Source organism: Caretta caretta, chromosome 3 (genome assembly GCF_965140235.1).
Source record: "Caretta caretta isolate rCarCar2 chromosome 3, rCarCar1.hap1, whole genome shotgun sequence".
Lineage (NCBI taxonomy): Eukaryota > Metazoa > Chordata > Testudines > Cheloniidae > Caretta > Caretta caretta.
In genome coordinates, this window is record NC_134208.1 from 63,134,946 (window position 1) to 63,711,661 (window position 576,716).

The following is a 576,716-nucleotide window of genomic DNA, read 5'->3' on the forward strand; positions in this document are numbered from 1 at the left end:
TAACATTCAATTAAAATGAACTATTGAGTCAAATCCATCAAAGAATAAATTGCCCTGAAAAATTTCGAAGTGCTATGTTGTTGAACAGCATTGCACACCCTGCATTCAAAGAACGCTTTTAAATACTTGTTTGTGTATATTCAGGGAAAAAGTAATGCTAGGTTGTAGATACCATTAACAAACTAGTAACAAGTAACTTGTTTCAGGAGTATAATTAAAATTGCCTTGATAACAGAAGTTTTTAGCTTTTGCTGAAATAAGTATGGTAGATATGGAATGGTCTTAATCTTCAAAATGTACATGAGGAAATCTCTCAGGCTTTAACGGCTGTTTGCTACAGAAGCTTTCACTTGTACCTTGATTGCAACAGAACTCTGCAGTAGTTACCCTGTCTTTTATCTGTGTCTAGAAATGGAGGAGGAGGATTTAAGCGAAAGAGGACTGACAATTGCTTCAATCATGAATCGAGTCAGAGACCTAAAAAATAAATATAAAAATGAAGACAATGTTACTGATGAGCTTAATTTTACTAAAGTCTCAGCTGATACAACAGGTATGGTTTTTTTTCTTAATCTGCATTTTCACTCTTCCTGCAATTGATGCTAAAGTCAACTAATCTGAGAACTATTAAACAAAAACAGTTTAATCTATTTCAGTATTTTCTTTTTACAGTCTTTTTAAGACTAAAAAGTGATGCCCAAAACAAGTGACAAATTTCAGCCCACATTGATAATGCTGCTTAGATCCTTTCTTTCAGTAACTGCACTTGTTTGTAGATTACTCATATTTAGAATTTTTTGCAAATATTGACATTTCCCCCCTTTCATTTAGTGTTCATATTTGTGTGTGTATGTATGTATTTATAACCATAAACCTAAGAATGTATTTGGTTGTTGCTTTTTTTCTTAGATAACTCTGGCACTGTTAATCAAATTATGATGACTGCAAATAATCCGGAAGACTGGCTGAGTTTCTTGCTTAAATTGGAAAAAAAGGGTATACCTCAGACTGATATTAGTCTATTGAATAGATTGATTGGTCGTTACAGTCAAGCAGTTGCTGCACTACCTGCAGAAAAACACAGTCAAAATGAGAACTATGCTCGGATCCTAGTGAGATTTGCTGAGTTGAAAGCGTAAGTACCAATCACCAATTTACAATAAGAAAACTCCAAAAGAAGACTTCTGAATTTTACTAATGGCAAAATAGACACAGTTAACAAGTCTCTTTTGCCCTTAGGGCAAATAAATACTTCTATTAACATTCATGTTATTTAACTTATAATTAGAGGGCACCTAGGACCATTAGAAACTTACTGCTTGTGCAGGATAAGTGACTAATGTAAACCTACTTATTGTGACACAGATGGCATATTTTCTTATATACCGATGAGTATGATTGATCAGCTTATTTTTAACACATAGGGATGGGGGACGGGGAGCACACCAAATCTCACCAAAATATTAGTCTGTTACATTACTTTCAATAACACTTGTTTAAAAATAATTTTCTTTTACTTGGATTGTATGTGTGAGGAAGGTTGAAAATGATATGAGGAGGCCTCCCATTCTTTCCTTCCCCTTCACCCCTATTTTGTGTAAACTTAAATATTATGTGCAAGTACAAAAAAAATAGGAAACTTGTAAGTTTAACAAGTTTCACCTCAACTCTGTATTGTGGGTAATAATGCTGAGTTGTATTTTAACCTATTCACCTCAAAAGCCATGCTTTTTCTCTCTTTGGAATTTTAGAACCCACTTAACATAACTTTTGTGTTGCGGTTGCAACTTACTTCTCAGTAGGGCAGGTTATCTATTTAACAGTAATGCATCTTTCAGAAAAACATTATCCAAGCCTGCTGCCATGGCTGTTCCAGAATGAGAGGCACTGTTATTTTTCTTACTGATATCACAGAAACAAAGACAAGTCAATTACCAGAATATAACTTTACCCAATAAAATGAAGCTAATGAATAGTCCCTTAACTTATTCTCAGTGAAAACAGAAGTGGAAGGGGCTGGTTCTTCTTTGAGAGACTGCACTGTCTATTCTCTCTCTGGGTGGGTGGGTGGGTGTGTGTGTCTCTAATGTACTAGTGTGTCTAGCCTGAGTTTTCCCTAGTGGTACCTATCAGGGCAGCACATGTGCTATGCACTTCTTACATCCAGCTGAGGGTGTAAAGGGTGGAGTTGCCCCCATGCTCTCTTCAGTTCCTTCTTGCTACCTGTGGTGCTGTCTGTGGACTGTTGCTCAAGGTTTCCTTTTCTCCTCTGGGGAAAGCTTTTTCTTCATATTATAAATAGTAGTTTAGGGTATGCATGGTTTTTTTTTCCCCCTTGACAATATTTCATTTCTGTTTTTGTAAAGGTTTTTTTATGTTTACTTTTCCAAGCTTGTTTTTGCTTGGTACAAGGAGCTTGGTTATTCCCAAGTCGCTTGGTTTCAAGCACTGTTTCATGTGCAGGGTCTCAACCTGTTAGTGACCCTTATACCTGCTGCCTGCTTTGTCTTGGCCAGGGACATATTAGAGATAGGTGCTCTATTTGTAAATCTTTTAAAAAGAGGACCCAGAAGTCCAGGAACATTAGGTTGAGAGACTACCTCATGGAGTGTACCATGCTTCCCTCCTTGGACCTGGGTTGTCCAGACCCAGCACTTCTCTCTTGGCCTCAAGTGGTTCTCCTATGGCTCTTTCTGCTGTGTGGGGTCAGAGATTCTGCAACTGGAGAAGAAGTGTTTTCCTTCTCCGAGAACACATTGTAAGAGCCACAAGTCAGTCTCAGGATGAAATCTGACTTCAAAAGCAAAAGAGAGTTCCTCTTCTAAAGGGCACTTGGGACACTGTGAAGCTTCAGTAAGTCTTCAGGGAACCATTGTGTCGCAAGGTTAGAGTGTGTGTGGAGACTCGCAGCTTGTTGTTACCAATGGTTGGACTTCTACAGGAAGCTTAGTCATTGACTTGGTACCTCCTGAGGTAACATCGAGGCCAGCACAAGTGAGACTATTAGTTGAAGCACCAACTTTAGCACTGCCACAAGCAATTTTGCTACCGATGACAGCAGTAGCAGATGCAATGGCAAAGAACTTACTTAGGGGAATCCATACAAACCGTCTACTATGGCAGAATATTGAAATTCTGCTCAAGTCATGCAGTCGGTACCACAGTTAGTGCATTTTTTTGGTACTGGGCTGCCCTGCTTGGTACCAATCCCATCAGATACTTTTACTTCTATGGTCAGGAAATCTGTAGTACTAACTTCAAGACATGCAGTACCAGTGACGCTTAAATCTCTTGTACCGGTTCTGAAGATGGTACATACAGCTACATCTCACAGCAGGAGTCTCAAACACGCGGCCCGTGGGCTGTAGTTATTTCCTGCGGCCTGCCATAGGCGCCGACTGCACTGGCAGCCAAGCTCCCCTCCCTCCCCCTGAGTGCGCTGCATCCCCCCTCCTCCACCTACCTCTCAGTGCTTCCCACCGTCAAACAGCTGTTTGGCGGTGCTTAGGACTTTCCGGGAGGGAGGGAGGGAGGGAGGGAAGGAGGAGCGGGGATGTAGCGTGCTCAGGGGAGGAGGCGGGGAGGGGGTGGAGTTGGGGCGGGGAATTTGGGGAAGGGATTGGAATGGGGTCCGGGAAGGGGCGGGGCCTCATGGACTAGACGAGCAGTCTGAGGTATGAAGTTCGGCATGTATGATTCTTTGCTGTGAGTAGTTGGGAAGAACGTTTGTTAAAAGTGGCAACATATTTTGTCTGAATAGTTACTTTAAAAAGTTCCTGCCATTACAGCTATGTTAATAGACTGTTAATGTAGATAATCATCAGTGTTACTGACCATATAAGGAATAGTTACAGGTGTTCATATTTTGTTAAAACCCCTCTTCGCGTTACAGTTTTAAAAAAGTTAATACATTGACTTTTAATAGCATACTATATTACCCTTCATTTTTTTCATTTTTGACTATACTTTTGTATCGTTGTATGAAAAGGTTTCAGTGATGCGGCCCTCGGGCCAATGTACTAATCCTCATGTGGCCCTCATGGTGATTTTGAGTTTGAGATCACTGTCTCACAGAGACTGCTGTTTCTGTTTGTTAGATTCAGAGGAGGAGCTGTGTGTCTGTTTACTGAAGAGAAATCTAGACTAGCTCCCACTCATTCTTCAGTGGCAAAATCTAGCACATGTCGTAGTCATCAGTACAGTAGCAGATCAAGAGAGAGATCACCATGGCTGTCTTCCAGGTGCCTGCCTGCCCCCTTCCCCCCTTTCCTCCCTCCCCTCCCCCCCCCAATACCATACATACAAATGGCCGTATGGGAACCCATGGGACATTCTGTCAGCTTCTGGATTGGGTTCCCAAGAGCAGTCTTAACAAAGCTCTTCAGTGCATCCCAATGACATAGAAGGTCCTGTGCCTAGTACAGGGCTTGGTAACAACCTGCCCCAGGTACCCAATCTTTTAGTACCCATGGTGCAACAACCGTTGGAGGTTGAGGACTCTTTTCTATATTGCAACAATTCATCTGCATCACCAGGCAAAGCCTTCTGTCCTGATTCATTTTCACCTATTCCAGATTACTTTAAAACATAGCAAGAGTTCATTAGCGGGATGATTAATTCCCTGTGAATCCAGGTGGAACTGGTCCAAGAAAACCCACGTAAGTCGGTGGACATTCTGCATCCTACCACCACAGGCAGCGGGCGGTGAGAAGGAACTGAGTTGGAGTTCCCTGTCCTTTTTTTCCCACTGGTTTACTGCGCCACGGCGAGATTTCTCTGTGTGCTTTGTAAATAGTTTTAACTCAGTAGTACCCTTTAGTTATTTAGTTAAATAGTTTAAGTAGTTTGTTGTTAGTTACCCTAGTGCTGTGCCTTCACCAGGTTTTAAACATGTCCTTCTTGCGGGGTGGCTATTAAGAATAGTGATCCCTGTAGTCTGTGTTTGTTGTCTCTGGCAGAGTGGCACATTAAAGAAAAATGCACTATCTGCTGTTTTTTCAAAAAGAGAGTGTATGTTGCAGTAAATCTATGTCTGAAGCAACACCTCCTGGAACAAGCCATGATGTCCAGTTCGGCTCTGGGACTACACAATTAAGTCAACCTAACATACATTGGCATACAGCCGCTGCACTAATTGCATCACTTGTGTGTCAATACTTTGCTCCTTGTGTTGGGGATGCGTGTCCTCACCAGGAGCACTTGTATCAATTGTACTGTCACTGTGGGGCATTGTGGGATGGCTCCTGAAAGCCAGTAACAGTCAACATAAGCAACACAGTGTCTACACTGACACTGCATTCGCCTGATTAAATTGACTTTGACTGTGCCGCTCATGGAGGTGGAGTTAAGTCGGCGTAGTGGGGCAGTTACGTCACTGGGAGAGAAATTTAAGTGTAGATGCTTCCAGAGTTAGGTCAATATAAGGTGCCTTGTGTCAACTTGATTCTGTAGTGTAAACCAGACCTAGGGCATTTTCTCCAGCCCAAAATTTTTTTGTGTACCCTCTGGTTTTTCAAAATGTGAACACCAGAACCGTACACAATATTTCAGCATCTGTATCACCGCCTACTCCTGTTCACTACTCCTCTGTTGATACAACCAAGGATCACATTAGTCCTTTCTTCCAAAGCATCGCACTGGGAGCATATGGTGAGTTGCTTGTCCACTGACTCCTAAATCCTTTTGAGAATCACTGCTTTCCAGAATGGTCCCCTTTCTGTAGGTATGGCCTACAGTCCTTGTTCCTGGACTTCCCATTTGGCTGTATTAAAATATGCTTTTTTTTTTTATGGGCCCAATTTACCAAGTGATTCAGATCACGCTGTATGATTTCTGTTCTTGTTGTTTACCACTGTTGCATCTTTGTATCATATGCAAATTTTATAAGCAGTGATTTTTATATTTACTTCCAGATCATTGATGAAAATGTTGAATAGCTTTGGGCCTAGTATCAAGCCAGGCAGAACCCCACTAAAAACATTCCTATTCAGTGATGTTTCCCCGTTGACAAGTATTTTCTTCGATCTGTCAGTTAGCCATTTCTTAATCCATTTAACATGTGCTTTATTGATATTGTATAGTGCTAATTTTTTAATCAGAATGTCATGCTGTACTAAGTTAAATGCCTGACAAAAATCTAAGTATATTATATCTATGCACATATAGGTTTGTTGGGCAAAACTTTTCCATAAAACCATGTTAATTGGCCTTAATTATACTCCTATTGTTTAATAATTCTGTTAATTTTAATCCTATATCAGCTTTTCCATTATTTTGCTTGGGATTGATGTCCAGCTAACCAGCCTATAGTTACCTAGGTCATCACACTTGTCTATTCTGAATACTGGCACATTATTAGCACTCTTCCAGTGTTCTGGAGTTTTTGTTTTATTTCAAGATTAAAAATCCAACACTCTTGGGCTCAAGTCATGTGGGCTTCCTGATTTAAAAATATTTACTCCTAGTACCTATTGTCTAACATCCTCCTTGGTTACTAGTTGTCATAAATATAAAGGGAAGGGTAAACCCCTTTGAAATCCCTCCTGGCCAGGGGAAAGCTCCTCTCACCTGTAAAGGGTTAAGAAGCTAAAGATAACCTCGCTGGCACCTGACCAAAATGACCAATGAGGAGACAAGATACTTTCAAAAGCTGGGAGGAGGGAGAGAAACAAAGGGTCTGTGTCTGTCTATATGCTGGTCTTTGTCGGGGATAGACCAGGAATGGAGTCTTAGAACTTTTAGTAAGTAATCTAGCTAGGTATGTGTTAGATTATGATTTCTTTAAATGGCTGAGAAAAGAATTGTGCTGAATAGAATAACTATTTCTGTCTGTGTATCTTTTTTGTAACTTAAGGTTTTGCCTAGAGGGGTTCTCTATGTTTTTGAATCTAATTACCCTGTAAGATATCTACCATCCTGATTTTACAGGGGGGATTTCTTCATTTCTATTTACTTCTATTTTTTATTAAAAGTCTTCTTGTAAGAAACTGAATGCTTTTTCATTGTTCTCAGATCCAAGGGTTTGGGTCTGTGGTCACCTATGCAAATTGGTGAGGCTTTTTATCCAACATTTCCCAGGAAAGGGGGGGTGCAAGTGTTGGGAGGATTGTTCATTGTTCTTAAGATCCAAGGGTCTGGGTCTGTAGTCACCTAGGCAAATTGGGGTGCAAGGTTTTGGGAAGTATTTTGGGGGGAAGGACGCGTCCAAACAGCTCTTCCCCAGTAACCAGTATTAGTTTGGTGGTGGTAGCGGCCAGTCCAAGGACAACGGGTGGAATATTTTGTACCTTGGGGAAGTTTTGACCTAAGCTGGTAAAGATAAGCTTAGGAGGTTTTTTCATGCAGGTCCCCACATCTGTACCCTAGAGTTCAGAGTGGGGGAGGAACCTTGACACTAGTGGACTGGAAAGTGCTTTATTTTCCTCATGTGAGACAAGTAGATCATCTAGCTTCTTTCCAAATACAAAAAAGATACATTTATTGAACGCTTCTGCCTGTTCTGCATCATCATTAACAATTTTACCATCTCCATCTAGTAAGGGGCCTATACCATTGCTAGAATTTTTATGATCTTCGTATACTTAAAAACAAACAGAAATGGTTCTTCTCATTGTCCTTAACCCTGTCTGCCTTGGGTTTGACATGGCCTTAGTTTCCCTTGTCAGTTTTATGCACTGCATAACTTCTACTTTTATAGTAATTGCTATCCATTTCCCCTTATTTCCATTTGTTATATGTTGCTTTTTTATTTTGAACTGCTGACTTCACTTTGCCAATGAACCAGATAGGCTTTTAGCTAAAGTTGTCATCTTTCTTGATTGTGAATTGTATCTTTTTGTCCATCTACTAAACTCCTTTTACAGAACTCCCAATTTGGTTGTATAGAAAACATATGCCACAAAAACTGTCATGGTCAGCCCATCCCTCCCTCCGAAACTAGAATGATCTCTTCTTTTTATTTGAATGTAATATAGATATGAACCTTGCTCTGCCTTATCTTGCATTTGGAGTGGATGTATGTGATCAGGGATATTTAGAAGGATGTTATGTTGTGTGCTAACATCTCATACCTGAAATTGTGGTTGTCCTGCTTAAATATCTGAGAGTCAACAACAGTGAATGCAGTGTCGTAGTCGTGTTGGTCCTAGGAGATTAGAGAGACAAGGTGAGAGAGGTAATATTTCTCTCTCTTGTTGGGCCACCTTCTGTTGGTGAGAGAGACAAGCTTTCATGCTTATAAAAAGGTCTTCTTCAGGTCTTCTAGAATAATGTGGTCCAACAAAAGATATTGCCTCACCAGTAGTAGTGAAGCTATTTAAAGCTAAATATGAGGAGGTACATATGAAACTGTACTTTTCAAGGAGGACTGCTAAATCTTGGCCATGTCCCTAAAACAAAATCCCCTATATGCCTTGGGAAACTGGACCTTGTTTCTGTGGCAAAATCCCTGCATTCTGCAACAGTTTGGTGTGGCAAACTGCAAATTCTGTGACAGATTCATTTCAGAAATCAATTAATTATAGTGCTCCTGTGTCTTGATGTTGTATTCATTTTTTCACATTAGAATGAGGTGATAATTTTTTTGGTATACTGCAAATTTTTATAGTGGCAAAAACATAAGTTAGGGGAAAACTGGAGGCTTTGACACTTAGCACCTTGCACACATGTTGGAGGCTTGTGTGTGTTTTAAGTATATTAACTAAATTTTTCAGCTAAAATTATCTGCAAGAAAAAAGTATTGGTAGTTAAAATTATCCTGAAGAGTTTGAGAATACCCTCGCTGATATTGACTAGGGCAGTTAACGCCTCTGTTCTTTCAGTCTTCCTGCAGACTCAAGGAAATAGTATACTTTTGTTTAATTTATTTTTTAACAGTTGTGATGAGTAGAAAGGTTTTTGTTTAGCTTCTGGAGGGCAGTACTGTGGCAAAGGTGAATTTTGCAGCAGATTCCTTGTCCATCACTAAATATATGGAACCCTGCCCTTAAATTTCCTTTACTCTTTCATTTCCAGCTTTTCCTCTCTACATAACTGTCAGTGTTCTATTTTACAGGTTTCAAGACCCAGAGGAGGCACGTGACCAGTTTCATCTTGCCAGACTGAACTGCAAGAAATTTGCTTTCGTGCACGTAGCTTTGGCACAATTCGAACTGTCACAAGGTATGTGTCTAATATTAGAAGCTTTTTCTTTTTCTTTTTTTTTTTAAAAATCAGTATAATTAAGAAAATAGAATATTGTGTAGTAGGTACTTAATCAGGAAAATTTAAGAATTTAGAAAGTACTTTTTCCTTCCATTTGATCTAAAATGCCCTGGTTTCTTCCCTTCAGAAAAGTGTGGGTTTTTTTCATTTTAGTAGAACGTGTGTCTCAGATTTGTTTTAGAAAGTGTGTTCTGTTGAATATGGTATATTTAGGACTGATTACTGAAGCCTACATAATCCATATAGTTAGAGCAGATTTTCCAACATTTTCTAGTATAGCTTCATATGAGATAGGAGAGACTTTGTAATACTACTTCACTGCCTAGAAGTCCGAGATATGATGATTGTCTGCACAAAATTTTTCTATGGAAACTGGTTAATGTGGCGTGTGAAGACTTGCCTTTTCTGTGAAGTTTTTTCCACCAGTACAAAGAAGGGTCTCCATCTTTCAATCAAGAACAGGGCAGCCAATCCAAAAAGTATTTTGGGTCAATCATCTCCCCTCACACCCTGTAGTTTTTAACTCCTAATTAATATCTCTGACAAACTTCTAAACAACTCTCAACTGAAATTAGAAAAATCGAGGAAGAGGCAGGTTAGCTATCTAAGGGTATGTCTACACTATGAAATTAGGTTGAATTTATAGAAGTCGGTTTTGTAGAAAGCGTTTTTATGCAGTCGATTGTGTCTGTCCCCACACAAATGCTCTAAGTGCATTTAGTTGGTGGAGTACGTCCACAGTACCGAGGCAACCGTCGACTTCCAGAGCGTTGCACTGTAAGTAGCTATCCCCCAGTTCCTACTGTCTCTGCGCCAATTTGAATTCTGGGTAGAAATACCATTCCTGATGGGGCAAAAACATTGTCGCGGGTGGTTCTGGGTACATATCATCAAGCCCCCCCCCTTCCCTCCCTCCCTCCTGGAAAGCAAAGGCAGACAATCCTTTCGCGCCTTTTTTCCTGGGTTACCCGTGCAGATGCCATACCATGGCAAGCATGGAGCCCGCTCAGCTCACTGTCGCTGTATGTCTCCTGGGTGCTGGCAGACACGGTACTGTATTGCTACACAGCAACAGCTCATTGCCTTTTGGCAGCAGACAGTGCAGTTTGACTGGTAGCCATCGTCACCGTACTCCAGGGTACTCTTTTAGCTGACTTCGGTGAGGTCGGTCAGGGATGCCTGGGAAGACATGGGAGTGACTCAGCCAGGTCATTTCCCTTTTAAGTTTAGTCTCATGGCAATTCAGTCCTGCCAGCAGTCGTACTACACCGTCTGCTATCAGCTAGATGTATAAAGATAGATGAAGTGGATCAAAACAAGAAATAGACCAGATTTGTTTTGTATTCATTTTCTCCCCCCTTCCTTCCTCCCTCTGTGAAATCAACGGCCTGCTAAACCCAGAGTTTTGAGCCCTATCCTTAAGGGGGCCATTCTGTTTCTCCTTGATGCAAAGCCACCCCCTTTGTTGATTTTAATTCCCTGCAAGCCAACCCTGTAAGCCATGTTGTCAGTCGCCCCTCCCTCCGTCGGAGCAAAGGCAGACAATCGTTTTGCGCCTTTTTTTAGCGCAGACGCCATAGCACTGGGAACATAGAGCCAACTCAGATCACCACGGCAATTATGAGCACAAAAAAACACCACTCGCATTATCCAGCAGAATATGTATCATAGAATCATAGAATATAAGGGTTGGAAGGGACCCCAGAAGGTCATCTAGTCCAACCCCCTGCTCGAAGCAGGACCAATTCCCAGTTAAATCATCCCAGCCAGGACTTTGTCAAGCCTGACCTTAAAAACCTCTAAGGAAGGAGATTCTACCACCTCCCTAGGTAACGCATTCCAGTGTTTCACCACCCTCTTAGTGAAAAAGTTTTTCCTAATATCCAATCTAAACCTCCCCCACTGCAGCTTGAGACCATTACTCCTCGTTCTGTCATCTGCTACCATTGAGAACAGTCTAGAGCCATCCTCTTTGGAACCCCCTTTCAGGTAGTTGAAAGCAGCTATCAAATCCCCCCTCATTCTTCTCTTCTGCAGGCTAAACAATCCCAGCTCCCTCAGCCTCTCCTCATAACTCATGTGTTCCAGACCCCTAATCATTTTTGTTGCCCTTCGCTGGACTCTCTCCAATTTATCCACATCCTTCTTGAAGTGTGGGGCCCAAAACTGGACACAGTACTCCAGATGAGGCCTCACCAATGTCGAATAGAGGGGAACGATCACGTCCCTCGATCTGCTCGCTATGCCCCTACTTATACATCCCAAAATGCCATTGGCCTTCTTGGCAACAAGGGCACACTGCTGACTCATATCCAGCTTCTCGTCCACTGTCACCCCTAGGTCCTTTTCCGCAGAACTGCTGCCTAGCCATTCGGTCACTAGTCTGTAGCTGTGCATTGGGTTCTTCCGTCCTAAGTGCAGGACCCTGCACTTATCCTTGTTGAACCTCATCAGATTTCTTTTGGCCCAATCCTCCAATTTGTCTAGGTCCTTCTGTATCCTATCCCTCCCCTCCAGCGTATCTACCACTCCTCCCAGTTTAGTATCATCCGCAAATTTGCTGAGAGTGCAATCCACACCATCCTCCAGATCATTTATGAAGATATTGAACAAAACCGGCCCCAGGACCGACCCTTGGGGCACTCCACTTGATACCGGCTGCCAACTAGACATGGAGCCATTGATAACTACCCGTTGAGCCCGACAATCTAGCCAGCTTTCTACCCACCTTGTAGTGCATTCATCCAGCCCATACTTCCTTAACTTGCTGACAAGAATACTGTGGGAGACCGTGTCAAAAGCTTTGCTAAAGTCAAGAAACAATACATCCACTGCTTTCCCTTCATCCACAGAACCAGTAATCTCATCATAGAAGGCGATTAGATTAGTCAGGCATGACCTTCCCTTGGTGAATCCATGCTGGCTGTTCCTGATCACTTTCCTCTCATGCAAGTGCTTCAGGATTGATTCTTTGAGGACCTGCTCCATGATTTTTCCAGGGACTGAAGTGAGGCTGACTGGCCTGTAGTTCCCAGGATCCTCCTTCTTCCCTTTTTTAAAGATTGGCACTACATTAGCCTTTTTCCAGTCATTTGGGACTTCCCCGGTTCGCCACGAGTTTTCAAAGATAATGGCCAATGGCTCTGCAATCACAGCCGCCAGTTCCTTCAGCACTCTCGGATGCAACTCGTCCGGCCCCATGGACTTGTGCACGTCCAGCTTTTCTAAATAGTCCCTAACCACCTCTATCTCCACAGAGGGCTGGCCATCTCTTCCCCATTTTGTGATGCCCAGCGTAGCAGTCTGGGAGCTAACCTTGTTAGTGAAAACAGAGGCAAAAAAAGCACTGAGTTCATTAGCTTTTTCCACATCCTCTGTCACTAGTTTGCCTCCCTCATTCAGTAAGGGGCCCACACATTCCTTGGCTTTCTTCTTGTTGCCAACATACCTGAAGAAACCCTTCTTGTTACTCTTGACATCTCTGGCTAGCTGCAGCTCCAGGTGCGATTTGGCCCTCCTGATAACATTCCTACATGCCCGAGCAATATTTTTATACTCTTCCCTGGTCATATGTCCAACTTTCCACTTCTTGTAAGCTTCTTTTTTATGTTTAAGATCCGCTAAGATTTCACCATTAAGCCAAGCTGGTCGCCTGCCATATTTACTATTCTTTCGACTCATCGGGATGGTTTGTCCCTGTAACCTCAACAGGGATTCCTTGAAATACAGCCAGCTCTCCTGGACTCCTTTCCCCTTCAAGTTAGTCCCCCAGGGGATCCTGGCCATCCGTTCCCTGAGGGAGTCGAAGTCTGCTTTCCTGAAGTCCAGGGTCCGTATCGTGCTGCTTACCTTTCTTCCCTGTGTCAGGATCCTGAACTCAACCAACTCATGGTCACTGCCTCCCAGATTCCCATCCACTTTTGCTTCCCCCACTAATTCTACCCGGTTTGTGAGCAGCAGGTCAAGAAAAGCGCCCCCCCTAGTTGGCTCCTCTAGCACTTGCGCCAGGAAATTGTCCCGTACGCTTTCCAAAAACTTCCTGGATTGTCTATGCACCACTGTATTGCTCTCCCAGCAGATATCAGGAAAATTAAAGTCACCCATGAGAATCAGGGCATGCGATCCAGTAGCTTCCGTGAGCTGCCGGAAGAAAGCCTCATCTACCTCATCCCCCTGGTCCGGTGGTCTATAGCAGACTCCCACCACTACATCACTCTTGTTGCACACACTTCTAAACTTAATCCAGAGACACTCAGGTTTTTCTGCAGTTTCGTACCGGAGCTCTGAGCAGTCATACTGCTCCCTTACATACAGTGCTACTCCCCCACCTTTTCTGCCCTGCCTGTCCTTCCTGAACAGTTTATATCCATCCATGACAGTACTCCAGTCATGTGAGTTATCCCACCAAGTCTCATAGAATCATAGAATCATAGAATATAAGGGTTGGAAGGGACCCCAGAAGGTCATCTAGTCCAACCCCCTGCTCAAAGCAGGACCAATTCCCAGTTAAATCATCCCAGCCAGGGCTTTGTCAAGCCTGACCTTAAAAACCTCTAAGGAAGGAGATTCTACCACCTCCCTAGGTAACGCATTCCAGTGTTTCACCACCCTCTTAGTGAAAAAGTTTTTCCTAATATCCAATCTAAACCTCCCCCACTGTAACTTGAGACCATTACTCCTCGTTCTGTCATCTGCTACCATTGAGAACAGTCTAGAGCCATCCTCTTTGGAACCCCCTTTCAGGTAGTTGAAAACAGCTATCAAATCCCCCCTCATTCTTCTCTTCTGCAGGCTAAACAATCCCAGCTCCCTCAGCCTCTCCTCATAACTCATATGTTCCAGACCCCTAATCATTTTTGTTGCCCTTCGCTGGACTCTCTCCAATTTATCCACATCCTTCTTGAAGTGTGGGGCCCAAAACTGGACACAGTACTCCAGATGAGGCCTCACCAATGTCGAATAGAGGGGAACGATCACGTCCCTCGATCTGCTCGCTATGCCCCTACTTATACATCCCAAAATGCCATTGGCCTTCTTGGCAACAAGGGCACACTGCTGACTCATATCCAGCTTCTCGTCCACTGTCACCCCTAGGTCCTTTTCCGCAGAACTGCTGCCTAGCCATTCGGTCCCTAGTCTGTAGCTGTGCATTGGGTTCTTCCGTCCTAAGTGCAGGACCCTGCACTTATCCTTATTGAACCTCATCAGATTTCTTTTGGCCCAATCCTCCAATTTGTCTAGGTCCTTCTGTATCCTATCCCTCCCCTCCAGCGTATCTACCACTCCTCCCAGTTTAGTATCATCCGCAAATTTGCTGAGAGTGCAATCCACACCATCCTCCAGATCATTTATGAAGATATTGAACAAAACCGGCCCCAGGACCGACCCTTGGGGCACACCACTTGATACCGGCTGCCAACTAGACATGGAGCCATTGATCACTACCCGTTGAGCCCGACAATCTAGCCAGCTTTCTACCCACCTTGTAGTGCATTCATCCAGCCCATACTTCCTTAACTTGCTGACAAGAATACTGTGGGAGACCGTGTCAAAAGCTTTGCTAAAGTCAAGAAACAATACATCCACTGCTTTCCCTTCATCCACAGAACCAGTAATCTCATCATAGAAGGCGATTAGATTAGTCAGGCATGACCTTCCCTTGGTGAATCCATGCTGGCTGTTCCTGATCACTTTCCTCTCATGCAAGTGCTTCAGGATTGATTCTTTGAGGACCTGCTCCATGATTTTTCCAGGGACTGAAGTGAGGCTGACTGGCCTGTAGTTCCCAGGATCCTCCTTCTTCCCTTTTTTAAAGATTGGCACTACATTAGCCTTTTTCCAGTCATCCGGGACTTCCCCGGTTCGCCACGAGTTTTCAAAGATAATGGCCAATGGCTCTGCAATCACAGCCGCCAATTCCTTCAGCACTCTCGGATGCAACTCGTCCGGCCCCATGGACTTGTGCACGTCCAGCTTTTCTAAATAGTCCCTAACCACCTCTATCTCCACAGAGGGCTGGCCATCTCTTCCCCATTTTGTGATGCCCAGCGTAGCAGTCTGGGAGCTGACCTTGTTAGTGAAAACAGAGGCAAAAAAAGCATTGAGTACATTAGCTTTTTCCACATCCTCTGTCACTAGTTTGCCTCCCTCATTCAGTAAGGGGCCCACACATTCCTTGGCTTTCTTCTTGTTGCCAACATACCTGAAGAAACCCTTCTTGTTACTCTTGACATCTCTGGCTAGCTGCAGCTCCAGGTGCGATTTGGCCCTCCTGATAACATTCCTACATGCCCGAGCAATATTTTTATACTCTTCCCTGGTCATATGTCCAACCTTCCACTTCTTGTAAGCTTCTTTTTTATGTTTAAGATCCGCTAAGATTTCACCATTAAGCCAAGCTGGTCGCCTGCCATATTTACTATTCTTTCGACTCATCGGGATGGTTTGTCCCTGTAACCTCAACAGGGATTCCTTGAAATACAGCCAGCTCTCCTGGACTCCTTTCCCCTTCAAGTTAGTCCCCCAGGGGATCCTGGCCATCCGTTCCCTGAGGGAGTCGAAGTCTGCTTTCCTGAAGTCCAGGGTCCGTATCGTGCTGCTTACCTTTCTTCCCTGTGTCAGGATCCTGAACTCAACCAACTCATGGTCACTGCTCCCCAGATTCCCATCCACTTTTGCTTCCCCCACTAATTCTACCCGGTTTGTGAGCAGCAGGTCAAGAAAAGCGCCCCCCCTAGTTGGCTCCTCGAGCACTTGCGCCAGGAAATTGTCCCCTATGCTTTCCAAAAACTTCCTGGATTGTCTATGCACCGCTGTATTGCTCTCCCAGCAGATATCAGGAAAATTATTCCGATCACGTCATAGTTCTTTGACATCACCAGGACCTCTAGTTCTCCCTGCTTGTTTCCAAGGCTTTGTGCATTTGTATATAAGCACTTGAGATAACCTGTTGATCGCCCCTCATTCCCAGTATGAGGCAGGAGCCCTCCCCTCACAGACATTCCTGCCTGTGCTTCCTCCCGGTATCCCGCTTTCCCACTTACCTCAGGGCTTTGGTCTCCTTCCCCCGGTGAACCTAGTTTAAAGCCCTCCTCACTAGGTTAGCCAGCCTGCTCGCGAAGATGCTCTTCCCTCTCTTCGTTAAGTGGAGCCCGTCTCTGCCTAGCACTCCTTCTTGGAACACCATCCCATGGTCGAAGAATCCAAAGCCTTCTCTCCGACACCACCTGCGTAGCCATTCGTTGACTTCCACGATTCGACGCTCCCTACCTAGGCCTTTTCCTTCCACGGGGAGGATGGACGAGAACACCACTTGCGCCTCCAACTCCTTTATCCTTCTTCCTAGAGCCACATAGTCCGCAGTGATCCGCTCAAGGTCATTCTTGGCAGTATCATTGGTGCCCACGTGGAGAAGCAGGAAGGGGTAGCGATCCAAGGGCTTGATGAGTCTCGGCAGTCTCTCCATCACATCGCGAATCTTAGCCCCCGGCAAGCAGCAGACTTCTCGGTTTTCCCGGTCAGGGCGGCAGATAGATGACTCAGTCCCCCGGAGGAGAGAGTCCCCGACCACCACCACCCGCCTTCTCTTCTTGGGAGTGGTGGTCGTGGAACTCCCAACCTCAGGACAGCGCATCTCATGCCTTCCAACCAGCGGAGTCTCCTTCTGCTTTCTCGCCCCAGACATATCATCTGGTCCACTCTCCGCAACGATACCTGTGGAGAGAACATGAAAGCGGTTAGTTACCTGTGTCTGTGTTACTGGAACCCGGACATTCCGCTTACCTCTTCTGGAGGTCACATGTTGCCAAGCTTCTTCACTGGCCTCTTGGCTCCTCTGTGCAACCTGCTCTATATCTGTAGAGCTTTGTGCCCCTAGAAGCCTATCCTGAGTTTTGTCCAGAAAATCCTCAGTTTCCCGTATGCAACGCAGGGTTGTTATCTGTTGCTCCAGACCTTCAATCTTCTCTTCCAATATGGAGACCAGCTTGCACTTTGTACAGACAAAGTCGCTTCTCTCCTGTGGAAGAAAGACAAACATGGCACATCCAGTGCAGGTCACAACAGCTGAACCCCCCCCTTCCATATCACCTTCCTACTATGAGCTTCCTCAGAGCAGTTTGCAAGACGTAAGCCTCACTGGGCTCACTCCAGGCGAACTCCCAGGCAAACTCCTGCTGTGAGCTGCTCTGCTGTCCCCGCTGCTCAGCTGGTTCTCCGCCGCTCAGCTGGTTCGCGAAGCTCTGGCTATTTTTAAACAGCCAGGCTTCCCTGTCGCAAACAAACAGACACCCTACTGCCCGCCCCCTGCAGGCTAGCAGCCAATCAGACACTCACTCAGGCTCTCACACTGCCCCCCCAGCAAACACACGCATGTAGAACCATAACCTGCAAGAAAAGTGAAACCAGGAGAGGAGGAGGCGACTGCAGCCTGATGAGTGCATGAGGACATGGACATAGACTTATCACAAAGTATGGGCCCCTGCAGTGTGCACATCATGGTGTGGAACGCCAATTCTGGGCCCTGGAAACAAGCACAGGCTGGTGGGACCGCATAGTGTTGCAGGTCTGGGATGATTCCCAGTGGCTGCGAAACTTTCGCATGTGTAAAGGCACTTGCGAGTCACAAAGTTCCATGATTTCCCTTGCCCTGAAGCGCAAGAATACCAAGAGGAGAAGCGAGTGGTGATAGGCCTGTGGAAGCTTGCAACGCCAGACAGCTACCGATCAGTCGGGAATCAATTTGGAGTGGGCAAATCTACTGTGGGGGCTGCTGTGATGCAAGTAGCCAACGCAATCACTGAGCTGCTGCTATCAAGGGTAGTGACTCTGGGAAATGTGTAGGTCATAGTGGATGGCTTTGCTGCAATGGGATTCCCTAACTGTGGTGGGATGATAGACGGAACCCATATCCCTATCTTGGCACCGGAGCACCAAGGCAGCGAGTACATAAACCGCAAGGGGTATTTTTCAATGGTGCTGCAAGCACTGGTGGATCACAAGGGACGTTTCACCAACATCAACGTGGGATGGCCGGGAAAGGTACATAACGCTCGCATCTTCAGGAACTCTGGTCTTATTGAACAGTTGCAGCAAGGGACTTACTTTCCAGACCAGAAAGTAACCTTTGGGATGTTGAAATGCCTATAGTTATCCTTGGGGACCCAGCTTACCCCTTAATGCCATGGCTCATGAAGCCATACACATGCAGCCTGGACAGTAGTAAGGAGCAGTTCAACTATAGGCTGAGCAAGTGCAGAATGGTGGTAGAATGTGCATTTCGGCATTTAAAAGTGCGCTGGCGCAGCTTACTGAGTTGTTTATGCCTCAGCGAAACCAATTTTCCCATTGTTGTTGTTACTGATTGTTTGCACTCCACAATCTCTGTGAGAGTAAGGGGGAGACGTTTATAGCAGGGTGGGAGGTTGAGGCAAATCACCTGGTCGCTGATTACGCGCATCCAGACACCAGGGTGGTTAGAAGAGTACAGGAGGGCGCAGTGCACATCAGAGAAGCTTTGAAAACCAGTTTCAGGAATGACCAGGCTATAGTGTGAAAGTTCTGTTGTTTCTCTTTGATGGAAACACCGCCCCCACGCCCCGGGTTTACTCTACTTTCCTGTAAGCTAAGCACCCTCCCTTCGATCACCACTTGCAGAGACAATAAAGTCATTGTTGCTTCACATTCATGCATTCTTTATTTATTCATCACACAACTAGGTGGTTAACTGCCAAGGTAGCCCGGGAGGGGTGGTGGAGGAGGGAAGCACCAGGTGCGGTGGTGGAGAAGGGAAGGACAAGGCCACACAGCACTTTAAAACTTATTGAATGCCAGCCTTCTTTTGCTTGGGCAATCCACTGGAGTGGAGTGGCTGGGTGGCCGGAGGCCCCCGCACCGCGTTCTTGGGCATCTGGGTGAGGAGGTTATGGAACTTGGGGAGGAGGGCAGTTGTTTACATAGGGGCTGTAGCGGCGGTCTGTGTTCCTGCTGCCTTTCCTGCAGCTCAATCATACGCTGGAGCATATGAGTTTGATCCTCCAGCAGCCTGAGCATTGACTCCTGCCTTCTTTCAGCAAGCTGACGCCACCTGCCATCTTCAGCGTGCCACCTCTCCTCGCGGTCATATTGTGTTTTCCTGCACTCTGAGATTGTCTGCCTCCATGTATTTTGCTGTGCTCTGTCAGTGTGGGAGGACAGCATGAGGTCAGAGAACATTTCATCGTGAGTGCGGTTTTTTTCGCCTTCTAATCTTCACGAGCCTCTGGGAAGGAGAAACATATGCAGCTGGTGGAGGAAATAAAAGGGAGAGTGGAAGTTAAAAAGACCCATTTTATAGAACAATGGGTAGACTCTTTCACGGTAAACCTTGCTGTTAACATTACAGAGCACATGTACTTTCATTAAAAGGTCGCATTTTGCCTCTTATTGTGGGTATGCCGGTTTGGTGTGAAAGATCACTCACGCAGGGCCAGGCAACAGAATTCGGCTTGCAGGCAGCCATGGTAAGCCACCGTCTTTTGGCTTCTTTAACCTTCATAACATGTGGGAATGGTTTCAAACAGCAGCGCCCTCATTTCCCATATGAAGTAGCCATTGGGTTGGCCATTTAAAATGGGTTGGCAATTTAAAAGGAGAGGCTGTGGTTTCTGGGTTAATGCATGCAGCCAGTGGAGTTATTTCCCGTGGCCTGCCATAGGCACCAACTCCACTGGTGGCATTGGGGTAGGGACTTGGGGGAATGGGTTGGAATGGGGGGTGAGGGAGGGGTGGGAAGAAGCGGGTCAGGGACGGGGCCTCATGGACTAGACAAGCAGTCTGAGGTATGAAGTTCAGCATGTATGATTCTTTGCTGTGAGTAGATGGGAAGAATCAAACGTGGCAACGTATTTTGTATGAATAGTTACTTTAAAAAGTTCCTGCCATTACAGCTGTGTTGATGGACTGTTAGTGTAGATCATCATCAGTGTTACTGACCCATAAGGAGTAGTTACAGGTGTTTATATTTTGTTAAAACCCCTCTTTGCATTACAGTTTTAAAATAGTCAATACATTGACTCTTAATAGCATACTATATTACTCTTCATTTTTTTCATTTTTGACTATACTTTTGTATCGTTGTATGAAAAGGTTTCAGTGATGCGGCCCTCGGGCCAATGTACTAGTCCTCATGTGCCCCTCGTGGTGATTTGAGTTTGAGATCCCTGGTCTAGAGCATTCTCTCTGTTGTAAAGATGGAAAATAATACAAATACTTAATGCAGCATGTGACCTTTATGAAATATTTGTGAAGCTTGTGTTGACCTAAGAAGTTGAAATGTTCCCCCAATTCTATATATAATTAAAACAGCAGCACCTTTTTAACCCAATAACATTTTTGAAAAGCTCAATGATGCAGTGTATTTTTTTTAAGTGATTTTAATAGATTAGGGCTTAACATAGGTTGTCATAATTTCAAATTTAATTTTATTCAGGTTTATTTTGTCAAAGGAAAATGGTTAAATATCTATTTTTTGATATCCAGGGTGGATAAAAATTGTGTTATGGAAAGAGATTCTCTCATCAGGTTTGTATTCAGTCTCTAAACCCATGATATCCGTACTCACTGATATTGCTGGTCTGTGCTCAGTGCAATGCTCCTACATACACTGTATAGTTGGCATCTATAGTCACTACTTTGTTACAAACTACAGTAGGTAGATGATAGCAGGAGTTCTCAAACTTTATCATACTATGGAGCATGTCTTAGAATCATAGAATATCAGGGTTGGAAGGGACCCCAGAAGGTCATCTAGTCCAACCCCCTGCTCAAAGCAGGACCAATTCCCAGTTAAATCATCCCAGCCAGGGCTTTGTCAAGCCTGACCTTAAAAACCTCTAAGGAAGGAGATTCTACCACCTCCCTAGGTAACGCATTCCAGTGTTTCACCACCCTCTTAGTGAAAAAGTTTTTCCTAATATCCAATCTAAACCTCCCCCACTGCAACTTGAGACCATTACTCCTCGTTCTGTCATCTGCTACCATTGAGAACAGTCTAGAGCCATCCTCTTTGGAACCCCCTTTCAGGTAGTTGAAAGCAGCTATCAAATCCCCCCTCATTCTTCTCTTCTGCAGGCTAAACAATCCCAGCTCCCTCAGCCTCTCCTCATAACTCATGTGTTCCAGTCCCCTAATCATCTTTGTTGCCCTTCGCTGGACTCTCTCCAATTTATCCACATCCTTCTTGAAGTGTGGGGCCCAAAACTGGACACAGTACTCCAGATGAGGCCTCACCAATGTCGAATAGAGGGGAACGATCACGTCCCTCGATCTGCTCGCTATGCCCCTACTTATACATCCCAAAATGCCATTGGCCTTCTTGGCAACAAGGGCACACTGCTGACTCATATCCAGCTTCTCGTCCACTGTCACCCCTAGGTCCTTTTCCGCAGAACTGCTGCCTAGCCATTCGGTCCCTAGTCTGTAGCTGTGCATTGGGTTCTTCCATCCTAAGTGCAGGACCCTGCACTTATCCTTATTGAACCTCATCAGATTTCTTTTGGCCCAATCCTCCAATTTGTCCAGGTCTTTCTGTATCCTATCCCTCCCCTCCAGCGTATGTACCACTCCTCCCAGTTTAGTATCATCCGCAAATTTGCTGAGAGTGCAATCCACACCATCCTCCAGATCATTTATGAAGATATTGAACAAAACCGGCCCCAGGACCGACCCTGGGGTACTCCACTTGATACCGGCTGCCAACTAGATATGGAGCCATTGATCACTACCCGTTGAGCCCGACAATCTAGCCAGCTTTCTACCCACCTTGTAGTGCATTCATCCAGCCCATACTTCCTTAACTTGCTGACAAGAATACTGTGGGAGACCGTGTCAAAAGCTTTGCTAAAGTCAAGAAACAATACATCCACTGCTTTCCCTTCATCCACAGAACCAGTAATCTCATCATAGAAGGCGATTAGATTAGTCAGGCATGACCTTCCCTTGGTGAATCCATGCTGGCTGTTCCTGATCACTTTCCTCTCATGCAAGTGCTTCAGGATTGATTCTTTGAGGACCTGCTCCATGATTTTTCCAGGGACTGAAGTGAGGCTGACTGGCCTGTAGTTCCCAGGATCCTCCTTCTTCCCTTTTTTAAAGATTGGCACTACATTAGCCTTTTTCCAGTCATCCGGGACTTCCCCGGTTCGCCACGAGTTTTCAAAGATAATGGCCAATGGCTCTGCAATCACAGCCACCAATTCCTTCAGCACTCTCGGATGCAACTCGTCCGGCCCCATGGACTTGTGCACGTCCAGCTTTTCTAAATAGTCCCTAACCACCTCTATCTCCACAGAGGGCTGGCCATCTCTTCCCCATTTTGTGATGCCCAGCGTAGCAGTCTGGGAGCTGACCTTGTTAGTGAAAACAGAGGCAAAAAAAGCATTGAGTACATTAGCTTTTTCCACATCCTCTGTCACTAGGTTGCCTCCCTCATTCAGTAAGGGGCCCACACATTCCTTGGCTTTCTTCTTGTTGCCAACATACCTGAAGAAACCCTTCTTGTTACTCTTGACATCTCTGGCTAGCTGCAGCTCCAGGTGCGATTTGGCCCTCCTGATAACATTCCTACATGCCCGAGCAATATTTTTATACTCTTCCCTGGTCATATGTCCAACCTTCCACTTCTTGTAAGCTTCTTTTTTATGTTTAAGATCCGCTAAGATTTCACCATTAAGCCAAGCTGGTCGCCTGCCATATTTACTATTCTTTCGACTCATCGGGATGGTTTGTCCCTGTAACCTCAACAGGGATTCCTTGAAATACAGCCACTTAATAAAGAGTGGCTTATGAAACACCTGTGTTATGATCAAACAAAATTCCTGAAGTAATTACAGGACTTAATTAAATGGAAAAATAAAGGGAAAGGTGTTTATGTATTTTAGCAACACTTAATATAGTAAGTGTAGCCTTTCTTGGAGAAAGTTAATCAGTGTCTTCGGTTTCACAGGCACCCCTCCTTGTCTGTTCTGTTCCTTTATTCTGGTCTCTAGCCCATAGTTCCCTTGTTATTAAGACATATTACCCAACTGCTTTGTTTTATGCTCCCCTAAACGTTCCTCTCCTCCTGGAGAAACTGCCTCCAGTACTTGACAGTGACTCTTTTTTCCTTCTTTTGAATGTCACAATGGCCCCTAGAGACGGCAGCTAGACTTTCTCGTTACGTATACCTCTGCTTACAGAGAACTAGATTCTTCTTTCTAGATATTGGAGGCTATGAGGGAATGTGATAAATAATTATGCCTGGTCACTGACTTAATTAGTTGCTCCAACAGCTCCTCCTCCTCTTTTGTCTTCATTTACAAAAACTTACTGAATATTTGTAAATGCAATAGTTGTTAGCATTCATTATAGGAAGCTACTTCCAAAAATACCCAACTCTGAATAGTAAGGTTGCAAAGTCAAGCATTCAAAAGTAGAAAATGCCAGAATTAAGGTTGTCCATACAGCCTTAATTTGACACCCTTGTGTGTATACATAATGAAAGATTTTTAATAGCATGATCACATAGTTGTATCCCCTGACCACCACAGGACCCCATCTTATTCAGTGCTCAGAAATCAATATGGGCATTAATCAGGGTCGTATAGTGAATGAGGCTGTCGTCTGTAGGGCCCCTGCCTTATTAGTTGAAGAAGCTGGAAAGTGTGTAGTGAATGAGGTTGGGGATTGTTGAAAGGGAAAGAAGAAGGTGAAATACTCCCAAGGTCACTGCCAATCTGACTTGGGGGAAAATTCCTTTCCTTTGGCACATATGGCAATCAGTTAGACCCTAGATATGTGAGCAAGAACCAACCAGCTAAGCACATGAGAGAGAGAGAATGCTTGGTGTCACCTTGGACCCTTGGACCACCTGGCAGTGTTCCATCTCCAGCCATGTCCATCCCTCATCCTTCAGAGGAAGGAGACCAAAAACTTCTGAGAATGCACTGTGGTGGTGAAGGAACTGGTGACCAATTGAAGCCATGAAGCATGAGCTTTAGGAACATAAAATAGGTGTCTACAGAGTTAGGAGGCCACTGAGTGGGGGATTTGAGGATATTTGTGTTGCCTAAAGTGTCAGGCACCCGAGTCCTGTTGTGGAGCTGGCCCTAATTGTGTTACTCATTTTTTGGGTGCCCAAAATGAGAGAAGGGGCCAGATTACAGGTGCTCAGCATTTGTGACTTCAATTAAAGTTAAGTGGAGCTGTGCTTTGAGCATATGAAGTGCTATGTACTCTAGAAAATCAGGACTTAAGTGTCTCAAATTGAGCATCCAAATTAGTGGACACTTTTGACCTTAATCTCTCTATGCCACAATTCCTCACCTATAAAATGGGGATAATAATAGAACCTATTCTCACCAGTGTTGTGGAAAAAAATTCATTAATGTTTGTGATACTCTTGGATAGTATGGTGAAAGCACCATAGAAACGCCTGAGAGGAAATTAATTTTGTGTTCAGTGCAGGGTTTGAATGGTGTGCAGTTAATAAAGCCTGGGGCCACACACTGAAAGAGAAAGATAAGAAATCTTGAATAACTATCCATTCACTTGAATCAGGTATGAGCCCTCTGGGGGAACAATAGTAGCGAACATATAATTAAAGACTGTATCATAATGGACCTGCACAAGGGGGTAAAGTAAGGCTGCATGTACAACCTTATGTATGGCATTTTAGAATTTGACTGCTTGACATTGCAACCTTAATGTTCTTTTAATGTAGTTTATTTTGGATGTAATTTCCTAATTTTAAAAACAAGCAAATAATAATTCCAGTATGTGGACCCATATTAACCCCCAGCTTGGGTAATCAGCAGGATATGACATTTAGGTCCACAGCACAGCTCCCTACCACTTCTATTAACAGAGTAAATGGTAATAGTAATAGGCTGAGTATATGGATAAGGCACTAGAGGGGGACCAGATTTACTTGATTACTTGTTCAAAGCACTGTACAGATAAGTACGATCAGATGCTAAGTATTTCACACTGGTTCTGGGTAAGTGATAGTGGGGAGGGCAGGTGAAATTTGGCCAAGGTCGGCTTTTTTCCTGGGGAGGGGTGTGTGTGTGTGTGTCTCTCTCTCTCTCTAATGCACAATTTTATAATAATTATCTATGTATATATGTATGTATTTTAAAGCAAGTTCTGTTTTTAGCAAAAACTTTAATATACTCACTAAATATCTCTTGTATTTATATATTAGAAGTGGAAATAATATGCTGAGCACAATTCCTTCTCTCTTAATTAAACAATATTCTTCCTCCTCATCCTTCCCCCTGATTCCTCATGTGTGGTTTTTGTTTAGCTTTGTTTTCCTGGTGTAGCTTCCTTAGTGGACTTCTCACTTTTGTTTCTTATTCCTTATCTAGTTTTGCTGGATTTATTTAAGCCACAACTTCTATTTGTGTGCTCTTCATGAATCAAAATTTACAGGGATTATAGAGACGGTTTTTATCAGACCTAGGAAGTCGTCATAGAATCTTTTACTTTTAAAATATGCCTTTTCTTTTCTGGGATACATCTTAAAAAGTCACTGTTTTTTAGAACATAAAACAATGTAGTGGGTTGTAGTTGTAGCTGATGAGTAAATGCCAACAATGATGCAATACACAACTTCAAGTGAAAATATGGCTGGCTTTTCCTATTTCCTCTGTCATAATTTTTGCTTTATGAGGTGGGTGGGCAATCAGTGTCTCTTTGATAAATGGGAGATCACAAAATCAGTAGTGGATTTGGAATACGCTGATCTTGAGAGGGTAATGCAAAGCACATACCAGACAAAATGCTAATACAAAAGGAGCTTAAGAGCATATTGCCTGTTAGTTTAATTGGTATCTTTTGTATTCACTAAACTTGTAATTAATTCTCTGTCCCTTACTGCTTACTAGGAAATGTAAAGAAGTGTAAACAGCTTCTTCAAAAAGCTGTGGAATGCTGTGCAGTTCCACCAGACATGTTGGAAATTGCTCTACAAAACCTACACTTGCAGAAAAGGCAGCTGCTTTCAGATGAAGAGAAAGAGAACTTCACAGGTTAGTGCATTTCAGTATTCTAAAGTTACAGTTGAGCTTAAATATTCATTTTGTTTTTTGAATGATGCAATAATAGTACTAATATAGTTGGAAGGATCTTCTAGAGGATGAAGCACTGGACTGAGATTTGAGACCTGTGTTCAGTTCTTCGTTGGGTCACAGACCTTTGCAAATTGACTTAAGTTACCCGGTGCCTCCATTCCTCATCTGCAAATGGGAAAAATAGTTCCATATCTCATAGGATAAAATCCATAAATGATTGTGGTTCTTGAATGCCGTTTGTTGGTGAGGGCCATGTAAATACCTAGATAGTCCTTTTATTCTAACATTTAAAAAAATGTTGTGATATAGTGCCTTTAGTTCTAGTTAAGAAGGCCAAGATGGAATTCCTTTTCTGTGTAATATTGTAATAGGATGGCAGAATCAAAGATTCTGCTTAAGAATCCTCTAAGACTAAGTCATCATGATGTTAGGTGTTTGGAACCTGCATAGAAATGTGGCATCTTTACTGCTGGGCAACTGGAAGGTGCATTTTGTTAACTCAAAGCAGGATATAAGAGGGTTGATTGGGAGAGTATTAGTGGAGAAGGTACTAGGGTTTGGGACATGACGCTTCTGCCAGAAACTACGAACAGTTGAGCTTGGGCAAAACGTGTAGGCTGAAGCGGTTCCATTTGGATCATCAGTGAAGTTAAACTCTAGGAAAGGGATCAGTCTGGATTGCATAATGTATTTATCCCAGTCAGATTAGGATAGGAATTACATCTCTTTACAAATACAAATTTGAACCACTTTATCACGAACCCAGGTTTTCTGCTTCCTGAGCTCAGGTAATTGCTGGCACCACTGAACTAAACACATGGAAATGTTTATATTATCATGTCTTACTCTGCTCCCTTATTCCCAAGACCTTGTCCCCAGGAACTGGGTGCTCATTGATAAATATGGTAGGTACTCTACAAAGGCCACTGTGAGAAAACCCAGTCAGCACAGCTCTACTCCAGACTTGGTTAATGAACTTTTGCTTTATTACTTACTAGTAAACCCTTGAAAGAGCTCATTTACTGTGCATCTAAAAGTACCCTCTTTACCCTCTCAAGCACAGGAAAGCCTTAGTACAGATCCCAGTTCAGATTTCCTTCTCAGAAGCTGCTGGCTCCTGTGTCCTTTGGACTTGGTCTCAATGACACCTTCAGATAGCCTAAACTCCTATAGTCTCTGTTGTTTTGAGAGGCCATTCCTGGAACCTTCAGGCAGGACCTGGAAAATACCCGTTTCTAGCTGGCAAGCCTCACTCAGCCTTCCACTAGTCCTCACCAAAGGCTGGCATTTGAATGAACATTCCACGTTGGCTCTTAGCAAACAAATGGGCCCTTACATAGTCACCAGATGTTAAATCACTCTCCTGTCCAACCATAGGTTTTACTACTACTTTGAGTGGTGTTCCTATCGGTGCTCCGCTGTAGGTGTGCGTGCACCCCACACTGCTGATTGGAGAATTTCAATAGCAGTCCATTCTGCCCACACATGCATGGCTACTCACCCGCCATGAGGCTAGTCAGCATGCGTGGGCATTTCCCTCTCAGTTTCTTCTCCACCAGTGCTGGCTAGAGACAGAGATGAGAGCTGTCCCTTAACGGATCATTAGCCCCCCATAATTTTGCAAATTTAGCTTCACTAAGTCTTTTTTTCTTTTGGCCATGCCAAAAAAAAAAGAAGAAGAAAGAAAAGAAGAAAAGCTTTGCCTCCTGTCAAACCGGGGATGGGGGTACATAACAAGATTATGCCTGATTCCCCAGGCTTCCAGAAGTGTCTGAGCTGCAAAGAATCCATCCTGGTAACAGACGGACACTTACAGTGTATTTGCTGCTTGGGGGAGCAGCACAATCCATAAAAGTGTGATTGGTGCCAGCAGCTAAAATCCTGTCCAGGAAGGATAGAGACTTCAGGCTTAAACTCCTGCTCATGGAGTCTGACCTTCAACCTCTGAAGTCCCGGCGAGAGTTATCACTGCAACCTTCTATGTCAAAGGCAGGTGATTCCAAGGAGATGAGTCACTCACTCAAGTTCTCTAAGAAAAGGTCTGAGAGTCCCCACAGCGAGCACAGATCAAGCCAGAAACGTTCCTCACCTCCATCGCTATCGTCGGCACTGAAGCCAAGTAGACAGAGTACCCAGGGCCCTCAAGGTACTGAACCGACTGCAAGTTGGTCAGGCCAAAGAGTGGGCACTGTAAGGAAGCTCTGGTACTGAGAGGACGTGAAAAACATAAGAAATCCTGCCCAGGGAAGGCTACGTCATGCGGTCAATAGCACCAACGCTGGTTCATGTCGCACCAGCAGACCATATGGTCAGGCCCTTGTCACTGTCTCTGTCGGTACAAGCCACTCTGCACTAACAGCTAAAGGCATTGACACCCTCCATACTGACAGAATTCCAGTGAGTATCTGATCTCTCCATATCTGATGCACCAGACTCACCCATAGTCCGCACCAGAACTCCAGTACCCAGCTCCCCCAGGGCATTGGAATTGATGGCCTCTCCGTGCCACCCACCACCCTTCTTCTCAGAGGCATCGGAGAGTGAGCAAGAAGACCTGGTTTCCCAATGCTCCTCATATCCACCATACTGACCTCAATTCCAGCATGGGCAACAAGCACAGCACCCGCTAGCTCCTCAGCTTCCTTGGTATGGGCAGCCCTGGTATCAGCCGCCAACCCTGTACCCCAAGGGCCATATTGAGACCCCTGGCAAGCCTAGAGACAGCAAACCTCCCTGGCCCCCAGTGTGATACAGCAAGCTGGGAGATGCCCTCCTTCAGTGGCAGCATCAAGGACCACAGACTCATACAACTGATGGAGGAAATCAAGCCTGAAGCAGAAAGAGAGGATACCCTTCAAACGCGCCTACCATCCTCCTTGCTTGATGAGGCGGTGATGCCCCCTCTGCCATCCACGGTGGATGACTTCAAGTCCTTTCAGAACTGGGCCCAGAGGGTTGCAGAAGCCCTACAAATTCAACTATGTGAGGTGATTGAAGCCCACAACAAACTGGCAGATATTCTACATGCTTCCACCTCTGCGAGTGGCACTCCCTGCCCATGAGGTGCTTCTGGACCCTGCCAGAATCGTATGGCAGACCCCAGCCTCTGCCCTGCCAGCCTGTAAGCAGGCAGACAAAAAGTACTATATGTTGGCGAAGGGCACAGAGGTTCTGTTTTCTCACCCACCTCCAAACTCTATTATCGTGGATGTGACTAATTCTAGGAGCCACCAATACCAATCTAGGTCTACTCCATCTAATTGGGATGGGAAACGCTTAGACCTGTTCAGCAGGAAAGTGCACTCAGCTGCCACTCTGCAGTTGCAGGTGGCTGGCTACCAGGCCTTATTGGCCAAGTATGACTACTAGAATTATGGGAAGTTACATTCTTTTATTGATCAGCTGCCAGATTCCCACAACGACCAATTCTCGGCCATAATCAATGAGGGCCAACTCATTGAGCAAAGACAGCCCTCCAATCCGTTCTAGATGGGGCAGATATGGTGTCACGCTCAATTTCCACTCTGGTGGTTATGAGAAGGGCTTTGTGGCTGCAGCCATCAGATTTCCCCAAAGAGGTCCTGGTGGCAGTGGAGGACTTCCCCTTTGAGGGAACGAAGCTGTTCGCCAAGAAGATGGGTGCGTCTGTTCGCACACCAAAAGATTCTTGGGTGACCTGCCGCTCATTGGGAATTTACATACTGGCCCAAAAGAGGAAATACAGCCCTCAGCCACAATTTAAATCCCGTTCGTCACAATATATGTCTCAATATCAATCTCAGAGGCCCTACAACCTCAAAGGAAGAAATAGAGATTCCCTAAGAAGCAGCATTCGGGACCACAGCCTTCTTCGTCACAACCATCAATGGATTGGTTGAGGTGCCAGTAGAACACACTCTCCCCAACCACATGCTGGGAAATCCCACTCCTTCTTTCAGAGACCACCCCTCCCCATTCCGCAGTTCCTGGGAACAGATAATCTCTGATAAGGGGGTTTTGGAAATCGTCGAGAGTGGATATGCAATCCATTTCTCTTTACTTCCTCCTCTCAGACACCCTAACCCTAACTCTTCTTCCTCCCTTTTCAGGGATCCTTCTCACAAGAGTCTACTATGCCACGAGGTGAACCATCTCCTCAGCATAGGAGCTATAGACCCAGTACCCATGCATCTCAGGGGCAAAGGCTTCTGCTCCTGATACAGAAGAAAAAGGGAGGTTAGAGGCTTATACTGGACCTCAGAGCTCTCAACAGTTTTGCCAAAGCGCAGAAATTCAAGATGGTCATTCTATCAGCAATTGTCCCAGGACTAGAAGAAGGGGATTGCATCTTGAAGATAGAGGGCCAAGAAGCATACTTCCATCATACCAAGTCATAGGCGTTACCTCAAATTTATGCTGGGCCAGGACCACTACCGGAGCACAGAGTTTTCAGAACCCAAAGCAGTGGTAACTTAACTGTTTCTCTCCAGGCAGTGCCAGGAATAAATCAGTGGGGACACAGTTCCTCCTTCTGATATATGATTGATACAAACCAGAGTGCTTTTACCTAAACTACTTTTTATTAGATCTTAAGCACACATACACACATATGCTCTTACAGTAGGTTCAGAGGAGCATCTCCATTCTGTGGATGTCAGACGTTCCCGTGCATTCTATATTTAGAGAACCAAACCATTCCGTAGATCCACTCAACTCTTTAAAACCAAAGTTGATAGGATAAAAGGTTTCTCCATCTCAGCTCAGAGAATCTCCTCCTGTATCATTTGGTGCATTTGTGCATGCTACAAACAGTGGATATTCCACTGCCAGCTATACTGACTGCCCATTCCACGAGGGCTCAAGCTTAATCATCGGCATTTCTGGCCCAGGTCTCTATACAGGACATCTGCAGAGCAGCAACTTGGTTGTCAGTGCATAAGTTTTCTGCCCACTAGGCCATTACAAGTGAGGGACAAAGCCAGTTTTGGTCAAGTTGTTTTGCAGTCATCGTGTCCATGAACTCTGACTCCACATCCTATGCTACTGCTTGGGAGTCACCTACAACGGAATGAACATATGCAAGCACTCAAAGAAAAAATGGTTGCTAACCTACCTGTAACTGTTGTTCTTTGAGATCTGTTGAACATGTCCATTCCACCACTCATACTGCTACCCCCTTTGGAGTTGGCCAGAAAGAAAGAACTGTGTGGGTGCAGGTCGGCCAGGCCTTTTATACTGGCACTATGAGTACACTGCACTAGAGGGTGCCAGAGTAGACCCGACAGATACCACTGGGGGAAAAAGTTCCAGCAACTGTGCTCGAGGCGCACGCGCACACACGGACAACATGGATATGTGCAACACATCTTGAAGAACAACAGTTACAGAGAGGCTAGTAACCGTTTTTTTCCTTCAGCAACTTATTCATTGATGTGTATTAAAATCCTACAGTTAATGTAACCTTAGGGCAGTTTCATATTTTGAAATATGTAATATATTTCATTGGTAGTCACTGAATAATTCAAACTACTTGTTAACTTACTTATAGTATCAAGCACACAAGAATCTGGACCACAAAACATGGCTGGAAATCTCCGAAGTAGGAAAAAAAGTGACTCTGGTGAAAGTTCTGCTAATGCCCCCAGATCTTCTCTTGGGTAACAACTTAAATTCTTATATTTTTATTCAAAGTGTTGGGGGGTTTTTTGTTTTGTTTTTTTACTGCTGAGATAACTGTAGTGTATTTCCTTATTTTTTAGGGAGAAGAACAACTCTCCACAAGAGTCTGATGCAGTCCTGGCTGGCCGCAATCCCTTAAAGCAATTAAACAAATCTAACCAGGTGGAAGCTTTTTCAATGCTCACTTCTTTCTCCTCTCATGCCCCCCCTTCTCCCTTTTTCAGATTTGATAACTTTCAATTTGTTTAAATGTTTAGGTGTGCCCATTTGGGAGAGTTCCTGTTAAATTAGTAACTGATGCTGTAGATACTGTGAAGAAGATGGATGCTCCACTTGCAACTAGTGTTACAAAGAGGTATAGTTAGTTATATTAATCTTGTTGCAAAACAATAGATTTTAATCCTTCTCTTCTTTAAAGATAGAACTGACAAGTGTTTTCAGGACATGGACAACTTTGTTGGACATAACTGCCAATGATGACTATAGGCCAAAAAAAAATTAAACCTATTTTATTACCATAGGTATGAATACAAGGTACACTAACTTTTTCAAATGACCGTTCAAGTACAGGAGTATAGGTAGGCTTGGAAGGATTAGATTTTTATTGGTAAATGTTAGTAAACATCAATTTCACCATGTGCATGCAAATTAAGGAAAATAATTTCCATAGATAATTATGGAAATGTACAATTAGGTAAAGTAAGAAAAATGCTGCTTGAAAACTTAGAGTTTAAGGATATTTATTTTGTGTATGTTAATTTTTGTTTTAATAGTTATAAAGCTTTAACATTTTGAATTTGTGCCTATCATTAAATAATTTTTTGATCCCCTCCCGTAATTTCCTGTAACTGTGAAAAATTAAATCGATAAAAATCTAAAAAAGCTTAAGAAACATATCTATTATTATTATTCAAAACTGTTTTTAAAAAAAGGGGGAGGGAGGGCAAACAAAAATCTCATTCTTCCAAACCTACATATGTACCCATTTACTAGGGAAGCAAACCAAGTAGAACTCCTCATATGGAGGGGCTTCTGCCACCTCATGGGATAATGTGTCATCTGTTTAGATTTTTATATTGTACTCATCAGTGTGCTATCGGAGCGTTCTCACTGCTCCTATTATTTTGTGACTTCTGTTCAGCGTTTGCACAACTAGCTCAAAACAGGTGAACATTTGTCCCTAAATTTTGAAGTTTGAAGTTTTTTACTGTTAACATTGTCTTTTATATAAACAGGCAGATATCTGGCTCTAAATGCACAAATTTGATTGCGCCTTTTTTACTGCATGCACCAAAACTTAATGAGGATGATTCATATGAACTGGGAGACTTAAAGGTAACTTTATTTTTCTGTTTCAAATAGGTAGTTGTGGAAACTGTAGATAGCTAAAAATGTTTTAGGTGTGTGGGAGGGGAGGAGGGGGAGAGAATGAAAACAGTGACTCAGACCAAAAAGGGTTCTAGTAATATGAATTCAGAAGCAAGATCAAATTCATATTTAGAGAAAAGAGGAAATGTGTAGGACTTGTGCAGGCAAAATAACTAATGAATCTGTTTATATCCTCACAAAAGTTAGTTTATTTTTGGATTCGTCTTTTGAGAGTGATACATTGGAAAAACAACAAGGAGTTCTTGTGGCACCTTAGAGACTAACAAATTTATTTGGGTATAAACTCTCGTGGGCTATCACCCACTTCATCAGATGCATGGAGTGAAAAATACAGTAAGCAGGTATAGATATACAGCACATGAAAAGATGGGAGTAGCTTTACCTAGTGGGGGGTCAGTGCTTATGAGGTCAATTCAATTAGGGTGGATGTTGCCCGTTCCCAACGGTTGACAAGAAGGGGTGAATATCAATAGAGTGAAAATTATTTTTTGTTGTGACCGAGCCACTCCTAGCCTTTATTCATGCCTAATTTGATAGTGTCAAGTTTGCAAATTAATTTCAAAATCTTCAACGAGAAACTGCAGAACTGGAATTAACCCAAGCCCTGACATCCCAGGCAGTTGTGTGTGTGCCAAAGCTGAAGGAGGTTCTGGGGGGGGGACTTGAGCCCTGCTGCTCCAAGCAGGGTGGGTGGGGGTGTGTGTGTGACAAAGCTGAAGCCCAAGGGCTTCAACCCCCTGTGGGAGGCTGTAATCTGAGTCCCGCCACCACAGGCTGAACCCTTGGTCTTTGGCTTCAGCCCCAAGACCCACTTGATTTGTTGCTGGCATAAAACAATTTACAGTTGGATTAGGAATACTAAAACCATTTTGTTGGTTGCTTCACTTTATTTAAAAAAGAAAAAAGCATACCAGAAATAGGAAACATTTAGAGAAGGGTAATAATTGGAAAGATTACACAGGTGTAAACTTCTGTGTGTTCATATATTTAAAGTTTAGAACTAATAATGTTTGGTTTGTTTGGTATGGGGTGTATCAGTGGCAAACTGTTATCATAAGGAAATTACTTTTAGATACTGTGTTTAAGTCCTTGATGCTTTTAAAAATATATATTTTCTTTAGTCCTTTCAAGATGAAAGCTCTGTACAATCACAGATATCAGATGAAGAGAGTTTAGAGACTGCAACTGAATCAACTATAACCCTAAAAAATAAAACAGATTTAAGTCTTGCAACAAAAAGAAAAGAAGGTAATTGTCCTAATAAGACTAAATTTTTACTAATCCAAAATGGAACAAGCATTTTAAGTGGGCTGTTCTTTGTAGAATGTCTGCTAAAGGGAACCTTATAACTAGCCAATACTTACTATTTTTGTGATTAGGGAAGAATTTAAAAATACAAATTCCTCTTTATTTTTTGTGGGATGAGGTTGGACAAAGTCAACCTTCCAAGAAAGGACTGTAAATATATTTAAAACCGAAGCTTGATAACTTATCACCACTGCATGCTGGAATTGTAACCGATTTGCCTGTATATAATGTTCATCTACTCTGTCCTTGCTAGCTTTTTGTGAGTAGGCAAGGTGTTGAAAATGAAGGATACTTGCAACCACCTCTTTTGCTCCTATTTACTTTTTTTATTGGGTACAAAATGCACACATACATTTTATCAAAGTGCTTAATAATCCTCTTGCTAGCTTCTGATTATTTCCAACAGCAGAATTTGATCAGTCATGAAAACACCTGCTACCAAATTGTGGTCCTATTAAAATCAGAACAATTTAGGCATTGTGTGTCTGTAGCAAAAATCTATTACAAAAAGTGGTTCACACTCAGTAAAACATTTTTAAACTGCACAACTCACCCACTTCTATTATCTGAAAATAACAGTGTGATTAGTCTATATACTCAAAGGCTGATTAGAGTTAGTTGCAGAAACCGTCAAAAGGTAAAATTCTTTTTAGCATTAGTTATTTATATAATAGATACATTAAAAGAACATTAAGATTGCAAAATCAATCATTCAAAATTTAAGAAATGCCTGAATTGAGGATGTCTGTGCAACTATAATATGGCCCCCATGTTCATATGCATTATTATACAATCTTTAATTACACAATCGTACATAGGCTGCGAGTTTGTCACGGAAGTCATGGATTCTGTGACTTCTGCAGTGGCCAGCCTTCTGCTCCCCCATCCCCCCAGCAACAGCAAGAGTTTGGGTGAGGGTCTCAGGACTGGTGGGGTGGGGGGGGGGTGAGGGCTCTGGGCAGCGCTTACCTCGGGAGGGGCCTCCCGGAAGCGGCGACATCTCTCAGCTCCTAGGAGGAGGCCTCCACTGAGGATCTGAGGGATGTTGCTGCTTCCGGAGAGGCGTGGAGCCAGGTAGGGAACCTGCCAGCCTCGCCAACCCCCCCCACAGCACTAGCAGGGGTCCCAGGCTGCGCCCCGGGCCACCCCCGTCCCCAAGATTTACTCAGGAGTATATAGTACAAGTCATGGATAGGTCATGGGCTGTGAGTTTTTTTTTACTGCCTGTGATCTGTCCATGACTTTTACTAAAAATACTTATGACTAAAATGAAAAGGAGTACTTGTGGCACCTTAGAGACTAACCAATTTATTTGAGCATGAGCTTTCGTGAGCCACAGCTCACTTCATCAGATGAGCTGTGGCTCACGAAAGCTCATGCTCAAATAAATTGGTTAGTCTCTAAGGTGCCACAAGTACTCCTTTTCTTTTTGCGAATACAGACTAACACGGCTGTTCCTCTGAAACCTATGACTAAAATGTAGCCTTAATCATACACAGTTTTTCGATAGGGTCCCCTTGCTTCATTCGGGGTGCAGAATGCATGTCACTCACTTAATGAGCGATTCATTATTTTGTTTTCTCCTCCATTATTCAGTGTGTGGCCCCATGCCTTATTTACTGTACACTATTCAAACCCTGCTCTGAAGACAGAATTATTCATTTCTGCATGGGTTTTTAATGTGTCCCTCATCGCTATAGTATCTGAATATTTCAGAAACACTTATTTTCAACACAGCCCTGTGAGATCAGGGGGTATTAGCCCCATTTTACTAATGGGGAACTGAAGCACAAACACTAAAGTCAAAAGTGTCCACTAATTTTGGGTGCCCAATGTGAGATGCTTACGATCTGATTTTTCAAAATAGCTGCCATTATAGAACACTTCATATGATCAAAACCCAGCTCCTACAAACTTTATTTGCCAATGTGAGCACTCACCCCTTCTGTGAATCAGACCTCTAGGTCAAATTCAGCACCCAGAAAATGAGGTGCACATAATTTGGTTTATTTAAAATCTGTCTCCTTTAATAATAGAAGAAAAATGACTTATTTCAGAAACCAATGTGCAGCATCAGAAGCAAAGGATACCAGAGTTGAGGTATCTGGAAAGTCATGAGCAACAGTCCAGTTCTCTTGGAAGTAACAGAAAACAAGTGGAGCGGTTAAAACTAAATTGTGTAACATCTGCAAAGAAATGGGAGATTCCAGAAGTGACACAGAAGAGCTACACAGAGGTGACTTCATTCTTTTCTTGTATAGGAAATGTAAAATGTGGTGGTTTTGTCTAGTCACTTTCTCTTGTTTTCTTAGGTATTGCTGTGGATGCAGAAATCTACAGTGCTACATAAAAGCTCACGCTCACTAAGTAATACCAAAAAATTGAGACTAATGTGCTCTTACTCTTCTCCCTGGGAATTTCTGAACTAACAGCCTACTTTACTGTTGTTAGGGAAAGCGATCAAGTTTTGAACAGCCTATCCTTCCCATTTCAAAAAGATCATCGCCAGTAGAAGCTGCTCCTAAAAGAAAAGATCCAGTGTATTTTTGTGGAACACCAAGCAACACCACACTGAATGATTATATGGCCTGGTAATATCTCTTAATGTGTGTGTTTAAATGGACTTACCATAATAAATTTGTAATATTTTTATTAAGATAATTTGGTTTAGGGCCTCTGAATTGCAAATATTTAGATGCTATTCCTGGGGTAATTCTGCTCCAAAAACTTAATTTTCTGCACAATATTTTAAAATTCTACCAATTCTTCTATTTTATTTGTCAAAATAACACAATATAATCATGCCAATTTCAATTACTTAGGTATTTTGAAATAAATTACCAGTCAGCAAGTATATCTGTAAAAATACACACACAAAAAAGATTCAGGTAATGGGTTTTTTTGACAGATTCCTTACTAGGCATATTAATACAGAACTTTGAGTAATTCATTTAAACTACACTACAGAAATTTATTTCCTACCCCTCAGAAGCAGTGAAAAGGCTTTGGGGAGTTGGGGTAATGGAGGAGCTGAGCAAGAGGGGGGAACCTGGGAGTGAACTTGAAGGGTTGTTGTGTATGGGTGGGAGAAGTATGGAATAGGGGTTTTATTTGGGCGTGGGTGGGTGGGGGGAGGGATTGTTAGGGAGTTAGGAAGCCTCCCTCATGCAGATCCTGGCTGAATCCAGTCCTCTTCCATTCAGTCAGGCACATCTGTATCCTGCATCTCCTTTCCCCATGTGTCCTACAGCCCCCTTCCACCATCCCCATGTGTCCCTGCCTCCCATCTTCCTGTGGCCCTCTGGCACCCCTCCCATTCAGCCACTGGCTCAATGCTGTTACCCCTCTAGCTTCTGAACCCCGGTCTGTGGCCCCCAGTAGTCTTGTTTGCTCCTCTCTGTCCTAACCTGGCTCAATGGGAAGGGTGCTGTTTGAATGTAGCTGGCTGTTCTGGTACCAGCAGCCTCTGAAAGGCAGAAGTGCAGCACTTCTCAGGCAGAATGTCTTTTCTTCGGGGGGAAGGGGTGAGGGTTCTGTGCTGGACATGAATTCTACATATGCACAGTGGCGCAGAATTCCCCCATGAGTAAAAGATGCCAGAAAAGATTTCTATGCATCTTTATGCATGATATCAGGAACAGCACAGCACTCTAAGAAATCAGAATGATTTTAGAATATAGGGAATTTGTTGGCTTCAAGTTCCAAAATCAGGACTTCAATACTAAATCTAAACAATGGGTCTTTGTTACAAACACTTAAACATTGATATCTGGTCACTAATAAAGGACACTTTATCTTTTAAAAAGAAAAGGAGTACTTGTGGCACCTAAGAGACTAACAAATTTATTTGAGCATAAGCTTTCGTGAGCTACAGCTTATGCTCAAATAAATTGGTTAGTCTCTAAGGTGCCACAAGTGCTCCTTTTCTTTTTGCGAATACAGGCTAACACGGCTGCTACTCTGAAACCTAACTTTCTTTTGAATCCCTAATTTTGGGATTGATTAAAAGACCCATATTGGCTTGAATAATTAACCTGCATAAATTTGAGAAACCAGTATTATAGATTCTGGTGTAGTTGAACTTGAGTTTCCTTTCTGGAACAGTACCTTTGAAGAGTGGGTTAATGTATTGGGAACGAAGTGGTAGGATCTGGAGTGGGTGTTGGGAGGAAAGAGAAAGGAGCCATGGGAGAACAAGGGCAGAAGGGTTTACGACGACTAGAGCACTCTTCCATCCAGCATGTGGACTAGACCCCAGGATTTCTAAGTGTTGGCATTCCTCTGCAGTTAAGCATATAGCTGTGAAACCCACTGGCAAAGTGTCTCCTCTAATAACTGGTCCACACAGAAGCAAACAGCCTATTACTGCTACCAGTTATTGTTTGTTCAAATGATAGAGATCTGTGCTGTGGATCCTGTGCTGTGCCAGCTCAGCTGATGACCCCATGTCAGAATCAATATGATTCCACATGATAGAATTTTTTCAGAAACTTAAAACAAAAAACTACACAGAGGTCTGATCTACACTAGGGAATTAGGTCGGTATAACTATGTTGTTTGGTTGTGAAAAATCCACACCCTATGAGCAATGCAGTTAAGCTGACCTAACCCCCGGTGTAGACAGCACTAGGTCAATGGGAGAATTCTCCTGTCAACCTAGTTACTGCCTGTTGAGGAGGTGGAGTACCTATGCTGAAGGGAGATATCCATTGGCGTAGGTAATATCTTCAGTGAAGCGCTACAGTGGCGCTGTTGCAGCATTTGATGTGCAGAAAAGTGCTAAAAGTACATAAAGGTGAAAAGTTAAGCTCTCAAAAGTAAGGAAATGTCAGAATTAAAGGTTGCCTGTGCAACCTTTAATTAGGCACCTTATGAAAATGCATTGACGCTCTTTAATTATGTGATTCTATATTCATGGACTGTGCTCTGGGAAGGGATCCGAATTGTGTAGTGAATGAGGTTTTTTATAACACCCCTGCCTTGTTTGTTGTGGAAGTTGGAAGATCTGAATGAAGTAGAGAACTCAGGAAGAGAGAGGGTTGTGTCATGGGTGAGGTAGTTGAATGCCATCCTGGATTCCATTTTCGCTTCTCCCACCAGGTTTGTGTGTGATGCTGAGCAAGTCGTTTAAACCAGACTTTTCATAGTTGGCCGCTAGTTGTCTTCCTCATTTTCTTGGTGCTGAATTTTCAGAAGGCTTGAGCATTGTAGTCAAAAGGAGCTGTGCTTTGAACATACTAAGTACTATTAAAAAAAAAAAAAAACTCTATGTAATTTTAAACAAATAAACAAAACCAAAAACTCAGTCCGAGCTGTGTCAAGTTGGTCATCTAAAATTAATGGACACTTCCCCCAGTTTTGGTCATACACAGAGATGATCAGTTCCCTATCTGTAAAGTGGGGATAATATACCTTACTGGGATGCTTTGAAGATTCATTGATGTTTGTGAAGGACTTGGATACTTTAGTGAGAGCACCATAGAAAAACCCATAAGGAAATGAATAATTCTGTATTCAGTGAAGAATTTGGATGGCTTGCAGTAAATGATAATTGGGCTGCACTGAATGATGATGGTTAAAAGAAATATTGTGTGATTACATGTTCAGTGGGTACAATTCTGTGCACTGAATGAGGCAAGGGTCCAATGGAAAAAATAGTATGTTGGGGGTGTAATTAAAGACTGTATCATAATATATATGCCTCACGTCAGTCCCCGGCAAAATCATGGAGCAGGACCTCAAGGAATCCATTTTGAAGCACTTGGAGGAGAGGGAGGTGATCTGGAACAGTCAACATGGATTCACCAAGGGCAGATCATGCCTGACCAACCTGATTGCCTTCTATGATGAGATAACTGGCTCTGTGGATATGGGGAAAACAGTGGATGTGACTTTAGCAAAGCTTTTGGTACGGTCTCCCACAGTATTCTTGCCACCAAGTTAAAGAAATATGGATTGGATAAATGGACTATAAGGTGGATAGAAAGCTGGGTAGATTGTCGGGCTCAACGGGTAGTGATCAATGGCTCCATGTCTAGTTGTCAGCTGGTATCAAGCGGAGTGCCCCAGGAGTTGGTCCTGGGGGCGTTTTTGTTCATCTTTATTAATGATCTGGATGATGGGATGAATTGAACCCTCAGCAAGTTCGCAGGTGACACTAAACTGCGCGGAGAGGTAGATACGCTGGAGGGTAGGGGTAGGGTCCAGAGTGACCTAGACAAATTAGAAGATTGTGTCAAAAGAAATCTGATGAGGTTCAACAAGGACAAGTGCAGAGTCCTGCACTTAGGAAGGAAGAATCCCATGCACTGCTACAGGTTGGGGACTGACTTGCTTATCAGCAGTTCTGCAGAAAAGGACCTGGGGATTATCTAGTGGACAAGAAGCTGGATATGAGTCAGCAGTGTGCCCTTGTTGCCAAGAAGGCCAATGGCATATTGGGCTGTACTAGTATGAGCATTGCCAGAAGATCGAGGGAAGTGATTACCCCCCTCTCTTCGGCACTGGTGAGGCCACACCTGGAGTATTGTGTCCGGTTTTGGTCCCCCCAACACAGAAGAGATGTGGACAAATTGGAGAGAGTCCAGCGGAGGGCAATGAAAACGATTAGGGGGCTCAGGCACATGACTTACAAGGAGAGGCTGAGAGAACTGGGGTTATTTGGTCTGCAGAAGAGAAGAGCGAGGGGAGATTTTATAACAGTCTTCAACTACCTGAAGAAGAGTTCCAAAGAGGATGAAGCTCGGCTGTTCAGTGGTGGCAGATGACAGAACAATAAGCAATGGTCTCAAGTTGCAATGGGGGAGGTCTAGGTTGGATATTAGGAAACACTATTTAACTAGGAGGGTGGTGAAGCACTGGAATGGGTTACTTAGGGAGGTGGTGGAATCTCCATCCTTAGAGGTTTTTAAGACCCAGTTAGACAAAGCCCTGGCTGGGATGAATTAGTTGGTGTTGGTCCTGCTTTAAACAGGGGATTGGACTAGATGACCTCCTAAGGTCTCTTCCAACCTTAATATTCTATGATGCTAAGATAGCCAAACTAAAGACTCTACAGTCAGCCTTAATTCTGGCATTTCCTAACTTTTGAGTGTTTCATTCTGCAATCTTAATGTTGTTCTAATGTGTTTTTTATCTGGATACATCGACATACACAGAATGACCAAGACTTCTAAAAACCTGCTAAGTCTATACTTGGGTACCATAATATGGACCTTGGTGACCAACTTTAGGCACTCATTTCTTCACATTTTTATGTTTTACATCTTGACCAGTCTCTTAATCCTAAAATGTGTAAATTTGAGTAAAAGATTGCGAGCTTGAAACTAAAGAATTCCAGATATAGCTCTGACACAAAGACTGCCTCTGAACATGATTAGGTTTTCTAACTATTTTGTATGTTCATTCCCCAGTTTTTTTGGGCAGGAGGATAATACCTCAGGGAGGTGTTTTGATCAATTAGTTAACATTTATGAAATATTTCTGAAGATTAAATATTATTTGTGTTTACTTAAAGGTACTTCACATTTGAGAGGTACTTTTTCATCTCAAGTTTGAGAGCCTATGTATAGTAAATTTTACTAATGAATAGGAGCATGAATATAGTAGTGACATAGGCATTCAGTGACAGACTGGATAAACTGTCCTGATTTTAGGAAGTACTACAGATTTCAACTTGTAATAGACCTACTTTCAAACTAGGCATTGTGACCTAGTGGATAGTGCATTGGACTGGGAATTAGGAGACCTGGGTTCTTATTCCCAGTTCTGCTGCTGGGTTATTGTGGGCAAGTCACTTGACCTGTACCTCAATTTCCCCATCTGTAAAATGTGAATGATACTTACCTCCCATTCTGAAGTACTTCGAGTCTACTTATGTAAAATATTATAAATAGCTAGGTGGTGGTAGTATTATTATTTATTATTATATTTTTGCAGTAATTCTGATTAGGTACAAACCTCTATTTGATTATGAAAAATATTTCCCACAGTTTCAGAACTCCAGTTGTAAAGAATGACTTCCCACCAGCGTGTCAAGTATCCACTCCATATAATCAATTTCCATATTTCCAGCCACATACACCAGCAACTCCATTTCAAAGCCAAATTGACTTACAGGTAATGTAACCTGAATTGTATCTCCTTGTATTTGAAAAATATTTTATCTGTTTCCAAGATTTTTCAGCCCCATATTTATCTTGATTCAATAAGGGAGAAGTGGATGTGGTTTTTTGTGTAGATTTAGTTCACTTTACATTAGTGTCTAAGGCTATGGTAGATCACCTACCTGGAGCAGGAATGAGGTAGAGTTCATATTGCTCTAATTAGAAAAGAATAACTGTTTCTACCTCTGTGCCATTTTGCTGATATATATATATTAACTACATTAGGTCAAGGCTCAAAAAATGCCTTAAACCATATAAAAAAAGATGATTTCTTTGGAGAATTCAGTCAATATCTGTGAAATCTAAGCTTCGTTTTAAAGGTGGAGTGGAGGACTTTTTAATCCTTTACAGTTGTGAAAGTAGTCTTCCAAATGTAAATTAATACAAATGCAGTGATGTCTTCACGGGTTTCCAACAGCTCGCTCCTGTATATCTCTGCTGCAACATGCAACTGAATTAAAGTAGAATTATCTATTATTGATTTTTCCTGCTGTTGTTTTAGACCCCTTTGGACAGAGACAAAACTGGCAAGAATAAGGTGTGTTTCACTCTGCTCAGGCAAATATAGAGATTATGGTCCTCCTCCCTGCTAGTGATTTGAGGGGTCAGTTTCAGAAACATGTTAGTAGGTGACTATCTGAAAAATGGAATAACTAAGAGCCCAGGGACCGTATCCTGGTAGGAATCCCACTACTTACGGGGCTGGGGAGTAGGCTGGACTTCACACTAGGGCATTACTGCTGGGCAGTGGGGCCCATCTTCTTAACTTTAATCCTCTGGCTATTAGGTGCCTAAGAATTTTTTCCTCTTTTTTCAAACCCTGTGCAAGGGGGAGGGGGGAAATTGATGGGATAAGTCAGAAAAGAGAAGTAGGGGAGAGGGGGAGAGAGAACATGAGAGATGGATGTGAAGTGCACAATATGAAGAGAGAAAGGAGGAGTATAATGGAGTGGAAGGAGGAAAAAAGGAAACGTTAGGACTCCAGAAACAGTGCAGGAAAATATGCACCATGATCTATTATATTAAAGTAAAAGTGTCATGAAGGCAAAAAAGGAAAGAAAGTATACAGAAATAATGAACATAGTAAGCTTTTTTAAACTTACTGAACAAAAGTGAATTGGCAAAATATGAACTGAACGCTGTACAATATTATTCTATTCTTTTAAATGCAAGGGTTGGCTTTGGATACATGGGAAGTATCATTACATATAGATATATTTCTGTCCTCAAGTCCTTTTAGTGCTCAAGTTATTAAGTGTTGGATGGATTTTTCAAGCCCTGAATTAAGTGCTTTGATAGGGAAAGCCACAAAGATTTTTGTAATTGTATTGTTACTTAGCAATATTGTGATAATCTTCATCAAAATTTCAAAATTTCCATTGGGGGAGTAAGTGTTATCTCATAAGTCTATGTTGCTGTCCGAAAATCTTGATCATGTCTAACAGTAGAAGTCTGCCAATTCTGATAATTGCTAAAATCACATAACCTTACTTTAGTCAAGAGGGCTTCTCAATATCTAGATCTGAAATTCAAACTGACGCCCATATGTGTTTTCATAAAACAAATGCCATACTGCTTCCACTTTAAATTAAATACAACTTTTTTTTTTTTAAACTAGTGCATATTTTTGTAATCCAAAGGCAAATTTCAGAGTGGCTCAATGACACAACTCTGATCTGGTCAAGAAAGTTTGTATGTAACATAAGATTGTAGCTATTAAAAATTAATTAAAACTGTTCTTAAAGCTGTCTCATCAAGTAGCATCTTATGAAATGCCAGAAGTAAGATTGCCCATGAAATCTTACTTTTGTCCCTTGATGCATATACACTGATTAATTAAATTAGCTTGGTTTTTTTTCCCCCCACAGCACTCCTGTTCAGGGCCTGGAATGTTTGCAGTGCAGTTGGAATGTTTACAGTACTAATGAGCAAGCTTCTAGCAAGTTTCACAGCACCTGCACAAATAGCCATTTTCATTTAAATTTTTCTGTATGCAGGTTTCAGCTTCTATACCTTCAAATGAATGCCTGGCCATTAAAGGAAGAGTGTACACCATATTAAAACAAATAGGTAGCGGTGGCTCGAGTAAGGTAGGAGATTTTTTTAACCTTTAAGACTAATGGAGCCCATTATTTGTAATGTGACTACTTCTGTTCAAATATTTAGATCATGGGTGTCAAACAGATAGGTCATTTGCCAGAGACAACCTGGATGATGTATTAGGTGACCTGCATAATACTTTCGGATTCTTCAGAATCTTACTTTTTACTAAGTGAAAGCTTAGTTTCTAGCCCTCCTGGCTGCGGGGAACATTCCAAATGTGACCAGAATTTAACCACTATAATAATGTCTGCCTGAGTCTGCAGACAGCCTGAAACAATGACTGGTGTGAACACCCATGGCTCCTATTAATCTAATTGCCATATCAATTTTCAAGCCCAGTGATGACCTGTTAATGTGAACATTAGTGACTTTAATCACTGGTCACTTTAGTGGATGGAATAGGAGCAGTAGGTGGGAGTGAAGCACCTTGGGTTGAGACCTGGGAGATGCTAGAGCAGTGATTCTCAAACTTTTGTACTGGTGACCCCTTTCACATAGCAAGCCTCTGTGTGCGACCCCCTTATAAATTAAAAGCACTTTTTAATACATTTAACACCATTCTTCTTTGAGTAGTGTCCCTATGGGTGCTCCACTGTAGGTGTATGTATGCCCCTATGCCTCTAATCGGAGATTTTTGGTAGCAGTGTCCCATTGAGCCCAGGCATGTTCCCTCCCTCCTGGTCTGCCTTGAGGCTATTTAGCACAGCTTGGGCAAACCCCCCTCACTTCCTTCTCTACTGGAATGAGCAGTTGTTTCTTCCTTATCTGTGTCATTAGCATAAATAGTGTTTGTTTTGTTACCTTTGTTCTCCTTAAAAGTAATTAGGCTAGTGTTTCTTTTTTATTTTATTTTTGGGGTATTAAAAAGAGAGAGAGAGAGAAAAAGGAAAAGATCTTCAGTTTCCTGCCCTTTCTGGGGGCATTCTTCCCCCCACCGATCTAGCAGACTCATAATTTTTTATTTTCAGTTTGGGGGGGGAAAAAAGGTAAAGTAAAGACGCTGTTCTTCTGCATTCCTCCCTGCTAGAGGATGACAACCCCTGCCCAGGGGCATGCCTGGGTCTTTCTGCTCCAAGTGGTGCCTCTCCTGCCAGGAGTCAGTTCCTGTAATGGCCAGACACTCTCACTGTCCCTGGGAGAGCCTCACAGAAGTGCTTTACCTGCCACAGCTAGAATGGCAGCCTCACAGGAGCTGGGAGCTGAAGTTAAAACTTCTCCATATGGAGAAAACACTTCAGTCTGCAGGGGACCCCATGGGTGCTGATCATCCACAGAACCTTAACTTCAAAAGGGGTCGAGTGGTGAAGTGGGGAGGGGGGGAGGAAAAAAAAAGCCACCAGTAGACTCCCCCTGGAAAGGCTCATAAAAAGAGCTCCTCTGAGCAACTGGCCAGCCAGAGGGGTTCCCCAGAGCAGCGACCTCAGCAGGAGGACACCAGCAGCTCTGAAGTAGGCACCCGAGAAGGGGTCTCCTGCTGTGAGCTCTGGTCTGCAGCACGTCCCCAGGGCAGGGTTCCAGAAACGCCAGGGGCTTCCACAGTCATGCTCTCAGGCAACAGTACCGCCCCAATTACCATACCATCTCTAAAAGAGCGGCACAGAGAAACCATTTGGTACCAGGTGCAACAAAACTCCCATATAGGAAGTGTTCTGCACCTTCCCAACCATCGATACTGACAACATACTACAGACACTCCTCTGTGGTACCACGTGAGCCCATGGTAACACACTGTGCTCTGGTTCTCTGGAGACCTGTGGCCTCAGTACCCAGAGAGGGACAGTTACCGTACCATCTCTAAAATAATGGCACCAATAAACTTTCTGTACTGGGCACAACAAAACTCTCATTTAGGGAGTGCTCTTCCCAACTATCAGTACTGACAACATACCATGGACACGCCTCTGTGGTACCGAATGAACCCATGGTACTGCATGAGCTCTGGTACCCTGGAGACCTAATGATTGGGGAAGACCTGATGATTGCTTGGTACCAGGACCCCAGTATCGAGCACATCCCAGTACTCAGAATCACTCTTGGCACCAGGCTGTATACTGCCAATACCCCAGTCAGCGCCAACCTTACCCACTGAAGAATCTGACACTGGCCAGGAGGGGATCATTTCACAGGCCCTCATCATGGCAAGGGTCCTCCCCAATTCCATCAAGCCAACCTACAGTCGCTGTATGGGCCCCCTGAGGTAAGCCCACCGCCCATGCCCGACTTCCTCCCTGCCCCCCCCCGCCCCCCCAAGGCCATGTTGTAATTCTTGGGCGACGTACACACACGTCACGACTATCTCCGGTGTCTCTCAGGGAGAGTCCACCAGATGGTTTGCTACAGACTGGCTGTCCAGAGCACCTGAGTCAGGGCAGAAGGAAGCTTTTTCAGAACAGGAAAAAGAACCTGAAGAGGAAGCTACCCCTCCAGCACACTTCTCCTCATCTCTCCCAGATGAGGTTGTGCTGCCCACCCCTCATCACTAGGTGAAGATTTTAAGAACTTTCTGGATCTTACCAAGAGGGTGGCAGATGAACTGCAGATTCCCCTACAGGAGGTGGCAGATACACATCACAAGTTGGGTGTGCAGAATTTCCTCCACCTTTTCATCTAGAATTGTCCTCCCAATTAACGAGGCAATTTTTGTCCTACCAAAGTCATCTCGCAGACACCAGCCTCCATTGCACCATCCAGTATCAGAGTGTAGAAAAACAAAAAACAATAATAATAATAATAAAAAACCCCTACATCTCTACCCAAAGAGGCAGACTTTGTTTTCAACATCCGCAACCCAACTCTATCATAGCGGATGTGGTTAATGCACGAAGCAAGCAACATGATGCCAAGTCAACTCCATACGATCAGGCTTGGCAAGATGGCGTATTCATCGACAACATTACTGTTTAGAGTCCTAAATTACCAAACTGTCATGGCCAAATACAATTTTATTAATTATGGGAAACCCAATTTGTTTCTGGAACATTATTGGAAACCCAAAAAGAACAAATTCAGACCATTCTTAGAGACGGTCACTTAATAGCCAGACTGGTCCTAGAGACAGCACTGGATGTAGCTGTTACAGATGCCCACCCAGTCTCCATGACAGTGGTACTAAGGCGGGTTGTGTTGTGCTTTTTTGTGGGGTTTTGTTTTGTTTTTGTTTTGGGGAGGGGGGGGCTACACCTCTCTAGATTGCCCAAAGAGCTACAGACTTCCAGTTTGAAGGACCAAACTCTTTGCAGAGAAGATGGATTTTTTCTCCACATACTGAAGGATTCTTGGACCACGTTACACTCTTTAAGAATCTACACTGTGGGACAGAAGAGAAGATATACCTCTCAACCACACCACAGGTCACAATCTTCTCAATACCCACCATCTCAGTGCTGTTATGAGCCAGTGTAAGAGGACCAGGGCTCAAAACTGGGAACAGTCTGCACTCCAGTCCGTGACCTCTCAAACTGCCTCTTTTAAAAGCACTTTTGATGAGCTAGTCGAGGGCCTGAACAATGATACCTTACAGCATCAGCTGCCATCTATATACCTGTCACGCCACTCGGAAGTCACCTTGCCCTACTTCAGAGCAGTTAGGACCAGCTGTAAAGTAAGGAGATTGATTTCTAGCCCTGAACCTACAGGGTGCCTACTTCCGTATCTCAATACAACCATCGTACAGGAGATTTCCTACTGCTTACCTTTGGGGCAGGATCATTTTCAGTACAGACCGCTCCACACAGGGTATTCTCCAAGGTTCTCTTCATTGTAGCAGCATACTAACCCCGGTTCAGTGACTAGACTTTATCAGCACCAACCTTGATGCAGTACAATCGAGAGCATTCCTCTTGCTATCCACATTCACCACCCTGGGACACAGGTCTCCCTAATACGCGAGGGAGATCACCTACACAACCACAAAGTTCAAGACAAATGGCCTTCCACAGAAATGACCTTCCATAACACTCTTTTTTGGGGCTAAGGGCTGTCAGGAGTGCCTGTGCACACTTTCTGCTTTTCATCAAAAAGAACACACAAAGGTCATGATGGACTTAATGTGACCTGTATGTTTTGTATAAACCACCAAGGAGCTGCTAGATCTCCTTCCCTCTACAAGACTCAAGCTTTGGAATTGATGCACCCATCACAATGAGCTCATCTCACCTATCTATCTAGCAGGGATACAGAACGTCACAGCCGACAGTCTCAGTTGCAATTTTTCTCACGACAATGAGTGTGTACTGCATTCAGAGGGTGCTTAAAGATATATCCGCCCTCTGGGGAACCCTGACTATGGATCTCTTCATTACTTAACGGAACAAGAAAGGTCCTTGTTACTGCTCCAGAGCTGGCCTGGGGAAACACTCACTGGCAGTTGCCCTCATCTTCCCATGGGACAGGGACCCACTTGTATGTCTTTTCCCAGTTTCCTACTCTATCCAAGATTCTGTTGAAAATTCAATGAGACAAAGCGAGAATTATTCTGATCGCCTCTCTTGACCATGACAAGTCTGGCTCCCTTTCCTGACACAGATGGCAGTATGCCCTCCTGTTTCTCTTCAGCCCATCCCTCACTCGCTCTCTCAAAACAATGGGCTGACTCTTCACCCCAGCTTGCAGGTCCTCCACCTCCAGGCTTGTCTCCTTCTTAGTTCCAAGGCTTAGAGGCAGAATCATCTGACAAGCTGAAAGATGTGTTGCAACACAACCAAAAGTTGACCGCTCGGCATACTTATCTACAAAATGGAAACGACTCCAAGTTTGTGTCATTCCAAACACACAGACCCAACCTCATCTTTCCTACCTCTGATTTTGCACTACATTTTCAACTCTCACTCAGCTCCCTTAAGGTTCATCTCGCAGCAAAATCAGCTTTGCTCACCCATTAATGCGTAGGTTCTTTAAGGGCATTGGGAATCTCTTCCTGCATGTGATACCACCCGCTCCTGCCTGGGACTTTAACCTAGTTCTCAGCGCTTTGACTAGACATTCCTCTGAGTCCAGGGCAACTTGTTCTCTCTTACACCTGTCAATGAAGACAGCATTTTTAATTGCCATCACCTCAGCTAGGCACATAGGAGAAATAGTGGCCCTGGTGGCACATTCATCATTCAGCCTTTTTTTTAAGACAAAGTAACTAACTCTAACGCCATAGCCCTACTTTCTCTGCACTTTCCATATGAATCAACAGATTCATCTCCCTGTTTTTTCCCAAAACCACATTTTGACAACTGGGAGATAATTGTGCGTATGCTAGATATTAGAAGGACATTAGCATTCTACTTGGACAGGACTAAGGACTTCAGGAAATCCCCTGAACTCTTCCTTTTGTCCACTGAAAGATCCAAAAGCTCTGTGATATCATCTCAAAGACTATCCAGATGGGTCTCTAGCTGCATTAATCACTTATCAAGGGTGCAACTTGCTTCTGTCCAGAGTCCATACGCACTCCACAAGGTCAGTTTCTACCTCAATCACATTCCGTAGGAATACCCCATCTCAGCAATCTATAGAGCAATGACTTGGGCCTCTGCCCATACTTTCGCAGAACATTATGTGATCACTGAAGATTTGGCCGCTGACACCGTCTTTCGACTCCACAGTACTCTCTGTCGTAAAAGACTCCATTCCGAAGTCCCAGCCTCCAGTGGTGGGTACTGTTCGGAAGTCACCTACAGTGGAGCACCCATAGGGACACTACTCGAAGAAGAAGAGGAAGTTGCTCACCTTGTGCAGTAATGATGATTCTTCAAGATGTGTGTCCCTATGGGTGCTCCACAACCCGCCCTCCTCCACTCTACTTCGGAGTTCTCTATAGGGCTCTGCGGTAGAGAAGGAAGTGAGGGAGGTTCATCCATGCAGTGCTAAATAGCCTTGAGACAGACCACGAGGGAGGAAGGGTACATGCGTGGGCTCAATGGGACAGTGCTACCAAAAATCGCTGATTAGAGGCACAGGGGCACACATACACGTACAGTGGAGCACCATAGGGACACACACATCGAAGAACCATCATTACTGCACAAGGTGAGTAACTTCCTCTTATAAATGCTGGAGGCAAAGCAGGGTTTGGGGTGGAGGCTGACAGCTCATGACCTCCCATGTAATAACCTCGCGACCCCCTGAGGGGTCTGACCCCCAGTTTGAGAACCCCTGTGCTAGAGGGAAAGAAATGCAGAGAAAAGAAGACAGGAGATTTTCTGAGACAGGGAAGGGGAAAGGAAATGGAGAGAGGAGGATGGGGAAGGAAGAGAAACCAATAAAAATAGAAGAGGTGCATCCTTTTTTACTGCTTAGTGAATGTGACAAAGCTCTGAACAAATAATGACTAAAGTCAGTGGGAGTTGGGCACCTAAATCTCTTAAGTGCCTCTGAAAATTTTAGGCTAGAGTCAACAAAAATTAAAAATAGGATTCCTTCTCCCACCCCCCGCCCCCATCCCCCCCAGCTTTATCATGTATAAATGCCCGAGAGGCTGTTTATCTAGTTTTTAGGAGTTAAATTTTCAAAGGCTCCTTAGACATACGAGTGATAACAATTTTTACCTTTTTAAGACATCTGTCTTTGGGAGTTTCTAGCATCCCTTCCACCTGCCAGCAATGGGGACTTTGGATCAACAGTAACTGTTAAGTCTCTCTGATATGTTGTCAAGGCTGAATCGTCACTCCAAGTGCAGAAGGTAGGGGCCTGCAAGGATTCTAAAAATTAATACGTGCCACTCCAGGCTTGAATTAATCTCCCAAGGTTACAGCTTTTCTCTGACCTTTGCTTGGTAAATGCTGCCAACACCCAAATGCAAAAAAAACCCCTTTGAACCCAGGAAGGAGTACTTGGAGATTCCTCCGTACCCTCAAGCCCTTTCACCTCCCTCCTCCAGGGAAGAGCTGAGAAAGAAAACAAAGGAAATTAGCTATGGCTATCAGCTAATCAAACAACATGCACAAATCTCTTAGGACACCAAAAATCCAATTCTGTTCTTAAAAAGGTAAATTTTATTAAAAACAAAAAGGGAAAAAATACATCTGGAACTTAGACTTTTGATAGATTTTAAAAGAGCAATTCCAAAAACCAAGCACCCAAAATAGCTTTCTTGGGGGTTCAGCTTAAAGATTACAAGCAAACAAAAGCATCTGGGGTTAGCACAGGGGAGATCCACAAGCCAAAATAAAAGAAATAACCCTAATTGCGTCTTTTTAGACATTCCCTAATTTTACTTACATATCTGAGGCTCCAGATAAGTAGGTTCAAGGTATGAATTGATAATCTATAATCATACCTGGCTTAAAGCTGGTTACAACATTACTGCTCTGTGTCCCTGCAGCCCAGAGAACAACAGACAAAGGGAAAGTTTCTTTCCCAAATTTAAAAGTTCTAGCCTTCCCATTGGCTCTTTTGGTCAGGTGCCCATTCCATTTCTTTTACCTGTGGGCTTGTTAACCCTTTACAGATAAAACAAGCAGAGAACAGACACCGAGGGATTTTACAGCTAACTGGCTGACTGGGTGTTCATAAACAGGGGTTTCCACGCCCCCCCCCCCCCCCCCATTTATCACGTATGTGAAGTCCTGTGGTACCAGTAGGTGTTGTGGTACCGAGTGATGCTGCAGCACCAATATATGATGCGGTACCAAGTGGGGTAGAGGCACTGAACTGGGTTGCCATTGCCAGCCAGTGCCACATTCTCCTAGAAAGGAGAAATCCTCAGAGTTCTCCTCCAGATCCTCTAAGACGAGGCTCTCTAGTTCCCCTTCCAGGGATTCTCCCTCAAAAAGACCTCTGTCTCTGGCCAGATCTATAACCTTGGAGATACCTTCCTCAAGGCTTGGTACGATAGCACTAAGAGGCTCCTCTGATGCAGGTGAGGCGAGAAAACACCGCAGTACTCGAGGTAAACAGGGCTCTGGGAAGAATCTGGTGCTGTTGGCTGGGGTGTCGCTAAGCACAGATCGGTACCATTGCACCTGACTCTAGTCTCCATCATGGTACTGTGTGTGCCTCCAGCCTCTTCAGTGCCATCTACAAAGTACCATAAGCCTCTGGTACAGTCAGAAAAGGACAAACACCCGGTACCACAACGCCGTTCAATGCCATTATCCCACTTGGTACTGCAACATCTATCAGTGCTGCAGCACAATTCAGTACCTCAGGATTTTAGGTACCAAAAAGACTTAACAGTGACTGCTGAACCAAAGTCTCTGTTGCTGGCAGTTACCACGCACCTTTCAGTACTAAGAATCTTTGGTCTCCAGTTCCTTTTACATCCCCAGTACCGTCGCCTCCCTTTTCTGTGGGAGCTCCTCCATTAGAAGAAGAGAATGGTGACTATGAACTTCCCTCCACTTCTTCCATTTCATTGCAGGATTCTCGGATGCACCCTTATGCTAACACTCTCCCATGAAAGGGTAGAGATGTTGTTCTGGGGCCTCATGACTTCTGATGGGAGCAACCCTGGATGCCACTCCCTCCCCCATGTGGACCTCTGGCCATATTGGGATCCCTGGCCAGCTTATCCACCATTTTCTAGGGCCCCAACCCTATCCCATCAGGATAATATAGCGTTCCAAGCTTCTCCTCCCGAGGAACAGGAGACCAGGGTAGACACAGAAGCCATGCCTCAAACCACAATCTCATTTTCTTTGCCGAATGAGACTCTGATGCCTCTTCCTCCACCATCAATGGTTGATGATTTTCAGCAGTTCCAGGACCTCATTAAGCAGGTGGCAGACGCTCTGCAGATACCCCCTGAGGAGGTCAGAGAATCCCAACACAAGCTGTTGGACATTCTGCACTCTGTGATACCCTCTAGAGTTGCCCTACCTATTAATGAGTCTCTGCTGGAACCATTTAGCAAACCTTGGCTACAATGACACCCACTTGCAAAGGGCTGACCATAAATATTATGTCCCCATTATGACTCTGAATTCTTCTTCTCTCACCCACTTCCCAATTCTCTGGCTATTGACACAGTGAACAAGGAAGGCAAACAACTCCACCCCCTCCAACAGAGATTGTGAATTATCAAGTGCTGATAGCTAAGTACAACTTCACCAACTACACAAAGTGTGGGTCTTTCATTGAACACCTTTCTCCAGATAAAAGGGAACAATTCCAGGTCACTGTTGCTGAGGGATAGTTAGTGGCAAGAAGATTGTTGCAGGCAGCTCTCAATGCTGCAGACACTGCAGCCTGTTTCATTTCTACAGTGGTGATGGTGCATAGGACTTCCTGGCTACAATTGTCTGGCTTCCACAAAGTCCAGAATATGGTAGAGGATTTCCCATTTGATGAACTGAAGTTTTTTGCAGAGAACCTTGACAAATCATTACATACTCTTAAAGATTCCGGGACCACTTTTCGCTCATTAGGTATCTACACTCTTGCAAATAAATGGAAGGTCAGCAGATTGCAAACAGCTGAAAGATCCCACCCTATGCAATTCTCTGGATTCCAGAGACCCACAGAATTTCCCAGGAAGGAGGCACAGGTTCAAGAGAAAGAGACCTTAGAAACCCATCTGATGTGGCTTCACAACAGATTTCGTCATCGAAATGACACTTTTGATGGGACAGTTGAGGGTTCGAATTCCCCTCTCATTAACCTTCCAGCTTCATTGTTTTGCCCACCTTCACCCATTTGGAAACTGACTCTCCCATTTACAGCGTGCATGGGAATATATCATCTTGAACAAATGGGTGCTGGAAGCAATATCAGGCTACACCACTGACTTTCCCTTCCTCTCTCCTCCTTGTTCTCCTTTCCTGCCCCTCTTCAGGGACTCCTCTCACAAGTCCTTAGTAAGGCAGAAAATAAACACTCTGGTTATGAGCAATAGAACCAGCACCCTCTCAACGCAGGGAAAAGGATTTCTATTTGAACTGTTTCCTCATACCAAAGAAGAGCAGCAAGTGGAGACCAGTCTTAGATCTGAGACTCCTAAACAAATTTGTGAGATCCACAAAATTCAGGATGGTGACCCTGGAAGCTATAATTGCGTCTCTAGATTCAAGGGATTGGTTTTCTGCCTTCAACCTCTAGAATATGTATTTCTATATAGTGATACACCCACCTCACAAGAGATTCCTCTCATTTGTGGTAGGCCAGGATCTTTTTCAGTATCTGGTGCTCCCCTGGCCTCTACTCAGCTCCAAGAATGTTGTAGAACAGTGTTTCTCAACATTTTTGATACCAGGGACTGGCTTGCTGTCATCCTAAACTGTCATAGACTGTTTGAGAGTGGAAAAAAATGAATGGTGTTTCACTGGTATTTCTTGCTCTTTTTTTCAATATTGCCAGATTCTTTTTTTTGTATTATCTGCATGTAAGGCATTTTTCTTTCTTTCTTACCAACACAGGACCAATACTCCAGTTCTGTTTTTGTTAAATTAAAGTCCAGTTCAATCAATTATGTGATATGAAAATGTTAATTTGATTTTTAAACATTGTTTCAAATGAAGGGTACCAATAACTTTGTCTGCAATTGTATACCTCATTTTAAAATAGATAATTCAATTGATTCAGTTTTAAAACAATAATAATAATAATCATCAGATGGATTCACTCACCATACTGCTAATGAGATTCTTGTGCCTATCTTGTAGACACAAGTCTTTCAATCCGGGGATGAATATTTGACAGGGACACTTGGAGCATCTTTCCAATGCTCAGCTGATTGCGGTTTTTTGTTTTCATTGCAGTCATTGCTGAAAATCCAATTTCACAGAGGTATGTGGAATGGAACACGAGCAAAGTTTTGACAGCGAGTTCACTGTGTTGTGGTTATTCACTTCTGACTGTGATCCAGAAAACAGGTAGAGTAACTTCATGAAACTGTAACTTCGGACCCTCATCACTTGACAGTTCCAACAACTTGTCCTCCAATGATGGTGAAAGAGAAGTCTCAGTTTCTAGAGAGGAGAATTGCTCATGAACCCATTGCTTTCCTTTCCGTGGATCAGAGTCTGATAGGAAATAGTCCTTGAACTTTTGGAGAACTGATTTTAGAAGGGATACAATTATTTCACATAGGAGAAGCAGATCTCATTTCTTGCATTTCTGGCTAATGATGACAGTAAAGATGTGGAACATGTCATAACAGTCGTGCCTGACTCTCTCTTTCCAGACTTGAGCTTTATTTTTTAAAGGCTGTGATCTTGATAGCCAATACAAAGACACTCAATATACTTCCATGCATAGAGAGATTGAACTGATTAAAGTGATCAAATATATCTGCCAAATATGCAAGTTTGGCGAGCCATTGTAAATCTTGAAAGTATACTGTCAGAGGGTACTCTTTTGAGACAGAAAGGCTTCAAGTTCACACACTCGGTTTAATATTTTGCCATGGGATAACCACTGCACTTCATCGTGTAATAGTAAGTGATGGTGTTTGGACCCCATTTCTTCACACGTCGCAGCAAAGATGCAAGAACTAGTCCATTTGCTGTCACAAAATTCACAATTTTAACAACTATACCAAGGACATCATTAAGCTCTGGAGATCATTTCTTGACTGCCAAGACCTCTTGATGAATAAAGCAGTGTGTTGCTTGAGCAACTGGTGCAACTTCCATCACTCTTGCTACTACCCCTGAATGTCTGTCTAACATTGTGGCTGCTCCATCCGTGCAAATTCCAACGCAGTGGTCCCACTCAAGTCCGTGTCCTGTCACATAGTTGTTTAGGACCCAGAACATTTCTGCACCTTGTGTGTTTTGTGGCAGTTCTTCACAGCAGGGTTCTTCACATGAAACACCTTCATAGGCATAACGCACATAAACAATAGGAAATGCTGCATTAGAAATGTCCACTGACTCCTCCAAATGAATTGCAAACCAGCTTGACTCCCACACCCTTTCTATCAACTGAGCTTTGAAATCTTCTGCAATATCAGTGATTTGATGTGAGACATTATCATTTGACAGTGGAATGCAGCTTGTTTTTTTGGCAGCTGCATTACCCAAGACTTTGTGACAGGCATCTATTACTGAATGCATGATTAGCTCTTCACCACCTGTAAATGGTGATTTGCATTTAGCTATGTGTCGGGACATCAGATACGATGTTTTTAACAAATCTTCATTAAACGTTACTGCAGTGTGCAATACTTTCTTTTGCCCCTTCACTTCTTCTTGTTTCCATTGGAAGAATTCCACTGGCTTTTCTTTTAAATGTGAATGTTTGGTTCTTTTTCGAGTGCTTGCTCGTGTCCGTTCCATTGTAGGTGTGTGTGCTCACCACATGCACCAGTTCTGGAAGTTTTTCCCTCAGTGGTATCCGTAGGGGACCGCTCGGTGCCCTCTGGAGTGGTGCCTGTATGGCATGGTATAAGGGATGTCGCCAGCTCCCCCTACCCTCATTTTCTTATTACCGCCAGTGACGGTGCTGGAACATCATCTTGCTTTGACAAGCTTCTTCTTTCTCAGTCTGATTCAAAGTTTTCCCTGTAAATAGTAAAAGTTATTCGTATCCCTTAGTGTAGTTAGTTAGTTAGTCCCGGATGGGACTTAGCCTAGGAACGGGCCATGCCCCGATCCCCAGGCTTCAAATCCTGAGATCGCTGTAAAAAAACTATTCCCATCAGCGATCCTTATAGTAGCTGTCTGAGATGCCTGGGCAAAACCCATATCAGTGACATCCACCTCGGGGCATCGCAGCTCCCCGGTGTCTGGAATGCCCTGGCAGATCGCCTCAGCAGGTCCTTCTTCTCTTCCCATGAGGGTCACTCCACCCGGAGGTTATCCAGGTACTCTTCTGATGGTGGGGAGCTCCCCAAGTGGAGGAACTCAGTCTCTGATGCCTTCCATCTGTCGTGGGAAAGAGATCTAATGTACGCATTCCCGCCGATTCTGCTGGTCAGCAGGGTCCTAGCAAACGTCAAAAGAGAGAAGGCAAGAGTCATCGGGATCGCCCCTACGTGGCCTTACCAGCACTGGTTTGGCACGCTCATGGACCTGGCCTTGGTTCCCCCATGGCCACTGTCTGGATCTTCTCGCAAGACCACGGTCTGCTCCTGCACCTGCTCTTCCCTCCTTCCACCTCATGGCTTGGTTGCTGAGTGGCTGAACCCGGAGGAAAGGGCCTGCTCCAGCCAGGTACAACAGGTCCTCTTGCAAAGCAGAAAGCCCTCCACCAAAGCGACTTACCTGGCAAAGTGGAGGCAGCTCTCCTGCTGGGCGGAGGAGCGTGTGCAGTCACCTGTGCAGTCCATCCTCAATTACCTGCTCCATCTTAAGTAGCAAGGCCTCGCACTTGCCTCCATCAAGGTGCACTTGGCAGCCATAGCGGTTTTCCATTCCCAGGTCCAAGGCAAATTGGTGTTCTCACATGACATGTCCATCCGGTTCCTGAAAGGACTAGAGCGGCTCTTCCCACCTGTTTGGGACCCAATTCCACAATGGGACCTCAACCTCTTCCTCTTGAGGCTCACAGGGCCCCCCCTTTGAGCCACTGGCCTCCTGCTCCTCGTCTCCTCTGTCATGGAAGGTAGCTTTTCTTGTAGCCATTACCTTGGTGAGGCGAGTCTCCAAGATTAAAGCCCTCACTTCGGAGCCCCCGTACACAGTTTTCTGCAATGACAAGGTCTAGCAGCAATCCCACCCAGCGTTTCGGCCTAAGGTGGTGTCTCACTTTCATGTTAACCAGAATATCTTTCTCTGGGTTCTCTGTCCAAAGCCGCACTCAACTGCAGAGGAGAGGCGGCTGCACACCTTGGATGTCCAGCTTACGAAGGCCTTCCGCAAGTGGACCCAACTCTTTATTGTGACTGCGGACAGGATGAAAGGCCTACCAGTGTCTTTGCAGAGGATCTCTAACTGGATCACATCGTGCATCCAAATCTGTTATGAGTTGGCACTGACAGAACCACCACCTATAATAAAGGCCCACTTGACCAGGACACAAGTGTCCTCGGCGGCCTTCCTAGCACATGTCCCTATCCAGGACATCTGCAGGGCTGCTACGTGGTCATCAGTACACACATTCATGACGCATTATGCCATTACCTAGCAAGACAGAGATGACACTGGATTCGGCAGAGCTGTGTTGCAATTGACATGTTTGTGAACTCCTACTCGCCTCCGGTGGCACTGCTTGGGAGTTACCTACAATGGACGAGACATGAGCAAGCACTCAAAGAAGAAAAGACTGTTACCTGTTTCGTAACCGGTGTTCTTCGGGATATGTTTCTCATGTCCATTCCATGACCTGCCTTCCTTCCCCACTATCGGAGTTTCCAGCAAGAAGAAACTGAGGGTGGGGGGAGCCAGCAGTTCCACCATACGGGCACCACTGCAGAGGGCGCCAGAGTCGGTCCCCTACAGATACTGCTGAGAGAGAAACTTCTGGCACCGGTGCATGTGGTGACCACACACACCTACAATGAACAACACATCTTGAAGAACACCAGTTAAGAAACCTGTAATTGTCTTTTTCAATGTGTCGAATCATTTTTGAAGGTTTCAGAGCATTTGCTTAGAGTTGTGCCACACACAACACAGAGTTTTCAGACGTTCTAAATCCTCACTTGCAACAAATCCATACTTAATGTAAGACTAATCGTATTTTTGATCGAAGGACGAACATTTCCTTTTCTCTTCTCACCCTTCTTCCTTATCATGTTTGGAGTTACTCAACATCTCTGTTTTTTTGAACTTTTGTTAGTCCCAAAAAATCAATCCAGAGATAACTGCTTTGACCGTGACATTGTCTGGCTTAGCTAAGTAAAAGTTTTTTACTAGAACTTAACTTTCACTCACTGTGTCAAAGTCAGATTCAGGACTCACATAATTTGTCAGACCACTCTGTTTATTAGCAAAGCGCCTTGCTAATGCACCCAGATGTGAGCCCCTCTCTGAGGCCCAAGATAACTTATGTTAAATTGGCTTTGGCTTAGCTGTATAAATAAGAGACAAAAGAAAGCAGAAACTGACAAATATACATACATATCTTATTTGCATACTAACGTTTACCAATCTCCTAGCTCAGTAGGAACTCTAAGTTAATTAATTTGAGGACCCATTGTCTCACGCTCCTTAACGTTTCTCTTCCTGACAACTATATTTCAACAAACCCTTCAAGTAGCATTTCTTTAATGAATTATAATTTCAATATAATTCATTCTACTTTCACAACTGCTAACTACTTCCTTCCAACAAATGTATGCAAATGTGCTTTGCATATCAGCATGATGGCAATCAATGTCAATGCAGTTGGTTTGTTTGTTTATTTGTTAATGTTCAGAAATAATTGAATGTAGTGATGTGAAATGCAAGCACAAAAAACCCTTTGCATTTTAAATATTAATATTCTATGTTGGGAAAATCTCAGGAACTGGCAAGGAGGCTGCCATGAATTGGTGCCTGTCCCAGATCGGTCATTGAGAAACACTGTTCTAGAAGGTCCTGTCAGTAGTGGCTGCTTACCTGTGTTGTCAGGCTATTGTGGAATAGTTTGTGTTGTCAGGCTATTCCCCTACCTTGATGGTTGGCTACTCGGGTCAATCCTACCAAGAGGTGTTATCCGCCACAAGATCAATGATTCCTCTGTTTTGAAACTGGGCCTTCAGCTGAACATAAAAAAATCCATACTAACTCCTGTTCAGAACGTACAATTCATTGAGGCCTTCTTGGATTCCCTGACATCCAGGGCATCTTTCCTGATGGACAGGTTCTGGACATTATCGAGACTTTTGTCAAAAGCGATTCAGGACAGCTCCCAGACCTCAATAAAAAACTACTTCAGCTTCTGGATCACATAGCAGCTTGCACTGTTGTAATAGAGCATGCCGGGTTACACCTCCCCTATTTCTAGGGGTGGCTCAGAACAGTTTATTCGCCAAACGGACACACTCTAGACAAGAAAGTGTCTGTTCCCTAGCAGGTAAAACATTCCCAAGACTGGTGGAAGATTGAGCATAATGTAGGGGCAAGGGTCCCCTTCTTCCAACCAGTACTGACAGTAACCATGACCGCGAATGCCTTTCTGTTAGGATCTGGGGTACATCTCGGTACTCTGACAGCACAGAGCAGGTGCTCACCCCAAGACACCACCCTCCATATCCGCTTTCTAGAGCTCAGAGCAGTCAGAAATGCCTGTCTTCATTTCCTTCTTTTCATCAGACTCAGATCCATCAAAGTCATGACAGACAGCATGGCTTTCATGTTTTATATCAGTTGCCAAGGAAGGGCAAGATCCCGTTTCCTCGGCGCTGAGGCAATAAAATTGTGGAATTGGTTTATAAAGTATCACATAAGGATCTCAGTGTATCTACCTGGCATACAGAATGTCACAACCAACAAGATCAGCATGTACTTCTTCGAAGACTGAGTGGGATTTCAATCCCCAGGTTCTGGTTGGAATCTTTTGGAGTTCAGGGTTTCCAGAAGTAGACCTAGAAACAAAAAATGTCATTTTACTCAAGGGGGGAGAGGGGGTTTAGCTTGCAATTCCCTGGGGGATGCCTTCCTCCAGCCTTGGACGAAGATAAACAAGATTAAATAGGACAACTCCAGAATCATTCTAATTACCCCAACATGGTTGAGGGAAGTATGATTCCCTTATCTGTTGCATCTAGCTCTTTTTCCCTCCGACAGATCTCCCAATCTTCCTCAGCTCCTGTCCCAGGACACCTGTAGTCTGACACATCCCAACTTTGGCAATCTTCACCTATAAGATCTGGTACCTCAATGGTTTGTGGAGCTAGAGTCTTGCTCTGCTGAATTTCAACACGTTCTATTAACTAGTTGAAAATTTTCCACCAGAACTATTTACCTTCAAAAAGTGAACAAGATTTGGCCACTGGTTTGAACTGTACAATGCTGATACCAAATCTGCCCTGCTTCCACTTGTCCTGGAGTACCTGCTATAGCTTAAGAAATCAGGACAGTCCCTTAATTCCATCAAGGTTTATCTGGCAGCCCTAACAGCCTTTCATACTACTATCAAAGGGTTTTCTTTATTTTCTCACCCCATAACCACAAGGTTCACGAAATACCCGGGGAATCTCTTCCCAGAGATAAGTTTCTGCTCTTATCTGGGATCTGAACTTGGGTCTCAAAAGCCTCACAACCCTCTTCTCCCCCCGCGCACCCCCCCCCCCTTGAATCAATGGCCACCTGCTCCTTCTTGAATTTATCTAGGAAAACAGCCTTTCTAGTGGCGCCTTAATGGCAGATCCCCCTCCCCCCCCCCTTTCGCAATGCTCTACAAGAATGAGGTGTCTTTTTACAACCATCTCCTGGGTTTCTTCCTAAAGCGACTTCCGAATTTCAACTGAATCAGATCATATACCTGTAAGTTTTCTTTCCAAAATCGCATACTTCCAACCTGGAGCTTGTTCTCCATACACTAGATGTCAGGAGGGTATTATCCTTCTATCTGAATAGAACTAAACCATTTTGTAAATCCAATAGACTGTTTCAATTGCAGGCAGGTCAAAGTGCCCTGAGCTCAATCCACCAGATCATGCAGTGTCTTATGCTGAATAGATATGTAAATATTTCAAAACTGGCTTTCCAATCATACCTGGGAAGGTACTTAAACTAAATCTTATTCAGCCCTCTTCATAATGTTTCATCATTTGCAAACAGTTACTCCTCAACAGGATATGTGAATCAACTTTTTTTAAGCTGAAACCTCTGCATGAATTTAAACAAATCAGTTGTCTGGTGGACCTGAGACGCTGGCATCCCTCCCACCCCAGAATTTGCATTTAATCTTGGAATTTGAACATGCATGCACACTCATGTTGTAATTACCACACCCAGGTGTTCTCAGTCGGTTTCTTCCCTATAAAAGTGCTAAAGGAGAAATGCAGGGATGTTATCTTAAAAACAAACCAACAAAAAACCTCGCTGATGTATTTGGATGCCAGTGAAGAAACAATTTCTGCACAAAAAAATCCTATACAGTATATCCAGATTACACATAATCTTAACAATTGTGATTTCAAAACAGTTTTGGATTTGATTTATGTTTATAGCCCTTCCTGCCAACCTTTTTTTTTTTTTTTTTTTAACAGAATTTTTTCTATACTTTTTTAATTGGCAGGCAGTTTCAGTTTTGTGTTTTGGACATCCATAGGTTCACTCTCAAGAGACAGGAGCCAAACTGCAGAGGAGGCAGCAGTGTTGATGTTGGCAGTTGACAAGGGGCCACACAGGAAAAACTGGGACTTGAAGTGTTGGTGGAGATGGAAATTTGGTTTTGAACTTGCATAGGCTACAGTTTTATTCCAGGGAATGGGACCTGGAAACTTGGATAAGTTTGGAGGAATATATGGGGAGAATGCAACAGAGGTTATGGTAGACATGAAATGGGAAACGCAGCAGGAAGTCAGAAACTGCTGTTCTCTCTGGAAGGTGTTTAAACTTCATACAAAATAATTAGGCAGTAACTTTGTTACAGTTCTCTGTCCAATGGTCATTTGAATTTATTTACTGAGAGTGTCTGTTGACTATCTGATGTCTCTTCAGTGATCCTACTCCAGCTCTTGGTAGGCTGTCATAGAATCATAGAAGATTAGGGTTGGAAGGGACCTCAGAAGATCATCTAGTCCCACCCCGTGCTCAAAGCAGGACCAACCCCAACTAAGTCCACACCCTAACTTGCAGTTTTTAAGTGGGTTCAGCTGAGAGCCCAAGAACTGCCTGGGTGTAGAATCTAGACTACCTTCTGAATCCCTTGAGGTTGTTCTTCTAAGTGAAGTATTGTGGGGCCAAATAGGGAAACATGTAGTATTTCCTCTGTAAACTAAAATGAAATGTTGTTTTCTTCCCCAAAAAATGCTGTTTGCCCATTTCTAGATGTGGTGATGGAACACACCACAAATTGAAGAAACATTAGGAATGCATAAAGAGGGCACTTTTGTTTCTCTGCTGTTTTGCAGGTGTTTCAGGTATTGAATGAAAAGAAGCAACTGTATGCTGTCAAATATGTGAATCTTGAAGAAGCAGATCAACTGACTGTTGAAAGTTATAAGAATGAAATTGCTCATTTGAATAAGCTACAGCAACACAGTGATAAGATCATCCGACTTTATGATTAGTGAGTAAACATTTTAAAATAAGTTAAATAAGTTTTCAAACTATTCCTCAAAGCAGTTACTCTCTAAAATTTAATTTCAGTATGATGATAACACTTATTATTTATTTTAGTGAAATCAGTGAACAGCATATCTACATGGTAATGGAATGTGGAAATATTGATCTCAATAGCTGGCTTAAAAAGAAAAAGACTATTAATCCATGGGAACGGAAGAGCTACTGGAAAAATATGTTGGAAGCCGTTCACACAATCCACGAACATGGTATTGCTAAATATTTCTAGATATTTGTGTAGTACATGTGGTAGAGATAAAACGGATTTTACAGAGTTTGGAGGGGTAGTTGCTCTCTGTGCTGGTGGAAGCTGGGAGGCCTTTTTGGATGCGTGGCTTTATGGCAGAGTCCTTGAGGTTTTGTTTATTTTGTGTATTTCAGAGCAACTCTGTTATAATCCAGAGGCCATACATCCCTCCAGAAATGAAGTACCACAGTAGTACTTTCTTCCACAACTTACCAAATTTGATCCATGTCTTCTTGACTAAGTTATTTGAATCTACCTCCATTAAATATCCTTCATTCCCATTTTCTCCCCCCACCCTACAGAACACATAACCGACTCCTAGAACATAAAACTAGTTGATGACCTATTCAACAAAGGTTTTGGGTTTTGGTTTGTTTTGGGTTTTGCTATTTTGTCCAGGTGGCCTGTCTCCATTGGCCGTAGATGATGATGTCCAGGTGGCACACAGAAAATCTCTCTTTTCCCCTTCCCCTATGTGTACCCAGAAATGGGAGAGCTTGTCCCTAGCTTGTTTCTGGTACCCTGGACCTCTTCTGCTTTTCTATTTTTCAGGCAGCCTAGCTCATCAGACTACACTTAGGATTTCTAGATTTCTAGATTTCTAGATTCTGGCTGTAAACTGGACTCTAGTTCTATCTCGATGGAACAGTTCAGGGTGTGTGCACCCCAGTTGTCTCAGATTTTCCTTATAAGTAAAATTAGAGTTAAAGGGGCAGCTGCAAGCAGGTCCCACCAAGGCAAAGAAATGCTAAACAAAATGTCAGTCACTTGGCTGCAGCAAAAGTACTGAATTCTGCAGCATTTTGAAAAATGCCCAATTCTGTGACCTTGAAATCATAGAGCCCATGGGGCCCTGATTGAGAGTAATGGTGCAAATCATACCTCTTGGAGATATTGTTTGACTATCTGCAGACTCAGACAGTTCACATTTTCATGATTTTTACTGCAATTGTTAAGGACTGAAAACATCTAATTTTATTTTTTAAATGAAATCTAAGATTCTACAGCACAATTCAGCAGCAAAGGGTGAATTTTGTATCCAAAGAATACATTGGTTCCTGCTCAAAAGTTTAATTGACACATTTGTGAGGAGAGCCACAAAATCATACATACTTGGTAGTTTAAAATTCATGTCTTAGTTGGATTAATCTTGGAGTTTTCTTACCTTGCAGGCATTGTGCATAGTGATCTGAAACCAGCAAACTTTCTGATAGTTGATGGAATGCTAAAACTAATTGATTTTGGCATTGCGAACCAAATGCAGCCAGATGTGACAAGCATTGTTAAAGATTCACAGGTGAAATATTTTTAGTAGATGGAGTACCATGTTTTATAAAATGTAATTTCTGTGTCTGCTACGTTAAGTGATCTACCAACCTAAAGAAAACAAACATACATCAGAATTTTGTGCTACACAGTACTTTTTATGTTTCTGTAGCTAATAAAACTAAAGCTACTGATAATTATTTAGAGCGAATTTCTGTGCATGCATATTGTTAACTTTAAAGTATTAGACCACTGAAAGCCAGAGCATGGCAGAAATACTCACCCAGATTCTCAGTCTGGAAGTTGCTTTTCAAGGCTTTTATTAGACCACAAACTGTCAAAATACAATTTTCAGGTTAATTAGATTCCATTAAACACTAGGTTAATTTAAATATAAATATATGTTTTTTATTACTAGGTTGGCACAATTAATTACATGCCGCCAGAGGCAATCAAAGATATGTCTTCCTATGGAGAAAATGGGAAATCAAGATCAAAGGTAACATATTTTCTGTGTGTGTGTGTGTGTATAAATTATAAAGAGGGAAATATTTCAGACATTTTGAGGAAACAGAAGCTTAGAATATAAAAACTTTCACTCTAACCAGAACATGGAGGAAAACTATCTCATCAAGGCAACTGGGTAGAGTCACTGGCCAGGTACATGCTTGCTTTTTCTTTGGAGGTGAAGGGGAGCAGGGCAGTCTCGAGTAGCAACAGATGGGAGGGTATGATTGAAGTGCTAAATAAAGAGAGAGATGGGGAATTGAGAAATTATGATCTCTGATCAAAAGGAAAGACAGGAAGAAGTAGATTGAAGCTAGAAGGAAAGGAAGATAGAACAGTGGGAGACTCTTGTAGAATAAGATACGTTAATCCTTTTAAAAAAGGAAGCTGGCTGTCCGTGTTCTAGTTAAATACTGTACACGAGAAATTGTGCATTCCTTTAAAAATGGAAATGGGGCTTTATGGGAGACAAGCCAGGTATAACTTTCAGTCTGACTAGTAATTTTATGCTCTGGCCAGTAAGAATTAAGTAAACTTCTTCAAGCCCAGACAATAAGAAAATCTTGTTTTGCAAACTTTTACCTTATGCCTTTATACTACTGCCCATCACTGTAGTATCTGCTGTTGATATTACATGAAAGGGGCTCGAAGTCCCTTGTGGACTTCATGGAGTCTCTAGCACTTCTCACTTTTGGGAATCAAAACTCTGCTTGAGGTAGGCTTTTTTGTTTTCATATTGTGAGAGTTACTCATGGTGAAAGGCTTTCTCGGAGGGAGGTTTTGCAATGTTCCCTAAAGATGGTTCTCCAGCAGTTTGTTCCCTAGCTGGATCCACTTGACCAAGAATGGTTTGTCCCCAGCTCTCACATGCTTTGTGATCTCTGTTGTTTTAAAGGATTGTAGGTATTACAGAGGTTCATAAATCAAAATTTAGTCTTTCACGTAGCTGGGGCTTGATCCACTAATTACTTTTAAAATTAGGACCCAAGCCTCAAACCAGCATCTGGAGCTGACTGGGAGCCCTGGGAGGGACATTAGCATAGGTCTGATGTGTTCAGAGTCCAGAGCCATGGAGAAAGTAGGCAACCTCATTTTGTGCCGGCTGGACCTGTGGGTCATCTTCAGTTACAATGAGTTGCAGTAATCCATTTTGGAGGTGACAGATGCGTGTATTATCATGGCCATGTCTTCGTCTGCGAGGAAGGGGTGAAGTTTCCTAGCAAGCTGGAAGTGAAAGGTGTTTTGGGAAACTATTACTTGGTTATTGAAGTGTAGGTAGAAGTCAGGCAGAATACCAAGTCTTTGCACAGCTGTGATGAATGTGGGCTGTATGCCTCTGATGGAAGGTCTTACCTCCATTCAGCTTGAGCCAGCTGCTCTTTATCCTAGAGCTAATTTCTTGTAGGCGTTCTGACATTTAGTAGTGGTGGCATCAGCTGAGAATGAGTGTCATCAGCATACTGCTGCTAGTGGAGTAAATGTTTTATACACACTTCCAAAAATTGTACTTCTGGCAAAATTGCTAAATCTCAATTTTAACCAAATCAGATTTGCCCCATGTTTGATTTGAGGCTCCTCAATTATAGCTATAGTAATATTTAGTGCACAGATTTAAGTAACCCTTTCAAATAGTATTAAGTTAGGATGTTTCAGATCTACAGGAGGATTCACTGTCTCTCACTAACTACATAGGACATTTTGGTATGTTGATATTATAATATGGGTATACATTTGTGCTAAGGTTTCACCTCTGATCTTAACAATTTTGGCAGAATGGTGAAATGAAGTTGTGGGATTTTTTCATCTACCGTCCTTGTTATCATTTTAAAAATAGCTAATGTACCTTAACTCCGTATGGGTCTGTAAGATCTTTGCACTAAGAGGTTACTGAAGTGAGCGTCTTGCATGACCATCTGAGCCGTATACCAAAGTACATTGCACACCACATCTGGGTTAGCATTAAACTTACTGGGTGAGATTCTGTGCTGCACTTCTGAGAGATTCAGCAAAGAACTCTCAGCCCAATGGGAAAAGCAGATAAAGATGGTTTTAAGCCATCTTTGCACCTTCCCAGTCCTGGGCTGCTGCAGGCAATGGAGTAGTCCCCTAGCACAAGTTAAACTGTGCTGGTGGCCTGTCTAAAGTATGACAGCCTTCCAGGGCTGCCCTACAGGCCAGAGTGCTGCATGCTGTGGTCCCTGCCCTGTCATGTCCCTCTCTCCCATTTGCCTCTTATATCAGGGCTTGCATGATATAAGACAGGCAAAGACAGGCTTACAGGCTGTGTTCTGCAGTGCCCGGGGCCGAGGAAATCCGCCCCTGACCAAGCTACTGTTCTTTAAAGATATTTTTTAGCTGCTCTGGCCCTCTTACCTTGTATAAAGGTGCTTGACAGAGCGTGAAGCTTTCACCCTATATATTCATCAAAAGCTTCATTCATAAGGCCCTGCATGAAGGGTCCTGGCTTAGGAATCTAATATATCTAGTTTTTGACCAAAGCCCAATGCATGTCAGGTAAGTAATATGGCATGGTGGTTGTGCCAGTGTCCTTCTATGACATCTGTAGACAAAAAGTAAGTTCTGTAGAAAACACAGATGCATAGTGAAATGTCTTCATTTTAAAAATAAAGACAGCCCTACTCACTGGGGTGCAATTTTTATTAAACAGCCACTAACTCACCTTTCCTTCTAAGAGATCCATGTTGGTGGTTGTCAGATCCTCTGGCTTTGGAATCAGTAGTCTCTTCCCATTTATAATTTGATCATACACTGGTGATGGGGTTAGTGAGGAAAATGCTGAAGAAAAGAACTTCTGCATTGTTGTCAGGGTCATATATCTCAATTGAGGCTAAACTGTGTCTCCTACTCCCACTCCTCAATGACTGATTGATATGGAGGAAGTTCTGGGATCATGTACCACCAAAAACAAAACCCCAAACCAACAAAACACAACCCTACATCATCATATCCCAGATAATGCAGTTGGTGGTTGTGCAGGAGAGGGAGTTTACCTTGCTTTTTTTATTCACCATCTTTGTGAAGAGATGCCAAGAGGAAAGAACTGTTTTAAGAAACTGTCAAAAGCAATATCAAGTTCAACTTTAAAATCAAATATTTTGTTTTAATTTTATCACTAACTCTTTAGCTTTTTAAGTTGAGAAAGACAATTTAGTCCTCATAAAAATAATTCTTTAGAATATATTTATTTAGAAGTTAATATTGTAACAAGACACTCCAAGATTTGTGTTTATGGTCTAATAATGACATGTGTTGGCAGTTAATAGCACTCAGCCTTTGGCTTTTATTCATAATCATTAAGGCGGAACAACAGACTATGTAACACACCCCCTATTGTATCTTCTTGCTTAAGTGAAATTATATTACATGATAAGTAATAAGTAAATGATGATTGGTAACTATGAGAAAAGATATCATTCCCTTTTAAACTAAAGTAATTCATATTATTATTCAGATAATTACTTTGTTTGTTTTTAGATAAGTCCCAAAAGTGATGTTTGGTCATTGGGATGCATTTTATATTGTATGACTTATGGGAGGACTCCGTTTCAGCACATAACAAATCAGATCACTAAACTTCATGCTATAATTGATCCTAGTTATGAAATAGAGTTCCCTGATATTGCAGAAAAAGATCTCCAGGATGTTTTAAAGGTAACTTTCTTTAATACTTTTAGTTTTTTTAAAAAGTTGAATTCAGATTCAAGCGATGGTTGTTCCTTTACTAGACTGTTGTAACCTGAGTAGATATGACTTGACTTCTTCTGAAACATTTTCTAATTTGGTTCCCAGATGGGCATAATTCTGATTGTGCATGTAATGATGGATATGACCACCAAAATGAAGATTAGTTAATGCTCAGGCTAACTATATGGCTTCCTCTAGCTTGAACATGGTTTTTCAGCTCAATTTGCAAATGTGATAAGTAATTGAATAGATTAGGCAGTATGACCTGGTTGATTTGGCTGAGTCACAATACAAGTGCAACATATGCTCTTCCCAGAAAAAATGCTTTTTCCCTTACTCCCCACAAATTGGAACCTAGCCAAATTTTTCATGTCTCTAAAAAACCAAAACTGAGTCCAGTTGAGTTTCTGACAGTGCTACCTAGCAGGGAATATAGATTCAGAATACAGACACTGCTCTTGACCTGGCAAAGGCAGTTAACCCTTTGATGGGTTGTTAGGGCATGTTTGTGGAGCATAAACTGAGAAACTTAATAGAAATACTAATGATTTATGTTGCATAATGTAAAACTGGATCACAACCAGTTGTATTACATGATCCCTTTTTAATAATAGGTATGTTGTATTTGATCTTCAAAATGTATATTGTAGCATAACATCAGTTCTCCAAAAGTTAGGGTTGGCAGCACTTTCTGTTTAATGGTCAACTTTTCTAAGGGCTCTAAAATCCACATGCTTACTTGGATTGTCTTGAACCTTGTTGTGTTTCATGAGGGTACAGGGTAGTAGTGTTAGTGGGGAAGTGGGTGAGAATACTTACAGAGAAGAAAGGAGCAGTCATCACATCTCAGAGCTATTGTTTCACACTGTATTCATCTCCATGGAGTGTTTTCATTCAGGTGAGAACATCCCATTGAAATAAATGAGCTACTTCACCCCTCTGTTTCTGATGTTGTAAATGGATGTGGGAAGTAGTTGAAAGAGTGGGGAGGAAAGGAAGGGATCAGAGCTATTCAGTGGGGGGAATGTCATGGGATTTCAGTTATGCCCGTCCAAAACTCCCACATCTATCAATCAATGGTAGGTACTTATTTGGTCCATGTCACTGTAGTATCAGAGCACCTCACACTCTTTAATTTATTTATCCTTACGATGCCCCCGTGAGGTAGGGAAGTACTTTTTTTCCCCACACAATGCACAGTTCTTCAAGTGCTTGCTCATGTCGATTTCAAGTAGTTGTGCGCGCGCTGCGTGCACAGTCATCAGTAGGTTTTTCCCCTAGCGGTACCCGTTAGGTCGGCTGAGGAGTCCCCTGAAGTCACGCCTTCATGGTGGTGCATATAAGTCCCTGCCAACCCGCCACCTCTTCAGTTCCTTCTTACCACTAGTGACAGTCGTTGGAGCTGTGTGTCTCACTTGCCTTGGCAAGCATTTCCCCTAGTGATTGAACTTTGAGTACACCATAAATAGTTAATTAGTTAGTCTTAGTCTTCTTAGTTAGTTAGAAGTAAGGGGCTTCCCCTCCTCCCCCGACCCCAATTTTCTCCTCTCTTGGAGTTCGGGGCATGCCTCGATCCCAAGGGTTTAAGCCATGCAGGACTTGCCCCAAGCCCATGCCAACGGATGACCTCCATAACTCCTGCCTGAAGTGTCTGAGGGAGGCGCATCAAACAGATCGCTGCAAGATCTGTAAAGGCTTCCGCCCGAGAATGAAGCTAAGCGGGTGGAGAGGAAGTATTTTGTTCCCTCTAAGGGATACGAATATTTATTTACTCATCTGCAGCCAGGTTCGCTAGTCGTGGTGGTGGCGAATGAGAGAGACGGGCAGCAGGGCCCAACCCCAAAATCCAAGGATTCAAAGAAGCTGGACCTCTTTGGCTGGAAGGTGTACTCCACCGGGGGGGCTCCAGCTTCGGATTGCTAACCAGCAAGCAATCCTTAGTAGATATCATTTCAATTCATTGGACTCCATGATGAAATTTAAGGAATTGGTGTTGTCAGACTCTAGGGTGGAGTTTGCTGCCATAGCAGAGGATCGCAAGGCAGTGCAAGGACCTCTTTACAGGCCTTACTGGACGCGACAGATTCAGCCACACGAACCATGTCCTCTGCCATAGCCATGAAGAGGAATTTGTGACTCCAGGTGTCAGGCCTTCCACCAGAGGTCCAGCCAATAATTCAGGATTTGCCCTTTGACAGCATGGGGCTGTTTTTGGAGCAGACAGACTCCAAGCCCCACAGGCTGAAGGATTCGCGGGCAACATTAAAATAATTGGGTCTGCAAACCCCCACCACCCAGAAAAAGCATTTTAAGTCCCAGCCCCCTCTGCACTTCTACCCTCCCCAGCCTAGGCAAGACTTCCCCAGGAAGTGGGGCAAGAATGGCAAGCATAAGCATCCACAGCCCAGTCAAGGCCAGGGCTTGGCGAGGGAGTGATCAGGTTCTAACCAAGCCTTTTGAAGGGGCACCTGGAGGCAACACATCTGACCACACACTGGATCCTTCGCCCTGTTTTCTGAATCCCCCATTTCTACCACGTATGGTCCCAGATAACCTCAGATCACTGGGTCCTTCACACTGTAGAAGTGAGAGATTCTCTCCAATTCTGCTCCTCCCCTCTCTCCCACCACCTCTTCCCCGTCCCTCTTCAGGGACCCTTCTCACGAGCAATTCCTCTTGCAGGAGTTCAGACGCTTCTTGCTGCGGGAGCAGTAGAGGAGATTCCTCAGGAGCTAAGGGGCAAGGGATTCTACTCCCGATATTTCCTAATCCCCCAAAGCCAAAGGATCTCAGACCCATCCTTGACCTGCAAGGCCTCAATAGATTTATGAAGAAGTTGAGGTTCCACATGGTCTCTCTGACTGCCATCATCCCATCTCTGGATCCAGTACACTGGTACGTCAAGGACGTGTACTTCCACATATCGATAATTCCAGCCCACAGACATTTTCTCAGGTTCGTAGTGAACCACAACTATTACCAGTTTATGGTCCTCCCCTTCCGTCTGTTAGCAGGCCCTTGAGTTTTTACCAAGTGCATGACAGTCGTAGCCACCTTCCTGAGAAGAAGGCAGGTGCAGGTCTTCCATTACCTCAACGACTGGTTGGTCAGGGGCCACTCCAGGGCGCAAGTGGAGCAACACATCAACCTGATGAGATCCACCTTCGACAGGCTGGGTCTCCTTCTGAAATATACACAAATCAACTCTTTCCCCACTCAGAGAATACCGTTTATTGGTCTTTGGTCAGGCCAGAGCCTTCCTGCCAGAGTCTTGTTTTCAGACAATGCAAGACATCCTACAAGGCTTCAAGCAATACCCCACCACCACAGCAAGGAATTGTTTGAAGCTCCTTGCACATATGGCAACTCGTACATATGTGGTACTGCACGTGAGACTGAGGCTCAGACCTCTCCAGGCCTGGGCACGACAGTCTGGACAAGGTGGTTACACTCCCACTGCTAGTTCTCGGGTCTCTCCAGTGGTGGCTCGACCCACAGGCGGTATGCACAGGGGTCCCCTTCTCCAAAACACAGCCCTTGCTGTCCCTGGTTACAGATGGAACAGCTTTGGGGTGGGGAGCTCATTTGGGAGAATTCAGGACCCCAGGTTTTCGGTCATAAGATGAGCGCCCACTTCACATCAACATCAAGGAGCTGAGACCAGTCCACCTGACATGCCAAATCTTCCAGGCCCACTTGCAAGGGAAATGCGCGGTGCTGATGATGGACAACACGATCACAATGTTTTATATAAAACAAGCAGGGAAGAGCTTGTTCCTCTCCCCTATGTCAGGAAGCCCTCAAGCTGTGGGACTTCTGCATAGCCCACTCAATTCACGCTAACCCATAGGAAGCGGGCCGCAGTCATACTGATAGCGGCAACCTGGCCTCACCAGCACTGGTATACGATGCTCCTGGTGCTATCAGTGCACAACCCAATCACATTGCCTTTCCTTCTGGACCTGAGCACTCAAGATGGCTGTCTCCAGCATCCCAGCCTAGAGTCTCTCCACCTTACAGCTGGGAAACTTCCTGGCTAAACCCAGTAGAACTAATGTGCTCTGAGCCTGTTGGGGAGGTTTTCCATGGCCAAGTGGAAGAGATTCTCAATCTGGTGCTCGCAAGGTCACGGTCCTCCGACACAGGCACTGATAGTCGAAAATGAGAGGTATCTGCTGCACTTAAAGAAGCAGGACCTGTCGGTCTCATCGATAACGGTTCACCTAGTCACCATTTCAGCATTCCACCTGGATGTAGTTAGCTGTTCAGTCTTCTCCAACCCGATGGTCAGCCGGTTTCTTAAAGGTCTTCACAGAATATACCCGCAGGTTAGGCCAGCCGATCCTGACTTGAGGCCTTAATATAGTTCTTTCAAGACTAAGGGGGCCCCCCTTGAGCCCTTAGCGACTTGCTCTGTACTCTACCTGTCGTGGAAAGTGGCATTCCTGGTCACAATAACATCAGCAGGAAGCGTCCGAACTTAAAGTGTTAACCTCTGACCCTCCTTACACCATTTTTTATAAGGACAAGGTGCAGCTTAGGCCTCACCCAGCCTTCCCCCCAAAGGTCATCTCTCAACTTCATGCCAATCAGGATGTTTTTCTCCCAGTCTTTTACCCTAAGCCACACGCTAACAGTCGGGAGCAAAGACTCCACTCCTTGGACGTGCAGCGAGCATTGGCCTTTTATATCGAGCACACGTTTCGTAAGTCGAATCGGTTGTTCAAAGTAGCAGACAGGATGAAGGGCCTCCCAGTGTCTTCTCAAAGAATTTAATTGTGGATCATGTCCTGGATTGGGGCATGTTACGATTTGGCAAAGATACCTGCCCCTGCACTAATGGCACGTTCAACAAGAGCGTAGGCCTCCTCGGCGACATTCCTGGCCCAGGTCCCAATCCAGGAGATCTGCAGGGTGGCAATGTGGTCGTCTGTCTACACGTTCACCTCTCATTATGCCATTACCCAGCATGCCAGGGACAATGCAGCATTTGGCAGAGCAGTGCTTCAGCCAGCAATTCCATGAACTCCGACCCCACCTCTTAGCAAGGCTTGGGAGTCATCTATTTGGAATTGATATGAGCAAGCACGTGAAAAAAAGTTACCTACGTTTCGTAACTGTTCTTTGAGATGTGTTGCTCAGTCCATTCCAAGACCCACCTGCCTTCCCCTCTGTCGGAGTTTCCCAGCAAAAAGGAACTGAAGAGGTGGCGGGTCAGCAGGGACCTATATGCACCACCATGAAGGCGCAACTCCGGGGGGCTCCACAGCCGACCCAATGGGTACTGCTAGGAAAAAACCTTGCGACAACTGTGCACATGGCACGTGCACACCTACTTGGAATGGACATAAGCAACACATCTCTAAGAACAACAGTTATGAAAGATGGGTAACTGTTCTTTTTCCCCACACAATGCACAGTCAACCTGTGGAACTCCTTGCCAGAGGATGTTGTCAAGGCCAAGACTATAACAGGGTTTAAAAAAGCACTAGATAAATTCATGGAGGATAGGTCCATCAATGGCTATTAGCCAGGATGGGCAGGGATGGTATCCCTAGCCTCTGTTTGCCAGAAGCTGGGAATGGGCTAAGGGATGGATCACTTGATGATTACCTGTTCTGTTCATTCCGTCTGGGCCATTTGGCATTGGCCACTGTCGGAAGACAGGATACCGGGCTAGATGGACTTTTGGTCTGACCAAGTATGGCCATTCTTATGTTCTCACCCACCATTATCCCCATTTCCACAGATGGGAAATTAAAGTATACAGACTTAGACTTGCTTATGGTCACATAGGAAGCCTATCGTAGAGTAGGGAATGGAACCCAGGAGTCCCAGGTCCTATGCACTGGACCATGCTTCTTCTCATGCCTCTCCCCCCGTGTCTGCCCCACTGATCTCATGCTTGTTCCTGCAGCCTCTCTCCAGCTCCTCATCTTGTGTGTCCCATGCTGACTCCTGCCTCTCTGTGGGGAAGATGGTTGGAGAGGGAGAGCCAGGCTGTGTTGCACAGGCAGAGAGAACAGAGAGGAGATGATACAGAAGCAGTGAAGGGACTGACATGCGGTCATTCTTTGGCTGGGATAATCATTGCCTACGAGCCAAAGGCAGTGAAAGGAGAGAGCTGGGCTGTGGTAAATCGGGGAGCTGAGAATTTATTTATTTATTTTCAATGAAGGAAACTAAATGCGCTAAAATTTCATTAACATAAAGTTAAGGACGTCCAGTGGTGCCTAGTGCCTTCCAGAATATGGACAGTGTCTGTCTAAATTTAAACTTCTGAAAACCAGGAAATATAAGTAAAGTACACACTAGCCACCCAACCCAACGTTAACTTTATCCTCTGAATGATGCCCCATTATGCCAATACCCCATACGATCATTCAACCTTTACAGATGTTACAGAACACTTTGGGAACAAAGCACCTGAGCACTGTAGGACAAAAATCTAACTCTTTCTCCTTGGAAAAGCAATGCTCAAGGTTAGGTCAGGCATAGCAAACAGGAGCTAACTATACTTGGCCTACACCCAAACCATCCCAGGTTTGCTAAATGTTACCATGCCTCCACACTTGTCCTGAGAATTCCTTCTGAGACCTTGTTTTCACTTTTATCCCTCACTCCTTGGAGGCTACTGTCATATATGCCACCTGAGTGCTGGGATTCCCCATGGCAAAAAGACACCATTGTGCTCCTCTGTGGACAGTTTACAAAACTCAGCATTAAAATTAGGCATACTTGAACCTTTAAAAACACACAGGTTCCTCTTACCACATTGCACATTGTGTTGTTCCTTGACTTTAGCAAAGCTTTTGACACGGTCTCCCACCGTATTCTTGCCAGCAAGTTAAAGAAGTATGGGCTGGATGAATGGACTATAAGGTGGATAGAAAGCTGGCTAGATTGTCGGGCTCAACGGGTAGTGATCAATGGCTCCATGTCTAGTTGGCAGCCGGTATCAAGTGGAGTGCCCCAGGGGTCGGTCCTGGGTCCGGTTTTGTTCAATATCTTCATAAATGATCTGGAGGATGGTGTGGACTGCACCCTCAGCAAGTTTGCAGAAGACACTAAACTGGGAGGAGTGGTGGATACGCTGCAGGGTAGGGGTAGGATACAGAGGGACCTAGACAAATTAGAGCATGGGGCCAAAAGAAATCTGATGAGGTTCAACGAGGACAAGTGCAGAGTCCTGCACTTAGGACGGAAGAATCCAATGCACCACTACAGACTAGGGACCGAATGGCTCGGCAGCAGTTCTGCAGAAAAGGACCTAGGGGTTACAGTGAACGAGAAGTTGGATATGAGTCAACAGTATGCCCTTGTAGCCAAACAGGCCATTGGCATTTTGGGATGTATAAGTAGGGGCGTTGCCAGCAGATCAAGGGAAGTGATCGTTCCCCTCTATTCGACATTGGTGAGGCCTCATCTGGAGTACTGTGTCCAGTTTTGGGCCCCACACTACAAGAAGGATGTGGAAAAATTGGAAAGAGTCCAGCGGAGGGCAACAAAAATGATTAGGGGACTGGAACACATGAGTTATGAGGAGAGGCTGAGGGAACTGGGGAGGTTTAGTCTTCAGAAGAGAAGAATGAGGGGGGATTTGATAGCTGCTTTCAACTACCTGAAAGGGGGTTCCAAAGAGGATGGCTCTAGACTGTTCTCAGTGATAGCGGATGACAGAACAAGGAGTAATGGTCTCAAGTTGCAGTGGGGGAGATTTAGGTTGGATATTAGGAAAAACTTTTTCACTAGGAGGGTGGTGAAACACTGGAATGCGTTACTTAGGGAGGTGGTGGAATCTCCTTCCCTAGAAGTTTTTAAGGTCAGGCTTGACAAAGCCCTGGCCGGGATGATTTATTTGGGGATCGGTCCTGCTTTGAGCAGGGGGTTGGACTAGATGACCTCCTGAGGTCCCTTCCAACCCTGATATTCTATGATTCTATGAATAACAGCTCTGCCAAGCAGCTCCAACTAATTTCTCCACCGTTCAATATAGCTACACCTAACATAGTGAAGGCAGTTGGAGCACATCCAGATAAATGCTGGAATTCAAGGCTGTGGAGGACAACACACGGTGGTGTGTTAGAACTTTCTCATGTCTACCTATTATGGTACATCGCTTTATTGAACCGTTCTCTGCGACTTTTGCGAATTCCAGGGGACAGAATTTAGGTTGCATTGTGGGGGTAGTGTATACAGTATTTTCTGGTTTTCAGAAATTTAGATTTAGTCACTCTCCACGTTTTGGGAGCCTACTGGGCAATCTTAACTCTGTTAATGAAATTTCTTGGCATCTAATTTCTGCACAAATGTGACTAAATCTGCAGCTATTACATTCATGTTAATAAAAATTAATGTAACTGCATAATTAGAATTCCTATTCATGATAGGTTTTTAAAAAACCTCCAGTTCTGAATTTAAAAGTAAAAAAGGTGTATTCCAAAGTGATCTGTCCAAACAGAACCAAGTCAAAGGCTCCACTGTTACTGTATCTCTTCTGTAAGTTGTAACCTCTCAGGTAAGTTGTGTCTTCATTTAAAACACAACTAGAGGATAGCTGTATCCTGGTTCACTAGTGCCAAGGTAATTGCCACCCATGAAAGTCTATTATGATTATTAGCTGATGTAGTTTAGGATTAAGCATTGATAATATGTGGTGTGGAGGTATATGTTTGTTAACCCCGTGACATGAAAAGTTATGACTCCGATCTAGATCTTGAATTGATTTTTTTGTGTAGCTGGGATTTCTGACAGTTAGGAAAAATATTTCTGGTTGAACTAAATGTTTTGTTTTGACTTTCTGTTATTTTTTAATAAAATTGAAGGAAATTTTGAAACCGTCCTTTCAAGTAGAATTCTTTTCTACACAAATTTGTGGAATGTTTAGTTGGTCAGAATCTGCATTCCCCCCCCCCCCCCCCCCAAAAAAAAAAAATTTGCTCAAAATATTTTTCCCAGTTCTATTCCTAACTAAACTATGTCAGACTACTTTGGCATTTACAACAAGAGGTCCTCTTACTCCTCATGCCTACAAAGGAGTGATATTACAGGAGTATTTCAGTTTCTCTTCTGTGAGGAGGGGATTTCTAGGCATCTTGGTTTTAAGAGATGGGGATCCATACATGTGTTACAGCTTCTTTTCAGTTCAACAGATACAGCTAATTTGATATTATCCTACCAAAACAAGTTTTATAAGTTACAGATTTGTACATGGACACCAGCATAACTGTAATGATTCAGGAAATTGAGCATATGTATTTAACTTCAGGAAACAAAGCTTCAACTATTCACCCCCTCAACCCACTTTTTCAATCTTTTTGTTTTTGTAGCACTGTTTAATAAGGAACCCTAAACAAAGAATATCAATTTCTGAATTGTTGACTCATCCATATGTGCACATTCAAACCTATCCACAGACAGGTAATTTTTACATTTTATAATAGTTATATCACAATAAATTAGTGAACATTTTCTAGATTTCTCTACACTTATTTTGATTTTAAAGAAGAATGCCTTTTTTTGTATGCATTCTCCAGTTATTGGAGTTATGCATAAGTGTTTCTGGTACACTTGTGTATGTGTTGGCAAGGGCTCCAGTATCTTAATTCTGAAATTCTTATATATTCAAAATAAAAGACTGATTGTATACGTTTTGTAAATTACAGTTAGAATGCGGGTTTCAACATAACTATATTTGAATAGCTGTAGGTGGCCTGAATACAAAAGGAACAACAGAAGAAATGAAGCGCATCCTTGGCCAACTTATTGGTCTGAACTCTCCTAACTCTATTTCTAGAGCTGCTAGAGTGAGTACAGTTTTTATACCAATACAATGTTCACATTTAATTAAAATATAATCGGTTTAGTTAAAATAAGTGTGTGCATCACAAAGCTAATAGAAGTAAGTATTTCAAAACTTTATCCCCCGATATAGAGGAGACGTTCAATACTGTCATGAAACTTGCAGGTTAGTAAATTACCATTTCTAATGATCCTCGAGTGGAGTGGGAGTTAGACTGGTTGTGGTAACATGATCTTTTTTTGTCTCCTTGCCTTGCGCAATAAACGTTTCTCCCTAGTTTTCCTGTGCTGACTACATTTTTGTTTTTTTCTCTCTCACTCAGAGCCTATGTCTTGTTGTTCTGCCCTGACCCTAACACTGCAGCACTTTCCTGTAATCAATATGGATGAATGAGCAAATCTTCATGTGTCCATCAGGCAGCCAGTCCAGATGCAGGGTTTTATTTCTGCTGTTTTTGGTATTGAGGCATGCTTCCCCAGTTATTCCTCTCTATCTCTGGAAGCAGCTAGTACCCCTCTGCCAAGGTGTCACCTTTCTTCCAGGCCTCAGAAGAGCCCCAGATGACATTCTACAAAAAGATAGGGAAGAGCAGCTTAAAATATACCTCCTTTGCCTCTCCCTGCAGTCTTAGACAGTGGGTCCATTCTGACAATCTGCCCCACTCCATGGCCAGTCTTCAACGGGGTTGGGAGTGCCTTTTAACTGGGCAACTGTTCTATGCTTTATTAGCACTCCACCCCAGTGAGATGGCTGACTGCTCCCACCTCCCCACAGATATCTGAGAGGGTCTCCTTCCCTCCCAATAGGGAATCACTTCAATCAGGAACCCTGGCCTTCCCACTCTTCTGTTTTTCCACAAAGAATCTTCTCATCTTCCCACCAAAAAAATAAAATGTACCCAAGAAATCTTCTATTTCCCAGCAGGCCATCTCCCTCTTCCCTTGTCTTGAGGGACTTTTTCCAGTGCCCTATGGGCCAGGGGGAGCCTAATCCTTCTCTCAACCCCACCCCATTTCAGTTAAAGAGTCAGTCTGAGAAGGTGGGCTGGAAGTGGATCCAAACTAGCCAGCTGTACTGCAACGCCCCATTCCGCAAAAACCCTGTAAAAGGTGGGTTACTTGTCTCTCATATATGGCAAACCTTTACAATATCCACTGAACAGAAATGTTCATGAGACCGAGCTCCCTGTTGTCCACCAAGGCAGCCCCAGAGAGCTGATATAGCCTATCCATCCTCCTACTGGGAAGATGGTAGAAATGTGATGTGCTTCTCACAAATTTTCATTCACCCTGTCCAAGAGCCACCTTAGGCTCTATAAACTGAATGTCTGATTTCCAGGATCCACCAGAAGACAGATTTGGCAATAGCTTTCAATTCTACAATTTCAATTCTCTAGAGGCCAGCCCTTTGTGACACAATCTTTCTATTCTCTCCCCCCCCCCCCCCCCCCCCCCCCCCCCCTCAGTTGGACAGGAAGGTATAAGAAGCTGTTCAGAATAGTTCAAACTGAGCAGCACTGTGATCACTATCACTTCTTCGTGTAATTGTCTGTGTAAAGACCGCTGCTGGGGCACTCCGGCTGGAGTCTTTTGATCAGCAATACGTTTTGGACCAGCACATGTGCTCTGAATGTCCTCATGGCTCTAGAAGAGGGATGCCCCAACCACCCCTTAGTTCCTTCTCACAACCCATAGCTTCTAGTCAGAGGTTTCACACAAAGCTTCTTTGTACATCATGTAGTTTCTTTTTATGTGTAAATTCTTGTAAATAGTTAGTTGATTAGTACTTAGATTGGGTTTGTGATAGAAATGTTTTATAGCGTTTCCATTTCTTGGTTTGGAAACTTTCCTTTTCTTTCTTGTAAGGTTCTTTATACTGCTGCAGTCTCATCATGACTGAGCACAAGTCCCCAGAATTTAAGAATTGTACATCGTGTGGGGCAGTAATGCTATTATATTGCCATACAAGATGCCTAACTTGTCTGGGTGAAGGGCACATTACTGACATGCTGTTTGTAAATCTGTTTCTAAGAAGATATATTGAGCAAGATAATCTCATCTTAAGATGTTTCTCTTCAGCAGTTTATGCACTGAACTCGCTGGTACCAATAACATCAGTGCAGATTACAACTATGCCTATGGCCCTGCTACAGTCTTCGGCAATATCCTATCATACGTTACAGATCCCTTCATTGCCATCAACCTCAATACCAACATCAACCTCGACTCGTTCAGTGCCAAGGGTGTAACTTGTTACAAAAAGATGTTTCTTCTCCCAGTAGTGTCCCTGTGGGTGCTCCACTTTAGGTGTCGGTGCGTCCCTGCACCAGAGATTTGAGATTTTAGGTAGCAGTGCTCATTTGGGGTGCGTGTGCACAGTAGCTGGCCTTTGGCGCCTTGTGTAGTGCACGCACGACACAACCTATTCAGTTCCTTCTCAATGTCCTCGGCTGCAGACAGAGCCCAGTGGCAGTGCTGCCTCTTCAAGAATCTTTAGAAAAGAAAATAGTTTACATCCTAGTTTTAGTTTTATAGCTCTTAGATTTAATTAGATTTTACTTAGCCAGTTTTTTGTTGTGTTTTTTTTTTTAATTTCCTTTTGGTTTTGGTTCCTTAACTTAGTGGTAGAAATAAAGTTTCCTTTAACTAATTTCTATATATATCTTTTTTCATTTTCCTTCCCAATTGGGAAAAATTAACGGATGTAATGCCAGGCTCACCCGGTTTTAAGAGATGCGACTCTTCCCACAAGGCGATACCGGTCTCCGACAGCTGCGCATCTCGTGTCCATTGCCTGGGGGAAATTCATATCCCCCAGAAATGTGCTCACTGTGGCAATTTAAAGGCGAGGGATCTCTGCCTTAAAATTATTTTGATGGAAAAGTCTCACTAGCCTCCTCAGGAGAAAACATCAGAATCACAGAGCAATAAAAGATCTAACAATGTCGATGCTCAGCCTTCCAAAGCTTCAAGAAAGTGAGCCACGACCTCCCCAAAATTGGACACTCAGAGAAAGAGGAGTTCCCCAGCGAAGCCTTTGCCCTCGGTGCTGAGCTCATCCAGAGAGAGCACCTGTGAGGCCCCGGGCACCTCCAGCATCTCAACAGCTTTTGGGCTCACTTCTGGTTTACCTCTTATGTTTCCTAAAAGCCTATGCTTCAGGGTTTCAGCTGGCCACCTGCAAGTGTGTCAGAGGGATTTCTCCCCTCCCTCATGTATTCAGGAGTGTGTTTTTCATTTCCTTTTCCTGAAGTATTAGGGATGACCACAGGTGGACATGGGACATTGGATGTGGAAGACCAGAGCTCTGAGGTGGCACTGAGCTCTTTCTGTCTTGTGTTTTAGCTGACTTGGTCTTGCTCACATGATCAGGATCTAACTGATCTCCATACATGGGGTTTAGAAGGAATCTTCCACCAGGTCAGATTGGCAGTGAACTTGGGGAGTTTTCACTTTCCTTTGCAGTGTGTGGGTTGCAGGTAACTTACCAGGAATTTTGGGGGCATGTTCCACTGATAGTTTTACTATCTCTGAAATAGTAGATAGATCCACAGAGAGCCTGCAAAGGAGTCCCTTTCCCTCTAAGATCCGTGTGATGCGTGCATCTTCCCTAGAATGAGTAGACCATATAGACAATGTGCGAACTCAGGGCATTTGGTCACCTCAAGAAACATCACTTCACATAAACATACTGGAGTGGAGAGCTATCCATCAAATTTGTGAAGTTTTTCTGGCAAAGATCAAAGGCCTCTCTGTTCAAGTAACGACCAGCACAACTGTTCTATTTTACCTAAACAAACAGAGATGAGCCAGATCCTCCCTACTGTGTTGGGAAGCAGTATAACGTTGGAATTTCTGCATTCCTCATGATGTTACCTTAACAGCCATTCTGTTTTCAGGGATTCACAATTTACTAGTGGAGAACCTCAGCAGGGAATTCAGATAAAAGGTGATTCACTCCATTTTCTCAAGATGGAGTTTTCCCACTATTGATCTGTTCCACTAGGGAAAACACGAGATGTCATTGATTCTGCTCCGGGGGAATGGCCCAAGATCCAATTCTAATCCCATGGCCCTTGGATACTATTATATGTATCTCCCAATTGCCATGATACCAAGAATTCGAAGGAAAACCAAGTAGAATGCAGCCACATTTAATTGTGATATTCCCCCACTTGGTCAATTCAGTTTAGTATGCAAATCTCCAAAGGTATAGTTCAGCCACCAAATAACCTTACCTCTGTTCTTGGATGTAATATCTGAATTAAGGACAGATCCTGTATCCAGATCCAATGAGACTCCATCTGACAGCAAGGATGCTGAATGGCTGATTTTATCAGAGACTACACAGGATCCACTTACCTCTCCAAATGGAAGAGGTTCTTAATATAGGTGTGTCAAGGTTCCTTCCCCACTCTGAACTCTAGGGTACAGATGTGGGGACCTGCATGAAAACCTCCTAAGCTTACTTTTACCAGCGTAGGTTAAAACTTCCCCAAGGTACAAACTATTTTACCTTTTGCCCTTGGACTTTATCGCTGCCACCATCAAACGTCTAACAGATATATAACTGGGAAAGAGCCTGTTTGGAAACGTCTTTCCCCCCAAAATCCTCCCAAAATCCACACCCCCTTTCCTAGGGAAATTTTGATAAAAATCCTCACCAATTTGCATAGGTGAACACAGACCCAAACCCTTTCGTTCTTAAGAACAGTGGGAAAAAAAACAATCAGATTCTTAAAAGAAGAATTTTAATAGAAGAAAACGTAAAAAGAATCACCTCTGTAAAATCAGAATGGTAAATACCTTACAGGGTAATCAGATTCAAAACCTAGAGAATCCCCCTAAGCAAAACTTTAAGTTACAAAGACACAAAAACCGGAATTTACATTCCATTCAGCACAGCTATTTTCTCAGCCATTTAAAGAAAACAGAATCTAACACATATCTAGCTAGATTACTTACTAAGTTCTCAGACTCCATTCCTGTGCTGTCTCCAGCAAAAGCATCACACAGACAGACACAGAGCCTTTGTTTCTCCTCCCCTCCAGCTTTGAAAGTATCTTCTCTCCTCATTGGTCATTTTGGACAGGTGACAGCGAGGTTATCTTAGCTTCTTAACCCTTTACAGATGAAAGGGCTTTTCCTCTGGCCAGGAGGGATTTTAAAGGTGTTTACCCTTCCCTTTATATTTATGACAAGGTGCCATTAACATTATTTGTCTCCATCAGTCTAACATCTCAGTCCTAGATTGTCTTCTACATCTCAAAAACTCACACCTGTCTCTGAGCTCTTTGAGACAGCTTTTTGCCCACCATACAGGGATTTTCTACTTTTTCTCACCCAAAGGTAGCAAGGTTTCTAAAATGCCTGGTAAGTCTTCACTTTAGCAAAGGAATACGTGCCTTCTGAGAACTTTAGATTTTGATTCTACTGTATCCTCGGGTTTTACCCTTTCAGCTCCTTGCTCCATACTTCACCTCTCTATCAAAACATCCTTCTTTGGTGGTAGTAACATCGACCAGAAGAATGAGAGAATTACAGGCTCTAATGGCAGACCCACCATCCATGATTTTCCCTAATGACTAGATATCCTGAAACCAAAGCTCAAGTTCTTACCTAAAGCAGTTTTGAGTTTCATTTGAACCAAATAATACACCTCAGAGGTGAAGAAAAATTGCATTTCTTAGATGTATATAGAGCAATTTGTTTTTATTGAGAAAGGACTGAGCATATTAGGAAGTCTCAGACTTTTCGTGACATAAGCAGAGGGAGTTAAAGATGAGGCTGTTTCATCACAAAGAATTGCTAATAGAGTCCAGTGCAAGAGGAGATCCAATCAGCCAACTCCTAACAAACACCCACCTTCAAGAGTAACTGGACATTCCACAAGGACTCAGTCTATTTCTGTAGCCTCTCTCAGAAATCTACCAATTATGGACCTGTGTAACACGACACTTTTCCAGCTACATGTTGACACAACATTAGGCCATAGTAAGGGCATCCAGAGATGACACAAACTTGGCAGGACAGTTCTATGTTCACTAGATTCCTGGTACACGCTTTCAGCAAGGGCTAGTGCTTGGGAGTCACCAGAAGTGGAATATATAGATGGATAATCACTGAAAGTTACTTATCTATATTATAATTGTGGTTAAGATGTGGTGTTTGTATGAATGTTCCATGACGTGCTTTCTATCCTCATTACTTGGAGTCTATTAACATCAGGATTCCATATGGCAAAGGAAATAAAAGGTAATTAGGGCAGCGCTGCCCTTAATGCCATCGGTTAGAGGTTTGTGAGGATGTGTTGCCTTAACGGGTACAGCCCACCAGGTAAAAGCCTTCAGCTTGAGTATACTGGGCACACACGCACCAACGGTGTGGGTGGAAAGTATAAAAATAAACTATGGACAACATATCTCAAAGAACCAGAGTTACTGTGCAAGTAACAGTTTTATTCTATCCCGCATGCACTTCTGTGGCAGCTGTGTAATAACTCTGTTAGGTCTTCCTTGCCTGAATATGATCTCTAGTAGTTGGACCTATTTGTCCATATGGATGGCAGCCATTTGTCAAAAACAAATTTCTCTTACTGCCCTAATTTTGCCCTGTAATGTGGCGATGTCAATATGGACACCTACCCAAGATGTCTCAACCAAATAATTTTTCTCCAGTTCCTCTGTGGAACTCTACCTACTCGCATAGAAGAGGGGGAGAACTGGGTGCAAATACCTTCATCCTTCCATACTGGTATTGGTGTAATTTAGATCTGGGTGATTTTCAGTCCCTCCTCTGCCTGCATTGCTCAAAATGTTCATGTTTATTTTCTTAGTGGTCTTGCTTTGTATGTTTTTCACCATCTGGACACTAAACTGCATTTAATGCTAATACTTCTTTACCTTGTCTTCCTATTAATTTCCTCATATTTGCATATATCTGAAATTTTAGTGCTTGGTTTAGATGGTACTCATTACTGTCTATTGAAACAATTTTGTACACTATAGCATCATTTGTTACAAACAGACATTTGAATAAGTAATTCTTGGAATGACTATTTCTACCCCTTTATCTTTTTAAATTTCAGACTTTATACGAACAGTGCAACAGTGGTGAAAGTCTTGATGTATCTGCATTTACAAAACCTGGCAATCAAACACGGACAAAGAAATGATGTGCAGTAATGCATGATTTATTAGAAATGTGTAAAATAATTTTGATAAAAATATATATTGATCTGCTCTTTTACAAAAAGGACGCTGACAGCATAAAGATCCTATATTTAAAGTAAATGTCATGATCTCTGTTGCAAATAATGCCATAGATTATTAATACAGAATTTAAAAAATCTAATGTACTCTTTACCCTCTGCTGTCTGTTTACCATTTGAATTTCACTCTGGTTAAATAGTGAATGAGCTAGACAGTCACGTTTTATGGTCTAGGTACTGGCACAAGGCTATAGAATTTGGATTGCAAATACTTGTGTGTGTATGTCTAAATAAAAAACAACATTTTGAGGAAACTTTTTAAAAAAAGATGAGGGGGGGTGAATTTTCTATAAAACCCAAACTGTGGATCTAAAGTCCCTGACAGAGTCCTTGCAAGTACCACTTGGAAAGTATATTCTACAGTTTCGTTCCTTACCGTCAAACATAGTCAATATCGTTGACTTTCATTATGTCCAGTGGATTGTCTTAGACTTTTGGAAAACAAACACTTCTGTAATATTGTTAATGTTAAAGTGCTAAAACACAGCATTGTTTGTTGATAAATGTAAATCTAACATCCTGGCTTTGAGATTTTCAGTTGTCATTGATAAATGACACACTGGAAGTATTAATAAAACTCTGAAGAACAATGTAAATAAAGTGGTTTACACTGTATAAAAATTGTTCCTTGTAAATTCAGTTTTCTACTTGCTTCTTTTTTTTCAAGGCGCAAAATATTCTTAGAAAAATACTTATCTAGTTTTTGTGGTGTTCAGAAAATAGCTAAAATTTAATACTAGTTTTAAAAACCTCTTCAGTTAAAGTACTGTTCTGAACTTCACAGAAGATGCTTTAAAGGTGGTAGACCTATTACAAGAAGCTGAAATATGGTGTACAAAGAGGATGCTTATGCCAAGATTTTTTTATACTTTTATTCTGTTACACTGATTTTAATAAGTACCGTTCAAAACAGTAATTTAGAAGCATGTTTCAATTTTAAATGCTTATTGAATTTTAGGTATGCTTAAATAAATTAGCAAGAGAAATCAGATTAGCAAGTGGTCATTTACCTTTTGCTTTAAAGGTAAATCTTTTTGAAGGTTGTTTTGCCATCCTTAAAATTGTGCCCTTAAAAGCTAGTTGGCAAACTAGAAGTTTAACTTCTTGCACAAGCGTTTTTGTTAATACACTGTACGTGATTCATCATGACCTCTTTTAGTGTCCTTTTCTCCAAATGTACCACTCCCACTCTTGAGTCAGGTTTCCCAGTGTATAAATAGCTGGAAGTCCTACAGTGATTACCTCCCCTACTGGGGGCTGTACTGTCCCCTAGTCAATGAATGAGAATGTTTGGAGGCACTTCCCCTGACTGCTTCTGCATCAGTAGCTAAAATTAGTTACATTTCTGAGAGAAGTCGCAGGAAAACGAGAAGTATCATTCATGTCATTACGTTTGTCAGCTTTAATTTAATTTTTAATTACAGACTGGGTAACTGTGCTGTGGGAACCAGATGAGATGCCTCACAAAGCCCAATGTTATTCCTCCTTTTCATTTATATCTCATTTTAGTATAGGCACAGATTTGAATTTTCACGGTAGCATTTAATCACCACAGTAGCATTTAATTTCAGAAAGGGGAACTATAAAAATGAGGAAGTTATTTAACCAGAAATTAAAAGGTGCAGTACCAAAAGTGAAATTCCTGTGAGCTGCATGGAAACTTTTTAAAGACATCGTAATAGAGGCTTAAATTAAATGTATACCCCAAATTAAAAAACACATAGTAAGAGGACCAAAAAAGTGCCACCATGGCTAAACAACAAAGTAAAAGAAGCAGTAAGAGGCAAAAAGGCATCCTTTAAAAAGTGGAAGTTAAATCCTATTGAGAAAAATAGAAAGGAGCGTAAGATCTGGCAAATGAAGTGTAAAAATATAATTAGGAAGGCCAAAAAGAATTTGAAGAACAGCTAGACAAAGACAAAAAATTTACATCAGAAGCAGGAAGCCTACTAAACAGCCAGTGGGCCACGGGACAATCAGGATGCTAAAGGAGCACTCAAGGAGGATAAGACCATTGTGGGGAAACTAAATGAATTCTTTGCATCGGTCTTCATGGTTGAGGATGTGAGGGAGATTCTCCAATCTGAGCCTTTCTATTTAGTTGACAAATCTGAGGAACTGTCCCAGATTGAGGTGTCATTAGAGGTGGTTTGGGAGCAAATTGATAAATGACTACGAACACACACTTGTATAACTCAACCTATGTGAGCTGTCCCATTAAACTCAATGTGTATGATTCACATATGTGCCTAGGTTTCTGCAAAATTGGGGCCACGTGAAGTAATCTAAAAATAAGGATAAAACACGCACTTCCTTTTTACTAATTCTTGCAGTTTAGACCTCTTTCACGGCTGATAAATAGCTTCTCTTGTTTTGCTTGAATGCAAGTGACTAATAATGAGGAAATTCATTCCAAATGAATACTTGCAACCCTTCCAATCCACTCTCAATGAAATAATCATGAGGTCCTGCCGAGAGTGCATCTTGTTCTGCACAAAACCTGGCTATTTTTAGGCATATTTTCAAAATATCTATGCACATCTCATTTAGTTGATAATTCCAGATTGCATATACTTCTTATCTTACTCCATCTGAATTGAATAAAGTTGGAAGCTTGGCATTAGATAAATGTTGGAAAGGATGCAATAGGGCCGCAAGCAGCTCTTCTCACATGTAGTGAAAATGTACCAAGAACATAGAACCGTAACACGAATATAAGCAATGAAGCAGGAGACACTTGGTCCTATTTCCCCTATATTCTTGCCTGAGAATTTTTCAAATAAGAACTAAGATAAAATCTGACACGTCACCTCAATTCCTCACTCCACAGTCCTAGCCACAGAATGGGGCAATCGGTACATGCCAGCTTGAATCAGATGGATTGCTAAAATCTGGGCGGCTCTTGCAATTGAAGAGAGGATTAATTGAAGGAGGGATTGCTATGCCAAAAGTTTAAACAGTTGATAAATATATTGAAAAAGTCAGTGTCTAAATATTAATCAGCTCACTTGGCTTGCCTCTCACATTAACAAAAAGATCTCTAGTGCCTTTCTGTGCTTGCTTTGAGATGTGTGCATGATGTGGCTGAGTAAAACCAAAAAGACTTTTCATGGTTGCTTGTTACTTACTTAAACTTAAGCCCCTTAATTTTCAGTTTAAACCCATTTTACCGAAAAATTCCCAGGTTTTACAAAAAGTATTATTCACTATTTTCCGACTTTTCACCCTACTTTTGTGTCATTCAAATATATAAAAAATAACTTGTTTTATTGGGAAAATACAATACATTGCATGAGATATATGTATTATGATAATATATTTGTCTGTGTGTGTATATGCAAAGCTGCCTGTTGAGGTAAGGAGATGTATTAGTCTAGAAAATACAATAAACAAACAGGCATGCATGCAAGTTCTGAAGTATGTGCACATCTGAACGTACTGATGAATCTCACGTCCACCACATGCACATTTCAAGCTCTTATCAGATAACAGTTTAAAGATCTGACCCACTAAAATGGGAAGAAAATGAAAATCTGTATCAGAATATGTTTCAGAACACAAGGAAATAATTGAAAGTTTAAAAAAAACCCAAAACAGGAGAAAAGGATGAAGTTGAATGTATGGGTTACAAATGGTGTGGCCCAATTATTAAATGTAAATATTTATAGGCTAATAGTTCTAAGTCTACAGCTGTAAACTGTTTATTCAAATGAAAAGTTTTAGTTGGGTATTAGAGATGTATTGTTTTCTTAAATTCAGAAGTGGCATTGTGTTTTGAGTGCTGTTTTAGTTTTGCAGCAAACCACACTGATGAACGGAACTCAAAGCATTAATCTATACCAAATACTTTTCCCCCGTCTTTCCGTCCACCAAAATAAATCCTGATATTTACCCAGACAAATTATTAATAGGTTTTTGCACTGATTTTTCACCTGTTTTTTTTTTTGTCGCGGTGGTGGTAATAAACCCTGATAAATTCCTGGGGGAAAATTAACCACCCCCACCCAAAGTCCCTACTTAAACTTCATGTATCCTGATTCGCCTAGTTGTACTTACCTATCATACGCTCTTGTATTTGTTGAAAACTATGAGAAAAAATAATTACAACTAAACAAAGTGACCACATAAGAGTAAGGAAACCTGAGTTGTGTTTGTGGCACTGCTACTCACCTGCTTTGTGACCTTGGATAATTGACTTCACCTCTTGCATCTTTGTTACTCCTCCCCTACTTTCTTGTCTCCTCAGAGTGTAAGCTTTTTGGAGAAAGAACTGTCTCCTACTGCAGCGCTTACAGTGTTTGTACAGCGCCTAACGCAGTAGGGCCTTGATCTTGGGTGCGGGTCTTTAGGTGCTGCTGTAATGTAAATGTTAAATAATCAGTCATCTTAGCCATTCAAATTGCTATCTCAAATTTTTCAAAGAAAAGGCATCCCTCCTTGCTTCCTCATGTACAAGAGGGTTGTTTTGATGCTGTGTTATTCTTTTAAATAATGAAGTATCTGTGCCCATGTAATTTCTTGTCCTGATGTGTATCTTGGAGGAAAATGGGGTAGCAACAGTGGGTCAGATACCATTCTTCTGATCAGTAAACAAACCAGTTGTGAGAGGGTGAAGTAGCATACCTGAGAATGAGAAATGATGTGATGAGGGGTGCACAAGGAAAGTGATTTGTATGGTACAAAGGGAAAGATAGATGAGAGGACCGGGGTTAGGGGTCCTAAGCAGAAGAGAAGGAGGAAAAGGATGCAGGAGAGGCAGAGAGGAGGGAAAATTTGAGAGAACATAAGAAAGGGAGAAAATGGAAGAGAAATGAATTAAAAAAATGGATAAACGTAGAAGCTTCAAGAGAGTACATCTCTCTGTGTCCAGCAAATTGAAGTACATGGCAGACAACCTGTACCAGGTTAGCATGCCAACCAAGCGATGATCAAAATGTTCAGGCAGTATAGGAGACAATACTAGAAAAAATATGTGCTGACCTAGGAACAGCTAAGAGATGACAGCTAGGACTTCTGTCTCTTCTCTTGATTGTCACTGTGCTACATGCCAGAAGTACTTGCAACTTCACAGTGGCAGGAGCAAATCTCATCCTGCACCAAAACTATACCCCTTGCTGTATAATTTCAGCTAAACAAAAATGTCTATTGGATGTTATCTGTGAAGGACCTCTAGTCTACAGCTGAGCAGTGCTTATTCTATCCAGCAGAAGGCAGTGGTACTCATACATACCAGCTACTACATAACAATACTGCCCAAATAGAATGGTGCAGATATTAGAGTTGAACTGCTTCACAGGACTTTATGTATTCATGTCCCTTCCTACTGTGGTTCTTTGGCAGAAAACGGGAGATGAAAGGAGAACTTTTGCTTGTTTCTAATTTACCTGGGTGTACAATGTGAATTACTCTGCAAATTTGGTGTAGCCTTTGAATTTCCAGAAGCTTGCTCACACAGTTTGGGTGCTGCTACCACCCCCACACACCTGGAGGGTAGGGAGGAAGGAGGTAGAGAGAAACTCTTTTGAAAGTTTGTGGAAAACATGGGTGTGGTAATGGGACTGGGTGTTTTGCTCGCTTGATGTCAATTGCAAAACCATTGCCATTACCATGTAGTCTCAGCAGAGGTGCAGCACCGAACAAGTATAGAAAGTTCACTAACTTTTTCCTCTGGAAGTGATCTCCAGAACAGGGTCAAAGTGCATTTTTATGCAGGAATTAATGCATTGGTGCTGCCTGTGTTAGAGCTGTTAAAGAATTTCAATTTCCAGGCCTGTCCATATGGCACATTTCACAAGCAGCAGGTTCTAGATTTAAATCCTAGTTGTATAAAAACTTTCAAATGTATTTGACTAAACAGCACAAAATCATCTGAAAGGCAACCCCTGTTTGTTTTAGCAAGGCTGTTCGTATTCCAGGTAGGGCTTGTTTGCCACATCCCACCTTCACATGGTATCTGACCCAGGATCTGAAGTTGTCACGCAAGTTTTGTGCCTTTACAATAATATCCCTGCTGAGCTCCTATGTCAACAACACAGAATTGTGCCTTTAAATCAGGATCAGGCCAAAGGAGGCATTGGTCAGGAAGAGAGGAAAACCTAAAAATATGTAATGGCAAAGGTGTTAGGATATAGATATGTAGGCCTGCCTGTAAAGGCCTATCTTTAAGAATTTAGGTATATATTTATCACTTAGCTAGTTATAGAGGTATTAAAGAAACAAAATCACTGTCTGCCGGTGTAAGGTCTTTCTCTCACTGTGACAGTCTGAGGCCTTGTTCTTAGGCTAAGGCCTCTGGCTAAGCAGCAGAGGCAGCCATAAACTGGGAAGCGAATGGTCACATCCTCACATTCCAAACTAGTCACATTGAAATAAAGTGCTATGGGGCTGTTAGGAATACAGTCCTGTCCTGATAATGCCCATCGCCTCCAGAGAAAGGGAAGAGCCTAGAAGATTTAAAGAAAACTTAGTTTGATAGCATCCTGTCTGGCAAGAACTCACTTATCAATAGCTGGGATGTGAAATCCTCATTTCTTTGTTGTTCTATCACTGTAGTCCCTATTTACCTATTATTTGTCTGTATAATCTCTGTCTGGTTCTGTGATTGTTTCTATCTGCTGTATAATTAATTTTGTTGGGTGTTAACCAATTAAGGTGGTGGGATATAATTGGTTAAATAGTCATGTTACAATATGTTAGGATTGGTTAGTTAAATTTCAGCAAAATGATTGGTTAAGGTATTCGTAAGCAGAACTCAAGTTCTACTATATAGTCTGCAGTAAATCAGGAAGTATGGGGGGGGAACAGGGAATGTGGGGGGGAAATTGGAATCATGTTTAGCTAAGGGCAGGAATGGGAACAGGGACACAGGTGTAAGGCTCTATGGTGTCAGAGCTGGGAAGGGGGACACTAAGGAAGAAAATTGGAATCATGCTTGCTGGAAGTTCGCCCCAATAAACATCGAATTGTTTGCACCTTTGGACTTTGGGTATTGTTGCTCTCTGTTCATGCGAGAAGGACCAGGGAAGTGAATGGTGAAGGAATAAGCCCCCTAACAACAGGATACTGGCCAACTACCTTGCCTTGTGGCATGACTCATTTCTTTTTCAAATTTGCTCCAGTGTATAAAAGTTCACCTTCAGGCCCCATCTGCACTATAACTTTTAACTGCGTTTGTAACCACATATTATAGCTGGTATTAAGCTTGGCTGGAAGATATGTATAACGCTGTGCTAATACTCTACTAGTGATCATGCAGGGATAAATCCGTGTTATCCGTCACCACCTCTGTTGGCCCATGGGTGTATTCAAGTAACCAGTTTTGCTGTATAGATAAGCCTCCTAACCATGCCAGTTAGTTGACTATTCCTCCCTCTTCAGAATTCTCTGTACAGCAGGACATCCCAGAATGCATTGCCTCATATTTTGCCATGTGTGCACATGTCCACTCCATGATGATATCCCAGTGGGATAAACCATATTTTTCTAGAAAATACTGATATAAACACAGGTTGGGTGTTGATGCACAGACATGGTTGATATATTAGTGAGCTGTGAACATAGTTACTATGTGTGAATACAAATCAATTGTGTTTATCAGACCAGATGAGCATGTCACAATCTGGTTACAAAAAACTTGGGTGCACTCAGATAGAGTCTTATACATTCTGTTTGCCCGAAATATGTTCACATCTTTCTCCTTGAAAGTGGTGTAATTTGGTTCTTCTGAAGTTGAGGCTTTTGTAATTTTAACAGTCACCAGAGTGACATTTACATTGAGGTACTTTCTGGCACAGATTAATATTGATTTTAGCTTCACCCTTGAGGTCTCTTGGAAGTGCATACAATAACAATGAGAGTTCCTCTTTGCCTTTTTTCTCCGGAGCCAAAGGTGAGAAATAAAACTAAAATGAAGTTAATTCACTGAGGTTTGTTAAAGCTCTAAAGTGCTTTGAAGAATAATGCTACATAACTACTAAGTAATTCTAGATAGCAAAGGCTCTGTGCTGAGAGCCATAAACTGTACTTGAGTTCCTCTTAAGTAATTAAAGAAACAAATAGTACAATGAAACAGGTTGAAAAAAGACACAGCAGACATTTTTAAGGGTTTTTTTTTTTTTTTTTTTACTTTCTATGTGTGTGAAGAGCTATTGGGGAGAAGCTAAGTCAAAGAAATATTTTTTATATTTAGTTTTGAACACTTGGGGCTGACATCATTCTCGCCTCGTGCAGGAGCGCATTCTGTCTGGCTCCCATGAAAGTTCTGTCTCCAAGGCTCATGACTCTCCCTCTAGAAACATTTTCATTGTTTGCAGTGGAATGTAGCTGTTTTGGGAGGTCGTGGTCATGGAAAGAGAGGCAATCTCTCAGGTAGCGAGGGCTTGAACAGGACTCTGCTTTCAGTGGGAAGCTAGCGCAGACAGCAGAGGACTGGAGTGAAGTGGTCATGGCGATAAGTGTTGCTAAGTGGACACTTTGCTGTATTGTGTACAAACTGGAGCTTTGGGGGTAAGGTTTCATTCCTAAATGCAATGAGTTGCAGTAGTCAAATCTGGCGATCAGAGATGAATGGATCGCTATGGACATCTGTGTCTTATAGGTTGGGGCACAAGCTTCTGACCCACTGCAGGCAGAATTTGGTGTGTGTTGCAGCTGTGACTATTTGAGTGTCCAGAAGTATTGACAGGTTTCAGAGTAACAGCCGTGTTAGTCTGTATTCGCAAAAAGAAAAGGAGTACTTGTGGCACCTTAGAGACTAACAAATTTATTTGGGCATAAGCTTTCGTGGGCTAGTATTTCCTGCTGATAATAGCCCACCTTAATTAATTGGTCTCATTACAGTTGGTATGGCAACACCCATTTTTTCATGTTCTCTGTGTGTGTATATATATATCTTCCTACTGTATTTTCCACTGCATGCATCCGATGAAGTGGGTTTTAGCCCACAAAAGCTTATGCCCAAATAAATTTGTTAGTCTCTAAGGTGCCACAAGTACACCTCGGTTTTTTTGCAGCTTTTACTGTACTTCTCTCTTCCCATCAGTATCCTCTCTTTCTTGTCTGCATTCAGCTTGAGCCAGCCGGTCTTATAGGTGCTGATCTCTGCCTGGGAGCTAGAAGATGGTGTTGTTGACATCAGTCATTAGAGAGCGAGAGAGAGCTGGGTATCGTGTGTGTGGCTGAGATTTTGGCCTGTGTCGTTTTAGCAGCTATCCCAGTGGCTTCATATAATTGTTGAGTAGGATAGGTGACCAGGCTGAATGTTGTGGAACACAACATGTGCAGGCTTTTGGAGAAGAGGGACACTTGCTCATCACAATCCTCTGGGTTCTGTTTGAGAGGCAGAGTGTTTCAGTTTATGCCTGCAAATTTATGGAAGAAGGACAGGGAATTTCACAGCTAATGGCACCAGGAAGTGATTGGGTGGCATATCACCAAGGGATAGGGCCCAGTTACTTAGATATAAAGTGTGTGTTTTAAAGACAAGTGAAAAGGTGCCAGATCTAGAAAAGAACACAATGTTTAAGGCTTTTGTAAGCAAGTTGGCTGGAGAAGAAAAGGAACATCGAGGGGTGGGAAGGAAAGAATTATATTGGTAAATGGATGAAAGTGGCTCTCAATTTCTAATTTTTACTCCATCACTAATTAACTTTTTTTTTAATTACACACTCTTTGGGCCTGATTCTCATTCACACTAAGGCCCAATTACTACTCTGGCAGCGTAAACAGGCTGGAGGTGGACACAAATAACACTTAAACTCACTTTAATGTTGAAGTTAAAAACCATACAGCACTGTAACAATGGAGTAGTACATCAAGTATCTTAATATTCTGCATCCACTTGAGGGCACCATCATACTGCTTATAACATAGTTTTCACTTACGATGATAGCTTATAACATTGAATTATCACTCATTGTAACATAAAAGTAATCATTTAGGAATATCAGCTGCTCTGTTTGGTTTTTTTTCCATTACTTGCAATGACACCTGTATCTAAACCACTTTTGCCTCCTCCCAGGTTGTTCGTGTGTTCCCCGTCCTCCGCAGCAAAAAGGTCATATATTCTAAGCTATATTATCAGTCTGATTTTAGCCCCCACAGTAGCTTCTGTTAGTGTTAGCAGGTATTGTGTGCAAACACACACAAACGGAGAGACTTTATAAAAAAAACTATGAGCTCAAACACAGATGCCAACCTGGCATGTAGTGTGTAACTCTTTTGGTGGCCATAGAAGAGCATGGGTTAATAAAAACTGTTGGACTTAATAATGTCAAGAACAAGCACAGCTGTAGTCCTCTAGGATAAAAACAAAAGTGGCTCCTTGGGGTCCTGGTTACGAAGACTGCAGGATGACTGGCCACCCACGTCATAATATCAGGAGGCTGGGCCTTCTCCGCTTAGACTCTGTGGCTCTAGAATATTCTCTCACATTGATACATACAGTGTGTGTGTGAGTCTCTGGCATTTTTGTTTGGAACTGAACCAACTGTCAAACCGCCCCTTTCATAGCAGCTGAAAATAGCATGTGACCTGGGCTTGAGTATATTTTGTATGTTTCATTAGCTGAATTAAAAAGAGAGACTTTTGGAAAAGAGGGTCGTAGCTCTTCAGGCTTCAGACAACTTATAGTCTGCCAGGCACTGCACAAGTAGTGTGGCTGTAGGAGACTGAGGAAGAGTCTCCAGTGGGTAAATGGTGTCAGACTGGAGTAGTAGGTTTGTTTAAAGTTGATACAATTATGAGTTTTCTGACTTGGCACTTCAATAACCACCTGCTGTTGGGGGTTGGGAGGCTGTGAAGTCCAGTTTAATGCACTGGGAGGAAGGAGGGCTTTCCAATTTAGTCAGTGAAGACTGACTGAGTCTGACTAAACCAGAATGGAGGAGGGAAATGGCTGGCCATGAGGAATGAATGGTTGGCTGTCAGAGTGCCTCAAAAACACTACAAGAAAGCTGTCCAGCAAACCTTTCTCAGAGGTGCATTAGTGTAAAGCCAGTTCCCAAAGAAGGGGGAGTGATAAGTGCATACCGCCAGCTGGAAGAGCAAAGGAGCTGTTATCTTGCTGAAGTTAAGTGCTGCAGGCTCCGGCACTGTGCACAGAACACTTGCATTTCTTCTTTCAAAGACAGAGCTGCTTTAGGCCTGTCAGCACAGGAATAGGGACCTGTCAGCTAAGGTGCGCTCCCAAACATGTAACGCTTTATCAGGCAGGACAGCTGAGACCTTTTTTTATAGGGTAATACAAGGGTGTGAGCAGATCAAGATACCCTTAGAGTCGCAGAGCTAACTTGTAGATTGGTGATATGGCACTAGACAGGGAGCTGGGAGATCTGGATTCTATTCCCAACTCTGACAATGACTCAGTGAGTGGCCTTGTTGCTAGCCTTGTTCCAGTCCTGCTCCTGCCTTGGCCCTTGCCTTGTCTCACACCATGTAACCCGGTTCTGACCCTTGGCTCTCACTCCAGAGTTCTGCCCATCGGTATCTTGGAGATGGGGGCTGAATAACCAACATTTTTAAAGTTCAACGGGATGTTGAGGAACCAGCATTGGTGACTGTAGGTGGATTGTTTTGGGTATCTTCGCATTCCTGTGGCTTCTATTCAGATCAAATCCAAGCTTCTAGTTCTTATCCTCAAGGGTCTATACAACTTATATCCCATCTGCTTCTCTGCTCCCATTTCCATTCCCCTCTTGCCTTGTTGTTGTATCCATGCCACGCAATCTAGCTGCTTCTTTGTGATTCCCCCACCCCCTCTACTGCCCACTCCAAACTTCCCTTCCCACAGCACCATAAAACTGGAGCCCTGGCTCATTTCATCATGCCCCCCTCCTCTCCTTAACTCACCTCTTCCAAATGCCCTACATGGTTAATCTTATTGACTTTCATAGATTCCAAGGCTGGAAGGAAGGAACTATTGTTATCTAATCTGACTTCCTGTATATCACAGGCCATAGAACTTCCCCAAAATAATTCCTAGAGCTTATCTTCTGGAAAAACATCCAACGTTGATTTAAAAATTGTCAGTGATGGAGAATCCACCATGACCCTTGGTAAATTGTTCCAATGGTTAACTACTCTCACTGTTAAAAATTTATACCTTATTTCCAGCCATTGGATCATCTAGCCTTTGTCTGCTAGATTGAAATGCTCATTATTAAATATTTGTTCCCTGTATGGAATTACAGACTGTATGTAATCAAGTCACCCCTTGACCTTCTCTTTGTTAAGCTAAATAGGTTGAGCTCTTTGTATTTACAACTAATAAGGCATGTATTCTAATAGTTTAATAATTCTTGTGGCTCTTCTCTGAACCCTCTTCAATTTATCAACATCCTTCTTGAACTGTGAGCACCAGAACTGGACACAGTATTCCAGCAGTGATTGTATCAGTGCATCTACTCTCAGTAGCCACGACAAACACCTTTAAAACTTTAGGCATGAACTCTTTTGAGGCTGAGGTTTTGCTTCTGCTGAGGAGTAACCTCAAATCTGTTCACTGTATCTGACGCTATCACGCATGACAGTGCTGACCAACATCCAAGTTGGTCCCGTCTTTTCTTTTTCATGCTTATTTTTATTTTTGGGGGGAATGTAGCACTCGCTAAAGTGATTGGGTAATAGTATTGATTGATGCCAGGCATAGTGAAGGTAAAGAACTATGTAAGGTTTCCCTTAGGGCTTTGCTAATGCATTTCAGTGAGGACACATAGCCCCCATTCGTTTCTTGTTGCTTGTGAATGACAGACAAATTATTACTATTTGTATTGCACCTTTGGAGAGAGATTCAGTAAACAGTGGATTAATCACAATCTCCCTATTTTGTTTTCAAGGAAAACTGATCCTATGCTTTCTGATGGGCCCAATCCAGCAAGGCAGAAGCTCTTGCTTATACCTGAGTTAATGGGATTACTGGGGTTTAAAGTTAAGTATGTGCATAAGTGCTTTGCTTTTTTCACACAATTCATGATTTTTAAAAACCATTGTTCAGATACAGGAGAAGCAGTAGATATTAGTTGTGGACAAGTATTAAATAGTGCCAAATTGTGTGGTAATTATGTGATAGGATTTAAATTTTAATTAAATTTCACTTGTAACCTAAGTGAGAGAGGATTACATAGTTTTGGTTTATAAAGTCAGAATATTCAGCTCACGCTTGTTCCTGCTGAATCCCAATTAAACGTTAACTATATTATGCTGTCGCATGTTATCTGGTTCTGTTATCGTTTGTTTCCTATCAGATACTTTAGTTGCTGTAATTTTGCAGGAGATCTATAAACTCGACGTGTATATAATTCTCTGTCCTTGGATTTTACAATTACTATATAGGCTATTGGGTTTACCTTTAGGTTAGTTAGAATTAAAATCATGAGGTGTAATCTTGGTCAGATAAAGTGTGTGTGTGTGTGTGTGTACTGTGATGGGGCAAGACCAGATGGCTATAGTAAAGTAGTGAGAGACAGATATAGTAGCCCCAGGTTGAACATATCCCTGTTACTAGATTAAGCAAATGGCAGCTGCTCCAGGCCAATTAAGATCTTTCCAGAAGGCAGGGAAGACAGCTAGGTTGATTTGGACACCTGAAGCTGATCAGGGCCTGGCTGAAACTGGTTAAAAGCCTCCCAGTTAGTCAGGTGGGCGCATGTGTCAGGAGCTGTAGGAGGAAACTGCGCTGTGGGAGAAACTGAGCAGTACAAACCATAACCAGCACAAGGAAGGAGGCCCTGAGGGAAGGGTGAAGTAGATATTGAGGAAATGGGGGCTGTTGTGGGGAAGTGGCCTGGGGATTGTACGCGTCCTGTTTCCAAAAAGTCAGCTACCATAGCTGCTACTATTAGGGAGCCCAGGCTTCACCCTCCCCTACTAATCACTGAGACTGGGAGACGACAGAGACTGTGCGAGGAAGGGTAGCTTCTCCTCACCTCCCTTGCTGGTTTATGATGAAAATGGCTCAGTAGGCTGTGACCCTTGCCTCTAGAGAGAGAAGGGCTACGTGGAGGGTCACAGGGAGCCTCTGAGGCTAGCGAAATCTGCCAGGAAGCGCAGGACCCACTGAGACAAGGTCAGAGCTTTGTCATAGTACGTATACATACACGTGCATTAGGAATGTGGTGAATTCTCTATTCATATTCAGTTTGTACACAAAGCCAAAGATTCTGAAGGTTATTTGGATTTGCCAGATGGTCTAAGGAAGAAGCACAATCTTGAAATCTTACAGCCATTGCGTGGCCTCATATTTCAAGGATATTCATTTATTTCTCCAACACTGCAACATAAGCTATTTTTTGTATTTATAGCACAATAAATAAAATTAATTTGTCATTCTTCTAATATATTGATGCACAGGCTGTTTCCAGATAACATTGATAATCTTATTTAAAGTAAATAAAAAAGAAGACATTCAGAACTAAGGCTGCACTCAGTCCAGTCTTTAATACCTAGGAATGTTCTGAGGGAGTGGAAAACATTAACCTTGGAGCTATATTAGGGCATAAGGGCCTTGTATGTTATATTATATTATATTAATTTTATATAATTTCTTTGTTTTGTATTGGGGTATCACCTAGTGACCCCAAACAGGATCAAGGTTGAATTGTGGTAAGTGCTGTACAAACACTTATTAAGAGGCGGTTTCTAGACTAGAGAGTTGACAACTTAATTTGAGACAAAATACAATAAATAAGTATGTAAAACAAAAGTCAGGGAAGGGGAAAGAGAGAAGGTAACACAACTAAGAACATTTGACTAGGTAACTATTGCATAGCTTGACGGTTCCTGGACAAACACTACCAATTTTATGAACCTTTAAAACCACAGTATTCACTTTTCGCAGATGATACACAACCAAATCATCGTAAGTTGTCTGGTTTCCTGTAAGCATCAAAGCAAACATTTAACAGGAATGTTTTGTTCCCTGGCAAGATTTACTTTGCTAGGAAAAAATTTTCTCTGAATTTATTTCTCCCTCTTCCCCAATTAAAACTCTCTGGAGTTTCTTACTCTAGCCAGAAAATGTTTATTCCAATAGTAAAATATTTCTAAGGCTTTTTATTATTATTTCTTCAGTTTCCCCTTTCCTCTCAATCCTGCCTGTTAAATGTGTTCCTCAGAAATGTATGTGCACAGAATGCACAAAGACCCTACCCTTAACCCTGCTCTCTCCTTTTTAACTAACAAAGTCATTGCGTGACTGTGTGTCACATTCTGAATTCTTTTTATGATGTTTATTACAAATGGCATATGAGTAGTAAAATAGGAACCGTTGTAACATTTTATGCTGATGGGTGCTACTGCTCTGAAGGAAGTCATTAAGTTGTTTCATGTCAGTGCACGCGGTGCTGTATTTTGGCAAAGTGCCTTTATAATATTTGTCAGAGTTGAGTTTAACATTACACAGTCTGAGCATTCAAATCAGGATAAGAAATTGGTGGGGGGGGTTGTGTTTTATTTTTCTACTCTTGCTGCTTTAAATGACCTTCTTGATCTATGCGTCTGTTTTTTTGAGACTGTATTAAGATTTTGCTAATACTTAATGTACCTTGAAATATGGGTTGACACAAAGGGGCTAGGAAACAAAATTAGAAACATCTGGACCTTTATTCTTGGCCTTTTGTGAAGAGAGCTGTGGCTCAACCTTACAATCTCTAATGTCAAATCCTATAAGCTGCCATGCAAACATCAATTTTGTACAGATGATACCTTTTCCAACAAGATTTTTTAGATCTAATTTTCAGAGCATGTTTTAAGCGCTCTGTTAAAAGTAGAGCTGGTCAGGAAACTGAAATTATTCCTCCATGCAATATCAAATGAAAAATCTCTGTTAGACATTTTTTGGTAAATTTTTGGTTTTCTGCAGAAGTTTCAAACTGATCCAAATGAAAAGATCAACATTTCAGAACAAAATAACAATTTTGTTACTTAAATTGTTTTGCTTCAGTTTAAAAAACAAAAGTACATGTTAAGTCAAAAATTAATGAAAATATTCCTGTGAGGAAAATTGAATTTTTTCTGTGTTGGAATTGACATTTTCCAATGGAAAAAATTAATTTAAAGAAACTAAATTGTATTTTTCAGTGGGAAAAACTTTCCACACAAATTTTTGACAGCTCAAGTTAAAAGCGAGAAAGCTCAATATTGCACACTCAAAGAAATGTATTTTCATCAAGTGAAAGCACAAATCTAGTGTTTTTGGAAATGATGGGGTTTGCTACACAAAGACTTAATCCTGCAGAGTGGTCCTATTGACTTCAAAAGGAGTTGAGAGCACAAGCCTCATACAGGATCTGGCCCAGAGTTTGAGACTATGCCTTTGAAATATTATGGTCCAAAGAGTTTACAAGATAACTCCTTGCCTACATGCCCTTCTAGCAGGACAAATATGACTTTTCTCCCCTCCACCCTCATGCCAGTAAATGGGATGAAAACTTGAGATTGCTAGGATTTATTTGGCAAGAGAGACAAGCTTTTGAGCTACACAGAGCTCTTCTTTGGGTCTAGGAACTAGAGTGTCACAACTAAATACAAGATCAAACTGATAGTTTAGCATAAGCTCGATCTTGTATTTAGCTGTGACACTCTGAGTACCTTTCCCAGACCTGAAGAAGAGCTTTGTGTAGCTCAGAAGGCTTGTATCTCTCACTAAGAGAAGTTGGTTCAATAAAAGATATCACCTCACCCAACTTCTATCAAATATCCTGGGACTGACACAGCTACAACACCACTGCATGCAGGATTTATTTGGAGAGATTTGACAGCTTTCCTGTTTACTTTGGCTGTGAGAGAGAAATCAAAAGTCAATCTCTCTTTCCAAGAACAGGTTTTTTTTTAATCCGGGGTGGGAGTTGGAGGTAGGAGAGGGAGCATTAAGTAGCCTCCTGTGCAGACGATTTGCAGGAGACTGCATGCACAATGCGAGCCCCACCTTAAATACTTAAATGGAGCTTCAATGGCACAAAGAGCATCCTGCAGGTTCTTTACATTACAGTCAATTTCACAGTGTGTTTGACGACATTATGTTAATGAGTCACACATGGACACAGTGTTTCGGGGGTTATAACTGTTTAATTCCCAGGGTTTGCTTTATCCCAGGGTAATAGCTGATTTTGTGTTGATATTTGATTTGAAAAACAGATAATTGAATTATTAATAGGTTTGGAAAAACATCAAATAGCGATAAAATCACCCTTAAACCACAAAAGTTGAAAGCACGCCAGAAGACTCTGACACAGTGCAAAATTGCAGTCTATGCATCCAAATATTGCTATTAGTTGAATCATCTGTGGATTCAGTCTGCAACAGTTAATGTAGCGCAGCGAAGAGAGTCCCCAGTAGTGCTGCTCCCATGGATCTGCCAGATTTGGTGACTGGCCCCGCAGCCTTTCCCGTCGTGGGGGCTAAAGCTATGCTGCTTCTCAGGGGGATGATGCAGGGCAAATCTCTGCAAGAGACTTTTCCTCAGTGTCCGTCCGTCCACATGCTGATAAGAGCCCCGTGGCACAGCCAGCTGGCCCAGGTCAGCTGACTCGGGCTCGCAGGGCTCGGGCTGTGGGGCTAATTATTGCTGTCAAAATTTCTGGGCTTGGGCTGGAGGCTGAGCTTCAGGCCTCTCCATCCTTGCAGGATCCCAGGGCTCTGGCTCCAGCTGGAGCCCAAGTGTCTAGACAGCAATTTTTGCATCCTGGAGCCTGAGTCAGCTCACCTGGCTGTAGACGTAGCCTCAAAGGCCCCTCCTCCAGGTTCTTTGAGCCATTATTAATGAAGGTGACATCTTTAAAAAAAACCCAAATTCTGATTTAAAAATATAAATCTCCATTATAATTGCAAATAGCAGGGTCTGCCATTCCCTGTGTTTGGCAGCATGTCCTGTAAGTTCAGGGAGCGCAAGCTGCACCCTGTGTTCATAACGAACTTACCCAGCATTTTCCTTTGGTAGCCACCAACTCTGTGTATTGTACAGTCTAAAGAGGAGGCAGCACCCTGCCTTCAAGCCCACATACAGTCTAAGACCCACGACAGGTGACCCTAGGGTGACCAGATAGCAAGTGTGAAAAATCGGGACGGGGTGGGGGGCAATAGAAGCCCGTATAAAAGAAAAAACCACAAATATCAGGACTGTCCCTATAAAATTGGGACATCTGGTCAGCATAGGTGACCCTCACACCTCGTTTACTTCAGTGGAACCCCACACAGCTCCTTTTGCAGGATCAGGCCCTGTGTTGGACCACACCCTCTCCCACTCTTGCCCACACGGTCTCATTTGAGCCCATAATAAGTTTTATGCTCTTAGGGTGCCATATGTTGGAAATGTGCACGCAAGCCCATTCCATTGGACACACAAATTACTCATTTTGCCAACACCACTTAGTCACTGATATTATGCTCTCAGATATGTGCACGCAACTCCCATGGACATCAATATGGTTGGGGGTAGTTGTACAAATTTGGTTCTTGCACAAAGTAATTCAAATATACAGTGTCATTCTTTTTTGCAAAGAGCCAGTATCATCCTGGACACTTACTCAAAATATCAAAGGCCTAGTTCCGCTCAGTGAATTTTTAATAGACCTACGAAATACCATTTTATTTGTTTCACATAAATATGAAATATTTTCAGTGCTTCCTGACGCTTGAGAATTGGTTTGATTTCTTGTTGGTTATGTTTTATAGAGCAATTCACGCCAGTAAATTGCATGTATTATTTTCATTTCCATTGGTCTAATGAGCTCCAGGTTTCCTGAAACTCTTTCATGGCATTTCCACGGGGTCTTAAAATACCTGCATTTTAATTATGTGCAGATTTTCCTGTGGCAATCTGCACCAGGATTGCTCTCTGGAGTACAACTTGTGTAGATGTGCTTGCTTTGAACAACTTTATGGCTATTTTTCAAAGTGACAGGAGTACCGTAAATGCCAGTGCAATGAGGACTTGAACACAGCGCTAAAAACACAGTCCTGACCTGAGCAGATGCACAGAAACTCCCATTACTGTGTATAGAAATGGGTCCAGAGCAAAAGCCTTGATCTGAACGCCCCTCAAGCTTTGGGTGTGTTACAATGGTATGACACTGCAGTCACCAGGCCTCAGTTCCCCTCTTGGCTCTCCAGGCAACCCACACACACCTATGAGTTTTAAAATAATGTTCCCCTCTTGGGGCCTGATTTAAGTCCTCCCAACATACACATAGATCCTTTGGCCTGTCTAGACTCAAACCCTTCCTTCCTTAGAGCTTCAAATTTACCCTTGTTTCATGTCTTTAGGCTCCAGTTTTTCAATTCCTTCTGGGAAGAGGAGTTCTGTCAGTCCCACTCGCAACTCCTCTAGAGAGACCTCCCCTGGGTCTTTTCCTTTCCTGGTTCCTGCTCAAGCTCTTACTGCCCTTGGGCAGGGTCTCCAAAGCTCTGCTTCTTGGGGCCACTCTTGAATGCTGGCTCTAGGCTCCCCCTGACTGAGCTAAGAGTACTCCTTTTACTCCCCAGGCAATCACATGACTTAGGCCCCCATTCCCAGCTTGGTCTAGTGATCTTTCCCAGAACTAGCTTTCTTAAAGGGATCATGCCTTGGAACAGGACTGGCTGGCCCTGAGTCCCTACTGCCTTTAAACGGGACAGATTACCCTCTTACAGGGCGCTTGAAATCTATGTTGAAATTTAGCAGCTGGAGCCAATTGTTCATAACATTAAAGAGTCTAAAGTCCAAACCAATTGAAACTGTTTCAGCAAAAAAATGCACCAGGCTTTGGAATTGTAGCTTGGCCCAAGGTGCAGAAGCCCCCAAAAACCAATTGCTGGAACACTGATCCTGAGTTTGGAAGCACTAATTTCTGAGGATCCACAATCTTTGATGCGAGGCATTAGAAAAGACTTCTGCCTTAACCAGGGGATGGAAGTTCCACCCACACTGCTGTGGTGATAAGTAGCAAGCTGAGCCATGATCTCCTCCAGGCAGCACAAAGACCCAGTACTTGGAACCACCAGTTGAGCCTCTTCTTCATATCACCAAATGTGAGGTAGTGGATGGGACAGGAAACAGCAGGTATCTCGCCCCATCAGGCAGCAGGTGGTTAGGAGTAGCTGCTGTGACCCCTGGCCAGATAGTAGCGGGAGAAACTCTCCCACCACTATGTGAGGAAAGCTCCCAACCTTCTCATCCACCAAGATGGGAGGATGGCTAGATCCTCCCGTTTCAGGAGCTGGGTGAGAAAAGAGAAGGTATCTCCATAGCCCACTTGTTAAATCTGCAAACAAGTGCTTTCTTCCATGCTGCCCCACATGCTAGGAGGAGCCCCTGTAGACATCACCCAAACTAACTCATTATCCTCCTTCAAATCCCGCCTAAAATCCACCTTTGCTGTGAGGCCTACAAAACACTTGAAAATGGTGAGACTGTTGGTGTACTGAAACCTCTGTGTCATGCTGACCAGTACTGTCTCATTGTTTCCTTGTGCTCCCTCATCTGTCTGTCTGCATCCACCTGTTTCCTATCTTATACCTAGATTGTAAACTCTTTGGGGCAGGAGCTGTCTTTTTGTTTTGTGTTTGCTCAGCACCTAGCATGACGGGTCCTGGTCCATGACTGGACGATAATGCAATTAACAGTGGCCAGAAACATGGGGAGGGGTGATGCAAATTCCCAGCAATTAGGAAGAGGAGTCAGATGGAAGGAAGATTAAGGAGTCTTTAGTGAACTGGGAGGAAGAAATCTGTGTTGGGAAAGTATGAGCTTTTGACACGGTCTCCCACAGTATTCTTGTCAGCAAGTTAAGGAAGTATGGGCTGGAAGAATGCACTATAAGGTGGGTAGAAAGCTGGCTAGATTGTCGGGCTCAACGGGTAGTTATCAATGGCTCCATGTCTAGTTGGCAGCCGGTATTAAGTGGAGTGCCCCAAGGGTTGGTCCTGGGGCCGGTTTTGTTCAATATCTTCATAAATGATCTGGAGGATGGTGTGGATTGCACACTCAGCAAATTTGCGGATGATACTAAACTGGGAGGAGTGGTAGATACGCTGGAGGGGAGGGATAGGATACAGAAGGACCTAGACAAATTGGAGGATTGGGCCAAAAGAAATCTGATGAGGTTCAATAAGGATAAGTGCAGGGTCCTGCACTTAGGACGGAAGAACCCAATGCATAGCTACAGACTAGGGACCGAATGGCTAGGCAGCAGTTCTGCGGAAAAGGACCTAGGGGTGACAGTGGACGAGAAGCTGTATATGAGTCAGCAGTGTGCCCTTGTTGCCAAGAAGGCCAATGGCATTTTGGGATGTATAAGTAGGGGCATAGCGAGCAGATCGAGGGACGTGATCGTTCCCCTCTATTCGACATTGGTGAGGCCTCATCTGGAGTACTGTGTCCAGTTTTGGGCCCCACACTTCAAGAAGGATGTGGATAAATTGGAGAGAGTCCAGCGAAGGGCAACAAAAATGATTAGGGGTCTGGAACACATGAGTTATGAGGAGAGGCTGAGGGAGCTGGGATTGTTTAGCCTGCAGAAGAGAAGAATGAGGGGGGATTTGATAGCTGCTTTCAACTACCTGAAAGGGGGTTCCAAAGAGGATGGCTCTAGACTGTTCTCAATGGTAGCAGATGACAGAACGAGGAGTAATGGTCTCAAGCTGCAGTGGGGGAGGTTTAGATTGGATATTAGGAAAAACTTTTTCACTAAGAGGGTGGTGCAACACTGGAATGCGTTACCTAGGGAGGTGGTAGAATCTCCTTCCTTAGAGGTTTTTAAGGTCAGGCTTGACAAAGCCCTGGCTGGGATGATTTAACTGGGAATTGGTCCTGCTTCGAGCAGGGGGTTGGACTAGATGACCTTCTGGGGTCCCTTCCAACCCTTATATTCTATGATTCTATGTTTGGGGTTGCTTTTCAGCGATCTGGTCACTGTATTAGGAATTTTTGTTTCTTTCCTTTCCTCCTTGTCTGAGCTTCTGTTATTGTGGGCTGGCCTCTGGGGAAAGGTGGACTTTTCAGGGGGCTCTGAAGATTATGTAGTCAGGCAAATGCACGTTTATTTCATTTTTTAAAAAAAATCAGTGAAAGTCATTGTTTTCAACCTGTGGGCTGCAGACGACATCTAAGAATTCCCAAGTGGTCTGCACCTCCAGTTGAAATTTTTTAGGGGTCCGCAAATGAAAAAACAGTGGAAAATCACTGAATTAAAGATTTGTTAGCTCTGGATTCCAGTTAGTGTTAATTGACGTCTGACAGCAAACTTAAATAATTTCTGAAAGGAGCACAAACTAACATTGTTCTCCACTCTGCCATCCATTTCCTGTAGTTGTTTAAAATACATGAATGCTCTTCTCTCTGAGGCTGCCTATATCTAATGTTAGATGCTAAAGGTTTGTGTTATCTAATCTGTTGTGTTTATAGAGTGCTAATCACTAGTTCTAGGCACCTGCTTCCAGTGAAATAGGAGGCGAAATAGGTGAAATAGGTATTAGATGAAAGTAGACTCCACTCTTGCTTTTCAGTGGTCTGGCCAATCTGTGAGGGATTTTTTGCCTTCCCTCCTCCTTGTAGTTACTGTTACCATGGGCTGGCCCCTGGGAAAATGTGGGCTTTGCAAGGGGCTCCAGAGATGCTGGACTAGACTGGTGCTGTCATAAATATAAAGGGAAGGGTAAACCCCTTTGAAATCCCTCCTGGCCAGGGGAAAGCTCCTCTCACCTGTAAAGGGTTAAGAAGCTAAAGGTAACCTCGCTGGCACCTGACCAAAATGACCAATGAGGAGACAAGATACCTTCAAAAGCTGGGAGGAGGGAGAAAAAACAAAGGGTCTGAGTCTGTCTGTATGCTGCTTTTGCCAGGGACAGAACAGGAATGGAGTCTTAGAACTTTTAGTAAGTAATCTAGCTAGGCATGTGTTAGATTATGATTTCTTTAAATGGCTGAGAAAAGAATTGTGCTGAATAGAATAACTATTTCTGTCTGTGTATCTTTTTTGTAACTAAAGGTTTTGCCTAGAGGGGTTCTCTATGTTTTTGAATCTAATTACCCTGTAAGATATCTACCATCCTGATTTTACAGGGGGGATTTCTTTATTTCTATTTACTTCTATTTTTTATTAAAAGTCTTCTTGTAAAAAACTGAATGCTTTTTCATTGTTCTCAGATCCAAGGGTTTGGGTCTGTGGTCACCTATGCAAATTGGTGAGGCTTTTTATCCAACATTTCCCAGGAAAGGGGGGGTGCAAGTGTTGGGAGGATTGTTCATTGTTCTTAAGATCCAAGGGTCTGGGTCTGTAGTCACCTAGGCAAATTGGTGAGGCTTTTTACCAAACCTTGTCCAGGAAGTGGGGTGCAAGGTTTTGGGAAGTATTTTGGGGGGAAAGACGCGTCCAAACAGCTCTTCCCCAGTAACCAGTATTAGTTTGGTGGTGGTAGCGGCCAGTCCAAGGATAACGAGTGTAATATTTTGTACCTTGGGGAAGTTTTGACCTAAGCTGGTAAAGATAAGCTTAGGAGGTTTTTTCATGCAGGTCCCCACATCTGTACCCTAGAGTTCAGAGTGGGGGAGGAACCTTGACAGGTGCACATTGATTTTTCACTCTTTGAAAATAGTTCCTACTCCCCACTTTATGATTTCTAACATTTTTTACTTCACTGAGCAATTATTGGTGTCATATCTTTATTTGTTTACTATGGCAGGTGGTGCATGTCCTACCATTGATAAGGGCTGCAATACAAACACTATGTACTTGGCTTTTTTTCTGGAAAAGTGGCACGCACCATCTGGTATGGTGATTTATCCCGAATGATAGGCTTCCCCCCCCCTCCCCCACCCTTTATGAAGGTCAACAACTTTTTCAGTAAGCATGCTGGAAGTGTAAGACTTGCATAGAATAGCCTGATGTCCCCTTGTGCCCTTAAATTCTTACCAGAAAAAGAGCCTACAACAAAAAGAGCCTACCCCGAGGAGAGTTTTGGAAAGGGAGGTATGCCAGAGATTCCATGAAGTCAACTAGAGACTTTGCTATAACTATTGATTTTTACATGGAAGTGCTCAAATTCTAAAGTGGTGGGCTGCAATATAAAATCTTAAGGCAGTCAGGCAGGCTCCTGATGCAGAAAATGATATAAATAGTAATTATATGATAGATACTTATTGCTTATCTTATTGCATCTGTTTTTCTTGGCTTAATGAAAAAAAGAGCAAACACCATCCTTTTTCACAATGAGCAGAGCTCTGATCATGGTGGGTCTGTTGCTGCAGTGCTGGGGCCAGCTCCCTTAAATCAGCATAAGCTTCTAGATGCTCACCACTTTTGAAAAATCAAGTCACTTATTTAGGTGCCCAAATATAGTCTTGGTAGGCTACCTTTAGGGACCCATTTGTTTTAAATGTTGACCAGTAATCCTAACCTACTTCAAATGGTGGTAGAAAATGCAGTCAGGTGTGCTCAGATCAGGAGTAATCCAAACAAAGACGTGAATACCCACGTTCCATTGGTAGCAGTTTTGTGTGTGGACACAATGCATTATAGGTAGTCCAAATGGTGGGGAGTATGCCAAATTTCCCTTGGGTAGCAAGAGTGATGACTGCAGGGAGAATGCAGTGTACACAAGGAGCATGTGTTGCTGTGCATTCTCACCCCTTCTCTCTCCCTGTAAACTGTTGGTTGAGAGTATGTGTAGGAGCAAAGCAGATAACAGTGGGGTGAAAACACACAACCCCGGCTCAGGCTTAATTTGAATGTACTGCCTTGTCAAGGCCTGTCTACCTGGCCAAAGATGGACGGAGTATGAAAAAAGCCCCATGTGAGGATATCTGGGGACTCCTAACACCAGAAAAATCTTTTTTACCTTGTGCATTCTCTTTTTAAAATTTAAAAATAGAAAATGTCGTCATTGCAATTTGGGTGCAGATGTTCTCCCAAGTCAGTTAATGTATTGTAGGGAGTCCAGTGGCCAAGATTTTAAAAAATGGCTGCCTAATTTAGAAGCATAAGTCTATATTCAGCTGCAGAGTTCTCAGCGTTTTTGAAAAGTGGCTCATTTAGCAGTTGAATGTTAGACACTTGCTTTTCAAAACCTTGCCAATTGTTTGTTTCCAAAGTATTATGTTTTGCTTTACAATTTTGTTTTAAGCAATCTATTAAGCAGACGAAAATATTGATGATCCTTTACCAATTTTACTATGAGAACCTTCTCCCTGGCACTAACTTTTGTTCTGTATCATTTGGTAAACAATCATAAAGCTATTAAAGTATACTGGAAAATGAGATTATACTTTTATAAAAGGATTTTCCCTGCCTTTCCGTGTAATACACTATGAAGGAAAATCAATGACAATAAAGAGGAGTGATGTCCTATACCATATGTTACTTCCAGCAGGACTCTGCGCTTGTGGCTAATATGCGTATCAAACATGGGTGGGAAAGGAGTTAAAATAATCTGGGACGGAACTTTAATAAGCATAATTATTATTTGTGATGTAATAGACTGATCCTGGTTCCCACTGAAGCCAGTGGGCTATTTTCCAACTATTTCAGTGGGAACAGGATCTATCCTAAGGCATTAGAGCCTATTGTCCCAACTGGATCAGCACAACAGCAATGTGTAAACATTGACAGTACACTTTCGGTCAGGAAATGGGAAAATCTATTCTTTGATGGACTCACAAACGTAAGTTGTGGAAGGGAACGAGTGTAGTAGCTCCAGCCTAGATTTGGATCACTGCAAATGCCAGCCTATCTGTCCAACTTGAATTCTGCAACTACCCTCTCCAAAAAAAGCAAAAAAACCCCCAAAACCATGCTCAAGCAGAACTTTTATAACATGAAAAGTAAGAAGATCTAGAGACTCTATATCTACTGCAGACTTTTTTGTTGCTAACGGTGACTGAATGCACCCCTACATTCACACCCTACACACAATTGTACTAATCTTTGTACAAAATATGCCTGGTTAAGGTATCATTTGAAAACTAATAACTCAATAACATCATAATGAAATGTGTGTAGCAACATTATATGTAAAGTGATGAATTCTCCGAATTATGTTGGTAGCACATGTTCAAACCCATGTAGCCTTGATTAGGCAGAACTGGTCGAGGCAGGTCTTAAACAAAGGAATGTGTATTTACCTCAATTTACATTTCAGTAGTAAACAAGGTCCTTGAAATAGCAAGAATGAGACATTTTAACAAACACTATGAAACCTCTTTCACCAGGAGACCCCATGTCTCCATCCTCACAGCTGGAAGGACCTTTATCTAGGGGTAACCTCAGCAAAATACATTTCAAAGGGTGACTGACCTATCAAAGTGAGGGACAAAATACCCCAAATCTCTCTCCCTATCCATCTCTTTCCAAGTTTGTGGGTTTGCAATATGCTTGGAATATGCCTTTTGCAGAGCTAAAACTTGAAGTTAAACCTCACAATCGATTTTCTTTCAGACAGGCTAGGATGCATCTATAAAGACTTAAATGTGGAAAAATATAAATGTGGGTGCTTCATAATAAAATCTTAATAAACTTTCCCATATGTAAAATCAGGTGAGACAGCTCTATGCAATGGAGAGCTGAAGCATAATTTCCCCCTTGTTAAGATTCAGTTCATTGCGTTCACAGTGTTTGTTTTGTTATATATAATGTTCCTAATGATGTATTTTACCCCCTTAACTATAGAAGGAATGGCCATGATCATTCCTGTCTACTTGCTCTGTTTTAATATAGCTATACAAATCTGTATGTCACCACACTTATGCTCTAATCTAATTTTTTTAAAAACTCACATACAATGGGTGGCAAATAGAAGCTTAGGAAGGGAAGAGACAGTTATGACACATTGTTTTCTTTGTTTTCAGCAGTCAGTTCAGAGGCACCAGGCCATTACGTGGGCAATATGCCAACTTGGCTGCACAGTTTACAAGGAGACATGTGAATGGGTTGAGCCGTGCAGCAGAGGACTAGGAGACATTTATCCAAAAACACCTAGCATCTTTTAGGTCCCTCTGCTTTTGTTTCTTCATTAGTCTCTATATAGGCTAAAGAGATGAGTCCCTGTGTGCTATCTTGGACATGGCCAGAGGTGAAATGTAGGTGGAAATATTGCCATGAAAACCAGTAAAGCTTTTGTTTGTTTGTTTTTCAAAATTTCCCATTGTTCTAAATAAAGCTGTGTGAAGATGGTCAGTGTAACCCCAAACACGTGGAGATTGAATTTCAGGTTGTGTTGCAAAGTCTAAATGGAGGCCACTGTAATCAGAAAAAAATTATCTGCAAAGGGGGAATCTGGGCCTGGTTTTGAATGCACAAGATCCCCTTTGTAGTTGAACCCGGGCCGAATGATGGCGTTGCATCAAAATCATGTAGCATTGTGGCTCGGAGGTGAAATCTGGCTGCTTTGACTAGATGTCACTTCAGGATTTGGAACCTGAGACTGAAAATGAAAACTGAAGAAGGGGTTTATGAACCCAGATAGATCAAACCAGAAGGAAGTATTTACAGCATTTCATAAGGACCTAGTAATAATTATTGTAAATTGGGTTTCTTTAGTGCTTTTTAATCCAAACACATTCCCCAACATGGGCATGTTTCCAGTCAGGGAAATGAGGCACAGAGCAGTCCAGTGAGTTGCTCCAACTGATAGACACCTATGTATTTATTTTAACAAAAATTCTTTACTCCATCCTGCTGTGCTATAGCATGTTTTTCTGTTGACCTTCCCCTGAAGGGCAAGCTATATATGATACATAGCCTGCAATTGTAAAAATATCACTATGATTGACAGCATTAGAGTCCTTGGTGTCATGACATGGGGACAGTCACTACAAAATTGCAATGATGCCTGACGGCAAAGAATACCTCTGCTATTGTTGTGTTCCTCAGTCAACCAGCCCTGGCTCTCTCATTCAGATAATTTCAGTCATGCAAGATAGTGGGATTGGTTAAGCCACGCCTTGTTTGGCTGTGAATAAAAACACACTGGAGCAAATAAAGTTCAAGGTAGCTTTACAGCTCAGGGTCACATTTCAGTTCAGCTAAGTGTATAAAAAGCACACAATGCCTAGCTGTTTGGCAGAAAGACTCTCTTGCACTACAGCAGCATAGTTCTGCATATAATATCCTGATGCAGTGAGTGCACTGCTCAGGAAACCCTCAAGGAAGTGGGTATGGCTAGTCAGGCCTCACCTGAGAAGTTTAGAAAATGCCAGTGTGAGACAAGTCATCCCCAGAGCATCCTTTACCAGATTCTTAACAAAGCGCAGGATGAGACCACATGGCATCCCCAGGACTACCATCCTTGCTACTCGATATCAAATGCTGGCTGTCCCTGTGAGGGCAACAGGAAAGTTGTCCTCAGAACTCCAGAAGTCACCTGCATGAGAGCTTCTGAAGTACTCTTAAAGACGATAACTTTTATAAGAAACTTGCCTTCTTTTTATCATTTGCCCCAGGAGGATCAGGCACTTCTAGTTCAACAGTGCTGGGCCCCTCTCTTTGTCTTGGGCCTGGCACAGGAGTGGGTGGATTTTGAACTGAAAGAGCTTTCAGTCCCTAGTTTGTTGAAAAAAATCCTTCTCAATCAGTCTCTGACAGATAGTGACAACGTGGAGAACTCCTCCCTGGGAGCATCATTAGCAGATGTTCAGAAGATGAGGAATTTCCTGGAGAACTTCTGGAATTCAGACATATGTGCAAAAGAATATGCCTATCTGAAAGGAATTATTCTCTTTAACCCTGGTAAGTTCCATGGCAATATTTGTAGACAAATGCACAGCTAAGTGTATGCCTAAAAATATTTTAAAATCTATCTGCAAACAGATGTTTGGATTTTTAAACTGATTTCTGTCATCCTAGCTAACCACTTTCAAAATCAGCATTCAGCAATGTAAGTACCTTTTTTCTGAATTTACTTCTGGTGGTATTTAGGTTTATATATGCTCACCCTGCTACCCTTTGTAAAAACAAATGGCTTTAAAAAAACCCTTTATTAAGAAATTATTAGGTCATATAAACTTACTGTGTCACTTAAAACTCTGATTTCCAGACTTATGGACAGAGATAATATGGCTGCATTAAATATGTGGGAGGGATACATGTGTACAATTTGATATTAGACATATTGTAACTGGACTTCCTAAATACCCAAAATATTTATTAAGAGACAAGGTAGGTGAGGTAATATCTTTTACTGGACCAACTTCAGTTGATGAAAGAGGCAAGCTTTCGAGCGCCACAGAGATCTTTGTGAGGGCTGAAGAAAAGTTGTGTGTCTCACCAACAAAAGTTGGTCTAATAAAAGATATTACCTCACCCACCTTGTGTCTCTCAGATCTTGGGACCAACACGGCTACAACATTGCAAACAATGTAAAATATTTAGTGTTGAGAGTTCATCAACAAATCAGACATTATACATAAGCTGTGGGATCTGAGCATTGTGAGTAAGGGACCTATGAGATTACACTGTGTTGTAAGTTGCATAGCGTTTTTGTTAATATGTTGCGGTTTGAATTTAGCATTTTCTACATCACTGTCTTCACAGCTGGGTCGATGTATAACGATCACTAAGAAAACTCAAAAAAGTTAGGACCTTCTCACTCCTCATGGTTAGGGAGTGAGACAAGTAAAGCTTATCCGTTGCGAAGTGGGTTAGCTACTTCAGAACCACAGAATAAATGAGGCATGAGGGGCCTGATCTGAAGCCCCCTGAAGTAAATGGAATGACTCCTGTTCGCTCCAATGAGCTATGGATCAGGGCCTTGACTCCATCAATAATTACCATTCATGACACAACCATCCACAGTGTGCTCTGTTTGGCGCTACCCGCAGAAGAACACTTGAACATGTCAGCTACAGCAAAATGTCTGTCCATTTAGTGACATTTCTTGCAAGAAGCATTTTAAAAGTGTGTTTTAGAAGCAGCACCGGCTTCACATGTGTTTTCAAGTGGAATTCAAGATGTGGTTTTCACTGTTAAGGTATCTTTAGGGCATCTTATATTGTCTTGTGTATCCTGGGATTGCAGCTACATGAGAAAATTTGAACCAGTGGGATTTTTGCTTGCTTTACTGTGAATAATTTTCAGTTACTGAACTTCTGAAAACAAATCCACATTATGGGAGTGCACAATCATGCTGTGGTTTACAAACTTTAATTCGTTAACACACTTTGCCCCTCTGAAGAAACGATTTGAATGGGGAAACTGAGGCAGAGACAGTAAGCGACTTACTCAAGGTTAAAGTTTCAGAGCCAAAATTAGAATTTAGGAGCCCATGGCTCATATGCCTATGCTCAGCCGACTAGCCTGTTCCTCCTTCCCCAGGCCTATTTCAGTGTAGATTCATTTGTGCAGCTCTCATTTTTGGATTATTATATCAGTAGTTCTCAAGAAAATTCCACTTGCCAAAAGGTATTTAGTACATAAATTCAGCCACCTTTTGCATCGCTGCCTCTGCTTCAGTGCTTGATGCTTGGTCCAATGTTAATGCTCTGCAAGTCTGAGCTGTAATTGTTCGAATTACTACCCTCACTTACTACCATTCAAAGTGCTTACTACCCGTGAGGGGAGGGCTGGGGGATTCCAGGCAGGGTGCTCACTGTTTCTAGAACCTACCAGAGTGCCTCATGTTGCTGAACAGCAACTTCTCTAGCTGATTAAGGAGCAGAGTTTGTCAGGCTTTGAAGTTAATCCTCTCCTTGGCTGCAAGGATGATGGCTGTGACTCCGGTTTTAAGAGCATGCAAGAGCCTGGAAAGGCAAGGCTGAGTGACTCAGTAGCAATGTTCTGCATTGCCATACAGAATACTCAGAGTTGGTACTTATTGGCCCGGAGAGGAACAAATCGCAGTCTGTGGATTGGGCTCAGACAGTATGCTCTGCCCCTTGTGGGAAGGAAAAAGCCTCATATCACTCAATAACGATGCCTCCAACAAACGGCAGGGCTGTGTTGACTCCAAAGGGAAGTCACTTAAGATATCCCTAGCAAGGAGGTTAATGCCTTGGATATACAGCCTTTGCCAGGAGAAAATGTGGGGGGAAAAGAGGGTTAAGAAAATCCTCAAGGCTTCCTGTGGGATGTGGAGAGAGGCTACTATGTAAATTATGGCCCAAATCCAAGGGAGTGGATGGAAAATGCCCCACATATGTGAACAGTGAAGCTAAATTGCTCTCAGTTACTTCTGACAGTGCACTGAGAAACAAACAATGATGAGACTGAAAGAGTGAAAATAGCATTGTTATTACATCAGTGCCAAATGCAATGCTAATGTTAGGACCATGTCAGGGTTTCTGTTATAAATGTCATTTTTCAGTGGTTTATAACTTGGTTGGAGACACTTATACATCAGTGAATCTTCTTGCACACTATCTCAAGCCAAGTAATTTCTTTGTATTAATATTTGTAACGTGAAAACATTGGTTTGTTACATATAAAAAGAGGGAACAAATGAGAAAATGTAGCAAGTTTCAGGAGAAGAATCCATTCTGAGTAAATAAACCTCTTGATATCTTGCTTCCCTATAATAGTTTGGCTTTTGACCTCTGCTGAGAGATTGCAACTCTAGTTACCTAGAAATCTAGGGTGGGTGTAAAATACAGAGAAAGGGAAAAAATGACTACTTTAAACCCTTTGTTTCCAGCTACTCTAGTTGCAGCAAAGCCTCTTCTTCTCTTCCTCCAGCTGCTATGGCCAGAGAGAAGATACCATCTAAAATCTCTGTTTAAAAAAAAATCCACGAAGTTCAGCTATCTGGAGAAAACTCGAGGTTACTAGGCACAACAGTGTAATCTCCAGCACTTTAAATTCTTAACTGTGGGTGGGATGCTCCTCCTTCAGAGCTACGTATACAGGTTACACGTCATGCACTGATCTCCCCATCCATGGGGGATTGGGGTCCACTCTTTTTGTGGCACTCATCATCCTCTGGACCCTGCAGAAGGCACTACTCTATGGGCCTGGGATCTGTGCTGGGAAAAGGGGTGTGGGATGGCCTTGCAGAGGCAAAGGACAGGAATGCTAGGCTGCAGGCCAAAGACAGGGTTAAGGGTATATAGACCACACTGGTCTAGAGTGTGAAGATTCCTTGAGGGGGGGACAAACAGCCTGGAGTTGCACCATTTTCGCTATGGCCCACCCCTTTCTCTCGGGACTCCAGGGAAGGTGCAGTCAAGAGAATTCTACTGAAGCTGCACTGCCAGTGACCAGGGCACATTACCAGAGGCCAAAGCCAGTGTATGAGGTTTCCCCATGGATTGCACTGGGATCCACACAGATCCTTGGGTGCCTTCAGAACTGGGGTCACACTGCATGAACTTCTTTTGAGGAATGGCAAACCCTGCCCCCTGGATGGAATAGTCTGTGAAGAACTAGATTCCTTGGGGAGATTTTCTGTTCACGAACCCCATCCCATGGGATTTGTCTTGGGAGTACAATGGAATCAAATGGACCTCATGGAGTCAGGCAAAGAGAAAATGGCAGCCAAGATGTCTGAAGTTAAAGAATCTATGTTAAAGCAAGCTCAGGGTCTTTTCCTGGGGAATTCTGTCCCTTTTCAGGTTGCCAGAGCCCCAGTCTCTTGGGCTTCAAGGGCTGGACCTCAGAGTTCAGAGAGGCGTGTCACATATTTTAACTTTAAACACCTGCTTAAAGGCGGTGCTGGATTAGACCAGAGTGCTGAGTATCCTGAAGGATGGAGCCCCACTGCATTAAGCAAGATGTATTTATTTAACTTACCTTTTAACAATTTCCCTTTTTTTAATCATAGCTTCATGTAATTAACGTACTTTAATTGTGTGGATAAATGCCTACCTTCTCTGGGGATAGGTGTTCTGCAGCTCATTAATGTAAATAAATAAATTACAGCAAGTGCAAAAAAGGACCTTGTACTTTCACTGTATGACTTGCAGCACTTTATTTAGAAGCATAAAAGAAGGACTCAGTTATTTCTATATACAGATATTCTGCTGTAATTGTCAGACCTTGTGTCTGCCACTGGATTAGCTAAATATAGTAGAATGAGAACCTGTGGTCCTGTTTTATATGATAAAATTGAAAATTAGGAGACCTACAGAATGAATTATATCACTACAGGTCAGTGGAATATTAGATTTATACTGTCAGTCAGCTTTCCTATCTACTGGTTCATTTCATTCAGTAATTTTACTGAAATTTCCATATGGTGACAAGCTAAATAACTCATCTTATTATTTTATGATAACCTCTTTCTTTTATATATGGATTATTTCAAGCTTCACACCATGAATAGTTTTACATGTGGCCACATTAACTGTTTTGTTATATTACTAGTACCAAATTTGATAGCATTTAAAGGCCAAGGGATTCCCCTCACATCTATTGCAGTTTTTGCACTTGATGTAATAGCATTGACTTTGTTGGGTTTAGCATGATCCTGCAAAACAACTGAGTATGATTGAAGTCAATGGGACCACTCCTATACTTAAAGGTAAGCATGTGCCCAAGTGCTTTGTTGGATCAGGGTCTTATACTGGAATAGTTAAGACGAAGATCAGGATCCAAGTGATTATATTAAAGTAGCATGGATGAGATCCTCACTCTTGGTTTCAGCCCCCTTACAGCAGTAAAAGGGCCAGAGTGGTATAAAAGGGTGTTAAAAGCCCCTTAGCTCAGGGGTGGCCAACCTGAGCCTGAGAAGGAGCCAGGATTTACCAATGTACGTTGCCAAAGAGCCACAGTAATACGTCAGCAGCCCTCCATTCGCTCCCCAGCCCCCAAAGCCTCCCGCCCACTGGCAGCCCCACCAATCAGAGCCTCCCCCTCCCTCCCTGCACCTTCCAATCAGCTGTTTCGAGGTGTGCAGGAGGCTCTGGGGCGGGGGGAGAGGGAGGAGCGAGGGCACGGCAGGCTGAGAGACAGGTGTGGACAGGGGTGGAGTGGGGGCAGGGCCTGGGGCAGAGCCAGGGGTTGAGCAATGAGCACCCCCCGGCATATTGGAAAGTTGGCGCCTGTAGCTCCAGCCCTGGAGTCGGTGCCTATACAAGGAGCCGCATCGTAACTTCTGAAGAGCCGCATGTGGCTCCGGAGCCACCGGTTGGCCACCCCTGCCTTAGGTGACTGTGGGAGAATACCTCAGTGCAGGCACTGCAGTTAAACCGCTATAAATCTGCCTTTTGAGAACCCCCTTGCAACCTCTGGCATAGGGAGTGAGCTTGGATGGGGCTGGGGACAGGACAGGTGTGTTGGGGGTGGGTCACAGCATGGAGAGTTGCTGATTCTGGGCAGTACGGTGGCCCACAGAGCAACGCAGGAAGACTGCTATAATTTAGTATTTGTCTATGCATGCTACAGCGGTGTGACTTCTAAAGCACAGGGTCTACAAGGACCAATGTATGCATAACACATTAGTGAGCTTTAGAAACCCCACCCCCATAGTATGTATTACCACACTGTGTGGACAAGCCCTTTGACAGGCCCCCAGGCCTATGCTGGGGCCCTCTCCAGCCTCAGAAGCAGCTAAGGACTGGGAAGACACAAAGATGGTATAAACCAGTGGTTCTCAACCTTTACAGATGACTGTACCCTTTTCAAGAGTTTGATTTGTCTTGCGTACCCCGAAGTAGTTTTTAAGTGAAATGAAACTTACTTACAAAATCAGACATAAAAATGAAAAAATGCCACAGCAGACTATTAGTGAAAAATCACATATTTTCTCATTTTTACCATATAATTATAAAATAAATCAATTGGAATATAAATATTGTACTTGCATTTCAGAGAATAGTATATAGAGCAGTATAAACAAGTCATTGTCTGTATGAAATTTTAGTTTGTACTGGCTTCGCCAGTGCTTTTTATGTAGCCTGTTGTAAAACTACACAAGTATCTAGATGAGCTGATGTACGCCCTGGAAGACCTCTGGGTACCCCCAGCTGAGAGCCACTGGTGTAAACTCACCTTCGCTATCTCTTCCCATGGGCTTTAAGTTCTGTGCTGTCTGTCTTAGAGGTATAGCACAGAATCTGCCTCTATGTGTTTAATCTAAGTCACTTCCCTAATCTTGTCTTTTTTTCTAAAACTCCATTTTTAATATAGTAGTCTGATTGCATTATACTGGGTTTTAAATGCTACACAATGTTTACTAAAGCTACCTAAGCACATTTTCCCATCTTTCTAAAATGAATAAATAAAACGAGATTTTTTAAAAAAAAAGACATAGCTGGAGGGATGGATACAAACCCTTACAGAGGACACATCATAAACTAATTTTACTCAAAAAAGCTTTCCTTGTTTTATTCCTGTTTTTACAGAACTGCCTGGCCTAAGATTTCGTCACTATGTGCAAACCCTGCAGCAGGAAGCCCAGCGCACTCTGATGGAATTTAGTTCAATGATGTACAACAGAAACCTAGGCAGATTTGCTTGGATTCTTGGGCTGCTCGCGAGCCTCAAAGCCATTAATGCAGAGACTATTGCAGAACTCTTCTTCAGACCTATTTTAGGAGAGGTTAACCTAAATGATTTACTTCTAGAAACCCTGTATTTCAAGCAAGACCTACTTTAAAAACAGAACACCTTTTTCTGTTCCTAAATAACAACCACAACAAAGATTTAAGAGGGGGGAAAGTTTTATGGTCAATATGTTAAAGGTAAACATAGATTAAAAATTGACTAATGTAACATTGCTATTTATTTTTTTTGTAAAACTAAATGTAATCATGTAAACTTCAGACTAAAAGAAATTAAATACCAGTTCATAAATCCATATGCCATATCTGGAAGAGATTTGTCCTAAAGTATGAAAGATATTAACATCATCTCCAATCGCTGTAGTTCCAACTGTATTATTTCTAATGTTCATTTTCACAACCACTTAAAAAAAGTTTCAGAGTGGTAGCAGTGTTAGTCTGTATCAGCCAAAACAACGAGGAGACCTTGTGGTACTTTAGAGACTAACAAATTTACTTGGGCATAAGCTTTCGTGGGCTAAAACCCACTTCATCAGATGCATGGAGTGGAACATACAATAGGGAGGTATAAATACACAGCATATGAAAAGATGGGAGTTGCCTTACCAAGTGGGGTGTCAGTGCTAACGAGCCAATTCAATTTAAGTTGGAAGTTGACAAGAAGGAGTGGAAATCACTTTTGTAGTGTTAATGAGGCTAATGTAAACAAGGTGGCCCATTTGAAACAGTTCACAAGAAGGTGTGAGTATTTTGCAAGGGGAAATTAGTTTTTGTAAAAACAATGAGCAGTACTGGTGGCACTTTAGAGACTAACAAATTGATTTAGTTTCTGTAGTGACCCATCCACTCCCAGTCTCTATTCAGGCCTAATCTGATGGTGTCCAGTTTGCAAATTAATTCCAGTTCTGCAGTTTCTTGTTGGAGTCTGTCTTTGAAGGTTTTTTTGTTGAAGAACTGCCACTTTTAAGTCTGGCAGGGTCTGTTGTGACCCCAGATACAGGAATGGATAGCAGGGAGACAGTCTTTACTGTGATCTCAATTCTCCCATTGCTGGTGCCTATGCAGCATGGATGAGTTGGAGGAACTGCCTTGCTTGAATGCAGAGGGGTGAGGAATGGTGGGGAAGAGAGAGAGAGTACAGGGTGGGAGGATAAGAGCCTGGGGTGGTTAGGTGTAGAAGCTGGGAGAGGTGTACAGGGGTAGAAGATGACAAGGGGGAAGGATAGGAATAAGGGGAAAGAAACTCACTCTGGAAACACTGCTTCTAGTCAATTACCACCCAGTGTTCCTGAGTAGCTCAGAGAAGATAGTTCTAGGCCAGCTACAAGTTTGTAATTGAAGGTAATATCTTACCCTTGGCACAGTCTGTATTCAGACCAGGACATCGGATAGAAAAAGCTTTAGATGGATGAACTCCTCCTGTCAGTGGTCTGAGAACAGACATCCACTCTCATCCTCCCATACCTTTCGGTGTTTGGCACCGTTGACCCAGACCATACTTCTGTCCCGTCTGAGAGAAGTGGCAGGGAAATGAACTAAGATGGCTTGACTCCTTCCTGGAGGGACACACGCAGAGTAGTGATGGGAAACTGCATCTCCACCACTAGACCCTTCTACTTGTGGGGTTCCACAGGCAAAATTCTCTCTCCAGTCCTGTTCAGTGTCTTCATGAAGCCACAAAGTGATCTGATAAGATGATATAGACTCAACCACCACTGATATGCATATAACTTACTGCTCTACCTATTCATCACCATATCTGACTCCAACCACTACCAGTTGGCCCACTCTTTGAATGAGATCAACTCGTGGAGAAAGAACAGCTGGTTGAAGCTGAATCCAGGCAAGACAGAGGTGATGCTGGTAGGTAGAAGAGTTTGTGAAGAGTTTGTGGCCATGGTGAAGTCTCCTTTGGCTAAAGGTACATACCAACAATTGATCAAATCAATCTGTGGTTTAGGAGTGATCTTGGATTCCTTGCTGATGCTAAATTCTCACATAAGAGCAGCCATGAGTAACACCTGCTACCATCTCTGGTTTGGCTAGGAGACTCCATCCCATCTTGACAGATGATGACCTGGCCTTGATTATACATGCCTTTGTCACTTCCCATCTGGACTAGAGCAACGCAATATGTCTGGGCATGGAGCCATGAGCCCTTAGGAAACTCCAGTTAGTACAGAATGCTGCAGCATGTCTCCTCAGCAACACAGGCATCTGAACACATCAAACTTGTCCTCTGCTTTCTACACTGGCTTCCCCTAAGTCAAGTTCAAGGTCTTGGTCCTTCTTTTCAATGGACCAGAGCCCGAGATATCTTAAAAATCACCTAACACTCCACAATGAAGACCAGGGTTGACAACTACACTCTTCTACCATAAACGTAAAACTTGGCTGGGCAGAAGACAGAACTTTCTTGAGGGCTCGAGTCAGACTGTGAAAGGCACTCCCACAGGAATTAAGGAACATCATAAACCTGACCACCTTCCACTCTGAGTGCAGCGTGCACTTTTTGACCTGCCTTCTCTAACATAAACACAGAGCAGCACATGCCCTTAAAACAAACATAAAAGAATGCTACCAAACTAAAACACTCTGGTGCGCATGTGATTCTCTCTCTGAGGAGAGAATGACATACCAGGTGAACCACACGTTACTAAAATTAGTCATGTTGTTTAATGAACTACTGGAAGGGGCTCAGATACTGTGGTGATGAGGGCAATATAAGAACCTACATAGAATCAAATAGCATAGAAGGGCAAGAGCCATGGAGTGGGGAGGATATGAGCAGAGGAGGTGGGAGAACTTGGGTAGAATCTGGGGAGGAGGCAGGAGCCTGGGAGAGTTTGACAGGGAATGGAGTGAGGGTGGGAGGAATGAGCAGCAGCCAATGGGATAGAAGCAGGGGGCATATGAGTTGAGAGGGATAGCAGCAGGAGCTTGGTAGAGAAGGGGATAGGGAGAGGGTAAAGTGGACAGACGCAGAATGGTCTGACACCACTAGAGCACACTCCCCTACAAAACTGAATTGAATCTAGGAGTCCTGAGCCTCACATTCTTCAGCTGTCTCTTGTATATTATTTGCTCTGAAACCCACTGTCAAAGTCTGTGTCTCCATCCTCCTCTTCTGGCTGAGCCACACAGAAGCTAATACTACTGCTACTGGCTACTCTGCTAGCTCAGCGGGCAGAGGATGTGGATCTAAAGATCTCAACCCTGCTGGTGGCCTCTCGGGGGGAGTCATGATGATTCCACACAATGACATTTTGTTTTTTCAGTTTTTTCCAAAACATTAGGAAATCACGTAAAATTTGTAAGAGAGTTTTGAGCGCTTGACTTTACAACCTTAAAGTTAGGGAATACCAGAATTAAGGTTGCCTGTGCAATGTTAATTTGGTCCCCTTGTGTGTGTGTGGGTGTGTATACATCAAGATACAGTCTTTAATGACACAATCACATGCTATTTTTTCCCATAGGACTCTTGCCTCATTCAGTGCACAGAAAGGACTATGCTTTGGAAACGAATCAGGATTGTGCAGTGAATGAGGCTGATGAGCCCAGGCTCATTTGTGGCAGAAGTTGGAAAGTGAAGTGGCCAGTTCTTCCTTTTCTGAATATCAACTTGAGACCCTGGAGTCTAATTTGCAGAAGTTTTGAGCACTCACAGCTGCAATTGAGGTCAATGGGAGGCACTGTGCTTTGAACATATAAAATGCTATATAAGAATATCCATACTGGATCAAACCATGGTCCACCTAGCCCAGTATCCTGTCTCACATGGAGGCCAGTGCCAGATGCTTCAGAGGAATAAACAGAACAGGGAATTATTGTGATCCACCCCCTGAAGTCCAGTCCCAGCTTCTGGCAGTCACAGGTTTAGGGACACCCAAAGCATGGGATTGTGACCCTAATCATCTTAGCTAATAGCTGTTGATGGACTTCTCCTCCATGACCTTACTTAGTTCTTTTTTTGAACCCACTTATACTTTTGGCCTTCACAACATCCCCTGGCAATGAGTTCCAGAGGTTGACTGTGCGTTGTGTGAAGAAGTACTGCTTGGTTTGTTTTTAAACCTGCTGCCTATTCATTTAATTGGGTGACCCCTGGGTGACCTGAAGTGCCTAGGATAGCCCACACTGAAAATGCCATGGTCAAGGCTGGCTCCCAAAGGGAGAGCAGATTCTCCCAAAACTGCTGGGTAACACTGTAGTTGGAATCACCAAACAGTCACAAACTGTGCTCCCGATCCCCTCACTGGTTATCAAAAAGCTTTACAATAAAAGTCAGACAGCCCCCTTTATTGCATTCTAGTTCTCTGGCTCTCAATCAGCAAATAGGTCCAGTACGGTGAAGAGTTATTTAAAAGTCTGCTCACTATACAAAATGTTCTTCTGATCGCCAAAGGGCCAGTCACATTACCAGATCAATATTAGTTTGGATCTTACCCAAAAGTACCACGCTGCCAGCCAGTCCTTTAATATGTAAAATAAAAGGTTTTATTATAAAGAAAAGAAAAAGAGAGGTGTTAAATGGCAAAAGCAATCAGATAAATACATAAGGCTTCAGATTCCATATATCACGTTCTTAGCAGTATTGATGAATTTGCTGGCTTGCAGAGTTCCCCTGGAACACACCCAAAGCTTGGTTTCATTCAGTCCTTTGTTCAAAGCTTCAGTTTGTAGAGAAGGCGCTCCAGAGGTAAGAAGCAGGACTGAAGACAAACTGGAGAAGATGCAGCTGCCTTTTATAACTTTGGCCATGGAGCTTGTACATCCTTTGTCCCAAACACAAGCTCAGAATACATAGGTATGGAAAAGCACTCAGAGCCCCCTGGCCACAGGCATATCCTTACAAGTCCTCCTGACTCATAGGTGTAACCTCTGGCTTCTCTCAATGGGTTCATTGTACAGCTGATTGCCCTTGATCGGCCATTAAGCAGGCTAGGTAGTGCTGATGCCCAGCTGTCTGGGGGTGTCACCCAGAAATACAGCACAAGTTTGATATACAAATGTAACACACACATTAATAAGTCACAATACAAAGATGATACATACATATAAGCACAATTATCATATTTAGCTAACTATAACTTTTCCACTGATGCCTTACATGGTATATCTTGTAAGATTCATTGCAAATTTGTAATATTGGTATCAATAATATTATAAATGGTCACCCATATTCCATACAGTGTCACACCCTGGTTCTTGCATTAAATGAAGGGTTAAATAACACTTCCTTATTGACTTTCTCTGCACCATTCATGATTTTAGAGACCTCTCAAATATTTCCCCTTAGTCATCTCTTTTCTAAGACAATCAGTCTCCCAGTCTTTTTAACCTCTCCTCATCTGGAAGGATGTTCCATACCTCTAATCATTCTCGTTGCCCTTTTCTGTATCATCTCCAGTTCAAAGATATCTTTTTTGAGAGAGGGTGAACTACAGGTAGTATTCAGGGTGTGGGTATAGCATGGATTTATATAGTGGCATTATGTCATTTAACAGACTGTCATATTATCTATCACTTTCCTAATGGTTCCTAACATTCTAATAGCTTTTTTGGTAGCTGCTGCACACTGAGTGGATGTTTTCAGAGAACTATCCATGATGATTCTAAGATCTCTTTCTTGAGTAGTAATAGCCAATTTAGACCCCATAATTTTTTATGTATAGTTGGGATTATGTGCCCTCTGCATTACTTTGCATTGAATTTCTTCTCTCAATTTGTCGCCCAGTCACCTAGTATTGTAAGATCCTTTTGTAACTCTTCAGAGTCAGCTTAGGACTTAAGTATCTTGAGCAATTTTGTATCATCTGCAAACATTGCCCCTCACTGTTTACTCCCTCTTCCAGATCATTTATGAATATATTGAACAGCACTGCTCTCTCTCTAGGAGGAAGCCAGCTCTGGCCAGCCTCATTTACACAAATGATAACGTTGCTTATCCCTGGTTCCACATAGCGTTTTATTGCTTTGGAATTTGTCTAGATCATGATTGTATAAATGACAGTAGGTGGTTACTGGGATTGTACTCATGAAAGGCATAGGTAAGGTGCATCACATGCCCTGAAGCAAGTGGGTCACCCTGACTTACAGGTTGTGGACTCTGGAATGGACAAGGGATTCAATTTCAACAAGACTCTGGGGCTCTGTAGAGGGCCTTGTCCTAGAGCCCAGAAGCTAGATCCACAAAGGGATTTAGGTACCTAAGTCCAAAATTCACATCCCCAAATCACCTGCTTGGTTGCTGTCTAACTCTGTAGGTGCCTCCGCTCCCTAAGCACCTAAATTTCTACTAATAAAATCTGCCAATCAGTATGTGCACAGCCAGCTAAGTCCTGACACCTATCTCAAGCCTAAGCCCTGGTGGGATCCTCAAGCTAAGCATTCTTCCACTATCTTGCCTGCAGGGACCACTCTGGTAGGTACTGTCAGAGGCCTCCTAACAGCTTGGGCCCTGCATAAAGCATGGTGGCTGTGGTCTGTGTTCCCTGTAAGCTGCATGCTTGGGAGGCCAGGCAGGAGAGATTCAAGTACCGCCCAGCTAATTAGGAGAGTGTGTACAACCGGCAGCACGTGTTCAGGTGCCCCTCCCCGCATCTCCACAGAGCAGGACAGAGGGGACTCTGTCTGAGATCTGAATGGTGAGTGGCTGAGTGCCTTTCTTAAAGAGACAGTGCACTGTTTCTGAGATTTCCTCAGTAGCCAGCTCACACAGTGTCTGTCTCTCTGTCTTTGTCTGTCTCTTTCTCTCTCTCCTCCCCCTGCCCATGTACCCAGGGGTGAAAGTAAGTCAAGTGACCAGCTCTGGCCCTGGAAGGGGCGGGGCCTAGGTCAGAAGGGGCGGGGCTGAGGGGTCAGAGCCAGCCCCAGCCCACCCTGAAAGGTAAGTGCCCCCGCCTTCTCCTCTTCCTCCTTTCCCCCCTCCCCCACTGGGGTAGCAGCAGCAGCCTGGGGCTCTGGGGGCTATTTAAAGGGCCTGGGGCTCCCCTGCTTCTACTGCCACGGTCCTTTAATTAGCCGCCAGAGCCTGGGGAAGCGGCGGGGCTCCAGCAGCTATTTAAAGGACCAGGGCAGCAGAGGCAGCTGGATCCCCGCCCCTTTAAATAGCCCTGGGAGCCCCTGCTACCCCAGGGCTCTGGGGGCTATTTAAAGGGCCTGCGGCTCCCCTGCTTCTACTGCCCTGGCCCTTTAAATAGCCCCCGTAGCCCTGGAGTAGCGGCAGTGGGGCTCCGGTGGCTATTTAAAGGGCCGGGGTGGTAGAAGCAGGGAAGCCCTGGGCCCTTTAAATAGCTGCCAGAGCCCCAGGCTGCTACCCCAGGGCTCCAGCAGCGGGGCTCTGGAGGCAATTTAAAGGGCCTGGGGCTCCCACTGCTGGGAGCCCCAGGCCCTTTAAATTGCCCCCTGGGGAAGCCGGGCTGCCGCAGTATGGTGCACCAGCTCTTGCCGGTACGCCGTACTGGGGCGTACCGGCTTACTTTCACCTCTGCATGTACCCCATCTCTGCAGAGTGGGGGAAGGGAGACAACAGGGCTCTGGACAGAGCAAGAGAGCTTTCAGTGAGTGTCTTAAAGAGACAGCGCACAAACTGTCTCTGTGTCACACACACTCTGTCACACAAACGGTCTCTGTGTCTCACACAGACACACACTGTCACACTCACATACAGTCTCTGTCTCTCTCTCGCACACACACTGTTTCTTTCACACATACCTCCCAACACATACACACACACACTCTGTCTCACACACACTGTCTCTGTGTCTCACACACACACACTGTGTCAGACACCCACAGTCTCTGTGTCACACACACACACACAAAATCTGTCACATACACACATTCTGGGTCTCTCTCATACTGTCTCTGTGTCACACACTCACACAGTCCCTGTGGGTATGTCTATACTACCCGCCGGACTGGTGGGCAGCGATTGATCCAGCGGGGGTTGATTTATCGCGTCTAGTCTAGACACGATAAATTGACTGCCGGGCACTCTCCCGTCGACTCCTGTACTCCACCGCCGCAAGAGGCGCAGGCGGAGTCGACGGGGGAGCGTCTGCTGTCGACTCTCTGCGGTGAAGACACCACGATGAATAGGTCTAAGTACGTCAACTTCAGCAACTTATTCACGTAGCTGAAGTTGTGTAACTTAGATCGATTCCCCCCGCAACCCAGTGTACCCCAGGCCAAAGTCACACACACAGAGTCTCTGTCTCTCTTACACACATGTACACACACACACACACACACCTCCCAACATACCTCCCAACACACACACACACACAGTCTGTATCACACAAAGTCTCTGTGTCTGTCTCTCACTCACACACACAGTCTCTTTCACACTCGTCTCTCACACACAAACACACTGTCTTTCACACGTCTCTCACTCACACACACACTGTCTCTGTGTCACACATACTGTCTCTGTGTCTCTCTCACACACAGTCTGTGTGTGTGTGTCTCTCTCTCTCTCTCACACACACACACACACGCAGACACAGAGTCTCTTTCACACTCGCCTCCCAACACATACTTGTATTATTGTTGTTACTTCTTGGTACTTCCTGCAATGCACATCTTCTGTATTTTCCACAGTATGCATCCGATGAAGTGAGCTGTAGCTCATGAAAGCTTATGCTCAAATAAATTGGTTAGTCTCTAAGGTGCCACAAGTACTCCTTTTCTTTTTGCATATATTGTCTGTAATTTTATTCTTTTAAAGTGTGTTATTTTAGTGTTTTGACTGGTCTATGCATTTCATAATTTTTATTTCTCTTAAACTTAAATTTAATTCTTTGAGTAGTGAATTCTAAAATGCCTAACCTGTCCTGGCTGGAGTAATTATCCCGATGGTAACTTTTAAAAAATATATATTATATCTAGGTTTTTTGTTTCAACTGGTGGCGCATGTCCGCACATACCTTGGTGCTCATAACAAAATTTATTACGCACATGGATGGAAAAAAATTAAAGGGAACATTGACTGTGGTGTTGCTGCCCTCCCTATATAAACTTTAGCCAGCAGTTAGAGCGCTCAGCCAGGGAGTGGGAGACATTGGTGCAAACCTCTACTCTGCCTGTAATTAAATATTCAGTGGGCCAAAGAAAGAGTGAGACTGACTATGCAGTGGTTAGGGCACAGTGATGTGGCAGACTCAAATCCTGTTCCATTAATTTATTTATACACAGTAGAAAGGCTTCAATAGGCAAGACTGAGAAAGATCCAGACCAAAACCTACTGGTTAGGATGCTCTCCAGAAAGGTGGGTTCAAATCCTGGCTCAACATTAGGCAGAGGGGAGATTTGAACCTACATCTCCCACATTCGGGGTGAGTACCCTAAGTGCTGGAATAAAGGGTATAACTGAGGAGTAGAGGCATCACGACTACCATTTTTTCTAAGAAAGCGTCTGAGGTCTAACTCTGAGGGAGGGCTTTTTGCTGTGAATCCTGAGCAGAGGTAGATGGCCAACTCCCTTTGAGGTGTGGGACCCCTCCTTCTCATTTCCTATTGTCTATCTTAGGTGATTTCCTGCTCACCTTGCTGGTTTCTGTGGATCCCATGCAGTGTACAGGGAGCCTGGGCACCTAATCTGGGGCCGTAGATTCCATTAGGCAGCAGGCAGAGCCGGCTCTAGGCACCAGCAAAACAAGCAGGTGCTTGGGGTGGCACATTTCTTGGGGCGGCATTCCGACACCGGCCATGCCGCCCCTAGAAACGTGCCCCTGCTGCCCCAGCTCGCTTCCGCTCCACTACTGCCGCTCCGCTTCTCCCCCCTCCCTCCCAGGCTTGCCACGCGTGAAACAGCTTGGGGGAGGCGGTGGCGGTGGAGCGGAGGTGAGCTGGGGCGGGGAGCGGTTCCTCTACCCCCCAGTTACTTCCTGCACTCCCCCCCGCCCTGCTCACCTCCGCTCAGTCTGCTCCCCTGAACGCGCTGCCTCTCCCTCGCCTGAGAGGGAGGGGGGAGAAGCGGAGCAGCGGTGTGTTCAGGGGAGCAGACGGAGCGGAGGTGAGCTAGGGCAGGGGGTTGCGGTAGGGGGAGCCGCAGGAAGCAATGGGGGGGGGTGTGAAATGCGGCACGCCCGGGGGAAGAGGCGGGGCTGGGGATTTTAGGAAGGGGTTGGGAAGGGGCGAAGTTGGGGCAGAGCCGGAAATGGGGAGCACGAAAAAAAAGCGGGGTCAGCAAAAATTCTAGAGCCGGCCCTGGCAGCAAGGTGCCTACAGTTAGGTCATGGAATGCGGAGCCTAAGTTTCCTTCGTGGATCTAGCCCCAAGAGCTGCATTACAGAAAGAAAACAAGGGTCTTGTTTTGCTCCAAGTTCCTTTTCTGGGGAATCTGAATCCTGTATGGAATGATTCTGTGGGATTGAACCAGGCTGAACTTGCACAGCCCTGTTGTGGGGTAGGTTTCACAGCATGGCCTGACAGGACTGGTGCAGAGCTGAACTGCACAGTATGGGGTACCAACAGAGAATGATGGTGGTGCAGAGCTTCATGGTGCTGGGACAGGTGGTGGTGCAGCACTGACTTTCACAGCTAGGCCTGAGCAAACCACCAACTGATGTCATGTTACAGGACCAGGTAGCTGCACATCAGAGTGGGAGCTGGTGGGGTGGGCTTCCCTGCATTGGGCCTGAAAGGTGGAGGACAGTAACTCCCACATTTCTCCACTCCCTGCCCCTAACTACTACTGAGTCTAACTGGATCCAAGAGTGGGGTCTGAGGTGGATGGAGATTGTTTTGTGGTTAAGCTATGGACCTCAACAAACTGGATAGTTAACTATGTGGTTAGCCATGCTCCAGACACTGATTTGGTTTTGCTCATTTATGTAAGCATATAATTGTTATGTTTTCTGTTGGTGTTTTGCTTTCCCCGTTTCCCCTAACAGAAGGTATTTGTGTGGCCATGTTCCTAAGGCCGGCTGTGTGCTTGCAAGTGGGGAAGAAATTCCTGCAAAGGTGGTGAGAGGATCTATTTAAATTTCCCAGAGCTAGAAGTCACAGTATGGCTCTGGTGGGGCTTGAGATGCTGTTTTAGTTATTTTAGAAAAGTATCTCTGGACAGACTGAACCCAACCCTTGCTGCTGCCATTGGCGCCTGGGAGAAGGATTGTGTATACGTGACTCTACAGCAGTGCCGTAATAGTGGTGGAAACCCTGTTGATAAGTAATTTAATACTTAACTGGACAAAGCACTTTGACAACAAACTGTCAGGAAATGATTCCTGACAAAGGACTTGCATAGGATGGTGACAAGATGATCTAACAGGCCTTTGGCACGTCTACATGTTATATGGACTAAGTTTCATGGATTCATACATAATACTAAAACTTTATTATTCTCTGCCACCTAGTGGTTTCAGCAAGAAACTACAATCTCAGTAAGTTTATCTACAGTTCTACTACCTTCTAATTGACTTACTTTTTATTAGATTGTGGTTCAGGTATATTTAAGAGAAAGTTATTATAGTCCGTTTGTTTCTGAATAGGGCCACGGTCATCTCACAATTCCCTACACACGTTGGCCAGATGTATCTTCTGAAAATATTGGCCAAAATTTTCAGACTTGGGTGGCTAGCATTAGGCACCTAAATCCATATTGAGGAAGCCATACAAGTAGTCTGATTTTTTTTTCTTCTTCCCAGAGGTGCCAAATCCCAAACAAATCCCATTGACTTCAATGGGGGCTAAAAATACTCAGACCCTTGGAAAATCAGGGCACTTATACAGATGTCTACACAGAGATACTAGGTGTCTAATTTTAGGCCCCACCCCAAGTTTGAAAACTTGAGCTATTTGAGCTATTAGCACTCAGTATCTAACCAAACGTCTCCACACACCTACTTATGTGCCAACTCTTTATATAAATCACGAAAGAAAAGCATAATAATTAGAGTACTCTTTTAGATCTAGAAGAAAAATTGAAACCACTTAGCATCTCCACATTAAAGATCAGAATCTTAGAAGTACTTGATAATCTGTAACTTCCTTTACAATCAATGGGAGTTTCAAGTACTCAGCAGCACCTCTGAAAATATGTTCCACAATGTAATGCATACAGAAACACACACTGTATATGCGTACACGCATCCCTACCTCCGGTCACGCTCATTCCATTCTCAAGATAGTTCCACATTACCCTTACAAGGTTTGATATATATTGCTGTATTTTAAAAATATTTCTGAAGAGGAATTTAAAGTGTTTTTTGTTTTGTTTTGGGTTTTTTTGTATGTGCAATGTACCACATTTACCCCAGGTAGCAGGTATTTTCAAAAACATTCCCGGGGAAGGTAGCACAGCACTTATAAATCAAAATCTAAAAAAAAAATTAAAAATTATGCACACTATTTTCTCCCTGGTGAGAGGAAGAGAAAAAGATAGACCCACAAATGATAGAAACTATGTTATGGCAAGACTGCTGGAAGCTGCTCAGATACCACAGTGATGCCTGCAATATAAGAACCTGAATAGACTAGATATCCAAATCCTTGTAAGTGAATCATCATTTTGTAGTGTAGGCTAGTCAAAAGAGCTAGTCTGGCCCAGAAAAAAATTATCCAGGGGTTGAGCCCACCACAGCAGCTCCAATACAACCGAAGGGGGTGGTGGGAGAGCGATATAGAATAGGGAGGAAAACCACCCAATTCTAATTAAAATTAAAGCATTTGACTTGGGAGAGGGGTATGGAATTCTGCACACAAAAATAAATAGCATGGGGATACGGCATATGATTTAACTTTAGCTTGCTTCAGTTATTTACATTTTAAAGTGGAGGATGCAGCTGAATAATATTTTGAATCTTATCATTTGTTGAGAACAATTAAACGTGGTCCTAGATAGCTGAGATGTGAAGTATTTCAAATCTGGCTGTCTATATTGAGAGAACAAATGGGCATTTATACATACAAAAGGATGATTGCACAATTAAAAGCCTGTTTTATAAAATGTTATGGTGAAAATGTGACTCTTGCATGTGTAGTTGTTGTGGGTGCATAACTTTTATGGGTGCAGGCTAGGCAGCCACTTTTAATACTATGAGGCTAAATATTCTGTTGGTGTAAGTGAGCACAACTCCACTATAGTCAATGGATCAGTTTCAGTTTATACCAGTGTGAATTTAACCTCTGACCCTTAAAGTAACCTTAAGCTTTGTGCTAGTCTATACACAGTTATATGCATCACTATAGCTGCTAGTGACAGATAATATATGCAGCTGCAGAAAAATCATGTGACTAGCAACCAGTTGTTTAGATCAGGAGTTCTCAACCTTTTTCTTTCTGAGCCTAGCCCTCCCCCCCCCAAACCTGCTATAAAAACTCCACGGCCCACCTGTGTCGCAACAACTGTTTTTCTGCATATAAAAGCCGGGGCCAGCATTAGAGGGTGGCAAGCAGGGCAACTGCTCGAGGCCCCATGCCACTGGGACCCACCGCAAAGCTACCTTTCTTAGGCTTCAGCTTCAGCTTGGAGTGGTGGGGCTCAGCGTCCTGGGCGTCAGCCTCATGCAGTGGGGCTTTGGCTTTCTGTGCTGGGCCCCAGCGTGTCTCATTCTGGCCCTGCTTGGCAGCCCCCCTGAAACCTGCTTGTGGGCCCCCCCCCAGGGGGCCCCAGAGCCCTAGTTGAGAACCACTGGTTTAGATCTCAGAATCACTATTTTTTTATATTGAACTGAATTATTTTTGGCCTCACATAAAGCAAAATAAGAAAAATAAAATGGAATAAAACCAACTTCCTGGCAAGGTAATTTTGGGGGCAACAGTGTTTTAACCTCCCTTTGTAAAGTGCTTAGAGATCTATGGATGTTAAGTGCTATATGACAACTAGGCATGATCATAATTTATTATTTTGATCAGGTCTCTGGCTATCACTCTGAATGACATATGCAGTTAACCTTGTTATTAATAATATAGGATAATATTTAGCACTTAACATCCATAGGTGTCAATGCACCCTGCCACCAGGTGTATAAGGATTATTCCTATTTGGACATTTAACTAGATCACATCTCAGTTTCCCTGACTTGCCTATAGCTAAACAGTGAGCCCCTGCTACAGCCAGTTTCAATCCCCAGCCCTATCACTGAAACATGCTGCTTCCATTATATGACCATGAACTTGTATAATACATGGTAATACTTATAATTAGGGCGGTCAAGCAATTAAAAAAATTAATTGCAGTTTTAATTGCACTGTTAAACAATATTAGAATACCATTTATTTAATTATTTTCAAATATAGGGTCAGGGCTGGGGGTTCTGGGCTTCAGCCCCTCTCAGGGCGTAGGGCTCCAGGCTTCAGCGCAGTGTGGGGCTTGGGGCTTCTTCAGCCCCCATCTCCGCCAATGCCTCCTGCTCCTCCCACAGGTATGCACTTAACGCGCTAAAAAAAGCATTAATTTTGCTTTCAATTAATCACAGCTGTTAACTGTGACTGATTGACAGTCCTACTTATAATGTTAATCAGAATGTCTGAAGGACCCAACTAATATTTCATTATTGGGCTTACTTTCCCTGTATGTCATTCAGAATGTTGGCCTTCCTTCCTTTGCCAATAGAATATTGTCATTTCTTTGATAGTGATCCATTTATCATTAATATAGATTTTAAGGCCTGAAGGAACCAGTATAATCATCTTGTCCGAATTCCTCTGCCCTGAGGCAGGACCAAGTAAACCTAGACCATCCCTGACAAGTGTTTGTTCAACCTGTTCATAAAAACCTCCCTCAGAAGCCTGTTCCAGACCTTAACTATCCTTATAGTTGTGCCTACTATATAACCTAAATGTCCCTTGCTGCAGATTAAGCCCATTATTACTTGTCCTACCTTCAGTGAACATGGAGAAAAATTGATCTCCATCCTCTTTATAACAGCCCTTAACATATTTGAACACTATCAGTATTCTTTTCAGCTTTCATATCTTTTTCAGCTAGTTTTTCTGCTAGTTTAAAGAGCTGTCTACTGTCAGAAATCCAGTCCCTTCTGCATATGTATACACACTACATATGTATCTGAAACAATCAAAACTGATCAAATTAAGCAAAAGGAGAACCAGATTTTTCTGTAACTGTAAAACAAGTTTGGTTTATGTGTAGCAGATATTGCAACCACACGCAATATCTTTTGGGACCATACTGTATTAAGTTTATGCATGGTTTACATATCACTGTGGGCCAGGGATTTTATGCAACTTTGCAGGGGAAGGTTCCACAGCTCTTATACGAACTAAAAATAATGGGGAGGGATTAAGGCAAATCACTCAGGCTGTAAACATCTCCAGCAAGGAACCACCCCCTGAAGAGTCTTCCATATACTGGTTCAAACAGGGTTTTCAGAGACCAAGAAAGAAAGGGCTTTTGGTATAAGAAGGCTGAGTCTAAACTGACACACAGGGCCTTTTTTCTGATCTAGCAAATGGACAGGACCTTCTGTCCCGGGGTTTTTTCCAACCCTTGTAGAAGGGTTGGTAAGACTTTGCCTTGCTAGGACCCCATTAGACTGGAGGGTGACCTCTGAGAAGCTTTTAGCATGTGTATAGGAATGTTTGTTTTCTCTGTAATGCTTTTATCCTAAGGATAAATGTATTTTGCTTTGTGAAGGCTGCTGGTAACTAGTATACACTATTGTAGCCCCTGGACGAAGGTTAACCACAGGTCCTGGACCCTGTTCAGAACTGCTGGGGAAATCAGAGGTACTGTAAGCCTAAACCCCCAGTCTAGAGGAAGAGAGATGCAGGTCTCCGCCCAAGAGAGGTGATAGCTAGAAGGCATAAAACCTTATGTGGGTGCCCTCAGAGGGGGGAATACGCCGGAAACTGTGACACCCAGCACAGAGAGTTATTGTACCTAAAGCTGAATAACTGTTTCCCTAGACAGTTCCCTTTATTTCTATCAAAAAAAGAAAAGGAGGACTTGTGGCACCTTAGAGACTAACCAATTTATTTGAGCATAAGCTTTCGTGAGCTACAGCTCACTTCATTGGATGCTTTCAGTGGAAAATACAGTAGGGGGATTTTATATACACAGAGAACATGAAACAATGGGTGTTACCATACACACTGTAACGAGAGTGATCAGGTAAGGTGAGCTATTACCAGCAGGAGAGCCGGGGAACCTTTTGTAGTGATAATCAAGGTGGGCCATTTCCAGCAGTTGACAAGAACGTCTGAGGAACGGCGGGAGGAAGAGGGGGGGCACTTCAATCTCTTTGGTCACTCGATTACAGACCTAAAAGTGGCAATTCTTCAACAAAAAACTTCAAAAACAGACTCCAACGAGAGACTGCTGAATTGGAATTAATTTGCAAACTGGATACAATTAACTTAGGCTTGAATAAAGACTGGGAGTGGATGGGTCATTACACAAAGTAAAACTATTTCCCCATGTTTATTCCTCCCTCCCCCCTCTCCGAGCTGTTCCTCAGATGTTCTTCTCAACTGCTGGAAATGGCCCACCTTGATTATCACTACAAAAGGTTCCCGCCCCCGCCCCCCCCGGGGCTCTCCTGCTGGTAATAGCTCACCTTACCTGATCACTCTCATTACAGTGTGTATGGTAACACCCATTGTTTCATGTTCTCTGTGTATATAAATCTCCCCACTGTATTTTCCACTGAATGCATCCGATGACGTGAGCTGTAGCTCACGAAAGCTTATGCTCAAATAAATTTGTTAGTCTCTAAGGTGCCAAAAGTCCTCCTTTTCTTTTTGCGGATACAGACTAACACGGCTGCTACGCTGAAACCTTTATTTCTATCATTGCTCAACATTTATAGTGAATGTTGGAAATTAACTCATTTCAAAACTGGGTTCATTTTTGCAAGGGTGTATCCATGCTGAGATAGTGTTTCAAAAGTTTAAAACTAAGTGAGAAAAGGAGTCAGAGCCATTTATGCTAATCTAGGTGGGCCTGCTTTCCTGCGGGGAGACAGATTATCCCTAGGGCGATGCAGCCAGAGAAACTGCATGATCTTGGTTCTATCCCACAACAACTACAAATGGGCTTCTGTGGGTGTGGACAAAGCAGTGGACAGCTCCTTGAAAGCTCCTTTCCTTCCCTTCCTGCTCAGAGGCAGCTCCTCATACTGCTGGTTGCCGAAGCATTCCCCACACTCTAACGTGCCCATCAGTATTTTAAAACAATCAGTCACCTTTGTGCCTTCTGCCACGCTGGCGCCTGTGTGTGGGTTGATTGCCCTGAGTTCAAACGTCTTCCCTCTTAAAAACCCACTTCTGCCATGCTTTATATGGATATTTGTACAGAAAGTCTCTATTATTGTTTCTCTTGTCTGACCTTTGTCGGCCTATCTGTCTATCCTTAGGGTATGTCTACACTACGGAATAAGGTCGAATTTATAGAAGTCGGTTTTTTAGAAATCGGTTTTATAAATTCGAGTGTGTGTGTCCCCACAGAAAATGCTCTAAGTGCATTAAGTGCATTAACTCGGCGGAGCGCTTCCACAGTACCGAGGCAAGCGTCGACTTCCGGAGCGTTGCACTGTGGGTAGCTATCCCACAGTTCCCGCAGTCTCCGCTGCCCATTGGAATTCTGGGTTGAGATCCCAATGCCTGATGGGGCTAAAACATTGTCGCGGGTGGTTCTGGGTACATATCGTCAGCCCCCCGTTCCCTCCCTCCCCCCGTGAAAGCAAGGGCAGACAATCATTTCGCGCCTTTTTTCCTGAGTTACCTGTGCAGACGCCATACCATGGCAAGCATGGAGCCCGCTCAGGTAACCGTCACCCTATGTCTCCTGGGTGCTGGCAGACGCGGTACGGCATTGCTACACAGTAGCAGCAACCCCTTGCCTTGTGGCAGCAGATGGTACAGTACGACTGGTAGCCGTCATCGTCATGTCTGAGGTGCTCCTGGTCGCCTCTGTGAGGTCGATCAGGAGCGCCTGGGCAGACATGGGCACAGGGACTAAATTTGGAGTGACTTGACCAGGTCATTCTCTTTAGTCCTGCAGTCAGTCCTATTGAACCGTCTTATGGTGAGCGGGCAGGCGATACGGACTGCTTGCAGTCGTACTGTACCATCTTCTGCCGAGCAGCCATGAGATGTGGATGGCATGCAGTCCTTCTGCACCGTCTGCTGCCAGCCAAAGATGTAAAAGATAGATGGAGTGGGTCAAAACAAGAAATAGACCAGATTTGTTTTGTACTCATTTGCCTCCTCCCCTGTCTAGGGGACTCATTCCTCTAGGTCACACTGCAGTCACTCACAGAGAAGGTGCAGCGAGGTAAATCTAGCCATGTATCAATCAGAGGCCAGGCTAACCTCCTTGTTCCAATAACAACGATAACTTAGGTGCACCATTTCTTATTGGAACCCTCCGTGCAGTCCTGCCTGAAATACTCCTTGATGTACAGGCACCCCCTTTGTTGATTTTAGCTCCCTGAAGCCAACCCTGTAAGCCGTGTCATCAGTCGCCCCTCCCTCCATCAGAGCAACGGCAGACAATCGTTCCGTGCCTTTTTTCTGTGCGGACACCATACCACGGCAAGCATGGAGCCCGCTCAGCTCACTTTGGCAATTAGGAGCACATTAACCACCACACGCATTATTCAGCAGTATATGCAGCACCAGAACATGGCAACGCGATACCGGGCGAGGAGGCGACGTCAGCACGGTCCCGTGAGTGATCAGGACATGGACACAGATTTCTCTGAAAGCATGGGCCCTGACAATGCATGCATCATGGTGCTAATGGGGCAGGTTCATGCTGTGGAACGCCGATTCTGGGCTCGGGAAACAAGCACAGACTGGTGGGACCGCATAGTGTTGCAGGTCTGGGACGATTCCCAGTGGCTACGAAACTTTCGCATGCGTAAGGGCACTTTCATGGAACTTTGTGACTTGCTTTCCCCTGCCCTGAAGCGCATGAATACCAAGATGAGAGCAGCCCTCACAGTTGAGAAGCGAGTGGCGATAGCCCTGTGGAAGCTTGCAATGCCAGACAGCTACCGGTCAGTTGGGAATCAATTTGGAGTGGGCAAATCTACTGTGGGGGCTGCTGTGATGCAAGTAGCCCACGCAATCAAAGATCTGCTGATATCAAGGGTAGTGACCCTGGGAAATGTGCAGGTCATAGTGGATGGGTTTGCTGCAATGGGATTTCCTAACTGTGGTGGGGCTATAGACGGAACCCATATCCCTATCTTGGCACCGGAGCACCAAGCCGCCGAGTACATAAACCGCAAGGGGTACTTTTCGATAGTGCTGCAAGCTCTGGTGGATCACAAGGGACGTTTCACCAACATCAACGTGGGATGGCCGGGAAAGGTGCATGATGCTCGCATCTTCAGGAACTCTGGTCTGTTTCAAAAGCTGCAGGAAGGGACTTTATTCCCAGACCAGAAAATAACTGTTGGGGATGTTGAAATGCCTATATGTATCCTTGGGGACCCAGCCTACCCCTTAATGCCATGGCTCATGAAGCCATACACAGGCAGCCTGGACAGTGGTCAGGAGCTGTTCAACTACAGGCTGAGCAAGTGCAGAATGGTGGTAGAATGTGCATTTGGACGTTTAAAGGCGCGCTGGCGCAGTTTACTGACTCGCTTAGACCTCAGCGAAACCAATATTCCCACTGTTATTACTGCTTGCTGTGTGCTCCACAATATCTGTGAGAGTAAGGGGGAGACGTTTATGGCGGGGTGGGAGGTTGAGGCAAATCGCCTGGCTGCTGGTTACGCGCAGCCAGACACCAGGGCGGTTAGAAGAGCACAGGAGGGCGCGGTACGCATCAGAGAAGCTTTGAAAAACAGTTTCATGACTGGCCAGGCTACGGTGTGAAAGTTCTGTTTGTTTCTCCTTGATGAACCCCCCCGCCCCTTGGTTCACTCTACTTCCCTGTAAGCTAACCACCCTCCCCTCCTCCCTTCGATCACCGCTTGCAGAGCCAATAAAGTCATTGTTGCTTCACATTCATGCATTCGTTATTCATTCATCACACAAATAGGGGGATGACTACCAAGGTATCCCAGGAGGGGTGGTGGAGGAGGGAAGGAAAATGCCACACAGCACTTTAAGCACAGCACTTTAAAAGTTTACAACTTTAAAATTTATTGAATGCCAGCCTTCTTTTTTTTGGGCAATCCTCTGTGGTGGAGTGGCTGGTTGGCCGGAGGCCCCCCCACCGCGTTCTTGGGCGCCTGGGTGTGGAGGCTATGGAACTTGGGGAGGAGGGCGGTTGGTTACAGAGGGGCTGCAGTGGCAGTCTGTGCTCCAGCTGCCTTTGCTGCAGCTCAACCATACACTGGAGCATACTGGTTTGGTCCTGCAGCAGCCTCAGCATTGAATCCTGCCTCCTCTCATCACGCTGCCGCCACCTTTGAGCTTCAGCCCTGTCTTCAGCCTGCCACTTACTCTCTTCAGCCCTCCACCTCTCCTCCCGGTCATTTTGTGCTTTCCTGCACTCTGACATTATTTGCCTCCACGCATTCGTCTGTGCTCTGTCAGTGTGGGAGGACAGCATGAGCTCGGAGAACATTTCATCGCGAGTGCGTTTTTTTTTCTTTCTAAGCTTCACTAGCCTCTGGGAAGGAGAAGATCCTGTGATCATTGAAACACATGCAGCTGGTGGAGAAAAAAAAAGGGACAGCGGTATTTAAAAAGACACATTTTATAAAACAGTCGCTACAGTCTTTCAGGGTGAACCTTGCTGTTAACATTACATACATAGCACATGTGCTTTCTTTACAAGGTCGCATTTTGCCTCCTCCCACCGCGTGAACGGATTTTGGTTGAATGCCAGCAAACATACACTGCAATGCTTTGTTCTACAGTGATTCCCGAGTATGTGTTACTGGCCTGGAGTGGTAAAGTGTCCTACCATGAAGGACGAAATAAGGCTGCTCTCCCCAGAAACCTTTTGCAAAGGCAGAACCGCAAATGCCAGGGCAAAGTAATCCTTTCACATGCTTGCTTTTAAACCATGTATAGCATTTTAAAAGGTACACTCACCAGAGGTCCCTTCTCCGCCTGCTGAGTCCAGGAGTCAGCCTTGGGTGGGTTCGGGGGGTACTGGCTCCAGGTCTAGAGTGAGAAACAGTTCCTGGCTGTCGGGAAAACCGGTTTCTCCGCTTGCTTGCTGTGAGCTATCTACAACCTCCTCATCATCATCTTCTTCGTCCCCAAAACCTACTTCCGTATTGCCTCCATCTCCATTGAAGGAGTCAAACAACACAGCTGGGGTAGTGGTGGCTGAACCCCCTAAAATGGCATGCAACTCATCATAGAAGCGGCATGTTTGGGGCTCTGACCCAGAGTGGCTGTTCGCCTCTCTGGTTTTCTGGTAGGCTTGCCTCAGCTCCTTCAGTTTCACGCGGCACTGCTTCGGGTCCCTGTTATGGCCTCTGTCCTTCATGCCCTGGGAGATTTTCACAAAGGTTTTGGCATTTCGAAAACTGGAACGGAGTTCTGATAGCACGGATTCCTCTCCCCAAACAGCGATCAGATCCCGTACCTCCCGTTCGGTCCATGCTGGAGCTCTTTTGCGATTCTGGGACTCCATCATGGTCACCTGTGCTGATGAGCTCTGCATGGTCACCTGCAGCTTGCCACGCTGGCCAAACAGGAAATGAGATTCAAAAGTTCGCGGTTCTTTTCCTGTCTACCTGGCCAGTGCATCTGAGTTGAGAGCGCTGTCCAGAGCGGTCAGAATGGAGCACTCTGGGATAGCTCCCGGAGGCCAATACCATCGAATTGTGTCCACAGTACCCCAAATTCGAGCCGGCAACGTCGATTTAAGCGCTAATCCACTTGTCAGGGGTGGAGTAAGGAAATCGATTTTAAGAGCCCTTTAAGTCAAAATAAAGGGCTTCATTGTGTGGACGGGTGCAGGTTTAAATCGATTTAACGCTGCTAAATTCGACCTAAAGTCCTAGTGTAGACCAGGGCTTAGACAGAGCTGCTTGAGGCAGGGATCATATCTTCTGCTTTCCATTTTTTTGGGTGCCACCATGAACAAATAATATGCTTCCAAGGAGTGTATGTAGATTCCTGGGGCTGTGTGTGTTTGTAACTCAGGGAGATGCACACTGTTCCTTATAGGAAGGGGGAACCAAGGGCAGACTTAGTCTACTAGGCAACTCAGAGGGGGAGAGGAAAGCTGGTATTTAGAATGACAGGGACCCCTGTTAGCTGAGGAGGAGGATAACAGGTGTGCCTGCTTGGAGGAGGAGGAAGAGTCAAATGATTGACAAGGGAAAGCCCAGGAAGAAGAGCTTGCCTGACCAATAGGGAGTCAGATGCCTTTTCCTGGGAGTTCAGGAGAGGGGAGAAGCCATTTTGGAGCAGTCTGGAGTCAGTCATGGAAAGGGTGGATTTGGGTATGTGGGGAGCTGGTGAGTCTCAGGCCTGCATGCAGGGTCCCCCTAACAACTGGCATTTGGGGACCTGGAAGCAACATCCCTCTGCTTGGCCCTTTCTCTCTTCAAGGTGACTCCCAGCTTCAAGAGCTTTGTTGGGGAACCCCCTGAGACACTGCACCTCATATTCTTCATATTATTATGATATGATTATAGCATAATTATGATGTATTTTATGCAAGATGGGTTGTGTAAGGGGTCATTAGAAAAGATATCTTATTTATATGCATGTATCAGTTTAGTATCTGAAGTTATAAATATTGACTATATATCTGTACTTGAAATGTAGTTACACCTGCGTAACGCCCACTAGACAAGATGCTTTCAGTCTTGATAGCTGGTTGGGAAGGCCCTATTCAGGGCAATTAGCCATTAGGGAAAACAATAGGCTTTAGGACACTGAGTCTCAAAGTTTTGTACTGGTGACCCCTTTCACATAGCAAGCCTCTGAGTGCGACCCCCTCTTATACATTAAAAGCACTTTTTTATATATTTAACACCATTATAAGTGCTGGAGACAAAGCAGGGCTTGGGCGGGGAGGCTGACCCCTAGTTTGAGAACCCCTGCTTTAGGAGAAGCTTATCTCCCACCTGGTGAGCCTTCCTGAGAACACTCCAGACCACCTGTAAGTAACGGCCACTATGACTTTACAAGGACATGTGACCAGGTCACATGATTCTGGACTTCATCTTGGGATGTCAGTATTTTTCCAAATACAAATCAGTTTGGGAACCAAGTTTTGAAAGAAAGTGTTCCCATCATATACTAAAGCTATATAAGTCAGGGAGGACATCATCAGTTGTTCTTCACTCTCCTCACAAGAAGACTCCAGGAAACACCTGAGGAACCAAACCTAAACTGGGGGAAGTGCTGGACCCAGGCTAAAGGGATTCCTAGCCTGTGTATGAAAGACCTGGGGATTCCAAGCTGCAACGTAAGTGTAGCTTGTGCCTTAAGAATCTGCAGCCTGCCTGTATCATCCATCAGGGTGAGATTGTTAGGAAGGATCGAGGTGGGGTGGAGGCAATGCTAAATTCATATAGGAAGAAAACAAAGAAGTTACACCCTGCTGAGTGGGAGGCAGGATCCAGAAGAACCAAGGCCTGTCCATCAAAGCCCATAAGGAGATTGGCACTAAAGGAGGTAACTGGCTGGATAGGGGGAGCTACAAATATGATGTGTAGGGCTAAAGGCTCAAGGAGCTGTCTACCTGGCCAATCTTTGCTTCTCTTCCCTTCTCCAGCAGCACTCCCAAAAGCATATGCTGCCCAGTCCCATGGATCCACCAATGGATGCACCTCCCATATGGAAACTCCTACCACAAGCAGCATGTCCCATTCTGGTGAGTGGGACGGGGGGGAAAGGGGAGGGAAAGAAAAAGGTGCAACACAGCAATAAAAGACAGAAACAAGACAAGGAAAGAGAAGAGAGAGAAAAAGACAGGAGAAAGTGAGAAGGCAGAAAAGGAACAGTGACTGTCAGGACATGGTGTTGAGTACTGGGGCAAGGGAAAGAGGGTGCCCAGCAGCTAATCCATTGGGGACTGGGGATGCCACAAATAAAAGCTGTGCCCCACGGAGCTGTCAGTGAAAATTACAGCAATTCTATGGCAGAGCATTCTGAAATTATCACAAAGCAGCAGGGAGACTAAGCTCAAGATAGTGCATCAGAAATCCCTTGAACGTCTCATAGGTGTGGTATATAGAAGACAACACATGTTGGGAGGTGTGACAGACTGGGAGGGAATCTTATATTCCTCCACTAATCATGTCCAAGGTTTGAGAGATTTTGGAGAATAACAGACATGCTCTCATCGATATCTATATATCAGGAGTAGCTTCACTGACTTCATAAGATCAAGTCATTTGGGGCAAGGTCAACATCCGAGGAGGATGCACCCATTAGGGTAGCAGTGAAAAGACTAGCCTAGGGAGAGGATCCCTGGAGGATTAGGGTGTTCCAGGGGCGGGGAGCTTGAAGCAGCCTACAACAACTGTGAGCAAGTTTTGTGGATGGACAACTGAGACCTTCTCACAAAAAGCAAAAGTGGGCTCTGCTGTTTGGCCTCCTGTCGGTGACTGAAGAACTTCTAAACACAGTAGCCAAGCAGGATAAACAAATAGCGGATGCCAGAGCTCAAACATTAGCTCAAGAAGCTGAAGTGGGGAAGCTATCCTCCAAAATAGCAACACTGAATGATCAAGCTTCAGGAGCAACACAGGTAGGGAGGACGACCGTTCAAGTCCAGGATTTCACCCATCACCTCTCTGAAAAAGAACAAGAGGTTACAACTCTGACCAAACAGCTTGAGGAGACTGAAGCAGCTTTAAGAAAACTGATCAAGACCATGTAGGAGCGTACTGGGAAGCAGCTAATCACACTGGCTGTCAAAGGCGTGAAGCATGACTTAGAGCTTGACTTGCTTGCTCAAAGGGAACTATCAGGGCCCTCCAGGCTGATCCTTTCCCTCTGAAGCTCAGTTCCATGGAGAGTGAGAATGAGGAGGAGAGCCATGGTAGTCCTGAGCGCACGCCCAAGCCCAATAAAAATGGGAATGCTATAGAAAAGGCGATTATACCATCAGCTCCTTGTATAATGGAGGAGTCAGTCCCCTTGGCTCCGATCACCCCTACTGTGATGACTCAGGATGGAAACACCAGCCAAGGTGGGGAGACAAGACAGGAGAGCAAGGTATTCTCTCCTGAGCAAGCACGGGCCCTAGGAAAATCTCTTGGCCTTTTGATGAGGGAAACTGCAGTAGATTGGATGGCAAAGGTTGCAGCCATCCCCAGTCTGGTGGTTGGAGACTTGGCAGCTCTAGTGAGAGAATGTGTTAGACCAGAGGAGTATTTAGGTCTTCCAGTTGAAATTCAGGCAGCCAATTTGCAAACTCCCATTCAGTTATATACAGGTTTATATCAGTTTTTCTATCCCCGGAGTAGCCTCATAGGTCAATTTTACTCCGAACAACAAAAGGCGGAGGAGCGACCGGAGTGCTATCTAGGAAGGAAAAAGCTGCTCTAGTTACTGGTGGGTGATACTGGCTGGGACACCGATGAGTTTAAGAATGCCATGGTTCAGGGTTTAGCACCAGCCCTCAGAATTGCAGTGGGATCCTTTGACCCCGATCTCCTTACCATCCAGGAGATAGAGAATAAATTAAGGGAGGTCTATGAACTCCAAAGGGGTGTGTTCTCTAACCCCAAAGGGAAAAAGATTGCTGCTGTCATCAGCAATAGGAAAGAGGAAGGTGTAAGCCCTAAGGTGGGGAAGAAGGGTAAATCATCCTTTCAACAGAGAAGGAGTTTGGCTTTTAGGGACTCACCAAAGGGGCAGCCTAAACAACAAATGCAAAGGCAACCTGAGAACGATTGCAGAGCTTTCCGTAGGCTGGTGTGGGGACAGCTATTGGCTTAAAAACGTAAGCAAGATATAGATGGGCTCCCCTCCTCAGTGCTGATGAAGCAGCTTGTTGCTCACCAGCAGCGGGAAATGCAAACGCAGGGGATGGCCTCCTGACCTTTTAGGACTCGCACCCAATTCCCTGGCCACTCTCAACTCTGCTAGAATTTATGACGACAGCTGGGGTCAGCTCTTTTAACTATCAGTGGGGAGTTTAGCAGTTTCAAACAAAAATCTTTAGTAGACGCTGGGGCAGCGGTGTCTATTCTGTGTAAGGATGGGAATGAGAAGGTGAGATCTATTCCTGTGGCCTTTTCACAAAGTTTGAAAGGCTATGCGGGAGGGGATCACACTACTATTCCTTTCACTGTGCCAGTCACCTGCATGGTAGGACCCTTATCAATCCGGGCCTCCTTTGGGGTTCATCACCGAGGGGGGACCGGAATTCTGTGTAGTGATCTCCTGAAACACCTAAGGGTGATCATTGATTTACTGAATTACTGGCTAATGCCTACAAAATATACCGATCATGCGGGAACAGCTGTCCCTGCTGCACACCGGGTAGCGGCTATAAAGGCAATGGAGGGGTATAGTCTACCACCCCAAGAACCTGAGGCAGGAGCAATCCTACTTAGGTACCCAGATGCCTTTGCTAAACATAAGCTCCATTGTGGCTTAGTGAAAGGGGAGGTTAGCATTCCTGGACCAAATCCCCAATCATTAAAGCAATATCGTTTTCCAGAGGAAGCTATTCCAAGTGTCAGGAAGGCAGTTGAGCTGTTAGAGGCCCAAGGAGTTTTAAAGGTTATGAATAGTCCCTGTAATTCCCTGGTATGGCATATAAGAAAAGCTGATGGCCATACTTACAGGCTAACGGTGGATTTTCAGGAACTAAATAGGGTGACTCCTCGTTTGGCACCGGTGGTAGCCAAATATCAGGAATTAATGGCAGCCATTGATGGGGGTGCTCATTAGTTCAATGTTCTGGACCTCACAAATGCTTTTTTCAGCATACCGATCTGAGATGCAGACCAACATAAATTTGCCTTCACTTTTGAAGGAAGGCAATTAACCTTCACGCGCACTCCACAAGGGCTACACAACAGCTCAACGATATGTCACCAACAAGTGCACACAATGTACTAAGCATTAGGATGTCAGCAAGTTTTCAGTTATGTTGATGATATACTGATAGCTACTGATACCTGAGAACAAACTCTGTCGGTCCTTGAGCAGGTTATTCAGGCAATTCAGAACACCGGATTCAAGGTGAATCCAGAAAAAGCGCAGCTGGTAAAACAGACTGTGTCTTACCTGGGCGTCACTTTGGGCCAAGAGAGAAAGTCCCCGGATGAAAACAGGGTGAAACTTATTGCTAAACTACCAATTCCAAAAGATGTTTTTGCACTTCGATCGTTCCTGGGATTGACTGAGTTTTCCTGGGAGTTTAAAGACAATGACGCGGGTATTGCCAAACCCTTATACCAGCTTCTCAGAAAGGGTACCCTATGGAAATGGGAAACAGAGGAGCAAAATGCTTTTGATTCTCTAAAAAGGGCCCTAGTGGCTTCCCCACCACTAGTTACCCACCACAAGGCCTACCGTTTTACTTGCAGATTGCAACCACTCCAGTGAGCACTGGTGCGGTTCTTTTACAAAAACAAGCTGACCAATTAATACCAGTAGCTTATGGATCCAAAACCCTCAGTAAGGTTGAGGCAAGGTTTTCTGTCTGTGAGCGTGAAGTATTTGCCCTGGTGGGGTTTCTGACATATTGGGAATATCTAACTGGCACAGCTCCCATTGTGGTCAGGACTTGCCACACCCTGGTGAAATATGTTATCTCTGGGCGTATTAATGAAGGCAGAATATCATCGCCCAGACTTATGGGCTGGACCTTAAGCTTGATTAATAGAGATTTTCGTACCAAAAAGATCCCCCATATGGGAATTCTCCCTTACTCTCTCATTACGGAAGGGCATGATTGCCTGCTACCAGATGAGTCAGAACTACAATCCTTCTTTTTACTGGTGATATCTTGGGAGGAGGTACAGCAGAAAAGGCTAATGGTTTGGGCAGTGGATGTAAGCGCGTATTACAACGAAGGGCATCCTGTTGCAGGATATGCCGCAATCCAGGAGGGGTCATAGAGAATCTTACAGGGAACAGTCAGGCTACCTTTGGCACAGGCTGCAGAGTTGGGTGCTGTCCTGGCAGTATTATCAGAGGAAGCACAAGATACAAACATATGTTTGTGCTCCGACTCCAGTTGGGTCACCTAGGCATTCACCAGCTGGATTCCTATCTGGAAGAAGAGAGGAATGAATACCACTGATGGAAAGCCTGTTAAGTATGACAGTTATCTGACTCATGCTTGGCAGCTAGCTTCTTCCTGAGAGGGCTGGACACATATGTTGAAGGTGAAGGCTCACACTAAAGAGGGATCAGTATTGGCAAAACTCAGTAGTCAGGCTGATCTCCTGGAAAAGCAAGACACCAGATTGGGATCTGAGTACCTGTCGAACAGGACTTCTATTGTGGCTGCTGTTATCAAAATGCCATCTCCTGATGTATCTGTAGGTACTGACATCCAAACTCTCCAACAGCAGGATAAGGATCTTCAAGCCCTTCTTAAAGAGGAGATACACCAGGGATATGCCATATGGAAAGACACTAATGGGTTCATATTGGCAAAGCCACGGGACTGTGAGATATCTGTGTTAGTCATGCTAACTAGCTTGTGTAAAGAGCTAATCACATTAGCTCACAGTCAGGGACACTATGGGGCTTCCAAGACCCTGGATAGAATTTCTAGAGTTGCTTGGTGGCCAAATATAAACGATGACATGGCCAATTATATCAGGTCATGTCGCCATTGCGCAGAAAATAATATTGATACTTGGCCCATCAAATGCCCAATGTACCATCATCTGTCAGATGGACCGTGATATTGCCTGCAAATTGACATTATAGGGCCACTCCCACAGTCAAAGCGGGGCAACCTGTACTGCTTGGTTGTGGTTGATGTGTTCACGTGATGGGTGGAGGTGTAGCCTACATGGTATGCGACTGCCCTAACCACTACCCATGTTTTGATGGACAAACCTGTTCTTGATTTGGCCTTTCAGCTGAGATAGACTCAGATAGAGGGCCACACTTTGTGGAGGAGATAACTAGGGCACTATGTGCTGTACTGAACATCAAGCAGCGGTTGCATATAGCTGCGCACCCACAAAATTCTGGGATAGTTGAACGGGCTCATAGGACCATTAAGATGGCTCTTCAAAAGCTCATAGATGCACAGGGAAGGGACTGGGATAGCAAGCTACCTTACATCCTTATGGCTATGCGATCCACCCGAACCGTGCATGTGTTTTTGCCGCACAAGCTATTAACAGGTAGGTGAACTCTGGTGGGTGGGAGGAGTCCTGCCAGACAAATATCAACCAAGGGTACAGATAGATCTATATATGCGTCAAGTGTTAAATACTATCAGTGGCATACAATATCAGGTAGCCCTTCAACTAAAAGCCAGCAATCAGATAGTAACTAATTGTTTGGGACATGTTAATGATGTGGGATTGGAGGTTGGCACTAAAGTTATGTTCCGACACTACTCAAAAAAAGGGCATGTTCTTAGTCCTCACTGGGTGGGACCGGCAATCATAACAAACAGAGCTAGTGCTTCAGTGTACCAGGTTTGAGTTTCTGCAAAAAGGGGAACTAAATTAAAATGGGCAGAGACAGCTTTCCTGGGCCCTGCTGTGCACAGCCCATGAGGGGCCGGCTCAGCTGTCTGCGGGATCAGGCTGGAGCTGGATGCAGCATGCAGCTGCGTAGGGCACCAGAAATTTGGTGCCCCAAATTTCCTGGTGTCCTATGCAGCTGCGTAGTTTGCATACAGGTAGGAAAGGCCCTGAACACCACGTCAATTGAAGAAAAACCATTAAGCAAGCACTTTTTAAGCTGTTAGTAATACAGGTGTGTTTTTACAGAGTCTGCAGTCTCAACGGGCCCTGACGCACTCAAGTCAAATATAGATAGACTTACACACACACACCCACCCCCAAAGTCAAATATAGATAGATTTTCTGTTTTTCCATAGACATGTACCCCAGCATATTAGGGAGGAACAGAATCAGGGTCACTCATGATCGCTACCTCCCCCTCTCCTGGCTTTGTCTCAGTGGTGCTAAGGCTGGTACAAAGGCCTTACAGGCACTACTCTTGGCAATAAGCAAAATAATCAGTGGCTCCTCCTCTGGCTGGAATTTAAATGGGACCTGATCTGGTAGGTTTGCTCAGAGGGCCTGCATGCAACTTAGGTGGCTGAGTGCCTATCTGCCCCCTGGTTTGTGAATCACTTAGGTGGGAGACAGACCTCCAGCTGCTCAGAGTGAAGCAGCATTCCTAAAGGCAGACACAGAGGCGCCAAGGAAACTTTACCTGGGAAAAACTTAGGTGGTGAGTTCAGGATCCTACAGCATTCTGGTTGTGGATTTCAGTGGAGCCAAAAGTGAGATTTAGGCACCAAGTACTTTTGTGAATCCCACCCCAGAAGTTTAAAGTTGATGACCTAGTGGATGAGGAGCCCTGGTGGATTAGAAGAGGGGAGTAACATGATTAAATTGATGACTTAAGAAAGTTACTTTTAGAGCTGCATTTTGTGTTAACAATAGAAGAGGGCAGTGTGTGTAGGAGGCCCGAGAGGAGGATGTTTCAGTAATTAAAACAAAGTATAATGGAGGCCTGAAGAAGAGAAAAAGATCTTGGAGCAGCTGATAAGGAAGAAGAATGTGGAGGGAGCTTGATATGTGGGTAAACCAGATGGGATGGAACTAGGCAGGTGAAGGAATATCTTTTATTGGAACAACTTCTGTTGGTGAGAGACACAGAGCTCTTCTTCTGGTCTGATTGACAATGGGCCTGTCAGTGAGGCTAGAGGAAGAGAGGAATATGCAGGAGGGAAGACAAGGGATGGTGTTTTGGCCACATTGTTTAACATAGTTCCCCAACTTTTTGTATTGGCAATCCCTTTCACACAGCAAGCCTCCAAGTGCGACCCCCACCCCTCACTTATAAATTAAAACACATTATTTATATTTAACACTATTTTAAATGCTAAATTTAAACCCTATTGTTTAAAATGAATTTCTCTTTTCTCACTGCTTTTAAATTGAGACAAACACATGTTTATCGATTTATTGTTATAAGCATAAAGTTATTTTTAAATAGTTACTGTTAAGTAGAACTTTAATAGTTGATAGCAATTAATCACCATAAGCAGAAAAAAATCAGTGAGATGGATGATGCTGTTTATCTGGCACAAGAAGTTTTATTCTTGGCATTGTTTTAGAAAGGATGCATCTGATGTTGTCCTTCATATCGAGCCAGTTTCAGGATTTTTTTCTTTATTGTGAGAAGGCTGGAGAATCCACTCTCGCATTCATAGATAGTGGGAAATAGCAGAAGGACTCTCAGGGCCATTTCAGACCCCAGTGGGTATTCACTTGCACCTGAACACCAGAATTGGCTTGGGGCCAGCTGTATGAATTTTGCTTTCACTTCATCATCATTGATCATGTCAATAAATTGTTCGTGTGTGTGAATATCCTGAATAGGTAACTGCTCAGCTGTCACACTAAAAGGGTTCTTCCCCAGGCAATGAAGTGCTTCTGGTAGTGCTGGGAAGTAGTGTGAGAACTCTTCATGAAGACAAGTATCAGAGGGGTAGCCGTGTTAGTCTGGATCTGTAAAAGTGGCGAAGAGTCCTAGGGTACCTTATAGACTAACAGACGTATTGGAGCATAAGCTTTAATGGGTGAATACCCACTTCATCAGATCCATGCTAATACATCTGTTAGTCTATAAGGTGCCACAGGACTCTTTGCCGCTTCACAAAGATTTCTCAGATGTTCACTAATAGCTGACTTGAGAGCACTATCAATGTTGACTTCCTTCTTGCTGAATGAGGAAAATGTCAGAAACATGCCATATCTGTGTCCAACTTATTTCACCACAGATCAAACTTCAGCTGGAAGGCTCTGATTTTATTAGTCAGGTCTATTAACTTTGAATGAGGTCATTAAGACTATCAAAGATATTGACTAGGTATGCCAAGCAGATAAGCCATTTCTTGTCACTGACTTTTTTGTTCAGGTCTTGTTTCTCTTTTTTGCAGAAAAAACTCTGCCATCTCTTCACAAAGTATAAAAACATGCTTTAATGCATGCCCCCTAGAGAGCCATTGGACTTGAGTGTGGAAAAGCAGAACTTCATTTTCACCACCCATTTCATTGCAGAACTCTCAAAAGAGACAACTATTCAAAGCATATGCTTTAGTGAAGTTCACTGCTTGTATAACAACATCCACCACCACAGCATTAAGGCACATTGGGAATGTCTTTACAGCTAGGACTTGACAATGGATTCCACAGTGAGTCACAATCAAATTAAGTGACATGCACATTACCTTCTGCTGAAAGACAGACTGTGCACCTGTCATAAATATATAGAGAAGGGTAGCATAAAATCCCTCCTTGGCAGCTGTACTATATCGCCTTACCTGTAAGGGGTTAAGTAGGTCAAATAACCTAGTTGGCACCTGACCAGAAGGACCAATGAGGAAAGAAGATACTTTCAGATCTGCGGGGGGAGGAAGGTTTTGTTTGTGCGCTCTCTCTCTGTTGTTCCCTCTCCAGACGAAGAGAGAAGCCAAGCAGGCACAATATCTCCTGAAAATATGCCTGGAATATTCCATATAAAAATCACAGAAATTGTAATTAAGGCAAGGAAATAAGTTAGGTTATGTTTTGTTTTAGCTTGTGAATTTTCATATGCTACAGAGGTAGTTTAATTCCCGTTTTTGTAACTGTGAAGCTGAGCCAGAGGGGAATCCTCTGTGTTTTAAATCTTTTTATTTACCCTGTAAAGTTACCTTCCATCCTGCTTTTGCAGGTGTGATTCTTTTACTTTTTCTTTATAAATAAAGTTTTTCTTTTAAGAACCTGAATGATTTTCAGTTCCTGAAGATAAAGGGTCTGGTCTGTGCTCACATTCCTAACCAATTGGTTGGTATATTATTCTCAAGCCTCCCCAGGAAAGTGGGTGAAGGAGCTTGTGGGGATATTTTGCGGGGACAGGGATTCCAAGTGTCCCTTCCCTGAAATTTTGTGTAAATCACTTGGTGGTGGCAGCAATACCATCCAAGGACAAGGAAAGGAATTTGTGCTTGGGGAAGTTTTTAACCTAAGCTGGTAGAATAGAAACTTAGAGGGTCTTTCATGCGGGTCCCCATATCTGTACCCCAGAGTTCAGAATGGGTGGGCGGGGATCCCTGACAGCACCCATCATGGCTGGAGCACTGTTGGTACATATACCACAAAGATTTTTCCACTCAATGCCATTGCTTTTGAAAAAGGCATTCATCTTATTGAAAATGTCCTGTGCTGTTGTGGTTGTTTCAAGTTGTTCACAGAATAAGAACTCATCCTTAACATCCCCAGTATTAACATACTATATGAACACTATAAATTGTGCACAGTTAAGCTTCAGAGGGGTAGCCATGTTAGTCTGGATCTGTAAAAGTGGCAAAGAGTACTGTGGCACCTTATAGACTAACAGACGTATCGGAGCATGAGCTTTCGTGGGTGAATACCCACTTCGTCGCATGCATGTAGTGGAAATTTCCAGAGGCAGGTATAAATATGCAAGCAAGAATCAGGCTAGGGATAACGAGGTTTGTTCAGTCAGGGAGGATGAGGCCCTCTTCTAGCAGTTGAGGTGTGAACACCAAGGGAGGAGGTTTTTGTAGTTGGCTAGCCATTCACAGTTGAAATCGTGGTGGAAATTCTTCCAGGGTTTACTTGCACAAGTACAGACAGATATCATTTTCCTTTCCCAATACAAACGGATGGACATCATATCAAATGGACTGAAGGTGAAAAATCCATTGCTATCTACATACTACACAGACCACAGGGAGAGATTATGCCATACACTATCAAAGAAACTGAGGAACCACTTGATCAGCATCCCTATATGGCAAACAGGAAAACATCAAAAAGGAGCTCTCCAACCTGGAAACTCTCATAAATAACAAACTTTCCATACAAACGGACTTTACTAAAATAAGACAGGAGATCTACATTACACACTTCACCTCTCTACAAAGGAAAAAGGACTGTAAGCTGTCTAAAATCCTACCTGCCACATGGGGCCACAACAGTGGTACTCCAACTCACCCAGCAGTATCGTCAATCTATCCAGCTACACACTCAACCCGGCAGAAGTGTCTGTCCTTTCTCGGGGACTCTCTTTCTGCCCTGCCACCCCCACAAACATTATACAGTTCTGCAGTGATCTGGAAGCCTACTTTTGCCATCTCCGACTCCAAGAATACTTTCAAGATAACACTGAACAGCACACTGATACACAAATACCCTCCCACCAACAGCACAAGAAGAAGAACGACCACATGAGGGCTGAAATGACAGTCTGGACCTATACGTAGAATGCTTCTGCTGACGTACACAGGCAGAAATTGTGGAAAAGCAACATCGCTTGCCTCATAACCTCAGTCGTGCAGAACGCAATGCCATCCACAGCCTCAGAAACAACCCTGACATTATAATCAAAGAGGCTGATAAAGGAGGTGCTGTTGTCATCATGAACAGGTCTGACTACCAAAAGGAGGCTGCCAGACACCTCTCCAATACCAAATTCTACAGACCACTTTCCTCAGATCCCACTGGGGAATACACTAAGAAACTGCACCATCTACTCAGGACACTCCCTACACTAACATCGGAACAAATCAACACACCCTTAGAGCCCCAACCGGGGTTATTCTATCTATTACCCAAGATCCACAAACCCGGAAACTCCGGACGCCCCACCATCTCAGGCATTGATACTCTCACTGAAGGACTGTCCAGATATTTGGACTCTACTCAGACCCTACGCCACCAGCAGTCCCAGCTATCTCCGTGACACCACTGATTTCCTGAGAAAACTACAATGCAATGGTGATCTTCCAGAAAACACCATCCTAGCCACCATGGATTAGAGGCTCTCTACACAAACATCCCAAACACAGATGGAATACAAGCTTTCAGGAACAGTATCCCTGATGATGCCACAGCACAGCTCGTTGCTGAGCTCTGTAACTTTATCCTCATGCACAATTATTTCAAATTTGGTGACAATATATACCTCCAGACCAGTGGCACCACTATGGACACCCGCATGGCCCCACAATATGCCAACATTTTTATGGCTGACCTGAAACAACGCTTCCTCAGCTCTCGTCCACTCATGCCCTTTCTCTACCTATGTTACATTGATGACATCTTCATCATCTGGACCCATGGGAAGGAAACCCTGGAAGAATTCCACCACGATTTCAACAGCTTCCACCTCACCATCAACCTCAGCCTGGACCAATCTACACGGAGGTCCACTTCCTACACACCACGGTGCAAATAAGTGACGGTCATGTTAACACCACCCTATACCGAAAACCCACCAACTGCTATGTTTACCTTCATGCCTCCAGCTTCCACCCCGGACAAATCACACAATCCATTGTCTACAGCCAAGCGCTGAGGTACAACCGCATTTGCTCCAACCCCTCAGACAGAGGCCAACATCTACAAGATCTTCACCAAGCATTCTCAAGACTACAATACCCACATGAGGACATAAGAAAACAGATCAACAGAGTCAGACGTGTACCCAGAAGCCTCCTGCTGCAAGACAAGCCCAAGACAGAAACCAACAGAACTCCACTGGCCATCACATACAGTCCTCAGCTAAAACCTCTCCAACGCATCATCACTGATCTACAACCCATCCTGGACAACAATCCCTCACTTTCACAGGCCTTGGGAGGCAGGCCAGTCCTCGCCCACAGACAACCCGCCAACCTGAAGCATATTCTCACCAGCAACTACACACCGCACCATAGTAACTCTAACTCAGGAACTAATCCATGCAACAAACCTTGATGCCAACTCTGCCCACATATCTACACCAGCAACACCATCACAGGACCTAACCGGATCAGCCACACCATCACTGGTTCATTCACCTGCATGTCCACCAATGTAATATATGCCATCATGTGCCAGCAATACCCCTCTGCTATGTACATCGGCCAAACTGGACAGTCCTTACATAAAAGGATAAATGGACACAAATCAGATATTAGGAATGGCAATATACAAAAACCTATCGGAGAACACTTCAACCTCCCTGGACACACAATAGCAGATTTAAAGGTAGCCATCCTGCAGCAAAAAAAACTTCAGGACCTGCTGAGAAACTGCTGAGCTTCAGTTCATTTGCAAATTTGACACCATCAGCTCAGGATTAAACAAAGACTGTGAATGGCTAGCCAACTACAAAAGCAGTTTCTCCTCCCTTGGTGTTCACACCTCAACTACTAGAAGAGGGAAGAAATTTCCACTACATGCATCCGCAAAGTGGGTATTCACCTATGAAAGCTCATGTCTATAAGGTGCCACAGGACTCTTTGCCGCTTGTCCAGTTAGTAATATCAGTAGTTTCATCAAGCTGCAGCCTGAACATACTGAAAGCAAAATGTTTAATTTCATGCACAATTTGTTCTTTGATATCTTCAAACATCTCACATATCCTGCGTTTCACAGGATCATTTGCCATAGAAAGCATATTAAGGTTTCTGGCATTATCATTGCCGAGCATAAGCGACACAATATCTTTGCACACTGTCAGAATAAGCTCCTCACCTATTCATAGAATATGAGGGTTGGAAGGGACCTCAGAAGATCACAACCCCCTGCTCAAAGCAGGACCAATCCCCAATTTCTCCCCCAGATCCCTAAGTGGCCCCCCTCAAGGACTGAACTCACAACCCTGGGTTTAGCAGGCCAATGCTCAAACCACTGAGCTATCCCTCCCCCTATTATATGTAGCGACATAGCATAAGAAGCCTCCACAGCTGAGGATATTTGCGGTCAGAAACTTCCACCTGCATCAAGCCTGGCTTTCTTTGTTCCGTCTTCTCTGTGTTTTTATCTTTGTGCTCAGAATGTTTAGTTTCAAAATAGCTCTGCAATTTGCATGGTTTCATCGATTCAGAAAACAAAACTTCACCACAAATAACACATAGCATGTTTTCAATACCAGAGGTAAGATGCCGGTAAAACCGTGTTTAAAGTAATTTTTCCTTCCAATCTCAGTGTTTTCATTGGTCTGCGGTTTAATACAGCTCTTCAGATGCTGAATAATCAAGCCCTCTAATGTTGTCTCAGTCCCAGGGCTCGCCTTAGGGAAAATGGCACCTTGGGCCAACTTCTATTTTGGTACCCTTTCTTTGGAGGTGGAGAGGAGCTGAAGACAGAGCAGGGTTGGGAGTGGAGCTGGGCTGGCGGGACTCAAGGCTGAGAGCCCCACGCATGGCTGGGCTCAGGGCTTGTAACCCCCACATAATCACCTTGCGACCCCCCAGTTTGGAAATTGCTGGTTCAAGATTGCAAGCAGGCTGCAAGAAGCTGTCAGCCTAGGCACCAACTTCCTCTCTATCTGGAGGGTGCTTGACTCCCCCTGCAGGCCCATCCCCACTCTACCCCTTCCTCCAAGCCCCTACCTCGCTAATTAGCACCTGCTAATTTTTTTCCATGGGTGCTCCAGCCCTGGCCAAACTGAGGGGTGCACGGGAGAAGATAGGTTCTGGGACACAGAGTGATGGGCTCGGCCCAGGGGCACCATTTCAGATTTTGATATTGAGAGGAAACTTTAACCATGATTCCCAGGGCTACTTAGGCAGCTGAAAACTCTAGGTTTTTTTTTTTTTTTTTTTTTTGGCAGAAAATAATTTAGAAATTAGTTGACAGGAGCACTGCATCTAATTCCTATATAAAGAAAGAAATTTAAATAAATATTAGACCCACTCAGCTCTAATACTAACATGTTCTGACAAGTCACTTAAGGGACACTGCTTAGGTTTAAAATTGTAATGTATATTCTTACTTTGTTACTAACTCTTCAATACAATAATTTAAACAATTATAGAAAAATCTATATTACTTTCTATCTTTTAGGCTAATTAATTTTTGCAGTTTTCCAAGTTTGGAATAGATCATTTAATGTTTGGAAACATCATACTAGGTAAAAGCCCTGTGAGTTTATACTGCACCTGCCTGGAGTTTAGAGGTGTTACTATACTACAAATAATAGACTAGAAATGGACTTTAAACAGGAGTGAAACTGACACTTTCAAATCACTTTACAGTATTGCTAACCCCAAACGTTCAACAGTCTAGAGTCAGACTCACCAAAAAAGCCACAAGATAGTCTTAAAAATCACAAGATTATGTAAAATAGATTTGGTGTTCTTTTTATTTGCCTTTTGCTTTTTGAGCCTTTAGGGTGTACTGGGTCACATTTTGAAGCTTTCTCCAGAACACTGAGGGCTAGAAACGTACTTTTTCTTTAAGAATGAAGGCTGAAATAATCACATATCCACTTGACTGCAGGAGCTGTGGCTTTAAGGAAAACAATAATTATCATGAGACTCATGACAAAATCATGACAGTTGGCAACACTGCTTCCACTTCTGTTTAAAGGATAGTTACTTTCCAGAAGGCTCTTAAACACAACACTACAGCAATCGAGTTGCAGTTCTCACAGGAGAATATTTAAAACCAAACAGCAGGAAAATTCCATATTTTAGGATGAGGGAAAAAAATTGAGTCTTCTTAGGTATATCAAGGCCACTGCAGGGAGGAAAGGAAAATAAACAGGGACAGGAGTTCTGGGCAGCTCTTCCTCTTGAAAGAACGTTGGAGGGTCAAATCTTCCAGTCCTTAATAAGATAAAACATATTCCCATCAGTGCCTCCAGTCATAGATATTAACATGTGCTCAATAGCTATAGTTAAATATCAGAGCCATTTTATCCAGGACTACACATTTTATACACATTGGCTCAGGGACATTGTCTGCATATTCTGATCAGTGCTGAGTACACAGATGGTGCTTAGTGAATGATACAAATCTTGACAATAATCATTGACTTTATGGACTTTTCGGATGCAATTTCTGTTCTTTTTCTAGAATTGGCTTGGATACAGTTAAAAGAAAAGGAGTACTAATGCTACCTTAGAGACTAACCAATTTATTTGAGCATAAGCTTTCGTGAGCTACAGCTCACTTCACGAAAGCTTATGCTCAAATAAATTGGTTAGTCTCTAAGGTGCCACTAGTACTCCTTTTCTTGTTGGATACAGTTGAAACCCTAAGAATTTGAGGGATAAACACAGCTGATATTCAGACAACACTTTCTCATTTTTCCTTTGCTCATACAGAGAACAAAAAAATGACACAAGAAAATGGTTTTCAGTTAAAATGTAAAACTGCACAGCAGCCATTGCTCTAAAACTCAGCACAGGGCAGTTACCCCTCGGGGGCTAAGTGATCTCCTCTCATCTGACTCGGATTCTCTTTCTTCATCCTTCCTGACCATTGTGTTGCTTTTCATGCAGTCAACCATGACAACCTTCCCAACAGCCTGGGACCATTTGCTGGAGTCTCAGAGAAGTGGCCTTCTTGGTTTTGCTCCCATCTGTCAGAATCCTCCTTTTTTTTTGTCAGCATGCAGCAGAAAGAAAGGCTGGTCCAGCGGATTGGGTGCAAAACTCAGGGGGAAGGAGCCTGCCCCTGGCCCCGCAGCTGCCCTGCTTTGAAGGCTAACTGAAGCATCACAGAGCAGCAACTTGGGCTGGTTGCTTGCCTTGAGTACCTCTGTGCAGCAAGGTGCTGCCTTGCAAAACAGGCCTTTCCCCAGGAGAACAGCACCACAAGCCCAGCAGGTCAATCCCAGGGCTAGCACCCGGGAAGGCACAGGGACTGTGCTTTGACCTAGCTCCTGCCCACCTGGCACAATACTACCTCTCCACGTGACACACAGCCTGCTGCCTCCACCCCTTTCCTGCGCCCCGCCCGGCCGGCGCGAAGCACCGCCCCTCCTCAGCGTCGCGTCGCGTCGCCCCGCCCCACCTCTCCTTCCTCGGGGCGGCCCCTCCCCCTACTCTGCGCATTTTCTATCAGCGCAGCCGCGCCCCTAGCAGCCTAGCTCCACCCCTTCACAGCCCCGCGCCTCACACTTTCCTCCTCCACCGTCGCGCTGAGCCTATTCGCAACGACCTTGCTTATACGCGTGCGTACTAGAGACTACTCGCCCTCCGGCCTTACCCCGCCCACAGCACCGTGGGATCTGATTGGTCCGTTCTACGTTGCCCAGCTAGCCAATAGGAAAGCCGCATTCCTACCCCGCCTCTTTCCAACGTGCTGTTGCTGTCACACCTGAGTCCTGACCCTAGGGGAGATGGCGGCGGCCGGGCTCGGGCTGCGTCGGGTGTTGGTGCTCGCCTCCAGATTGGGGCAGCTGCGGGCCGGCATGGGGGGCCGGCTGCTCCCCTTGGCCGCCGGGCCGCGGCGACACGCGGCGCATTTCACGTTCCAGCCTGACGCGGAGCCCAGCGCGCACGGTGAGGGGGGGCCGCGCCGGGCTCAGCCCCCGTTACCCCCTGTAGCCTGCCTGGCCCTGGAGAGGGGCTGCCCGGCGCCGGGCTGGCGGAGGGCACCGGGCTCCCGGCGCAGCGCCTGCTGCTCTGGGTCCGCTTGTCCCGAGGGGTCCTAGGCGTTAACGGGAGCCGCCCTTCCCCGCCCGCCGCGCTGTCAGCGCCCGCTGTGGTTGGGGGCAAGGGCGCTGGATTTCCCAGGCGTGCCCCCTCCCCCCAAACAGACACCCCCCGGGGCAGCCGTTAAACGTCCCCTGGCGGCGGCCCAGGCAGGCAGCGCGGCGCGCAGCGGGCGTGTTGTTACCCCAGAACCACGAGCCCGCTCCCCTGAGCAACGAGCGCGCTGGCAGCCAGGAGACTTTCCCGACAAACAGTAAACGCCAGTTCTTGGCCGCCAGCCTTCTGGGGTGGGAGCCTCTGGGGTGGCTGACGCCACCTGGGCAGGCGCTCTCTGTAGTTAGGGTGAAAACGGCCTTTCTGTAAAGGGGGGACTGAGATCCCCCGGTCCATCCCTCCTTTCCAGCCGCTGGGCTCGGTGCGAGCCTTGCGACAAACTTACCCGAGTTGATGACGCTGGAAGAGTAACTCATTCCCCTGAAATGACCGAAAGTTGAAGATAAGTGGTCTGATTTGATTTTTTGGCTAGGATCTGGAGCTAGGCACCAGGTAGAAAAGCAATAACAGCTGATCATTGCCACTTTTGGGTTAAAACTTGTTTTCACTTAGGGTCAGGAAACATAGATGTGTGACATAATTGCATTTTAAGTTCAGAAGCCAATATTGCTGTAAAGAAGGGGGGGAATCACTTAAAAGGTGTAGAGAAGATGTTTCTGTTGTACAGAGTAATGAGAGACTCCAGTGGAGAGGAGCGCCATTATCTTTTGTTGGTTCTGCTGTAAATAGGCTTGGTTGAATTTGATTTTTTTTTCAGTTTTGATTAATTGGGATTTTTATTTTTGCCAATTTTTATTTTTACAGTTACGGGAAGTTAGGGGTTGGCGGTGGGGTTACAGTTGGGGCAGTGCTGACAGTGGGGGCTGTAGGGGGCTTTCTGTGGGGCTGAAGGGCCCAAGACAGCTAGGGGAAAGGAGCAAGGGAGGCAGTGGTCCTGATCTGGTGGAGCAGAGACCCCCAGCTGGGGCTGCAAGGAGGAAGATGAGCCCCTGGCCCTGGGGGGGGGGAGGGTGTCTCTGCTGAATGTCTCCTGACAAGGGATTGCTCTCTTCTCCCCACCCCCCGCTGGTGGGTGAACTGGGCTGCAAAGGGCTGTCTGCGCTGCTGCAGGGCCAATGCCCTGCAGGCACAAGCTGTAGGAGGCTGCATTCAATGCTGAGTGTTCTGATTTTTTTTGTTTGTTTTTGTTGACTTCAGTGTGTCAGCTGAAATTGATATTTATTGACATCTGATGATTTCAATTGGATCCTGTCAAGCCTAGCTATAAAGTAGCCAAGTTCCCATGCACTCTGTGGCAGGCTGGCCCTAAGTTCTGCAGCATGTTATAACAAGCTATAAATTCTGTGGCAGATTCAGTTTGCCATTTTCATAGAATTAATGGTGAGAATGCCAAATACAATTATTTTCATGTAATATTCAGTTAATCTTACATTGCCCTCAAATTTCCAATATGCCACAGAATTTTGACACATCACTGCAATTGTAGAAATTTTCAGTGTATGTTGGAGAAGCTGCAGGTTCTGGTATTTGGGCAGGAGACACTTAGCACTTCAGTTCCACGTTGTGGAGTTGCTACCAACAGTGGGAAAAGTTTGCAGACCGCTTAACAGTCAGGGCTCTAGTCAGAAGAGATTGACGGGTTCTCCCCAGGGTGCCACCTGGAATTGGGGTACCACTGAGCCCCCCAACCCACCAGCCTGGGCTCCCTTTTACGCTGTACTGCTGTGACAAGCTGCAAAGCCCTCGGGAGTATAAACCCAAAATTATACTGTCTTGCGTTGAACAGGGAACTGTACAGCGTAAGGTCATAAAATTTACCCTCTCCCTCGCTGTGGAGAGGAATATGCAACAGCCTTTTGTCCTTGAGCTATGATTCCCAAACGCTGGTTTAGATAAAGCAAAAACAAGTTTATTAACTACAGAAGATAAATTTTAAGTGATAGCAAACAGGTCAAAGCAGATTACCTAGCAAATAAACAAAAAACTCAAACTAAACTTAATATACTAAATAGATTGGATATGAAGAGCAGCTTCTTACCGTACTAAGAGGTGATACAAGCAGGCTGCAAATTCTTAAGGGGCAAGCTCAACTTGCTTACAGCTTGGAATCCCCAGGTGTTCCATTCACAGGCTAAAAATCCCTTTAGCCTGGGTCCAGTGCTTCCCCCAGTTCAGTCTTTGTTCCTCAAGTGTTTCTCGTGTGGGGACCGAAGAACGCCAGATGCATATGGCGGGAATGCTTTGTTTTCAAGCTTGGTTCCCCGGATTGGTCTTGGAAAAACACTGACATCCCAAGATGGAGTCTAGAGACATGTGATCTCATTACATGTCTTTGTAGAGTCATAACAGCCATTACTTGGAGGCTGTCTGATGTGTTCTCAGGAAGGCTCCCCAGGTGGGAGATGAGCTACTCCTAAGGCCATAAGAGCAGCCATACTTGGTCAGACCAAAGGTCCATCTAGCCCACTATCTGGTCGTCCGATCGTGGCCAATGCCAGGTGCCCCAGGGGGAATGGACAGAACAGATAATCAAGTGATCCATCCCTTGTCACACATTCCCAGCTTCTGGCAAACGGAGGCTACGGGCACCATGTCTGCCCATCCTGGCTAATAGCCATTGTTGGGCCTATCCTCCATGAATTTATCTAGTTCTTTTTTTGGAACCGTGTTCTAGTCTTGGCCTTCACAACATCCTCTGGCAAAGAGTACCACAGACTCACTGTGCCTTGTGTGAAGAAATACTTCCTTTTGTTTGTTTGAAACCTGCTGCCTATTAATTTTATTTGGTGACCTCCTAGTTCTCGTGTTATGAGAAGGAGTAAATAAAGCTTCCTTATTTACTTTCTCCACACAGTCATGATTTTATAGACCTCTATCATATTCCTCCCTCCCCGAGTCCCCTCTTTTTCCAAGCTGTAAAGTCCCAGTCTTATTACTCTCTCCTCATACGGAAGCCATTCGATACCCCTAATAATTTTTGTTGCCCTTTTCTCAACCTTTTCCAATTCCAATATATCTTTTTTGAGATACATCCACACGTAGTATTCAAGATGTGGGCGTACCATAGTTTTATATAGGGACAATATATTTTCTGTCTTATTATCTATCCCTATCTTAAAAATTCCCAACATTTTGTTAGCTTTTTTGACTGCTGCTGCACATTGAGTGTATGTTCTCAGAGAACCATCCACAGTGACTCCAGGATCTTTCTTGACTATTAACAGCTAATTTAGACCCCATCATTTTATATGTATAGTTGGGATTATGTTTTCCAATGTGTATTACTTTTCATTTATGAACATTGAATTTCATCTGCCATTTTATTGTCCATGCACCCAGTTTTGAGAGGTCCCTTTGTAACTCTTTTCAGTCTGCCTGGGACTTACAAAACTTAAGATAGTTATCATCTGCAAATTTTGCCACCTCACTGTTTACCCCTTTTTCCAGATCTTTATTAATATGTTGAATAGGACTCCAGTACAGACCCCTTGGGGACACCATTATTTACCTCTCTGCATTCTTTAAACTGACCATTTATTACTACCCTTTTCCCCCCAATCTTTAGGAAGGCCTATTGTTTTTTCCTAATGGCTCATTGCCCTGAATAGGCCCTTCCAAACCCAGCTATCTATCATGAAAGCATCTTGTCTAGTGGGCATTCCCCAGGTGTAACTATGTTTTGAAATACAGATTATAGTCAGGTTTCAGAGTAGCAGCCGTGTTAGTCTGTATTCGCAAAAAGAAAAGGAGTACTTGTGGCACCTTAGAGACTAACCAATTTATCTGAGCATAAGCTTTCGTGAGCTACAGCTCACTTCATCGGATGCATACTGTGGGAAGTGTAGAAGATCTTTTTGTACACACAAAGCATGAAAAAAATACCTCCCCCCACCCCACTCTCCTGCTGGTAATAGCTTATCTAAAGTGATCACTCTCCTTACAATGCTTGATTAAATAAATCTCTGCTCATCACCAGTTCTGGAAAGACTGGGTTGTCATACTGTGAATAACTTAGTATGGGGAGGGGCAAGAGATTGTCAATTTTTTGTAAATTACACTATATCATTCCATCTCTGCCTGCTGCTTTGAGCTTCCATGGCATTTTCCCCACTCTCTGATCACAAAGTGTATTATGAAAGACAACTAACGAATACTGGGGATATATAGGGATCAAAACAGCCAGCTCTGGGCTGGAATGATACAGTTCTTTAGCCATGTACAGCAACCTATACAGCAATCTGAGAGGAAGTGAAAAGCTCTCTTTACTAAATTTAAGCTGATGGATTGTTTAGAGAGTTAAAACTAACTCAATTAGTTAGAATTTTTAAAAATATTGAGGTTTCTACTACTACTGTGAATGGCCTGGAACTCCATTTTACTGTCATTCAGAAGACAGGCCCATCTACAGCTGGGCAAAGATTCAGTAATAACTTGGAGGGGGAAAAAGAAAAGGAGTACTTGTGGCACCTTAGAGACTAACCAATTTATTTGAGCATGAGCTTTCGTGAGCTACAGCTAAAGAATTGCCATCACCAGTTCCTTGTAGGTCTTACTCCTGAGGGAATTTTGTGCTCAAAACTTAAAATTATGCACACTATTTTAAAATTCGACAAATTTTATTTGTCAGTAAATTAAATAAATGTGGCTCCAGCATGGCAGTGGGGAGCATAGGCCACTGGATGCATTGAGGTGGGAGATCACCCTGAAGCCCTCACCTCCCCCAGTACAGGGACTTGGCAGTGAGGCTGCACCTGACCCTGACACAGTGCAAGGGCTGGGCCTGCCTCAGAAGCACCCTGGGGTCCTGCCCCTCTGTGCCAGGTGTGGCTGGGCAGGCTCAGCCCAGCAGGATCCTAGTTTTGGGGAGTCCAAGTGTGGGGTGAGAGATTTCTGTGTGGGACATCTGTGCAGGCAGCTCAGTGGGAGATTTGGATGCACAGGGGCTCGTTAGGGTGCAGGGACAATGGGACTCTGCAGGGGATCCAGATGATAGTGGATGGGCTCTGTGGGGGGCGAGGGGTGGGTAAGGCTACTTCTGTGCCCTTACAGGAATGTTCTATGTTAATGAGGATCCTGGGTCTAATAGCTGTGGTATCCTGTAGGAAAGAAGGCCATGGACTGAAATTTGGGCATACTTTGGTAAACTTTAACGGAGTGGGTAACTATCTCAAAATGGTTATTTTTCATAAGGAAACAGTTTTACATAAGCTTATTGTCTTATAACCAGTAGGTGTTAGCCTTTGAAAATGCCTTGCAAAGTTACATCTGTTCTCTTGTATCTGGAGGCTCGAAGGAAGTTACAGCATATGCTGTCATCGTTTTGTAACTTTTGAAAGAGATCTGAAATACTGGCTATCAGTATTGCAGTTACTGGGATTATCAAGTGTGCCAAACTGTATCTCGTCCATTTAAAGTCTACGCCGCAAAACAGTCCTTTTGATCCTCATTAGCATTTTCCTTTTAAGGACTTCAGTGGCTGCTGGCTCGTTTAAATTATTACTAAGTTTTTTGTTTTGTTTTATTTTTAAACAGATAAATAGCTAAATAATGTCTCTCTCATGCAGGGCAAACCCAGAAAATGAATCTTTTCCAGTCCATAACTAGTGCCTTGGATAATACCTTGTCCAGAGATCCAACTGCAGGTACACTATAACTGTAATTATGTGTCTCTCTGTACTGTGAAATTAGTCATTTTTAAGATTATCTGAAATGTTTTTAATAAAATGTAGAAATAAACTGAGGTTCCAAATCACTTAGAGAATACACCTGTAGGATTAAAAATGTATAAACAGTGTACTGAAAGACTATGTACCACATTGGAACTCAGCTGCAGTTCTTTTTCTCCTACAGCAATTGACTGCATCATTAACATCTAATGTGGAGCAGAGAGCTGCATTGCTTAGCTTGCTTGGTATATGAGTAGTGATCCAAATATGTCAGGGGAAATTCAGGTCCTAGCAGATAAACTAGTTAATTCTCATCTTAAAAAAACAAAACTACTTTAAGTTGAAGAGTACACTTTTAGAACACTTCAGATGTTAGGTTTTTGAGTTTTGTTTTTCCAAAAATGCATTTACTTTTGAATTTTCCTGATTGTAAATGTGCATGTTTGTAGTGATGATCAGAAATACCTCTGAGGTCTGGCTCTGGTTTTTCATTTTGTTGCTCTAAATATTTCTGCACACCTGTAACTTAGAGTGACAAAGTTCCTTCTGTACCTTGGTGGGTCTTGCGCTTATTGGCGGATTTGCTCGCCTTGGAGCTTCACTACAGCTCTCAGTTTGGCCGTTTTCGTGAACCCACAGTCCAGGTCAACTCCTCCTGTGTCTGACCAGGAGTTGGGAGGTTTTGGGGGAACCCGGGTCCACCCTCTACTCCGGGTTCCAGCCCAAGGCCCTGTGGAATGCAGCTGTCTAGAGTGCCTCCTGGAACAGCTGTGCGACAGCTACAACTCCCTGGGCTACTTCCCCATGGCCTCCTCCCAACACCTTCTTTATCCTCACCATAGAACCTTCCTCCTGCTGTCTGATAATGCTTGTACTCCTCAGTCCTCCAACAGTATGCGTTCTCACTCTCAGCTCCTAGTGCCTCTTGCTTCCAGCTCCTTACACGCACACCACAAACTGAAGTGAGCTCCTTTTTTTAAACCCAGGTGCCCTGATTAGCCTGCCTTAATTGATTCTAGCAGCTTTTTGATTGGCTGCAGGTGTTCTAATCAGCTTGTCTGTCTTAATTGTCTCCAGAAGGTTCCTGATTGTTCTGGAACCTTCCCTGTTACCTTACCCAGGGAAAAGGGACCTATTTAACCTGGGGCTAATATATCTGACTTCTGTTACCCTCCTGTAGCCATCTGGCCCGACCCTGTCACATATCTTCTCCCCCTGCCCCGCCCAACACTACAGGGTTGGGCAACTTGGGACATCAGGCAGTGTACTCCTGACAAGCCATCTGGATTGCTATGGTGGCTTCCAGCCTGGTGTTGTATGGTGAATTGGAAAGGTTGTAGGGACAGGAACCATCTGGTCACCCTTACGTTCTTCTCTTTATTTCGCTGCATCCACTGGAGGGGTGCATGGTCAGTCACAAGGGTAAACCGTCATCCCAGAAGGTGGTAATGTAGTGTTTCCATGGCCCATTTCACAGCTAGGCACTCTTTCAACCATGGCATACTTCTGCTCTCTCGGGAGGAGTTTCCTACTGAGGTAGAGGATTGGGTGTTCTTCATCTCCGACCAAATGCGATAGGACAGCTCCCAATCCTACTTCAGATGCATCTGTCTGTAAAATGAATTCTCTGTTGAAGTCTGGGGCTATAAGCACAGGGTTACTGCAGAGGGCTGTCCGTAGATCCATGAATGCTTTTTCTGCGGCATCTGTCCACTTCACCATGTCCGGACCCCGGGCTTTTATCAGGTCTGTCAGGGGACTCGCTCTGGTAGCAAAATGGGGAACAAATCGTCAGTAGTACCCCACCACACCCAGGAATGCCCGGACTTGTTTTTTCCGATTTGGCCGGGGCCAATTTTGGATAGCCTCTAGTTTGTTTAGTTGGGGCTTGACCATGCCCCTTCCTACAATGTAGCCAAGGTATTTAGCCTCGGCTAGTCCTATAGCACACTTGGCTGGGTTGGCTGTGAGGCCAGCCTGTCTTAGCGTGTCCAGAACCCCTTCCACCTTTCCTAAGTGGGTTTCCCAGTCAGGGGTGTGAATAATCACATCATCCAGGGCCGCTGCATAACTGGTATGGGGCCGTAGGAGCTTGTCCATAAGACGCTGGAAGGTGGCAGGTGCCCCATGCAGTCCAAAAGGAAGAACAGTATATTGAAACAGACCCTCCGGTGTAGAGAGTGCCATCTTTTCTTTCGCATCTTTGGCAAGGGGAATCTGCCAGTATCCCTTTTGTTAAATTGAGGGTGGTCAGATCTGGCATTGCTCAGGCAGTCAATTAACTCATCAATATGGGGTTTGCATCGAATTTGGATATCTCATTCAGCCGGCGAAAGTCATTACAAAACCTACTGGTGCAATCGCGTTTGCGCACCAACACAATCGGGCTTGACCACTGACTGTGGGACTTTTCGATGACTGCCAGCTTCAACATCCTTTTTACCTCTGCCTTGATCTCCTCCCTTTTTGCTGCTGGGACCCAATAGGGCCTTAAAATTACCTTTGCCCCAGGATCTGTGATAATGTGGTGATATGCTTCGGTGGTCCAGCCTGGTTTGGTTGAAAACACGTTCTGGTGTCGGTTGATCATCTCAGTTACCTCCTTCTTCTGGTCTGGTGTCAGATCAGTGGATAATCCTGATCTGCTCCTGCCTGTTATTTCCCCGAATCGGGGTCTCTTGGGCCACTAGACACGCCTCTCGTTGGTGCCAAGGTTTTAAGAGGTTAATGTGATAAATTTGTTCTTGTTTCCGGCGTCCTGGCTGCCGCTCCTTTGTAGGTTACTTCCCCCATGGGTTCAACCACCTCATAGAGCCCCTGCCATTGGGCCAAAAGCTTGCTTTCTGCCGTGGGTACCAACGATCCCCTGCTTGGAACTGTCGGACTTTTGCCTGGCGATTTTAATGGGTTCGCTGTGCCTTTCCCAAATGTTCCCGTACAATAGGGATGACCCGTACTATCCGTTCTCGCATCTGCAACACAAGGTCAATTATATTTCTCCCCTCTTCCCATATTTCTTTGGCAATATCTAGTATGCCACAGGGGTGGCGTCCGTATAATAATTCAAAGGGGGGAAAACCCAGTTGAGGCCTGAGGTACCTCCCGGATTGCAAACATAAGGTAGGGTAGTAGAGTATCCCAATCCTTCCCGTCCCGACTTATGACTTTTCTTATTGCCTTGAGGGTTCAGTTAAACCTTTCTTCCAGCCCATCGGTCTGTGAATGATACCCTGAGAACTTCAGTCTATGTATATGGAGCATTGTACAGAGATCCTTCATTAGCTTCAACATAAATGGGGTACCTTGGTCTGTTAATATCTCCTTTGGTAGCCCCACTCTGGCAAAGATCCCCACCAACACTTTAGCTATCGTTTTAGAGGTCGTGTTCCGCAGGGGGACGGCTTCTGGGTAGCGAGTAGCATAATCCAGAACGACAAGTGTATGCTGGTAGCACTGGATTGTCTTCTCCAGGGGTCCCACTAGGTCCATGGCTATTCACTCGAAAGGGACCTCTATGATGGGAAGGGGTACTAAAGGTGCCCTCAAGTGGGGATGGGGACTGTGCAGCTGACATTCTGGCCAGAAGAATCATCGCAGGACTCATGCTAGGGTCTTCTCTACTCCCAAATGCCCCCCAAAAAGAAGACTATGGGCCAGACTTAATACAGCATTCTGGTGTTTTTGAGGTACTAGGATCTGCTGTACCTTCTGCCCCTGTACTGGTGCAACCTGGTATAAGAGATTCTTCTTCATTATGAAGTAGGGTCCTGGTCCCTGGGTTTTCCCTTCCACGGGGACCCCATCTATTTCGGTCATCTCCTTCCTAATGTTGTCATACCTTGGGTCTTCAGCCTGCTCCCATCCAAAATTTCCTCTCCCGGGGTTAATCTGCTCGAGATCTAGGGGGCCAGTCTCTTTAGTCTCTACTGGTTCAGAGGCATTAGGGTGTGGGTCAGACTTGGGTGCTTCTCCCTCCTGGGTGACCTACTTTTCAGCTGCTCGGGTCCACCTACCTATAAGAGCGACCCTCTGGCTTTGGGCCAGTATTCGGGTTCCCAAGGCCTTAGCTGTCCTTCTTTCCCTTTTCGTGTTTCTACGCTGTCTGGGAGTGGAGAACAAATCTGGGGATATTTCAGAGAAGGTTGAGGGTTGACAGTCTACTGTGGATGCCTCACTACTTTCAGGGCTTCCCCCTCTCTCCAATTCCCCTACCGGGAGTAAGTCTCCAAACCCTGGGAAGTCCCTCCCTATGAGCACTGGGTATGGGAGTTTAGGGACTACACCTGCTGCTACCTCAGTAGTGTTCCCCTGAATCTCTATTTTTACTGGGATGGTGGGGTAATAACCAACTGTCCCATGGACGCATGTTATCCCCGTACGCTTAGCCCACAGCAGCTGACTGCGCTTCACGAGCTTCCCTGAGACAAGCGTGATAGCACTCCCCGAATCAACCAGTGCTGTGGTCTCTACCCCATTTAGCTTCACTTGTCTGGTGTACCTATGTGGGGATAGTGAGACCACACAAGGTAGATTAGGGAGCATGGGTCTACCCAGTTCCCCAGGTTACACTGCATAGGCTCCTCGGCATTGAGACACTATGCAGCTTTGTGTCCCCACTCCCCACAGGCATAACATCTGTATGGAGCCCTATGCATTCCCCAGTCTCTTGGTTTGGGCAGTCTAACATCACGATCCTCTTCCCCCTCAGTGCTCTGACATTTTGGCTTCTGGTGGGCCTTCAGCCCTTCTCTTTTTCCACCTGGGCTCTCCTGGTGGCCCAGTCATCCAAGCTCTAGGGCTTGGTGCTGCTAGTTTAAGCCAGGGTGCTTCTTCCTTAACTGGTCGGGTCAGCTCCCTCGCTGTCCTTTGCCTCTCCACCTACAACAAGGTTGTTGCACTGGTAGAGGGTTCATTCTGGCTTACCCAGGCACAAAGGTCTGGCAGTAGTCCTCTCATGTACCGGTTGATGACAAGAACTTCTAGTATCTCCTCCGGGACTCAGTTCATAACCACTTTCATGCGAGATGGATGAGGTCATATAATTGGGACCGTGGGGTTTTGTTTTCCTGGTACCTCCACTCATGATATCGCTGGGCCCGTGCTGTGGTCATTACCCCGGATCTGGCCAGGATCTCTGCTTTCTGCTGGGGGTAGTCTGCCACAGCCTCTTCAGGCAAATCATAGTAGGCCTTCTGGGCCTCCCCCCACAGGAATGGAGCGAGGATGCCAGACCACGGTTTTCGGGGCCAAGCCTCCCGCAGGGCTGTCCTCTCAAAGACGAGGAGGTATGCCTCTACGTTATCCTCCCGCGTAATTTTCTGCAGCCAGTTGCTGGCCCGCATGATCAGCTCTGTAACCTTTTTGTACTGGTACCCCTTTCACATAGCAAGCCTCGAGTGCAACCCCTCTTATACCTTTAAAACACTTTTAAAAATCTATTTAACACCATTATAAATGCTGGAGGAAAAGCGTGGTTTGGGGTGGAGGCTGACAGCTCGTGACCCCCCCCCCCATGTAATAATCTTGCAACCCCCTGAGGGGTCCCGACTCCCAGTTTGAGAACCCCTGCTCTAGTTTTATATATTTAATATATAAATAAGTGTTGTATTTCTCAATGAGAAATCAAAAGTAGCCTTGCCCTAAAAATCCTAAAACTACTTTTTAAAAGGGATCAAAGTTCAGCAATCAACCAATTTAATGGAAAGGGCTAGACTGCTTTTAAAATCTGGATTCATTTACTGTCTAATGGCTTTTTGGTGGTTTGTATGGTTCCTAGTGGATGGATAGTCCACATTGCAAAGAGCATAATAATGGTGAGTATTTAAGCTGGCAACTTGCACAGTTATTGGACTACCTTCTTTTCCCTAAAGGTGGTCCCTCCAGATCAGGGCTGTAGCACATGGGTGGGACATTTGGAGAAACTTGCTATTTAATGGATCAATTAACATTTGTGGTGATCAGTTCAGCATTTTTCAGGAGCATTAAAATCACATAGAAATGAAATGGGAAACGAAACTAGTTGAAGCTTAAACATTAGTGGTTGAGTCCTTACTTGTGATGTCATTTTATTTTTGATTAAAAGGAAAGATTGCATCAGATCTTAAACTTTTTAAAATGGAATGTCTAAATTCAGCAGATGTTTGGTTAGTTCATACACTAAATTTCTTGGAATTTTTAAATGAATTGGTAGTGCTGTGGTATTACTTAAATATTTTTCTGAAATGTTCCTGCAGTAGTTTCTGAAACATAGCTAGAATAGTTTAAACATTGTCATACTAACTCCTCCTCTTCCCCTTTTGTTTAATGTACTGTTTTTTTAAAAGGTGGTGCTGATCTATGAGTGTAGGAGAGGTGGGGGAAAAGCTTGATTGCTAATATGCATACTATATTTAAAATGCTTTGAACTTTTTGTTGATAAAAATACAGTACTTTGAGGTCAAATTAATCCCCCTTTTGGACATGGTGAAACATCTAAAATTCAATGCTTTTAACTATAGTATTTTATAGTAGCATATACTCAGTAAATTGTTTAGAAATCTATTAAAACTTGTTCTTGCTCAATCATGAATGTTGAAACTTAAGATATTGAATATAAATGGAAACAGTGAAATTCAGGTGAGGACTGCGCTTACAGTTTATAAATGGTTAGAATAGAATAAATAGGATTATCTTAATTTTCAGACTAGACGAGTGTTTGTATTCATAAATAAAAGTAAACTATGTATGACTTATTTTGCAGTAATATTTGGCGAAGATGTAGCCTTTGGTGGAGTCTTCAGGTGCACTGTTGGGTTGCGAGACAAATATGGTGAGTTAGCTGCTTCTGTACAAGCAATATTAGATTTAAAATCTTTCCTTTTCCTGCTATAGCTATGATCCTAGATGAGTCTTGTGGGGAAAATCATGTAAACGAGTTTGTTTTTGTTTTGATATAGCTGAAGATTAATGTTTTGAACAGATTTAATGATTTTGTTTAATAGGAATTTCCAAATTAGGCATTGAACTTGGCCTCATAAGTTTATAACTTAAATTTTATTTTCAACTAAGTTGGCTTGCAAAAAGTTGTTTTTGGCTTTTACAAGGATTCCAGGTTGTAGTGTCTCTTAAGATCAGATAAGATATATTTATCTTTACTCGCAACTAGTAACCTGTGGTCATTCATACCAACTGTATTGTTTCCATAAAGAAAATGAGGTAACATGTATTTCTGGATCCTGTGTATAATTGACCAGGAACTGAGTTTAGGCCCTATATTCAATTCGGTTTTAACACTTTCTTTTTTTCCCTCCCCCGAAGTATACCACTTTCTCATGTGGTTCAGCTAGCCAGTGTTAGAACCATACTTGAACTGTCCTTAAAACTTAATTCTTTTACTCATTTTTCTGGCCCTGCGTAGAAAGAGCCTGAAAAAATATTAGTTACCTTGTTCACAAATTAACCAGGATAGTCAGTTTTGTAACCTACTAGACATGAAAAGCATAACTTGAGAAACTGTATGGAAAATAAGATGTTACTTTATCCAAGAACTGAGTGATGTGGTAAATCTCATGAAGCTTGGCTTAGTAATGAGGGAAGACAGGAGGAAGTTTATTTAAAACACTTGGGAATCTTAACTGTTACTTCCTCTTGTGGAATCATTGTGCTGTCTGAGCATCTCTTCAATGGCACATTCTCAAGAATCCTTTTGTCCCATTATAGGAATCTGGACTCAGAAATACAACTGATCTTTTTCTTTCAGTTGCCCGGGGAAAGGTTGGAATTCTCCTTGACTTATGCTGGTGTAATTCTGACTTCAGTGGAGTTAGTCCTGATTTGTGAGAGAGAAGAGTCAGGCTCATAGCTCTTTTGTTAGACTCTGTTCTTCTGGTTAATGGTGGTTTTTTCTCAGAAAATGCAAAGACGTCCTTTCTGAATTTCTGCTTTACAATTGAAATAGCTCTCTTCTGGTTACCCATAGAATGTATGTTTTTTTTAACTTGGCTTTTGTGGTTCTAATAAAAAACATTATCAGAGTATAAAATGTCAGTGTTTCATGTACTACATGCTGGGTAATATCTATAGTTACCTGCATGGTGGTTAAGAGTAATAGGGGATAAGATAGTATGCGTCAGTGATCGCCTTAAGCACATAAGGGAGACCATGTCTACACTGCCCTGCAATTCAGACTATGGGGATGTGGATTACAGCAAGCTCTGAAGTGCTGCGCTGTAACTCCCTTGTGTGGATGCTGTGGGCTGAACAAAAAGGTACCTAGTTCACATTATTGACTACTTTAATGTGAACTAGGAACTTTTTCGTTCGCATACAGTGTCGACATGGGGAGTTACAGCGCAGCATTCTGGTGTTTATGTAATTTACCCCACTGTAGTCCAAACTGTGGGGCAGTGTAGACCAGCCCTAAGCCTGTCTGACTTAACTAGGCATATCTTCTTTCTATGCCTCACCCTCTTTCTTACTATAACATTCAAGTAGGCTACCGGTCTATCTTTTATCTGTAACTTTGTTCATGGTAGGCAAATTTTAAAAATCATAGCTACAGAAAGCGAACACCATAAATTTTTGAATACTAATATTTGCATTAGAATAAGATCTCTGTGATATTACATTTGGTTGCTGCAAAAATTAACACAAGATTTCAACAGGGAAATAAGCAGCAGGAGCAGATGGGTTCTCAAGCAAATATCCTGTTTCTGTGCAAATGTTTCTAGTAGTAAAGCACAAGGGAAAACAAATACAAGTTGTATTACCAGGAGACTGTTTACGCAGTGTATTGTGTATGCAAAAAATAAAGTCCTTAAGATCCTTTTGGCCCTCATTGGTAAGAATATCTTGTTTATTGTTGAAGGTTTTTTCCACTAACCAGCAAAACAGCAATAAGCAAATACAAGATCATTTGTCAATATTTATATCATACCAATGTGTTGGTGTAAAATGTGAGGGTGTTTTTATTTTTCCTCCTTTTGTGTTTTTTTTTCTTTTTCTGGTATATAATCATCAAGATCACTAGATGGCAGTCTGGCTCTGAAAGTAGTACTCTTAAGAGCAAGTCTGTGGTCCCTTTTTAATTAAATGCAGGGAGCAAGATCTAAATACCAATTTATATACTTGTAGGCAGAATTTAGTTTATTAATGGCTCAGAACTACCCAGATGTTAATCAATATCAAGACTACGGTGCAGAGAAGTTGGGGGGGGGGAGAGGGGGAAGTATTTTAAAACAGATTTCTTCTTTCAGTGAGTCTAAATTAACTCTGTGCTATGAAAGCCAGTTAAACCCCACATGTATCTTATGCTTATCTCAGGAAGAAGGTGTCAAGAGGAAAAAATAAAATCATTTTAAATCAGGTCAACACTTAAAGTGGCTTATGAGACTACATATAATTAAATACTTTAGCTTAGAATTTAAATGCACAGAAGTTAGTAAATAGAAGTTTTTCTCACAGCAGCTGTAACTTGTTAGTGTCTGAATTAAACCTATGGTAATTCTTCAGAGTCCCTTTGTGGCAGACCCAACTATGTATTGGTATTCGCACATGAACCCGCAAACACACTTTTTGCCACTTCTCAACAGTGAAGGTGTTGCTCTGGGACTCATGAGATATATGTATGGATGCCCTTATGGGGATAAGAGTAGAAAAGGTCATGCATGCCCTTTCCCTCTTTGTTCTGCCTCAGGACTTTATGGGCATTGGATGGTCTATTCTTTCTCTTTTTTCATAAACATGCTTGGGCATCAAATGTATGGCCCACAGCCTGTGTCAGGCCCACCTGGTGTATTTGTGTTCTGCGTGACCTGTTCAGACTGCAGAATGTCAGCTTCTGAAATACAATTCTAGCTCTCATGGTTGTGAGACCTTCCCAAATCAGAGTAAAAACAAAATGTTTACTTTCCTGAGTCTGTATATGGTTTGTGGCTTTGAGAGATGATCTCCCATGTCCCCTATTAATCTAATCCGAGTATGAAGTAAAGGATACTTTGTCAACATTAACTATTATCGTGCTGATAATTTTAGCATGTGGACTGGGGAAAGGAGTGAGAAATCTAGTGGTGGGAGAGGAGGATTATTGTAGGGAAGGAAATGCAGAAGGAAGAAGAAAGGAGAGACAGGAAAGACAAATAGACTAGAGGGAGGCAAGAGAAACAAAGAATAGTTGGGTGGGATGGGCTTATTTCCCAATGAATGTGACAATGAAGTAATTAAAGATGAAACTTTTAGTTACTAGTAAAGGCCAAATTCTATCCTGTTTCTTTAAATCTTCATGCTCACAGTAGAGAGTTCTGCTGTGAATGTAAGGGGATATAGAGTCTCAAAGCTGTGTTCAGGTCAATGGACTGTAACTAAAAGTGGAATTTAGCCTTCTTTACTGAGTAAATTTGACATGCTGGGGATTTTGTAAATAACACTAGTGGCAGGCTTTAAGTGGCTGCTCCTTTTTGTACTGATCAGTTGCTAATAAGTTTTCGCTACCATGCGAGGTTTATGCAGAGCATCTGCAGTTAAGTCATAGAGAACTGCTGGCTGGAGGGTCAAGAGTATTTCCCTGAGTGTTAATTTCTCCTTCAAAGATCCATAACTTCTAGGAAGAAGGATGGCAGTGCTCCATGTTATGACTCCTGAAGACATTGCTGGGCTGGAACAGTGTGATACGGTCTTTAAAATTAGTCCTGTGTAATCCCCAGAGGGCCTCCCATTGTGAGGGGTATCACACATGATGCAGACACACTTGAGGTCTGCATGCTCCGTAGGAGCCGTCGTCTTTTGTCTCTGATAGACAGTTGTGGTTTAAACTTTATATCCCTGGTCTTAGTCTGGTTCCCAAAGTACAGAAGCTGTAGTAGAGTCATGAAGAAGACACTCTTAGATGCCTGACCATGCTAGAAAGCATGACGGGAACAACCAAAGTGGCCAACTCTTTCCCACGAGTGGAGTGGGAGGGACATTGGGTCACCAGGCTTCCTCTTGCCTCTCCAACAAGCAGGGATGGACTTTACCACACTGGACTGAAAATGTTCAATCTTCACTGATCCTGGGCTGAGGTTTGCAAAGGTAATAAGAAACTGAATTCTCAATACTTTTTATTTTTTTTATTCTTTTGGAGGGAAATTGCATCCCTAAGTTTAATACACTGTGGAGTTCAATTATGTCTGCTAGGGACTGAGACATGTCATTCCATATTATTTCTGAAAATATGCTTATGATATGAATGACATAACTGAGGTATACTTGATGCAAGATGGCTCATGTAAGATATCATTGGAAAGGTTATGATTTACTGAATGCGATTATCCAATTTGTATGCCGGTATCATTTCTGTATCTGAAGTTAGGAATATTGACTATATATGAATATGAACAAGAGGCTGCTCAGCAGCTCTCCAACACCACTTTCTACAAGCCATTACCCTCTGATCCCACTGAGAGTTACCAAAAGAAACTACAGCATTTGCTCAAGAAACTCCCTGAAAAAGCACAAGATCAAATCTGCACAGACACACACCCCTGGAACCCCGACCTGGGATATTCTATCTAATACCCAAGATCCATAAACCTGGAAATCCTGGGCGCCCCCTCATCTCAGGCATTGGCACCCTGACAGCAGGATTGTCTGGCTATGTAGACTCCCTCCTCAGGCCCTACGCTACCAGCACTCCCAGCTACCTTCAAGACACCACTGACTTCCTGAGGAAACTACAATCCATCGGTGATCTTCCTGATAACAGCATCCTGGCCACTATGGATGTAGAAGCCCTCTACACCAACATTCCACACAAAGATGGACTACAAGCCGTCAAGAACACTATCCCCGATAGTGTCACGGCTAACCTGGTGGCTGAACTTTGTGACTTTGTACTTACCCATAACTATTTTACATTTGGGGACAATGTATACATTCAGATCAGCGGCACTGCTATGGATACCCGCATGGCCCCACAGTATGCCAACATTTTTATGGCTGACTTAGAACAACACTTCCTCAGCTCTCGTCCCCTAACGCCCCTACTCTACTTGCGCTATATTGATGATATCTTCATCATCTGGACCCATGGAAAAGAAGCGCTTGAGGAATTCCACCATCATTTCAACAATTTCCATCCCACCATCAACCTCAGCCTGGTCCAGTCCACACAAGAGATCTACTTCCTGGACACTACAGTGCTAATAAACGATGGTCACATAAACACCACCCTATACCAGAAACCTACTGACCGCTATTCCTACCTACATGCCTCCAGCTTTCACCCTGACTACACCACACGATCCATCGTCTACAGCCAAGCTCTGCGATACAACCGCATTTGCTCCAACCCCTCAGACAGAGACAAACACCTACAAGATCTCTATCAAGCATTCTTACAACTACAATACCCACCTGCAGAAATGAAGAAACAGATTTGATAGAGCCAAAAGACTTCCCAGAAGTCTCCTACTATAGGACAGGCCTAACAAAGAAAATAACAGAATGCCACTAGCTGTCACCTTCAGCCCCCAACTAAAACCCCTCCAACGCATTATTAAGGATCTACAACCTATCCTAAAGGATGACCCAACACTCTCACAAACCTTGGGAGACAGGCCAGTCCTTGCCTACAGACAGCCCCCCAACCTGAAGCGAATACTCGCCAGCAACCACATACCACACAACAGAACCACTAACCCAGGAACCTATCCTTGCAACAAAGCCCGTTGCCAACTGTGCCCACATATCTATTCAGGGGACACCATCGTAGGGCCTAATAACATCAGCCACACTATCAGAGGCTCGTTCACCTGCACATCCACCAATGTGATATATGCCATCATGTGCCAGCAATGCCCCTCTGCCATGTACATTGGTCAAACTGGACAGTCTCTACATAAAAGAATAAATGGACACAAATCAGATGTCAAGAATTATAACATTCATAAACCAGTCGGAGAACACTTCAGTCTCTCTGGTCACGCGATCACAGATATGAAAGTTGTGATATTACAACAAAAAAACTTCAAATCCAGACTCCAGCGAGAAACTGTTGAATTGGAATTCATTTGCAAATTGGATACAATTAACTTAGGTTACCTTGCATAATGACTTAGCCACTCCCAGTCTCTATTCAAGCCTATTTCCCCTTTTTTCCTACCCTCCCCCCCCCCCTTCCCTCAGACTTTCTTGTTAAACCCTGGATTTGTGCTGGAAATGGCCCACCTTGATTATCATACACATTGTAAGGAGAGTGATCACTTTAGATAAGCTGTTAGCATCAGGAGAGTGGGGTGGGAGGAGGTATTTTTTTCATGCTTTGTGTGTATATAAAAAGATCTTTTACACTTTCCACAGTATGCATCCGATGAAGTGAGCTGTAGCTCACGAAAGCTTATGCTCAAATAAATTGGTTAGTCTCTAAGGTGCCACAAGTACTCCTTTTCTTTTTGACTATATATCTGTATTTCAGCTGTGCTACTTTGGGTAACGCCCACTGCTAACACTTCAGGTACAACAATGGAAAAGCCAGATAGGGTGGATGGCCCGTCAGCAAGGACAATGAACTGCAAAAGGCTTGGCCTTCCTGTGGACATTCCATATTGCCACTGACTCATGGACTCTGTGATTCTACAGAGTCAGGTGGTCTTGTGACCTGATACTAAAACATTATCTGGGAATGTTACAAGACAAGGGAAGGGAGGTCAAGTTTGGGGAAACTGAAGGATTCCTGTCTTATGTAAATCCTATTTAAGGGTAGGGAGGAAGGCAAACAGGACTCCTCTCCATGGCCTGTCGTCCCAAGAAGAAAATCTGAAGGCAGGGGGCATCCACACTGAGACGGGTGCAGTTGAAAGGGGATATAACTGGAACTCTGAACCATGGAAACTTTGCAACCTGTCTGCAACAATATCTAGGGTGAGAAATACTATTTGAAATTAATTTCTTTAGTGAAACTAGCTTAGTGTGTGTGTTTTCATTTGCTTAGTAATCTGCTTTTGTTCTGTTACCCCTTTTACTACTTATCTGCCTTTTATAGTTAATAAAATTTGTTTTGTTTAAACCCAGTTTCTGTCATTTCTAACGGGGGTGGGGCAAGAAGTGTGCAGGGGAGAGGCCAGGGGCTAGCCTCCCTGGCCAGGAGCTCAGGGGCAGGGCAGGGCAGGACAGTCCCAGGCCTGCAGGCTGTAGTTTGCCCACCTCTGGTCTAGTGTGTAGCATACTACACTGGTACACTGGAGACCTAGATTCAATTTCTGGCTCTGCCACTGCCTTCCTGCATTACTTTGGACAATCCCATTCACTCTTTCTATACTTTCATTCCCCATCTGTAAATTGGAGATCACAATTAATCCCTCTTTAGTCTATTTGGATAGTAAGATGTTTGTAGGCACTGTCTCTTACTGGAATTAATTTGCAAACTGGATACAATTAACTTAGGCTTGAATAGAGACTGGGAGTGGATGTGTCATTACACAAAGTAAAACTATTCCTCCCCCCTCCCCCACTGTTCCTCAGACCTTCCTGTTAACTGCTGGAAATAGCCCACCTTGATTATCACTACAAAAGGTCGCCCCTCCATCCCCCCTCCCCCGCTCTCCTGCTGGTAATAGCTCATCTTAAGTGATCACTCTCCTTACAGTGTGTATGATAACACCCATTTTTCCATGTTCTGTGTGTATATAAAACTCCCCACTATATTTTCCACTGAATGCAGCCGATGAAGTGAGCTGTAGCTCACGAAAGCTTATGCTTATGCTCAAATAAATTGGTTAGTCTCTAAGGTGCCACTAGTACTCCTTTTCTTTTTGTCTCTTACTATGTATGTGCAGTGCTTAACATAATTGGAGACCTGAATTACAGTGGAGTTCTTGGGCACTATAATATAAATGTTTACAAATTGAAGTCTAAAAATAGCCTCTCTTGAACACAAACATCTGAACAATATCCTTAAATTGTGTATGTGACACTTCCTGGGGGCACCCAGGGTACTGAAGCATTTTACTACACCTGCCCTTAGTGTGCAGAAGCTTTGTCTGTCCGTGCTTGGGATCAGTGCCCAGATAACACAAGCACTCTCTTCCTAATCTGCCAAGGACCTGCTGATCTTCTGCAGGTTAGTGATAGGCAACTTCCAGTCTCCGAGCCCTTCAAGCATTGCCCTGGAATGTTCTGCTGCTGTTCTCTGGGACATTCACAGATCCACTGTTCTCAAAGGAACAGTACACCTCAGCTTACCTTGATCACTGCTCTGCTTAACTCATGGCACTTAAATTTGTTTATAGTGAAAACAAGTATAAACTTAGACATTCTTCCATCTCAAAGATTAGCACACCCAAAATCTTTCTCCCAGCTTGTAACAGCCAGGCTCGCTGTGACCCTGTGACAAGCATGCTGGCTGCTGGTCTCCTAGGTGAAGGATACCATATATCTCCCTGCACTCTCCTGATATACCAGACTAATTATTGTATCTTAGTCATAAACAAGATTCCCCCTTCCTGCTCTGTGTTCCTTTTCTGGAGATTTTGCATAAATACCATGTTACACTTAAACTGCAACCCACCAGATAGCACTCTCACGTGGTCCAGTTTATAGATCTAACAGTATCCTTATTTTATCATTAAAGTTTGTATTGGCTTTCGGATAAAGCTACAACAAAACTGTGAGGAGATTGTTTGTTTTCCATGTAGGAAAAACAAAAGAATAAGGAAGACGGAGAGGGGAAGCATTCAAGGTATTTCAATGAGTGGAAAAAACACAAAATGGCAGGATTTGTCTATTTTCATCAAGTTGAAAGAAAACCGTTTATCTCTCATCATTTGTTGTCTTGTGATCCCACCTGTTCTAGTTAATAATGGTGAGTGATGGGAAGGTCTTCCAATAAGACCAATCCAGAACAATAGTCTGTCTGAAATTTAAGTTGGAGGTATCTGTTTCAAGTGATATTTTTCAAGGCCACAAAGCTAATTTCTGGAAATCCCATTAAAGGAGTAAATGGCTAGCTGTGAATGAAATCAACCCTTTTTGAGAATGGTTTAATAGTGGGGATGGAATCACAGAAATGTAGGGCTGGAAGGGACCTCTAGCCATCATCAAGCTCAGTCCCCTGCACTGAGGCAGGACTGAGTAAACCTAAACCATCCATCCCTGACAGGTGTTTTTCCAATTTGTTCTTAAACTTCCAGTGATGGGAATTCCACAATTTCCCTTGGAATCCTATTCCAGAGCTTAACTACCCTTCTACTTAGAAAGTTCTTCCTAATATCTAACCTAAATCTCCCTTGTTGCGGATTAAGCCCATTACTTCTTGTCCTGCCTTCAATGGACATGGAGAACAATTGGTCACCATCCTCTTCATAACAGCACTTTAATGTATTTGAAGACTATTATCAAATCACCCCCCTGTCGTCTTTTCTCAAGACTAAACATACCCCAATTTTTTCTTAACCTTGCCTTTATAGGTCAGGTTTTCTAAACCTTTCATCATTTTTAGCTCTTCTTTGGACTGTCTCCAATTTGTCCACATCTTTCCTAAAGTGTGGTACCTGGAGACCTGGACACAGTAGTCCCTCTGAGGCCTCATCAGTGCTGAGTAGAATGGGACAAATATCTCCTGTGTCTGACATTTCTGTTAATACACTCCAGAATGATGATAGTCTTTTTTTGTAACTGCATCATGTTGACTCTTTCAGTTTGTGATCCAAACCCCCAGATTCTTGTCAGCAGTAGTTGCGCATTTGATTTTTCCTTTCCAAGTGAAGTACTTCGCAGTTGTCTTTATTGAATTTCATCTTGTTGAATTTAAATCAATTCTCAAATTTGTCAAGGTCATCTTGAACTTTAATCCTGTCCTCCAAAATGGTTGCAACCCCTTCCAGCTTTTTGTCATCCACAAATTTTATAAGTATACTTTCCACTCCATTGTCTGAATCATTGATTAAAGTGTTGAACAGTATTGGACCAAGGATTGACCTCTCCACTAGACAGGCTTTTCCAGTTTGACAATGAACCATTGATAACTATTTTTTAAGTTCAGTCTTTCAACCAGTTTTGTACTCACCATATATAATTTCATCCAGACTGCATATCTCTAGTTTGCTTATAAGAATGTCATGTATCACTGTGTGAAAAGCCTTACTAAAAATCAAAATATAGCACATCTCTTGCTTCACCAGTATCGGGTAGGTCAGTAACCCTGTTAAAGAAGGAAGTTAGGCTGGTTTGGTATGATTGTTCTTGACAAATCCAAGCTGGCTATTCATTACCAACCTATATATCCTCTAAGTGCTTACAAATTGATTGTTTAATAATTTGTTCCAGTAACTTTGATACCTGGAAAGATAGTCTGACAGGTCTAGAATTCCCGGGGTCCTCTGTCCCCCTTTCTACAGATAGGTACTAGGTTTGCACTTCTGCAGTCCACCAGTTCTCCAAGAGTTCTCAAAGATAATCACTTATGGTTCTGAAATTACTTCAGCTAGTTCCTTAAGAGCTCTAGGATGAATTTCCTGCCTGCTTGAATACCTCTAACTTACTAAATATTCTTTACCCTATTCTTTCCCAATTTTTCAAGTGTGTTCCTTTCTCCTTGTTAATATTAACTGTGTTGAGTATCTGGTCATCATTACTCCTTTTTAGTGGAGACCGAAGCAAAATAGATATTAAACACCTCAGCCTTCTTGATATCCGTTATTAGCTCTCCTTCCCCACTAAGTAGTAAACCTACACTTTCCTTCATCTTTCTCTTGCTGCTAATGTATTTAAAGCAGTGGCTCTCAACCTTTCCAGACTACTGTACCTCTTTCAGGAGTCTGATTTTGTCTTGCAAATCAGCAAGTTTCACCTCATTTAAAAACTACTTGCTTACAAAAACAGATACAAGAATACAAAATTATCACAGCACACTATTACTGAAAAATGCTTTTTCTTTTTATCATATAATTATAAAGTAAATCAACTGGAATATAAACATTGTACTTAAATTTCAGTGTATAGTATATGGAGCAATATAAGCAAGTTGTATGTATGAAATTTTAGTTTGTACTGACTTTACTAGTGCTTTTTATGTAGCCTCTTGTAAAACTAGGTAAATAACTAGATGAGTTGATGTACCCCCCGGAAGACCTCTGAGTACCCCCAGTAGTATGCATATCCCTGGTTGAGAACCACTGATTTAAAGAACCTCTTATTTTATATCCCTTTCTAGGTGTAACTCATTTTGTGCCATAGCTTTTCTGATTTTTGTCCCGACATACTTATGTTCTTTTGAACTTCTCCTTAGCAATTTGTCCATATTTCCACTTTTTGTTGGATTCCTTTTGAATTTGCCATCATTAAGAGCTTTTGAAGGAGCCATATTGGACACTTACTATTGTTTCTGTTTTTCCTTCACGTTTGAATGGCTTGCAGTTGTACCTTTTTAGTACAGTTTCTGTGAGAAACTATCAGCTCTTCTGAACTCCTTTTTTCCTTTAGCTTTTCTTCCCATAGGTCCTTACCTATCAGTTCTCTGAGTTTTAGTCTGCCTTTTTGGTGTCCATTGTCAGTATTCTGTTGCTCTCACTCCTTCCTTTCCTTAGAATCATAGAATTCGTCATGTCATATATGATCACTTTCACTCAAATTGTCTTTCACCTTCAGACTGACTACCAATTTCTCCCTTTTGTTCAGAATAAAGTCTAAAATGACTGTCCCCTGGTTGCGTCCTCCACTTACTAAAACAAAAAGCTGTGCCCAATATGTCCCAAGAACTTACTGGAAACTTTGTTTTACCATATTTTTCCAACAGGTGTCTGGATAGTTAGCCTTCCATTACTATCAGGTCTTACGTTGAATATCTCTGGTATTCTAGAAATTCCTCATCCATCTCTTGTTCCTGATTTGGTGGTGTAGCAGACCCCTTAGCGTGTCATCATCCCTAATTTTTTTTACCTGTTTTATCGTTCCCCAGAAATTTTCAGGTGGTATGTCTCTCACCTTCTTCTGGACCTCAGAACAAGTATATATGTTGTTGATGTATAATGCAACGCTTCCTTCATTTTTATTCTGCCTTTCTTTCCTGAACAAGCTACATTCTTCTGTGCCTTTATTCCAGTCATGCGACTTATCCCACCAAGTCTCTGTGATGCCAGTTAAGTCATAATTTAGCTAATGTACTAATTGTCATGCAGTCTAGAGCACCTTACAGCTTAGTTGCTATCTCAGGACAGACTGTCAGAAAACAAGGGCAGACACCCCAGACTAGTGGTATATTTTGTAAGTAGCTTTCACTAAGCCGGTAATAAATGTGAACTCCTGCATCACTTTACCAGTCTTACCCTGGAGTTACAGACACTCCCCTTAGCCTCTCCAGTCTATATTGCCACACAGACAAACTGAATTTTGTGATAAAAGGTTACTTAAACTTAAAATCACACTAATCTGGTTTCTCCCAGTCCCAAGAGACCAGTCACTTATTCCAGATCAATTGGTACTCTGGAGTGTTGCATCAAAGACAAGGCTGGCAGCCAAGCCTATAACTCTAGGTTTATTAGCTAAGAGAAGGAAATGAGTTACTAAGTATGACTTGTACATATCGTTTAACTGCTTTAACCAATCTATGATTACCAGTGGTGGCAGAGATGTAGTAATATACCAATTTATCAAAAGTCTTTCAGGGCTACTCAGAATAACTCTGGGGATCTCCATCTTCTTGTTTACTTATTCTGTCCTGTTAGAATCCAAACAGTCCAGAGATAAAGGATCTTTGAATCCATATTTATTGTATCTTCATACAGAAAGCAAGCTGTGTCTCTAACCACATGGGCTTTTCCTTTGAGGGTGAGGTGGGGAGTGCACTTAGACTTTTGATCTCCAGCTATATACATAATAACCACTTGCTTTGAAATTAGCATTTTCTGTTAGTCTTTAAGTCCTTCATTAGCATTTCACAAGGTTTTTGATGGGTAATTTAGTTATAAGGGTTTTTACCATCTAAATATTTTCTATTACATTATGACCGGAACAGATAAGTGAAAACATACAAGTAATATTCCACTAGTTTTCATGAAGTTTAAACATCTGAATATGTACTTATACATCTAACCATTACTTGGTTGGGACCCCTTGGGGTCGCGAGGTTATTACATGGGAGGTTGCAAGCTGCCAGCCTCCACCCCAAACCCTGCTTTGCCTCCAGCATTTATAATGGTGTTAAATATATAAAAAAGTGTTTTTTTAATTTATAAGGGGTGTCACACTCAGAGGCTTGCTATGTGAAAAGGGTCACCAGTACAAAAATCTGAGAATCCCTGCTCTAGCATGACCTGATCAGCTAGTGTCATACCCCTAATGCAAAAATTGTATATGAATGGGAGTCACTGATGCTTCTGAATACACCTCAGGGTTCTCCCATTCTTTATAAGGCATTAGCCACTACATTCTCCTTTCCCTGGTTATGAATTATTTTCATATTAAGTTCCTGTAGGGTTAAACTCTAATGAAGTAATCTTGAATTGGTACCCTTGGTTGGTGCAGCCATGTCAAAGGGGCATGATCGCTTAAAACATAATTTTTTTTCATTACGCAAATAAGGCTCAAGTTGCCTAAGAGCCCGGACAATGGCATAGCAGTCTTTCTCAAAGACCGCATAATCTTGTTCAGTGGGGGGTGAGTTTTTGTTTAAGTAGGCAGTAGGATTGCCTCTTGCCCCCTACTCCATCTTGGATCACTACCGTGCCCAAACCAGCATTGGAAGCATCAGTACACAGCACGAATGGTTACCTGAAATTAGGGCTGACCAAAACAGGCTCTTTTTACACAAAGCCTCTTCTATGTTCTGGAAGCCTTTCTCACAGGCCGCTTTCCATATCACCTGGCCTAGTTTTATAAGGTCTGCTATGGGGGCTTTAATGTCACTAAACCCCTTTACAAACCTTCGGCAATAGTTGGCCAGACCAATAGAGGACTGGATCTGCTTCTTGGTTTGAGGGGCAGGCCGGCTCTGAATGGCCTCTACCTTTAGAGGGTTGGGGTGAACTAACCCACTGGCCATCTGTGTTGTAGGTAGGACACCTCTGCAGCCCCCATCTTGAAGTTGGAGATCTTGACAGTGAGGTTGGCTTCTCTGAGCCTTTGTAATGCAATTCACACATGGTCTTGCCAGGAGTTACTGAAGATAGCCAAGTCAATCATCTATACTGGCACTGGCAAATGTTTGTAACCCCTGCAGTACCTCATTAACAAGCTGCTGAAAAGTAGTCCCTGAATTTATTAATCCAAAAGCCATAAATTTAAATTCATATAGTCCAGATTCCATTACAAAAGCAGATTTTTTTTTTTTTTTTTAACTGGGCATCCGCATCTAAGAATTTGCCAGTACCCACAAATCAAATCTGGTGTGCTTATAAGTTTTGCCCCCGCAACAGGTCCCGTAAGTCCTCTCTTTGGGGTATAGGTTATGGGTCAGGCTAGGTGATAACATTTAGTTTTTCTTTAATCTACACATCTTATGGCTTTGTATTTTTTTAGGTACCATTACAACAGCAGGAGCTTTTCGACGAAGGCCTTGTCTACACTGCCACTTTACAGCGCTGAAACTTTCTCGCTCAAGGGTGTTAAAAAACACCCCCCTGAGTGCTGCAAGTTTCAGCACTGTAAAATGGCAGTGTAGATAGTGCACCAGCGCTGGGAGCTGCACTCCCAGTGCTGGGAGCCACTCATCTCATGGGGGTGGTTTTTTTTACAGCATTTGGATGATGCCTCAACTACACAGCAACATTAAAGCACTGCTGTTTCCCTTTTTGTGATTACCCTCCTTTCAAGCATGCTTCCCTCCTCCTCCTGGAATTGTTTCTGCATTTCTCCTTTAGCCCAGTATGCTCTTCTAAGCGGTGGGTGGGGCCCCAAGGTTTGAATGGAGAGCACGGTCTTGTCAGTTAAACCTTGCTGTTTGGAAAATACCTGTTTTTGTGGTGCTTTAAAAGGGTGAGCATTTCCTGCTTTTGGGTTGAATTTAAACCTTCCCCAAACTCAATGCTTTCCAGAGAAGTTTCTCCCCTGCTCTCTTTGACCAAATCAGTTAAAGGGGTTTATGTTTTCTCATCACAATAAATCATGTTTACTGCTGTCTTCCTTTCCTGGTAAGCTTTTAATCTATAGATACTCACTGTGTGCACATCTCCTCTGCCAGTGGGCTTCCTTACATTGTGTGTGACTTAATTCACTCTTTCAATGGCCTCTGAAGGTCTTTCCCAATAATCCTTTGTTTTTCCTCACAGGAATCAGCATTTACACCAGATCACCAATATCAAATGAACTTTCTTCATTAGGCCGTTCATACCAAACTTTCCGAGTTTCCTGACTTTTCTTAAGGTTCTGTTAGACTAACTCCATCATAACCTCAAATTCTCTTTAAAATGAGTGACTTGTTTCCCTATTGGCTGCCCTGTTTCCTCAGTATTGCCCTTTCAAGAGCCTCAAATCAAATCAAGGGGTCCCCTCACCTGCCTCTCATAGAGGAGATCAAAGGGGGCAAACCCAATAGATTCTTGGGGAACACTTCTGTATGATTATAAAAACTAAGGAAGTAATAGGTCTGTCGTTTTCACACTGGGAGATGTAAATTCTTAGCATAGTTTTTATAGTTCCATTAAATCTTTCCACAAACCCATTAGTTTCTAGGTGATAAGGAGCAGCTTTTGTGTGCTTCACTCTATGTAATTCCTGTAACCTTTTAAAGAAAAGGAGTACTTGTGGCACCTTAAAGACTAACCAATTTATTTGAGTATAAGCTTTCATGAGCTACAGCTCACTTCATCGCATGCATACTGTGGAAAATACAGAAGATGTTCTTATACATACAATCCGTGGAAAAAATGGGTGTTTACCACTACAAAAGGTTTTCTGTCCCCCCACCCCACTCTCCTGCTGGTAATAGCTTATCTAAAGTGATCACTCTCCTTACAATATGTATGATAATCAAGTTGGGCCATTTCCAGCACAAATCCAGGTTTCCCACCCCCCCCGCTTTTTTTTCCCACACACACAAACCCACTCTCCTGTTGGTAATAGCTTATCTAAGGGTATGTCTACACTATGAAATTAGGTCGAATTTATAGAATTCGGTTTTTTAGAAATCGGTTTTATATATTCGAGTGTGTGTCTCCCCACGGAAAATGCTCTAATGCATTAAGTGCATTAACTCGGCGGAGTGCTTCCACAGTACTGAGGCTAGAGTCGACTTCCGGAGCGTTGCACTGTGGGTTGCTATCCCACAGTTCCCGCAGTCTCCGCTGCCCATTGGAATTCTGGGTTGAGATCCCAACGCCTGATGGGGCTAAAACATTGTCGTGGGTGGTTCTGGGTACATATCGTCAGGCCCCCGTTCCCTCCCTCCCTCCGTGAAAGCAAGGGCAGACAATCATTTCGTGCTTTTTTTCCTGAGTTACCTGTGCAGATGCCATACTACGGCAAGCATGGAGCCCGCTCAGATCACTGTCACCGTATGTCTCCTGGGTGCTGGCAGATGCGGTACTGCATTGCTACACAGCAGCACCAACCCATTGCCTTGTGGCAGCAGATGGTACAATACGACTGGTAGCCGTCATCGTCATGTCCGAGGTGCTCCTGGCCACACGTGCGCAGGGACTAAATTTGGAGTGACTTGACCAGGTCATTCTCTTTAGTCCTGCAGTCAGTCCTATTGAACCATCTTATAGTGAGCAGGCAGGCGATACGGATTGCTAGCAGTCCTACTGTACCATCTTCTGCCAGGCAGGCAAGAAATGAGGATGGCTAGCAGTCGTACTGCACCGTCTTCCGCCGAGCAGCCATGAGATGTGGATGGCTTGCAGTCCTTCTGCACCCTCTGCTGCCAGCCAAAGATGTAAAAGATAGATGGAGTGGATCAAAACAAGAAATAGACCAGATTTGTTGTGTACTCATTTGCTTCCCCCGTCTAGGGGACTCATTCCTCTAGGTCACACTGCAGTCACTCACAGAGAAGGTGCAGCGAGGTAAATCTAGCCATGTGTCAATCAGAGGCCAGACCAACCTGCTTGTTCCAATAAGAACAATTACTTAGGTGCACCATTTCTTATTGGAACCCTCCGTAAAGTCCTGCCTGAAATACTCACTGATGTAAAGCCACCCCCTTTGTTGATTTTAATTCCCTGTAAGCCAACCCTGTAAGCCATGTCGTCAGTTGCCCCTCCCTCCATCAGAGCAATGGCAGACAATCGTTCCACGCCTTTTTTCTGTGCGGATGCCATACCAAGGCAAGCATGGAGGCCGCTCAGCTCACTTTGGCAATTAGGAGCACATTAAACACCACACGCATTATCCAGCAGTATATGCGGCACCAGAACCTGGCAGAGCGGTACCGGGCGAGGAGGCGACGTCAGCGGTCACGTGAGTAATCAGGACATGGACACAGATTTTTCTGAAAGCATGGGCCCTGCCAATGCATGCATCATGGTGCTAATGGGGCAGGTTCATGCTGTGGAACGCCGATTCTGGGCTCGGGAAACAAGCACAGACTGGTGGGACCGCATAGTGTTGCAGGTCTGGGACGATTCCCAGTGGCTGCGAAACTTTTGCATGCGTAAGGGCACTTTCATGGAACTTTGTGACTTGCTTTCCCCTGCCCTGAAGCGCATGAATACCAAGATGAGAGCAGCCCTCACAGTTGAGAAGCGAGTGGCGATAGCCCTGTGGAAGCTTGCAACGCCAGACAGCTACCGGTCAGTTGGGAATCAATTTGGAGTGGGCAAATCTACTGTGGGGGCTGCTGTGATGCAAGTAGCCCACGCAATCAAAGATCTGCTGATATCAAGGGTAGTGACCCTGGGAAATGTGCAGGTCATAGTGGATGGCTTTGCTGTAATGGGATTCCCTAACTGTGGTGGGGCCATAGATGGAACCCATAACCCTATTTTGGCACCGGAGCACGAAGCTGGCGAGTACATAAACCGCAAGGGGTACTTTTCAGTAGTGCTGCAAGCTCTGGTGGATCACAAGGGACGTTTCACCAACATCAACGTGGGATGGCTGGGAAAGGTACATGACGCTCGCATCTTCAGGAACTCTGGTCTGTTTCAAAAGCTGCAGGAAGGGACTTTATTCCCAGACCAGAAAATAACTTTTGGGGATGTTGAAATGCCTATATGTATCCTTGGGGACCCAGCTTACCCCTTAATGCCATGGCTCATGAAGCCGTACACAGGCAGCCTGGACAGTAGTCAGGAGCTGTTCAACTACAGGCTGAGCAAGTGCAAAATGGTGGTAGAATGTGCATTTGGACATTTAAAAGCACCCTGGCGCAGTTTACTGACTCAGTTAGACCTCAGCGAAACCAATATTCCCACTGTTATTAGTGCTTGCTATGCGCTCCGCAATCTCTGTGAGAGTAAGGGGGAGACGTTTATGGCAGGGTGGGAGGTTGAGGCAAATCGCCTGGCTGCTGGTTACGCGCAGCCAGACACCAGGGCGGTTAGAAGAGCACAGGAGGGCGCGATACGCATCAGAGAAGCTTTGAAAACTAGTTTCATGACTGGCCAGGCTATGGTGTGAAAGTTCTCTTTGTTTCTCCTTGATGAAACCCCCCGCCCCTTGGTTCACTCTACTTCCCTGTAAGCTAACCACCCTCCCCTCCTCCCTTCGATCACCGCTTGAAGAAGCAATAAAGTCATTGTTGCTTCACATTCATGCATTCTTTATTCATTCATCACACAAATAGGGGGATGAGTACCAAGGTAGCCCAGGAGGGGTGGTGGAGGAGGGAAGGAAAATGCCACACAGCACTTTAAAAGTTTACAACTTTAAAATTTATTGAATGCCAGCCTTCTTTTTTTTGGGAAATCCTCTGTGGCGGAGTGGTGGGGCCCCCCGACCGCGTTCTTGGGCGTCTGGGTGTGGAGGCTATGGAACTTGGGGAGGAGGGTGGTTGGTTACACAGGGGCTGTAGTGGCAGTCTGTGCTCCAGCTGCCTTTGCTGCAGCTCAGCCATACACTGGAGCATACTGGTTTGATCCTCCAGCAGCCTCAGCATTGAATCCTGCCTCCTCTCATCATGCTGCCGCCACATTTGAGCTTCAGCCCTGGCTTCAGCCTGCCACTTACTCTCTTCAGCCCGCCACCTCTCCTCCCGGTCATTTTGTGATTTCCTGCACTCTGACATTATTTGCCTCCACGCATTCGTCTGTGCTCTGTCAGTGTGGGAGGACAGCATGAGCTCAGAGAACATTTCATCACGAGTGCATTTTTTTTTCTTTCTAATCTTCACTAGCCTCTGGGAAGGAGAAGATCCTGTGATCATTGAAACACATGCAGCTGGTGGAGGAAAAAAAAAGGGATAGTGGTATTTAAAAAGACACATTTTATAAAACAGTGGCTACGCTCTTTCAGGGTAAACCTTGCTGTTAAGATTACATACATAGCACATGTGCTTTCATTACAAGGTCACATTTTGCCTCCCCCCACCGTGTGGCTACCTCCTCAACCCTCCCCCCTCCCCGTGGCTAACAGTGGGGAACATTTCTGTTCAGCCACAGGCAAACAGCCCAGCAGGAATGGGCACCTCTGAGTGTCCCCTGAAGAAAAGCACCCTATTTCAACCAGGTGACCATGAATGATATCTCACTCTCCTGAGGATAACACAGAGAGATAAAGAACGGATGTTGTTTGAACGCCAGCAAACATACACTGCAATGCTTTGTTCTACAATGATTCCCGAGTACATGTTACTGGCCTGGAGTGGTAAAGTGTCCTACCATGGAGGACGCAATAAGGCTGCCTTCCCCAGAAACCTTTTGCAAAGGCTTTGGGAGTACATCCAGGAGAGCCGCAAATGCCAGGGCAAATTAATCCTTTCACATGCTTGCTTTTAAACCATGTATAGTATTTTAAAAGGTACACTCACCGGAGGTCCCTTCTCCGCCTGCTGGATCCAGGAGGCAGCCTTGGGTGGGTTCGGGAAGTACTGGCTCCAGGTCCAGGGTGAGAAACAGTTCCTGGCTGTCGGGAAAACTGGTTTCTCCGCTTGCTTGCTGTGAGCTATCTACAACCTCATCATCATCATCTTCTTCGTCCCCAAAACCTGCTTCTGTGTTGCCTCCATCTCCATTGAAGGAGTCAAACAACACGGCTGGGATAGTGGTGGCTGAACCCCCTAAAATGGCATGCAGCTCATCATAGAAGCGGCATGTTTGGGGCTCTGACCCGGAGTGGCCGTTCGGCTCTCTGGTTTTCTGGTAGGCTTGCCTCAGCTCCTTAAGTTTCATGCGGCACTGCTTCGGGTCCCTGTTATGGCCTCTGTCCTTCATGCCCTGGGAGATTTTGACAAATGTTTTGGCATTTTGAAAACTGGAAGGGAGTTCTGATAGCATGGATTCCTTTCCCCATTCAGCGATCAGATCCTGTACCTCCCGCTTGGTCTATACTGCAGCTCTTTTGCGATTCTGGGACTCCATCATGGTCACCTCTGCTGATGAGCTCTGCATGGTCACCTGCAGCTTGCCACGCTGGCCAAGCAGGAAATGAGATTCAAAATTTCGTGGTTCTTTTCCTGTCTACCTGGCCAGTGCATCTGAGTTGAGAGTGCTGTCCAGAGCAGTCACAATGGAGCACTCTGGGATAGCTCCCGGAGGCCAATACCGTCGAATTGTGTCCACAGTACACCAAATTCGAGCCGGCAACGTCGATTTAAGCGCTAATCCACTTGTCAGAGGTGAAGTAAGGAAATCGATTTTAAGAGCCCTTTAATTCGAAATAAAGGGCTTCATCGTGTGGACGGGTGCAGGTTTACATCGATTTAACGGTGCTAAATTCGACTTAAAGCCCTAGTGTAGACCAGGGCTCAAGTGATCACTCTCCTTACAATGTGTATGATAATCAAGGTGGGCCATTTCCAGCACAGATCCAGGGTTTAACAAGAAAGTCTGAGGAAGGGGGGGGAGGAAAAAAGAAGGGGAAATAGGTTACCTTGCATAATGACTTAGCCACTCCCAGTCTCTATTCAAGCCTAAGTTAATTGTATCCATTTTGCAAATGAATTCCAATTCAACAGTTTCTCGCTGGAGTCTGGTTTTGAAGTTTTTCTGTTGTAGTATCGCAACTTTCATGTCTGTGATCGAGTGACCAGAGAGATTGAAGTGTTCTCCGACTGGTTTATGAATGTTATAATTCTTGACATCTGATTTGTGTCCATTTATTCTTTTACGTAGAGACTGTCCAGTTTGTCCAATGTACATGGCAGAGGGGCATGCGATTACAGATTCCCCCCGCTTCCTCAGACTTTCTTCTTAAACCCTGGATTTGTGCTGGAAATGGCCCACCTTGATTATCATACACATTGTAAGGAGAGTGGTCACTTTAGATAAGCTATTACCAACAGGAGAGTGGGTTTGTGGGGGGGGGTGGTGGAGGTGGGGAGAAAACCTGGATTTGTGCTGAAAATGGCCCAACTTGGTTATCATACACATTGTAAGGAGAGTGATCACTTTAGATAAGCTATTACCAGCAGGAGAGTGGGATGGGGGGAGAGAAAACATTTTGTAGTGGTAAACACCCATTTTGTCATGGTTTGTATGTATAAGAACATCTTCTGTATTTTCCACAGTATGCATCCGATGAAGTGAGTTGTAGCTCACGAAAGCTTATGCTCAAATAAATTGGTTAGTCTCTAAGGTGCCACAAGTACTCCTTTTCTTTTTGCAAGTACAGACTAACACAGCTGTTACTCTGAAACCTGTAACCTTTTAAAGACTTCAGACATGAAGTTTTCACCATGGTCTGACAAGTTTTCTCTGGGAAAACCTACTCTGCTGAAAATGGTGAATAAAGCTGTAGCTGTTAGGATATAGATATTCAGGCCTGTCTGCAAAGGCCTGTACTTTAAGAATTTAGGTGTATTCTTATCACTTGGCTAGTTAGAGGTATAAAAGAAAGAATCAAAATTGCTGTCTGCCAGTGTAAGGTCCTTCTCTTACTGTGACAGTCTGAGGCTCTGTTCTTAGATTAAGGCCTTTGGCTAAGCAACAGAGGCAGCCATAAGCTGGGAATCGAATGGTCACATCCTCACATTCCAAACTAGTCACATTGAAAGAAGGTGCTATTGGGCTGTTAGGAATACAATCCTGTCCTGATGGTGCCTATCACCTCCAGAGAAAGGGAAGTGCCTAGAAAATGTAAAAGGAAACTTAGTTTGATAGCATCCTGTCTGGCAAGAATCACTTATCAATAGCTGGGATGTGAAATCCTGACTTCTGTATTGTTTTGTCATGATAGTTCCCACTTTGCTATTGTTTGTCTGTATAATCTCTGTCTGGTTCTGTGATTGTTCCTGTCTGCTGTATAATTAATTTTGCTGGGTGTAAACTAATTAAGGTGGTGGGATATAATTGGTTGCATAATCATGTTACAATATGTTAGGATTGGTTAGTTAAATTTCAGGAAAACGATTGGTAAAAGTATAGCTAAGCCGAACTCAAGTTTTACTATATAGTCTGCAGTCAATCAGGAAGTGAGTGGGTGTGTGTGTGTGGGGAAAATGGGAACAGGGAATGGGGGTAAGGAAATTGGAATCATGTTTGGCTAAGGGCAGGAATGGGAACAGGGACACAGGCGTAAGGCTCTGTGGTGTCAGAGCTGGGAAGGGGGACACTAAGGAAGGAAACTGGAATCATGCTTGCTGGAAGTTCACCCCAATAAACATCGAATTGTTTGCACCTTTGGACTTCAGGTATTATTGCTCTCTGTTCATGCCAGAAGGACCAGGGAAGTAAGTGGGTGAAGGAATAAGCCCCCTAACAGTAGCCACTGATTCAAATTCAATATTAAAGAAGGCTGTGGCTTCAGGATACCTAGTGGCAGAATCCCCCATAAGAAATATATATCTCTTTCCATTCCTGGAAAGTTTAATGAGAGATCCCACAATATCTGCAGACACTCTGGCAAATGCCTCTTTAATAATGGGAAAAGGCTGCAGTGGCGCTTTGCAATGTCCCTTTAATCCCTTACGCTTCTGACATAAGTCACAACTTTTATAATAATCTTTTACTGTCTCAAACATGTGAGGCCAATAGAAATTCTGTTTCAGTCTTTCAGTTTTTCCCCCCACTCCTGACTGTTCTGCAAATGGGCAGTCATGGGCTATCTGGATTAATTCTCTCCTGTGTCTTTCAAGTACAACTACCAGCTTGCAAATCTTACCAGGGTAGCTCTTCTTCCCTATCGGAGCTTCCCTACAGAAAAACCTTGCATAAAAAAATCTACCTTTTTCCTTCCCCAGCTGGGGCATCATTCTGAGCTGCAATCCTCTCTTCTTCCAAAGAAGTATCAGCTTGCTGAGCAGTCACAAACTCCTTTTACGTTTCACTTCAGCCCAGAGCAGACTCTGGTACAACAGAAGAATTTTCAAGTTCCTCCACAAAAGGTAAGGTGCTGTCCTCCTCCGACAAGAACTTGAGGGCATTTCCTCCCCTTCCCAGACTTGCTTGCTGACCACAGACAAAGAAGGTGAATCAGATCCGCACTTTCCCTGGGATCTTGTTATAACATTAACATGCTTAGACATGGCTAAAAATAAAATGTTATCTATTAAAATATCAGTGGGCAGCAAATTCCTGATGCCAACCACACTATCACCTGTAAAATCTTCCCACTTAAGGTGCACTTTAGCCACAGGCACAGTCACAGAAAATTCAGCCAAAGCTAAAATATTTTCACTTTTGCCAGGAGGTCTTCCCTTACCAAACTTTCTTTAACCAAAGTGACTTGTGATTCAATCTCTCTCCACTCTGTGCATTCAATGCCATTCACTCTCGCACTCTTAAATTCTTCACTACTTTCCCAAGACTCAGTCCTAATATAGTTTGAGGCTATTCTCCTCCTCTGCAGTTTCCTCAAGGAAATCAAGGTGGTAGCATTAGCACTCACAGTGGGGGTTATGGGTGCAGATTGTGGGGTAACCTTAAGTTTTGGACAGTTTTTGGTTTTATATGGCATGGAGCCCCACAGTGGTGGCAGACTACCTGCTTTCTCTTAAACATTCTTTTAAAACTGGTGCATGATCTGAAACTGTTTTGAGATCAGCAGTACTTGAATTTTCCATACATGCTGTCATGGTTATAGGGCTAGCTGCATCTCTGTTCCCTCTCTGAGTATACCCACTCAGAAGTCTGACTTCTTGCCTTTACTTCTGAGGCAGAATCAGTTGAGTCTCCCACTCTTAGATCAGGTCTGGAGTTATGGTACCTTGTATATCAACCATGCTTAGCCCCCTGATGGAAGCCGAGGAAGGCCTAATTTCTTAAGACACATCACCAGGTCCTGGGTGGCAGCCTGACTGAGTTTGACAGCAGTTCCCTTGGGTTTTGTCTATACAAATACTTACTTTGCTGCATGCTGCGGTGTGAATCTAGCCTGCTGTGCACTAAGTATTTATGTAAACCCTGCTGGTGCACACAGATACTTCATGTGCAGCAGGCTAAACATGCTGGCATGCTGCAAACCAAGTGTTCATGGTATGTGAACCCTTAGAGGGAGAGAGTCTATTTTTATCGAGCTAGTGTTCCTTTGTCTTCTCAGTTCTTGGGCATTTTAGCCCTGCTAGTCCAAAACTAGTTTGGTGGGATTAGTAGGCGGTTGAACCAGTCTTTTCAGGGCCAATGGCTCTTCCACTGTGCTGTAACAAGCCCCAGTTGTTTGCTGGGAGATGTCTGATTTCAAATAATTCTTTTATTGCCTTGCATGTTTCCCAAAAACATTGATTTACCCATGTATAGTTATACAGTAAACATCCCAGTAATCAGGACACCTTACAATATTTATGAAGTATTCTAGATCAGTCACACTTCCTCCATGTGTGCTTTAATCTCTCACAGTATAGATTGCAAATAAAAAGTCTACCTTTGATTCTAAGAATACGTATTTTTGTTCATAATGAGTGGAATAATGACACATCATGTTTTCCCTTTAGCTCCTCAACACCTTTTGAAAATCTATTAAGGTGCAGGCTTGTCACAGGATGACAGAAAAGTTATACCAGCAAAATTCAAGTTTTTGTCTTTTGCTTTATAAAGGTGTCTCTGCTAGCTAATCGGTAATTATGAATGGAAAACAAAACAAGAAAATGAAGGCTGATGTCTGTAAATTAAGAAAATATTTAACAGAATGCTTAAACTTAACCCCCCCCCCCGCAAACTGGTAAATATAATAATTCCTAAAGACATACAATATTGTTTTACAGGAGTGAAATATTTGCAAACAAGAATATGGAAAAGAATAAATTCTTCTCACTTTGATACATGTTTCTGAACAAATCATTATTTTTCTTTTTCTAAGGGAATGGAAAGCAGAAACCAAAGTTATGCAAAGTCTATTACTTTATTATTTGAATTGATTTATCTGAGAATTTAAGTAATCTTGTTCTCTTCCTGAGGGAGGAAGGGGAAAAAAGATGGAAGAACAACTTTACCATACATGGAAAGGAAGTCAGATGCCTCTAATAAATATAGAAGAAAAATGTACATAGAGTATCTTGAATAATAAGGGAATGACATTTATATACCCTCTTAAACGGAATGATTTTTTTCTTTAATTTCAACGGTCTGATCAAATCTTTTCATGAAATAGGAAATAATGACTGATTAAAAGAGAAAAACCTCCCAACAGTGCTAAGGAAATAAACTTGACATCTTAGCAGTTGTTAAATCATATTTATTCACATTAGAGGTTTCCCAGGAGTGCTGGTTCTGTCAGTGGGCCAAGTGTAGTCCAGACAGATTGTGGAGAATTCAATCTTGATTAGACAGCTATTGAGGCAAGTGCCTTTTTCATTGGGTAGACTATGGTGACTAGGTGCTTTAAAGATTAGAACCTGCTAGGCTCCTATTTTTCATTTTGGAACTTAATTCGTTCATATACAAATCAGTAAAAATGAGTAAGGAACCTAATCTGTCAGCTGTAATTTTCAGTGTATTTTTTCCTAACAAAAGGAAACAAAAACATCTTGGTCCTTTGTTATTGGACATAGCATGATAATAGCATGCAGCAGCAATCTATATAGTTAAAGATGCGTAGAGGTTTCCATTCAGACGCTTCTTCCCATCTCCTGTCTTTTTTGCTCATAATTTGCAAAAATACTTTTTTTTTTTAACTGAAATATTCAAGTCTTTGATTCTGCCTGAAGATGACTGTTCCCGAAAGTAAGTGTGTGTGTGAGAGAGAGAGAGTTAATAATGCTTTATAAAGAAGTCTGTGGGATAGTGGGTGTGGAAAAAGACTATTTTCCATAAAGTATAAGTATTTATTTATTATAATCAGCTTGACAAGTGAAATGACATGGTCTAAAAAGTTGGGATTTGGCTTGGAAGTAGCCCATATTTAAAAGAAGAACCTCTGAGTTTGATTTCATTTGACTGAGTTAATAACCTTTGAAAAACTCAGACTATGCATGCACAGTTGATTTCACATTGTTTGGGGTGCCATTATTGTAAAGGACCCAATCCAGTTGCCCCACTGTTGACAGGAGTCTTTTAATTGACTTTAATGGGAGTTGGTTTAGGCCAAAAGAATGTAGTTTAGGTGCACTAAGGGACTGGTCTAATTATGCAGCAAGAAGTCTTGTAGCAGTGAGGATAGCTAAACATTGGAACAGCTTACCAGGGGAGGTTGTGGACTCCCCATCACTTGGAGTCTTTAAAATGAGATTCAATAGCTTTCTAAAATATGTTTTAATCCAGTTTCTGGGAAAAAATTCCATGGCCAGTGTGTGCAGAAGGACAGTGTAGATAGTCATAATCTGTTCTGGTCTTTGAATGTATGAAGTGTACTGAAGGTTTGCATGGGCAGAGGTAAAGGACTGTCAGGAACCCTGGGTCAGTCTCTGCAGAGCTTGTAGGATGCACAGTGATTGGGAAAGGAAAAGGTGAGGACCTTTAAAAGGGTTTGTAGGCCAGAGTTCTGCTCTTCTCTACCCTAAGATTCCATGATAGAGTAAATTCCAATGAAATAGTTATAATCGACTTGTCTAAAACTTAGCTGAAGCTTCACTTGTTTAACTTTACTCCTGAGTTGGGTGAAATGATCCATATTGTACAGTCTGCACACAGCCACATCTGCAATGGAAGATAGCAGCTTTTAAACTGTGCTGATCTACAGCACACAATGGTTCAGGGCAGAAAATGAATCAGTCCTTCTCCAAGGGAAACAACAGTCTTCTCCAAGGGAAACAACCTTGTTTCATATTCTCTGTGTGTATATAAAGTCTGCTGCAGTTTCCACGGTACACATCTGATGAAGTGAGCTGTGGCTCACGAAAGCTCATGCTCAAATAAATTGGTTAGCCTCTAAGGTGCCACAAGTACTCCTTTTCTTTTTGCGAATACAGACTAACACGGCTGTTCCTCTGAAACCTGGAAACAACAGTGGAGTTTTTGGTTAAGTAGATTTTAAATACTCCGTTTGAATTTATCCAGGACACTGGGGCTAATAACAAAACTGCTGTATAAAGTGATAGCAATTTAACAACTATAACTGGTCAGGTCTTTGGTTTTAAGTCTCGCCTGTAAGGTAGCTTTTCTTGCAGCACAGTACCCTCTAAAGTTATGGCACTGATTCGGTACTGACTCAGAGGGAAGAAACTCCATGCTAAATCACTAACGCAGCTGCTTATAACACTTGGGTCTTCTTTGAAAATCTCCGATTAAGGCAGCACCAAGCCTGATGCTGCTTAGCTTGTGAAAAGAGACAAGGTTAGAGCCTCAGGTGGTATGACTGCACTGCTGCAGAGAGAGGATTTGATGTTTTAATGTCTTGCTTTCAGCATAAAATTCAAAAATAGAGAGAACCATTATATCACTAGTGGTTGAAGACTTAAACATTTACAGGTTTTGATCTATTTGTTTTCAGCGTGTGTACAGTCAAAACAGTTATGATGCCACAAAAACTTTTCTGTCTCGGGAAGACAATGTCATGAGTAAAAGATTCTGTTAAAATGGCTGTGTTTCTCCTTTGGGTGGGGGGCAGCATTAATCATTTATGGGTGCTGAGGTATAATGTGTTGTCATCCTGTTTTAAAGATTACAAGGAAATTTCTGTCAGGCTCAGCTTTCTCTGGTCCACATATAAATATTGAGGTATATATTCTGGTGAGGGACCCAGTAGTTGGTTTAAAAAATAATTACATTTACTCAGCTGGTGTTGTCTTTTTTTCTGTAATATTTTCAAGTTTTTGAGGTTTACTTTATTAAATACTTCTTCCAGATGAGCCTGTTTACTTGTTTGACATATATACCTAGCCCTGTTTACAAGTGGTTGGGGAGGGGGAATTACCAATTTTCATGCAGCTTTATTTGTCATAGTGTTTCCTTCACTTCTTGAAAAAGGGCACCAACCTGTTCAGATGGCTGAAGTTAGGGCTGTTTATAAAGCTAGGCAGGTTAATTGAAATTGGCAGCACCATAATGCCTTCCTTGGAGGCTGACGGACATGGTTTCAGATAACATAGGGATACTGTTTTCACCTATAGCCAAGAGTCAGCTTGAGGAATTTGTATGCCCTTGTTTTGAGCTGTCTGGTTGACGCAGGCATCAGGAACAGATATCCTTTAGGAAACCTCTCATTTCCATATAAATGAAAAAAGATATAAAAAGGCAGTGTGTCTAGCTTTTCAGTCTACTTGACTTTAAATTTCAGTTGTTGAGTAAATGGCTCACAAGAGGCAATGAAGATAACTAACAGTCTCTTGCCAAAATGACAACCCCCACCCCACCAATCCCTTTCATGTTTCAAACATTTATAAACTAAACATATATAAATTAGGTCAGTTTAGTATCGTTTATGTATGACTGTCTCCGTTGTTTACTACTTTTGTCCTTTTGTTCATTTAGGTACAGTACTGTCAAATCAACTATTTGATTGTTCTGTTTATCACACATAGAAGTAAAACAATGGTTTATAATTCTCTGGGTCAATCCCTTGTCTTTCTTAATATTAATTACTACATTAGCCTTTTTCCAGCCCTCTGGGACTTCACTCATTCATCATAAATGCTCCAAAAATATTTGACTTGTTTTTATCCATTAAGCATGGAGTACTTGCTTTCCTATAATAATAAGTCAAAATACAAATTTACGTTCCTGTAGTATGTAACATATACTTCAGTAATTCTGGATACTATATAGTGAGGCTTTAAATCTGCATTATATATGTGTTTCATTATGTTAATGAACCTTAAAATTCATGCAGGGAACAGATAAAGGGAGTTGATTTCGGGTGTGGATACATTAGCTCCTCCCCCCCCCCTTTTTTTTGAAACAGTCTAGTGAGGCCTTCATTGGTCTTGCTACTTTGAACCATACAGGTTACCTAGGTACTTTCCAATGTGTTCCTTTCTGAACATGCTTTATAATCTAACATCTCCCTTTTCCCACTCTGATTTTTTGCATAAAGTATTCTGTTACTATAGCGTTTGGTGTTCCTTACATTTTGCTTTTTCCTCCCTTTATTGTAACCCGAAGACATATGTTTACACCTCTAAAAATGTGAATACAAGGGTATGATCTTGATGTAGAACATAAACCCCCCTGCTCTTTTCCCTTGCTCTGTTTCTTGAACAGGTCATACCCTTGTATATTCAGAAAGCCTTTGACAAGGCCCCATACCAAAGGCTCTTAAGCAAAGTAAGCAGTTATGGGGTAAGAGGGAAGGTCCTCTCATGGATTAGTAATGGATTAAAAGACAGAAAACAAGGGGTAGGAATAAATGGTTCGTTCTCAGAATGGCGAGAGGTAAACAGTGGTGTCCCCTATGGATTTGCACCAGAACCAGTGCTGTTCAACGTATTCATGAATGATCTGGAAAAAAGGGTAAACAGTGGCAAAATTTGCAGACAATAACTATCCTGAGTAATTTTGTAAATCCAAAGCAGACTGCAAGGAGTTAAAAAGGATCTCACAAAACTGGGTAACTGAGCAACATTTGAAAACATAATCCCAGTTACACATACAAAATGATGGCATCTAAATTAGCTGTTACCATTCAAGGAATAGAACTTGGAGTCATTGTGAATAGTTTTCTGAAAACATCTGCTCAATATGCAGTGGTCATAGGTGCTGGAACTAAGGGTGCTACCATACCCCCTGGCTTGCAGTGATTTCCCTCATATACAGGATATAGTTTGGTTCAATGTCTCTCAGGACCCCAACTGTACAAATTGTTCCAGCACCGCTGGCAGTGGCAGTCAAAAAAACTAATAATGTTAGGAACCATTAGAAAGGCATAGATTTTAAGACTGTAAATATCATAATACTACTATATAAATCCATGGTATGCCCACATCTTGAACACTGTGTGCAGTTCTGGTTGTCATGCTTTATTCATCAGCATTTTAAAAAAAGATATATTAGAATTGGGAAAGGTACAGAAAATGGCAACAATGATTCGGGGTATGGAACAGCTTCCATATGAGGATAGAATAAAAAGACTGACTTTTCAGCTTGTAAAGACGACTAAGGGGGAGGATATGATAGAGGTCTATAAAATCATGAATGGTGTGGAGAAAGTGAATAAGGAAGTGTTGTTTACCCCTTAGCAAAATGCAAGAATGAGGGGTCACCCAAAGAAATTAATAGACAACAGGTTTAAAACAAACATACAGAAGCACTTCTTCACACAGTGCATAGTCAACCTGTGGAACTTCTTGCCAGGGGATAATGATAAGGCCAAAACTATAACTGGATTCAGAAAGTAATTATATTAGTTCATGGAGGGTAGGTCCATCAATGGCTATTAGCTGAGATGGTCAGTGATTCAACCCCATGCTTTGGGTATCCCTAGCCTCTGACTGTCAAAAGATGGGCGTGGATGACAGGATGGATCACTTGAAATTGCCCAATTCTGTTCATTCCCTTTGAAGCACCTGGCATTGGCCACTGTTGGAAGACGAGATACTGGGCTAGATGGACCATTGTTCTGAGCTAGTATGGGTGTTCTTATGACATTCCAGACAAGTGTGATCTAGCCACCCACCATCTCTCTACTGTGTTACTCAAATTGTTCTGTTCACGTAGTAAGATTTCTAGATCTTCCTGGTAATTTGACATATTTCGTGTGCTCATCTGATAAAGAAACATCTCAGATTTGTTTTAATTCTACTCCTACCTCTTATAGCCTGTGTTATCTCCTTGGTGCTTATTGTATTTCTCAGTTCAGTTGAGATTTTTGCTTCCTAAACCCCAGTATGGTGATGATTATATCAGTGCCTGAGAGGGAGGAACCTGACTCAGATGGTATAATCACACTGGGTAAATGAGGAATGTGATATAACTAAAAAAAAAATTTGTATTCTACCTTTCCTTATTGGAAAGTCCTAGTGTTTGCTATTCCCTTTGAATTATAAATGAGAGAGAAAATGGTTTTTCTGTTAGACAGGTATTAATCAACAGGGAGTCTTTGTGATGTGCTGTGATTACTTTGGAAAAAGAGCAAGAGTTCAGATAAAAGAAGCGAATCAATGCTAAGTACATAGGTCTACAAATAACCTTGTAAGAAATAGGTCATCTTGATCATCACTACAAACCTTTATTCATCAGCATTTTAAAAAAAGATATATTAGAATTGGGAAAGGTATAGAAAATGGCAACAATGATTCGGGGTATGGAACAGCTTCCATATGAGGATAGAATAAAAAGACTGACTTTTCAGCTTGTAAAGACGACTAAGGGGGAGGATATGATAGAGGTCTATAAAATCATGAATGGTGTGGAGAAAGTGAATAAGGAAGTGTTGTTTACCCCTTAGCAAAATGCAAGAATGAGGGGTCACCCAAAGAAATTAATAGACAACAGGTTTAAAACAAACATACAGAAGCACTTCTTCACACAGTGCATAGTCAACCTGTGGAACTTCTTGCCAGGGGATAATGATAAGGTTAGAATTGGTATGACAACTTCCACCTTTTCTCTGTGTGTGTGTGTGTGTGTGTATCTTACTATATGTTCCATTCTATGCATCTGATGAAGTGGGCTGTAGCCCATGAAAGCTTATACTCAGATAAATGTTAGTCTCTAAGGTGCCACAAGGACTCCTGTTCTTTTTGAGGAAAAGTGTAGTGGCTTGAAAATGTTAATGTATTTTAAAACTTTTAGGAATTGCTCAGTGAAAGAGGAGGAAAATGACCATCACTTCATTTATGGTCTGAAATCAACTGTAGTTATAGGTGTCTAGCTCCTTTTAGGATCCCTTATTGCAGGAGTAGTAATCTCTCTGGTTTAATCTCATGGCAAGAATCTTTTCATTTTTTTAAAGAAGTGTATTGTGAGGAAAGCATAAGTAGTAGAGATATGCCTATTCCAAACCACAGAATCCGAACACCTCCTAGTTTTGAAGTTCAGATGTGGCTGGTGTTTGGATGATGCAATTGTAAGGACAATATAAATGCTGAGATCAAATGTTGCAGGATGGGGCCTTCTGTCAAACTGATTCCTACAAATGAAAGCCACAGACCTTTCCAGTTAAGAACATCTAATTCCTTTTTAAAATATATTTGAAATATAACTAAATTATTTTAATCTCTCAAGGCAAAATATCCAAAACAATGTGAAATTCTGTGAACTGCTTTATTAAAATTCATGATTTTACTAGAAACAAAACAAAAACAATGTGTCGCTGGCCTCTTGCAGACACGGAGCTGCTATGTAATAATTTTATGAATGCTGTATGTGATCTGTTCAGTGAGATCATAACTGTATCGCTTTATTGTGTTATTGGGTTTTCTGGTGTGACTGTACTGGTTTAGTTTAATAGTGGGTGGTTGGAAGAACCAGCAGGAATCAACACAATAGGTCTAGATAAGCAACTTCCCAACAAACACTTGAGTGTGATTACAAGACAATGGCTGAGCTATTAGCAGTGAACATACTACCTCCAGGCTCTAACCAAAGGTTACACAGCATTTTGCTTGGAGGTCAAAGGTACACTTAGGGCTTGTCCACATGGTGGGGTAATAGGGGGTTTGTATGGACCCACTCCATGAATCACCTGGCAAATATGAGTCTTTCCAACAGCCCTCAAGGTCTTAAAGACCGTGGGTTGAAGAAACAAGCCACTGATCCCTCTCACAATTCATCAAAAAAGAGTGGGAAGTGCCTACAGTGAGCCCCAAGATAGCTGTAAACGTTCTCCAGCATGCTTAGTATCCTCTGCGCTGCCGGCACTGAGACCTTCTCAGTCTAGTACCCAGGGCTCACGGAAGTCCTCAATGGCACATACCATTGACAAGCCTACGGACCCGTTGGAGATGGGCACGGGCACAGAATCGACAGCACTGAGGGACAAAGACAAGAGTAAGCACTCCTCTGAGAAGGTACCGGTATGCAGTCCTGCATTGGTACTGTCCTCGACACCTCATCTGGCACCACAGCGACTTGGTATGGGCAAGATCACCATCCCCCCGGTACTGCCAGCGCCACCAAGTCATTTGGCACCACAGGAATTCCAACACTTCAGGGACTTCTGTGAAACAGATGTACTGGGGTCTCCTTGTTGCTGGGACCTCCACACCAAGTCTTTGCTTGGCATGGGAATCTTTCCCACTGCCCTGTCATGCTTCCCTACTCTCCATTGAGGGATCTGACAGTAAACCAAAGGAGGTGGCATCTCAGTACTCCTTACAGGCTCCTTATGGTGCCCAATGACAACAGAGCAGTTGAGGATATCCTCAGATGGCACAACTACCACTATCTTGGTATAGCCATCAATATGCACCACCACTGACTTCTATGCCACCACTCCTGTGGCCATACTGAGACCCTTGGGCTGCATATCAGCTTGAGCTTGGACAACAGCCACCGCTCAACCCAATCATTGTCACCCGGTCCTGACTGCTTCGTTTATACCTTCAGCATGGAGTGAGGTTCCCTGACCGTGGGACAAGCCCCGGTACCTGCGGTCAGCCTACATCATCAGCACTGAAACCTGTCCCGTGGCCCCAGGTACTGTGGCCGGCACCATGGTACCCGTGGAACCCTTGGAGGTTCACCCAACCCTCCCAGGCTGCCTGATCAGTGTTGGGAGCCTCGGAGAGGCCAGTGGCCTCAGTCTCCTGTCTCCACCAGTGCTTGAGACTTCGGTGGGTAAGACTGCACAGATCCAGGAGGACCCAGGGGAGCAAGCTGCTGGACCACTAATGGAAGTAGAGGCTGCTGCGGCACCAGCAGCCTCCTCGTCATTGCCAGACTAGGCTATCACAGGGGGCCCCTCACCCAGTTCCTCAAGATGACGCCAAAGTGCACCAGGAACTTTTGAACAGGGTCACGTCCAACCTGGGGCTTCAGGCAGAGGAACTGGAAGAGCCCTTGGATTCCCTGTTTGTTGTCTTCTGCTCCTCGGCTCCTGCCAGGGTGGCCCTACCTTTTCATGAAGGGATTTCCAAAATCACTAATGCCCTGTGGCAGACTACCTCTTCCCTAGACCCTATCTCTAAAAGGGCTGAATGCAAGTACTTTGTGCCAACCAAGGGGCATATACTTCCACCCTGCCCTGAATTCCCTTGTGGTAGAAGCAGTTAATCACAGGGAGAGACAATGACAACCCAGGGCCACCTCCAAAAATAAAGACTCGAGGAGGCTGGATCTCTTTGGGCATAAGATTTACTTCTCTCCAGCCTTCATCTGAGAGTGGCAAACCACCAAGCCCTCCTTGGCCAATATGACTTTAATATGTGGCAAGCCATGGCCAAGTTTGAAGGGTCACACCCCCGAGGCTTCCAAGAAGGAGTTCCTAGCTATCCTTGATGAGGGCATGACCGTGGCCAGGGTGGTCCTCCAGGTGGCATCGGATGCCGCTGTTGCTGCTGCCCGCACCATGGCTTCCGCTATCTCCTTGTGGTGAGCCTCCTGCTGCTCCTCTCTGGGTTGTCCTCTGATGCTCAGCAGTCAATGCAGGACTTTCCCTTCCATGGCTGTACCTTATTTGCGGAGCAAACGGACAGCAAGTTGAGTCGTCTCAAGGACTCCCACACCACCTTGAAAACTCTGGGTCTTTACGTCCCAACCCCGGCATGTAAGCAGTTCAAACTGCAGCAGCCGCAGGGCCAGGGGAATCAGCCTCGGCAGGACCAGCCCCACAAATGAGCCAAGGACTATAAGCGCCGTCCAAGCTACCCACCTCCACCCTCTGCACAGTCGGGCTCGACCTTTGCCAAGCAAGGGGCCAAATGGTCATTTTGAGGGTGCGCCCGAGGGCAACCTACCAGATTATTCCCCAGATCCATCTGTCCCAGTGTTCTCCAACCACCTTTCCCTTTTCCTCCCTGATTGGATTGCTATGACCGATGGGTCCTCAGTACAGTTGAGCAGGGTTATATCCTACAGTTCCTTTCTATCCCTCCACATCCCTCTTTAGGGATCCCTCTCACGAGAGTCTCCTCGCACAGGAGGTAAAGGGGTTGCTACAGCTGCATGCGGTGGATGAAGTACAGGAACTCTCGAGTCGAGAGTCCTCTCGAGTACAGGAACAAGAGGTTCTATTCCCCGTACTTTTTAACCCCAAAGGTCAAGGGTATTCTACAGCCCATCCTGGACCTGCGGGACCTCAGCAAATACCTAAAGTTTAAAGTTCTGCATGGTCTCCCTGGCTTCTATTACACCTTGCCTGGATCCAGAAGATTGGTATGCTTCCCTCGACCTGAAGGATGCATACTTCCACATAGCGATCTTTCAAAGACACAGATGCTTCCTCTGGTTTATGATGGGGCCCCACCATAAACCATAAACCATGTTGTCCTCCCATTCGGCCTGGTGACAGCACCGAGAGTGTTTACCAAGTGCATGTTGGTGGTAGCGGCTTACTTAGGGCTCTGGGGTATCCAGATCTACCCATAACTCGATGACTGGCTCATCAAAGGCAGCTCCAGGTCTCAAGTCCAAAGGGATGTTGCCCTGCTTCAAGCCACATGCCACTCTGGGCCTACTGGTGAACGACAAAAAGTCAACTTTAGAGGAGTTCATCAGAGCAGTCCTCGACTCGACCTGCTCCAGGGTGTTCCTGCCGCTAGACAGGTTCCACCCATTGACGAACCTCCATCGCAGGAGTCTCCGTGTTCCCTTTGACCACAGGGTCTGTCTGCACCTGCTGGGTCACATGGCAGCATGCACTTATGTGGTGCATCATGCCAGGCTCCGGATGCAGCCCCTGTAACAGTGGCTGGGAACAGTCTATTCTCAGTCCCAGGACCCCCTGGAAAAGATCGTTACCATTCCCCAGGCAATACTTACCTCACTGCAGTGGTGGACCAACTGTGGGACAGTCCTGGACAAGGCTCCGTTCTACAATCCCCCTCACTCCATTGAGTTGATGTTGGACACCAAGGAACTTACGTTGAGGTGCACACCTTGGTGACCTCCAGACACAGAGGATGTGGTCCCCAGAGGAGGTGAAGTTGCACATAAATGTCAAAAAGTTCCAAGCAGTCCTGCTGGCGTGTAGAGTCTTCCTGCCCCACCTTCCTGCCTTCTGGTGTCCTCGGAGAGGATTTACAATTGGATCACCTCGCGCATAAGGATCTGTTATGAGCCACTGATTGTCAAAGCCCATCTGACGAGAGCACAGGCGTCTCCAGGGGTACTGCTTTGGAGTTACCTAATATGGAATGGACATGAGCAAGCACCCGAAGAAAAGACAGTTACCTTTTCCGTTACTGGTGTTCTTTGAGATGTGTTGCTCACGTCCATTCCATAACCCGCCCTCCTTCCCTACTGTCGGAGTTTCCGGCAAAAAGGAATAGAGGGTGGGAGGAGCTGGCAGCGTCCCTCATACCATACCATACAGGTACCACTCCAGGAGGCCCCAGAGCCGGTCCCCCATGGATACTGCTGAAGGAAAAACTTCCGGCGCATGTGGCGAGCACACACACCTAATATGGAATGGATATGAGCAACACATCTCGAACACCAGTTATGGAAAAGGTAACTGTCTTTTCCTCCAAGAGGAAGGGCAAGCTGATGCCTCAGCCAGGTGTAAACACAATCAAATAGCCGGTGATGACCCAAGTGGCTATTCATTGGCAGGAAAAGGGACACGAGCGAAAATCTACATCTTAACAAACAAACAGCATAGAGTTCCTTTTCAGGGACAGTACCTAGCACCCTGCTCCTAGCTGGAGAAACTTCTCAAAGGAGGGAGAGGGCTATAAAAAGAGATGAGGGTGGGTGGATGGGTGGGAGGGTATGCCCCAAATGATCTTTCTCTTTCTCTCTGCCCACAGCATTCATGATATCTGAAGAACAAAGGAAGCAAGCAATGTTGGACGGGGGGGGGAGGGATCCTGACTGGTAGACATTCAGCCAGTAGAACTGCTGAAACATGTGGTGAGAGAGACCTTGCTTTGAATTTATCCTAGTTTAAGTTAGGCATTAGTTTGTTTTATTTTTATTTTTCTTCTAACCAATTCTGGCTTTTATGTCTCATTACTTGTGTTCACTTAAAATCTCTTTGTAGTTAATACACTGGGTTAGATAAAACAATGAAACAAGTTTATTTGAATTGAACTGTTTGGGAAAATCCATTTGGGATAACAGGATTTGTTCATATCATTTCTATTAATAAAATTGGTGGACTTTATATGAGCTTGTATTGTCCAGAAGAAGGTTGGGCAGTTCAAGACACACATTTCTGGGAAAATATCTGGGACCTGGAATGTGCTATTGTTATCCTACAGTGTAATTCAAGAGTGGCTGGTTGCAGGACAATTTATCTGGGAATGACTTACATGCTGGAGGCTCTGTGGAAGGAGACCGGGATTGGTAGCTACAGCAGCAAAGCAGTATAAAGGGCACCCAGGTAAGAAGGCTGAGGTGACAGTTGTTAATCAGTCTAGATTGTACTCTGGATATGTCACACCACCTCAGGGACCTTCTACATGCTTTCCAAGATACACAAATGAGAGCCCAGGCAGACCCATCATATCTGGCCACAGCATTCTTACTGAAGGAATATTTGGACTCCTAGAAACCGTCCAAAACCACTCACCATACAACAGGTCAGCTTCCTCCAGAACATATCCAACTTACTCCACAACATTAACAATCTTTCCCTCAGAAAACCATAGTCACCATCATGGACATCACTTCCCTATGTATCATCATCCCTCACAATGAAGGCAGCTCTGCCTGCTTCAAATATTTACAAGACCGAACAACTCACAGATGGGTTGTTCCCCACCCCAAACACATCGCCAAACTCATCCATTTCATCCTCACCCATAACAATTTTACATTCAATGCCAAACACTTTGTCCAAACCATGGAAAGAGCCACGGGCACTAGGATGGTTCCCCAATATGCCAACCTCCTCATGGGCCACATTGAAGAAGAATTTCTGGACAAATGCACCACAAAATCAATTATATACCTGAGATATGTCAATGTTTTCATCTTCTGGACAGACTACTTAAAACTTCCTCCTAGATTTCCACCACAACTTCAACAAACACCACAATCCATTAAACTTTCCTTGGAACCCTCTCACGCCAGCCTCAACTTCCTAGAGACCCCAATCAGCTTCAGCAATGAAACCCTGCAGACAAATATATACAAGGAATCCATGGATCACCATACCTACCTTGATGGGTCCAGTAACCACCCCAGACCATTAGGAAATCAGTTATTTACGGCCAGGCACTCAGATACCATACACAAAATATGCTACACGGAGAAAGTACAGGATATACACCTTGACATACTTAAAACCACCTTCACCAAACAAGGACATGCTACCTAAGAAGTAGATTGCATCATGGAATGGGCCACCCAAATACCCCAAGAGAACCTGCTTCAATACAGAAATAAAACCCCCTCTGACCACACACCCCTAGATGTGTCTTACCATCCCACACCTACGGTATGTCCTCAAACAACTAGAACCCATACTCAATGGGGACCCCCATCCTGAAAGAAATATTTTCTGAACCCCCACTTCTGGCCCTCAAACAACCTCCCAGCCTCTCAAAGGTCATGATCAGAAGGAAGTTCCTCCACAGATAAGGACCCACCTACTCAAAGCAACACCAGACCCTGCCAACCCCTCCCCTCCAGCTGGCTTCCGTGCCCTTTCCTTTTCCCCCTGTGACTGGAGGGGTATAAATGGGCCACTTCACCTTGAATGGTCCCTTGAAATTTGTTAACTGCTTCTGCTAAAGAATCTACCTCTTATTACATCTCATTAAAGAAATTAGATGAGTTTAGACCTTTATTTCTTCATAGCTGAAATACTGTATAATCTCTATGCGTTAAGACTGAAGAGGGCATAGTTGTAAAGGGAATGATATCATCATATCTACCAGCACTTTGCCTTTGGTCTCATGACCTAATATTGAATCATTTTGGAAGGGTAAGTAAGGGGTGATAACTGTGAGGTGGTTGAGGCATATCCAGAGATTTATGTCTATAACTCTTCTTGAGCTGGGTCACTAACTTTTTCAGATATAAAATTGGTTTTAGAGTAACAGCCGTGTTAGTCTGTATTCGCAAAAAGAAAAGGAGTACTTGTGGCACCTTAGAGACTAACCAATTTATTTGAGCATAAGCTTTCGTGAGCTACAGCTCACTTCATCGGATGCATACTGTGGAAAGTGTAGAAGATCTTTTTATACACACAAAGCACGAAAAAATAATGAAAAAATACCTCCTCCCACCCCACTCTCCTGCTGGTAATAACTTATCTAAAGTGATCACTCTCCTTACAATGTGTATGATAATCAAGTTGGGCCTTTCCAGCAAAAATCCAGGTTTTCTCCTCCCGCCCCCACACACACAAACCCACTCTCCTGCTGGTAATAGCTTATCTAAAGTGACCACTCTCCTTACAACGTGTATGATAATCAAGGTGGGCCATTTCCAGCACAAATCCAGGGTTTAACAAGAAAGTCTGAGGAAGGGGGGGGAGGAAAAAAGAAGGGGAAATAGGTTACCTTGCATAATGACTTAGCCACTCCCAGTCTCTATTCAAGCCTAAGTTAATTGTATCCAATTTGCAAATGAATTCCAATTCAACAGTCTCTTGCTGGAGTCTGGTTTTGAAGTTTTTCTGTTGTAGTATCGCAACTTTCATGTCTGTAATCGCGTGACCAGAGAGATTGAAGTGTTCTCCGACTGGTTTATGAATGTTATAATTCTTGACATCTGATTTGTGTCCATTTATTCTTTTACGTAGAGACTGTCCAGTTTGACCAATGTACATGGCAGAGGGGCATTGCTGGCACATGCCGGCATATATTACATTGGTGGATGTGCAGGTGAACGAGCCTCTGATAGTGTGGCTGATGTTATTAGGCCCTATGATGGTGTCCCCTGAATAGATATGTGGGCACGGTTGGCAATGGGCTTTGTTGCAAGGATAGGTTCCTGGGTTAGTGGTTCTGTTGTGTGGTATGTGGTTGTTGGTGAGTATTTGCTTCAGGTTGGGGGGCTGTCTGTAGGCAAGGACTGGCCTGTCTCCCAAGATTTGTGAGAGTGTTGGGTCATCCTTCAGGATAGGTTGTAGATCCTTAATAATGCATTGGAGGGGTTTTAGTTGGGGGTGAAGGTGATGGCTAGTGGCGTTCTGTTATTTTCTTTGTTAGGCCTGTCCTGTAGTAGGAGACTTCTGGGAACTCTTCTGGCTCTATCAATCTGTTTCTTCACTTCCGCAGGTGGGTATTGTAGTTGTAAGAATGCTTGATAGACAATGTTATGCTCTCCTTTATTAGATGACTAAAAGTATTTTTCTTTTTTTTTTAAGATGGGTATTGAAGAGGGAATTGAAGGAGGAGAGGGTAGTGGCCTTCTACATCAGCTCAGGGGGGTAGTTTTGTTCTTGGGGCAGTTTGCAGAAACATGTAAAGATGGTTATGGGAGAAGTAGACCAGTTTTACATCACTGAGTGGGGGAAATGCAATAGAGGATGAGGGTGGCCAATTAAGAAGGGTTCTAGCTGTGAAGATCCATGAGTACAGTAACTTGAACTTGATGCAATGGATAAGAAGCCTATTTCCGCCCAGCGTATCAGTGCACGATACCACCGCTTCGTCATTGCACCTGTGCTCCACTCCGTGCTTTGAATTTTATACTCTAGGAGTTTGGTTTCTATTAATTGGTGCACCAGGAATTAGACTATGGTCTCTCCTTTTTGTAGTTTGACCTGCCTCAAAGATAGCAGTTCAACATGTGAGCGGGTGGGCTTATGCAGTTATAGCATGGGCTTGGAAATTAGCTCTGATTTAGCTCTTTCACTGTGTGAACTTGGGCAAGTGGCTTTAACTCTTTTCTGGAATGGGAGTAATAATACTTCCCTTCATTACAGGTGTACTTATGAGGCTTAACTAATGTTTGTAAATGCGTTGTAAACCCTTATTATAGGTGTATGCAAGCCATCCATAGAGCCATGTACTTGTCAATCTATTAGGCATATTGTAAATTGTATACTTTATGGGGACAAAAGGTGAATTGTTTTCTTTTTGCAGGTTGGTGTATTTAAAAGAGCTCTTTCTTTTATAGGTAAAGACAGAGTTTTCAATACCCCTTTGTGTGAGCAAGGAATTGTGGGATTTGGTATTGGAGTTGCAGTCGCTGGAGCTACAGCAATTGCAGAAATTCAATTTGCAGACTACATTTTTCCAGCATTTGATCAGGTTAGTACCTGTCATAGGTTGTTTGGGGAAGTAAAGGGAAACAAATTGCCTGTTGAGAGTGGCTTTTCTGATGGATGAAAATATAATCCGCTAAACCAAGTTTTATACTATGATTTTTGCAAATACATCCACAATGATGAGTATTACTAATGTTTAAGGCTAAGATTAGGCATGGGTATTTTTAGGAAACCGTGACCTTTTTATTAAAAATACTCATGACTAAACCTTAGCTGCCCTGGGGCCAGTGCTGCTCTCCCCGCCCCCCCGACTCCCCTCTCCCCGGGCTGCCGCTGCTCCTGGGGGACCAGGCCGCTGAGCAGCAGCCAGTGTGACTGGCTGTGGGGGTGGCTCCAGCAGTGGCTGGTGCGTCTGGCTCTGGCGTCAGGCACACTGGCTGCTGCAATTGTGGAATTTCACAGAGGTCATGGAAAGTCACGGAATCTGTGGGTTCCGCAATCTCTGTGCCAAACTTGCAACTTTACTAATGTTTATATATAATTTAATCAGAAACGTGCAGGTCCAGGCTCCAGGCTAAAAGTTGAACTCAGCTTGCAGGGCAAGGCATCCAGAGTTTAGACACAGCATGGTCCAGTACAAAAGATATAGTAGTGGAAACAGGAATATTTGGATTGTATTTCCAGCTTGTATAACAGTATAAGTATACCTGGCTTGTGTTAGTGGAATGAATATTACTAATGTGTATGAAGGATTTTTAAATGATGATTGTCTTGTTTCAGATTGTTAATGAAGCGGCAAAATATCGGTATCGCTCTGGAGATCTTTTTAATTGTGGAAGTCTCACTATAAGAGCACCATGGGGTTGCGTAGGTCATGGTGCGCTATATCATTCTCAAAGTCCAGAAGCATTTTTTGCTCATTGTCCAGGAATAAAGGTACAGTAATCTTCATGTTTAAACTTTATTTACAGTTCACAGTATGAGTAAATACTGTCTATGGAAAGGAGACTAAATAGGGTTCAGAGCCTCTTTTTGGGTGAATTTAATCCTTTGAACCTAACTGTGTGTCTGGGAGCAGGTGAGGAAAGGGACAAGGAAAACAAAGGCAGTTAAGGTTAATATCTGGTATTGAACATAGATATCTATTAATTGAAGACTACATTAAGTGCACTGTTGTTGTTGAGAATGCACAGCATTCAGGTAATCGTAATTTGTCCCCAGTAAGCATATATGGTATCTTGTTTTAATGTACCATACCAGTGTATAGTAGATTTGGAACCAGTTATTTCCCAGTTTTTATGCCTCTATACATCCTTAACCACAATAATTAATGAACGTAAGGTTTAGGTTGCAATATTTTTAGAGAAGAAACAGCAGAGTAAATAATTTTTAAGTCATGTGTGTTTCCTTTATCTTCTCTTCCCAAATGTGTGATGTGATATTCACATGTGCGAGGTGGAAGAGAGAGAGAGAGGAAACCTGACTAGGTGTATATTTTCATAAACACTGTAATGTGGGCTAACTCAAATAAATATTGCTGTGCTAGGATATCGCCATTTCTAACTCCATTTCTCTCAAGTTAATTTTTATCTATGGGTTCATACCCTTGGGTTACACAGCCTCCAGCCTTTAGCACAAAGGAAGTGTTTCATCACTTGATTAATTGAAAGACTTCTGAAGCAAAAGCAGTGTTTGTATGTCATTTTAAAAAAATCACAGCTGTTCCTTGTTTTCTCTGGTGTACAGAGATAATCCCAACATGTTTTCGTATCTCATGAGCATCAGATTAGGTATAATATTTCTTGCTGGGAACCCTTCCCCACCCCTTGTCCCCTTCACCTAAAACATTTTTTTTATTCTATGCAGCTGGTTCAGGGTGGGAATGCATTTTATTTTTGTATATTGGATTTCATTATCATATCCCAGAAGTGTCTCAGAGACTTCAAGAAATAATGTGTCTGGTCCACGTTTGACATACAATCTCTTCAAAACAGGAGCATGTAGAACTGTCCCTACAGCGGTTTTCATTGGGAATGTAAGAGTAAGAGACGCAGGTGCTTTATTACCGCCAGATTCTTATTATTTCATGACTGAGACAGGAAGCTGGGTATTGATTTTTGTTTTGTTTTGTTGCTAGGGAAAATGAAGCGTTGCATATGTTGGTGAGAAAAATTTCTCTGTTAGCACAGATCCGGGGAATTAACAGTATCATAACACTGAACAAAAGACAAACAGCAATACAAGCATCAGGTTAAGATAACTATTCCAAAAAGAATGCAGTACCGAAAATTAATACGGTATTTTTAACTTCAGATAGGGAGGACACAGACACCTTAGGAAGTCAGGGGAAGAAAATTAGCAAGGTGTCCAACTCAAGATATGATCCAAGATGGGCACTTGAATATTAATTCCTTAAAGCCAGCCCCATCTTCCTCCCCACCGGCAAGCATCTTTCTGTTTTGATGGATCAGTAGTTTAAACAACCTGGCATTTTCAGTGATATTGCTTTCAAAATGCTGCTTTTTGTCATGCAAAAAACCTCATTCCAGACTGATTCCTGTTATGGGTGTTTTTTCCCATTTATCTTTTACCATTTATCCATTTATTAAAGCACAAGATAACCTTCAAAATGTTGAGACTATTCTAAAGATTATTGTGAGTCCCTTCCTAAGAGTGTCTGATTTAGAGAACAGGGTGCATAGGAATAACAGGTTATTTAGGTTGATCTAAAGGAAAGAAAATGATAACCTCCCACGTTCCTTGAAAGGAAAAAAATAAAGGAAAGAATTCTTCCAGAATGTAAAAGACATGCTACCAACTGAAATAGTGCATGTACAGAAAATAAAAGAATGGCAGCTGACAATAGGTGACTGACTCAATAAGAGATTTCCTCACTCACCTTGTCTATACACTTTTTTTTTTTAAGCTTTCTTGATAATGGCTTTGGAGAAGGAACGGGTGATGTGTGTAGTCAGCCTTATTTCCTTCTATCATCATGCTTTTCCAAAAAAGTCATCTCAAGAAAGATTTTAAAAACCTGTGAAAGAGAGCGAAAGGGCGGTATCTGAAAATTGTGGTATTACATCTAGTTAACCTGTAGATTTTCTTCACTTTAGGGAACGAAACGTTTAATACCTTTTGCAAAGCAGAGTAATACTTGCTCACTTACCATGCAAAAGAACACCCTGGAAGTAAATGACACAGTACACATACCCTTACTTTCTATAGTGGCTTAAGGTTCTCTGTACAGAACAGAAGTGATCATGTTTAAACAGAACTGTGGTTCTACTGAGTTCCATGTCTTTTTCTTCCCATTGTAGACAGAAAATTAACAGTGGTAGTGTAATCATTATAGGGATTCTTGTTTTTATTCTGAATATCTACCAGAGTTAAAAGAAGACTCCCTAATATAGTTATAGCATGTTTTTCCCCTGTATGAACTGGCAACCTGCCATAAACAATACCTTCTTGAATAACAGCAAAAACTTACATAGCGTGGCTCCTACTGCATTTTAGAACTGTGTTTAAACGGTTACTGCACATTTAAAGAGGAAAGACAGTACCACCATAAGCTTATCAGAACACATTATTTGTGTTAGTTTCAGATGTTCTGTTAACAAATTCCCTGAAAGGCAAATTGAATGATATTTTAAATTGCTACTTTTTATATAATTCATAAAAAACAATCAGATGCAAATTTGCAACAGCTTAATGTTCAGGGTAAACTTGAAATTCACATCGGCTTTTCAGTCACTTGATCACAGATGTCTTCAGGCTCATTGGACAGAGGCAGATAACGCTCATGTCTTCCAGAAAAACTTGGAGTGAAAAGTTACCACATTAGAATACATTAAGAACCTTGAGCAGGAGTCAACCCACGCTTCTGGCACCCCCGCAACATTTGCTAATGTTTAAATTGCATTAAGTTCAGAGTTAAGGCTGAATTAGGATTTTTGAGATGTCAACAGTCTTAAATTGTTATTCGGGGACATTTCACCAGCACTAAATCCATACACAATTTAAAAAAAAATTAAGTTAATGATTTTATGCAAATTATTATAGGTAGAGCTGGTAGCACCATCTATAATTAAGGTTGTCCAATACTCCCCCTACCAGACCCTGTTTCAGTTGCTTTGCTTTGTTAAATTTTAGTATGTGATCATGTAATTAAAGACTGTATCTCAATGCATGTGCACAAGGAGGCTGTATTAAGGTTACACCAATAGTAATAACTGTTGTATTCCCAAACTTTGGAATGCTTGATTTTTCTACCTTGATGTTCTTTTAACTTTTTTTGTAAGTAATATTAAGTAACTTGTATAACTTTTCTGCACAATAGGGACTACAGTTTTTTTGTAAAAGGTGACAACTGCTTTCTCCCCACTCTCCTTGGTAGCTCCATGCTGGGTGGACACCAGCAGGGAGAGCATCGAAAACAGAAGAGCAAAGATGATAGTGGTGTTGATGCCACAACAGCATTTGGTGGTTGGAGGAATAGCTGCAGGGGAATTCCTGCTTAAATCTGTTCAAGAGAGAGTTTTGTTGGCATTATTTTTGATAACTTATTCAGATTCAGGTGGTATTTGGCAGTTCTGGGTTTGGATAAACTTCAGTGAAGTCAAACTTGGTTTCGCGTTTCTTATTGTATAACTAGTATTATTGTGTCCATTAAAAACACTTGATTTGAGTAGATCTGAAATTCTGACAGATGACATTTGGGTAGGGAAAGAGGTCCTGACCAAACAAAAAATTTAAAATTCTGAAAAATTGTAAAAGCATTCTTTTCCTTGAGTTGTTTCCTAAGCTCTGGTATTTCTGCATATATAGGCATATGCTTCATGCGAGGCATAACATTAGCATGAGATAATACTAGTTAGTTATGTCACAGTCTCACATTATCTATTAAGATTCATATCTGCTAACTGGTATGGGTGCTTAAATACCAAAGTTGTAGGTCCTTTTATATGTATCTGATAAATAGGTAGGAAAAAAAACACATGGCATCTGGTATTTTTTTTTTTTAAGTGGCTCTGTCACATTTGTATTCAGAATCTGAAGTCCTCTGTGAAACTAGGACTCTTGGTACCTTTGTTCTGACAACATATGTTAATGATGCCTTCTGGACTAAGGTCTTTGAGCCATTTTTTTACTGAAATCAGATGCCTTTCCTGATACCCACATCTATATTTGGAAGTGCTTTCTAACCCAAACTCAAATGGTCAGCAATCAGAAGTGAATGTTATAATATTCGTGTAATTTTCTTCCTCTCCTTTCCTTCTTCATTTCTTTTCCCTTTTCATTTCTTTTTCTGTCAGTCTAAATTTGAGTATCAAAGGTCCTTCCAGTTCAATGTAGGTAGGTGGATGAGAGCCAGATCTTCAAAGTTGGGTACATGAGTTGCAGAACTGCAGTTGCACATATCTAATGTATGCATCCAGATACCAGAATGAAATTGTGCATCAATTGTCTGTGTATACAGGTGGCCTGGTGTGGTAGCTACCTAATTGGCTATGTGCATATACAAATAAATGGCTTGTGTGCATTCAAATATCAGGTATGTGCACACCTTTGTATAGTTGGGTAATTGCACCTGCCTAATTTTAAAAAACTAGCCATACATGTTAGTAGACTATTCACTCTTGATATTGGCTTTCATACCATGTTTCCTCAAGTGTGAGAGACAAGGTGTACGGTTCCCAGAGTACATGAAATTTACTCAGCTCTTGCTACCCTTGCATGGATATTCAGAGGAAGGGCTATAAGAATGAGTGGTTGGGAGTCAGAAAGGGGAAGAATGCCTTTGGGATGACAGGGCTTATAGGATGTGGTTTAACCTCATCCTGGAGGATTTTTCTGTTTACTTCCTGATTCCATTAACTCTTTGTTTTGTTTTGAAACACTGTTCTCTGAGGAAAACACGTTGCTGATTGCAATTGTCATTCCTCTATCTTACAGTGAAATAAAGTTTTACTCTAATAAAAGTTGTTGGACTTTCACCATTTCTGGTTCTCCCCTCTCAAGTAAATGATAAGAGAGCTCCCATGATAGCACAAGTGCCAGCTGGAGAATCCAAACTGCCTTATGTGAGCAGAATTCCTCAATGTCTGACCCACTGCAGACAAGAGAACTGTTCCAAGTCTATTTTGAGGGGAAGAAAATACTTTCAAGAACCAAAAAAGCATTTTAAGTACCATACTTTGATTTTACTACCCTTGTTAGCACACTTTAAGTCATGAGTAGACAATAAGGATGAAAATTATTTAAAGCAATACAATTGCTGCTATTTGACATTAAGTGAAATAATTTCTGCTGAACGGTGAGATGATATAAATTTGACTGACTTGTGTGGTGTCACTTTTGAGTATGATACACGTCAACAGTACTAGTAAAGGTTTTAAGTATTGTGCATTAAAGTCTCTCTCTAAATATTGAATATACTGTATTTGTAGTATAAACGTTGCAGCCGTACCAGGATTAAGAAAAAACAATTTAAGCAAGAGTCTTGTAGCAGATAGGAATTTCCACATTATTTACAAATGGTCACTGTAGTAGCATTTAAGAATAGAGAGAACCTCTTTTAGTTGTAGATTACCATTAAACTTAAAATAAGCCTCCTAAATATAGGCCCCGATTCAGTAAAACCCCCAAGCTTGTGCTTAAATTTTGTCACACTGATGTTGCTGACGAGGAATGGATTTAAGCATGTGTGTAAGTGCTTTGCTACATTAGGCATAAACAAAGATTATTTTTTAATTTTTTTTATTGTTAATTGCAATTGCACTTTTAGAAAAATGGAACAAGATAGAGCGCAACATACATATAGCAACAAGTAGCGTTTCCAACAGCTAGTGATGGTTTGGCAAATGTTCAGATGAAAATCCTGGTTTTGTTTTTCCTGCTTTGCTTGCTCCTGATATTAATCATTAGTCTCCTTCATGCTGCTTCTAGTCAGTTTTTTTTTTCTAGGAAGCGGCACAAACTTAACCCATTGTAGAAAAGGAAAAAAGTTCTGAGCTGTTTTTAATCTTTAAACAATTATTTGGTAAAGCCTGACCGTAGTGGATTTTATGTAAGTATTTGTGTAAACTCGAGTAGCCTGCTAACCTAATATTATCTCTGTACCTAATTCTTAAATAGCTGAATTATATTTTTAATCAGTTTTTATAAATAATTTTTACAGGTTGTTATTCCAAGAAGTCCTCTTCAGGCCAAAGGACTACTACTGTCGTGCATAGAAGATAAAAACCCCTGCATATTCTTTGAACCTAAAATACTTTACAGAGCAGCAGGTAAAAATGTTTCTTGTATGTAGTGTGCTCCAATAAAATGTAGGGGATGTGTGTGTGTAAGTGTGTACTCAATGTAAATTGATTCATTTTATGTTATGGGATCCATCTTTATATTTATTTGTCTCTTTTTTTACGTTTAATTATTTAGTGTGCATTTTAGAGAAGCTGCTCAAAAATTGGCCAAGGTTTTAATATATGGGTGTCAAAGTTAGGTACCCAAATCCATATTAAATACCTGATCCAACTCCCACTGACTTCAGTATTTGTAAATCATAATTAGTGAAGTACTGATTCCAAAGTCAGTAAAAGTTTTGTATTCATATTGGAATGAAGAATTGAACAGTAAAAACATGAGTCAAGAGACCAGTGGGAATTACTCTTCGTGATTAGGGAAGGGATCTTGTTAAAAATCATATAATTAGGCCTTCCAATACATGCAAGACACACAAATGGAAACCAGCCTTGTAACAGAAAGACTCTGGTCTGAGGAACTGTCCTGGCTAAGTAAAGACAGTTTGAGTGTACATCATAGCCACCTGCTGAGTTTCAGGAAGACAATCTTCAGGTGTGTTTTGAAATATAAATTATGTCCATTTCATTTTTCTTTACCAGAAACTGCCTTTCAGGGGCATTATCTTTTTTTGCTCTGAGAATTTCTGAGAACATCATGTGAGCTAGGATATAATCTAGAGTACATTTGTGGTGATTGGAGGGGACAAGGGTTTTGATACTTCTAGGCTTTTACCTTTATTTAATGGCATCTTTATGGCTCAGTTCTTCCCCTTCCCTAGCTGTTCATCTTTTGAGCTGTTTTGCTGCTCTTGGGAGCTGGATCAGTTGACAGAAGAGGAAGAACAGTGGAAGAGGCTAGAAGTTGCTCTGGTTCGTGGAAAATTATATGAGCTCACTGGTTGGTGTTTCTCTTCCTGCTCCCTGCTGTGCTGCTGAACTGAGAATCATTGCCAGGCTCTCCTGTGGGGCCACTACAGCAGAGAGGAAGCTAGTGAATTCAGGTAGGGACCAGAGCCACCAGTTCTGTGTGAAAGATGTCAGTGCAGCTGAGAGAAGATTTGAAATTGCTATTGCCTCTGTCCTGTGGTCATTTCCCTAATCACAGGGCAGATGTGGCAACCATCTTTTATCGTCCCTCGTAAATGCATTGATCCCAGCTGCTGGAAAGCGATGGCACAGAATCAGTGGATTTATTTTGAGGTGTTGTGGGAGAAAGAAACATAGTGGCTTCTTAAAGGTACATGTTCCACTTCTTTATTCTGTTGGGGCCTTCTTCACACCTGTAGTGGCTCTAGTACAGCCAGGCATGCAGGAACCTGGCCCTGTTCCCCTTAGCAGCACAAGCAGGAAGAGGTAAGAGAGGAACTAAGAGCAGAAGCAGTGCCTCATTCAGAGAGCAGGACTGAGCCTTGAGGTGCATAATTCATGTAAGAGTACGTCTACACCTCAGCTGGAAGTGTAATTTTCAGCTTGGGTAGACATACATGTGCTAGCTTTGATTTGAGCTAGTGTGCTAAAAATAGCAGTGTAGCTGCAGTAACACGAGCATGGCACAGGCTAGCCGGAAGAATACTTACCTATGGTCTCTGACAGAATTGTATTCAGGTGGCTACCGGTTCTGTTGCCTGTGCAGCCACAGCTACGCTGCTGTTTTTAGTACACTAGCTCAATCAAAGCTACAGTGTGTATGTGCACCCGAGCAGGAAATTACATCTCCAGCCGCAGTGTCTGACTAAGGCTGTGTCTGCACGGCAGACTTTGGACAACACAAGTCTCAGCGGTGTAGGGCTGCCAAAGTTGTTACATTGCTTGTGCATGTGTGTGCTTGGCTGCTTGCCTTAGCTCTGTTTACTCACCAGGAGTGCTTGTGTTGATGCAGTTTGGTTCACTGTGGGTAGGTGTCCCAGTGTGCCTTGTGCTGCCGTCTGTTGCAATACCTTCTGGAAAGTTTTTTGTCAATGTGTTGAGGGATAGAAATGACTAACCCAGGGATCTCTGGGTAAAAGGGGTCACGTTCCAACATGCAACTTTCTCCATCCCATAATGCTATCCATATCTCACAATTTTTGACACCCTCCGCTTTTTAAAAAAGTCCCACAAACCCACATGGTACTTCTCACTGCCTATCATCTCTGGCAGATGCATGGGGCCCACACAGGTCTTTACTGTTCTCATGAACAAGGGTGCTGGAACAGTTTTTATAGTGGGGGTGCTGAGAGCCATTGAACCAAACTGTAAACCCTCTATATAATGGTAACCACTTCAAGCCAGGGGGTGCAGCAGCATCCATAGGTCCAGCACCTATGCTCATGAACATCGCAAATACAGGTAGAATGATTCTCAGGTATATCCAGACCTGCAGGAAGAACTGCAACATTGGGGGACGTGACTATTTCTTTTGAGGACAGTTTGTGAAGGGACATAGTGAAAACCAATTCATGGTTGGTGGTGGTGTTTATGGAGCAGCTGCAACTGCTTCTGAGCTTTGGAAATGAGCACTGACTGGTGGGATTGCATTGTAATGCAGGTTTGGGACAATGGGCAGTGACTGCAGAACTTTCGAATGCAAAAGACCATATTCCTGGATCTGTGTGGTGAGATTTTCCCCAACCCTTCAGCTCTGGGACACTAGAATGAGAGCTCCATAGAAAGTGGAGAAGGGAGTGGTGATTGCACTCTAGAAGCTTGCAGGGTCGGATTGCTACCAGTCAGTGGGAAATCATTTTGTAGTTGTAACGCCCATAGCGCGGGGCCGTTATCATGCAAATGTGTCTTGCCATTATTCACGTCCTGCTACACAGGATTGTGACTCTCAGCAATGAGCAGGACGTAGTGGATGGATTTGCAGTAATTGAGTTCTGAACTGTAGTGGGGCAATAGCACACCCATCCCTATTTTGGTACTCATCTACCGCTGAGTATGTCAACAGCAAGGGCCACTTTTCTATGATGATTGAAGTGTTGATGGATCACTGGGGACACTTCACTGATATAAGTGTTGGCTGGCCAGAGAAGGCGCATGATGCTTGCCCTTTAAGAACATAGGACTGTACAGAAAGCTGTAACCAGGGACGTTCTTTCCTATTTGGCAGATTATCATTGGTGATATTGAAATGTTTACTCATGAGATTGGAATATTTTTCTCACTGAGATCTAATGATGATAGCTGCTTGTTGTGTCCTGCGTAATACCTGTGAGATAAAGCTGCTGCTGGGGTTGAGGGTGGAGACAGTTCCACTTTGTGCTCCACGTGGTTGAGGGAGACTTTGTAAGCATACTTTAATGGTCAGCTGCATTAATGTGGTACACTTAATTGTACTTGCGCCCTGAAGGTTTGTTGGCTGTTAGGAATTGTGTAGTGCTTGGTGTATATTTATACATATAACACTGTCTTTTAGTGAAGCCTTTTTTTCGCTTGCTGTGCATTTATCATTACACTGCGTTTCACTGAAACTATGAACTATGCAATGTGTGCTATATGTTTACACATCCAGCTGGATATTTTTTTATACTTGTGAGTTTTGTGGTGCTGTACACTCAAATACTCAGTGCTTTGGGTACTGCTATGCAGTCTGCAGTATGTAAGAACAGCCATACTGGTTCTGATCAATGGTCCGTCTAGCCCGCTATCCTGTCTTTCAACAGCGACCAGAGACAGATGCTTCAGAGGGAATGAACAGAATAGAGCAATTTCGAGTGATCCATCCCTTGTTGTCCAGCCCCAGCTTCTGGCAGTCAGAGGTTTAGGGACATCTGGAGCATGAGGTTGCATCCCTGACCATCTTGGGTAATAGCTATTGTCTATCAAGAACTTATCTAATAATTTTTTGAATTCAGTTATACATAACATCCCATTGCATTGTGTTCCTCAGGTTGGTTGCATTGTGTGAAGTACTTCCTTTTGTTTGTTTTTTAAACCTACTGTCTATTAATTTCATCTGGTGACACCTAGTTCTTATGTTTTGTGAAGGGGGAAATAACCCTTCCCTATTTACTTTCTCCACACCATTCATGATTTTGTAGACCTTCATCATATCCCCCTTAGTTGACTCTCTTCTAAAATGAACAATCCCAGTCTTTCTAATCTTGCCTCATATGCAAGATGTTCTAAACCCCTAATTATTTTTGTTGCCCTTCTCTGCACCTTTTCCAATTCTAATATATATTTTTTTGAGATGGGGTGACCAGAACTGCATGCAGTATTCAAGATGTGGGCATACCATTGATTTACATACTGGTGTTAAGATATTTTGTTGTCTTATCTATCCCTTTCCTAATGGTTCTAACATTGTGTTAGCTTTTTTGACTGCCACTGCAGATTGAATGGAAGGTTTCAGAGAACTATCCACAATGATTTCAATATCTATTTCTTGAGTGTAACAGCTAATTTACATCCCCATCATTTTTTATGTACAGTTGGGATTATATTTTCCAATGTGCATTACTTTGCACTTATCAACACTGAATTTCATCTGCCATTCGGTTGTCTAGTCACCCAGTTTAATGCGATCCCTTTGTAACTCTTCGCAGTCAGTTTTGAACTATCTTGTGTAACTTTGTATCATCTGTAGATTTTACCACCTTCGTGTTCACTTCCTTTTCAAGATCATTTATGAATATGTTAAACAGCACTAATCCCAGTACAGATCTTTGGGGGACCCTACTATTTACCACTCTCCACTGTGAAAACTGACCATTTATTCCTACCCATTGTTCGCCAGCTTTTAATCAGCTATTGATCCATGAGAGGACCCTCCCTCTTATCCCATGACTGCCTACTTTTCTTAAGAGCCTTTGCCTCACAAGTTAGCATATGTGAAGCTGTGATTGACCTTACTGTCCCCAGTGTGGAGTGGTAGGAGTAGGAATGCGAACCTTGGTGCCACATAGAATGTTGGGGGATGCAGGGAGCTGTCACCATGGAGTTCTCCAGGGACTGTAAAGGGTGGCGAATCCATGCTTGGATTTCCTGGGTCTTTCTCCATTTTCTCCTGTCTTCTCTGTCCATCTACATGCTGTTTGCCATGTTGACCAAGTCGGGCCTTTGTTTTAAGTTCAGTGCAACACTGGTTTGCAGGATCTCACTGAACATATCCTCCTTCGTCGTCATCTTTTTCTTCCTCTTCAGAGTCAGGTGTTCTGCCGGTGTGGAGGGAGCATCCCTCAAAGTCACAACAGCATATGCATAAAACGGACAGATGTATTATTAGATATACAGGCACAATGGAAAGTGAAAGATAATTTTCAAAACTCCCCTTATTCCCATAAACTTTTTTTAACAGGATATGCTTATTGACATTTCAGCTTTAGAGTGTCTCTGAATGGCACCACTCTCCAGTCCCAGTCATGAGTGTTAAGAGGCAGGGTGAGGAGGAGGGCATTTGGTTGCATGAAACAGTAAAATTTCGGTCCCTGTTTCCAGGGGTGCAGGTATAGGGTAATGGCACTGAATATTGGTACTATTTTCCACAGATGGCAGTGATTTTAGTGGCTGTCTTACTCCTGAGGGTAACAGAAACACAGAGAGCACAGCCACCCTAGGTGTCCCGAAACTGCCCTGACCTGTACGCCACTAGCCTGTTTACTGCCATGGTGCCAGTTGAACTTATCGTGGAGTGGGAAGATGTCCTGCTGTGATATCCTTTCAAGTCATCCCTTGAAACCTTCTGGAGAATATTGCAGAGTATCTCCATGGAAGTTTAATTGAGATCTCTCAGGAGGACACAAGGGACATCCCAATGTACATAAAACTACCCGCTTTCCAGTTTGTTGTACTGCTATCTCTTCTCATATGAATGCAACAATGAAACATTGATACTTGTGTCCTGTTGATTTGGGATGAGGCAGGCGTCATCTTGTGCTTGTCAAGTTGGACAAACAGGAAAAGGCATTTCTAAAATATGTGGGGTGTTTTAAGGGGAATAGTGGCTTCCGATCTCTGTGACCCTGGGCAGCGGAGTTTACAATTGTGACCAGAGCAGTCAGTCAGGCATTGCTGGAAGACTGTTAAGGTTGACATAGGTCACACAGTGTCTACAGTTGCACTACGTCCAACTAAGTACGTTGATTACGGCTCAATGCCTTTTAAGGAGGTGGTTTTACCGTGTCACTGTAATGGGGTGCTTATATCTGCTGGAGACAAATTTGAGTGTAAATACGTGCACACATAGGTCAATACAAGGCAACTTAGGTATACCTAACTTAATGGAGTGGACTCAGACCTTAGCCTACAAATGAGTGTAGTATCATGCACATTGGCTGTCCCCTGGCACTTGCTGAATGTAACTGTCAGATTGTCTGCGCATTGGTGTAGATTAGTGAAGTTCCACTCAACTTTAAAATAAATGTATTCTGTAAATACAATTCCTTTACAATATTGTGTATGTTTAGCTCAAAGGAAAAACTACTTTCCACTTTAGATATTCTGCTACAAAATATATCTTGTGTGAAGTAGCTTTGTTTCTTTCTACAGCTTTCTGGCAGCGAAGAAGTCTCTACAAAAGGTCAGAAGCAAATAGAATCTTGAAAACAAAAAAGGCAAGGGAGGTCAAATTTACTCTGGGCAAGTATACACTGCAATTGTAAATGTGACTGCAGTGTGTATAGACATACCTAAGCTAGCTTTGACTTAGCTAGTACAAGTACAAAATTGTGGCAGCACAGACTTCAGTGTGGGCTCTACAAGCCTGCCCGGCACCCTGGGTACTTACTCGGGTGGCTAGCCCTTGCTAAAGTCTGTGCTGCCATGGCTTCATTACTATTGGTATTTGTGGTAGCTAGGTCCAGGATAACTTGGATGTGTCTCCATGTGCTGCTTTCACACCTTCGATTGCAATGGACACAGACCTTCTGTTGCTAGATTTATTTTGCCCTGGCAGGTTATCGACTTCCCCTGGTAATTTTCATTACATGTTATTTTAGTAGGAAAAAGTCAGTGTATTTTAAAAAACATTTTTGTGAGCAAATGGTGTATTGTGTTAATATTATTGGCATTATGGTAGTACGCAATATCCCCATTGTGGGATTGTGGCCTCATGGTGCTAGACACTGTACAAATACATATGAAAACTCAGTTGCTGTGCTTCAGTAATGATGATGGTAAATATAATAAGAAAACTGTAGCAGTATTCAAATGTATTTACTTGAAATGCTGTGTTAAAATACTAATCTTTCTGTCCAGTTTTTGGTGGACAGATGTCCTTATGGCAAAGAAATTCACACCAGCGCTAATTGGAATCCTTCTTGGTATAATCCGAAAGACCAAGGTTTGCATGAGCATGGAGACTGGAGGGGATGTTCTCTAGCTCTAAAACAGGCTTATGTGATTGAACTCCTGCAGTCAATTCTAATAGTACTTCCTGTGTCCAGGTGACTGAAGAGTTTCACCAGTAAGACCCTGTCTGTGGGGCTCAATTCCACAGATGTTAACAACTGAGGGAGCCCTGCTGTAAATGGTCCACTTACTACTACACCATTTAAAAGTGTTGTCTAACCTTTCTCAGAACAGTTCTAATCAGTACACTGCTTAAAATAGTGAAAGCAGCAGGTGGCCTGTCTAAACTAGAACCCCAACATGGTTAACAACATTGGAGCTCATCAGTGAATGTAAGTTATTGTGGGAATTTTTTAGAAAATCGCCCTAGATTAGGTAAGGCCCCAAAAGCTGAGTAGATTCCACTAGACAAGAGATTTCTGTTAGTAACAAAGTTAAACAAATATCAAACAAGTCATTTTGAAGCAATCCAGACAATGGGAGCACAATCTTATACAGGTAGGAAAATTTCCCTTTTGCTTTTAGAGCTTCTACACTGTGTATGATGGTCTGAGCTCTAACTGTGACAAAGGCTATGGGTCTTTGTATTTCGTAATTCATGACAAAAATAAAAACCTGGTTCTGGGTTTACTGCCAAGAGGCCTGATTGCCAAGGTGTTCTGTGAAAGGTGGTGTCTGAGGTAGAGTCAATAAGCCTTCGAAAGGCAGCCATTCCTTAATATTGTTAGGGGGTTTCTCTTTCTCAGTGGACCATTTCTTATGTCTCGTTGACATCAGAAAACTGGAGATAGGAATTAATAAGTGTCTATGGGGAGTGGGGAGAAATGGGGGGTTGTTGGTATTTAGATAGCAAGCAACTCTGTCAGTCTGATCAGAGTGGTCAGAGAGGATTGTTTGCAAGGGATGTAAACTGTTCATTTTACTTTCCTTTTGCTCTGTAGATAAGCTGAAAAGGCCTTCTCAGTTTATCTTATGAGATGTATAAATCCCGAGATGTTATACATGCAGGTTTCATTAGTTTTAATTCCATTTTCCTTCTGTTTTAATCTTGTTTTTGTTAAGATTACCGCTATGTGGGTAATTTCACACAGATGTCCCCCAGGAGAAAAGGACCCCAGAACCTCTAAGGAGAGGTGCCAAAGAGTAAAGAGATTTTGGAATTTATAACCCCTCTTAGTCTCTGTCAAGGGTGATAGAGAGTCCACTCCCAATGAGTGGTGGTGCCATCAGGCTGCAGTGGGTGTACTCAAAGAGAGAAGCTGTAAGATTAAAGAGGAAATGAGTTGGTGAGGGTGCTTGTTGTCATAACATGGCCCCATCCCCTCTATGGACAGACACCAATTTGCTGAGAGTGAACTCAATTGCTGGATCCCATGTGCTGCAAACCCAACTGGATCTGGGCAGTGCTATGTTGCTGTTCCTCCCAGGGTCATGCCCCCAGGGGCAGACCTATTTTCTGCCATCCTTCCTTGGAATGTGGGGTTCCATAGCTCAGCTGCCTTAGACTCTGAAACCAGTGCCTCAACCCTCCCGAGTCCCTAATTCCTGCTGTGGGTGTACTGAGCTTTTTGATTAACCCCTTCAGGGACAACCTGGCAGGTAAGGAATACAGGATTAGCAGAGGCATTTCTTAACCACAGTCACTTTTACTCTTAAGAAACACTAGAGAGTTATAGATCAATCTTTGTAAAATAACTAACAGTCCTGAGACGTACCTTTCCTCCCCACAGCCCCTCACCTTCCCAGTCTGATCTCACCCCTTCTGAGAGTCTGAGGTCTGGATCAGTGATTCAGGCTAGGCAAGTCCCTCCTGCCTTCTCTCTCCAGCCTGGTGTTCTGGCATATGTTGGTGGATAGCCCCTCTTGTGACAATGGTCACACCAAAAAATGAACCCAGTTAGTGAAAGAATACAGAATGTGTCTGGATGTTTTAGGTGGAGAGCATCATTATTCTCTGCTGCCAAATGAGGCATCCATTAAGGCCCCTCTGTCCAGTTTGTTGTTATGGTTCACAAATAGACATTATGAGGCTGCTTTGTAGATTTTCCATGAAAGAAGAAGTTTCTGTCTTAGCCCTAGATGACACTAGAGCCTTATTAAAATTTTTGAGTTTTCTTTTGTAGCTACATTCAAAATAGTATCTGTGTGGTAATGGATGATGTAGTAGGTTTTGTCTCTGCTTTGATTGTCAGTATCAAATACAAAGTGTGTGAGGATCTGTAATGTTCAGTTGTGTCCAAATGGAGTGGAGAGCTCATACTACATTCGAGGAACACACTCTTATCTGAGCAAGGAGAGGCAGAAGGAGGATTTGGAGATTTTTCTTAAAGTGGAAAGCTGGAAGATATTTGCTTGTGGAACGTAGTTCTGGTGGAAAATAATATGCTGAAATCTCCATGAAGAGGCAACAGCTTCTTCAGCTCATCTGGCTAATAATTTAGCTATTAAAGAGAGAGAGAGAGAGAATTGTTGGGCTAGATCTGTTAAAGCTGCTTTAGCCACTCTGGCTGTGCAAAGCTGCTTCATTGTTGTAGGAGCATCCTCAGGAAGTGTGAACTATTGTACCTAGACTTATGCCATGGCTTGGATCAGAAGACACATTAAGGACTTGACAGGAGGAAGGGGACATGGACAGAATACTTCTGCACTCCCAGCAATCCGTGGCTGTAGGACAGATTTTTTTTTGGGGGGGAAGGGGGCACATCTTTGCAACTAGCTGTATTTAGAGCAGCCTGATTTCTGGAACCCAAAGATTTGACACTCCTCAGCCTCCCTTAGAAATGATCTATCTTGGTCAAGTTTGAAGCACACTGGCAGAATGCTGTGGTTTGCAAGTTCTTTGACTTCACTGCAGTGCTGCTAATCTGTTACTTTGCACTGGTACTGAAATTCACTTTGAAAAAGAGCACAATTAGATAAAGAAGACATCAAGGGGAAAAAATCATTGCCCATATGTGTGCCGTAGAAGAGACTTCTTATTAAAAAGAAACAAATGCCATTCCTCTTATTAACCCTGACCTGCTGCAGTTTTAACAGCAACTCTGTTTGTTATATTGCTGTTTCTCTTTTTAGTAGAAGAATGATTAAAAAACAAAAGTTTAACATCTAACGATCACAGTGAAATACAATCTTTATCATCAAAGCTACTTCATCAATTCCCATCTGTTGAATAGTAACAATTTTGGATCTGGTATTGTGCAGAAAAGCACTGAATTTAATAGGATGTTTCTTGAAGTGTTTTGAGAAATAAGATGGTCTCTAGGGTGAAGCATAATGCAAGAAACAGGGCATGCATGTAATACACTGCTTAGGGACTTGCTTGTTTTGTTTCGAAGAATACTGTAAAATATTTCCTCAAATAACCAACCAAAATGGATATCTTCCCTGTGTTTTGCATACAAATGTGTTAACTGTATTTATTTCAGACTCTGGACACAGTATAGATTTTATGTGAAAGAGCTTTTATTGCAATATTAAAAGTGGATGCCCAAGTGAGGTTTTTGCCCATAGAAAATTAGAGCAAAACTAAGGGTCTTGTATCTTGCCACAATCAGCCATCCCCCAAAAATCTTGGGAGAACATGTGGGGTTTGCATTATGCCCTGGTGGTCACCAGATCCATACTGTGATGAACCAAGGAATGAAGCAAATTCCAAAGTGAAGGACACCTTGCTGAGAATGCCTTGCCACCATCCTCTTCCAATTTGTACAAGGAGGGACAAACTAACTCGCACACTTCACATGGTCAACGGTCCTGGTAACATACAAGCATAGGGACAAGCCTTAGAAAACTGGGACCCAAATGATTTAGGTCAACACCAATTCCTTAAACTTCACCTGGGGTTCTGTCAGGAGCAAGTGGTATCCATGGAACAGAGGTGTAATGAACTCCCTGCATTAAACACCTCATAAAAAATGGTCGTCTGCATTCTGCACTAGGTGCAATTGGCAGGTGGTTTAAAGTCATACCCCTATGTAGAGCACAGTGCAGTAGCCAAACCTCAAGGTGACAGATATGGAGAATTTATGATGGATGCATCTTAAATAAAAGAACACACTTTCTTGCCTGTGTGCAGCCTGGACATCTGTTGCAACCTGGAAATGCTGCTGCTGCAGCAGCAGCTCGGTACCCAACTAAGCCCTTTGCTTATCAACAAGGATAGGTTCCAGACTGCACATCACTTAGAGGAAATCTCAAAAACCCTTTTGTAAAATGCTGCTATATCAAAATCTTTATCTTCTATAAAGGATAAGGCCCCTATAAAATGTCATTTGTTTTAATCAGGGACTCTAATCCTAAGGAAGGAGCTGAAAAGTAAAAATGTTTTTTTTTTTTTTAAGTATACAAGTGGTAGGGTCCTAATGTGTTGCTCTTGACCATCATTTCTATTTAATGAATGGAGACAGGTTTCCAAATGTACTGGTTGACAGCTATTGTTGTAGGAGACAGCAGCTGTAGTTGAATTTTCTGTCACATTGATAAATATGTTTGTAATTTGCTGCAACTGCTTCATCTATGTCAGAGGTTCTTAAGCTGTGGTCTGTGAGCTCAATTCAGGTGGTCCGCGGATAGTTCCCTCTAACGTGTGCACCTGGGCGGCTGCACACAAAAGAACGAAGGGCCATCCACCTAGTGGCGCGCGGCTCTGCTAATTAGGTGCTGGGACCCTGGAGAAGGTAAAGTAAGGTGTGGTGGGGGAATGTAAGGTAAGCTGAGGTGGGGGAATAAGGGGTAGGTGGGAAGGGGCTGTGGGCTGAGAAGATGGGGTGGGGAGAATTTGGGATGTGCAGGGCTGCGGTGGCCAGAAAAAGAGTAGACTTTCCCCAGCTCCAGGGCTGCGGGGGGAGATGGCCCTCCTCCTCCCCAGCCTCAGCTCTGTGGCTGCTGTGGCAGGGGAGAGACCCCCCTCCTTCCCAGCCCCAGCTTGGGAGAGATTCCCCTCCTTTCCTGCGGCGCTGGGGAGAGAGGGCACATCTATCGCATTAGAAAGGTAAAACTACTGATATGAAAATATGAGTTGTGCTTTTATTTGTAGAACAAAACCCCTTCATTAAGTTTTTTTTGTATATTGCACTTTTAACCAAAGTGCATTACAATAGTTCATTAACGGTACAAACAACATTTGGAAAGATCATTAAGTGGTCTGCTGAGACCCTCAGCAATATTCAAGTGGTCCGTGGAGGAAAAGAAAAAAAGCTTTCAGAACCAGTGATCTATGTCAAACTTGCCCTAGCTCAAGCTATTTATGAAAGTGTCATTGGCTCCTTGTCAGCAGGTGGTAGTTTCACAATTGTTTCCTGCCAGATGAGCCGTTCCCTTTATGTAACATTTTCCATGCAGAAAGCGGTGTTCAGAGAATGTTAGACTATCTGGTTAAGCTGTGAGCAGTTAGGACATGCTAAAGTGAAGGTTATGCATATGCATTGTGATTAGGTTGTATTTAATAACATATCAATTCATTACGTCCTGCATCACAAATACAACACATCTTAAAATCACTTCTGCATCCTCATGCATATGTACACCTTGTAGATTTTATCATTCTTCTTCAATTGCCCTAATATATCATAATGAACCTACAGAAACAAGGAGGGAGAAATTTTTTTAGGGTGGCATAAGCAGGAGGATAATTAGGATTAAATTTGTAAAAAGGTAACTTTAGAGAATAAAATTCTGACCCCATTGAAATCAATAGAGGTTTTGCCATGGTCTTCACTGGCTGACCGGGATTTCACCCAGAATAAACACTGGAAAGACTTTTATAAAGCATTTATCCAACCATGGAGGATGAGATGGGGATTGGGTACAGGTTTTTCATGAGTCAGGAAGCTCCCATTTTAACTGGAATAGGAAAAAATGGAAAAACCTTTCCTTCTTCCTTGAGATATCCCTTGAAGTACTTCCTCTTCTTATCTATGTACCTGCTTTTAGGAGAGCTCAGTCAGGAATTCTCTTTCTAGTCAGCTGGCTGAGCAGCTCCTCTGAGGGATTGGACATGAGGGCAGCAGGGCAGTTAACCTCTTCCTTGCCTGACATAATGAATGTGATTTGTATATATACCCCCTCTCACTTTGGCAGACATGTTCTTTTCTTCCAGTTTGTTTTAGCTGCTCTCCCCTTCCCTTTTGCTGACACTTGTCTCCTGCTGCCCATTACATCCTGCCCCAATATTTTAGCTGCTTCTCCATTTTTCTTTGCACCACTTCCTTTGTCATTACTAGTTGTCAGATAGCTGCAGACTTTTGCTCAGGACTCCTAGCTCCCTAACTTCTGCTCTGCGGAGCACTCCTTTCCTTGCAAAGCCCTGACTAGGGATTCTGTCCCAGTCTTTGGTGGTGGCCCTTTGCAGCATCTAAGGTGTATCAGAGTTTGGTGTCACCCTTCTGAGTTTGCAGGAACTCTCAACACTGCTTGCTGTATGCCTGGCCTTCCCTTTTAGAAAAGAAATACATATAGGGTAGAACTCTGTGATCAGCTATTTAGGTGTATTAGTTCAGCGGACTGACTCCTGATTTACACCTGTGCAACAGAGAACAATTTGGCCTATAAAGAGCCCAGACAGTGAAAATATGATGGCTTAAAGTCTTTTTGTACTAGATATATGATGTTTTTCTGTACCAGGAGCTTCCTAACAATTTTTCTCTAAAGCTTTTTACATGCCTGGTTTATAAACTACATGTGCAGCATGATCTTACTTAGCGGCACATTTCATGAACTGAGCAAAAAACTCAACAGAACATGGAAATAATGCAGTTTTAAGAGGCTCATAGTTTAGTCAAATCAAAATCATTTTTCTCTACAACACGCAAAGTTGCAGAATTGATCCTTAGACAATTGTAAGATTTTATTTCTAATGGGCAAAGTGAATTTTCCCCCTTTTCATACTTAGAAATGAGTGAACTGGTTTTGCTCAGATTTCTCAAGAGTGTTTCAATCCTAAAGGTGAAAGTTTTGAAAAACTGAAAGCAGAAGGTTAGAATACAAACTTTTGTGCCTCCTGAACTAGAACAGGGAATGGAAGAGCTTGTGCCTTGATTCCGCAGTTGGATTTGTAGAGTAGACATGGAGCCTGGGTGGAACCCCATTGACTTATTTAGGATTTCACGTGGGAGCAAGTGTTCACCAGGCCCATCCTCTTCTCCAGGTTCCAGTCCAAGGACCCTCAACCCAGCAGACTTGGGCTTTCCTCTCCTACTCCACACTGATCCTTCTCTGGACTGCTTCCTATCGCTCCTGATTTCCCTCCTGGCTCTGAGTGTACCAGCTCCAAATCCTCTCCCTCTTCCCAGGGAGTGACTGTCCTTTCCCAGCAGTAGCCCTTTTCTATTGCCAGCTTCCTGGTTTTATAGGCCCCACCTATTCCTGCATACCTGAACCTGTTTGTAATCAATTCCCTGCTCCCAGCACTCCTTCCATGTGCAGCTTTGGTGTTAACAGGCCTATCTGGCCACCTTAACCTTTTCAGTCCTGTGTGGGGTAGACGCTCCATCACAATGGGGAATCATTGAGTGGGTATGTGTCTAGTTCTTGGGTCTATGCTAATTAACACTTTTATCAATGACCTGGAAGAAAACATAAAATCATCACTGATAAAGTTTGATCTGGATCACTTGTTAAGTTGGACGCAAGCAAACATTATGTGTTTTAATATAGCTACGTGTAAATGTATATATCTAGGAACAGAGAACGTAGGCCATACTTACAGGACTCTAACCTGGGAAGCTGTGACTAAAAAAGATTTGGGTTCATGATGGATAATCAGATGAACATGAGCTCCAAGAGTGATGCTGTGGCCAAAAGGGCTAATGTAATTCCTGGGTGTGTAAACAGGGGGATCTTGAGTAGCAGTACAAAGGTTATTTTATCTCCATATTTGGCACTGGTGTGACCACTGCTGGTGTGACCACTGTCCAGTTCAGGTGTCTATAATTCAAGGAAGATGTTGATAAATTGGAGAAAGCTCAGAGAAGAGCCATGAGCCTCAAGGAGTTCAGTCTGTTTAGTATAACAAAGAGAAGGTTAAGGGGTGACTTGACCACACTCTATAAGAACCTATGTGGGGAGCAAATATTTGAAAATGGCCTCTTCAATCTAGCTGAGAAAGGTGCAGCATGATCCAATGGCTGGAAGTTGAAGCTAGACAAATTAAGGCTGGAAATAAAGTATAAATTGTCAACAATGAGGGTAATTAACCATTGGAACAATTAATCAAAGGTTGTGTTGGATTTTCCATCAATGGCAATTTTTAAATCCAGACTGGATGTTTTTCTAAAAGTTGTGCTCTAGGGATCATTTTGAGGAAGTTCAATAGAGTGGGTTATACAGATGGTTAGACTAGATGATCCCATCTGGCCCTGGGATCTATGAATCTATAAAAACAAAAGAGTCTCCATATGATTAAAAGATCAGAGGTTAAAAAATAGTGGTATTGGGCTTCTTGTAATTTTCTGGTAGTATAAACAATGTTACTGAAAGTACTATTGTGACTCTTCTAAATGTCAGAGCTGTTTAGAAAATATCCAAATAAGAGAAGAGGTTTTTGTTTTTAAAAGATAATTAACAGTCTGTGTGGTGCCAAGAGTACATAATGATTTTGAATCAAGGGAGAAAATGAGTCACCTTGACATTATCATCTTATGGCTTACCTATTCTGATGTCTTTTGACCTTTTCAGTTTCATTTAATTGTACTATATATGACATCAGTGATGTAGAAATAAATATGACTTGCATCAATGGTTGATATAGTGACAAGGCAGGTGAGATGAAAAGCATATTTTTTTTTTTTAGGTGTTCACACTACCCTTTTAGACAAATACAGCATATTTGCAGCCTCTTGTAACTTGTACTTACACTGGTACTGGTACTATGTAAAATTCATGTACTTTTTTTGAGAGAATGAAAATTGTTTTTTGATTGCTCTGCTGAAATTTGTTCAAAAGATTTTAGTTTTAAATATTTTATTTATACATTCAGTATTAAGAGAATGACTGCTTAGTGTATATTTTAAACCAGTGTTGTCTGGATTTAGTTAAATACAATTCTATGGGAGAGACTAGATACATTAATTTAATGCCATATGTTTTCACCGTGTCTGGTAAATGAAGGCTTTGCAATGGTGGTGAAATAAAGCTCAGCCTTGAAAGGAGTTTTCTTAAAACTCTCTATTTTTTTTTTACCATTGGTGCAAATATAGATTATGCTTTAAAAGTGATAGGAATCAAGGAAAGCTGATCCAAAACAAACATAATATTGCCAAGGAAGCAGAACCATTCAGACAGAATGACAAAATAACTGCTTATCATCATAGTATGTTATATTGTATAGGCCTTTCGACTCAAAAAACTATATGCCCCATCCTTCTCTACATGGGAATAAACCCTAGACGGAAGAGGAAGCACCATCAGTTTCACCTCACAGTTGCCTTTGAATTGTTTAACTTGGGGGCAACTTTACATAGTTCCCAAACCCTTCTGTGCAAGAAGCCATGGATTCTTTTATTTGTGGAACCTCATGACATCTTCATGAAGCACCTACCAAGGGCTTACCCACCTGCCAGACACCACCTGGATGGCAGCCTCCCAAGGGGGAACACTGCAATGTAGATTTTTCTATAATTGGCTGTATTAACTTGCACCTCATTCCCTGCTGCATTGTGGTGTGAGAGAGAATCTGGAGAAACCAAGTGGATCTCCAGTTTCTAAAACACCTCAGTCAATGCATGGCGATCTAGTGTTGATTTCAACTGGAATAATGGATTTTTGGCATCCCTGAAAATCAGGCCCATAGTTCTTTATTTTTCTTCCCTTTTACAGCCATTTTTGTGATGAAAAGAGATGGTTACAGAAAGAATGTACTTAAAGTTATACATCTAAATGATGTAAACAGGCACACACAAAAGTATACAGGCAAATGGAAAGATTGGTCCTGTTACACTGTTAGTAATAAGTCAACCCAGCATTTGCTGTAATAAATCAGTATGTAAACATGTACATGTACAGCATCACTCTCGCTCTCACAGCTTGGTGTGGCATATCTCAGCAGATATTTATGTTTGGAAGCAACATGAGCGCTCATGCTTCAGAGCAACCTCTGATTAGTAGGAACTAGGAAGAAACTTTCCTTGTTGCCAAATTATTCTGCTGCCAGCTTTCTTGCACCTTACTCTGAAACATCTGATACTGGTCACCATACGAGACAGGACACCCTGCTAGATCATGGGTGGGCCAACTAGGGGCTGTTTTAAGCTGGCCTGCAAGCTCCTGCTGGGGAGTCAGGTCAGGGACTCCACCACACAGCTTGGCCCTGCTCCAGCCGGGTCGCCAGGTCGGGGGCTACACCACGTGACTCGGCCCCGCTCCAGCATGCCAGCCGGGGCCCTGGTCGGGAGCCGCACCACGCAGCTCTGGCTCCACTCAGAGTGTTGCACGCTGCTCCACTCCTAGGAGCCGGAGAAGGGACATGCCACTGCTTCCGGGAGCCGCTTGATTTAAGCACCGCTCAGAGCCTACACCCCTGAGCCTCTCCCTATGCCCCAAGCCCCTGCCCCAGCCCTGATCCCCCTCCCGCTCTCCAAACCCCTTGATCCCAGCACAGAACACCTTCCTGTACCCCAAACCTCTCATCCCCACCCTAGAGCTCGCACCCCCAGCCGAAACCTGCACCCCTTTCCACACCTCTGCCCCAGCCGTGATCCCCCTCTGAACCCGTTGGTCCCAGTCCAGAGCACCCTTCTACACCCCAAACTCCTCATCCCCAGCCCCACTCCAGAACTCACACCCCTTCCCGCACCCCAACCCCAATTTTGTGAGCAAGCGTGGCCCACCATACAATTTCTATTCCCCGATGTGGCCCTCAGGCCAAAAAGTTTGCCCACCCCTGTGCTAAATAGTTTGATATAGAATGGCAGTTCCTATATTTGTGGCTGCATTATGTTTCTCTAGAAAGCCAAATTGGTTTTGTTTTCTTGATGTGGTTGAACTGCTCTTTCCTGTGTGAAATGTTTTGGATCACAGTTTTATAACTGATTTATCCCACATTAGGAACTAAACTGATCTTGTTGATTGCTTTTAGGGGAAAAAACTATATTTTATTTGGAAAAAAATGTCCATATAATTAGGATTTGTATGGCATTTTTCATGCTTGGAACTCAGAACATTTTCACTGTAGGGTAAGTAGCAGTATCACATTTTACAGGTGGGAAAACTGCCCAAGTCATAGATCAAGTTGGTGGCAGAGTCAGGCACCTAACTTGATTTCCTAACTACCAGACCAGTGCCCTGTACATCACCAGACAATGTACATAGTGACTACTTCTCATCAAAGTTTCCTGAGGATTTAACTATTGCCCGCAAGACTATAAGGGAAACATTATACTTAATGAAAATTCTTGTGTTTGTGAGAACTAGCTGATACATCACACAAGTTGGTTACAGTTAAACTGGGAGATTTTTTTAATGGGGGACGGGGAAGGTAACTAGTAGGTGAATAAGCGGGGAAAATAAATGGGAGCTAGTATGGGGGTCAGAGTGGAGATACAAAATTATATATCTTCTAAACTTTCCATGTGCACCTGTTGCACAATTTAATACATTTTGGAAAATTTTCCTTCAGTTTTTTGCTAAAATGACTGAACGTGGTCCTGGCCAGTAACAATAAATCCTTGGTTTGTCTGCTGAAACTGCCTGTGAGGGTGCCAATTAATGTCAAATGTTGTGATAAGCAACAGAATGAATTGCTGATGGCAGAAACCACAATTCAATATTTCTCTGCTTCTGTGATTCAAAATTAATCACAATTTAAAAAAGTAATCGCTATTTAACTGCAGATTTAATCGCACTGTTAAACAATAGAACACCAATTGAAATTTATTAAATATTTTTGGATGTTTTTCTACATTTTCAAATATATTGATTTCAGTTACAACTCAGAATACAAAGTGTATAGTGCTCACTTTATATTTTTATTACAAATATTTGTACTGTAAAAATGATTAAAAAAATAGTATTTTTCAGTTCACCTCATACAATACTGTAATGCAATCTTTTTATTGTGAAAGTGCAACTTACAATTCTTCTTTGAGAGATGTCCCTGTGGGTGCTCCACTTCAGGTCAGGGTGCGTCCCAGCGCCTTCGATCGGAGATTTCAGCAATACTCCTATGGGCTGCGCGCACACCGGGCCTGCCTCATGAGCTGTCAGTGTTTGAATAGCACATGCACGGCCTGGGCTCCTCAGTTCCTTCTCTACCGTCTCCGGCTAGAGACGGAGTTCAGCAGTCCTCTGAGATTTAGCTAGTTAGTTTTGTTTCTCAGTTTATTTAGATAGTTTAGTTATTAGAGTTACTATTTAGGTAAAATACCTTAGTTATTAGACTTTTTTTAAAAAAAAACAACCTCTGCGGCTACAGACATGCCTGGCTCCCCAGGTTTTAAGAGATGTGCCTCCTGTAGTGATGCCACCCCCATCTCGGATAGTCATTTGCAGTGTGTATGCTGTTTGTGGGAGTCTCATGTACCCCAAAATAAGTCCACTGTACTAAGCTCAAAGTGCGGACCTGCAAGGATAGGGAGCTAAGACTCAAACTGCTCCTGTTAGAAAATTCCCTCAGATTCGCATCTGACTCTGGCCAGCAAAGCTGTGTAAAACCCTCAAGGGACAAGAGCAAAGCAAAAAAAGAGCCAGCTTCCTCCACCCTCAGGGACCGCTCCTCAGGGAAAAAGTCTAAACTGGCTTCAGTCTCACTGGTACCCGCCACTCCGCGACTCTGCACCTTTGACTTGGCAGGCATCTCAGGCACCAGCCGTGAGTCAGTTGCTCAACTGCCCGTTGCCGAGGCTCAGGGCTTTCTGCTGCCCGCCTCTTACAGCTCTCCTTTGGCAATACGGTGCTGAGAGCTGTCACAGTGCTGAGCACATAAGCGGCTGCCGCGGCACCACTCTTTGATCTTGTGGTGCTGCTTTCTCACCCGCCGCAGCCAACACTCCCGGCACCGAGCCTCCTGATGTCTCCTGCCTCCCTGACAGTACCCACGTCCGGGACACCTACTCCTGTGACACAACTTGCACCCCCCGGGACAACTTTTGGTGCATCAGCAGATGCCCCCACAGACTCTGCCTCCATCATCTACAGCGGCATCAGCCCCATTTCAGTCACCTTACCATTTGGCACCTGGTCCTACTGCACTGCCTCAGTTTTTACATCCAGGGGACTTAAAGGTGTCCTATGCCCCTGAGTCTCCACTACTCGGCACCAATCTATCACCGAGATCTTCAGCACCCTATTTGCAGTACTCTCCTACTGCTTCAAGGCTCTCAAATGAAGAGGAGGAGGAGGAGGAGGATGGTGAATATATGTTCACCAACACCAAGATGGGTAGAACTGTCTTGTCAACAGCCATCTTACCTGAGCCAAAGTCCCAACCACCTTAAGGGATACTGCTTTTCAGTCACCTGAAGTGGAGCACTCCCAGGGACATCTCTCTCTCGAAGAGGAGGTTACTCACCCTGTGCAGTAACTGATGTTCTTCGAGATGAGTGTCCCTGTGGGTGCTCCCCAGCCTGCCCTTCTCCCCTCTAGTTCGGAATCTGGAACACACTTCGTTGCAGAGAAGGAACTGAGGAGCCCGGGACATGCACGTGTTGTTCAAACACTGACTGCTCGTGAGGCAAGCACAGCGCGTGCGCGGCCCGTAAGGGTACTGCTGTAGAAATCTCCGATGGAAGGTGCTGGGACGCACCTTGACCTGAAGTGAAGCACCCACAGGGATACTCATCTCGAATGTCAGTTACTGCACAGGGTGAATAATCTCCTCTTGTAGATTTTTTTTGGTTACGTAACTACACTCAAAACCAAAACAGTGTAAAACTTCAGAGCCTACAAGTCCACTCAGTCCTACTTCTTGTTCAACTAATCACTAAGACAAACAAGTTTGTTTACATTTACAGGAGATAATGCTGCCAGTTTCTTATTTACAATGTCACCTGAAAGTGAGAACAGGCGTTCACATGGGACTTTTGTAACCAGCATTGCAAGGTATTTATGCACCAGATATGCTAAAAATCGTATGACCCTTCATGCTTCAGCCACCATTCCAGAGGACATGCTTCCATGCTGATGATGCTCATTAAAAAATGTGCCTGAACTCCTTGGGGGAGATATTCTCCTGCTCTGCTTTACCTGCATTCTGCCATATATTTCATGTTATAGCAGTCTCTGCTGATGACCCAGCACATGTTGTTCATTTTAAGAACACTTTCACTGCAGATTTGACAAAACACAAAGAAGGTACCAATGTGAGATAGCTACATCACTTGACCCAAGGTTTAAGAATCTGAAGTGCCTTTCAAAATCAGAGGGACTAGGTGTGAAGCATGCTTTTAGAAGTCTTAAGAGCAACACGCTGATGCGGCAATTAGAGAACCTGAACCACCAAAAAAGAAAATCAACCTTCTGCTGGTGATATTTGACTCAGATGATGAAAGTAAACATGCATCGGTCTGCACTGCTTTGAATCATTATCGAGGAGAACCCCTCATTAGCATAGATGAATGTCCTTTGGAATGATAGTTGAAACATGAAGGGACATATGAATCTTTAATGCATTTGGCACATAAATATCTTGCGACCCTGACTACAAGGGTGTCATGTGAACACCTCTTCTCACTTTCAGGTGACATTGTAAACAAAAAGAGGGCAGCATTATCTCCTGCAAATGTAAACAAACTTGTTTGTCTTAGTGATTGGTTGAACAAGAAGTAGGTCTGTGTGGACTTGTAATAAAAATAAACATAAAGTGAGCACTGTACACTTTGTGTTGTAATTGAAATCAATATATTTGAAAATTTAGAAAACATCCAACAATATTTAAATAAATGGTATTCATTATTGTATAACAGTGCAATTAATCACGATTAATTTTTTTAATCACTTAACAGTTTTACATGTGTATTAGACTTAAACCAGTTGTTACTTTGCCAGATAATTTTTTGTTGTGTCTGGGAGGAACAGATAAACGTGTGTATAATAAAACAAATCCTGGACTACAAAATATTCATGGTTGCTATGTAAATGTACTGCTCTCCTACAGCGTAACAAGCTATAGGCACCTTGGTGAAGAAATTCTTGGTGAGTTTTTGGCCGGTGTTATACAGGAGGTCACAATATCTGAGCATAAAAGTCCCTTCTGGCCATAAAATCTATGGCTATATTAATTTAAGTATTGCGACAGATGGCTACAGGAGAGTGACAGAAGGCAGATATATTAGCCCCAGGTTAAGTAGGTCCCTTTTCCCTGGGTAAGGTAACAGGGAAGGTAACCAAAACAATCAGGAACTTTCTGGAAACAATTAAGGCAGACAGGCTGATTAGAACACCTGCAGCCAATCAAGAAGCTGCTAGAATCAATTAAGGCAGGCTAATCAGGGCATCTGGGTTTAAAAAGGAGCTCACTTCAGTTTGTGGTGCGTGCGAGGAGCTGGGAGCAAGAGGCGCAAGAAGCTGAGAGTGAGAAGGTGTACTACTGGAAGACTGAGAAGTACAAGCATTATCAGACATCAAGAGGGAGGTCCTGTGGTGAGAATAAAGAAGGTGTTGGGAGGAGGCCATGGGGAAGTAGCCCAGGGAGTTGTAGCTGTCACACAGCTGTTACAGGAGCCACTGTAGACAGCTGCAATCCGCAAGGCCCTGGGCTGGAACCCGGAGTAGAGGGCTGGCCCGGATTCCCCACGTCTCTCCAACTCCCTACTTGATACCGGAGGAGTTGAACTGGACTGTGAGTTCCACCAGGTCTCTGGCCTGTTCCCCGATGCACTGGGTGGATCAGCAGAGACTGGGGATTGTTCTTCCTTTCCCCATGCTGGCCAGTGATGAGGCTAATTGAGTGAACATCAGATTTGAGCCACGAAAGTGGCCAGACTGAGGGCTGTTGTGAACCTCTGAGGCGAGAAAATCCGCCAATAAGTGCAGGACCCACCAAGGCAGAGGAAGAGCTTTGTCACAGTATGCTATAGCTTTCTGCAAATTTACAATGTGTTTTTCTGTGAACAGTAAGAATATGGAAAGTGTCAAGAAAAAAGATTGAAAAATTCTGCAATTAATGCATTTTTAACATTGTTTCATATCACCTTCTAGTGGTTGGTCCACACAGAGGATAAAAGCTTGTTATTTCTGTAGATAACAGTTGTATTTTTTAACTGAGGAGGTAAAGATCTGTGCTTTTGGACAGAGAAATCCTTTAGTGAAGGATTTATTAAAGAGGATAGTCTATATTTTAGAAAAGAGGAGCGAATAGAAGTTGATAAAGTACAGGTAGGAATCGAAGAGAAACAGTCAAATTAAAAAGTGTGTCATTTAATTACATCTCGTGAAGGCAGACAACTAAATGTTGACAAATTTTATAAGTGTTTGTATACAAATGCTAGAAGTCTAAAGAGTAAGATGGGTGAACCTGAGTGCTTGGCATTAAATGAGGATATTGATAGGCATCACAGAACCTTGGTGGAATGATGATAAACAGTAGAGCTTGTTAACAGCAGTGTACAAAATTTACAGGAATGATAAGTAGGTTGCACTGGTGTGGGAGGGGCACTATATGTGAAAGACATCAGAGTCAAATATAGTTAACTTAAATGACTCAAACTGAACCATAGCTATGGGTAGAAAATCCATGTTTGAATAATAAGAGTATAGTAATAGGAATATACTGCCAACCACGAGACCAGTATGGTGACTGTGAAATACTCAAGGGGTTTAGAAAGGTTACAAAAACAGAAAATCCAATAATAAAGGGGATTTCAACCATCCCTATATTGACTGGATATATTTCATTGCATGACACAATGCAGAGAGTAACTTTCTAGACACCATAAATGATTGCTTCTCAGAGCAGCTCATCCTGGAACTCCTAAGAGGAGAGGCAGTTTCAGAAATTAGTCATTCCAAAGGATGTACTGCACTCTCTAATGTGTCCTTCCATCTTCCCACATCTTCAATGATGATCAAATCAGATGCATCTAGTGTAGATGGGATTACATCTAAACAACAGTTTGAAGTCATTGGATCCCTTGAAGTCATCAGATCAGTGACCTTGAGCTAAGGGCCATCACTTGTGGCTCTAATTCAATCCAAATTAGAATATTTGCTGCGTCTTACATCTTCTGGTTTCTTGATGTCCTAAGAGTTTACTCTTCTCATATGTCTGTAAATCATTCTGTTATGCCCTCACCCAAAAGTCTAAGGTGGTTGTGACAGGTTCCCCCTGGGGTGCCAGCTGAAACTGACCCACTAGCTCGGCTCCCTTTTACACTCTACTGCTGTGACAAGCTGCCAAGCTCTCTCCAGGCTCTAGCCGGCACTTTCAACAGTACGCATACATGTAGGGACACACCCAGCTGTAGTTACATGTAGTCGCTCTGATCAGCTATGGCATGGGAAGGCTCCAGTGAGGGTACTTTCCAGCTACTAAGGCACGCACCCCATCTGGAGTGTAAACCCAAAATTATACTGTCTTGCGCTGCACAGGGAACTCTATAGCCTAAGCTCATGAAATTCGCCCCCTCCCGCAGTGTGGAGAGGAATATACAACAGCTTTCTGCCCCGAGTTATGACTCCCACACATTGGTTTTAGATAAAGCAAAAACAAGTTTTAACTACAAAAGATAGATTTAAAGTAATTATAAAGGATAGTAAAGAGATCAAAACAGATTATCTAGCAAATAAACAAAAATGCAAATTCAGCTTAATATACTACATAGGGTGAGAATTTGCTATTCATATCCAAAATGATGATACATGCAGGCTCCAGACTTTTAAGGCGCAAGATCACTTGCTTACAGCTTGGAATCCCCAAGTGTTCCATTTACAGGCTAAAAATCCCTTTAACCTGGGTCCAGCACTTCCCCCAGTTCAGTGTTTGTTCCTCAGGTGTTTCCAGGAGTCTTCTTGGGTGGGGAAGTCAGTGAAGAACCAAGACGATGTCACTGCCCTGTCTTATACAACTTTTGTATAGGGCGGGAACCTTCTGTTTCAAAGCTTGGTTCTCATGCCAATCAGTGTAAAAATACTGACATCCCTGTCATGTCCTTGTAGTGTTACAGCAGCCATTACTCGAAGGCGGTCTGTAGCGTCCTCAGGAAGGCTCCCCAGGTCGGAGATAAGCTTCTCCTAAGGCCTGTTGTTCCCTCTAATGGCTCATTTAACTTGAATGGGCCCTTTCCAGCCAGCCATCTAGACTGAGAGCCTTTTGCCTAGTGGGCATTGCCCAGGAATAGCCATATGTGAAATAGATACGTAGTCAATATTTATAACTTTGGACACAAAAATGATATATACATACAGATAGGATAATCTTATTCAGCAGATCGTAACCCCTTTCCAATGACGTCTCACATGACTTAGCTATGATGTATTTTATGCAAGATATGTCAATCCTATAATAATATCACTGTGAAGAATATAGGGTGCAGTGTCACAGTGGTTACTAAATTTTCACATTAACCAGTCAGTCAATTTACTTATCTTTTCCAAGACTGCGTAATCATCCAGATGACACTAGATTATACATCCCAGATGCAGAATGGGCTCTAACCTATCATATAGATAGAACTAGAGTTTAGGAAGTCCCCGAGTCTATCCACCCCTTATTCATGTAGAAAAATGGGCTTGGCTATTATTTTGAAAACGTCATCAAGATGGACTAGATTATGCATGCAGGAGGCCTGTAAGTTAGCATTGGTCGCCCCCCCAGAAGGGATTTTGGAGTTCCATTTACACCTTTACCAAACATCATTCCCTGGATTTAGCATCCACATTGGATGCTAGGTTTGGCAAGGTAGTTCTTCCACCCCTTTTTAATTAGCAGTTCATGTCCCTTCTTCCTGAATACAGTTACTACTTACTAAACTATCCCATGCATGGGAATGCAGAAGCCACTTCAAGAAGAAATGAAGGTTACTCACTTGTAATTGGAGTTCTTTGAGATGGACTCTGCATGCTCACACTCCTTGCCTGGTTTCCCCTCTTCTTCAGAGTCTTTGGTGTAAAGTGCAGTTGATCTGGGGTAAGTGACTGGTCCTTTGGGATTGGGAGTAACCTGAATATTGTTGTGATTTTTTTTGTGTAAGGGCCCATCTCTCACCAAGGGAAGCTTGCCTAGGGGCAAGATAGACCAGAATACCCAAGGAGACTCTCTCTGACTCCATGGTTAGGTTGTTATAGTGCCTGAGTTTACACTTATACTTGGTTGATTAAATCTAAGTATAGAATTCATAGCCAGTTGGGGGTTTGTGCCCTGCTTCTTAGCAGTCTGCCCTGAGGTTGGTACTCATGCTCCTGGGCCACTTCAGACCACTTGTGACACTGTCATCTGCAAAAATTTATAAGCATACTTTCCACTCCATTTTCTAAGTCATTAATGAAAATGTTGAACAGCACCAGACACAGGACACACCCTTGCAGGATTTGACTAGATACATCCTCCTAATTTGACAGCATACCTTTGATGATTACTATGAGTATGGTTTTTCAACCTGTTGTGCACCCACTTTATAGTAATTCCATCTAGACCAGAGGTGCTCAAACTTTCCCAGTCGTGCCCCCCCACTCCCAGTAACAGAATCTGTCACGTTCCCTCCTCCCCCCCATTACTGCACAGCTAAGGCTTCTTCAGCAGTGGAGTTTGGATTGGAGGCAGGGATGGGGGAGGAGTTAGGCCTAGAGGCGGAGCAAGACTGGGGGTGGAGCACAGCTGGAAGCATGGCCCTTCCTCCCTGCCCCACCGCATGCCCTTCCAAATGTTCCTCTGCACTTCCCGAGTGGGGTGTGCCCCACACTTTGAGAATCACTGGTCCCTAGTTTGCTTATGAGAATGTCAATGGGACTGTGTCAAAAGCCTTGGTAAAATCAGATATTTCACATCTACTGCTTCCCCTGTATCCAATAGGCCAGTAACCCTGTCCAAGAAGGAAATTAGGTTGTACTATCATGATTTATTCTTGTATGGCTATAAAAGATTTGACAAATATAGTAATCAGAGGCATAGGCACTGACACCGTGGGTGCTCTGGGGTTGGAGCACCCATGGAAAAAAAATAGTGCTTATCGGTGGTGCCACTGAGCAGCTGTTTGGTGGCTTGGGGAGTAGCTTGGGAGAGGGCGGAGAGCAATGAGTGGGCAGGGGCCTCAGGGAGGGGGTGGGGCAGGGATAGGAAGAGGAAGAGGTGAGGGTGGGGCCTTGGGGGAAAGGGTGGAGTGGGGCGAGGCCTCGGGTAGAACGGGTGGAGCACACCCAGGAATAACTAAAAGTTGGTTCCTCTGATCAGAGGTGGGTTCTTATCTTGTCTTATCTTGTTGATTCTGTGGTGCATGAAAGTGCTTGGTTCAGATATGAAGATAGAATTTATGCCACTTCACAGCTTGAAGAGACAAGCTAAACAGCACTATTTGTCATAGTGACTCATATGTGTTCCCTTACTAAAGGTGCCTCTAAAGGTAAAGAGCACAATGCCCCAACCCTGTGTAGACATAAGCATGTGCCTAACTTAGTGCCCTGTGAACCACTTAGATAAAGTTAAGCATGTGTGTAACTCTTCACAGGATCAGGCCTAATAGCGTGTGTGTGTAAATATGACTATGAGATTTTTAAACCTGATAGTCATTTATATTTTACATATACATTTTCCAAGCCCTGTGCAAACTAGAAATGGAACAAAACTTGAACCTGTTCTAATTTCAGGGAACTGGGTCAGAAGCTGAATTTGAATAATCAGATTGGTCAGCTACATTTCCTGCTGCTTGGGAAATCCAAGAGCAGAAGTGGGAATAAACACCCTAAAACTGAGTGAAGGGATGGAGAGATTCCTCCACTTTTCAGGAATCTAACAGTTGTGTCCTTTTCATTGTGTTCTGTAGTTTAATCTAACATTGTCAATCAACTTTTCATTTAATATATATTTTTAGAAGGAGGTTTTACCTCTAGAGCAGATCAAATAGCAGAAAAAACGTTGTTTGAAATAGTGTCAATTAATTTTGCATTTATTTATTTATTTTTAAAATAATGTATTTGCTGAGGGCTCAGTCTTTTCTTTGCCCTGAACCTGCCACAAGGTTAGAGTGGTGGTGCCAGAGTGTGGTGGTGTATTCCTCCTGAAGCAGAACAGACTTTGAGTCACACTCTACCTTCCAGGTTCCCCTTTGCTCTGAGGAGAGGAAGTCTGCCCATACAGAGCTGCTTGCGCGATCAGAGCTGCATTTTGTGTTTGGGGAGCGGGGATAGGTAGAGAGAACTTTTCAGGTAGCAGATAAGCTCAGATAAGATCTTTAGGAAATAAGTTGGTTGTTTTTATCTAAATCCTGGTTGGAAAGCTGGCTTCATAATGGGCACTTTTCTTGAGTCTCAGCAGAAAAACCAAGAATTTGAAAAGGCATAGAAACTGAAGCATCCTCTCATGTCTAAGTGAGCTTTTCAGAATATGATAGAGGCATTTTACTAGTGCAGTGTATGGAATCAATCATTTGAATAACTCTCCTTCAAGCCATTATCATTACTTTATTTTTAAAAGCAACCTACTGAGAGTGCAATTTCACCTTCTTCATATACTGGACTAAGGAAATAGGCAGACAATCTTTAGTCTTGCACCAGTGGTGGTATTAAGTTTTCTGTTTTGTGATCCAAGCTTAGAAATGGGAGATGTAGTTTTTTGGCAAAGTGATCCAATCTTTACAGTGGAATATTCCAGCATTTACTTCTAGTTGTAGAAAGTCCTGAGATTGATCTTAAAATCCTGACATGATTCTATATAGAAATCTATTTAAGATGTTAGGTAGCATTTTCATTGCCCTCAAAGTCCCCTTTGGTTAGACTGATGATATTGAGGTATTCTGACTTTAAAGATAGAAGAATATGAAAATGAGTACAAAGCAAACTTTTAAAAACTCTCTGAAACACTTATTTTTTTCCTGTTTAATATGTGGTTATGGACAATGAAGGAGATATCTGTAACTTTAAGGAAGTAAGGGAACGATAGCTGAACCATTAATTGGGAAGAGGATTTCCCAGGTGCCTGCTAAAACTTACATAGCTGTTTTACTAAGATCAGATTCTAGCGATCGAAAGGAACGGGGTGAGTTGCCGAGAGAGAGAGAGAGAGAGAGAGAGGCAGAGAAGAGAATACGGGGGGGGGCAGCGGCAATCTTTCTCTCCCAGCCCAGAGGTGGGGTTGTCTGAGTTAGCATACCCTTCCTAAACTTGCAAAGATAGGATAAAGTTTAGATGAGACCACATACGCTTTTGTTGTTTTAATCCTTTTCTCTGATCACTGTTTCTTTGGGTGAATAAGCAATATTTGTTTAGAAAAAGCTATTTCAAGTCATTCTAATTAGCTGATAAAACCTTTAATTACACCACAAAACCGTGTATACTTTGTTTACATACTACCTTTTGATTTAATGATGATCAGGGTATTGTTACTGAGTATCAGTGGTATGCATTTATTTTTTCAAGATTATTGGATATGAGGCATGGAGCACTGTGATGAACAAATAGCGGTATCATTGTCAAACATAATTTTGTACTCTGACACAGTTTGGGATTTGTGATATTACTATTTCACATGAATTTGGGCTTATTGTTTCCAGTACAGTGTTAATAAATACATTAAAGATTATCTGTTTTGATTTTCAGAATAGTACATTTTCTTGGTCAAATACTGCATGGTAAGAGAATCTAATCTTTGTTGCTTCCTTTGTAAACTTTTATTTATTCAGTGGAACAAGTTCCTGTGGAACCATACTACATCCCACTGTCTCAAGCTGAGGTACTGCAGGAGGGAAGTGATGTTACACTGGTTGCCTGGGGGACTCAGGTCAGTAACTCTTGTTTAAGATATGCCATGGGGCCTGTTGCATGCTGTAGGAATGTAGTAATGGCATTTGACTGTGAGCATGAAAATGAAACGAGCAGTTTAAAGTAGCACACTGAAATAAAATTGTAGATGTTTGAGTGCTAAAACAAAATATGCTCTATCCTGGCTGGTATACTTGGTTCGTTGCTTAGTGACTCTCTTTGAGCATTCTTGGGCCACCTTTTAGATGTTATTAGCATAGCTCTTATAGTTTTTACAGATTATCTTAAACGTTCACTACGAAGAAATCTACAGCTGTAAGATTCTAGTGGTTAATTGCCAAGACTGCATGCAACATTCGAAGCCCCTGTTACTCTGTGAACTTCGTAAAAATTCAAGATGTGGAAAAATCTTCTAAAAGTTGGAAGGATATAAAATAATACCCTCCAAAGCAAAAGTATAAAGCATGAATTTCAGGGTCTATAGTTTCTCAGTTTGATGTTGTCATTTGGGGCAATAGTTTTTAATGTCTTTTAATGTTTATCCCTGAGCTCTTTATAGAGGATATTTATGACTTGGAATATAAAATTTGCATTCTGATCAATATCTTCTTTTATGCTCTCACTTGAAGAAGACCTGTGTATGGGCGGCCACTATTTTCATGCTCTTTATGTCACTTAGTTGGAAAGCTTCTAGGAGAGAGTGGCATAGTTTCTATTACTAAAGAATAGTATTAAGTCAATTTGCTTTTCGCTGGGGATTCTATTGTAGTGGTCCAGGGGTCGGCAACCTTGGGAATGCAGCCCATCAGGGTAATCTGCTAGCGGGCCGCGAGACATTTTGTTTACGTTGACCGTGTACAGGCATGCCTCCCCGCAGCTCCCAGTGGCCACAGTGTGCTGTTCCTGGCCAATGGAGCTGTGGGAAGCGGCGGGCAGTAAACAAAATGTCTCACGGCCCACCAGTGGATTACCCTGATGGGCCACATGCCGAAGGTTGCCGTCCCCTGTAGTGGTCCCTTGGGCTTAGGCTCAAAAGGATGCCACTCTGTGTCAGGCAACAAACAGTCGATTAACAGTCTGGCTCTGGCCTTCTGGCGGGCAGAGCGGTAAGCAGTCCCTAGCCAAAGCCTTAGGGCTCGAGCAGGGGCAATCACAGGGGCCCTGGCCTTCTGGGTTGGGAGAGCAGGAAGCAGGCTTTTGCCTAAGCCTCCTGGCTAAGGCAGCCCGCAGTTTCCAGTCTGGGGCCTGCCACAAGCAAAGCACAGGCCTACTGGCCAAGGGGTGAATAGGCCACCACCTCAGGAGTGGGGTTGGTAGCAGAAGGTAGGGGGACCCGGGCCCACCTGGCTCCACCTGGCCCCCGTCCTGGGGCCTAATAGTGGCGAATGGTTCCACCACTGGGTTAGTCGGGATCCCACTGAAACATGCTGACTTGTGCGCCAGCAACAAAACCGGACTAAAGTCTGGTTTCCCTGGGCTACTTCCTACCACAATCTGGGCAGGGCAGGGGACTCCGTAGTCCAAGGGTCCTCTGTCTCCTCCGGGTATATTGTGGACAGCAGTCCCAGCAACTCCTCTCCAGGGTCCGTCTCCTCCGGGGCAGAGTGCTGCACAGCACAGGTTCAGTTCTGGAGTTCTCCATTGGGCTGGAGATGTCTGTCTCCTTCCCTAGCTCTAGCAAACTGAGCTGCAGGGCCTGCCTTGTCTACTTCCTGTCATACTCCTCTGCTTCTGGCTTGGGGGATGGGGCTAGCGCGGCTCTGCCCACCAGAGTGTAGTGGTCCCACAGACTCATGCTTAGAGGGAGGCCACTGCCTCATTACATCTATAATCTCCATAGCTCTGTAGAACAGTGTTTTTGTATTTTCAGGCCACTTGATCTTCTTGGCACCCACTATAATACCTATTGGCTCTTGTGTGACACTGTCTTAATGCTTTTGACCATGTTCACCTGTCTCTCCAGCAGAAGAGTGCTCTGTTTTTCCCTGGAGAGAGGGAAATATATTCCCTTCTGAGAATCTGTGTGAAAATTTCTCCCAGATAAAACTGTCAAAACTCAGGTCAACTCAGATTAAATCTGAAGCAGAATGTGTTAGTAATATTTCCAATACAGTGAAATCAGAAATAAAAGTAGTTTAAAGGTTATCTACAGCAATACTCTGAAAGCTGATGTTAGAGAGCTTATTCCTTCACTCTCCCACTTCCCTGGTCCTTCTCGCATGAACAGAGAGCAACAATACCCAAAGTCCGAAGGTGCAAACAATTCAATGTTTATTGGGGTGAACTTCCAGCAAGCTTAAATACAAGTTCCTTTTTCCTTATTTTCGAATCCCAACTTACTTCCTGTTTGCCCCTAATTTATATAGTAATATTCTTAGCTATACCTTAACCAATCATTCTACTGACATTTAACTAACCAATCCTAACATATTGTAACATGATTAGCTAACCAATTATATCCCACCACCTTAATTAGTTTACACCCAGCAAAATTAATTATACAGCAGACAGAAACAATCACAGAACCAGACAGAGATTATACAGACAAACAATAGCAAAGTGGGAACTATAATGTCAAAATAATACAGAAGTGAGGATTTCACATCCCAGCTATTGATAAGTGAGTTCTTGCCAGACAGGATGCTATCAAACTAAGTTTCCTTTTACATTTTCTAGGCACTTCCCTTTCTCTGGAGGTGATAGGAATACAATCCTGTCCTGATAGTGCCTGACAGCCCAATAGCACCTTATTTTAATGTGACTAGTTTGGAATGTGAGGATGTGACTGTTCGCTTCCTAGCTTATGACTGCCTCTGCTGCTTAGCCAAAGGCCTTAGCCTAAGAACAGGGCCTCAAACTGTCACAGTAAGAGAAGGCCCTTACACCAGCAGACAGTGATTTTGATTCTTTCTTTTATACCTCTAGAACTAGCCAAGTGATAAGAATACCCCTAAATTCTTAAAGGACAGGCCTTTGCAGACAGGCCTGAATATCTATATCCTAACAGCTGACTCTGAGGATTAGAGAGAGAAATATTCCAGGTTTACCTAACATGTAATATTGTAGAGAACAGTCTGGCTGCCGACAGTGTATCAGGACTATACTACTTTCAGAGTTTCATCTCTTTAGAGAAACAAGTGTCTTGGGCCTTGCAAAATCTAGTCCAAATATAAACTGGAGGTTCTTTTGATCTGAATAATGATTAATAATACTTAGCACTTTGAACATGTAGAGCACTATAAAAGTGCTTTGCAAGCATTCACTAATCTTTACAACATCCGATGTGAAACAGGAGATTTTGCTTTTAGCTGCTCTGAAAAAAGAGAGGAAAAAAAAGCTTGCCGCACCTAGGACAGAGATATGCAGAGGAAAACAGAGGGGTTGAAAAATATCGTGAAAATCGCCTCTCCAAATTTACATCATAATGGGGGTGACGGTATCATAATGCTTTAACTTAAATAAAACAGTAGTTACTTTTAGAATTAAGGTTTTAGATAAGTAATAATTAATGATAGTTAAAAATCCAAAATGGTGCCAATGATGATTCTCTGTTAGCAAACATCAAAATGGAGGACACAGTCTAAGTTGACCAATGGCAGATAAGAGATAGGGGTGAAATAGAGTTCAACAGGCATGACTCACCTTCCTCTCAAAAAATGCCTGAAGGGTGGAATTAGGACGAAGACTTATGCTAATACCTAGAAGGAGATTTAGACGATATGAGGGTTTAGGCCAATAAATTCAAGCTGATTGGCTGAGCTGGTATAATTAGGCAGGGAGGTTCTATGCTAATTTCTAGATTTGGAAAAGCAACAAATCATAGGAGACTAGGGACTGAATATAAGTCTGACAACCAGCAGACTGATGTGTGAGTGAGTGTGTGGAATCAAGCAGAGAAGATCAATCAGCAAGGAGAAGAGAAGCAGCTACCTGAAGAAGCAGCAGCAACTGAAGCGTCTGTGGCAGCTTGAGACTTCTCGAAGGCAGCACCCACAGAAGCAGTCTGAAGGGGTAACTGGAGAGAGCAGTAGCAGCAACATAGGGCATCTGACTAGCTTCTAGATGGGAACAGCGAGGCCCAGAAACAACTAGTATTCTCTCTGGTATTTGTACAGCACCTCTTTCCTGCACTGTATACCTGAACAACATTAAACCTGAAAATAGTTTCTGATATTCACTCACACCTGCTGCTCTTTTAGACTGGCCCATACAATAGAATACTACCTCTTTCGTTGTTTCCTATCCACGTACAGGATGATGTTATGGAGTTCTCTTCCTAGATAGTAGAGCCCTCATCTTCATCAGGTGCTTGTCTATGTATATTCCACTCTTGATGCTCATGTGCCTTGCGCACTTAAGTTTGGATTCTTTTGACCAGAAGTATCCATTGGAGGTTGCACCTTCTCCCTGAGTGTCTCCCTGCCTTTGGCCAAGGGGACAAAAGGTGGCCAGTTGCTCCTCAGTTCCTTCTCACTGCCTGGGGTTTTCCGTCAGAACTTGGCAATATCTGAATTCTTACTGTGTGGTCATCTCATTATTTGTAAGAAACTCTAGGTAATTAGTTTAGCAATCAGTGATACGATTTTTTTCCGTTCATTTCTTTGGTTTGGAAATCTTTTTCCCTGAGAGACTGCCCAGGTTCTGCGTGCTGTGACAGAGCAGAAGTCTCTAGGGTTTAAAAATTACCCTTTTTGGATGCAATAATGCTTCTCAAAAATGAATACACTACTTGCCTACTGGGTTTGGGAGAAAGCACATTGTTGACAGGTGTTCACTTTGTAGATCATTCTCAGAGAATGCAAAAAGTGAGGGAGCACACCTGAAAACATCTTACTGGAAAGATCAGTGTGTATCTCCTCAAATACTGAAGTGACTAAGGCTGAAAACCCAGAACGGTTATCAAAAATGCTCCTGCCACCTCTACGCTCCTCTCCTCTGGTGTGGACATCTGTCAGGGTTCCTTCCCCACTCTGAACTCTGGGGTACAGATGTGGGGACCCGCATGAAAGACCCCCTAAGCTTATTCTTACCAGCTTAGGTTAAAACTTCCCCAAGGCACAGATTCCTTTCTTGCCTTGGGATCGTTGCCACCACTAAGTGATTTAACAAATAATCAGGGAAAGGACCACTTCGAGTCCTATTCCCCCAAAATATTTCCCCAAGCCTACACCCCCTTTCCTGGGGAAAGCTTGAGAATACTGTTCTAACCAATTGGTTATAAAGTGATCATAGACCCAAGTCCCTGGGTCTTAGGACAATAGAGAAATCAGTTAGGTTCTTAAAAAGAAGGATTTATTTAAAGAGAAAAAGGTAAAAGAATCACCTCTGTAAACTTAGGCTGGTAGTTAACCTTACAGAGTAGCAGAAAATTTAAAGAGCACAGAGGAACCCTCTCTAGTTTTAGTTTCAAAGTTACAAAAAAACAGGGATAAACCTCCTTCTAGCAAAGGGAAAATTCACAAGTTGAGAAAACAAAGGTAAACTAATACGCCTTGCCTGGCTGTTATTTACAAGTTTGAAATATGAGAGACTTGTTCAGAAAGATTTGGAGAACATGGATTGATGTCCAGTCCCATTTAGTCCCAAGAGCGAATGGCCCCACAAACGAAGAACCCAAAACAAAACCTCTTCTTCTCTCAGCCCCCACCCCCCCCAGATTTGAAAGTATCTTTTGTCCCCATTGGTTCCTTTGGTCAGGTGCCAACCAGGTTACTTGAGCTTCTTAACCCCTTACAGGTAAGGAGGAATTTAGGCTACCCTTATGGTTATGACAGCATCACTAAATGATATTCCTCCTCAGCTGGTAATAGCTCTCACAGCTAGGGGGGTAGAAGGTAGTGTACTCACCACCCATAGCACCCCACTGTGACAGGATGTTAGGCTGCAAGGGGTCCTTGTATTCAGCACCTCCTGCTGGCTGTCAGCCTCTCTTGTGGTCTTCCATGGCTTGGCCCTCTGGTCAAGTTACATAATGTTCTGTCCCCTTCGGGGTAATGATGTCCCAACTCAAAAAAACTCTGTCCTTCCCAGAATCAATCCTCTGAACTTCTTTTCCCCACTTCTGGGATCTGCAGAGTTCATCCTCACTCTGTCGCACAGGGCTGCCTCCCAGGGCTGGTTCCTCCTGAACCACCGATCCTCAGGACTTCTTTTCTGGAGCCTCTCTTCTGAGACCTGCTTTAGGAGTAGTCTTCTCCCAGGCTGCCCTCTCCTTCATGGATAGTCTCAGGGTACAACCCCTTCCTGCAAGCCCCTTTATTATTCCTTTCCCTTTTAGTCTGAGCCTTCTTCCATAGCCAAATATTTCCTAGCCTTCCCCTCTTTTTTTCAAGGCTTAACTCCCAGCCCTCACCCAGTCCTGCCCTTCTCTCAGGGCCCGGTGCTAAGGGGTGTTCCCTTCACCTGCAGCATAGCTTTTCTTCCCAGCTTTCTCCGACCCTGGCTAGGATCCCAGGGCTTTCTCTTCCCTTGGGTTTCCTCCTCACTCCTCTCTGTTCCCAGACAGTGATTGCAGATGCTCCCCCTGCGGTCCCTTTCTGCTACAAATGTGCTCTCTTTCTACTAAACAGCCTGCTTCTGCTCAGCTGCGCTCTATGATCACTTAATCCTTGTTCCTCCTCCAGATGCAGCCTGGTATGTTAATTGGCCTCTCAGGCCCACATTAGCCCATTCAGAGCCTGTGTGGGGTACACACCCCAGCATAGGGAGAAAGAGTATTCTCACTGTAAAAGGAAATCTAGGTCTAGATCTTTCATGGGTCTTCAGCTCAGAAAAGCATACTAGCAAGTCTCTCACTTTGTAGCTTCTGTAGACCAAGGTTACTAAATACACCAGGGGCTTCTTGTGTTCTTCCACCCCACCCCACCCCATAAGTTCCCTGTCTTCCACCTTCCCGTTCCCTGTCTTCCACCTTCCCGTTCCCTGTATATCAAGGATTTCCTACAAAACACTCCCCCCCATCTCTTCACACCAGTGGCTCTGTATGCCTCCCATTCCTACCTTGTCCACTGGCCTTCATTCCCTTTTCCCAAATTTCCCTCCTACCTTGTGTTCTGTGTGCACCCAGCCCCCCTCCCTATAGCAGCATCCTCTATTCTCACCCTGCCAGAGGCTCTGTGTGCACCTCTTATCCCCCTTCCCTCTCATGCTAGGGACTCTGCATCCCCCTCACCCTTACCAGTGCCCCCCCATTCTCCCTGCGTGCAGGACTATGTGCATGTCCCCATTTCCTCTTATTTTTTTGTCTGGGAGATAAGTTCATTCAGGATGTAAACATGTTAAACTCTGGGAGGATGAGCAGGGATATCTTTATGCTGGAAGGTGTTAATAGGTGCAGTCAACCAGTTATTTGATCTGTAGGCAGTTGCAGCTGTGCTTGACGCTGTTGCTCTACTAAACCAGATGACGGGCTCACATGTCGCCCATTCCCTTCCATTTTTTGTTTTTCCCAAAAAATAATAGGGTTCTGGCCATTGATACCTAGAAAATTCCTGAAATTTTGGAACTAATTGAACGTGGCATGAAAAAGTTATGGTGTTACAGGCAGACAGACACAGAAATGCTGTCAAATTGAATGTAAGACTTTTGCAAAGTCAGCCAAAATCTCCACATTTAGCCTTGGGGAAGGGTGCTGCAAGGCCCAGATTGGGTCCTTCTGCAAATCACTCAGGCTTCAGTCACCAAGTCTGAGTGTAAAAAAATTGCCACGTGGCACTGAAGCGCATTGTACCAACTACCCTGATACTAAAGCCTTTCAACCAGAATTTTCAGTACCAAGGACTTGTACAGCACCCAGAGACACATCTGTCTCGTTGGTACTGGTCTTGCCATTGCTTTTGGTCACTAAGGTACCCCCTTCAATACAGACTGCTTCACATACCTTGGTACCAAGTACACCTGTGGTACTGTCCAGAGGTTAGATTGAGGGTTTGCCTCACACCCCTGCCACATCAGCTGCACCACTCAAGGAGGAATACTCCTTTTTCTCAGCTTCTGAAAACAGTAGAGCCATTTCCCTCTCATTCCCTGGGATCTTTATCCATAGACCCATAGTCCTGTGGGAATTTAGGGTCATTACCTTTACTCTAGTTCTATACTTCACAGGATCCCTACCTAGGTATACTCCACCATGGCCCCCTTCTCCTTATGCTTATCAGTACCCTTGGCCCTGCTGGGCTCCATGGGGCTGTCAATCGGCAAGGAGGTCAGGCATGCTAGAGATCATGGTAGAAGGTGTGCAGGAGATGTCTCACAAGCTCACGGACATCTTGCATACCACCATGTCAGGTAATTTTAGCAGTGCCCATTAATAAAGATCTCCTGGACCTTGCAAAATTTCTCTGGCAGACAGCAGCATCTATTGCTCCAAGTCCAACTTGCAACCATGTAGATATTGACACTATGTACCATCTACAGGGTTTCAGCAAATTTATTTACAGTCTGGCTCCAGTATCCCTCATGATGTTATTGGTCCACAAAAGAACAAAGCATCAAGGTCCTCCCAGATCAGCCCTATGTGACAAGGAGCCCTAAAAATTGCTCATATGCAAGCCTGCAGATGAGAATCGTAGTATTCCAGGTGGTGTTGGAGAAATATGACCATTTGGACTATGACTACATCTCCAAATTTGCTGATAAAATCCTGCAGAACCACAGGGAAGAATAAGTCTTTAATTTTAGAAGGCAGCTAATAGTACTCCCACAGTTCTTGATGCGTCAGATATTGTGGCCAGGTCTCTATGGCAACCTGATTACCATGAGAAGATTGTCCTGGCTCGAAGCTTCTGGCATTCCTAAGGAAGTAGAGGTTGCTATAGAGGGCTTTCCTTTTGAGGGATGTAATTTATTCATTTTCAAGACTGATGCACTCTTACATCCTTTAAAGGACACCTGTGTCACCTTGAGATGTTTGGAGTTGTATACTCCTGCTTTAAACAGGAAACCAACTAGGCCCCAATCTTTTAATAGGCAGTCTTACTACGCTGAACACAGACATTCTGAGCCTTCAAGAAAGCATCAAAGGCAAAAGGATCAGCATCCTCTGCACATCCAGCTTTGTCTTTGAGGCAGCAAATTTGACTTGTCAATTGGGAACTGTGTGCAACTTCTAGTGGATTGTTTTGTAATCCCCCAACCCCAACCAACTTTTTGGCAATCACCATTTTCATTTTTGTGGGGTTTGGAGTACTGTAATGACAGATTGTTGGGTTATGGAGATAATAGAACTAGAATACTCCATTCAATTCCACACACTTCCTATTCTGCACATCATTCCTCATTCCTTTTCCTAGCCCCCTCTCACAAGAGCATGCTACACAGGCTGGAAGTTGAGTCACTTCTGGCTCTCAGTACAGTAGAAATTCCAACAGAATTCAGAGGGAGGAGGTTTTACTCCCAGTATTTTCTGATACCAAAGAAAAAGGTGCTGGTAATGCATTGATATTCACATTATCAGGTGAAATGATGCATTTACGGGTATTCAGGCCCTAAATGAGGAGAAAGGATTATAGCCTTTCTCCAAAGGTAAAATTAGCATGCTACCCTTTTTTATAATCAATTTTAATAATGCCCTTTATTATCATTAAATCTACCTTTCACCATATCTACATTTCTGCTCTCATAAAATATTTTTTGCTTTCCATTGGCTACTTAACATTAAGAATCATCTTAATTAATATCTGCGTAAATACCATACCAGTAACTACCAATAAAGGTAGTGTTTTCCAAAATGTTAACATTTTATCTAAAACACTTGTAAAACCAGTTAGGACCATAACATGTTTACAACACAACCTAGGGTTATGGCCTAACTTATTTCTAACTTGCTGCTGAGTTTTTCACTTCACTTTACTTATATTTTACTGGGCCTCACTTGACTATTGTCAAGCCTGTTTTTAGGAAAGAGAGTTTTGGGCCTTGTCATAAAAATAAAGGGAAGGGTAACCACCTTTCTGTATAGTGTGCTATGAAATCCCTCCCGGCCAGAGGCAAAACCCTTTCACCTATGAAGGGTTAAGAAGCTAAGATAACCTTGCTGGCACCTAACCAAAATGACCAATGAGGAGACAAGATACTTTCAAAGCTGGAGGGGGGGGGGGGAACAAAGGGTCTGTCTGTCTGTGTGATGCTTTTGCCGGGAACAGATCAGGAATGTAGTCTCAGAAACTCTGTTAAATTAGGAAGTAATCTAGCTAGAAATGCATTAGATTTCCTTTTGTTTAATGGCTGGTAAAATACGCTGTGCTGAATGGAATGTATATTCCTGTTTTTGTGTCTTTTTGTAACTTAAGGTTTTGCCTAGAGGGATTCTCTATGTTTTTAATCTGATTACCCTTTAAGGTATTTACCACCCTGATTTTACAGAGGTGATTCTTTTACTTTTTCTTTAATTAAAATTCTTCTTTTAAGAACCTGATTGCTTTTTCATTGTTCTTAAGATCCAAAGGTTTGGGTCTGTGTTCACCTGTGCAAATTGGTGAGGATTTTTATCAAGCCTTCTCCAGGAAAGGGGGTGTAGGGCTTGGGGGGATATTTTGGGGGAAGACGTTTCCAAGTGGGCTCTTTTCCTGTTCTTTGTTTAACACGCTTGGTGGTGGCAGCATAGGGTTCAAGGACAAGGCAAAGTTTGTACCTTGGGGAAGTTTTTAACCTAATCTGGTAAGAATAAGCTTAGGGGGTCTTTCATGCAGGTCCCCACATCTGTACCCTAGAGTTCAGAGTGGGGAAGGAACCTTGACAGGCCTGCTTACATTTGAACACATTTCTGTATAAGCACAAGCCAGCATCATCTGTATAGGCTACACTGAGAAAGGGAAGAGTTAGTTATCTGTACCTTGATGACTGGCTCAGCTGAGGGATATCAGCAGACTCTCCAGCTCTGTGCATTACTAGGATTCCAAATCAGTGAGGAAAAATGGATTCTTGTCCCTGTTAAAAGAATAAAACTTCATAGGAGCAGTTTTGGACTCAACAACAAGGGTTACCTGCCTTAGGAAAGATTCAGCAACATATTAGATTTAGTCAATCAACTGAAGGCACATTCTCAAACATCAGTGAGAACTTGCCTCAGGTTTCTAGGCCACATAGATTCATAGATACTAAGGTCAGAAGGGACCATTATGATCATCTAGTCCGACCTCCTGCACAACGCAGGCCACGGAATCTCACCCACCCACTCCTGCGAAAAACCTCTCACCTATGTCTGAGATATCAGTGCAATTGGTGGCAGGGAGATCACCCCAATGCTGCCTCGTTAGTGGTAACTTTTTCCTGCCATCTGATGCAGGGTATGGCACCCGGATCCCTCAAATGGAACGTAACCAGAAGCTTAGCAGGATGCCTGTAGCAGGTCCAGGTCTCACACCCATACAACCAGTTTACAGGTTTTTAGCTTGGTTTGAAGCTTAACACCACCTCGCTGCCAGGGTCTGCCTGCTAGGTGGCCGGATGATGAACTGGTTTCGTTGATACGACTTGTCAGCCCCTTGTCTAGGGTGAGTTCCTTTGACAATATACCACAAAGGCAGCAGAAGTCTGCACCAGCATTGCGCTGGGTGTTGCTGATTGCGACGTTCGGTTTCGTTTCGGGTGTCCTGGGAGCTGGTTGATACACGACCTCTGTCTTTTCCAGATTGTCAGCCCGTACGTTTCTGCAGACCCTGCAAATCTGTCCCTAATCAATTGTATCTCGTCTAGAGTATGTGCCTGTAGCGTGCAGGTATCGGCATAGGGCAGCTCATGAGCACTGGCTTCAAAGACCTTCGTGGAAGAGAGCAGCCTGCGCAGTTTAAATCATTTTCCAGAGGATTGGAAACGTATCTTGACACCAGCATTCGGGCCTCTTGGAGCATCATGGAACATTGCTGCTCAGGACTAGGTAGAAGAGATTATACGAGGGTGGACCAGTTACGCAGTCCTGCTTTAGACCGTTAGTGACAGGAAACAGGTCAGACAGGACACGCATAGCCCAAGGTCAGACAGGAAGTCTGTGGCCGAGCAGGGAAGTGAACCTGGATCCCTGGCTAGTGTCCTATCCACTGGACCAGTCTTCCTCTCTAATGATAATAATGTTCACCTACTTCCCAAGGCCTGCTGCAATGCTTAATCCATGGATGTGGTCGCAGCTTCTATGGTAGGTACTATACAAGGGCAAGTGATGATTTCTCTGTCTCTCTCTCTCTCTCTCTCTCTCTCTCACACACACACATGGCTTTCTGCATCTCTGTAATTCAGCATGCCAGATTTCACCTTCACTGCGTGCAATGGTTTTGAAGTCAGTATATCATCACATCAGACATAACCAAAGAAGAAACCTGCACTTTCATCTTTAAATTGGTGGAAGGATCCTGAGATATTTTGCAAGGGGGTGCCCTTCTCTCCACTGTTACCATCCAAGATCTAGAAACAGATACCTCCCAATCTGGGATGGAGGACTCACCTGGACTACTTACAGATTGAAGGTCTCTTTTCTCATCAAGTGCATCTGGTCTTAATTGCACGTAAACATTCTGGAGTTGCAAGCAATTTTGTCATGTTTGCGTAGCATTCCTTCCAGTGCTCGAAGGATCATCTGTTTCGGTCTTGATGGATAACAGTAAATCACTGTTTTTCAGAAACTGACAAGAAGCAAGATTCACTCCTCTTTGTCAAGAACTGCATCATGAAACTGTTGTATAAAACATAAATCTAGCAGCTTTCCGCCGACCAGGTCTACAAAATGTGCTGGCTGATGGTAAAAGTGCCTGCTGAGGCAAATGATCACTAATGGCCAGTAAAGGATGCCACCATCCAAGAAATATTTGCTGATTGGGGTCAGTCCTCCATAGATCTGTTTGCAACAATGAACAAAAGAAAATGTTGCGAGTTCTGCTCCAGAGGATGTAAAGACCAAGGTTCTGTAGCATATGCACTTCTGATTCACTGGTCCTCAGTTTATTCTCCAGTTCCTCTAATCCCAAGAGTAATCAGAAAACTCAGATAGATCTTGGCTAAAATGATAATGCTGGTATCAGCCTGGCTGAGCTGGTTTTCATTCTCAGTCCTAATTAATCTCTTCTTCACTCTCCATTTAACAGCCATATTAGCTAATCGCCCTCTGATTCAAAGGTACTTAGTTTTCGCTTATTCCACATTAGCTAAATTCCTGAAGAGCGTTATCAGGGTTTATCCCCTAATCAGACTACTTTTGGATCAAAGCATTGTACTAATTGGATTGATGGAACCAATTTTTCAGCCTGTAGCTATGTGCTGTTTTTCACCGGTTCGTCAGAACAAGGTTTTTGGTGGTAGTAATATTTGCTAGAAAGGTGGGCGATATTCAGGCCCTTATGGCAGGATTGCCTTATAGGACAGTTTCTGCCCAAATTTCTATTAAAAATAATTTCTGATTTTCCATCTCAAATTAGTGATTCACCTCACTGTTTTCCTCTCCAAGTCATACTCTGGTAAAAGGGAAGCTAAGCTACACACTTTGCATGCACATAGTGCTGCCATGCTACCTAGACCAAACTGGATCATTTAGGGCCTAGATTGTTTATAGTTTATGCAGAACGGATGAAAGATCAACAGATTTCAACTCAGACTTTCTAATTGGATTACAGGCTGCATTAGACTATGCTATGAATTAGCGAATGTAAACCTGCTGGAAGGAGTCACAGCCAAATCTGCCAGGTCTCAAGCAACCTCAGTAACTTCTTTGAGAAGTATATAGAAATATGTAGTCCATTTTCTTATGCATGTATTTGGAGCTCTACACATGGACTCATTTTTTCTGTATTCTACATTGATTCAATGGAGTTTTGGCCAGTTAGTCCATCTTGAAACTAATCTCTAGATCTTCCTCACTGGTCAAACATTTTTCTTTAATATCATCCTCCACTCCATCTACGTTAATTTGAATATGATTGCTGTTTCTACATTCAGTCTAGATTGTGTGTGGTCTCATGTTACATAGCATGCAGTTTTTTTTCATGATTGTTAGGATACGTAGAGCTGATAAGAGAATAACCAAACTTGCTGGGTCATTTTTAATGCCATCTTAGTCCTTAAAGATGTAGGAAAAATCAAATTTGATCTAGAAAGGTGACAGTCAACATCTGACTTTCATTTATCCTTTTAATGTGCTAGCTGACTATTTAGTAGAGGAAGTGCATTGCACAAATCAGAGTTTTTAGGAACCTTCTGGTTTGAATTTGTAGAAATTTAAATTTGAAAACAAGTTTTCTCTATTTTTCTACCCCACAAACAAACACTTTATGTGGGTAATAATTTATAGGACGCGAAAAATGAATTCCCAGTCAGCTACTATGATGGTTACTTCTAGAGTCAGAATATTTGCTAGCTACTATAATGCTTGTTTTGTGAAAGGCTGTACACACATTAAAGGGTTTGTAGACGAAAAGCTAGAAGTTGATTTATAATATTTGCATTCAATGTTATGTTTTACCATTATAGAGTTGACCCATTGTTTGTCTGGGTGATCGTACAAATCAATGAAACACTCTTTGTAAAAAGGATGTCAGGAAGTGCAGGCTGTTTCATATGTATATTAAGAAGCTCTTAAGAATATACTGCTAAATGGACTGCGTGACTAAATAATGAATGGTTTCAGAGTAACAGCCCTGTTAGTCTGTATTCGCAAAAAGAAAAGGAGTACTTGTGGCACCTTAGAGACTAACCAATTTATTTGAGCATAAGCTTTCGTGAGCTACAGCTCACTTCATCGGATGCATACTGTGGAAAGTATAGAAGATCTTTTTATACACACAAAGCATGAAAAAATGGGTGTTTACCACTACAAAAGGTTTTCTCTCCCCCCACCCCACTCTCCTGCTGGTAATAGCTTATCTAAAGTGATCACTCTCCTTACAATGTGTATAATAATCAAGTTGGGCCATTTCCAGCACAAATCCAGGTTTTCTCCTCTCCCCCCCTCCCCCCCCCCACAGACCCACTCTCCTGTTGGCAATAGCTATTTTTAAGTATCCCTTTAATTTTTCAGATAGTTCAGCAATTGCATCATCTTGCTTTTTCAGGTGCATGTTATTCGAGAGGTGGCAACCATGGCTCAGGAAAAGCTAGGTGTGTCCTGCGAAGTAATTGATCTGAAGACCATTTTACCTTGGGATACAGAGGCTGTTTGCAAGGTAGAAATATAATGCTACTTAATACATAAAACATTATTTTGGTTGATGTACCCATGAGTATCTACAATAATTTAATACTGAGGGTAATGGGGACAGCACTATATACATATACATATGTATATATAATTGAAGATTTATATTTGTTTGTAAATTATTATATGCACAGTAAATACAAAGGAAACATTTGCAGAACACTATGTGCCTCATTATCACTAGAGGGAGGATAACCGTTTAGACCACTAACCAATAGTGGTCTACCAGCATGTTCTTTTGAAGGATTTTTATAATTTCTTTACAGCATTCCAGGGTTTTAACAATATAGGTTTAAGGCAGGTAAACAGAGTGCTTGAAAATCACTTTTCTCCGCATGTGTCTGGCTCTCTCTATCCTCTTCTGGCATCCATAGGCCCATGGAATTTAGTGGGAAATTATTTTTTTGTGTGTGATTTTTTTTCTTTGCCGCTCCATGGTGACCGTTTTATCTATTTATAGGTGGGTAAAGACATTTATGACCTGGCTGATTTGTTAAGCCTGTTTTCTCGAAAAAAGTGGTTTTGATTTTTTATTTTATTTTATTTTTTATTTTTTAAAAGAGAGCAGCACTTTAGCATTTTTTGTTTTTTCACATCATTAGAGGTGAACGTTTACTGGTCTGGCATTTGATTTGAAATTCAGATTCCCTGGAACCACAGGTTCAAATTCTGGCATGGTTGTATGCGCCTTTCGTCTTCTAAGGTAGCTATTTTTGTAAATATAATAGCTTACGGTATAAGAGTCTTTCAGATGGGACTTTAAAAAAATAAGGTACTGAACAGCTTGACTGGAAGTTGAAATACCATGTGTGAAGTGCAGCAGTAGCTTAGCTTTGTTCTTCAAGTGTCCCTTGCTCTACAGTACTTGTGACTTTTCTTTGTTGTGCTGCTTCCTTTTCACCTTCATAGAGTTGCCAGCAGAAGGGTCATGGATAAACAAACATATTGGAGGTGTTTTTGAAAACAGATTCTGCTTGGATGGGGTGGAAGAGGCACTTAAAGAAGGTTCTCAATATCTGTAACCTCACTCCCGCACTCGTGGCACCTGGCCACTTGCCAGAAAGTAGCTGGCAAAGAGATTGGTACTTCTGTATATTCTGAGGGAAGCTAGAATTAAATATGAGGCACTGAACGCTGAAGTTAAAACTTCAGAGGGGGTGAGAATTCAAAACGTTCAGTTGAAGTTAGAAAATTTCAAATGTGTTTATGGTGTTTTGAGAAAGGCTAAAGCTTTAATATGATTGGAAATTAAATATAGTGAAACTTGAGTAAAACACTGTGCCCCTTCTGGCAAATATATTACATAGAGTGTACTTCTCATCTCCACTCTAAAATCTTTTCCTACAAGGAAAAGTACAATTTCTTGTTACATTTTTAGATTTTTGGGACAATGAGAGTAATCTTCACGGATTTCCAGAGTGTAGGGGGCCCAAATATTCTTTGCGCCTAGGACCCAGTAAACCTTAATCCACCTCTGCCTCCACCAGCTTGAACACCAACTAGCAGCTTGAACACCAGTAGCAGTTCCAGCCCATGTGAACTAATATCTTCTCTATCCCCACAAAGGACAGTTATGGCATCTTTAATAACATCTAAGGTTCCCCCCCCCCGACCCTTTCTAGATAAAGGAAAGAACAGATATTAAAATGACAGCCTAACTTCATGCTTTACATTTCAAATGCATTAATTGGTTTTCCTTCTTTTCTGTATCTTTAATAAAAGGTTTAAAAGGATGTTTAATGGTGTGTTTGCCATGGTACTAAGCAATCTGAGGTCTCTCTATGCCAAACTCCAAACCTTGTTAACACTCTTTGATGTGGGGCAGTTACAGAGTTATGTTAACACCTTTGACTCTTTGGGTCCATTTATTTAATCTAAATTAACACAACAGGCTGTTAAGTGCTAGGGTCATGCAAATATGCATATTGTTATTTATTATTTGTAAGTCAGTGTGAATGCTTGTGGTAGCAGGCTCTATACCCAGTAGTGCCTAGAATTGTTCCCATTTTCCTAAGGATCCAAATGTGACCATTCTTGTGGAAACTGTTTTCTTCTATTTTTTAAATTAAATTTGTGAATTCTGTTTTGAATACCTGCAAATATCCTGTATATTTTGTTCAGCTAAAAAGAACCAGGTGCCCTATTTTAATATGTAATATTAAAAGTTAAAAAATAATTTTAGTATTGTTTTATTTGATATGACTAAATATCTAAGGGAGAATTTACACTATGGAATTCGTTAAGAGTTCAGGCAATATTAATTCTGGTAAGCTGCAGTGAAATAATGAAAATTTTATTTGCAGTTGTATTAGAAGACAAATGTCAGTAATCTCTCATTAGTATTTTAATATATATGTTTTATGGTTGTGAAAGGCTAGGGCTGGATATCCCTGTGCATTATTCAGGTTAAATAATGTGATGTTGTCTAGTATTTAAAAAAATATGTTTATAGAAAGAAAACCAACGTAAATTGCTACTTATTAGCTCTAAGCTGGTCAGAGCAAGAGCTTGATGGGAGATAGCCAAACATTTTAAAAGCTCTGCCAATATTGTGTGTTATAATTAAATTAACAGTGTCAGCCAGGACTTTGAAGAAAAATTGGAAACTAAATTAGTCTAAATATTGTCTTGATAAACGTTTGTAAAATGCTTTGGGTATGAGATGCACTAAATAGAGGCTATGTGCACAGCTTAAGTAAAAAGAAAAGGAGGACTTGTGGCACCTTAGAGACTAACCAATTTATTTGAGCATGAGCTTTCGTGAGCTACAGCTCACTTCATCGGATGCATACTGTGGAAAGTACAGAAGATCTTTTTATACACACAAAGCATGAAAAAATGAGTGTTTACCACTACAAAAGGTTTTCTCTCCCCCCATCGCACTCTCCTGCTGGTAATAGCTTATCTAAAGTGATCACTCTCCTTACAATGTGTATGATAATCAAGGTGGGCCATTTCCAGCACAAATCCAGGGTTTAACAAGAACGTTGGGGGGGGGGGGAGTAGGAAAAAACAAGGGGAAATAGGTTACCTTGCATAATGACTTAGCCACTCCCAGTCTCTATTCAAGCCTAAGTTAATTGTATCCAATTTGCAAGTGAATTCCAATTCAACAGCCTCTCACTGGAGTCTGGTTTTGAAGTTTTTCTATTGTAATATCGCAACTTTCATGTCTGTAATTGCATGACCAGAGAGATTGAAGTGTTCTCCGACTGGTTTATGAATGTTATAATTCTTGACATCTGATTTGTGTCCATTTATTCTTTTACATAGAGACTGTCCAGTTTGACCAATGTACATGGCAGAGGGGCATTGCTGGCACATGCTGGCATATATCACATTGGTGGATGTGCAGGTGAACGAGCCTCTGATAGTGTGGCTGATGTGATTAGGCCCTGTGGTGGTGTCCGCTGAATAGATATGTGGACACAGTTGGCAATGGGCTTTGTTGCAAGGATAGGTTCCTGGGTTAGTGGTTCTGTTGTGTGGTATGTGGTTGCTGGTGAGTATTTGCTTCAGGTTGGGGGGCTGTCTGTAGGCAAGGACTGACCTGTCTCCCAAGATTTGTGAGAGTGTTGGGTCATCCTTCAGGATACGTAGATCCTTAAGTAACTGGTCTGGGTAGATGCTTGAGGAAGAGGAAAAGAGAGAGGCATACTTCCCCCAGTTCTTTGGAGCAGCGTTGTGGCTGCTACATAGAACCTACTTCATTTCCATAAATACAGTCAGATAAACATTACAGAGAGTAGCTTCTCCTCTCTCTAAACCATGGAATAAAATTAAATCTACAATACCCCAGTTAACTTACAAATATTAGCTATACATCAGCCTGGGTAACTAGGTAGGTCTTGCTGCATTCCCTGAATGTCAAAAGATTTGGGCTATTTTAAACCAAGTAGGGCAGTAAGCTAATATAGTGTTTACGTTTCAAAGGCTGCTTGAATGCTGACATTTTTGTATACCTTTAATTTAAGGCTCTGTTCTATTCCCTATTATTTTAAGATGTGGCATTCAAAATATAGAGGGATATAAATTAATGTTGATAAAATGGGTTCAAAATAGTAATAGATTTTAATCTGGTCAATCTGCACTAGGCAAATTGTCCATCTTTCCAGTTCTAGATGTTTATAAGGACTTATTGGTAGGAGTAAAGACTTGCTCATACATTTCACTCATTTATGATGCATAACTGACATTAACAGTGTCCTCAAATGTCTGACTGAGACCCCCTCATAGATTAATTAACCTGATAGAATAATAATTCTGTTTAGAGGATATATATACTTGAGATTCAATATTGATATTAATTCTTCAATCTCTTTAAAGATAAAAGCTGTTTTAAAAAATGTGACAAAGCAAATGATCTTGAAATATTAAAACAAGGTGGAAAAACAGTGTATGATAATTACTAACATAAGAATAGCAGTCAAGTATCCAAATATAGTAAACCTATCTCCAACTATATATCTCACACCTTTACTGCCCTCTAAAGCTGAACACTCAGAGAAGTAAAAAGAAAAGGAGTACTTGTGGCACCTTAGAGACTAACCAATTTATTTGAGCATAAGCTTCCGTGAGCTACAGCTCACTTCATCCGATGAGGTGAGCTGTAGCTCACGAAAGCTTATGCTCAAATAAATTGGTTAGTCTCTAAGGTGCCACAAGTACTCCTTTTCTTTTCGTGAGTGCAGACTAACATGGCTGTTACTCTGAACTCAGAGAAGTGTGGTCCATATTAACAATGCTGCAGTGTCTTTGTGCTGGCCTGCCTGTGCGTAGCAGCAGTAAACCCTTTCTGCGGCACAAAGTACTTCCTCTCCACCCCTTTAGCAATGGGTGGTATTGAGGCCGGGTCTGCTAGAGCACCTTAGTGGTGTTCTGGATAGTTCTTATCAGGGGCAAGGCCACCTTAGATGGACCCTCCAGGGCAAGGATGTCCACTATCAGGTCAACTCCCCTGTGACCTCCTCCGCCTGGAGGTTTAGGTTTAGAGCCACCCTCCTAAGAAGGTCCTGGTGCCCCCTGGTATCCATTGCCGGTAGGGTGGTGGTGGTGTCCGCCAGTGCCTCGTCCGGCGAGCAGGAAAACAGATAAGTGGAGATTTCCCTTTGTGCAAAATGAACCTTCTGGTAGCATAGGGTTTCCATAACAGTGCTTGATCCTCCTGATCCCAGCCTTGAAATATGGGACATGGCCCAGGAGAAAGGATTTCCTGCCTGCTGTAGGGCTGTTTCGTAAACAGTATAAGCCTTTGTTTACATAGACAAGGTGTACTGTTTTAACTATACCAGTTGTTAAAGTGATGCTCCGTCCGGCCCCATTGTGTGGATGCAATTATGCTGCTATAAAGGTGAAGGAGAATAAGCTGTATTGGTATAAGATACCGTTTATCAGCTAAGCTGCATCCATATTAGGGGCTGTACCAGTATAACTATTTCAGTAAAAAAGCACACCCCTAACTAACATAGTTCATCCAAAATCTGTATGTGATGGCAGTGTGGAGTAGTGGATAGAGCATAGGACTGGGATTCATGCACTGAGTTCTATTCCCGGCTCTGCCACTGGCCTGCTGAGTGAACATTAGGCAAGTCACTTCACCTCTGTGCCTCAGTTTCCCTGTTTCTAAAACAGGGATGATACCTTACTGTTTACAATAAGATCTACTGAGCTCTAGAAGAGTTAAGTATTTTTATTTATTTATTTACTAGGTATGCTCTGATATACCATGCTCTAATGCTGGGGACTACCATATTCTAATATTTTGGCCAGCCAGTTCCTGAATCAAATGTAAAGCACTTTTGCCCTGCATCCCCTCCGGCACCAAGTGCAGCTCAGATGCAGTCCAGAATCTGGTCCTGTGTGTTTAAAGGGTAATTTACTTTGGACTTAAAAAATTGGTTAGAAAACTTACGGCCAAGTTTTGCCATATGTGTAGGCTACTCCTGTTGACTTCGCTGACAAAGTAGTTAAAGGCTCATTGAGGGCAAAGGGAGTTAAGGGTACTTAACACCTCATTGGATCTGACCTTCCTGCATAATATAAAATGACTTTTCATTTGTAAGTGTGTGTAAGTCAATGGGCAAACTCATTAGCCATAAAAAGTAGAATAAAGGTCCCATTCTGTCCAAATCCCTTTCCTCAGGGTTGGTTTTATTTTCAAACGAGTTCAAAACAAGAGCAACATAAATGAAAACACCTGGAAACTATTAGAGACCTATAGCATGTCCCTTATGCCCCTGAAGAATTAGTCTTCTTTTTCCCCTTAAAACAGGGTCTCATATGTCCTCCTTCTAGGCTTTGTAGCCCTCTACCTGGCTACTGTGGAGAGACCCATATTAAGGGCTAGTTTACACTAGAATTGCAACAGCGGCACAGCTGTACCGATGTAGCTGCATCACTGTAGTTCTGCTACTGCAGATGCTCTATGCCAATGGGAGAGAGCTCTCCCGTCAAAATAATTACTCTACCTCCCCAAGCGGTGGCACCTATGCTGGTGGGAGAGCTTCTCCCGCCGACATAGCACTGTCCACACCAGGGGGTGGCTTATTCACACCCCCGAGTGACATAAGTTATAAGTTATACCAAAGTAAGCTCCAGTGTGTACAAGCCCAACGTTGGTGTAACAGTGCAACGTGTCACCTGCTGTACGCGTTCCTGCCCTTCCCTCTCATACACAAAGTCCTCCTCAAGGCACGCTGGGACAGGGCTTCCTTGATCCTCATAGCACTAGTGTGGCCCCGCCAGCACAGGTTCACCATGCTGTTGAACCTATCAGTGGACAGACCAGTAACCCTTCCCATGTGCCTGACCCTCATCACACAAGACCATGGCCATCTTCAGCACCCCAACCTGGAGTCGCTCCTCCTCACGGCGTGGAAACTCCATGGTTGAACTCACTAGAGCTCCAGTGTTTGGATTCAGTTAGGGAAGTTCTGTGGGGCAGTAAGAAACTCTCCACTCGTGCCATGTACCTGGCAAAGTGGAAGCGGTTTTCCATCTTGTCTTTGCAGTTGGGCAGCCCTCCGCAGCAAGCGTCACTTCCCCTTGTTTTGGCCTACATACTGTACCTGAAGCAGCAGGGGTTGGCAATATCAAAGTGTACCTGGCTGCCAGTTCAGCCTTCCACCTGCTGGGGCATCGGGTAGGTCAGTCTCTGGGAATCCATGGTGGGACGGTTTCTCAAGGGCTTGGACAGGCTTTATCCCCAAGTGCGGCAGTCCATCCCGCTCATGAGGCCCCCTTTCGAGCCCACAGTGACCTGTCCTGTGTCCTACCTTTCCTGGAAGGTGGCATTTCTGGTGGCCACAACCTCAGCCAGAAGGGTTTCCGAGCTCAGAGCGCTGACTTTGGAGCTCCCCTGTATGGTCTTTTATAAAGACATGGTGCAGCTACGCCCTCACCCTGTGTTTTTACCAAAGGGATTCTCCCAGTTTTATGTGAACCAGGACATATTTTTACCTGTGTTCTTCCCTAAGCCACATGCCAGTAACAGAGAGTGAATGCTCCATTCCCTGGACGTCAGGCATACCCTAGCCTTCTACATTGAGCGCACAAAGCTGTTTTGTAAGTCACCACAGCTCTTTATTGCAATCGCAGAGGGAATGAAGGGGCTTCCCATCTTGTCCCAGTGCATTTCGTTGTGGATCGTGTCCTGCATCAGAACATGCTAAGAGCTAGCTAAGATTCCAGCCCCGCTGTTGACGGCACACTCCACAAGAGCACATGTTTCGTCTGCCACATTCCTTTCAGAGGTCCCTATCCAGGACATATGCAAGGCAGCAACGCGGTCTTCCATCCACACCCTAATGTCGCACTACGCCATCACCCAACAGGCGAGGGCAGATGCAATCTTGGGCTGGGCAGCCCTGCATTCAGCAACCAGATGAACTCCGACCCCTCATCTGGGGAAACTGCTTGGGAGTCACCTATTGGAATGCACGTGAGCAATCACTCGAAGAAAAAATGGTTATCTACCTCTTGTAAACTGTTGTTCTTTGAGATGTGTTGCTCATGTCCATTCCAAATCCCACCCGTCTCCCCTCTGTTGGAGAATTCTGGCAAGAAGGAGCTGAGCAGACAGCGGGTTGACAGGGACCTATATACACCGCCATGAAGGCGCCACTCCAGGGGGCTCCACAGCTGACCTGACAGGTACTGCTAGGGGAAAAACCTTCTGAGATCATGCTTGTAGCACATGCACGCACCTATTGGAATGGACATGAACAACACACCTCAAAGAACAACAATTAAGAGAGGTAGGTAACTGTTTTCTCTCACAAAAAATAATGTTTGGGGCTTTAGTAGTTATTCAAGGTCATAGAAGTCACATAAGTTACAGTGAGAATGAGACATTTTATTTTTTGTCTGTATGGGCTACAGATACCCTTCTGACACACCATTTAAATTCAGAATGTACAGGTATGGACTTTGTGTTAATAATTATTGCTACTTAATCATTAAAAGTAGCATTAGGACTTAAATTTTCAATTTCACTATTTAAAATGAAGTCATTTAAGTAAGATTTGTTAAATAAGAAATCTCAAACTCTAGGAATTACTTAACATAACTAAAGCTTTTGGTGAGGGCTGGGAAAAAGTGGATTAAAACTGTTAGTGCTTTGGAGACAAGCAGCAACATGTCAGGAATTTTTCTTTGCAATGGCTGACTAGTTAATCTACCTTTTGAGATGTTGTTTCTAGTTGGGAACTTTTGTACAATATCAGTGATTTAAAAATACAGCATCAACAATTCTCTAGTTTCACAAAGTTGTACTTCACAGCGGCCACTGGAGGCCTCTCTTAAACCAACTTAAACAACTGGTTTGATTTGACTTTGCACTTGCTGACTACTGTCCTGTGAGGAACTCGGAGTGTGAAATTATGCTAAATAATAATTCAGAAAAAGTTGCTGCCTAATCTCGTTGCTTTAATTTTTTTCAGGTTTCAGGGCCAGATTTAGTTCTGAAATATGTTGTCGTCTGGGCCCTAAGGCACTTGTGGTGGAAAGTTTACCTGGAAGGGGTTGTCGGTGCATTCCCGGACAGCCTACATCAGCAGGGCTCTTGTGGAATCCCAGCCATAACTGAAAGCTATACTGTGGGAGGCTAAATGTGCACTCACTGTCTGCCCTGCTCATGGCAAATCCCTCTTCTGACCATGGCAAATCAGGCGTTCAGTTTGTAGAAAGTGCTGTTGACTCTCTGTCAGAATAAAAGCAAAGAATTTGCGTCACTGCTGCGTTTTTATGTAAAGTTTTACTAATCTTAGGAATTAGGTTTCTCATGAGATAAATACTTCATCTCTTGTTTGTATGCAGTGAAGAAAACTGTCCCTTGATTCTAAAATTGGTGTTGATCAGGTCTATTCATAGGTGTTATAGTAATACAAATAATAATAATAATCAGGATGTTGGTTTCTGATCAAAGATTACTCATTATTCAGCCTGAGAATAGCAAAAAGGTAAGATAAAATGTTATAAATATTGATAATGATGGCAAGAGAAATACTTTCACTGGTCTAATTAAGCTGTAACTCTATTTTATCCTGTGAGTTGCTTGTCACAGCAAATACTTACAAACATAAATGTGTTTGTATAGAAAGCATATTACCCAGATTTGAAGGCCATCCCTTAGTTGTTTGTAAGTTTAATTGTACAGTTTAATCTTTGTGAGCAATATTTAAATAACTGAAATTGCAGCTTTTCTACACATTAGTATTTGAATGATTTGCCAAATCTAATGAAAGCTTGGAGTGATATATATCTTCTAAACCTTGTATCAGAGTTTGTGTATATTTAGTCTCAAAGCTGATTATTTTTATAATGCTTATTGTTGTTCTATGACCTAGGAAATTGTCTTCAAATCATAATTCCCCCCCCCCCCCCCCAGAAAAGAATATATTTTTGTTTTACTTCTTATTTACTGGTTTTGTGGTTAGGTCTTAAGATGGTTTCTTTACACTATTAGTATGATGCTTTTATTTTAATATAATCTGACCCTTTGAAGAAATGAAGTTACTGTTCAGTTATTCAGTAGAAATTCTAATATATCAATAAATTAGCAGAAGACTGTTGTGTGGTAGAAGGTATTCAGAAGCTGAATTTTTAGTGTATGTATTTTATATTAAATATTTGCTGCTACTTTATAAATCACAAAACCATTTAAAAATACTGTTTATTTTCCCAGGCACCATGACTTCAGGAAGCACATGTTTTCCTTCTACATTATCCTAGCCATGGATGCTTTCAAGCACTAGAGATTAGATTGGGTGGATTTTCTCTGTTCCAGAATTTTGAGTAATATGGGCTTAATCCAAAAACCATTCAAGCCAATGGAACAACTCCCAGTTTACTTCACTGGTCTTTGGATTAGACCCTACATGAGATTATCTGGTTGTTCTAAACGTGTTGATTTGTATTGAAATTTCTGTTTTAGTAGAAAGAAAAGGAGTACTTGTGGCACCTTAGAGACTAACCAATTTATTTGAGCATGAGCTTTCGTGAGCTACAGCTCACTTCATCGGATGCATACCGTGGAAACTGCAGTAGACATTATATACACACAGAGACCATGAAACAATACCCCCTCCCACCGCACTGTCCTGCTGGTAATAGCTTATCTAAAGTGATCATCAGGTTGGTCCATTTCCAGCACAAATCCAGGTAGACTGTTAAATCCAGACAAGGATTGAATCATCTCAATGTTTTCTAATTGTGGGCACCCAATTCTCCCCAGCACCACCACAGGCACAGTAGTTAAAACTGCAAGCTTTGGGCATGAAGTGAGGTTGAGAATGTTCAGGTGAATTGGGTCATTGGCAGAAGGTGAGATCATTTCGCATTTTCAAGTGTGCTTCTTAGATAGTAGAGTTATGCAATACATAACCCTGAAGAGTTGTGTTACTTACATAATTGATTGCACATCATTTCTAAAGATGTTATTTTTTAAATCCTTCCAGTCTCTAGGCTGCTTATAGCATTGGTCAAAAAAGTGCCGAGAACATCCTTAGTGTTCCTTGTCATTCTTTCCTTTTGAATTGGCTGCACCAAAAAAATTGTAAACTAAGCTGAAGACTTGTGGATCTGTTGGTTAGTATCAGAGGGGTAGCCGTGTTAGTCTGCATCCACAAAAACAATGAGGAGTCCGGTGGTACGTTAAAGACTAACAGATTTATTTGGGCATAAGCTTTCGTGGGTAAAAACCCACTTCAGATGCATGGAGTGAAAAATTAGTTTTCAAATGAGTTGTAGCTCTGCAGTTTCCCTTTGAAGTCTGTTTTTGAAGTTGTTTTGTTGAAGGATGGCTACTTTTAAATCTGTTGTTGACTGTCCAGGGAGATTGAAGTGTTCTCCTACTGGCTTTTGTTTGTCACCATTCCTGATGTCTGATTTGTGTCCATTTATTCTCTTATGTAGAGACTGTCCGGTTTGGCAATATACATGGCAGAGGGGCATTGCTGGCACATGATGGCATATATCACATTAGTAGATGTGCAGGTGAATGAGCCCCTGATGGTGTGGCTAATCTAATCGCCTTTTATGATGAGATTACTGGTTCTGTGGATGAAGGGAAAGCAGTGGATGTATTGTTTCTTGACTTTAGCAAAGCTTTTGACACGGTCTCCCACAGTATTCTTGTCAGCAAGTTAAGGAAGTATGGGCTGGATGAATGCACTATAAGGTGGGTAGAAAGCTGGCTAGATTGTCGGGCTCAACGGGTAGTTATCAATGGCTCCATGTCTAGTTGGCAGCCGGTATCAAGTGGAGTGCCCCAAGGGTCGGTCCTGGGGCCGGTTTTGTTCAATATCTTCATAAATGATCTGGAGGATGGTGTGGATTGCACTCTCAGCAAATTTGCGGATGATACTAAACTGGGAGGAGTGGTAGATACGCTGGAGGGGAGGGATAGGATACAGAAGGACCTAGACAAATTGGAGGATTGGGCCAAAAGAAATCTGATGAGGTTCAATAAGGATAAGTGCAGGGTCCTGCACTTAGGACGGAAGAACCCAATGCACAGCTACAGACTAGGGACCGAATGGCTAGGCAGCAGTTCTGCGGAAAAGGACCTAGGGGTGACAGTGGACGAGAAGCTGGATATGAGTCAGCAGTGTGCCCTTGTTGCCAAGAAGGCCAATGGCATTTTGGGATGTATAAGTAGGGGCATAGCGAGCAGATCGAGGGACGTGATCGTTCCCCTCTATTCGACATTGGTGAGGCCTCATCTGGAGTACTGTGTCCAGTTTTGGGCCCCACACTTCAAGAAGGATGTGGATAAATTGGAGAGAGTCCAGCGAAGGGCAACAAAAATGATTAGGGGTCTGGAACACATGAGTTATGAGGAGAGGCTGAGGGAGCTGGGATTGTTTAGCCTGCAGAAGAGAAGAATGAGGGGGGATTTGATAGCTGCTTTCAACTACCTGAAAGGGGGTTCCAAAGAGGATGGCTCTAGACTGTTCTCAATGGTAGCAGATGACAGAACGAGGAGTAATGGTCTCAAGTTGCAGTGGGGGAGGTTTAGATTGGATATTAGGAAAAACTTTTTCACTAAGAGGGTGGTGCAACACTGGAATGCGTTACCTAGGGAGGTGGTAGAATCTCCTTCCTTAGAGGTTTTTAAGGTCAGGCTTGACAAAGCCCTGGCTGGGATGATTTAACTGGGAATTGGTCCTGCTTCGAGCAGGGGGTTGGACTAGATGACCTTCTGGGGTCCCTTCCAACCCTGATATTCTATGATTCTATGATTCTATGTGGTTGGGTCCTCTGATGTTGCTAGAGTAGACATGGACAGAGTAGGCAACGGGGTTTGTTATAGGGATTGGTTCGTGGGTTAGTGTTTCTGTGATGTGGTGTGTAGTTGCTGGTGAATATTTGCTTCAGGTTGGAGGGCTGTCTGTAAGCAAGAACTGGCCTGCCTCCCAAGGTCTGTGAGAGTGAGGGATCGTTTTCCAGGATAGGCTGTAGATCTCTGATGATGTGCTGGAGAAGATATAGCTGGGGGCTGTATGTGATGGCCAGTGGTGTTCTGTTATTTTCCTTGTTGGACCTGTCCTGTAGTAGGTGACTTATGGGTACCCATCTTGCTCTGCCAGTCTGTTTCCTCACTTCCCCAGGTGGGTATTGTAGTTTTAAGAATGCTTGATAAAGATCTTGTAGGTGTTTGTCTCTGAGGGATTGGAGCAAATGTGGTTGTATCTTAGGGTTTGGCTGTAGACAATGGATCGTGTGATGTGTACTGGATGGAAGCTGGAGGCATGTAGGTAAGAATAGCGGTCAGTAGGTTTCCGGTATAGGATGGTGTTTGTGACCATCACTTATTTGCACTGCAGTGTCCAGGAAGTGGATCTCGTGTGGTTAATGTGGCTCTGGACCGAAACGGTCAAGATAATTGTGATTTTTGTGTTTAACCTTATCTGTTAATGCAAAGAGGAAGAAAATAGTTCACAGGTTGATTGTTCTCTTCAGTAAGAAATTATGGGCTCGATTCTTCTGTCCACTGAGCATTGCTGAAAGGTGGGGACAGCCAAATGCTAGCATTGGGCACTTGCAATTTGCTATACATTTGTGTAGAGAGACTTTTGGAGAGGGTGCAGTCGTGCACCCACAAATGTCAGCTATACGAGTGCTTAACAGTGTGAGCGAATGTTGACATCTGCACTGAAATGAGCACTCCTGAGCAGGAGGGAAAGCACTAGAGGTAGGAGACGGAGATGGGGTGGCCAAAGCACAGTGCCCAAATGCAATCCTATGAAGGCAAACTCCATGGAAAGGATTTTCATTTGTCTGCTCCACTTGGGAGTAGTGCTTTTCTCAAGTGTGCTCTAGAGCTGCACTTTGAAGAACCTGAGAGCCGGGGTAGCCCTGAGGGCCAGCCACTAATACCAAAATATGTCTAAGTATTCTAAGGGAATGATATCTATTGCCCACAGGCAGCTGTTCAATGCTTATGACGTACAATTGTGCTTTTGCTGGCCCACCAACTTGAAGTTCCCACTCCCCTCAGCTTACTTCACCTTATTGGACTGTGACAAATGGAACATCAAGCTTAGTAACCATGACTGTGCACTCTCATTGCACCCACCAAAGGCACCCTCCTAGTATTGAACCCGGTAGTTGCAGTGCAGGTATCTCAGGATCAGAATTACATATGCCTTGGCCAGAAGCTACTGTTCTCTACCGTTTCACACTGCTTCTAAGGTTTTGTGGTAAATCAATGCCTATATCTATAAAATGACATTATAGTTGTACCACTTGTGCTATTAGAGTTAAGTTTGTCACTGTTTCCATTGTAAACTCCTATTTTGGGTTTAATAAAAAGTACGCTCCAGGCTTCTAGGCTTACAAGGGCAGCACTCTAGAACTATTTTTTTAAAGTAGACTGCCACTTTTGAGCCAGGAGTGTGGAATATTAAAATTTTGATGATTCAGATTACTATTTGAGTTATAGAAATGCAAAAAGGCTTTGAGTTGAAACCTTGCAGACCATTAATACACTTCTGGCTGCTTTAGGAAAAATTTTTAAAATGATTGAGTTGTTTAAACTAAGATCAGTGTGGTGGGGCAGTGCCCCACCCCCATGCCAGATTGGGCTACAACAGGCCAGAGTGGCTGCGCAAGGCGGCAGCCAATCAGGGAGGGCCTGTTAAAGAGCCAGTCAGGGCCAGTATGACAGCCAGCCAATCAGGGCTAGGCTAGGCCCTATATAAAGGCTGCCCAGAAAGGGATCAGGCAGTCTCTCCCAGACCTTCAGAGGGTGAAGGTCTGTCTCCTGTGTGAAGGGACTAGCACCAGGGACAGCGCAGGCTGGGGGAGCAGAAGGGAACTCCTGTCCGGTACCGGGCTGCGGGCCCTGAGAAAAAGGGCTTAGCCGGTGCAAAGGGGCCGAAGGGAAATGGCCCAGGGCAAGAGATGGACAAAGGGAGAGAAGGAGGGCAGACAGGAAGGCTGCTGCCAAAGGGTCCCTGGGTTGGGACCCAGAGTAGAGGGCGGGCCTGGGTCCCCTTCCCCCTTGCACTTCCACCTGTCCATTTGGAGTGGCCATCATGGACTGCACCAGACCCCTGCCAAAAGGGGTTAGACTTTGGGGTTTGATTGGCCATTGTGGCGGGGGCAAAGAGAAGGACTGCTGATAACACCAAACCCCCAGAAGGGGTTGAGAGCGGAGCAGTGGGTACTGCTGGAGGGCAGCGTCCTGAAGAGGACGCCGCAAGCTGGGAGCAACGTGGGTCGAGACGCCAGTCTAGGGCGAGAGACGGATGGGACACCACCGGTAGCTCAGTTCATGCGGAGCGCCCTCTAATTCTCAGAGTGAACAGCAGGAGGCGCTGCGGTGGTGAGTCCCAACCCTGTCACAATCAGTTTTGTACATGGGTGCTTAATTTAACCTCCTCCCCCAGTGGAAATTCCATAGGAGTTTTTAACATTGAAATTTTCAGGTCTAGTCTTTCGTGGATCTATTTACAAATTGTGCATAAGGAAGGATTATGCCTGAGTACAGAGAGCGATATGCATCTGTACATAATTCCTGTCACACAGGTAATGTAGTCTGTGGGTTAGTGGGAAAAGAGATTGATCTTCCAGATCAGTAAAAGTTTTTTTTTAATAATTATAATGTATCAATAAACAGCAATCTGAGCAGCACTTGCATAACATGTCATGATGGTGCCAGGCCAGAGTCAAAAATCTATTTTTATAGAAAGGTATCTATATGTGTGTTTGGCTTTTCTTTTTTTCATTTGCACTAGAACTGGTTGAAAATTTTGATGAAAAATAGAGCAACATTTTTGTGATTAAACAAAAGAAGAAAGGGGTCCTAATCCTTATCTGGGTCTCTGGATAATGAGGAGACGGTGTGGACCAGCTAAGGAAGGAATTATGTGAGGGGAGGTGGGTGTTTTGGGAAAAACTCAGGAAGCTTTTCCTTGATATTCAGCCTATACTTTGTGTTCTAATTTCATCCTGTTATTTTGGGTGGAATAAATTGGCTTAATTTGTAATAAATTATTCTCCCTACATGGCATTTCCACTCCTGAGATATCTGTAGATGTTTGTCCTCTTCCCCTATAATAGTAATTACTAAGTCAAACTACACTTATTTAAATGTTAGTACTTTCCTTATTAGTCATGACTCCAGTTTAACAGTAATCCCTGGAGTCAGTGGATGTAAAAGGGCTATTAACCTTTATGACTCTGACCCAAGTGATGTAGTCTAGTTTAAAAATATATTCATAGTATTGAAATTGTGTTATGCTGGATAATTGCTTAATGGCATTTTCTTAGTTTAATGTAAGTGTTTTTTCTTAATTTAGCAATAAGTATTGATGAGCCTACTGTGAGGACAGTCTGAACTGTTGATGATTATGTTACATAAAACATAGGAACGTTGAAGCCTTTTAAGATCTATTATCAAATCCAAGACTAATTGGTACTACCCATGAATATAAAATTTATCTTATCGTTATGATACTTTATTTTATTACCAGTGAAGAACATTTATGTATGATAATACTTAGCACTATATCTTACAAAAGAGTATCTTTGTCTTTACAAGAGTGAATGAGGAAGATGCACATTGGTGAACATTTTACTTGCAATGAAACAGATAATTAGAATACTAAAGACAATGAAAATTACCCTCTTGCTGGGTATGCAATTACACATAATGGGGAAAAAGGACAAATGTTACTTTCATGCTCAATTGAGAATTGGGCATACAGGGAAAAAAAGACTTCTGATTGTATTTTGTCACATTATGTCCACATTATTAATTATTATTATTTATTTTTTGGTCCCAGTTACAGGACAAACTACTTCATCTTGTAATCATTGCATAACCATGTTAGTGTAAATACTTTTGCCATACCACAGACTTACCTGATTTTATATTTAATACTGCGCAGGCATTGTCTCATATCCAGAATACTTAACATATAAATAAAAAGATACATTGACATATATTACATTGCAAACTCAATACAAAGCAAAATGATCAAGAATCCTGGTTCCTATATAATAACATTCTTTCTAATTGAATAATTACATAAAGATTTTAAAATTCTCTGCACAGGGTTGTAAGTTACCAGTTCACAAACACAGTGGAAATGCACTGATGGTCATTTGTCAGGCACCATTTTACCGAAGCCATGGTAGCCACCTGGAGTGGCAGGTGGCATTTTACATCCTAACATTTTCAAATGATCATTTTCTTGAGCCAACATGAAGAGTGTGTATAAGGCACAAGTCAGTGTCTCCATGTTATAAATACTCTTCAGAACACTTGTATGCAGTAGCATGTTGTCCATGGTACTGTACAGAGAGACTGAGGGGACGGTCCCTGCCCCCAGTAGCTTGAAATCTAAGGGACCAACTCTGCATTTGAGTCAACAGGACTTGGAGGCTCTCAATAACTCGCAGGAAGTGGTCCAAAACTTGCAAGATCACAATCCAAATGCTAATCTTACATCTCAGGCCTAGTATTCTACATTGTTCTCTGCTGCTTTCGCTCTACCGGTGGTGCCAGCCTTGACATTCTATTCCTCTACCTTCTTTCTAGCTGCCCTTACGCTTGGAATACTTTCTTGTTCGGTTGTGCCAGGCCACTATGCTCTCTTAATTCAAATAGTTCATTCAGATAAATCTCTTATAACAGGCCTACAATAATTTTTTTAATATTAGCGACTATAAAATATTTTAAAAACTCTAGTAATTTAACCACCAGGACATGTACACAACTAGTTTAGTAACTGCATGATTTTGAAGATATTTCTTCCTTCTTCATATCCTCTTCCTACTATTCATTATCCCCATAGATCACATCACATCTGACATTTAGATTGTTTACTCTTCCATCAGGGAGCTTGTCTTTCCATTTGTGCTGTGCACACCTATGGGTGCTTTCAGATACAGGGATAGATGACATGGGGCAAGGTGGAGCAAGAGAGGTTTTACATAAATGAGATTATGAGGTGGTTTGAGTTGTAATGTACATGCCATGTTTCCTTTTTTACCCTTTTAATAGGTTGGCATGAAATCCATGGAGAAACTATAATGGAAAAGATTTAAATAGCTGAACAGTAAGTTACATGTAATGTACGTTAATATTGCTCATCTCTCTGTCACTGCAATAGGAATATTTTGTGGCAGAGCTGACCAAACTTTCAATGAAGCATATATGCACTTGGAACGTAACATTTTAAAAAACAAACAGTATACCATTCAGGGACCAATCTCCGAATATTATTTGTATATTGTACTATGTGCAAGGTTAGGCTTTATGGCAGCAGATAGTGCTAATTTGAATATCTCCCCATGAACAGTATAAATGTGTGACACCATTGTCACTGGAAACTAACATCCACATGTACAGTAACCTCTTCCATGCTGTATTGCCATATAAAACATACAGATCAGAGGCCTCCTCATAAGGTAGTTTCTCTCAAATACAATACCCAAGAAATCAAGTGACCATATTTTTCAAAATAAAAAATGGAGACACTTTTTTGTGGGTCACAATATAACAATACAGAAGACAAAAGCCTTTTAAAAAAAAGGATGCTGATGTCACATCAGCTGCTGAATCAACAGACACACCTCTTTCTCGAGTGGAGGATTTTTTTCCCTTAGGAACACTGTTTTGAATGAGTTTATCTCAAAATACTGAACAAGTCTCATTGGTCCCTTCCGGCCTTGGAATCTATGTGATCACCACCTCTATAACACCAGCCATAGAACTTCCCTCAAAATAATTCCTGGATTAAGTATATCTTTTAGAAAAATATCCAATCTTGATTTAAAAACTCAGTGATGGAGAACCCACCATGAACCTCGGTAAATTGTTCAAATGGTTAATTACTCTTACTGTTAAAAATGTACACCTTGTGACTCTTCATGTTGAACAAGAGAACAGCTTTGATAATATCTGTATTAATTTGACTTTTCACTCCAAACATTATTTGGCACACTGAACACATCTTTCACTGGGCTGTTTGTTCTGGTATACAGAGGGAATTCTACTCAGAACAGCAATATATATTGAGTACCCATTAAAAAAAGGTTTGATTGATGAAAATGAAAAGCCAGGACATTTCCGGGGGCCAAGAGAAGTCCATGGCGCACTGACATTTTGTGGAAAAACTGGGACTGTCTCAGTAAAACCAAGACGTGGATTACTTTACAATATCTTTGTAACACTAAATACCTCTCTCATGATTAAGGATATGATCTGATCACGTAGGTTACGTGACTTTAACAGATGTCTCTGGCTTTTTCAGCTCCAGCTGTCAGCCCTTCGGGTGCGGCAGGACACAGAGAGGGAGCGCTACCTCCACCCCTGATTCACCTCAGCAGGCCACCCAGCCTGTAGGTTAGTCAACATCAACACCTTCCTGCCAAGTGCTGGCTCCTTCCCCAGAGACGAGTGCAGGCGCCTTCCATGGGGGCCCATTCCTTAGTTCCTGCCTAGGGCCCCAACATGTCTAATGCCAGCCCTGAGCAACAATAACTCAGGTTGTTACATGTGGCCTTTGTGGAATTTCACACACAAAAGTCACCCATCTTTTAAAAGTGATTAATTTGAAGTAAGACTAGGAGAACAGCAGATCTACCAAGTGCAAATCAGCTTAGAAAGTTTTACTTACCCAAAGTGTGTGACTGTTGTATTGAAGAATTAAAGGAAAAGTTGCAGTCCTATTAAGGAATTAGCATTGTGGCAGACGAAACTACCATTGCTGAAGATAGGTATGTGCTTAACATTCTTGCTGTCCCTGTTCCAACAAGTAGTGATAATGCAGACACTTCAGATGCAGGTGAAGACAAGTTGGATGTTTTTTTATTACATTGTGACATTTTGGAAGCAGTCAATTTTAAAACAGTCAGCAATGCAATAAGGGAAACTGCTGAAAAATTCGCAATACCATTTGATTGCATTACTGCATTTGTTACTGATAATGCCACATACATGGGGAAAGTTTGGGATTGAGGTTTAAAATCTTTGTTTTTAAATGCTATGTACCTTACATGCCTGGCACATTTGCTTAATCTTGTGGATGATCTGTGGAGGAAGATACTTTTGAAAGTAAATTAATTCATTGTGGCTGTAAAACATGCTTTCACTGCCTATCCTGCCAGAAAAGCCCAGTTACACATTTCTAATGGAAAGAGGGAAAAGTCCTTTCATCCCACCAACCCCCATAATAACCAAACGGAACAGCTGCTTCAATGCAGCTGAACATATTAAGGATTAATTTTCAATTTTTTACAGAGGAGACTGGTCGTAGTACTAGTTCAAATGTTCAAGAGATAGATTTTTGCCAATCTGAAGCAGTTATTGAAGACCTCCAGGCTCTAAAAGAGTTCGCAGGCCAAATCATGAACACACTTAGTTTATGAAGAGCCCACAATTGTAAACAATATGCAAGTAATAAATGACATGCATGATTTTGCCTTGTGAGCAGAGAGCTCGTCTGGAATTATGTTGTTTGTAGGAACCCAAAGACTCATGTTACCTTGACAACCATGGGTAGACAGCTTTGCTGTATTTCCCTCTCTGGGTTCCATTGTATTTCCTCACAGAGATTCAGTAGTTTCTGGCAGGTTGATGTATTTCAATTATTATTCCTCTGCAGAGCTGGCCTGTACATTTTTGGTTGTGCCTCAAAAATCCAAGGACTTATGGCCATGAGTATTATATGTCCCAGAGTCCAAATTTTAAACCCTTTCAAAAAAATCAGTTTGCACATTGTTAGTAGAGACTAGTACTGGCCATGCTCATTCCAGCGGTTGCAGGGGCTAAGCAGGATTTTCCCTGCAATTGCTGCTGTGCCACCAGTCACAGGAATTGAAATCAGGGAGATTGTATTTCCTGTGGTCTCAATGGTACCTCTGCTTTCCCAAGAATTTTGTGGGTTTTGTCTATTTTTTTTTCCTTCTGTGGAATGCCAAGTTTGAAAATATTGTGGGTCTATTTGAAAGTTGTATAATAGCCACTGGAAAAGGAATGGATATATGTTCTATTTCTTTATTGTCTAACATTCATGCTTTGATTCTGCAAATTAGAAGTTATAAGAGCATTTACTTTGTTCATATTTTCTAGAGTGGAGTAGTAGGAGAAGCTGGTAGGATGTTATAAACTCCTGTTTCTGATATGAAGTCTATGAGACAAGGTGGGACCAACTTCTGTTGATGAGAGAGCCTAGCTTTCGAGGTTACATAGAGCTTTTCTTAAGGTCTGGGAAATGTGTTCTGGGAGTACATCTACATGGGGATAAAAGCCCGTGGCATGGCTGTGGCCAGCCCAGGTCAACTGACAGGCTCACAGAGCTTGGCTGTGGGATTAAAAATTGCTGTGTCAATGTTTGGACTGGAGCCTGAGCTCTGGGACCTTCCACCCTCACAGGGTCCCTGAGCTTGGGCTTCAGCCTCAACCCACATGACTACACAGCATTTTCAGCCCAGGAGCCCAAGCCCCGCAAGACTGAGTCAGCTGACCTGGGCCAGCCGCAGGGGTTTTATCCCTAGGTAGACATACCCAAAGTGTCACAGCTAAATACAAGCTGGAACAGATTGTTTCGCATAAGTATACAAAACGATCACTCTATATCTGTCCTCTCAGTGGTTATCCTCAAAGGAAACCTGCTCAACGCCTTCAAATGATGAACCTGGGAGCTTAAATTCATAAGTTTGCTAGACTGGATAAGACACTGGATTTATGGCTTATTTCAACAATCGATATCCCACTAACTAACCCTTCCCCCCAGCCTTTCTTTCTCCCCCCTTATGACTGGAGAGGTGTTAAAGGGACAGTTCACTTTGAACGGTCCCTTGAAATATACGTTTACTTACACAAAACAATCTTTTCCACATTGTATTTAGCTGTGTCCCTTTTGAGGCTATGTCTACACTACACCCTATGTCAGCATAATTTATATTGCTCACAGGTGTGAATAAACCACCCCCTGAGCGACATAAATTCTTCGAGTACTTGTTCACGTCCATTCCACATTAGGTGTGCGCGTGCCACATGCATGAGCATCGGAACCTTTTTACTTTAGCGGCTCCCGGCGGGCCCCCCGAGTGGCGCCACTGCACCGTGCATATATACCCCTGCCGGCCCGACCCCCTCCAGTTCCTTCTTACCGTCCATAGTGGCGTTGGAACGACCTCTCTCGTAGAAGAGCAGTCCCCTAGCCTTTAGAGTAGCTGTTATCAGTTTACATACAGATTATGGACACTTAAGTCATTAGGTGCTTGGAGGCCTCCAGCACCTGCCCTGGACTGCAGGGCATGCCGCAGGCTCACGGCTTCAAGGCTTGCGCCACGTGCCGCAAACCTATGCCAGTTAGTGACCCCCATGACTTGTGTCTACATTGCCTGTGGGACGGACATCAGACTGAAAGGTGTAGGATTTGCAAGGCGTTTAAGTCAAGGACAAGGAAAGAAAGAGACTTTCGCCTAAGGCAACTGTTGATGGAGGCCGCATTGCAGCTGCTGGGCCCGGAGCGCCCGACGCTGGCTCAGGCTTCCTCGGTGCGTAGTGCCCCGGAGCCGTCAGGAGACCTGCCAACGGCTAAGCACCGTAAACTGTCAGCCCCGGAGCGCCAGGCTAGGCCCCAGCACTGATCATCCTCCCTGGTGCGGCCCCCGGCGCAGCCTAAAGGAAGGCGCGGTCGTTCCCCGCACAGGAGGCTGGTGCCTCCCAAGGCCCCGAGCGCTGACAAGAGCGGGAAGGCCGCGGTACTGGTGCTGACACAGGCGGTCCCGGCAGCACAAGCCCCACCGAGCCCAGACCTAAGTGAGCTCAGTGCGGACGATGGGCTCGAGGGCATAACATGCCTGGCACCTTTTGAGGCTGTAAAGGACCTCATCGAGCTATCGGCAGCGAGCCCCCTCCCGTATGGGGAGAACCCTCTGGCGTCCATGCCTCAGGTGCCGTCGAGGGGTAAGCCGGCAATGGTGTGCCGCTCGAGGACACCGTCCCGGCACCGTTCCCGGAGTTGGTCCCGGTTGAGCTCCGACACTGCAGACTCGCACTTGCCAGTGGCCCAGAAGGAGGTTGCGGCACCGGCAGCGGATCGACGCGAAGAAGCACCAGAAAGGGCATGCCGCTCTCCGGCACCGCCCAGAGACTGGCACCGGGAGGAGTCGAGACGGCCCTCGCCAGAGGTCTCCCACAGACGGTCCTGGTCCAGGGAACACCGGCCCCGATCCCGGTCCCGGGGATACCGGTACTGCTCTCGGTCCTGCTCAGCCAGGAGGCGCTCGTTCTCCTGCTGGCGCAGATTGTTGGCACCGCCATGGCCTTTGCGATCAGTGTTGCCGCGGTCCGGCTCTGGCCGTTATAGCTACCTGCACCGGGGCCTGGAAAGCAGGGACCCTCAAGGGAGCTGGCAACCTCAATGGGGGCCACCAGGCCATTGGCCCTTCTGGACCCCCTGGGCCTATCAGGAGCGCCAAGGGGCCCCATCCAGGGCAAGTTACTCGGTGCAGCGGTCCTGGTCCCCTCACCGATGCCAGACTGTGCCGGAGGCAATAGTATCCAGGCCTCCAACATAGACCAGAGAGTCTGGCACCGAGCCCAGTGCCGTCCCATGGACTCCTGCCCCGGCCTGAGCTGGAGGCCCCTCCCGCGGGAGATGAGGAACAGGAGGACCAACCAGAGGGAGTCGAGAAGCCGCTAACCAGATTAATAGGATTTAGGTGGCAAGGCTATGACAGATACAGAGGCAGCAGTGGGAGTGACCCATGTAGCGGAAGACACAATGAGGATGACTGGATGTGGAAGCTGTGGTATGTACATGATCATGGAAGGGGCACCTGGTAAGAGTTTTGTCTGTATGAAATGCTGTCTGATAGAGCTGATGGAGGAAAAGATTCGAGGTTTGGAGATGCAGGTGGAAAGTCTGGTAGAGTTTAGGAAGGGGTTTGAGCAGATAACGGAGCGAAGACATGAGGTATCTGAAGGGAAAAGCTCAGACTTGCATGTGGAATCAGGGATGGGGAATTCTGAGGGGAGACTGGGTGAGGAAAGTGGTCAGTGGAAGCAAGTGACTAAAAGAAACAGGTAGAGGAAAAGACGGGCTAGTGAAGGAGAAATAGAGCTCAAGAATAGGTTTGCAGAGTTGGAAAATGAAGAAGGGGCTCAGCAGGTAGTCACTGAAGGTGGAAGGGCAAGGAAGAAGAGTAGAGTGGCTAGTCCTATAGGAAAAGGGGAAGAGTCAATGGAGATTACACCAAATATGAGCCCCAGCAGGATACAGGATGGGTTGAAGAGGATTACAAGGGAGAATAGGAATGGAAAGAACTTGCAGCCAGAGGGAACAGGGGATAGTCTGGAGAATAGCACCGTCACTAGGAAAAGGTAGGTCTGTGTGATTGGGGACTCTTTACTGAGAAGAATAGATAGGCCTGTAACCAGAGCTGATCCAGAGAATAGGAGGGTGTGCTGTCTTCCAGGTGCTAAGATACGGGATGTCGACCTGAGGTTGAAAAGGATCCTAAAGGGAGCAGGAAAGAATCCCCTAATTATCCTTTATGTGGGAACAAATGATACGGCTAGATTCTCACTGGAAAGTATTAAGGGAGATTATGCTAGGCTGGGGAAGATGGTTAAGGAAATCGAGGCTCAAGTGATCTTTAGTGGGATTCTGCCTGTTCCTAGAGAAGGGCAACAAAGGTGTGACAAGATTATGACTATCAACAGATGGCTTAGGCAGTGGTGCTCTAAGGAGGGCTTTGGGATGTATGGCCACTGGGAGGCATTCATGGACAGAGGACAGTTCTCTCGGGATGAACTTCATCTGAGTAGGGAAGGAAATAGACTTCTATGATGGAGGCTGGCACAACTGATTAAGAGAGCTTTAAACTAGGAATTTGGGGGAGATGGTTGGGACATGTCCAGGTAATCTCCACGCTGGATTTTAGCATTGAGAGGGAAGAAAACAAAGTAAGAAAGGATACAGCCGTGGGTAGGAGGAAGGGCAGTGTAGATACCAGTCTAATAGGTTATACTGGCTGTAGAATGACCGTGCCTAAGAGGGTACAGAATGTGAGCGAGGCCAAACAGCAAAAATTAAGATGTTTGTACACCAATGCGAGGAGCCTAGGTAACAAAATGGAGGAACTAGAGCTACTGGTGCAGCAAGTGATACCAGATATTATAGGGATAACAGAAACATGGTGGAATAGCAGTCATGACTGGACTACAGGTATTGAGGGGTATGTGCTATTTAGGAAAGACCAAAATAAAGGTAAAGGTGGTGGAGTAGCATTGTATATCAATGATGAGGTAGAATGTAAAGAAATAAGAAGCGATGGAATGGATAAGACAGAGTCCGTCTGGGCAAAAATTACATTGGGGAAGAAAACTATTAGAGCCTCCCCTGGGATAGTGCTTAGGGTGTGCTGTAGACCACTGGGATCTAGTTTGGATATGGATAGAGCCCTTTCTAATGTTTTTAATAAAGTAAATACTAATGGAAACTGTGTGATCATGGGAGACTTTAACGTCCCAGATATAGACTGGAGGACGAGTGCTAGTAATAATAATAGGGCTCAGATTTTCCTAGATGCGATAGCTGATGGATTCCTTCATCAAGTAGTTGCTGAACCGACTAGAGGGGTTGCCATTTTAGATTTGGTCTTGGTGCGTAGTGAGGACCGCATAGAAGAAATGGTTGTAGGGGATAGTCTTGGCTCAAGTGATCATGAGCTAATTCAGTTCAAACTGAACGGAAGGATTAACAAAAATAAATCTGCAACTAGGGTTTTTGATTTCAAAAGGGCTGACTTTCAAAAATTAAGGAAATTAGTTAGGGAAGTGGATTGGACTGAAGAATTTATAGATCTAAAGGTAGAGGAGGCCTGGGATTATTTTAAATCAAAGCTGCAGAAGCTATTGGAAGCCTGCATCCCAAGAAAGGGGAAAAAATTCATAGGCAGGAGTTGTAGACCAAGCTGGATGAGCAAGCATCTCAGAGAGGTGATTAAGAAAAAGCAAAAAGCATACAGGGAGTGGAAGAAGGGAGGAATCAGCAAGGAAAGCTACCTTATTGAGATCAGAACATGTAGGGATAAAGTGAGACAGGCTAAAAGTCAAGTAGAGTTGGACCTTGCAAAGGCAATTAAAACCAATAGTAAAAGGTTCTATAGTCATATAAATAAGAAGAAAACAAAGAAAGAAGAAATGGGACCGCTAAATACTGAGGATGGAGTGGAGGTCAAGGATAATCTAGGCATGGCCCAATATCTAAACAAATACTTTGCCTCAGTCTTTAATAAGACTAAAGAGGATCTTAGGGTTAATGGTAGCATGACAAATGGGAATGAGGATATGGAGGTAGACATTACCAGATTTGAGGTAGAAGCGAAACTCAAACAGCTTAATGGGACTAAATCGGGGGGCCCAGATAATCTTCATCCAAGAATATTAAAGGAATTGGCACCTGAAATTGCAAGCCCATTAGCAAGAATTTTTAATGAATCTGTAAACTAAGGGGTTGTACCGTATGATTGGAGAATTGTTAACATAGTTCCTATTTTTAAGAAAGGGAAAAAAAGTGATCTGGGTAACTACAGGCCTGTTAGTTTGACATCTGTGGTATGCAAGGTCTTGGAAAAATTTTTGAAGGAGAAAGTAGTTAAGGACATTGAAGTCAATGGTAAATGGGACAAAATACAACATGGTTTTACAAAAGGTAGATCGTGCCAAACTAACCTGATCTCCTTCTTTGAGAAAGTAACAGATTTTTTAGACAAAGGAAACGCAGTGGATCTAATTTACCTGGATTTTAGTAAGGCATTTGATACCATGCCACATGGGGAATTATTAGTTAAATTGGATAAGATGGGGATCAATATGAACATTGAAAGGTGAATAAGGAATTGGTTAAAGGGGAGACTACAACGGGTCCTACTGAAAGGTGAACTGTCAGACTGGAGGGAGGTTACCAGTGGAGTTCCTCAAGGATCGGTTTTGGGACCAATCTTATTTAATCTTTTTATTACTGACCTTGGCACAAAAAGTGGGAGTGTGCTAATAAAGTTTGCGGATGATACAAAGCCAAGGTAACCTATTTCCCCTTGTTTTTTCCTACCCCCCCCCAAGACGTTCTTGTTAAACCCTGGATTTGTGCTGGAGATGGTCCACCTTGATTATCATACACATTGTAAGGAGAGTGATCACTTTAGATAAGCTATTACCAGCAGGAGAGTGGGGTGGGGGGAGAGAAAACCTTTTGTAGTGGTAAACACCCATTTTTTCATGCTTTGTGTGTATAAAAAGATCTTCTGTACTTTTCACAGTATGCATCTGATGAAGTGAGCTGTAGCTCACGAAAGCTTATGTTCAAATAAATTGGTTAGTCTCTAAGGTGCCACAAGTACTCTTTGTCTTATGAAAGGAGACTCAAGGAGCTTGGCTTGTTTAGCCTAACTAAAAGAAGGTTGAGGGGAGATATGATTGCTCTCTATAAATATATCAGAGGGATAAATATCGGAAAGGGAGAGGAATTATTTAAGCTCCGTACCAATGTGGACACAAGAACAAATGGATATAAACTAGCCACCAGGAAATTTAGACTAGAAATTAGACGAAGGTTTCTAACCATCAGAGGAGTGAAGTTTTGGAATAGCCTTCCAAGGGAAGCAGTGGGGGCAAAAGGTCTATCTGGCTTTAAGATTAAACTCGAAAAGTTTATGGAGGAGATAGTATGATGGGATAACATGGTTTTGGTAATTAAATATTCATAGTAAATAGGCCCAATGGCCTGTGATGAGATATTAGATGGGATGGGATCCGAGTTACCCAGGAAAGAATTTTCTGTAGTATCTGGCTGATGAATCTTGCCCATATGCTCAGGGTTTAGCTGATGGCCATATTTGGGGTCTGAAAGGAATTTTCCTCCAGGGCAGATTGGAAGAGGCCCTGGAGGTTTTTCGCCTTCCTCTGTAGCATGGGACACGGGTCATTTGCTAGAGGATTCTCTGCTCCTTGAAGTCTTTAAACTACGATTTGAGGATTTCAATAGCACAGATATAGGTGTGAGGTTTTTTGTAGGAGTGGTGGGTGAAATCTGTGGCCTGCGTTGTGCAGGAGGTCAGACTAGATGATCATAATGGTCCCTTCTGACCTAAATATCTATGAATCTATGAGCCTCCTCGTCTTCCTCCGATGAGGCGGTGACGGGTACAGAGGTGTCCGGCCCTCCACCGATAGACCATAGAGCCCACCAGGAACTGCTGCGCAGAGTTGCCCAAAATTTGGGGTTATAAGCCCAGGAGACAGTTGAGCAGGAGGACCCCCTACCCCCTGGTGGACATTTTGAGCCTCGAAAGTCCGTCCAGAATAGCGCTCCTGCTCATTAAGACCATCCAGTCTAACTATAAGACTATATGGCAGACCCCAGCCTCCAGCGCTCCAACGGCTAAAGGAGTGGAGCGTAAATACTTTGCCCCATCTAAGGGCTATGAGTTCCTGTTCTGCCACCCAAGTCCATGCTCTCTAGTGGTTTCAACGGTGAATGAAAGGGAGCACCATGGTCAGCAGGCCCCGGCCCCTAAGGCCAAGGAGGCAAAACGCCTTGGCCTTTTTGGTAGAAAGGTGTACTCATCTGGGGCCCTTCAGTTAGGGATTGCTAACCAGCAGGCCATCAACGGGCACAATTTCAACTCCTGGGCGGCGGTGGGGAAGTTTAAGGACAACCTCCCGCAAGGTTCCCAACAAGCATTCACGGCCCTAGTGGACGAGGGCAAGGCAGTAGCCAAGACCTCTCTCCAGGCCTCCCTGGATTCGGCAGACGCGGCGGCTAGAATAGTTGCGTCAGGGGTGGTCATGAGGCGCTCGGCGTGGCTCCAGGAGTCAGGCCTGCCCCCTGAGGTCCAGAATACACTCCAGGACCTCCGCTTCGAAGGGTCCGGGCTCTTCTCGAACCAGACAGACGTGAGGCTGCATAGCCTCAAGGACTCGCGAGCTACACTCAAGTCGCTGTGTATGCGCACCCCAGCAACCCAGAGGAAGCCCTTTAAGCCACAGCCTCCCCCTCAGCACCAGTACCAGCCTTGCCATAGGCATGAGCCTTACCGTAGGCGAGGCAGGGATAACAGGCAACGGCGCTATAACAATAATAATAATGCGCTGGCCCAGAACCAAGGCCAGCACAAACCCCAGCTGGGCACTAAGCCAGGCTTTTGAAGGTGCACTCGAGGACAGCGTACCAGATCAGTCACCAGATCCGTCCACTTGTTTCGTGAACTGCCTGTCCTGTTTCTCCTGTGCATGGTCTACCATTATGTCAGACGGTTGGGTCTTACGCACGGTGCGGAATGGGTACTGGCTGCAGTTCGCTCCCTCCCCCTCCCCCTCTTTCACCGTCCCTTTTCAGGGACCCGTGTCACGAGCATCTCCTAGAGGAGGAAGTCCACTTGCTGCTAGAGGCAGGGACGGTAGAGGCGGTGCCTTACGGCCTAGGGGGAAAAGCGTTCTACTCCCGGTACTTCCTCATCCTCAAGGCCAAAGGGGGCCTTTGCCCCATCCTAGACCTGCATGGGCTCAACAAGTTTCTGGTCAAGGCCCAGTTCCACGTGGTCTCTTTGGGCATGATCATCCCTTCCCTGGATCCAGGGGACTGGTACGCCGTCTTCGACATGAAGGACGTGTACTTTCATATCGCCATCTTCCCAGCACAGAGATGGGTCCTACGCTTCACCGTGGGCCGAGAACATTACCAGTTTGCAGTTCTCCCGTTCGGTCTAGCCACGGCCCCAAGGGTGTTGACGAAGTGCATGGCGGTCGTGGTGGCCTTCTTATGGAGGCAGATAATGTGGGTGTACCCATACCTCGATGACTGGCTCCTGGCAGGCCGATCTGAGGAGGAGGTGCGGAACCACGTGGAGGTGGCCCTGAGATTGTTCCGCGAACTGGGGCTCCTGGTCAACGTCCCAAAGTCCACGCTCGTACCCACGCAGTAAGTGGAATTCATAGGGGTGGTCCTGGATGTGGTGCAAGCCAGGGCAAGCCTTAAAGTATCCCGATTCCAGGCTATCCAGCATGCGGTGACCTCCCTGTGCCAGTTTCCAAAACAGCAGCCAGGTGCTGCCTGTGGCTGCTGGGCCACATGGCAGCATGCACGCACGTGGTCAGGCATGCGAGACCGAGACTCAGGACTCGGCAGGCATGGCTCGCTTGGGTGTACCACCCAGGCAGGGACCCACTGGACTTGGCAGTGACAGCCCCAAGGGATGTGCTGGGCTCTCTGCTGTGGTAGCAGTCCCAGCCCGCGGTTTGCGAAGGCATCCCCTTTGCTGCCCGACTTCTGGACCTGACGGTCATAATGGATGCGTCAGACCATGGATGGGAGGCTCACCTGGGGGACCTCATGACGCAGGGGTTGTGGTCCGAAGCAGAGCGGTTGCTCCATATCAACGTGAAGGAGCTCAGGGCGGTTCGTCTTGCCTGCCAGAGCTTTCATGCCACCCTGAGTGGTCACAGCGTGACAGTTCTGACAGACAACACTACTGCCATGTTTTATATAAAAAGCATGGTGGGGCTCGTTCCTCGCCACTCTGTTGTGAGGCTCTTCTCCTCTGGGACCTTTGCATAGCCCATGCGATTCACTTCGAGGCTTCCTATCTCCCGAGGGTGCGGAACGAGCTGGCAGACTCCCTCAGCAGGTCGTACCATATGCACAAGTGGACACTCAGGGTGGACATCGTGCTTTTGCTCTTCCGCAGGTGGGGGTTTCCCCGCGTAGATCTGTTTGCCACCAGGGCCAATGTCCAGTGCCCGCAGTTCTGCTTGTTCCAGGGCCGCAGTCCGGGCTCACTCACGGACGCGTTTGTGATCCCGTGGAGAGGGGGCTTGATGTATGCCTTCCCCCTGCTCCCCTTGGTGCACAAGGTGCTGCTCAAGGTGCACAGGGACAGGGCGGTGGTGATCCTCATCGCCCCAGCCTGGGCCCGCCAACACTGGTACACATCGCTCCTAGAGCTGTTGGTGGAGGCCCCAGTAGTCCTGCCCCTATACCGGGACCTCATTACACAGGACGGCGGGTGGCATCTCCACCCTGACCTGCTGTCGCTGCACCTGACGGCGTGGAGGCTCTGTGGCTAAATGCCCTGGAGAGCCAGTGCTCCCTTCCTGTGCGGCAGATTCTGCTTGGCAGTAGAAAGCCCTCTACCAGGGTGGCCTATATGGTCAAATGGAAAAGGTTCTCGAGTTGGTGTGAACCTCGACAGGTGCGGCTGGGCCAGGCCTCAGTGCAGGCCATTCTGGAGTACCTCCTGCACCTCAAGCAGCAAGGGCTAGCCCCGTACTTGCTCGGAGTGCACCTGGCCGCCATCTCCACCTTCCATCCGGGGTTCTCTGGGTGGGGCTCGGTGTTTTCCCACCCAATGGTGGAACGGTTCCTTAAGGGGTTGGAGAGGGTGTTCCTGTATTCCCGCCCCCCGGTCCCTCCATGGAACCTTAACCTGGTCCTTTCTAAGCTCATGAGACCCCTTTTCGAGCCCCTCACTACCTGTTCTCTCCTCCACCTTTCCTGGAAGGTGGCATTTCTGGTTGCTGTTACCTTGGCCAGAAGGGTGTCCGAACTGAGGGCACTCACCTCTGAGCCACTGTACACAGTATTTCACAAGGACAAGGTGCAGCTCCAGTCTCACCCCAAGTTCCTCCCTAAGGTGGTCTCCCAATTCCATCTGGGCCAGGACATTTGTCTGCCAGTGTTCTTCCCGAAACCCCATACGGACCCAAGTCACTGCAGCTTGCACACCCTGGATGTGCGTTGAGAGCTGGCATTCTATTTGGAGCGCACCAAGTCCTTTCGCAAATCCATGCAGCTGTTTGTGGCTGTAGCCGAGAGGATAAAAGGCCTCCCAGTGTCGGCGCAGCGGATTTCATCTTGGATTACAAGCTGCATCCGGGCGTGCTATGAGCTCGCAGTTGTTCCGCCCAGGCGGTCTTGGCCCACTCGACCAGGGCGCAGGCGACTTCCATGGCATTCCTTTCACAGGTCCCGATCCAGGAGATCTGTAGAGCAGCCACCTGGTCCTTGGTGCACACCTTCACGACCCACTATGCGGTCAACCAGTAGGCCAGAGAGGACACAGCAGTTGGCAGAGCAGTCCTCAGAGCAGTTGTTCCGTGACTCCTACCCTCCTCCAGAGGAAAGCTTGTAATTCACCAGATGTGGAATGGACATGAACAAGCACTCGAATAAGAAAAAACAGTTGGTTACTTTCTCGTAACTGTTGTTCTTCAAGATGTGATGTTCACGTCCATTCCACCACCCACCCTTCTACCCCTCTGTCAGAGTTGCCGGCAAGAAGGAACTGGAGGGGGTCGGGCCGGCCGGGGTATATATGCATGGTGCAGTGGCCCGCCAGCCCGACGGAAGCCGCTAGGGGAAAAAGTTTCTGTCGCTCGTGCACGCGGTGCGTGCACACCTAATGTGGAATGGATGTGAACAACACATCCTGAAGAACAACAGTTACGAGAAAGTAACCGTTTTTTACACAGCATAAGCGCTTGTGTGCCCAGCACTATGTCAGAGCTGAGGTTGTTTTATTATGCCGACAGGAGAGCTCTCTCCCATTTTCATAGAGCGTTTTCACCAGATGCGCTGCAGTGGTGCTGCACATGTAGACACGCCTTGAGTATATTTTTCCAGACCTGAAGAAGAGCTCTGTGAAGCTAGAAAGCTGGTCTCTCTCAACTACAGAAGTTGGTTCAATAAAAGATATTACTTCACCCACCTTGTCTCTCTAACATTGTGGCACCAACATGGCTACAACAACACTGCAAACATGAAATCTGTGTTAAGTCAAAACATTTTCTTTTTGGCCTGTTTTATCCATTCTGTCATTAGAATAATCCTCAAATTGAAAGTCACAATAGCTTAGATTCTCTAAACATGTTAACATCTGGAGACTAACATCTGTGCAAACAAACCTATTTCATATGTTATATAATCACGTGTACCTCTTCCTAACTAGAATTTGTTCAGCAGTGAAAGAAATGAATTGAAGCTACTTGTATTTCCCCCCCTGTATATTGTGAAGTCTGGAGGGTTTATGCTTCATTTCTTAAAAAAAAATAAAAAATCCAGGAACGTGTATGACCTACAGTATGAGAGTCATCCAACACATTCAATAGCCAAATGTATTCAATAACTGAGTATACAATTCCAGTGTCTTCACAAAATCATAAGATAATAACCTCAACCAGACATAATTAAGATGATAAATTTCTTTTAAGTAACATTTCCTTATTATGTGGGAATGCATATCTAGGAAAATAGCAATAATATCTAAAATATTTCCCCATGAGAGGAGGAGGTTGGTTTGATAGACCACTCAGAATCTTTTGAGTGGTCTATCAGGAGACTTGGCTTCTGAGTCCGTTGTAAAATGGGAATAAGAGTGCTTGCATACTGATGATGATGATAATAGTGAAGCACAGTATTTGAAACATTGCCTAGTAGTCTCTCCAATTTATCTGCTGAACTCTTAAAGTCTGTTCCACATAAGCTGACTCTGTCCATCCTGTGCTGGTGGCTGCCACGGGACCTGTTGCCTTTGGGGCAGAGACATGGCCTCTCCGCTCCCAGCCTGGAGGGCTGTGTTCTGGGTGACAGTAATGTGAGAAACATTCTCATTATTAAAGAGATGTGGAAAAAATAATACAAGCCACAGAGTTTTACCTTGTGAATCCTAGCTTCTAGCTCAACGATTTGTTGTAGTATTAAAGCATATCTTTACATCATGACTGAAGGTCTTTCTAAAAGACTGCAAGTGATGGAGAATTTACCACATCCCTTTGGAATAGATTATGGAAAGTTTTCATTCATGTTGTCATATCAACATGTTAATAAGCAAGACCTGTGTCACGGAGTCCCTGGGCGATGCTCTGGAACTGCTCCCCATGAAGCCAGTCAGGACTCTGGGGCAGTCGCCTTTCTGTGAGCAGCCTGTCTTCAGGACACGCAGCTCACTCAGCTTCCACCTTCCTGGGTCTGACCTCGGAGCATTCAGCATCCTCTGCCCCTCCGTGCGCTTCCCACAGCGAGTCCGCTCAGGCGGGGCTCCTGGGGAAGCCAGAGGGTCCTGCACCCCAACTTCGCAGTCAGACGTGACTCTCAGCCAGCCAGTAACACAGAAGGTTTATTAGATGACAGGAACATGGTCTAAAACAGAGCTTGCAGGTGCAGAGAACGGGACCCCTCAGCTGGGTCCATTTTGGGGGGCAGTGAGCCAGACAACCACGTCTGCACTTCACTCCATGTCCCAGCCAGCCCCAAACTGAAACTCCCTCCAGCCCCTCCTCCTCTGGGCTTTGTTCCTTTCCCGGGCCAGGTGGTCACCTGATTCCTTTGTTCTCCAACCCTTCAGCTCTCACCTTGCAGGGGGGGAAGGGCCCAGGCCATCAGTTGCCAGGAAACAGGGTGTCGGCCATTCTCTGTGTCCAGACTCCTGCACACACATGCCCTCTAGGGCTCTGCAATGATCATACACCCTTACTCCACCCCCTAGATACTTAAGAACTGCCTGGGGGAAACTGAGGCACCCCCCCACTATTCAGAGGAAACATTAAGAACAGTCCCACTTCGTCACATCTCTCCCCCCTTCGAGATCGAACTGAGCGGGGTCACTTTAGCCGGTGACCTGGGGAAGTTCGAAGCCACCAACATTCCCATGGATGCCCCAGCATCTCTCCCATTCCTTGGTAGGAGTTACACCAGGCCCTTCCAGTTTCACGCCCTCCCTTAGGTCAGGGGTGGTCGATAGCACTCGCAGGCCGCATGTGGGAAGGTTTATGCAGCCCATGCCCTTTGGCCACCCCAAGAATGTCTCCCCATTGACCATCACCTTCTGCTCCCACTGGAGGTCCGGGGGGCCTGGCCCCAGGAAACTCCACACAGACATATAGGTTGGGGTCAGGAGTGGGAGCCTGTCCACATCCCCAACCATCTGGCTGACGGAGTCTAAGGCCTTGGGACCCAGCAAGGGAGCTAGACACCGGGGCTTTTCCGCAGGGTCCCCTTGGTTCAAATCGCCAGCCTGCTCAAAGGCAGTGAGGTGGGCATCCACACCCCCCCCCTCCTTAACCAGGGGCAGCAATTTAGTCTCGAGGTTCCCTGCGGAACTGGCCCCCCGGGATCTATCCCCACTCACCCCGGGGAGGTCCCCTAGGCCTCTCCGCTCCCCCACCGCCAGTTCCTGCTGCTGCTGCTTCTGCAGCTCTTTCTCGGGCTCTCTCAGACTCAGCTCCAATCCCGTCCATCTCGATCCCCCGATGGGGAACCCGATCGTGAAGACCCTCGTCTGGTCGGGGACAGGAGTCTTGGCGATGCCTGGCTCCCGCTTCAGCTGCTCCCAGATCCTGCTATAGCCCCAGTTGGGGTCAGGAATCTGTTCCTTAGAGCAGTCATCCTCCTCCAGCTGCACGATTAACTCTTCTTTGGTGCACTTTCCAACGCTCAACCCTCTCTTTCTGCACAGGGTTACAATGTCCTTCTTAAGGAGACGGTGACAGGCCATCACTCCGCTCCTCCCAAGTTGTTGTGGACTCACAGGCCCGTGTGTTCTCAGCTCCCCACGGTTTCCAGGGAGAACCCCTAGTGTGCCAGCCCTTCTCGAGGTCACCACCTCTTTGCCAGGGTCGAGCTGCAGACTCCTCCGCCCCTTGGACTGCTTGCTGCAATCCCCAGGGGAACCCTGCTACTGCACAGTCCTTCTCGCTGGTCACACACTCCCAGGGGTTAACCGCCCCCCGAAACCGCTCCTCTCTGAGCCTTCAGCAGGCCTAGTCCTCGGCAATCCCCCTTCGTGTTACTGCTCCCCAGTCACTTACTGCAGGAAGCACCATCCACAGGGTGCAGTACATCCCACTGCTGCCACCAGTTGTCACGGAGTCCCTGGGCGATGCTCTGGAACTGCTCCCCATGAAGCCAGTCAGGACTCTGGGGCAGTCGCCTTTCTGTGAGCAGCCTGTCTTCAGGACACGCAGCTCACTCAGCTTCCACCTTCCTGGGTCTGACCTCGGAGCATTCAGCATCCTCTGCCCCTCCGTGCGCTTCCCACAGCGAGTCCGCTCAGGCGGGGCTCCTGGGGAAGCCAGAGGGTCCTGCACCCCAACTTCGCAGTCAGACGTGACTCTCAGCCAGCCAGTAACACAGAAGGTTTATTAGATGACAGGAACATGGTCTAAAACAGAGCTTGCAGGTGCAGAGAACGGGACCCCTCAGCTGGGTCCATTTTGGGGGGCAGTGAGCCAGACAACCACGTCTGCACTTCACTCCATGTCCCAGCCAGCCCCAAACTGAAACTCCCTCCAGCCCCTCCTCCTCTGGGCTTTGTTCCTTTCCCGGGCCAGGTGGTCACCTGATTCCTTTGTTCTCCAACCCTTCAGCTCTCACCTTGCAGGGGGGGAAGGGCCCAGGCCATCAGTTGCCAGGAAACAGGGTGTCGGCCATTCTCTGTGTCCAGACTCCTGCACACACATGCCCTCTAGGGCTCTGCAATGATCATACACCCTTACTCCACCCCCTAGATACTTAAGAACTGCCTGGGGGAAACTGAGGCACCCCCCCACTATTCAGAGGAAACATTAAGAACAGTCCCACTTCGTCACAACCTGTAACTAAATAAAGACAGTCTTCCCTTTTTTGTAAGTGGCTCCTACCTGCAAAGTTCACATCTGGATCTAAATGTCCCCCCAAAATTCACAGTTGTTTGGATCTGGCATTTTAGTGCAAACCTATTTCAAGTTGTAGCTGATTGAATGCAATAGACTGTTTGCCCAATTAGTAAATCATAGTATTTAAAAAGTGTTTAATGTAAACTGAGCTTTTGGATTGATAAAAGGAGTTATTGTTTTCAAGAGCAAATCTGCCAATTGTCCTGTTTTAGAAAGTTAGACAATTTTTTAGTTCTCAGAATAACTTGCTCCAGTGTTAGCTTCTTATTTATTAACAAGATTACTAGTACAGAATGGGATTATAACATCTATTTGGTTGAAGTACTTTTGAAAGTGATCTTTTCCTCTAGGCATGTGTGGATACCAGTTACATAGATTTGGCTTGCCAAGTGGGAAAATGGTGTTAGCCTCAGTAGTAGGATATTTGTTACATCTGATAGGGACATTAATTTATAAAATAGGCAGAATTACTCTTTTGCATTGAATCCATAGGTACTGATTATGTTGAGTGTCTAAGAGCAAAATAGGGCTTTAAGTGATTAGTCACTGTTGAAACATAGAGTTATAATAATACTTTGTATAATACTTTATCCATAGTCAAAGCACTTGGCAATCATTCTCACAAACACCCCAGGGAGTTAGGTAAGTAATCATTACCATATTCCTTTTATGGAATATTATTTATTTTATAGTACTATAGAGTATGCATGCTACTTTATTAGCCATATAATTATGTGCTCTTGTCTAAACTGCAAATTCATTGTGGAGAACATTGAGATTGATTGGAGGAAACATTCACAGGTAATCAATGATGCAAAGTTAGGCCAAAGAAGTGGGCTTTTAGGACCAATGTGTAAATTCAGAGGAGGTTGCAGGTGATTGAAAAGTAAGTGGTAGCTCAAAAAATGAGAAAACTGAAGCACACAATGGTTAAGGTTATGGAGGAAATTATTGCAGTGCTGGGATTAGAATGTAGAAGTTCCCAGTCCTGTGTTCATGTTAGTGAAGTTACAGATGAACTGAAAACCTGCGGCTTTGTTTTTGTCTGCACCTGTTTTTATTGGTGTTGCGCATCGGCACAGTGTAAGGATCTACAGAAAGTATAGTTTCTTAATAGGCTTTTCAGTGTCAGTGAACTCGAGAATGACAATATAACCCCAATACCACACTTATATGTGGCAGCACATTTAACTGCTCTACATCTGCTTTTCCTCATACCTGAGTTCTACAGTTCACTTGCTATCCCCGTCTGATTGAGTTAGGGTATTGGATGAAAGGTAATTGGTTTATGATCACTTCAGACAAGACTGAGGCGAAACTGTGTAAATAGAAATCTCTGGATGACCTGATGGGGTTGTGATAGCTCCCAGTCCTTGGTATCAGTGATTTGCAGTCTTTGGATTGTAATTATCCTGGTTTGCTGCTCCTGGATTCCTAGTTGGCAGCAATTGCCTGAATTTCTCTCTGCTTTTCCTTTCCAATGTGAATCTTACCTTTCCTATCTAGATTATCTCCTGGATGGATTAATGTAATGTGTTTTGCTTGTGAAGACCACCCAGATGCTTTAGTTACTGAGGAGAGCAGACCTTTGGTTGGTGGGTGAGACCAGAATAAGCACATAACATCTTTACTCGGCAGTCTGCCTGGGCTCCTTATGTTCAGAATCAATTCAGTGGTTTTTATAATGATCTATTAAGACATAAATGGTATGAAAAATGCTGATCCTGGGGACCACTTCTCCCCCTGTTCCTCCACCATGAAAGCTTTGCAGTCAGCTAGAATGCTCTTGTTATTATTCATCCTTGAAATTCAGCTCTTTGGGCAAGTGGCAGGGAGATTTCAGCTGAAATCCCTGGAAATTATCTGTTGTATAATAAAAAAAACAAACCATGAGCTTCTGAGATACTGTTCAGTGGTGTGCGTAGTAGTTTACTGGTTTCCACCTTAGGGCTCTGAATCGCCAATGGGAACGCTCAGGTGTTAGCCCCATTCTGACTCTCGCCTTGGTTTTAAACAGTTCATACTGGTTCATTTGTGCCTTAGGCATTTCAGCCACCACCTCAGCTAAGGGTCCGCTGAGCTGCGGCCTCAGCTCTACCATGTATTGGTCTGTAGAGATGCTGTACCCAAGACAGGCCCTTTCGAAGTTTTCTAAGGCGGCCTCGGTATCATCGCCTGCCTTGTAGGTGGGGAACTTTCTGGGATGGGAATTGGTACCTGGAGAAGGATTGCTAGGGTTTGTTGGTATATTCTGCTGAGCCCTTGCCGTCTCCATCTCCAGTTCATGCTTCCTCTCTTTTTTTCTTTCTCTTCCTCCACATGCTTCCTCTCTTTTTCCTTCTCCTCCAGTTCTTTTTCCTTTGCTTCCATATCTTTTTCCTTGGCCTCCATAGCTGTCCCGTGAGCAGCCACTTGGTGGTGTTCTGCCTCTTTTGCTGCCTCCCTTTCTTTGTCCTTTGCCTCCATTTTTAGGTAAAAAAAAAAAAAAAAAAAAAACTTCAGGTCTGTGAAGACTTGTGAATTTCCCTGCAGGAGGTTAACTACTCTGCCTTTAGGTAGAGGAAACTACAATTCACAAAAGATAATTCCCTTTTGTCTCTGCTCTGGCCCCAAAGCAAAGCAAAAAAAACTTCAAACTATTTCCAGTTGGAGACCTGCTTTCTAGCAGCCCAAAGGATTTTAAAAATTTCCTTTTAAAATCTGTTTTTCTGGTTCAAAAAATCTCAAATTGATCTCAAAAAATGATTTCAAGTTAATCCCGCTGCTCTGCCACCATGTCAAGGTTCCTTCCCCACTCTGAACTCTAGGGTACAGATGTGGGGACCTGCATGAAAACGTCCTAAGCTTACTTTTTCCAGCTTAGGTTAAAACTTCCCCAAGGTACAAACTATTTTACCGTTTGCCCTTGGACTTCCACTGCCACCACCAAACGTTTATCTGGGTTTATTTTTATTAGGAAAGCGTTGTCTGGAAACGTCTTTCCCCCCAAAATCCTCCCAACCCTTGCACCCCACTTCCTGGGGAAGGTTTGGTAAAAATCCTCACCAATTTGCATAGGTGACCGCAGACCGAAACCCTTGGATCTTAAGAACAATGAAAAAGCATTCAGTTTCTGAAAAGAAGGATTTTAGTAGAAGTAAAAAGTATCACGTCTGTAAAATCAGCATGGTATATACCTTACAGATTCAAAACATAGAGCATCCCTCTAGGCAAAACCTTAAGTTACAAAAAGACACACAGACAGGAATATCCATTCTATTCAGCACAGCTTAATTTCTCAGCCATTTAAAGAAATCACAATCTAACGCATATCTAGCTAGATTACTTACTAAGTTCTAAGACTCCATTCCTGTTCTGTCCCCGGCAAAAGCATCACACAGACAGACTTTGTTTTTCCCTCCCCCCAGCATTTGAAAGTATCTTGTCTCCTCATTGGTCATTTTGGTCAGGTGCCAGTGAGGTTATCCTAGCTTCTTAACCCTTTACTGGTGAGAGGATTTTTCCTCTGGCCTGGAGGGATTTTAAAGAGGTTTACCCTTCCCTTTATATTTATGACACCTGCCTATATTGTTAGGAAACATAGGGGCATGGACTATAGACCAAACTGTGCTTGGTTCTGTCTTAACTTTTCAAAATCCAATATCTTAACTATTAAGGTGCAGAAAATGCAATGAAGTTGGTAAACTCCCTGCACTCTTGATCTGATTCCAGACAATGTACATCTTTAGAGCACATAGCAATCACTTTTTTTTAAAACTTGCTGAAGAGAATTATTGTTCGGTTTTTTTGCTTGGCTGGCATCAGATGGTGCACCAGATTTTATTGTTAAGTTTTCACTTTGTCAATGCCTGATTATTTTGAGATTTCCAACTGAGTTCCATGGAAGCTTTTTTTTTTTTTTAAATGTTTAGATTAAATGTCATTGTAGTAGGTGTGTGAAATTTGACAAGTGAAATGTATTTAGTGGCCCAGAACCTGGGCATCATTTATTGTATGAAATCTGATCTTTTTTTGTTGCTTTTTTTAAAAAAAAATTCTTTTTTGGTAAAATGTGGTAATGGTAATTCTTAATAAAAACAAGAGGACTCGGAAGAGTTATAAACGAACACCAATTGCATGGCCTCCTTCAGGTTGCTATTTCCTATCCAGGAAACAAAACAGTTTGTCCTGATTTGTAAACATATAGTGATCTGATTTTGTATTGAGACAGGCAGCAGTATGGAACATTCTTGCATACATTGAGGAGAACATAATATCCTTTTGCGCCTAATTTCAACCACTTAATGAAGGCTAGTAATTATTAAGCATCTGCTGCTGCTGTGACTGTAACTGAAAGACGAGAGTGTTTCATGATATATTTCTTAAAAATTAGTTGGGTTATTAGAAATTGAGATAGAATAAATAATTCGATTCCAGTGATATTTGATTTGTGATGTGAATGCTCTTAAATGTTAGGGAGCTTTGCAGAAAACTGGAAAGATATCAGATCTTTAGGGAATATGAAAAGAATGGATATTGTAATGTTATATTTGAAGAAATAATATATATCTGATACTGGCTGTTCTGTGACTAAGGGCTTCATCCACTAAAATCAAGAGCAAATCTCCCATTCACTACAGTGGTGCAGGATCAGGCCCTATCTTTATATTCAGCAAGAATTTGGGGTAAAAATGCATACGCCTACTATAAATCAGCACAAGATTTTAAAAATTGATTTTTTTAATGTAATTTAAGGTTGTGCGGGAGGATTTTAAGATATTAGATTCTAGAGTCTTGTGAATTTTGCAAATATATTAAATGCAAGGTGTGATGCTAGCAAATCAGCTAACCTGTGTATGACTCATAGCTTAACAGGAAGAAAAGGAGTACTCTAAGGTGCCACAAGTACTCCTTTTTTTTTTTCAAATACAGACTTAACACAGCTGCTACTCTGAAACTTTACAAGAGGCATTACGATTGTATCAGGACAATGCACTTGTATGTGAATATCAAAGAGAAGATGTACTAGACCAGCAATCACTAACCCATTCATTTGCAGCAATGGAAATCAAGGCGAGATGCTAAATGTGCTTGTTTGTATACCTGTAACCTGTTAGACGTTTACCAGTGTAACCAGATTAGCTTTTAGATGCTAAATCGTTTTCATGTCTAAATTGCCTTACATTATGTATGCAACTGTGTTCAGTTAACCTTAAGATCAAAGATATTAGACACTGCAGGAAACTAATAAACTGAATTACAATGTAGATATTATCTATCCCTGTTATAATGAATGACCGGCTGTTGCCTTTTGTAAATGAGTGTAACTAGATTACCTGTGCATGCATAGGAAATTGAAGTTAACATTCAAAGTGGTGGGTCAGTGTGTGCTCAAGGAAGAATCACCCCCCAGTCACATGCTGTGCTCAAAACACTCAACAGCTAGCTTCAGCTATAAAAGTGAAATCTCGGGCCTGATCCTGCACCTCTAATCTGCTGAACTTTAAATATGCAAAGGTTCAAACCATAGGACTGGGATCTCCAAGTAGTTACTTGGAATTCCCTGGAAAATGCAAGAAAAGACTCTAACAGACTCTACATCTAAACTGCATTTGTAGTCTAACCTTTTGGGATGATTCCAGAGAAACCTTTGCAAGCCAGTAGACTCGTCCATCACTGCTACAAATCTGATATAAGGACCTTGCAAGCATTTGTAATGTACTGTATATAATCTTTTAATTATTCAATAACTCTCTTCTTTTCTTTTATTAATAAATCTTTAGTTAGTTTACTAAGGATTGGCTGACAGCGTGATATTTGGGTAACATCTTGACCTGAGGGCAAGTGCCCGATTCCTTGGATTAGTGGAACTTCACATGTGGTGAATTGGGTTTCCAGTAACCTCTCACTATATTTTTGGGGGTTGTCTGCCCTGTTTCTTGTAGTCTGCTTTGAGGTGTGTATGCACCTCGTGCACAGTTGCCAGAAGGTTTTTTCACTAGCTGTATCCTGTTGGGTTGGTCCAGGCGCCCCCTGGAGTCATGCCTCCATGGTGCCATATATAGGTCCCAACCACACCGCTTCAATTCCTTCTTATCACCTGTGACGGTTAGCCAGAATGCTTATTTCTCTTGTTTCAGCAAGCCTTCTCCCTAACGGTCATTGTAGCCAGTGGTTCTCTGTAAATAGTTATCTTAGTTAGTTTAGTTGTTGTAGTTGGTCTTATAGTATAGTTCGAATTCCAGTAAGAAATTGTTCTGGGGTTTTCCCTTTTCCACCCCACTTCCCCAGTATCGGGGAATGCCTCAGTCCCTGGAGTTTAAACCCCGTGCAGCTTGTAACAAGCCTATGCTCAGGAGTGACCATTATACTTCCTGTTTGAAGTGTCTGGGAGAATTGCATCAGAAGGACCGTTGTAAGATTTGTAGGGGATTCCATCCCAGGACCCCGAAAGAAAGAGACCAACAGTTAAAAATCCTTCTGATGGAGGCCGCCCTCCACCCACACTCAGAGCCGAGGTCTGCCGATTCAGTACCTAGCTCCTCAACATCAGTTCGCAGTGCCCCAGCGCCAACATAGGACTCTGATAGAGACTCTCAGCACCGGCAGGGCTCCCTGCATGGCAGTTTGCAGCACCACTCCCAGTCTCCACAAGAAGAAGAAGTCGGATGGGGGCACTCACCCATGCCGAGTCTGGGGCAAAAAGTCTTGAGCGCAGTGAGACCTGTGCTGGGCCACGCAAGCGCGGCACCATCTAGCCCGGCACCATTGACTCCTACCCCAACAAGGGGTCAGTAGAGTCCGGCACCGCAAGACTCCCCTACCTGGGAGAAGCATGGAGAGGCTTTGGAGCTGCCCTCCATGCCGGAAACCTTCAAGGCAGCGAGAGAGCTCATTGCCTTCCCCGCCCAGGTGAGACCGGGCACTGGGCTCTAGACTAACGGCACCCCAGAGACTCTCGGTGCTGTCCCGGTGCAAACCAGCTATGGTACCATGCCGGTCGTGATCACCTCGGCACTGGTCCTTGGTGCCTTCTGGCAGCAGACCAGCACGGAAGCCACCCCGGTCCCCAGTTTCCCAGCACCACTCCCCGGCACAGGCGGGAGCTATGCCCCTATGGCCCTCTCAGAGTGAGTCCTCCCAATTGGACTCGGAGGCGGAGTCTTTTGTGTCCAGGTGGAGCCAGCACAGATCAGAATGCAGACGCTCAATGTTGGACAGGGAGATACAGCAATTTCCCTCATGCCATGGCCTATGCAATAGCAGGCTCCAGCTCTGTGGATGCCCTGGGTGTTCCACTAAGCCCAAGGGTCCTATTCTAGGAGGTCATTGTCGGTGGCATTGGAAAGCCACACACCATCTCCATCAGTTTGGGACCAGCTGCCCCACCACCCCATGCCAAACTGCTCACTGCATCTGAAGACCAGGCACCGCACGATCCTCTCGGCACGGAAGGTCAGGAGCAAGAACCAGTCCCTGCTAGAGCATCGTCTTTGTCATTGTCAGATGAAGCAGTGGCTGGGACAGCAGGGTCCATCAACATCTCCTAAAGAACCAGAGGTTCCATGTCGAGCAAGTCTGACTCCTCAGACCCTATAGTAGATATCCTGGATCCCTCAGGGTCCTCCTGAGTTACCCTGCCACTCATTAAGATGATACAAGATTACCACCAAAAGGCTGTAGCAGACCCCTGCCACCAATGGCAAAGAGGACAGAGAGGAAATATTATGTCCCCTCTAAGGGATTTGAACATTTTTTTACGCACCCACCACTGGACTCCTTAGTGGTGGGAGCAGCGAACAAACATGAGTGTCAGGGGCATCAAGGGCCCTCACCCAAAGCCTGGGATGCTAAGAAGCTGGACCTCTTCAGGAGGAAAATCTACTCTACCATGGGTCTTCAGCTTCAGATCTCGAACCACCAGGTGATCCTCAGCAGCTATAGCTTCAATTCATGTGGAGCTATGTCAAAGTTTACAGAGCTTCTGCCAGAAGAATCTAGGGCAGTTTTCTGCCTTGGTGAAGGAGGGCAAGCTAGTGGCACGACCTTCGCTACAGGCAGCTCTGGATGTTGCTGATTCGGCCGCCTGGACCATGGCCACGGCCATGAGAAAGGAGCTCTTGGCTGTAGACCTCAGGACTCCCATATGGGGTCCACCAGACCATTCAGGACCTCCCATTTGAGGACTCATCTTTCTTTTCAGAGAAGACTGACTCATGGCTTCATAGCCTTAAAGACTCAAGGGCTACCCTCAAGTCCCTGGGCCTTCAGACCCCAGCACCGCAGTGAAGGCATTTTAAGCCTTAGCCCCTGCCTCGATTCTATCAACCTCAGAACAAGCAGGACTATTCCAGGAGGCATAACAGAAATGATAGGAGGAGGCCTCCTCCTTTTTCTGCTCAGGGCTCTGGACAGGCAAAACAGCCCTCCGGACAGAAACAGGCCTTTTGAAGGTGCGCCTGAAGGTGGTGCACAGGTTCAAGAACCGGATCCAACTGTCCAATCTTTCTTGTGCCAACTATCCCATTCCTACCCTGCATGGGCCCGTATTATGTCAGATACTGTGTGGAGCACCCAGTGATAACTAGGAAATTCTCTCCAGTTCAGCTCCCCACCTCCTTCCCACCCCTCTTCACCATCCCTCTTCAGGGATCCCTCTTACGAGCAACTTCTAATGCAAAAGGTGCAGATGCTTCTATGAGTGGGAGCGGTGGAGGAGGTTCCTCAGGAACTAAGGGGCAAGGGATTCTACTCCCGTTATTTCCTGATCCCAAAAGCCAGAGGTGGTCTGACCTATCCTACACCTGCGAAACCTCAACAAATTCATGAAGAAGCTGAAGTTCCACATGGTCTCTTTGGCCTCCATTATCCCTTCCCTGGGTCTGGGGATTGGTATGCTGTCATTGACTTGAAGGACAGTACTTTTATATCTCAATAACAAGGTCTCAGGTGATTCCCTACCGCTGTAGTTTATTCACAAGGTGCTACTCAAGGTGAGGAGGGACGGAGCCTTGGTGATATTGATAGCTCCAGCCTGGCCCCATCAGAACTGGTACACGTCTGTCCTCTAGCTGTCAGTGGAAACTCTGGTCACTTTACCACTGCTCCCAGACCTGATAACTCAGGACCACGGCCATCTTTAGCATCCTAACCTCGAGTTTCTCCACCTCATGGCTTGGAAGCTCCTTGGTTAAATCCGTTGGCATTTGCTTGCTCAGATCCCTTTAGGGAAGTCCTCCTTGGCAGTAAGAAGCCATCCAGTAGGGCTACCTACCTAGCTAAGTGGAAGAGATTTGTGATCTGGTCGTTGCAGAAGCACACTTCAGTACCTTTTATCTTGGACTGCCTTTTGCACCTGAAGCAGCAAAGGCATTCGATATCATCGATAAAGTTTCACCTGGCTGCCATTTCTGCATTTCACCCAGGCGTTGCTGGCCGATTAATCTTCGCCAATCCTATAGTTGGCCATTTTCTTAAAGGTCTGGGCAGGTTATACCCTCAAGTATGACAGCCAATCCCTGCTCGGGACCTTAACCTTGTTCTTTCCAGACTAATGGGGGCCCCCCTTTGAACCATTAACAACATGCTTATTGCTCTATCACTCATGGAAGGTGGCATTTCTGGTGGCCATAACCTCTGCCAGGAGGAGGTCTGAGCTTAAGGCCCCAACTTCCGGGCCTCCATATACTGTTTTTTTTAAAGGACAAGGTTCAACAACATTGGTGCTTAGGGAACTTTTACTGCAAAAATTGAGGTGCCAAGGGAATTCAGGTGCCCGCAGGGTTCAGGGATAGCTAAGCAAGCATTTTGTGAATCCTGGTGGTGCCTGATTCTGGAATTTAAATGCATAAAGTGGCAGTTAGGCACCTAGGTCCTTTGTGACGCTAGCCCTATGTATCTACTTGACTAAACCAAATATACTCCAGTTTCAAAACTATTGTCAGTATTCTTATAAAAGTGTAGTTCAAACTGTATGTACAATAAATTGGAAAGGTGCTTTGGTTAAAGGGTTATGGCTTAAGTGTTGTTGTTTATAAAGTCTAGTAAATAGACATTCCAGATAGAGCAATAAATGATTTATAGTAGGTTGGCCACACTATCATGTACTTTGAGTATATTCTGGGTCCATCATCCAAGTGAAAAAAATACTGCCTTTCTTCTTGAAGTAACTTCCCTTGCAAGCAACTAAAAAAATTGCGACCCTGGCACTTCCAACCACTGTGTTTGATCATCTGGTCAATTTTTGTCCACTAGGTAGAAATCTGAACTATATCCTTTTCTTTGGCAGTTGTAATGCATCAATCACCATGGTTATCCAGGCACCGGTATGGATGATTAACAAGAGCTTTATGCTGCTTGAAGAATTCAAATTTCCTTTGTTAATGAACCAGGAATTAAAAGATTTAATCCTTAAAGGAGGTTTTTCTGAATTTTAAGGGAGCTCTTTTGATTGGAGCTATAATGCACCAATGTAAGAAAGGCCTGGGTTGGCAACAAGACATTGGCAAATACAATAATTTATTTGGATGAGGTTACAATTGTACCTAGAGGGAAAGTTTGTGTTAAGATTTTCTTTTGTTCTTGATTGAAGGAGTGACTTTAGGTTTGGAAAACATTATTACAAAAAAGAAAAATTGCCAGGAATTTTGGAACCTGGTATACTGGCTTATTTACATGCGGAAAAAGAAAATGTCAATAATAATTGCTTAAGTATAGAAGGTTTAGGGCTATTGTCTGTGAGTGACCTCCTTCATTTAGCATTTTAACTCGTGTGATATCCATACTAAAAATGAAAATGGGGATATTAACTATTTTTACATCTGTTCAGATGTATTTTCTTTTATTCCTTTCAAGTTAGTGTTCTTTAATAAAATAAATCTGGGTGGTGTGGTTCTTTTCTTTCTGTTTATCATCTTCCTCCTGGAGAACAGATTGGCGTTTGTTTGGAGAAGAAAAACCCTAAGTAAAACATTTCAGAGGTTTATTTCTCCATTTACTAATGCTTCACTGTTGACTTGCAACATGATGGAAGCAGTTATTGCTCTTTAAAATGCCTGTGGAAACCATTCATTTCCTATTACCAACTATAAGGTTAAGTTTTTCTTAGCAGAGAAATGCTGTAACATTTTTGGCTCAAAGGCTAATGATGTCTTGGAAACAATGGATTAAATATGGCAGAAGGAAAAAGACACCGTTCGCAAATCAGTACACAAATCACCTATGGTTTTTTTCTATCTAAAAGTAAGTGGAAGTGCTTCATTTTGTATTCTCATAATTCAAATACAGTCTGTCAGAAAATGTATAGAGTATAGGCTTTGATCAGAAGAAGAGATATTTACCATCTGCGCTGGGCCTACCTATTCAACAGAAAAGTTGTTTGTTTGTGAGCCCATGAAAGAGAAAAAGCTCAAAAGCAAGATATTTCAGTGCTACTCAGGACACATGGGGAGGGGTGAAGAAAAGGAAGCTTATATAAATGAGTGCCCTGGCTTCTGTACACTGGAACTCCTTATTCAGGGTCCAGGCCTCTCTTGCTGCAACTACGCAAGCGCAGGGCTGAAGTTACTCTCCAGGGTGATCAGTGTCTTATAGATGGTTGTCTCCTTGTACAGTAATATGTGTTCCTGGGAATGTGGTGAAGGCTTTCGGCCCCTGTGTGGTAAGAGTCTCTTGCTGGGTATCTGAGTGGTGAGGTAGGGAATCTTGCCTCTGCTGGGAGGTGCTTCTCCAGGCTCAAAGGGCTCACTCTTCTGTCCCTCACTGTCCAAGTCAGGAGGGAGATTAACGTCTTCACCTTCCTGGCTGAGCTCCAGTTTAGACCAGTCACACAGGAACAGGTGCTTCCAACCATTTCTCCACTTTATGTATCTGCCTTAAACCCATGAATTAGGACTTAGGGAACAAAGTTCATGAGTATCCTGAGTGCATTGCTCCTGCTGCTTCTAGGCACTTGACTTTTTCTTAGGGCTGGACAGGTTCTTGTCATACTTGCACCAGTTTTATGCTGGTGTAATTCCATTGACTTCAGTGGAGCTACTCCTTGTGGGAGAGGAGAATCAGACCATACTCTTCCCCTAAGTAGAGGGCAGAATTGGGCAGCCATGGAATTCCAATTTAGATATTACACAGCAGCTTCTGTTAGAGTACAGTCTCTGTGATTGTATAATTCAGGAGCTCAGTGGAGTTTTCATCCATGGAGACTTCTTTAGGTTGAATAAATCCCCAGGGCCTCTCCACCTACGATTTGTGGATACTGCTGACTTCTGTAAAAACAAATGTGTGTTTGTTACCTTTTCCTCACATCTCCTTTCTTCTTCCATTTGTTTGTTTCCGCTACTTTCTGTGTCTTACTTTTTAAGACTGAGTCCATTTTGGAGTAGGGATTGTCTTTTACAATACAGAAAGTCTATACTGTTCCCAGCACAGTAGGGTTGTCTCTGGGTTGCAGCTTCTAGGGGCTACTGTAATGTCATTAATAATAATAATTAATAAGGTCTAGATCTTGCAGAGGTGTGGAAGAGGCCAGAGGGAGCACATGTTAAGCAGCTACCAAGTGGAGTGTTTACTTGCTTCCAGTACAGCAAGCTGGAGTTTCTTCAGCAGTAGTGTGGATCTGCAATTTGTGTCAATGTTCAGAAACCTATTCAAAGATTTCATTAATAGTGTGCCTCATGTTGCTGTCACCATGAGATTTCTTCACGCGCGCGCACACACCCTAGCTTTCCCAACATGTGTCAGGTGGCTATGCTTGATTATCTCTAGTGCTCTCTGGACTGAATCTGTGCTGGATTTTGTTTAGAATGCCTAACTCCTGCTACTGAGCACATTCCTACAAGTATGTAGTAACAAGGGGAAAACAGTAGTGACTCTTATGGAGCAATATATTTTCCATACATCTAATTTGAAATGCCTGGTATCAGATTTAAATGTCAGGCTTCTAACTCAGCCCCAACAGAAATAGCATTAGAAGTACCACTGAAGTCAATGGGAATGATAGGTGTTCAACACCTCAGAAATCAAAGCCGCTTATTTAGGTGCTTCACTTGAATTTCAGTGCCTAACTTTAGGCAACTTCTATAAAACATTACCTATATTAATATTGTGTATGTATTTATGTGCACATGTTTATAATCAAATGAAGTATAAAGGACTCAAGCTTTTGTGGTGGTATGATTTTACTCATGGGTCTTCAAGAGTCACATAGCAAATTCTATAAATTTTGGAATCTTTTGCGTGGACATTCTGGTTGTATAAGAGCCCTATGGATGTGCGATATTAACTAGGTTACAGTTTCCCAGCTGTCTGGGAGAGATGCCCAGAACTAAGAGAGACATCCAGTTCTTGAACATTGAGAAACAGTTGCTATTGCAGTAAAGTAATAAATGAAAACTTCTGTTCTCTATGGCTGTTTATGTAGAGTCCAGTTTTTGTTTCTGAACTTTAAATGTAGCTTTTCATTTTTGTACATTAGTAAATCTTAAAATCAAACATGCTGCCACATACTTAGCTCTAATTAGGTCTTTTTTATTATTTTTATTTGTATTATGGTGCCAAGGAGTTCAGTCATGGATCAGGTCTCCATTGTACTAGGCATTATACAAACACCCAACAAAAGATGGGTCCTGCCCCAAAGAGCTTACAATTTAAGTATAAAACCAGAGACAAGGGATGGACAGCAACAGTTAAACAGAGAATTACCAGGAAAGAGTAAGATAGTATAATAGGTGGTGGTCTTAGCGCACCAGCAGCCCAGCTGTTATCAAGTTTTTTGAAGGAATCCTGTCAAAGGAGAGTTTTGAGGAGGGTTTTGTATACCTGATCACAGGGATAAAAAATATTGATCTCCTTAGTAAAGCACTTTTTCATATATGAGCGAAAAGTGCTATATAAAATCTAGGTATTACATTGTTGTTTGTTATTACTGAAGCAGCTCATAGCCATCAAGCCTTAGGAAAAGGAATGATAAAGTTTCCTCTCTTCATCTCACATCCTCTGTCACTCTAACTGAAGTTAAGATTTATCCTTTCGGAGGGAGTCGTAAAGCTTCCATGTCCTTTTTAATTTAAATTCTCCCATGAAGTAGTTGTATGTCTGACTGTTATCCTGTAATTAGAAATCAGACAGATGGCTCCTGTCATAAATATAAAGGGAAGGGTAAACACCTTTAAATCCCTCCTGGCCAGAGGAAAAACCCATCACCTGTAAAGGGTTAAGAAGCTAAGACAACCTTGCTGGCACCTGACCAAAATGACCAATGAGGAGACAAGATACTTTCAAAGCTGGAGGGGGGTGGGGGGAACCGTCCCCTGTCTCTGTCTGGGTGATGCTTTTGCCGGGACCAGAACAGGAATGCAGGTCAGAACTCCTGTAAAAAGTTAGTAAGCAATCTAGTTAGATATGCGTTAGATTCCTGTTTTTGTGTCTTTTTTAACTTAAGGTTTTGCCTAGAGGGATTCTCTGTGTTTTGAATCTGATTACCCTGTAAGGTATTTACCACTCTGATTTTACAGAGGTGATCCTTTTACTTTTTCTTCAATTAAAATTCTTCTTTTAAGAACCTTATTGCTTTTTCATTGTTCTTAAGATCCAACGGTTTGGGTCTGTGTTCACCTATGCAAATTGGTGAGGATTTTTATCAAGCCTTCCCCAGGAAAAGGGGGTGTAGGGCTTGGGGGGATTTTGGGGGGAAAGATGTTTCCAAGTGGGCTCTTTCCCTGTTATTTTTGTTAGACGCTTGGTGGTGGCAGCATAAGGTCCAGTGATAAAAGATAAAATAGTTTGTACCTTGGGGAACTTTTAACCTAATCTGGTAAAAACGAGCTTAGGGGGTTTTTCATGCCGGTCCCCACATCTATGCCCTAGAGTTCAGAGCAGGGAAGGAACCTTGACAGCTCCCTTTTCCCTCTCTAAGACACACCTGTGCAGTGAGCATGAGAAAGAATAAGCACATTCCTCTTTGTGGGCTTTGAGCATCACTTCCATGATGTACCCAGTATCATCAGGCTGCTCTATTTAGAAATCAGAAGCTGATTAACCTCAGGTCTTCTGAATGGCCATAAGTATACTAGCTGAATCTGAGATGTTCATACCTATGGGGAAGATTTCCAAAAGTGACTGGTAATTTTGGGTGTCCAACTTAAGACAATTTAAAGGGGCCTGATTTTCAGAAGGTGTTGAGCTCCCACTCTATGAAAATCAGACCTCTTAAAGCGTCTGATGTTAAGCAATCAGAATCACAAATCACGTTTGAAAATCTGGGTTCTACATTTTCTTTTACATTTCCACCTCATTACTGACCTCATTACGTTTTTGTAAGTAAAATACTTCAGTCAAGGTGGTTTATTAATTGTTCTCTGAACATTTTGGCCTGGCCAGTCAAATAAGCTGTATTCTTAAGTGGAAGTTGAAATACTGCCTTCATTTTTATCTAGAACTGATAAACCTTTCTTAAATAGTTCATCCAGCTTTCTGCTGCAGCAGGCGCCAACATATTAGCTCAGTCTTAGTTCAAAATAACTATTTACAAGTGGTCGGATGTGCATGTTTCTCATTACCGTCAACAGGAATGACATGAGAATCAAAGTAAAGTGCATTGGACCACTCCAGGAAAAGCACTGTTTATGAGGTTTAGGTTTGTCTTGTCCCTTTAGCCGTGAATGGAAGTCGTCATTTACTTACAGAAAATGCTGTGTAATATGACACGTGTGGAGTACCTAAGATTCTCCTGATTTAATCTTAACATTTTTATCTTAGGACAGGCAGTACAGAGATAACTCTTTCTCAAGAGTCTAGATGGTGTTTGTTCTACACTCTCCATAGCATAGATACAGCATCTGTTCATTGTGTTCTTAAAAATGTACGCAGTGTTTCATTTTTTTTTCTTCACACACCAATATTGGCACTTAACATCGCTTAAACATTAACAAATAACTATATAATTTAATTTTTCATTAGGGTGCTGTTGGGATTTCCCCGCTCACTACCATATGGTGACATTGACTCTGATGATGAGGACTAATGTGGCTATTTTCAGACAACTGGGTCTTTTAGCTAAGCTTGCCTAGTGGCGTAGATGTAAGGGTACTGCCTCTAGTGTTGAAGGTATTGGGTTCAAATTTCTGTGGTGCCAGGAAGTGGGGATTCTGTGGTTTTTGTTTTTATTTTCCAGACAGAAAATAAGGTGTAATTTTTTAACAGTGAAGGTAAGTAATCATTGGAACAATTTACCAGGGGTCATTGTGGATTTTCCATCTATGGGGAGAATCAAGATTGACTGCGCCTTCCGTCTTGTTATCCTGGATTTCCTGCAAAACATTATGAAAATTCAATGTTGATAAATGCAAAGTAATGCACATTGGAAAACATAATCCCACCTATCCCTGTAAAATGATGGGGTCTAAATTAGCTGCTACCACTCAAGAAAGATCTTGGAGTCATTGTAGATAGTTCTCTGAAAACATCATTCAGTGTGCAGCAGCAGTCAAAAAAGTGAACAGAATGTTGGGCATCATTAAGAAAGGGATAGATAATAAGACAGAAAATATCATATTGCCTCTATATAAATCCACCGTACGCCCACATCTTGAGTACTGCGTCCAGATATGGTCACCCCCTATCAAAAAAATATACTGGAATTGGAAATGGTTCAGAAAAGGGCAACAAAAATTATTAGGGTTGTGGAACAGCTTCCATATGAGGAGAGATTAATAAGACTGGGACTTTTCAGCTTGGAAAAGAGATGACTATGGGGGGATATGATAGAGGTCTATAAAATCATGACTGTGTGGAGAAAATAAATAAGGAAGTGTAGTTTACTCCTTGTAACACAAGAACTAGGGGGTCACCAAATGAAGTTAATAGGCAGCAGGTTTAAAACAAACAAAAGGAAGTATTTCTTCACACAAAGCACAGTCAACCTGTGGAACTCTTTGCCAGAGGATGTTGTGAAGGCCAAGACTATAACAGGGTTCAAAAAAGAACTAGATAAATTCATGGAAGATAGGTCCATCAGTGACTATTAGCCAGGTTGGCCAGGAATGGTGTCCCTAGCCTCTGTTTCCCAGAAACTGGGAATGAGTGAAAGGGGAAGGATCACTTGATGATTACCTGTTCTGTTCATTCCCTCTGGGGCACCTGGCATCGGCCATTGTTGGAAGACAGGATACTGGGCTATATGGACGTTCAGTCTGACCCAGGATGGCCATTCTTATGTTCTTATCAATGCAGGCATGTAATACTTTGTGTAGACCACTGATCAGTCATTGGATGGGAATGATCTTTTCACTGTAGAATAAGTTATACTTAAACCAGTCATCTAATATTGAAAAGCTCTGTACCCCATTACTGATCCACAGATTATCCATTCACTTTGAAATAGGCTTTTCCTGATTTGGAAAGGCTAAATTAGGATGTCATAACAGTATCCATCAAATAAAGGCTGTTTTTTTTTCTAATCTGTCCTTTTACATTGACCTCAACATCATGGTATTTTGTCACTTTGTGTTGAAAAATGTTATTCTCTTGGAGATTTGTCCTATCAAAATAAGGGCCTACACAACTAGATGTGTATCTTTTGCCTTTACAGCAAGGAAGACATCTCCGTGGATATCAGTAGAAAGCTATCTTTAATTCCATTTTCTCTTAGCATTGCAAGCTAGATTCATTGCCTTCTATTGAGGCTGACTAGAGTCCTTCAAGAATTAGCTGTCAGATGTGGTGAAAGAGTTTCCTCCTTGTCTTGCCTTTAAGGAATTGGTAGTAGAATTTTGTCATTTCGGGCTGGTGAAACCCAAAGTTGCAGGAAAAAAGAACCTTCATTTCCTACCTGTAATTTTGGTTTGTGCACTTCATCTGGAGTACTCTCAAAGACTTTCCAAGTTTAGTCTACAATATGATTTAGATTTTTTTAACCCTTTTTAAAGATTTAGAGGCCATAGGTTGGTCTCTGTAGGCAGTTGAAGTCCTGTGAAACCCTTGTTTGTGATGAAATGCAGTCCTGTGCAGAGTCAGAAGCCTGCACAAACCTTATGCACCATTTCAGCTACATCAGGGTGAGCTTTATACATATAACAAACAAACATGAATTAAGAAAAATAGATGTGAGAATAACATTCTCTCAGTATGAGTTTCTACAAATAGCAGATGAACTTGCTGGCTTAAATCAGATGTAAGTTGGCTTAGGTGTTGTATAGATGAATTTCCAACAATATGCTTTTTTCCAGGTATAGGAATGCTTTTCTTATTTTTACGTTAAAAAAATTAATAATGCATTCACTGTTTTTTCTTTTTTCTCTTAGTGGGCTCTTATTACATACTTTCCCCTCTTTGCTATGCTATTAACCCTCTCCTATTTTACTATAAAACCAGAAGAAAATCTGCAAAGACAACTTTGCATTTGATTAGTGCTGACTGTAGTCTTTCCTATTGAGTGAACTGTCATTCTGGCATGGTGTTGCTAAAGTAGAGAGACCAAAATTACACATAGGAAAACATTTTTCCTTTCATCTGCTGTCTCTCAGAGTTTGGAGTTCTTATGAAACTGAAGGGTTCACTGTGGGTAGTGGATGGGTCTAAATGCGCTGAGGTTGTAATGCTGGTTATATACATATATATGAGCTTGATCCATCTCTATTGGTGGTCATGGTAGTTTCAAATCTTCTTAACCTCCAAAATGTGGATATATGCAAACTATTGCTTTGTAAAAATCTCCATTCAAAGTAACTCAGTAAGGAGTTTTATCCTCATCATAGGTGTTTCTTTGTAGAGTTATTTAATTCTGTTCTTGCTGCTGCAAGACACCGCCACCACTAATGATCACTAATACAACTGTCGCTCTGAATTAGTTTATAAAATCTAGACTCAAGGCAATAAAGGGTTAAAAATAAGTCATCCTACTATATAGGGCATGCATTTCTTATTCTTAAGCTGCCCCCCCCCCCATTTTCTTATTCTTTGGTTGCCAAGAGCTCAAGGCAGGAGAAAGTGAGAATCATGAGGATAATGCAAAAAAGCTGCTGATGTTGTTTCTGAAGCTTAATTTTGTTTACTTTTATTGGCATACATCATTTAAGTTTATGGTATAGTTGTCATTTGTTTACTAGTAATTCTGTGATTTTTTTTTCCCTAAAATTGTGTACAGATGACTTTTAGGTCACCTAAAAGATGTTAAACATTAGTGAAATTAGCATTGTTGCAAGTTTTATACATTTCAGTGATAATGCCCGCATCACAAGGCTGTACTATGCAATGTTTTATGACTATATGAGTGTAAAGCAGGCTTGTATTTCTATCTTATAAGAGAAATTCGGAATCCTTTTGTGAGTGCAACTTTTACTGATTTAATAGTTTGTGTTATAATTTTAAAATATAATTGCTTTGATTGCCCAGACCAAAAGGTCTGCTCTCCTCTGAAGTCGTCATGAATTTGCTTATACAAATCTTAAAAATTGAGTCTATTCCTAAAATGGTAGTCTGCCTGAAGAAATAGCATGCTTAAAGAGTGGCAGTACTCAGTTCCTTCTCTAAAGAAGTAGCTATATAAATTTTTTTGTTGACTAATTTGTGAAAGAAGTTTGTAATTTCATTTAGTGAAGTAACAAGCTTTCAGTGAAGGTCCCAAATGTTGGATATTGTTGAAACATGAGACAGAGATGAGTTATGAGACCGAGAAAGAGAGATGCGTTGGCATATTGTTTTAATTTAAATCCATGAAATAAATAAATTCTATTGGAACGCATTTGTTACATTTGACAGGAAGAACATTCTTTTGAATACTGATGCTTAACAATGGTAGTGGAAATATCCCAACATATTACTATACTTTTCATTATAAATGTTTGTAAGGGTGAATGAAGTATCTTTAAATACAATTATTTAGCTTTATAACATAGAAAAGGCACCCATGGCTCCCAATGTTATGCATTGTTTACTGGCAGGTTCTAGTAAAATAGGTGGAAGTTCATGAAAAACATTGACACAAATGTCACTTACATAGTAATAACTTTTTGTCTGGGGTTAAAATGGGTCCTGAGAGTGATGTACTAGATTTAATAACAAATTACTAAAATTTACACAGTAAATAAGATTTTGTTAACCTTGCTACCGTATGTTCCTTTCCTTTCTGCATTCGCCAGTGATGCTTAGTGGAAGTACTGCTGGAATGTGATCTGTTTTGGAGAGCTATCAGTCTAGTTTTTGATACGTTCCTCCTTCCATTCATTGCTAGCTCCCAGTCAGCTGCCAAGTACTCCATCAATACAACTAGCAAAGCATCTGAACCAGGTGGCTGGAGGGAATGGATCATTTAATGAGTTGGAGGCTGGCACTAGTGGGGTTGGAGAAGTTGGGATGGGAAGTGAGAGTATGAAGACAAGAGTTGTAAATTTGAAACGTATGGAAATATATAAAGTGCAATATATGAGAGGAGAATATTCAGACACTAAGAACTTCCTTGGACCATGAAATGTTAGTTTCGTGAATTTGGAAGGGGCGGTGTACAATGAGAGAGTCTCTGTAGTTCAGAGTGATATGTGGAATGAAAATGGTTGAGAACAATTGATATAGAACATTGGCCACTCCTCTTCCTGCTTGTAAAAAATAAACAATGTTTTAGTGGTTAACCATAGTATGGTAAGGGTTAATGATGTGTGTCTAGCTCCTAGGAACATCACGGGTAAACTTTCTTCATAGCTTTCTGGGGAAAAAAGGCCAGCTTTTCTAGGAATCCAGGCCTGTTCTGTTTTTCTAGATCTAATCTTCACTTTACCACATGTTCACAGACACAGGTAAAGATGACAGGCACCCTGGGGAAGGTTTTATAAACATATATTTCCTCCCTTTTCCTCTTCAACACACATGTACATATGGATTTTTCATTAAATGATCCACCTTACGTGCGCGCGCACACGCACATATACACATATACATACACACACACATACATACATACTGTGTAGGGAGGGTTTATAACTCCTTCTCTTCAAGGTGGCAGATGTTTCTTTCCTCTCTGAAATATACGCAAGGAAGAAGGAACTGAAACTGACCATCCCTGGGTACAAAAAAACTCAATCATTCCTTTGGTCACCCTTGGTGTTTGATGTCTGAGTGGTTAATTGCTCCTTAGTGGTGAGCTGAGCAGGGAGATTTAGCTTAAAATGTCACTTGTTAGGTGAAATTGAGATCTGTGAACAGAGGTAGCTAACAGGAAATTTTTGGAGTGACTATAGCGAGGAAATGTGAGAGGCTTTCCTTCCAGGTCCAGCTGTATGCTTGATTCCATGATGGTCAGCAATGGAACAGTGGCTGTGACATGCAGTGGATGTGCTGTGTTTTCTTTTCTACCTGAAGCCAGAAGGGTCTTCTGTGTATGAAGTGCAAGTTGGTGGCACAAGATGGGGTACCATTTGGTGTGTGCTACAGACCACTCAATCACACTAGCAAGCAGGAGGATCACCTCCTTATGCACCTATCTATAATGTGTAAGGAAAAAAAGCTATGTGATCATGAGGGACTTCAATTTGAATGAGACATCGTATCCTGACAGTATTAAATCATACTCAGAATTTCTAAATATTACAGATGATAATTTCCTAACTCAAAAAGTGTTGCATCCATCATGGGGAATTCTATATTAGACCTTGTCATAGAATCATAGGTTTAGAAGGGACTACAAGGGTCATCTAGTCTAACTCCTTGCCAAGATGCAGGATTTGTTGTGTCTAAACCATCCAAGACAGATGGCTATCCAGCTTCCTATTCAAAATCTCCAGTGAAGGAACTTCCACAACCTCCCAAGGCAATCTGTTCCATTCTTACTTTTTTTATGGTTAGGAAGTTTTTCCTGAGAGTTAATCTAAATCTGCTATGCTGTAGTTTGAACCCATTGCCTCTTGTCCTGCCCTCTGTGGCAAGAGAGAACAACTTTTCTCCATCTTTTTTTATGGCAGCCTTTCAAGTATCTGAAGACTGCTATAATTTCCCCCCTTAATCTTTTTTCCAAACTAAACATACCCAGTTCCTTCAGCCTGTGCTCATATGGCTTGCATTCCATGCCTTTCATCATCTTTATTGCTCACATCTGGATTTTTTTTTGTTTCTTTACATCTTTTCTGTACATTGGTGACCAAATTGGACACAGTACTACAGCTGAGGCCTAACCAGTGCTGAGTAGAGCGGTACTATCACCTCCCATGGCTTGCATAATATGCCTCTGTTAATGCAACCTAAAACTGCATTTGTGTTTTGGTTTTTTTGCAACAGCCTCACATTGCTGACTCATGTTGAGATTGTGGTCCACCACAACTTCCAGATCTTTCTTAGCAGTGCTGCTGTCAAGCCAGTTGTCCCCCATTCCGTATTTGTGCATTTGTTTTTTTTCCCCTTAAGTGCAGCACTTTACATTTGTCTTTGTTGACTTTCATTTTACTGTCTATAGCTCTGTTCTCCAACTTATCAAGATCCCTCTGAATTTGAGTTCTGTGCTCCACAGTGTTGGCAACCTTCCTAGCTTTGTGTCATCTGCAGATTTGATCAATATGCTCTCTATACGGACATCCAGGTCATTAATAAAGATGTTAAACAACACCAGACCCAGAACAGATCCCTGTGGAACCTCACTTGAGACCTCCCTCCAATCTGACAGTATTCCATTAATAGCTACTTTTTGCGGTTGTTTAACCAGTTACGTATACACTTAATGGTAGTTCCTCCAGGCCCGCATTTCTCCAACTTACCTATCAGAATGTCATGTGGGACTGTGTCAAAAGCCTTCCTGAAGTCCAGGAATATTATGTCAACTGCATTCCCCCGTCCACCAAACCAGTTACCCTGTCAAAGAATGAAATCAAGCTGGTTTGTCACGATTTGTTCATAATAAATCCATACTGGCTGCTAGTGATTACCCCTTCATCCATCAAGTATAAAACATTGAACTTATGAATACATTGCTTTAGTAGCTCCCCAGGTATTGGAATCAGGCTGACAGGTCTATAGTTCCCCGGCTCCTCCTTTTTCCTGTTTTTAAAGATGGGCACTGTGTTAGCCCTTCTCCAGGCTTCTGGGACCTCTCCTGTCATCCATGAGTTTGCACCATAGGGTACATTAGGTAAGGGGTCTCCCAGCTCTTCCTGTTTTAAACTCTCCCTCATTCCCCTGGAAAGATGAGTGGAAGAAGTAAAGAACAGTAGGTAAAATAGGGAGAATAAAAATCCCCCTCACCCCCCAACCCTCCCCCCCCCCGAAAGAAAAGAACAGTTTTCCACCTTAGAGTAACCCAGGAAATGAAGAGATGTGTAAAGGTCAGAAGGGCTCCACTCCCACCCTATCTGGATTCTTAAATTGATGGCATATGTGATAGGGGAGATCTTGTGCTTCAGTTCTCTCTCTCTCTCTCCTCCGCCCCCCACCGTCTAGTCGTAGGAAACAGCATGCATACCAAAACTAAAGAGATGGAAACCTGCAGAGTGGATAGGATTATCTTCCCTCTGAGGAAATAATGTCACATACATGAAGGCTCTTATCAAAGGCTGAGGGAGTTGTGAAAAGGAGTCTGATACCGTGATGGTGGACATGATATAAAAACTTGAATAGATGGAAGCTAGTTGCTTTGCCCAAAGGAGAAGGGTTGGCATAAACTAAATTGAGTTCTGAGCTTGAAGAGGAAATGTCCTTCTGGTCAGGAGAAGAGCTTTTCAGCTCACTTTGTAGAGCCATGATGTTTTGCAACAAAATGTATTGAGTTAGAGAGAAGCAGCAAGTAATTGTGTTTATGTCTAATAGATGGTGAGTGGAGGTGAGTAGCATGCTGCCTATAGATGCATACAGTCTGTCTTCTCCCTAGCAAGAACAGCAGTGCACATATTTGACAAAGTAGAGTGGAACTATTTGTGATGCTTCTGTGTAGGAGCAGCGTTCTATTGAATGAGACAAAAAATGTGCAATTGGTGTAGAACATATATTCTGTATTTTAATGTGTTTCCATGGAGCATTTAATGTAGCATGTAGTCTTCATTTTTTTTTGTGTGATATCTCAGCTGGAATAATGGGCTAGAATAATTTCTTTGAAGTTACTAAAAAAAAAGCTTGACTAACTGATGATTTTATTTCTATGCATGGGTGAAACATGTAAAAATGCAAGTGTGTGTGTAAAAGTTAAGATAATGACTTTGTAGTTAAAACATTGGCTATCGCAAGCATCTTTGAATAAATGCGAAGCCAGTGTGTGAGACCACCTTTATTTTCACTGATCTGACTGAGTGGGTATCTTGGTGAAGTTTACCTATGGCATAAAAACAAACAAGCCCCCCCCCCCACCACACATCACCAACAAAACCTGCCAAGATTTTGGTTTTTTCCACCACCTCCATTCTGTCTGTAAAATTACTAAGAGTGAGATGATATTTAAGAGACACACTTATGGTAAATATGTGTCATGTCTTTGACCTGTGTTTGTACTAGACACTAATGAAGTATCAGGTAGTTTTTCTAGCATTGGGAAGAGAACTAAATTAAGGTCAATCTGAAAGTAAAACAAGGCTTTACTTCCTTGTATGCTTCATCATATGTTCATCTTTATTTAATTATCTCCTAAATTAATATCAGAACCAAGTTGATTGAGTCAGCTAATGATTCAGCTGAGGAAATTGTTGGCATGATTTAGGATCTGAACTTGAATTAGTATGCTTTCTTTAAAATATTGTCCATCTTTTGTACATTTGTAAACTGGTTAAGATGGAAAGTATTTAATGGTAATGGAGAAATGCAGATTCTAACTAAACAGAGCAGCGTCTATGTAGTCCCATTTTCGGTTGTGCAAGCTGAACAGTTTTCTAACCAAACGTATAAAATAGGAAGGCTACTTAAACAAAGGAAGGTGACTTTCTGGTTAAGGCACTGGACTGATACTCAGGAGATCTGGGTTCAGTTTCTGGTTCTGCCACAGACTTCCTTTATGATCTTTGTCGTATGGCTACCTGTAAAATATTGATGCTGATTCTTCCTTTCTCCTGTCTTGTCTATTTTGAAGCAGAGTCTGTCTCTTCCCCTGTGTGTGTGCAATGCCTAGTATCATAGGACTCTGATCTTGGTTGCGGCCTCTGGGTTCTACAGCAATACAGATGATAACAGCAAGTATGGAAAATTGTCAGACAGCTGCAGTGGCACAGGAGCCAACAAACAGAGCTGTAAACAGGGGAATTTGAGTGGGTGTTCTGTTGGAGGAGAAGGTATTCGTAGGGATTTGTATTTGGATCTAATTTACCTCTATTTCAGCAAGGCATTTGATACGGTTCCACGTGGGGAATTATTAGCTAAATTGGAAAAGAAGGGGATCAACATGAAAATTGAAAGGTGGATAAGGAACTGGTTAAAGGGGAGGCTACAATGGGTCACACTGAAAGATGAACTGTCAGGCTGGAAGGAGGTTACTAGTGGAGTTCCTCAGGGATCGGTTTTGGGACCAATCTTATTTAATCTTTTTATTACTGACCTTGGCACAAAAAGCTGTGTGCTAATAAAGTTTGCGGATGACACAAAGCTGGGAGGTATTGCCAATACAGAGAAGGACTGGGATATCATACAGGAAGATCTGGATGACCTTGTAAAACTGGAGTAATTGTAATAGGATGAAATTTAATACTGAAAAGTGCAAGGTCATGGATTTAGGGATTAACAACGAGAATTTTGGTTATAAGCTGGGAACGCATCACTTGGAAGTAACAGAGGAGGAGAAGGCCTCGGAGTATTGGTTGATCACAGGATGACTATGTGCCGCCAATGTGATATGGCTGTGAAAAAAGCTAATGGGATCTTGGGATGCATCAGGCGAGGTATTTCCAGTAGAGATAAGGAGGTGTTAATACCGTTCATACAAGGCATTGGTGAGACCTCATCTGGAATATTGTGTGCAGTTCTAGTCTCCCATGGTCAAGAAGGATGAATTCAAATTGGAACAGGATGATCCGAGGAATGGAAAACCCGTTTTATGAAAGGAGGTTTAAAGAGCTTGGCTTGTTTAGCCTAACCAAAAGAAGGCTGAGGAGAGATATGATTGCTCTCTATAAATACATCAGAGGGACAAATACCAGGGAGGGAGAGGAATTATTTAAGCTCAGTACCAATGGACACAAGAACAAATGGATGTAAACTGGCCATCAGGAAGTTTAGACTTGAAATTAGATGAAGGTTTCTAACCATCAGAGGAGTGAAGTTCTGGAACAGCCTTCCAAGGGGAGCAGTGGGGGCAAAAGACATATCTGGCTTCAAGACTAAACTTGATAAGTTTATGGAGGGGATGGTGTGATGGGATAGCCTAATTTTCACAATTAATTGATCTTTGACTATTAGCGGTAAATATGTCCAATGGCCTGTGATGGGATGTTAGATGGGGTGGGATCTGAGTTACTACAGAGAATTCTTTCCTGGGTGTCTGGCTGGTGAGTCTTGTCCAAGTGCTCAGGGTTTAGCTGATCACATATTTGGGGTTGGGAAGGAATTTTCCTCCAGGGCAGATTGGCAGAGGCCCTGGGGGGTTTTCACCTTCCTCTGCAGCGTGGGGCACGGGTCACTTGGTGGAGGATTCTCTGCACCTTGAAGACTTTAAACCACGATTTGAGGACTTCAGTAGCTCAGACATAGGTTAGGAGTTTGTTACAGGAGTGGGTGGGTGAAATTCTGTGGCCTTCGTTGTGCAGACTAAGGTCAGAAGGGACCATTATGATCGTCTAAAGTCTGTGATTCTATGAAATAATAACAAGAAGTGTGGAAAATTGTCACATAATTTTGTTTTAAAGGATTATTTTTATATTTAAAAGGTACATTTCAAGCCTTCAATGCTTTGTGAAATGAGGTATGTTTAAAAATATAAATATACCTTGTTTGGTGTGACCTTAAACTACAAACTCCATGGTGTTTTGTGAATGCATTTTGAGTGTAAACTGTTCTGTGCCTTTTTACTTCCATCTTTGACTCAGATTCCAAAAGGTGCTAGAAGGCTAATGAAATATAGAGCAATCGGATCATTAACTTGGAGGATCTCCTATTGAAATCAAAGCACGCTAGGATGATCAGCTAGTTGCTACCCAGTGGAACCAGATCTCCCAAGTGGGCTTGTAACCACACAGTAGATTCCCTGATGAGGAACTTGAAGCCACTGTTGGGGATAGACCTCAGTATTAATGCAAAAATAATTATTAATAAAGATATACTATTTTTCTTATAATATTAGTTTATTACAAATTTCCCTGAGCCTTTACTGAATTTTAAGTGATGCTTACAATTATTTTCATACACGATGCTTGGAGAATATGATAGTGCTCATGCTAATGTGTTCAGTTACCTATTTAATTAAATGAAATGTTCAAGCTAATTAAGGAAATTTGTAGGAAATCTCTGCTTTCCGTCAACCAGTAATATGCACCAAAAGCATGAATGAGGGTGACACCTCCTTTAATGTACTCCAAATGGCAGGCTGTAAAGCTAGAAACTGTTTTGTCAAAAGTCAAACGACTCAACAAGACTGTCTTCTCAAAGAACAGGAACATTCCCCTTGTACAAGACACCTGTTTAGAATAGACATGATCTTTATCTCAAGTAAACAAAATTGTAAGACATTTTAGAAAGAGACCAGGTTGTAGGTAAAAGAAAGTGAAGATGTTTTTTATCTGGGATATTCCAAGGAGAAGTGATGCTTTATATGTGCTATAAAGTAAATCATAAATGTAAGCCCTCTTTATCCCTCCTCTTTGTAAAGAAAAAAGCCTTGTTTTAAAGCCACACAAAGAAAAGAAATATCCATATTGAAATGGATGTATTTTATAGACACAAGGCTTCATTTTCTAAACTTTAGGGAGAATATGGTTGGAAAATGTTTTATAGAAGATGTTGGTTACTTCTAATTCATGGTTCCACTTAATGGTGAAAACCTTTATCCCTCAAGATGGTATAAACTTCTTTTGTGATGGACACTTGCAAATATTTTGTGCAAACCCCCATATAACATTCTGATGTCATTGCTATGTGCATGGTAAGAAGTTCTGTGAGCAAATATAACAAGGACATTTGATGTCATAACTGATTACTAATGTAAGAAGACATTTGAGTACAGGAGATCCACATCCCAAGAGTGTGCCTAGAGTTTCAAAGCCAGGTACAGTGCCTAGACTCTACCCAGTACCAGCCAGCCTAAGGGCACATGGGATTCAGTGGTCAGATCCAAGTGTAGCAACCTGGTGAGGGTCCACAGTGGGGAACTCATCCAGGGTGGTAACACCTTGTTTCATTTAATAGGGTATATTTTTGTGGTTGGGGGAGTAGTATTCTCTCCAGCTGAGTAGGTAAGTGCTAGTACTGCTAAGAGGAGGAGGCAGTGAGATAATTTTTAAAACTGTTCTAATGGTTATCAATAGTTGAAGAACAAATTCTGTTTTCCCCATGCCAAACATGAATAGTGGTCTGGTTCAAGGGATCTCAGTAGGCTCTAGATGAGGCACCCTATGGAACTACTCTAGGGCCTGCTTCTCTGTTGCAGCCCTCTGCTCTGTGTGAGAAGGAGGGAATGCTAGTTGATCACTATAGTCATAAGACCAACAGCTACACTGCCTTCACTGACCCATCCCCACATGCACATAAGATTAAGCTGGGCTCCTTAGCATTCAGTGTTCTCCACAACATTCTTTCCTTCCCCACCCCCATACAGCGATTCCTCTCTGCAAAGCACCCGCCGACTACAGTGGTATAGGATTTATGCAAGCAAGTTCATTTCTGACTTTGTATAACGCTGACACAGAAGGTTAGTTCTGGGAAATCAGTCAACAACAAGAAGGGCCCATTTGGGTCCTTCCTATATCTAATTCCTGTTAAAAGTTTTTTAAATACTTAGGAAGAAAGAATCTGGCCTGAAGATTGCTTTGTAAATGTGTAAGCAACACATTTCAAAGTGTTCATTCTAAGCACCATCTCTCAGATATGTTAATAACATACAGTAGGCAGGAACAAGGGAGGTGGCGAAGACATCCTTATTATTCTGTGAGATACGGAACTCTGAAATTACTGATGACTTGCAAACAGACTTTGATTATTTATCCTATCACCGAAATGACTGCTGTCTTGCTAGCTGATAACTGTACAAAGGGTTCCACTAATCTACCAAATTAAGCTATTGATCCAAGTGAAAAAATGCTAATATCTGTGCATGTTGAATGTAGATATGAGAAACAGAAGAGTTTCAGAGGGGTAGCTGTGTTAGTCTGTATCCACAAAAACAAAGGGGAGTCCGGTGGCACCTTAAAGACTAACAGATTTATTTGGGCATAAGGTTTCATGGGATAAACATGTATAAATATGTATATTGGCACATGAAGAAAAGGGAGTGGAGACTCCCTTCTCTTCATTTACCAATATATATTTATGCCTATTTCTGTAACTTTCACTCCATGTATCTGAAGAAGTGGTTTTTTGTTTTTTGTTTTTTTTTACAGACGAAAGCTTACGCCCAAATAAATCTTAGTCTTTAAGGTGCCACCGGGGAGAGGTGTGTCTTTGGGGAGCATGCTTTTCATAGAGGGAGAGCATATTTGGCTTTATGCCACCTTTTGAACAAGCATAAAATCAGATAACATACAGTGGACCTGAAAAACAGCCGACTGTGAGCAAGAAGAATTACTGAAAGACCAACTTATTTTTTTATTAGATGATATCAATACTATGTAGCAGTTTGTCAGAGTGTTAGATTCTGCATCAGCATGAAACCAGGAATCTCTGTGGTCTAAGAGACTAAGTATGAAATTGGGAGCCAGGTCACCTAGACTTTCCTTGTATCAATTTCTGTATTTTGGAGCTTAACCACTTCGCTTTTTGTTGCAATGACTTATTAATCCTTGCTCTGTGTGTTGATAATGTAAAACACTATCTAAGTGGTAATCTAGTACTCTGTCATCTGTACCTATCAGTTATTTCTTGTTTTATACTTGGATGTTATCTCTTTGGGACAGTGATCATCATTTTCTTCTGTGTTTGTACAGCACCTTGCACAGTGGTTCCTGGTTCATAACTAGATCTTCTAGGTAATGCAAATAATGAATAGTAATTATGTATGGTCTCTACCGTGGGTCTCTGTCATGAGGTCAGTACTCCCCATGTTGGTTTGGCAACCAATGGGTTAACACAGAAACTGCCTGCCTGCTCAGTCAGAGGTGATTGGCAGCTCCACAGTAGCCAGTGGGATAAAAGGGCTGTAAGGCAGGAGGGTGGGGAGGCTGCCAGAGAGGCAGAGGGACTGTGGAGGAAAAGCTGGTGAGAAGCCACTGGAAAAGCTAACACTCCAGAGAGAGAGGAAACTGAATGAGAGTCAGGAAAACCCACAGAGGTAGGAAAAGGCAAGGGACTTGAGAATGGTTAACTCTGGCTACTCTGAACAAGGGCCCTGAGGTGGAACCCAATGGAGCGAATGGCCATGGGTTCCCCCACATCTTCCCCAAACTGAAAAGGGAGAGGGAAAATGGTCAAGGACTATGTGTGTTTGACAGAGGCTGGAGGAGAGACTGAGACCATTGGACTTTGAGTTCCATATTTTTGGACTTTTTTTTTGCTAACCATGAAAGGAGATAGACTGAGCAGTGAGTTAGCCGGAGAGCTAGATCACAGAAGATGACAGATTGTCTTGAAGCCAGAGGGGGTATTAGACTGAAAGGACACCTGCATTATTGCACCTGGACACAGGGAGGCACTGTAGAGATAAGTGTGCTCCTCCATCTCTCATATATCAAAATAAGGTATGTCAGCTGTTGTAAACCTGTAATAAGCAAACCCAGTTGATTGAAATCAAACTTACATTATGCTTGGAAACTAAAATAATATTATCACTTATCTCTAAATTTCAGTGTGCTCTATCAAGATGATCAAGCATTATTATCCCCATTTTACTGGTGATGAAACTGAGGCACAGAGAAGTAGAGTAACTTGGACATGTCACCAAGTGATTCAATGGCAGAGCTGGAAACTGAACCCATCTTTTCTGACTCTGAGCCCTGTGCTCAATATTCTATGCTTCAGATGCCTTCTAGCATGGTAGACCCATAATAGAGACAACATACAAATAAAACTCAATAAATAATCATCCATTAATGGGTTCATTAGTGGGTTACTCAATGCTGTGGGGATGAGTACCATTTGAAAAATGTATAAATACATAATAGCAGTGACATTTCTTGTTTCAGTTGAGAGGGCCATGAGTAGTTCTGTGTTTCTTATAGGTACATTAGGAAAGGAGAATTTAAATAAATAAACAAACCTCTTGGTCTGTATACAGCCATTCTTTGTACACTGTCTCCAAATCAACATGAATATTTTATACTGAGTTCTATCCTTTGCTCTATTAATGCCACTTTTTCTCAAACATCATATGTCACTGTTCTCAAACCACCTCAGGGTTTGAGGCCACCTTCGCATCATTCCCATCCTGTCCTTGCTTGAGGTGTAAGAGATCAAACATTTGAACCTAGTTCTCCTTGGAAGCACAGAACATTACTTGTCAGCCAGGACCTGACTCTAGGAGGGACAGACTTGGGGCCCCATCCAAAGATTCCTATTCACTTCTGTGGAAAGTGTATAAGACCCATATTTAATTTTTTCAGGTACTCCTTTTTAAATTTAGGTATCTTATTTTGTTCCCCTCAGTTTAATTGGCTATCAGAGGGTATGCCTACTCTGAAAATGCTACAGCAGCACAGTTGCAGCACCACAGCTGCACCATTCTAGGGCTTCAGTGTAGATACTTCCTATGCTGACAGGAGTTCTCCCATCAGAGTAGGTAATCCACCTACCTGAGAGGCAGTAGCTACATTGATGGAAGAATTCTCTCATTGACCTAGCGTTGTCTACAACGGGGTTTAGGCTACATCTCTCAGGTGTGGATTTTTCACACCTCGGGAGACATAGCTATGCTGATGTGAGTACCCAGTGTAGACCAGCCTGGAGATGTAGTCCAAGTACAGGTCTGCTTTATGCACAAAGCCAATGGAATTGGAGAAGGAGAATGACTTTGGATTGTTCCAAACAAAACCAAAAGGCATATAATTAACCTTTCTTAATGTGACACAGAAATCAGGGTGAGGGAGGGAATCTTGGTTTCCACTAATACTTTGATCGGTTTTAGATTGGATGAGTAAGATTTGCTGCCATTGTTGGAACGTGCATCAAAAGATTAAAGTAATAGCCAAAAGTTGAACTAATAGATAAAAGGTCAAATTTATGTGTGAGGGTAAAACTGCAGGATGTCAGCCATTGTTTACACATGACTCAAAGCTTATGCATGTGGAAATAAATTTAAAACAGAAAACATGCGAACATACTTCTTTTTCCCCCTGCTGTTTGGTGATGGTAGAGGGCTTATTCCTTCACCCTCCCTCTTCCCTGGTCCTTGTCGCGTGAATAGAGAGCAACAATACCCGAAGTCCGAAGGTGCAAACAATTCAATGTTTGTTGGGGTGAACTCCCAGCAAGCTTAAATCCAAGTTCCTTTTTCCTTATTTTCGAATTCCAACTTACTTCCTGTTTGCCTCTAATTTATATAGTAATATTCTCAGCTATACCTTAACCAATCATTTTACTGAGATTTACCTAACCAATCCTAACATATTGTAACAGGATTAGCTAACCAATTATATCCCACCACCTTAATTAGTTTACACCCAGGAAAATTAAATTATACAGCAGACAGAAACAATCTCAGAACCAGACAGAGACCATGCAAATAAACAATAGCTATAATGACAAAACAATAAAGAAGTGAGGATTTCACAGCTACATCTATAAAGACATAAGGGTTTCCCAGCTATGTCTATTGATAAGTGAGTTCTTACCAAACAGAAAACTATTAACTAAATTTCCTTTTACATCTTCTAGGCTCTTCCCTTTGTCTGAAGGAGAGAGATTGGATCACCTTTATAACAGCCCCAGATTGCCTTATTTCAGTATGACTGGCTTGAAATGTGTGAGGATGTAACCGTACGTTTTCCAGCTTATGGCTGCTCCCACTATTTAGCCAAAGGCCTTAGCTTAAGAATAGGCCTCAGACTGTCACAGTGAGAGAAGGCCCTTATGCAGGGAGACAGTGATTTTGATTCTTTCTTTTATAACTCTATAACTAGCTAAATGATAAACATATACCTAAATTCTTAAAGTATAGGCCTTTACAAACAGGCCTGGGGAAAATATATATATATATATATATATAAAAAATCTCCTAACAGGTGTCTTCACCTGAGTGTTAATTTGATGTCCTTTCTCAATATTTTAGAATATTGCATCATTGTGAATTCAACAAACATACCAAAATTAGCTTTTTCTTCCAGAAATTAGAGAAAATGTATTAAAATTAGTAACACTTATGTATCTGTGGGGGAATATCAAAAGAAGAAACTAGTGTCATACTCGGATATTTGAATAGGCCAGCCAAAACCTCAGAGTAATAACAGCCCTTATAATGAAACAGCATAGGATAACTTAGAATCATAGAATATCAGGGTTGGAAGGGACCCCAGAAGGTCATCTAGTCCAACCCCCTGCTCAAAGCAGGACCAATTCCCAGTTAAATCATCCCAGCCAGGGCTTTGTCAAGCCTGACCTTAAAAACCTCTAAGGAAGGAGATTCTACCACCTCCCTAGGTAACGCATTCCAGTGTTTCACCACCCTCTTACTGAAAAAGTTTTTCCTAATATCCAATCTAAACCTCCCCCACTGCAACTTGAGACCATTACTCCTCGTTCTGTCATCTGCTACCATTGAGAACAGTCTAGAGCCATCCTCTTTGGAACCCCCTTTCAGGTAGTTGAAAGCAGCTATCAAATCCCTCCTCATTCTTCTCTTCTGCAGGCTAAACAATCCCAGCTCCCTCAGCCTCTCCTCATAACTCATGTGTTCCAGTCCCCTAATCATTTTTGTTGCCCTTCGCTGGACTCTCTCCAATTTATCCACATCCTTCTTGAAGTGTGGGGCCCAAAACTGGACACAGTACTCCAGATGAGGCCTCACCAATGTCGAATAGAGGGGAACGATCATGTCCCTCGATCTGCTCGCTATGCCCCTACTTATACATCCCAAAATGCCATTGGCCTTCTTGGCAACAAGGGCACACTGCTGACTCATATCCAGCTTCTCGTCCACTGTCACCCCTAGGTCCTTTTCCGCAGAACTGCTGCCTAGCCATTCGGTCCCTAGTCTGTAGCTGTGCATTGGGTTCTTCCGTCCTAAGTGCAGGACCCTGCACTTATCCTTATTGAACCTCATCAGATTTCTTTTGGCCCAATCCTCCAATTTGTCTAGGTCTTTCTGTATCCTATCCCTCCCCTCCAGCGTATCTACCACTCCTCCCAGTTTAGTATCATCCGCAAATTTGCTGAGAGTGCAATCCACACCATCCTCCAGATCATTTATGAAGATATTGAACAAAACCGGCCCCAGGACCGACCCTTGGGCCACTGAAGATCTTTCTTTTTATTTCTTTCTTCTTTAGTTCTTTGAGTAGCTTTTATACTGGACCTCACAATAAGGGAGGTTGTGGGATCCAGTATAATTCTGTTTTAAATTAAATAAGCTGGGTTTAGTTTTTGGGTTATACCTAATATAGAATATTTACTAAACAGCACAAAAACAATAGTAAAGTATATTAAAAATGAACATTTTAGAAACACAAGAGTATATCAAACATTATCACAGTACGGCAATATTCCATCTATTGTTAACCTATTGCGGTACTTTCATCCATTATTCTGAAGAGTTGGGTTGGATCTCACCACAGTTGGTCACTGTAAATTGATAAGGAGTGCGACCTTATTATCCAACTGTTGTACTTCCACTTCTTCCAGCGTTATCTAAATGTAAAGGTTGATTCATGCGTCAGGAGATCACTGTTATAAACTGGGATGGGATTTTCAAAGGGGCTTAATAGAGTTGGGCCCCTTTGAAAACTGAAGATGCTCACTGGAACAGCATGCATTTTAATACAGCTAAATTCAAAGTCATGCATCTTGGAACTAAGAATGTAGATCATACTTATAGGTTTAGTGTCTTTATTCTGGAAAACGGACTCAGAAAAAGACTGAGGGACCTAAGGGATAACCAATTGAAAATGAGGTCTGTGTGATGCAGTAATTGAGTATATCCAATCCTTAGTTATATAACTATGGGAATATTGAGTAGAACTGGCAGATTTATTCCCACTGTATACAACGTTAGTGAGCCCATTTCTGGAATATTGTGTCAAGTTTTGGTGTCTATACTTCAAAAAGGAGACTGAAGAATTTGAAAGGGTTCAGAAGAGATCTACAAGAAGAATTCAAGGTCTAGAAAACCTGCTATATGATGGGAGACTAAAAAAGCTCAATTAATTTAGCTTAACAAAAAAAGAAAAGGCTAAGAGCTGACTTGATCGTAGTCTATAGGTATGTACATGGGGAGATGATTTCTGGTAGTAGAGAGAACTTTAACCAAGCAGACAAAGGCATAACAAGATTCAGTGGCTGGAAACTGAACCTAGACAAATTCAGACTAAAAATAAGGTGCAAATTTTTGACAGTTAGGTCAGTTCTTCCAGTGATCAGTTATCATATGGATGTGGTGCATTCTCCATCACTTGAAGTCTTTAAATCAAGATTAGCTATCTTTCTAAAAGATGTGCTGTGGTTCAATCAGAAATCATGAGCTTGATGCAGGAACCAATTGTTTAAATTCTATGGCCTGAATTATGCAGGTGGTCAGGCTAAATAATCAGAATGCTCTCTTCTGGCCTTAAGAGCTATGAAAAAAAACCCCAAGCTACATTTGTTACAGTCCAAAATAATATGAATATAGTAAGTGACTGTCTATTTGAAATAGTTATTTTTCCTAAAACAAACGCCTCCATACACCTCCAAATACTTGAATTTTTGAAAATGTTTCATAAGTTGCAAAATTAAATAATAGAAAAAATTGTTTTATAGTTGAAGAATTTGACCAAAGCATTGTATGCAGGAAGTGATTAAAATTTAGCTCAATAAATTCATTAATGTCAGTGAGGTGCTCATCTATTTATGATTAGTATCCTAGGAATAGCTTTACATAAATAAATTTCACTTTTCCACATTCAAGAGGCACTTCATTGGCTCAGTAACGTGGAGAAAATATTGGATGGTATATAACATCTTGAATAGAATAGAAAAAATTCTTGGAGTTCAGTCAACCATTGTCAGTTTTATTGCTTTGTGTTTTTTTAAAAAAGTAATTCTTGTGGTGATTGCTTTCTGCATATAATTAGCACATTGTTTGTGCTCATTAGTATGTTTGAACAGGGAAATCTTTCCAGAAGCAGCAGGAAATACCCGAGCTGCAATAATAAGCTTTTCATTATAAACTTGCATCAACTTTTTTGGGATGGTTTCTGATGATTCTGGTGTTTGGTTCTTCTTGAGGGGTGTTCTCTCCGGCCCTGATAAAAGAAGATAAGCTTTATGGCCATTAGCCTCCCCCTTTTCACTACTTCTTCAAAGTGAAAGTTGAAGGATCCTCTATATTTGGTCATGAGAGGCAAATCAGCATGTTGAAATTCATCATCTTGAGAGCAATATGTATCTTCTCTTCATATGAAGATGTATAATTGCAGATCACCTTGTCACGGAGTGACAAAACTAGGAGACTGTTAATATATTATACACTTGATGATTAAGCATCTGAAAAAAGTTTTATTGTACAGTGTATCCATACAGAATTGCAATTGTAATATGTAAATTTAAGAAAAAAAAAGTTAGTTAAAATGTTCTAAACAACTTGTTTAAACAGCTTAAGCAAGTGAGATACAATAAAATAGTGTCAGCAGTTCAAAAGATACACCTGTCTCTTATAGTACCAGAATGCCTAAGCTATGGATTGCATAGGCTTTCCTGACAAAAAAGGGGAAATTTGTCCATCAGTTTGCACTGAGGCATCATGCTAACCCACCTCATATACAACCCTTCTTCCAAAGAGAGAAAAACATGGGAGTGAAGGAAGGAGGTTCTTATTCTTTCACCCCATAGCTGCTTCTGTGTATTTCCCACAATGCCTACATATGCTAATTCTTAGTCTCCCCCATCATACAAATGTAAGAGTGGCCATACTGGCTAGACCAATGATCCATCTAGGCCAGCGTCCTGTACTTCTGACAGTAACCAGTGCCAGATGCTTCATAGGGAATGAACAGAACATGGCAATTATTTTGTGATCCATCTCCTGTGGTCCAGTCCCAGCTTCTGGCAGTCAGAACTTAGGGACATCCAGAGCATGGAGTTGCATTGCTGACCATCTTGGCTAATAACCATTGATGGACCTATCCTCCATGAACTTATCTAATTTTTTTTTGAACCCACTTATACTTTTGGCCTTCACAACATCCCTCAGCAATGAGTTCCACAGATTGACTGTGCATTGTGTGGAAAAGTATTTCCTTATGTTTATTTTAAACCTCCTGCCTATTAAATTCATTGGCTCCTTGTTCTTGTGTTATGTGAAGGGGAAAATAACTGTTCCCTATTCACTTTCTCCACACCATTCATGATTTCATAGACCTCTATAAACAGTCAAAGTCTTTTTTTAATCTCTTTTCATATGGAAGCTGTTCCACACCTCAGTCATTTTTGTTGCCCTTTTCTATACTTTTTGCAATTTTTATATCTTTTTTGAGATGAGCAACCAGAACTGCATGCAGTATTCAAGGTATGGGAGTACCATGGATTTATATATTTTCTGTTTTATCTATCCCTTTGCTGGTGGTTCCAGACATTGTTAGCTTTTTTGACTGCTGCAGCAAGTTGAGCAGATGTTTTCAGAGAGCTATCCACGATGTCTCCAAGATCTCTTTTTGAGTTAATCACCAATTTAGACCCCATCATTTTGTATGTATTGTTGCGATTATTTTTTCCACTGTGCATTGCTTTTCACTTAACATTATATTTCATCTGCCATTTTTTGGCCAGTCAAGTAAGATCCCTTTGTAACTCTTCACACTTAGCTTTGGACTTAGTTATCTTGAGTAATTTTGCATTGACTGCAGATTTTGATCCTTGGGTTCACCCCCTTTTCCAGATCATTTATGAATATGTTGAACAGCAACATTCCAGTACAGATCCCTGGGTTATGCCACTACTAACTTCTCTCTATTGTGAAAACTGGCCATTTATTCCTACCGTTTGTTTCCTATGTTTTAACCAGTTACTGATCCATGAGAGGAGAGTCTTTTCCCATTACTGCTTACTTTGCTTAAGAACTTTTAGTGTGGGATATTGTCAAAGGCTTTCTGAAAGTCCAAGTACACTATATCCATGGGAACATCCTTGTCCACTTGCTTGTTGACTCCCTCAAAGAATTTGAATAGAGTAGTGAGGCGTGATTTCCCTTTACAATAGGCGTGTTGCCTCTTCCCTAACATATCGTGTTCATCTGTGTGGCTGATAATTCTGTTCTTTACTATAGTTTAAACCCATTTGCCTGGCATTGAAGTTAGGCTTACCTGCCTGTAATTGCCAGGATCGTCTCTGTAGGTTTTTAAAAAAAATCGACGTTACATTAGCTATCCTCCAAGCATCTGATACAGAGGCTGATGGAAGTGATAGGGTACATACCACAGGTAGATATCATATTTTCGTTCCTTCAGAACTCTTGGGTGAATACCATCTGGTCCTGGTGACTTATTACTGTTAAATTTATCAGTTTGTTCCAAAACCTTCTGTATTGACACCTCAATCTGGGACAGTTCTTCAAATTTGTAACCTAAAAAGAATGGCTCAGTTGTGGGATGCTTATATCCTCTTCAGTGAAGACCAATACAAAGAATTCACTTAGCTTCTCTGCAACAGCCTTCTTTTCCTTGAGTGCTCCTTTAGCACTTTGTTCGTCCAGTGGCCCCACTGATTTTTGGCAGACTTCCTGCTTTTAATGTACCTAAAAATATTTGCTGTTTTTGTCTTATGATAGTTGCTCATCAAATTATTTTTGTCCTGGCTAATTATACTTACTTTTCCAGAGTTTAAAAGAGCTGATGGGGTAGTGAAGGTGAGACTGAACGAACAAAGGAGAGAGGAGGAGAGAAACCACACCAAAAAGGGCAAGTGAAGGGAGAGAGGACTGAAGAGAAGAGTATGTTGCTATACATTATAGAAAAATAAGCTTAAGGGAAAGAAAACACTGAAAAAAGATTAAGAAAAGATTCCAAAAGGAAATGGGATAAAGGAATGGAAGAGGGAAAGAGAACCATAACAAACATAGGGAAGACAGTATGTTGCTTTTCATTTTTTTAAGAAGTATTTATTTTAGCCTTATGCTTTCTATTAAGAAAATGGTGTGATGTGATAGATTTTGTGCCTGCACCCCTTGGCAACGTGTACTAAAGTTTAGCCAGGGCAGTAAAATGCCAAGTGCTGACGCTGTTAGGCTTGCTATGAAAGTTCTGAGAGCTATTTGAGGATGTTTCTGCCAGTTGAGCTTTCCTCAAAGCACTTATCTTTGAAAGGCATTTGGCACAAATCTAAGAGCTGTAACATTCTGCGTCCCTCAACTCATAGGGTATGACACTGTGCCCACCTGATGCCCATTCGTGCTTAGCTCTCAGTTGAATGGAGAGAGAATTCCATTGAAAATTATCTAGGTGTCATTCTCAGAAGTGTACTTGATCTTCTTGATCCACCTGATTGTATTTTTATCACAGAATAGTTAGTGCTGCCTGTTTCCTCAGCTCTTTCTGTTAGGTTGCCTCAGGTTTATGATCCAGTCTTTATAGCTATTCAGTGAATACCAGGCACAGTGGGTTCACCATCTTCAGTGAGGCTAATCCATACAGTTTGGGATGAGCCATATGAATTCAGGCTATCAGTACAGTGTTTGTGACGTTAGGAATTGGATGCAGATGTTGGATACCTTGATGTGGAAACACCTCTGCTCTTTGGGGAATTTTAATAAGCAGTTTTAACTGAAGTGTAGTGCATTTCTACAGGCTGGTTCCAAGTATTCCAGATCAGAAAATGCATTGATTTCGCAGATCTAGCATCTGTTTTCTTATCTTCCTTGGGAGTGCGGTGGGGGGGAGGATGCTTTTTACATTGGAGATTCAGATTCTATAAAGCTTTCAAAATCTAGACCTTTTTCTTGTGAAATATCCTTGCAAATGTAAACTCAATGATAGTTGCAAGTTTCTCACAGATTTCTCATAGGGTAGCCTATGCAGACATTTTTCTGTGAACTATGGATGGGAGGTTCTCAATTTGGTTCTCACTGATGTCTTTGCCCAATGGGGAACGCTGGTCTGGGACCTTTTCACCTTGCAGGCGAACAAGAATCTTCCTCAGTACTGCTCCAGAGCAGCATTGGGCAAGGGCTCAATGAGAGACATCCTGATGATGTCATGGAAAAATCACCTTGGGGTATGCCTTTCCTCAAATACCACAAGTTCTGTAGAAGATCTGTCATGACGGAACTCCAGTCATCCTTACTGTATCCAACTGACTGAGATAGTTCTAGTTTGCAGATCTGCTAAAGCTCTCCTCTTGGCCATCCATGAACACCCTCTCACCCCCAATTACCAGACTTTCTAATACAACATAGGGCAGGTTCAGATGCCCCAATCTGGGCCCACTGCAACTCAGAGCCTCATGTTCCAGAAGGGTGCAACTCTATCCTTAACCAAAACAGAAAGGACTCTATGAAGAGCTGTTACTCAGCAAAACGGAAGCATTCTCCTCTTGGGCTCAGCAATGCCACTTGTCCCTGGAATCAGTGGGAATCCCTGCTATCCCTGGGTATCTATTTACTCTTAAGTCTTCAGGTGTCACACTCAGTTCTCTTAGAAAGCATTTATCAGTGATCAGCATTTTTTATCCTGAGGTGGATAACCATAACTTCATGCACCCTGTGCGAACTAAATTTTTGAAGGGACTTCTCAGATCCTTTCCAGCATTAGTGAAGTTTGCACTGCAGTGGGAACTCAATTTTGTTCTGTCTCTTACTAAATCTCCCTTTGAGCCTCTAGCCACATGCTATATGGCTCAGCTTTCTATAAAGCTGGCCTTTCTATCAGCTATATCATCAGCCAGAAGAGTCACTGCACTGGGGGTGCTCATGGTGCTACCTTCTATGAAGAAAAGATCTTGTTATGGCCATGCACCAGGTTCATTCCTAAAGTAGTTTGAGTTTCATGAGTCAGGTAATCCACTTACCTGTATTTTTTCATAAACCATTTTCCTCAAATGAAGAGAGATGGCTGCATTCTCTGGACATCCATAGAGCTTTGGCCCTTTATCTACAAAGAACATTAGAAAGACACCTAAAGTATTTGTTTCCATAGCAGAGAGGTTGAAGAATTCACCCAGAAGAGGTGAGGACTCATTCCACCAGAGGGCAAGCAGCCTCTGTAGCGTCTTTGAGAGACGGACCACTATTAGAGATATGTAGGGCAGCTACTTGGAGCTCTTTGCATATCTTCATGAGACATTACACTCTTGTCCAGTCTTCCACTGTGGATACAGCTGTGGGAAATAGCAGTATTACAGTCAGCTATCACTTCTGTGTCCTTGCACCCACTTAACCGTTTGACTACTGCTTGTTAATTTCCCATGTGTGGAATACACGAGAGACTCAAAGAAGAAATGGAGGTTACATACCTGTAACTGGAGGTTCTTTGAGATGTGTGGTCCCTATCTGTATTCCACTACCCGTCCTCTGCTGTAGATTGTTTGGTCTGTGGTGAGAATAGGAACTGGAAAGGCGTCAACCCATATCACTGTTCATAGGCACGGGAAGTAGGGGTAGAGGTGGGCGCTGAAGCACCCCCAGGTTTCACGCAGGTTCCTGCTCCTGGCCCCAGTTTTGGGGGGGGAGGAACCGGGGTAAGGGTGCTGGCACAAGGAGAGCTACAGTGTATGTGCAGGCCAACAGATACTGCTTGTTTAAAAAAAAAAGAAAAAAAAAAACTACGTGTGGAATACAGATAGGGACCACACATATTGAAGACCCTCCAGTTATAGATAAGTAAACTCCAATTCTTCCCTCTCTTAGCCCCTCCATAATGATTTACCAGGAGGACCCACAAAACCCATGGTATGGACGGTCTTAAACCTTCCATTCTACTAAGTGGAATTACACCAGTGCAATTATGTTTAGGGTGGTCCTCTGCACCCACAGTATGTGGTGTGGGAGGATTTGGCATATCTTCATCTAGTTTGACCTTTTTTTTCTGTTTTTGTTATCTTGAAAATGTTGCGGGTTTATTGAGAAGCTTCTATGTGTGATTCCCAGGCCTTCTCAGTTTATTTAATAATTTGGTAAAATAGTAGTGTAATCTTTTTATTTATATAAAGAAAATACATGTATAATCGAGTTTGCAACAGCCACAGAAAGTCCACATCTTTTACTAATAAAGCACATTTTAATTTTTAGTAAAAAGCCGCAGATGTTGATGTAATTTCATATGCCTCAGAGCTGGAAGGAGCCTTTAATAGGCGTTATGCAACCTTTAGTACAAACAACTGGCGTCTCGTTCCAGGATGTCCTGCATGGCTATCATACTGTAAATATAGATACTGAAACACAGGATCACTTTGTTCAGAGAAGATTCTTTAAAAGGATGCATACATTGAGCACATTTGACAATACTTCTGAAACTAAATATTTTCTATCTTAACTCTCATCATATGAGCTTTTAGTCTGAAAAAAGGAAAAAAGAACATTACAGACAGACCAAAAAAATCCATGAAAAGAATAAAATTAAAAGTACTAATTAAATATATGCCATTGTAAGAAAACCATTCCTGTGATCCTCAGACATTTTGACTTGGAGTCCATCCCCAACCGCTTTGTCATAATTCCAGATCCCAGCCTGCTGTGCCTTCTTATGCTGGAACCTGAAATCTCCCTTGTTTTTGTTCATTTTCTTTCCCTTTGCCTCACCATCTTTTTTTTGCTCTCTGTTCTCCTTTTCCCTTTTTGTGTGTCTCTTCTCTGTGTATTTATGCAGGGTCTTGCTTTGCAGATTTCACTTTTTTTTCCTTCCCACTTGTCCTCCTTACCAGATGTCTTGTCACTGTACTATCTTTCCCCTTCTCTGTCTCTCTGGGAAGGTACTAATTTTATCTTTTTCTTTCTCAAAGTGCATCTGCTCTTCTCCATTCTCCCCTCTCTGCCAGTTTTAATTCCTGTCCTATTGTATCCTCTTCTCTCTTCCTGTGTTCACTCTCCACTTAGGCAGGTGACAAGCTACACTGTGCACACTGCTAGTCTGCAGGAGAATTTTGTTAAAGCAGTATATCATCTTTCTCTTCCCTTAGAATTATAGGTTAGAAGGGACCGCAAGGATCATCCAAGATTCTACTCTAACCTTCTGCCAAGATGCAGGATTTGTTGTCTAAACCATCTAAGACTGATGGCTATCCAGCCTCCTTTTGAAAACCTCCAGTGAAGGATTCTCCACAGTCTCCTTCAGTAGTCTGTTCCATTGTCCTACTATTCTTACAGTTAGGAAGCTTGTGCTTTCCCCTTTCCATCTGTTTGCGTGTTTCATCCACCAACTGCATCTTGTTATATGCTGAGACTATAAGCTGTCTGTGGTTTGAGCTGTCCTTATACTATTTGTGTGTACAGTGCCGAGCACAAAGGGGCCCTGGTGTCTCACGGGGGCCTCAAGGTGCTATACAAATCATGAATAGTATTTCTTTTCCTCACCTCCCTCCCTAATTTAGCTCATCTTTTTTTACCCTGTTCCTTGTGCTACTTAATAGGGGATCCTTCCTTGTGGGCTGCAGTTGGGAGACTCTCTTCATATCTTTGTGGTGCTTGTGTGCCTGCTCAGGCATTCTTAGCAGGCAGCTGTTGGAAGAGAACACAAAGAAAAGTTAGGCAGGTAGTTTACAAGGATCTTTCGCTGCTCTCTGCTCCTTGCTTTCAGCCCCCTTCCCCCCCCCCCCCCCGCTCTCCTGCTACCTGATCGCTCTCCTTACAGTTATAATGTCTTCTGCAGTTTCCACGGTATGCGTCCGATGAAGTGAGCTGTAGCTCACGAAAGCTCAAGCTCAAATAAATTGGTTAGTCTCTAAGGTGCCACAAGTCCTCCTTTTCTTTCTCCTTACAGTGTGTATGGTAACACCCATTGTTTCATGTTCTCTCTGTATATAAATCTCCCCACTGTATTTTCCACTGAATGCATCCAATGAAGTGAGCTGTAGCTCACGAAAGCTTATCCCCAAATAAATTGGTTAGTCTCTAAGGTGCCACAAGTCCTCCTTTTCTTTTTGCAAATACAGACTAACACGGCTGTTCCTCTGAAACATGTTTTACACTCGTTTATACTTGTAATATGGAGCCTGAAAGCTATTTAACAGTAGAATAAGAGTACTAGTGCAGAGTTTATTCTTTTGACCTCATTGTATTAGTTGTGACGGTATTTATGGATTCTGTAAACTCCACTTTGGTGGAAAAAAGATGGAAGTTAGGGCTCAATTTTTACCTTCACAATGATGTACATCATAATTTGAAAACTCAGTTCTTAGGCATGTGTTCACCAGCTCAGTAGCAGCTTGTAGTAAAGATGAAGCACATTCTGAACATATTTGAAAATAGAACTGAACCCTGACTTTGCAAGCTCTTTATGGCATGAGCTGCCTTTATACTATTGGTACCATGACAATCCTGTACACAATGCTGTCTGTCTGCTCTTTAGATTTGAATGTTTTTCTCCTTTTTAAATATTTTTCTTTTATTGCACTAGAGAATTGCAGTGATCCACGGTAAGAAATAATTCTAAATTAACTTCTCAAAATTTAGCTATCATACTTATTTTCTTGGCTGATTTAATGCCCTTTTCCTTTGGACAATGCTTGTTTGATTTATGATGATAACCAATCCCAAAGTGAGCATGGACAATTTCACATTAGGAATATCATATTAACAGAAGATTTGAGTCAGATTCTAGCAACTACTGTACGTAAATGTGAACCAACAATTTTCTTCCCATAGGAAGAATGTGAGATGAAAGTTAGCTTGTCCCTTCTTGTTTTCCCCAAAACACATGGAGATTTTGCTTAGCAGGCCCTCTGCACAGGAATCCTAGAAAGAGATTTGGGCTTCATGATTACATGTACATACCCTCTGAACTAGTAATGGCCTTTTAATGGGTGTGGCCCAAGGACCTCTTGATGCCAACTGGTATAGGGCGCAGGGGGGATACAGGTAACAGGGACCCCCAGGATCTAGTAATTACATTCTAGTTCAGCAAAGAGTGTTATGTATGGTTTCTACTGAAAGCCATATCATACAGTTCATCGTAATCTTTGTGACATGTACATGTGGATAATGTGTAAGGAGATACGTATGTGTATTGGAAATCATGTTCTTAAGGCCTTGTAGTTAAAGGTACATCACTCAGAAGTAGCGTGACTTGAGACAGACTTCTCCAGACAGGAGGTAGGAGACACTTATCTATCTGATTATTGTGTATCTTACAGTTGACATCTATTTGCATATTAAATCAAATGCTAATTAATAGATTACTGTTTTTCTGTTTACAGGAAAGGACAATGAACTTTTTTGAGGGTATAATTGGGGTTAGGGAGGTACACCTGACATCCTTCAATCTGGGAAAACAAGGTGATCTTCTCAAAGAGGGATGCACTGGGATAAGGACTAGGGATAAACTCTCTTATAGGAGACAAGGGAATGGTTTATGAGTTAAATTTAGGCTTTAGAAAGAATGTTATGATTTTGTTTTATATGTAACCATTTGTTTCTAATATTCTTCCTTACTATCATCTGAATCTCTGTTCTTTGGTAATAAACTTATTCTTGTTTTCACTATAAATATATTGAAGTGCTGCATATTAAGCGGAGAGGTAAAACTAGTAAGCAGGTGTCCACTGTTCCTTTGGGAGTAGAGTATTTTGTGTTCAATGGATCAGGGGCTGGGCACTGCAGAGGGATGCTGGGAGGACTCAGGGATTGCTGTGTGCCTATCACTACTCCTAAAGAGAAAGAGAGGCCTGAAAGGCGGTGCTTGTGTTTCCAGAAGCTGGTGAAGTCAGGGAGCTGATCCACACCAGGCACAGACAAAAGTTCCTTAGGCTAAGAGCAGGTGTAGCAAGGTGCCTCACAACAATGGGTACCCCGGGAAGCATCACAATGGGGAGACTGATTATTGAAGGAGGGAAGTCTCTGAGGCCATGTCATGCTGTGCAGATGATTTTCTGTGAACAGAGAACAAAGGAGGCAACCATGAGAAAGAGGAAGTGGTTCAGAGTGGCAGTTTGTGTCTGATGAGAACTCAGGATGCTAACTCTGTTGGGCCCAGGACCAAGACTTAAAGTGTGGGCACAGCAGTCTCTCCTCTCTGTATGTTTCTTTTTTCTGGAGAAAAGGGTGCTGGGATTTGTGGGCCTTCCCAATGGGCTATACTAGGACAGGGTGCAGGATATAAACTGCCTGTGGATGGAGCTGCTACAAGTCTCACCCAAAAATAGGGAGACTGGTTATTAAGATTTGACTGTGAAATCTCTGGAGAGAGTCTGGAAGCCAGCAGGAACCCCAGGGAGGAATAAACCCAGTGAGGTGCTATTTTTTAAAGCTTTCTTACAAGATCTTCAGTTTCTTTGTTTGGATTGTGCTATAAGACCTATTGGAGGGGGATGGGGGAAGTGTAGATTCTCCAGGGAAAGAAACTCTGTTGAGCAGGATGGCGGTGTGATGGGTTCTCTTCAGGGTACCACCTGGAACTGTGGTACCACTGAGCCCTCTGACCCACAATCCTGGGCTCTCTCTAACACTGTGCTGCTGTGAAAGCTGCAGACCCACTCCCTGTCCTACATTTTCACCAGCATTCACACAAATAGGGACACACCCAGCTGCAGTTACATGCAGGCTGACCAGACACTGCATTAACCAACAACAGAGAGGCTATCACCAAAATAACCACCAGCTTCCCAGCCTAGGACCCCAGAGTTGTGCTGGACTGTCCTGCCCTGGTCAAAACCCCGACCAGTATAAATTTATTATCCAGTTCGCCTCCCTCTCAATGTGGAGAGGAAATGTAACAGCCTTTGCCACCTTGAGCTAAGATTTCCAAGCACTTCATTCAAACTCACTGGTTTAGATAAAGAAAAATCAAGCTTATTAACTACAAAAATAGATTTTAAGTGATTATAAGGGATAGCAAACAGATGAAAGCAGATTACCTAGCAAATAAATGAAAGTGAAAACTAAGCTTAACATACTAGATAGATTGGATATGAATTAGCAAGTCTCTCACCCTGACACATTATACAAGCAGCCTTGCCCAGTCTCAAGGCACAAGCTGCACTTGCTTTGCAGCTTGGGATCCCCACTCCTGTTCCAAGTCCTATTCTTTTGGACCTTCTCTCAGGTATTCAGTTGTGGGGGAATGAAGAACAACTGACTATGTCATTCCCTGCCTTATATAGCTTTAGCATATGGTGGGAACCCTTTTTTCCAAACTCAGTTCCCACACCAGCTTGTGGAAGTAGTATTTTTCTATTTCCCCCCACCCTCCCCACCCCCAATGGAGTCCAGAGTTATGTGGGCTGGTCACATGCCCTTGCAGAGTCATAGCAGCCATTACTGACAGGCTGGCCAAAATGTCCACAGGAAGGTTAAGCTATTCCACAGCCCATTGTCTTTGTTGATGAGCTATTAGCACTGTCTGGCTTCTTCATTGTTGTACCTGAAAGGCTGGCTGTGGGTGTTTTCCAGAGTAAGCCCATTTGAAATACAGATCCATAGTCAATATTTATAACCACTTACAAAAGTGATACATACATACAAATAGGATAATCATATTCAGCAAATCATAACTTTTCCAATGACCCCTTACATGCCTGGTCTTGTACAAAATGCATCATAATTATGCCACAATCATATCGTAATAATATCACTATGAATAATAGGGGGTGCAGTGTCACAGCGGGTTATACTGTGTTTTTTTAACAACTACTCCCTGGGGTTTCAGTCTGTAGCTTTGCAGCCTCCATAGTTGTGGCCTGTTAGAAAGATCAGGCTGATATAGCTCCTGTCAGAAGTATATCTGAGAAGAGGGCAGGGCTGTGGGCCAGGCTGCTGTTTGACAGAATAAATGTCCATGTTAACTTCATTTTTGTAGCATCTATGTGCACTAGTTAAAGGGGCCTGTCTGTGTAGTTCAGTAGTTTGTGTAGGCCATACGGTTGTTAAAATCTGGTCTAGGACTGAGAGAACCACACATTACACTGTATCATGTTAGGAAGTATGTTAATTAACATGATGTTAAATATGACTGCTATAAGACGGACAAGGATGGTTATATTTAAAATCCTGTTAGATGTTTGTGGTTAACGTATGTGTTTAACATCATGTTAATTGGCACATGTTCTAACATGATGCTGTCACACTGTCTGGAGTGAACTCATGAGCAAGAATATTCAACCTGAGGGCAGACTGTTAAGCAGGGCACAAACCCCAAACTGGCTGTGAGTTCTATACTTAGATTACACTAACCAAGTAACAAGTGTAAACCCTTTAGGCACTATGCAGCCTTAACATGGAGTCACAGACAGACCCCTTGAGCATTCTGATCTACCTGGCAACTCAGGCAAGCTTGACTGTCTGATAGATGGTCCCTTTACACCAAAGATAAAAAAAACTATTCAGATTGCTCCCAGTCCCAAAGTACCAGTCATGTACCTCAGGTTAATTTGCACTTGAGATCTAATACCAAGGACAGTGCTTATAGCCAATCCTGTAATAAATTAAAGGTTTATTAACTAGGAAAAAGAAATAAGTTATTTACAAGGTTAAAGCAGGTAACCATATACGCACAGTTGAGATACAATCTTAAGTTTAAAAGCTAATAGAAGCTTCTATTATAAGCAAGCTTTTATATCCTTTGGGGCTAACCCAAACCAAGAAGGTAGGAGATTTCTTGCTTATGTTTAGGAATCTTTGCCCCTGAGGGTATATCTACACAGCAACTACACATCTGTGGCTGGCCTGTGCCAGCTGACTCAGGCTTGTGGGGTTCGGGCTGAGGGGCTATTCAATGGCTGTGTAGACTTCCGGGCTGGAGCCTGGGCTCTAGGACCCTGCAAGGTGGGGGTTCTTTGCTGTGTGAACATACCGGAAGAATCCAAACAGCATAAAAATACCCTAATTCCTTCTGGTCAAGGATTTTTACCCTCACCTCCACTGAGTCCAAGCTGATGGGATGAGCGCTTCTGAATGTACCTCTTCATGGGTGGCTATGGGGGAACAGTTGATAAAGACTTTATGCCTCAGTGGCCCATTTGGATCCAATAGTCATCTCTGATGGGCAGGAGATAACACCTTCTGTAGGAATCCAGCATTGTGCATTAGATAAAGGTATTTTTTTCCCTGTTTCATGAGTTACATAGTTTCAGAGCAAGCATTTTACAGTTATAGAGCTAACATCTATGTAATACAGGGGATACAGATATTTGAAGATGGATTAATACATGCAGCATCCTACAAGCATTCCATGAAATCTAAACAGTAAATACGTTATAATAACACTAATATATATTTTAACTATGTTATCACACAAATGAACCAGAGTGCATTTGTCAGTTTTCAATGAGGCCCAGGGCCTTGGCATGAGGTGGCACCTGGTCTTCCAGCATCACCCTCCATTGCTGCAGATTAAGCCCATTACTACTTGTCTTACCTTCAGTGGACATGGAGAACAATTGATCACCATCCTCTTTATCACAGCCCTTAATGTATTGGAAGACTGTTATCAGGTCACCCATTCAGTCTTCTTTTCTCAAGACTAAACATGCCCGTTTTTTTTTTTTCAATCTTTCCTCATAGATCGGGTTTTTTTAAACCTTTTATCATTTTTATTGCTTACCTCTGGACTCTTTCCAATTTGTCCACACCATGCCTAAATTGTGGTGCCCAGAATTGGACCCCGTATTCCAGCTGGGGCCTCACCAGTGCTGAGTAGAGCAGGACAATTACCTCTTGTGTCTTACACACACAGCCCCTATTAATACACCCCAGAATCATATTTGTCTTTTTTGAAGCTGCATCACATTGATGACTCTCATTCAGTTTATGGTCCACTATAACCCCCAGATCTTTTGCAGCAGTATTGACACCTAGATGGTTATTCCCCATTTTGTAGTTGTGCATTTGATTTTTCCTTCTTAAGTACTTTGCACTTGTCTTTATTGAATTTCATCTTGTTGATTTCAGACCAATTCTCCAATTTGTCAAGGTTGTTTTAAATTTTAAGCTGTCTTTTAAAGTGCTTGCAACTCCTCCCAGCTTGGTGTCATCTGCAGATTTTATAAGCATACTTTCCTCTCCATTATCCAGGTCATTAATGAAAATACTGAATAGTACTGCAGCACCCGATTACCTACACTCTCCCAATTTGACAGCCAACTATTCATAACTATTCTTTTGAGTGTACAGTCTTTCAACCGGTTGTGCACCCACCTTACACTTAAGTTATCTAGACCACATTTCCCTAATTTGCTTATGAGAATGTCATGCAGCGTCAAAAGCCTTACTAAAATAGAAGTATATCCTGTCTACTGCTTCCCCCTATCCACTAGGTCAGTGATCCTATCAAAGAAGGAAATTAAGATGTTTTGACATGGTTTGTTCTTGACAAATCCATGCTGGCTATTGCTTATAACCCTATTCTCCTCCAGGTGCTTATAAATTGATTGTTTAATAATTTGCTCCAATATCTTTCCAGGTATTGAAGTTAGACTGACTGATCTGTAATTCTGTGGGTCCTCCTTGTTCCTCATTTTAAAGATATGCTCTATGTTTGTGCTTCTCCAGTCTTCTGGGATCTCTCCCATCCTCCAGGAGTTCTCAAAGATAATGGCTAAATTACTTTTCCAACAATGGGGGACTTTAATTACCCTTTTCTGGGTAGTTAAAGTCGCCCATTACTAATAGGTCCTGTGTTTTGGATATTTCTGTTGTTTGTTTTAGAAATGCTGTTGGATCATATTAAAGAAATTCTGTATTAAAATCACAAATGAGTTTGATACCCTGGAATTTAAACTATGGGGAATTACTAATTAAGAGGTCTCTTGGTTTTTGGTACCGTTTCTCTCCCTCTATGTGTGAAACTTGCAAGCTGCTTATTGTGTTAGTACATTCTAAGACAGAGTCTGTTCTCAAAGCAATTCACAGAGAGAGAGACTCAAAGCAATACTCTAACAACAGAAACAGCACCCAGAGACTCCCCGCCCTTTTGTTGTATTAACAATTGTGATTAAAATAGAGATAGAGGATGTATGTGGATGGATGCTTGGTGTGGATAATAACTGAATGATCAGGGAGGTGCCAGCCTAAGAATGCAGTGTCCATTGGCTGAAGAAGGCGTCAAGTGGAAATAACCAGAGGACCCCCGGAGGGCAGACTGGAATCCACCCAACAGCCTCAAGAATGGGAGAACCAAAGAACAAGATAACATCTTGGAGCCGTCAGGAATGTGCTATCTGCTGATTGATTCAGCAACAGCATGATGAAGCAATTCCCATAGACTGGCATAGGAAGAAATTCCTATAAAAATAGACTCTAAAAAGTGAGAACTTTGGGGGTCTGATTCTGCAAACCAACTTCCAGGAGCATTAGATGAGCATCTGACAAGGCCCTGCTCCCTCCTTATGTCCAGGCCACCTGGCCAGTGGCTTGGCATGAGCAACTCTAAGGCTGGTAACTATGATAACAACCTTGCAGAACCTGTGTGTGTGTGTTTGTATGAATGAATGTGTGAATAAATATGAGATTGAATGAAATGTTATAGCTATAACTAACTGCTTACTATGATTCTTTCTGTATTCACAATAAATATAGTATTTTGCCTTTTTCCCTTTAATAAGATCCTGCTGGTTTTTATTTTATTGGTAGAACAATGCCTCATCCACCACTTCTTCCTGATTTGATGGTCTATAGTAGACCCCTGCCATGACATCATCTGTATTTTAACTCTTTTATCTTTACTCAGAGATTCTCAGCTGGTCTGCCTCTGACCTGCTTTTGGACTTCAGAGCAAGAGTATATATTCTTTATGTATAATCCTCCCTTTTTTTCCTGCCTGTCTTTTCTGAGCAAGCTATACCTCTCCACACCAATATTCCAATCATGAGATTTATCCCACCATGTCTCTTTGATGACAATTAAATTATAATTTAGATTATGTACTAATACTTCCAGTTCTTCCTGTTTATTCCCTATACTCCTTGCATTTGTGTACAGATGTCTAAAATGTTGACCAGTTTCCTCCATGGATATCTTTCTTGTTGCTCCTTTGACCCTATTGTAATTTTCCATGTCGCCCCCTCTCCCAACATCTAACCCTATGTTATGTTTTTTTCACACTTACCTGTGGGCTTTTGTCACCTGTCCCCATTGAACCTAGTTTAAAGTCCTCCTCACTAGGTTCGTGAAGTGGTGCATGAAGATGCTCTTCCCCTGCTTGGTCAGGTGGATCCCATCTCTTCCCAGAAGATCTGGTCCATCTCCACTGAAGTCAGTTAAAATGTTGCCATCACTTCAAACTGAATAGAAATGGAGCCTGAGAAATAGAAAATACTATTCCAGTTATCGGTCCATCTCTCTACCAGTACATGGTCCTGTCTATTGTAGTTTTAATATGCTCTAACAGGAAGCTTTTCTTCCCCCCACCCCCCCACCCTATTATTTGTATTATCATAGCACCTGAGGAACCCCAATCATGGACCTAGGACCCCATTTTACTAGGTGCTGTGCAGACATAGAATAAAAAGACAGTCCCTGCCCCAAAGAGATTGTAATTTGATACGAGAACAGAGACAACAGATGGATACAGACAGATGGGGGAGTACAAGGAAACTGTGAAACTGTATAGGTCACCGTGGTGGGCCATGGCCTTAGCATACCAGCCTAGCTGTTGTAGTTTTTTTTTCTAGGCATCATGGCAAAGGAGAGTTTTGAGGAGAGTTTTGAAGTAAAATAATTTAGTTTTGCAGATATTTATGTGCCCTTTTTGAGCAGCAGCATAGGCGAAAGCACGAAAGTGCTTGTTTGAAAATTTAACAAGCAGGCAGTAGAAGCTGGCATCATGGGTCAATCAGGGGAAGGGACAACTTCTCAGTAGTGAATGATAGACCCATGATGCCATGATTGTCTAAATAGGGATAGACAATGAAGGGCCTTGAAAGTGAAAACAACCAGTTTATGTTTGATGTCATAAAGAAGGGGAAGTCAGTGGATGGAGGGATTCAAAGAGAGGAATGACGTGGTCAACGCGATGGATTAGGAAAATAGGCAACCTTCTGAATGGAAATCGGTGGGGCAAGGTTGCATTTGTCAAGGCCAGAGTTAAAAATGATGTTGCAGTAGTTGAGATGTGAGATGGCAAATGCTTGGACAAGCATTTTAGCTGTGTAGAGGATAGGAAAGGCTGTATGTTAGAGATGCTATGCAGAAAGAATCAGCAAGATGTAAACATAGCCTGCATGTGAGGACCTAGAGAGAAGTCCAAGTTGAAGATGCTACCCAAATTACAGGCCTGAGTGATAGGCAGGATGGTGATGTTGTCCACAGTGATCAAGAAAGGAGGTCATGGGGAGGGCTTACAGAAAGAGGTTTAAGAGCTCTATTTTAGCCATGTTGGTTTTAAGCTATCAGCTAGACATCCATGAGAAGATGCCAGAGAGATAGGCCAAGATTTTAGTTTGGACAGAAGGAAACCGTGCTGGAGTAGAGCGGTAGATCGGTGAATTGTCAGCATAGAGATGGTAGTTGTGTTTGCAGATGACATTACCCAGATATAAAGTGTAGAGGGAGAAAGAAGGGGATCAAGGATAGAGTCCTATAGAACTTCCACAGATAGCTAGAGGGGGGTAAGGTGGATCAATTAGTTAGGTCTACTAAGGAGGAGAACTCGGAGAGGACAGAGTCACAGAAGCCAAGGGAGGACACAGTTTCAAGAAGAGCATGGTCAGTGGTGTCACAGGCCCCTGTCAGGTCAAGGAGGAAGGGGATAGTACTGGTTCTGAGCTTTGGCTAGCAAGAGGTCATTGAGACTTTGGCAAAATGGAGTGCAAGGGCCAGGAGCCAAACTGGAGAGGGTCTAGGATGGAATCGGAGGAGAGAAAGTGATTATAAAACTGTGCATTCATGAGCTTAAAGCTTAGATATAAAAGGAGATGAGGCAGTAGTAGATGGGGAGGCAATTGAGATCAAAGGTGTTTTTTTAAGATGGAAGAGACTATAGCATGCTTGTAATTGTGAGCGGCTAAGGAGAACGGTAAGGGAAGGGATAGGAGCTAGTCTTCTTAAATTATTCCTTGTATCCCCATGTACAACACTAAATTACTTCTCTCCTCCTTTGGTGCTCATATCCTTCATACATTAATAGAAAGTTAGCTCTTACCCAATACCTTAGTTGTCTGTTAGCCACCATGAACCCAAAGAACGATGTTTAGGATGGGATCATAAATCTGCCATTACAGGATCTTTGGTGTTGCTAGGTCTTAGTGTTATTTTACATGAGTCTAAATTTAATAGAAAGTATTCACAGAATCAGTTACCAAACAGTAGAATATTTCAAGAAAAACAGATGGTCCCAAGATTCAGTGTTCAAAACTATTGATATTCTATATTCTAAGGCATAAAGTCCTTCTGGAAAATTTAGTTCCATTACCATGGCTGCATTACATTAAACATTTCAGATGAACTAATGCAATGTATATTATCTCAATTTTAATGACCAAAATCAGATATTTTCTACACATGTTCATAGGAACAATCCAGTAATATAAATTCTTAAAATCAAATTACTTATTCTGATTAAATGATAGGCATATTTTAGGTATCTCATTATCTACAATGCCCAGCTAGGCACTGACAATACTATATATTAACACTGACAATGAAGTACATTCATTTCTGTTTACAAAAGCAGTTTTTTCATTTATTCCTTCAATGTTCTTTTTAGGGCATTCCTCTCTGCACCTTAATCAGAGAACGAGCAACCAATTTCTTCTATATTCATCACTATTAATTCTAAACTGGTTGCTATCACCATTTGTTGAATTTCCCAGACTGAAGTGTGAAGCTCTAATCCATTCCTATTCCTATCCCCATCTCTCAGTGGTAATACGCTACTATCTCCACAGAAGGCTGACTGCAGTATTGTGTTTTCAATGTCAGTTATGCAGAGACGGCCACATTACTCTTTCAGAATTGCATTTGGGATTTGCAGTGTAAAGTGATACACTATGGATTAATCAAGTCCGGGTGTGTTGAGGCAATAAAGCATTATGGTCGCACTAACATTTTGCTCTGACATGTTTTCCCAAGTATGCCCTAATTGTGGTCACAGTTCTTAATAAACTGTTCCGGCCGTGTATACATTTTAAACTGGGAACAAATCCACACTGATGTGGATTTGAAATTGGTCCGAATTTACCAGTGTAGAATGGAACATGAACTCAGTTATATGAGATATATAATCTGCTACTGCAGACACATAAAGAAGACTAAAAGTTTTAATAATATTTTCTAAACAATGGCTTCATGTCGAGCATACTTAGGGACCAATTCTACAAGCACTCTGATTAATGTAATGCTTTCTACCAGGCGTAGTCCCACTGAAATCACTCACAGTAGTCCTGAGTGTTTGTAGGATTGGCCCCATAAAGAGCAGTCAAACCATTATAAATCTCTTGTATGAAATTACTGGTAAGAGACTTGACATTGCTATTTTCTTTGCCATAGTTAAAATTAGGATGGTCACTTTAGTGAACTTTGAGGGTTGGATTCACAAACTTTCTTTTCCTCTGAAATGTATGCTCTTTTTATTCCTCCCAAGGATGATTCATTTTTAGAAACAACCCTGTTTCTCTAGCTGAAGGGAAGCCTGTACTATGTATCAAAAATAGGACAGCTCACAAAAGCCATGTTGTCAAAGTGTGTTCTATATATATTTTTAATATTGATTAAAAAGTGTTAGTATCCTCAGTATTGTGCAAAAAAAAAAAAAAAAAATTCCCAGCCCTGAGAAGTCCACAGTTTAATTTGTTGGTCAATCCAGAGGGTAGCTTTCTTTAAGCTTTGCAGCTCCATGCTATGATTCAGAGAAGGGCAGAGGGAATGTCGCTAAAGGAAATCATTGGTGGGCAGAAATAGCAAACCAAGGAGTGAGAACTCTGAGAGGGAGCATTATTGCATGGCAAACACAAAGTGTAAAGAGTAAAGGAGGTGGGAAATTGATCCAGAGGTGTAGGTGAAATTAGAAAGTAGGAGAGAGCAGCAGAGTCAGATGGGTCATAATACCTTTCACTTGATTTTTTTTCTTCTGTTCCCCATCTTCTTTCAGCTCTTTCTTTCAGTTTCTCCTAAGCAAAATGTGAGCCCAGTAACAGCGTTTGGGGGCAAATTTTTGGAAACCATCGTGTTAAAGAGGATGTGAAGTCAGGCAAAATGAATTTACCCCATGCCACCACCCACCTCTACCTAAAACAGTGTTCTATACAGCATAGCTCATGGCTAGCCTTCAGCCTCAGATAATGAACTGGACAATTTTGAGTATGAAACAAAACAGAATGTTCTCAGTGAACTTAGTCATCATTCATCTGCATAGTTTGTCAGAAGAAATTTAACCTTTCCACTGCATTTACAAATGGAGGAACATGATAAAGAGAGTATAAATTATTGTTAAGAAACTATCAGGCAAATTGTCAAAGTGGTGCTCAGGGATTTAGCTGTGTGATAAGGCTCTCTCTCATCCTCAGCCCATGAAGGATCCACTGCCACACCCAAAGTCTCTTTCCAGGCACAGTTTTATTTCCCAAATAAAGGCAAAACATAGTTTCTCAGCTTGCCCTGACCACAGCTCCATGGGGATTTTCCCCTTTGCCTCTCTCTCCTACTTCAGGACCTACTGCAAGGGTCTTCCTTGGTTTTTTAACTGAGCATCAGTTCCCAGGGCTTTCTCCCTTTTTCCTCCAGCAGGTTCCTACTTTCTCCCCTCCCAGGGGAACCTGGCAGCCTCACCGAGAGAACTTCCTGCTGCTCCTGCTCCCTGAATATTCCCTTTGCTTACTGACAGCCTGGCCTCTTATATACCCCGGTGCTGCCCTGCCCTCTTCATTGGCCCAGCTGGGCACACCTGTTCTAGCACAAGAGAGCTTAACCTGCTTTATTTCAAAGGGCCAGCAACCCTGTGACGAGCTGCAACACTCCCATTAGTGTTAACAAAAGATGTGCAATCAAACACCTTTGCATCAATATGAAAGAGTACCCCCTCGAAACAGAATGCACTTACAGATAGATTTCAGTGTTTCCTAACCAACTGTGTTAGTGGTGTCATACATGCCCCGGCAAGCCATTGGTCCGGTTTTAGGCCAGGCAATCCTGTTTTTCTACAATTTGTCTCCTGTCTGGTACTAAGACAAAACCAGATGTGGTTTTGTCCAGTGTCATGCATGGAGGAGGCCATCTTGAACAGTGCACCACTCCATACCCACCAGCGTGACCTCAAACTCACCATGCAGGTGAGGTTATGCCAGTGGGTGCAAGGTCATACAAGCGGGGGTGGACCCATACCATTCTCAGAAGTACTGGGATATCGAATATTCGGGGGATACATCAGTGGCCTCCCTATTCATGCTAGTATGTGGGTATAAGCAAGAACAAAGAGTACTAAATTATAGTATAATAAAAAATTAGCTGTAGAAGCACCATCAGCACATAGTCACCCTTTTGTATGGAAGTGTATTTCAGAAAAGATATTTCAGAAAATAATCTGATTTTCCTTCATATTTAGAAAATTAAAGTAATGGTAAACAAAGAGAAAAGGAGTCCCACCCACTTATTTTAAGGGACTTCGGCATGTAAAGAGGCTTCTGAGTAAGTGTTCTTCAGCTACATCAAGAGAAAAAGGTATGTGTGGGAGAGAGAGACATGGAATACTAAAAGACTGTGTAAATGGTTGATAAAGGCCATATTGTGCAAAGTCTCTGCTTGGATGTGGGAGACAGAAGGGAGAGAGTTAAAAGGAAACCTTCCTTTTTGGTACAACTTGAGCAGCAGACAAGCACAGTGGCTTTCCCTGTTTTCTGCTCGTTGCCTTCACTTCTTCGAAAATCTCTAGTACAAGCTTTGTTGGAAGAAGAGTAGCTTTCATGTCCCTGTCACTGCTGAACTGCATCCATCACAATCTTCCACAAGCTTACACACATGAGAAGGGGAAATGTATCTTTTGCTAATATCCCTGGTATTGTGGCTTTAAGTAAAGGGTCTGAGAAAGGGGTCCAATCATACTTTCTACCTCTCTTAAGTAGTGTCTCGAAAGGTCACCTATGTTATGAGTTTAATTCTATTATCCTTAGTGAATAATCATCAGAAGCACTTGTTTTGACACAGTGTGGTGAGCTGAGTGATTCTCCCCTCCAGTGAAAGCCTGCTGTTCAGGTGTGCCCTGATTTCTTTTCTCTCGGCATCTTTACATACAGTTAGATGTCTTCTCTTAATATTGCTTATGAGATATATGTACATCTAAATCCAAGCTAGGGGACTCAAACTAAGTGTGCTCCTTAGTGAAACCTTCTAAATGTGTAACCTCTAATACCAGGGAGGAAGGAATATGTTACATTTATTTCTTACTGGGTCACAGGTTTAATACTGTTGCCCTTCACTAGAGACCTGATCCCATACCAATTAAAGTCAATGACAGTCTTTTCATTTACTTCAGTGGACACTGGATCATACCTAAATGGCTCAGTACCTGATTTACTTCTTCTATTTCTCTTCATTTCATTCTTATTGCTACGTAAGGTCCTGATCTAGCAAAGCATTTAAGCATATGGGCCTACAGGTGTGCTTAAAGTTAAACAAATGATTAAGTGCTTCTGTGAATGGATTGAGGCCTTAGGTCTAATATAACACTTCACAACACCAAGCCCAATTAAAAGGGGGAAAAAAACAAAGCTTCTGGAGACTCTGATGGGTTGAATTGGCTCAAATTCAACATAAAGCAGCAAGAATGTCATCTGTTCTCAAAACAGATTCCTTATTCTTAGCCATTAGCCAGGGGACCATCTTCTGTTGAAACAGTTTTTAACTGGAGGGAAGCTGATAGTGCCTCCTACAGTTAAGATTGCCAGACATTTCCCATTATAAGACCCTGTTTCTATATAGAATGTTATATATAGCATGAGAATCCGGGATCTGTCATGAGAACAGAAGATATTTTTGCTGCTTTGTCACATTGAATTTGGTCTAGTTTGTTTCATCATGGTTTCCAGAAGCTTCTTTTTGTTGTTGTTTGTTGCTGTGCTAAAATTTTATATAGGAACAAAACAGTTATATATGAAGTAGAAAGAAGGGGAAATGCTCGGTAAATAAAAGCTGTTCTCTGGACAGTCAGTTGGCTAAGAGTAGCAATATCCTGAGCAGAGCCAGGACTGTTTTAACCAGGTCCAACCTGGTCGCCCAGCCAAAGAAAAAACATTATTAAAAGCAAGAAATAAGAAGGACCCTGTACATCTAGAGGTAATTTTATTCATCCCCTTTTACAGTAGGATCAAGTTGTTTGGAGAATCCTTTGGAAATGTTTTAAGAATTTATACAAACTTATTAACCTGTTTCCTCATTGCAGCTTTCCAACAGGGACATATAACTTTGTACAGGAAGTACAGACTCTTTGGCCCACCAGCCCAGATTTAGCAGGCATTCCTGCTAAGGATTTCATTCGTCTGGAGCCAGCAAATGTTTTTCCAACTTTAGAGGAGGGGAAGGTTGTCTCAAGTCCTTCAACATCTCAACCAACAGATAATGAAAATGTACTGTGCGCAGGAGCCCTGAAGGAGAGATGACAGACAAAATATTATCTTTCTTTGGGCTGGTTCATCTGTAGACAGATGAACATTAGATGCCATAAAAAGTGTGCCTCATAGAATTTTAACACACTGCCATCCATATACTATTGTGACAGGGTCGGGCCAGATGGCTACAGGAGAGTAACAGAAGGTAGGTATATTAGCCCCAGGCTAAGTAGGTCCCTTTTCCCTGGGTAAGGTAACAGGAAAGGTTCCAGAACAATCAGGAACCTTCTGGAGACAATTAAGACAGGCTGATTAGAACACCTGCAGCCAATCAAGAAGCTGCTAGAATCAATTAAGGCAGGCTAATCAGGGCACCTGGGTTTTAAAAAGGAGCTCACGTCAGTTTGTGGTGTGCGTGTAAGGAGCTGGGAGCAAGAGGTGCTAGGAGCTGAGAGTGAGAACGCATACCGTTGGAGGACTGAGGTGTACAAGCATTATCAGACACCAGGAGGAAGGTTCTATGGTGAGGATAAAGAAGGTGTTGGGAGGAGACCATGGGGAAGTAGCCCAGGGAGTTGTAGCTGTTGCACAGCTGTTCCAGGAGGCACTCTAGACAGCTGCATTCCACAGGGCCTTGGGCTGGAACCCGGAGTAGAGGGTGGACCCGGGTTCCCCCCAAACCTCCCAACTCCTGGTCAGACACAGGAGGAGTCGACCTGGACTGTGGGTTCAGAAAAACGGCCAAGCTGAGGGCTACCGTGAAGCTCCAAGGCGAGCAAATCTGCCAATAAGCGCAAGATCCACCAAGGTAGAGGAGGAACGTTGTCGCTAATATATATATATATATATATATAGTCCACAGTGCTAGAAAGCTTATTGAAAAAAATCAATCCTCTTTTTAATCCAAAATTTTATGGACATAAAGCCATAGTAGGGGTATTACTTTTATAATTTAATTCTGGCATTTTCTCCAGATTAGTAGATTCATCATCATTAAATCTATTTGTAAGAAAAGCATAATTTAAAATGAAAAATATTCCATAAATATTCTTTAAAATAGGCTCCTGGAGACTTTTTATTATTATCTACAGTTTTCTCCTTTTAATTTCCCAGCAAACCTGATCATCATTGTTTCCTCTGAAATACTGCCAAATTGTGGCCATGCCACTTGTTACAGCGGATCAATTGTTATGCAAATCTGTATTATCTGTATGACCTACTGGTTTAAAATGCCCCTGAAGAAAACCATTGTGCACATAAGCAAACCAGTCAGTTACTGTACTTGCAAGAATTTATAATCAACTTTATTAATATTTTTAGATTGATAGTCATCTTGGGGATCTTATTACAACATTTCTTAACTAATTGCTCTCTCCTGATTTTGTAACACTCCAGGGTTTATTCTTTCCAGTCATCTGTTTAGAATTGCTTCTGATATTTCCAATTGATAGGCATGATAGTTGCATGTGAAGGTTTGTTTTAATAGATTGCTCCAGACCCTGAAATTCTTAATGCCAGACAACTGGAACTTATATAATGAATAACTTTGCACTTAGGTGATCTTCCATCAGTTCATCAATACTTCTGTGAGAAATGTCTAAGAAGAACATGCTATTTGTCAAACTGGCACACCCTCAGCCATCTAGGATAACTTGTCTTTCAGCCTGGGCTTGTTAGGTTGACTTCAAAGGAAGTGGTCTATATGAAATACAAAAAATGCCTAAACTTGAAAGGCTGCAGGCAGTACTATCAGGTAATTGCCTCCTAGATGTTACTTTTTATTATTAATTTGCTTATGAAAGTGCCTAGGCTCCTTGTATATTCTTCTGTCTGCTGTGCAACTATAGAGCTCACAATGTAGTTTCCTCTAAATGCATCAATAATTAAAACAGAAGGTGACAACTGTGGCTTACCTAAGTCACCAGGGAGTTATCATAAATCCCAAACTGAACCAGAAAGCTACCTGAATAATCTAATACTTAGAAGTGATGTAGCAGGAAATTCTGATCAAAGCTGTGTTTATTCAGGCGACAATAAACTATTAAATGTCTTGACTTTTAGACAAACCCTAGCTTAAGGAGAATTGGAGATGGACCAGCAGATGTTCGCTTAGGCAGTGTGCATATTGACACCTTTAATAAGTGTGTGTGTGTGTGTGTGTGTCTTGGAACAGCGAAGAGACTCAGCCTGACTACTCTAAACACAGGTACCCTCAGTCATACAGGATACGATTAACAGTATGGCAACAGCATCAACACAGAGCTGAAAACACAGTCCCTTCCTCAAAGACAGAACCTTCTTAAGAAGTTAGAGGCCAGCAAAGAATGGTGGAAAGGGGTGCAACTTTCCCGGGACTTAAGAACATGCTTAAGTACTTTGCTAATTGAGGGTCAAAGTGATATGGGTGGTGATAGACATATGACTATAAACATATTTGTTTCATTGTGAAAGTTTGTTTTAATGGAGAGCTCTGAACCCTGAAATTCTTAATTCTAAACCATTCTTTAATTTTTTAAAATTATTCTTTCTTTTTCATTTGATCAGGAAAATAGAGTAATACAGGGCCATTATAATTCATGTAACTGTATTAGTCTTCTTTACACCCTTGGTTTCCTTAACTGATGAAAATGTTAGTTTTAAATCTCTTAGGCCCAATTCTTTCACCACAGAATACAAGTCATCTGTAATTTGTGGTGCCTTCCTGTTCATTATACATGTTAAAATGATTTGCCTTGCTAATTTTATAGTTTGCTCCAAGTCTTAATTTGAAAGAAATTTGATTATTTTTGAGGTAGGGATGTCCCTTTAAATCTTATTGGAAACATTTAAAAAGTATTAGCTTTTTCATTTTATGGTTATATGTAGCATACAGAATATAAAACATTTAAATACATTTAAAAAATGTAGTACAATAATCTATAATAAAGCAAAATGGCTGAAGTTGAAGAACATATAGGAATGTTATCTGGCATTGTGAAAGTATGTAATTAATGTCTATAATGCTTTTTTTTCTTGTGGGAGAAGAGAGAATAATAATAACTGACTGGACTTAATATGGTTAAGTGGAGAGATCACCTTTTTTTTTGTTTTCATTGAGTTGTCTGGCAATTGCATCTTTTCATCATACTGAACATTTTTATGCTTTTTCCATTAGGCCACTTAGTGCTTAATGTCCCTTTGCAGCTGAAGCAACACTGTTTAGATTCATCAGATGGAAATCTTTGACTCTTATTTCAAATTTCAGTTTGATAAATCAAAAACAATATCTAAAATGTGGGTCTGAACAAAAATTACTTTCAAAGAGCCAAAGGAACATCATACAGTAACTAGACTACATTTTTATTCATTTGATTTTCTTCCTTTAGAATATTTTTGGTTGGCTTTTTTGGAACTGAATGTTGTTGAATCCTGGTTTTACTTCTACCAGTTCTTGTCTTTTGTTCCAAAAGGTCAGAATAAATTTAAAAAGGGGTTGAGACCATCCACTTCCACATTCTTTTTTCTGTGTATCACAGGAAGGACACTTTCTTGGACTTAAAAAGAAAAGGAGGACTTGTGGCACCTTAGAGGCTAACAAATTTATTTGAGCATAAGCTTTTGTGAGCAACAGCTCATTTCATCGGATGCATACAGTGGAAAATACAGTGGGGAGATTTTATATACACAGAGAACATGAAACAATGGGTGTTACCATACAGACTGTAAGGAGAGTGATCAGGTAAGGTGAGCTATTACCAGTGGGAGAGAAAAAACAACCTTTTGTAGTGATGATCAAGGTGGGCCATTTCCAGCAGTTGAGAAGAACGTGTGAGGAACAGTGTGTGTGTGTTGGGGGGGAATAATAGTATTTCCCCATGTTTATTTCCCCCCCGCGCCCCACTGTTCCTCACTCGTTCTTGACAACTGCTGGAAATGGCCCACCTTGATTATCACTACAGAAGTTTTTTTTTCTCTCCTGCTGGTAATAGCTCACCTTACCTGATCACTCTCGTTAGTGTGTGTGGTAACACCCATTGTTTCATGTTCTTTGTGTATATAAAATCTCCCCACTGTATTTTCCACTGCATGCATCTGATGAAATGAGCTGTAGCCCACAAAACCTTATGCTCAAATAAATTTGTTAGCCTCTAAGGTGCCACAAGTACTACTTATCTTTTTGCGGACACAGGCTAACACGGCTGCTACTCTGAAACATCTCTTGGTCTTATGTGCCAAAAACAGTAAGAAAGACAGTAAAAATGCTCACACATTTTACTGCTGTATGATATGTGGGGGCCCTAAACATCTTCCAACATAAACTGAGTACCTACCACAATTATTTGTTTTTTGGGAAGCTAGTCCTCAGCAGTTCAGAGATCTGCACAGGCCACTGCTAGTAACACAACCCTTGGCAGTTGTGTGGAGACTGAACCCACAGACCTCTAGTTCTAAAACCATGAGCCTTTTTACTGTTTGGAGGTAGTTAGGTACTTACAAGCTTATATTTGCTTTAACCACTAGAGGGAGACAGAGAAACATACTCTGCTAACATGGATTGCATTAGTAACTAAAATGTTCTCAATCATTTGTGTGTGAAATAAAAGTAAATTAGATTTTCTTCTTTTCTCTCTGCCAAGAAGCCAATCATTTGAATATTACAGAATGTTGTCTGGTTCTTCATAAATGCTAATTTTCTTGCTTCCAGATATAAATTTTCAGTTAAGGATATATTTAACTAACTGTTTATGATACAATTAAAGTTACTTCAGTTTCAAATAGCTTCCTAATTGCTGTGTTGTAAAGAGTAAGTATCTCTTGCACTCTGAGTTTGTTTCTGTCTTGGATCTAGCTGTCTAGTCTGATAACTTTGCCACCAATGTTCCAGCTGAGAATCTATGTCCACTAATATCTCCAACGTTGTGGTGTGGGACCTCAGTTTATTTATTGTAATTCCTCTCAAGGTCCCTTTAAGAATATTTATCAGATTTATCCTGGATCTGACCACTGTGTTGCTAGACATTGAGAAATCCTGCTTCATCAGTTGATGGTCCACTGATCCGTATGTGAAGAAATCTTGCTTGTCACCTTCATTTTCACTTCTCTACATCTTGTTCCTCTTGTAAAATGTATCCCAGATATATCAGGTATCCAGTATAACTAAAGCAAAACTATTTGGATTTTAAGGCTTTCTCTGCTTTCCTTTCTGTTTCAGAGTAGCAGCCGTGTTAGTCTGTATCCGCAAAAAGAACAGAAGTACTTGTGGCACCTTAGAGACGAACAAATTTAATTAAGCGTAAGCTTTCGTGAGCTACAGCCCATTTCATTGGATGCATAGAATGGAATATATAGCAAGAAGATATATATATACACATACAGAGAACATGAAAAGGTGGAAATAGCCATAGCAACTGTATGGTTTTTTTTCTCCTACTCATAATAGTTCATCTTAATTAATTAGCCTCTTACAGTTGGTATGGCTACTTCTACCTTTTCATGTTCTCTGTATCTATCTATCTTCTTACTATATGTTCCATTCTATGCATCTGATGAAGTGAGCTGTAGCCCAAGAAAGCTTACGCTCAAATAAATTCGTTAGTCTCTAAAGTGCCACAAGCAGTGATGAGCTGCCAAATCTTAAGAACTGGTTCCCTCCTCACCCCATGAGGGGGTCATGGCCCACCCCTGCTCCCCAGGACTCCTGCCCCCATCCAACCAGCCGCATTCCTTGATGCCACCCCCCCTCCCCTGTCCCCTGACTGCCCCCAGAACTAGGCAGGAGGGTCTTGTGGGCCACTGTAGTGGGTGCCCACCCCACCCCTAAGAGTCAGAGGGACCTGCCACGGGGCGAGGTGGGGAGTCCCAGAGGTGCTTACCTGGGGCAGCTCCCAGGAAGCATCCAGCAGCTCCCTCTGGCTCCTGGGGGTGGGGGAACATAGCTGGGGGGGGAACAGGGGAAGCGGCCACTCCCCCCACTGATCACATCAAAAGTGGCGCCTTAGGCACCGACTCCGTGGGTGCTCTGGGGCTGGAGCACCTAAGGGGAAAATTTGGTGGGTGCAGAGCACCCACCGGCAGCTCCCGGCTCCAGCTCAGCCCCGCTCCACCTCTGCATCCGCCCCTGAACGCACCGCCCTGCTCTGCTTCTCTGTGCCCCCCTCCCCCTGGCTTCCCGTGAATCAGCTGTTCGGCAGGAAGCCTGGGAGGGCTGAGAAGCAGGCGGTGGCTTCACACTCTGCCTGAGTGTGGCAGAGGTGAGCTGGGCAAGGAGCAGGTCCCCTGCGCGCCTCCCCCCCCCACCCCCCGGGTTACCTGCTCGAGGGGGCGGGGTCTGACCCCTGTGGCCGCAGGGCGCTTCTTGCCCGCCCCTGTGCCCCCTCCTTAAAATACTTAACTTTCTTCCCATTCTAAAGCACACATGTAGATAATTACTTTTTCGGTAATTAGACTTGGAATGATTAGATTTTTATCAATAAATGTTGATTTCACCGTACATACTCATGCTAATGAAAAAATATTTCCAGCTATAATAATAATAATAAAATAAACAGCTAGGCAAAGTAAGAAGAATGCTTCTTGAGAGCTGAGTGAAAATCCAGTGATTTAGACTTTTTGAATTAGGCTTGTTATAAATAGACTAGTAAATGAACAGTAAAAACAGGTATGATCTGTGGATGTAAGGATATTTACTTGGTATATTTTGACGTGTGATGTTGACAATTTATATTTTAACAGTTTTTATAAAACTTTAAATTTTAGAATATCAATGTCTACTGTCATTAAATAATTCTGTCCATCCACCCAGTAATTGCCTGCAGCTGTGAAAATTTAAATTGATAAAAAATAGAAAAAAAAATGCTTTAAGAACAAAACGTCTATATTATCTGTCAAAATTATAAAAAAGATAGACGTCAGATTCTGCCAGGCTTGTGCATAATGGACTGAAGATCCTTTTACTCTGAGAATGGACTTTTATTACTGCTTAGAAAATACACACAATTTGTCCATTGTGACACAAGAGAGAAGCAAAATTTGTACTTTTAGCTTTTCATAGTTCCCTACAGGGGTATTGGCCTGGTAATGAACCAGCTGGTTACAGTGGAAATTGTACCCTTGAGATATGTTTAAAGTAATAATGTAAAATCCAGCTGGCTGACTGTCAGTTTTAGTTAAGCCTGCTTTCTCATCAATAAGGGCATAGTAAGTTAGTGATGACTTCAGCACGTACATTTCAGAACTTGTATAATTGCCAGAATCATATTATTTCCCTCTGTTGTCGACACTTGGAGGTGTAGAAAAAGTTGCCAAAATAATGAATTGTGAATTCAGGAGGAAAATGATATTAAAATAATTATAGAATCTTTTGGATAAAGAGAGTGGTGAGAGAGAGGGAAACTAATTTGCAAAGACGCTTCATTGCAAAAACATAGGGCCATAGATCAGAAAAGCCTTAGGGCATAGTTCACAAATATTAGACTTGCAAAGATGAAGCTTTAATTTTACCACATTTCCTTATCAGGATAGACATGCTGCCTTTTTTATAATCTGACAATATGTTACTTTGTAATCTTCATATTCCCTACCAACATACTGGAGTATTTTAAAGCAATCCCAATAGGAAAGTAGTAAGGGGAAAGTACATTTTGTTTGTTTTTCTTTGTGTGTGTGTGTGTGTGTATGTGTATATATATGTATATAATATAAAAAATAAAATTTAGAGTGAATTTAGAAATCATGAGCCCTGGAGTCCTTTCTCCATTGAGCTGGTACAGCACAGGCAATGGCATAACAGTTTTGAAGCAGTGCCTTGCTAATTGTGCGTCAGCACTACCTGGAAGGACTGATGACAGGGGTAGCTAAGGTCTCTGGGCCTGTTGAATCTTTGGCCACTGGGTTGCAACTGACAGCAAGGTGCCATTAGGCACTGCATTAATGCCACCAGTGCTTTTCTTTGGTCCTGATTAGCTATCAGATGGCAACAAACTTTCCGTCATGAGTAACTTGGATTAAATTCAAAAAGAAGAAAAGTTTTTTATATCTCAGTACTAATCTTCTGTACCATCTTGTATTTACTGTGTTTTTTTCCTTTTAAATACTCTACATAACATAAAATAAGTATGTGTTCTACTTTGAACACATGAAAACCTACGAAATTTAGTGTAAACACAGAGGGTGGGGAAGAAAATCCAAACAAAACATACACCAGGCAAAAAAGAGAAGAAAATAATTACGGCATGTATTAGGAAATTCATTCTTTTCGAACATCCTTCCCCAACTCCCCTATTAAGGGGTGTCAGACAGAGTGGTGTGTGGGGGGAGAGTAATGCCAGCAATGTTTTTTAAAAATAAGCACCTGATTAACTACTATGTTTCTCCACTTTTATGCCAGTACATCTCCAATTGACTAAGGAAGTGTAGAATGAGGTCCCTACTGCCATATGCCGCTGTGCTGTATTACAGAGCTTCTGCGAGCATGTTATGCATGTCTTCGGTGAATAAGGGCACCCTCTTGGTCCATCTTTGCCTTTCTGTGAATTGGGATTGTGTTCAATTATTCCTGACACTGCTAGAAACTTTTAGACAAATATGGAGTGACTTTGACCCCAGGTTTAAGAGGGAATAAATCTTTTTTTAAATTTTAGAAATAAATGACCATATAATGTTCTATTCAAAGCATTATCCTTCTACAAGCGACAGTTAACAATTTTTCATTGTGTGTTGTAGATAATAACACAATTATTTGTGAAGCTGAACCTTTCTCCAAATACAGAAATTAGGCAATTCACACTGCGTCTCAGTGTTACATTTTCAAAGTAGATACATTTCTTGTACCAAAATTTAATGAAAATAAGGTATCTACCCATCTTAGTTAGATTTATCAGTCCCTTTGCTTCTATAAGTAAAGGTATATTTCCAGGTACGTAAAAATGAAATGCTTTTAGTAATTTCAGGGAGACAACAGTAGTTAAAATAAATCCTGTTACTCCTTTTCATGCCGCACAGCTTCTGAATGTTCACGTGGTGTGAAGCACTTCTCCACAGTAATCTGGTTGCTTCCATTTTACTGAGAAATAGTGCCATCATTTGTCATGTGGCACTGGGGCCAGTCTCCATCCAGTTTTAAAACTGGTTTAACAATCAGAGGAAATCTTAGGGTCTGATAATGTAAATCCTTATTCACTCTAACAGTCTTTACACATGTGAGCAATCCTCTTGAAGTCAATGGGACTGATTGTACTAGTAAGGATTTCTCACAGGAATAAAGGTTTCCACAGTTGGTTTCCACCTTTTATTCGCTACAGTTGATATGATGGGTGTATGTTTCATGTTGTGAAATTCTCAAAATTAAAAAGTGTACTGTAGTTTTAAAAATAGCTTGGAACACTCCAGATTCCTAGTACACACCCTTCTCAGAACAAAATTATATAAGAAGAATATCAAAACAATGTCCTTTTGTTTTAAAAAAAATCAAAAATTTTAAAAAATGATTCAGTAAAATTCTTTATCTCATCAGTCAAGAACTTGAGTGAGATGATTAGTACATTTTGTTCTGCAATGAGGAACTGTCTCTAAGAATTTTTGGTAGATTTATGGGGTAGTTAATAGCGCCTGCTCTTTAAATGGATTTCCAGTGCAAGTGAAAAGGAATTAAAGACTGCTTAACTGCAGATTACTTTTTGATGTTTAAATGATTTTTTGTCTTGTATCTCTGTGACTGTTGCAAAGCTGCTTCATTTACAGAATATAGTACTTACAGGGCTGCCTCTCGCCAATGCATCTGTGGTCCAGCTGTTCAAAACAACTAAAGCACGCCTGGGCTCCTAAAGAAATGAGACATACTCAAATCAGGGTTTAATCTGTGTTCTATAGTAAATAGCAGTTACCTTTTAGCTTCAAGATATCACTTGGCTGCCCTATTGGATGGAGAAATTGTCTCTGAGGGTTTTGCTAAAATAGCATCCACTCAGATTTTAAATCAAAGAGCAGAATGGTTAGAAAAGTTGTACCTAACTCTTGGGGCTTCTTGTACTTAGCTTTAAAAATCTGATTGCAATAGGCCTCAAAAGATTAAAATATACAAATCCTTTTTTTCCTGCTGTGCTACTCCAGAAGTTCATGTAACTTTTATATGCACTTTATAAAATGAGTATTATGAAAAGTGAAACATGATTGTCAAAATGTTTTGACTCTGTGGATATCTGGTGTTGCCCGGGTCAAGGAGATGTAACAAATAGTTACAACAACACGTTTCATGATGGTCAGATATACTGGAGTCGTGCACTGGTTATGGGGCTAAAGGCACTTAACTGTTGTTCTTATGGTTCACAGCAAACCAAGCATAAACACATATCTGCTATAACCAAAACTTTTTAATGAATCACTGCTTGTTTGTATGGCACTCATGGTATACACTATGTATTATGTAGCTATTTTTTGAACAGTTCACATTAAAATCTCCTAACATTTGCATATTGTTTCTGTCTTTTTCATAAGAAATTTTGCCTGTAGTTGCAACATAAAAATCATTGCCTTCTTGCTTATGGCTCTCAATTTTCTTTAGCAAGCAGACTTTTACTTGAATATTTTCAAGGTCTGTGAGCTTTATGGATGACCTGATCCTATAAATGTTATCACCTGCTCCTTCAGGTTTCACCACACCTTGAAGAGGGGGGACCATTGTCCAGCTTACCTAATGAAAGAGAATAGTGCTTTACAGGCTGGGGGGCGGGGCGGAAGGGAGAGGCTGTTGCAAAAGTGGGAGTGGATCAGCGGGGCGAAGCTGACTTATCCCCAGGGACCGGAAGGGCTGGGGAGTTGAAAAGGGACAAGCCTGGTGGGAAAAGTAGGCAGAGCAGCACTTACCCTCCCTCCCTTTGAGGTGGCAAAATACCAGGTTTGGTCAGGACCTGCTGTGGGCTTCATGCTAGCCACTCCTTTCTAGGGGGTCTGGGAAGGAATTTTTCCCTCACTACCTAGGTGGAGTAGGGTTGGGGTTTTTTGCCTTCCCCACAGCGGGTTCAGGGAGGGTTTTGTTATGGTGAGTAGGAAAGGGAGTTAGACTATGATGTCACAACTCATTATGTAAGTGTGGGGCGGACGCCCAGTGCAAGTACTCCATAGGGAAGGGATACAGTGACCAGATAAATGGCTTGGTAATGAACTTAAAAAGGAGGTGTTGGTAAAAGGACCATAATGGGGGGCATTCGGGGCCCCTGTGACTGGTACGGAAGAGAGCCATCCCCCCTTTCTTATAGCTCACTTTAACCCTAGTTCAAGGTGGGGGGAGTGGTAAAGTCCCAGCAATGGGTTGAGTGGGAGAACTGGATGACAAAAGAGGGGAGCTGGCAGAAGCCTCCTGGGTAGATATTGAATGAACATGGGGTTATCTTCACTGTGCACTTTTATCTGCCTGGTTGTCCTAGACATCTAATAACAAAGTTGCAGCCTGATTAAAACCATATCAAGCATCTCCTGTCCTTCTTTTGGTATAGCCAGATAATGAGGCCTTGCTGTTTTTTTCTTCAACTCAATTTTTGTTTTCCCTCAGAAATGTCATTGTTTACATTCATAAGGTCAATTCAAACTAATGGAATTTTATTCAATTCTCATTGTTAGTTTACAAATAAAATACGCTATTGATGCTCTGTCCCCGAAGAAAATCTAGCAGTTAATTCCCATTCTGCTAATATCAAAACTTGGCTGTTCAGGCTCATTCATCTGTGCAAATAAAATGTTGTACTGAGGCAGTAAGGGACAGTGTATATTTTATCATTGCAGCTTAAAATTACAGAATTTGTATTATTTCTCATGTAATATAGTAAAAAAAAAGATTGCTACAGAGATATAGTGTGATACAAACATTACCTGATTTTTTTTAAAAAGAGGTATTCCTGTTTCTTTTCAGTCAGTGGTGAAGACTGGGCGACTGCTGATCAGCCATGAGGCCCCTCTGACAGGAGGCTTTGCATCTGAGATTAGTTCCACTGTTCAGGTACAGTCAAGTTATTATGTTTTACATGCCTGACCATGTACATTTGCAGAAAGAGTATTTATCAGTAGATTAAAAGGCAAGGTTTTAATAAATTAAATGTTAAAATCTTTCACTTGGCTTCACCACCTTGTCAGTGCTGTCACTGTATGTTCTCTGGAGAATGAATCTGGCAGAAAGGAGATGAACTAATATAATTTCCACAGTTCTACTAGCTGAAGTCATTTGCTTCAAAGTAAAATAAGGGAAAGGGTTGGAATCGACGTGATCAGGTTTCAGTTTTAATTAAATAAATGTTTGCCAGATTGCCCAATATATTCTTACCCTAATTTTTACCTATATATAAAAATATATAAATAAACTGTATTTAATACAAATAAATATTTATTTATAGAAATAATAAATACACCATAGCTTTGTGTGGATAATATGTCCTTTGAATTTTTGATGTATTTCTTCAACTAAACAAAATCTTTTTCTGAAGCATTCTTTGTGAGATTGGATTTAAATATTCAGAAGTTTCAATTTAGTGTACATTAGTTTGTCCTAACACTAAGGATACCATTCATCTAAAGTACTTTATGCTAATAGCAGCTGCTGAAATGGAAATTTTAATTTTAGTGTGGGTAAGGATTTACGTTTGAAACATTCACTGAAAAATGGACAGTATGTGCTGTTAAGTGTGGGGGAAAAATCTCCCTGCTGGATTGTTTCCAGTTCTTGCTGAATTTACTTAAGACCTGATTTACATTTTATTGTTGTCCTCAAAAAGGATCATTTAAGAAATGTTTTCCTCTTTTCTTTTTTCGGCATATTTAAATTAGAAACTAAAACCCACCAGACCAAAGCATACTTCTTCACCACATTATGATGTAATGGTTCAGTATGGTATTAAAAATGACAACTTGTTAAGGACCCAATTCTGCAAAAGTGCAGCTCCGTATAGGCACAACAGCACTAGTTAAAAAAAACATGGGAATAAGTTACAGCATAAAAGGGCTGAATTACAGTTGCTTGGGAACCGTATATTTGAATTTCCTGAGCTTTGTGCATTGAAAATATCAAACGTAAGAATACTTTAATGGGTTGTTTTACATTTAATGTATTCTTTTGGGCTTGTACTTTTTCTTCTGTGTTGGTGAATAAAAAACCTTTGGCATTTGTATTTATTGCTGTAATTATCTGAACAAGGGGGAAAAAAACCTTTCTTGAAAGGAACTAAAACATTTTATTTCATCTAAAAATTTTATTTTGTGAAAGAAACAAGTTTTTTGAAGTTTTAATTTTATTTTGACAGTCTAAGAGATAATGCAGACTCCTGTCAGGATGACAGTATTGCTCCCCACTAAAATATAGTCTCACTCTTTAGAACCTGATTCTGCCAAACTTCTTGACATTGAGTAGTAGTGTCTTAACCCTGGGGGTAAGTCTTATTGATTACAATAGCACTACTTGAGATGTAAGGTACTGCTAAAAGTGATATATATTTTGCAGGGCAGTGGGGAATGCAGAATCTGACATGTCAAGATTTTTTTATGTTCCTACTAAAAAAGAAAAATAGGAGAAACTGAACCAAAATACAGTATAGCCCACTGTTAAAGTCTTTGAAGTCTCTTTAAAGTCTGCTGTGTGTTTAAAGACTTGAATATGCCACATATTATGAAATAAGTAAATAGAAAACAAAATCCAGCAAGGTATTCATTGTTGCAATTGCTGAATAATAGTTAGAAAGTAGTAATGCTTAAGAAAAAGTTACTTCTCAAATCATGTGAAAGTCCCATACTAATTAATTTAAATAAAATAAATCACATGCATCAATGCAAAAATGGGGGGAGGGGAGGGATAAAATAACAAAGAAAAAATTAAAAATTCCATCATATAATTTGGGAGAATCATTACATCATACTTTTTATATTTTTGAAACTCTATTAAGAAAAATATGCCCAGCATCTGATTAATCTGTCATGGGTTCATTATTCATATCAGAAACTTCTTTTTTGACTAATATAATTTATTTAAAAAAAAAAGAAACCTAGGAAGCCTTAAACCGAAGGGACATTACATGCTGTCTATACCAAAAGCATCTATTTTGGGATAGTACCTCTTGGTTTTACATTCATATTTTAATATGGAAATCTGGAGAATGTAGCTTAGAAAATCTTAACTAGTTTACCGTACAGTCTACTTTAAAATAAATCTAAATATAAGAGGTTTTGGCACAGAATTTAGTTAAGCTTGAATTCTCTTTTTTTATAATAAATGAACATTATTGTTTCTTTCTTTAAAGATTTTGTCGATTTCTTAACTTTCTTAAAAATAATTGGTATGAACAGATAATAATATCCATACTTAAAAACATACCAGATTTGTTTAAATTGAAATATAATTTATGAAACACATTCTCTGTCATAACTTCTTTTTGGCAGACTATTGCTTTAGGCATAATAGCGACTTAGCTTTATTATTCATTTATAACACACATTCCCTGTGCAGTGAATTAAGAACTGTATGTCTGATATGATTGTGCCATAAAATTAAAAAGTAAAAGGGAAATTCATTTTTACTGGATGTAGCACAGAAATCTTGGGTATTATAGTTGGCTTTAACTTCTTTTTACACATGGAAGTAATGAGACTTCAACACAGGGTCCAGTTGGAGTAGATGGTAAATTTCCATATTGTTGTTCCATCCTTGCTGTGAGGTCTCTCGTGAGGAAAAAGGTGAATAAAACCACCCACGTTATTTTCAAAGAGCCTTATTATGATAAACATCTCACGTTTTTGTACACTTTAAAGAGATGGTCCTGAACTGTAACAGTAGCTCTGAACCCTCTTGAGCTGCAGGGAAGCTTGGCACCTGAACTGAACTTTACTTGAACTGAAATTGGACTCACATTTAGCTACCACAAATTCTAAAATATCTGAATATTGGAATATAATTGAAATATTTTAATTTGAATATTTGAAAACAATAATTAATATTTTACAGTATTCACTGAGTGAGGATTCCTGCCTGTCAAGTATAGAATGTTCCAACCCCCCAGGGCACGTTGTACAATTAAACAGTCATTCACTAACAAAACAAAAGAGAGGTAGCAAGACCCAACAATTTCACAAAGTAAGAGATTTAGGCCAGGTCTACGTTACAGGGACTATAGCAGTACAGCTACTGTGTCATAACTATGCTGGCATAACCCTGCAGTATAGACACAGCCTACCATGATGGAAGGAATTTTCTCATCACTGTAGGAATGCCATCTCCCCAAGCAACAGTAGCTGTGTCAATGGAAGCATTCTTCAGAAAACCTAGCTACATCTACACTGGGGGTTAGATCGGCATAGTTAAGTTGCTCCAGGGTGTGGATTTTTCACAACCCTGAGTGTCGTAGCTAGGTTGACCTACATTTTAAAGGTAGACCAGGCCTTAACAGAGGCCTGTGGGATTCCAGGAATGTTATAAGCGAAGACCAATGCAAATATTTGCATGAATAAGGAATGGATCCTTGATCTTTATTGAGCAATCTCTTTGTGTTTGCAAAATAGCCTGTTTATCTGCCTCTTTATCTGTCCCCTAAACAGCAACCATGTCTCTCAAGCTTTTTGACTCTGTTACTACATCTCAACTTTATTCTGCTAGTGAGTGAATGTGTGGCAGTGTAATGTATTGGCTTGAGAGGGACTAGTTGGGAGAGTAATGGGCTGCAAGATTGGGCTTATTTTTTTTTAAATGATCTTATTGTTGAATCAAGAGCTGGAGCTGAGGGTGCAGCACAAAGGTGATCAGGGATCTAAAGAAAGAACTTCAATCATTTGGATTTTCCTAAGTGCGTGTTGTATCATAATCAGTGGAACTGGAGTCAGAGGGCCCCTGTTCCCTGGAAGAACTATTGTTGACAGGACACCAGTTGAACAAGTAGAACTTTATTAAATCCTGTGCAATGCTCTGTCCATATGGCTGCTTTGCTTCCAGCCTAACTCCTCCAGTGTTCCAAGTTCCACTGACAGTGTGCGGGATTTAATAAAGGTCTACTTGTTCATATTAACGTTCATTCAGCTTCGCTCTTTGCTAATGAAACATGGTAGCAGCATCTGAGCTGTGAGTTCTCTGCAGTGCAGCAGCTGGCAGCATGAACCACAGAACTTGGTCTGAAGCCCCCCAGAGCTGTGGATTTTGCAGACACAAACATAGCCCAGTGATGGACCCAGTGGAAGGAGTTCAAGCTATACACAGACCTGGCCAGACAGAAGGATGAGAGCAGCAGGAAAGTAGAACTGTGACTTATTGAGGAACAAGGCATAGAGGTCTGTAGCACTCTGAAATTCAAGTCTTATAACAGTCTTAGGGCCCTGGGTAACTGTTGCTCCCCAAAGCAGAACAAAACTGTGAAGCAACTCAGTTTTCAATAGAGACCAATCTGCAGGGGACGGGGTAGATCCCTGTGTTACTGTTTTATGTACACTGGCTGTTACATGCAATTTTGTGGAGTTAACACACTCCCTGATATGGGACAAGATAATCTGCAGTACTTGGGATCACCATGTGTGGGAGCAGCTGCTCTGGGAAAGCAAACTCACATTAAACAGATGGGAGATTCAGCAAAAGCTTCCAGAGAAAGGATTAAAGCCCTAGAAGACACCACAACCCCAGAAGTACATGCAGTGAGACAACAGTAAAGGAGAGCAGTCAGCGAGGGTTCCACACCCATAGTGAGATGCATTTACTGTGGGAGACAGCATGAGTGGGTAAGGGAGAAGTGCCCCTTACAAGGACAACATTGCAAGTCATGTAGCAAGTTGAACCATTTTAGCCGTGTGTGCCAGAGCAGGGGAAGGTCCAAGAAAGATTGTCAGACTTGTACAAGAGGGCATGGCACATCAGACAGTGATGGTGACATCATGACTCTCTCTTTGAGTCTGAGAGCATATCAGGGTAAAGGTGTTGGAACAGAAAAGCAACAAGGGACAGCACCAAACTCTGCATGCAACAGTGTTAATAAGGAAACTCCCTGCGTGATTTCAGCGGAGGACAGCTGGACCTTGTGCAAAATGATTCCTTATGGTGAATTGGACTTGAACACACCCATTACAAAGAGCAGGCATGCTCTAATAATGTACAATGAGAACATAAAGCAGCCCAAAGGAAAATGTGACCTCATAGTAATTAACCCAAAAAATAAGATGATACCAACTGAAATTTGTGGTGGTGGATGAGAAGCACCACGGACCCTTCTTAAGGAACAAAGCCAGACAAGCTATAGACTTGATCAGGGTACAGCATCAGAATTTTGTAGCTGCAGTGCAAAAACCAAAAGTGGAAGTCCCATGGACAATGAGAACAATTTTATAAGAATCTGGGGATGCTTTCAAAGGCAATGGGTGCTTTAAGGAAAGGTGCAGCTGGACGTAGATACTACAGTGGAACCTTTGTATTTTCCACAAAGGAAAATCCCAGTGGCATTACATAATTCAGTATGCAAGGTGCTCAAAGTCTGCACTTGTAGAGGCCAGTACAGCCTGAGTAAGCAGCATGGTGAAGATAAAGAAGCCCTCAGGCAAATTACACATCTGTATACACCCAAAGCTACTGAACCAGGTATTGAAAAAATATCACTATTCACAGCCTACAATTGATGACATCTTGCCAGAACTTTCAAAAGCCAGAATCCTTATGGTCTGAGATAGGAGGAACAGGTTTTGGCATACTAGCCTGGATAAAGAGTTCAGTATGCTGACAACATTTGCAGTACCATTTGGTCTGTACAGATGACTGTGCATGCTAATGGGTATAAGCTTCGCACCAGAGTTGTAAGGGAAGACTCATCCAAGTGTTGGAAGGACTGCTGGGGGTGAAAATAATTGCAAATGATATACTCATTATAGGTGAAAGGAGTAAGGAAATAGAAGCTGAACAAGACCATGACAGAAAACTACAAGCTTTTTTACAGAGATGCAGGGACAAGAACGTAAAACTACCCCTCACTCCCAAAATGTGACTCAAACAGTGTGAGGTGACATACCTTGGACATCTGTTTACAGCAGAGGGACTAGAAGCTGATCCAAACAAGATTAAGGCAGCAGAGACATGCCAGCTCCAGTTGATAGGAAAAGGACACAGCGCTTAATAGGAATGATTAATCTTCTGTCCAAGTTCTGGCTGCAACAGCAGAACTCATACGTCCACTCACAAGGCAGGATGTTGAATGGGACTGGGCAGGTCCCCAATGGCAAGCATTTAACATGCTGAAACAAAGGATAGTATATGCTCCTGTCCTGAAGTACTATCACCCAGGAAAGCCACTGACACTCCAGTGTGACGCATCAGAAAAAGGAGTGGGTGTACCTCTTTTGCAGAAGCAGCCAGTTGCATTTGCCAGCAGAGTCCGGTCAGAGACTGAACAGAGGTACGCCCAAATAGGAAAAAGTGCTTCAGGGTGTGGTATTTAGAGTGGAGTGATTTCATCTATTAAATCTATAGGCAAGTACACCTATGCCCATCCAGTAAAAATGCAATCGGACCTCAGTCCACTAGAGCCAGTCATGGCAAAGCCCTTACTTAGTGCCCCAAAGAGATTGTAGCTCATGTTGATGTGCCTCCAGTGCTACCAGGTAGAGATCACATATTGTCCAGGGTGATTACTGGTGAAAGCTGATACTTGGAGCAGGGCATAAATACCTAGCATCAGCAAACTGAGGGAAGAAGATAAGGACATAGTGCAGCATTGCTAATGGATTCAATCTCCAAGTTTCGACAACAAAGCTGATGGACATCCAAGAGGCCATGGAAAAGGACATCCAATTACAGGCAGACGGGAGAGCAATACTATCATGGTGACCAGAAGGCAAAAGCCAAGCACCAGTAGGAGCAGAACCATACTTTCAAATTAAATATGAGGTGGGTGTACAGGATGGAATCATATTTTGAGGACAGAGCTGTTGTTCCCACCTCATGACATAAGGATGTTATATGCAAAAAAAATACATGCCTCACACCTGGGCATTGACAGCTGTCTTAGATGGGCTAGAAGGTGTGTTTACTGTGGGGAATGAATATACAATTCTGCTCCTTATAGTAGGGTGTGACACTTGGCAGTTGTGTATAACCTAAAGCAGAAGGACTTTGTTACCACATGAGCTGCCCACCTGACTATAGGAAAAAGTGGGAGCTGACTTATTTGCTTTCAGTGAAAAGCAGTACTTGTTTACTGTGGACTACTATTCTGGTGTTTAGGAGGTTGATGCTCTGCCTGATACAAGAAGCAAGTCAGTGACTGGCAAACTTTGCGAGCTGTGGCATTCACCAACAATGGACCCCAATTTGCATCGGAAGAAGTCAAGGACTTTGCATTCCAATGGGAGATGGCCACCACATCACCTCCCGAGTATACCCACAGAGTACTAGTTAGGTGTAATCAGCTATGAAAATAGCTACAAGACTATTGCACAATGCTGGGTTTTTGTTGTCTGGTTCAGGCCCCTTGTTAATATTTTTGGCACACAGGAACATTCACAGGGTACCAGAATAGTCCACTGCAGGCGTTGATGGGATGAAGCTCCAAAACCCTGCTACCAGTGAGGGAAGACCTGTAGAAGCCAGAAGGATGGAAACACCACTGAGATGGCCAACAATCAGAGAAAACAGACACAAGAGTATGTCCAATCATCCAAGGACGTACCAGCTTGGGAGACAGGTACTCATGTGAGGATCCAGCCATTAGAGAGAGATCATAATGAGTGGGCTAAAGGAGCTGTGGGTAATGCAGTGGCACCCAGGTCATATGAGGTGGCTACAAAGAGGGACGAATCTTGCTTATGTTATGAGCTGCCCTTTCCCCAGAGCAATTCAGTCAAGTTTGAGAGAGACCAGGTGGTTTTAAGGATTGTGATGGGGTCACTCTAGGTTAATTAGGACACCTGGGGCCAATCAAGGGCCTGCCAGAACCTATTAAAAGCATCCCCATCAGTCAGATAGGTGCGCACAATAGGAGCTGTTGGGAGCAGGCATGCTACTGGAGAACCGGACAGGGCAGATACTGACAAATGCAGGAGACAGACCTCACAGGTACAGAGGTGAAGTGCAGGGGAAACCGCAATCAGGGCATACAGCGCCTCCGGGCCCCAGTGGTTTGGGGAGAAGAGACCCCCGCCAAAGGGGAGAGACTGAACTAGGTGCCTGGCCTGCTGCTACTATGCCCGGAAGAGGTAGTGGCAGGGAGGCCAGGGGGAACCCCTGCTCAGATAAGGTGGGGACAGTAGCTCACGAGTGTGGAGAAATTGCTAGGAGGAGAGGAATCCCCCCAGCCTGCTGCTAAGAGGAAGAGTGGAACCCACCCAGGTGGAGAAGGAGCTCTGCTACACAATTTGTTAAAAACTACAATGGGATTTAAATATATGATCCTAGACTACAATTACAGCAAGTAAGATAGATCTGCCCCCTGCTGGATGGTCCAGCAAGGCGTACCGACTACGGTCAGATGAATCTGTTTCTCAGTCTGTCACCCCTGCACCACACTGCACCATAGAAGCCACGACAAAGAGAAGCTCTTAACATACTCCTATATACTCTGCTGACAGACTTGATTGACATTTGCTCTGCTTGCTTTTGCTGGTATCTTTCTGTCCGAACTCTGTAGAGGGCGTACCACATCACAATATTGTTTCTAATGTACCCAACCTCATGATCACCAACTACCTCATGACTGGCAATATTGCAACACAGTTTCTAATATACCCTGTCTCATGATAAACAGTTGCCTCACCATTGCTTTTCCCTGCCAATTTCAGTGCTACATAACCAAACACCCTTCAGCTAATGGTGGAATGGTACCTTAGTGATGTACTTGCTTAACTGATGTCGGCAAAGAAACAAATGGAATCACTCAGGATCTCCCGTGTCGGTGAGATCTACAAAACAAACCAAGTTTGAAGAAAAATTTAGAGTTGTGTTTTAAAATCAGTCAAAATCACTGTTTTTCTCTTGAAGTAGGTATCCGTAGGGTGGGTTGTGGGTGTCCCTCTCTGTCCGTCTGGAAGGGAGGCCACGCCCCTTGCTACAATGCCTCTGGAGGGACACAGTTCAGGGGGAATTAGCACGAGGCCTCTGCCACTCAGTGGGGTAGAACAGTCAGTAACATTTGAGCCCAGGACCTCAGGCAGAGAAGAGCACCAACCAGTTAGGAGGCTCTGGCTTGTAGTTGGGACAGAACAGCAAAGTCTATAAGCCCAAGCCCTCAGGCAGGGTGGGGGCAGCAAACAGGGATCCTGGCTCTGGCGAACCGCCGACAAAGGCAGGCCTTATGGCCTAGAGCGGAGACCCTGTCACCTCTGGGTGAGACCCGGGCCAACCTGACTCCACCAGGTCCCAGTCCAAGGCCCTAACAGTGGGAGAATGATCCACCACTGGGTCAGCGGAGAATCCAGCTGCAACACACTGGCCAGCTGTCATTCAGCAGCACACCGAGCTATGTTCGGCTTCCCTCCGTCACTTTCTACACCCCCATCCTGGGGGATACCTGGGGCCTGGGGTTGTCGTTCGTCTTGCAAGGGTAAACAGCTAATGGCAGCCCCAACAGCTCCTTGGCATCTCTGGCAACCAGTAACTTTGGCAATCCTTCCAGCTCTCGGGCGCTGTAGCGGCTGCCATCAGGTCTGAGTTCTGGCAGTGGGTGGTAAACATCCTTCTCCAGTGGCTTCTTGCCAACTGAGCGAGAGGGCCCGTCTTTTATATTTCCAGTTCCTGTCTTGCTCCTCTGCTTCCAGCGGGACAGGCATGGGTGTCCTGGTTCTGCCCATCAGGGGGTGGTTGTGACTGTTTCCCCATCTGTGTGGAGGAAGGCCATGCCCCCTCGCTACAGTAGCCTTTCAGTGTGATGGTTCGCACAGGATTAGCTATTTGCCCTTGGGGGTTTCTGTACAGTTTTGCTTTGGTTTCTCTTTATAATTTATTCATAGAAAGGGTCTGAAATTTGGCTCTGGCTGAAATTGTTCCTTGGCAGTCAACTTCTATTTGTTAAAAAAAAAAAAAAATTATCTACACAAAATTGGGTGAAAGATGTATCCCGAATAAGTCTGGTGCAATATGTGTAATTTGTTTTGTTTTTAAAATTTGTATTTCTGCGATTTTTTGGCAGCTATTTGTCATAAGCAAAAAAAAGCACAAAAGGTTGCTAATGGAGAAACTTTTTATGCATAAACGTTATGATGTGCCAGTTACGTGCAGCTTTTGTGCTTCACAGAAAAACATGCTATGCACGCTTATGTATAGCTGCTGGCACGTAATGGCTTCTGTCCATAAGCAAGAAGGCTTTTATGTACAGTTCCTGGCACAGAAGGGTTAATGTGCGGCAGCTGATGATGCATATAGTCCTTTCAGTAAGCAGCTGCATTTACACCATATGCTATAGACCACACACTGCATCCTTACCCTGAACTTCTCTCCTCACCAAAGTGAGTTCAGTGAGACTACTCATAAAGTTAAAGTTAAGCATGTTCCTCAGTCGCTCAGTGTTTCAGTTCTCCATCTGTAAAATAGGGATAATGCTCCTTTGTCTGTCTTGATTATTTACTTCGTAATCTGTTTAGAACTGTCTCTTTCTACATATACATTCAGTACACAATGGGGCCCAATCTCTTTAGGTGCTGGTGAGAAATACTATAATTAAAAACAGTAAACAAAAATGTATAATGATATATCAGTGGTAATTTCCTGCTATAATAACCTTAAATGGAACAGTGGGAGAAATGACATAACCCAGAGCATTTTTGTCAGAAACACTTCAGAAAGGAGAAAAACTGATATAATTGAGAATGTCCTTCAAAGTCATCTGTTTCAAAGCAATCTCTTTCTGAAGCAAGTTGCCATAGCTGGAAGTTACAAAACAAATCAAGCTTGTACAAAATGATTTCAGTAATTTTGGAGTTATGGACATTTAAAGTTGAATGGCCCAGAGTTTGAGATTGAACAGAGACTATTCTAAACCAAACTAGTTTTATATTTATCACACAAAACTTAATGCAAGGATTTCACCTTGCTACTGTAAAACATTCATAACCATAAAACTACTGACCCAGTTTTTGTCTAGAAAATCCTATTTTTTTTCAAACTCTTTCATTACATGACTTGAAAAACTGAGAAGTTTAGAGACTCTGTACAACTTCACTTAAGCAATTTACTTCATAATCTGAGGTTGAGGTGGTTCTGTCCAAGGCGTTTTTGACATTATTAGTGATCGTTTGACTGGTCTATTTGAACATAAGTTTATCGTATGATACCTTAGAAAATCCCAGTCAAGTTCTGGTGCTCAAGTTTTCTTTAACTATAGGATCTTTTACAGTCAGTTCTAGAGACTAGCCTCCATTCTTTCAGTGCTTCCCATTTGGAATCTATTTTTACCCAAATAGGATGCAAACATTTTTTGGGGATCTGTTATTAATTTATTGAAAGCAAGTATTTTCTGGGTAATCAGCCTTAATATATGCTTTAAGATTCTTACTGCCTCCGTATATGTGTTGATGCAGACTGACTTGGATTTGACCATCAGACTGTTGTTGAAATGCATAAATCTTAAACATTTGGAGGAGGAATTTGAGGAAAAAATAGTACTTATACTGAAAGAAGAGACTGATGCTTCAGAGGAATTTTCTGGGGCTCTGTTTATCTTTGGTCAGCCAGAGAAGTAGTATAAGCCCTTGCACTTGTGTTTTCCAGTTTATTAGAAGAATGGCTCAGGGTAGGACAGCCCCTGTAAATTGGAGAGCTGCATGAATGTCAGTGCTGAATGTCTGCAGTACTCTAACTGGACTTGATGGCAATGCCTCTCCTCTTTGGGCCAAATAGTGGAAGAGGTTTGGAAGTTACCATCATTTAGATACTCCAGAAGAAGGCATACTGAAGTATTCAGGTGCAAGATTGTTCACACACTCACTACTTATACAGACACATAAGAAAATTATTAAATGTGGTGATCTGATTTTGATTTATATTTTGACACAATCCCAGTTGGCAGTAAAATTAAACTGACTAAAATCCTAGTCTCTGAAGCACTGGCAGATAACCATGGTGTTTCAGAATCTGCCATCCTAGTCAATTTCAGTTCTTGCTCATCTCTCTTTTTTTTGGCATCCAGCTGGTGGGGATCATAAACTATAAAGGATTGTGTCACTGTTTTCATAAATCACTATATTAGATGGTGCCACTGGGTTGGCAGCCAAAACCAAATAAAGTCCAGAGAGATAACATAGAATAAGAGACTGGGATAGACACACACAAGAACTAATGACAATGCTGGGGGTAATAACAAGGGTGGTTAGAGGGAAAGAGAAGTGGAACAGATCAAAATAACCCTGAATAATGAAAGAGAGATGATGCCATTTGAAAGAAAAGCAGGTGAGAGTAGTAGGAATCTGCTTAAGATGACTAAGTAAGAACGGAAAGGGACATATAGCTCTTTGAACCAAATCACTGAGTGATGCATGAGAGTCAGGTACATAATTAAGAGGTCTGTTGTGTCTGTGTGATATAAATATTCAGGCAGCAGTTCAATAAACTCCCAAATTTCTGATCTAGCATGATCTGGGCTTTGTTTATAGCCTGTATGGATTCTTGTGGTACAATCTTTTCTGTATTGTTCTAAAATCCAGGACAGGAATTAAGATTACTTAGGATATTACAATAGACAGCATAGAAGTATGGAAGAGAGAGGCAAAATAGTGCAAGGGGAAAGGAGACAAAAAATTGCAATTTGCAGAGCTACAAAAGATGTGCTAAAAAATTCAGATTTTCCTGCAAAATTTAAAGATAAAAAGAAAAAAGCGCACAGAAAATAAATTCATCTTTGAAAGTCGTACCAAATACTCTACATTTTAAGCCATTTAGAAATTACAATAAATGTTTGAGATTTTCTGTTAGGAATTCTACTTAGAATTTCATTCAGAAACTGATTTTTTTTTAAGCTACATTGTCAAGCTTTCTTGATTTTTTTTTTGTCCCGGTGCAAGTCTTCTCTGTGCTACTTCTAATTGTCTCGTGAGAGTCGAATGGTAGAGTTAACTATGCAGAGATCCAAACTTTGAACGCTTTGCAGTCCAGCAATTATGTATCATGAGTCTGGTTTACTGGACTCAGTTGGAATCCATACCTAAAGGAATTGTCCTTTGTGGGGTGGTGATTCTTTGAAACTACATTGTTATCATCAAGGAACCATCAACAGACATTCAGGGACTAGTGACCATGCCTCTTATGTACTTACAGGAATTTGAATGTAAAAGAGGGTCTTTCTGGGACTGCATGGTTTATAAATACCCCCCCTCACCCACTCTTCCAGTCAGCAGAAAGAGAATGTAGTGGTCTTCTACAGATCTGTTCCTAAGTGCTTCCTGCCTTTTCTGTCATTTTTAAGTTTTACTCCTTCTTCCCACATATTATAAGGGATCCCTTAAAGGGACAACACCCCTTTTTTTCCAGGTAGACGGACAAAAACTTGCTTATATGAAAGTTGTGATGGGCACAATGAATGTATTACGTGTCTGTGGTGTTTATAACCCCCAAAATATTTAATGTATTACAACAACAGAAATACTCCCGTTAAAATGATGTTCAAGATGCAAAAGATAGATAATGCCAAATGTTGCCTGTCCTCTTGCAGGTTAAAAATAATAAATTTCATGATATTGTAACTGTGGGGGTGCTGACCCAAAACAGAGTAATGGGGCAGGGGTCTCAAGGCTGGTGGGTGGGTGTTTGCAGTATTGTCACTCTTACTTCTGTGCTGCTGCCTTCAGAGCTGGGCAGCCAGAGGGCAGCCACGAAGCTTCCTGCAGCCGGAGGAGGTTCCCGGAGATGGGTCTGACCCAGTCTTGGGAGCAGCCCATGCAGAGGAGGAAGAAGTCCTGTCCCTCCCCAGCCCATCCAGAACAAGCAGCTGGAGCCCGGTGCACAGTAGGAGCCCTGGCTGGAGCACCCTCAGCCCTGCCTCTCCCTGGCTCCAGGCCAAGGACTTAAAAGTTAAAGGGGCCTTAGGCTGGCTGTGTGTGTGGGGTGACCATGGCAACCCCCCCTCCAACCAGGACCTGGGCAGTCACTCATTCACCCACCTACGAGGCCAGCCCTGCCCCCCCCACCAAGTGATGACCCCCATACCATGTCACCCTCACTTCTGCACTGCTGCTGGTGGCAGCACTGTCTTCTGAGCTGGGCTCCTGGCCAGCAGCCACTGCCCTCCAGCCACCCAACTCTGTGAAATCTGGTCTCCCCTACAATAGCCAGATTTCACAGGGAAGATCAGATTTCATGGTCTGTGATGCATTTTTCATGGCCATGAATTTGGTAGGGCCCTAATTATGATTGATATAATCACATACTCTTTTTGTGCAGTGCTCTTGCTTTATTGTGCAGTTTAAATGATGCACCAGGAATGAGGCAAAGTTGGATGTGTATTGGTGGAAGCAAAGGTCTTGTAAATTATCTATAATTGTGTAATTAAAGACTTCAGTGGAGCCACCAATTTTCTTAAAGTTAAGCACATGTTCAAGTGCTTTGCTGGATCACATGCCATAGTGCTCAATACATTGCAGAACTGAGCCATATGTGGCCCTTTCCGAGTACTGTTGAGGATAACCGTTTGACTTCATGATCTAAGGCACAATAGGGACATAAAAAGAGGAGAAGGGTGAAGGAATGGAACATGATGCACAGCTTTTATTGATGAGATATGAGAAACAGTATAAAATCCTGGTCTGAGCAGTCAGTTATTTCACCCACCAAGAAACTAGCTGGAACTTGTAAATTGGTAAGACAAAGGAAATTCTGACCTCTTTTAGACTGAGAAGCTTTGTTCATTTATGTTGTGATGAAGGCAATATTTCCAGACTTCTCCATGCAAGCCTGTCTAGCTATTCCTTTGTCATTTTTTGCACCTTTGCTTTAAATGTATGTATTTAAAATTATTATTTATTTTGTGATCCTTATTTTCTCTCATAAACTGAATGAACATTTGTTGTCTAGACTTGTGCTGGGCCTCCTGACCTTAAGGGAGGCAGATACAGGAGTGACAAAGTCACTAGTTGAGTTGTGTGGGGTCATTCTCAGTGTATGAGAAAAAATGTATTATGCTGCCTCCCCCTGGAATCTGTACTCCCTGAGAAACCCACGGCTCTATCCATGATAATTCCTTGTCAGATTTCCCACTAACCTGTTCATAGCGATAGTAACCATTTTCCCACTGCAAAGTAGTGAAATCTGTTATTTCAAAGTGTGTCCTTAAAAACAGTGACTATAGAGAATAAAGTATACGGCAGAATGAGATTTGGTTTTTAAGTGAGTGATATCATTAGAGTTTGTGTAGTTAGCAGCTTTTACTCATTGAGTAAAACTGTATACAGTTAATTTAGGCTTGAATAGAGACTGGGAGTGGATGGGTCATTACACAAAGTAAAACTATTTCCTCATGTTTATATACCACCACCCCCCCCCCCGCCCCACTGTTCCTCAGACGTTCTTGTCAACTGCTGGAAATGGCCCACCTTGATTATCACTACAAAAGTTCCCCTCCTCGCCCCCGAAAGCTCATGCTCAAATAAATTTGTTAGTCTCTAAGGTGCCACAAGTACTCCTATTCTTTTTACGAATACAGACTAACACGGCTGCTACTCTGAAACCTGTCATTGAGAAGAGAGAGTGAAGTGAGTACTGAGATAAGGTTGCTCACTGTAGCTTGTGTTTGGTGGTTTTATTTGTGTGTTTGTATTGTAGGATGAATAATGGTAAGCTTGTTGAATCAGTTCTTAAACTTTTTTCTATACTAATGTAATAGTTCTTCAAGTCTTACATCAAATTTTCTTACATTAAAGTTTTCACTTTTATGTACGTTAATAAAAATGCAGTTCCTCTGATAAGATTTTAAGATGTATTTCATGATCAGTTTAGTATTTCTTGCTATTATTTCCCTTCCTTCCTTACAGTGGAAAATCTGCAAAAGGCACCACACTTGTATTTTTCAAACTAGATTACTTAGCCCATAAGAGGTGACTCAACGAGTCAACAGGCTCAAGCTGACAAGGTGGGCAGAGATCTTGGCAAGCTCATACAAAATAAACAGCAATTAATTAACAGAAATATTGGGGTGGTCTGAATTTGCACAACAATCTTATGAGACAAACATTTGTGGTATGCAGTAGACACTCAGAACTGTCACTTATTTGAGAAACATTAAATGGGAAGAAGAAAAACTTACTGCAATATTTCTCTGTTCTTACACACTTTTTCCAGAGTCACTGAATCAGTTTGCTCTGCCCAATGCCAAGAAAATTCCTCTCCTCATTTTTGCTTCATCATTGCCCCATTTTACACCTGCATTGGTGGTGAGGCAGAGGACAGCATTTCTTCCATCCCCAGTAACATCCCCTTTGTCTCTTCCAGTCTGAACCGGTTTTCCTACTTTTGGCATGCAAGGATCCAGATGGATTCTTTTAAACTAGTTATGCATGTGTGTGCGAAGGCACAAGAAGTTTATCCCAGGACAGCAGAAAGTAGTTCAGTAGTCGGATATATTGAGAGAAGTGTATTCTTTGTGGTTATGTGACGCTGAAATTTCTTGGCTGTGGAACAAATTAAAGGTTGGATTCATCTTAATCAATAGAGTGTATATTGTAAAGTACACTCTTGCCCTATTTATTAAGAATGTATTTCCTTGTGCTGGTATTTAATCTGGCACGCCAAATGTTCATTTGCCTAAGGCTGAACTCCAGCACCATTGTCGTACTGATACATGTATGTTTATCCACTGTGATTTATAACTTCAGTCAATGTGCTTGGCCTTCACTGCACAGATTCTGAAAAGAACCAAAATTATGGCCACCGAAGCAGAACTGAAATGAATATGGGCCTTCATTTTTAATGTTTTTTCCCCTTTTAGTGGGTTTAGCATTTGCATCTCACTCCAACTGTTAGAATTTGCTGTTCTAGAAAAAACAATGTGTTTTGTATTATGCTTTCTCTTTACAGTACAGTTTACAGCTGCAAAAATATAATTTTAATTCAGACTCATCTGATTAGAACCATGTTGTGCTTCTAACCATAAATTTACTATATCCCACAAAGTTGATAGAAATGAGAAGTTTTTGATCCATAATAAATTGGGGGGGTGGGGGGGGAGAGGGGGAAGCCTCCAAACCTCCCATGACTCAAGGACTTGTGTTTTCTGGGCTGTGATGTGGTGATCTTTTCCATTTTATCTCTAGTAGCTTATTATGGTTCAGTAACATCAGCATTTTTTAAACTGTTATGTAAACATAACTAATGATAGTTCAGGCAGCTATCTGAGTTATGAGCTCTTCAGTAGTCATTTTAGATTGTTATAGTTGATACTGAGCAGGCCTATATATTATGCTGTCAAATCACTGACTTGGTGTTTAATTCAAATTAATATAAAAAATCCCTTCTATTTTAATTGGCTTCACATTGCTTTTAAACCGTATGATTTTAACCTGACATAGATTGACTATGACAGGCTCTGCTGTAAAGCAGCAGCTCTGTAAAATAATTAAGGCATCGTGGAACACTTCCGCTTCAAAAACCTAATAATGCAAGGTTTGATAACATTTTATTTTGCAGCATAATGAATAAACCAGAATGAATTATGGCTTTGCTTTGACTGCTGAATGGAAGTAGAGCCTCATGGTTAGCTGTCGATGTCATGCCCAATGATCCCTAGTAAAAGCATGGAAATGGTTCTTTTCTCTACTAATTTTCAGTTCATCATAGCAATAATAAACTTCTTGGGTTTGAAATCACTTGGCCTTTGGCCTCATTCCTCACAGCACATCAGTGGAGTGTGCTAATTCCCTAGAAATGGCTGGTTTTGCGCGACTATTTATTTACATCATTGTGCCTGAAGTTAATAGAAAAAATAAGTGCTTATCAGATTCACATATGTACTTAGAGATCACTCACTACATGGAATTTTTTTCTGAAGCACGTGCTGCACGGTGAAGCTTTTAGGTTTTGTAAAGCACTGATTCATTTAAAAAAATACATTTTTTTGTTTCATATTTTGATACTTTCCTGTAGTTATCTTTTTATATTGATGATGTGGCTGAAGCAACATTATATGTAGGAATAGATGTACTTCGTAATACAGTGCCATCTGGGCTTTCATGTAAGGGGTCCACTGTTGTCTTCCATATTATAAGTCATTTCTTCTCAGTGATGTATTTATTAATGTATAATATGTGTGTAAAATATACATTGACATGTACACATATATAAAATCATATAGCTATACATAGAAGGGTTGAGTGTGACTACTCTACCTCTGCACAGGTGTGTATTGGTGGTAGGAGTCACTCAGAAAAAGTCTCTTTTCTGTCATTGTTTCTTGCTCCCTTGTGTGGTGGTTAGACACAGTTTTACTCCTTGCCTTTCCTGAGTGCCAGGATTGTTCCAAGCTACAGTTCTTGGCTACCCTAGCATGGCGTCGGAGGAGAAGGTAGAGGCTGTATTGATTTCTAGGCTAGCACAGGGAGATGTATGCTACACTCTTGCAAAGAGGTCTCCTGTCCCTGAGGACACTGCCTGAATAAGTCTCTTATTGTAACCTATTTCTTAAAGCACAAATCTGGTCCAGTGAATATTGAGTATATTAGGATGATGCTGAGTTCTCAAGTGGCGGCTCTTCTCTCCCCACTTGCAGAGATTTCGGGGCCTGCAGAAAGGTACACAGCTGCTTATAGTCTAACTGTAATTGGTCTTCTGGGAGGAAGTGAAGTGTATGTGTGCATCCACATATAAGACAGCAAGAGGCAAGAAACAATCCTGATCTGAACTGATTACAGAAAGGAAATGAGCTGGGGAAGCAGGTAATGTTGGATCATATTAAAGTAGTTCTGTATTAAAATCACAAATGGGTTTGATTCCCCATAGTTTAAATTCCAGGGTATTACTAATTAAGAGGTCTCTTGGTTTTTGGTACTGTTTCTCTCCCTCTATGTGTGAAACTTGCAAGCTGCTAATTGTGTTAGTACATTCTAGGACAGAGTCTGTTCTCAAAGCAATTCTTTGTAACAATAACTACTCACACAGAGAGAGACTCAAAGCAATACTCTAACAACAGAAACAGCACCCAGAGACTCCCCGCCCTTTTGTTGTATTAATGTTGCTTTTGTTAACAATTGTGATTAAAATAGAGATAGAGGATGTATGTGGATGGATGCTTGGTGTGGATAATAACTGAATGATCAGGGAGGTGCCAGCCTAAGAATGCAGTGTCCATCGGCTGAAGAAGGTGTCAAGTGGAAATAGCCAGAGGACCCCTGGAGAGCAGACTGGAATCCACCCAACAGTCTCAAGAATGGGAGAACCAAAGAACAAGATAACATCTGGCAGCACGGAGCCGTCAGGAATGTGACATCTGCTGATTGATTCAGCAGCAGCATGATGAAGCAATTCCCATAGACTGGCATAGGAAGAAATTCCTATAAAAATGGACTCTAGAAAGTGAGAACTTTGGGGTCTGATTCTGCAAACCAACTTCCAGGAGCATCAGATGAGCATCTGACAAGGCCCTGCTCCCTCCTCATGTCCAGGCCACCTGGCCAGTGGCTTGGCATGAGCAACTCTAAGGCTGGTAACTATGATAACACCCTTGCAGAACCTGTGTGTGTGTGTGTGAATGAATGAATGTGTGAATAAATATGAGATTGAATGAAATGTTATAGCTATAACTAACTGCTTACTATGATTCTTTCTGTATTCACAATAATTGTGGTATTTTGCCTTTTCCCCTTTAATAAGATCCTGCTGGTTTTTATTTTATTGGTAGAACAGTAACATTCCATAATCCTCTACATTGGATCATGAGGGAACTACAGTTGGTTCCTTAACAACCCAATTCCCAGAGAATGATTCTCACTTCACATGAAGCTTCTATGAAACACTCAGTGATACCCTCGCTACTCATAGTTAAGACTGTAGAGTGCTACCTGCTGATACTACGTTCCTGAATGGTAGTTGTAGGTCCAGGTCCGTTCCCTAAGAAGAAAAGGCTTATCAATTTCAGTCACCTTCTGGTTGACTGGAAATAAAGATAATCCTAAGAAAAGAGGGAGTATAAAATATGTTACATGCATTTCTGAGATCCTAATATACCCAATGCTCTAGATTGCTGGTGATGGGTTACCCACCTTCCTTACTTGCCGTAGCACTAGCATAAAAGCAAATGAACATGAAACACTTTCCTATTTCTACTAAGTACAGTAGCCACATATAGGTATATCCTACATTATAGATACCACCAAAGCTGCTTAAAATAGTTGTGCTGTGTTCGTCACAATACAGGAGTCTGAAAGCTCGATTTAAAATCTACTGGCTGTGCCACAGGTAATGCAGCCAAGGAAATGTCATTGAAAGACCCCCAGTGTCACAGGTATCTGTATATGGAGGAGTTTTGTTAATGTTATTTCTAGAAGGAAATTTAGCTGATATCCATACAGAGCACAAGAAAATTCTGTCTGTAATTATCTCACAAAGAGCAAAAGTTGATGGAGAATTAATATTGAACATGTCTGAGTCAGATAGGAAAGTCTGCGTTTCAAAGAAGCTGCCAAAATTGAAATGTGCACTTTCTAAAACACATATAGCCCAAAACACTCTTCAAAAAATTAACAAGTTGTCTCTAAAAAAGCCAAAAAACATGTTTTCTTCATCTATATAGGGAAGTTTCTGATTTTGGAAAAATTTACCAGGGTAGCTGGAATAGTTCCTGAGATATGTTGGCTCGAAGGTGACTTTTCACTCACTGTCATCAGAGAATTATTGCATTTTATCCAGTAGAGCAGGCAGGATGCTGATCACAGTGCTGCTCTTATTAATCAGCTAGACCACTGAGTCTGGAAATATGGGGGCTTCTTGATCCTAAGGCCCATGTGGGTGATACAGCATCCCCCTTAGATAGAAAACACCAGCAGGGAGATGGGGAGAGACATGCTGCTTTCCTCACTCCCATCATATTAAGTTTTTTAAATGAGCGACTATCCCAGAATGCTGGAGTTGTACTTGCTTTTAACAGTGGTTCTAGGGGTGACCTTGGGGATTACAGACCAGTGAGCCTAGCTACAGTACTAGGTAAAATGTTCACACAACGATGATTAAACATACAATTATCAACAACCTAGATGACCTTATATGGTGAGAAGTAAAAGTTCGGGAAACCTCCAGGGGCACTTCCTTGGATGCAGTGTGGCTCCTCTGTCACAGCCTTAGTTTAGGTCCTAAATCACTGAGGGTGAAATTCTGGCCCCCCATTCACATTAGTGGGAATTTTCATCATGAGTTCCTCCTTTATTAGTATCTCATCTCTTTTACTTCAGCATCTGCACTATAAAGTTGGTTGGCCCAAAATGCAACATCTTTTTCTTATCAATTGGCAGAGCAGTACAGTTTGGTGGATAGGGTGCTATTAAAACAAACACTTCCACATTCTCTTTTCTTTTTTTTTCTTACACACCCATTTTCTCTGCCAAAAACAATGTTAGCTGTCCTGAATGTAGGAACAACCCTATAGTAAATAAAATAGTTTGCTCTCACAGCTGAATGGATTAAAAAATGCTGAGACAGCATGTTGTGGTGACCAAATTTTATACTAAAAGTATCTTCACTGGATCCTTTTCAAAGGGTCCTTCTCACGTTAGGCAACATCCCTGGTGTACCTTCCTGACACTGATTTCAGTGAAGTTACCTCAGGGATGAATTTGGCCCATTGCATTTGGTAGGTCCCCATTTACATAACCCAATAAATAACTGGCTCTTGTTATAAATGAGGAGAAGTAAGTAAATCTGTATAGCAGCTATCCATTAGAATGTCATCATCTGCGGCCAGTAGAACATAAAGTAAATAGTGTGTTAAATGTTACGCGTTCTGCTGAGATGGCACTGTTAATTCATTTCATAATGACACCTGTACTAAATCGATTGGCAGGAGCAGCAGCAAAGATAGGACCCTTCTTTTGAGTCACATCGGGAAAAGAACTGGTGCTGCTATTGTAGATTAATTTTCCAAAAGAACAATAGACAATTTCATGAAGTGCACAACAGGTTAACAAATATGTCTGTTTACTGAGCACTTGCTCAGTCCTCTGAATAAAAGGCCACTGTTGTGGGTCTCAAGTGAGGCACTCAGAAATGGAGGTACCCACATTTCTGGGCATTTTTTGAACGTTTGGCTTTAATGTATTCTGTGATATTCTGCAGTTATACTAACAGACTCCCCAACTTGGAGCCACTCACTGCTTAGTATTTCTTCTTTTAAAATAATTTTGAAAGTGGTAAAGAAAAGATTATGGCCTATTTTTTGTGTTTGTTTCTTTAAATATGGGTGCCTAAAATTAGGCTTCTAACTACATGTATTTTAGATACCTAAATATATGGCCTGACTTTCAAAAGTGCTGGGCATCCACAACTCCCAATGAAGCTCATGTACGTTTCAATTGACTTCAGTGGGAGCTTCCGAGTGCTCATCACTGTTGAAAGCCAGGCCACTTATTAGATGCCTAAATATAGATTTAGGAGCATAACTTTTTTTTGTCAAAAATTGGTGCCTACTTAATCTAAATGTTTTTACATTTTTACTCTTGAAAATAAACAAATTAAATGATGCATTTATGGATAGGGCATTTAAATCTGTTTAAAAAAACTAACATAGACCTTAAAAAAAATCATATAATTACTTTCTTTTTACATCTTTCCTTTAAAAAAAATAAGATAAGAAACAAGCATCACAACTCACTGACAATGACATCAATCTACCTGGTTAATGTGTTGTTTCTATTCATGGGTGAAATTCTGACCCCACTGAAGTCGACAGGAGCTTTACCATTTCACTCCGTATCTTTAAAGTTGTTATCCTGCTGTGATGGAATTCAGTGGCAAAACTCCTATTTGTTTCAGGGGAAGAGGAGGATCAGGCTATTGAAAGTTATTTGGGAGAGTAACTCTGAAACAATGGATTTGAACTCAGTACTCTATATATATATATGAGTGCAGTGAGCGGGATTTGACCTGTTATCCTCAGTCTGTTGATTTGTGTGTGTTCATTATTCTAAAGTGTGTCTTAAATCTCAGGCGCTTTATAAATAGTAAGAACACTTGTGTGTTCTTCATGAAGATTCCCTGAATTAAATAATTTATGGACAAATAGAGGGATGCAGTTATTCCTGCTGGGATAGCAGGAGTTGTATGGTGAACAGCATTGTGTTTTACTCCTTCACGGTGAAATGATCTTGTTAGGCTTTGCAGGGGTAGAGGTCAGATGTATATTCGCCTTGCAAATGTATTATACCTAGAATATACAGGTTTCAGAGTAGCAGCTGTGTTAGTCTGTGTTTGCAAAAAGAAAAGGAGTACTTGTGGCACCTTAGAGACTAACCAATTTATTTGAGCATAAGCTTTCGTGAGCTACAGTAGCTCACGAAAGCTTATGCTCAAATAAATTGGTTAGTCTCTAAGGTGCCACAAATACTCCTTTTCTTTTTTCTAGAATATACAGGAATTTGTTATTTTAAATATACTTAGGATTTCTTTAGGAATAAGAAAAAATTAAAATTTGGAATGAACAATGCTTTCCCTTTTCTTCCTCTCTTTGATTATTTTTTCTACACATACTGTACTCTTCCACCCCCCCCCCCAAGTAAGCATTACTAACGATGAGCTATGCACAATAGAGTTAGAGGCTGGTGAACAGGATAGCCCAGGATTACGGTAAATTGCCATCCAGATATTTTCTCTACAAAAAGCAGTGAGTTTCATATGTGAGCAATGTTCAGATTTTAGTGAAGTAATCTGTACAAAGTTGCTTGTTTATTATTTACCTTAGTTTGACATTTTTGACAGAGTATATGTGTACATAATTTTGATACTCTGTGAATAAAATCACGGTTTTTATGAGGAATTAATTATTTAGTTAAAATGCTAGGGATTTAGACATAGCAAACTTTACCCTGTATGCGATACGTGTAGGAGGATGGGATGTTAGATATTTTGGCAACTCTCAGGTTATACTTTTGTGGGTTTGTAATAGAAGTTTTTTTTCTGATAACACTGTGTGTTGTGCACTGTATTTAATACACAGTGACAAGCTGATAAAAAGCAAGAGGAATGAATTAAAGTTCTTGTCCAGTACTAGAGAAATTCTGTCACTGACCGTTAGGTTTTCCCTTTACATTATCTACACCACAACTTGATACTGTCTATGTATGTGCCAAAATTATCTGGTTTTGTTTAATAGCAATTTAAAGAAAAATACGGCATAGAGGAGTTAAGATGAAATGATAAACGGAAAAGATATGAGACATGCTATGAAAACTTTTATAATATGTACAGCTGCGCAAATTTGATTGGAAAAATTTGATGTTTGGTTACAATTTGCAGCGGTGGCAATGCAAATAGTGTTTGAAATAAAAAACAGTAGATGTTAGAAAGAATATAATCTTCCACTGCCAAAGCTGATATTGTGCTGTATTAGTAGCTGGTAGCAGAAACAGATTAATAATAGAGTATATTTAAAGAAAAACTCCAATGCAATATAAGAGATTCTAATCACAAATAAGAGTAAGAACATAAGAATGTCCATACTGGGTCAGACCAATGGTCCATCTAGCCCAGTATCCTATCTTCTGACAGTGGCCAATGCCAGATGCTTCAAAGGGATTAAACAAAATAGGGAAGTTATAAAGTAATTCATCCCCTGTCATCCATTCCCAGCATCTGGCAGAGTCTTAGGGACACCAAAGCATGGGGTTGTATCCCTGACTATCTTGGCTAATAACTATTAATGGACCTATCCTCCATGAAGTTCTCTAATTCTTTTTTGAACCCAGTTATTGCTTTGGCCTTCACAACATCCCCTGGCAATGAGTTCCACAGGTTAGTACTCATTACCAAAGTTTGCACAATTTGGTCCTTACACAAGTCCTGGATCTGCAGCAGTTAGGATGAGTAGCACTTACTCAGATGAGTAGTCCCAATGATTTCAATATTGCAGAACAAACCTTGAGTTAATTTTGAACTATCTCAGGTCCCAGGTAAGTGGCTTCTACACACATGGGACTCTCGGTTGATTGAATAATCAACCTGCAGAGCCAGGGTAGCTGCAGAAGTGAGCTCTTAAAACTGAGCTACGACGTTTTCCTTTAATAAAAACAGAAGGAAGAAAGACTGAAAAGAGCTCAGAAAAGCTTGGAAATAACATTAGCAAAGGCTGTTGTTGATTCTTTACTGGACATACGGACTACAGTCACAGCCTCACTCTGCTAGATACAAGATACTCGGTTGCAGTGAGTGAATAATGTACATATACATTTCCCTTACTGTCAGAGCAGTGTGACAAATGCAAGGATTCTTGCACAGCTTCAAGGAAAGGAAGCTTTTTTTCCCTTCAAACCATTGTAGGTTATCTAATATAAAGCTACTATAAGAAGTCCTCCAGAGTGATGTCAGACAAAAATCTTCATGAGAAGTGGGTAGCTGTAATTTTACCAACAGTAAATGAGAAAATAAAATGGGGCCTGTAGTCCAAAATATCAAAGCGAAGAGGTTTTCCTCTGTTAGAGTTCATACTTTAAGAACCAGTATCACCCGCAGTCTAAATCCACTGGCTTTACACTAGGGACGAACTTGGCAAATCCATTGACTTGAATAGAGAAACACCAGGGATAAATTTGGACAAAGACTGCTTTCTTCAGATGTATTCCTTCAAGGCCTGGTGTACACTTCGAGTTTGTCGGAGTTAGCAGCATTAAATCCAAATTAACCCTGCACCCGTCCACACAACGAAGCCATTTTTTCGACATAAAGGGCTCTTAAAACTGATTTCTATACTCCTCCCCAATGAGGGGATTAGCGCTGAAATTGACATCGCCATTTTGAATTAGGGTTAGTGTGGACGCAATTTGAAGGTATTGGTCTCCGGGAGCTATCCCAAAGTGCACCATTGTGACCGCTCTGGACAGCACTCTGAACTCGGATACACTGGCCAGGTGTACAGGAAAAGCCTCAGGAACTTTTGAATCTCATATCCTGTTTGGCCAGGCGAGCTCATCAGCACAGGTGACCATGCAGTCCCAGAATCGAAAAAGAGCTCCAGCATGGACCGAACGGGAGGTACTGGATCTGATCGCTGTATGGGGAGAGGAGTCCGTGCTATCAGAACTACGTTCCAAAGACGAAATGCCAAAACATTTTTAAAAACCTCAGAGGCCATGAGGGATAGAGGCTACATCAGGGAGGCAACACAGTGCCGTGTGAAACTTAAGGAGCTCAGACAAGGTACCAGAAAACCAAAGAATCAAACGGACGCTCCGGGACAAAGCCCCAGACATGCCGCTTCTACGCTGAGCTGCATGCAGTTCTGGGGGGGCGCCACCATTACCCCACCCCTGTCCGTGGACTCCGATGATGGGGTACTCTCTGCCATGGCTGAGGATTTTGCAGATGGGGAAGATGATGAGGAGGAGGACAAGCTTGGGGAGAGCACACAGCACACCGTTCTCCCCAGCAGCCAGGATCTTTTTATCACCCTGACTGAAATACCCTCCCAACCCAATGAAGCCGGAGAAGGGACCTTTGGTGAGTGTACCTTTTAAAATATAATACATGTTATAAAAGCAAGTGTTTTTTAATGATTAAGTAGCCCTGAGGACTTGGGATGCATTCGTGGCCAGTACTGCTACTGGAAAAGTCTGTTATCATGTCTAGGGATTGAGCAGAAATCCTCCAGGGACATCTCCATGAAGCTCTCCTGGAGGTACTCTAAAAGCCTTTGCAGAAGGCTTCTGGGGAGAGCAGCCTTATTCCGTCCTCCATGGTAGGACGCTTTACAATGCTATGCTAGTAGCAAGTAATCTGGTGTCATTGCATGACAAAGCCTGGCAGCGTATGGTCCCGGTGTTCGCTGGCATTCAAGCAACATCCATTCTTTATCTCTCTGTGTTATCCTTAGGAGAGTGATATCGTTCATGGTAACCTGGTTGAAATAGGGAAATTTGATTAAGGGGAGATTCAGAGGTACACATTCCTACTGGGCTGTTTGCCTGTGGCTGAAAAGAAATCCTCCCTGCAGTTAGCCACACGGTGGGGGGGGGGGGGCATTGGCGCTGAGCTGTTCGTGTTTGACTAGCAGGGATCTTTCCTGATACCAGCCAGACAGTAGGGGGAGGGGAAAAGCGATCATCCCAGAGAATTGGATGGGGGGTAGGGGTTTACTGCTGCTGCACGTTAACAGGAAAACTGCCGTAATAAATGGCCAACTCAACGGGCTTTGCTTCGTATGGGAAAGGAGGGGGCTGCTGTTATGAAGGTTGCAGAAGCCGAAAGACTGTGGCTTACCATGGCCGCCTGCAAGCCGAATTCTGTTGCCCGGCCCTGCGTTTGTGATCTCTAACACCAAAGCCGCTGGCACTCAATATAAGATGCAAAATGCGACCTTGTACCAAAATCACGTGCGCTATGTAATATGAATAGCGTTGTTCACCGTGAAAGAGTATAGCCATTGATCTGTAAAATGTATCTTTTTAAATACTTCACTCCCTTTTTTTCCTCCAGCAGCTGCAAATGTTTCAAGTCTCCCTCCTCCGTCCCAAAGGATATCTCAGATAAGGGGGTGAAAAAAAACGTACGCACGATGACATGTTCTCTGAGCTCATGCAGTCGTCCAGCACTGACATAGCTGGGTGGAGGGACACAATAGCAGTCTACAGGATGGTGGCCGATGAACGCGAGGAGAGGTGGCGGCAGGAAGATCAGAGAAGGCGTGAGGAAATGCTTAAGTGAGGAAGTAATGATTAAGTAGCCCTGAGGACTTGGGATGCATTCCCTTGCCTGCAGTCATTTAAACAGACCAGAGTTCCTGAAGACACGAGCGTTGTGAACCTTTCCCGGCCATCCCACGTTGATGTTGGTGAAACGTTGGTGAAACGTCCCTTGTGATCCACCAGTGCTTGCAGCACCATTGAAAAGTACCCCTTGCGGTTTATGTACTGGCTACCCTGGTAGTCCGGTCCCAAGATAGGGTTATGCATTCCGTCTATAGCCCCACCACAGTTAGGGAATCCCATTGCAGCAAAGCCATCTAGTATGACCTGCACATTTCCCAGAGTCACTACCTTTGGTAGCAGCAGCTCAATGATTGTATTGGCTACTTGCATCACAGCAACCCCCACAGTAGATTTGCCCACTCCAAATTGATTACCTACTGACTGGTAGCTGTCTGGCTTTGCAAGCTTCAACAGGGCTATTGCCACTCGCTTGTGAACTGTGAGGGCTGCCCTCATCTTGGTATTCTTGCGCTTCCGATCAGGGGAAAGCAAGTCACAAAGTTCCATGAAAGTGCCCTTACGCATGCGAAAGTTTCAGAGCCACTGGGAATCATCCCAGACCCGCAACACTGTGCTGTCCCACCACTCTGTGCTTGTTTCCCGGGTCCAGAATTGGCGTTCCACAGCATGAGTCTGCCCCATTAACACCATGATCTCTGTTAGGGGGCTTATTCCTTCACCCACTTACTTCCCTGGTCCTTCTCGCATGAGCAGAGAGCAACAATACCCGAAGTCCAAAGGTGCAAACAATTCTATGTTTATTGGGGTGAACTTCCAGCAAGCATGATTCCAGTTTCCTTCCTTAGTGTCCCCCTTCCCAGCTCTGACACCACAGAGCCTTACACCTCTGTCCCTGTTTCCATTCCTGCCCTTAGCCAAACATGATTCTAATTTCCTTACCCCATTCTCTGATCCCATTTCCCCCTTTAGCAAAACATGATTCCAATTTCCCCACCCCTGTTCCCATTTCCCTTCCCCACATCCACACCCACTCATTTCCTGATTGACTGCAGACTATATAGTAAAACTTGAGTTCTGCTTCGCTATACCTTAACCAATCATTTTCCTGAAATTTAACTAACCAATCCTAACATATTGTAACATGATTATGTAACCAATTATATCCCACCACCTTAATTAGTTTACACCCAGCAAAATTAATTATACAGCAGACAGAAACAATCACAGAACCAGACAGATTATACAGACAATAGCAAAGTGGGAACTATAATGACAAAACAATACAGAAGTGAGGATTTCACATCCCAGCTATTGATAAGTGAGTTCTTGCCAGACAGGATGCTCTCAAACTAAGTTTCCTTTTACATCTTCTTGGCACTTCCCTTTCTCTGGAGGTGACAGGCATTATCAGGACAGGATTGTATTCCTAACAGCCCAATAGCACCTTATTTCAATGTGACTAGTTTGGAATGTGAGGTGACCGTTCGCTTCCCAGCTTATGGCTGCCTCTGTTGCTTAGCCAAAGGCCTTAGCCTAAGAACAGGGCCTCAGACTGTCACAGTAAGAGAAGAACCTTACATTGGCAGACAGTGATTTTGATTCTTTCTTTTATACCTCTATAACTAGCCAAGTGATAAGAATACACCTAAATTCTTAGAGTATAGGCCTTTACAGACAGGCCTGAATATCTATATCCTAACAATCTCCAAATTGCGGGGGAATGCAGTTTTACAGAAAAGTGTGTTCATGTCCTCATCACCGCGCTGCCATCGCCTACTCGCCTGGGTTTTTGGGTGCTGGTTCTTCATACACTGCACGATAATGCGCGAGGTGTTTACAATGGTCATAACTGCTGTGGTGAGCTGAACAGGCTCCATGTTTGCCGTGCTATGGCGTCTGCTCCTGCTCGAGCAATCCAGGGAAAAGGGCGCGAAACAATTGTTTGCCATTGCTCTGGCGGAGGGAGGGGCGACTGACAACATGGCTTATAGGGTTGGCTTACAGGGAATTAAAATCAACAAAGGGGGTGGCTTTGCGAGAAACAGAATGGCCCCCTCAAGGATAGAACTCAAAACCGGGTTTAGCAGGCCGTTGATTTCACGGAGGGAGGGAGGAGAAAATGAATACAAAACAAATCTGGTCTATTTCTTGTTCTGATCCACTTCATCTATCTTTGTACATCTTGCTGGCAGCAGATTGTGCAGTACAACCGCTAGCCATCGTCCTCTCCTGGGTGTTCGGCAGAAGACGGTGCAATATGACTGCTGGCCATCGTCTTCTGCTGGCTGCAGATTAAAAGACAGTGCACTGCTGGTAGGACTGAATCGCCATGAGACGAAACTTAAAAGGGAAATGACCTGGCTGAGTCACTCCCATGTTTGCCCAGGCACCCCTGACCTCATCGAGGTCAGTTAAAAGAGCACCCTGGACTACGTCGACGATGGCTACCAGTCATACTGCACTGTCTGCTGCCAAAAGGCAATAAACTGCTGTTGGGTAGCAATGCAATACTGCATCTGCCAGCACCCAGGAGACATACGGTGATGGTTATCTGAGCGGCTCCATGCTTGCTGTGGTATGGCGTCTGCACAGGTAACTCAAGAAAAAAGGCGCAAAACGATAGTCTGCCGTTGCTCTCATGGAGGGAGGGAGGGAAGGGGGGCATGATGATATGTATCCAGAACCACCTGTGACAATGTTTTAGCCCCATCAGGCACTGGGATTTCTACCCAGAATTCAAATGGGTGGTGGAGACTGTGGGAACTGTGGGATAGCTACCCACAGTGCAACGCTCCGGAAGTCGACGGTTGCCTCGGTTCTGTGGACACACTCCGCTGACTACATGCACTTAGAGTATTTTTGTGGGGGGACACACAATCGACTGTATAAAAGCCCTTTCTATAAAACCGACTTCTATAAATTTGACCTAATTTCGTAGTGTAGACAAGGCCCAAGAGAGCAAGAGGGGGAAACCCTTTTGCTCTCTTCCAAGTTGTGTACGGCTCTGTCATTTGCATCCCCTTAAAGTGCTGGTACACTTGTTCAAACTTTGCAAACTGCCACGTTGTCTGATGGTTCTATTTCCTGAAATCCTGACAGTTTATGCAAAGGCATCTGGCTGTACTGGGGGAGCAAGCCTTAAACCGGCCAGCTCCTTTTAGGATTCTCCCCCCTCACCTCCCATCAAAGTTACCAAAATTATTTTCTAATCTGTTTTGTTCTGGACCTTTTTTGTTTTTTTCTGCCATAAATTTTCAGCAGTGAACATCTCATACTAAGAAGATGGATGGGTTGGTGCATATTTCTGATGTGAAACATTTGCAATGGTTTTGTTTGATTGTTTTAATTCCACCTTTACAGTCTGCAGCGTGTGGTTAAAAGTGATCCTGCTGCTAACTGCCTGTATTTTCCTTGAGCGAAACTGCTTAATTTCTGCTTTGTGGAAATTTAGGAGACTCAGATAGGTAGGAAAAACAAAGGAAACATGGCTGAAGATTTTGTTGGCGGCTTTCAGGTCTGAGAATAACAAATGAAACAAGTATTGTTTGACCTACTTCCAAAAGGGAAGAAGAGCTTCTTTGAAATAAAAAGCTATAAAGTGATCTTCTTTCTTTGGAAGAAAAAAACATTGTGTAATCTCCAGGATTTAAAACTGGAATTGGTTGTGTAATTACTGCTGAGACCTATCATTCACTGAAAGTCTTGACAGTTCTTGCATTAAGCTTCTTGTGAAGGTGAATTTTCAGTGCATTTAGTGAATGTGTTTTAGACAAGTTTTTATAAGGAAAAATAACAGTGAAAAAAATGAAACCCTGCAAATCTTAGGAACATCTGCACATAGGCACCTTGCTGCTGGCATTCCTCCACCTTTGGTCCCTGGAAGCACTGCTCAAGGGAGCCACTCCCCCAGGGACTCTGTCCAGCCCTGGCTGACCTTGATGGGGGTGGAAGCTGGAAAGCGGGGCTCCCCTGTAGGAAGGAAGCTCCATGGTGAAAGTACTACATCTGTATAAAGACAATCATAGAATATCAGGGTTGGAAGGGACCTCAGGAGGGCATCTAGTCCAACTCCCTGCTCAAAGCAGGACCAATCCCCAACTAAATCATCCCAGCCAGGGCTTTGTCAAGCCTAACCTTAAATGAGGAGTCTGGTGGCACCTTAAAGACTAACAGATTTATTTGGGCATAAGCTTTCATGGGTAAAAAACTTCTCTGAAGAAGTGGGCTTTTTACCCATGAAAGCTTATGCCCAAATACATCTGTTAGTCTTTAAGGTGCCACCGGACTCTTTTGTTATTTTTGTGGATACAGACTAACATGGCTACCCCTCTGATACATCTGTATAATTTCTCCGGAGCCCACAAAGGGATGATGTGCATCCACTCTTCTTCTCACCTTGCCTCTGCCCTACTCTACTCAACGCGAGTCCTCCCACAGTTTCCTTGCCTGCCATGAAACCAAACCCCACAGAGGGCCACCTGTGGATTTTGGGGATGGTTTCATAAAGGTGACTGACCCCACTCTTTCTGTGCATGCTAGTAGGGGGACATCAATGTACAAAGCGGACTCTGGACTAGAGCAACACAAAATGACCCTTTTCAGCTACAGCACCAGTAATCCATATTTATGGATTATAAATGTGTTCAAAATTGAGACTCAAGAACAGTAGCTAAGGGATAAAATGCCATATTGTTTGTTTTAGAAAGATTTCAAATCGTAAAAGCTTTCACTTGCAGAAAGCTGCCTGGCTACTAATAAGCCTACAGTACTGATGGAAGTATCTACGCAAGCAAGCTTTCTAGTTTACTTTGCGCTTCCCCATATACAAAACAAACAGACAGCTAATGATTGGGTAAATACAGTGGGACTGTACTTTGTGCACTGCATGTTCTAAGCTTGAGTGTTTTGGTCTGTCTTTTGTTTGTCTATTTTTATACTCTTTCACAACCACATTTTGTAATAATGGAACATTAGAGTTCCTAGTACAGTACGGAGACCTAACACAAGGAATGTATTATGCACACTTTTTTCAACCTGAAGAGTTCTCCAGTGCCAATTATTTTTGGCTTTTATTATATTATACTAATAAAATATGAACAGTGAGGGGATTTTACACTGTATGATTCGCTCATGCAGGGGTGTGTGTCCAAAGCAAAACAAAATGTGAAATTGAAAAAAAAGCATCAATCAAATTTTGGCATATCCATTTTCTTTTTTTCCTTTTCTCCTTTTTTAAAATGAAATCCTTAAATAAATTTCTTAAATTTACAAGAGCAACAGTTCTAGGTGAAAAAATTCCATTGGCTTATAACTCTTGCCAGTTGTGACTTTTGTATTCATCCACAAAAACCACATTCCAGTAGTATGAAGAATCTGACTTAGAAGCCACAAAAGCAAATCAATTCAGAGTTTAAAACCAGGCTGATTCTTGGGCTTCTATGTGTTCCATTTTTCCTAGGTCTTGTAGCACATGTACAGAAGTGATGGCATTTCTTTTGCAACATGAACAACCAGGCCGCAAACTGCAGAGCTGGAGTACATGAATTTGAAATCTTTTTGTAGTTCTACTAATTTTAGCTTTCACTATTGTAGCTTCATAGGTCAGAGAGTGACCCTGGGAATCATTATCAAAACAAACTTGGATCTCTGTTAAAATAAAACAAATATTAAAGGAAAAATGTTTATACATACTTATTTGATGTGAAAACTATGCGCAATTAACTGCATAGATTATGCTTAACGTCTAGTACAGGGTTGGTAATTTATAAATATATATTAATAACCATAATATAAAGAACAAAATGCTAAACAAATTCAGTCACTTTTGGATCAGATTACAAAATTAGATGAGGGGAATGGGTAGATGAAATCAATCTGAATTTTTGTATTGAGACAGTGCCTCATAAAGCTTTGCTAGAATAATTCGTTCATATTAGCACAGTATAAGTACAATGAAATAGACTGAGAACTGGGTAAAGGCTGTAAGGAAAGAATCATCTGTGTTAGACTCAGTTTATTTAACATCTTTATTAATAATCTGGAGGGAATAAGAAAGAAAAAACATGATCACAGATGATATTTCATAAATTCTCCATTTTTAGTTTTTAGAGGACAGAGGTTTTGATATTCAGGGGCATATCAATTAGATACACTTCTACAACTAGTGCAGAAAGGGTTCTGAACAGGGACTCAAAAGACACTCTTTTATTTCCTGGCTCACCCACAGATTTCCCTTCCAGTCCTACATTTCTGTGATTCTATGATATCCTGTGTGAGCTTGGACAAGTCACCTAATCTATCGTGTGCCTGAGCTCCCCATCGATAAAATGGGAGTAATACTTCCCTACTTCAACAAAGTGTAGGCTAAAAAAAATCCTTTTATGATTATGAGGCACTCAGATACTATGGTGATGAGAGCTGTATGAGTACTTAGGGAGGGAGGTAGATAGTGACATGCATAGATACATGGTTAGAGAAATATTTTGTTTTGTTCAAAATAGTAAGACAGTTGAAGTAAGCTTTGCCAACAAAGATTTCAGGTGATTTATGAAACAAGTTAAGTCCAGTATCATTCAATGTGATATAGCTTGACATCAATCTCTCTCCTCAATAAAATTCTAACAACTTTTGTCTTCCCATTTATGAAAGTGTACTGTCTGTTCATTTTTCAAAAGGTGTTTCATTATTATTGCCAAAGTTTCCTTGGCGTCTTCTTTCATATCTTCCCCCTTTTGTCCCTGACACTCTGTCTAAAGATTCTTTTGTTGCTTCTATTTCAGAAGGGCACACACTGATATATTCTGTATTGATTGTAGAACAGTGTTGGAATTAAGGCTTTCATCCACCTTATTGAATTTCATTCAGTTTCTTTACAAAGTCAATTCTCTATTTTTTGCAAACACTGTTTGTGGCACTTGGCGAAGCAGTAGAATCAGATAAACGTTAAAAGGAAGTAAAAACTTTTTTTTCCTTTGCCTTTATCTGTGACATACCTACCTACTACTACCTACTACTTATCTGGCATTTAAAATGTTGTCTACTGGAAAAATTGCTAATTCACTGGTATTTGATTTGTGAGAAGTGCATTTTAATTTCAGGTTATTCAGGTGCTAAACTGTTCATTGATCTTTTTATCTTAAGGGAAAGTATGTTTATAGTGTAGTTTATGAATAACAGCTGTGTTTTCCTGCCAAGGGGCTAGTAAGAGGCTAAATTTTTTGTTTTCTCTTCATTTGTATTCATGTAGAGTTAAAAAAAAATTCTAGACTTTTTAGGCTTCCCCTATAATTTGCTTTCTCCTTTTGTGCATTCCTCCATGTTTCTCTCAACACTCAGTTTTCTTTCTGCTCTCTGTTGTGTTTAATGTTTTTTCAACTGTGTAATACTGAAAACACACCTTGGCCAGCAGTTTTTCTTTATATTGGCTGAGGAAAAAAATGCTGGTTTTGGAAGCACTATGTCAGCATAGTAATACCCACAGCCTGCTTTACATCATAAAGATGCAAATCCTCCATGAGCCCTGATTCAGCATGGACAGTGTGGTTTTTCAGTCAAAGGGAGGTGAGCACAGCAATGGGATGCAGGGTAGTGTGGCCATACTGCTTGTATATTATCTAGCTGGGGAGGTGGATGGGCTTACCTACACTCTGTTGTGCAGAGCTTTTTGGAGAAAGCCCAGGGAGGAATGAAGGCAAAGGCAGTGAATCTGCCACTACTTGGACTCACTGTTCATTTTCTTTCTTCTCAACACGTGGGTGAGCGATATTGCTGCCACAAAGACTACTGCAGCTCTGATGCTGATGAAATCAAGTCTGTCACATATCTCTGCTGCTTTTCATGAGTTACCTTTCTCCGTCCAATTCCCATGGAAATCCCCAGTGCACACTGTGTGAGTTGAGCTAGCAGAGGTTCCCACCGCTTTATTGGCCAGGAATGGTGAACCGTGGCCACTGGGAGCTGCGAGCAGCCGTACCTCTGGATGCTCAGGTAAACAAAGTGTCTCACGCCTACCAGGGGCTTACCCTGAACAAGCCATGAACCAAGTCTGGGAATCCCTGAGCTGTGGGCTACAGGAAGGATTTGGTCCCAATATTATACCTGGCACTTTAAGCACATCAGAGAGCTTGGATTGGCACAACATTTATATTAGTTTCTTTTAAAACTTTTGCCAATCCAGGAAATAATATGGAGGCATGGGTAGTCTCAAACCCAATATGCCAGATCCCCATCTTCCAACTTCTCCTGAAAGATCATTCACTCTATGACATCTACAAACAGTAAATCATGATGAATATCTTTACCTCCTACAGTTTGCGCTGGAGAAGAAAATAATTAGATCAAAAGACCTCCCACCCCTAAACAGGTAATTCAAGTTAATTCCCTCTTCTGGACCTCAAAAGGCAGGTTTACACTGCCACATATGTTGATATAATTACGTCGCTGAGGAGTGTAAAAAAAGCCACCTCCCAAGCGGCACAAGTTAACGCAACCTAAGCGCTGGCCACACCAGCACTATGTCAGTGGGAGAAGCTCTCCTGCTAACATAGCTTCCGCCTCTCACAGAGGTGGAGTAATTATGCCAACAGGAGAGCTCTCTCCCATCAGCTTATAGTGTCTTCGCCAGACGTGCCACAGTGGCGCAGCAGAGCTCTTCTAGGATAGACTAGCAGCTCTTGACTTTCTTGTATCTGTTGTTTAGACTGTACATTATTTGGGGAAGGGATTGTATTCAGATGTGTGTCTAGCACAGTACTAAGCACATTACTGGCACTTAACTAATAATACATGAAGCGAAAAGAGCAGATACACGCAGCAGTATATTTTTCCACTTCATCTTGCTTTTCTTTCTTTGAATCAAGAGTGCTTTGTGTATTGTAAAGCACCAGAAGGCTTTATAAAATGTTTCTATGATCCTAGGTCGACAACTGTATTATGTTTTTCAATTTTCAGGAGTTCTATTGCAAAAAGATAAAATGTCTTTTCTTAAAAGATATGGCTGTGTTCAGCCAGTAGCAGTGCTAAGGAATCTTAGCTTTATAAATGGACCAATACCGTCTTTTTACTTGCTAGCTAAAAGGGAAGATGCTGGATTGGAATTACAACTTCAATCAAAGTAGTAAAATAGGATGGGCATCTAAGTGTCTGGTATGATTAACAAGTCTATTAGTGCCTAGATACTGTGGGGATGGGCATCCTAGAAATATCTTAGAAAAATAAAGGCCCTGTGGTTTGATGTAGTGAACAATGGTGGCCACAGGAAACTGGGTGCAGTTCCCTGATCCTCAGCCACCCAGCCATGGCAGAAGATAAAGCATCAAGGGCCTACGCTAACTGCTACCACTTGCAGATCTGTAATGGACCTTCTGTCAATGGAGGATCAGACATAGTGGGGATCCACTTCACCATGTCCCCTCCTGCTTATGGAGTACAAACTAGCATAGCAGATTGGAAAATCCAGCCCACCGAAGTTTATCAGTTTATGTATTTGTTCTAAAATGAATTTCTTGATAGATAAAACCTTGTTACTTGTGAGCAACATTAATTACAATGGAAATAAAGGGAAATTCCTGAAAGCATATTTGTGAAATTGATCTGTGACAGTTATAGTTCAAATTATGAAAAGATTTAGTCACCATCTTGAGAGAGAGAGAGAGCTTGTGCTGTACACTGTGTTAGCATTTCTCGCCTCCTGAATTCTTTATCTCTAATAGTCTTTCAAGAGCACGCATTAACAATCAAGTCAATTTCCTCTTACTTAAATAGTTTCTCAGTGAAGTTTACATGCTTCTCTGTAGGATTCACTTACTGACAGGATTTCGAAGGATACTATTAAAAAAGTAATTGAGCCAAGTGAAGGTTGATAATTTTTGAGAGAAGGAAACAGTTTGTTTAAAAAAATCAAAAGGGTTGGGGCTCAAGATGAATGCAGGGGTCTATATTAGGGGATTCCTGGTTTGTCCTTTGTGATGCAGATGTTTGCTTGTCAGGTGGGTTTTGTTTATCCATTTTTGTTGTTCTTTTTCTTATTGTTAATCTTTATTTTAATTATCCCCATTCTCTTTTCTCTCACTCAGCAACTTTCAACTTATTTGAGCTATTTTTTCAAAAGTCCTTAGAAGGAAAACGTCATCTGGCCTCATTAAAAAGATAATATTAAAAATACACTTCCTTGAGGTATAACAAAAATGTATTAAGACACAAACACTAGTTTATCATTAACTCAGACCATAATTCCCTTCTGTAATTATTTTGTTTTATGGAGGTGCAAATAATCTGCGCTCATCTTGACAATACTATTTATATTGCTAATGCCTAAAATGAGTGTGGTACAGAAACAGGTTTGCTGAATTCAGCACAAAATATGCACAGCTTTTTGAGCCATGCAAGCACTGAAAGAATATGGGTCAGACCAGTGGTTCTCAAACTGTGGGTCGGGACCCTAAAGTGGGTCGTGACTCAGTTTTAATGGGGTCACCACGTCTGGCTTAGACTTGCTGGGGGCATGGCCCAAGTCTGAGGGCTACAGCCCTTGTCGGTAAGGCTCAAGTTACAGGCCCCCTGCCTGGGGCTGAAGCCCTTGGGCTTCGGCTTTGGCCCCCTGTCCTGGGGAAGTGGGGCTTTGGCTTGGGAGGGCCCAGGCTTCTGTCCCCCCGGGGTCCTGTAGTAATTTTTGTTGTCCGAAGGGGGTCACGGTGCATTGAAGTTTGAGAACCCCTGGGCTAGACTGTGCATCCGGTGATCATATTGGTAAGCAATTATTGACATTGCTGGGGCTGCCTGTGTGAATAAATGCTCACCAACAAGAGTAAATATTGCATAATTGAGCCCCATCAATGCTGGCTATGCATCAGTCTGATCTCTTCAATAAAAATGTTGACTGACAATTGAGGAGGAAGAAATTACATAAGAACAACCACACTGGGTCAGATCAAAGGTCCATCTCGCCCAGTATCCTGTGTTCCTACAGTGGCCAATGCCAGGTGCCCGGGAGGGAATGAACAGAACAGGGCGATCATCGAGTGATCCATCCCCTGTCGCTCATCCCAGCTTCTGGCACCCAGAGGCTAGGGACACCATCCCTGTCCATCGTGGCTAATAGCCATTGATGAACCTATTCTCCATGAACTTACCTGGTTATTTTTTGAACTCTGTTATAGTCTTGGCCTTCACAACATCCTCTGGCAAGGAGTTCCACAGGTTGACTGTGTGTTGTGTGGAAAAAATACTTTCTTTTATTTGTTTGAACCTGCTGCCTATTAATTTCATTTGGTGACTGCTAGTTCTTGTGTTATGAAAAGGAGTAAATAATACTTCCTTATTTACTTTCTCCACACCAGTCATGATTTTATAGACCTCTATCATCTACCCCCTTAGTCGTCTCTTTTCCAAGCTGAAAAGCCCCAGTCTTATTAATCTCCCTCATATGGAAGTCGTTCCATACCCCTAATAATTTTTGTTGCTCTTTTCTGAACCTTTTCCAAAAACTTGCAAAACAGTGCAAAAAAAAAAAAATAACGGTGGACTTGCCTGACTGTTATCCTCCAGCTCAAAGATGACATGGAGTTTAATTTGGGAACTTAATTGGTTAATTTGATTATTTTGTAATATAGTGAAGAGAAGGAAGAATTTTCTGAATATTTCTTAATATTCAAAACACATTTTGAATCACCTGAATTCATTACTATTTCATTTCCATAGACATAGATTTACTAGTGTGTCTCTTCCCCAAAAGCAATATTTTAGTTGCTGTGGTTGAATATTGGCTGAAAGTGAATTTCAAATTCTATGTGTCATAGTGAAATTCTCAGTTTTAAAATGATTTGTTGGCTAGTTGCGTAAGTTATCTAATTAAGGAACAGAAATGGTGCTACATGATCTATGTAATCAGCCAGCACAGAAAAAATTGCAAATATTCATAGTAAATGGTTTACAGGTTGTGCATATCAAGAATTCTGCTCTGAAGAAATCTACAAATTTTGAATACATTTGAGAATTTTGTCCTCAGCTCCAACAATTAATAAACAAGAAAATGGCAACATGTTCATAAAATGCATTTGTTACAAATTATTTGTTCAGCTCTGCTGGTGAAGGCAAACAGTTATGGTGAGGCATTCATTTTTAAGACATTGTATACTTTGGGAAAAACAAAATATTTTTCAGTAGGCATTAGTTTCCACTTAAAGGAATAGAGGTATATTTAAGAGAAGCTAAGCCTTCAGAATAATTTAAGGGAGACCTTTTAAAACATGGTTAACATTTTGATTAACATGGTTAACATTTAGATTAGATTATGTATTCAGGCAGTCAAGAAATAGAAGAGATATACAACAAAGTCTAGTGGGAGTTAAGAATTCCATTATGAGGAGCTACACATAGTGAGAGCAATAAATTATGGCAATTTAATATAACATGAAGCATCAGACTTAGAAATTATACAGCAGAGAGAGAGGGGGACAGAGAACAAGCAGCAAAAGCATGTCAGGTTGCTCAAAAAAAAATGATTAATCCAATTCTGAATAAGGCTCTCTTATTCAAGGATAAGCGTGTCTACACATAGAGTTAATCAGGAATAGTTAAATTCACACCCTATCTTATTCTTGATTAATTTTCATGTGTAGACCAGCCCTACGTGGGATGTTAACTCCACCGCACAATAATGTCAGTTTAAAGTAAGCATTAACTATTCAATTGTTGATCTTCTTTCTAGATAGTTTGGGGAAGGGGATTGGAATGAAGCCTAACAGGGGAGTTGCCGCATGAATGGAATACTGAAGGAAGAAAAAAGGGGAGAGATACAAAGACAAGAAAAAGGGGAGAATGGGGAAGGAAGAGAAACAAAGGACAGAAATAGCAGTAGTTCCTAAAGACAGTATACTTTCCCGCAGTGGAGCTGAGTGCAATGATAAGGAGCTGAACACTAGTTACAATTGAAAGCTATGTTCTACCCTTGATCTATGTGCAAGCCTCCTGTTCACATCATTTGCAACTGTGCTGTGGATTGAGGAGATTATGTAGTTCTAATTGTATATGGACCATAATTAAAAATGGAATTCGGCTCTCTCCACAGAATGTGTCTGATACCACCGAGCCAGAACATACTCCAATACACCATAAAGATTCACAGTGTGCTGAACATAGGTCATTTAACTGATGTGAAATGGATAGATAATATGCCATCTTCCTCTGAAGCATGGCATGGAGGGCATTGCTGTAAAAAAAATTTGTTCATTGTTTCTTGTTAAATAAATTGTATCTAGCATAAATGAGTTGTTCCCTGTGACCCTCTGCCCAATGGATGAGTAGGTTATGTTCTTAAGATGCTTTCTTTCATGCCAGTTATGTTTTTTCATGGTGCAAATATTCTTCTGCAAGGAAAGTTAGTTTATAAACTGCAGTGCTGGAATACAAATATAACAGTGCTAAAAGAACAGTTAGTTACATAACCTTATAATAGTCCAATTACGTGGATGCTCTCGTTAGGCATATATTTTTGATTAGGCAACTGAGGCTTTCATTGAAATGGAACTACAATACTTTAACTAGATTAAGTATGGAGAAAATAAAATTAAACCACATGTTATAGAAAAAATAAAGATTAAAACACAGTTGAAGCAATACAGTCTGAGCAAAAACTCATAAAATGTCTACAATTAAGGATTTTTTTACACAAAAGTTATTCAATAATTGCATATGACATGGTTTATTTTATCAGCATCCGCAGTATATGTAGTCAGATTACAGATTATTTGCTTGGTTTTAAAGGTGAACAAGTATTTCAGCAAACTCTTAAAAGGAGAGTCATTTGTTCCTGAGATTTTTAGATTAATAGTGAATTGTAAAATTTGTAGAAATAGACATATGAGCATTAGTTCCCTTAACAAGCATTGCGTGCAATTTAACTAATTTGTACATGTGCTATAGTTTCTAAATACCTATTTTAAAAGTTGCTCCCAAATTCCTAGTTCTCAAGTAAGAAACTGATGTAGACTTTTTCTGTGCAGAGTGGGAATCAGCTTTGTAGTCTGCAGTCTGGCTGGAATCAGTGAAACTCTAGATTCACCACTTGGTAAATGGTGAAGTTCTAACAGCCCATGTCCAAATTCTGTGTTTAGTCTTCATTTTTGAAAATTAACGAGAGGAAATTACTCATTGTTCACCTCAAAATTCCTAAATAAGTACATCAAGGAGTTAAAAAACATGGTTCACAGTTGTGAAGCTCTCTAGGTTCACATTATTGGCAAGTAACCCAGTGTTCTGTCGCCACTCAAATTGAGGTATATAATCCAAAACAAATATTCAGTTAGTTCATGTAGGCACAGAGAAATGTCATAAAATGGTAAATCCTGGGAGCCAATTTCTAACATTAAGGATAAGTGGGAAAATATGAAACGGTCAGTGTAAAAGAAATTAGGTAAATATAGTGGCAGGCAAACGAATGTGTTCATGCAAGTATGTTACACAGGCATAAACTATTGAACGTTCCGGCACCACACTAGTATGTTTTATACTTTGTTTTACACTTCAGAGCCTTTTGGCACATAGGAGTTTCCAGGCCTGGTGCTTGACAGTTTTTTGGCTTGATAGCTTTTATCTGTTCCTTAGTGGCTTGTTTGATCTAGGACATGCTATATTAGGTCTGCCAGAATTTGCTGATTTGCTACTCTGTATTTAAAAAAAAAAAAAAAAAAAGTTGGATTGTGTAAGCAACTGTGAAGTCACTGGAGTTATGACAGTTCTGTAGATAACAATAAAATGACTAATGTTCCCAGTTATATTTTTGGATTGAATAATTGAATTTCACTTTTGGCTCTCGGTTAACTCAATCTGGACACTAAAACTCAGCAGCAACTAGTGCTTAGATTTTTAGTTTACCATCATCAGCCCAGTATCACTTGCTGTATGACTCATTCCCACCCTCTACCAAGGATAAGGATGTTAGTGGTTGTGTAAGCAGAATGTAGGCTTCTTGTAGCTATTGCTGACGTGTATCATAATCATCCCCATTAGATTTATCTTTCATATGACAGTACAGATCATAATTCTCTCAGTTGTTGTAAAAGGGATTTCAAGATAATTTTGAGTGAATTTATTGTGCTAGCTGTCATCATCAAATTATAGATAAGTAATCCATGTACTTAGAAGGTCCCCCTGGAAGAAAAGGGGTCCATAGGTAGGTAAAAGCTGGTATGACAACAATAATTTAACCATTTGTTCTACTTACCTTACACTTAAAGGGGAAATTTAGGGCTGAACTTTTAGATGCAGACTCTAAATTCATATGCATTATTTTCTGCATGTACAACCCCCTTCCCTTGTTAGGCATCTAACTACCCAATTTATACATGTAAATATTTGTTTGTGCATGTTTGCAGGTATTTGCACAAACTGATTTGGAGGCCAGCTGAGGACACTTTTAAAAATTTAGCCCTTAAACTTAGTATAGCCAGTAACTATTCAACTGTGTTGCAGTTTTGTGTTCAAAATGAATTCTGAACAAGACTAAAGCTCTGACTCTATTCCACAGAAGATCAAACTTTTAGTCATCTATATAAAATCCATCCAATGTGGTTGCCACTTGAAGTTTAACGGATGGTGTATTTCAAATAAAGAATAGTACGAAACCAAAGTGGTTTTATTTGAAGTGAACACATGATGATTGGAACAAGTTTTTATTAGTTTGGTTCATGATTGCTTCCAAAGAGCTGTGCAAGGAGACCAGATGGTACCTTATGATAGTGCTGGAATTCCTGTAAGACAGATGCAGGACCAATTTTTCCAGTATCTATATGCAGTTTATGGCATAGATGGAGAGAGAGAGGATGCTGATATTTGCTAATATCCATGCCAGTCCTTCTCTGTACTTGCATAGGCAAAATACCTAGAGACTTCAATGGGAGTTTTGCCTACAGGAGGTGTGAGGGTATCAGGATTGGGCCCAGAGAAACCAAAACAAAGAAGCAATTTACAGGAGAATAAGAGATTAATTTTATGTCTTTTGTAAATTTATAGGTTAGTGGGCCATCACTTTTATAGTCTCTAAAGAATAAAAATCAGAAGCTTGTGTATGGTTTGAGTACAACCTGTTTCATATTGTTTCCTATTCAAAATAACCTTCACTACATAACAATATTATAAAATTACCTTTATTGACAGTATCAAGATGGAATAAATTTGTGTCAAATGCTAATGACAGTGGTTTAGTCTGTAGTGGCACAAACAGTTTCTATATGAAATTTTAAGTACCAAATACTGAGAAACAGACATGCTTCAATTTCAGCATAGGCTGTATTATGAATAACAGATGAAAGCCTGCCTGATCTGTGTGGTGCTAAACACCATCAACTCTTATTGACCTAAATGCACAATGGAAATTGAGAGCAATCAGCACCTCCAAACATAGGGACATTTAGATCTTGTGATGAAATAAAAGAAAAATGTTTTTTGACAATCAGAAAACTAAAGAGCAGATCTTTAAATATAAACATTTTCAGAATAGTAACAAGGATGTGTCTGAATGAAGCAATTTAGGTTGTTTATGTTTCTCATAAGATTAAGAGAAAATAAGCTACTTCTATTTAAATATTATTAGCAATAATTTAACTTTTAAAAATGTATACAGCAGAAAATACATGCTATCATGCATGTTAATCACCATAAACATATTTTTCTACTTCCATTACTTAGAACTAAAAGGTAATTAATTACTCCAAATTCTTTTTAAGTATAAACCAAGGTAGCAATTAGCAAATGTATCAGCCTTTCAAATAAGTAGTATTTTAAAGTGTTATTTACTGCGGCAGCACTGGAATTGTGTTAATTGCTTCCACATGCTCAAGATTGTAATATCAGCTTTTGAATTTAACAGTCTCTTGGTGGTTGTATGACATGAGACTTACTTTTTTTTACTGTAGATTTTTATCAAAAACTTCAAGTACAGCATAGAAATTCTGAAAATATGTTGATTCGAATAGATTAATTCCTTTTTTATTGAGCTGATCTGTTTATCATTTTCTGAAGGTTACTAAATATTTTTCTATAGCTTAGGGGGAAAGTATTACTTCACAGTTTACTGCAAAAATCAAAGTGCATGGGTAAAAATATTCCCTTTCTTTACTGATAGATCAGTACATTGCCATTTGAAACCCATGCTTTCAGAGGATGAAAAATTTATCAAAGGACTGGAAAAATGCAGTGAAAAATGCATTGAGCATAAAATATCAAATCTGGTTTGTATAAATAAACATGTTGCTGCTAAAAGTCGGGATTTCTCTGAAAAATCTGCTACTGCAATGTTAGCATCAAGAACAGTACTGAATAACAAAACAGAAACTGAATGTGTTTAATTTTTTGCCACTTAGTGCACAAATTTTTAGAGTAGAAAATATTTCAGGAAATTGTAAAATAATAAAGTAGTATATAAATTAGAAGATATCCAAGAATAATCTCCCTCATGAAGTGCAGTCCATGGTATTTCCAAACAGTTATACATAATTCATTTGCCTCAGGTGAAGATGAAATAGAAATCCAAACTACTCTACCTTGCATGTAGTTTGTAAGCTGATCCCTGTGTATAAAATCTTGGGGGTTATATAAATGTACCTGTAAATGAATTTTTCAACTTTCACTTTTTGTGATACAGTCTTCTTGAATCCTAAAACCTCAGACTCGAATTATCTGAACAGGGAATCAAAAATACCAGTATTGGTGAAATCCAAAAGAATACGAAGAACAGCTTTTGGATGTAAAAATCCAAGGATAACGTTGATGGTGTTGCTGGAAAAAGAAAAAAAGTGGAAGCTACATGCTTTTGTTGGAGAGCTGAAATAGATGAATCCTTAAGTATTTTATGATTGACTGCTGCTCTAAATGCAGCCAAACTTTTACTGTTCAGCATTGTCGCAGAAAATAAGTTATCTGCAAGCCCAAGTTTCTGTAATTAAATCCTGGAAGGCCCCTTGGGTGGCTAGCACTGACTGGTGTATTATTATTCAACAGAAACAAGCATCACATTTCCTTTATGAAATATGCAAGCAAATGTATGGCATATCAGTCTCTTTACCCAATACATTTTTAAACAGTTGTTCTCTCTTAAAAATAAACTGTATTGAAAACGTACAAATTCTTGTGCTTGAATGCCACTGTATATTATGGCTAGATCGAATTGAAAGTGTCTGCAGCCTTGCTACCTCAGAAACTCTGGGATCTTTAGCTAACATGCCGACTTATTGAGAAGAAAGGCTGGCTCCTCCCTTACAATCAGCAAACTCTCTGCCTTAAAATTTAAGCCTTGTGTTGGACTGGCCCTAGGTATAGTACCTAGGGGATAATTTATTCCTCTGCAGCTATTACCTCCAATAATAGCTGTATTCCATTTGAATAATGAAAATGCAGTTGAGGGAGGCCTGGGAGATGGGAGACAGAACTTTCATGCGTACTCGACTTGCGCTATAAATAAGAGTGACAACAGACATCACCACTTTCAGAATAAATAGAATATTAGGGTTGGAAGAGACCTCAGGAGGTCATCTAGTCCAATCCCCGCTCAAAGCAGGATCAACACCAGCTAAATCATCCCAGCCAGGGTTTTGTGAAGCCGTGCCCTAAAAACCTCTAAGGATGGAGATTCTACCACCTCCCTAGGTAACCCATTCCAGTGCTTCACCATTCTCCTAGTGAAATAGTGTTTCCTAATCTCCAACCTAGACCTCCCCCATTGCTTATTGTTCTGTCATCTGCCACCACTGAGAACAGCCTGGCTCCATCCTCTTTGGAACCCTCCTTTGGGTAGTTGAAGGCTGCTATCAAATCCCCCCTCACTCTTCTTTTCTGCAAACTAAATAACCCCAGTTCCCTCCACCTCTCCTTGTAAGTTATGTGCCCCAGCCCCCTGATCATTTTTGTTGCCCTCCACTGGACTCTCCAATTTGTCCACATCCCTTCTGTAGTGGGGGGACCAAAACTGGACACAATACTCCAGGTGTGGCCTCACCAGTGTCGAATGGAGGGGAATAATCACTTCCCTTGATCTGCTGACAATGCTCTGACTAATACAGCCCAATATGCTGCTGGCCTTCTTGGCAATGAGGGCACGCTGCTGACTCATATCCAGCTTCTCCTCCACTGTAATCCCCAGATCCTTTTCTGCAGAGCTGCTGCTTAGCCAGTCAAGGGATTCTTCCATCCGAAGTGCAGGACTCTGCACTTGTCCTTGTTGAACCTCATCAGATTTCTTTTGGCCCAATCCTCTAATTTTTCTAGGTCACTCTGGACCCTATCCCTACCCTCCAGTGTATCTACCTCTTCCCCCAGCTTAGTGTCATCTGCAAATTTGCTGAGGGTGCAATTAATCCCATCATCCAGATCACTGATAAAGATGTTGAACAAAACCAGCCCCAGGACCGACCCCTGGGGCACTGTGCTTGACACCGGCTGCCAACTAGACATCGAGCTGTTGAAGATCTGACCTCATTTATTCGATGTAGCTTTCCCTCAGTACATTCTTCCGATACAACAACCCTTTCCTTAACACAAAACATATATTCACAGAAACTCTAAAAGCCCTGTAAATGTAAAAGCCCACATATGTGACAGGTGATTACTTGGAAAGAGCACAACTGCTGGCCAGGATGCTGTACCCTTTCCTTCCTCCTCTGCTGTTTCTCAGCCTCTTGAGCTAGGGGATTCTCTTCAAAATGGGCTGAGGTTTGATGTATGCTGTGACTCCACTACGGTCTATTGCCAGCCAGCTCTTCCCAGTTTGTAGGGTCAATGCCTCCCTTCTTAAGATATACTTTCAGGGTGTCCTTTTAGTATTTCCTCTCTCCCCCATGGGTCCTCTAACCATAACTAAGTTGAGGAGACTAGTATCAGCCACCTGCACACAATGACCAGCCAAGCAAACTCGATGTTTTGTAATCTTCACCTCAACACTGGTGGTGATAGCTGCAGAGAGAACGCTGGCATTGGTGCAACGATCTTCCCATCTGATACAGAGAATCTTCCTAAGGCAGTGCTGTTGGTACCTCTCCAGATGATTAAGATGGCTTTGGTATGTCACCCATGTCTCACACCCATAAAGAAAAGTGGGAATGACTACTGCATTGTAGAGCAGAATCTTAGTTTCTATCCACAGATCTCTGTCAATAAAGACCAACTTTCAAAGGATACGCTGGCACAATGGATCCTGTGTTCAATCTCCACATCAAGATTGTCTGGAACAGGTGGCTACCAAGGTAAGGGAAATGCTCAACGTTTTCCAGGGGGTTACCATCTATGACAATTTGTGGGTGAACGGGGACAACTTTTGTTGGGGCAGGCGGTGGAGCACCTTAGTCTTCCAAATGTGGAGGGAAAGTCCCAAGCTATGCTAGGCACCTGAGAAGAGATCTAGGGTTGATTGCAAGTCAGCCTCAGTGTGTGTGAGGATAGCAGAGTCATCTGCATACCGAAGGACATTAGTAACAGTCCTGGTTACTTTAGTTTTAGAATGAAAACATCGCAGATTGAAGAGCTGACCATTCATGCAATACTCAATCCCAATTCCAGAAGCAAGATAGTCATGAATAAGAATCAAGATTATGGCAAGATAGATGGAAAAAAGGGTTCATTCCTCAGCATCCTGTCATAGAACCTCTTGCTCACCCCCCATTTTCTAAGGAAGTTTGGCGAGGCATCACTCAGACTAGAAACAACAAGAATCCAGGCCCAGATGGCATCCCCGTGGAGGTCTTCAAAGCGTGGGGAATAGCACTTATGCAAAAACTTCATCAACTTCTTGCATTAATGAAGAAATTCCACCTGACCTAAAGAATGCCAATATTGTGACCATTTTTAAGAAAGGGGACAAGTCAATGTGTTGGAATTACAGACGTATTGCCCTCCTCTCTATTGCTGAGAAGATCTTTGCTCACATCCTTTTGAACCTTCTCCTTCCTCTTGCTGAAGATGTCCTTCCAGAATCCCAATGTGGTTTCAGACTGTCTCGGGGCATCACCGACTTGATTGTTGTTGCATGACAGATCTAGGAGAAGTGTAGAGAACAACACCAGCCATTGTTTATGGCATTTATTGATCTAATAAAGGCCTTTGATTGCATCAATCGTGAAGCATTATGGAAAGTGCTGTCTAGGTTTGGTTGTCCGTTGAAGTTCATTCATGTTCTCAGGCTACTTCATGATGGGGATGACTGCCACCATTCTCTGTAATGTGTTGGAGATGGACCCATTCACCATCCATACCGGTGTTAAACAGGGCTGTGTTGTTGCCCCAAATAAACTATACCCTGGAAGGGGCACTGTTCAATATACATTAGTCTCACTGGACTTATTCCCCACAAGGGGAAATGCAGGGAGAGGCATAATTACAGTGCTGCACCAGGCCTCCAGGGTGTGTTCCAGGGGTTATCTCCTCCCCCTCCCCCCTCCCCCCCCGCACACCATATAATACTCAGTCCCAACTGGCAGAAGTGAAAAAAACCAGAGATCAGCATACCTAAACCTGTGTCACACATAACAGTATATAATACTGTACACGGGGTCAGTAAGTCAGCCCCACATACTCAAAATATTTACAAGACCCTCATACAAACATGGGTCCTAATAAATTAAAGAGAATAAACAACTCAGTGTTATTTAAAACTGCAAGTATATCAGCAATACTGTAAACATATATGTAAAGGTACCATTTTAGCTGATGCTGTAGTCCCTTAGATTGTAGATTAAACAGTGTAAATGAAATTGAGAAGCCTAATCCCCTTTGGGGCAAGCTCCTCCAATCTTTATGTAAATAATCCTTATTTACTTCAAAGGGACTAATCATATAAGGATTTTTTTTATGTGAATAAGGGTTGGAGGATTGGGCTGCAGCTTCTGTGCTATTTTTATTTGAGCTAACTAGATCTAAGGTAGCTCAAGTGTGTCTCCTTCAAAAGGAGGCTGGATAGCCATCTATCTTACATGGTTTAGACACATCAAATCCTGCATCCTGTCAGGGTTTTAGACTAGATGACCCTTACAGTCCCTTCTAACCCTATGATTCTGTATGTGCTGTAAGCACACCTCTCATTGCAGTATAGACATATTGTAAGGGTTGGTTTACACTGGGAACTTACAGTGGCATAGCTGTCCCTCTCAGTAATGTGAAAAATCCACATCCCTGAGAGATGTAACTATGCCAGCCTAACCCCTGGTAGACCGTATTTGGTTGACAGAAGAATTTACCATTGAGCTAGCTGCTGCATCTACAGGACAGGCCTAACAAAGAAAATAACAGAACGCCACTAGCGGTCACCTTCAGCCCCCAACTAAAACCCCTCCAACACATTATTAAGGATCTACAACCTATCCTAAAGGATGACCCAACACTCTCACAAGTCTTGGGAGACAGGCCAGTCCTTGCCTACAGACAGCCCCGCAACCTGAAGCAAATACTCACCAACAACCACATACCACACAACAGAACCACTAACCCAGGAACTTATCCTTGCAACAAAGCCCGTTGCCAATTGTGCCCACATATCTATTCAGGGGACACCATCACAGGGCCTAATAACATCAGCCACACTATCAGAGGCTCGTTCACCTGCACATCCACCAATGTGATATATGCCATCATGTGCCAGCAATGCCCCTCTGCCATGTACATTGGTCAAACTGGACAGTCTCTACGTAAAAGAATAAATGGACACAAATCAGATGTCAAGAATTATAACATTCATAAACCAGTCGGAGAACACTTCGATCTCTCTGGTCACGCAATCACAGACATGAAGGTCGCTATCTTAAAACAAAAAAACTTCAAATCCAGACTCCAGCGAGAAACTGCTGAATTGGAATTCATTTGCAAATTGGATACTATTAATTTAGGCTTAAATAGAGACTGGGAGTGGCTAAGTCATTATGCAAGGTAGCCTGTTTCCTCTTGTTTTTTCCTACCCCCCCCCACCCCCCAGATGCTCTGGTTTAACTTGGATTTAAACTTGGAGAGTGGTCAGTTTAGATGAGCTATTACCAGCAGGAGAGTGAGTTTGTGTGTGTATGGGGGTGGGGGGGGTGTGTGAGAAAACCTTGATCTATGCAGGAAATAGCCCGACTTGATTATGTAAAGAGTTGTCACTTTGGATGGGCTAGCACCAGCAGGAGAGTGAATTTGTGTGGGGGGGGTGGAGGGTGAGAAAACCTGGATTTGTGCTGGAAATGGCCCACCTGTTGATCACTTTAGATAAGCTATTACCAGCAGGACAGTGGGGTGGGAGGAGGTATTGTTTCATATTCTCTGTGTGTATATAAAGTCTGCTGCAGTTTCCACGGTAAACATCTGATGAAGTGAGCTGTAGCTCACGAAAGCTCATGCTCAAATAAATTGGTTAGTCTCTAAGGTGCCACAAGTACTCCTTTTCTTTTTACAGGATGTGGGTTACCTATGCCAACAAGAAAACCCTTCCTGTCGTCATAGGTAGTGTCTACACTAAAGCACTACAGTGGTGCAGCTGTGCCACTGTAGGGTTTTAAATGTACATACCCTTAAGTGTGCATGCAAGACACTGATGTTATAACCCTTTCAGAAACTAGAAAAAGTGGTGAGTACTTTTATATGGAAATGGTAGAAGATCTCTGATTTAACTTAAACTAGTAAAGTTCTGCATATCTCAGATTTTCACATGGGATTTTAGGCTACCAGAAGGAAACATCTGTTTCTATCCACTGTGTACAAAATCATCTGCAGTTCAGAAGCATAAAACATTCCGGAGGATAGAATAGTCTATATATTATGATAAGTATTGTCTCTTGTTTATTTGTATTTACATACTTTACTTCCTAATTAGAATGTTAAGAAATCTCTGCTGCCAACTAGATTCCATTTCTTAGGCAAGCACTAACTCCCAATAGAAGACTGATTTGTTTAGTTTATCAAGTGGATTAATCTAAAATATCATGTACTTTTAGAAACCGCTCTGTGGATTATCAGGGCTCCAGAAAACATGGCACATTAAAGGACACAGGGTTCCCAAGCACCATACAGTGGCAATTGTTACTCCTATTATCCACCTCTATATAATCCTCCAACACATTTAACAAGGTCTTATACATGTTTACCCGAATAGACAATTATAAAAGAAAATTACACTAAATTTACTAAATGCAGCAGACAGTCTAGAAGTTTGAAAGGTCCAAAGTCCTTTTGCAATCAAACTGCAAATACAGTTTAATTAAACTTAAGTTTAATTGCAGTTAGCAGTTGGTCAGGACACACAAGAATGAAATATACAGGGATGGATTTTAAAGTGTCAGGCTGTAACTTTTTTAACTTTTAACTCTAATGGGGGTGCAAACCTCCCAAAGTACCAGGCATTTATTTGGGTCCAGTGTGGTGTTAACTGGCTACATGTCAAATAACCAATATTTAGGGATGGCCTTCTTCAGCAACTCTAGGCTTCAGACCAGATCTGGATTTTTCTTTCCCTCCCTGTCCACCTATTAAGGGAAATGAGGGTACACATAAAGGGTGCCTCAGTTTGTAAACATTTAAGATATCTCTGCAACACTATGAAGATTTAAGGTGTCTCTTCAGAGACAGGCTGCACATTTAAGGGGGCCTCGGGCCAGCCAACTTTGTTCAGTTCTGAAAAATATCTGGGAAGGGGGTCAGGTGATTCCAATAAAGGGCTGAGAAAGCTCAGCAGGAGGAGAGCTGCAGAAGGGAATTTGGCTTCTGTGATTGCTTGTGGAGGAATGGAGTCGGGTTAGCCAGTCTGTCTGCCTGCAGACCACTGTAGCCTTTGCTGGTCACAGGAATGGCTTTGTTCTCTGCTACTTTGTGAGCCTCTTGTTTAATAAACTGTGCCCTGAGGGAAGGGCTGGAAAAAGATATGGGCATGGCATTTAATTCTTCATGGTCAGCAGCTCTACATTCCTCTAGGTCAATAGGGTCCAGCAGCTATCTCCCAGATCTCATGCTTACCTCTGGCATCTGACAACTCTGAGCCTCTCACCCACACTGGACACTGGCTGCAAGTTGGGCAGAAACTACAACCAAACAACTTTTAAATCCTGTCTTTACTGCTTGTTAACCTAAAGCCATGCTTCCATGATGCTACCAGGAAGGTGTAAAAACCCACTGGCCACATTGTCAAACTTTCCCAAGGAAAATATTCGTTGCTGCTGTCAAAAACTGGTGATTGCTCAGACTGGCCACATGTTGGAAACACAGTTCAAACTATACCTCCACTACAGTGTAGGGACGGTGGGGCAACAACAGCAACAGAGCAGCTGCTGCCTGCTGTGAGGATTTTGCAAACAGGAAGGGGAGGGGCCAGAGAGGCAGTTAACTCTTCTCTCCCCCTCCACAGCCTAGGAAAGCCAGTGACAGCTGGGAGGGGTGAAGAATTTTCTCCTCTTACCTTGACCCTCTTCCCAACCATCTGTTCTGGACCTGAAGAGTGGGAGTGGGAGTAGGAAAGGCTCAGAAACAGACAAGCCTGCCCTTCCCTTCCTGCCTCTTCTGAGGATCCCAGGGATGTCTTTCCACTGCTGATCAAATCAAACATCCACCAGCAGGGATAGGGGGCAGGCATTTCACCAGTGGTAACAATGCCACTAATCTAATGGCATCCTTTTTAATGCTGTAAGGATGGGAGCCTCATGACAGAAATGGCACAGAAATTGTTACTTATAGACTTAGGACATGTATAAATTGTCCTAAAGCCATATGGTTAATAAACAAAGTATTTAGGCATCTAAGATAGATTCAATTTATCAGATATACTCCAATATACCATAACTTTTTATATAATTATTAAGAATAAAATTCAGAAGTTTTAAGTGTATTCCTTTTAGCATAAATTATTTTACATTTTTCTTAATCAAAAATAACCCATGACATAACCCCAAAAATTTTCTTTATTTTTCCTTTTTAATCAGCGTACACTCTTATTTTGTTTTGTCCTATTATTATTGAACAGATTTATTAGTTGCCCACCGCCATGGCAGTCTACCACAATTTACATAATTAAAATCACACCCACTGATACAGTCTGAAGCCACCCACCAAACGGGAAAAACCCACAAAAAAGGAAAAGCTAAATATATCTTAAAAGAAGCATAGAAATGTAAGGTTGGAAGGGACCTTTAGAGGCTAGTCTAGCCCCATGCACTGGGGAACAGCCAAGTATATCTATACCTTCCGTGACATGTTTGTCTAACCTGGTCTTTAAAACCTGTAATGACAGGGATTACATAATTTCCCTTGGAAGCCTATTCCAGTGCTTAACTTTACTTATAGTCAGCTTCCTTCGAAAGAAACAAAAAAAGATATTATAGCATGGTTGTGAGAAGACCAGTTAAATAACAGTAGATGAGAGCTAAGATATCAGGAATTCAGGCACATATTTCAATTTTACAGGAATCAAACAAAGAGAAAAGGGCCTAAAGCATCTGTATCAAGACAGCAAACGGGGGGAAATCCATCAGAAGGTAGCTGGTAACTACAATTGGAAGCATTTTAGATGGTAAGAAATTGACAAAGCTACAATTTGAACTTCAGTATGCTGGTTTGCCAGACACTGTATCAACATTACCCATAGCTTTGTTTGGTCAATGGGTCTTCCAGGCTGCAGTTGTTTATTAACCACTAAATGCTAAGCTTTCCTTCCTCCCTGTACTTAGCGGTGACCACTCAAATAAGCAGACGTGTCATGAAAAAATATATATCCTGTTCACAGAAACCCCCTATTCCTCCACAACATTCAAAATAATATTGATTTTACCCTGGACCGGAAAATGTGCTCATTGCAGCTGTCAGTACTGAACACAAACACTAAGTTCTAAAGGAACCCCTGAATTCTTTATAAGCTTATTTCCTCATGGCTTGTGAATACACTTCTCAAGAGGACTTCTGTGTGTGTGTGTTTATGTACATGTTTATACATAGTTAAAGTTGTTAATAAAAATGTCAATATTGGATTCTTAGGACAAAATTTTCTATTGGAGTAAACTGGTGTAGCTTAATTGAAGTCAATGGTGCTATGCCAACCAGTTGAGGATCTTTTTCCTTTAATTGTTAGCAAGCTCTGCTGGAATTTGTTGAATGTATTTCTATTGCCTGTTGTATACAAAATCTAGAACTGTCTCACTCATCATGGATGTGCAAGAAAAACCCTACAGCAACCTACAGATTTGTGGTGTGAAAACAAATTTACATGTAAGAAATTACCCATTCTCTCTATATTTGGCTCTTATTTTTAACCATATGTGGTTTATTCTCTCTTGATGGAACTCCCTGCCAAAAGCATGCAGAGACTTGATTTCTGCTATTGTAGTATCCCTCTGTGGAGGTTTGTCAGACTGTTGCTGTCAGCATTAGCTTCTCCTTAAACTTCACGTTACATAAATTTGTCCTGCTTCTCTCAGCAGTTTTGTGAAGATCATCCATTCAGCTGGACATAGCATGGTGGTCTGATGATTGAGAGAGGTTCTGACATATGGAGTGGCTAAAGTAGAAGTTATCCATAATGGGCAGCCATTGTTTAAAATGTTTGTTTTTATTTTGTGGTTGCACAGCTGGAAGAGAACATTGTTATCAATGCACCTAATCCCTGACTCTGTTATTGATGGTGACTTTATGGGACAGGAACTCTGATCATAACAACAGTGGGTTTGGCAAAAAATAAGGGAAATGAACCTAAATAAAAGCTGAGAGTTCCAGGGAATCTTTAGTTGGTTTCTCTCTTTATGCTTCTGATCATATATCACATTTCCTTATGGTCACAAATGGTTTGAGTTTTTGCTACTGTGTAATTACAGTACTTGGGAATTACATGAAATGAGAAACTTAATGCATTTTAAAAAATGTTTAATATTGAAAAAGCAATTGCCATTCAGAAGCAAATATTTAAAAAGTATCCTGTTTTAATGAAATACCTATTGAACATTTGCATTTTGTTTTCTGTCCCTGATATTTATCAACTAAGTTGTTAAAGTTAAACCTTTAAAAAAAAATCTCATCTACTCCTTGCCTATGTCTTTCACTGTTATCAAAAATCTGTGTTTGTGATAACATTCACTGTCATGGAACATAGTACCCATACAAGAATGGATTATTCCCTCAAATAATTTGATGGCAATTATTTGAATACATTGAGCAGGAGCAGCATACTAATTTAAATAATAGGAAACAGTCTGTTAAAATACAAACTTCTTGATATTTAGCAATTATGTAAGAAAAATAATGCCTCAGCTCAATGGAAGTTTATTTCAAGTATAGTTTTAAACATTTGCTCAACTGTAGTGTGGACTTTAAATATCTGTAAATTAACACCTCAGAGGTTCTTATTTATACTGTTGTGCTATATTCTGTTCTTGTTCATTCCTAGTGAAGTGTCTTCTCAGTTCTCTGGACATACAGCTAACAGGAGAAAATAAATCCCCTTGGCAACTCAGTGTTTAGAGTAATAGGAAGAAGATGAGGCTAAGTCTTTTTAAGAATATATGGTCAAAGAACATGGCTTGTATGGAAAGATTTGCTAAATTCATTACTCCTGATCAGATAGTAATTATTGACATAAGGTAGAACACCGCAGGAGGTTATGTTACCCTCCTTTTTGAAATATTACCAATTGAAATTTTTGTATCTCATTCTACTTGAATATGCAACAACTTCAGGTTTTAAATGGTATTTTAGGAAATAGAAGAAAATGGTCCCAGTTTTTTCATGACAATTAGGGTAGCTACATGGATATTTCACATTTTAATCAGCTTGTTCATTAACAATATTCTTTAGGTGATTGATAACATTTTTGGTGGAAGGTTACATAAAAAGACTTACTTATGGTTTTGTCTGTATGGCAGACTAATTTTATTAAAGGGGCAGAAATTAGAATTGTATAATTCATTTAACATACATAAATTTCAGATCATTATCTCTTAACTCTGAAATTAGTTTTTGAAACAGTAACTCTCAGGACGTAATCCAAAATTATATACTTAAGCTTGTTTCAGCAAATACTTCAGTGGGACTCAGTGCATAAAGTGAATCCCATCCTTAGGTCTTTGTTGGTTTGTGGGCTTAATTATTGAGTGGCTCCTAACATCCATATTTAGGCACCTAAATAAGTGGTGGTGCTGAGCACCCTGCAACTTCCATTAACATCCATGGACTTTGTTGTGCACTGAACACATGTGAAAACCAGGTGCCTTATTTAAATTTCTGTGTAAGGTACAGTAATAGAACGTTAAATTGTGTAGATAGTTTTATGAAGTACTTTATACAGAAAATATTTCAGTTGCATATGTAATTTGTTATACAGTAGCCAAGCTTTTCATCATACCTTTTTAAAAAATGAATAAAAAATAAATAAAGCATTAATATTTTGCTAGTTGTGTGTCTCAGAGTCCTACTGTTTAGATGAATGGGACAATAAGACTAATGCTTTTCAATGTATATTTTTACAGTGGAGCAGCTATGCAACATATTATCTGGGAAAAGTGGTTAAAACTGTCAGAAAAGTGCATCTCTACAAGAAGGAAGAAAAGCACCTCCTTATGGGAAAGTCCCGCATAATTCAATAAGAAATGATAATCTTGCTATAAAATTTTTAAATTAACTTATAGCATTCTATAGTAAGGATAGAATTCTCTGTTAAATTCTGTACATTGGTGTGAACTTTCTATACACAAGTTTTAATTTTCTATCAAATTCAACGTGTTTTTTAGAGTAATTTGCTATGGAATCCTGTTTAGTTTCTGTAAAACCCTGTCGCTTTCATCTCCATTACATTTTATAGGATTCTTCAATATCGGAGTTGAGTCATCAGTACAGAGATCAGAATAAATATCATAACAGTAGATTTTGCTATTGTACAAAAGTATATTTAATGTGAGATTTTCTTTAGCTTTCTATGTTGGAATATTTCAGCCAATTGTTCTGAAAAGTCAAGCAAATTAATTTGAAGTACATAGATTTAAAAAAAAGAACGAGGAGTACTTGTGGCACCATAGCGTCTAACACATTTATTTGAGCATAAGTTTTTGTGGGCTAAAACCCACTTCATCAGATGCATCCAGTGGAAAATACAGTAGGAAGATATATATGTATACACACACACAGAGAACATGAAAAAATGGGTGTTGCCATACCCACTATAATGAGAGTGATCAGTTAAGGTGAGCTATCATCCGCAGGATCAAAAAAAACCCTTTTGTAGTGATAATCAGGATGGCACATTTACAACAGTTGACAAGAAGGTGTAAGTAACAGTAGGGGGAAAAATAAGCATGGGGAAATAGTTTTACTTTGTGTAATGACCCATCCACTCCCAGTGTTTATTCAAGCCTAAGTTAATTGTATCCAGTTTGCAAATTAATTCCAATTCAGCAGTTTCTCGTTGGAGTCTGTTTTTGACTTTTTTTTGTCGTAGTATTGCAACTTTTAGGTCTGTAGTCACGTGACCAGAGAGATTGAAGTGTTCTTCGACTGGTTTTTTAATGTTATAATTCTTGACATCTGATTTGTGTCCATTTATTCTTTTACGTAGAGACTGTCCAGTTTGGCCAATGTACATGGCAGAGGGGCATTGCTGGCACATGATGGCAAATATCACATTGGTAGATGTGCAGGTGAACGAGCCTCTGATAGTGTGGCTGGTGTGATTAGGTCCTATGATGGTGTCCCCTGAATAGATATGTGGACACAATTGGCAACGGGCTTTGTTGCAAGGATAGGTTCCTGGGTTAGTGGTTCTGTTGTGTGGTGTGTGGTTGCTGGTATTTGCTTTAGGTTGGGGGGCTGTCTGTAAGCAAGGACTGGCCTGTCTCCCAAGATCTGTGAGAGTGATAGTTATAGTGGAAACCTGAAGAAATATGCTCTCAGTTTAAAGATAAACATGTAAACAATTTTTGTAAGGATAATTTAAAGAGAGCCTATTTTTCCTTCTTTGTCATTTCTGAATGCATTTTATGGAAGTTATATTCTTAAAAAGTGTTATGGAAGAACACCAAAAGATAACCCCACAACTTCATCATAGCCAGAGACATCTATGCGTAGAGGATTTCCTCCATACATGGATTTCCATGGGACAATTTGGGCCCTTTTTTGAGAGGCTAAATGTCTTAACAACCAGTGAAAAATGGCTAGTTGTGAAAAATGTTTGATTATATTAAATTTACAAAATAATTTAGGTTCACGTTTTGTGACAAATTGATCAGCATGGTATGCTGTCAAAAAAACTCATCTTGCTAGAACAAAATGGGAAACGTATTGTCCAAAATTACATCATAAAACTAACTAGAAGTACTTCTCCTTAGAGTACTGTTAGCATGTGATGAGTAAAGTGTTACTCCCCCTAGGAAGGGTATGAAATGCAGGATATGTAGATTGGCAAGGTGCTTCATTGCAGGGAAGCCTGATCTGCATAGACAGCTATGAAAATAAGCATGTCATTCACTAGCTATTAAAACTCTAAATGCAAGTTCTTTCAGTGAATTCTTGGCTGGCACATTTAACCTAATCAGAAAATGTTTTTGAAAGATTTTAAAATAGCATTGTGGGCCCTGCCTGGTGATAATATTAAATATTAAAATATGAGTTTAATTATTAATACAATATCCTCTCTGTAATTAAAAAGAGCAGGAAAGGGGTAAGATCCTCACTTACCACAAAGAGTGAGCAAATATGTATCATGTTGTTCAGCCATGAGAAAAAAATGTTAGTGGTAAATAAACCGCCAATTCTGCAAATATTTACATTCATGAGTAATGTATGCAGGGTAGTAGTCCAGTGGATTTGTTCATCTGCTTAAAGTAAAGCACATGCATGACTGTTTTCAGGATCCAGGCTTGAGTAGATGTAGTTAGAAATACCCACGGAAGAAAAAAAAACAAAATAAAACGAAACTCTGCAGATACTTTGTCAGGCTTGGGCCAAAGTCAGATGAAGTTATCATCTTTGTCTTCAATGGGCTTTGTATCAAGTCTATAGAGTGTATGTAGATCCTTATATTAATTCTTACATAAGCAGTACTAAGGCCCTACCACAGTGTATGAAAATGTGCAGCAACCTTTTTTAAGGCCCTTGAACCCAGTACATGTGCAGACATTTCATATATACTTAAACATCCACCGATGCAGTTAGTTTTTGCCATACTGATTTTGCCATATTTTTGCTGATTGCACATTAAAAATTCTGCACAGTAATAATGTTCTGTTTCTGCCCACACACTGAGGAGCATGCTTTGGCTTTGCTATGTCTCTTTAAATATTTCTTCAGGCTACTGCCCTACTTTTTGGAGTTTGCAGATCTGTTGAGGTTGATTCTCTGTGGGTTGATTTTCGTGTTGTAAATTGGAATGGTTCTGTGACATGTAGGACATTTTAGTATGTGTATAGAATTTGGAGGCTAGCATTGTAGCAAATGGCTATGATTTTCAATAGATAAACCATTCAAGACCTTAGTAACAATTAGTAATGGTATTAAATCACAGACACAGAGACAGAAAGTGTGTCACTTTGTATTAAATGTATGAGTAACAGTTATGAGTTCAAGTTAGTAATCCTAATGGTGTGATACCAGGGGGTACAGCTGAGGGAGAAGATATGCACTCCTGGCATTCAGGTTCCCTTTTTTGCTTATAAATACATCTATGTATTGTAATTTGTCCCCTTTTTCTTCCACCACTGTTGTCATTAACTTATTTCTTGAGCTCCATCAGCATTCTCACATTTTACAAAAGATTGACCCCCAAAGAATCTTAAAAGAAGACTTCAGATACATATATACAGTATATGTGATTTGGGAGATAGACTTTAGATGGTATCCAGATTTCATCTAGATCTGGCGAAGTGCTGAGGGGCCAAAAATCAATTCTGGGTATTATTTGTGTAGAATTGTCACTGGGAAGTGGCCATCAGCAGGGTAAGCATTCATCCTCCAAAGAAAGAAATACATTTTTAAAAATCACCATTGCTTTATGGTAAGAGCTTCTTCTAGCAATCTGGGGTCCAGTTGCACCCTCGTATTAGTGTTCTGGGGACCCTCCATGCAGGTTCCCTTTGTCTTGTGCAGTAGATTTTGTGGAGAAGAGTCATGCCCCATATCATACAAACTGTAAACTTGCCAGGGCAAAACTTCATTGTTTCTGCCAGTGAATCATTTCGGGGGTAAAAATCATTCAAGTCTACCCTAGGGCAAATTTATCCAGGGGTATATTTTAATCATGTATCATTTTCACTGAGCATGTTGGCCATTTTATAGTCAAAATAGTCATGATGATGTTTTCTACATGCAAAAGGGGGGGAGGGTTTGGGGGAGGGATGGGGGAATGAGGGAAGAGAGGGTTTTTTATTGGTTTGTTTTTGTGACAAAGAAAAGGAATTTGACATGCACAGAAAAGGTTTCACTTTTTCCACAGACACCAGGGCAATGTAGTGTCGCTGACATTTATCAATTTTTGTACAGCTCTACTCCCAAGATGTCTAACTTCTCACTGTTAGTAACCAAGGAACCAATCCCACTTCAAATAAGAGTCATAGAGTCTAAGGCCAGAAGGGACCATCAGATCATCTAGTCTAACCTCTGGTATATCACAGGATTTAAAAAAAAACATGTCAATCCTACATTATAGTATCATAGAAAGTATAGCATGCAAAGCCTATTGGGTTCATGCCATTACTAGTGAAGGATCGTTTCCTACAGGACATTTCCCTACTGCTTCATCCAGTCTAGTTTTAAATATCTCAGAGTATAAGGTTCCCACCACGCTCCTTTGGAGACTAGTAAACAGTCTGTGTTCTCTATCAGTTAAGAAGTATTTCCTAAATTTATCCTAAATTTTCATTTTTCTTCATTTGATCCAAGGTAGCCCTCTCTACCTCTCTGATGTTTACACCATTCAAATATTTGTACTCTTATCATATCCTCCTGCTTCCTTTAGTCATTATTTAGACAAGCTAAAAGAAAAGGAGTACTTGTGGCACCTTAGAGACTAACCAATTTATTTGAGCATAAGCTTTCGTGAGCTACAGCTCACTTCATCGGATGCATGCAGTGGAAAATAAAGTGGGGAGATTTTATATACACAGAGAACATGAAACAATGGGTGTTACCATAAAAACTATAACAAGAGGGATCAGGTAAGGTGAGCTATTACCAGCAGGAGAGTGGGGGGGGGGGAGGGCAGGAATCACATCAGCCACGCTGTCAGAGGCTCGTTCACCAGCGCATCTACCAATGTGATATATGCCATTATGTGCCAGCAATGCCCCTCTGCCATGTACATTGGCCATACTGGACAGTCTCTACATAAAAGAATAAATGGACACAAATCAGACGTCAAAAATTATAACATTCAAAAACCAGTCAGAGAACATGTCAATCTCTTTGGTCACTCGATTACAGACCTAGAAGTGGCAATTCTTCAACAACAAAAATGTCAAAAACAGACTCCAACAAGAGACTGCTGAATTGGAATTAATTTGCAAACTGGATACAATTAACTTAGGCTTGAATAAAGAGTGGGAGTGGATGTGTCATTACACAAAGTAAAACTATTTCCCCTTGTTTATTTCCCCCCCTACTGTTCCTCACACGTTCTTGTCAACTGCTGGAAATGGCCCACCTTGATTATCACTACAAAAGGTCCCCCGTCCCCTCCGCTCTCCTGCTGGTAATAACTCACCTTACCTGATCCCTCTTGTTATAGTCTGTATGGTAACACCCATTTTTCATGTTTTCTGTGTATAGAAAATCTCCCCACTTTATTTTCCACTGCATGCATCTGATGAAGTGAGCTGTAGCTCATGAAAGCTTATGCTCAAATAAATTTTTTAGACTCTAAGGTGCCACAAGTACACCTTTTCTTTTTGCGGATACAGAGTAACACGGCTGCTACTCTGAAACCTGTCATTAGACAAGCTAAGTTATACATACTCTGTTTCTTTCTTTTCCTTAGAACTTTATTCCTCTAACCTCCTTCACTATTTTTACTGCTCTTCTGCGGACAACATCCAGTTCGTCTACATCTTCCTGGTAATGAGGTGCCCATATATGGACACAGAATTCTAGGTGCTAGACTCTTGCAAAGTACTAATATGTATGAGAAAGAATGTTTTAATGTTTTGGAATGCTTACCTGAGTTGTCTTAATTGCTGCTGTGTGTGGGCATTAATCATTCATTAGTATTTTGTTTTCCCCCATTGTGTCTCTTTTTCCATCTTTTCGTGTTTAAATTCAACATTTTCTTTCTGCCACCAAAGGATTTAATGAGCTGAACGGGGACTGGGACAGATCCACCCACACGTGAGGGTTCATTCTGAGGGAGAGCAGGTGTTGGTGGTGCTGATCAACATGTCTCACAGTGCCCTAAAGGCTGTGACACATGCAAAAGGATCAGAAATTTTGCATCAGTTTTTAAAAATATTTATCATCCATGTGCTTAGTTATCCTGCTGCTGGTTCACTGCCTTGTTTCTGTGCTATTTTAAATCAGCTGCTTCGGGAGCCAGCACTTCCAACTGGTGATTTACAGGAATAGGTAGTTCAGGAATCTGGGCATGTAGCATGAAAGAGATGCCATTTGTATAGAAGACTGAATGGAAGCCAGGAAAAAAAAGATTGTTTTTAAAAGCCAGGACAGTGACAGTCTGTTTCAAAATGGACCATCCAGTTAAAAAACAGATGGGAGGCAAATGACAGCTCTTAAAAGTATTATTGTTTCAGGTCCAAATATAATACAGGCAGTCCTAAGATTTACAACACAAGTGGTTCCTGAAAATTGCGTTGTAAGTCAAAACATCATAACTCGGAACCGCAATACACTGCATTGCGGGACCAAGCGTCATTAAGTCAAAACCAATTGTCCAAAGTCGAATAATAGAATCATAGAATATCAGGGTTGGAAGAGACCTCAGGAGGTCATCAGGGAGTCAATTCAGAAACGTCCTATGTGCCGTTCATCGTAAGTCAAATGTCGTAAAGTCGAAGACTGCCTGTAATGCTGATGGCTGCGGAAATGAATTTCCAAAAATGATTGGCCTTTCTTGTGTTCCTATAGAGTTTCCAGCTAGTAGTTTGATGATCTGTTCCTGCTTTATTATGGGATTTATGTATTAGGGACCTCATCTATTATGAATAAAAAGATAAGATTTGTTTTCAGATCATCTCTGCTTTTGAATTTACATTATTACATTATATATTTTGTGGTGAGCTGTATGCTGTCCCCAGTACAGCCAAACCCTCCCACATACCATCCCATGCCACTTCCCCAATTTCCCACAAGCCCCAGACCAGCGCAGCATATGTGCTGTTTCTGAAGGAAGTGCAGAATTCTTACAGACAGTGAGATGTTTCAATGCCTGACCCCTCTGAGAGAGTAAACTACTCCCTTTTTTTTTTCCTTTCTTTTTAAGAACACAAGGAAATTAAGTTCAGGAAGAATAAGGAAATTTAATGTTAAGGTGGAGAATTTTGACAAAATTTTGCTCAAAAGTTAAAGTTCTAATAACACAAGAACCTAGGGTAGTAACATAGGCATTGAGATACTGGATCTGACCAGTACTCTGTCTAGCTCAGTATCCTGTCCAAGAAAATGCTTGACAGGAAGACGCAAAAGTGGACAATTATTTAATAGCCTTCCTCTGAGAGAGACTTCTTTGTAATCCTAGTCAGTTAGCATTTGGATTATGCAATTAAACACAAAGATGTATAACTCTAATTCTTAATTATTGCTGTGTATTTTTATATTATCTAGTTTGTAACTGTTCTCATTATTTATATAAATTACATTACACTTTTTTGTGTTGATCTGTGTGCTGCCACCCAGTATGGCCAATCTTTTTTTGACAACTAATGCCCTCTTGGTCTCAAAATCTTGTGGCAATGAGTTTCACAGGTTGATATTCTGTTGTTCACCTAAAAACAAGTATTTTTAGCTTTAAATTTGTTCTTTCAATTGCATTGAGTGTCCCCTTGTTCTTGTGTTAGGTGAGAAAGTAAATAGGAGTGCCTATTTTATGCTGAGTGTCCAGCAAGAGTGGGAATCAGAGATTTGGCCCAGGAGTAATTTAGAACAGACTGGAGTCTGCTGTAAAGTTTGCCTGTGGTGTATGCCAGTTGGGGATTGTTGGAGTTCATTACCATCTGGCCACTCCCCTAACCACACCTTTCTACCTCTAACATACTCCTCTTCACCTTTTTTCTCTGAAAACTGTGAGGATGGTGGCATAGGACCAGTTATAGTGACTGTGCACCTACTGGAGAATCCCTCGTGCTAGGGTATCACCATGACTTTATCCATGCTATTATAGATAGTAGGTAGTAGATAGTAGAAATATGGTTCCTAGAACTATTAGGAATAGGTTTTCAATAAGTATTTGAAGTTAGTTGTTGCCAAGCAAATTAAAAAAATATTAGTTTTCTCCCTTCAAAAATACCATAACTTAAAGGAAATAACTTGCACAAGTACAGTACTTACACAGCTCATGGAACAAGTGGTCATTCATAAGAATATAACTATATACACGTAGTCAAAGCAAATTCCATTTACAAATTCACAGCAGCTGGTGGTTTCAGCTGTAAGGAAAGGTTTTGTGCTGCAAACTTGAGGCACTTCAACCTCTTTGGAAATTTGAGATATTTGCCGTTTTTCTTATTTTGAAGGTAAACTGTTTAAACAAAAAGAATAGGAGTACTTGAAGCACCTTAGAGACTAACAAATTTATTAGAGCATAAGCTTTCGTGAGCTACAGCTCACTTCATCGGATGCATATGAATTCTGATATAAAGAGCAAGAATTCTATCTTTTAAATATTAAAATATCTGACTTTTATTAATTTGTGTTTGCATGAAACAGACTTAAAAGTAGTTTGCATTTTATCAGCTAAGTCTTTAGAATGCTGAAAATTTCTTAGCAATCTTTTTTTATCGGATTGATTTCTTATGCAGGAATCTTTCACATAGAAAAGAAATTTCTTCAAGTATAATGTGTCTTAACAAATAATATTCAACTCATTGTCAGGTCACTAAATGGCCTGTGATAAGTTAAATTGAGGAATTTTAGGTAAAGTGAGTGCAGAAGCGCGTGATGGCATTTCAGTAGAGAAATATGAGATGCAAAAGTCTGTTCTTCAACTCTGCACATATGTGATTTACGACAAACATATATTAGAAAATACCATAAAACACAGTGAATCTCTAAAGCGAATTTGACTTGTCTCTCTGAAAAGTTTTTGGACTCCAGTAGCCTTTTCAAATCTATAGATCTGACCTAACTAACTAAACTCCCAAATCCAATACGCCCTGTCATAACCATACGGCTAAGGGTAGTCTAAAATTCCTCCTTACCTGTAAGGGGTTAGGAAGCTCAAATAACCTGGTTGGCACCTGACCAAAAGGACCAATGGAGAAAGAAGATGCTTTCAAATTTTGGGGGGAGAAGGCTGTGTTTTGTGTCTTCTCTTGGGAAGCAGAGAAGCATCAGGTCAGAAAACTCCTTGTCCTATAAACCATCCTAAAAGTCTCTCATGTTACAAAAATTGTGAGTAAAAGCCAGGCAAGGCATGTTAGATTATCTTTTGTTCTGCTTGTGAATTTTTCCTTTGCTGGCAGGAGGTTTAGTCCTGTTTTTTGTAACTTTGAAACTAAGCCTAGAGGAAGTTCTGCTGTGTTTTTGAATCTTTTGTTACCCTGTAAAGTTATTTCCATCCTGATTTTACAGAGGTGATTTTTACCTTTTTTTAAATAAAAACCTTCTTTTAAGAACCTGACTGATTTACCTTACACCCCCTTTCCTGGGGAGGCTTTGTTAAATCTCGTGGTGGTGACAGCATACCCTCCAAGGGCAAAGAATTTGTGCATTGGGGAAGTTTTAACCTAAGCTGGTAGAAATAAGCTTGGGGGTCTTTCATGCAGGTCCCCACATCTGTACCCTAGAGTTCAGAGTGGGGAGGGAACCCTGACACGCCCAAACTTCAAAAAGGTTGAGAACTGGTCCTGACCTTTGCAGCCAGTCCCTATCTGTCCAATGAGACAAATGGAATTTATAGATCTGAACAGCCTGCCATCTGCTCCCTCCAAATTTAACAGTTTGGACCATCTAGTTAAAAAAAAATTAACCTCTTTAAAAAAAAAAGAAAGAAATATTATTTTACTTACAATGTAATAGATCTTGGCATTGTGGTTATTGTGGTTCCTGTTGTATACATATCAGAAAATATCTAATAGTAGAAGAGATGACAAAAATATTGCCATCCTCTCCTCGTGCATACCCCTCTTTAAAATTAATTTTTGCTTTGTCACTAACAAGAAGTGAGTTCCTACATTTAAAAAAAGGAGTACTTGTGGCACCTTAGAGACTAACTAATTTATTTGAGCATAAGCTTTCGTGAGCTACAGCTCACTTCATTGGATGCATACTGTGGAAAACACAGAAGATGTTTTTATACACACAAACCATGAAAAAATGGATTTGTGCTGGAAATGTCCCACCTTGATTATCATACACATTGTAAGGAGAGTGATCACTTTAGATAAGCTGTTACCAACAGGAGAGTGGGTTTGTTGGGAAGGGTGGGGAGAAAACCTGGATTTGTGCTGGAAATGGCCCACCTTGATTATCATACACATTGTAAGGAGAGTGATCACTTTAGATAAGCTGTTACCAGCAGGAGAGTGCGGTGGGGGAGAGAAAACCTTTTGTAGTGATAAACACCCATTTTTTCGTGGTTTGTGTGTATAAAAACATCTTCTGTATTTTCCACAGTATGCATCCAAAGAAGTGAGCTGTAGCTCACGAAAGCTTATGCTCAAATAAATTGGTTAGTCTCTAAGGTGCCACAAGTACTCCTTTTCTTTGTGCGAATACAGACTAACATGGCTGTTACTCTGAAACCTACGTTTAAAAAAAATTGTTACAGAGCCATCAAGATGTATCCATCCAGTAACTGAGTAATTCTGTGATCTTATTGTAACCTTTGTGCTGCCCATCTCCGTCTCCACTTCTGTGTATTTATTCTTCTCACTTGTATCACAGCTAAAATTTATAGTATAATCATTTTGGGGTAAGGACCTTGGTTTTTACTTTTTCTATAAAGTGCCTAGCACACCGCTAAGTGCTGTAAAATAATAACTGAGAGCAAGAATGTGCCCACTGGGACACAGAATATTACATCAATAACATGGAGTTTTAAAAGACGTCAAATGCTGAGGTAACTTTAAAAAATGAAAATATTTCTGTATTGTCTGCTATAGTTTATATATCGCAAGAGAGGATGAGAAATGGATCATAAACACATGGATGAAGGTGGGGAAAGGAAAAGAATAAAAGACACAGAAGTGGGATATTTAAAGGAAAAATATCATCTCCCTTTGTGTATCTTCTCTTTCTTTCCAGCTCTTCCTTTAACTAAGTAATGCATAATTTGCTACTCACAGAATCAGTCCACCATTTCCCAGAAGTCTGGAAAGCAACCCAGTATCAATTTGCAGCCAAGCATTTGCATGTGTAACTCTGTATGTCAGTAACACTGGATGCTGCAAATTGCCTGTCAGGTGAGGCACTGTGGGAACATTTCTAAATAGTCTTCAGTTAATAGCCAGATGCATATAAGCACTTAGTCCAATTTGTGAAGTTGTTGGAAAGAACTGCAGTGATTTTAATCTCTTGCAAGTTGGAAAGGGATGGGGAATATTCATATTCAACATAATGTATTTTAAAACATGTATTAGTTTAATAGTTTTATCATGTTAATCATATCTCTTTGCAAATATCTATAACTTCTAATATATTATTCAACATTTCTCTCCAATAACAGTGGCCCCAATTCAGCAAGGTACTCAACTTATGCTTAACTTCAAACACTTGAGTAGTCCCATTGACTTCAATGTGATTACTCGCATGGTTTAAAGTTTGGTATGTGCTTACGCACTTTGCTGAATCAGGTCAAATCTGCAAAAGAAAAGGAGTACTTGTGGCACCTTAGAGAGTAATCTTTGTGAAAGTTTTCCACTGCAGCATGCTACAAATGTATAATAGTGGGGGAAAATCAAAAAGGGATTTAGAAAAATCAAAAAGGGAGATTATCTGACACAGAAAACAAATATAGAATATAATCGTAAAAAGTTTAGCAAATCCTTGAACTTAACATTTGTAAAGATAGGGCACATTTTTGTTCTGAAGTGCTTGGTTTGAGTGATCACTTTGTGAATTTTGAGAATGGATTTTCAAAGGGATTTCTGCTCCTAAATCTCTGAGTCACTTTTGAAAGTTCCCCATTCCCCTTAAATGCATCTAAATGGCCATATAATTAAGATTAGAGAGCATGGGTAGCTTTATAGTGTGACCAGGTATTCTCCTATTAAGTTTTAGGTGAAATCTTGGCCTGATTTAAAGTCAATGGCAAAACTCCCAATTACTTGATTGGGACCAGAATTTCATCCCCAAAATTTTAGCTTGTGGGGAATGATTTTATGTCTTATCTGGACACTTTTCATATGTATCACTGCCATTTTTTTCATGTGAATTCTCAGCCACATATGTCCCTTTTTAAACATATCCTCAAAAGAGAGGATGATATGTTCTTTTATTTTTAAAAGTGTGACAAAGTTTTACATCATTATAATACCAAATAGCTGCCTGGCTCTCTTCCAAACATATTTTCAGAAGTACCTACACTGTCGTGTTTCTCAGCAAGAAGCTGTCTGAGAGGGAAAGCAACTGGTCAGTCAGTGAAAAAGAATGTTACGCCATTGTCTACGCTCTGGAAAAGCTATGCCCATACGTTTGGGGACGGCGTTTCCACTTGCAAACCGACCATGCTGCGCTACAGTGGCTTCATACCCCCACGGGAAATAACAAAAAACTTCTTTGGTGGAGTTTAGCTCTCCAAGATTTTGATTTCGACATACAACACATCTCAGGAGCTTCTAACAAACGATGCACTCTCCCGTGAAAGTTTCCCAGAATCAACCGGTTAAAATCGTCCTTGAGATGTGGAAAATATTGTAGTCTTTATACATTTGGTAGTATATTTAGAGGTGCATGTGTCTTATTAACTCTGTTTTCACCTAGAGCTCCAGTGAAGAAATCACAGCCAGTGGTTCACCCTATCTGTGATTTGGGGGACGTGTCATAAATATAAAGGGAAGGGTAACCACCTTTCTGTATACAGAACTATAAAATCCTCCTGGCCAGAGGCAAAACCCTTTCACCTGTAAAGGGTTAAGAAGCTAAGATAACCTCACTGGCACCTGACCAAAATGACCAATGAGGAGACAAGTTACTTTCAAAGCTGGTGGGGGGAACAAAGGCTCTGTCTGTGTGATGATTTTGCCAGGAACAGATCAGGAATGCTCTTCAGAACTCCTGTAAAAAGTTAGTAAGCAATCTAGCTAGAAATGCATTAGGTTTTCTTTTGTTTAAATGGCTGGTAAAATAGCTGTGGTGAATGGAATGTATATTCCTGTTTTTGTGTCTTTTTGTAACTTTCGGTTTTGCCTAGAGGGATTCTCTGTGTTTTGAATCTGATTACCATGTAAGGTATTTACCATCCTGATTTTACAGAGTTGATTCTTTTACCTTTTCTTTAATTAAAATTCTTCTTTTAAGAACCTGATTGTTTTTTCATTGTTCTTAAGATCCAAGGTTTGGGTCTGTGTTCACCTGTGCAAATTGGTGAGGATTTTTATCAAGCCTTCCCCAGGAAGGGGGGTGTAGGGCTTGGGGGGATATTTTTGGGGAAGAAGTCTCCAAGTGGGCTCTTTCCCTGTTCTTTGTTTAACATGCTTGGTGGTGGCAGCATAGGGTTCAAGGACAAGGCAAAGTTTGTACCTTGAGGAAGTTTTTAACCTAATCTGGTAAGAATAAGCTTAGGGGGTCTTTCATGCAGGTCCCCACATCTGTACCCTAGAGTTCAGAGTGGGGAAGGAACCTTGACAAGGCCTGAATACCAGGAGACAGCACCTTGCAACACCAAATGTATGCCTCATTCTCTGCAGTATGATTTCATTCCCAGTTATGTGAAAATATTCTAAAACTTTCTGATCTGTTGTGAAATTATTCTTGCAAATATTTTCAGCAAATCTGTAAACTAGTAATAAATTTGAAAGCCTAGGTTTTACCAGTTCCACTGAACTTCTGTCAGTAGTAACTGACTTCATTGACATTGTTACTGACTTCAGAGGAACTACTCATGCTACTAAATATTAAACTTATAATGTTTGTGGCATCAGATCCTAATTCAGCATCCAGAGAATGTAAAGGTAGCTATGGTGGCATAAATAATTAAAGTCCCTGTAAAAGTGTCTGATATTAGCAAATACCTCCAGTGGCCAAAAATGGGACACTAGCTGGGGAGGGCTTTGAGTTACAATAGAAAATTCTTTCTCAAGTGTCTGCTGGTGGGTCTCTCACACATGCTCAGGGTCTAACTGATCGCCATATTTGGGAGTTGGGAAGGAATTTTCCCCCAGGTCAGATGGCAGAGACCCTGGGGTTTTTTGCCATCTTCTGCAACAACAGGTTACTTGCTGGTTTGAACTAGTGTAAATTGTGAATTCTCTGTAACTTGAAGTCTTTAAATCAAGATTTGAGGACGGCTGTAACTCAGCCAGAGATTATGGGCCTATTACAGGAGTGGGTGGGTCAGTTTCTATGGCCTGCAATGTGCAGGAGGTCAGACTAGATGATCGTGATGGTTCTTTCTGGCCATAAAGTCATAAGTCTAAGATATACTGTTGTAGAGTATATCTGGATACTGGATCACTCTATGATTGCCTGTTCTCTTCATTCCTTCTGAAGCACCTGGCACTGGCCACTGGTGGAAAACTAGGTGCTGGGCTAGATTGATCTGACCCAGTATGGCCATTCTTATGTTCTTAGAGGACTCTCCCACCACATTATTTAAAATAATATATTGTAAGCATGATAATGAACATCCTTTTAATAGGTTTTATGTAAGAAAATAACCAATTTGTTACCTTAACTTCCTATATTATTTTTCATTATACCTAGTGCAGTTTTTTTATCAGCCAATCAGTTTGCTAAAACATCACTTATTCCAAGAAGATTAACAAGAAGTGAAGTACAGAGTACAGTACTGATCCTGCAATTAGATCCATATGGGTATGTTCCTGCATGGAACTACATTGACTTCAGCGGGACTGTGCAGTTGCAGTGCTTCACCCACATGGATTTAATTGCGGGATTGAGACCTCATTTTCCACCTTGGAAATAGGTCATTGATAAAATAAAATTTCTTATTTGTCAATGTGCAGAAGAAAACCCTCACAGTCAGGCACATATTTTTTTTTAAAGCCCCAAACAACCCAAATTCAAATACATTGTAGTTCCATCACTTTGCTTGTTTTTTATTTTTTTCAGATTGTGTCAAGTGATCAAGCCTCCATCACACCCAGCTAGGACTTCTGGAAGTCCAAAAAATTTCTAAGCAGTGTATGTGCTCAAGATGAAAAGCTTTTAAAATGCAGTATAAAACTCTCACATTTTTTAAATTGCAGCATAAAGGCTGACTTTAACAGCCATTTGGGATTCTCTCCCTATAAAGAGGAAATCCAAGCAGTGGTTTTGGAAGTCTTAAAATTTATTTTATTTTAAATTAGGTATAATAGTGATAACATTAATAGAATGAAAGTCTGCAACCATTTCATATGTAAATGTCTTAGGTTTACCATTATCTGTCAGCAAGGAGAGACCATTACTGGAGCACAAACTCATTCTATCCATGTTATCACTTGATTTGTATTTTTCAGTTTTTATTATGCAACTTTTCCAAATCACGTTTCTTCAGGTTTTAAATAGGGACACTAAACAATGTAGAATACTTAAGGAGGGCTATAAAGATTGAAATACTTGGATAAATTAAACTAAGAGCCTGAACCAAACAAAAAAGAAGGCTGGGATGTCACTCCCTCCATGTGTAAGGGCAGTTTGAATACTACAATTAGAATGAATTAATACTGGTTCAGGGAGATTATTAAAGTAATATAGAACCTTTGTAAGTTGCTGGTTGGAATTCAGTGTGGATCACTAATGACTGTAAGAAGGTGGTAGGGTTCTTCTGTTGAATTAACCTGTTAAGTGCTGTTGGAACCCTGCAGGGTGATGCTGACTGATTCCTGCTGACTCGTTGTGGCAGGGATATAATGCGGAGGAATGGCTCAAGAATGGAGGTTCTTGGGCTCTCAGACAGAGAGAGCTCTTCAGGAACACCCTGAGGAGTATCTGTGTTCAGGAAGACAGCTGAGAGTTAAGTTTCTGCTCCTGCTATTTGAATTACCAAGGAAGACAGACCCTAGAAAGAGGATACAATGATTCTAAATACAGTTAGGGTGACAAACGGGGGTGGGGCAGAAAGAGGCAATCCCCACCTGCTCCTAACACATTAGGTAAAATTTTGTCCCCGGCTGGTAGTGCTGCTACTGCAGCCTCAGAGGCAGTGCAGTGCCGAGCCACCAGGTCGTCTTCCTCTGCCGATAGAGAATGGCAGCAGTGGAGGAGCTCGGGCTGCTGTGGCTGCCAGTAGCCAGGAGTGGTTCTGCCCCTTCAGGTTCTGTGGGGGAGGTGGAGAACTGAGGAACTGGCTCTGGGGGTGCTGTTGAGGAGGGAGGATACTGGCACTGGCAGTGTTGTGCGGGAGGTGGGATGCCAAGGACTTGCAGCTGGCTCTGGGGGTGCTGGTTATGGGGAGCAGGCAGCGGTGGCCTGGGGAATGGCATTGTCACTGCCACGCTCTTTTTTTGCTGTGCAGCCTGCGCAGGACCCACCCAGGAAGCTGAACTCCACCCCTGTCTCCTAGTAATGCCTGAGATGGCGTGGGGCAGAGCCAAGCTATCTGCCTAGTGCGAAGGGCTCAGCCTGGCTGCAAGGAGTGGGGGGATGGTGCAGAAAAGCACCAATCCTGCCCAGCAATTCTACTTCATGGCTCAGGCTCAGATCTGGTAAGGTCCACCCCCCCTTCACCCACTGGACTCTAGTCCATAAATATTCCCTCTCCACAGTGTCTACCCCAATCTTTTCCTTTTGCCAGGGTTTCCTCCCCACAAACCTCTCAATCCCACTCGACACCCGGAGATCCACAGCCCCTAAACTTTACCTCTCACTCCTCCTGGAGCCACCATACCAATCACCAATTCTCGTCACAAACCCACCCCACAGAACAGAAGACCCCCACACCATTTAAAGTAATTACTTGATTGTTTTGTCACAAGGTCAGCTCCCAGACTGCTGCGCTGGGCATCGCAAAATGGGGAAGAGATGGCCAGCCCTCTGTGGAGATAGAGGTGGTTAGGGACTATTTAGAAAAGCTGGACGTGCACAAGTCCATGGGGCCGGACGAGTTGCATCCAAGAGTGCTGAAGGAATTGGCGGCTGTGATTGCAGAGCCATTGGCCATTATCTTTGAAAACTCGTGGCGAACAGGGGAAGTCCCGGATGACTGGAAAAAGGCTAATGTAGTGCCAATCTTTAAAAAAGGGAAGAAGGAGGATCCTGGGAACTACAGGCCAGTCAGCCTCACCTCAGTCCCTGGAAAAATCATGGAGCAGGTCCTCAAAGAATCAATTCTGAAGCACTTGCATGAGAGGAAAGTGATCAGGAACAGCCAGCATGGATTCACCAAGGGAAGGTCATGCCTGACTAATCTAATCGCCTTTTATGATGAGATTACTGGTTCTGTGGATGAAGGGAAAGCAGTGGATGTATTGTTTCTTGACTTTAGCAAAGCTTTTGACACGGTCTCCCACAGTATTCTTGTCAGCAAGTTAAGGAAGTATGGGCTGGATGAATGCACTATAAGGTGGGTAGAAAGCTGGCTAGATTGTCGGGCTCAACGGGTAGTGATCAATGGCTCCATGTCTAGTTGGCAGCCGGTATCAAGTGGAGTGCCCCAAGGGTCGGTCCTGGGGCCGGTTTTGTTCAATATCTTCATAAATGATCTGGAGGATGGTGTGGATTGCACTCTCAGCAAATTTGCGGATGATACTAAACTGGGAGGAGTGGTAGATACGCTGGAGGGGAGGGATAGGATACAGAAGGACCTAGACAAATTGGAGGATTGGGCCAAAAGAAATCTGATGAGGTTCAATAAGGATAAGTGCAGGGTCCTGCACTTAGGACGGAAGAACCCAATGCACCGCTACAGACTAGGGACCGAATGGCTAGGCAGCAGTTCTGCGGAAAAGGACCTAGGGGTGACAGTGGACGAGAAGCTGGATATGAGTCAGCAGTGTGCCCTTGTTGCCAAGAAGGCCAATGGCATTTTGGGATGTATAAGTAGGGGCATAGCGAGCAGATCGAGGGACGTGATCGTTCCCCTCTATTCGACATTGGTGAGACCTCATCTGGAGTACTGTGTCCAGTTTTGGGCCCCACACTTCAAGAAGGATGTGGAAAAATTGGAGAGAGTCCAGCGAAGGGCAACAAAAATGATTAGGGGTCTGGAACACATGAGTTATGAGGAGAGGCTGAGGGAGCTGGGATTGTTTAGCCTGCAGAAGAGAAGAATGAGGGGGGATTTGATAGCTGCTTTCAACTACCTGAAAGGGGGTTCCAAAGAGGATGGCTCTAGACTGTTCTCAATGGTAGCAGATGACAGAACGAGGAGTAATGGTCTCAAGTTGCAGTGGGGGAGGTTTAGGTTGGATATTAGGAAAAACTTTTTCACTAAGAGGGTGGTGAAACACTGGAATGCGTTACCTAGGGAGGTGGTAGAATCTCCTTCCTTAGAGGTTTTTAAGGTCAGGCTTGAGAAAGCCCTGGCTGGGATGATTTAACTGGGAATTGGTCCTGCTTCGAGCAGGGGGTTGGACTAAATGACCTTCTGGGGTCCCTTCCAACCCTGATATTCTATGATTCTACTTCGTAGGCTGAAGAATCACTGTTTTAGTTAGCTTGCAAAACCGATACTATTCGGGGAAAATTTTGGGTAACACTCAGTAAATTTTTTTTATACTTCACCCTCCCTGCTCAAGACCCCAGGTGGTGCCCCTGAATACAGTGTTTGTGGAACCTATTCAGCGAAGTATGGGAACTCCACCTGCTAGTGACTAAAAATTCATTGTTCTTTGATGGCTGTCAGGTGAATGGCGTAAGTGAGATGAGATGGTGGCCTTAGTCCAGCTCCTGGTGGGCAAGTGTTTGCAACATTGCAGTAGCCTCCAGTAAAATTGAAACTGAAGGCCAGAGCTTAAAAGGCCTCTGTACAGATGCACAAGGTGTGGAATAGGCTCCAATGAAACTCAACCCTAAACTTCTGGGGTGGGACTGGCCACCGTTTCAGGCTTGCAGTGCTATGAGAGCGTGGACTCCCCCAGTCCGTGATCCTGTGGCAGCTAGGTATTCCAAAGGGGAAGTAGGGTCACGGCATAGAGAGCTAGATGGCTGTGGAAAGGAGTGCAGCTGGCCTACTCGCCCTGTGCATCTGGGAGCTCCTGCTGTTGTGCTGCAACTCCACCCCACCCCTGTACAGATAGTTTTTGAACAGGCATTACTATGTCCCAAATAAGCACTGTTATCAGCAGTCACAGTACGAGGGCCAAGGACTGACTGCATAGGGAGAGTACACTGCCCTCTCCCCCATGAAGATTTTCCACCAGTCAGGGGTGAAGCAGCGTTGGAAGCTTGCTGTAGCTGGTCTGTGGGGTTAAAATAAAGGATTTTTGGTCTCTGTTACTTTCCATCTAGCACTTCTCACAACATTAATCTCACTTTATAAAGAAAATCCAACCTTAAAATGCTTAAACTCACATTATAATGAAAATAATACCAAGTAGCAAGAAGTGGTGTTACTTAAATGAATCACATAGTGGGTTACTGATATTCATATGTTCGTGCTTCTAGTTGACAGTTAAGACAAACGCATATTAAATATGGAAAGCAATGTGATTTCCTGGTATAGGGGAGGGGTATGTCCCAATCTGAAGTTAATTTACCACTCTCAATATTGCTATTTAAGACTCTAAACTCTGCAAGCTTTAAATAGTGATTTTCTTTTCCCTACTGCTATCCCAAAGCTCTGTACCAACAGAAAGGTCAACAAGAAAGCCAACCTGAAAGCAGATCCTAGAAAAAGCTTTGATAATTGCCAAGTAAGCATATATCCACACATGGACAGTTCATAGGTTGACCTTTTCACTAGGAAATGCAATGACACTGGGTTGGATTGCATTACCTATTCCCAGTGTTTTCCCCAGGAACTGAAGTTAGAGGGGATATTCAAATTTACAGGGAAATGAGGGCCAAGGAGTGAGACCGTGAGGGTGAAGATGAGCTGTATAGCACCGTAGTAAAAACTGGAAAAACATAAATTTTAGATTTCTGAAACAAAAAATATTATTTTTTTAAAAAACATATTTAAATTGACTTTTGGAAAAATCATAATAATTAAAAGGTTTAGTACAGAAACTCCCCGAGATAACGACCCCTCGAGATAGCAACGATGTGAGATAATGACCTTGGAAAATATTATGCATTTTAAAAATCTTAGCCTACTAGGAAATGTATATTTATATAAATTTTCCCAGTCACAAATCTAGCATTCTGAAGCAAAGTCACTAAAAATACTAATCTGGTTGTTCCAAGAATGAGAAATTGTATTACTTCCTTCTATGTATACATAAACTTTCATGAAATTTCAGTAAAAAAAGAGGGGTTAAGTTTATTGTGGCTGCCTGGTTGCTGTAAGCAAGTTTCATACATTTTCATCGGCAAGGCAATTTGGCACTAACTCTTGACCCCACATTTTAAACATCATAAAACACCAGTAAACATCAGCATTTGATTTTATGATGATTGCTTCTTGTTTATCAATCACAATTTGAAATTATGAGGTTGGCCACATCACCAAAATGAATACGCCAACATTGTCACAACAAACATAGCTGTGTGAGGAAGCTAGTCTTTGTTCATACTTTTCAAACCTATTATGATTTTTCGGGTGAAAGTGTTTTATCATATATATGCTTTTAAAGTGTGTATTAATGTTTCAATTTCAATTCAAATTTCCAGCCAACAACTAAATGCAATTCTTTTCCAACTAGAATTTTTTTAGAACAATTAGATCTAGTTGGAAAACAAGTAAATTGGCAACACAGCTAACTAATTGACCACTAGGGGGAGTAATGGGGAGGTCAGAAGGGGTAGGGAAATCCTTTTCCTCCTGCATTTTCTATTTCCAGCTGCTTTGAAAGAAGATGCTACCATACAATTGCATGTGAGTAATATGGAGAAACAGGACATTTCTGCAATTCACTTGTGTTACAGTTATCTCCTATGCATGCCATCATACATGGTGAGGGGTGACCTTTTACAAACCTAGGCAGATAGCTCACTCTTGGGTTAAAGAGTATCCTTGTGTGCAAAACAATCCAGCAATCTGAGAAAATGTCTAGCATCCCACTATTGAGAAACATGGGTGTTTGACAGGAATTGATTATATCGGTCCAGTGGAACCTACACAGCCCAAGCCTGGAAATCTACACAGCAATGAAACAGCCCTGCAGCCTGAGCCCCACATGCCTGAGTCGGCTGGCACAGGCCAGTCATGGGTGTCTAGTTGCTATGTAGACAGACCCTCAGAACAACAATAATTTTTGTTTAGAGACCGTGCTTTTGACTTTGAGAATGTGCTAAGCACATGCAAGTTCATGGATTTCAGTGCCAGATGCAACTGCTAAGCACTTCTTGGGTTAAGTCCCTAATACACTAGAAATCTAAATCACTTTGTATATGACAGTCACGTATATAACAAATAATACTGGCTTTTAGATTATTTGATTTTCCTTATATGTTTCAATGTGGCATGGAAGTATAAACTTTTATTTCTTTGTTCCTGAAATGTTGTTTCCTGGCAGTGTCTCTGTTTGGATGTATAATGGATGTGCTAAATATAATCTGCATGCAGTTTAACATAAAGCACATCGAAAATGAATGTAACATAAATACCAATTGTTATTTTAATATAAACTGCTAAGAAGAAAGGGAAGTTTTACTTCTGTTGTCTGGGATGTATCTATGCTGTGGTATAAATAGAATGTTTGAGTTTTCAGGTGTGTCAGTCTGACATAGCTCACCAGAACTTAATTTGTGAAGCATGGCTTCTGAAAGTAAAGGCCTTACTAACGTTCTTCCTTGTTTTTGTTAACAGGAAGAGTGCTTCTTGAACCTAGAGGCTCCTATTTCAAGAGTATGTGGCTACGACACTCCTTTCCCTCATATCTTTGAACCTTTCTACATCCCAGACAAATGGAAATGCTATGATGCCCTTCGAAAAATGATTAATTATTGATAGAATTATTGATGAAGCCTGCAAGCATTCTAACCAGAGTAAGTGGAAGATTTAAAGGTTAAAGTACTAGTCATTTTTAAAGCAGGAATTGGCTATTGCTGCTTATGGTCATGGTTCAGAAAGGTACTTAACCCCTTGCCTAACTTTAAACACATAAGTAGCCCCACTGAAATCAATGCGCATGGTGGAGCACATGTTTGAGTACCTTGCTGCATTAGAATATAAAATACTTTGCATTCTGAGAAGTGTGATTGATTAAGAACAATTATTGATTGAAAGAAAAAATCTATATTGCTTCAAATATTTCACATATGAAAGCCCATTCTGTTTGAACTTTAAAACCTCCTATGGCTCATGGTGGGTTCAGACCTGTGAAGTGCGGGTCATCTTCAGCTCATGTTGACTTTAATTGGAACTGAAAGTTCTCAGCTCTTTGCAGGATTGACCCTGCGTACAGTGCACTGAAGACATGAATTTTCTCTAGTCTTATGTTTCAGTTCAAAGATATCTAAAGATATCTATTATCTAAAGTTTATTCTGCAGATAATAACCAAATATTGCATTTTCTATATAATTTTTCCAGCTACTTTGCCCACTCACCCAGTGAGACTTCAGCTGTTTGCAAAATCCTGCAAGCAAGCAAATACTTTATCAAGCGGTATTACTTTCCATTACTTGTCTCTAAATCATTAGGATGTTTAAAACACATTCCTAGTCTTAAATTTCTCTTCAATATAATAGCAAAAATCTGTTCTCTTCCTTCATAAACATACATAGTGTTAGTCTGTTCATCGGCGAACAAAGTCTTGAAAGGAAGCTGAAAATAACTTTAATAGATCTTCTGTATTTACTGTCTGATGTTATGATGTAAATTTGTTTTAAGCAAGTAGTTGACTTATTGTGGGTTTCAATGACAGCGTAAAATAGTAGCTGTAGTTAGATGTACAATGGGAGGCAGTTGCTGGGATCCATACTTCATGAGTCTCCTCTTTCTAACATAAAAAGAAATTAGAAAATAGCATAATCCAAAGGTACTTTATACATTGTGAAGTTCCTCTTGCTCCCACTGAAGTCAGTGAGAGTTTTACTATTGACTTCAGTGGCAGCAGGATTATGCCCTATACTGGGGTCCCATTCTTGTGTTCATATTCCCAGTATATGGCTGTGGTCTCATGCAAATATCGTATCAGAACATACACTGTGGATAATGTAATGTTCTTACCTCAAAGTCTCGAGCTGTTATACAGCTTCACCAATGCATAGTATGTATCTACCTACTGCTGACAGCATTAGGACAGGTCTTAATGCTGGAGGCAAGTACTAAGTGAGGAACTACCATTCTGCAGTGTCCAGTTAAGCTCTGAAGTCTTTGTTGAATGTGTGAGGTGCCTTAAGTGGCCAGTGTCTTTCATTTTTTGTAGATGTTTTTTTTTTTTTTCCAGGTCTTTTTTGCCCTGGTATTTGTTTTCTTTCCTTCCTTTTGTCCCCAGAGTAGGAAGCTTTAAGAGCTCCCCTACATGTGATCAGAAGTTTACCCTTTCAGATCACTAGTCTGTTTTGCTCAATCCAAAGAGTCCGTCTCCATAAAATAATGTGGTTCCACTTAGTAACTCCACATTTACCATACTCACATAGCCACTGTACTATGTCATGTGAAATTCCATAGCATTTCTGTATTATGGTATGCATCCAGGTTTGGCCTATCCACAGCTCATACATCCCGTCAGCTTATAATTATTTAGGGGTATTGCTGTATTTAGTTTTTACAGTAAATATTTGCTTTGGCTTCTTAAAAATAAATAAATGGATGTTACAGTTTCTTGTGCAGGTAAGACTGAATTGTTATTGCTGTGCCTTTATTTCCACTTGTAACAAGTTTTTCCTTGTTTAGTTAATATTTTTAGAAATTAATCTACTTGTCAGAGGCAGTAATTACAAAAGATCCGTGTTCAGCCATCTGCTCCACAGGGTTCAGATGGAAGGATAATGTTTTTTATCTGTATTGCTGTGAAAATGAAAGGATAATTGTAGCATTTGCTGGCTCTTGCACCCAGTGTAATACTCATTGGTGAGGTGGTGTGTTGACCCAGAATTTTGAAGTCAGTATGTCCCAAAGCCATTTATATGCGGGGAGCCCAGCGATCTCATGTAATAACAACCTTCTAAGAGACTGAAGATGGTCTTACAGTCCATGGGGTCCCAACTAGAGCAGAGGGATATGTTTCTAGAAAGGCAGATTATCAGACCATGTGTTGTCCCTTTCTCATCCTGTTGCTGGGAAGACAGAGGGGATCTACAGGTGCGTATTTCTGTTCCCTCTGAGTATACTGCCAGAGTAGAGTGTAGGGCTGGCCTGTTAGCTGCAGCGCTGGCAAAGGCTTTAGGATCCAAAATAGCCACTTGCTTTGGTTGTGCTTGTGAAAAACAACTAGATGTGCAGCAAGTAATTTTCGTGTTTCCCACCTGTGATCAAGTCTTCTATTGGAGACTTGTATCCATTACTTTTAAGCGCCCTGAAAAAACGGTGCCAATTAATCAAGTTACAGGTTGGGGATCAGGGGAGTCTGTGCAGGGAGTACTCTGTGGTACATTTTTTGTATCTCTCTAACTTGTAGTTATTTGTATTGATATTTTCAATATACATCTCTATCACACAGTATTCAGAGAAGGAATGATCTATAAATCCATCCCTCTCCATTCACAGGACTAAGCATTTCTGACTCAAAAGGTAATTCTGAATGTCTTCCAGAAAAAACAAGGGCGTTTGTCCTGCAGCTGGCTGAGCACAGGTTTACCCTGCACCCAGTGGGGCTGCATGTAAGCACTCGGATTCACTTGCAGCTTTGTGCCTGAGCCTAGTGAAAATCTCTGAACTGGAGACTGAAATAGTTCATTTCTAAAAGTAGCCTCTACCTTGTGCCACTTTTTTTTTTCCCCCTGACTGGTTGCACACGTGTTGACAATATATCACACGTACACAGTCATTTCTCTCGATGTTGACATTTGTCATGGCTTTCCCGTTCATAGACTGAGTTGATAATATAACGTTGTCTGACTCATCAATGAAAGATAGGAAGCATAAAGTTTCCATATAACCAAGTCAGACCTGTAAACAGTTTCTTGGCTGCTAGTGAGCTCACATTAGACATGGCACTGTTAAAATCTGTAGCGCTAAATGTTAGCTTCCAGGTCTGCAGCTGTGTTTCAAATAACACTTTGTAGTAGGAAAGCAATCAAAATGCAAAGAGGGAATGAGATGAACATGAATATATATTTCCTGTATAGCTGGTGGTGTTAGTGGCTATTCATAAAAAAGCCAACACATATTAGAAAGTGCCCTCATGTGACACACACAATATCAGGGGCAGTTATAACACAGATGGCAGAGATGTCACCAGACCATTCCAGATGGCCTCCCTCTGGCCATGCACAACTTTGTATTCTAGAGGACTATATTTTTCTGTCTTTTGCCAACATCTGCATTTGAAGGCTCTTTCCCCAACAGATGGAGATTCATCTGTATGAGAGAAAGATATACTTTATCTACACCTGTTACACATGGGTATGTCTGTGTGTGCATTGTGATAGTGTAGGTGGTGCTAGTAGTTACTCCTATGTAGGAAGTTACCTAACACTTTCCGTCTACCATTCCCTATTTTCAGTTATAATTTTGCCAAACTTAAGCCATTCAGTCTCAAATTCCTTGGCTTTCTCTACCTCAAGCAGATTTTTTAAATCTCAGCAAAAATAGCTGTTTCTGAGAAAGAGGTTCGGGGGGAAATTGGTAGTTTTGACAATGTTAATTTTTTTCCCAACCATTTCTCTGAAGAGTTCTCATGCTTCATTGGTTTGGCATAGGGACCTAAAATTTAGACAGGCAATAATCCTGGGGCCAGTAAGGTGCCTTTTGCTCTCCCTATGAAAATCTATCCAGATTTTGGTGAATTATAAACCTCTGAAAATTGCCATTTGTACATGCTGCTAAAATCTCTAGACATTCCGTCTGCACTGATCATGCTCTGGCCCCACAACTCCTTGCATTCTAGCTACAGTGAGTATATTCCAGCTCCTCCGAACTCCTACTTGCTCCCAGTCCCACTCAGCTTCCTACACGTAAGGCACAGCTAGCGCTCCAGATGGGTCATAGGAGGAAGGAAAGTATCATTCTTCCCCCTCCCCATTTTACAGAGAAAGTATGTGAGAGGTTACACAAGGTCACTTCTGGCACATTAATAATAAAACCCAGGTGTCTAATATGGCAGGAACAAGTCTCACCCACTTAACCACACTGCCTTTCAAAGTGAAAGTACCAGATTCATGTGCTTGGCTGTGCTGTCTATAACCACTAGAACATTCTCCTCCGGAGCCTGGAATAGAACCCAGAAGTCCTGATTCCCAACATCCCAATATGCTACTGGCAAAGTGTGTTTGGCATCCCCCACTTGTGTCTGGTCCACATAGCAGATAACAGCCTGTTATTCCTGCCAATTTTTTCTTTAGCTAAGCTGATAGAGATCGGTAGTGCTGTTCAAAATGTGTTGAGTTCAGACCTTGCGGATGACCCATCTTGGGGGGTCAGCATGGTTCCAGATGGAACTTCAGTTTACTTAAAACAAAACAAAACAAAAAAAAACCCTAACTAGGGAATTACATACAAAATATTACAATAAAATTTATTTCATTATATGATTACATACTGTTTCTTCAACAAGACACCTTCCTTATCAGAATAGCGTGACTAAGGCAAAGAGTTAAATGAAGAAGAAGGACATTCTCTTTTGCTTAAGGCACTGGAGTGGGACCTAGGAGAACTTAACCTGCCATAGACTACCCAGCCAAGACTTAATAATAATACATATGCATAAATGGTCCAAATTACTGTTGCATGGGCAACCTTAATTCTGTCATTTCCTAACTTTCACCTTTTGCAATCGTAATACTCTTTTAATGTAGTTTTCTATATGTAATAAATATATTCATATTGTTAACTGACAGTTTAGATACCTAAAACATTTTATCTATTTTGCGTAGTGTAAGGAAATAACAAAAATAGCCTTGAAGGTAAATGTTCCAGGACAACATTTACTGTTGGACTGTATAACTGGAATAAATTGGAGTAAAAGATATTGAGTTAGTTGTGTTTAGGAAGTCTCCTGCCACCAATAAGGTACAAGCGAGTTTAATCAAAATTTATACATGATATGAGTAAAGGGAAATCATCTTTTATATCCTGCAGGTAACATTATACATGAAATGAAAGAACGAGTTTGTGGTTTGGGGAGGTACGTATTTAAGCTATGGGTATTATTTTCACCCTAAATGTGTGTAATTTATTTTATCTTCTACTTTTGCAGAGATAGGAGGAAGAAAAAGAATATACAGAAGCCTTCTTTAGAATTCTTGGCATTTATTCAGATGTGTGTGTTCTGGAAGTCCTATAGCAGATTATCTTCTCTGAAGTAAACCCATCCTGAATGTCATCTTGGCTAATCTTCAAAAGCTCAAATTTCCCCCTAATTATGAAATCAATGATGGACAGGTGATTGCTGTAATAAATAGTTTCAGATGTATTAAAAAAATAAATTCCAGATGTAGTATGAACTTTATTCACTTTGCAATGCTTCACGAGGATACGTCTTTAAATGACTTCACTGTGTAAATATTATGTGGGATTTTATTCAATAAAACATATTGTACTCATGTGGTCTCTCTTTGCTTTTTCTGTTTTGGGAAAAGTCCAAAGAAATTCTTATTTGGTAACTATAAATTTTAAACAAAAATAATGTTGAAGCAGCAAAACTGATGTGTGTGTCAAAATGGACAGTGGTTGCACGCTTTTGACATTGGGGCCAGATGGTGAGGGCAGGACTTGGGAAATGTGGGATCAATTCCCTGCTCCCCACAGACTTCCTGTCTGACCTTAGGTTCTCTGTGAAATGAGTGGTGGGAGAAGGAGCTGTGCAGGTGCCATTTTCCGTTAGGCCTACAGTATTATAGAAAGGATTTTACAATATAATCTATCAGTGCTTACCTTCACTCTCCAAATGTCTCCAAAATCAGACCTTGCTACATAACCTGAAGGGCACTGACCCTCCCGAAGAGCAAAAAGAATTCAGACCCTCTGGACGTCTTGAGAGGTTTTGCAATATTCAGGTTTACCCAGTTTTTTGTTGGTCATGCCTTTCATGTCCTCATCAAGCTGTGGGCAGGGCTTAAACAAGCCAAGGGAAGAATGGGTATCCATTGCCATGAGCATTCTCTCAGTGGATGGCTTTGTAAGGGGTTGCAGAGCCTATTACGGCATCATGGCTTCTAACCAGAATGGATACCTCCTGCACCACCTGCCTTAAGTGCCACATAAGTAGTTCACAGGCATTGTTTTGGCCCTCTGGGTAGGGGGTAAATTTCATCGAGTCCTCATGCTAAAAAATCTGAGATTCTTTTTTTAATTGATGCAAATGTCCAGTTAATTGAACTTCTTATGGGCAGGGAGTTCCAAATACACAAAACTCAAGTTTTGCCTTCAAAACTATGCATTATCAGATGGGGGAAAGTGCTTCTCTACATTGAACAGCTATGGGGGATTTCCAGCATGACTTAGAGAATAAGGTAAAATTACACAAGAGCAAGGATGGCCCTGTGAAGGCATAGCACTGGATATCAGAAGACCTGGGCTGTATTCCCAACTTCCTGGCGACCTTGGGTAAGTCATTTAGTCCCTGATCCAGCTCCCATTGAAGTCAAAGGGAGTCTTAGCTATTAGGCCAACATTTTCAAACTGGGGTGCATAAACCCATATTTCCTGTCATTAATTATAGAAAGGATTTTAGGTGCAATTGTCCTAAATTGCACCTAAATAAGTGGCTTGGTTTTCAGAGTTGCTGAGTACCTACAAGCTCAGTGGCAATTGTGGGCTCTCAGCACCCCTCAGGATCAGAACAGTAATCTCTCTATATCTCTCTTTCTTCATCTGTAAAATCAGGCCAGGCCTGCTTCACAGCAGAGTTGAAGCTAATCATTAATGTTTGAAAGGCCTTTGAGATCCTCAGGTGGAAGGTGCTAAAGATGAGACATCTATTCAGGTCCTACCATCTGATTTTATGCCGTTTATTACACTCTTAATTTACACCGCTGCACAGTTCCACATGGCCCTGGTGGAATTAATGAGGAAGAAATCATTTTGACGTGCTAAACCCTAAAATGAAGCCCACTAACTCATTTTTAATCCTCCATTAAGATGGCATTCTATCAGTCAAGTCTTTTTATGAAAGCTGTTTATGGGATGTATTCATTATTTGTCTAAAACTTAAACATGCTCGAATCATTCTCTGTTTCATATAGTGTTTTACTCCCTAAGGAAGTTATTTCTGATTTTTTTTTATTAACCCAAAGCTTACTATAAAAATTTGCTGTCTAAAATTTCTATCATAAATAGAAAATGTCATTTTTTCTATGCATTTTCTTTAAAATTGTTCTAATAGCAGATATCAAGAGATTTCAAATACACACACATTACCACAGTAATGCATACTTTATTAGCAAACAGTATTAATACTGTTTATATTTAATCTTATTTGTGAAAAAGCATATTGTAAGTATGAAATCAATTTATGGAGGGGATGGTATGATGGGATAGCCTAATTTTGGCAATTAATTGATCTTTGACTATTAGCGGTAAATATGCCCAATGGCCCGTGATGGGACACTAGATAGGGTGGGATCTGAGTTACTACAGATAATTCTTTCCTGGGTGTCTGGCTGGTGAGTCTTGCCCATATGCTCATAGCTGATTGCCATATTTGGGGTCGGGAAGGAATTTTCCTCCAGGGCAGGTTGGCAGAGGCCCTGCGGATTTTTCACCACCTTCTGCAGTGTGGGGCCCGGGTCACTTGCTGGAGGATTTTCTGCACCTTGAAGTCTTTAAACCACGATTTGAGGACTTCAGTAGCTCAGACATAGGTCAGGAGTTTGTTACAGAAGTGGGTGGGTGAGATTCTGTGGCCTGTGTTGTGCAGGAGGTGAGACTAGACGATCATAATGGTCCCTTCTGACCTTCGAGTCTATGAGTTAACCATGTCCAACAGTTTTAGTCTGTGGTTTTATTTATTTAAAGTTCGTTGTGTGAAAGTAAAAAGAGAATAATAATAATCCAAAATACACATCTTTAGAAAATAAAATGTGTTCTTAACATATGTTTCAGTATCCTTTCTCCTCCCTACCCCTTCCAACTCTGTTTTCAGTGAATGACTGGTGTGGGATTGCAATAATTAAAATCTTGTTTTCCATTTTTTTTCTCCATTTTTGGATAACAGGAGTATTTCTCCATGGTATAAATGGTAGTGGTTTTAGAAATATGTGCTGCTCTCAAAATCCTGCCTAGATGGCAGTGTGCACCCATCTAACCTACGTTCAAGGATGAGTGCCATTAAAAGTATATGTACTAGTAAAAATGTGCAATCATGGACTGAAAGGGAGGATGTATACTGTATGTACAAATACAACACGTCACACTAAATCCGTCAACAAGAAATCTAATGTCAAATAAATCAGGGTTATTAACTATTACCTTGTCTCCTAAATGTTTGAGGAGAAAGTAAGATTTTTAGAGTAATCAAAAAAATCTTATTCATTTCAGCATTCAGCAGGGGGACCCATTTACTTCTCATCTCATCCACTTACATAATCTAAATTGTCCTATACTTTTTAACCTACAAACAGTACATACCAGATGCAAGAAATAAAAAGAGGAAAACTCTCTCATGATTTACACAAAGCAATAGGCCTTTTACTGACAGTACGTGTATCCAGAACACAACCTAGGAAGCTGCTGTCATTCTTTCTGATCTTTGTCCAAAAATGACCGATTTAATACAAATTACCATAAAGTACTAACATCCAGAATGGAACTCCAAAGATATTGTTATGATATACCCTGAGATTATAATAGCATTATATTGTGTTTTCATTTATAAACTATTTTAGATTCCCATTGTTAGAGATATTTAAAACTAGCACTAGTAACTTTTTAGAAGAACTGCAGTAGGTCCTGAGGGATGGACTTGAATAGAAATAAGAAATTACAGTAGCTGCACAAACCCACTAAATCCAGACCAAGGAGCTGACACATTCATATCTACTTATCTAACTGGTGGTACCAGAGCAACTTCAGTGGGACTCCTTAGAATGACAGCTATATACTCATTACTAAAGATCTAATTCAACTCCCATTGAAGTCCATTGCAGTCTCTCCCTTGGAGCTGAAGGAGCTCAAAGTGTTTGCAGGATTGAACCTAAAATCTATGGAGCTTCTTAGCTACGAAGGCCAAATAGCTGCTTAAGAAGGGTGGTGTCTTCCGTGCACTGGTATATTGTGGAAGGTCAGCACTAGACAAATAACACCAGGTGCAGGAACTGAAAGATTCTGTTGGGAAAGCTCATGGGAATTGTTATCTGGGTGACTCAGAGAGCACAATGAACATGATGTGTTCAATACAAAATAAACTGATGCCGTTTTTAAGCTCTCTCAGCTCAATAGATCTGAAATAAGGATATGATTCCTCTGCAGCTCCATTCCTGCTCAGGTGTTCCTAATTTCAGTTAGGTATCAGAGACACATATCTGACCAAAATATAATCAAGAGTTGTAATTAACCAGGGTTCAGATAACCAAGACTGATTATATGTTTTCTTCTGAGTTTATATGAGGTTCATTAATACAGCCCTAAATTTTCAAATTCAAGCACTCAAAATTCAGGTAAGTACAAAAGCTGTCTTATTCATCATTAAATCTGAGTCTGTGATACGTTTTGAAGGAGAGGAAGAGTAGTCTTGTGGCTAGATGCACTGGACTACGTGAAGAGATTTGAGTTCTAACACAGACTTCATGTGTGACTTTGGGCAAGTCCTTTAAGATGAAATCCTGGCTTCATTAAAGTCCATGGAAAAACTCTGTCTGTGCAGATTGTAAGGTCATTGGGGCTTAGACTGTCTTACTGTGTGTATAGCCAAATAAGGCCCCAATCCCTGTTATTGTTTCCCTTGTTTAAAAAAAAAATCCTTAATATATTACCCTGAACTAATCTCCAGTATTAATATATTTGCATAGTAAATCATTCTTTAGTTTACAACTTGAATATTGAATGAATACTAGAGTTGTTTTTGTTGTTTGGATTTGCTGCTGTTTTTGCTGAAATAAATTAAGAAATTATCAGTCGGCCAACCTAACTGTATTCAATTCGGGTTAAGAACTGATGTTTATTTGTGTTAATGTAGGCTGGTAAGTTCTAAACATTCAGGCTCTTGGAGCTAGGGATGTGATTCCCAGCATGCATAGACATACTCATGCTAGCTCTCATTGAGCTAGAATGCTATAAATAGTGTAGCCACAGTAGCACAGGCAGCAGCAAGCGGAAGGACATGCTAGCTGCCCCACAGGATCCAAGCAGGTTTGCACTTGGGGTGACTAGCCTATGCTGTTGCTTCCTCCTGCTGGCGCTATTGTGGCTTCACTACTATTGTTAGAATGCTAGCTTGATGAGAGATAGCGTCTGTATGTCTACGTGAGCTGGGAATTACACCGCTGGCTCCAAGTGTAGACATAACCTTAGAGCAATATGACACCAGTTTTTAAACAGGCCTGCCCATTGATTTCAATATGGCCAATAAGACACTTGTATGCAATCGTGAAATTATTCTATTTGCTTGTACTTTGTGCGACACTTCATTTACTTGCAGCTGAGCACTTGTTGAAATCATAAAGTATGAATTTATTGTGCCAATGGGCTGTATAGTTCTCTAGTTGCTAATAAGGAGTTTAGTGTATTCAGGCCAGATGTTCCTCATTTTCTGCACTCTAGAGGAAATGGAAAAGGAGGACAGACACAGATATGGAAGCCAGGAAAAGGTATTTCCACTGTTAGGATTTCTCTTCTTTCTCCTGACATCTGGAAATAGAGATTTATTTTTCCCTCCTTCACTCCATGACACACTGTATCCTGAAGAACAGGAAATTGCTGGACTGGGGCATCCTTCTTACACCTTCCAATAAGAGGCCAATAGAGAGAACAACAGGCAAGGAATCTTCTTCCATCTCCTGACAAAGGCCAGAGAAGGGGGTGCCAAACAAGGGATATTTTGCCTCTTCCCTTAGAGGCCTAAGAAAAGAGTTTAGGACCTCAGTAGAAAAGGGGCACAAAGTTGGACATCTAATCTTCCACTCAGGAGGCTGGGAAAAAATGTAGCAGCCCAGCCCTGGAGTTGTCTCCAGTGTCCACGGCCAGCCCAAGCAGAGAGATTTGTGCATTGGTTACTGCTCCTTTGCCATTTCAAACTAATGCAGTTGTGCAATGATGGCAGCAGACTCCAGAGACCGGCAATGAAGAGCCACAACTTAGGTTTGAAGAGAGACTGGGAGTGGATGGGTCATTACACAAAGTAAAACTATTTCCCCATGTTTATTCCCACCCCCCACTGTTCCTCAGACGTTCTTGTCAACTGCTGGAAATGGCCCACCTTGATTATCACTACAAAAGATTCCCCCTTCCCCCACCCCCGCTCTCCTGCTGGTAATAGCTCACTTTAAGTGATCACTCTCATTACAGTTTTCAGAGTAGCAGCCATGTTAGTCTGTATCTGCAAAAAGAAAAGGCGTACTAGTGGCACCTTAGAGACTAACCAATTTATTTGAACATAAGCTTTCGTGAGCTACAGCTCAGCTCACTTCATCGGATGAAGTGAGCTGTAGCTCACGAAAGCTTATGCTCAAATAAATTGGTTAGTCTCTAAGGTGCCACAAGTACTTCTTTTCTTCTTGGTTTTCCAAAAAGCATTCCCCATTGTAAAAGTGCTTGAACTGTATTTGAATTTAGGCAAAAGAACGCTGCCTTTCAGCTGTCATGCTGGTGCAACTGAGCAGCAGGCATGAAGCATAATGCCAGGAAGGGTGCTGCTTTTCCACAAACGGTTGAAGGAAGGGACTCCAGTGTGTTGCAATAGTAACCTTTGCTGGGGCAAGCCATGGCAGCACATGCAAATCTCCAGTCAACTTGCAGACCGCCCAGTGCCCTTTCTATGATCCAGAAAACAGTTCGATACTTACACATTGAACAGTTCAATACTTGATAGACGATCAGCAAGAACCATAGGAAATAGGCTAATGCAGGAACTAGGATTGTCTTTATCTTAACCAGCTTGGAGACCTGGGTTTGTCTGGGTTCCTGCTTTCATGTCTAGTTGAAATGACCTGAATGGCTTTTGTTCACTATTGTTTAGGTGAGACTGTTGGGAGAGCATCATTTATTACGGTGTCCTGCACCTGTGGCACACACCAACATGTGCTTTTGTCACCTGCATTCTGCATCAGCTGATTACCTGTTCAAGATTACAGCTACCTCTTGTAAGGTATGTGGCTTTCACATCCAGTGTGACCATGGGGCTGCAATGACCTTTTGCTATAATGTCTGCTGGTGTGTCAGTTCACATGGGTGCCCTCTAAGCAGAAAAGGGAGAGCAACAAGGCACTAGAACAGAGTAGCTGGTCATTGTTGCAAAGTGCATATTTGAGTGGCTTATTGCTATTGGAATGTGGTTTATTAATTTTGCATTTCATTCAAAGAAAAATTGTGTGTGTGAGAGGTGGGTCAGGGAGTGGGAAGAGTATAATCCAAATATCATTCCACTATAGCAAGTGTCTCTAAGAAGAGGATAAGGAAAAATAATAAATTAAGATTTCTCTCCTTTGAATAGATTTCTTGTTGGTTGATTTTTTTGATGTCTCTGATTTCATAAGTTTCTCTTCCCCAGAAGGTCAGCAACCAGTTCAGCAGCAGTTTTTGGTCCAATGGTCAAATTTTTAACTCACTCGCTTTTTACAAAAACACAAACATTGAATATTGACCAGCTCCCTATTTAGCTTTTCCTTAGCCTTTGAGTTAAAAGTGGTTGAAAGGTCAACAAACCACTGCTGAAATGTCAGCCTCATAGTTTGGGGGTCGCAGATGGTTTAACATGATCACTTCTTCCTTCAGCCCCTCACTTTTCCCCCTCCCCAGTCACCAGCCAGCACCCTCATGCACAAAGAGTGCCTCATTCTGTTTATCCTTACCCCTCCATGCCCATTTACCTTAGTGGATGTAGGGATTCTTTATGAGCGTTCAGTTTATGTGGTCCCAGCTGTGCCCTGTATGTGATATTATCCAAAGATCTAACAGGCCACCCAGAATATGGCTTTGTGTCCACAACCTGACTACTATATATGCACTGTAAACGTACACTGAGTACTCCTTTGGGAAGGAGCACTGTACCACAGCCAAGTTAGTCTACAGTGGAGAACTTATGGTTATTCACCATTCAGTAAGAGTTTTGCCATTTGCTTCAGTGGGAGCAGAATCAAGCCCTTAGATACTATGGTGATATGTGCTATGCACAACCCTAATATAGATTAGAACAAGTTTGTCCCATTTTGGCACCACCCGCTATCTCTAAGTTGGTGCCTGTTAAAGTTCCTGCAAATGCCAGAAAGTTCAGCAGTTGTGGTGTGGGAATTGCACACAATCTGGTAAAAGTAGTGAAATGGTTAAAATTCCTGCCCAAGTTCAACAGTTTGGTATCACTGTTGAAGTCAGCTGAGTTAGTCATTTGTTGAATTCCTGACTGAGGTCAATGGAGTTACCCTAGGGATGAATTTGGCTCCTCATGTTTGAAGTTTAGGGGCAAGGAAAGTAATATTGTTTGAAATGAATTTAGTGGAGATTGCTAAATGATAACTAGCTCTTTGTTTTAGGTGTTTCTTGTTGATGTGTTCTTAACATCATCAATATTCTTAGAAATATTTCTATATACTTCTACAAACATCCATTATTGTAATATTATTGTAAGTGGGTCTTTTGGATTTATTGCTTATTTTTTAATCATTGCCTGTAGTAAAATTAAAGATTTCTTAGTTCTTTTATTACTTATTGATGAAACTCTCTAATCCTTTTATTAACCCTGGGTACCATGCTGAGCAGGCCTCTCTGAAATCTCTTGGATAAATTGAGTTATGGATGCTAAGAATTCCAATTAGTTGCTGGGATACTTTAAAGCCTTACTCTGTTTCTTAGAATTAAAGTGTCAGCTTTATTATTCTCTGTACAGTAGGCCTGGAGAATGTCAGAGTTTCCAAGTTAATCACCTTGTTAGTACCTTGGATGTGAAGCATGGCCAGGGGATTTACAATCTGTGATGAAATGGAGATATTAACTTGGTTGCAGTCAACAAGTGCCATAGTGATAGTGCCTGAATCAGCGTATGACTTCTGAATGTTTTGTATTAAATGAGAAATTCATGGGGTCCAACCGTGAGCAACTTACTCAAGGAAAATTAAATAGGAATTTTTGCCTGAGTAAAGAGTTCGGGATTGGGCCATTGCCATGAGCCAAATGCCGTACTCCACTGATCATGGACAAAGCGTACTCTTTGGCCTTAACTTTCTTGCTAACGTATTACGTTTCAGTATTGGCCCATTAACTTCAAATGGTCCACGCGCACTAAACAGATTGGACCACTGAAGATTCCAGGCTGTCACTTCTACATAAAGACAACTTTTCATTCCAGTTCAGTATAACTGTGTGGGTGGCAGCCATTTCAAATTCTCCAGATTTGCTGTTCCTCTTGCCGTAATCAGATATGAGTGCCCACACGGGAAATGGTTACGTTTTCTTCTGCTCTGAAATGGAGATTCCCTTTTTTTGCAATTCAGCAGCTGTGCCACGAATGAAACAGATCAATGTTGGTTATGCATCATATGTTTCTGAGGCGGTGTCCAAAGTTTGCACTAAAACTGGGAAGGTCCTGGATGACACTGAACTCAATTGTGAGTCAAAGCAGAACAATGTATGCTTATGTATGTACTCTTCATTTTTGACCAAAGAATTTACAAAAAATTTAGAACATTGTATTTATAATACAAGACCCAGCCAACCGAAGTAGAGAGAATGTATAAAGCATATCTACAGTAAGATTATTACTGACTCTGTGTGTGTATAATATATGTAGAGAGAAAACATATTCTCAGTATACCAGATATTCCATTGTTTAAACATCCTGGGCCAAATTCATCCCTGGTCTAAGTACATTGAAGGCACTGTCTATAGTAAGTCAGCTTTGCATTGTCTCATTATCTGAAATGAGATGTTCAGCAACAAGGAGGTGACAAAACATGGGAAAGCCTGTAAATCATAAACTACAAAGCTATTAAATGTAGCTATTATCAACCCCAGGACTTGCAACAAAAGTCGTTTTATTCAGACAAGGAAATGCACTTAGGCATAACTTTAAATAATACGTCTGAAGAAGCCTCTCAAATTCTATATAATTTGAGATAATTAAATGTAGTTATTTCATCGTACTGCCATTTACTGCTTTGCCTCTTATGCCTACAATTTCGATATTCATCATGCATTTGAATGGTTTATTTCAGTGAAAGCTAACCCACATTTGCAGGGTGCAGATTGTAATTATCTTATTCCAAAAACCAGACACAATCCTCTCGATTGTCCGTTTGTCTAGTCAGCGCAAATCTTGGGCTGAGAAAGATTCAGAGCACTTCAACCACAGACACATACAGGTGAATTAAAAATTGTGTTAAAGTAGTGTGGAGCCCAGGCCCCTCAGCTGGGTTTGTATTTTAAGGAATTTGTTCATCAATTTCCATGTTTACTTTGCTTCCTCTGCCCCTGCATAACTATGACTCTGCCTCTTGACTATGAAGTTATGGGGATTATGTGATTCCGCGAGGAAAAATTGTTTTGATCAGCCTGAATAGAAGAAAAAGTCCTGGAAACCACTCTCTGTCCTGGCTGTTGTACTCAAAGCAAAGAGCATGTAAGAATCCAGTTATCACGGGGCTGAGATGCACTGACTGATCCAAAGAGCAAGCAGATGCAGGGACAGATTCTCAACCCTGCTTTGCTCCCCTTGGGTTGCTAAGGCAGCACAAAGTGAGCGGAGATGGCCCAGATCCACCTCGCTGGGCATTCCCCTGATGTAGGGAATAGTCAGCGCTTACCAGTGGTGTAGTGGTAAAAAAAACAAGTGGATAAACTAACCTAAACTAAACTTCATATTCCCCAAATGAGAAGGGGATAAACTCTGTTTACTTTTGACTAAAGTAGACTTTTACACCAGGCTTCCAGCAGCCCTGTGACGGGGTGTACCTGGCCCTTCGTGTCCCCCTGCTGGAGGCCCTGAGGTACTACTATAACCTGCCCCAGGCAGGAACAGCAAAGGTGGGTCCTCCAGGGCTGCCTAGAAAGGCAGCACAGAAGCATCCAATCAGAACCCAGCAAGCACAGATGAAAGGAGCTGCAGGGCCTGAGCAGGTCAGTTCCTGGCTGGGCTGGAGAGACAAGGAAGAAAGGGTGCTTCTCTCTGGCCAAAGGGGGTTTGACGGGGGATGCATTTGCTAAATCTAGGAGCAAGAGGCCTTGAGAGCTCTAAGGCCTGGTCTACACTTGTGTGGGGGGGAATCGATCTAAGTTACGCAACTTTCAGCTACGTGAATAACGTAGCTGAAGTTGACGTACTTATAGCTAGTCACCGCGGTGTCTTCACTGCGGCGAGTCGACAGCAGACGCTCCCCTGTTGACTCCGCCTGCGCCGCTTGCTCCGGTGGAGTACCGGAGTCGATGGGAGAGCGCTTGGTGGTCGATTTATCGCGTCTAGACTAGATATGATAAATCGACCCCCACTGGATCGATAGCTACGCGTCGGTCTAGCGGGTAATGTAGACAAGCCCTATCCCTAAGGTAATGACTGGAGGTACAGAGACTGGGTGAGAAGAGGTCCGGGGAAGGTAGCAGCAACTAAATGAAAGGATTTAAGGAAGTGGTACATGGCTGCTGTGTATAGGGTCCCTCAGCTGGAACCTGGAGTAGTGGGTGGACCCAGGTTCTCCCACCAGCCCCTAGCAAAGTGGCCTGAGCCCCAAGAAGGGGAGACAAGGGCTCGTGGAAAGGGCTGGATTTAAAGGGTCCAGTGATGGGGCTGAAGACCCTTGTGGGCAGAGATTTTGGTGAACTCTTTGCTACCCTGCAAGGGTTCCATTTTTTACTGGGTCATTTGGCCATAGGGCTGAGCCACCAAAGACCCACCTAATGAGGTCAGCAACCTACAGGAGGTGCTAGAAGCAGGAAAAGAGATTGCAGCACCACACCCATCTAATAGGAGGAGGCACTCAAGCTTCCTGTCACTAGCCCCTGATGCAAGGAGCAAGGTGAGGGGCTGGGAAGGGCATATCTGGCAGGAAGTGGGTGGCTGGAGGATGATACACTAAATTATGCTCAGTGGGTGTCAGCTGGTGGAAATTAGAGTAAACTCTAGGCTGTTCTAACTGCACTGGGACCAGGAACTGAGCAGAGAATCAGAGAGCAGTAACTAACTTACTGAAGCTTCTTCCCAACACCTGCATTACAGAAGTGAAATCTTGGCAGAGCGCAGAACTTGGCCATTGCAGAAGGCAAGGTCAAGAGAAAGGGTGGGATCCTCTAGAATGATGAAAATAAAAATGTACCCATTATTATGATTATTATTATTATTATTTTATTTATTATTTATTAATTTGTATTTTGGTATTGTGTAGAGGCCCCAAGTCTTTGTGCAGTCACCAGTGTTCAGATATGCTAAGTGCAGATGTTAGCTTTGCTTTATTTCAAAGATCCTGAAGCAGAATTACACTACAGGTATGTCTACGCTGCACACCACTGACGGTGGTGTGTAGAGCACATGTAGCTAAACGTCACAATGAAAAGCTGGGGGAAAGCTGCTGGGAACTTTTCCTGTTGCCTCCTGATGCCCGAGTGTTTTCCTGTTGTGGGCAAAGGCTCCAGTCGCAGGAAGCTGCCAGAGCCTTTCCCCATTGCCTTTCCTTGCTGCCGGAGCCTCTCCCTGTGGCAGAGAAAGAGTCTGGCAGTGGGAAGACAGTGAGGCACTTCATGCTAAAAATAGCAGTGTAGATGGGGTGGCACTGGTTGGGCATGTAGAGAGCCACACAGGGTACATATGCATAGGTTCTGGCCTGTCTTTACTCACCTAAGCTGTGATTCTCTGTCTACACTGCTATTTATACCTCTGCTAGGGAGCATGTATGTACTCTACACACTGCTGTATGGAGAGTGTTGCATAAATGTACTCTGTATGGGTGAAATCCTGGACCAGTGAAGCTAATGAAAGTTTTGCCATTGACTTCACTGGGGCCAGGATTTCATCTTACCTATTTAGGTTGCATCACTCTGGGTATTAATCTGTAGCACAGTAGAACATGTACTCGCTGTGGGGCTAAATCCTGTCCCTTGCAACACGCCCAAATATCTGGCCTTGGCTCAGAAGGTTTCCATGAAGTGTGGGGACGAAGGAATTGTCCCTTCACATCCTGGAGCAGGAGCAGAATGCACTCTGACTGCAATGACGAAATAGCTCAAACGGCTGCTGTGTCCCACAGTTCATAGGAGCAGATCCATAGTCCTGCCCCTGTTCCTTCTCAGTTCTGCTGTGCAGGGATTTTCAGAAAAGCCTGGCCGGGGGGCGCAACTGAGACTGACTTCCTGCCCCCCATACAGGGTCTCCAAATCCCACTTTCCGGTGCCATGGAACTACATTCCTTCTGCTGCATTGGTACCTCCACTGTTGCGGAGGCTGAGGCAGGACTTCCCAGTCTAAGGTGAAAAGCTATACTTTATACACCTGTAGATTAGCAACACAGGTACTTTATGTTACTCGTGGAGTGCCATAAAAGTACCTGGTGTTTTACAGAACCCACACAGAGACCTTGCCTTTAGGAGCATGCACTCTAAGACAGTAGTTCTCAAGCAGGGGTAAGCATACCCCTGGAGGTACGCAGAGGTCTTCCAGGTGATACATCAACTCATTTAGATATTTGCCTAGTTTTACAACAGGCTACATAAAAAAGCACTAACTAAAATTTCATACAGACAATGACTTGTTTATACTGCTCTATATACAATACACTGAAATGTAAGTACAATATTTATATTCCTATTGATTTATTTTATAATTATAAGGTAAAAATGATAACATAAGCAATTTTTCAGTAACAGCGTATTATGACACTTCTGTATTTTTATGTCTGATTTTCTAAGCAAGTAGCTTTTAAGTGAGGTATAACCTGAGGGGCACGCAAGACAAATCAGACTCCTGAAAGGGGTACAGTAGAATGGAAAGGTTGAGAGCCACTGGTCTAAGACAATAACAGAGATGTGCTGGAGGGGGAATCACTAAAGTTCTGCCATTCATGTCCACGAAAGGCTGGGATGAGTTTAGTGAGCTGTAGCTCATGAAAGCTTATGCTCAAATAAATTGGTTAGTCTCTAAGGTGCCACAAGTACTCCTTTTCTTTTTGCGAATACAGACTAACACGGCTGTTACTCTGAAACCTTTCCTACCAGTGTTAGAGTTCACCTTCTCCTCTGGATATGGGTAGCTTGCACCCTTAAAAGGTTTTTAATTCCACTCCTTGTTTTGGTGTCTGCAAGTTTGACGATGCTATATTTTCATTAACTCAGTATCGTGTACCAGGGACAGCATATAAACATTTCTAAGAAAGTTCAGCTTAATATATGTGCAGCCTCTTTCTTTGCTTATTGTTCTGAGAAAGCATTGTTTAAATGGGAAAAGCAACAAATAGATTTCCCCAGAGTGTCTCGCTCACAGAACCACACCCTGCAACCCAGGACACAGGGTTCATCGCAGGCTAATGGAGAACATTTTTCTGTCCCTTTTTAACACATTGGCTGCATATCACTCAACAAATGTGATATCAAGGAGAACAGACTTGGCACAAATGAGCACAGAGATTCATGGCCAAATTTTCAAAAGAACTCAGCAGTTCTCACGGAGAATATTGGTAGCAGCTTGGTGTTGAGCACTTTTGAAATTTATTTCAAAAGTAATTTACTGAACGAATTCTTTGAGGTCAACTTGAAATCAAGTCTACTGTAAAAAAAAAATGAAGTACTTTCAGGTGCTACATTTGCCTGAAAATTGTCTCCCTGAAAATTTTTGTAGTTTTACAGTCATATTTTCTTATTTTTGTAAATGTTCTTCTCAACCAAACACTGAAAACTGACTGATTATATACGTTTTGTAAATTGTACCAAGTAAACACCCTGAAAGAAATACTTCCCCCCCACCTCTTTTTAGTTAGAGATGGTGATTTGTTTTCAAGTTGACAGTGCCCCTTTAAAAGAAAAATGTGTTTAAATAAACCCCATTGGTTCTTAACAGCCACCAGCTCTCAGATTTAGATACCTTCAGCGCTCTCGCTCTCTCTCAAATACATTTACAGTTAAAGATAAGAAAGACATCCATGAGGATGTTATAGGGTTTGATATTTTCGTTTAGTCGTTCTGCCATGTGGTAGTCTCTGGGCATTTGGGAGGTTTATCATGTGTATATATTTCTGTTTTTACTTCCTCTCAAAAACATGTAATTATGACTGGAATGAACAGGGCCTTCTGAGCAAGGGAAACTTCAGGCAATGCCTCTCACATACCACAGCAACCAGCGCTCTGAGGTATGCTATGCCAAATGTATTTGTAACTAGCTGACTACAGAGCTGAAGGTAGAGACAAGAAAACCTAGCTGTGAAGTTTTAACAGGTGTGTGGGTTTTTTTTAATCAGGTGGGGTAGAGGAAATATAGTTTACAACTTAATATACAGTGGGCACAACAAACTGTCGAACTTGTCACTCCGCTGTGACTGCAGAACTGTGATATCTTCTGTTCAAATCATAGGAAGACATTGCAGAGAATGCCTGTATCTAGAGTCATGAATGACGCATTTTTAATCTTGCCCAGCATTCCTGTTGTTTTTCCACATAACATTGTGTGATGAGAGGCTGTAGCAGTTGAAAAACTCCTATTGTCTTCCTCTTAGTTCATAACCACGATCCATAAAACAGGTGTAACTGAGTGTTCACAGTGGATTTCTGATCTTTGCATAATGAGACAATCTAAACCCTGTAAACACGGACATGTATGCTTAAATTTAGCCACGTGAATAGACCCATTCTCTTGAATAGTACTGCTAATGTACAAGTTAAGCAACATGGGCAAGTCTTTGCAGCATCAGGGCCTTAATGCATTTGCAACTTCAGTACAATGTGGAAATAAGTACAATTATCTACCATTTCCTATTTATTTCCTGTGCTTTGGTCATTAGGTTCACTATAGCACGTGAATTTTATTCAGTTGTCAGGATGCTCAAAGTCTCAAGAGCTCTACTGAGATTACAAGAAAAACTTGTTCCTACTGCACAAACATGCCAAAAGTTAACAGGAAAAATAGCATGAAATGCATGGGAAGATAGATGTAGTTTTACTTTGGCAGATCCCATAAGATTACAAGTTGTGTTGAAAACCCCTATGCAAACAGTATTTGTGCCAAACATTTCATTCTGAAGCTCATGACACATTTGGAAGCATTTCAAAAAAGGGGGGGGGAAATCCATGAGTACAGCTACTATATGGCTTTCAGGTATAATGAAGAGATGAATTTCATGCAGCAGATGTGATTGTACTGGTTTTATTCAGTATAGTTTGGATTGTTTACATTTTTGAAGTTGTATAATTCAAAACATTGGGCCAGAAACATTCAAAAGCCTTTTTCATGTTGGATTTTTATGCAATATTTTAACCCACGAACACTGTTGAAAGTTGAGATGCGAACCAAGAAAGGCAAGGAAATTAAAGTTAAAACTGATACTTGAGGCAAAATTCTAGCCACTAACGTGCGGTGGTGTGAACTGCTCGGTAACGAAAAGAATCTTCTACTGCACTTACACAGCATCTCTTGCATCATATGGGACACAGTCATTAGTTCAAACATGGCACAAGTTAGTGAGAAAATGAGTGTCAATCTCAAATCTATATTGCACCAATTTGGAATTCACTGGTTAGTTACTTAACTCTAGTTAGTCTCCCAGCTAGAAGAGGGAGTGTGCTCAGTTTAAAAAAAAAAAAGGGCATTTCACGTGTGTGTCAAAGGCAAAGCTCCACTAAAGCAGACTGTAATGTAGTGATTCAAGAAACTAAAATGTGGTTCCCAAGAGGATGCAAATAGTAGTTTAGTTTCCCCAGTAGACATCGCTAACTTACAGCAGTGCACACAAAGCCCACAGAGTCATCCAATATTGAGAGGATATGTCTTGGGGGCGGGGGGGGGGGGGGTTAATGCAGAGCTTTTTGTTGTGCATGTGGTTACTTGCAGTACACAAGCCGCACCAATAGCATGCACATGGGACACCTGTACTATTTTCAGTTCGTATCCTGTGAACACATGGCTGTGGTTTGCTGTGAACTGAGAGAGTAGCATTTTGGGGGGTATCACATGGTCCTTCATATCCTGGCTGAGCAATGTGCATCACGGGACAGCTTTCACTGTACATTGTGGGAAGCAAAGCAGAAGCCAGGAGAGTTCAGTAGTGTGGAGGATGGTCCAGTTTTTCTGGGAGACCCCACTGATCTCTTGATGCCCTTGTTAATAAGTTTATGCAAAGGCTGCTTGGACAGAATGAAGGACCATTTTAATTGTCCCCTGAGTAGCTGCAGAATGGTGGGCGAGTGAGCATTTGGCCGTTTGATAGTCAGATGGTGCCACTTACAGAATTGTTTAGAAGCAGCAGAAAAAAAGGTCCTTACAATTATAGCTGCTTGCTGTGTTCCACACAATATTTTTGAGACCGAGGGAGAGAAAGCCTTAATGATGGGTGCGAAGCTGAGGTGCAGAGACTTCTTCAGTTTGAGCTGCCAGCAAGACATCCCATAGAAAATGCTAACGATCGGGGGAAGATTGTCAGGGAGGTCTGTTATTCATTTTATGAGTCTCATGCTTGAACATGTGTAGCTGTGCATGCAGCTGCTAATGCGTGGAAGTGGGGCAGTTGGGATAGACACTGAGCAGTGCAGGATTGTTTATGGGGGGTGAAAGTGAGATGTTGCCTATATATTTTTGGTAAACCCATATTAATTATTTTAGCTTTTTCAAAAGGATTTTATGTATTCCGTATTTTAAATGGTTTTTATTACAAAACAGTAACAAAGCCAAAAAAAAGTGTTTATTGAATCCATGGATAAATTTTTATTGGAAAATACATTTACCAAAACAATCTACCAATTACCCAACAAAAAGCAAGTCCATAAATAAAAAGGAGTGCAAAACCAAACTGCCAGTGCAACAGTGCAAAAACGACTGTGTGTGTGGACTTCTGGGTTCAGTGTCATGGCTCATACTTTTCAGGTGTGTTGCAGGGCTCAAAAGTGCTAGGCTCCCATGAGCCAGTGTTCTCAGTGGGCAGATGTTGAACATGAAAGGGGAATAGCCTCTGTGACAAGTGCTGCATAGTTACAGCAGGGAGGAGTTTCTGCTGGTCCCAGGAGCCAGTATTGTCCAGGGACTGAAGGTCATGGCTGGGTCCCTGCTTATGGGACAGCAGGGTCTGCTGGTCTAGCAGAAGTATATTTAGTAGGAGAGCATTCAGGCTTAGGATTGCATCTATGAGTTGGATCACCATGTCCCTATCTTTTTACTTGCTCTCCTTATCCACTGCCACACTATCCTTGGCCACTGCCATGATCTCCTAGGAGAGCTACCTTTCTTTCTCTCTCTGGGTCATCATGTATGGCCTCCACCTCTCAGCCAGTGCGGTCTTCCTCTGGGACTCAGCCGTGAGCTCCAAAAACATTTTGTCCAGTCTCTCCCTCTTTCTACTCCCCAGGTTGGTCAGTCTCATGGCAGTAGATGGAGGCCCTGTCTGTGACGGTCTGGCTGTTGCAGGTACTGTGTCTGTGGGAGTATGGAAAAAACAGGCGTGTATTGTTCATATTTCAGACAGGTCATGATAACATGTTTTTTAGTATGCATTTGTGACTTACCTCACTAAGGCTCTTCCCAGTCTTGGGGGAATCTTGGAGATGGTAAGTGAGGAGGTGCTGCATGCACTGGGATTTCTGTTTGCTGTATGTGCTATTTGCCACTGCTCCTTAGTGGGTTGGGGAGTGGGGTGGATTGGAATTACACCCCCATTTTGGTTTTGCAGTTTTGTTTGTGTGATTGAGATGCTTCTATGGAATCAGAGGGGTGGGTATCAGGATGGTAATCCTCTCTGTGTCCCCGTTAGGCTGTCCTGACTCTTGATGATGGTATCCTGGGGCAGGTGACTAGGAGAAAGAGACTAGTCTTACTCAATGAGGCAAAGGGAAGACAAGTGAGAGATGCTGTGAAATTTATTCACCAGGATGGGGGCCCCGTGGAAGTACTGCAGGAGTGGAAAGGGCTTGCACGCTGTACCAAGGGGCAGCTGGGCATATACCTAGTTGTTATAATGTGTGAACCAAACTGAGCAATTCCTAGGTGGAGAAATGAGAGAATAAGTTTGTATATTTCTAGAAAATAAAAATCAGTTTTTCACAAAAAAGAAAAAATGGTAATTCTCGAGTCCGCTAATAAAATCAAAGCAGTTAAGAAATTCCTTTGTTAAGCTTGCTATTCTTGCTTTCTTGCCATGTTGTCTCTGAAGAGGTTAAACTAGAACCTCTGAGTGCCCACAACCTAGATGGAACTCCAAGGGAGCATGTGTAAGCAACGGGGGCCCAGGAGAGCTCAGACACTGGTTTCATGGGGTAGAGTGCAGCATGGCCGCTAGGTCTGCTTTCTTCTGATCAACAGCTGACCGTGCACACTGCTGACTCTGCACACAGCTCTTCTACCTGCCTCTTGGTGAGCTCAGCATCTGCTTCTTTGCTTCTCCTGCTTTTGCTGCTGCTTACTCATCTTTACACTTTTCTTTGTTCTATTTCCTGTATCCAAAATAAACAGAAAACAACAAACCTTTTCTGACAGTTTCCAGCCTTTTCCCTCCAGATCACTTCAAAATCTAGTTTACCAGTGTGTGCTTTAAGTGGAAACCTGAGTCAACCAGCAAGCATGTGTAAATCGTGCTGACTATGCCACTGTGATGCTCTCCTCAGCGAATCCAGAGCCCTAAGCCACTGTATGCATCCGATGAAGTGAGCTGTAGCTCACGAAAGCTTATGCTCAAATAAATTGGTTAGTCTCTACGGTGCCACAAGTCCTCCTTTTCTTTTTGCGAATACAGACTAACACGGCTGTTACTCTGAAACCTAAGCCACTGCGTTACCCTTCTGCCTCAGTAAGTGGGAGCTTTGCTGCTGCTAGACTGTGTCAGCTCCTTGAAACTCCAATCTGTTTGCCTTGCAACAAACAAACTCCTTGAGACTCTGCCGATCTTCACTTTGCCTTGCAGGTAACAACCAGTGAACCCCAGTTCCCGAGTTCCCCACAGACATCTCTCAGCAGTATCCCTGCCTCCAAAGAAAAGACCACACACCAGTCAATTAGTTTCACTGAGGACTCAAATTTAATATTAATATAACAGCACTGAGATAGTTTTCTAATAAAACAAAAATAAGTTCATTGATGTAGAACTGAGATTTAAGTGATACCAGGCAAGACTATAAGAGATAGATAAGTATTCAAAAAAACAAAAATAACACACTTTCTAGTTCCATAACTTAATTCTAGCAAGCTATATCTTTTCCTAAAAGTTTCTCACTAATAGCAAGCTATCAGCAGTTCCTGCCCTTGATTTTTTCAGTCAACGGTCACATTTTACAGTCCAGACTATATCCCATAATAAAGTGCAGGAAACTTTGTCCATCCCAGTTTTTAGCTAGTTTGTGCCTTTTCCCCATTATTCAGAGCCTCGCCCAGATTACAAATTAGCCGATGCCCAACAGTAAGTCTCTTGTTAAGTTTTCACAGATCCCATGAAAGAGTTGATGTTTACATCTTTTGGAACACAAATCTGCATCATTAACAAGCCAGGAAGACTCAAACCTCATTTGGATTATTTCTATAATTACGTGGAGAGTCACAGGATATACTCGTCTCTTGATGAGTTTAGTCTTTTCTATATCAAAGAGACTTGTTCAGTTGTAAAGATCAAAGACATGTTGTCTGTTACTTTGCAAGCTAAGCTGAACAATTAAAGAGAGTCTGGTTTGATACTTGTATGAAACCATAGTACTGCATGTTAATTTCTTTTTCTTCTTCTTCTATTTCCTATTGGTTTTTTTTAGTTCCAGAAGTGTAGGAGAGCTGACACAAGAAACCACTATTACTTTGAAGCTTTTGCTCTCTTATGTGAAATCTGACTTTTTAGAGGTTGACTGTACATTCTAAATGCATATTTATAGATATTTTTAAAATAGATTGTTGACTCCGATGGACTATCACAATTCAAAAACCTGGAGCAGGTTCTCAACTACACAGGGAGTTGGATTTAGTTGAAAAAAGAGGATCCCCAAGGAGTTGTTTGGCTCCCCAATCCTGGGTCTAATTTTGTACTGTGTTTGGATCCAAGAGTAGCTTCGAGCAGCTCCAGGGCCACTCTAAACTTAACTAGCTGCCAGTGATCTCTAAGGGCTGTTCTAGTTGCCAGGGTTCATCAGAATATAGGGACTTTGCCTTTCAGAGTCACATGTCTGTCCATGCTGTTCATTGTTAATGATACCACTGAATTTCTAACAATTGCTGCCAAAAAAGGAAACTCGAACCAGCCTTGTGCCAATGAGTTCAGTGGGAACAGGTGTAAGTCCATAAAACAAAAGAATTTAGCGAAAGAGTGACATAAAACATCTCTCAGTGATGGCACTAGCTTACTATATAGATCTAACAAATCCGCTAAGGGCTTGTCTTCACTACTGCGCTATGTAGCACCACTGCAATTTTAGCAGGTCTGGGGAAGACGCATCATGTCGACGCGAGAGTACTGTTCTGTCGACGTAATTACTCCACCTCAACTAGAGGCAGAAGCTATGTTGGTGGGAGAGTGTCTTTAAGTCAGTATAACTTATGTCGTTCACGGGGGTGGTATTTTCACACACCTGAGCGACATAACTTACATTGACTTAGACCTTGTCTACATTATTGCTTAAGTGCAATATCTTTCCCCCCAACATATTTCTTAAGAGGGCGTGTGTTCCTCCTCACATTTAAGGGACAAAAACATTCATGATGTCTGTGAATTTTTATAAAATTTGTTATGCTTTCAGAGAGGAAGGCTGGCCCAGTGGTTAAGATGCTACCCTGTGATTTAGGAATGCTGGGTTCAATTCCCTGCTCTGCCACAAACTTCTTATGTGACCTTGGTCAATTCACTTAGTCTCTCTGTGCCTCAGTTCCCCATCTGTAAAAACAGGGATGATAACATTTCCCTACCTCACAGGGGTGTTGAGGATAAATACATTAAAGATAGTGAGGCTACTATGGTGAAGGGGAGGAGCATATAAGTACCTAAGATAGAGTGGGATTTTAAAAGATCCTAAGTCCATGTCTACGTTACAGCAGCATGGCTATGAGTTGCTGTAGTATAGACACTTCATACATTGACAGAAAAGGCTTTTCCATCCCTGTAGTTAATCCATCTCTCCAAGAATTCTTCCTTTGACCCAGCTTGTTGTGGTTAGGTTGAGCTAACTACATCAGATAGGGCATGACATTTTTCACAGCTTTGAGTGAAATAGCTAGGTCGATCTAATTTGTAGGTGTAGGCTAGATCTTAGTGACTTAGGAGAACAAAGTTCACTGAAAGTCAATGACACATCCGCTCCTATATCACTCAGGTGCTTTTGAAAATCCATCTGTTTAAATCTCACTCTGATGGCAAAGAGAGCCCGTTTTCTTAGTGCCTGTCCCTATGGTGGTGCAGATACAGGGAGCAAAGGATGAATTATTAAATAGGGTTCATTTTTTTAGATCAATTATTAGCGTCCTCAGAGTGGCCATACTTTGTAATGCTCTGTTCTGTGCTCCGGGCCTGAATCCTGTCCTTCAGTGCTCATTTAGTTCCCTTACATTTTTCATTTGTTCTATCGGTTGATGTGTGTGTCTGTGTGTGGGGGGGTGTTTTATTTTTGGCATGCGGTTTACCGTGCATGTTGCATAGAAGGCTAGTTCCTGGGAAACAGAATGTTAGTTTCTACACTCTGACTTTAAGAATGTTGTATTGCATCCTCTTTGCTTTTGCAGCCAAAGCAGGAACCCTGAAATTATTATTCTCAAGACACTCCCTCTCTCCGAAGGTCAGTCGGACAATAAACAAGGGGACTAAGTTTATCTGTGCAAATGTATACTTTCTTGTAAACAGGAAGGAAAAGTGAGACAGCATGTTAGTAGCTTGACTATTGTTGTCTGAAGGTGCATGAGGCCTAACTACTAAAGAACCGCAGACAGACAGCTGTAGGAAGATGATTAAATACTTCATTAAGGGCTTGTCTACACTACCCACTGGATTGGCAGGCAGCGATCGATCCAGCCGGGGTCGATTTATCGCATTTAGTATAGATGCGATAAATTGACTGCTGAATGCTCTCCCGTCAATGTTGGTACTCCACCAAAACAAGAAGCACAAGCGAAGTCGATAGGAGAGCGTCAGCTGTCGACTTACTACAGTGAAGACACCGCGGTAAGTAGATTTAAGTACGTCAACTTCAGCTACGCTATTCACGTATCTTAGATTGACCCTGTGCAGTAGTGTAGGCAAGCCCTTAGTCTATTGATGAACCTCAGTATTGTGCCCTGAAGGCTTCAGCCGAACTTTCATTCATAGTTTACATTGATCAGCGTTTTGTTTCAGCAGATGTTAGGCAATGTTCAGAAATAAAAAGAAAGAATCAGAACTAAATTATTTACTAATAAAAATGTAATAAACTAGTTGTGAATATTTTTCAGCCATTTGTAACAGACATATAAACACTACTAGTACTCGCTGATATTTGTGGTAAAAGAACTCTGCAAGTGTGACTGATATTTTCCCCTATACTCATCTAGCTTTTCTTCTTATTTACTTTTTAGCCAGGACCCTAGTTGGTGCTTCTCATAAGCATGGTTGGTGAGAGAAATAAAACCTACTTCAGTTACTCCCATTTTGTATCATGTATCTTCATGCATCTACATCTTGGCTTAGATGATTTCTCAAAGAACAAGTGCTGAAGTGAGCTAAGTGTTACACAGACACAAGTTTTAAGGATGAATAGACTTAAAGGGCACCAGTCAATACAGCAACAACAACAAAGACCAATTTTCTCTCAGTCAGCAGCCTAATGAGTTTTATCACCATTGATGCATTATCAGCACTCTTTCTCTGAACAAAACACCTATGGGCGTTGTGGTTTATTTGTCTGCTTAATTTAATTACTCTTTTTTGATCACTCCTAAGTGAAAGAAGTAGCTGGAGATTGCATTCTTGACTCGCTTTGTCTGGGATGTGAGCAAAGAATACGATAAGTGCTATAACTCAACATTCCGCTTAGCGTATCCTCAGCATACTGTGAGCAATCTCTCCCAGCTGAGCGCCTTCATATCTCTGAACGGTAGCTCTGCTGCTTCAGGGAACTTTTATTAGTTGTTAGCTATCACAAAAGCATTCTCTTGCCACTAAGGGTGAGATTATAACAAACTTCTTCTCCCTCAAGTGCTTTACTCTGAGCACATAACCATAAAGAGCTGCTCCACGGTAACTGCATCAGATGTAATACAGACTCAGTATTTGAATGCGCCGGGCCAAATAGAAGGATTTTATCCCTGTGCGAACTTCAACCAGGAACCTTTAGATTCAAAAGCATTGGTTCCTGAAGGATGAACATTTAGGGTGTGTCCACATTGCAGTTGGACACCCGCAGCTGGCCTGTGTCTGCTGACTCAGGCTCGCAGGGCTCGGGCTGTGGGGCTGTAAAATTGTGATGTAGACATCTGGGCTTGGGTTGGAGTCTGAGCTCTGGGAACCTTTGAAGGCAGAAGATCCCAGAACTCAGGATCCAGCCCAAATGTCTGCATTGCAATTTCACAGTCCGGCAGCCCAAGCACTCTAACCCCGAGTCAGCTGACACAGGTCGATCACAGGTGTCTGATTGCAGAGTGGACATACCCTATGTGAATAGCCCCATGATATGATGATTTCTTCTTAGGAGATCTGAACTAGTCTGTTTTAGACACATGCTTTAACTTTTCCTCGTGTGTGTGTGTGTGTGTGTATTTATTACTTTTTGAGACTGTGTGGTCAGTCCTTAAAGCAAACAACTGGATAAGACAGCTCACGAAAGAGCTACGTTTTCCATCATGAAGATTGTAACTGATGCTACAGTGAGAAACTATACAAGCTGTGTCATTTAGCCTGGCTCTGCAGCTGTTTTTACGCAGACTGGGGATTTCTGGTATACATACCACAAAATTGTACCAGTTTAATTAAACTGGGGCAATTTTGTGTGTAGACAAGTCCCTTCAAACATCGCCCTTTGCTTGAAACTCTGAGTGTGTATCCTTCCTATTCCCACTACATCTGTTTCTCTTCTAGGACTTCCCATACTTCTCTGCTCCCCCTAAAACCATCTTGGCTCAGACTCTGAAAATTCCCCCATCCATCCCCAACCCCTGCTCAGCCAGCTACTTCTTGACTCTGTGGTACTTTCCTATTTTCACTGACATCTCCTCTCTTACAAGAGATTCTCTTATCCATCCTCCATCCCTGTCACCTTCTCTTCTGTCCTCCCAGAGACTCCCAGTGCTCCCCTAAATCCCTACCACAATTCCCATACAAGCCATTCCTTTCTAGCTCCTTCCCATTCCCCTAACTAACAAAATAAGGCTCTTTCCATACGGAGAGACTCTGGAAGGTTTTCTACTGTGATCTCCCCTCCACCCCCCAGGAGGAATTTGTGAGCCTCATTTTAACTTGAACTCAAGTAAACCTCAGAGTAGTAGGCAGTATTTGGTGTGCTTAAAAATACAGCTTTTATTCTACTTCCAGTTCGCAACATTGTATTTCTATAGCACATGGTTGGTGTTTCTATTTTAGTTTATTTTGAAGGTAGAATATATTTTAGAAAATGTGGAAGAACATCAACCCATAAAATAGTTCTTAAGTGAGTCACAATGCATAAATAGCTCTGCTGAGAACAAAACAAAAGGTCTATACAGAGGTTAACCTCTCCTATCCCTCTCTTCAGTTAGTGAAGGATTTCGCTGTTCTGTGGGGAAGAGACATTTCTTATGTACTGTGAGCACTTAGTTTTTTTTACTTCAAAAAAAAAACAAAATTAACGGACCCCCAATTCAACAAACTATCTCTATTCAGCAACACAATGAGGCACGTGCTTAAATCCTATTGACTTTAATGGGGTTTAAGTAGAACTTTAAGTATTTTGCTGAACAGGTGTGGACATAAGCATGTGTTTAAATGCTTTATTGAATTGGGGCCACAGTGTATCGATGTCAGCACTTACATAAATCTTTGTGGGATCGGGGCCCTGGGGTTGCAAATCTCAGTTTTGATCCTCCTTGAAAATTAATTTGTAAATAAAATAATTTAAAGTTTCCCCTTGTTAAAATGTATTTTGTTGTTTAGTTGCGTTCCAGATAAGAAAATCTCTTTATCCATATTATAGATATGTTTTCATCTCAAAATATATTACTTTACTATAAAAGCACATAAGGATTTTAAATATTTAACTTCAGTCTAGTTCTTTACTTTTGTTGCAGTTTAAAAAAAAAAAAAGTGTCTTTAGCTAGTTTTTGCCCCCCAATATGTAACATAAGTTCTTTGCATTAAAAAACATAGCAAAGTATATTTTAAAGGAAAAAAAGTCACTATTTATTCAGGGAACAAGGATTTTCCTGGGATTTCAACATCTGAATCCCATTCTTTATCTACGAGAAATGAGCTGGAACATTAAAAAAGATGGCATTCACGTTGTACAAAAAAAAGTATGATTTATCTTTAATGACATTTATACGGAAATAATACTAACACACAGCTGAGAATTCAAATGATACATTAATAATTTTGTGTACCGATTGAGTTTTTATAGAAATATTAGGAAACCATTAATTTTTATCGAAGTCCAGATTACCTTTTCATTTGTCACTCACCAAATATCCAATCTTTGTCATGTAATGCTGTATAAATGATTATAACAGTTCTAGTTACAGTAAAAGTGTTGGAGAAACAGGTGATTCTCAAATGGCCTAGAAGAACACACTTTCAGTAAGTTTAAAGGAGAAGAAGTTACAGTAAGTGAAAATAAAAATGTCAAAGCTATAACTTTTGCCATAACAGATGCTGCAATACCAAAGTCTGAATGTTTGTAGATATAATAGTTTCCAATAGGTTCTACTTTGTGGTGACCCAGCACATGGTGTTCCATATGTGTTCCAGTTTGAGGTCTAGTGCTATCATTATTGACAGAGATATCCTTAATTTTATTATCATTCTCAACTGACATTTTTCTCTCAATCTGAGAGAATATAATATGTCGCTATCCATTTAATATAGAGTCTAATTTTGTTTGAAATGTGTCCCATTTCTTTTGAAGGGTTTTCCTAGTGCAATAATCATCTGCAGTGTCTGGTTAGATGTGGAATATGGCAAAATGCTATCCCCAGGTTCTCTTCTGCAAATGAGGAGGGCACTGCGGGCAAGGCCTTCTCCCTTTTCCCACATTAGCATGATAGTCATGATAAGATGAGTGGTGTGAAATACTGTATGTCTAAAACATCCTCCCTCTTTTCCCTGCCTTCTCCCTGTTGGTAGCTTGGTGGTGAAAAGAGGGAAAGAAAAAAGACAGCTTCCGTTAAGGCTTTGGAAAATGGCAAAATCAAAACCAACCAACCAAACAAAATTTAAAATGGCAGTAAAGATGAATCACCTTTTAAAGCCTGTAAGGGAGTGTGTAGTCAAGCATAGCTAGACTAATTTCAGTGATGTTCCTGTGTCCTGGGACACTCTCTTAGCTTCATTAATAAATACAACCAGCTTCTTTTATGTCCTCCATTATAAACAGAAATTCATCCTCCCCCCATTGCGGTCTAGCTGTAAGTGGAACAGATTATACCACATTACTCATGGTGAATAGCACCTTGCTCCTGCAAACACGCTCGTGTTTAATTTCACTACCAGGAGTAGTCTTGTTGCACTCAATGGGGCTACTCATGGTCGCACAGTTAAGAATGCATGAAAGTGTTTGCAGGATTGGAGCCCTGGTCAGAATAGTCACTTTTGAAAACTATCATTGTTTCAGGCCCCAGGCAGATTGGGGTTGAAAGCAAAATATCTGATATTAGCTGTAGTATTTCAAAGAAGAAAGGAAGGCTGTGAAAACAGAAAAAGAATCTGAGGGTATGTCTACACTGGACTTAGACACCCACGGCTGGCCTGTGCCAGCTGACTTGGGCTCGTGGGGCTTGGGCTTTGGGGCTGTTTAATTGCAATGTTGGTGTTTTGGCTTGGACTGCAGCCCAAGCTCCCACCTCACAAGGTCCGAGAGCACAGCTCAAGTGCAGTCCAGATGTCCACGCTGCAATTAAACAGCCCCACAGCCCGAGTCCCATGAGCCCACGTCAGCTGGCATGGGCCAGCCACTGTTTTTTTAATTGCAGGGTAGACATACCCTTAAAGAACAAAACAGTAAAACTGTTCGGGAGCTAGGTGTCAGAGCAGTTAATGCCTTAAGATTCCACCTCTGGATGAAATCTTGGCTCCATTAAGCTCAATGGGAGTTTTGCCATTAACTTCAATGGGGTCACGATTTCACCCCAGGACTGGGTTCATATTTGGCTTGATGCCTGAAAATGATTTGGTAATCTCAGTTCAGTCTCTGTGGAACGCTTTTCTATATCAGAAAACCAGCATACAGTTAAACCCAATTTCTGTGCATTTCCCCCGTACAATGAGAGAGGATATAAATAAAAGAAATATGTTATTAGGGACATGCTGGCACAAACTACGGTAGTTGAGAGCTGCAAATGGAAGCAAAATATCTAATTATTTGCAAGTAGTTATTTGCAGTTAAACAATCACATTTGTGATGTAACAGAATATGAGCAGCATGTCATGCTAGATTGTATAACAACACAAAGAGGAATGTTGTGCAATTTATTTGAGGCATGAACTAAATAAATATCCTCTTCAAAATTCAGATACCATCCGTGCAGGTTATTGTCTCACTTCTGTTTGCTATTCTCCTTTAAACTTGTACTGGTTATTATTTATGAATGGTTTTTTTTCAGTAAGCCATCTGGTGAAGGGAACAGTAATTTACCCAGTTTTCACTGATTTATAAACTTACTCACTGTATCACTCCACTAATAAAGACATTCCACTGAATATTGTGTATGAGGTTAGTTTAAAGCAGTGGTTTTCAAACTTTTTTTCTGGGGACCCAGCTGAAGAAAATTGTTAACGCCCACGACCCAGTGGAGCTGGGGCAGAGGGGTTTGAGGTGTGGGAGGGGTTCAGGGCTGGGGCAGAGGGTTGGGGTGTGGGGGTGAGGGCTGCAGGGTGGGGCCAGGAATGAAGGGTTGAGGGTGTGGGAGGGGGCTCTGGGCTGGGGCAAGGCGTTGGGGTACAGGAGGAGGGCAGGGCTCTGGGCTGGGGGTGCAGGCTCTGGGATGGGGCCAGGAATGAGGGGTTTGGGGTACAGGAGGGGCTCCATGTTTGGGAGGTGGCTTAGAGCTGGGGCAGGGGATTGGGGCGTGAGGTTGGGGTCCGGTGGCTCCCAGTCAGCGACGCAGGTGCAGAGGCAGGCTTCCCACCTGTCCTAGCACCTCGGACCATCCTGCGCCTGAAGTGGCCAGCAGCAGGTCCAGCTTCTAGGCGGAGGTGCACAAACGGCTCTGCACGGCTCTCGCCCACAGGCACTGCCCCCCCCACCCCTCCCAGCTCCGGAGCTGGTGTTCCAGGCAGGGGAAATGCGCAGAGCCCTGTGACCCCCTTGCCTAGAAGCCGGACCCACTGCTGGCCGCTTCTGGGGTGCAGTGTGGTCTCGAAGCAGGTAGGCATTAACCTGCCTTAGCTGGGCAGCACTGCTGATGGGACTTTTAACGCCCCGATCGGCGGTGCTGACAAGAGCGACCCACTGCATTACATGCTGCGACCCAGTACTGGGTCATTGTTATACCAATAAAATAAAAACTAGCAGGATCTTATTAAAGGGTCAAGGCAAAATGCCACATTTATTGTAAATATAATAATAAAAAGAAATATATATAAAACTCACGCTGTTGTGTTGTTACTTATTCCTTACTTAACTAATATATATATATATATATATATTCATTCATTCATTCATACCAGTTCTGCATAGGGGTTATAGTTACCAGCCTAGAAGTTGCTCGTGACAGAGTACTGGCCAGGTAGCCTGTACACAAGAGTGGAGCCGAGTCCGTGTCAGATGCGCATCCGATGCTCCTGAAGGGTAGTGGCAGAACTGGAGACTCCAAAGTTCTCACTTTCTAGAGTCCATTTTTATAGGAATTTCTTCCTATGCCAGTCTATGGGAATTGCTTCATCATGCTGTTGCTGAATCAATCAGCAGATGTCACATTCCTGACGGCTCCGTGCTGCCAGGTGTTATCTTGTTCTTTGGTTCTCCCATTCTTGAGGCTGTTGGGTGGATTCCAGTCTGCCCTCCGGGGGTCCTCTGGTTATTTCCACTTGACGCCTTCTTCAGCTAATGGACACTGCATTCTTAGGCTGGCACCTCCCTGATCATTCAGTTATTATCCACACCAAGCATCCATCCACATACATCCTTTATCTCTATTTTAATCACAATTGTTAACAAAGCGAGATGAATATAACAAAAGGGCAGGGAGACCCTGGGTGCTGTTTCTATTGTTACAGAGTATTGCTTTGAGTCTCTCTTTGTGTGAGTTGTTACAAAGAATTGCTTTGAGAACAGACTCTGTCTTAGAATGTACTAACACAATTAGCAGCTTGCAATTAGCAGCTTGTCTTCACACACAGAGGGAGAGAAACAGTACCAAAAACCAAGAGACCTCTTAATTAGTAATACCCTGGAATTTAAACTATGGGGAATCAAACTCATTTGTGATTTTAATACAGAACTCCTTTAATATGATCCAACATCATTACCTGAACTTTGAGAAACGCTGGTTTAAAGCAGACTCTACTGTACAATGCCTGTGAAGTTACTTTATAATAACTTACTTTCTGGGGCTCTTTTCTTGTAGTGGAATGTGTGTAAAGCTTTACTGTATATTGCAAGCTTTTGTAACCTTCTGTATATGTGACCTTGGAACCAGCCAACCAGGAAACCTTGATTACATTTATGGGCATTTTATTGCTGTTGTAGCTATATTCCAAAAAATGCCCTCTTATCCTGATGATTTCATTGTTCCCATTCTACTTGCCAGCAGTTCTGATTTGATTCACTGAAACACCATTAGCTATTCAAATACATACAGAGTTTCATTCGTGCCTATCTCTGAACTCACCAAAGCCAATTCATAAAATCACTGTCAAACACAATACAAATGGGGGGGAGGGAAGTAAAATATGTTAAAACGAGACCTTGATCTCATGTATCACAACAGGACCAGCTCTAGGTGGTTTTCTGCCCAATGCAGAAAACAACGTCTTCAGTGTCCCCCAGAAGTTGGTGGGGCAGACGGGCTAAGCAAAAAAAAAGAACAGCTGATTCAGCACCTCCGTAAATGGGCACCCAGGCAACTGCCCTGAAAGGCTGGGCCTTTATCACAGATGCAGGCTGAATGAAATGGTTTCAGAGCCTCATTTTTTTAGAAAAAAGAAAAGCTCACGAAAGCTTATGCTCAAATACATTTGTCAGTCTCTAAGATGCCACAAGTCCTCCTTTTCTTTTTGCGGATACAGACTAACACGGCTGCTACTCTGAAACCAGTCATTTTTTTAGCATGTTCACAACGCTAGCCACATTGCAGCACTGAAGAATATTAAACCACCCTCAAAGGGAATGCTCACAAGTACTGGCTCATCTGAGCCTGTTAGTTGGGCAGGGGACCTGAGAACTTATCAGCTGATCACCAGTGGTTTCAAAGGCTTGATTCTCACTTATGCTAAGGTACTCGTATGCCATTCTGTCAGGAAAACAGGAAGTCACCTAATACTACCCTCTGGCTCAGGAGATTGTCTTTGTTGGTAGTTTTCAGAGGAACAGCCGTCTTTCTTCTCTCAGTCCCCATTTTAGGGGGTAGGGTATGGTCAGAGTGCATTGCACCATGGCTATTTTCTGCCTCCCAGGGTCCATAGGTCGTCATGGGAATGGGATAGTAAGTTAGAGAAGCGCTGAGGTTGCTGTAACACACACAGGGAGCTGGGCAGGATTCCAGAATATAGGAAGTGCAAAGATAGGTTAAAGCCACATTTGTCCCCACCCCAGCCTCCATTAGTTCCCCCAACCTCGGGAATGGAGCCATGATAACTCGAGCCAGTATATTGCTTTTCCAGAAGGTCACTGTTACAGTGTGATTTTTTTTAATGCACTTGGGTATAACTCAAGAAGACTGAGTTCATCCACATCATCTCTCAAAAATAAGACTATAAATCTCACTTTCTAAACCTGTTTGTTTTTCAAGTCTTTCTTCACTACAGTTTATCTTCTCTGAATCTGTGCTATCTTTTCCATAGCACTTTGGAGCGTTCTGAACATTTAATTGGTAAAAACGGTTTAATTGGGAAATGTTGAGAACGTGCTCATTAGTGTAAATGTTTGGATGTGGGTGGCTGTTTAGTCCTTAGCAGGGTAATTAGACATTTTCCTTTGACTGCCTACAGAGCTTTGTTGAAAAAGAAACACTTAATTGTTGAACTGGGAGACCCGTCAGCAACTCCTCATTAGTACGTCTATGTCCAGAAGCAATTTGCATTACCCAATGTCGTATGCATGCTTTCAGCAAAAATTGTCTTTCCTATAAAGTCATGTGGATTGCCCTCTATAATCAACTGTTTTCGTGCTACATGTGCTCTGTTTCTGTAGCTTTAGGGGCAGATCAGTAGAGTGAAGAAGGAAAGAATAGAGCAGGATTCATGTACCTATAAATGTGTGGCTAAATGCAAAAAGCCTTTGATTCAATTAAGTCTTCTCCTCTGCAATACAATCAACAACTGAGCTATGTGTGACAATAAAAATTAATATGGAAACACCTTCCCTCTAAAACAGCAAACAAATTGCGCCAATGCGTCCCATCTATACAGTGTGATCAGAACGCCAATTAAATACAAATGCATCTTAGCATCAAGGACTAGCAACACCACTGCACAGGAAAGAGCCTAGCTCCTGGTGTGAATTTTATTGAAAAGATGCTGTCTTATTTGAAAATTTTCAGAGTAGCAGCCGTGTTAGTCTGTATTCACAACAAGAAAAGGAGTACTTGTGGCACCTTAGAGACTAACAAATTTATTTGAGCATAAGCTTTCGTGAGCTACAGCGATGAAGTGAGCTGTAGCTCACGAAAGCTTATGCTCAAATAAATTTGTTAGTCTCTAAGGTGCCACAAGTACTCTTTTTATTTGAAAATGGCACTTGTCTTATTTGGAAAATAATAAATTAGCATTGTCTCAGGCGACTGAAAAGAATCTTTAAATCTCTTGTGATAGAAACACCTCCACCACTTGAAGGTGATGATAGTGACCTGATTGGATCTTCACAAGAAGAGGTGCAAAAACTGCTAGAAAGAGTAGCCGTGGAAGCAGAGAAGTTAGGTTTAAATGTTGGATTACACCTGGATTTATAATAAGAAGTAGTGGTAGGCCTTAACTTGACATATGTTGTAGCCAATTCAGGCCATGATGATTCACTCGCTGTCCTTTCTTTCTTGCTCTGTCTCTGTAAAAATTGCAAGGCCAAAGTGCTAATTATTTCAGGCTGTTACAAGACAGAGAGTCTGCGCTAAGGAGTGATAAGAACTTTGAGAAAACAATGCTGCTCTTCGAAGCAGCACACTGAAACTCTCACTCTCACCCTTTGTGTGTTTTATTATGTTTATTTAGATTTCTGTATAACAAGAAAGGGTGAGAGAATTGGATTGAATCTGTTACACCCTGAAAGTTATGAAATTGTTAAGTAAAAGAATAGTTATATAAATGAAATGTAAGAATGAGTGCATGTGAGTGAGTGTTTAAAATAGGTAATTAATTAGTTAGTTGATGGTGCCAGCCTAAGAATTACAACTCCAGTATCAATGGGCCAAAGAAAGTGCAGAGTGGAGATAACCGGATGATCCCCAGAGGGCAAACTGGAATCCACCCGATCACATCAAGGATGGGAGGACAGAAGAACTAAAAAGGTAACACCCAGCTGTCAGGGAGCCGTCATGAATGTGCCATCTGCTGATTGAACTAATTAATGGTTATCTCGAATGCAACGTCAGCATGATGAAGCAACCTCCATAGACTTGTATTAGACCAAAGACCTATAAAAACAGAACCAAGGGACTGAGTTCTTTGAGTCTGGTTCTGTGACCACCATCCAGGAGCATCGGATGTGCATCTGACAAAGACTCAGCTACACCCTTGTGTCCAGGCCACCTGGCCAGTGACTTGGCACGAGCAACCTTTAGGCTGGTAACTATAACAACTTTGCAGAACTTGTGTGAATGTTTATGTGAATGAATAGTGCTAATGACTGCATTTGCTGATTTTTCTGTTGTATTTACAATAAACGCAGCATTTTGCCATATCCCTCTTATAAGATACTATAGGTGGTATTTTATTAGTGTAACATAATATCATACGAAAAGATAAAGACAAAAGTGGCACTGAAGTCTGTTGAAAAGACTAAGATATTCCTACCCTAATCTGTGGAGGCATTGGAGTGTGCTGAGCACTACAAATACTTAGGTAGTCTGATGACAAGGTACGTTAGAGATTTGACATAGAATGGGACTCATAGCTACCGCTTTAGAGATCCTCAGCCACAAATGGAGAAGCAAAGGTATTACCATGCGATGTAAAATGAAATTGTTGCAGTCTCTTGTCGTCAGCATCTTACTATATTCATGAAAGATGTGGAGTACTAGTGGCACCTTAGAGACTAACCAATTTATTTGAGCATAAGCTTTCGTGAGCTACAGCTCACTTCATCAGATGCATTCAGTGGAAAATACAGTGAGGAGACTTATATACACACAGAACATGAAAAATGGGTGTTATCATACACACTGTAAGGAGAGTGATCACTTAAGATGAGCTATTACGAGCAAGGGGGGGGAGAAAACCTTTTGTAGTGATAATCAAGGTGGGCCATTTCCAGCAGTTAACAGGAACGTCTGAGGAGCAGTGGGGGGTGGGGTGGGGTGGGGGAAATAGTTTTACTTTGTGTAATGACACATCCACTCCCAGTCTCTATTCAAGCCTAAGTTAATTGTATCCAGTTTGCAAATTAATTCCAATTCAGCAGTCTCTCGTTGGAGTCTGTTTTTGAAGTCTTTTTGTTGTAATATTGCGACCTTTAGGTCTGTAATCGAGTGACCAGAGAGACTGAAGTGTTCTCCGACTGGTTTATGAATGTTATAATTCTTGACATCTGATTTGTGTCCATTTATTCTTTTATGTAGAGACTGTCCAGTTTGGCCAATGTACATGGCAGAGGGGCATTGCTGGCACATGCTAGCATATATCACATTGGCAGATGTGCAAGAGAACGAGCCTCTGATAGTGTGGCTGATGTGATTAGGCCCTATGATGGTGTCCCCTGAATAGATATGGGGGGGCTTTGTTGCAAGGATAGGTTCCTGGGTTAATGGTTCTGTTGTGTGGTGTGTGGTTGCTGGTGAGTATTTGCTTCAGGTTGGGGGGCTGCTTGAATAGAGACTGGGAGTGGATGTGTCATTACACAAAGTAAAACTATTTCCCCATGTTTATTCCCCCCCACACACTGCTCCTGAGATGTTCCTGTTAACTGCTGGAAATGGCCCACCTTGATTATCACTACAAAAGGTTTCTCCCCCCCTCCCCCGCTCTCCTGCTGGTAATAGCTCATCTTAAGTGATCACTCTCCTTACAGTGTGTATTATAACACCCATTTTTTCATGTTCTGTGTGTATATAAGTTTCCTCACTGTATTTTCCACTGAATGCATCCGATGAAGTGAGCTGTAGCTCACGAAAGCTTATGCTCAAATAAATTGGTTAGTCTCTAAGGTGCCACAAGTACTCCTTTTCTTTTTGCGAATACAGACTAACACGGCTGCTACTCTGAAACCTGTCATTATGCAAGGCACTGCATTTAGCTGTATGGAGTGGAAATCTATCAACTGCATGAAAAAACTCGTACAGATACAGACAGACATCATCTTCCTTTCCAAATGCAAACAGATGGACATCGTACCAAAAGGACTGAAGGTAAAAAAATCCATTACAATCTACATACCACACAGACTATGCTGACAGCTTGTGCCACACGCTCTCAAAGAAACTGCGGAATCACCTGATCAACATCCTCTACAGCAAACAGGGAAAGATTAAGAATGAGCTCTCAAAACTGGATACTGTCATAAAAAACCAACCTTCCACACAAACTTCCTTGTGGCTGGACTTTACAAAAACTAGACAAGCCATTTACAACGCACACTGTGCTTCTCTACAAAAGAAAAAGGACACTAAACTATCTAAACTACTACATTCCACAAGGGGCCACAGCAGTGGTTCCCTTAACCCACCCAGCAATATTGTCAATCTATCCAACTATACTCTTAGCCCAGCAGAAGAATCTGTCCTATCTCGGGGCCTCTCCTTCTGCCCCTCCACCTCCAGAAACATGATACAGTTCTGTGGTGACCTAGAATCCTATTTTCTACGTCTCCGACTCAAGGAATATTTCCAACACACCTCTGAACAACATACTAATCCACAGAGACCTTCCTACCAACACTACAAAAAGAAGGATTCTAGGTGGACTCCTCCTGAAGGTCGAAACAGCAGACTGGACTTCTACATAGAGTGCTTCCACTGACATGCACGGGCTGAAATTATGGAAAAGCAGCATCACTTGCCCCATAACCTCAGCCGTGCAGAACACAATGCCATCCACAGCCATGCTGAGGAAACAAAACATTAAGAGGCTTTCTGCCTTGGAATTGAAATTGTACAGGTGATTGCTGTGCACTAGCTATATCTTGCATATGACTAATGAGGAGGTAATTGCCTAAATTTACTGCATAACCAGAGTGACACCCAATATTATCAAGAAGATCAGTGGAAGAAAATGTGAGTTTATGGGCCATCTGGATCAGATGAGCAGAGGAAGATTTCCAGAGCAAGTTTTGTGTGGTCTGATGCTGGGGAAATGGGGTGCCCTTGGTGAGTGTCTTTTGATGACGTGGCTGACTAGATGGCATGCGGTATGGCATGCTTCTCAAGTGTGTATGAAGACTGTGAAACGTAGAGGAAGATTACTGGCCAATGACTCTAGTGTGTTGCATTTACTCTTCATTATGATGTGACTCTACTGTGCTTTGCACTATGAGAATAATAATAATAGTAGTTTTAGGCATCCTTAAGCAGTAATAAGCATTTTTACGCAGTACGGTCAAAATGGAATTGCAAGATCCCTGCTCTGAAGAGCTCACAGTTCAGGTATACATGTGATATGACCAATAAAGAGTAACAACCAGTAGGGAAAAGTAGTGGATGGAGGGGGGGTGGCGTTGATAAGATGATGTGGTTATTCTGTTTAGCCATGTGCACAACTTGCTGGTTCTATTACATTTTATTGTTATTTATTTATTTTATTGTTGCTGTTTAAGTCCCTTCTTGTGAGTATTACAGAAGGAGTGAGTCTTAAGGAGGATTTAAATCTGGGGAGAGTAGTGGATTGGCAGACAAGAAATGGGAGGTCGTTCCATTGATGGGGTGGAGCAAAGAATGCATGGAGACCGGTGTGAGAAAATAGGAAAAATTTAAAACCTGCAACAGGTGCCAGTCACAGAACAGGGGAAGGCATGGAGGGGACTGTACTAAGAGAGTGGGTTGGCTAGGTAGGCAGGAGAAGAGTAATGTTAAGCACTGAAATCAAGGACAAGAAATTTAAACCTAAAGCAGGGAGAAAGGGGATTCTGAGCAAGGACTGTGTGGAAACATGATGAGATCAATGGGCACATTACATAATTTACATTCTCATCACTCTAGGACTCAACAGTTGGGTGACAATGGGAGGCAGCAATGCCAAGAGAGTCATTAGCCATAGTCAAAACTAGGTTTCCTTCTTTAAAGTCAGGTGTGGTGTGTGCATTTATGATTCATGTTTTGCGGGGAGGACCTGACACGCCTCTGGGCATCCCCCCTGCCCTGAATGGAAGACCGGTCTGGCTAGAGTCCTAGGTTTCCTTCTCTCACCACTCTTGGGCTAACAGCTCATTTCTACTTACCCCCCCTCCCCCCCCAACTTATAAGCTTTCCTTTTATGACCATTCAGACAGGTTGTTACTATATTTCTAACCCTTAGTTTCCTGCAAGTCACCTACTATGAAGGGTACTGCCTGGAAACAAATATGTAGGTGCTAAAGCAGTAACAATTTCCAAGTAGCATCTGTATGTGTCCCTGTGTAAATGGATTTAAAATCCCCAGACAAATTCCTCAGAATTAGAAAGAGTCAAAGGAACAGCGTGTCCAGGATGACAAAGCAGCCCACCAGCAATGTAACCACCCAAGAAACCCCAGAGCAAAGCATAGCCACTGGTGTTAATTGTCCAAGGAGCCAGATCTTCCACAGCTCGGCCCCTGTGCCTAATCTGATGTGGTTGGGTAATTGGGATATCCCACCACATCCCTCCTTGAATATTTACAAAAAGCATTTTAAATACTTCTCTCATTTCAGAAAAGAAATACAAGCACAGTCTTGTTATGAACATGGTGTGTATAGACATAGTTTATCTGTGGTTGTAGAGATGGTCCTGTGATTAAGGTACTGGCCTGGAACTCTAGAGGCCTGGGTTCAAATGCCAGCTCTACTACAGACTTTCTGAGTGACGTTGGGCAAATCACTTAGCTGTTCTGTGCCGCAGTTCACAACTGTAAAGTGGGGATGATGCTGATGATACTTCCCCACATTTTGGCAGGCTTAACTATGAACAAAATCACATACTAGTTCGAATGCTAAAGTCAGTGTAAATCCAATACAGAATATTTTAATCAAACTGTAACTAACAAAGTTCTGGAAATATTACTGTATAAAAATGACCCACTGGTTTAAGTATGATATGAAATGTTTCTTGGCTTGCGTTTCAGCTGCTGCAAATCACAGAAGAGGTAGAGAAATTAAAGTGGCTTAGTCCAGACCAATTCATAATGACTCATAGCTCAGGCTGATCATCCTTTTCTCCCTAGCAGTGCCGAGCAGATAAAGACAATCTATAAATTATTAGCTAAGCTAGAACACGTTACTGAAACTTGGCAACACATAGCTAGATTCACCTTAGAAACTCTCACAGTCCTCCTGGTTGTTGTATTACACCGTATGAAAATATCTATTTCACCCATGTCATAGAATCATAGAAGGTTAGGGTTGGAAGGAACCTCAGGAGGTCATCTAGTCCAAACCCCTGCTTGAAGCAGGACCAATCCCCAATTTTTGCCACAGATCCCTAAACTCACAACTGAACTCACAACCCTGGGTTTAGCAGGCCAATGCTCAAACTACTGAGCTATTCCTCCCCCCATAGAGCTAAGGGTAGCCTAGAATTCCTCCTTCCTGTAAGGGGTTAAGAAGCTCAGATAACCTGGTTGGCACCTGACCAAAAGGACCAATGGGGAAAGAAGATACTTTCAAATCTTCTTGCGGGGGTGGGAGGAGGGGGAAGAGAGGCTTTGTTGGTGTGTTCTCTGGGGAAAGCAGAGAAGCATCAGGTCAAAAACTCCTTCTCCTATAAGCCATCCTGTACAAGCCTCTTATATTACAAAAAGAGTAAGTAAATAAGGCAAGGCACGTTAGATTAGCTTCTGTTTTCAACTTGTGAATTTTTCTGCAGGAGGTTAACTACCTTGCCCTCAGGCAGAAAGAAAAAAAAACAAGTCCAACTGCTCTCAGATAAAAGAACAAAAAAAAGTCCTTTTAAACTCCTACTGTGCTTTTGGTTCAAAATAATCCCACCACGCTGCCACCATGTCAGGGTTCCTTCCTCACGCTGCAGTACAGATGTGGGGACCCGCACGAAAGAGCCCCTAAACTTATTTTTACCAGCTTAGGTTAAAAACTTTCCCAAGGCACAAATTCCGCCTTGTTCTTGAACAGTATGCTGCCACCACCAAGTGATTTAGACAAAGAACCAGGGAAAGAACCAGTTGGAGTCCTATTCCCGCAAAATATTCCCCAAAGCCCTACACCCCCTTTCCTGGGAAAGGCTTGAGAATAATATCCTCACCAATTGGTACAGGTGAACACAGACCCAAATCCTTGGATCTTAAGAACAATGAAAAATCAATCAGGTTCTTAAAAGAAGAATTTTATTTAAAAAAAAGGTAAAAGAATCACCTCTGTAAAATCAGAATGGTAAATACTTCACAGAGTAATCAGATTCAAAACACAGAGGATTCCCCTCTAGGCAAAACTTTAAAGTTACAAAAAACCAGGATAAACCTCCCTCTAGCAAAGGAAAAATTCACAACTTGAAAACAAAAGGTAATCTAACATGCCTTGCCTTATTTACTTACTCTTTTTGTAATATCTGAGGCTTGTACAAGATGGTTTATAGGAAGAGGAGTTTTTGACCTGATGCTTCTCTGCTTTCCCCAGAGAACACACCAACAAAGCCTCTCTCTGTCCCCCCCCAGCAAGAAGATTTGAAAGTATCTTCTTTCCCCATTGGTCCTTTTGGTCAGGTGCCAACCAGGTTATTTGAGCTTCTTAACCCCTTACAGGTAAGGAGGAATTCTAGGCTACCCTTAGCTGTATGGTTATGACAACCCACATGGCCTAAGTAGTAGGATAGATGTAAGTAACTGTTAGATATAGATAACTGTTCCCCACTTGTATGACATTGTAAGTATGGGAGATGTGGCCAAGAGCACACGAAATAGTGTATAGCAACCTTTAACTTTGTTTTAGACAAATCCCTTTACTGTAATGTTTCCATCTAAGATACACTTTGAATTGTTTTGTATACTTCGTCTGGCCATAAAACAGCATTCTTCATACACAGAACCCCTGGAAAAGGGAACCAGTGTGCCTAAGAATGGAGAAAGCCACAATCCAATGCTAAAACAGATGCCTTATGCCACCAACAAATAGAACTTAGACACTGCTCTCAGGCTATCTGACCCCTCATGACTGCTCAAAGGGGAGGTAACAAAGAGGAGGGGTGGGTACCAGAAACCATCCTCCTCCTCTTGTAAACCTTGAGCAGATACTGACTGCAACTGAAGTCTTGTGCTCTCCTGAGTGTAAGGACTGCTGCAGGCTGGCAGTATTCACTGGCCCAAATTGGGCAAGGAGGAGGGGGCCCATGGGCACATGACTATGCCAGCCAGCAGAGTGGAGCACAGACAGCACACCCCTAAAGGTTGATGCAGCATCTGTGCTGTGTTCCTCCCTGCATGCCTGAGAGCTCTCCTGGAATTCCCCCTAGAGTAGTGAACCTCAGAACTGTGGCTTAATGCCAAATTTTAGCCCTTGGTCTGGAGGCGTCAATGACATTTACTTGAGCCTTATTTCAAATATTTGCGCAGTTAATACAACATTAACACATCCAGTTAACAATGACTCACTCACCAGGTAAATAATTATTGTTTGCAAATCCTGAAGATATTCGTAGAATCATAGAATATCAGGGTTGGAAGGGACCTCAGGAGGTCATCTAGTCCAACCCCCTGCTCAAAGCAGGACCAATCCCCAACTAAATCATCCCAGCCAGGGCTTTGTCAAGCCTGACCTTAAAAACCTCTAAGGAAGGAAATTCCACCACCTCCCTAGGTAACACGTTCCAGTGCTTCACCACCCTCCGAGTGAAAAAGTTTTTCCTAATATTCAACCTAAACTTCTCCCACTGCAACTTGAGACCATTACTCCTTGTTCTATCATCTGGTACCACTGAGAACAGTCTAGATCCGTCCTCTTTGGAACCCCCTTTCAGGTAGTTGAAAGCAGCTATCAAATCCCCCCTCATTCTTCTCTTCTGCAGACTAAACAATCCCAGTTCCCTCAGCCTCTCCTCATAAGTCATGTGTTCCAGTCCGCTAATCATTGTTGTTGCCCTCCGCTGGATGCTTTCCAATTTTTTCACATCCTTCTTGTAATTCATCTTGTCTGGGAGAAGTGCCATGGGATCTTTAATGCCCACTATTGGTCAGGAGATAGAGCAGTACAAAAATAAGTGCTTCATGAAATTTTTCATACTTTTTTGCTATTTTGTTTCATGAAATTTCACTTTTTCTTAAATGTTGATTTGGTTGCGATTTCAATTAAAATAGCTTTTTCACTGACATACTATATACCCTCCAAAACAAAAAAGCACCATGAGAAAATATACATTGTTGCATGTATGAAGAAAAAAAACATTTTCATCCCCAAACCAGGCCTAGTTGTGCTTTAAAACATTTCCACATTCTCATTGGAAAATGGGACAGGTATTGCTTTAACTAAATGCAAAGAAATGAGCCTATTTGCATGGTTTATATTGAAACATGAAAATCCCTGAACCAGGTAGTTTTGCTTTTGTTCCAAATGTTTTTCACACTAATAATCAGGACTTCTGGACTAAAAGATGATTCTTCCAACCATCCCGGGCTTGCTAACCCCATATAGGAGAATTGGTTACGTACTGAGTCAGAGGGAAGAATGCCACCGATGGAATCACTATCACTACTTCCTGGAGTCTCATGGGCTTTCCTTGGACGTCTCCCAAATAAATATTAACTGTGAAGACACAGGGGCTGCTGGAATGGCGCACCCAGTGGTCCCCCTAGTTTAGTATTATGTCTCTGACTCTCAACAGTGTCAGATGCTTCAGAGGGAGGTGCCAAGGATAGATAATTGTGAAATAATCTGCCCATACTGGAAATTTCTTCCTAACTCTCTCAGTCAGTGTTTAACTTATGCCCTGAAGTAAGAGAGTTAATATGCTGAATTTTTATGCTATCTAATATAAGTACAGATATTCTCATTGTCTGTATAAATGTCCAATCTGTTTTTTAATCCTATTGAGCTCATAGTCTTAGCGAGCTCTAGTAACATAGAGATATACAGGTTCATTATGCATTGTGTTTAAAAGAAGTAGTTCGTTATATGAGTTTGTACACTGTACCTTTACATTTTGAAGAACTTCGTGTACAGTGACAGAAGCTATTTTATGCTGACTTGGTACAGAAGAGACATAAACGGTGCTCTCCCATGAAGATATGATTTTGTGCTTGTTGTTATTCCTTTCCTTCGCCTGAAAGAACTTATTTTACACTGAACATAAAAATGAGAGAGAGTGAGTACATTGTGAAAGAATAAAGAGAAGTACATTGTGAAAGAATAAAGACAAAGCACTCAGACTTCAACATATCATATACAAATAGTGGGCTATTTTAATCTTTGCACAGATTAAAGAAGATCAACAGCTACTTCCAAAATCATGCAAGAATAACACCAGACACATAAATTAGCAGCTTTGACATGAGGAAGTACTGGATGAGGAAGGAGCACTCTTCCCTGTCAGTCAGTCCTGAATCAATTCTGCTACTCTTTTCTGGAGGAGATTTAAAACTGCGGTTTGATCCAAACCACGAGCCATGAAAGGTCTGACTCTCTCTGTTGACTCAGTATCAGGCTTTCACTATCCCATGCCACATTTGCAAGATCATGGATTTCCTGGACTAAATTGAATTTGCATTCTGCCAAACTATGACTACTCCATAGAGCAATTTCAAACAGAGAAATGATTCTCCACTTTTTTCATTAAAAATTAGTGTGTAGTATCGTTAGTACAGAGTGTGGTCCATGTTCCATCTCAGAACTAGGTACGCTGTAGTGATGGATGAACAGTCGCTCTGTATTGTAGGCATGACTGGTAGCAATGCTTGTTAGTAAGAATGTCTGACATTTCCCATTGTGAGACCCTGTTTTCAGTTGCTTATAACTTTGCCAGAATTTAACCACTGGGGCTGAAATTTTTAATGCCAGGTGTCTGCCTTGGACTGACTTTTTTTTTTGGGGCGGGAGGGGGAGAAATGGGATAAATTTTAGCCAGAATGGTTCAGCCATTTTTGAGAATGGGGCTGGGGGAAAATACATTGTTTTGCCTTTATTAAAAAATTCTGGTGACCTTTTCTAGAAAAGCTCCAGTGCTGCCATGCTTTGCAGCAGGGACTAATTATTATTGAGGAAAAAATCTAGCTTTCGTGCAATGTCACAGTTGATATTAAGCATGGCGAGCCCATTCAAACGCTCTTGTCCCACAGTTGAATGGTGATAGTTCTTTACCTGCTTCAACACATTGAAGGTGTGTTCACCTGAAGCCACTGATGCAGGCAAACTGACAAAAATATGCAATGCAATTGTGATATTAGGAAACACCCCAGAGAATCCAAGTTTGAGTATTTCTTGAAGCAATTACTTTGGCTTGCAATCCAATTTAAAGTTCGTGGAATATATTCGTTTGAGGAAGATGACCTTGTCACGGAGATCTTTTGAGATTTCTTTGTTGTACTGTTGCTGAACTTGTTCAGCTGCAGAAAGTAGATCTTCATTACTCAGTCTGTTGAACTGCCAAAGAAACCCAAAAAGGGTACAAATTAGTTGCAGTGACTCAAATTGATGTGTAAGATCTGATTGAATAGAATCAATGAGGACAAGGAAGACATTGACCCTATAATGCTGCTCGGCATCGGATTCAGTAGGTAAATTGCAATTGGTGGAGCACTCAGATGAAATGCCAAATATTCTGTGCTACCAATTTGGACTCAGTCAGGATTGCATCCCATTGTTCATGAATCTGTTGAATGCCATGGATAAGAGTTTCAGTGCTATCCCTCTCAACATCAAGTGTAGCATTGCATACTTCAATTACCAGATTAGTTTGGTGGATCATTGTAAGTAACTTCATCCACACAGATGACATCAGAACGCATTCAAATTTGGACATGTGCTTCTGAATAGACTGAAGTTCAGTTCGATCCTGTGCAGTGAGATTCAGTGAGAGATTCAAGCTCATTTAAAGCCTTTCTCATTGAATTCAAATGCTGTGCAACTGGTTGAACACCATCAATCCATGCAGGCCGTCTAGTTTTGGATATTCCATGCAGTGAAACAGGAAGATATTGTTTCAGAATTTTCCACCTTTGTGAACTGCTACTGAAGAGACCGTACATTTGCTGAACAGTTCCAAAGTAAGTAATTTCCTCCTTGCATGATTCAGCACAGTCAACACCTACAAGCTTTAGTGTGTGGTTTCCACAATTGGAGAAAATACTGTTTGAATTATACTCATGCAGAACTGCTTGTACACCTTTGTACTTCACAGCCATATTAGATCCATTGTCATAGGCTTGACTAATGCAGACTTGAAAATCTAACTTAAAACCTTCTAGAATTGCTAGTACTTGAGCAGCAATTTCTTTTCTAGTTTTTCTCATGAAATTATCAAACAAAATAAACCTTTCTTCAATTGAAAATTTTGAGCTGTCTACAATCTTAACATATCGAATAACCATAGTAGTCTGTTCCTTGTGAGAACAATCTGGAGTGGCATCAACAATGATTGAAAAATACTTGGCATTTCTAATCTCATCAAGAATTGTTGTTTGTACGAATGACCCACATAGCTCAATAAACTAGTTTTGTATGCGTGTGGAGAGATAATGGACTTGCATGTGCTTTTGACTCTCTTGCAATTCTCAAACACGTTTAACATGCTTTGATAAAAGTGGGTCATATTTGCTGAGGAGCTCAACTATGCCTAGACATTTTCCATTTTCATGATCACCAATATATTGACTGGAACCAAAAAAAGCCAATTCCCGCTCAGAAAGAAAAAGGATGACATTCAGGATGCGCTCAAGAAGTTTTTTCCGGTTGTTCATTTCTGTAGAGAGTTCAGTCAAGAGTAAATTCTCAACTGAACTTTCAGCTGATCCTGCCCTACTGGCTGATTTCCACGCAACAGTTTTCTTTGTGTGACACTGAACTCTCATGTGATGGTATTCGGTCTTTCAACTTCCTCCAACCTCTGTTGATGCATTTGCAGCACTTTTGTTCAAAATGAGCAGGATGCACAGTACAGAGATTGTTTTTCCATACTCCAGCATAACCAGTCTCTTGTGCAGGTCTCACCTTTGGAAGATTTTTTCATCAACAGATGAGTAGGGGAAAAACATGATTATCAGCATCTCATGAAATGTTACTCGGAATTTCAAAACAACGAATTTGAAGAAAATATTGCACTTGGGCAGCATTGCTCTTGTCAATAATTCCAAACCTGTAGTACTCATGAATTGCTCTTGCTGCGTAAGATCTACATCTTCCTGTTGCTGTTGAGTTTCTTGATCATACACAGGATCTTCTGCTGCATCTGTTACTCTTGGCACATCTCCTTCTTGCCTACTGTCCTCATAGAATCATAGAATATCGGGGTTGGAAGGGATCTCAGGAGGTCATCTAGTCCAACCCCCTGCTCAAAGCAGGACCGATCCCTAATTAAATCATCCCAGCCAGGGCTCTGTCAAGCCTGACCTTAAAAACTTCTAAGGAAGGAGACTCCACCACCAATGTTCAGGTATTGGCATTGAAATATCACCTGTTGCACTTGTGGAGTTTTCATTATCTGTAGCATTGTTTGTTGAGTAAGGTGTGTTTTCCAGTAGTTTGAGAAATTAAGTTATTGGCTTTGAGCTCTTAGCTGCTGCTTCACTCAGTTGTTTTCGCCGTCTCTTTTGAACCACTTTCAAATCTGCTCTTCATAGTGATCTATCTGGTCAATATGTAGCCTATCCACACTTGAAATATTCTGCTGTAAATAAGTAGCTTAACTACACTTGGAATCTTCTACTGTAAACATGTACACAAATGCTGAATGGTACACAAATGCTGAAAAGACTTAAAATGAAGGAATACTAATTAAGAACACAAAATGAAACTGTCAGACAGGTTGCAGAGTAACAGCCACGTTAGTCTGTATTGGCAAAAAGAAAAGGAGTACTTGTGGCACCTTAGAGACTAACCAATTTATTTGAGCATGAGCTTTTGTGAGCTACAGCTCACTTCATCGGATGCATACTGTGGAAACTGCAGAAGACATTATATACACAGAGACCATGAAACAATACCTCCTTCCACCCCACTCTCCTGCTGGTAATAGCTTATCTAAAGTGATCATCAAGTTGGGCCATTTCCAGCACAAATCCAGGTTTGTGGGGCGGAGGGTGAGAAAACCTGGATTTGTGCTGGAAATGGCCCAACTTGATGATCACTTTAGATAAGCTATTACCAGCAGGAGAGTGGGGTGGGAGGAGGTATTGTTTCATGGTCTCTGTGTATATAATGTCTTCTGCAGTTTCCACAGTATGCATCCGATGAAGTGAGCTGTAGCTCATGAAAGCTCATGCTCAAATAAATTGGTTAGTCTCTAAGGTGCCACAAGTACTCCTTTTCTTTTTGTCAGACAGGTTATTATCCTTATCACTGAATCAAAATGCAAGCACGCAAGGTATAATATAACAGGCTGAGCTGAAGACAAAGGGATGACATATATAGTAAACGCAGACGTGGATACAGACAGAGGGATAATGTCCAAAAATTTCAAACGTGTGTCCTCACGAAACTCACTGTACAAGATTGTCCTCACAGATTTTCACCTTGAATCTGGGCCTATAGAATATGAAAGCCTAGGATGATGGCCAAGCTACCAAGCTAGGGCTCAGCCAACCAATCAGTCACCTCTTTTAGCTGCCAAATGAAGATAATAAGGAGGAATTCTCACACATAATAATTCCTTAGTCAACTAGACATAAAACCATAAAGACACTAAAATGTAACAATTCTGTACCTTTCAACACGCACTTGATGCAGCACCAGCCACTAGTAGTGGTTTATGTATATAATCAGCTGATCTGAGAAGACATGTTCATCACGATCTAACCTTGTGCCATCAGAACCGATATATTTTTATTAATATTTATGAATATTTTAAACTCTTTAATATGACAAAATCTATATCAGTTAACAAAAAATTATGTCTTTTACCAAATCACATCTCTTATTTGCTTAAATTTGCAGCTCTAAGCTGAGAGAGTGTGTCACATTTTGGTCCAATAGAGATGTGCATTAAAACAAGTTGTGAAACTTATCAAATCCCAAAAAATTAACAAGTGTCTAAATTTGAGGTCCCCTTTGAACTTGAGGTCCAGGCCAAATGGCCCTCGTGGCCCTGCCTCTGCTTTGCCCTACATAGGCCAACATCCCTTCCAACCCTTTAGCCAGGGTTGGGGCCTCCCTTTGAACAGAGAGTCATGTTCGTTTGCTGAATCACAATGAAGGTCACGGTTTGGTTCAGGCTCATCATTTTACATCAAAAGCCCTTTCTTTTTTCCCTAGCCTCTGGAAAACTCTGCCTGAACCAGTATATCCAAACCCTTCCAGGGGATGGAAACTCTTTGGAGTTGTTTAATCTGTGACTCACCTTAACAACAACTCCCCACACCCAAACTGTTTTTTCATTCCTAGAGGAGCTGTGGTAACCCTCCCACATGGAGTAGAACACAATCATACATAAGCCATTCATAAATTAAAACAACAGCTTCCCAAAGATACTGCATGGGGTTGTAATATCTGTCAGAGCAGCCATCTGTATTTTCCCTCCTGAGTCTCTTTTTGAGTCCCTTTGCTGAAAAGGCAGCGATGGGTGGAATAGCCCATCTTCTCCTTATATTGTCCACCCATTAGGTCTAATTTCCAACACATCACTTGTGGTCTATTAGGTCCCAGTCGCTCACTGTTCTTGTTGATCAAGCAAGATTTTAACAGAGTCCTTGAATTATATCAGCAGGCCTAGTTGTTTGGCCTTAGTCTTTTTGTCTCCCTTTTGCCCCTTTTCGTATCAAAACATTTTTTGCTATAAGTCAACGTGACATCTCATGAGCTTCGTGTGTTTCTCACGCTGGAGTTTACAATTAGGCTAAATTTGTAGGTCCAATTATTACAACATGACAAAGGGAGAACTAAGAATGAGTGGGGAAAGTAAATGGGACTGGGGGCAGGGATTGGTTGTTGGGGATTGGTCCTGCTTTGAGCAGGGGGTTAGACTAGATGACCTCCTGAGGTCTCTTCCAACCCTGATATTCTATGATTCTATGACAGTAATACTGGCACTGGGAGTGCAGTTGGGAGATTGGGACTAGGAGCATGGAGGGAGTGACTAGGACTATCTGGTCAATGAGACTGGAACTAGGATGGGAAGACTGAGGAGTGGAGACTGGGACTGGCTAGGAGAGGAAAGGTGGGAAAGAGACAGGAGTAAGGGGATGGGCCGGAAGAGGTCAAGTTTGGTTGGGGAAGGCACTAGATTAGGCTCCCCTCTAGAACCTGGAATGGAACTCAAAATTCCTGAATCTAATCCCTCCTTTGCTGTCAGCAAATAATCATGAAAGCTATTGGTACAGTCAAGCTCATTCCCATCTACTGCTGATCTACATCAAGGATGACACCCTACTAGTACTATTGGTTAAGCCATTAGCTCAAGTGGCTGATCTCTGTGCCATGGATCTCAAGGGTTCAGCCCTTCTGTTGACCTGAGTGGGTTGCAATATAATGTCACAGGATGGAATTTCTGTTCCTTCTGGACTTTTTTAAAAGCCTGGGAAATTACACACACACACACACACACACAATCTTAAAAGAATATTATTAAGGTTCCAAAGTTAAGCATTCAATAGTTGTCAGAAAATAGATTGCCTGTGCAACCTTAATTTGGCCCCCCTACTGTGTATGCATTGAGAGAGTCTTTAATTAGTTCTCATGCATGAGCAATGTATAGTTATACTGCTGCCATGCAGCTCTCCAGACTTGCACAGTCTTGCTTCTGATGTCCCACTTTGAACAATATATTTGAAGACACTGGGGTGAAATCCTCACCCCACTGAAGTCTTTGGCAACATTCCGTTGACTTCAATGGAGCCAAGATTTCACCCCAAGTCCCAGAAAATAAATATATGAGCTTCCCTCAGTTTGAAAGGAAAGCAATGAATCTGGGATATTTTCCTTCAGAATTGAAAGACTTAACTTGTATTGTGTAAGGTTCAGATTAGGTCTTTATAAGAGTGAGAAATCTATCATTTTGGTTGTGGTTGTAGATTGACTAAACTCTTATTTTTGTGTTCAGGCTGTGAGTAGGTATCATTTGTAATGCAAAGTATCAGACAAGCTATAATAAGGGTACAGTCATTTTGTTACTCACCCCCTGGTTCTCAATGGGCAGGCAATAACTATTTGTATGCTGTATATCTAGGCTCAGCTTTATTAAAGTGCAGACCTATCGGGAGTAAAATTGTGCTTGGATCTTTTCTACTATCAGGAAGAAGTTACCAAGCGTTGAAAGAATAAGTGGCAGCTACACACTATGATTTACAGAATTTGTTCCTAGCATTCAGTTCTCCTAAACTTGTCATAATATTCTCAGTCTTGATGCCTCATTTCCACTGCAGGAATTCAGGATAACATATTTGCTTAAAAATGCATTTTGAATGTTCATATTCTGACATGTTATTTGAGACCTCTGTTTACCTTAGAAACACAATTCATGGGCACTCAGCCTCAACTGAATTTCTGTTGAAGCTGTATGTTAGTGTCTCAGTGCTTTGGAATTCAGCTCACAGAAGAGTTTTCTGTCGCTTTGTTCTTTCTCCACACGTTTTCATGTCTGAAGTAACATACAATGTTATACATGATTAATCCCTGCATCATTTTGTCCCCAGTTAAAAACATGCTATTTGCAAGTGGGATACTAGGCACAGCACACAAAATAAATATTTGTGACTGATTTTATACCATTCTTGATGTGGAATGAATGCAAGGTAGAGTGGGCACTTACCACTCAATGATTTTGCTCAGTCTTAATTGGGCAGTACTTGTATTATTTACAGCAGTGTTCTCTAACCTTCTTATGCACTTTCCTCAGGCAGCTCCCTGTCAGTGGCGCAGTGGGGTTAAGGCAGGCTTCCTGCTGCCCCGGCCCCACGTCGCTCCTGGAAGTGGTCAACGCACTCCTGCGGCCCCTGGGGGGGGGGTATGTGGCTCCGTGCGCTACCCCTCTCTGCAGGCACCGCCCCCGCAGCTCCCATTGGCCACAGCTCCCCATTCCCGGCCAATAGGAGCTGTGGGGGCAGTGCTTGCAGGAAGGAGCAGTGCCTGGAGACCCCTTGCCCCCCTCCCCCACCGGGCTGCAGGGACATGCTGGCTGCTTCTGGGAGCGGTGTGGGGCTGTTGCAGTCCCATTGTGCGGTCGCTGATGGAGATCATGATCGACTGGGAGAGTCTCCAGGATTGGTGACCACAGATTTAGAGTGTGTCATAAAAGTACTTTTTCACTAACAAGATGCTCTGCACAAAAGTCTTTTCTTTTCTTTTCAGGTAGGTTAATTAGCCTCCTATTTATTTAATAATAATCATGCAGGGCAGCATGTGGACAGCACTTTCTGGTTACTGCCCTGGCACTGTTATACTCACAAACATTGCTCCATATTTTTTTAATTCACTAAGTAACTCAATTTCAGATCACCTTACAATTTATAATCTCTCTTGTCAACTAATAAATACGTTCCAGCTGTTTTTGAAGGTGTCTTAAGCAGACAAGGGCACTGTAGATAGAAGTAATGTGTTCTGCTATTAATCTAGTTAACTTCCTATAAAATCTAGTCTCTCTCATCACTCAGTGGGTATGCTTATTCTTTGTTGCTGTAAGTTCTTTTTAAGTGTCCGTCATCAAGTGTAGTTTATGAAAGATTTGGTGCCTTGGGCAATACAAACTAAATTGGTTCCTTAGCATTGTAACAATGTATAAAGGACACTACCCAGCCGGAAAACTAAGGGACAGATCCACCACTTGCGTAAACAGTTGTAGCTCTGTAGACATCTGCTAAGCTGTGACACTTTACACATGTTGAGGATCTGGCCCAAAAACTAAAAATAATTCTGTGACATAAAATTAGCATACTTTAAAGACTTTAAGTTTCATTCATAGATTTTAAGGCTAGAAAGGATCATTGGACAGTCTAGTCTGACCTCCTGTACAACACAGGCATTATACTTTCACTCAGTGATCCCAGTATTGAGCCCATAACTTGTGTTTGGTTAAAGTATATTTTTCACACATCCAGTCTTGATCTTAAAGACACAAAGAGATGGAGAATCCTCCACTTCACTTAGGAGTTTCTTCCAGTGGTTCATCACAGTCACTGTTAAAAATGTGGGCTTTATTTCTAATTTAACTTTGTCTGGCTTTAACTTGCAGTCATTGAAAATCCTGTTCAGTGATGGAATACTGCAAAATGACCATTTCTTCCAGCCATTCATGAGTGCAAAGCAATAATGGATTCTTCAGCCACTGCCATAACTGTGACAGAGAATCTAGAATTGAGTGCAGAAGTTTTGTGCACATTTCATTGTGAATTTGAATTTGGTTCTGTTTTTACTAAGCCTCAGTCCTGCAAACTCTTGCACCTGTACATTTAAAGTGACTGGTGATTTTGGGTGCCTCAGGTTTTTGGGGGGCCCACCTTGAGATGACACCTTAAAGAGGCCTGACTTTTAGAAACTGCTGAGAAAATCAGTCCCCTTTAAAGTGTCTCAAATTATGCGCCTAAAATAACAAGTCACTTCTGAAAATATAGGTCTTAAGCAGGAGGATAATTTTACTCTGGTAGTAGTCCTGTAAGAAGTCAATAGGGCTACTCATATGAGTAAAGATAATTGCATGCTTAAGTATTTGAAGACTCAGGCCTAAACATAGGCTGTGAAAACATGTAAAATGATTGTTTATTATTTATACTGAAAGTTGTGCCCGAAGATACGTTAGGTGCTTTCTTAACAAAAAGGAAGACGCTGTTGCTGCCTGAAAGAGCTTACAATCTAAGAAAGGCAAACAAGACAAATCAAACAATCAAGACAAACTAGAGATAAACAGCATACAAGAAATATCTGCAGTGATGTTAGATATATTTCTTATTAGTTACTTTCCCTTCTCCTTTCTGCCCTTAATTGCTCCCCCTGCCTTCTGTCCAGGTGCTCTCTGGTGCCTGCTTTGCCATGGTTGCCCCAATGTGCCCGACTTCCACTCTGCCCAACTCAATTCATAGCTTCAAGCCCAGCATGAGAGTCTACGGGAGAGCATCAGCCAGTCAGATGATGACCATATCAAAGAAAGTGCCCAAAGAAAGTCAAGTGGGGCAAGGGCAAAGGTCCATATAGACCCACCTTCCGTCACTGACCATTTCTTCTGCTTGCTCTTTCTCACATTCACCCCAAAATCAATAGCATTTGGTTTTCAAGTCTTTTCACAGACAAGTGACCATTTTCATACAATTTTGCAAAACTAAGAAACACCCCCAAACAGAGCAATCTTGCCCAGTTGCTAGAAAGGCTGGGAGAGCTCATTTTGTGACATTTTAGAACCCATTTGAAATGCACCCCTTCTAGATTCAGAACAGCATAGGCCTTCAGACAGTTGAAGTTCATCTCTTATTTGGCTCTGGCAAAAAATGAATTCTAGGCTTGGCTGCTGTGTTTAAGAAATAAAAATTCCCTTGCTAGTCCCAGAAGCATAGCAAACAGTCATCCTCATTGTTTGGATAGTGCAAGCTTCTATTTAGTTAGGAACAGATGCTTTTAAAATAACATTTTCCTTCAAAAACAATTATTTAAATTAAGGACAAAATGGTTAGTGCAAGTCAGTTTTCCAAACACTCTACCTCAGAGTCAGACTTTGTAAAACTCAAAATGCCATGAGACTCTCCAATCCCTGCAATCTAGAACTAAACCTCCCCTAGAGCCATGCTTTCCGTCATGAAGGAGTGAAAAATGATATTCTTAACTGAGGAATGTCTTTCCCAAGCCAAATTGGGGGAAGCTTATTATTACTATTCATTAGCTAAACAAATTTGAGTATAGACTGTTCCCATTGTGTTCCGGGGACCTGATTATTTGAAACTTTGTTTCTGACCCAGGGGATAAACAAATAGGAGTCTGTGACAGACTGTACTCTTATGATCACCACTTTTATAAGATTATGATAAATTTTTACAGACTATGCCTTGTGAGGTATCAGTTGAAAACCCATAATGTACTGAACATTATTGTCCTGGTAAAATGCGTGTAGCAACATTGTATGTAAAGTTATTTTTACTGTAAGAAATTGCTGAGACATGCTCCAAATGTAGAAAAGCAGCCCAGACCAGTTCCTCAGAGACAAAAGGTTAGCCAGCACCATAGCCAGATATCAACATAATCAGATGGGCTATCACCTGGGTAAGCTGCCATTCTTTGACATGAAGAAGGGTGTGAATGAAAATTTTACATTTTCACCTACCTGCAGGTACTATACCCTGACTTTGGGTCCCCAAACAAAGTCAGTCTTGAGTGCCCATTTAATATTTTTTTCTAACAAGCATCTTTACATTTTCTCCCATGCTGTCCCTTATGCATGGGGAGAGAGCCACAAGCTCATCTCATTGACCTGCTTCAAATCCCTCCTGATAACTCTCATCTGCTGGGATGCCTATAAAATGCTCAGCAATGATCAGGCAGCTGGTGTGCTGAGATCACTGCTTTTCATACAGATCAGTGTTGTCGCATTGTTACTTTGCATTCTCTATGGCTGTCTGTTGTAGACACCTGTTGTCTATCATTTTATACTTAGATTATAAACTCTCTTGGGCAGGGCCTATCTCTTTTGTTATATGTCTACATGGTGCCTATCACAATGAGGTCCTAGCTTCTTGGTGCTCCCACCATACAAATAATAGATAACAATAATTAATAAGCATGTCTATAATTTCCGTCCACTTTTTTCCTCTAAATTACCTTGTCTTCATGCTGAGGGCAGAGATTATGTCCAGGACCCTGGCCTTGTTTTCCTGCATTCCAGAGTCTCTTTACAAGAGATAAGTCACTGTTTAAAAGCATCACTGCATGCTTTGTTAACTATGATATGGCTGTAGAGTAAACACACTTGCAATTTGTTATATATGGAGTCTGGATGCAAATTAAAAAGATAAATGCCCCATGATGAAACTGAAGTCACTGAGAAGAGACAGAGAACTGAAATGTTTTCTAAACTGCAGAGACAAGTTCAAACTGGCTTTCACGCAAGTGGCTGGAATAATCTCCTCCATCGTTATATGCTAAACTCTTTCAATCTGCTCTGGCAAGAAATTACTTATGTTTTCTGTAAAGCGTTCAAATCTAATGCCACACACACACTACATACATCTTGCTTATCTGGTGATCTCCACTGAGTAAGCACACTGAGGGACAGCGGTATGGGGGACAGCTATCAGTGGGCAGACACTGATATAGGAAAAACATGCTCCCATGAGATCTGGAACAGACTGCATAAGAACCAGGAAATAAATCCTGCTCAATCTCCATTAATCCCAGTGGAATGATTCAGTGGAATGTCTGTGAATTGAATCTCAGAGTTTTATGTCCCCTATGTAAGTCTGTCGCATGAAGGGGTGACCTAGCCCCTACTTATGCAGCTAGGATTTCCAAAGGAGCCTAAGGGTGTTAAGTACTCAACTCCCATTGAACTTCAGTGAGATTTGTTTGCTGCATGATAGAAGGTGGGAGTGGGAGGCAGGGTACAGGTGGCTTTCTGATCCTGGAAACTGGGTCAACCCACATATAATCTAGAGCAACCTTAGGGCTGCCCTAAATTGTGTTCAAATGCCCATGCCCCTCAGGGACCATTTCAGCAGCTGGAGCACAGCTGGGAGAGAATGGTGTGGCATAAAACACTATGCCATCTCTGTGCCACCCAGGGATTCCCTACTAGCCTATTAAGATGAGTTTATAGACCCTGTTTGGTGCTGAAGTGTACAGAGTTGGTCTTATGCATCTGGCACTGCACAAAGGCTATCAGTCATTAGAATAAAGCTAGGCCCAAAAGGATGGCCAGGAAAGAAACAGAACAAAAGAAAGGCAAAGAAAAAAATGTCTCAAAAAGGATTAGCTAGTGAAGATGAGTATACATGTTACATAGCTCTGTGATTAGAACCTTCATTACAAGTGTATTATCAAAGGTAACAAAATATATCACCTAGGTGTGCTCCCTGACAGGACAATTCCCCTCAGAGAATTACTCCCCCTGACTTGTGCTTCATCTCCCTTGATAAGCCTAATTGTCACTAAATGCTGTGTATAACTATATGACACAAAACCCAAATATATATATTATATTACAGTACAAGAATATTATTAAAGTTGCAAAGTCAAGCCCTCCAAAGTAAGGAAAAGCCAGAATGAAGGTTACCTCTGCAACCTTAATTTAGCTCAAAAACTAACAAGGCTCTACTGTGCATGTGTGAGCTGCATTTTTTCAGAAGTTTATAACTTGGCCAGTTTTTCCTGGGAATGGCAAAAGATACTGCCCAGATACTAGGGCAATCCCTCTGCCAAATTTCAAATCCCTGGTCTAAAGTACGCCAGTGCTAGAGCTTCTCAATGAAGCAGTTAACCTTAACTGGGCAAATTTAACTATGGGTGCATCACTTATAATCCATAAGTGCACAGACAACCTTAATTCTGTCACTTCCTAACTTTTAAGTGCTGGTCTTTGCAACCTAAATGCACTTTTAATGTAGTTTTTGTGTGTGTAATTGTAGTGAGGCGGTATGGTTCCCTGCCGCCCTGGAGAGAGACTAGCCTCCCCAGACACCAGAGTGGGTGGAGCCAGGGAGCTTTGAGCCACCCCCCAGAGGGTCAGGCGTTGCCCCAGAAGGATAAAGGCCCGACCTCAGGGCTCACTGGAGAAGCAGCCGCCGGAGGCCAGATGCCTCCAGCCTAGCTCGCGAGTGGGAAACCCCAGCGGCCTGCAGAAGTTCTGATGGCTGGCCTGACCTGCTCCGCGCCAGCTACCCGGAGGAGTTGCCGAGCCTGCCCTGCACCAGCTATGCCAAGGAATCCATGGTGCTGGACCCCCCTGAGGACACCACCCTGACCCAGGGACCTCAAGAGGGGGAGTCTGGAAGTAGCCCAGGGGCAGCCGACCCTAGTCTGGCTGCAGCCCTGCCAGAACCCATGTCAGTGTTGTGGCCAGGATCCCCACTGACTCAGCAGCAGGTCTTCTGCAGCTGCTAGGGCCCCAGGCTGGGACGCAGTGGAGTGGGAGGCCTGCGTCCCCCGCTGCCACCCAACTCACGGATGGCAGTCTCCCCCTCTCCCGGGCCCTTTGGAACCTAGGGCCTAGGCCTATTGCTCCTATATACAGCTGTTGCTCAGCTCTTGCCTGAGGGCCTGAGCACCTGACTCACCAGTGCCCTGCCCTGACCCCGGGGCTCACTGTGTTTATTTGTACCATCACTAAGGCCGTAGAGGAAGACTCCCGTGGCCAGACTAATTCCCTGCAAGAGCTATTCCCCAAGGTAGTGAGGCGGTGTGGTTCCCTGCCGCCCCGGAGAGAGACAAGCCCCAGCTAGCCTCTCTACAGTAATATATATAAACTTCAATGTCACTTTTCATGTTTTGGGGAAATTAAGTTAAATTTTATTACAAGGGTTTTTCTGTGAATTTCCAGAAGACTTGGTTAATGCTGAATGCAACAAAGTAACATCCTTTTAGAAATGAGTATAGAAGAAACATAGCCTTCACTGTCAATCTGGTGTCACTACTGATTGTATTTTAATTTGATGTTTGGAACCTGCATGGCTCATAAAAAGCAGTGAACAGCAAGCCATGAGAGTAAAAAACATAAAATAGTGCCTTTCTGACATGCCATAATAGAACTGGAGTTATTTCAGTAACTGCTGGAACTAACTGGATTTGCTTTCCTTGGAGCCTAAAAATATGTCTCTTTTCATGGTCTCAAAAAAATAAATTACATTGAGGCAGAAGACAACAGATAGAGGGAGAGAGAGAGCAGGAGAGACCCTAGCTGGCTAGTTGTTACGGGCTAGATTTGTGGCCTGGTTTTTGTGGGCTACCCAGAGATAAAGAGCATGGGAGAGGAAGCAGGGTCCACAGAGCCACTACATCCCTTATTGGGCAGAGCATTGGCTCCACGCTAAAACATACCTCCCATCATAGCTTTATCTTAGTTATGGACTGGGTGCAGGTTACTTCCTCTCCAGAGCTGCTCAGAGACTGTGGGTCACAGTCTTCCTCATGGGCCACCCCAGGCCAGCACAGGAATCTGCTTTCCCTTGCTCAAGGCAGATCATCTAGTCACAATGTAGCCCTATGTTATTTGGCATGACCTTGCTGTTTAGGGTGGATTTCTAGTTAAACCAACACCACCAATGTTCCGACAGTCTTCAAGAAAATCAGTGGGAGGAGTAAAGAGGCAGTAGATGTGTTTAAGCTTATACTTAATCCTTGGCTTCTATAGAGCTGGTTGAAAGTCTGCCCTAAGTCACAAGGGAAATGAATTTCATGAGCTCAGCTTGCTTCCCCATGGACATACACGTGTGCCATGTAAATTGGTGTAATTGGGAGCCTGCAATGGAGAGGCACTGAATAGAATGGGAAGAAATTTGATAGGGAAGGCTGATGGGTGGGGGAATGGCAAAAGTTCACAGTGAACTTTCACAAGGACTGTCTGCACTACTAACTCTTCCTCTCTTACACATAGAGAGAGATGTGGACACGCAAAATGAGAGCAATAGAAAAATAACGCTGCTAATATTCAGCGTTTCTGTCTGTAAAAGCCTGATGCTGTAGGGTTCTGTAGACCTGCACAGCTGAATCATTATAGACCGGTGCCTTTAACTGTGATTGGTGATCCGATGAAAAGCAGTTTAGTCTTCTGCTGAATCCTTAACTTCAGCAAGAACTTGTCGATGTTAGGTTAATTTTGCTAATTAGATGCTCAGACTCTTTCTCTCTGGATAAAAACATGGCTTCAAAGGAGAGGCTGATATTTTGTTTATGTATGTACAGTGCCTTGTATATTGGCACCCCTGCTGATTAGTGTCCTATCCCACTGAGCCTGCTGCCCATGCATTTCTATTTGATGGCTACTGACAGACCCTGACTTTCCTCCTCCACAACCGGAACAGTGGCACTGACTAGGAAGTGGGAAAAGAGACTTGTACTTGTTGGCAAAGGATATGAATACTGCTAAGATAATTGTGCCAAGTGAGTGACTCAGCAGCATGAAAAGAAAATAATTGAGTATTTATATTTCTTTGTTCTGTGACATCATATACATGGTATTGCAGTATGAATTGTGAACATGGATTTCTAACAGAAGTAGTGATAGGCTCAAACTATAACATTTGCAACTGCAGTTCAACCTCCCCCAAAACTGTGAAGTTTGAGCCATTATCATGCAGGGATCAGCCATCACATTTTGTGACAAAGTTCCTGCTCTACCTGGGTGGGTCTTGCGCTTATTGGTGGATTTGCTCGCCTTGGAGCTTCATGGCAACCTTCAGCTTGGCCCTTTTTCTGAACCCACAGTCCAGGTCGACTCCTCCTGTGTCTGACTAGGAGTTGGGAGGATTTGGGGGGAACCCGGGTCCACCCTCTACTCCGGGTTCCAGCCCAGGGCCCTGCGGAATGCAGCTGTCTAGAGTGCCTCCTGGAACAGCTGTGTGACAGCTACAACTCCCTGGGCTACTTCCCCATGTCCTCCTCCCAACACCTTCTTTATCCTCACCATAGAACCTTCCTCCTGCTGTCTGATAATGCTTGTACACCTCAGTCCACATTCTCACTCTCAGCTCCTAGTGCCTCTTCCTCCCAACTCCTCACACGCACACCACAAACTGAAGTGAGCTCCTTTTAAAAATCCAAGTGCCCTGATTAGCCTACCTTAATTGATTCTAGCAGCTTCTTGATTGGCTGCAGGTGTTCTAATCAGCCTGTCTTAATTGTCTCCAGAAGGTTCCTGATTGTTCTGGAACCTTCCCTGTTACTTTACCCAGGGAAAAGGGACCTACTTAGCCTGGGGCTAATATATCTGCCTTCTATTACTCTCCTATTGGCCTGACCCTGTCACAATTTGGACCTGGCTTCAGATTACAAGCGCCTCCCTAATAATGTAACCCGTAGGTCTAAATAAAATCAATATAAAATCAGTTTCTTTGGCTTGTACAGAGTTTCTCCAGAGTCAGAGGGGTGATCGGAACTGTTCCAGATTATTAATAACCCAGTGACATCTGGTGACAGAACAGAGGGCTTCCTAGACTGAGGATACACTTACTAAAGTCAGAAGGGACCATCATGATTGTCCAGTCTGACTTCCTGCACATTGCAGGCCACAGAACCTCACCCACCCACTCCTGTAATAGCCCCCAACCTCCAGCTGAGTTACTGAAGTCCTCAAATCATGGTTTAAAGATTTCAAGTTACAGAGAATCCACTACCGACACTAGTTTAAACCTGCAAGTGACCCCGTGCTGCAGAAGAAGGTGAAAACCCTCCAGCATCTCAGCCAATCTGACCCAGGGGGAAATTCCTTCCTGACCCCAAATATGGTGATCAGTTAGACTCTGAACTTGTGGTCAAGACTCACCAGCCAGACTCCTGGGAAAGAATTATCTGTAGTAACTCAGAGCCATCCCCATCTACAACCGATGGGGATTTTTGCTACTGGCAGTTGCTGATGGGCCACATGCCATTGTAGGCAGTCCTGTCATACCAGCCCCTCCATAAACTTATCAAGCTCAGTCTTGAAGCCAGTTAGGTATTTTTGCCCCCACTGCTCCCCTTGGAAGGCTGTTCCAGAACTTCATTTCTCTGATGGTTAGGAACCTTCACCTAATTTCAAGTCTAAACTTGTTGATGGCCAGTTTATATGTATTTGTTCTGGGGTCCACATTGATGCTTAACTTTAACTCCTCTCCCTCCCTGGTATTTATCCCTCTGATGTATTTATACAATAATCTCCCCTCATATCTCTCAATCATATTTCCCTTAAGCCTTCTACTGTTAAGACTAAACAAGCCAAGCTCTTTGAATCTTTTCTCATAAGATAGGTTTTCCATTCCTCAGATCATCTTAGTAGCCCTTTTCTGCACCTGTTCCAGTTTGAATTCATCTTTCTTAAACATGGGAAACCAGAACTGCACACAGTATTCCAGATGAGGTCTGAAGCAGTGCCTTGTATAACAGTATTAACACTTCCTTGTCTCATCCTAGGACAGCATTAGCTTTTTCACAGCTGCATCACACTAATGGCTCATTGTCATCCTGTGATCAACCAATACACTCAGGTCTTTCTCCTCCACTGCAACTTCCAATAATACGTCCCCAATTTATCGCAAAAATTCTTTTAGTCCCTAAATGCACTTTGCACTATTAAATATCATCCCATTTCTATTACTCCAGTTTACAAGGTCATCCAGATCTTCTTCTATAGTATTCTGGTCCTCCTTGGTATTGTCAATACCTCTCAACTTTGTGTCATCTGCAGATTTTATTGGCACACTCTCACTTTTCATGCCAAGGTCAGTAATAAAAATGTTAAATAAGATTGGTCCCAAGACTGATCCTTGAGGAATTCCACTAGTAACCCCCCTCTCGCCTGACAGTTCACCTTTGAGTATGACCTCATGTAGTCTTTCCTTTAACCAGTTCCTTATCCACCTTTCAGTTCTCATATTAATCCCCATCTTCTCCAATTTAACTAATAATTTCTCCTGTGGAACTGTATCAGATGCCTTACTGACATCCAGGTAGATTAGATCCACTGCATTTCCTTTGTCTAGAAAATCAGTTATCTTCTCAAAGAAAGCTATTAGTAACTTTATTACCACCTCTTGAATACAACAATTGAAACAATTGTAGAAAAATCTACAATTACTTTCTAGCATTTTAGGTTATGTCTACACTACGCAGCTTTTAGCGACATGGCTGTGCCGCTAAAAGGTGAGCAGTGTAGCCTCTGTCAGCAGGAAAGAGTTCTCCTGCAGACAAAAACCTTCCACCCCCAATGAGTGGCCTTAGTGTTGTCGCTCCTGCTGACAAAGTACTGCTCACACTGTTGCTTTTTGTCAACAAAACTTTTGTCTTTTGGATGTGTGTGTGTTTTTTAAACACCGCTAAATGACAAAAGTTTTGTCCTTCAGTTGCCAGTGTAGACAAAGCCTTAGGCTATTTACTTTTTGCAGTTCATCAAGCTTGGAACAGATCATTTAACTTACATCCTAACCGCCCTTTCTTACCTTAATCACCTGTTAATCACTCTGTGTGTATAAACAAAATTCTGTCTCCCTGCCTCCAGAGGCGCAAGCTGAGAGCAGCACTCTCCTGTCTCCTCTGCAGAACTGAGGCTTGCAGTTTGGAGGGAGGGAATACCTTCCCATGGCCCCCCACCAGCCACTCTGCCTATGTATGGAAGTTGAAGTCACTGAAGGTGAACATGGTGGGTTGTGAGGAGAGGAAGAGAGGGAGCCAGGAATCAAAATTGGAGAGGAAGGTTTAGAGGGAGAAATTTGGGTGGATGGTAGATGACTGCAACATACATGGGGAGAGGAGAGAAGAGTCTGATGCAGTGCTGTTCAAAAGAGGAGGAGTGGGAAGAGGGAAGGATTGGAAACAACAGGAAAAGACAGGCGAAGCCCAAAAAAGCATTGTGTAGCATCAGTGTGTTTCTTTAAAAGCCTACTAATCCGCTCATCTGCAAGATTAAAAACTATTAAGAAAAATAATATTTTCCCAAAGATAATTTCTTAGGCTATTGTCACACTTCTGTAAAGATAACAGCTTTTGAATATATTGTATGATTTATATTTCACCCCTCTGAAATAGTGTGCTGTGCTGGAAATATGAAGATCAGTTAATATTTTCATGTTTTGATCATAAGGCAATCTTGGGAAACTCTCTCTCATGAATTTCCCATGACAAACCATGCTTCATTGAGTCTCTCCTTAAGATGTTATCTGAGGTCCGACAATATTTAAATGAAACCCCAAATTGCAATGTGCAGCTCCAAAAAATAAAAGGGACATGGAAAAAAAATGTTTGATTCTTTTTTTCCATACCAAGTTGCAGTGGTAGATTTTATGATGTATTGAGTCTTCAAATCCATCTGAATTTTTCACAGGATAAATATTATTCTTTCAGGAAGAGAACCATGGGATATATCCGCCATTGCTTTTGCTTTTCATTGAAATGAGGAAATAAAGAAAAACCTGCGTGAAATTCCAGTGAGAAAAAAAATGTTTGGATTGCTAATCCAACATGAGATCCTTTTGTGGATTATTTCAGGTTTCAGAGTAACAGCCGTGTTAGTCTGTCTTCGCAAAAAGAAAAGGAGTACTTGTGGCACCTTAGAGACTAACCAATTTATTTGAGCTGTAGCTCACGAAAGCTTATGCTCAAATAAATTTGTTAGTCTCTAAGGTGCCACAAGTCCTCCTTTTCTTTTTGCGGATACAGACTAACACGGCTGCTACTCTGAAACCTAAGATGTGGTGACATCTTGAGCCCCACTCCACCCCTCTGCTCCTGATAAATGGGTTGGAGTGGTCTATAGGAGCCCTAAAAGCTCTGGTTCTCTCTGGAGAGGATTCTCCCAGTGCAGGTACTATGGAAGACAGCCATAAGGCCGACTTTTGAGGACCCCTTAAAGTCCAGGTTTAGGGGGGGATGTTGGAGTGGAGTTCTGGCATGTTGGCGGAGGGGCTGCAGCAAGCAGTGGTGTGGAGATTCTGTGAAGTCTGCAGCTCCTAGGGCAACCTGGAGATGCTCTTTTAACTTACACGTGACCTCAGGGTTGTCTCAATTACACTGGGGGGGTCTCTCCTGCTCCTGGATCAGCCAAGGATTGAGAGGGCACAAAGGTGGCTTAAAGCCACCTTATCCCCCTGGGCTGTGAGTTCTGTGCTGTGGCAATGAGCCACTCCTGGGATGAAATACTGGCCCCACTGAAGTCAGTTGGGAGGCTTAACTTCGATGGAACCAGAATTTCACCCTTAGAATGTTTAAGAGTGGAAATTCACAGTAGAATTATTAATACTTGAAGCAGCATTATTTACCCTGCCATAGCTTCCCCAGACCATTCGGAGAGGGTCGGGTGTGGCTTCTGGCCAGACCATGCCTTGAAAATATACAAATTGATGTGTTTTTTAAATACCTGGCTACTCAGCGTCTGCTGGCTGGCTCTGTCAGCTAGTACAGATTCTGTGGTGACTGTAGGCTCTAATAAATTCAAATTGCCTTTTCAACTTTTCTGACTATTAATTACATTATTTTTCTAAATTTAGTATTATTATTTTAGTGTTAATTGCATTGTATATCTTATAATTCATATCATTTGATGTTTTTAATATTTTTATATTATAGGAATATTATTTTTCATTGTCATTTACTACAATGAATTACACGTAATACATGTCATTTAATAATTTGGGGCCAAAATCTTTTCTGTTATTCTAGGTTAAACAGGGAGTAACTCAATTACAGTCACTGAGTTATTGCTGTAAAAAGTGTTATAGTCTGCAAAATGGGGAATTGGCTTACATCTTGGTTGAATTTCTCGGACTCATGGATGGATATTTTGTCCAAGCCACGTATTTGTCAATTTCAGTTTAGATCCTACTGTAGGATTCTCCAGCACTGACAGATTTTAAATCAAGATTGGATGTTTTTCTAAACGATACGTTTGAGGAATTATTTTGGGGAAATTGTCTGGCCTGCGTAATACAGGAGGTTAGACTAGACTAGTGGTTTTCAAACTTTTTTTCTGGGGACCCAGTTGAACAAAATTGTTGATGCTCATGACCCAACGGAACTGGGGATGAGGGATTTGGGGTGTGGGAGGGGCTCAGGGCTGGGGCAGAGGGTTGGAGTGTGGGGGTGAGGGCTGTGGGGCTGGGAATGAGGGATTCAGGGTGTGGGAGGGAGCTCTGGGCTGGAGCAGGGGGTTAGGGTGTAGGAGGGGATCAGGGCTCTGAGCTGGGGCCAGGGATGAGGGGTTTGGGGTGCAGAAAGGGGTTCCGGGTTGGGGAGGGCTCAGGACTGGGGCAGGGGATTGGGGCATGGGGTTGGGGCGCTGACCAACTTCCAGTGGTTCCCGGTCAGCGGGGCAGCCAGAGTGCAGAGGCAGGCTTCCTGCCTGTCCTGGCACCATGGACCACAGTGTGCCCCTGAAGAGGCCAGCAGCAGTTCCGGCTCCTAAGTGGAGGCACGCAAGTAGCTCTGCGTGGCTCTCACCCGCTGACACCGCCCCCTCCCCCTCAGCTCCCATTGGCTGGGAACCAATGGGAGTGCGGAGCCAGTGCTCGGGGCAGGGGCAGTGCACGGAGCCCTATGCTCCCCCGCCTAGAAGCTGGACTGGCTGCTGGCTGCTTCCAGGGCGCAATGCAGTGTCGGAGCTGGTTGGCACTAGCCTGCCTTGGCTGGGCAGCACTGCCGATGGGACTTTTAACATCCCGGTTGGCGGTGCTGACCAGGGCAAGGCAACCCCATGCCTTACATGCTGCAACCCAGTCGTGACCCACAGTTTGAAAAACACTTGACTAGATGATCACAATGGTTCCTTCTTCAGGCCATGGACTCTATGAACTTTTATAAGCCTGGTCTGTTTTGTAATTTTCTGTGGGTGCTCCATGAGAGGGACACTGTTTCTGAAATTGCCTTTGAATGTTTTGTTGTTATTTTATATTATTTTCTACCATTAACTTTTTGTTTGCACCTTCAACAAAAAGAAAATTCTTCAACATATGTACAGACAGCAATAAAAGTTTTAAAATGGTATTGCTCTGTAGGACTGAGGCACCGATTGCTAAGCATGGTACTTTTAATTTTTTTGAATGAGTTCTGTGGGAAATTATATATGATCAGATAAGACTTTATAAACCCGAGGATATAAACTTAGTTTCTTGTCTATTGTATATTTTCTTTCCTCTTTGCAGTTGTCTGATATTTTTTTAATTACTTCCCGTCGCACTTTCTGCCTTCCAGAATAAACTTTCTGTGCTTTTTCTTCTTAATTGTTGTCAAGTTTCTTTTCCCTTTGCATAATTTATGAGGGTCTGGATAGAAGGACTGGGCTCCAATTATAAACCGTTGGCCAAGATTTTCAACAGGGGCTAAGGATTTGGGGTTCTCAATCTGAGACTCCTTAAAGGGACTTGATCTACAGCAAGTGCTTAGATCCAGCCCTCTGAAAAGGCTTTACGACGGCATCTCAGATTGGGCATCCAAATACTGAGGTGTTGGCCTTAGTGTTCAGAGTTTGGTCAAGGCGTGTAGATTGATTCCTCTCACTGTGTCAAATGTTTCAGATACCGTAGTACAGATAAGTAAATACCCTTTGAAAAAACAGGAGCTGGCATTTTGAAAATTCTGTGTTTTTCTAGTCCAACAAGCTGCTTCCATCGGTGGACTATATGCCTGAAAACGTAGAGGACAGCAACCTGGCTCCATTTTGCGTTCAGAAAATTGCAATATACTACAGTAATATTTTGTTATGTATGCCTTCCTCCTGTCTCCATCCAGTGACCACCTCAAGCAAGTGAATTAATTTTTAACCCATCTAGTGTAACTGCAGATGGCCTGGGTGAAATCCTGACCACATTGAAGTCCATGGCAAAAGTCCCATTGACTTCAGGAGCGCATCCTAAGAGCCTGAGATGTTTTTTAGAACTCTTACTAATTTTATGGCTTTCCCTACATAAGCATGACCCATATTTTTAGTCTGATTATTTTTATTTCAGGTAGAAGAAATAGGAGAGAGCAAGAACACAATAACTCACTCGGTGATATTTCTTGTTTAATATTCTGAATCGGAACGAGAACACAGAATGTCAGCTGCCTCAGCTGAAGGCAGGAAATCACCTTTCTATTTAATGGTGTAGTACACTGAAAAGAGAATGGCATGATCCCCTTTCAGCTATAGTGTTATACACATGCTGTACTTCACAGATTCAAAGGTCAGAAGGGACTGCTGTGATCATCTGGTCTGACCTCCTTCATAACACAGGCCATAGAACTTCCCCAAAATAATTCCTAGAGCGCATCCTTTAGAAAAACATCCAATCTTGATTTAGAGGTTGTCATTGATGGAGAATTGCTAAGTTCTTGCAATGATTAATTAAGCTATTTCCCTCAGATATATCCTCCTGTAGCACTGAGTTCCTCAGGTTAATTATACAGAGCCAAATATGCATGCACTCCCTGTCTCCTTTCCATGCCCCTCTCTATTCTGGCCTGATGAACCTTGGATATGTTTAGACAGTTGGGCAGTGAATGTGGGAGTGCTAATATTTATCATTATTCTATGTCCTATTCTTCACCCAGGCTAACATCTTTGCTTTTTGAATTGCTGTCATACAATAATCAGGTATTTTCACTGAGGTGGAGGGTGCAAGGCTGGGAAGACAGGCTAAAGATCCCTTGCATAATTTTATGACATTTCACAAATAGGTGTGCAGATCCTGAGAAGCATCAAAGATCCATAACTGCCCCTAAGGTCAAGAGGATTTGCAGGTTCTCAGTATCTCACTGGATCAAGCCTATGAGATGCAAGGACAGTCAAGAATTCAGTTTGGCATTATATACTTTTTCTTGGAAAAATGGAAAAAGCAGAGGTTTTTATCTTGAAACAATTTCATATTCACTGAGGTTACACATGAAGAATATCAGACTGATTTAACTCTCTTCTCTTTGTATAATTCTGTCTAAATCCTAGAAATTCACCTTTGAGAGGCAGGTGCAGACAGTAACACCTCCACAGTTGTGCAGCCTCCCTTGAAGGTTTTGCCTTCTTTCACATCTCGCCACTATTCAAAGGAGTGAGGAAAGAAATGAAACATCTAGATTCATTAAAGCCCTTGGAGTCTCTTCACCCTTAACATAAATGAAATTTAGACATTCAAATCAAGACATCCTGGAGGAGAATACAGTACCCTTATATTTTCTTATATGAATGAAATCCTTTTTTGATATTCTATTTCTCTTCTGTAAAGTTATGCATAGCATTTTAAATGCTATTTTTACATTTGGAGAAAGTACTTCTCATTTAAAACAACTATTTTTCTCATTTGAGACCTAAATAGCCATCTGTCCTACATTAAAGCTGTTTCTGTTATTAATTTCTTATATTAGAAATGTAGAATCATGAAAATTAGATTGCAAATTCTTTGGGGCAAGGACCATCTTTTTGTTCTGTTTTTGTGGGATCCTGATCCTAGGTTGGGGCTTCTAGGAGCTAGAGTAATACAAATTAATAGTAATTAATAATAAAAAATGAGGTTGCATATGTTGTTCCATACACTAAAGAAATTAATCCCATATTATAGTAAGATTTGTGCACTAGGATTTTCTGTGGTGTGTTTTATTTTGGGTCCCCTGCACACTGGGCCAATCCCAGCTTTGGTGGATCTTCATTGAAGTCACTAGCCTTGTAACAGGGTAGAATATGGCCCATTGGGTTCCATATTTAGACCTTGGTCACTCAGGAGTTATATATATTTAAACCTCAAAGATTTAAAGAGCGGTGGAATGGAAAGAGGACCAAAAGTGAGAGCAAAATGTATGTGTTTTAGTATTGGCAGCTCCACTGAATTATTAAATGGCCTCATCTCAATCTGATTAATTTATTGAAGAAAATCTCTCTGGATAGAGTAAAATATACACATTACAACAATTTGTTACCAGACTAAAAGAATGAAGAGAATTAACTAAGAACACAGACAAATGATCTGATTATTATAAAAGTGGGGAAAAGTACAATGAGGCCACTGTGCTTTTTAATCAGAAACATATGGCATAAAATGACCAGATGCAACCACCATTTGAAGTGCTCAACAAACCTCTGTGATCTAATGGAAAACAGAGCATCCAAAATGATCAATATCATCAACCAATTGCACACATCTTTAAAAGATCTGGTTTGTATGGTGCAGGACTTCCCCCTCCCCCCCTTGTCTTTTGTTGACAGACTGAAAAGTTTTCCAAGAGCTCAAAATAATCAACATACCCTATCATAACTTATTACATTCCCAGTGCAGTAGGGTAATTATCAGGTCATGTCATGCTGTCTTTAACAAATAGACGCTTGCTTAGCTGAGCTTGTGAGGCCTTACATTCAACTCGATGGCCTTTCTCTGACTGTGTATGCAACACAATAACTTCTGAAACCACATCCAAACAGTTGCAAAATTTCAGGGAATATTCTAGGCATCAGTGGCCAGAAGCCTACTGATTCTGGGGACAATTGGAATATTGAAAAAGTGAAAATGGGGGACCCATGGAGCTGCTCTTCGCTATTGATAGCACACATTAACACCTTGCAGCATAACAATCTCCCTGCTGATCCTTCCAATATAGTTTAATATATTGACACTTTGAATGACAGATGGATAATAATTGCTTTCCTTGTTGGGAGCCAGGAGGGCAGCCTGTAGGGGGGAGAAGAAAGAGCAGACCTTTTCCTTCCTTTCCTAATGTCCTACTTCCTCAAATCCTGTGCCAGGTAGAAGGGAGAGAGCACCAGTCATCCACTCCTCCATTCCAACTGGGGGAAGTGCGGAGAAAGAAAAGTATTTGGGGTTGGTGGGGAAGAATGACCCACAGAACCCCTGACCTGGGGTGGAGAATGGGGGACTCTGATTTTGGGGGAAGAAGGTATGGGGCGCAGGAACAGAGTCCTTGTACGATGGGGCGAACGGTGGACCCTGCTGTGTGGGGGGAGATGAAGGACATGAAGGGCACACAGAATCCCTTGTTGTGGGAAGAGATTGTGGGATCTGGGTAAGGTGGAGCACACAGAGTGCCCCTGCCATAGAGGGTAGGGGGTATGGAGGGCATGGGGGGGAAGGGGCAATGAGGGTATACATAGAGCTGTGGAGGTAAACTTTTCAGCAGTACAGTTTCTTTACAAAATTTATTGCTTTATTCAAAAATGTTTTTGAAATTATGATTTTTATATAACTGTGGAAAAATGTGCTTCTCTGTAGAGAAAATTTTAAAGAAATGTGCCAATTTGTATGTTTTTTCCCCCAAAATATTTATGGACTTGATGTATGTTCTTTCAGAAATGAGCCAATATATCTGTCTTGCCTAGAAATATTTATTTGAAACCATTTATTAAAAATTAAAGATGTTGATTGAAACAATACATTGGCTTCCTAAACATTTCATTATACCAAGGGACGAAAAGTCTAAAAGGTTAATAAAACAAATTCCAAATGGTTTAGAAAACTATGGCAGAAGTTAAAAATTGGAAATTAAAGCTGGCCAAATATTAACAGGACATATTTGTGCTGATTGTTGGGAAAATAAGTGGCACTGGATTGCTATTATTTGTGAGTTCACATTATTCATTATTTGGACTACCATGCACTATTTTTGAAAATGTTCATGAATCGTGAAAAGGTTCATGAATTTTAGCACAAATGAATCCTCATCTAAACATTTGTACTGAAAGCACATTGTTACTGTTCATCAGTATTTTGTTCAAAAAGTTGATCATCCATTCAGGAAGTAGAAACAACACCATGTGCATTGGAGGACTAATCACACAAAACAAACAGCAAGCCGTCAAAATGAAAATTTTGTGAACACCAGTAGGCTGAAAATGGATAGTCTATTCAGCAAATATTTACAAGGAAGAAATACTTCAGCTGTAATCAGTATTGGTTCACAAACTACTCACAATAAGAGAAAGAGCTGAATTTGCAAAGAATATTATTTAAAATGAATCAATAAATCAACCAGCCCTCATTAAGAGAGTTCTTCCAATATTGTATTCAACTGCTTGAGTATGTTGAACAAGTACCTTTATGAGGAAAATACCAGATACTAAAGGGCTCTTTAACCTAGTGGAGAAGGGCACAGCAAGAACCAATGTCCGGAAGTCAAAGTCAGACAAATTTAAATTAGAAAAAAGGTACAAATTTTTAACAGTGAGGCTGATTAAAACAAACTACCAAGGAAGTGGTGGATTCTCCATCCCTTTAAATATTCAGATCAAGACTGGAAGCCTTTTTGGAAGACTTGCTTTAGTCAAGCTCAGGTTATTGGGTAAATACCACAGGCAAGTGGGTGAAATTCTATAGTCTCTGGGAGTGGCTAGATCACTCCAAAAAATAATTTCCCCTCTGTTGATACTCTCAGTTTCTTATCAACTGTTGGGAATGAGCCACATCCACCCTAATTGAATTGATCTCATTAGCACTGACCCCCCACTTGGTAAGGCAACTCCCATCTTTTCATGTGCTGTATATTTATACCTGCTTACTGTATATTCCACTCCATGCATCAGATGAAGTGGGTTATAGCCCATGAAAGCTTATGCCCAAATAAATTTGTTAATCTCTGAGGTACCACAAGGACTCCTCCTTGTTTTTACTGATACAGACTAACACAGCTACCCCTCTAAAATCTATAGTCTCTGTTATACAGGACGTCAGACTAGATGGTCTGGTGGTCCTCTCTGGCCTTAAAATCTAATAATTAACGCAGGGAATGTAGTACAATCTCAGGAAGTAGTTTTAACCTTGAGCAATATTTTACTGTTGTTCTATTTGATCCCCATATATCAAACTGTATATGGAATTGCTGGGTATGAAAAATATCTTCTGCTTTAAATTGTCCTGACATATTTCCTCACCAGTCTAGTTACAGCCTATACCATTCTACACCTGTGCATTTATCTTCTGAGCATATAAATTAGTTGAAACATTCCAAAAGCAGTTATTTCCCACTACTGCCCTTGCAGTAGATTCTCAGACCCTTCACTTTAAGTCTTCCTGCTGTCCCAGGATACCTTGATTTTCCTTTCTCAGCTTCCCTAGATTGACTCTTCTTCCTCACCTCCACCCCATCCTGCTCCATTGGGCTCCTTTAGCTTTGCCTCCCCACCCCTTAAGATAGATTAATTTCTCACAAACTCACTGCTCTGTTGGACTGCCTCAGCTTTCTGGGCCAAGACTCAGGAAACCCATTTTCCTGGAAACAGACCATCATACAGATAACAGAGATGTAAGGGACCAATCACATAACCATTGAAGTCAACAGTTATACTGATTTCAATGGGTGCAGGATCATGGGCCTAAGTCTTTCAATTCTGTTGGCCATAGTCATGTCTTAGTCTTTGTGGATGAAATCCCGGCCCCAGGGACGTCAATGGGAATTTTTGCCATTGATATCAATGGGACAAGAATTTCACCCTTAATCTTTTATTTACTTTGATTTTTCTGTTTACTTTATCAAATGAACCTTGCTCTATTTCAGATATTTGGAAATGGTTGCTGTTATTAGATGCAGTCATTGCTAGAACATTCCTCAGTGACAACAACCAAAGCTTCCCTCCGCAGCAGGCTGAGTACGGATAAAAGTACCACTTGAACACTTGGTCAAAGATGTGGGTACCTCAAGAGCCATGCTTAAAGAGTGATGCTAGAAGCCCGACTGGCAGTCTACTTGCAGACCCTAAGAAACCAAGAGGATAGCTAGGTTTTGAAGATCTTGAGTTACCCCATCTGCTGCTACCCCCACCATGAACCATTCCCCTTGTTGCCTGTTCCTTTATTTAATATTAGGTCATTAATATAGAGAGACAGTACATTCAAATAGATAGGTTACAAGACTGGGTGGCAGAGACCTAGCTTCCAGTCCTGGCTCTGTTGCTGTGTGACCTTGGGCAAGTCACTTTCTCTCTCTGAATCTCTGTTTCCCTCCCCTTTGTCCCTCTTCTGTAGTTCAACTATAAACTCTCTGGGGACAAGAACTGTCTCCTGTTAAGTCTTTGTACAGGACCTAGCACAATGGGGCTCTGGACTCCTTGGGAACCTGCAGGTGCTACTGTGCTATAAATAATAATAATTGTAATGCTGCAGTCTGAAGAAATTCAAGGAGACTGGGTGCATGTGTTTACTAAATTCTCCATGAAAATTAGTCTTATATTTTTCTAGGATATTTAATTTCTGGTGCTAATTTCAATTAGGTTATATATATGTCCCTGTAAAAATGAACCCTTATGCATATTCTGAATTTCTACAAAACTGAAGTTTGTTTTCCGTGAAAATAATGAGTTTATACTAGCTATTTTTGGTGATGTTTCAGACCAAAATAGCACTATTACAAGCTGGAGAAAATCTTTGTGGTTCACACCACAGCAAGCTTTAAATCTTATGGAGTCAATGGCACAGTCTTTGCTTTTAAAAATAAAATAAAGTGTATTCTAGATTTATTTCCCAAAACCAGGCCTGGGGTATGGCCAATCCTAAAGGAGTCTCTTTATTCAGGCTGTGCTTTCTTGAGTAGTGTGAAATTAAATTCATTTTATAAACATCTACTTCAGTCAGAACATTTTCCATGCAATGGAACTGATATTGTTCATTTTAAACAATTTTTTTAGTCATGACACGCACAGTTCCCTAAACAGGGAAATCTGAACATTACATTTTGAGAGACTGAATTGAAAAAAAACTTCAGTAATTCTTTTTTTACTCCATAAAACACAGAATGTTTTCCTTTAAAAAATCAGATTAAATCTTTAAGTACCAAATATGTTTGAGAAATGAATTTTCCAATGTCAGTATTTCTAAAGTAGTCAGTGGCTCAGATTTTACTTCAGGGAACTTGCCATTTTGTGATATTTGGGGTATTGAGGCTGCTCCTATTGAAGTAGTCTCTCAAATACTTCTTTGTCGCCACCTTTGACATTGGGAATATGCTTCCTGAGCTATTCTGCAGGGCCCCTACCCTCTTATTCACATATCTCTTTAAAACCTGCTTCTATCATGATGCCCACTTTAAAATAGGCAATTGTTTAAATCATTTAGAAAAATACTTTTCTTTGCTCTATCATGCTAGGTTTACATGGACTTTCAGTGTTATCTTATTGATGATGCTCCTCTTCCTCCTCCCACAAACCTCCCCTTCAGTATTATTACCCCCCCCCCCCCCATTGCATCCTGTTTGTAAGCTACTCCAGGTAGGGATCCAACTTCTTTTCTCTATTGTTTGAGAGGCACCTGGTGCGCTCTTGGGAATTGTAAAAGAAATACTCATTGCTAGAGAAGCATAAAGGGAAATTCACTTTCCACTTCAAGGATTAGGATTCAGCATCTCCAGAGGTTTTGCCAACTTCTGATGAGTTTCAGTGTGCATTGAGATCAAGACTTTGCTCCCTCTCAGGAGCATGGAGAGCATTCTGGCTTATGTAAATCCTATTAAATGCTGTCAGCATCTGATTGCCTTGCAAAAAAAGTAGGATCCAGTTCTGAAAAAAATAAAGTCCATGTCGCTGCAACACAAGCCAGTCTCACAGAGAGGTGCTGGCCAACACTGACCCTCTTATGAGAAGCTCAACATCCAGCCCAATCGCAGAAACTGTTAACCTTGTGGACAGTGGAGAACCAGAACCAGAGGAGCCAGCTGAGAATGATTAAACTGTCTTTCTACAGGTCAAGGAGCTCTCCGATTCAGGTATCATGCAAGCTGTTTCTTACTATGTGGCATGAGAGTTTAGTCTGTGGCATGGACAATGCCTGGTGTCTGGGTGAGATAAGAACCACAGTTCCTGGTGCAAGCATACAGTTTCTGTTATGGTGGGGGCAGAACCAGCCTTTAGTGAAGGTGAAAACTCTTTCACCACTATTTCTGCCTTGTAATGGGCACCGCAGAGAGGGCTTTTCTTTCTAGACATGTCCTGCATTCATTCAATGTCAAATCAATAATTTGTTTTGTTTGTGGCTAGAGCTGATTAACATTCTTCACATCTGGATGAAAACATTTTGCAAATATATTTCTGGTGTTCTTCAACCAGCTTCTAAAGCTGCTCAACACTTTCACCCTTTTTCAACCAGCTCCATCAGTAACCACCCTTCCCATGCCCCTCCAGCAAGACTCACTGTGCTCCTCCTCATGCAGGGCAGAAGCAGAGTCTGGTAAGAGCTGAATTTAAGTGGTGTACTTTCACTGCTAGATTATTTGAACTGTGCAAAAAGCAAAGCAAAACAAAGATTCATCTAATCAATGTATTAAGGAAATTCAGTGAGGGTGGCAGCATTACTGCATAGTGCTGCAGGAGATTATATTTCTCTGCTGAACGCACACATGACTCCTGAGTCCAGTTACATCTGGCTTTTCTCATAACATTGGTCGGTGTCACAGCATAGCAGTAACTCCCAGGCACCTGGATGATAGATTAGGATAGTGGATATGGGGTTATTATGGGCTCCTGTGTTGTTAAGCTATAAAACAAGAATAAGTTTTGTCATTCCTTCACTGGACTGGACTGAATGCTGTGTTACTGATTTGAAAGCACTGATAACATTTACCGTAAGAATAGAAAGCTGTAAAACTAAGTGCCATAGTCCTGATGTCTTGGTTGACCTAATGGCTATGGAATGAGGTTTGACTATCTTCTCCTGTTTCCAAGCAGGGACATGAAGAGCTTTAAAATGAGAAGTGCCTTAAAAGAAAAGTTATATCAAGAAAAAGAGCTGAGGGGAGTGGGATAACAGTCCACAGAGAGTCACTAAATATCTTCCCATTATTGAGATACCATTCTCAACAAGTAAACGTCACTCCTGTGTATAAGGTCAGAACAAGGGCTATGTACCATTGAAGTCCCAGTTGAGCCCTGAAAATAGGACTTAGGTGGGAATTTACAGGCCTCATGGCTTAGTGTAGATTCAGCATCAGAATTACAAAACAACCTTTGAATATAACCTTATGGACAAATTCACCTCACCGGTGTCTCTATGTTCATAATTAGGTTAGGGACTTGGTTGTTTCAGAGTGAAATATCAACAATAAAAATGGGGGTGAAAAGCTCTCTTTCTTAAAAAGAACAAACTAATGTTATCAACTTGTCCAAAACCATTTGCTTTCGAGCTTTGCCAACACACGATGATGATAATGCTATCGTAACAGGCTGGGTTGGAAAGAACCCCATTGACATTTGCTAAGTTTGAGTTGATGAACAAGATTTCTGTTTATAAGAAAGAAAGGGCACTGAAAAGGAGAATGTCAGCGAGTATGGGCAGTAAGTGGAGAAAGAGTTTTTCTTCACTGTAGACTGAAAACAGAAAATAAAGTCAGGATCAATATTTCATCCATGGGGGGACAACGTTAAACCATTATTGTCCCATTTCGTTTCCAACAAGCGTGATTGACACCATCTTTCTGTTTATGTTCTTTAGCCAGGCTTCCAAGTTGCTGATCGCAGAAAAACCACTTAAACCACATTTCTCATCTGCTTGGTTCTAACCAGCTCCTAGGATTAAATGACAGACTTATTTTCTCCTAATTGCGCCTTTGCCTCTCATATAATTTGCCCTATATACAGTACAATTCCTGCAGTATTTGTATTCATAATTCTGTTTCCTCTGCCTGTACTAATGTATCTCATGGCTTTTTTCACCTTTCATGGCTCCAGTCTTGTTTGACTTATTTCTTTACCTATGCTTATTGTTAGTTTGCTGGCATTCCTCACCAGTCCACTGTTGGTTTTATCATCTCTTTTCTCATAGGCTTTTTATTAGATTATATTTAAAGACTGTATTTTTGTAACTTTCTGTTTATTAGTTCCCCCCCTCTTTTATCTATTTTTCATTAGTGAAGTATTTTTGGCCTACTGAATTTTCTGGTCCCTGCACCTACCTATTTTCCTCATGTATTTTCCCTGGGTTTTCTTCTCTCTCTTCATTCTAGCACTGCCTTTCCACAGAATTTCTCAATAAAGCCTCCTGGTCAAAATGTTATCTCTAGCATTTTCAACATTGATTGTATTTAAGAGAACTATTTTCCTCCTCCTTTATTATTACATGCATGATGACCCAGTTTCTTTCCTTATTCTGCAGCCACAGAACAGGCAGTGTTCTTTATGGAACAACAAGGAGGTTTCTTACAATATATTTCAAAATATATTTTGAATTTCAAAAGGATGTTGGAGTCTATTCTTCTTTCTCATTTTAGGCATCAATCCATGGCACTGTTTGGTCTGTTATTACCATCCTGTATGTTATTACCAGTCACATACCACCTAATTGCTTTGGGCGGATGTGTCTTTATTGTTCATTAAACAACGGAGAACAACTGAGCTGAGAACAACTAGAAGAAAAAGCCTCCCTAAAGGCAAAGAGAGAAGGGGCGCGTTAGGATGCTTGAGAGACATATTGTTCAGTGTGTGTCACGTATTGCTCTCTGTTTGCATATTAGTCTGTTCCAGTGTCCTAGTACATGAGTTGTCTCTTTAGTTCAAGTTGTAGGGGGTTCGTGCTTTTAGGTCTGAAGATCCCCAGTCTATTCTTGGTGATGACCAAGGTGATGGTTGTTACATATACGCTCTGGGCCATGTATCTGCTCTCATTTTCACCAGTGTAAGGCCTGGATCCTGCAAATGGATCAGCAGAGATGGATCTCTGCTCCTTCACAGAATCCCATTGAAGTCAAATCCAGTATGTTCTTATAATGTTATGGTTATCCTGTGTTTGCCAAGCTTTAAGGCAAATTGATTTGCCCAAGATTTGGAGTAACTCCACTGAAATCAATGGAGTTATTTGAGATTTATACCAGAGTAGCTGAAAGAAGAAATTGGATCTGTATTTCCAGATCATATAAGTTACCTTACCCTATTTTGGATTGGTACAGTGCCACTTTTCAAGTCTCAAAACCAAATTATATTTATTTCCTTCCTTGGTTCTGGGTTTGGACTTTCCACTTTTCAAATCCTAAGTTTGAAATATTTGTCTAATATATTCATATTTATTTCCAGGCATTCAGCCTACTTTTGTCCTGGCCTTTCCATCTATTTTTCCTCCTCTGTTTTAGTCCAACATAAACGGCTCCCTTTCAGCACACACAGTACCCTGCTATTTATTTAAGATTGAAATAAGGTAAGAAAGTCATTTTCTCCTGCAATTTCAAGGACATCTCCAATTCTGTGGCACCTCCTCCTGGCCACTTTCTATGTCAAGCCCAACTGTGGTCATCAGCAAAAGAAGGTAGATGGTGTGGTTATGTAGCATTTTCTACAACACACAACAAATTGGACTAATCACACTGACATTTTAAGAACTGTGTGACCACAGCTTTTATGAAATATCTTGACCATAATTACCAACAAGATATACGATATTGCAATAAAATAATTTTAGAGTGAATTTTTGTTTAGCCCAAATTTGCTGTTCTAGGCAAGTGGCCATCCTTGTACTATGGGAGGTCAACAACAATGAAAAATACCAAGGCAAAGGGAAGAAGGATTCTTTGCAGGCTACTATCCTACCAGAGTGCCAATTTTTGAACAATGAAACATCACTATGCATTAACAGTACTATGAACACAATGGACACAGACTAGTGCTAGGGGTGAAAGAGCTGGCAGATGCCAGCTTTCATATTTCCAACTGGTGCTGATGATTTTCTGTGTTTTTTGGTGTCAGAATGGTTGTGATGGTTTAAATTTATGGGGCCAAATCCTCTTAACCCCTGGACAACCACACTGAAGTCAATAGGTTGTAGAAGGTGTAAGTCAGTGAAGAATTTGGTTCCTTGGATGGAATAGCCTTCTGTCCTGAGTTAGTACTGAAGTCAGCTCTCACCATTAAAAAAAAAAAAAGACTTGATCCTGCTCCCTTTAAATTCAATGGGGGTATTGCCATTGATTGTAGCGAGAATAGGATTGGGCCCACATAGTCTGTTGAGGATCTATCTCTCTATCGCCAGATTTTCAAAGATGTTTGGGATTTTCAAAAGTGCATAGGCACTGAACTCCCAGGTACCCAAATACCATTGAAAAGTTGGCCCTGAATGGCTCTCTCAGATTCCTAATGGTGTGGTCATCTCATCAACATGTATGTCTCAACGTTTATAGCAGTTTTATTGAATCTTCTGAAATCTCTAAAACAGCTCAAGTGTTTATATATGCATGTATGCGCACAAGACAATGGTTAAATTTGATGAACTCTGCAGCTTCCCGCAGTTAAGTATGTTTCTTTACTTTGAGATTCAGCTAGAGCTTCTCAAAAATATTGAAGCTAACTGTGGTATAGATTTCCCCCACTTTCATATGTTTAGCAGACTAAGGCCTGGTCTACACTAAAAGGTTAGGTTGAAGGACGCTGCCTCGAAGGACCTGTTAATGTATGTGTCTACACTACTGGGTCCTTTATGCAGACCTAAGTCGCCTCTAATGTTGACTTCTGTAATCCACCTCTGCGAGAGGCATAGCACTTAATTCGATTTTCATAGGTCGACTGTAAGGTAGTGCAGATGCAGCGTTGTGTAATAAGACTTAATTGGCCTCCAGGTGGTGTTCCATAATGCTCATCTGTGACCGCTCTGGAGATCATTCTCAGCTCTGCTGTACTGCAGCCAGGTACACAGGAAACAGCCCCTCCCCTGCTAAAGCCCTGGGAATTTTTGATTTCCCATTTCCTGTTTGATCAGTATTGGGAACATGCCAGCTTGAGCACAGCTGATCATGGAGACTAGATGCCCCAAACGTGCTTCAGCCTGGTCTGCACAGGAGGTGGTGGATCTCATCGCTGTGTGGGGAGAAGAGTCTGTGCAGGCAGAGCTCCGATCCAGCAGAAGAAACGCTGACATCTATGCAAAGATCGCTCATGGAATGGGGGAGAAGGGCTACACGAGGGACACACAGCAGTGCCATGTGAAAATAAAAGAACTTTGCAAGAAAACCAGAAGGCAAGGAAGGCGAACAGTCATTCTGGAGCTGAACCCCACACATGCCGGTTCTACAATGAGCTTCATGAGATTTTTGGGGATGACCCTACTAGCACCTCCACAAGCAACATGGACACCTCACAGGCACAGGTGTGTGAGTCTAGGGACAACAAAGAGGATGATATGGTGGATGAGGAAATGAAGGAGGAGGAGAATGGGAGACAGGTGAGCGGTGGGTCCATTCTCCCCAAGAGCCATGAAATATTTTTAACCCTGGAGCCCTGTGGGTCTCAGGACATCGCGGTGGCCGACCGCGATGCCGGGGAAGGCACCTCTGGTGAGTATACATTTACAATCAAAGTCCAGTTAAACTTTAGTGGGCACACACATTCGGTGGTATTTCATGTTTACTGTGAAGAAAAAATGAGGTGCTGTGGTTCTCTGCTTACAAGAAGCCAGCTACACAGAGGGTGGCCCCCGGAAAAGACTGTGTATGTGGACTGGGATAGCCTGGGAATCCTCTAGGAAACTTTCATGGAAGTACTCTGCAATCCTTTACAGAAGGTTTCTGGACAGGGCAGTCTTATTTCTTCCACCATGGTAGGACACTTTCCCACGCAACTCCTGAATTAATTCTGCTGGCATCATTGTGGTACACAGCATAGCAGCATAAGAACCAGGTCTGTACCCAGATGCTTGCAGCATCTCCTTCCTTTCTGCTTGTTACCCTCAGGAGACTGATATCACATAGGGTCGCCAAGGGGAAATGGGGGAAATTCTCATTAAAAGAACTTTTTCATTTTACAAGAAAAAAAAAAGGGCATGTATACCCTTGCACCTCCCCCGCCCGCCATTTGCAGATCACCAAGCCACATGGCCACTAATGTGCCTTTACTGTGGTTGGCATGGGTCGGCAAGTAGTTTAAAGTGGCTGATAGGGGACTGTGGCCCCACATGAGAGATTCCGCAATTTGAGAGTGAAAACGTTCCTCCCCACTGCCCTGTTCGTAAACAGCTTCCCGTGGTGCTATGGGGAAGGGCCATTGTTCAGCCAGCTACCTCTGCTCCCAACATGAGCCTGCCATAAACTTAATTAAAAGCGCTGTCACCCATGACCCGGGGCGGCCTACTCACCATGGCAGGAGTATAGAATCATAGAATCATAGAATCATAGAATATAAGGGTTGGAAGGGACCCCAGAAGGTCATCTAGTCCAACCCCCTGCTCAAAGCAGGACCAATTCCCAGTTAAATCATCCCAGCCAGGGCTTTGTCAAGCCTGACCTTAAAAACCTCCAAGGAAGGAGATTCTACCACCTCCCTAGGTAACGCATTCCAGTGTTTCACCACCCTCATAGTGAAAAAGTTTTTCCTAATATCCAATCTAAACCTCCCCCACTGCAGCTTGAGACCATTACTCCTCGTTCTGTCATCTGATACCATTGAGAACAGTCTAGAGCCATCCTCTTTGGAACCCCCTTTCAGGTAGTTGAAAACAGCTATCAAATCCCCCCTCATTCTTCTCTTCTGCAGGCTAAACAATCCCAGCTCCCTCAGCCTCTCCTCATAACTCATGTGTTCCAGACCCCTAATCATTTTTGTTGCCCTTCGCTGGACTCTCTCCAATTTATCCACATCCTTCTTGAAGTGTGGGGCCCAAAACTGGACACAGTACTCCAGATGAGGCCTCACCAATGTCGAATAGAGGGGAACGATCACGTCCCTCGATCTGCTCGCTATGCCCCTACTTATACATCCCAAAATGCCATTGGCCTTCTTGGCAACAAGGGCACACTGCTGACTCATATCCAGCTTCTCGTCCACTGTCACCCCTAGGTCCTTTTCCGCAGAACTGCTGCCTAGCCATTCGGTCCCTAGTCTGTAGCTGTGCATTGGGTTCTTCCGTCCTAAGTGCAGGACCCTGCACTTATCCTTATTGAACCTCATCAGATTTCTTTTGGCCCAATCCTCCAATTTGTCTAGGTCCTTCTGTATCCTATCCCTCCCCTCCAGCGTATCTACCACTCCTCCCAGTTTAGTATCATCCGCAAATTTGCTGAGAGTGCAATCCACACCATCCTCCAGATCATTTATGAAGATATTGAACAAAACCGGCCCCAGGACCGACCCTTGGGGCACTCCACTTGATACCGGCTGCCAACTAGACATGGAGCCATTGATCACTACCCGTTGAGCCCGACAATCTAGCCAGCTTTCTACCCACCTTGTAGTGCATTCATCCAGCCCATACTTCCTTAACTTGCTGACAAGAATACTGTGGGAGACCGTGTCAAAAGCTTTGCTAAAGTCAAGAAACAATACATCCACTGCTTTCCCTTCATCCACAGAACCAGTAATCTCATCATAGAAGGCGATTAGATTAGTCAGGCATGACCTTCCCTTGGTGAATCCATGCTGGCTGTTCCTGATCACTTTCCTCTCATGCAAGTGCTTCAGGATTGATTCTTTGAGGACCTGCTCCATGATTTTTCCAGGGACTGAAGTGAGGCTGACTGGCCTGTAGTTCCCAGGATCCTCCTTCTTCCCTTTTTTAAAGATTGGCACTACATTAGCCTTTTTCCAGTCATCCGGGACTTCCCCGGTTCGCCACGAGTTTTCAAAGATAATGGCCAATGGCTCTGCAATCACAGCCGCCAGTTCCTTCAGCACTCTCGGATGCAACTCGTCCGGCCCCATGGACTTGTGCACGTCCAGCTTTTCTAAAAAGTCCCTAACCACCTCTATCTCCACAGAGGGCTGGCCATCTCTTCCCCATTTTGTGATGCCCAGCGTAGCAGTCTGGGAGCTGACCTTATTAGTGAAGACAGAGGCAAAAAAAGCATTGAGTACATTAGCTTTTTCCACATCCTCTGTCACTAGTTTGCCTCCCTCATTCAGTAAGGGGCCCACACATTCCTTGGCTTTCTTCTTGTTGCCAACATACCTGAAGAAACCCTTCTTGTTACTCTTGACATCTCTGGCTAGCTGCAGCTCCAGGTGCGATTTGGCCCTCCTGATAACATTCCTACATGCCCTAGCAATATTTTTATACTCTTCCCTGGTCATATGTCCAACCTTCCACTTCTTGTAAGCTTCTTTTTTATGTTTAAGATCCGCTAAGATTTCACCATTAAGCCAAGCTGGTCGCCTGCCATATTTACTATTCTTTCGACTCATCGGGATGGTTTGTCCCTGTAACCTCAACAGGGATTCCTTGAAATACAGCCAGCTCTCCTGGACTCCTTTCCCCTTCAAGTTAGTCCCCCAGGGGATCCTGGCCATCCGTTCCCTGAGGGAGTCGAAGTCTGCTTTCCTGAAGTCCAGGGTCCGTATCGTGCTGCTTACCTTTCTTCCCTGTGTCAGGATCCTGAACTCAACCAACTCATGGTCACTGCCTCCCAGATTCCCATCCACTTTTGCTTCCCCCACTAATTCTACCCGGTTTGTGAGCAGCAGGTCAAGAAAAGCGCCCCCCCTAGTTGGCTCCTCTAGCACTTGCGCCAGGAAATTGTCCCCTACGCTTTCCAAAAACTTCCTGGATTGTCTATGCACCGCTGTATTGCTCTCCCAGCAGATATCAGGAAAATTAAAGTCACCCATGAGAATCAGGGCATGCGATCCAGTAGCTTCCGTGAGCTGCCGGAAGAAAGCCTCATCTACCTCATCCCCCTGGTCCGGTGGTCTATAGCAGACTCCCACCACTACATCACTCTTGTTGCACACACTTCTAAACTTAATCCAGAGACACTCAGGTTTTTCTGCAGTTTCGTACCGGAGCTCTGAGCAGTCATACTGCTCCCTTACATACAGTGCTACTCCCCCACCTTTTCTGCCCTGCCTGTCCTTCCTGAACAGTTTATAACCGTCCATGACAGTACTCCAGTCATGTGAGTTATCCCACCAAGTCTCTGTTATTCCAATCACGTCATAGTTCCTTGACATCACCAGGACCTCCAGTTCTCCCTGCTTGTTTCCAAGGCTTTGTGCATTTGTATATAAGCACTTGAGATAACCTGTTGATCGCCCCTCATTCCCAGCAAAACAGCACAGTGAACGGTTATGGATTCTGATTATGTTATGGCTTGCACCTAGTGTAATAAGCAAAAAGAACAGGAGTACTTGTGGCACCTTAGAGACTAACAAATTTATTAGAGCATAAGCTTTCATGGGCTACAGCTCACTTCATTGGATGCACAGAATGGAACATATAGTAAGACGATTATATATATATATATATGTGTGTATATATACATATATATATATATATACACACACACACACACATTGAGATAAGTTGGAAGTTGCCATACAAACTGTGAGAGGCTAATTAGGTAAGATGAGCTATTATCAGCAGGAGAAAAAAACTTTTGTAGTGATAATCAAGATAGCTCATTTAGACAGTTGACAAGAAGGTGTGAGGATACTTAACTTTAGGGAAATAGATTCAATATGTGTAATGACCCAGCCACTCCCAGTCTCCATTCAAACCCAAGTTGATGGTATCTAGTTTGCATATTAATTCAAGCTCAGCGGTTTCTCATTGGAGTCTGTTTTTGAAGCTTTTCTATTTCAAAATTGCCACCCTTAAATCTTTTACTGAGTGGTCAGAGAGGTTGAAGTGTTCTCCTACCGGTTTTTGAATGTTATGATTCCTGATGTCAGATTTGTGTCCATTTATTCTTTTGCGTAGCGATTGTCCAGTTTGGCCAATGTACATGGCAGAGGGGCATTGCTGGCACATGATGGAATATATCGCATTGGTAGATGTGCAGATCAACGAGCCTGTGATGGCATGGCTAATGTGATTAGGTCCTATGATGGTCTCACATGAATAAATATGTGGACAGAGTTGGTCTGTTGCAACAAATCGGGCTTTGTCGCAAGGATAGGTTCCTGGGTTAGTGTTTTTGTTGTGTGGTGTGTGGTTGCTGATGAGTATTTGCTTCAAGTTGTGGGGCTGTCTGTAAGCGAGGACTGGTCTGTCTCCCAAGATCTGTGAGAGTGAGGGACCATTTTTCAGGATAGGTTGTAAATCTTTGATGATGTGCTGGAGAGGTTTTAGTTGGGGGCTGAAGGTGACAGGTAGTGGCGTTCTGTTGTTTTCTTTGTTGGGCCTGTCCTGTAGTAGATGACTTCTGGGTACTCTTCTGGCTCTGTCAGTCTGTTTTTTCACTTCAGCAGGTGGGTACTGTAGTTTTAAGAATGCTTGATAGAGATCTTGTAGGTGTTTGTCTCTGTCTGAGGGATTGGAGCAAATGCGGTAGTATCTTAGAGCTTGGCTGTAGACAATGGATCGTGTGGTGTGTCCTGGATGGAAGCTGGAGGCATGTAGGTAAGTATAGTGTAATAAGGGTCATTGTTTTTTATGAAAATGGTCTTGCTATGGAAAATTTTATTCATGTACAATGGCTCCTTTATTTTTCCCATGACTGACAGCTGGAAATGTGTCCTTAGGCATGTCATCAACACCTGAAAGCAGAGTTTCTCTGATTAGAAGGAGGAGAAAGAGAACGTGGGAGGACATGTTCACCGAGATAACGAATGCCTCTGGGACAGCTGACAGTGAGCTGAGAGAGTGGAGGATTTCACTGTCCGAGAAGTTAGACAAGGACATGGAGAGCAGGAATGCTTCCAATGAGCAAGAGCGTGTGGCACAGGATGAGATGCTTCAGATTATGAGGGCCCAAGCAGGCATGTTGAGGTGTCTGGTTGAACTGCAGGAACAGAAGCAGGAGGGTAGAGTCCCTCTGCAGACCCTGGTGTAGAATCACTCTCCCACAAGTGTTCCATTAGGCGTGGGCGAAAAGTCCATTATCCCTTTCACTTAACTAAGGGGGAGGGTAAAAGGAACAAAAGGCGCTCATTCACAGACCTTTGATGGTCTGGAATGCGGTATTATGTTACACAGCTGAAAATGTTTCTCTTGTTCCTACTTTACAAACCCTTTTCCCCAAGGTTACTTTATTTTTCTGTTCTTCCTCTTTACTTATGTTTGTTAAATAAAGTAAATGGATTTGAGAAATAAATGTTCTTTATTGAGTAGAAGCAGTGGGCTTCGGTGAGGGGTTGGATTTACAGGGACAGTGATACAAGCCAGGTGAAGATTTGGGAAAGCGCAATACAGACAAGCATCTCACATTACTGTGACTCATTACTGAAACGGCTTTTCAAAGCCTCGCAGATACGCAGCACCCCTTGCTGTGCTCTCCTTGTTGCCTTGGTGTCTGGCTCAAAAAAGGCTGCCAAGTGATCTGTCTCAACTGCCCACCCCTGTGGAAAATTTCTCCCCTTTTTCACAGATATTATGGAGCACACAGCAGGCAGCTATAACCATGGGGATGTTGTCTTCACTAAGGTCCAACCTTGTTAGTAAACTTCTTTAGCGCCCTTTCAAATGACCAAAGGCACATTCAACCTCCATTCTGCACTTGCTGAGCCTATAGTTGAACTATTTCCTACTGCTGTCCAGGCTGCCGGTGTATGGCTTCATGAGCCATGGGAGCAAGGGGTAGGCTGAGTCCCCCAGGATAACTATAGGCATCTCAACATTGTCAATGTTTTTGTGGTCTGTAAAGAAAGTCCTGGATTGCAGCTTTTTGAACGGACCCAAGTTCCTAAAGATGCGTGCCTCATGAACCCTTCCTGACCATCCTACATTGATGTCGGTGAAATGCCCCTTGTGATTCACCAGCATTTGCAACACCATTGAAAAGTATCCCTTTTGGTTTGTGTACTCTTTGGCAAGGTGGTCTGGTTCCAAGATGGGGATATGCATGCCATCTATCGCCCCACTGCAATTAGGAAACCCCATCGCGGCAAAACCATCCACTATGTTCTGCACATTTCCCAGACTCACTACCCTTCGTAGCAGAAGTCAATTAATGGATCTGCACACTTGGAGCACAGTAGCTCCCACAGTTGATTTACCTACTCCAAATTGATTCCCCACTGACTGGTAACTGTCTGGAGTTGCAAGCTTCCAAATAGTGATTGACACTCACTTCTCCACTGTCAGAGCGGCTCTCATTTTTGTGTTGCTGAACTGCAGGGCAGGGGAAAGCTCTGCAAAATGTTCCTGGAAGGTGGCCTTCCTCATTCGAAGTTCTGCAGCCACTGCTCATCATCCCATACCCACAAAACGATGCGGTCCCACCAGTCAGTGCTTGTTTCATGGGACCAGAAATGGCGCTCAACGGAGTGTAGCTGCTCTGTGACTGCCAGCAGCAACTGTGAATTGGTTTTTTTTTTCAACGGCTTGCAGCAGGGCGGCTTGCAGTACGTCGCTATGTTACATGTGGCGGACCCTACTTCGGATCTGGAAATACTGCAGAAGAAGGCGCAAGGTGTCTGAGATGCTCACAACAAGAGTGCACAAATGAGCAGGCTCCATGCTTCTGGGGTTATGGCATACGTGTGACGGTTTTAAGGTGCGAAAACCACTGGCTTGTTTGCTGTTGAGCACAGTGCACCATGGGATGCCGACGCAATGTTCCCATTCTCCCCTGCGACAATGTTTTGGTCCCATCAGGCATTGCACCAACTTCCCAAAACGCTCTGCGGCAAGTTGCACTTTGGGAGAGCAACCCACAATGCACGGCTTTGTGCGTCGATCCAGGCACTGCTAGTGAGGACACACTCCATCGAGACGATGAGCATGGTGTGGCCACATACAATCGACTTAATTCATTTGGAGGCTCGAGGTCGAATGAGATAAAGTCAACTTAATTTTGTAGTGTAGACAAGCCTTAGAGGTGTTGGTGGTTCTGTTAGTTTGAAATGCCAACTCTAATGGTAACTTTAATATTTTCAGCTCATCATATGAGGGATGCGTGTAACAGATGTTGCTTAAAACAGCTGCTGTGCTCCGGCTGCCACAACAGAGAGGACTGAAATCTTCACTACAACGCACTGGCATTCCAGTTAGGCAAATGCATTTAATTCGAGTGCCTCTGATACTGCACCCCAAGCAGGTGGGCAGGGAGTGAGGAGTGCATTGCCTGAGCCAATATGGTGAGGGCGTTGTGTATGTGTGTCCTAATCTGATGCTGGCATAGGACAGTAGTAAATTCCTACATACTCTTTCTTCTTCCTCCGCTCTGGGAACAAGGGGGAAGCAGGAAGTGAATATTCCCTGTGCTGTGCTGCACAGTTACACACCGCCCCATATGTTGGCCTTGTGGCAAAGCCACAATCTAAGCCTTATTAATTAAGGTAAATATGTTTTTTTTCGGGAAGCATTTAATAGAGTTATCTCATGAATCCCTCCTTGGAACGGCAGTTCAGACTGGTTTGAATACTAGTGCTGAAAGGAGACTGAAAATTACCTAAAGACTGTAAACAAAGAGCAATGATAAAACTGGGCGGGGGAGGGGGGGAGAGGGACTGGGAAAGACTACTGGGGTGCCTCAGAGATTGATGTGAATTCCAGCCCTATTTAATATCTACATTAATGATTTACATTAACCGCATAGAACTGAAACTCCAAGATGTGGCTAGAGTGGAAGCCATTGGAATCAGCACTGATAAGAAGATAACAAATACAAAGGGACCTAGAGAGGTTTAGATGTATGAGCAGAAAATAATAAAATGAGATTCAACCTGAAAAAACAACAACAAAGTAATAGATTCAGGGGGAAACAATCCATTAACATATATTCAGTGTGAGGGGGAAATGTAGAAAGTAACAATACACCAAGGGACTGATGTAAATAAAGGCTGTTGCAGTCAATTGAAAGACTCCCATTTAAGTCAACTGGCTTTAGGTCAGGCCCATAGAGAGCTAGTGATGATAGCAAGTAGAAAATTAGACCTGGAAAAGAGCTCTCTGTAGCTCGAAAGCCTGTCTCTTTCACTAAGAGAAGTTGGTTCAATAAAAGTTATTACTTCACCCACTTTGTCACTTTAGCAGGTTAGATAACCATCTCAAATGTAATAGGACAGCAAACCCTAACTGTGACTGAGTGGGTTTGCAGAAGCATCACACTATGGAACAGGGAGTCAAATCCAGACCACACACTACACATCCCTGGAGAGAGACAATGCAGAGGAAATGTCATGCTTTCCCTGCATGGAGGGGAAAGGAGCGAGCTTGCCGGGGGGACTCTGTCCCCTATGTGAGGTGTGGAGCAGAGCACTGCTGCATTTCTCTGTGCTGAACTGCAGGATGGGAAAACCAGGGGTAGGCTGGGGTGTGGCAAAGGCCGGGCTTTTGAAAATTTCACCCTTGGTGTTTTTTCTTTTGTTTGTTTGGAGAAGGCATTTGCCAGGGGTTAACGGTCTGGAGCATGGTGGAAGGATGATCTAATTGCTGTTCCTTATCTCTAATTTCCATGATTCTGTTGTTCAAATGGTAAATGGAATGCCTTAATACAGTGGGTATATTTATGTGACTGAGTTACAGTTACTATGGGAAGTATAATTTCGAATGTCCACACTTCTCTATGTTTAAAAATCTCATTCATAAAATTACATGGATATTTATTTTGGTGTTTAATAAAAGAAGAAAGAAGTAATAGAAAGTAATTGATGTGCTTATCTGACTTTGTGGCTAGCAATTGCATATCCAAATAAAAGTCCTTTAAAGTGCATTTTATGCCAGAGAAATAATGCCAAATTTATAATTCATGGCCTGAGGTAGCTACAGAAACATTACTAGAGTTGCCTAGGGTGAGTTAACCTCCTACCTTTTAAGAGTACATCACAGGGATCCTAGAAATCTGTTTGCCAAGGAAAAACGTGGAATTTGTGTTTTTACAGAAAATCTTTAGTTTTTACATTTTGTGAAAAAATAAAACTTATTCAGTAGAACCCCATTTATCCAAGCCTCCATTATCTGGCTCTCTGTATTAATTGAACCACCAGCCTCCCGGGGCTGACAGCAGCTGGGGCTCCAGCTGTCAGCCCCGGATGGCTGGTGGTCTGGTTAATAGAGGGAGCCATATAATGGAGGCTTGGATAAATGGGTTCTACTGTATATCAATAAAACATTGTGTTCAACTGATACTTACATAGATTGTGACTAGGGAAACTAAAATTCAGCATTTCATTTTCATTGCAGAAAAATGCAGATTTTTATGGTTTTTGTATCAGATTTTTTTTTAATCACAGAAAACTAGGATCCCTGGTTATCAGAAGGATCTCAATGTGTCTGGTGGCCTTTCTTCTGGGGCTTTCTCCATCAATCGTGTCCATAGCACACATTGCCACTGCAATGCTGTAATGTGTAATCAGTATTTGAAAAGCTATAAGTTTAGCCTTATTTTGCTTTTATGGTTTGAGGTTACATTACCGCAGATTTTATTGTATGTAAAATAGAGTATTACCACATCTGTTATTGTATCAAAGTCATATGTCTTAAAGTTAGAGTATCACCACAGAAATTTCATAGACTAACAGAATGATATTGCTATGCCATCATATTAGTACCAGTTGTGCTCTGACATAACTTAATACCCTGCGGCCCCCCACCCTCAGTGTTTTAAGTCTGGTATTTACACAGTAATTTGGGGCAATTTTGGTAATGATGTAAATTTATGAAGACCATAACATGGATGATTAATGCAAAACTTTTTTTTTCTTTTCTGGAAGTCTTCAGGCAGGACTTCCAAACCCAAGCTACTAATATAGCATAAATACAGGGGAGATACTTTTCTATTTCTAGAGGCAAATGTATTTAAAATGAGGGGTAGCTTGATTTCAGTACTTTGAGGACTGCCGGAATATAATCATGTCCTACTTTCTGGGGTCATGTTAATTTGGAAAGTTGAATGAGGTCCATTTGTAAGCCTGGCTCTCTTAGCCATCCGCACTTTCCCACACATATAGTAGGTTTGTTTTGTTTTTAAAAATTGACATCTTAGCTTCAAGAAAGATATGAGGTTATAATGGTGTATGAACAATCCTGGACTCCAAGAGAGAGAGATAAATGGCAGACAGTGCTGGGAGAAAGAAGGGAAAGCCCTCCTTGTAATGAAATGCTCCCTAGAGATGGAGGTTTGGCAAGCTAGAGAAGCAGACAGAACAGTTTTCTCTGCCTACAGAATGCAGACCTTTTAATGAAGCTAAGTGTAAATGTCTACACAGGACTGGTGTGAATTCATGATGTATCTATGAGCCATCAGCATATAAAAACAAACTACGCCTTGTTCTGTACATTAAGAAGCCTAACCAATGCTCGAGAGTTCATCATTCAAAAAGAATTCAACTTTTTTCAATGCAAATTCACTGGAAATAAAGTATCAGGACAAAATTACCTCTAAGGCTAACTTTGGAAGGGAGGCTCTTATGGTGGTTCAGCACAATCTGATCTGCTGACTTTTCCCCCCTGAGATCAGCTGGTAACCTCTGTTTAATTCTTGTTGGGTTCTATTGGTTGATGAGGAGGGACAACAGTGTAGAGTTGCACTGCCCCAGGGATTCTCCAGTGCATATGGCACACTCTTTGTGAGGTGCAGCCTTCTAGATAGTTTCTCTGTTGCACCCTGCTTAGCCAGTGCTGTGCTGCCTGCCTTGTCCCTGAGCTCAACCATAGGCCAAGTGAGTATCTTCCACCAGTGGGGGCAGACTTTGGGTCATAGGGTATGTTTACACTTTGAGCTGGAAGAGTCCATTTCCACCTTGAGGAGACATACCCATGCTAGCCCTGATTGAGATAACATGCTAAAAATAGTGTGTAGCTGCCAGAGCAGCAGGGGCTAACCTCCCCAAGTATGAACCTAGAGTCTTGGCTGAGTGCATACTCGGGGTCTAGCTCCTTCTGCCACTTGTGCATCCACAGCTACACTCAACTTTTGGTGCACCAGCTCGAGTTTGTTTTCATCTCCAGCTTAAAGTGTAGACGTACCCATAGACTATGTTCCTAGGGTACACAGTAGCAAGGATTGTGCCAATGATGATACCTGCCTCTGAACTACTGCCATCTCATTTCGTGCATGGGTTGCTGCTCCAGTCCAACCATGAGACCAATTTCTGCAGTCCTCGTGCATCGCTGCTCATGGAAGGGAAGGGAGCCATGTGGTGTGACATGTGGAATGGGAGCTGTCATGGTTCCTTCCCCACTCTGAACTCTAGGGTACAGATGTGGGGACCTGCATGAAAAACCCCCTAAGCTTATTTTTATCAGCGTAGGTTAAAACCAAGGTACAAACTATTTTACCTTTTGCCCCTGGACTTTATTGCTGCCACCACAAAGCGTCTAACAAATATATAACAGGGAAAGAGCCCGCTTGGAAACGTCTTTCCCCCCAAAATCCTCCCAAACCCTACACCCCCTTTCCTGGGGAAGACTTGATAAAAATCCTCACCAATTTGCATAAGTGAACACAGACCCAAACTTTTGGATCTTAAGAACAATGAAAAAGCAATCAGCTTCTTAAAAGAAGAATTTTAATTGAAGAAAAAGTAAAAGAATCACCTCTGTAAAATCAGGATGGTAAATACCTTACAGGGTAATCATAGATTCATAGATAGTAGATTCAAAACATAGAGAATCCCTCTAGGCAAAACCTTAAGTTACAAAAAGACACAAAAACAGGAATATACATTCCATTCAGCACAGCTTATTTTATCAGCCATTTAAACAAAACAGAATCTAACACATATCTAACTAGATTGTTTATTAGCCCTTTACAGGAGTTCTGACCTGCATTCCTGCTCTGGTCCTGGAAAAAGCAACACACAGATTGAGAGAGCCTTTGTTTCTCCCCCACTCCAGCTTTGAAAGTATCTTGTCTCCTCATTGGTCATTTTGGTCAGGTGCCAGCGGGGTTATCCTAGCTTCTTAACCCTTTACAGGTGAAAGGGTTTTTCCTCTGGCCAGGAGGGATTTAAAGGTGTTTACCCTTCCCTTTATATTTATGACAGGAGCTAAGACTGCATGTGTAATGGCTGCTCTCTTAGCCAACACGTGAGGGATTGAACCAGGGATCTCCAGAGCTAAAAGCACAAACTGCTATAGCTTGAACTAAAGCTCTACAGGTAGGGGCTGTAACAAGTCATAACTTCTGCCGATCGTGTGTGTTTCACAGGTGTATCTGTCTTCACCGCTCCAAAGAAGATGTCTTTCCTTTTAGTATCCTCATCCCCGTATAGCCCCACCCTACAGTGAGGCAGTCATGACATATAGTGTTGCTTGTGGATATCCCTGGGTGTGGTTACCACACTGAGGCCAGACCAGCCCTTTCTGAAAATCCTTCCTGAAAATCATCAACAAATGGGGTGTCAACAGTCTGCCACAGCGGGCAACTCTGGGGACATTTTCATATCTCCTTCCACATCCTATTAGCCCTTGGAAAATTCGTATCATATTCAAGGTGGCCAAAAGAGAGTGCTCTCTTCTATCACAGAGCACCCATCTCAACACCTCTGAAAATTCCACTTTTTTAAATATATTTGTAGGACCATTGGGTTGTTTGAGTATTTCTTTGTTATGTGCACTAATTTCACATGCAACTGGCTGGCCAAGTAACTAATTCTTTGTCATTTAGGTGATGATTAGAGATGGGGCTGAACCAAAACCCAGATCCAAACTTCTTGAATCTCTATTTCCCCTGCTTTGGATCCTGTATAGTGATTCACATCCATGCAGAGCAGGTGTAAAGCACTACCATTCTGCTCCAGCAGCATTTTGCACCCACTTTTTTCAGGTTTGAATGACTCACAAGGTACAAGGTGGTAGAGGAGCAGGTACCGCTCTCCTAAAATGGGATGAACCAACCGCCTGAATCTGAACTATCAAACTTGGGGTTTTCCAGTGCAGATCCCAATCCAAACTTGCCCAAATACGTGGTGTTCAGATTCCGTCTAGTATAAATAGGTTTCAGCTGTGAACTTGGCGTTGAACACAAATCTGGACCCTGTTTACCAAGCCACCGCCTGTTCTTTATTTAAATTCCCTTTAAAACAAATACTTCTATGATTCTTTGCGCAACAAGTGAGCTGATTAACATAAATAAAATGCATCAGTCAATAAATATGAAGGTCCCAGCAAGTGTCTGAAGATACATTCTGATTGCTGTAAACCTTTTCTGTCTTTAGTCCATCCCACCTCTAGTTTGTCATTCTCATTATGTCATGTCTAATGTTAGTCTGTAAGCTTTTGGGAGCAGGAGCCCTGTGAAGTGTTTTAATTTGCTTTGTGAAGTGCCTTACACATTTTTGTTGCTGTTTAAATAATAATTTATTGTAATGACTCATTTATAGGAGTGAAGACTTGCCTCTAGTTTTTTTTTTTAAAAAAAACAGAGCTAGAGATAAGAGCAAAACTGGGATATAATATTTTTATAATACAAGATTTGTTTTTATTGGACTGTTTATATCCAGCAAGTCCACAAGGTCTGAGGTTACAGTTTCATTTGGGCTGAATGTATTAATGGAATTAAGTACAAATCAGAGTTTAGCATCTTGAGTTTATTAACATTTTTGCATTCCTTTTTACTGAGTTAAGGTCCTTTTTTGCTAAACATGTACAGCTGAAATGGTGTGATTAATAATTATGTGCAGACTAGCAACATGGCAAATAACTGCCTATATCAGATAAGAAAAACAAATCCATAGCAGTAACCTCATATATTTTTTTAAATGAGTTGTTTGTCTTTGTAGAACTGCCGATTTTGACCTGATGGTTTGGCAGCTCACAGTTTCATTTAAAACAAAGGAAAAGATGAAATAGGTTCTTACTAATCTTGCTGTAACCTCTAAAGCAGCTGTTGCTATGGGAAACATATTTCCTCAGTAACTCTTCTGAATATTACATGATGACCTTAAACTTTCCCATGCATACACATTCAGAAATGAGGATTCTTTTTTCTGTTGTATCTTTTCGGGCTTTTGTCATATTTGCAAGTAGTACTATCCAAGGTACAAATGAATTGATTTATACTTACAGTACCTATCCCCATAGTACAGGTTCCACGTCTTGATGAGTTGAAGTCAGATTATTTTAAATATACCTATCCTATATTAGAAATGACTAAACAAAATATGTACAAGATAAAACCAGTACTGGGTTAATGTGGGATTGCTATTGTTTTATTTCTATAGGAAATAACCTCTGACACAGCATCCCAAATCTCTGCATTAATAAAATGCATACAAATATACCAGTGGTTATAAAAAACACCCCAAAAACCACCGTGAAGTCCTCCAAAAGAAACGAAATTAAAGATCCGGTGTGAGATAGAATTTTGGAGGAGCTCTGAGCAACTTTTCCTCAGCACAGTACTCTGAAAAGAAACATTCTCCAGAGTCACTCCTTGCTCTTTATAAATGAGACAGCCTCAGATGTTACCTGGCACCCAAACAATTGGGCTGCTTTAGACTCTCAGTGCATTAATAAATGATGATGTTTATGAGGCAATGGCGAACCTAATAAAAAACAAAGCAAAACACCAAAGTCCAAAAGTGGCCTCTGAGTTCTGTTGTTTTCTGAAGACTCAGGACATGTAAGTGTAATGTAATAAGTGTATGTCTATGGGTTGAAAGACCACTATTTATAAGCTCTGACTTCAGTGCTAGGGAAAAGGTACATTTCCAAAGAACACATACTGCTTCCTGAATTGGTGACATGGTATTTGTTTTTATTTCTGTTAATAGAAGCCCAGTAGACTTTTGTAGGTTCCAAATGTTATAGGAAAAGTCTGAACTATTGAGGGGCCACCTACAACCAGCAGAGAGTGAGTAATAGGGGGCACGCATACTAATAGATTACATACATTTTCCGTAACGTATGAGGGTTTTTTCCTTTGGGGAGTGGGGGTGGGACACAGATCACATCTTTCAGTTGTTTTTTGTGTCCTCACACAAGTTTTAGGAAGATTTCAGATGACATATTACAGCTTTTAAATGGGATGACTGGTGTATATTGCCAGTAATGATGTCAAAGTATTATCACAACTCTGTGCCATCAATATAGATCACTAGTGGCTTGCCTTAAGTGACCGTGTACTGGGAAACTAAAGGAAAATGACTCATCTCATTTTTTTTTCTGGCAGAATTGTATAGTGCATGTGGAGTATATTAAACATAACACAACCAGTAAACACAAAGACCTTTGCCCTGCACTTGTTGCAACTGTAGAACACTGTGAATAATTAAAGGGAAAAGATTGCAAAGTGCCAGAGGTAAGATGCTGGGAAATCTAGATTTTTTTTTTCATGTAGGTTCCTTCTCCTAGTCCACCTGACCTGAAAACAGTGTGCTCAGTGTGCAGAAGGCTAAGAGAGAACAGAAACGGTACAAGGCAACAGTCAAACACATCACCTGTGACTCTTTGTCAGTAAGCCCTCACCTAAACAGTAGGACCAAAAAAAGGAAAAACAGATGGTGTAGCAATGCAAGAAAGTGGAGGGGGGGTGGGGATGGTGGAATATAGGGATTAGGGAAATATTATGTATGTAAAATAGTAGACCAGAAAATGCAAGTCTCTTAATTCCCCTCTTCTTCTTCTGAGAATATTGGGCTAAATTTAGCCCCAATATAACTCCAGCAAAAGTAACTCCACAAGTTACACTCAGGATTCAATTGCTGCCATAAATCATTGAAATCAATAAGACTTATGTCTGTTCGTGCCAGGGGTCAGTTAAATCTGTTTTTGACATCTGTACCAAAATGTTTTTCCAGCTTTCTGTGTGACGCTTCAGACTTGAGCCTCTACACTGAGTGATGTCCTTCTTTCTTTTGGTTTTGTATGTGTATGTGCTTGGGAAACACGCCTACACGCCCCAATCCACCTCTTCTATGGATAGGGGACAACAGCAGGAGCCATGAGGCAGCAGAAGTTCTGTCCCAGTCCCCGTCCTCATGGCCATCCTTAGCTCCTTCCCACCAAACCCCTCCAGGGAGCTGGGATCAGCTCTGTACAGGGAGTCTATTTGTTATATACCCCCTCAGACCCTAACATTCCCATGCTCACACACAGCATAGAAACATGCATTCTGTTGCCATGTGAGCCTCCACAGACACAAAAGCAAGGGCAGCATTTGCCCTTTAGTGCTAATGAAAGGTGCCAAAAGGGCAGGTCTGGAGATGGAATTATCTTTTTTTCACACACACTTCCCAACCAACAAAGGGCTTGATCCAACTCCTGTCAATGGAAAAGTTACTGTTGAATTAAATGGGTGTTAGATCAGGTCCAGTATGGTCAGGTCAAGATTATAGTCTGACTATGTGGACCCCTTGCAAGGGTCAGAGTAAAATTCTTTCACCATGTCCTTTCAGTCCTTCTCAGCTGGAATGTCTCTATTTCACGGCTGTGTTTTTGAAAAGTCTGTATTTTTCTCTTGGTGAGGGGGACATCATGATGGAAAGGAGTGTGAAGAACTTTCTTTCCTTCACTTTAGAAACATCCATCATGCATGGGTCACACTTACTCAGACAAACAGAAAATTAAAACTAATTGTATGGTGGATCCATCCACAGCCAGCACATCTTGTGTAAATGAAGTTGTGCTTAGAGTGTGCTGTCAGCACCTTGGAAAAGGAGCAGGGGAGCCAATAAACTCAGCAAGTTTGACCACACAGCGCTGTCACTGAACTGTTCCATTAGGGATGGCTTCCCAGGCCAACAGCAGCTACTAAAGTTATTTGTTTTTAAATCAGCGTCACTTGGATAACTTGTATCCAAGAGTTTTAAAAGAGCTGGCTCAGGAGTTTGCTGGATCATTAAAGTTGATTTTCAATAACTCATGGAACACTGGAGAAGTTGCAGGAGACTAGAAGAAGGCTAATGGTGTGCCAATATTTAAAAAAGGTAAATGGGATAACCTGGATAATTATAGGACTGTCAGTCTGACATCAATCCCAAGAGAGTTAATGGAACGGCTGATATGGGACTTGTTATTAAAGAACTGGCTAATATAATTAATGCCAAGTAACATGGGTTTATGGACAAGAGATTCTGTCAAACTAACTTGATATCTTTGCGTTTTTTTTTAATGAAATTACAAGTTTGGCTGATAAAGACAATAATGTTGAGGTAATATACTTAGATTTTGTAAGAGAGACAAGGTGGGTGAGGTAATACCTTTTATTGGATCAACTTCTGTTGGTGAGACAGACAAGCTTTTGAGTCACACAGAGCTCTTTCTCCCAACCTGAGGAAGCGCAGGAAAGGGCCATTGGGAATGGTGGCCCAAGCTGGGGGTTCATATGCTCAGGGAGTGGGTCTCATTTGCTTCAGAGCCGAGGCAGAGGCCAGAGGGACTTTCCTGGCAGCAGAGTGGGGGGCTCTGGAAATCTTCTAATGGGGTAGGAGGGGGACGGCAGACTAAAATTTTGACTAGGGTGGCAGATTGTCTTAAACAGCCTCTGTCCAACCCGCTCTCTAGGAGGGAGGGCCATAGAGACAGGAATCTCCCCAACCCTGAGAGAAGACTGCCTATTTAGGATCAACCCTCTCTCACAGAAATGACAATCAATGTCTTAGAGCCAGGAAGTCAACTGGATTACCCTTGATAGTAGAGGAACAATTTCAAAGGCGCAAAAGGCAATTAGGCACTTAATTCCCTTTGACAACCAATGAGAGCTGGGTGCCTAACTTCCATTTAGAGCTTTGAAAATCTCCCATGTAAGGACAATGGTTGGCAATAAGCATTACAACCCCAGGTCCTTAGAGTGTATGCCAAGTATCACAGGGTGTTCTATATTCTACACAGTAGTGGCATACTTCATGCTCCACAAATAACTTTTCAAAGCATAAATATGACTTTTGGCAGCCCTACAAACCGTATTTGATGTAACCTTTGCTTTTCATCAGAACAATGTAGAGGAGGCATGCAGAGATTATCCAGGTGCCTGATTTAGTTCTTTGTGTATATTTCAGATTCCAGGCTGAATTAATTTCTTTCGTGTCTTTTACAAGCCCTGTGCTTGTTCGAAGGGATTCATTTATGTTCCAGCTAGAAGAGTTAATTTTTTATTGCCCTTTTTTAGTTCCTGGCTTGAATCTCGCTTTTAAGTGGAGTTAGAGGTAATTTTTACTTCCTTCACAGAGCTTATAAAATGATAAAGGAAAAATGTTAATCAAATGGCAAAATTCATAGAGAAAAATTGGATTCAGAAATAAATTATTTCAACATGCATGACTTTTATCATGTTGCCAATGTAAATCTATGCAGTAGGTCATCAGAGTGGAATTGGTAGCAGCTAGGCTAAAGTTTCTGCCTTACACTTTAAAAAAAAAAAAGGGTATTTAGTTTCATGGTCTTCTGGGGCAGCAGGGAGCTAAGAGGAGAATTGTTCTTCATTACAGTATATACTAAGTAAGCCATATAATATACTTTCGCTGCTATTAATAAGTATGTGCATAGTGATATTATGCCAAGAACTGCTGTAACTTACTCTGTGGTTCAGTTCAGATGTATTTATCTGCAAAATCTGACTGATTTTTATGTACAGAGGCCAATATTGACCACTTGGTCAACTTATGTTGACATTGATTAAGATGTATTACTAGAATTATAAATTAAGTCCCAGGAGGAAAACTGAAGTTTTGTAGAATACTAAATATATTAGGATTAAAGGGACACTGTTTGATGTAATTTAAAAATCAGCAAATTTTCCTCCAGGTGTTATAATTTAATAGACGTGATGATTTAGATGATTCAAATTAAAAGAAAAGTGACTTGATTTTCATTATTTATGCCATTTGTTTGCTTTTTACATTTCTCTAACCTTCAACAATGAAAATACTAGTCCATTTCACTTTCAAATTCTTATACAGAAGCAGGATGAGGCAGTACGTGCATTACAAACACTGAAAATCATTCCACTTAGGGGAACATGTTTCTATTTTAAACGGAAGTTTAATTAGAATTTTTTAATAATCCATTTCTACTTGTCTCCTGGTTTTGCAAAACCTTATGGGCTCCACATTACCTCTGAGTTCCCCAGATCCTTGGCTGGCTGTGGGCTAAAGTTGTCCCTGGTGTAACTCAGAGAAGCATCAGAGCTGCTCTAATTTACTCCGGCTAAAGCCATCTGCTGTGGCAGCCAAGGATCTGGTGGAGTGCCATGTGCTCTATTATATCCCTGATACGTCCCCTATGTGGGAAGGGGTGGAGTGATGGGTTGCATAGGGCAACTTTCCAAGGACAGGGGAAAGGATTCAGTTATTTATTTAAAAAAACAAAACAACAACCAAACACAACCAAACAAAACAAAATCAACTTGACGAAACGTAGCCAAATTTGACTAGAGGGTACCACTTTAAATAAAGGCTAAGCATGTTACCAAATAGAAATATAAGTACCTCTGTAGATCTGGAATTTGGATTGGAATGAATGTGTTATAAATCTAGGCTTAAGAAAGATGAGCTACAGTCAGATGCCCTGAATATTGCCTGAAAGCAGTACTATTTTTGTTTAACCATATTACAGCTTCAAAAATGCTATTTTGCTGGTACTCTGATATCGTTTTGGTGGCAATTATAAGCATGAGGTAACATTGTTTCCACACTTACATGTATTTTTTCCTAGGAGAAGGGAGACATGCATGTATACATAGGCACAGATTTGTAATGGTATCTAGGCACCTACTGGGATTTTCAAAAGCACCTCGGGACCTAAAACGTATTGATTCCAATGTGTGTTCGGCACCTAGATGATTTTGAAAATATCCTTAAAAGTCGGCCCCATACGGTATGAGTTATCAGCTTTTTCTCCTCTGGCTTCTCTCTCGGTAATATACGTGCCGTGGTGCACTCACAGTTCATGCACATAGCAACCGAAAACGTTTAACAAAATGTTCTGAGTTGTAAAATAAACATTCCTATATGATGTTTTTACATACGAGGGAGCACTGTACATCCTTCTAGGAAGAAACAGAGCACGGGCTTACTCATGTTTCATACAGTGAGGCCTTTACGTAAGTAAGTGAAAATGTTAAAATCCTTTTCTAACTGTTTCTGATTTTTTTTAACAGTTTCTTTAAAGTACAAGGTGAATTTTTGAAAGTTATTTGTTAAAGAGGCTTGTGGGTCTTTCAACAATGGAGGTCTGACATTTTGATATGATCGTAACACAAATCATAATAGAATGTTTTAAAATATTTAGCGTTACATTCACAAACAAGTCACTGCACGCCTGTTTAGCACCGAAGGATTCATGGGAAGCAGTGGGTGAAAGTAACCCTTTATCTGGCCACAACCTTTCTTCCAGGCAGGGAAAATAAAAATGAAGGGCAGGGGATAGATCCTCCAAATTATTTAGGAGTCTAACTCCCATTAAAATCAATGGACTTGGGGTGCCTAAATACCTTTGAGCATCTGGGCTGGGTTGACCAGGCACATCAGAGCATTGTGTCCTTTGGGCTCTCTTGCACGGGACCAGTGTTTCCCACACTTACTTTGTATGGATTCCTGACGAATGCCCAATGCAGTGAAGGTTGCCTCTGGCATTTGCCAATAAATGGGTGCTGCAGTGACTGGGTATCATATGTTGACATGACAGCTGCCTCTGAAACTCCCAAAGGTTGGGCACTCAGGGGAATCCAAAGGGAGGCCCCATTCCTGCAATGAGCATCAAGTGGGTGGAGTTTGCTGCAGCATGGTGGCCTAAGCAAGCCTGGGCATCCAGGGAGGAAGCTGAATTTTAAAAAAAAACAGTACTGTTCATTTATAACTGAAAATTCCTCCAATATGCAGGGGCTAAAGGGAAGCACAAGACTTTACTGCTGTGGGCCCCAGATGTCCCTGTTGAAAAGTGATGTGTCCCAGGTCAGAGAGACCTGTACAAGATCTGGGATTAAATCTCACAAGTTCCTGACTGCTCAGGTTGGCCACTCTCAGAGTGCTAGACCACACCTTGGCAATTCACCCACGGGGAAAAAATCTACATACCAGGGAATTGGGTGCCTGCAGCATTAGGAGGTCTGGACAAGGTGTAGTAAAGTGTTGCATTTCACTGGCAAATTCTGAATGCTGATTGGTTGATAAGCAATTAGTGATTTATAATCAAGATTTAAAATACACTGCAATGGAGGCCTAGTGAGAAAAAGCAGTTCTGGATAAATGTGCTCAATCAACCACAAATCTCATTTTGCTCCTGTCCATGGTGAGAAAATTACCGAGCACTGAATCACTGATTCACGCTGTAATGGAATCTCTTACTGATGTCCCTTTCTTCAGTTCACCTTTTCAGTTGGTTCGGTTGATATGTTGTGTTCAGATGTCAGAAATCCCAGGTAAAATGATAAGGGGGAAGAGCCTTCACAGCAGGTAAAAGAATAAGAGGCAAGCGAGATATGCTGTGAGTTTTGTAAGAAAACCCTAACTTCCTTCTGGAATGAAAGAGGGGCACAGGAGCAGCATGTGGGGGAGAAGGCTGTCTGAGGCATCCCTGTTTCATGCTGTCCCGTCCACCCCCTGGAACCATGATTTAGGAGCCTTGTCAATGACTCTCCTGCCAAAGAGCTCAGGTTCTCTATGTTAGGTGTCTCTTGGAGCATTTCTGGGAACCCTCTTTCCATCTGAAATGTATATCCCTTAGTTGCCTCTTGCTACTCTGTGAGGAGGAGGAGCCCAAGTGAAATCAATCATAGAATCATAGGACTGGAAGGGACCTCGAGAGGTCATCTAGTTCAGTCCCCTGCAATCATGCAGGTAATGTACATCAGTTTCTTCACTTTTTTCCTCCACATTCTTCTGATCTGAAGTTAGGCCTGATGTTATTTGCCTCATCTCCCCTGGAGCATATATTGATATTTACTTGGTACTCATTACTAGCCCAGATAGAGCACAGAACTGCTCAGAATACTGAATCCATATTGGCCACTCTGACTTACCAGTAAAGTCATGTTTCCCTTGCTGTTTCTGTGTGTGTCTTCAAGGCAGCTTGTTTTTCTCTTCCTGTTCCTGAGAAGGTAGCCCCACGCTTTCTGTTTCAGCGATCACTGGATCTCCTTGCTGCAGCTGCTCTGGTTGTGGCTTGGAATCCAGTTTCTTGGTAGAAACTCCTTTTAAAAGAGTTTCCTATTCTCTGATCTTCCTGCTTTTCTCTCTGTCTCCCTAGGAAGACATCTGCCCTCAGAGCCTTAGCTACTCCCTCTTCTTTTTCCTCATTAAATTTAGCCCAGGCATCCCAGCCTGGCTTGTGAGTTACTCCAGTGCTTTGTGGAGGTGAGGGCAAGAAAGCATTCCCCACTGCAGAGGGGTTTTACTTACTCTTCTTGCTCTGGAGTGGGATCTAGCTAGTTCTGACACTGCCTTGTGTGTGCTGAGCACAGAGAGGTACATGTGTGGTTACCTCACCGGTGAGTGCTTTATTAGAACTAACCGGAAGATGGTGCAGTTAGCATTCATTACTTCTGGGTGTATAGAGACCTACCTCTGTAAATGCCTTCTAGCGCAGTACCTTGCTGAGTATTTCAGCAATGGAGACGTGAAAACAAATCTATCCTACCTCCTAACATCTGCTAAGTAGAGTGTGGTGTTTTCCACTGTTAAGTCTATTTTCCTGACCTATAAAGATATTTTAATGTTTTTGTGGTATTCATGGAAACCAAGGGGGCTGCAATGGTGGCTTAAGTTTCATAATTATAAAATAGTTCATATTGTTTTGTGGTAACCATATAGTAGTCACATGCACCCAGATTGTTCGATCTGAGTCTGTGTTTAGAGGGGATCCTCCACATGTAGATGTAGTTTTGAATTTTTTTTTGACAAATAGGGAAATTTTTCTTTTTACAAAAACTTTCACATTTCATCCCCCGCCCACTATTTTCCAAACAAATCTAATTACTGCCTCACACATTGATAGCTGAGATATTTCCTCCTCTTAGAGGGGGAAATTATAGCATCTCAGATACCTCAGTGTGATGAATCATGGCAAATATTCACATTTTAATGTTGACATGGTAATGTCAATTTACACTATTGAATTGTCTACTGATAACTGTGTATTTAACTCATGTCACTCTGTATTTTATAACTGTTAGATGACTTAACAGAACTAAGAACTGAAATACTTGATATTTCTAAAAGCTGTCTCACTACAGAAAGAGTGTTATTTACCGTCCAGATCATGTTTCCTAGATCATCTGTCTCTTCTCTCTCCTAAAGCTTCTGTCATTTTTCTCTAAACATATAAAGATTTGACATTTACATTTCCAATCAACAGTATAATGGGAGTAGTGTGGAACACAACTTAATCAGGGGAAGCAACTCAGTAATTGACCTTGCATTCAGTGCAGCTGCTCAGGGAGAACTGGAAACACAGTTCCTCCTGAAATGACATCAATCATAATAGTCTAGAAATCCGAAGTGTCTGTATGTCAAAACAGAGACAGTCGCTGCATTCATGGTCTCTTGAAAATGAGGACTGTACTGCTTCTTGTAAACCCAATGCACAAAGCTTAAGAGTTCTTTTCATGCATTTATATGCACAGAGAGAGAATCATTATTTTACTAATTCAACAGAGCATGATTACAATTAAAACAAGTTAAACATTAGTCAATTCCACCTCTTCATGCTTCTCATTCATCTTGTGGCCTGCTTACAACTGGTTGAAAAATGTACAGTTTCCATCATAGGATATGATCACCAAACATGATAGGCTCTTTTTAAACGCAACCATAATGAAAGACAGAGGCAGTCCAGTTCCAGTATATGGGTACCTTGCTGTAAGGTTAAATCACAGATTTCTATAATCCCAGAGGTTTTTTTAGATGTACTCCATTTTATTTTAGAGTTTTTAAAAGTGCTTATTTTTTAATTTGGGTGATGAATACAAACCCTAATATTTCTTTACTTTATGCTGGTTATTACAATAATAGAATACATTATGACGGGCTGTAACCCAAAAGAGTAAAAAAAGAAAAAGAAATATGTCTTCACTTGTCATAAGTAACTGTCATATTCTTTAAAAGAAGAGAGAAAACCTGACAGAGACCATAACAAAGACATATGTGTTAGGAGACTGTTTAATTAGGGGGGATCTAAACCCCTGGTCTGTTGAATATTTTGTTAGGAAAATATGAAGTTTCCAATAGTCAGCTTTGGAATATATAGGTGGGGTGGATATTTTCTGTTACTCATATTCCTTCTTTGAGTTAAACAGCTACAAAATTTGTTTTCTGTGTAATGGGAACATCAGGATTTTTTCCAGCTACTCATGTATTTTGACTTGTTACATGGTAGGAATATTGTGTAAGTACAAAAGCTCAGAGAATTCAGCCTATCTTGGTTTTCTTTATATAATATATATAGATCTATAAAGTCAACTTAGTACTCATATAAAGTGTCATGGAGGCTCTAGCCACAACGTAAGTAATGGCAATTCAAGTTTCCCCACACTACTGCATCCCTATCTGGAATAACCACTTCTAAAGGGAAGTTCTGTTCAGGTCCCATTCTTTCCTAGGTGTCTTTGCTTATTCTGTGTTTATTAATGCCTTCTGTGGTGGTCATGGGGAAAGCCATGTACTGGGCATTGGATGGAAACAGTAAAGCTCTCATATAGACCAAACACATCAGTCATTAGATTCACGGTCTGATTATATGATATTGGAAATGGGATGCTTGGGGTAGAGTCATATACAAGTTTTTTAAAATCCTACAAAAACAACATAGTGTGAGTCCTAATAGTATGCTGCCATAGGCAGCCTTCCAAAATGTCATGTCAACACATTTTGTAATATGTGACATCTCTTTGTTAAATACTCTCTGGGATAATCCATCATGGAACAATCTTTTAGATAATCCTTTGTTAGCCTGGCCTTTCAGCACAAACATACTAATCAATAGAAAAGGAGTACTTGTGGCACCTTAGAGACTAACAAATTTATTTGAGCATAAGCTTTCATGAGCTACAGTGGATGCATCCGATGAAGTGAGCTGTAGCTCACGAAAGCTTATGCTCAAATAAATTTGTTAAAGTCTCTAAGGTGCCACAAATACTCCTTTTCTTTTTGCGAATACAGACTAACACAGCTGCTACTCTGATACTAATAAATGTAGATTAGATAATACTATTGGTGGTTTGGAAAACAATGTGTACCAAAAATTATGAAGATTACTAAAGGAAACAGTCATGTGTTTTGAAGTCAGAATGAAGCAAAACTTTGTTTTTTTTGAACTAACAAAATGTACTTTCGTCCAGCTCGGTATATCCGTTGGACTCTGGTTGTATGTTTCTAATGTGTGTATTAGCAATTCCTCCCACAGCCACGTACACTACAATCTGGTAGAAATCAGGGTAAGATGTTCAAGCACTTAAAAATTGGAGCACCTACAGCCCTATGTATTTAACAAAAACAAACCTGTACCAATATATTCAAATGACAAGTGCTTCTGGGTGCCCCGATTTCTGGGTCCCCTCCCAGACACTTGAAAAGTGTCTGATTTGCAGAAAGTGCTGAGTACCTAATGTCTGAAAATCAGGTCACTTTAAAAGTTCTTACCCGGACACCCAAATTCACTAGTCAAGTTTGAAAATCTTGGCCAAATTGTCCAGGATGTGCTTCTAGGGTGTTTTTAATGTGCATTTGCTTGTAAAACTCATTTGATTGATCTGGTGAGTTCAAAACTCAAGGGTCAGTGCTCCATTGTTTTGGGTGCTGTACAGACAAGTCACATATGACGGTTCTGACTTCAAAGGTATGACCCACAGAAGTTCTGATAAGAAACTAGAGCTGTCAATTAATCACAGTTAACTCATGTGATTAGCTAAAAGAAATTAATTGTGATTAAAAAAATTAATTGTGATTAATTGCACGGTTAAACAATAGAATACCAATTGAAATTTATAAAATATTTTTGCATGTTTTTCTACATTTTCAAATATATTCATTTCTATTACAACACAGAATACAAAGTATAGAGTGCTCACTTTATATTATTTTTATGACAAATATTTGCACTTCAAAATGATAAAAAGAAATAGTATTTTTCAATTCATCTTCTACAAGTACTCTTTTTGTAAAAGTGTAGCTTACAAATGTAGATTTTTTTTTGTTACATAACTGCACTCAAAAACAAAACAATGTAAAACTTTATAGCCTACAAGTCCACTCAGTCCTCCACCTTGTTCAGCCAATCACTAAGACAAACAAGTTTGTTTACATTTACGGGAGATACTGCTGCCCTCTTCTTATTTACAATGGCACCTGAAAGTGAGAACAGGTTTTTGCATGGCACTTTTGTAGCTGGTATTGCAAGGTATTTGCATGCCAGATACTTGCAGAGAGAAGACACCAGAGGATTTGTGTGGAATGATTAGATATACTAAACATTCGTATACCCCTTCATGCTTCGGCCACCATTTCAGAGGACATGCTTCCATCCTGATGACCTCGTTAAAAATAATGCATTAATTAAATTTGTGACTGAACTTCTTGGAGGAGAATTGAATGTCTCCTGTTCTGTTTTACCCGCATTCTGCCATATATTTCATGTTAAAGCAATCTCGGATGATGACCCAGCATGTTAGTTTTAAGAACCACTTTCACTGCAGATTTGACAAAACGCAAAGAAGGTGCCAATGTGAGATTTCTAAAAATAACTACAGCACTTGACTCAAGGTTTAAGAATCTGAAGTGCCATCCAAAATCTGAAAGAGATGAGGAATGGAGCATGATTTCAGAAGTCTTAAAAGAACAACACTCCAATGAGGAAACTACAGAATCCGAACCACCAAACAAGAAAATCAATCCTCTGCTGGTTGCATCTGACTCAGATGATGAAAATGAACATGGGTTGTTCCACTCTGCTTTGTACCGTTATCGGTCAGAACCCATCATCAGCATGTCCTCTGGAATGGTGGTTGACGCATGAAGGGACATATGAAACTTTATCGCAGCTGGCTCATAAATATCTTGCAACGCTGGCTACAACAGTGCCAGGTGACACTGTAAACAAGAAGCGGGGTGCATTATCTCTTGCAAATGTAAATAAACTTGTTTGTCTGCGTGATTGGCTGAACAAGAAGTAGGAATGAGTGACTTGTAGGATCTAAAGTTTTACATTGTTTTATTTTTTAATGCAGGATTTTTGTACATAATTCTACATTTGTAAGGTCATTTTTCATGATAAAGAGATTGCACTACAGTACTTGTATTAGGTGAATGGAAAAATACTATTTCTTTGTTTTTTTACCGTGAAAATATTTGTAATAAAAATAAATATAAAGTGAGCACTGTTTTAACTGAAATTGACATATTTGAAAATGTAGAAAACATCAAAAAAATTTAAATAAATGGTATTCTCTTGTTTAATAGCACAATTAATCACGCAATTAATTTTTTAAATCATGCAATTAATCGTGATTAATTTTTTTGATTGTTTGACAGCCTTATAAGAAACTGGTCTTTATTTCTTGGCTGAGTCACCTGACATGGGTCAGGGTTACAAGAGGTGTTCTCTGATGCTGGTTATAGCCATCCTTTGTTGAATCCTAGAAGTCAAGAGGTGATCTTGCAGGGAATAGGCTATATGCTTTAACTATTGATGTTCCTCTAAACGGTTTACTACATAGATATTTTAGTGTTTTCAACAATCTATGATCAGAATTATCCACTTTATTTTGGACATTTCTTTACTGGGGCCTGATCCAAAGCCCACTGAAGTCTGTGGATGAACTCCCAGTGACTTCAATGGGCCTGGGAATGATTGAAGATTTGTGTGGATAATGAGAACATCTGCAGGTAAACTGGGTAGAAATGATTAGGGGGAGAACCAACCAATAATTGATTAGGGTTAGGAATCACCTTCTCTTAAATGCACGCTATTCCATAATAATGCACTATGGGGTGTTATGTACCTTCCTTTAAAGAATATTCTATTGGCTGCTATCAGAGACTGGATAACAGTCTGGACCCTCTCTTCATAAAGGGCTGGGGAAAGGGGGTTGTCCCCTCACTTTACCAGACATTAGGAAGCCTCATCCCCATTTTCCTGCTTCAGGAGATGATTTCCCCTAAATCCACTTGCAGTGCCAATTTATCAGGGCTCTGGGTTCCTGCCAAATTTTAACAAAAAGGACGTTACCTCCTCACCTGGTGTTGCTGCAGGGAAGATGAAGAGCCCCACACTGGCCAGGTCAGTCTGGCAGTGAGGGAAAAATTCCTTCACAGCTTCAGAAAGGTGACTAGTGCAATGACCCCAAACCCACTCTTCCTCCAATCCCAGGGGCTGGAGCTGTTTCTCTGCGCTTCCTCACTTCTACGGTGCTCTTTTTTTCCCTGCATGTCCCCGCGTTGACACTCACACCCTTCCTGGTGGCCACTTCCTTGGCCTGCAATGGCTCTTCTCAGCCTGCATCTTCTCCCGACTCCCCGCTGGGTGTTCTGTGACATAGACCTCTGGCCAAGTCATGAAAAATTCTAACCCCCTTCCACGATAGCACAAACGAGTCCAAATAGTCGACCAAACAAATCTTCAAACTAATTGCCCTTCCACCCCTCCCAACTTCACTGTAGTTTCCTAGTTCCCCACACAGGAGTCTTATCTGCACTTGTACTGTTCTTCCTCCATTGTTTCCTGTCTGTTAAACTATATGCTTGTGTTCTCATCCATTTTTCTGGTTAAGAATAAGGGCCCTCCAGCTCAGTTGGAGGAGAGCTGTCAGAGAAGCAGGACGTCTTCCCACCTGCTGCTGGAGCTCGGACCTGACAGAGGCCGCTACAGCACCAGAGAGACTGCCGGAACTGCGAGGCACCGGGAACACCGAGGAGCTGCTGGGACTGCCACTAGCTGTTTACCCCAGTGAGACAAACAATGACCCTGGCACCCAGGTACTCCCTGAATGGGAGTGTAGGAAGGAGCCCAGGGAAGCTGAATAGGGTTTTGCTGTGTTACTGACTGCAAGCCGTGTCTCAGCCGGATTTTCCTGCTGACCCAGTGGCAGACCACTCCACCACTGTTAGGGCCCTGGGCTGGGACGCAATGGAGTCGGGTGGGCCTGCGTCCTTCTACCTCCCGCCCCTGGGGGTGGCATCTTCCCCACCTTTCAGCCAAGAGGCCTGCACTGGTCTGTCACCTGCCCAAACTAGGATGCCAGATGGTTTTGCTGTCTGTCCTGCCAGAGAGCTGATCCCCATAGACTCACTGCTGCTCTGCCTGACTGCAGGCCAGAGCCATTAACTGTTTGCTGCCCTGCCCTGGCTGAGAGCCGGGGGTCACAGCCCCAGTTGCTGCCCAGCCTGGACTGCAGAGTTGGGCCTATTTCCTCCTGAACTGAGTTGCTCCAGAAACATTGTAGTGAGGGGGCATGGTCTCCCTCCCTGACAGACGGGGAGAGAGCCGCCACCACCTTACATTGTCCTTGGTCTTCCTCTTGCTTCTCATTTATTTGTAAAATGCTTTCTTGTTACCCTATATATCCCTGGCTACTTTAACCTTGTTTTGTGCCCTGGACTTTATAATTTGGTCCCTACATGCTTGTGTTGTGTTTTTTTTTATATTCATCCTGTGTAATTTGACCTAGTTCCACTTCTTGTATGACATTATAGATAGGTGCATAAGGAAATGGACATCCTGTTCCTTACTGTGGTTTGGTGGTCTATAGCTAATATCCCATCTTCTGCTTTATCTGTTAGAACATGGATCCATAAGTATTCAAAATAATTTTCTTCCAAGTTATCAGTGGCTTGAAAACAGGTAATGCCATTTTTGACATAAGAGTGCCACATCCCATTCTCTTTTGCCCACTTGATCCTTTTAATGGTTATAACCTATTTAGACTTTAACATTCTAACCAGGCAAATCATTTTACCAGATTTCAGTAATACTGACTAGGTTGAATTTATACTCATAAATGAGCAATCCCAATTCCTCATGTTTGTTACCAGGCTCCTAGTATTGGGGTATAGGCAACTAAAGTATTTCTTCTGTTCATATCCTTTGGTTCCTTGATTAATTTTGTTCTCAACATCTCAATTTTGTTCTGAGTGCTCATATCTTCCCTCCTTTTGCCCTCCCTTTTGCTATTAGTCTAAGATGGGAATGATTGCACATGTATTTAAGTGACAGAGGGATTTCTTCTTTCTGGACATATTGTAAAAGTTAAGTACTAGTGTCCTAAAGCAGACCGTACTTTTCACTTTATTCATCAGGAGCAAAAGCACAGAGAGTAGGGATGGGTTGTCTTCTCAGAGGAGAATACAAAAAAACTCCTTCAGCATAATCTTCTCATATTGTTGGTTCCTATTCTGTCTCTTTATGAGGACCCTTAGGGCCACTGTGTACACTTGTGTGATTGAGTTTGCGCCTGAAATATCCGTTTGCATACTATGTTTAAAAAAAGTCTATTTTTATTCCTATAGTTAGCATTACTGTTTTAAAAGGTAAGTAAACACCAGCCATTGCTCAGTGCCTACAAAGTCAATGAGGATCCAAATAAAACCAGACAGGTTTTGAGCAATATATTGTCCTTTATTGCAGTGTAATGATCCATGGCTGCATACTACAGACGCCATTGTCATCAGCCAACTCATTCATGACTCATTCCCAGCACTGAAAATACAGACCTCTTCCTGATAATCTAAAGGAGCAGGTCAACCAATTTGGGCATCAGCTAAACCTATGTCTATCCCATGAGCAGTCTAACATAGTCTGTTCCTCAGAGAGCAGTGGTAAACATAAGAACCAGCCAGCACATTGCTCCTGCCCTATTAAAGTTTGAGAGAGACAGAAGAACTCTCATACATATAAAGATTGGGATATTCTTTGTGTAAGGGAACTGTTGCCCCCTCGCTAACATTCAGTGGGGGTGTTTTGGTTAGCTAGCTCCCAGTACTAAAAGGGGAAGGGTCTATGGGAAATCAGTACCCTGAGACTGATAGTCCCCAGGAACAATGGGGAGAGGCCAATGCTCCAAGGCAGCCTGAGTGACAGGGCGGACAGGCTAATCAGGGAGTCAGGAGGCCAGGGAGGTCCCATCCTTCATGTGAGCTGGAATTGCCTGGGTCAGACAGAGTGGGGCCGAGCTAAGGAGAAAGCAGCGGCACAAGCTGAGCTGGGAAACAGAGTTGTGCCAGATCCAGAGAGAGCAGACCCTGTCCTGGGAGCAGAGCTGCAGCCCCAAAGCCAGAGGCACAGCCCAGAGAGAGCAGACTTGCCCTGGGAGGAGCTGAGCAACCAGAGCCAGAGGGGCCAGAAAAGCAGCCCAGGAAGCAGGTCAGTGCTGGGAGCAGAGTCACAGAAGCAGCCTGCAGAGCAGACCTGTCCTGGGAGCAGAGCTGTGGCAACCAGAGGCAGAGGGGCCAAAGAAGCAGCCCAGGGAGCTGGAGGCAGAGCAGCAGCAGCAGTGCAGAGACTGAGTGGTGCAGCTGGGGCTGGAGCAGTCTGGAGCTGGGTGCAGTGAGCAGCTGAGGAGACCAAGGGGGACCCTGGGCAGCAGGCCCAGCACAGGGAGACGCCTCAGCCAAGAGGCTCTGCAGGCCAGGCTTGGATCGTAACCCCGACAGGGCGGGGGCGACACTGGGAAGAAGGGTCCTACCACTTAGAGCCTGAGAGCGTGTGGCCACTACCAGAGCAAGTGTCCAACCCACAGCATCCCTGCAGCAAAGCCAGGGCCTGAGAAGAAGGCCTGGGACTTACAAGGAACAGACTGTGAACTGCCCTGACATTCCAGAGTCGCTGTTTGTGATGTTCCCTGACACAGAGCGGGTTGATGTGTTTCCTTTAACCTTTCCCATTTTTCCTTATTCTTTTTAAAATTAATTGTTGATTAAATAACTTGCATTTGCTTTAAATTATATGTAATGGTCAGTGGGTCAGAGAAGTGCCCAGTGCAGAGAGAGTACCCCGGAGTGGGGACACCCTAGCCCCTGTTCTAGATGACCACAGCAGGGTTGGGGGTCGAGCCCCCCAGGAATCCTGGGCCCAGCCTTGTTGGGGTTACGAGGACTCTGTCACACAGGAGAGCGGAAGGGGAGTCCTCAAGGGCAGGGAGGCCACTGGGTAAAGGAAGTGGGAGCGAGGACTCAGATCCTTTCGCTAGCTCACTTCACCGGGGTAGTGCAGAAGCCAGGAAAGTTTCCCACAATAGCAGGACTATTCCCCCGCTTACATTTGGTAATCTCTCCCCCCCCCTCCCCAAAACCAAACCAAATCAAAACACCAGTAAGAACAATAAAAAACACCTGGATTGTTTTATACTTGAAGAATCTACGAAGCATGCTTTCCTCTAACACCATAGCACTGGAAAGCTTTTTCAAGAACAGATTATTGTAAAAATAACATTTCTTACATCTATAATGCTGGTCATGTCGGTGTCAATGTAGGTTATTCTTGTTATCTTAGCTGTGTGAATTAGATCTCCAAACCATGCTTCAAAGACAATTTTCCACTTATGAAACATTGGGGAGGAAGGATGGTCTTGTGTTTAGGGCAATGGAGCAGGACTCAGGAGATCTGGGTTCAATTCCTGGATCTGCCACACACTTCCTATGTGACCTTTGGCACCTTCCTGGTGACCTTCCTGTGTCTCTTTGTGCCTCTTTCCAAGTTTCTTTAAAATAATGATAATAATTAAAAAAAGAAACTTCCTTTGTTTGTCTTGTCTATTTAAATAGTCTCTACCCTGAAGCAAAAAGAAAAGGAGTACTTGTGGCTCCTTAGAGACTAACCAATTTATTTGAGCATGAGCTTTCGTGAGCTACAGCTCACTTCATCGGATGCATACCATGGAAACTGCAGCAGACTTTATATACACACAGAGAATATGAAACAATACCTCCTCCCACCCCACTGTCCTGCTGGTAATAGCTTATCTAAAGTGATCATCAAGTTGGGCCATTTCCAGCACAAATCCAGGTTTTCTCACCCTCCACCCCCCCACACAAATTCACTCTCCTGCTGGTGATAGCCCATCCATACAGACTAACACGGCTGTTACTCTGTACCCTGAAGCAGTTGCAAAGTGTTTGCACATTGGGCTCTGGACTGGTTTGTTCTATGGGGCTCTGCTCCCTGTTGGGGCCTCTAGAGATCACTTTGGGCAAGTGAGAGGACGTATCAAAAATGTGTTGGCTACATTGAATGATGATGAAACCAGAAGTCATTAGCAGTGACTAGTAGTAGCTTTATTTGTAAAATGAGATGTTATGGCTCTTGAAAACTTCTCCTTTAATTCAAGGTCTCATTCTCATGAGACTACTTTCATTACTAACCATGCCATAATATTTACATTAGCTGCATGGAGGCTTTCACTTAGGAAATAGACGGCTGATATGCTTCGACATCTGGCAATGATTATTTAGAGGGAATCTGACATCTGAGAAAAACCCAGTGCAATATTTTAACTGAGGTGGAGTAGAAAGAAATTAACTTAAAATGACATAGTGCTCAGCTAGTCAGTGTTGAGTATCAACATGTAGTTTATCTTGCTGGCTATTTAAGTACAAGAATATTGCAATATTGGAACAATAATAAATTAATTGTATTTGTTTATGTTGTTTTTAATACATAAAAAGTGCCTATTCCAGAGCTTTAGTGATGAAATCCTGGCTCCATTGAAGTAAATGGGAATTTTGCCATCACAATTTCACCCTAGGTGTTTTATCTATCACTAAAAACATAGCAGTTGTCCAAAAGGATCAGACCAGTGGTCCAACCAGTCCAGAGTCCTGACTCTGAGAGTGGCTGATACCATCTGCTTTAGAGGAAGGGGCCAGATGCTCTGCAATAGGTAGTCATGGAATAACATCTCTGGGAGATTTTTTCCTAACCCCCATTATGAGGGGTTTCAGAGTAGCAGCCGTGTTAGTCTGTATTGGCAAAAAGAAAAGGAGTACTTGTGGCACCTTAGAGACTAACCAATTTATTTGAGCATGAGCTTTCGTGAGCTACAGCTCACTTCATCAGATGCATACCATGGAAACTGCAGAAGACATTATATACACACAGAGACCATGAAACAATACCTTCTCCCACCCCACTGTCCTGCTGGTAATAGCTTATCTAAAGTGATCATCAAGTTGGACCATTTCCAGCACAAATCCAGGTTTTCTCACTCTCCACCTCCCCACACACAAACTCACTCTCCTGCTGGTAATAGCCCATCCAAAGTGACCACTCTCTTCACAATGTGTATGATAATCAAGGTGGGCCATTTCCTGCACA

At 42.3% G+C, this 576,716-nt stretch overlaps 3 protein-coding genes and 1 long non-coding RNA gene across 7 annotated transcripts in view; 3 read left to right on the forward strand and 1 right to left on the reverse strand.

The window, feature by feature from the left end:
- Positions 1-87,434, forward strand: part of TTK (TTK protein kinase) — a 129,096-nt gene extending 41,662 nt beyond the window's left edge. For 2 of the 3 annotated variants that reach the window (XM_048845162.2, XM_048845161.2), the window contains exons 2-22: positions 410-553; positions 910-1,135; positions 9,053-9,159; positions 26,106-26,249; positions 31,819-31,927; positions 32,030-32,111; positions 32,207-32,304; positions 33,185-33,284; positions 34,460-34,586; positions 36,704-36,882; positions 37,098-37,237; positions 42,638-42,764; positions 44,809-44,901; positions 63,789-63,946; positions 64,057-64,208; positions 65,419-65,543; positions 65,931-66,011; positions 69,515-69,691; positions 79,054-79,144; positions 79,427-79,530; positions 86,613-87,434. In XM_048845162.2, coding sequence (XP_048701119.1) covers positions 412-553; positions 910-1,135; positions 9,053-9,159; positions 26,106-26,249; positions 31,819-31,927; positions 32,030-32,111; positions 32,207-32,304; positions 33,185-33,284; positions 34,460-34,586; positions 36,704-36,882; positions 37,098-37,237; positions 42,638-42,764; positions 44,809-44,901; positions 63,789-63,946; positions 64,057-64,208; positions 65,419-65,543; positions 65,931-66,011; positions 69,515-69,691; positions 79,054-79,144; positions 79,427-79,530; positions 86,613-86,699 — 2,649 coding nt within the window. In that variant the 5' untranslated portion in view covers positions 410-411 and the 3' untranslated portion in view covers positions 86,700-87,434. The remainder of the gene's footprint in view (positions 1-409; positions 554-909; positions 1,136-9,052; positions 9,160-26,105; positions 26,250-31,818; positions 31,928-32,029; positions 32,112-32,206; positions 32,305-33,184; positions 33,285-34,459; positions 34,587-36,703; positions 36,883-37,097; positions 37,238-42,637; positions 42,765-44,808; positions 44,902-63,788; positions 63,947-64,056; positions 64,209-65,418; positions 65,544-65,930; positions 66,012-69,514; positions 69,692-79,053; positions 79,145-79,426; positions 79,531-86,612) is intronic. The other variant, XM_048845163.1, reaches the window with a different exon arrangement.
- Positions 87,435-114,833: 27,399 nt separating this feature from the next.
- On the forward strand, positions 114,834-122,447 carry LOC125635006 (nuclear receptor subfamily 0 group B member 2-like). Its single transcript, XM_048846319.2, has 2 exons — positions 114,834-115,486; positions 122,032-122,447. Exons 1-2 carry the CDS (start codon positions 114,916-114,918, stop codon positions 122,283-122,285), a joined length of 825 nt encoding a protein of 274 aa, XP_048702276.1. The 5' UTR covers positions 114,834-114,915; the 3' UTR covers positions 122,286-122,447.
- Positions 122,448-160,332: 37,885 nt separating this feature from the next.
- On the reverse strand, positions 160,333-162,288 carry LOC125634433 (uncharacterized). The gene is made up of 2 exons (XR_007355919.2): positions 162,204-162,288; positions 160,333-160,816 (listed from the first exon to the last, which is right to left on the reverse strand). It is a non-coding gene; the product is annotated as an uncharacterized LOC125634433 (long non-coding RNA).
- A 48-nt stretch (positions 162,289-162,336) lies between these two features.
- Positions 162,337-462,752, forward strand: BCKDHB (branched chain keto acid dehydrogenase E1 subunit beta). Of its 2 annotated transcripts, XM_048845156.1 has the most exons (11): positions 162,337-162,499; positions 168,271-168,348; positions 175,112-175,180; positions 216,840-216,973; positions 217,711-217,866; positions 224,111-224,219; positions 254,261-254,358; positions 269,372-269,482; positions 377,874-377,960; positions 456,912-457,090; positions 462,407-462,752. In XM_048845156.1, the coding sequence occupies exons 1-10, from the start codon at positions 162,337-162,339 to the stop codon at positions 457,050-457,052; spliced, it is 1,146 nt and encodes a 381-aa protein (XP_048701113.1). In that variant the 3' UTR covers positions 457,053-457,090; positions 462,407-462,752. The 2 variants fall into 2 exon arrangements, with proteins under 2 accessions (XP_048701113.1, XP_048701116.1); XM_048845159.1 differs by lacking the exon at positions 175,112-175,180.
- The last annotated feature ends 113,964 nt before the right edge of the window (positions 462,753-576,716 follow it).

Coding starts and splice junctions, on each gene's coding strand:
- LOC125635006 (XM_048846319.2), top strand. CDS start 114,916: ATGGCTAGTCAGGCCTCACCTGAGAAGTTTAGAAAATGCCAGTGTGAG. Junction 115,487..122,031: donor AATTATTCTCTTTAACCCTG/GTAAGTTCCATG, acceptor CTGTTTTTACAG/AACTGCCTGGCCTAAGATTT.
- BCKDHB (XM_048845156.1), top strand. CDS start 162,337: ATGGCGGCGGCCGGGCTCGGGCTGCGTCGGGTGTTGGTGCTCGCCTCC. Junction 217,867..224,110: donor CTCATTGTCCAGGAATAAAG/GTACAGTAATCT, acceptor TAATTTTTACAG/GTTGTTATTCCAAGAAGTCC. Junction 377,961..456,911: donor AGATTAGTTCCACTGTTCAG/GTACAGTCAAGT, acceptor TTTTGTTAACAG/GAAGAGTGCTTCTTGAACCT.